Source organism: Lepidochelys olivacea (assembly GCF_965140295.1).
Source record: "Lepidochelys olivacea isolate rLepOli2 genome assembly, chromosome: 3".
Taxonomy (NCBI): Eukaryota; Metazoa; Chordata; order Testudines; family Cheloniidae; genus Lepidochelys; species Lepidochelys olivacea.
In genome coordinates this window covers 141,878,396-142,368,200 of record NC_140413.1, presented here as the reverse complement: position 1 = coordinate 142,368,200, position 489,805 = coordinate 141,878,396, and the positions used below count along the sequence as shown (strand labels likewise).

The following is a 489,805-nucleotide window of genomic DNA, read 5'->3' as shown; positions in this document are numbered from 1 at the left end:
TCTGTCCCCTTTGCACAACTCAGGCAGGACAAAGGGACCAGAGAGTCTGGCCCTATACATTTTGCTTTTCCGACAAATCATTCATTGTAAGCATACTTCAATACACTTATTTCACATTTCTTTAAGCAGCAACTACACTTCTTCCCTCCACCCACCCAAAATTATCTGCTGGTATGATTGCACGTCAGTGTGCAGAGAGTCATTTAGGACGTAAGGATGGTGCTGAATGAAGAGATCATTTCACATAGTGCTCACTGGGGGGAGAAGAGCATTTCTTGGAGAGCATGCGTTCCATTTTCCCCAAGCTCGTCAGCAAGTCAGCTGTTATTGCCAGTGCTGCTGACTTTAATTTTTAACACAGAAACAAATGTTAACAAAGCCAAATATTTACGAGGAGCATTTAAATCGAAATAATTTCAAGGCTTTGAAAACATCACTTAAGGTGTGTCATTCCTCACTAATAATTTATTGTGGCTACTGTAGATGTGACTGTCATTTAATTAATCGATAGTCGTAAAGTCAGGTTTTTCACACCAGTAACCTGGCACCATTAGTTACTATGAGATGAGAACACATTTAAAGCGAACATGAACACCCTGGACATAATTTATAGGCATGGCACATGACTGCCAATGTTGGGAAAGTTCGCCTGTCAAGACGTTTGAATTTGTTCCAAAGTATGAAGCATCCACTTGCCCAGCAGTAATATTCAAAATGCAGAGCATTTCTGGAGTGCATAGCAGGACATGAGGCCACAGGCCAAGTTGCTTCAGCCTCCCAAGAAGTGCAATAATCCCCACTGAAATTCATAGCTTCGTGGGGTTTTATTACTATGATGAACAGGAAATTATATGGGGGAAAGGTCAGCCCCAGGCATTTATGGGGATTAGTGACAGAGCAAGGGCATCACTGACAGCCAATCAGAAAAGTCCAGACGTACCCGGAGTTCAAGACCTATTTCATGGTTGTAAAGGGACACTGCCATGTTAAAAAGCACAGGGTGTTATATAAAAATGAGCCTTATCTGTGTTGCTAACACTTTATACGTGTAAAACTGAAAGGCTTGTGAGAATCTTAGGGGTGAGCCGGCTATGTCTTATATAGTATGTGCTGGGTGAGTGCATTCCAGCTGTGATGCATTCACACTCATGTGCATTCTGCATATGCACCAACACTCCCCATCTATTGCTCCCCATCTGTGTTCCAAGCCGCTCCCATGCACCCTGGGACCACAGCCAGGCACGTGGGCACGTTTGATATTGTGGAGTGGCATGGACTGGGGAGAGACCGCATTAGGCTGAATCTTTCACAGCAAAATGGCTAAGGAATAGGCTAAAAAAGTATTATGCTTACCGTGGAGCAGGCATGAAGGCATACGCTCCAGCACATGTGGGCCTAAACTAGAGCCCACTGAAAGCAATGGGAAGGAGCCCATTGACTTTAATAGGTTTTGAATCAGGCCCTAGGATCAGGATGACATCAGTACTCCTATACAGTCTATGCTCCATGCATTGTTCCAGCCACACTTCCTTAGTGCAGGAATGTAGTCAGTGCTTTGCATTCCTTATTGTTTGTATAATGCTTACATGTCTCTCAGGTTGGACAATGAAAATAGCCCAGTTTTATGTGTTTTATAGTCAGTTGCTGAGCAATTTCACTTTGAAGTTCACATGCACAGCACTAGTTACCGGCAAGGCATGTTGTTGCTGTTGTTTTTCTTTCGCAGTTTCAATTCCAACCTATTTTCTTCAAACATATTTTCTGGCATATGAGTTTTCAGAGAGCTTGGAAAATTAGAAGGTGCAGTAACTTAAGTGAGCTAAAAAGATGCTGGCCAACAATTGAAATTTCAAATCAAGATAACTTTTAAAATCATTTGTAACTCAAAAACAGTTTGCATTTCCTTCAGTCTGCGGTGAACCTGCTAAGCAGGGGGACTACAGCTCCCATCTGCCCCCTCCCCACTGTATTTCCCTTTCCCCAGGTTAGGTAGGAGGAAGGACCGTCCTTAACCCAGGAAGTGACTGGGCAGTCTTGGGAAGGAGCAGGTGAATGGCTACCTAGGAGCTGCAGGAAGCTAGAAGCAGAGAGGAATCCCCAGGAACTATCTGCAGAGTCCTGCATGGCACAGGCTGTGACTGTCAGACGTCCCACCTAGGTGCAGGTTTGTTTTGGGGCTTCTGGGGCAGGGAGCCAGTGCAGAGGGATCCCAATGAGAGACACTGGCTAAGCGTGGCCTGGAAACTCCTTGACTGACTAGAGACTGGACTGCAGAAGGTGCTCTAGGGATTAGGCTTGAAGAGCCCTTACTCAGTTGAACAGCCTCAGGGGCCCAAACATGAACCGCTACTGCACACTTTGAACTCTAGCCGTTGAAGCCACAGTATCTAGGCTGTTTGCAACCATTTAGTTTCCTGCCAGGCCTAGTAAAAGACCTTTTTTCGTAGCTATGTGTGTGGTTACTGGGACTCAGCCAGGCTAGTGAGGCCTATGAGGCCCAGCTGCTGAAGCACCAACAGTCCTTGCCTCTGAGTTGCGATACAGCTGGTACCTTAGGCCTTTGGTGTACGCCAGCCTGAGCAGCTGTAATAATCACACATCTCTGTAGAAACCATCTTCTTTGACTTCAGAGTAAATGTGGCAATTTTCTGGCTAAGTCAATTTTCCAAGCCAAAGCTATTGGGGGACAGAGGGCTTCATGAAGGAAGCAGATTGAAGTGTGGAAAGCCTGCTTCCTTACTTTAATACCTAAGGTACTTCCGAATCTTTTCAAAAACCATGAAAATATTTCTAGTCACTTTAAGGTTTAAAACTAAATGTAGGGTTAAATTTTGACTTGGCAGCATTCCTTAAGTTAGTGCTTGAGCAGTGATATTAGAGAGCAGTTAAGGGAGTACAAAGTCACTGGAACTGATTTTTTGGAAGGTTGCATAGCACCAGCACATAGGAAAAAAATATGGGTGTGTTACTGCTTTGCCAAAGTGATTGACTGCAATTGAGGGAAATTTCTAACAGTCAGAAGATAATTTTATACTTTAAAATGTGTTGCTTTTTAAAGTCCAGTGCAGTGCATTTGATCCGGGTCCTCAGTTGGGTCAGTTCTGCTGATGGAGCAGTGTTATTCTTATTTTAAAAAATAGCTTGAGAGACCCAAATGGAGCACCACAACTCTGAGCAATTGATACTGGAATTTAAATGTGATGTCTGATGTTGTCTGCAGCTTGGGCACTTGTACAGTATTTAATGATTGTGAATTGGTTTTTGCTACCAAAACCTTTCCCAGTGTTCTGCCCATTGTTTACTTCCAGCAGCTTCTCTGTTCTATGATGGATGTTTTTAAAAAAGCCAACTTCATTTAAACATGTTGATGCTTTTATACATTACTTTTAAAAAGCATTTAAAAAGCATATAAAGCCATTCACAAAATACAAAGGGTATTTCCCTCTGCAATTTATTTGGATGAGTTTCTCATCAGTGGCACAGTCCAGTTTTTATGGAAGTTGTGCCCAATAAGAGGATTTAAACTGGATTCCGAAATAATTCTCCCCCTGTACATGGGAAGGAAGAGGTGGCCTTCTGGTTAAGTCATAGAATGTGGAATTCTGGGGCAAATCACTTGGGGTTAGGTTGTGAATGGCCCCCGATGCATGCACAACGGGGCCCAGAAGGTAGTTCTAGTCACTGCTGACTCTTGGGAACACTTCCCTTCATTGCCAAAGAAGGAAAAAATAAAGGAACAAGATGTGGCTCTAGATATGTTTAGAACCTATATGTAATCTAAAAACTTATTGATCTTGAGAGCTCAGAGAACTATTTGCAGGAAATTAATGTACCTATTGAATGTAGCCTGTTTTTCCAATGAAAAACATCTCTGAAGAGATGACAATTTCCACAGATGTTTTAATTGTTTGCATTTGCATGCTTTGTACTAACATGTGGCATCCTATTGGCTAGACACAGACTGCAATGTCAGGTTTCAGAGTAGCAGCCGTGTTAGTCTGTATTTGCAAAAAGAAAAGGAGGACTTGTGGCACCTTAGAGACTAACCAATTTATTTGAGCATAAGCTTTCATGAGCTACAGCTCACTTCATTGGATGCAGTCAGTGGAAAATACAGTGTGGAGATTTATATACACAGAGAACATGAAACAATGGGTGTTACCATACACACTGTAAGGAGAGTGATCACTTAAGATGAGCTAATACCAGCAGGAGAGCTGGGGGCGGGGGAAGAAAGCCTTTTGTAGCGATAAGCAAGGTGGGCCATTTCCACCTTGACAGGAACGTCTGAGGAACAGTGGGGGGACGGGGGGGTGAATAAACATGGGGAAATAGTTTTACTTTGTGTAATGACCCATCCACTCCCAGTCTCTATTCAAGCCTAAGTTAATTGTATCCAGTTTGCAAATTAATTTCAATGCAGCAGTCTCTCGTTGGAGTCTGTTTTTGAAGTTTTTTTTGTTGAAGTATTGCCACTTTTAGGTCTGTAATCGAGTGACCAGAGAGAGATTGAAGTGTTCTCCAACTGGTTTTTGAAAGTTATAATTCTTGACGTCTGATTTGTGTCCATTTATTGCAATGTGTATCGCTTTGAAAACTCAGTAGTCACAATTTGATATTCAGGGTGCTTTGACTGGACACACATAAAAGATGGAATGTTTGTGTTTTGTGGCTGGGTGAGCATAATGCTTAGACAGCAGACTTCTAGTGAAAACCTTCAATTAGAAATGTGAAATTCACTCCCCATTACTATTCCACAAAATCCACCATCAGGAGTTCAGGAATTTTCACTGACAGTAAGGTAGAGATCTTAGACCTCAGAGTGCTTTACAAAGGAGAGTATCATTACCCCTGACTTTAGAGATCATGAAAATGAGGCACAAAGAGATGAACTGGCTTACTCAACTGATCACCCAGTATCGTACTGTGATTAGAACCCAGCTCTCTGAACTACCAGTCCAGTGCCTTGTTCATTGGACCACAAAAAGGCCCAGAGCATCTGGACTGGCATCAGCAGCATGCTGGCCAATGCACTCTGGGAATTTAAGACCATCTGAATTAGTTACACAAGCATGATTAGGAAGATTTGTCACTGAGCAAAATAACTATTAGAAACTGGTCATAGGAAGGCACAAGGCTTCTGGGAAGGGCAAAACCGTGGCTGGCTGCCATGGTAATTTACCAAGTACCAAATGTTGCATATGGATGTAAACCATGTACAGAGTCTGATTACAAAATGAATTGAAAGCTGTAAGTATATACAGGGGCCTAAGCTATATCCTAGTCAACACACATTCACTGGCTGTGGGATGAGTGAGATCACTTCATAGGTGTTTTTGCAGCTCTAATTAGAAGCATTATGTGATTGATTGATTTTTTTTTTTTAATAATTGTCTGCACCACTGAATTCTGGTTCCTGTGGATCAGAGTTGAGACACATTAATGGCGCACTGTATAGATTCCTGAGCTGCCCTGGCCTATGCTGTGCTTGCTCTGTGGATAGAGGGCTTCATTCTCTATGGATGTCATTTCAACAAACCCCACAACTAAACGCCCAACACTCAGGCTGTAGCCAAGCCCAGCGGTGCTCAGGTCATTTGGCTCACTCTGAGCCCACACTAGACCAAGCCATTCCGCTTTTGTGTCTCATTCGGGAGGCAGAATTGCAACTCCTTTGCCTTTGATGGGATGCTGAAGCCTCACGCTTGACTCATCCTCCTCTGACATTCAGGTTCCTTCGCTAAGGTGCCTGAATGAGGAATACCTTGGTTTAATAGGCTATACCTGCAGTTCAGACTGTCTTGTGAGAGCAAATACACAGGAAGTTAAGAAAAGAGTATTGGTCAAACAAAATGATACTAAGCTTGTCACCGCAAAAAGCACCACTCAGCAGGCCCCATGCCCCACTGACGGGATGTTGGTTAAGCCAGAGGAACTCCTTTCCTAGCAGAAAAGCCTTTTGCCAGTATCAAGTCTCAGACGTGCACTTGGGCACCACATCATTTCAGGCCAAACCCAGGTTAATCAAGTTTGAAATCCATTTGTTATGGCTCAGGTTTCTTTGTCCTTCCAAATAGGTAGTCCTGCCTGTTACGTTCACCACATTCAAGCAGAGACATTAGATAAAAAACAAAATACTCTTTCAGAAAGGTTGTAACGTAACAACCCCACTTTATTTCTTACAGTCCAGAACCTTAGCACACAAGAGCCAAAAGCGGAGAGAGAAAGCAGACTGCTGCCTATGGCAGAGGGGTGCAGCACACCCCATCTTGTTCTAGGCGGGCCCTTTGCAGACTGACTGAGAAACAAGATCACATGCTTCCCTACAGAGCCCTCCAGCCTGCAAACAGGACCGGGAAACCCCATAAAACTTGCTGTGAGAGCTTGTAATTTTTACACAGTTTTCGATACACCACAGTGCCCAAGAAGGAAGCACCTTGTTTCTTTCTTGTCTGATTTTACAGAGTTGATCATCTTGAATAGTGTATTTAAACTGGGCTTTTTGTGAAATGGCCACTACCAGTATACTGCAGATTTTTCTCTCCAAAAGCCACACCAATGTTTAAGATAGGAATCTGGTGTATCATATTTCCAGCTGTAGGTATCCAACACAATGATTCCTATTTATCCTCGTAACAGCGGGGTGTTATGCAATTAAGTCAAGCCTAGGTGACGCCCGTTGGTATTTCAGGGGCTGAGTACAACACCTTGGCCCAGTTTGTGAGCAACATGGTCAAATTCTAATGCTAGCATTCTTCAGAATGTTTGTAGGTTTTAATAAGGACCTTAGAGATTCCGCTCGCAAAGAGAGAGAATAATTTAGGCTTAGTAATTATGCCCCACACAGTCACTGCTCACATAGAGGAACCTAACAAGTTCTTTATAGCTCCCAGGAGACCAATTAACCTTCTTTTAAGTATATCTATATAAACATACACCAACACTTTCTCAGAAGTCACAGAACCTCCCTATCCCTGTTAATCAGATTCTGATGGGGAAGAACAAAAGGGCTCCAACAACCTGCCTGAAGTGCTGTTGAGCTCCGATGAGGCATGATTCAGAAAAGAACCCAGTTCACTCTCCCAGTGCTGTGTTTCTTCCGGACGTTAAAGAAAGGGCTGGCAAAGGGGAAAGCATAGTTCACTTCCTCTGCTAAAAGAAGAGGGGGTGCTTCCCCACCTCTACTTGGCTTGGGTAAGCCATGCTCTCCCCCTCCTCCTTGGCTAGTGCAAGGAGCGCTTGCTTTCCTGTTCCAATCTCTTTTAAGCACTGTTGGGTCTTCATTGTTGACAGTGGTAAAAATGGAGCAGAATCTGCTTTTTTTCCAGTGGCTCTGACTCCCAATTCCCATAGGCAGCAAGTATGACGGTGGCATTTTCACATACCTCTCAGGGGAAAGCTGCTCTTTAAATTGCACGTGGTTCCTCTTCACAAGTCCACTTGACTTTCAGAGTGTGGCAGTCGGTAACGGAGAGGGGATGGGAGGAGGAAATTAGCAAGGGCTCTCCTCTCCCGCTCTCTTTTCCCTGCCCTTTGTCTTCTACTGCCATCCCTCCTTGCTGGTTTACATTTAATGAACAGTTTAAAGCCTTCCCAGCACTGCTGCTCTCATAGACTTGTTGGTGTTGTGCTGGATGGCAGACAGGCTGCACTTCCTGGGGTGAATAGAAGCAAGAGGAGGCAATGAGCCTGATTCTTCTTTGCCTTGCAGCCATTTGAGCAAAGTGCATACGTAATGCTGCTAAATCAGCACCCCTGGCCCTCCCACCCCTGGCCCGTCCCTCACTCCACTGGCAGAGTTTTACAGCCATTTTGTACTGGAACATGAGCCAGATCCAAAGCTCTTTGAAGCTGATGGAGAAACTCTGACTCCCAGATCCTCAAAATGATTTAGGCTCCTAACTTCCTTTGAATTCCCCTTGTGAATCTAGCCCGAAATGACTTCATGAGGTGCTATGCAGTGGACAATCAGCCCCGATGTCCCTAGTAATGGCACAAAACTTAGAAGAGGATGGCGCTTTGGGATCTGGAATTGCACTGGTGCAGAGGGTCTGTATTATTAAAAGGAGCAATCATTTACTGGTCATGCTTTTCTTTATATGCCTCTCTGTTAATCTAGTTTCTCCCCTTTGCCCATCTGACCTCCTACTCCCATTCAATTTCCGACTCAAAATTGCTTCAGGCTTTTAGAAAAGGAGAGGTACTGAGGCTACTGGGAGAGGCACTGTTTTTATCTTTGGTTTCCTGCTATTGGAAGCAAATCCCCATGTGGCATTAGGATCCTCTCACCAGTCTCAATCCTATAACGATGATCGAAATGCCATTACTGGGTAGTAATCTTCCCTTGAACGCTAACGGGACATATTGTAGACTGCAAGTAATTCTTTGTTCTCTGTGTTGCAAAGCAGTATTGTTTGTTTCTGAATAATCAGTGGCCAAAGGCAGCAATAAATAATAATAATAAAGTCAATGTAAAGAGAAGATACAAAGCAATATTTTTTGCCTCTTACCAAGTGTTTCTGTGGGGATTCTCATTGAATTTTTGGAAAAAACATAGGCATGATCTGAATTTGTAAATTTTTTTGACCCACTGTGTAGAGTGGCAGCTCAACATGGAGATTAAGAGGGTCGGAAAACACTCCTTAAAGCCCCCAGTGGAAGATCTCCCTATGCAATGGAACATTGCGGGAAATGCTGCCTGGTTTTAGGATCTGACTGAATTAGGTTGGGCTGTTAATAATCAGTGAGGGATAGATCTTTGCTTTATGAGTGGCAATAAGGCTGGTTAATAAAAATGCCTAACGTTAGATGGACATTGTCCAAGTTAATCTCATCACAGTCTCAACAATTTCCATGCAGTCGCTGTAGTGTCATGGTGAAGCATTCAGGTCATGTAGGTTGTTCTCTTTGAGGTTTGAGTCTCATGCTTTGCCACAGTTGATACCTCCAATTTTTTGTTCTCTGGTGAGAAACCTCATCAAAAGGCCAACATACCCTCTCTGGGGGATATGCTGCTCAATCAATGGAGGAGTTTTGTCTGTTGTGTGAGCCAGAAAGAACTCTGTTTGACTTTCAGATCCTGGGCTTTGTTTGCAGGGCTGGGGAGCAGAAAAGACATCTGTTTGGAAGTTGTGCTCTAGACAGACTCATTTTTGAATGTGGCCCAGAGCCTCAGGCATGACTTTTTAACATAGCTCTAACCTGGTCTGGTTTCACCCACAATGAGTGGCCAAACCCTGCTGGAAAGCAGTTTACCTGGGACTGTTTAAACGCTGTTAGCTAGTTGACAAGCCAGTGCAGAGACAGCCAAAGGAATGGGAAATTTTGTTCAGTCTGCTTAACGTGACGGATTCAGTTAACACCTCCCATTGATCTGTGGGGAAAACAAAATGCTGAATATTGTACCTTTCACAGTAAACAAAAAAGCTGCCCAAAGCGTTGAATTTCATGCTGTATTGACTGTTCTGTGAATGCCAGGTTCCTTCCCATTTGTAGTGTTCCACACCTAAGAATGACAGCTTTGCTTAATGCACTCTTCAGCTTTGCCAGAAGATGATGTTGTTCCCAAAAGTTAAACAAACTCTAGTCAAGGGCCTTCATGCTGGAAACTGTCGGTGCTTCTGCCCTTGTAAAAATATGAGATGTTGGTGTGTGTGTGTGGGAGAGGAGGCGAAGGACAGAATGATGGCTACAAAAACAAAATTCAGCGCTTAAAATATGTGCTGAAAATAATCGCTTCTGTGGAGGCACAAAATTGTTTAGCTTGCTGCTCCCTTCTTGGCAAGTGTCAGAGAATGAAATTTTAACCTGCAGTTAGGCAGAATAAAATCTTAAACTCATAAATCGACTTTGGATCAAGACGACCCTTTTCCCTAGCTCAACGTTCTGGGCTTAGTCGTGTAGTCTTTGGAAAGGAACTGACATCTGTTCCTTCCTGCATGTCTACCTCTGGTGCTATCCCAGCCCCAGGTAGGCCAACTGATGGTTTGACTCTCTTACCACTATTGTACATTGTCACTGTCTTTCAGTGGCGCTCAACCTTTCCAGACGGCTCTACCTTTTTCAGGAGTCTGATTTGTCTTGCATACACCCAAATTTCACCTCACTTAAAAACTACTTGCTTACAAAATCAGACATAAGATTACAAAAGTGTCACAGCACACTATTACTAAAAAATTGCTTACTCTCTCATTTTTACCATATACTTATAAAATAAATCAATTGGAATATAAATATTGTCCTTACATTTCAGTGTATAGTATATAGAGCAGTATAAACAACTTACTGTCTGTATGAAATTTTAGTTTGTATTGACTTCGCTAGTGCTTTTTATGTAGCCTGTTGTAAAACTAGGCAGATATCTAGGTGAGTTGATGTACCCGCTGGAAAACCTGTGCATACCCCCAGAAGTACATGTACTCCTGGTTGAAAACCACTGGTATAGATTGTCTTGTATCTGTAACTGAACATGCTCAATGCAGTGGACCAAAATAAATGAATGGTGCAGCTCCTTATTGACTTCAAGCAGGACTTTTGCCTGAGTAAGGACTGAGTAAAATTGAGGAAAGTCTTTAGGATTTGGCCTGTTGTGTGATTTGATAAGTGCTGTGTTTTATAGCTTTACCGTCTGAAACTCTTTTGATTCGTTAGTGGTCCGTGATCATCCAAATCAGCACATGGCTTAAAAATCCCTAGGCCCTAAAGATGTTTACTCAATCCTTCATGAGCAAGAATTTCTAGGGTCATCGTGGTAATTTAAAGATCAAAGGTTTACAAGCCCAGCAAGATAAAGCAGCATAACGGCCGCCAGGATTTATGGGGGTACCTTACCAAGAAATCTAAACTGCTTTGACCAAGGGTCAATTTTACACAAACTTTCCTGTTTGGAAAAAAAAATATTTCTCTCTAGTTTTGACCTTTGCTGTTGGATTGGGGAGGTTTTATTTCACAGCTGGTTTCCTGCTGCTTCCCCACGGGAAAAAAAAATTAGAAAGACTAATGAGACGTGCCTCCCTGTCATGACAGTGCAAGTGTTGTGCATCAGTATGGGATGGGATAGATGGCCAAACAGGTGGCTTGTGTAAAACATTTAGCCAAGACTGTGCAATCACCTGAAATCTGAGTAGGTTCAAATTCCAGCCAAACCTAAAAACGTCAGCCCACACACTTAGACATTGAGTGGAACTAAGTGGATGCCTTCTTACAACCAGCAGAGCTTCCACCCATCCCACTTAACACTGATTTCTTCTTGTGTTTGTCGAATGCCCCTCCATGTCCCTCTCCCTGGTAGCATCTGGTGCCCCCTTCCTGGGGTCTTTGAGATGCACCAGGTGGCCCCTTTTACCATCTTTCTTCTTGGAGGGACTAATGGGTAGAGTCGTTGGCCCACAATCCCCTGTTTCTTTTGGGATATGTGAGAGAGAAAATGGCTTAATTGCTGGAACCTGCTCAGACCGAGAAAGAGGGGAGGAGACTATGCATTTCCGCTGGCTGCTGTGCGTACTTTGCAGTGTGATGTGTCCTGGAAGTTGAATAGCTGATGGCAGCAAAGGTGGAGTACTTCCTCTCTCTCCTACTGCCTGTGGGGGAACAGGCCATTTCCTGGCTCCTCTGAAAACCCTGTGATTGCACCCAAACCCCTCTCTGGTGCCACCCTAAAGGAAAATGAGGGCGGGGCTACTTAATGCCCCCAAAACACATTGAGAAGGCACCTCAAGCATCCTGTCTCAAAGCCCGGAGGGTGGTGTAACTATGGGTGCCTGGAGAGGGCAGAGCAATTCTGGTTCCATAAAACCAGATTCTGATTCCAGGCAAAGCAGGAAGAGCTGAGCCACTGCCAGCTTTTGTGCCTGAATCCTTCAGAATCCAGTAGATGCAGCTACTATGAATGAGCTACGAGCTCATCAGGCTTTCAGACCCACTAACAGGTATTTTCTAGCTCTTACTTTCCTGACTCTCTGATTGTTGTTGCTGCTGTGGCCAGTTGACGTAAGGCAGGGGACCCGCATATGTCCTGGATAGATTATGATTTTAGAAAAGAATAAGGATTCAAACCATCTCCGGGGGTCATAGAGTTTAAGGCCAGAAGGACCACCCACTCAGCTACTCTGATCTCCTGTATATCAGAGGCCACCAGCACCTGGACGCTAAACCCACCAAAAGTATTACAGCCCACAGGAGATTAACCTATCATAGAATCGTAGGACTGGAAGGGACCTCAAGAGGTCATCTAGTCCAGTCCCCTGCACTCATGGCAGGACTAAATATTATCTAGACCGGGGTGGGCAAACTTTTTGGCCCAATGGCCACATCAGGGAATAGAAATTGCATGTCAGGCCATGAATGCTCACAAAATTGGGGTTGGGATGCAGGAGGAGGTGAGGGCTCCGGTTGGGGGTGTGGGTGCCGGGGTGACCAGAAACGAGGCATTTAGTGTGCAGGAGGGTGATCAGGGCTGGGGCAGGGGGTTAGGGTGCAGGAAGAGGCTCAGGGGTGCAGGCTCTGGGCAGCACTTACCTCAAGTGGCTCCCGGAAGCAGCGGCATGTCCCTTCTCTGGCTCCTACGCAGAGGCATGGCCAGGCAGCTCTGCACACTGCCCTGTCCGCAGGCATCGCCCCTGCATCTCCCATTGGCTGCGTTTCCTGAGCAATGGGAGCTGTGGGGCCAGCACTTGGGGCAGGGGCAGTGTGCAGAGCAGAGCAGAGCTCCCTGCCTGCCCTTACGCGTAGGAGCCAGAGGGGGGCCAGGCCGCTGCTTCTGGGAGCTGTGGGGAGCAGCCCCGACCCTGCTCCCCAGCGGGAGCTTGAGGGCCGGATTAAAACGCCTGAAGCCCGCAGTCCGTAGTTTGCCTACCCTGATCTAGACCATCCCTAACAGGTGTTTGTTTAACCTGCTGTTTAAAATCTCCAGTGTTGGAGATTCCATGGCCTCCCTGGGAAATTTATTCTAGTAGTTAATTACCCTGACAGGAAGCTTTTTCCTAATGTCCATCCTAAACCTCCCTTGCTTCAATTTAAGCCCATTGCTTCTTGTCCTGTCCTCAGAAGTTAAGGAGCTCTAGGAAATTTCACAGAGAGGAGTAAAAGGTACCTAGGACATTTTTTTTTTTTTACTGGGGAAATAAATATTTTTATAGTTCCAATTTTTTAACTATAACTGGAGTGTGAGCAGGGTGCCTTCTTGCTGGGCTAGGTTTTTCTTTTAAGTATAGTTTGCTTCTGTGACAACCTTCCCTGTAAATCACTTTGTGCCACTTCAGTATTAAGTGTAACTATTCCTGAATGCCAACAAAATAGGATTTGCTGCTGCCAGTTGTCACCATTTTTTTCAGCTTCTAAACAGAAACAATAGAGATCAATGAACTCAGAAGATATGCAGATTCCAGAGATTAGCAGCTTTCCTGCAGATTTGCCATGGATTTCACTGTACGCGCCAACATTGTAACCGGCTCTGCAGAGAACCTTCAGAACACAAACATCACTGCTCCCTGCCCATGAAAACCAGGCTGGTATTGTATCGAAGTGTTTCTCTCCATGCCTGTCCAACCGCCTTGTGAGTCACTAACCACTACGCCAGTGCAGGGGCTGTTAGCTTTTTCATTGTTCATATAATTGAGATGCCCACCATGGTCCATGGAAAATTAGGCTAAAAATGGTGTTAACAATGTTTGCAGCAACAATGCTGGGCTCCTATGATGCCACTTTAGGATACTGGGTTTTCCATCAAGTATGAGGTAGGAGCAGCTGAAGCTTTAATAAAACTGGGCCACGGTGGATGTGGAATTGAAGGATGGGGTATGCCTCCTCCGCCGCTCTGTCCTTTGCTACCTTGGCCCCAGGAGGGACCCCTCTGAGATGGGGCTCAAAATATATGAAGTGGAATGGAAGGGTCATGAGCATTGTTGCTCCCCACCAACCCCTCAAGGGGGCGCGAGGGACAACAGTGGTCAGGAGAATCCCTGGTAGCATAAAGCCGTGCTTCTGGGATGGGCCGGTATATGTGCTGAATGGCCTGCTCAGTGCAACTACTGCTGAGCAACTCATTTTCTTACCGCTGAACAAAGAGGACATCTCCCATTGTCTCCACGCTCCCTGTGTCTTACAGGTAGAGACTAGAGCTGAACAGAGAGAGGCAGGAGGCTGCCCCCATTAAAATTAATGGAAAACCTCTTTGTTACCTTCCACTGGCACAGGAGTGAGGCCGCCTTATTGCTGTCTTTCTGCAGCACATTTAGGAATTAGACACAGACACACCCATGTCTGGCTGCTCCAAGGTAGCTAGGAGATCCAAAATGAAAACACTGGTGTGTGCCAGACACATACAGCTGCATGTGTTCTCTTGCCAGTTGGCTGGCATGAAATCTGCCATATGACTGGATGTGAGGTTTCTAAACCCATAAAATTACCTTCCAGTGAGGAGGGAGAGAGAGAGACAGAGAGTAATACTGTGAAGCCTCCTTGCCAACCCATTCTTCTATGAACCGGGTTTGCTGTCCTGAGGGCAGTTCCCAGGTAAGGGCTCATTGCTGGAATAGCTGAGGACTGAATGGACAGGAACTCTCCCCTTTCTCTTAGAGGTCATGAAACGTGCCCTACTTCAGCCAAAGCTGTAGTGCTCCGTGGCTAGATGGTAGATGTCATCCTCCAGGGCTGTCAGACTTACCCTTCTCATGAAATGGCTCCTGGTAAATGAAATCATTTCACACTGGGAAATAACAGCACCAAAACACTGTCTTAACTTTTTGTAAAGGAGTTAATTTTCATGTAGAGCGGATTGTCTCCTCCTCCTGTAGCTCCAAGGTTTCTGATGCTGCCAGCTGTTTGGGGGACTTGAACATTTTAAAACTCTACAGTGGTATGTGCTCAGCTCTCAGGTTCTATGGTGTGCCATGAGAGCTGAGGTAACCACTTCTGTTTCTCATCCGCTCTATATAGACTCCAGCTCCTTCCTGACCTCCAATGCACTCCCACCTCCCCAGTTCTTCTTTACCTAAGAACTATGTGCGAGAAGACCCTGCCCCTATTCCTGTAGGTGGGGAGCGCCAGGCTTCCTCTCTCCATAGCTGAGTGGGGCAGTGGCACCAAGTGAGATCTTTCTTGGCAGGGCAAATTCTGATTCCTGACCTCTGCCGGTAGGGACCCCGTTCTGGTTGCTCATTCCTCTCCGGACCCCAGGTCTCCCTTTTCTCTGGTGCTGCCAGCAGTCAAGTTATCGGTGGACTCCCATTCTCTGCCTTACAGAAACCGACACCCCGTGTACCAGGGTGCCCAGCCGCCTCTCCATCTGGACAGAGAGATGGTTGGGCCAAATTTGAATGGGGTCTCAACACCAGTCACTGAAATTCTATCTGGCAGCCCATCCATCAATATGATAATCACCTGAGCTAGCCAGTGGGACATGCCACCTAAACCCTACTCCTCAAAGGGAGTTGGGGCCTAACAGGAGGTGCCTCTCTCCACTTGGGATTCACAGCCATGAACCTTCCCCTAGAGTTAGGCACCTAAACCATGTCAACCCTCTCTCACACAAAAAAGAGAGAGAGGTTATGCCTCTCTGCCTTATAGCTCAGAGGTGAGAGCATTCACCCAGCCTGGCTCTGCCTCCAGGAACAGGTACCCTCCCTTCTCCCACCCACTGTCACAGCAGCCTTGATCTAGCCCTTAAGTGTTAGCCTAGCCTTATGGTGACTTAGAACGGGAAAATGGTTAACTAATTCTCCTAAATGTGGGGCCTGTTTTCAGCCCAAATGTCTAGCTAGACAAGCAACTATGTTCCCAGAGCTCAGCCGAAGATACCTGTGATAAAACCTCTGCCTCTGTTTTAGGCACTTCAGGCCTTTTGCTACCAATGCTGATGTGTGGTAGCAATAATGAAGATAAATTACCTCATGTTCCTTTTAAAAAATGCAGTAAAGCCTTTTAGCTATTTAGAGCAAATCAGAACTATTTTGAACAGCCAAAAGAACAAATAAATGGCTCTTTATCATCATTTGCCATAACAGTGGAGAAGCATCAACATTCAAATCCACTGGCCCAGGGCAGTGGTAGCGTTGGAGAGTCAGAGCTGTGGGTTGTGTCCACCAAAAAGTACAAGTGGGAGTAGAAACATTTTCTCCTCTCTAACTGCCAAACCATCTCATGCATCTTTGAAATCTGGCCTCTATATGGCCACCCCTGGCTTGTCACTTTGAATATGTGGTCCTGGTACGTGACTGCAATCCCTGACAATTGAATGTTATTCTGTAAACTAGCCCCCACCGCCTCTCCAACCTGTATGCAATGGTACAGTAACTCCTCGCTTAACATCGTAGTTATGTTCCTGAAAAATGTCACGTTGAAGCGAAATGATGTTAAGTTAATCCAATTTCCCCATAAGAATTAATGTAAATGGCAGAGTTAGGTTCCAGGGACATTTTTTTCACCAGACAAAAATATATATATACACACACACACACACACAGATACAGTATAAACAATTTAATACTGTACACAGCAATGATGATTGTGAAGCTTGGTTGACGTGGTGAAGTCAGAGAGTAGAAGAGGGTGGGATATTTCCCAGGGAATGCCTTACTGCAAAATGATGAACTAGCATTCGGCTGAGCCCTCAAGGGTTAACACATTGTTGTTAATGTAACCTCACACTCTACAAGGCAGCACGAATGGAGGGAGGGGAGACAGCATGGCAGGCAGAGACACACACTGTGTGTGGGAGAGAGAGAGATGCGCATTGCCCCTTTAAGTATGCTGACACCACATTCTAAGTACCTTGCCTTTAAAAAGATCAGGAAGTTGAAACAGCAGCTGCGGCCAGCAAGCTCTCTCTGGCCTGAGCCCTGTCCTGTCCCCATGCTGCCCTATATGGAGAAGGGGTAAGTGGGGGGGAGGGGGATGCCCTGACATTCTTCCCCCCTCCCCTGCACAGCAAGCAGGAGGCTCCTGGGAGCAGCTCCAAGGCAGAGGGTAGGAGCAGCACATGGCAGTGGAGGGAGAGACAGCTGAACTGCTGGCAATTGGTAGCCTGCTGGGCGGCTGCTGCACAGGGAACTTAGGGGAGCAGGGAGCTGATAGCGGGGCTGCCGGCACACCCTGGTTCCAAGCGCCCAGCAGCTAGCTCCAACGGGCTGCTCTTCCTGCAAGCAGTGGACAAAGCAGGCGGCTGCCAAACAGTGTTATAAGGGAGCATTGCGCAACTTTAAATGAGCATGTTCCCAACTGATCAGCAACGTAACAATGTTAACTGGGACGACTTTAAGTGAGGAGTTACTGTATAGCACAGAAAACTGATCAGGCCCTTAGGAAAGAGGAAGACGTTAGCAAAATAATTTAAATGAAAAAATGTCCTGCCTTAAGTATAGACTATTTAAACAGCTCACAACAGCAGGGTATACATGTCACCAAGCAAGTCTCAGGCTGTTTCCCTTCCCATTTTCGAAGTGCATGACCACACAACCTGGGGTGCATTCGTTAGACAATACCCAGTGACTCTGCTTCAAAACCTGCTCCAGAAAACTAAAGCACGTTCCTGCTGGGTGTGAGAGACATTCCCTGAAGGACATTGAGGGAAAGGTACTGAGTTATCAAAGGCAATTTTGGAGAGTGTTTAATTGTCAGCACTGCACATTCAGCTGCGCCTGGCACCTCCATCGCTCAGAGGAGTAGGGCTCTTGACCGCTAAACCCACACTTGCGTTTATACTGTACAGCAGGCATCTGCTCTTTGGCCTAAGGGAAACTGACATGACCAACACAGAAAGAGGAGGAGGAGTATAGCCATGAAGCTATTTTTTTCTTGTAGGTTCTCCTTTGCTCCTCGTGGATCCTGATTCCATAGCCCCCTAATTACGTGAGGAGTCTTATCTCTGTGCGTGATCCAACTGACTTGGAGGGGACTAATGTGAGCAACGCTCATGGGGTTAGGCCCCATGGTTGTACTTTCCTTCTGCTGCTATTCATGGTGCTGTACTAGGTAGTTATTTTTCTGTTCTTTCAGTTCCTCCAGCACCAGCCTTGAGGGATCGGTTTCTTAGAGAGCATCTAGGTGGTAGAACGAGCTGAGAAAGGTGCTTTCACTCTCTCTCTCTCACCATAACATCACAGCGTCTTGTGGGTTAAAAAACAAACATTCCCCCCCACTCCATAATGAAGCCTTTCATTCCAAGCAAGATTTCCTGGCCTGGGAAGCACAAGTACCAATAAGATAAAAGTAAACATTTAATGCCACTCTATTTTGACAATATGTTTCACACCTCATATACCACAAAAGGCAAGAGATTTTTAGCCAGCAAAACAGTAAACTTTACATTTTTAATGGCAAATGGCTCAATGTATTCATATATGATCAGCTTGCAAATGGCTGCGACTTTCTGGATTCTTAACGTGTCCTCATGCTGTCTGTTTCATCTTTCCATTCTCATAAAATTTAGCTGATAAAATATATATCTGCTACTGATCCATCTTCCTATGGACATTTCTATTCTTAGGCCCAGTATAGTTTCAGTTTCTATCAGCTTGTCCGCAACCTGGGTTTATAACACTGTCACTATGAGAAAGAACATAGCCACAGACAGAATGAAATGGATTCAGCAAATATACACTTCAATGCATAGCACTTAGATAAGCATTTCCAACCATGATGTGTAAATAAATTATAAAATACAAGCAACTCTATAAAACAAGACCATCCTGAGTTTACAAATAAATTATATCCTTCATACATAGAATATGATGTAGATGTTAGTTAGTTACCAGCAGTTCAGCTACCGGAAAGGAAGGAATTAAAATTTAGAAAAGTTAATAATTATGTATACATAATGTGTGTGTGTGTTTTATATGTAAATACTCCCCCCCCCCACACACACACACACGTGCTCTATAGGGTGAATACATCCATATATAGCATATATGTAATATAGGTATAGCTGAAACTGCCTCAAGCACCATTTTATTACCATTATTATGAAGTTTGCTCAATATCTGAGTAGGACCACTCAAAGAATGTTTGTTCTGGGAGTGTTTTGAAGTTAGTTTCAAAGACAATCACCCATATCTAATGTTTTGCTTTGAATACTGCCTTTCCTAGATAAAACAGAATCACCCCAAATTCTCCTGCTGTGTCAAAATCACCTAAAATGATCAGCCTGAAGTCCACATCATCAATAGGCCTGAGCTGCTCTCAGTGGAAGATCTAGTGACTTCAGTGGGAGCTAGATCAGAAAAGGTTGCTTTGCTATGATGCTTTAAAAAAAAAAAAAAGTGAAACTGATTTGTTTTCTGGCGAGGGGCGAAAGAAGACCAGGTAGTGTCAATAAAATAAAATGGTTTATTATTTTCTAGGGTGTCTGTGGCTATTCAGGTTCTCAGATAACCCTATGGTGAGTTCAGTATAAATGGAACAGACAGGGATTATTAAGCATGAGTTGACAAATCATTCACAACCTTGTGGCTGTTTTGAAATTTGTTTCAAACCCTAAATACAGGGCATCAGCCAGCTCTGGTTGAGTGCTACTTCATAGGCCCTTTTACTAGCAAAAAAACCCCCCAAACATTAAATTGTAGGTAAGGTACTGCTTGTATTGACGTCCATGGCAAAAACCCCATTGATTTCAGTAGGAGCAGGATTTTTTTGCCCTAAATTTGTGCCTTTATTTAAGGGGACAGAAATAGATTGTGGTAGATAAGAAACAAGGAAAGTCATCCATCAGCTCATGTATGAAATCATATGCCCACCAATCCATCACAATGAGAATTACTTCCATCATCCCAAACTTCTTAGCAGCCTCAAAAACCACCCTGTCCCCCAAACACAGATCTGCTATATCAGTGGTTCTCACCCAGTGGTATGAGTACCTCTGGGGGTACTCAGAGGTCTTCCAGGGGGTACATCAACTCATCTAGATATTTACCTAGTTTTCAACAGGCTACATAAAAAGCACTAGCGAAGTGAGAACAAACTAAAATTTCATCCAAACAGTGACTTGCTTATACTGTTCTGTATACTATACACTGAAATGTAAGTACAATATTTATATTCCAGTTGATTTATTTTATAAGTATATGGTAAAGATGAGAAAGTCAGCAATTTTTCAGTAACAGTGTGCTGTGACACTTTTGTAGTTTTATGTCTGATTGTGTAAGCAAGGAGTTTTTAAGTGAGGTGTAACTTGGGGGTATGCAAGACAAATCAGATGTGTGAAAGGGGTACAGTAGTCTGGAAAGGTTGAGCGCCATTGTGCTAAACCACTGATTTAAAAGATTCATGTTTACTATATTCAATCTGCTTCAAGTCAGAAGCTTAAGGTTACTATTTTACAAACCATCAGCGCTAGACAGACAAGCTTAATCTTATTGGAGAGCAAAGATTTCAGGCTTGAACTTGCTATGTACACTAGTGCTTTTAACACTGGTGGTTGTAAGATATCTGACCTTAAATCCATGACACCCTGACATATAGAAAAGCTCTTTTGGATCATTTTTGTAGGTTTTAAAATTTCCTTCACTCAGGGGCCTCTACATGGGAATTAAGGCAGCCTGGCTTTATGGGTTGGTGGAAAAAAATAGGTCCAATTAAAATGTTTCACATCTGAGTTTTTCTATAAAATGTGGCATATTCCTTACAGTGAACTGCATAACTTACGTCTGTGAACAACCAGGCGATAAAACCTTTATACTACCCTGCTCCATCATATCATGTCTCTGTATGAGTCTGCCTGTGTGAATACACATATCTTTATTCCACTGTTGCTTTTAACCCGCAAAATCAGACCCATTTGTAACAAGTGGTTCATGGCTTTCAACAGTCACAGAGTTCAGAATGCAGGTTTAGGGTTATAGTTGCTATTTTTGAATGAACCATGTTATGGAATAAATATTAAAGAAAGACCCTGCATACACCACTAATTCCCATGCAGAGAGTTGGAAGAAAAGACCCTTATGAACCTTTTATGCATCTCTCATTCATAGGAAAATGATATTGCAGTTGCACTTCTGAATCCTCTAGCATTTGTCTAGTTGGAAGTTAGAGGAAGGATGTACAGAGGGTTCAGAGGTTACAGGCAAGACGCTCAGAATTGTTCTAGGCCAGGGGTGGACAAACTTTTTGGCCTGAGGGCCACATTGTGGTTCTGAAACTGTATGTAGGGCCGGGTACGGAAGGCTGTACCTCCCCAAACAGCCTGGCCCCCTCCCCATCCCACTTCCTGCCCCCCTCAGAACTCCCCACCCATCCAACCCCCCTGCTCCTTGTCCCCTGACCACCCCTCCCGGGACCCCCCTACCCCAACTGCCTGCCTGGGACCCCACCCCCTATCAATCCCCCCCCGTGCTCCTTGTCCCTTGACTGCCCCAGCCCCTATCCACACCCCTGCCCCCTGACAGGACCCCTGGGACTCCCACGTCTATCCGTCCCCTGAGCGCTGCCCCATCCAATTGCTCCCTGTCCCCTGACTGCCACCCAGGACCTCCTACCCCTTATCCAACCCCTCCGCCCCCTTACCATGCTGCTCAGAGTACCAGGACTGGCAGCTGCGCAGCCCAGAGTGCTGGAGAGGGGACAGCCCGGGGCTAGCCTCCCCGGGCGGGACGGTCCCGTGGGCCAGATACGGCCTGTGGGCCATAGTTTGCCCACCTCTGTTCTAGGCCATAGAGGCCTTGGAGGATCAAGCTGTGTCACACGAGGAGAGGAAAGAGAAGACGACTCCGCTCCATTTCTACGACTGGCCGTGCAGTAAGTCAGCGGGCACTTGAAGAAGTTACAAGGAGACTTATTCTCCTTTTCCTCAACCAGTTTTTACACAGCTGTAACTCTAGTGACTTTAATGGAGTTGCTCTTCTGTTATGGCTCTGTAGATGAGAGGTGACTCAAGCCCATTATAACCGTACAGTATTGCTTTAGGAAAGGACAGGACCAGTATCAGTTTTCACTTACATTTCCTCCACGTAATCCTTGCTTACAGTCTAAGTTCTCTCTAAGCTGCGCAGCTGGGCAGCCCCCCAGCAGGCTATCAAGTGCTGTATACTTCAGGTGTCCCTCCCGCCATTCCCATGCTGCTCCCGGGAGCCTCCTGCTTGAGAGGGGAGGGGGTCAGGAAGTGCTGATGTCCAAATGCCCCCTCCCCCCGGCCCTTGTACCCCATCTCCACAGAGCGGGGCACACCACTGGGCTCAGGACGGAGCTTGCGGCCAGCTGCTGCTGTGTCTAAACGTGCCCGATCTACTTAAAGGGGCAATGCGCATCTCTCGCTCTCTCTCTCACACACACACACACTCTGTCTTTCACACATACTTGTTTTATTGTTGTTGGTACTTCTTGATACTTCTTTCAAAGTGTGTTATTTTAGTTTTTTGACTGGTCTGTGCATTTCATAATTTTTATTTCTCTCATGCTTAAATTTAATTCTTTGAGGAGTGATTTCTAAAATTCCTAACCTGTCCTGGTTGGAGAAATTATCCTATGGTAACTTTTTAAAAATATATTTATTAGGTTTTTGGTTTCTACTGGTGGTGCACATGGATGGAAAAATTAGTGGGAACACTGCTTACAACTGAATGAATTATTCAAAAATACCAGGTTTTCCATAACCTTTGCTGTGCTCTCCAGTATCTAAAGTGATCACTCCAGCCTTCCACAAAGTCCTCTCCCACTTGGATCTTGGTTTTTAATGTGGCCCATTATTATAGAACATAGGGGACCAGCTGAGCTGTCCACATTCAGATCAGATTCAAACTCCCTCTAAGTCAAGGGTTTTCAGTCTGGTTTTGATTTAAGAAAAGCCCTGGTCTGATCTTAAACTCATATACCTCCACTACCTCTTTATTTATGTTTGTGTGGGTAAGCGATTTCAGAATTAGACCCAAAATGTCTTGTCCTTACAGTGCATTGGACAGCCATGGCAATGTAAGCCAGTACCTTGATGTCTTTTTCAGTCCTCACTTTGAGACCTGAAATTAGAGAACTGTGACCACCTCCCATTCATGTTAACGGAATGTTCACTTTGAAACCTAATTACAGCCAACGTTGCTACATTCAACTGCTAGTTGTCTGGATGTGCTTCTCACATCCTGTCATTCCATTCATTTGAAAAGATGTTCCAGTATGCAAATCCTGGCATTCTATTAAGTTGCACATGGAGAAGTAAGATACCTTGATTTTAAAAGGACAGTAGAAAGTAAGAATAGCATTTATGTTGGCACTTGCTAAAAAGTGTGGAATTGCCAGGGTGCGGCTTGTAGAATTTTTGGGTCTTCCAGTAATAAGGTAATAAATATTTCTGAATGATCCATTTTGTGTCTTGGAATGATATCTGAAATATAAAAATAGAGGCAAATAAAAAGCTATTTTCACCCAGGCAGAAATTCTGCAGCTTCAGATGTAAACATGTGGCAGATTTTCATTCCCCTTTATGCATTAATTCTCAAAAGTACAGTAGTAGAGCTTGAAGCAGGTCCATATATTCTACAAAGAAATGACCATATATTTTAGCATACAATACTGATGTGTGGTGGAATTGTTCATCCTCATTAACTAAGTCTTTGTCCCATAAGTAAAATGTTTGTAAGCACTGTGATTACACAGCAAATAAATACTACAATAGGCCAAATTCATCCTTGATGCAACTGCATTGACTTCATTGGAGCTACATAAAGGATGAATGTAGCCTATTGTGACTAACGAAGTTAAGCTAGTAAATAATATATCATTTAAAAGGATTGCTAGAGATACCTTCAAGCTCCACAGAGCTCTTCTTCAGAGCTGGAAACTCAGACCTGAAAAAGAGTTCTGTGGAGCCCAAAAGCTCATCTCTTTCACCAACAGAACTTGGTCCAATAAAGGACACTACCTCAACACTTTTGTCTCTCTCATATCCTACATGGCTACAGCAATACTGCAAACATGTTAGATAAATGGAAGACTTCTTTGTAATGTCTTAGAATCTACAGCTGTAACACTGCTAAACATATGGTCATAGCATTCAAGACAGTAACTTTCATGATCACTGAGCCTAAATATTGCAGGTAACAGGGACTGTACTATGTAGCTGACATTGTGCACACCCCGGTGATGAAAAATGATGTACAGAAGCTTAAATCCATACAAGTGATCTGCAAAATGTGACAATATGTGAAAGTTTGGGGCCAAAAGGACAATGCAGTCTACTTACCAAGTCAGATGTCAGGTATTAACATGTTCTCTGTGTTTACTATTTGCCAGCCTATCACTTTGTTTGCATCCAGTATTTGCTAGCTTTTAACATACTGCTTTCCATTTATAATCTGTCTGTAGCTCCCTAACACCATTGTGTACACACACAAGATACCAACATTATGCAACTGGTTTTCAACGGAGGAATAATTATGCTTCCCAGCCAGTCCCTGCTCTGTGTTTGATGCACAGAGTTTACGCAAGTGCATAACGCTAGAGTAATACAACAGAATAGCTGGGATTTCACACGTTAGGAATCTCCAGTTTATGAAATCCACAGTAATTGTTCCATGCGCATGTGTAGAGTTTTCTGTTATTTATTAATCCTTTGCTTAGTGCCATCAGTTTGCTTGATGTATTACAAACAAAGGGCTTGATGTTGTACGTGTCCTGTATGTGTCCAGGAAGCATCAGGCCCACAAAGTAAGACATCCTGAGTCCCAAGGAGCTTTCAGCCTAAGGCCCTGATCCTGGAAAGAGCTTTATGTAGGCGGGGCTCTGTGCAAAGCTCCCCTTGCATGGAGTTCACTGCAGAATCAACATCCAAACCTGCACCACTGAAGTCAATGGGCACTTCACCCGGGACATTAAGAGGCCCATAGCTAATAAAGGAGGTATTATATATAGAATGTGATTGAGTTTCTAAACCAGTGATTAGAGGCATATCGGAATACAGGTTAAATTCTGCCCTTATTTTCTCCCAGATAACTCCACTGACTACATATGCCCAAGGCTGTCCAGGTGTAACTGAGAGCAGAATTTGTGTGTGTGCTCATTTCAGTAAACAAAAAAACCTGTGCCAAATAATTCAGTGTGTTATAAAATAGAAGTGCTCATATATGCATTGAAATAAATACAACAGCATTTCTTCGCACATGCAGAGCTGGACCCATTGGCATCAGTGGGACTAAGATTTGGCACTTAATTTGGTATGGAAAGTGACATACACTCCATGCCCAAAATGATATGTCCACTCATTTATAAGGTGTGTTTACTTCTTGAACAATTACAACTGAGCCGAGCAAGTGCCCCTCAGTTATAGCCCTGACTGTGGAATGATCCATCACAGAAAAAAAGCAGATGAAAAATGTTTTAAAAATGGGATAACTCAAGAAATGATCAAATTAAATGTCACCAGATATTTCACCCCCCCCCCCAAAATCATTCAGTTTTGGACTGGTAAGCATGAGAACCTCAGTTTAAAGGGTAATTTTCCAGAAAGTTATTAGCACCTGAAAATAGGGGTTTGAGAGGAAGGTGTCTTGTCAGCCATAACTCTGGCATCACCAGGACAAGGCTAAGGGTATATCAAAAAGGAGAACAAATGGTAGAGTTACATCAAATGAAACACATATTGCAGTAGTTATTTTGCAATAGTTTTCTTTCTCCTCTTCCATGGTACCATGTAAAACTCTACCAACAGTAATATTCACAATGTTCTTTAACAGATAAAGCACTTTAAGAGCAAAGAGGGTGCAATCTAACTTCACTCACTGCCAGAAACAGTTTTCGAACCATCTGGGAGAGGTAATGTTCTCTTTGAGTGGCCTTACTCCGGTAACGATAAAAGACAGTTAACATTTATTCATATGCTGTACTGATTAGGAAATATCTCTACAAACACAAGTTACTTAGAAACAGCAAGTCTGAAATAGGAGAAAACACCAAGAGAAAAAACAAGCTGTAAATACATTTCAAAAATGTTTGATTTTGTTTCCTTTGACTAGCACCATATGTACACAAGAAAGTATGAACATAAATGTTTGGATAATAAAGATTTGCAAGGCACTTAAATAGTCTTTCTCTGCAATATTTTTTTTATGAAGCTCTCAACAGCAGTCCATCCTACAACCACCCCTTCCCCTCTCTCAGCTAACACAGGGGAAGAAGTCACTTCTGCCAGCAGTTCTTATTTACAAACATGTCCTTAAAAGTGCTCTTTCAGGCTAGGGAAATTGGCATCCTTACGTCTCAGTGTTGTTGCGTTCATCACATATTTGTTTTTTTTATACTATTCTTCGGTGTTATAAAGAAAATCTCTTCTCTCTCACACAGTCAAAACTTGACACCAACCTTCATCCTCATTCTGTTGTCTTTGGGGTGCTGTTCAAAAGAAGCAGGAAGGGGAGGGGGCAGTAGTTTGAAATTTTCTTGAGGTTGGTCCTTTATCGACGTCTGGAAGTGATGTCAAAGCAGGTGATCATCATGAGGTGGGCCTTGCAGAAGTTGACGCGGTTTTCCAGACGCTCAGTCACGCACTCCAGGGCCTCCAAATACTCCAGGGAATCCAACTCGAATACCTGCTCCAGGTCAACTGTGAGAAAGGAAATAAGGTAGTGAGGACAGTGGACAAAACCCAGCACAGATTACTGGGACAGATGGGCCTGACCCAAGCCTTTGAGCCCACCCCTGTTGTATATATTATCAACTCTAGGTTTGCATTTTAATTTAAAGCTGCATTTCATATTCAATGAGCGTGAAAATAGTACAGTAGCATATTAAATATTAACAGCAGTTTCTTCATCTAGTGTCATGCTCTCCCATCTGCTCCAGAATCACTGATTACTGTCGTCGTACCACATTTTCACAGAGCCGTATGCTCTCCCCCAGAAAACCACCCCCAAATACTCTATAACAACCACAGTGCTCACGGTAAGTACTTTCCATTGATTGGTATGAGGCATGAATGTGTGTGTTTCACTTTCCATGTTAACTTGGTTCTGTATGAAATATACAGGTGGAACCCTATGGAACCAAATTCAGAAGTGATGTGTAGGGTAAGTTAGATCCATTTACATTGATTTAGTCCCCCTTATACTCATGCCCTGCTTCAGTCCATCCCCATTCAGCACATGTGCTTAAGTCCCATTGACTTTCTTAAGTGCTTTGCTGAATAGGGATAGATTTAGAGACTTAGGCACGTGCTTAAGTGCTTCGCTGAATTTGGAGCCTTACACTTTCTTATGCTTTGAATCTCCTAGACCTGGTTACACCTGTTTTCCCCATTGGTAAGTGAGTCTTACATGTTGGAAAGCGTATGTTTAAAGTAGGTTGTGGGCTAACTTAACTTGCAACATTTTATGGCTCCTAAGCACATATATTAAGAGAGCTTGGATTCCCTTGCACAGCAGTAGTCTGGGTGAGGGTAGATCTGAGGGAATCTGGCTAATCTACATCACCTAAACTTCACTCCTAAGGTCTGGAGTCTGTACAATGCTTGAGGATTGCCTTGTTTCTCCAATGGGAAATGGAAGCAACGGAGCAAATGACTAAGTGAATGTTGATCTGTGCAAACTTCCAGTGGTCACCTTTAAAACTGTGTGTATGCCCTTGGTAACTAGATTACATTTTTGCAACTTTCACGAGACTCCCCCTGTCAAGTGTACCAAACACTGCAAATTCTGTGGTAATGTTATCTGCTGCACTTATCAAAGGGAAAATTAGAACTTTTCAAAAGCAACTGCTGCAACAAAAGTCCCATTGGCTTATAACAATTACAAGTAGCAACTACCCCAAATAAAACTGGATTCATTTTTTTAAAATAGATATAGACACACACACATCCCCCTAGAGTGTCTGAAGCTATGTCTACGCTACAAAGCCTAAGTTCACATACCTTTGTCAGCCTCACTACCTACTGTACATGCAGCATATGCCAACACAAGGAATTTTTCTGCTGGTGCAGGAACACCGTCTCCCCTAATGATGTCAGAGACTTTGACAGAAGCCCTCTTCTATCAGCAGAGCCACGTCTACATTGGGAGTTTTGTCAGCATTGCTGTGGCACCGGAGGGGAGGGGGGTCTGCTTTTTCACACACCTAACTGAAACAGCTATTCTGGTATAAGTTTTAAGTGTAGACCAAACCTGATTGTCACTCATCTGTGTGCAAGTATGGATTTTTGCATGTTCATTGCAATTCTTTTAATCTTTTTCTTCTAGGCTTTTATTTTTATTTATTTAAGTCTTCCTTGGTTTGAGGCTATGATAGTGAATTCCTTTTAAGACAAACTTCTATGAACTTTAGCAATTTCTAGCTATAAATAATAGGCCAAATTAATCCTGGATGCAATTCCATTAGAGTCAAAAGACAAATTTGCTTCATAGTGTTATTTGGCAGAAGGATAGTAGATTTATTATACATACACATTATACACTCAGATATATGTCTGAGGCCAAAAATTAAAAAATAAAGAAATTTAAAAATCTAATTTTCTGGAGCTGTGGACTGAGACACATGAGCGTTAATCTGGCAATGGCAAGGGCAATATTCACCATTACAATGGTGAACCATTCCAGTATTCGGCTCCTGGGCGAATAGGATTGTTTTCAGCTCTGTAGTCAACATTTAATAGGAATTATGTGGGAAACAGTTCTAGAAATACAGTCAATCTAACTCCGGCCCCTAGGTCACATCAGTTCAATTTAGTTTACAAATATACTAGCTTACATCGCAGCCTCAGCATCAGTCAATCTTTCTGCTTCCCCTCAATGAAATAAACCGAGGGCACTTATGAATACAGGCAATTAAAATGAAGTCCTTACATTCACTAAGCCATTTATTAGGATCCAGCATCAGGTACTGTTTGGTCACTTCCAGTTCCCTCATTAACCACTCGTACTTGGCCCTGACCTCAGCAATCCTCTGCTGGCGATGCTCCAGGATTTTCAGCTTGGCATTGAAGCATATCAGCTCCTGCCAACCAGGAAAAAGGAGAAGGGAAAGAATAGGTGAAAAGGGTAAGAAAAATCCATCCTGGATTCAGTCAATTTTCCAGTCAATAATAACTACAAACCACTTAACATGGAAGCAGGTAAAATCACTGGCCAGAATAATAGGTGGTTTTATTTTTTGTTTGGTTGGTTTGGTGTTTGCTCTTCACAAGCGAGGCTAGGATATACAGGCAGAGCAGCAAAAGCTAATAGCAGCTATAATAATTTATTAATAATGGGCAACATCTTGAAATCCAAATTAATTCAAGCAAAAAAGTTGCTACAATTCATTTCCCTAGAAGGTTGGTTGGTTGTTTTTAAGTAAGGACATCAGGATTTGACCAAATAGTTAAACTCCTCAGAGTAGGAAATCCATCTCCCGCTGTATTAAACCACCATGCATAGCTATGTGCTATGTAAGTAATAGATACAATATTACAATTCTATAGTAAATAAGAGCTGATAAAAATCAAATTTCAAAAACGTTCAACAAAAGAGGAAATAGTTTTGTGAACATATTTGCATTTTTGACCAACTCTTAATTCATTATCATTAATACTTGTATTTTGAAAGCATCAGATATTTAGGGTGCTGAACAACAATTTAAAATAACGTACAATCTAAATCATTATGAAACAACAATAAAACAAACAAAAGCCAAATAATGTGACATGATTAAAAAAGGGTGGGGAGGGTCGTCGACAAAGGTCAAGAGAGATTATCATGGAAAACTCCATAGCTGGGGTAAGTGTAGCTCCATCGACTTCAAAGGTGCTTCACCAATTTATACCAGTTGAGAATCTGACTCTTAGACTTTCCAGATGCTTTTTAGAAGATGAGAGGGATGAGCTTGGGAGGATGTCAAGGGAGAGAAAATTCCACACCTAAGAGCCACAATGAGCAAAAGCACAATCACTCACTCTCCCAAACAGATGGTGGTAGGGCGCAGAGGTCAATCAAGATGAGGATCATTGAGCATGTGAGTTTCTGGAAGTTTCTGATAAAAGAAGCTAGCTTGGTTTGCAGTGCTCATCTATGAGCTTTGAGTTTTGATTTGGAACCTAATCCTGTGAGATGTTGAGCAGATCCCAGAAGCTGCTCATCACCTTTCAGAATCAGGCCTTTAGGATCGAAATGGGAATCAGTCCTTTGAGGTGCACTCACCTTGCTTTCCCCTCCTCGTCGCCGTTGGAGTCTCTCCACGTCGTCTATCTCATAGACTTTGATCTCAAAGGGTTCACCCATCCCCCTCTGTGCACTTCGCAGTGGACCATCTACCCAACGGACCCCTGGGCTGTTGGCAGGTTTTCTTACTGGGGAGGTTGTATCAAGTGACAAAGCCGGGATGAGTCTTCGTCTCTGAGACCCTAAAAAGTGCATGAATTGTCAAGTTATGTTAGCATAGTTAATTCCTCTCATTTCTGCTCCTCCTCCAAAAGAGACCTCTACACACACGTAATATAGTCAACCCTCTTAAATAAAAAACAATGAGAGAGAACCTGAAGACATGAAGGTTTGGGTTTTCTTAACTCTGAACATAGAGCACCAAGTCACTAAGACCCTGTAGACGGGATGGCCCCAATGTGCAAAAACCTCTGTGCATGCTTTACTCATGTGCATACATTTACTGACATGCAGAAATTTTTGCAGCAGGGTTGGAGTCTGCTGGTGAAACTGGCCTGACATGTTCTACTGTGGTTTTACCACGGGTTCCTTTGACGAGTGTGGATTGATTTTTTTTCTGGGAACAACGCTAGCCAGCCCATGCTAGCCTGCCCCCATTAGGGAACAATTTCAAATGGTTGCCAACCTGTCCTTTGTGCCAACTTCCATGAAAAGTCAATGGGAGCTAGGTGCCCAACTATCATCTGTGCCTTTGAAAAGAAACAAGCGTAGAACTACCCCTGCAGCAATTGTGCTCCGCCTTGGTTTTCACCACCAGAGTTTCCATGCTAGAATTCTTCCAGAAATTCTCGCACTGGGGCACTTGCACCATTGCAGCTGCAGCAGTGGTAGGAATGACATAGTAATAATCAGAACTGCATGGTGAGAGGCCATAGTGGTTCAAATACCAGCAGTTCCCTGCATATGGTTTCTGTTCGCGGCACCGCTGCTGGTGAGGGCAGTGCAACGGTTGAACAGTTCTAGAAAAAAGGCCAATAGAGACAAAGCTGATGCAGTGTGGAAAGCTGCTACTGTACTGCTAATTGCAGTAAATATGGTGCTAACCTCATGACGAAAGAAAGCAAGAAAGGTGTGTGTATAGGGTGATGGGAAACAGAGAGAGACAGACTTACACAGGCAGAGAAAAAGGAATCAGCTATATTTTTCTTCCTGGCTTAATACAGTAAAAGAGACAGATGGAGGGTGAGGGGAGAGGGAAACATGGTTGGTTTATTTTCTAGCTGACAGCTACTGTAGTGTTCTTCCAGGAGAGGTTGTGGGGGAGGAGAGAGAAGCAGCCTGAATGAAACCATACACTGGCTCTCTTGGCTGCAAAGACTCAACCTGGTGCCAGCAGGGGAAGGATACAGCATAATCGTGCACAGATTTTATTTTAAAACCAAGATAAAATCATTTAGAGGAACCTCAAAAACTGCATTCATTTTAAGTTCAATGTAAATATCTTGTAAACTACTGGCAAGGTGGTGTTTGGGTAAAAGCTAAAAATCTATTGACCTTCCAGTATTTGCATTTGCAAATACAGAATTAGGTCTGATTTTCCACTAATGTTTGCACACCAGCAGAAAAATAGGCAAACAAGCATGTCTTGTCCCACTGATTTAGGGGGCTGTAGGTTTGAAAAGAATACTTTTAAACACTGATGAATCATTTCTCCCACCATTCACCTTCCCTGTGAAAAACCTGTGGCTAATCTACAGAGCTTCTAAATTGGAAACAGCCATCCTGGACCCTAGATAGTCCCAATTTAAAATACTTTTCCATACAAAAACTATGTCCAGACAGTTTTAAAATGAAGCACACAGATGACTAGAAATGTCCAAATTAAGGTTGCCTGTGCAACCTTGTTTCTGCCCCCTGTATTTCAAAGCAGTTTTTAATTACATGATCACTAACTGTGTTCTCTTCAGGATACCTGGAGAATAAGGCAGCTGCTCTAATATAAACCCTCAGGCTTCTGGGCATGAGCAAACTTTTAAACAAGGGGCAAATGATTCCATAACTGCTCACTTCAGGGTTTCTAGTACCTCTCTCTGTAGCAGCTGGTGCTGGCCCCTGTCAGAGACAGGATAGTGGACTAGATGGACCATGAATCTGATCCAGCATGGCAGTTCCTTTATTCCAAATGTGTTGTGGGTTTTTTCCCCTTATTGCTCAATTCGCACCCCCCCCCCATCTCATTCATTGTACTCCAGTCAATCCCCTCCAGCTGTCTGCCTCAATCACTATACATCCTTTCCTCGTTCACCATCCAATCCACACATTCAGGCCTGGTCTCCACTTAACATTTTTGCTGGCATAGCTGTGTTGCTTAGGAATATATATATATCACACACACAATTAACTGACATAGGTATGCTAGCAAGCCCCATTGTAGAGGCAGTTACACAAGTAAAGAAAAGGCCTTTTGCTGTGATAGCTCATGGTGTTTGATGAACTGGTATGAGCTATACAGTATCAGCAAAAACACTCTTTTGCTGGTAGAAGCTGCATCCACAGTAGAGGATTTTGCAGGTATAGCTATACCGGCAAACCCTGGTACAGGGTGTCATGCTGAAAAAACAGTGCATTATCCTGTAATTAAAAAGGTGTATCACAATGCAGACACAAAAGGGGGCAGAGTTAAGCTTGTGTGTGCAAATTTAACTTTGGTATTTCTAGTAATAAAGAGTTTACTTTGCAACTCTAGTGCTTTTTTCATATACTTTCTGTATGGAATTTTCTAGGTGTTTTGAAAAGGAAAAGGATAAAATACAGTGATTCCATAACATGGAACTATTTGCTAGACAGCAGACGAACCTTCTGCTCTGCGCATCATGGGCCTGATCCAAACCCTATAGAAGTCAATGGAAAGACTCTGCTCAATGAGGCAAGGGCTCCTGTGGTGCACAATCTTGAACCGCCAATGACACAGACTTGTATTCTCCTTTTCATATAGTATGCAAGCATGCAGGGAGCCTTCAGATCATTGTCTCATTCCATGCATCCTCTTACAGATCACATTTCACATGCACCTACACGGTAAAGGTGAAACTCCACTTAGCTTATCTACTCGTGTGTATGCAAGTGTCAATGGAACACTGGCAGATTATACACAAGCTGTAACACAAAACCAGTGAGTTTGTGCAAGATACACTATTGGTAAGTCAGTATTAATATTTACACTGTGCCTTTCCTATGGAAATTTAGCTAAACATTTTTTAATGAAAAACAGAAATGAAAAAGTTTGTGGGAAATTTTATTTTGGTCAAAATTTTCCTCTTTTTTGGTCAAAAATCAAAAACTTTTCTCTCCAAATTTTCAGTTTTTAGTAAAAATGTTTGGCTTTTGTTTCAGTTTTCAGGGAGTAAAATCTGGTTTTGGTTTTCAAAACCCAGATATTTTTTAGCAAAATCCTTTTTTTTTAAACTGAAAAAAACCATCAGTTTTTCATTACCTTCCCCCCCCCAATATTTTCCCATTAAATTTAGAAAAAAATATATTTCAGATTTTCCCCATGAAAAATAATTAGCATTTTTACTTGCTCTCATTATTAAGGGTTTATTAATAAACATAGTACAAATAAGAAAACCCAACTGCAGGGGGCCTGCCTATGTACCACCAAAGTCAGTGGATGTCATGGCAATTATTTCAGTGGGCTTTGGACCAGGCTACAAGGTTATGTCTATGTTACCGTTTATGTTAGTGTAGTGACAAGAACAGTGAAAGCACTGGTTTAGACAGGCTGATGCTTTTTTAACCGCCGTGTCATCTAGGCATGCTCTGGGTAGGGTTAGACAAGTGGTGGTTAAAGTGAATCTCTCTAGTGCTCCCAGAATTCCTGCTGCTGGTGGAGTTATTTACTTATTGCATGATTAGTCCATGTTATGTTCCGCCTGCATAGGCAAGAATAAACTATGTAGTAATATGACTTGGCCACCACTTGTGTAACCGTGTAGTTTAAATAGGGCCTGAAAAAATCAGGAGGACTGACTGAGGAATAGACTCCAGATCTCCCGACTCCCAGTCCCCTACTCTAACCGTTAGATATCTGTTTCCCTCTGTTAGCATCACAGTATGGTAAAGCAACATCAACACGGCCTCAACTGAGAAAAGGGGCTGATTCCCTGACAGGTACTGGAAGAGGTGTGAGACAAATGAGACTAATAAATAGTTTACTGGCTGTCCAGTCCCCAAGCAGTTTTCTGTGGCTTCCTATGACTGGAAATGAAGGGCTACAGTGGTTCTCCCCAGCCTGCTGCTTGCAAAGACACACAAAATTATTTTAAAGATGTTTTTAACTGGTCCCCAGCACTTTTGTTGTTTGCTTTCTAGGGAACGAGGTGCTGCCAATTGGCACAACAGAAGAGGCAATATGAGCACTCAGAGAAGCTTTGGACTTAAGTGCTTGAGAATGAATTACAGTGAGGGAGTTCTGTGAGGAAGAGGCCTGGTCATGAACCATTCACGTTAACCTAGAGACCAATGCGTACTGCTACCCTACGTGACAAAGCTACAGATAGAAGGGGGAGACTGCAGAAGAGAAAACTGCAGAAAAGACCCTTAGGGAAAAATCAAAAAACCCATAGGGAATTTTGCTATTGACATCAATGGAGCCAGGATTGAATCCACAGAATCTAACGGAAAATGACCCCCCTTTCTATAGGTTGTTTGCAAGATCACATAGAAATTTATGGCAAGGATACAGTTGTATATTAAATGCTATAGAATCATCAAAAACAAAAAACAAACAAATGCCTACAGAAATTATATCACTTTCTATAGGATTTCTCCATAATGGGAGACTGTAGAAATAGACTTTAAAAGTGTATGGCAGACTGAACCACCAGATCAGAAACAGACAGTAATGTAAAACAGAGACACTGGGGAAATTTGCTATCAACTCTGTCAGAACGGCCCTGCCATCCTGCATTCACTTTGGCAACACCGGTAGCCCTTGTCATATCAATAAAGTTATTGAAACAGAAAGGAGAGAGAAAGAGAGAAGTCAAGTCAGGGAGAGACAGACTCTTTGTCTCCAAGCCCCCTATGCTAAGTTAACTTTTTGCCAAATGGTTTGAGATTTCAAAATAACAATGCTGTGACTCCTAAACTCTGGGCCCAGCAAATGCTGGACAATCCACCATGCAGGAACCAGTGAAGCCTAAAAGACATCAGGGAGCGACAGTGATCCTAGGCCTGACTTCAGTGGGCATCTTTCCATTAACTTCAACAGGCTTTGGATCAGGCCCTAGATGAAGCTGCATCATCAAGAGTAAAATCGACATGTGACGGATGACAACACAGACCCAGCAAGAACTGACCAGATGGCACAGATATATGTGGCAGTGGCCTGACAAGAGACAAACGCAGCAAAGGCACTGTTTCAAGTGACATAACTAAATTGCAAAGCTAAGAGTGACTTTGGTCCAGTGGCCCCACACAGAGACAACCAAAGGGAGAGACCAGCTGTTAACCAGCCGTGAGATTAAACAGCACCAGGCCAGAGAGTGGTAGAATTCTTGCATAAGAGTATAAAAGGGATAACCAATTTTGTTAAAACACTGAGGGCTTTACTTATGCATTTAGAAATGTACCATGTCACCTACTCTGTCAAGAGCCTGGCATATTCAGGTTAAAGAAATCAGTTATAAAATAACAAAACACTAACCTTTCAGCTTAAAGGAATATCACCCTCACTTGGTGACAAGTGATACCAATTTTTCTCCTGACTCAAACCAGTCCACAGTGATGAAATTGTTTTTAAAACTAAAGTGTAGCAAATTTGGAGACTGATCTTGCACGGCGTGCTTCCATTATGAGCAGACTGTGTTGGATACTTCCCAAAAGGCTCTCATCCTACTGCAGGATCAAGCACTGGAATTTTTTAATCTGAGAACAAAGCTGTATTTTGCAACTTAGTACATTTGCAATTTTATATATTCATGGAGTCATAGACTTTAAGGCTGGAAGGGACTATTATGATCATCTAGTCTGACCTCCTGTATAGCACAAACCAAAGAACCTCACCCAATGAGTTTTGCATCAAGCCCGTGTGTTAATGCATACATCCATTTTCATGTCAGAGGGGGAAATGTATTAACGGTGCTTATGTGTTATTTTTAGTGCTACAAGGGTTCAGTTGAACACAACCAAAACTCATCCTGGTGGGAACTCCTGCTTGTGACTCATTTAATATCACCTTTGTATAAAGCATTTAGTTTGTATTTTCTCCAGTGTGCATGTGTTTGTTAACACCAATTTTTTATGTAATTGGTGCAGATTTGGGTTCATCTCATAGGAGATGGGACATGCCTCCCTATGGGAGATTCAGGGCCTGATTCCAATGGCACTTATAGTGGTTTAACTGCACTGAATTCAGTGGAGTTACCCAGGATTCACATTGCTGTGAGGACAGAATCAGGACCTTATTTGGAAATAGGGGGAAGATGTTACAGGTGTGTGTAGTAGAAGGGTGGTTTTGCTTTTTAGTACTCACGCATCCCCATTTGACCCAGTGCGAAAGAGGAATCATATGATCCAAAAGGTGGTTTACATGGGCTCTTACATTAGGCCATGTGTCCCGGTGACCATCACTAGGTGGACAGGCAGAGTGGACAAGAGTGGCAGAAGCGAATATGAGCTCATTGTGTTTTCCTAGTCAGGATTCCTGTCTGGGCTGCCAGTGGGTTACCACAATAATGTGGCTGTCTGGTCTTTGTTCCGTCAAGACATTAAATAAACACAGGCCAGAGAGACCTGATCCGGGTGGGTGGACCCTTATGTCTGCATGGAGTCCTACTGAAGTAAATGCGGCTCGGCACAGACACAGGGGACCATCTGTGTAGATCTGACTACAGGTTCAAGGTATGTATGTGTGTGGGGGGGGGAGCATAAGGGGAGGGTCAACGCTCTTCATTTTTACTGACTCTGGGTGATATATCTTTGCTTTTGGGCATGTGTTGGGGAGAAATAAAATGAAACAACTCCTGCATGTTTGCAGTGATGCTGAATGGAACCTAATCTATTTAAAATATGCATTGATTAATGGGCTGCTTATTAGCCTGGGTACCTAAGGTATGGTGTATCTTGACAGGAATTCCTACCGCTTCTAGTCCTTCCATTTAGTCTCTGGGGTTTCTCTGATTTCACATTAAATGGGCTGGGTAAGGAGGTACATCCAAAGCAACATTTTAGGATGAATACCACAGGGCAGGTGACAGCTTGCTCATCCATGATAACACACAAAGACAAGGATTCAATTGTTCAAACACATATATATTTTTTCTTTAAAAATACCCCTTTGAAGACACATGTTTATTAATGGGCTCTATGGGGCTGGGAGCTCATAAATCTTTACTATGTAATTAATAAAGAGCTTTATAGCAGACTACAATGCACCACTCCTCTGCTCGCCAGCATGTTGCTTAAAAAAGGCAACTGTTCAACCTGGAAGCTTGGCAGTATTAGCACACATCCATCCATGCCTCTCCCCCTCCCCCTGGTAGTGGATATATGCAAACACACACGGTGCACCAGTAATCTGTTCAGGCCAGCTGACCCTCTAACAATATAAAAGCGAGTCATTCGTTTTCCATTTGAAAAACTAAATGGATATCAATACCTCATCCTAGAGCAAAAGAAATCCAGTCCACTGATTCCACTGCCAAATCAGTAATAGTGGTCTCAGTTATAGTACAGCAGGCTGTTTACTAAATAGCCTCTCCTGCATCTGACTCTAAGGCCAGGTCTACACTACAGTCCTAGATTAGCATAACTACATCACTCAGGGGCATGAAAAATCCACATCCTTGAGCAACACAGTTATGCTGACTTAACTTCCCGCGTACACAGAACTATGTTGACGGGAGGGCTTTTCCTGTCAACACAGCTACCGCCTCTCAGGGAGGTGGATTAACTACGCCAAGAGGAGACGCTCTCCCGCCGGTATAGGAGTGTCTTCACTACAGCACTGCATTGGTGTAGCTGCACTGCTGTAGTGGTGTACATGAAGACAAGCCCTAGGGCCTTGTCTTCACAGCTAAAACAAGTACCTTTTTTACTTCAGGGTACGAACATGTGTGAACTATCCCATAGTAAAAAAACGCAGTGAAGACCAGGCCCTTTATTTTTACCACAAGACAAACTAAACAAAGTCAACTGCAGGTGTGGGATAGTGCCGACCTCAGCTAGTTTACCTCAGGATAGCACGTGTGTGTTAGTTACTGCAATGTAAAAAATATACTTTTTGTAGCGTGACAACAAGGCCTAAAGCTATGTCTTCACTGTAGAGTTAATTTAAATGAGCTACACCCACATTAACTCCTTTTGAGTTAGTCTAAGTTGAGTGAGAGCAGCCACACTGTGAAATAATAGTTTGAGCTGCACAGAGTGACTGGGTTGGCAGCTGATGAGTTGCCTATTCCCCCTAAAGGACCAGCCAATTTAAAAGCCCCACCACACTGGAGTTAAGGCATTTGGCTGGGACTTGAATTGGGCGCAACGCTCAAGTTATAAGTCAAATTAACTCTGTAGTGAAGACAAGTGTTGAGAAGATTTCATCTTTAAGATACTACAGACAAAGGACTCTCAATCAACTAGGTATTTGATCATAATTTGAAGAATATGAAGAGTCGAACTGAAGTCAATGGAACTAGTCAAATGTTCTTTGCTAAACACGTACCTGAAATCCTAAAAGATAATGGGATTTGCTTAGGTGTTGGATGTCTCAGTGTATTCCCAGTTAGATTGCTTTCTATGGGCAAATTCCAATCTGAATTTTTAAAAATAAAATAGATAAACGTAAAACAAAAAAGAACAAAAATAAAGTCTCCATAAGGAGCTGAATGTGTGTCTCCTCTGCAGCAGCCTGCATCTGAACTCTGCACAAAACAGTAGCTGCCCCCTAAAATTTCAAGGTCCAATAAATAGAAAAAATCATAACTAAATGCCCCATGACTCCACAACTTTACATTGCAAGTTCAAAGGGGGAAGAAGATGAGATACAGAGCAGGAGCCATTCATTACTACACGAGCTGCTGTTAGAAGTACAACTGCCTTTGTGTACAGATCTAACGGTTTAGCATTCTCCTGGCCAACAAACCATACAACTGACCCAAAAGAGATTAAACATCACCACACTAAGTACTGTAGAACTGTAAACCCCAAAACACACAATTTGTTCTACTGCACTGTTTTCAGAGAACACTTTCCTCCCATTAGAAATAGCACTTTTTTTTGTGTCGCTTCAGGCCTTTTGTTTGTTTGTGAAGACAGTATGCAGAGTTCCCCCTGCTGTTCCCCACTTTCTAGCAACTGGGCTTCTGCTTTTATTATTTGAGAAAGCAAGACTGATTTCTCCTCTCACTCCTACTTCCTGTGGGGTGTGCCCTTGCAGTCAGTTGCCCATGACCGAATTGCCTCCTCCCTTTTCCTTTGACCTGTTTTTGTCAATTTCCCACTACTCAACCTTTCCTGACCACACACCCCAAACTACTGCTTCCTTTGGAAGCATGCCTGGGGCATAGTGTTCAGAGCCAGTGAATGAGCACTGCTGAAACCAAATCAGGATACAGCACTTCATTTAGCCTGGCTGGTTGACATGTAGTTTGGGAGAAGTCCCAGGGAAGATGTAGATCTTACCGGTACAGTGCTCAGCACCCACACATTGCTAGCAAAAAAGTGCCATAATATAGAGATTTTCCTAAATCTTTATCTTATGGCTGGCCTTTGATGCCGAATGTATTTGTCAGTTTCATGACACTATTTATATGGAGATGACACAGAGCCGTTTATTGTCCTAAGCATTATAGCACTGAAGTAATAGATTCACCAGTCACCTTGCCAGTCAAGCCAAGGACAGGGGACAATGCTATAACCGCATCAGCTCCAGACAGGACAGTGGCAGAGGCATTCCACTAAGCTATTTCTGTGCCAACACAGCGACCAGGTTTTATTTACACCCGCCTAATGGTGTCTGACTCAATCATGCATGTTACATGGAGCCTGCAGAGTTCACAATAGCCTGCTGCCATTTCCTCTATTAAATCATTCCTATGTTCGTGCAGCCGAAAGCTCAGCACCGGCACATGGTAGTCAAGCGTGTAAAAAATGATTACTGTGATCCCTTTCCACACAGATCTGTGGCATGAAATGACCTGGCTTTGACCTGGGAAAATCAATGCTGTTGTTTTAATGAACAACAACAACAACAGAAAATAATTGTGGCTGGGCCCCACTCACCCCTCTCTGCAATACAGTCACACGTTCAAATGGGGGGGGGGTCACCAACTCACAAAGATTCATCTCCCTTTATAATTCTTAATGGCACCAGTCATGGCGGGGGATAACGCAGCATGTGAATTATCGTCTTTGTCCTTATCGTCCTCAGTTGTGAATGTGGACAAATTAAGATGCAAGGGTTGGAAATGCCCTTTGGCTTTATGGTGCCAGGGATATTTTGCAGTTCTGAGCTTATGCAGGCTAAATGTGAACTGAATTCCTTTTCACTTGGATGCAACAAGAAAAGCTCTGTCTCTGTGTTTCATCATTATTGCTAAGATCCTGTTTCAGTGCTGCCTGATATCAGTAGCAGGTTTGAGCTGGATTCAAGTTATTTGCTGCCCACAGATTCAATCCGTGCCTGGTATTTTCTAGTATTTTCATTAACAGAAATAGATCTGAAAGTTCTTAAGAGTTGAGGAGTGTTCGGATCTGGAGTTTACAGAACCTCTGAACCCCCATTCTTAAAAACATCTCTGACTCCAGAGAAACCTAGAGTTATAATGGTAGGACGTGATGTAAAGAGACTACAATTATATATAATTATTGTCACGTCTAAACAGTCTGTCATTTTAATGACGATGTTTAGAATCACGTAGTACTTTCCTCTACTCTTGGGGGTGAAACTTAGCACCAGAAGAGCTGCCAGCAGCCGTGAAACTTTTACTGCCCAACCCTTAAAATGTTTCAGCAAGAAGCTTTAATTATCTGCAGTCCAGAAAGTTTCCGGATAAAAAACAAAATTTAAAAAAATTATATCCTGGATTTGTCAAACTCTGTAGGAGACAGAGACCTAAAGCAGATCCCTGCATCCAAACTCCTTTAAATACTGGGACAGTTCAGCTGTGAATCCAAATGTTGTTACTGAGGCCTAGTATTATAATAGACCCAAACCCCTTTAAACATTAGGAAAGTCTGAATTTTGCAGCTTAGGTCCACCCCCATTCTAGATAAGCCTCATTCAGAAGACTGGCTTGTACTTTTAATAGGGATTCTTTAGCTTCTTGTTTTTTAATGACCACTGACATACAATGATGAGTAAGGCAAAATAGGCCCAGACGGACCAAACTTGAAGGCCCTATATACAGCAGCTTCTTCCCTACCAAGCCACCTGGAGAGAATCTCCCTCCTCTCCAGATGGACTCGTCTTCCTCTCAAGTCTGAATCCTGATCTTTCTCCCAATGAGACAGCCCACCCCTGCCATGAGGCAGGCAGGCAGGCAGCCAGCAGCGGTCACTGCTTGCCTCTGACTCACTGCTCTAAGTCCCCCTTTGACCCTGAAGCCAAGATCCTAAAGATCCAAATATGTCACCCTGCTGAAACCAGCTCTGATACACATGCTTTTGCAAACTCAGATTCAATTTGCTTTTCAGTTATCTTCTATTTAAAAAAAAATTGGACTAGAGAGAACCAGAAATCTAAACACACACATACTCTTCAGGAGAGAAAACCATCCAGCCCTGAACTACCACTGCAAGCTGTAATTAGTCACAGACATGCCAGAGGCCTTTGATCTAGCCATATAAAACGCGGACATGAGACTCTTTTATGCACCCAAACCAATTCCAGAAAGGGGAAGGAGGATGCCGAAGGAAGAGCTCTGTGGTTTCCATAGAAAACCCTCATCCTGTTACAAATTGTATCAAACGCTCCTCTGTGCTATTGGCCCCATGAGAGTGCTCGTTACAGACTCTGCCAGTCTGGAAACATCATAGGAGGCAGGTACCAGGAACCAATAAATAATATACTCAGGGGGAAAAAAACAAAGGCATTCATGTATATTGTATGGGAGTCCAAGTGAAGCTTTGCTATACAGTGTAAATCTAATTACAGGCCTGGATTCTGTTCTAGCCTTACCTCATTGCTGCCAGGAGCCATGCACCTGGAGTTAGAAGTAAAGTTTTTCATATGCCTAAAAAGCTGGCTCTTTACACCCAGTGGGCCAAATTCAGCTTTGAGAGTGACTTCAGTGAGAGCTGTGCCTGCTTACACACAGACTGAATTTGGTCCACTGGTTTTCAGATGCTAAACTCTTTAGAATAATAGTGATTAACATGTATGTAATATTTTTTCATTCTAGAATCCCAATGGTTTGTACAAAGTTGGACAAAAATCATCCTGTTTTATGATGGGAAACTGAAGAATAGAGACATTAAATGAGTTGCTCAGAGTGACACAGAGAGTCATTGGCAGAACAGAAAATAGAATATAGGTTTTACAACTCCCAATCTGGTGCCTAGTCCGCTGCCCCACCCTGCCTACCCCTTAAAGCCGGCATTCCTGAAATACTGTCATGACTTTGCAAAAGGGAATTTGCTTGGAGTATTTTTCCTGGTAACATAAAAGAGACACAAAAGCACTTAGCCTTTACCAGTGACTTCAAGGGAGCAGAGTTAAGGCCATTGCTGCGTGCTTTTCAAATTCCACCCCCATTTAAAAAAAAAAAAAGGTCACTGTTACCTTATAGTTTGCATTTATTTCTAACACATGGCTACACTGCTAAAAAGAAGGAGCACTGCACCATGTGTTCAGAAGCAACCGTAGCACTTTGGTTCTCTGGGCTGGAAGTAGCTATTTTGTGGCCTATTCTGTGTGTGGGGATCAAGAGCTGCTGACCAGTGTATTATTATTATTATTATTTATTTGTATTACCGGAGTGCCCAGGAGCCTAGTTTTGGACTGGGACCCCATCGTGCTAGGCGCTGTCCATGGGGAGGGTTCCCTAATAAGCAAAGTCTGGTGTCAGATAATATAGTTTTTCATATGCCTAAACTGCCTTTCAGCATGTGTGTGTCAGTTTTGCCTCCCTACTTTCAGGTGTCACCCGCCTTCACTGCTGCATAATCCCATCCTCCCAGTTGGAAGTAAGTGACTGAGGCACCTATTCACTCTTAGTGGGGAGTGGTTAATGGGGGAGGGAAGGAACCAGAGAATAAGCAGCTGCACAGATGCCAGGAGGTGCAGAGGCAGGACAGTGTGTCACAAATAGACAATTACAAATCAAACCTTCCGCTCTGTTGTTCTAAAAGGGCAGTGGCATTGATTAGAGACGTGTGGTCCAGCCAGCTGAGCTCAAGGCCTGGAGCCAACCTGTTTGAGGTCTAATCGTGGGTCTATCTAGTCAGCATTAGGGTGGAGGTGACTCTGTGGCTTTGGGCCAGTTAGTTAACCTCTCAGCCTTATTTTCCCCATCTGCAAAATGGGGATTATAATAATACTTACATCACAGGAGGATTAAATAACATTTGTACAGTGCTTTGAAAATGTACAGCCCCAGATTAGTGCTAACTGTAATTAATAATTAAAATCCCCTCTACCATAAGCAATCATTTCAGAGCAATAATATACTGACCCACTAATATTATAGTATCAGTGTTAAATGCTGGGAAAATTGGGCAACTTATTAAACTGATCTATTAACTTCAGGGAAGAAGGCTCATTGCTTGATGATGTAATCTTGTAATATTTCAGTTTGAAGAGTGGGTGGGAGAATATAATGGAAGATGGTTTGTGTGTGTGTGTGTTTATACTGCATATACCACGTTAGGCTGCCTATGAAACACACACTTACTTAGATTCTGAAATTTAAACCAAGGCTAAACCTATAGATTATGAATTGGCTTTATCTTTCAAAAGCTGCCATTGTATTTCTGATACCTAGGCTATAACAACCAATTCATAAGTACCCACAAGTAAAAATGCACTTAAGAACATTAAAAAAACCAAGATCTTAATCACAGAAAAAAATTCTGTCTCTTCAGCGTGTCAGAACTTCAAAAGTAATTGTGAAATCTGACAAGACTACTGGTGATTCCCTTAAAGGCTCTTTACAACTTCTCTTAAAGGGGCTTTCTGTAGATTCACGTTGATTATGTCTGACAACTAGCCTTTCTGTTAATAATAATCATAAATAAAGTGGACAAGGTCATCTGACCTGAAATGAGCATATCTACACTGCCGTATCCATTATAACACAGTGGATCTTTGACAGCAAATCAAACAGGGTCCAATGCTCGTGACACCATGCGTTAAAATAATATCCATGCTTCAAGAGCTGCACAGCTTTGTATGTTTTTTTTTCATAAAAATATTCCTTAACAGAGATGTTTCAGACTAGTACAAACCTACAGGAAGAGGATATTTATGTAAAAAGAAATGTGACAAACCAGTCTGGTTCTTGTCCTATTATAAAAATATATGTACGTTCATCATAACGTTGTTCGCCTTTACATCCCAGTTTTTCCCTTCATCTTGATACTGCACTGAAGTCATAATCCTGTTTTTATGACATCATAAATCTGTCGACATGTGAAAGATTGTGCTACCACCAAACACAGAATTATGGCTTCACTGCTGCAGGGCCCAATGCAAAGAGGACATGGGTTGTAAGAGAGCTACAGCTTTGTTAGTTGTCAAGTAAATGTTCCATGATGAGAAATGTGTAGACATTGAATTAACTTTTTAATTTTATTTCTAAAATGTGTAAAAATTACTGGACCCATGTCCAGCTCATTCAAAATAATATGAGAATTGGTGAACCAACTATATAAAGAGTCAACCTCAAAATTAAGCTGTTAAAAATAGCACACATACTCTCTCCACACAGCCACCAATCAAAAGCCTGAGTAAGCAAATGAGCTTTCCAAAGTGCCCTGAAGGTGTCAACATGCTCAGGCTCTGTTGGATTAACAGGGTAGGCAGCTTCCAGAGATGATGGCCCTGCACTGAAAACGATGTGCCCCAGATATTCAAATCTTGGGGCCGCTAGTGATAGTGACTCATCTGAGCAAACCTGTGACAATGGTGTCTGGGCAGAAAGGACCTAACCCACACAAGAAATTCAAGTTCAAGATCAGTAATTTGGATAGCAGCCAAAAAGCCCCAACAAACTCCACGTCTGGTGAAAAAAAGATAAGAATCAGGTTAGTTTTCACTCTGCTTCAGCACTGGATAGCTCTGAGCAGCTCTGCGCGCGCTCTGTCTGCAGACGTAGGAAGACCACACAACTTCTGCAGAAGTTGGTGGCCTTGCTCAGGAATGTTCCCTACAAGCCCTGCTGTGGATTTTATTAGCCACTAACCTTGCATATGACCTAAGCATTTGGACCCTGTCAAACAATGCTTTATGCTCCTCAGAAGAGGTTCCAGATAAAATCTATAGAATTGATAACAAGGGCTGCACACCTGCCTCTATCAGCAAAAAAAGCCTTCCTCCCACTTTGTCTTCTATACCTGGTAGCAGAGCAACTAGCCATCCTGAGCCCCACAAATGATCCTTCCCTCAGATCTCCATGTTCACAGTCAATGGCATCATTTTCAGCCACCTTATAGCAATCATCTAAGAGGAAGAGCTGCTGCAGTTGAGGACCCAAGCGACGTTTAATTGTGAAGGTGCACTCCAAAGACAACATAGCTCTCACCCTCCATCCCTAGCTATCAAGAAACAAAACTGCTACCAAATAAAATGGGGGTAGTAGTGCCCTGACACTCTTCCACAGTCATCATCCAAACAGAAGGCTCTCCTCACCCACATCTCCTAGGACAGCTACTGGGAAGTTGCAATCCCTATTCACCCAGCCACTGAGATCATATTGATGAAAGGGGAAATGAAATGAAAAGCTAAGGAAAGATCTACCCCTCACAGAGTCACCCGTCTGCCACCTAGCTCCCAGTACCATCCACACAGACCCTTTACATCTGTCAAAGTGAGAGGTTCCTGGTACCTTCAGACCTTTGACTACTAAGGTGAGTAGAAAGCCAAACCTCAAAAATGGAAGCCAAAAAATAAAATGTCCCCAGCAAAATATCCCATATCACCCGGACAGCCTCCCAGCAATATATAATTTATTGTGCCCTTTTCCTTGTGCGAGTCCTATAGTCTCTTTCTCCCCTTTGCTGGGCTCTAGCATTTGTACTGCAACTTACACAGTGACACTGGTGCAACACCCACCAACCTCTGAAACCTTGTAGTCACAACCAACCTCAGTTCTTGCCCTCATGACATACATCAGCCTTCCTCTCCCTGCTATTCACCATAATAAAAGCCTCCAATTTATGACTGGAGTTTATCTATTTGACAGCTATTTGATAGGGTTTATAGAGAGGGTGGAGTGTTTGTTTCCCAGAAAGGTGAAGTGTTGGAAAGGAGCTTTTTCTGGCTGAGTTCTTGTCTGCATGATTGTTTCAATTCTGCTGGGGCTATATTGTAATATATATTACATGTAAGAACCTTGCATGGGCATCTTTTTGTGAGTTTAAGCTAAAAAAACCCAATCACTAAATATTTGAAAATAGTTCCCATTATAAAAGTTGCCCTGCTTTCAGGAAAAGGATACAATAAGAGAAGCTTGAAACAAATAATTTATACTAAAACTGTTGCAATGGAAATGCCTTCATAAAGGAAATGTGGAACTGAGCAGGGCTTGGTAAGTGAATAAACCTAAGACGTTCACAGCTCAAGGGCCTGTCATTAGAATTACCCTGTTTCTAGTTCCAAACAACCACATTAAATACAACATGGGTTCTGCTATTGACCTAGACATCCCTCTGTGCAAGCCTTGCCGCCCAAGAACAAGCTAGCCTGGTGGTCAATGTTATATTTGGACACATCTGCAAACATACCTGTGTTTGAGCGTTTCTTTTGATTTTTGAGACTTCGGCACCTCCCGCTGACAGAGCTGCTGTTCTCACTCATAGAGTCTTGCGCTGAAGAAGCGCTCCCTGTTGCTTCGCTGTCTCTCATCATACTCTCATAACCACTGCTTCCCCCACTGTGGTAGAATAGAGCTGTTTTCCCCATGGCTGGCGGCAACTCCCCACTCAGGACGCTGCTGTTGTCACTTCCATGACCACTGCTACAGCGGTGAGGCTTCCGCGGAGGGGTGATTTTGCTGTAGGGTGAAGGCAGCATATGAACAGCTGGTTTCTCCTCTCCATGAAGGCCACCTCGCTCATCTGTGTCCGAGTTTCCACGCATTTGTACACCTCTGGCACTTGTGCTCCCTTGGAGCAGTTCAGAAATCCGTCCATTGACAGCTCTGAGGGGCAATTTTGAAGCAAGACCAGAGCCTCTGTTTCTGCTAAGGGACTGAGTTGACCAGGACATGTTCTTCCCATTGGGAGGCAAACTTGAACTCTGCCCCACAGACTGAGGCAGAGACTTGGTAGAAAAGCTTAATGTTTTGGTGGTGGAAGCAGACAAGCTTCGGGCCTTGGGACTTGCCAAAAGAAGTTTGCTAACTGCAGATATCTTAGATTGGCTGGCCTTTGGCGAGGCACCTGCAGACTGGGATGTGCCGGAGTTTGTTGGTGAGGACACCGCACTGCGGCTGAGGCTCCTCCCAGCCCTTGGCATGGTGGTATCTTTTCCAGGGCTGATTTTGGAGCTTACTGAAGATAGACTTTCTGCCCTTTCCAAAGACAAACACTCATAGTGGCTCACAGTGGACCTGCCCAGGGAATTGGTCCTGCTGGCTAGCTGTTCAAGTTTGGCACTAAATAACTTGCTGCTGCTATTGCTGCTGGTGTCAATGCTGGAGCCCTTCTGCTTCCCATTCAGCTCATCAGGAAAGCTGGCCGGAAAAGACACTGGTTGGTTGGGTGGGCTGCTAGTGCTGCTGCTACAAGCACTATGCTGAGGGCTGGCCCTGTTCTTCTGATCCAGGCTTGATTTTCTCACAGGAGGCAGCGGAGGAGTTCCTTTGGAGCGAGTGAGAACGCAGTGCTTGGGAGAAGCGACTCTTCTTTCTAGGGTAGCCTTACTAGACTGGGAGGGAGAAGGAGAACTCATTCCATTGTTCTCAGCAGCACAGTGATAGAGGATAGCATCAATTTCTTCCTGCTTGCTGACCTTCTGGAGGGCCCTAGGGAGACTGCCATTCTTCAGAGCATCCAGGGAATGAACAGGGCTCTGGGTTGCAGAACTTGGAAGTGCCATCTCACACCCATCCACAATCCTCTTCAGAGGATCGGAACCTGGGGAGCTAGAGGTCTCCCCGCTGCTGCTACTGAATCTGTCAGCTGAGTTCTGTTTCTTGTTCTGCTCAGGCTTGGCTGGACCAACTGCAGTTTCTAGTCTTGGCCCATCACTGGCCCCAGAGCTGTCTTTTTTCACATCATCTTCCCTCTTTAGCCAAGGGTCTTCAAATTTGATATCCTTCCTAACACTAGACTCTTTCTCCTCATGGGACTGAGCAACTTTAGCAGCTGAAGTTACTGCAGATGTGGCCTCATCAGTCTCTTGTGCCTTAAAAGGACTAACAGCAATACATGGATAAACAGTAATGTTGGTCTTCATTGGGATGTAGCCTTCACAACTGCTTAGGCTTGCTGTGTTTGAGATTGTGACAGTAGTTTTCCCCAGGGCTGATATTTTGCAACCCTTGAGGGGTGGGACTTTACTGAAAGTTTCCTCCCCCATTTCTGATAGTATGAGCAAATTGTCAGTCACTGGATTTTGCTTGTCATTTACACAAATCATGCTAGTATTCTGTATGGCACCTGCAAACTCAGAAATAGGGGGCTCTGCCATAGCCTCACCATGCCCATAGCACGCCTGGGCTATGAAACTGTGGCATGATTGTTCACCATCACTCCCTGTGCTCATTTCACTCAGCCACGAGCTAATGGATGAGCGTCTGCTGCTGGCATCCCGGGCTTTGTCATCCAGTCCTAATTTTGGAAGCGGCATGAACTGTGTTATGCTGACCTCAGAAACAGGAGCTGCATTGGAGTAACACTCGAGGTCTTCACTAATGCTACTGATAATACTAACTGGCCTAGACCCAGAGGCCAGAGCCTGCACAGAACAGTCACTGTTAAAGCTGATGATGCTAGTCGGGCGTCCATTCTCAAGGACTCCACTAATGGTTAGTTCTTCAACCAGGGTGAACACCAGCTCATCCTCTCCATTCAGCTCTAAGGGTTGCTGCACAGTGACCATGGTGGTGCTCAGAATCTCCTTCTTTGATTCTGGTGAAATATTTTGTTCCTGCTCTTCATCAAGAATGGTCTCTCCAAAATCCCCACTGCTGGAGGGTACTGACTTTTTCAAGATCTGAGGACTCATTCCCACTGGAGGGGTCCGGATCTCTGGCTGCAGCAAAGATTCGCTAGACACCATTCCAGAGTCCTTGCTCAGGGGTGATGGCGCAGGGCTTGGCAATACCCCTTTTTGGGTGTAAACCTTGCATCTCTGGGAAGGAGAAGTTGGTGGCTTGTACTCTGATGTCTTGGAAAGACTTGCAATGCCAAGCCGTGGTGAACCCATTGGCCTAGGTTTGCCTTCTACAAAGCCACAGGTGTTGAGGCTTTCTCTGCTGCTCTGCAGGCTTGTGCTATGGGCTAACTGGGAAGAGCTAAGCTGATTACTAGAGCTGCCAGTTACACTCCTAGGAGAAGGAGGAGTTGAAATGTTAGTGAGAGCTCCAGGAGGAACAGGGGAATGATTTCTCTGAATTTTGTTGGTTGTTGCACTTACATTTTCCCTGACTTCCTTCTCAGGTTGTTGACAGTCGGCGGTGGCATCTTCCTTATCCGATGCTGATAAATGACTGATACCAGCCACTTGGCTTGGTAGAGGACACTTAGACATCTGATCTGTGCTAAACTGAACAGGCAGCTCTTCAAATGGAAATTTGTTGCTCTCCTCACTGCCATCTATACAGTCCAGCCTCTCTTGTAGCTCAGCAAACGTGTTGCACTTCAGGCAGTCTCTCTCAGACTTGCTGGAGTCTGTCTCACTCACTTCCTCCAGTTTGCCCTCAGTTTTGGTCTTCTGCAGAGAAGGAACTATAGGGACAAAGTCAGGGGGGCCTTCATTATCTGTCAGTTCCTTATCAGAGAGGGCTGTGCCATTGGGGCCAACATAAATCACTGTGTCACAGGACTGTTCGCTGCTGGAAGAATAATCAGGATCACTTGATAGGTGCAGAATAGGGAAGTCTGGGTCAACTACATTTCTAGAATGGAAGGGTCTCAACTGGGTTGGCCTCCGCATTCTTCCTTCTTCACAAGAGCTTTCACCACCAGAAGAACTTGATGTGTACTATGATTGGAGAGCAAATGAAATGTCAGAACCACAAACAGCTTCCGTAAAGCACACATACAGCGGAATCCCAACTATCGATGCAGCTGAATCCTAAAATGACTGGAACAATGCATAGTGTTGCATAAATGCATGACATATAAAACACCAACGTGGTAAAAGAATTGTTATGAACTTTGGGGGGAAGGGAGTTAAATCCAACAATAACAAGAAGAACTTATAGTTATATTGTACCCTTCATTTAATTATCTCAAAGTACTTAACAAAGTTGGGTATGTCTTATTAGTGCCATTTTGGAAACCTATGCACACAAAGATTAAGGGTCTTGCCCATGTTATTATCATAAACTAATTGAAATAGACCCAACTCTAACCACTAGATCATGCTGCCTTCCAATGACTGCACTGAATGAATGCATTAAGACCCTTCAGTGGATCCAGTCTTGATCAAAGGAACTAGATCGCTTTCAAAGCACTTAACCGATAAGACTTTGCTGTAAAAGGAGTTCAACCTCATGGTTTAAATAATGCACAAAATACAAGGAAAATCAAATTTTGATCACAATACACACTTGGGTGTGGTGTGCATCTCTTTCTGTGGCTAGCTTGTTGTGACATGGTATAGATGGAGTCCATTTGTTGGTCTTAGCTCAGATTTAGCATTAATCCATGTAATCATTTTAAATCATGATCACAAAACTCACCTGCTATAACAAGTTAACAGTCCAGGTTATAAAAGAAGCTAGGATTCTGGAAGCATGAAAATGAATATACCTCACTCCCTATTAGTCCACTGCTTGGAAAAATCTACCAAACGTATGCTGAAATAACAGGACTATGTGTGCGTCTAAGCAGAGGTGGAGATTTTGCCTTGTATTACATTGCTCTTGCTGTCTTATGGGAAAAATAGGGAACCTTTTCTTCATTAATCTTAATTTCCTTTAATTCTAAAAAAGTAACATTCATTATTGTTTTATTTACACTTGTAACTTTAATTGAGAAAAGCACATTACCAGCTATATTTGCACTACTAAATGACAGACTTGGAGTTAGGCTTAGAAAGCTATTATAGTAAATGTGCTTGAACTCTCCTCTGCATCTTAGGTTGAAGCTTTCTCTCCCTTACTCTCTGCTATAAACTCTAAACCACACAACAAGCATAAAATACATGCAACCCATACACTAAGGAATTATGAGTACTGACTTGGTTATGTTTCAGGCCTCTCCATCTCACTAAGGGCTCTGTAGGGTCCTTGTTTTCCACTACAAGGAGACAAGGAGTTACACATCTCCTTACCTTAGTTTTCTTTTTCTTCATCCTCAGGACTCGGGATGCAACCTGAATGGTGGACAGTGTTTCAGCATAATTCCCTGCTGCTGCCGAAATGTGAGCTATCATAGTGGTGCGGCAGTTCATGTTTCCCAGGGACTCCCGGAGCAACATTGTGAGCTTGCTGTCTCTGCAAAATAAAATGAATTAAGGCTACATTAGTGAGCTGTGTTTCACTTTTTACTGTTGTGATTTGACTTCAGATCTCAGCAAGATTTTTTTTTCTCTTTTTAATGGAACACCAGTTAGTATTGTTCTCCGGGTTGGTGCTGTTTTTCGTCCGCAGCTCAGCAAACTGAAAAACCCTTGGGCTAAAATTAGAACTTTTTTTCTTTTTTTGATTCTTCCTCCCTATCTTCTTTGCTGTCCGATTCCCCCAGCACTATTTCCACAGCTAAGACAGAGGGGAGAATGAAGGACCTATGCCCATTATACTTGTTCAAGACTAGTTCTCAGGAAGCACTGTAGTATACAGTATAAAAACAAACTGTCAAAGGATGACAGAGAGATGGAGGCTCCAGTTCTTCTCTCACCCACAAGGGTAACAGATTCCAAGCCAGAAAAGATCATTGTGATCACCTAGTTTGACTTCCTGTATAACATAAGCCACAGAACTTCCCCAAAATAATTTCTAGAGCATCTCTTTTAGAACATCCAATCTGATTTAAAAGTAACTCCAGGAATTACAGTAGGGTAAAACGGGTGAAAATCAGAGAAAGATTAGGCTGCAAGAGTTTGAATCATTGTTCATTTATATTAGATCTTTGCCTTGACAGAGGCTGGAATCAGGTTGTGCCATCTTCTGTTCTTGTCATTCACTCCCTCTCTCTGAATAGGCCAGGTTTTGAAATCATGACATTTTATCCCCCAGGCCTGTGATTATAATGAGTACAGGAAATGACATACATGACAACTACTTTAACAAGACAATGTTACAAACATACCCCCTTAGTGGTACCGGTTTAATATTGTGGGAAGTGATGGGTTACCAGTATAAAAGGCATTGCCTCAAATACGTTCTACCTCAGTCAACAATTAATGTGACATTCCTTGCATAAAATAGTCCCCACATGCTTAATGACAACAATTACATCTCCTCCTCCTCCTCCTCAAACCTTTCATCCTTCCATATACCCACTCTTCAGCCCAGCACCACTCAACCTACTAGGCTTGCCCCTCCCTAGGAGCTCACTGAGGTTCCTCTGTGTGACTGCCCTATCTGCACCTCACAGCAGCAGCCATGTTGGCAGACAGATGTCCTTCAGACTCTGCTGGTGGAAGGCAAGTCACCCTGCTGCCTACGGCTGTGGGAAGCAGATCCCCTATGGAAGTGGGCTGTGTGATCAGTTGGGAAATGGATCCCCTTTGGGTCTTGAAGTAGGCAGGTCTTTCCCAATTGCTAGGAGTCTCCCCCAGCTGGTGTGTGGGAGCCAGTTTCCTAAGCTGGGGCCAGCGAGTTTCCCATGGCTGGTGCGTGGGGTAGAATGCAGGGCAGCAGTAGCTTGACCCTGTCTCCCTTCCCTCTGTTCCTTGTGCATGGCTGGAGCAGCTGGCAGGGTGTGGGGGGATGGCTTGTAGGGATCTTGCGGTGTGTCCCTCATTCATGCTACAGAGGCACTGTTGGGGAAAACAAACTGTTATGGTCACAGTATAGTGGGCACACACAAGGAGCTCAAAAACTGATACCAAGCAGAGCCCATCTTAGCATTTTTTGGAGGGCTGAGAAAGAATTCTTTGCTGCTTCCCTTACGCATGTAACCACCCAAATGTAACACCATCACACCATCATGCACAAGGCTACCTAAGGATTTCGGGGAGGGTTGGTGAGATGATTCTTTGAGATACAAACCAAACCTACACAATGCAGAACTAGCTCTGTGCCTTTCAAACTTAGCTTTCAGTGTGCATCAGTTGACATGTTTCCTGGCTATCCTCACAAGTAAAAGGGCCAGACACTTACAATACTTTTTGAAAAAAGAAAGTTTCGAGTCTCCTTCCTGGGACTCCACAGCCAGCTTTATTAAGAAGAGGCTCACATGAGACCTTAAAACACACTCAAGTTCATCAGCGATTATGCCCCGAGAGGCTGTACCAACACTAAGAGCAAACAGGTCATCTCCTTAGGACGCTCAGTGACTCCTGACCCAGGTTTTTAAATGAATTCCAGTTTGCCTCCACAACTCTCAACTCCTGCCTTCAGACCAATCCAGGTGGCTTCATCAAGACCATAAAAGGACTTACTGTATCTTTCCTTTTGGAATAAACATGGCCCTGACGTGTGATGATAAACAAGCAGGGAAAGAAGTGTAGGTGACTCCAAGGAAATTCTTTTCTACCCTGCCTATACAAGGATATCCTTTGAGTTATGCAAGGGATAGACGGATTCCTGCCAAACACTCTCCTCATCTGTGAGGAATCAAGCTAGCTAGATGTTAAATTATATATATAAAGCTTAAGAGCTTTTTTTCATAAATTCTATTCATAAAGGTTTGTTTGTAAATTTCCATATTCAGTAAGTGTCTTTTCTTGGTGCGGGATTGGCCCAAGTTACTTATCATTAATTTACACGATGGCTAGAGAAACAGCCTACAGCACGAATGGAGCAGTGCAGTCTGACCTGATGCATCTCAACAACGCACACAGAAGTAGTAAAAATCTTAAAAGAGGCAGTTTTCTAAAAATGTCAGGGGAGGAAAAAAATACTAAATTAAATCTAGAGAGGGGCCCAAATGAAAACCCTAGATCTGAATGTGATACACTGGTTCAAATGGCTGAAAGCGGAGACTATAACCGCTAGCTGTTTACTCACTACAAAAAAAGTGGTTTCTTTAGCTCTAGTGGTAGGAGTTTGTACTTTCCAAGTCTTTCCATTGACTTCAGTGGGCTTTGGATCAGATCCTTGGTGCTGAAGGTCCTGGGTTCAATCTCTGTTAATGACCAGTGCTACACCTGTTAAACACCCCCAAATGTTAGGGAATTCTGCAAGCAGATCCAAACTGTGAGGGTTGAGCTCATAGCTGGACATTAAAAGCTTTGTAGGGCTCTTCTGGATTGGTTAAGCAGCCAACGTTTGGATGACTACCTGAATATCTTTGTTCTAGAAATAAGCGTAGAAAGCTCATAAATTATGCCTCTTATGAGATCTCCACTACTTTTTGGTTTCAGCTGGGTCAGAGATACCAAAAGAACACTCTCTCTCGGTACTTCTGCTTCCTGATACACTCAAGACTATTTGGTGGCTTTGACATGTAAACAGATGTCTGTAAGGATTAGACACAGACAACCTCACTCATTTCACTTCGACCTAAGTCAGCTTTGGACCCACAGATCCAGAGATAAAAGGCTGTTTTATCAGTTTACTGCACCCCCTTCCCATCAAAGAATAATTAAGATGTCAAATTCTGTACATCAGTAACTGCCATGCCAAAGCAGAGTTACATGGAAATTATTAACATCGGCACAGAAATCAATAACAAGCCTTTCATTTCATTCAAGCTTCCATCAAAGCAAAACATGCAATGACAGTGGGGAGAGCAACGTAATACATTCTAACCATTTAGATCTCCTGAAAATACATAATCCACAGAGCTATCATCATCAAACTGTGCTATGGCTCTCCTAGAGATTTATATGGTATGAATATAGGGTAACTTGCATCACCTGCGATACACCAAAATAAATGCTTGCAGCAGGAAGAGTGAAGGTGTAGAGCAAATTCCTGTGATATAATTCAGCTGGTCCCTTGATATAAATCAAATAGCAACTAAAAGGGGAATTTCATTTAGATTATTCTGAAATAACAGCAGCAAAAACCCAGCCATTGCCTGATTTCTGGCTATAAAGCTCACTCATTCAGTATTAACTGGCTTTATTTTGGTTATCAGCTCCACTTTGCTCTGAGATACAATAAGCAGCCTCCTGCTGCTTACAAACAGGATCCCAACAAGAGAATAAAAATATTTGCTAATCATATTTTTTGCAAACATTTTGCATACTGTCATGAGACACATTCCTCCATTCATGGTTTGCTAATCTCGTACAATAGGACATGCTCAGATTTGAAGAAAAAGATCAAGGGGAAGATGCCATCCCATAGGTGTTGCTTAGTAGCAGATTATATATATTTTTACTCTTCTTCAGGCCATAAAATTACTGGTAAAATATTTTTATATGGGTCTCAGTATATTCTAAAATATGCCTGATGGATTGTCCAAGACAAGGAGTAAATGCTTTGTTCTTTTGAATGCTGACATGGCATTTATGTCAGTATAAAGAAAGTCTATGAATCATTTCATTAGGGTAGATAAGATGATATTTGCAACAGCTAAATCCCTTTGCTTGTGAGGCAGTGGGTTTTACAAAAAGGAGATCTGGAATAAGTGTCTTTTGTGAAGATGAGACCATTACAGATTCTCATGTTGTCCCGACTATGTAAACTAAAGGAACATGTGGGAAATATTAAATGAAGCAACCTCAAGGGCTGCTGCTCCTGAGGAAACATTGTTGCTTTTATTGAGCAGAGGCTGATTTGAACAATGTTTACAGCTCTTCTCATTAGATGGGGGTGCAGTTCAGCCTTCCTTGGAGGATTTCAAGGAATGCAGAGGGTTCCTTTTTATTATCTTCCCAGAGGAACAAAATGGCCTGGATGATGGACACGATTCCCCTCCTCCCCATCAATTTTTTTTACCACTGTCTTAATTTTTAAAATTTATTTCTGTCATATCCATTAACGTTTTTATGTTTTAGGAAATTTACCATAAGCCACTTTGCAGCAAACACTGCATCACAATGCATGCTCTGTTGCAGAGAACAAAGGATGGGAAACAAACCTCCCTCTTTCAGACCTCAGAACAGTAATATCATCACAAATATGATTGATACATCCTGCACAGTTAAACACAAAAACAGATCACCGCCACTATGAAGAAAGCCAGGGAAAGGAGCAACAAGGGCAAGAAAACACTGTGAAGTTCCCCTCTTGGAATTTGTGGTAAATCATTCCTTCAGGGGTTGGGATATGGGGGAACCACAGTGAGAAGAGGAGAGACCTTAACACCCTGTACATCTCCAGGATCTATGTAGAAGCACCCCCAAGATTTGGGGAGGTCAGAGCTGTCCATGTGGATGGCTCCTACCTCCATAGTGCGCCAATATTCCACTTCATTTCCCCTCGAGTAGCTCAGTTCTTCTTGCAGGAGACATGCTGCCACTGCAGATTGCCACACAGAAATGTGGGAGTACAGCAGGGGCCACGCTGCAGAGAGCAAACCATCCTCTTTTCATCCCTTTTCAGACAGATGATGCACAATACCAATGGAAACTGGAATAGGCCTAAACTGCTGTTTTGTTATTTGCTCAACAGGGAACAAGGATAGAGGCTACAGCTGATTGGAACCCAGAATCCCCATTCTGTAGGATTTTTTTTTTTAAGTTCAAAATTTCCTCCACATTGGAGCAAAAACTCGCAATTTCAAAATTGTGGAACTCCCATGGGGATAGGAAACCATGCCATGTATCTGCTATTGACTCAAACACAACTTTCCATTCCATTATAGAGCTCTTCTATTAATTACGCTATCTTCCCAGGGATGCCAAGTCACCGCATTAGATCCCACAACATTATGTTCACATTGTGAGGGTGTTTGTACTAACACTGACCACCTGCAGCAATTGTCCTTGTAGATGAGATGGCCAAGAGTTTCTCTTCTGCTGAGTTGAAAATGGCCAGTGAACCCCTATAAAAGGGCCATTCCGGTATCCTAAAGTGTCAAAAAGTGTTCACTAATTTTCGGTGCCCAATCTGAGATACTAGGCCCTGATTTTTCAGAGTACATAGCATTATTAGTACTGTATAAGTTAAAAGCTCAGCTCCCATTGATTTCAGTTGCAGCTGAGAGTACTCGGCACTTCTCAAATCAGACCCCAGGGTCGTGAGTTGGTACCCAGAAAATGAGGAACACACAACTGGTGAGAGCACCTGTGAAAAGTTTGGTTTAAGTGACTTGTCCAGCATCACACAGGGACTCTGTGGCAGAGGCAGGGATAGAATCAAATTCTCCCAATGCGAAATTCGACTGCCTTAACCATAAAGTCATCCTTTCTTTTCCTGCAATCTCCTGCCTCATTCACTATACATCTTTCAGATTATACAACAAATGAGGCAAGGGTCCTACAGACAACAGCCTCCTTCACTACACAAGCCTGCCTCAGCCCCAAAGCAGGTCCTATGCACAGTATGAGGCAGGGGTCTTGTATGTGATTGTGATGGGGTGTACTTGGCCTTTGCCAGGAGGCTAACTACACTCCACCCCAGAATAGGAGTAGTGAAGGTGGGCCCTGCAAGCCTGCCTAGAGAGGTCTTATGGAAGCAGCCAGTCAGAGCCCAGCAGGCTCAGATAAAAGGAGCTGCAGGGCTTTGTTTGGCTGGAACTGGAGTCTCAAGAAAGGATGCTCCTCTCTGGCCACAGGAGCTTGAGGAACAACCAGCATTTGGTTCTAGTTGCATTTGCTTAAGCTTGGGAGAGAGGGGACCTGAGAACTGTAACCCTGAGGTAAGGGTTGAAGATTAAAGGGGCCGGGTGGGAAGAGGCCCAGTGAAACAGTGGCAAGCAATTAAAGGAAGCCATCAGTGAAGTGGTGTAAAGCCCAAGCAAAGGGCTGATTTTAAAGGGCCCAGAGCTGGGGCTGAAGACCCTGATGAGGGCAGATAGATAGTTTTGTTGGACTTTTGTTACCCAGTAAGGGGCTCATTTTGATTGTGACACACGGCCGGAGGGCCTTGGCACCGAAGACCTACCAAACAGGGTGGATAACCTACAGCAGTGATTCCCAAACTTGTTCTGCCGCTTGTGCAGGGAAAGCCCCTGGCGGGCCGGGCCAGTTTGTTTACCTGTTGCGTCCGCAGGTTCGGCCGATCGCGGCTCCCAGTGGCTGCAGTTCGCTGCTCCAGGCCAATGGGAGCTGCAGGAAGCGGCGCGGGCCAAGGGACGTACTGGCCACCGCTTCCAGCAGCTCCCATTGGCCTGGAGCAGCGAACCGCAGCCACTGGGAGCTGCGATTGGCCGAACCTGCGGACGCGGCAGGTAAACAAACCAGCCCGGCCCGCCAGGGGCTTTCCCTGCACAAGCGGCAGAACAAGTTTGGGAACCACTGACCTACAGGGAAAAGGACTGCAGTACCACACACAGCAGCAGGAGACACCTAAGAGGTGAGTGCCCCCCCCCATTACAGTAATCGTGTAATTAAAGATGTTCTCACAAAGCATATGCACAAAGGGAGCCAAATGAAGGTTGTTCAGGGAACCTTAACTCTTTCACTTCCTAACTTTTGTGTGCTTCACTTTACAACCCTAACATTCGTTTAATGTATTTTTGGGTGTACATTTTTTATTGTTTGAAAAGGGCCAACTGAAAATTCCATCATGTGGCATCGCAGATACACTCCTTTGGGTCATCAGCAGGGTTAGACCTTTTATATGCACAAAAACCTCGGCCACTTGAGCTAATGGAGCAACTGACAGCAGAAGTAGGTTTTCATCCTCTGTGTGAACCAGCACTAGAGGGGGATGAGACTCACTCATTGCCACTGAGTTTCACAGATATTTGCTGACAGCAGCGGAGTGGAGAGACCCAGGAATCTCGGGTTCCATTCCAGGCTCTGGAGTGGAGTGTTCTCTGGTCGGCACAGAACCTTTGGACAATGTTCTCCCTGCAAAACCTGAACCTTCCACCCTTGTTCCCTCCAACATGTCCTTGGTCTAGTCTTGTCTCTTCCCTCCCCACAGCCTGGCTCCTCATCCCCTTCACAGTCTCCTCTCCTAGCCAGTCAGTCTCCCGCTTTGGGGTTCCCCATCTGAGTCCTAATCTTTTCCCCCATCCCGGCTCCCAATCTCAGTCTCCCTCTCTGTACGCCTCATCCCAGACTCCATTTCAAGCTCCCTGTTCCAGTCTCCTTACCTGGCCAGTTCCAGTTTCCCCCGCACTGGCTTGCAGTCCCAGTCTCCTAACCCAACCAGTCCTATTCTCACTTCCCCCATCTAGTTCCTCACCCTATCTCAGTCTCCCTCTCTGCCCCAGGTTCCCAGTCTCCCTGCCCAGGCAGTTACAATCTCTCACTTAGTTCCAGTCCCAATTTCATTCATCAGGACCCTTGTTCTAATCTACTCCCTCCACCCGCACACGCGTCCAGCTCTTGTCCCCTCTACATTTGAATCAGGCAGCTTCTTCTTCCTTGTGGCCTGAGCCCACAGGGCAGAATTGAGAGCACAGAAGTTTCCCTGTTCTAAGTTTCAAGTGTTCAAGTGGCCCACAGCTTTCCAATGGTTTCAACAGACCTTGGATCTGGCCCTTTGCCGGTGTATTTTTGTAGTGCAATTCCAGTAGGTAATAATTTTATAAACATCCCAGCTGCTGATACCATGAGGGAAACAGGCTCTCTCATCCCCATGGATCCTTCCCCCGCACAAAGCTTGGCATGACTGGGCTTCTGCACAAAGACTGCCAAAGATAAACTAGAAGGGTGATGGCAGGTCAGGCATGAGACATACTGGCAGCCCTGAGAGGGCATAGCTTGTATAATGTCTGTACTTGCCTTGCTATAGCTGGTGATGTAAGTACTTCAATTTTATAAGAACCAATGTTAGCCAAAGTATTCAAAATCTGATACAAAGAAGAAAGGGAAGTGAGGATTGCTTTTGTTAAGGGAAGTAATATCAACTCTATCAACAGAATGTGAAGTAGTCAGGGATGGGTATTACATACAACATGCTCAGGAATTTCATAGAAATGTTCATGACCATATTTCATTCACTTGGTGGAGAAAGGAAACTCCTATCCTCCAGATGTAAGAGAAATATTATAAGAAAGAGATCCAGTTTTTTTCCTGGGGGCCTATTTAGCCAATCCTATTATGTGCTTGTCCCTGGGTTTTAACCTTATTAAAACAAACATTTTCTTTCTTCTTCTCCCACACATACCACCCCACTTCTTTGAGAACTCTGACCAGTGACAAGAACATTAGCATCAGTGGTAGAAAAAGTAAGGCTCCACAGAGAACATTACATTTTATTTGAGCAACATGACATGTCAGAACATGTGTAACTACTCTGTTAATCGCACACCTTGGTGTCTTGCTAGGCACTAGGCCAAATGGAGAATGTTGTCAACCACCTAGGTGTGTTATTGTTACATGATAAGCTAATATATGCCCTCAAGTAGTTTGTAATGTAATTATTTATATAGGGTTTATAACATTCAAAAAGTTAGTAAATATCAAAGTTATGTTTGCACATGAAGCTTTAACTCTGCTCCCTCGTACATATGCATGGCTTTATTAGTAATAGTAAACATTTATATTATGGTAGTGCCAAAAGGCCCCAGTTGGTTTCAGGCCATTACATAGGTAAGAGAGAACCCCTGTCTTTTAGACAAGTGTGCTGTCTAAAAGACATAAAACAGATGAAGGTATAGGATCGGCATGTAACTTTCAAGCCAACAAATATGGTACCGCTTTGCTAGCTCCATGTTTGGTTTTCTGTTCATTTTTATTAAATTGGGGTAGAGGCAGAGTAGGGAGTGGTAGGAATGGGCAAGTTAGCAAAAAGTAGAAAAAGTAAGGCAGGGGAAGAGGGACAAAGTTTTTTTTTTTTAGCCATGATCAGTATGAGGGACTTTTTAGGCATCCAAGGCAAGATAAGGAGGGATTTGAAGTAAGATAAGGTAGTAGCTTTATTGTTTATATCAGGGAATTCTTCCCATGATTAAGGGCAAAAAGGGGAAGCGGGGATGAGTTTCAGTACGAAATTGATTGGTGGGCCTTTGAGGAGGAACTTTGGCAAAGTGAAAGTAGCCATTTACATCATGATAAGTTACTCTTTATCAGCTAGGTAGAGTGGGGCTAAGTTGTGAAGATAAGAAGCTTGTGTTTGATGATCAGGAGAATGGTGATCCAGTGGAGAGACTCAAGGGTGGGGGTGGTGAACAGGACAGACTGACTAGCTAGGAAAATAATCCGAGAAGCATTTGGAATGGATTTGAGAGAAACAGGGTTGCAGGAGTCATGGCAGAAAGGGGGAGGCTGCAGTAAATCAAATAATAAAATGACAAGGGCTTGAATGAGAATTACAGTGTTATGATCATCTTTTACATTTCCTGGCTTTTTAAGAGTTTAACTGAGCAATGTTAATATTGCGACATTGTGTGTGTGTGTGAGTGTGTGTGTGTACAATGATCATTTCTTTTTCCCCATTAAAGACAAAAATAGACAGAGGCCCAAAAGTTCAAAGAAGCTTCTTTTTTTCTCCATTAAACTTAACTAACCTCTGATCGTAGAAGTGCTTATTCAAGAGCTATAACTTTTGTATAATGGTCTGACTCTTCCCAAGCTGAAGAGACTTCAAACGGCTATGGAAAGAGCCAGAAGGGCTGGACCATAAACTGACAGTAACACACATGCTCTTCTGGGCTTTAGGCTCTTCTGGGTTTCTGTTGTGTAATCAAATTAATTTAAACCTAGGTATAGTGGAAACCCTCTCACAGTGAAGCCATTATTATCATAGAACAGTTCTTCTGTAAGTTACAAGTTAAAGGCTTAATTTTTCCTGATATTGACAGTCCAATTCTGAGCAGCACACTGCTGCACCAGCGCTGGAGAAGCTCCAGGAGGGATGGCCCCTCCTCCACTTCCCTCTTTCTTGACTCTTTGTGGTGTGTTGTACCTCCCAGGAAACACTCACGGATGGAACTATCATCATGACTAGTGCACAACTGGTGCAATTGCCATTTTGAATTTGGAGAGAATGATCCACTCTGTGGCTGGCAGCAAGGACTAATGCAGCTACAGAATATAGCCAGGCCCAGGCAGCTTCTGCAGCCATAGCATTTGATAATGGAAGACAGGTCCAGTGTACCCTACCACCCAAATATCTTTAAGATGAGATTTCCTACTGCAAACAAGGAAGTGGCTAAGAAGTTACCACTCCTGATGGGTCTAACACAGATTGAAATGTTCATCTGCAAACCTGTGACATCATCTTTCCCCGGCCCTTTGTAACAATAAATACTCAAATCAGTCTGACATGGCATGGTTCCACATACTGTCAAATGTGGCCATCCTTGCACAGTTTTATACTGTAGGTTCTTGACCAAATGCCAACCCAAGCATTCTCCTCCCTACCCGTATCTGAACAGAGAGCTAAATCCTGAGGCTCTTACTCAGGTTACACTCAGACAAAATTCCCATGGGGTGAGGATTCAGGACTGGGCCTATAGTCAGGAGTACAGTTTCTTAAATTCTTAGGTATGTTATTAATGACCCATGTAAACCCCAGAACTAGAAGGCTTAAACTGAAAAGCAGCAGCTCTCTGGTTGCTGGAAAACTGGCTCATGTAGGCTTAATTTTCTTTAGCAGTGTACACTGTGGCTGGCCCGCCCTGCTGTTGAGTGTAGAGGAGCTGTGAGGAATAGGACCAGGGAGCCCAACACCTCTGGCATGGCTAGCATCCGCTGGGGTGCTAGCAGGGATCTGTATCTGAACTGGGGAAATTGCAATGACAACAATGGTCCTTGTCCCCAGTGTGGTGGGGAAAGCAGTTGAGAAGATCCCTTGTATTCTCCTCCTCATTTAGGCAGCCATATAAAGGGCAGGCACTATCTGGTCCTAAATGCTATACAATGCAGTCCTCCCCCGGGGCCTATGAGCAGAGTTAACAAATGTAATAATGTTGTTTTTAGGACGTAGATAGTGAACACATAACTACAGTGCCCTTCTCTCCACTTATGCATTAAGCCTAACTACTTTGGTTTAAACAAGTGGAAGTATGTTTACTTTGTTGCAGGAGGTGTTTGGGCAGGGACATATCAGTGCTGAAATAGAAGTGTATTGGCAAGATCATTTCACAGGAGAAAGAAAACTACACTAGTGAGGGATAATTGCCTCCTTTTTCATCTGGATAAATAGATTATGGACCCTAGCTACCATTATTATTATTATTTATTTGTATTAGCATAGAGTGTAGGAGCCCTAGTCATGGATCAGGACCCCATTCTGCTAGGCACCATATAAACACATTACAAAAACATGGTCCTTCCCCTAAAGGGCTTACAATCTAAGTGTAAGACAAGAGATAACTGATGGATAAAGACAGGGCCAGATTAACACAGGGGCTTTAGGAGCTGCAGCCCAGGGCCCCGGTCTAAGGGGGGCCCCTGTGATAAGATAGGTCTCAGGCAGGCTGCCTGCATGCTGTGGCCCCATGCCGCTCCCGGAAGAGTCTGGCTGCTGGCACATCTCTGTGGCCCATGGTGGGGGGGGAGTGGCTCTGCACGCTTCCCCCACCCCTAGCACCGTCCCCACAGCTCCCATTGGCTAGGAACTGGCCAATGGGAGCTGCAGGGGCAGCTCACGGAGACACACTGTCCCCCTCCTCCCAGGGGCACACAGAGACGTGCCAGCAGCCGGCCGCTTCCGGAAGCAGCATGGGCCCATGGCATACAGGTGGGCAGTCTGCCTGAGCCCTGCTGCACTGCCGGCTGGGAGCCACCTGCCCCTTCCTGCACCCCAACCCCCTGCCCCAGGTCAGAATCCCCTCCTGCACCAAACTCCCTCCCAGAGCCCACACCCCTCACCCTCTCCTGCACCCCAACACTCTGCCCCAGCCTGGAGCTCCCTCCTGCACCCAAACTCCCTCCCAGAAAGAAACTAATATAACAGCTGTTCTAAGATAAGAAGTAGGCTATTTCGAATTAACTTAACTATATTCTATATGTTTTAAGACTGAAATGAACCACAGAATGGCTTTATGTTAATTAAAAGGCAAGTTTAGTCTAGCGTTAATAACCTTGATGTCATAATTGTGATCATTTTCTTTTAAATTAGGAAAAAGACTTGTATACAGGGGCCCCACAAAATTAAATAGCCCCTGGCCCACAGGAGAGTTAATCCGGCCCTGGATAAAGATGGATCAGTACATGGAAAACAGTGAGACAATATTAGTCAGCATGATAAGCAGTGAGGAGCAGCATAGGCAGGAGTTGTAGACCAATCTGGATGAGCAAATATCTCAGAGAGGTGATTAAGAAAAAAGCAGAAAGCCTACAAGGAGTGGAAGATGGGAGGGATCAGCAAAGAAAGCTACCTTATTGAGGTCAGAACACGTAGGGATAAAGTGAGAAAGGCCAAAAGCCATGTAGAGTTGGACCTTGCAAAGGGAATTAAAACCAATAGTAAAAGGTTCTACAGCCATATAAAGAAGAAGAAAACAAAGAAAGAAGAAGTGGGACCGCTAAACACTGAGGATGGAGTGGAGGTTAAGGATAATCTGGGCATGGCCCAATATCTAAACAAATATTTTGCCTCAGTCTTTAATGAGGCTAATAAGGAGCTTAGGAATAATGGTAGGATGACAAATGGGAATGAGGATATGGAGGTAGATATTACCACATCCGAGGTAGAAGCCAAACATGAGCAGCTTAATGGGACTAAATCGGGGGACCCAGATAATCTTTATCCAAGAATATTAAAGGAACTGGCATGTGAAATTGCAAGCCAGTTAGCTAGAATTTTTAATGAATCTGTAAACTCAGGGATTGTACTGTATGACTGGAGAATTGCTAACATAGTTCCTATTTTTAAGAAAGGAAAAAAAAGTGATCCAGGTAACTACAGGCCTGTTAGCTTGACATCTGTAGTATGCAAGGTCTTAGAAAAAATTCTGAAGGAGAAAGTAGTTAAGGACATTGAGGTCAATGGTAATTGGGACAACATGGTTTTATGAAAGGTAGATCGTGCCAAACCAACCTGATCTCCTTCTTTGAGAAGGTAACAGATTTTTTAGACAAAGGAAACGCAGTGGATCTAATTTATCTAGATTTCAGTAAGGCATTTGATATGGTTCCACATGGGAAATTATTAGCTAAATTGGAAGAGATGGGGATCAATATGAAAACTGAGAGGTGGATAAGGAACTGGTTAAAGGGGAGACTACAACGGGTCATACTGAAAGGTGAACTGTCAGGCTGGAAGGAGGTTACTAGTGGAGTTCCTCATGGATCGGTTTTGGGACCAATCTTATTTAATCTTTTTATTACTGACCTTGGCACAAAAAGTGGGAATGTGCTAATAAAGTTTACGGATGACACAAAGCTGGGAGGTATTGACAATACAGAGAAGGACAGGGCTATCATATAGGAAGATCTGGATGACCTTGTAAACTGGAGTAATAGTAATAGGACGAAATGTAATAGTGAAAAGTGCAAGGTCATGTATTTAGGGATTAATAACAAGATTTTTTGTTATAAGCTGGGGACGCATCACTTGGAAGTAACAGAGGAAGAGAAGAACTTCGGCGTATTGGTTGATCACAGGATGACTATGAGCTTCCAATGTGATATGGCCGTGAAAAAAGGTAATGTGGTCTTGGGATGCATCAGGTGTGAAGTTCTGGAGCAGCCTTCCAAGGGGAGCGTGGGGGCAAAAGACATATCTGGCTTCAAGACTAAGCTTGATAAGTTTATGGAGGGGATGGTATGATGGGATAGCCTAATTGTGGCAATTAATTGATCTTTGACTATTAGCAGTAAATATGCCCAATGGCCTGTGATGGGATGTTAGTTGGGGTGGGATCTGAGTTACTACAGAGAATTCTTTCCTGGGTGTCTGGCTAGTGAGTCTTGCTCACATGCTCAGGGTTTAGCTGATCGCCATATTTGGGGTCAGGAAGGAATTCTCCTCCAGGGCAGATTGGCAGAGGCCCTGGGGGTTTTTCGCCTTCCTCTGCAGCATGGGGCATGGGTCACTTGCTGGAGGATTCTCTGCAACTTGAAGTCTTTAAACCACGATTTGAGGACTTCAATAGCTCAGACATAGCTTAGGGGTTTGTTACAGGAGTGGTTGGGTGAGATTCTGAGGTCTGTGTTGAGCAGGAGGTCAGATTAGACGATCATAATGGTCCCTTCCGACCTTAAAGTCTATGATTTTTTGGGAAAAAGCACCAAGGTGTGTGTTGGTAAATTTCACAAGTGGGTGATGAAGGCTGGCATCATGACCAATCGGAGGCAAGAGTCTACATCTCGATAGTGAATGATAGGTAAGGTGGGGATAGGTCATGAAGGGCCTTAAAAGTGAAGACAAGTAGCTTGTGTTTGATGCGACAGAGAAGGGGGCTCCAGTGGAAGGATGCAAAGAGAGGGCTGACCAGGTCAAAGCTGTGGGCTAGGAAAATATTCTTTGCAGCAGCATTCTGAATGGATATGAGCAGGGCAAGAGTGTATTTATCAAGGTCAGAGAGAAGGATTTTGCAGTAATCAAGGTGCAAGATGATGAGAGCCTCGCAAGAGATTTAGCCGTGTGGATGGATCAGAAAAGCTGCACCTTAAATATGTTACTCAGAAAGAACCAGTGAGATTTAGACATAGCTTAGATGTGAGGACACAGAGTGGTCTGAGTCAAAAATGATACCCAAGTTACAGGCCTACATGACAAGTAGGATGGTGGTGTTTTCCACAGTGAAAGGAGTTAGCAATTAGGGCTTGGGGTTGTGTGTGGGCTGCGGGGAGGCAGGGATTCAAAGTTCTGTTTTAGCCAGGTAGAGTGTGAAATGATAGCTAGACATCCATGAGGTGCTGTCACAGAGACAGGCTGAGAATTTAGTTTGGACAGAAGACAGGTCTAGAATAGGGAGGTTGATCTGAGAGTCCTCAGGACAGAGATGGTATTTGAATTTGCATTAACAGATGAGACTACTTGGAGATAAGATGTAGAGGGAGAGAAGGGGACCACAGGCAGAATCTTGTAGAATCCCCACAGAAGTTGGAGGGCAGATGAAGAGGATTCACCAAAGGACAGGATGAAGAAGTGATTAGGAAGAGAACCAGGAGAGGCAGCGTCATGGAAGCCAAGGGAGTACAAGATTTTAAGAAGTAGAGCATGGTTAACATGGTTGAAGGTGAATGACAGATCAAGGAGGATGAAGAAGCAGTACTGATTTTGAGTTTTACCTAGGACATCATTAGAGACTTTGGTGAGAGCAGTTTCAGTAGAGGGCAAGGGGTAGAAGGCAGTTTGGAAAGGGTCTAGGATAGAACTGGAGGGGAGGAATGCCAGACAGCAAATGTTAACAGCAAGTTCAATGAGCTTAAAAATTTAAAGGAAATGGGGCAGTAGCTGGAGAGACAAACTGGGTGAATAGTGTCGGGAGTAAGGGGGGTGTTTAAGATGGGAGAGACTAAAGCATGCAACTTGCATTATGAGCGAAAAGAGCCAGAGGAGAGCAAGAGGTTAAGGAGAAGGGTAAGGAAGGGGAGGAAAGTGGGCATGAGGGAGAATAGGACATGGGATGAGATCACTGGGGCAAGTGGAGGGGTTAAAGGAGGAGAACAGATGAGAAACATCTGTCTCCATAACCAGGGATAAGGAGGAGAGAGCTGTAAGTGATGAAAGGGGAACAAAAGGCAAGTTGAGGGGAGAGGTAAGGTCATGTATTTTGTCAGCTCTCTCTTGGAAGGAATTGATGAGATCTTGTGCAGAGACAGAAGTGAGGACAGGAGGAGAGGACAATCAGAAGAGTGAGTCAAAGGTGGCAAAAAGGCAGCTGGGACTGAGGATGTAGGATTCAATTACACTGGAAAATAGAGCTGTTAAGCTAGGAAGATGGCAGAACTAAAAGAGAGAATGAATTTGTAATGGAGGAAGTCTGTCTGCCGTCACAGGATTTCTGCCAAAGCAGATGTTGGGGGTTACCAGGGTGGACCTTGTGATAGGGGTGGGGCAAAAGAGTCAAGGGGGGAGGAAAGCGAAGCATGTACAGAACCAAGAACCACAGCAATGAAAGAAAAGGAAAAGAGGCCAGGGAGGAGGGCTGACAAGAAGTCATCAACACTGATGGATTGGAAGGCATAGAAAGGCTGAGAGTGATAGGGTGAGAGAGGCTGAGAGTGATAAGGTGTGGGGGAGCGGGTTGATGGATGTTGCTAAGAGAGACCAGGTGGTGGTCGGAGATGGGGAAACTATGTGTTGAAACCTGACTACAGTACATGACAGAATCTCTTTCCCCTCCATATCCTAACTCCTGCCATTTACAGTTGAAATATCATTAAAAAAGCTATTAAAAAACAAAACCCAGAAACCCTTCAAGATAAACACAAAGAAGCAGAGCTCTAATGCTAAATGAGATTGTGCCTCTTTACAGATGTCAGTTCCCAGTAAAATCTCTATTGAAAAAAGGAAGCTCAGTTAATCCAGTGAGCTAATTAGGTTTCCCAACCATATGTTGGAGAAAACTCCATAGGCAGCAAAAATGGTGTTGGCAGATAAAAGCTCAATAGTAAATGCTTTCCTATAAGGTGGTGTTTTTTTAAAATATATATACACCAGTTAACCCAGTTCCAGATTTTAAATCACATAGAAATCTTACAAGTAACTTAACTTTGCATATCAAAATACCACATCTCATTCTCAAATGGCAAATAAAGTGCCCCCCCACCAGCTGTTCCCTCCCCAACCATTTGATAACTTCACTCCCCCACTTGGAAGCATTATGGCAACTGGCAGAGAGGCCCAATCTTCTGCTGTCTTTTCCCAGCCATCTGGTTGGCTCACATGATAAGCAGACCAGTTACATCTCCTGATGGAAGGCAGTGGAAGTAGTTTAAGAGTTTGCATTCTGCTCCCCTAGAAGCATTTCTGTTCCTTTGGGCTGCGTAGGAGGAGCAAAGCAGGAATGCAGGTGACAAAGTGGCTGGAGAAGGGCTGTGCAGCATACATGTGGCCTGTAAAGAGACTGGCATTAAAGAAAACCCAACTAGTCAGAAAGAGGCAGGAAGAAACCTTCTCCGACAATCAACTCTAGAGACATTTTAAAAAAAAACATTCTTTTCTCCTTCTTTCATCCATGAAGCATTTGCACCAGTTCCTCCAGTGACTAACACAGGAGAGCAGTGGCTGGACAACAGCAAAGCAATGACCAGCGAGAAATTGGGGCGAGAGAAAGTACATTGCCTTTCAGGGGAGTGAAGGGGTTGGAAGCCAGATTGAAGAAGGTCCAGGAGACTACAGCCAGCTTTGAAAAGGGATTTCTGTCACACTCTGAAGAGCTCCATCCTGCAGAGGTGCTGAGCTCCCTCAGCTCCCACTGACTTCAGAGGTTGCTCAACTGTTTGCAGGATTGGGCCCTTGCACGTAAGGCAGGATGGCCACAATTTTCAAACTTGGGAGCCGAAAGTGAAGCACCTAAACCCACACTTAAGAACATCAATAAGTGACCTACGTTTCTGAGATTCTGAACAGGCCAGTTCCCACCAGCTTAATAGCTGTAACTGATCTCCAGCGGCATCCCTTGGGACAGGGGTTCTCAACCTTTTTCTTTCTGAGCCTCCCCCCACCCCAAGATGCTATAAAACCTCCACGGCCCACCTGCGTCCCAACAACTGTTTTTTCTGCATATAAAAGCCAGGGCCAGCATTAGAGGGTACCAAGCAGGGCAATAGCCCAGGGCCCCATGCCACAGGGGCCCCTGCAAAGCTACATTAAGGCTTTGGCTTCCGCCCCAGGTGGCAAGACTCAGGGCCCCGGGCTTCAGCCCCATGCAGTGGGGCTTTGGCTTTCTGCTCTGGGCCCCAGACAGTTTAATGTTGGCCCTGCTTGGCAGCCCCCCTGAAACCTGCTTGCGGCCCCGCAGAGGGCCCCAGACCCTGGTTGAGAAACACTGATTTAGAAGGCAGGACAGGACAGTGACTGCCTCTGAGCCCAACCTCAATGCCACTCAGTAAATTGGTGAGCAGTAGATGCTTGCCTACCTGGCTGATCATAACCTCTGGGGCCTGTGAAGACCCTCCAGGTCCCAGTCAATGTTCTGGAAAGGCTAGGTCAGCATTTACCTGCCTCTGAGAGCTGTGAGAATAACCAACTTTTCAGTTTCTTGACTGAACTGAGCAACTAAAAGGGGTTGACCCAAAATGAATTTTATTTTTATCTTTCTGGCAAAATGAAAAAGTTAAAAGTATGTTTCAGGTTGAACCAAATGTTACTTTTAATTTTTGAGGTTCTTAAATTTTTTTTAAATGAAATAAAACATTGAAATTCTGAAACAAAATGTCTTTCTGAAATGACTAGTCAAAATATTTAGTGCAGAAATGCCAAAATTAACCATTTTGACATTTAAGAGGTTTTTTTTATTTGACCAACACAATTAGTTGACATTGACCTGAACTCACAAATTGTTTTGAGTGACTTGAATCTGTGTCTTTCAGCAAAAGAATGATTCACGTGAAAAACCTCACCCAGCTCTAGAGTTTTTGGTGCAGAAGAAAAGGATCCTTACAGAGACTCTTCAATAAGGGCTGCAGGTAACAGTGTTTTGCCCTCCCCTGCTGGGGAGCATTACAGCTCACATGTACCCAAAGTGGAATGCCATGGTTATTTCCTCAAGTGAAATTAACATCAAACATTAATGATTGTTTAATGAATATTCCTGACCTTTCAGGCAGATTTCATAATTGCTTCTTTCTGGTTAGACTCATTTGATCTACAGGAGCAGCCAACAGTAGTTTACTTTCCCCTATCAAGATATCAACAAGTTTGCAGCATGGCCTTCCCAATTTCCTGCACTGGAGAGCAGCTCTAGTTATCCTAATTGCAATTCCAAAGTGAGTGGTACCTGAAAATAAATTGTTTGCTGTTCAATTTCAGAAACCACTCACTTTGGATTTGCAACTAGCACAAATAGGTCAACTCTCCAGGAAACTAGGAAGGTCACTCAGTGAAATACTTAGCATTTTGAGGAGAAAGATTGTGCATGCTAGCCCCTTAGTGTGTTCAATCCACAGCATTACAGTGAAAGACCAGAGAAAGCATAACCATTTATATGCAGCAAATTAAAGACTGACTTTAATAAATGTGCTATACTGCAGAAAGTTGTCCTATTATTCAATCATATCAATAGATAAGTAAAGTAAATCTGGGTATTTGTTACAAAATTTCAAAAACACAACATAAAATAGCGACAATAGTAAACTGCAAAAATAAGGCAAAATAAACTGCCATAGGCCAAGATTTACTGCTATGACTAGTAATTCCCTTTGAGTCCCCATTGTGCCATACTATTCCAAACCCTACCTCACATAACCCCAAAAATCCTGCTAAAAAATGTTCAACCCACCTCCTCCCTAAATGTCCCGGAGGAGCTGGACTTTGCGTCATTTCAAAGTTTAACAAATCTGGGATCTGGTGGATAAATGGTTAAAGCAAATTCCAAAGCTGGAGTCTCTATGGTGGGTGGAAAAGGATCCAGCATCCCCATCTACCACTTGTGAAGCAGTACAGTACATGCTGATGGGCCCAGTCTCACAGATTGTCCAGTCCTACCATCTGGGGCTTTACAGATTAAAAACATTACTTTGAACACCATTTTGAAGTCCAAAGTTAACCAATACACATCTGGAAGCATCTAGAAGCTCTCACTGCAGTCAGTGGAAATTGTGGGTTCTCAGCTCCTCTTGAAAATCAGGTCACGTATCAAGATGCCTAAATATGGATTTACTTGCCTAACTTCAGGCACCCAAGTTTGAAAATGTTGACCATACTCTTTTTAAAAATACAAAAGCTGAGATTCTTCTTCAGATTTATAGTCTCCACACATCAGAGGTGCCTACAGCTGCAGGTCTTGCCTCACAGAGGCCAAGGATGGATAAATCTGCAATATATAGTCTGAGGGCTAAAACTCATTCTTGGGGTAACCCCAATGATGTTACAAACCTGTGACCACAGAAACATGGACCTCCTTACTGGTACTGCCAACAGCAGAGTCAATTGGGGTGGGGAGTTTTTAGGATGTGAACTTTGCAGGGATTGAATGGAGAGCATAAATTCATTTCATACAGACAGGGAAGAGCCATCAGATGGCAATGATCTTCACTCACAAGTGGTCTGAGCTGCACTCAGAATGGGCAGCAGGAAATGAAGTTTTCTAGTATTAAAATTGATAAAAATATCAATTCATTTTAGTAATGTTTGAAACTGACTTCCAAATTGCTTACATTTCCCGCACTGCTATCTCAGGCACCAATCCAGTTCCCACTGAAGTCTAGAGAAAGGCTCCCACTGACCTCAGTGTGAGGTTTATGCAAACTTAGAAGGAATAAATGTCTTTTGAGAATGAATAGGTGCTCTTTAATTATATGTGGTGGTGAAGTTAACTTTGGAAGGTGATGCCAACTTTTTTTTAACTGTACTATTGGGCCCAATTCTGCACCCACTGAAGTCGGGGAACTTTTGCCATTGGTGTCAATGGAAGTAGGATGAGTAAATGACCAATTCTACTTTTTAAACTCACATTGAGTAGCACCTTACTCCTAGAGAAGTCCCACTGAAATCAACAGGATTGCTTCCAGAGTAAGGTGCTACTCATTGTGATTAGGGGCCTGGGGCACATGACTTATGAAGAGAGACTGAGGGAACTGGGCTTCTTTAGTCTGCAGAAGAGAAGAGTGAGGGGGGATTGATAGCAGCCTTCAAGTACCTGAAGGGGGGTTCCAAAGAGGATGGAGCTCAGCTGTTCTCAGTGGTGGCAGATGACAGAACAAGGAGCAATGGTCTCAAGTTGCAGTAGGGGTGGTCTAGGTTGGATATTAGGAAAAAGTATTTCACTAGGAGGGCGATGAAGCACTGGAATGAGTTACCTAGGGAGGTGGTGGAATCTCCATCCTTAGAGGTTTTTAAGGCCCAGCTTGACAGAGCCCTGGCTGGGATTATTTAGTTGGGGTTGGTCCTGCTTTGAGCAGGGGGTTGGACCAGATGACCTCCTGAGGTCTCTTCCAACCCTAATCTTCTATGACTCTATGATTCTATGAGTAAGAGTGGCAGAATCAGGCCTTAAGTGTGTAATGTTGATTTGTAATGGATATATACTTGCCATTTTAACTACTTGGAGAATTAGATTAGGCTGTATTAATTACATTTATCTTCATCTTTACAGCAATTTAGCATATTAATGTTGCACATGTGGCTTTCATGTTATCTGAAGTTTCACTCCCCATATAAATGGATTCTTGTATCTATTTTGCCCACTACAATACCATTAATTAGACAAGCCCTGTATAGACTTTTGGATCTCTGAAGTGTCAGAGATCTCTTAATAGCTTGTGGCAGCAGGGAGAACAAAACCTTTTAAACTTGCAGCATAATAATTGTTACAGAGTTTGCAATTTTACCTGCGCTAATATAGCATGCTATGAAGCCTGAAAGACATCTACCATATCTGGAAATCATTCTCAAAGTCTGCAGCATGTGTTAATCTCTCCATGACAGTGGCCGCATCTCCACCAAATAGGCATTCAGAACAGATCGGAGTGTGCAGGAAAGTGACAGAGCCACAAAAGTACTGGTATTATCTATGTATTTATTTTGATTGAAATAATAAAAAGATGGCTATACAAACTTCTAGGTGCCCTAAACAGAACTGATAATAGAACAAAATCTTAGAAGTGTTACACTGACAATTTCAAACAGGAACTGAGCTAGTCATCTACAAAAAGCTCTTTTCAACTCCGTCATCATTCTGGGACGCATACCTTCAGCCCTCTCCAAAACCCCTCTCAGACAGGTGTCTTGGTCAGTGTGCCTGAAAGGTCACACCAAATATAGGCTATTTTGGACCAGGGTAGGGAGCCTCACAGAGTTAAGGTCCGCATCCAAAAGGAAATGAAATGCAAAGTTGCAACCTCCTTGCCAGACACGTGTAGTAAAAAGCTGACTGAGCCACTGCAGCAATGTGATTGTCGAAGAGCAGAGGAGATCTAAAACCACCCATTTGGTGCAAACCCTAATAACTAATGGTGGACATGCTCCTTCAAGCCAAGGGACCGATATAATCTCCTCCATACCCTGCAGCTGCTTGCCCCAACCCACCACTGTCACCTCAATCAAGCCTGGAGTGAATTCAGCCCGCTCACTTGCATCCATGCCCCCCATCATCACAACTAGGCACCAGCTGAGGCACCGATCCAACTTGTCATACCCTACAAGGAATTGTTATACAATAATTCAAACCCCCTAAAGGGCCCATTTGCACTTTTTTTTTAAAGACAAAGAAAGGAAAATGAAAGAGGAAGCCAAGCATGGAAGATCCCTTCAAAATAACATTTTCTGAAATTAAAAATGTGCTTCTTTCTCCATCTGATGGAACCTCGTCATTGAATCTCAATAGCAAAGAGACATCTGAGATACCACAGTTATCTCTGAGTCAAAGCATACCGTAACACTCTGGTATTTCACATATCACTGTGTGGTAAATGTAAGCAAATGCTGACCAGTTAATGCCAGTCACGGTGCCAAGAGATTAGTGTTATAAGGGTTGATTCTTTTAATAGGCATACATCATAAGTACTAAGGCTAATATTTTGTTTACAGTCTGGATAATCTGTGAGAAGTTAATGTTTTTTTATGTAAAGGAATAGACAAACTGGGAATTTTGGGAGGTTAGGGTCCAAGAACTCAATCTCACTTCTACTGAAGGCAATGGCACAGTTTTGTCATTGACTTCAGCAGAGACAAGATGGAATCCCAAACTGGCAGGCTGTTGGGTAGTTGCTAGTCTTTGGTATAGCACTGTCCAGGTTCCTTGCTCTGAAAAATCATAGAATCTTAGGGACCTCGAGAGGTCATCTAGTACAGTCCCCTGCACTCATGTCAGGGCTAAGTATTATTTAGATCATCCCCGATAGGCATTTGTCTAACCTGCTCTTAAAAACATCCAATGACAGAGATTCCACAATCTCCCTAGGCAATTTATTCCAGTGCTTAACTACCCTGACAGGAAGATTTTTCCTAATATCCAACCTAAACCGTCCTTGCTGCAATTTAAGCCCAGTGCTTCTTGTCCAATCCTCAGAGGTTAACAAGAACAATTTTTCTCCCTTCCCTTGTAACAACCTTTTATGTACTTGAAAATTATTATGTCCACTCTCCGTCTTCTCTAGACTAAACAAACCCATTTTTTTCAATCTTCCCTCATAGTTCATGCTTTTTTGACCTTTAATCATTTTTGTTGCTCTTCTCTGAACTTTCAGGAAAGATGTGGACAAATTGGAGAAATGTGGCACCCAGGACTGGACACAAATACTCCAGTTGAGGCCTAATTAGCGTGGAGTAGAGTGAAAGAATTACTTCTCATGCCTTGCTTATAACACTTCTGCTACTACACCCCAGAATGATGTTTGCTTTTTTTTTTTTTTTTTGCAAGTGTTACACTGTTGACTCATATTTAGCTTCTGATCCACTATGACCCCCAGATCTCTTTCCGCAGTACTCCTTCCTAGGCAGTCATTTCCTATTTTGTATGTGTGCAACTGATTGTTCCTTCCTAAGTGGAGCATCCTGCATTTGTCCTTATTGAATTTCATCCTATTTAGTTCAGACCATTTCTCCAGTTTGTCCAGTTTTTGTTTGAATTTTAATCCTATCCTCCAAATCACTTGCAACGCCTCCCAGCTTGGTATCATCTGCAAACTTTATAAGCGTACTCTCTATGCCATTATCTAAACCACTGATGATGACATTTAACAGAACCTGATCCAGAACTGATCCCTGCAGGACCCCACTCGATATGTCCTTCCAGCTTGACTGATAACTAATCTCTGGAAATGGTTTTCCAACCAGTGATGCACCCACCTTATAGTAGCTCCATCTAGGTTGTATTTCCCTAGTTTTTCTGAGAAGATCATGTGAGACAGTATCAAAAGCCTTACTAAAGTCAAGATATACCACATCTACTGCTTCCCCTCATCCACAAGGCTTGTTACTCTGTCAAGGAGAGCTATTAGGTTGGTTTGACACTATTTGTTCTTGACAAATCCATGCTGTTACTTATCACCTTATTATCTTCTAGGTGTTTGCAAACTGATTGATTTATTATTTGTTCCCAGTACTGAAGTTAAACTGACTGGTTTGTACTTCCCCAGGTTGTCCTTATTTCTTTTTTTATAGTTGGCACTATATTTGCCCTTTTCCAGTCTTCTGGAATCTCTCCCATCTTCCAGGACTTTTTGAAGATAATGACTAATGGCTCAGATATCTCCTCAGTCAGGAAGAGATTATTCCTGAGTTTATCCAAAAGAGATTTGCATTGGAAAGGACTTCCTTGTAAATCACCTGGTTTCCAGATTCATTGCAAGCTCAGCACTGAGATCATGTTCGCTGAAAGGTTTGCCGAGTTCTATGCACCTTTCAAGCAAATCTGGGCCCAGTGTAGGAAGAACTTAAACTGATCCATGCTTTTCCACTGAAGTCAAGTTAAATCTGGAGATTTGCCTATTTAATGTATTCTTTCTTTATTTTGATTTATCAAAATGCTTTAAACCCCAAACAAAGCAGTATGAATGGTGGCAAACTCCAAACTAATAGGAGCAGTAGAAAATATTTGCACAGAGTCTGGAGAATTGAGGTCACCAAGTCACAGACAGATCTGCTCCTGGGTGACGTAGTTTATCTTTACCCCCTGTATTAACCTCACAGCCCTGCCTAAGGGGGGGGTGTGAAACTGGGTCTGGGCTCTGGGAGCCACTGTATTACGTGAGGGAAGCACAATCCCTCCCTGAACTACCAGGTGTGCAGGGGATGTATGCCCACTGCACAACTCCTAAGTAGGGTAAAGCATGCTGCCCAGCATCTACTCAATCCAGACCTATTGGGGTGTTGGAAACCCACAAGGTGCTAGTGGGTGCTAAGGAGAGCACAGGGACAGCAGCTGTATCTGGCCCATGCTTGGGGTGAAAGGGAGGGAAGCCTACTTGTCCTCTCCCTTTGCTCTTTGCACAAGAGAAAGACACAGTGCACTCCTGGAGGCCTGATCCAAAGCCCACAGTAGTCAATGGGAAGACTCAATGTAAATTGGGAATTGGGCACCTAACCTACTTAGGAGCTTTTGAATCCCACTAAGTGCCAATCTGCATCTTGAGGCAACTAAATACCTTTGAAAATCAGGCCCTTACTTCTTACACTAATACCCCCATTCTCTAAATAACTCCTACCGCTCTTCTGAGTTATCAATATCTCTCCAGTTGTCACAGTCTGAAAAATGGAAGACAGATAAGTTTTAATATCCTCAACATCTGGCGCCAGTAAAAGGTAAGCGAGACAGGCTGTTTGCTTGAAAAGGCATTTTTCAGGGACATGGAGCTATTCATTCCCCCAGTTACAGTGGCTTCAAAAGATTTACTGTCATAGTCAAGAGCACTGGGTCTTGACATCCTGGAAGATGCTACACAAACATGAACAGGCTTTAGTGCTTAGAAAAAGAGGACTCTGCCACCCTTATTCATACAGAGTAGTAACTTTGCAATTAGCCCCATTGGAGGCAATAGAACTAAAGGGCCTGATCCAAATCCTACTGAAATCAATGGCACTACTTGCAGAGTAGGGTGCTACTCAATATAAAGATAGATGGATCAGGCCCTTAGAAAACTAGCAAAAAGAGAATTTGAAAATGTTCTTATCTGCTATATTTGTCTGCTTTCTTTCAAGTATATTGATATGATAGAGACTTATGATGGCAATGGATTAATTTTAGTACAGTGGATTAATTTATCTACTCAAAATGCTAAACAATCAAATCACTCAATTTTTCCAGCCCATTGTAAAATTTGTGTTAAAGACTTGGATTTGCAACACTGAAAGAACGTTCCCTAAGGTCAGACCTTGTGACTTCACTGGATTATAATTAGGACCATTGCCTAGCTCTAGGGTTTTGTTTTGCCATTTCTGTGCTTTATCTCTGTCAAAATAAACAGACAACATGCAGACATTGGGCCTAATTCTGCTCTCACTTGAATCATTGAAGGCAATGGAATGACATAAGTAGAAAGCCAGAGATCAGAATCAGACCCATAAACTCCGGAGTAGTATTTCAATTTGTCTTTAGGTAACTCTGGGCTGACCTTATGGACACATCTCTAGGCTGTCCTCTCTCCACACAGGGCTTCAGTTCAGTTGCTATCTCATTCTAGCCTCGCTTGGATTTATTTGTTCCTTTTCTAGTTTCTGTTGGTGATTGTAGAGATTAGACATTCCATAGAGGAGACAAATGTCTAGATCATGAAGTCCTTACTTAGCCAAACCTCTGACTGAAGTCCTGATCACAGTCCTCCCACAGCTATGCAGCCTGACCCGGCTCTGTGCCCATGGAGTGGTAAGCAACATCTCATCTTCTCTCCAGTGGGTGGAGACTGTGACTTATCCCCACATTATGTACAGATGTAGGGTCACCAGTGAGTAATGCCAGCAGGAGGTCATCATTTCTGCAATGAGCCTATCTGGGGGGCGGGGTCTCCAAAGATGAATGGCTGCCGGAGTTCTGTGGCTGAAGCAAAGGGCTTCCCCTCACCAACAGGGCTGAATCAGAGCCCCCACTGGCGGTTCTGAGCTGCAGCTGTCTGCCAGCTGGGGATCCTATTAAGATGAAGAAATTCCTCAGCCTCAGATATAAAGCAGCAGAAAAGGGGAGGAAGCAGAACTCCCCAAAGACCCTCCAGACCCACAAGTAGTTTTCCTTGGAGATTAGGGGGATTTACACTGATTCCCTTGACCCCATAGTGGACTGTAAAGCTTCCCAGGTCCCTGCGTACAGAAGAGAAAGGATTTAGGATCTAAAGAGTTTTAGTGGAGAGGTGGGGAGCTCATACACATGAGCAGTCATTCCAAACCCCATTCCATGGCAGCCTGACCATCCGTAGTCAAATCACTGCAGGGTTCCCCTCCAGGGGCAGAGCACCTAAATTGGCATCTAAATTTGTCCCAATAGTTGTTTAACAGAGTAAAGCTTTCAGGATTTGTCCCAATAGCTTCTGAATATGAGCCCTGAGTTCCTAGCTCCAGCATGACTTTCTACACATGTAGCTGTCAACTTACGTAACTGTTTCCATTATGCAATAGCACTAAGTGAGCTAAATGGACATCTTAATTCAGGCAATTTAGCAGTGAATGTATTTAAAAAAAAAAAAAAAGCACAGCCAACCAAACGTTGATGAGCACATCTTTTAGAAGGCAGCTCGTCTGCTGACTGGACAGATTCAACTCAGCAGAAAAATACAGCAGTCTAATTGGATTACAAATGGAGAATGATTTGAAGAAATTAAAAATCATTTGGAGCATATATTACAGCACTAATCCCATTGCATAAGCCATGTCAGACATCCTGGTTTTGGAGCATAGCGCTGAGTACACCAGTCATCCCCATCATTGACTACTGAAAAGAGACATCAAATGGAACTTGTTCAGAGACGCTTCCTGTCATAAATATAACGGGAAGGGTAAACCCCTTTGAAATCCCTCCTGGCCAGGGGAAAGCTCCTCTCACCAGTAAAGGGTTAAGAAGCTAAAGGTAACCTCGCTGGCACCTGACCAAAATGACCAATGAGGAGACAAGATACTTTCAAAAGCTGGGAGGAGGGAGAGAAACAAAGGGTCTGTGTCTGTCTGTAGTCGTCTTGGCCAGGGACAGAACAGGAATGGAGTCTTAGAACTTTTAGTAAGTAATCTAGCTAGGTATGTGTTAGATTATGATTTCTTTAAATGGCTGAGAAAAGAATTGTGCTGAATAGAATAACTATTTCTGTCTGTGTATCTTTTTTGTAACTTAAGGTTTTGCCTAGAGGGGTTCTCTATGTTTTTGAATCTAATTACCCTGTAAGATATCTACCATCCTGATTTTACAGGGGGGATTTCTTTATTTCTATTTACTTCTATTTTTTATTAAAAGTCTTCTTGTAAAACACTGAATGCTTTTTCATTGTTCTCAGATCCAAGGGTTTGGGTCTGTGGTCACCTATGCAAATTGGTGAGGCTTTTTATCCAACATTTCCCAGGAAAGGGGGGGTGCAAGTGTTGGGAGGATTGTTCATTGTTCTTAAGATCCAAGGGTCTGGGTCTGTAGTCACCTAGGCAAATTGGTGAGGCTTTTTACCAAACCTTGTCCAGGAAGTGGGGTGCAAGGTTTTGGGAAGTATTTTGGGGGGAAGGACGCGTCCAAACAGCTCTTCCCCAGTAACCAGTATTAGTTTGGTGGTGGTAGCGGCCTGTCCAAGGTGTAATATTTTGTACCTTGGGGAAGTTTTGACCTAAGCTGGTAAAGATAAGCTTAGGAGGTTTTTCATGCAAGTCCCCATATCTGTACCCTAGAGTTCAGAGTGGGGGAGGAACCGTGACACTTCCCATACTAGCATTAGGGGGAGCTTGGGAGTGGTTACCACCAGGTAATTACATCTCCGCAAGGACAAAGCTTAGTGCACAGAAATCAGGTTACACAGACTTGGTAAGTCCTTCATGTCCCATTGCATAGGTCATTGTTTTTTTTTTTAAATGATTTCATATACTTGCTTTAGTTTTCTGTCCAATTAATTCTGTGGAATTTCAAGTTCTCAAACAGACATGGAGTAAATAAATCAACAGCTAATGGACTTGTCTGAGAGTTCAAGCCATTGTAGCATCGTTACTCATTTTCAGTAGTTCATGTTTAGTTATTTGTTTCAGTTGATGTCTGATGTTTACTACAATGTACAGTAGGTGGCTTAATATCTCTGTTTTCTTTTGAAAGCCTCCACTGTAATAACAACAATGAAGCAATGGAGTAACAAGGGCCCAAATTCTGTCGTGATTTACAACACGTGCATCGGCTTTGAAGGTCTGGAGGTGCACGTGGTGTAACTTAGAGGAGAATTTCAACCAAGCCCTTTTAATTAACCCTTTATTTGTCATAAATAAGGAAGACCTTTATTTTGGTTTTCGAGTATTTTTGTTGCAAATGTAACTTCTGGAACTCCCAGTTAGCCATCAAACCTAGAACTAGGACCACCAGCTTAGAAATGGAAAGCATCACATCCCACTGCTAATCCAGACTCCTTCTAAAGAACATCTACTAATTTTTATGTTCAGCAGTGACATTTTGGCTAGCTTGTCTGAACATTACACACTAATGAGCCAAGCACAGCCTAATGCTTAAAACTGTAACACAAGATTTTGATCTCTTACCATTGTGATAGGTGGCATTAAATCAGTTATCACAGCAGCTAATGTCATTTTATAATCACGCCTGGCAGACATGGAAGAAAACACAAGGTGAGAAGACCCCACTCCCCCTGCAGCCCATTTACAGGGGATAGTGTGGCATAAATTGGGCTTTTAAGTTCCATATCAGGCTGGGGGAGGATTCCTCCAGGGCTGGCAGTGAAGAGACAGCTGTACGGCTGCTTCCCACGGACCCTTCACAAGCCCTGGCGTAGGCAACATGCAGGGGGGTGTATGTGTGTGCGCGCGCAAGGGGCATGCTCGTGGAGTTTCCAGGCAGCATTATGGCCCATTGGGCAGCCTGAAAAGGCTGCTGTTAGGCATGTTCCCAGGGCTGTCCAATTAACACTAGGGCCTTGGAGCAGCCCAGGAGGAGGAGGGAGCAAAGGTGGCTTACACCTACCTTGCGCCCCTCTCCCTCCAGGACTAGGAGTTCTGTGCTGTGCTTGTTAAAAAGTGCCACACAGATTCTCACCCATAGTGTTTTCCTGGGGATGCCCCTGTTTGGAAGAATTCTAGAATTAAGATTACAGATAGTATGGAATAACTGGGATTAAATAGGATTCTAATATATTTTTAAGAACAGGTTAGGGAAACAGCTGTAAAGGATGTTCTAAGTTTACTTGGTCCTGCTTCAGCAAAGGGGGCTGGACTTGATTTCTCAAGGTCTCTTCCAACCCAACATTTCTATGACTCTGTGTGAAACCACTCTGTCTGGAAGAAGATTATGAAAACATCTGAGGAATCCCAACAGGAATTTGGGACAGTGGAAACAACATTCTGAAGAGACTGCAACCGACTTCCTCATATCTCATTTTTGAAGTCACGTAATAAAGAAAAAGTAGCACCGAAGTAAATTAGAGCGAAAGGAAAGAATGTGGAGGTGCTTTCATTCAGTTGTCTTTTATTAATCAATGTGAACGTTTAAAGATGGTAAGATCTGTGTAGGGAATGTGTCTGATCCATGTTCTGTAAAGCTAAGTGTAAACTAGCAGTGCTACCATATCTGTTCTCTATGTAGTAATTAATAAAACAGGTGAAATACAGAGCATGTAGACAATATGGAAAGGTGCTTTGAGGATTAATGTAAAAAGACTACAGCAAAGAAGATGACGTGACAAAAAGCCTGAGATTGTTTTTAAGGGTCCTATCCCACAGTCTGAACAAATGTAAACTCCATTAGTGTCAATGAGAGTTTTGCCTAAGAAACGGTGACAGGAGCTAGCCAACAATTACAATATTTTACACAGAGATGGCTTGATTTCATGCAGGATCCAATAAAAGTAGAGCTGGACAAAATGATCATTTCCTGCAGAGCACAAGTATGGCTCTTATTCAGCCAACTGAACTGAGTATTTCTGTCTGAGATTTGTGCTATAGTATATCTGGTGTGTTGCTGATAGCAGGCTCTGCTAGGAGCATATGCTCCGCACTCCTTTAGCTCTGCCTAGCTTAACCTTTGCTGGTTAGGGGGAAGCATTTGATCCACCTGAGGCAGGACACACTCCCCCCTCCTCCCAAACACATGGGCACAGAAAACTTCTCTTTCTCCTCTTAAGACCTTGGAGGAGCAGGACAAAGATCCCTCAATACTCCCCTACCTGGACCTATATGTAGGAAGTAGAGTGAAGTTCTAGTGCCATTTTCCCAGGCCCCGGCTCTCCTCATGAGGATCAGGGGGAACGTCCAGACCTTTGTATATTTAAATACAGGAAATGCCTGAGTATGAACATAACGGCCCATCACTATGAAAAAGGGAGCCGTGACAAGGCGGTGGCTGTTTGATTCTTAATGCGTGTTATGAGGTTAACCAAGGATAAAATTCTTTTGCATTCAGGTATTGCAAATGCTGAGTAAAGTGATGAGGGTGGCATATCACAATGAATGTCAGCAGAGTATTATTTGATTCGAAGAAACCCAATTTCTTTTGGGTTAAGACTACAAATTGTCAATAAATGGTACAAGCTGGCTTTTGGCACAAAGAGTGGTACTGCCTAACTGTATAGCTTTAAAAGGGAATTTATGTGAAGAATAGCTTCAGTTACTGGCACAAGTCAAGGGTAATAGGGAGATAATAGGTAGAAGAGAACACAGAATTCACCTTTTTGATTAAATATGGGCCATAGAATAAGATTTGAATGGGAAAGATGGGATTTTTATATTTCTGGGAGAAGAGTAAAGATGAACTAATAAAGCTCTTCCCAGTAATATTTACTGTACAGTATATACTTATATGTGTTGTGTTAATAACTCAAAATTATTAATAAACGCATGTGTGTTCTGCATTGGGATAAATAGGTTTTAGGGTAGAGGGATGAAATAGATGTGTAGTTCCAAGTCTGAATGATTTTCTCATATCCAAATTATTATAGTTATGGCTGACATCAGCAGGTGGCACGAGTACACGCAGGCTTCTGAGTTCTCCGTGTGTAAGCTAATGTTCAGTCTTGGGAAGACATGTTGTTGTTAGGTTTTGGTTGTACAACATTCTGGGGAACAGGGAGCACCGTGAACCACCGGTGAATTTGCTATTTGTCTTGGTCACTGATTAGAATAATTTTTTGATGCAGTGTTGCTCTTTGGGAATTAAGATATTAGTTTTCAGCTGGGATTCCTGAAAGAATCTGCTACTGCTCAGCAGAGGAGCAACACTGGTATCCAGATACACGTGGCAGAAATAAGGGCAACATTATATATAAATCTACATACGATACAATTAAACCAGAGCATACGATATATCATTTATATCTGATAGAAATAAGGCCAGTGGAACTTGCTGGTTGGTTTCAAAGGCTATTCTCTATTTTGCATACACGTGACAAAATAATGTGAATACAGAAACTTCAAAATCATGTTTTATTCACCAATGTAAATATTTCCCTAATTAGATGAGCAGGCTTGTAAAATTATTTTGTGGTATTGTGTTTGCAGGAGCCAGAGATTACATGCTCACTTCCATGATATTTCCTTGCTTTCACCGACTCACAACTTTGTAAAAAAAATCTTTGGGGCTAAAATTTTCCATGCTTAATCGCAATCATTTCCAAGAAAGGCTGAGAAATCCTTTTCAATCCATTTGAAAATCTATTAAATGCATTCTCAGTAGACCCAAGTCCTAATGAAGCTCTATCCCTTTCATGACATCCCACAGAGGACTCTGACAATGACAGGTATGCTCTACCTGGCCTAGCCAGGCCCCTACTGGGAACATGGATGGCAGCTGCTGGAAAATTTTGCATAAGGGAAGCTATAAATGTCTAATTCAAATACGCACAAAAGAACAAAGCAGCTGAAGCATTCCAGTGACCCTGTTTCTGTTGACTTACAGTGGTGGGTGCCTGCCATACTGAGCTGAATAGAAACATGATTTGAAAGGATGTTGTATCTGTGAGGGGACGTAGATGACCTTAGCAGGTGTTTCCAGGTGAAGGACTCAACAGAACTTCAATAAAGTGTAGCACAGAACTAACACAAGCCATTTCAGAGGCAGTTCTGCAGAGTCTAGAATAAAGGTCTCTTGATTATAGCACCATTAAACACCACATAAACATCCGAAGTGCTAGCAATCACTCACTGAGGAGAAGCGAGGGGAGGAGATATTGCCAGTTCAACAGGCTTATTTTGGATTCCAAGATCCCAAAGTTCTTACCAAGAGAACAGCCTAGCTTTTACTGCAAACCAACCACACAGGGTATGAAGCCTCAAATCCAGGTGAGGAATACAAATACCAGGACATTCAGAATTTCTCTGGAGCACATAGGGCCCACGCCTCTAATATTCTTTAGCCACCAACAGATTCTGTTTTACCGACATGTGCTTTCTCGGTCAAAACTTGTCCATCTAAGAAGTACCACTGAAGTCAGTGGGACCAATTCTCCTCTAACTTGCCCCTGTTTTACACTACTGACTGCAGTGGAATTACTCCCAACTTATATTAGTATAAGTGAGAGGACAGTTATGTCCAGTGGGCCTACATACACGAATAATGCAAACAGTATTCAGCTCCGTGTCTAGATCAACTTGGAAGGGATTCTGACTGATTGAATCAGAAAGCCGAGCAGTCTCAGGTTCTCTCTTTTTTTTTTTTTGCAGAACATCCAGTTATTTCTCACTTCACAGCACTCTACTGGAAATGCTATCTCTGCAAACAGCTCTCTTTTTCCATCCACTATATGCTAACTGGGTAGCGAAGGGCAATTCTGTATTTGTGTCCTTCTGCACAGGCTTGCAGCTAGAAAGCACATTACAGAAAACATCACTGTTACAACAGACTAGGAGCATATTTCCAGTGCCAAGGACCTATAAACACAGCAGATTCTGCTACACTGCTAATGTCAGTGGGTTGATATGAAAATGTATGTTCAGTATTCAAAAGGTGGTTTCAAGGAACTCAGGCCCTGTCTCTATAATAAGGGCATGGCGTTATTGACAGTGAGTATAAAAAATATCTCCCCTTACCCATCTTCCTTCAAGCAGTGTTGAAAACAGTGTCCCTAAGTGCTGACAGAGTCAGTCAAGTTCAACACCCATCATAGGAAAGTGCTGTAGTGTAAGCTATTATTCACTGTCTGTCTGTTGTGTGTCCCTCACTGAGCCCAATTCATAAATGATACGAATCCCAACTACAGGACTTTGTCCTTTGGCTCAAACTAGAGCAGCTCATGAGTATGGTTCTACAGATCCCTAGTTCAATCCTGGTTACATCCAAGATAGCAGATATCACCTACCACAGCTTAGCAATGTTGAACTCAGTTAACCCTGTCTATGCTAGTGGGACAAACATTTTCAGCAGTACTGAAGGAAGATACAAGGGATAGACATTTTGACACCAATTGACATACTCTTCGACATTGATGGATAGCGTCTTTGTTTACATAACTATATATACTAGGGAAAACAGTGTTGATCTTAGACAGAAACCTCAAGACCTCAAGCCCCATCTACTCTTCAAAACTGACTACATTTGGCAATCATATAAGAAAACAAGATAACAGCCTGGTCAGATAATGCTGTTTTGTTAATGGGGTGGAAGGGACAAAACATATTTATGGAATCTGTAATGCTGGTAAACCAAGCGCCAGTTCTGAGCAAGGTCAAAGGCATTAGCTAAGAACAGACAAATTCATAGCTGCAAACCAAACCAGCTCACCTGCATGTTAGTATTGTTCAAGACAGGGGTTAGTCTTATAAGAATGTATTTAGCATTTAGACTGTATGGAATGCTTGTAAACTGCTGCAGGCATTAATCTCACTCCTAATGTCTGTATTCCATGCTATAAGGAAATATACAAGTTTTACTTTATAGCTTTGAAAATGTTTGCTCTGAACTTGTGAACCCAGGCACAGGAATTGTCCCCTCGTGCCCATTAAGGAGGACTATCAAGATTAAATGGGCCTGAAGGAACATCACAATACAAAGGATTGGTGAATGGCCCTATCACACCCTGGAAATGCTACATGCAAGGGAGCTTGTCTCAGGGACTGGAAGTAACCTGAATATTTTATTTATAATATTCCAATTGTCACTAAGACCAGCTTGCCTGGGTGGCAAGATAATTGGAGAGCCTAAGGAGACTGTCTGTGGCTCCATGGTAGAACTGTTATAATGATCCAGGAGTTCACATCTGAGGAAAGGAGTTCACTTTTAAAAATTAGGTTAATAATAAGTTCAGTTTTGTGGCATAAAAGGGGCCTGATTTTGTTTAATATTTTACAAGTTGGTTGATTTTTACCAAACTGCATACCTCTAAAAAGTCTGTGTGCTCTTTAAAAAAACTCACTGCACATCTGTTTGCTTGTGTTTAGGTCTTCAGGCAACCAACAAACACAAAACTTTGATAATTTAGAAAGGAAGTCAACGGGGTTGTTTTTGTTACCTTCTTTTCAAATATATTACAAAAATATGAAGGAGTTTTATTAAAGTTTAGAAGGAGATGACATCTTTGCATTAGCACTGTAGTTCCAATGCTCTTAAGACAATTAGATATAGTGGGCCCAATTCGTCTCTCATTTGCCCCTGTGTAGTTCTCTTGACTTCCTTGGTTTTATTCCTGGTTTACAGTGCGAGGAAAAACAGGTGCAAATGTTGGCCTTAAAGATAAAGGGAAAATTCCCACCAGCAGTGTAAATCCAGAGTAATTTCACCAAGTGCAGTGGGGCTTAGACAGATTTAGACTGGCATAACGGAAAGCAGAATTTGGCAGAAAGGCTTTATTCTCCTCTCACGTATACAAAAATAACCCGGGGGTAATTCTGTTGAAGTCAATGGACTTTATATTCATATTATAAAACTACGTATAAGAGGAGACTCAGGTCTACAGCATTTCTTATAAAACAGCTTCCCTGTGAAACAACACTGATACCTCACGTTCTCATCAGGAAGATCCTAATATCCACAAAATGTAACTGAAGAGGTTTTTTAAAAAAAAAAAAAAGGTTAGAAATACCCATCACGTACATCTCTGACTTTGGAGAAGAAAATCATATAGTTGTTCTTGAGCCACTTCAATAAAAAGGGTTCTCATAAACTAAGAAGAAAGTTGATGGTTGATACTTCAATCCCTACTCACGTGATTTTGAGCCCAGAATCACACTGCCGTTTTTCCAATGGGACCTTGGTAGGTATAAATGCTTACAGCTTCGTTTTCACTGGCTGATGATCAGGCTCTACATTTCTAACTTTCCAATGTGTCCCATTGTGACACACTGTACCTCAAAAGAACACTCTCTAACCCCCATATTCATAATTCATATATGGTTGTGATACTTCACACACTGCATACTGTGTAAGAAATCACTTGAAAGGCCATGATCTGCTGAAACTGTTGTTCAGCCCAAATATGTATATCATTAGTATGCATGAAGTTATGAGATTTTGCTGTATGGTTGTTACTGAAACATGCTGTAAATTTGCTAGGGACATACAAAGAAGGCAATACACTCCCAGGAGGGTGTTTAATGTCCATGAATCAGCAGGGAAGCCGTAATCAAGGGATTTACAATTCAATGACAATTGCACAATCACCACACAATGGGGATTGCTAAACCCAGTCTCTCAGCACAGTCCACCAGGACATGTCTGGGCAAGTGTCTTCTAGGCACGTGGACTAAGGACATAAAATAGGGGACAGTGGCATCATGCTTTTGCCTTTCTCCTCTCCACCCTATGCTGGAAGCAAAAGAATAAAGACGCTGAGAAGACGAAACCTTCAACTGAGGAGACTGGTCCAGGTTTAAGAGGGAAACCTGTGTATTATGAACTGTAACATATAGTGGAGTGAGAAAATTGCTTGATCTAAATACTGCCTAGTGTAATAAGGTTTAAGATGAAGATTGTGTGCTTATCTTTTATTTTCTTTGTTAACAATCTTTGACATTTTATGTTTTATGATCAGTGGGCTTGAAGCCCGAAGCCCACTGAAGTCAATAAAAAGACGCCTATTGACTTCAGTGGGCTTCCAGCCAAGCCCTATGAGAACTTTAGCATTCATTTCAGAAAGAAAGGGACCTCTAAAACTGTAACTAATTGATTAAGGAGATAAACTGGATAACAAAAGTTAAAACACCAGAGAAGGGGACTGGACATTCCAAGTAATTGCAAAGGTGGGTTTTCTGAGGAAGGTGCCAACTGATACAGTGAAACCAGAAGAGTTTCTTTAGCATATTGAATCTTAACATATAAATAGACAGCCCATTTTCAGACTCTCACAAATGAGAGTTCTGAAAGACTTTCTAGACCATATAGATTTGTGTAGTGCCAGCAGTGTGATACTGTAAATGCTTTACAGACATGGATGAAGATAAAGGACCCGAATGGAACTATTTCCACTGACACCTGCTGAAGATCTGGTCCAAGGATCCTGCCCTCAAAATCTGTCCCCCACCAATTCACCATTATTTCATACAGTATATTTACCAGTTGTATGTCCAGCCTACTTATACATTATTCTGCTGATGGGGTTTTCACCACATCCCTTGGGAAATTATTCCACTAACAGGCTTCTCCTTCAGCAAATGTTTCAGTGTAATTTTCCCTTTGTTTATTTTCATTCCATTACTCCAACTTAAATATATCCCCTTGTGTCACCATAAATAAATTCCTCTCTTCCCTATGTATTTACAACAAAGCTTTATTTCTTTTAACCAGTCCTAATAAATAGGTCAGTCCCTCAAGACCTTTAACAATACTTACTGCTCTCCCCTGAATTCCCTCCAGTTTGCCAACCTCCTTCTGGAACAGAGGTGCCCAGAACTGAACCCAATATTTTAGGGAGTATGTAGTTATGCTACGTAGAGAGGAATTCTTCTCTCTTTTGTCTGCAATGGGATGCCTCTGAATTGTCTGCCCAAAATCACATTCTTTGTTTTTTTGGTGGTGGGAGGGAATGGAAATTAATTTCAGTAACGATATCTGATCCTTTTTCATTTGAATGCAAACATTTAAAAGGTATTGGTCCTAAAAAACAAATTGAACTAAGCCTCATAAAAACGACTGCACATTTTAGATAGTTTGCTACCACTAATGGCATCTATCTTTTCCATGAACATGACTTTTTAAAATTTGTTCAATTATACATGAAATGAATTATTATCTCATTTGCATAAGAGAAAAATCTATTAATGCTTAATTGAGCCTGAACCAGTTGTGAAACAGGTGAGAATGTATGGGTGGATACCCTGATTGAAGTGCTATTAATGTTCCAGATAGCATTTTAATGAATTAAGCGCAAATTCATTTGTATGCAAAATCACTGTTACTGCCTAATTGAGCCTCAATCAAGTTATATTTGAGCAATAATTGCACATTGTTGGCTCACTTGTGCAATGGTGGCTATGTGCACGTTGGCCCTGGACCAACCTAGAATCCTTCCCTGATACAGCTGCATACTTCTGCTGGGAAGGAGTATTTAAATGTAATTATTAATTCACATTAAGTATGACTGTAAACCATGAACACTTAGCTTCTAATTTTCCTTAGTAGTCTATCATTATTTGCATATTACAGCATCTACATAAATTAATTGATTGAGTAGTTCTATACAGAATAGAAAGAGCTAGATTGTGGGTCTGATTCTTCTCCCATATGTGCTTTGGGTGTAAACTCGGAGTTATAATATTAATGCCAATTGAGTTATGCAATAAAATTGGTGGACTAGGGAATCAGGCCCAGTGAATATGGCAGCTTATATATGCTGTGTTGGCTTTATGATGTCTGGCATCACCAATGTGAACCCCAAACCAGATAAAGTCATGCAGCCCAACTGCTGTGACTTGTAATATCACTACTGAGACTCTGAGCCAGATCCTCAATGGGTGTAAACTGGCATTGAAGTGAGTGGAGCTAAGCCAATTTATACCAACTGAGATCTGATGAAGCAGGCTGATCTTGTGGAGACGTAATTCAGACCTGGGGCGATCAAATTATCTAAATGATACAAACTGCCCTAGAGCAAGTACCCATTGCTCACCAACACTAAAATGTTGGTGGCTGGTGAAGTCAGTATTTTGTTGTTCTCCTGCTCTTGATCTATAGTTCGATTTCCTCTAATGAAGTGTGCAGGTAAGAGTTTTCCTGCATTCCGAAACTGCATATCCCCAAATCTACTACACAATGATCCTTGGCTTAAAGAAGAAAATCTGCCAGAAATTCGAGCTGGTAAAATCTTCAACCATATCTGTCATCAGTGAAAAACCCCTAAAAGTGTCTTTAATAGCCAAGCTACTCATTATCCCCACCCTGACAGTTTTGTGGTTCTCACCACTCTGTTACAATTGCTTTTGCTCTTCTTCCATTTTGCAAAACGTAAGGTCAGTGTCAGTGAGTATCACCTCAGTGAGTAGGCACCTAGGAGCAGATCCTCAGGTGATGTAAAATGGCAAAGTTCTATTGACTTCAGTTTAGACCAGCTGAGGCTTTGGACCTTAAAGTCTACCTGCCAACATCATGCAAAAGCCTTTTGTTCTGAGTGACTAAGAGTGGAAATTATTCAATATCAAGTTGACAATATCAAGTTGACAATATCAATATCAACTTGACAATATCAACTTGAAAATATCAAGTTTTCCAGCGTTTTTCTAACTTTTTCTAAAATAGTTGTCTCATATTAATCAAGATCTTTGTTGATGGATCTCCCCAAGCTGGATGCGTCAGTGATGGTTCTCCAGCCTTATTCCTCTTCCTGAAAGGACTCATTCCCCTTTCTCCTTCTCTTCTTAATTCCACCCTGTGCATTGCTGCATCCTCAAGGCCCTATGTCCCAGTTTCTTTAAGAGATCTCTCTTTCACCTTGTCTCCCTTCAGGAATATTTCTTTTTTCCCAGTCCCCTGGTTCTTTGCCAACTCTCATGCCTATATGTCCTCATCTCTCTCTCTCTCTTTTCTATTCCTGTTTTATCTGTACTCTGATTTCCATGAATAAATTTTGAACTAGTAAATTAATTCACCTATTTCTAATGCACTAACAGTTATTTAAATTCATCTAATCACATCAGACTAGGGTGCTAATCCAAAACCCACTGAAGTCAATGTGAGTTTTTCCAATTATTTCAATGATCTGTGGATCATGCCCTTATCAAGGGGAAGATAAAGGAGGTGATATAGACACATTCCAATCTTCACATCAGTGTAAATCAAGACTAATTGAAGTAAGTAGTTACACTAGTGTAAAGCCACTATAAATACTATTGAATTGCACCCATACACTCAAGCAATAACTCACACGCCAGAGAGAGCCTGATTCTTCCCCTACTCAAATGAATGGCAGTTTTGTCATTAACTTCAGTGGCAGCAGGACGGGCCCAGAATGCAGTACTAAGAGGTACTAAGAGTTTTACTAAACTAAGATTCGGCAGAACATCATAGCTAAAGACAGAGTTTGTATGTGCCAATTCTAGTTAACGAGAATCTTAATGGTGACAGGAGCTCCATCAAGCAGCAATCTCTGCCATTAAAATATTATTCTACTTAATTGGAATGATCTGCTGTTTATTAGCGGTTATTGTCAACTTTTCTCTCAACAGCTGCTCCATACACTCTGTGGAAAACCTCCTTTCCTGATGGCATTGAGGGAGCCTGTCACTGTACCTGATTACTGACAGATTAAGGAGGGATACAGGCAAATAGCACTGTTTTGCATACAACTGGAGATTTGGAGGTGGCCCTTCCAAAGATTTCCAGTGTTGGACAAAACATATTTTGTCTGATTATACACCAACACCATTTTTTCAGCAGTGTAACTTCATTGACTTCAATGGAGTAACTCCTGATTTACCCCGATGTAAGAGAGAAGATGATCAGGTCCATTAAGGCCAACAATAGTGTCTGAGTTTGCCTTATGTAACAGCCTGACTCTTCTGTCACTCACATGAGAAGCCTAGTGTATGTTCTCCACCTTTGCATTCTAGAGGATAGTCCATGAGGAGCATTGCAAGAGGCATAATTATAATTTGAAGACTGAAGGAGAACTCAGGATAACCTCCAGCGTGAAGAGTCATATCCACACTAGCTCACTAGCACTAAAAATAGCATGTAATTGCAGCAGTGTGCATGGCTAGCCATTCTAAGCGTGTACCTTTTCAAGATGCTAAGTACACACTCAGGGGAGCTAGCTTTTCCTGCTGCCACAACTACAACTTATTTTTAGTACACTAACTTGCTGAGAGTTAACGAGGGTATGACTTCTGGAGCTGGAATTTACACATCCAGCTCAAGGTGTAGACATATCCTTAGTGAGGCCTCTGTGCTACTGGTCAGATTATTCTGAGTAGTGTTTTGCATTGTTTAGTTTATGGTTCACGGTTTTCTAGCTGTCCCCCTGTCTCGAGTGAAGAGGTTTCAGTGCTATATTTCTGTAGAGCACAGAGAGGTATAAATCGAACTCACGCAACAAATGCCATGACAATGCATGCAATACAACAGACACTTCATCCCTGATTCTCCTCCCATGCCAGCTTTTACACTGCTATATCTCCACTGGCTTCAAAAGAGCCACTCAGGATGTGCACACATGTAACTGAGAACATAAGTGGACTCTTCGTATACATTCAAATAATCATTTTTCCTTTTCTCCCATGACTAGAAAGGAACAATTTCAAATGATAAATTTAACATACCCCATATTGCTTAGGGGAAATTCTTATACCATGATAAATGAGCTCAAAACAGTTTTCCCTCTTCCCTTTCTATAGTGATAGACTGTCTTTCGCTAAACAACAGGTCAGCTTCCCTTTGATTCCAACGTAGTCACACCAGTGTAAAAATCACATAACAATGAAGAACCGGCCCAGCCTATATTTGTATACTCAGCTTTTATGCAGTGCTTTTCACCCACAGATCTCAATGCCCTTTACAAAGTGGGGTGGAGTATCAGTATCCCTATTTTATGGGAAACTAAGGAACGAATAGGGTTAAGTGACTTGCCCAAGTAACACAGTAAGAGAGAAAAGATGGTCTTATGGTTAAAGGCACTAGACTGAGACTCAAGAGATCTGGGTTCCGTTCTTGGCTCTGCGGCAGACTTCCTGTGTATTCTTGGGCAAACCACTTAATCTCTTTGTACCTCAGTTTCCTGCCTATAGTAATAATACTCATCATCCTCCAGCATTTAAGAGGCACTCACATACTGCAGCGACGTGGGCAACCTACGCAGATTGATAAATATACAAGTCTGTGGCAGTGCAAGGAATTCCCAGGTTTCTTCACTCTCATCCATGTGCCTACTAGACCATGCTGCCTTACTGGATAAGCATCAGTAGCTCAACAAACAGGATGCTTCCAGGAACGCAAACAAATGTAAAGAGTGAATTTACAGACAAGATCTATTAAATAAAATAAAATCAGCTGAGATTTCTGAGAAAGGAATTCATATATCCCTGCACTTTTCTAAACACTGTTTTCTTGTATTATCAAAGTCATTAAAATGTGTAAAAATGATTATTTCCAACAAGGCATTACCATGAATTATCACCACTACTGTTGCCTAGCAACCAGGGTCCTTTTTGAACAGTGAGCTCTATAAACTGGTATCTGGAGTTTGTGCAAATGGGTATTCATTTGAGGGTTTAAACACATTCATCTTTGAAATCAGAGGCAGATAACACAGCACTTTTGTAAATCTGAACACTTTAAAACAGTAACAATTACTGCACGCATCTTAGCAAAACCTTCTTCCCGTAGCACACTTAAGTCCTCTAAAACATGCTCAGTGCTGGAGTTTTGTTCCTTCAGCTTGTTGGAGCGTGTGTGAATCTTTATACTTTTTATGCAACTATTTTATATTCAAGCAAAGGAAACAATCCTCTCCCACTCTTCTGAGGGAGATATGCATAATGTCAGAACCAGGGGACACTGATGAAATTGAAAGGCAACACATGTAAAACTGATAGAGGGAAATAATATCTTTCACCCAGTGCATAATTAGCTGGAACTCATTGCCACAGATATCATGGGGGCCAAGAGCTTAGTAAGATTTTTGAAAGGACTAGATATTTATATGGATAATAAGAAAACTCAGAGTTGCATTAAATTGGATAATATGGGATATATATTCATACTTCAGAGCACAAACGGATCATTAACTACATGTGGTGGTCTATAATGAGGATTCTTGCACCTTCCTCTGAAGCTCCCAGGACTGACCAAGATCGGAGGCAGGATACCAGGTATCCGATCTGATTTGAGAATTCCTACATTGCTATGTTAATCTACATTAACTGAGTTTATGCTGAAGTTAATAACAGTCTGTGTTATTGCTTCCAATCTGTTTTTCTTTGGCAAGAAAATCTGCTTCCAACTCCCTGGCTTCTGAAATTCCATAGCCACATGGATATGAAGAAACATTCAAAGCATATTTAGGCACTAGGAAATATTTTTTCATGAAGACTGCAGACACAAGGACATGTTTGTTCCTCGCATAAACATACACACTCCACTGAAGTCAATTTAGCTGAGTGCTTACCCCAGCTATAAATTTAGACCATTGTTTTTCATACTTCATCTTGCAGACATGGGGCTTGATATAGCATTGAATGGAAGTTGAGGGTTCTCAGCACTTTACAGTGTGGAGAATGGACTTGCTTCACTGAGAAAAATGAACATCATTTGTCATTATCTGATCTAAGTTGTGTGGTAAGATATGGGATAAGCCTGTTCTGAGATTTTACAGTATATTGGGGTTCCCAAGAAACCATATGGAGTATATTGATAGATTGCCATATAAATACCAATGGCTGTTTAATAACACAAATACTAATAGGATGCTTTGTCTGTGTGCTGTTTTATGGACATTTGCTGACTTCACATACAGCATCACTCTGTCACATAAGAAAACGTGTGTTAATATTAGAGTACCATTTGCAAGACGTAAGTTCACACATCGTTAGGCTCACAGCTTACCCTCAACAATGAAATAATGTGTCACCCTGAAGAAAGGTAAAACCTCTAAGTTAAACAGGCTAGACTGGAGCACACAGAGCCAGAGGCAGCACCAGGAAAGGGGTATTGTTAAGACACACCATTTGAAGGGGAAAGGGAGGGGAGTGAATGTACAGGTTATAACACCCTTTAGAACAGTGCAATCCACTCCCTATGATGCACCATGGACATGCCTCCCCGCCTCACCTTTCCACTCTGGGGCAATCGCACTCTTGCTAGGGCATGGAATCAGCAGCGTCTGCACTCTCCCAAGCACAGGAACTCCAATTTCCCTCACTGTTCCATGGGGTGTGCAAGGGGGGGAAGCTCCTTCCTCTCTCCCACTGCCCCTGGCAGAGCTACAGGCAATCTGGCCCCAAATATGTTAGCGTGTATTCTAATATGAAATTTAAAAGGCTCCTTGGAAAGTATTTTAAGAGGGCTGTGTCTCATTGACAGCCGGCAAACCATTTATGCTTTTCTTTTATCAACAGATTCTGGAGGAAATGCAGAACAAGAAGGAGCTTTAGCTGCTTTTCACTAGATAAACACAAACATGAGCAAGTGTGCTGGCACCTCTGAGTCTATGTAAACCCTAAAGTAGTACAGTATAACAGCTGGGAATCACTGCAATGAGAGACTGCCAGAGTAGCAAGTAGAAGGCACTTTTGCTGTTGCCTTTCTCCTAGCACACATTGCCAAGAAAGACAGCTGTTCTATTTGGTAACTATTTTACGTATCTATAGTCCTAGCCTAGGGAGCATGACTAACAAACACCCTCTACCAGTCCTTCAGCCTGCCTTCCTTTCAACCCACAAACATCGACAAGAAAAGTGATCTATTTTTCAAACATACATTAAGCTGCACCGTCAAGTATGACATACAGGACATTTTCATATCAGAGCTAGGCAAATGCTCCACAAGATGTTCCAGGAATATTCATTGATATTTTTATACGAGTTCATTTGGCCCTTTTGAGTGTGAGTTCTGGTAACATGACTATTTGTGAAAAGCAGATTTTAAGTTCACACAGCCAAGTACTGATGGGAAACAAATGTTATATTAGCTTTTCAAACCAATTTCACAACCTGATTACTAGAGTTATGATCATCCAAGCCAGGAAGAGAAACAAGCCATTTGACCTATGTGACCAATCACAGTTAAGCTTGAATTCTGAAAGTCCAATACCAAGACAAAAAATAAATAAAACTTGAGAATAACTTCAAATCACGAATACATTTGCAAAAAGGATTATCTGTTTGTGGACTCTGGACCGTAAGAAAGGTGAAATTCAGGGAATGAATTATTTCTTATGAATAGCTCACACAACTTTCCCTGATACATCCTCCCACCCCGACCCTCTTCAATGTTTCCTTCATGAATGGCAACATTCATCCAGACTCCACAGTATAGGATGTTGACTAGACGATTACTCTTTGCTCATGACACTAAGACCTGAAAGCTCTAGATGCTGCTACCTATGGTTTATGCTCTCTACTAAGAAAGCCATATGATTCACAAAGTCAGAATCATTTAGGATATGGATAAGGAGTCTGTGTGACTGCAGACTAATGAATCCAAACTTGCTTTCAGACTCGCAGACATGACAAATGGCCAGAGATAATGATGAAGAGAAATGAGGACAAAACATATCCTCTATGTACACATTTTCTCTGATTTCCCAGAAACTAGCTGAAACAGCACAGTTTAGTTGTCTGGCATGACCAAACAGAATGCATCTTTTTTGCAAGCTGATAAGGTGACACTCAGATTCGCACAAGACTAGGAAAAAGTCAAGAAACTTTTGAAATGCAGTAACTAAACCTTGTAACAATGCTGCATTTTCAGTGTGATGCATGTGTTACCTCCTGAGAGGCTAAAATCCACTTTGGAAATAGAAAATCATATGAGTTCCAGCTTGCAGCATCCTCCAAATTGTTCCATAAAGGGAGCAAAGTGTGTACCTGTGGAGCAAACAGGGAGTTTTTGCATTCTAATGTCTCAGATGCCTTGAGATGGCCACAAATCTTCGAGCACCTCTGGACACCAGGACCACTGCACCAATTTTCAGTCCCCTGGGTCTCCATGTCAACATGGCTCTGTCCCTACTGGCTGTTATCTTTGAAACCACCACCACCACCACCACCACCCTTCTTTAGGGGAGGGAGGATTCACTCAGTGGGATCTGCTTCAGGAAAAATATAATGTCGACACAGTCAGAATTGTCTTATATATAGGGAACCCAAACTTGTGCAAGCACCATGTGCAAAGGAGATGGAGAAACTCTGCCCTGATCATTGAAAGCACAAGGTTCAGAACTGAAATCTCTCTGCTCCATCTAGCTGGCAGATATCATACAGCCACTGAGCCCTATACACATTTTGCCATTTACTTCAAAGGGTGCTCAATCTGGCCCACAGTTTTCTATCATTCATTTCTCTATCCTTCCTGAGCACTGCTATTCAACCCCACCACAAAAACAAACAGCTAACACCACAGAAAGGCACTCATCACCATCCACTATGCCTAACATAAGACTATCACTTACTTGTATGGGATGTGTTTGCTGCCGTTGACGAGGGCAAGGATGACATTGCCGAGTGCTGACAGCGAAAGACAGAGTCCGGAGCCTCCCTCTCGGTTTTTGCTGAGCACTTTCACACAGCTACCCAGGTCAATGAGATGTAAGCGGCTGCGACCTCCGGACACTGCCATAAATGAAGATCGGAGAGAAGGAGAGCAGTTAGCATCGTGCCTCTGATGAGTTACTCTAAATGCAGCTCCTGGAAAGAAAGTTTCCCCCGAAAGCAAAAGCCATTGCTCATCATGACCTATTAAGGGGAAACAGTTCAGAAACCGCATCTCAGTAATGTGAGCAGTAACAAACGGTAGGAGTCCTGTTAACTCATTTCCACCACTCACAGCTGTAGATTGCTGTTCATTGCTGACCTGTTTAAAAACTGCCGGCATTAGCAGCAATCACAAATCCTGCAGGCTTCACTCTGTAGGAGTCACTGTTGTGCCATTTTTTTTTTTTAGTGATTCCACGAATCCAGCAGTTCTCAAACTTCATTGCACCGTGACCCCTGTCTAACAACAAAAATTACTACACGACCCCAGAAGAGGTGACTGAAGCCTAAGCCCGCCCAAGCCCCGCAGCCCCGGGAGGGAGGGGGGGAAGCTGCCCCAGGGCTTCTGCCCTGGGCAGGCAGAGGGAGGGGGCATGTAACCTTAGCCCCCCTGCCCAGGGCTGAAGCCCTTGGGCTTTGGTTTCAGCACTAGGTGGTTGGGCTCTGGTTTCAGCCCTGGGCCCCAGCCTTGGCGACCCCATTAAAATTTGGTTGCGACCCACTTTGGGGTCTTGACCCACAGTTTGAGAACCCCTGCACTAGTCCATACCCGAGTTGTCCTCTGTGCTATTGGCCCTTCAATCTCCTTTGTCAGAAATGGAGATCTGGCCACTGATCTACAGCTTGAGAGGCCGGTTCGTGGACAAAGGTTCTGATGCAGTTTCAATCTTTCCCTTACTTCACCATCCCCTCTTGAGTTCCTGATGTCCAAAATCAATAGAAATCCACCAAACTTTGTAGAATATTCAGCTTTACTTGAAAAATGTTCAGCTTTCCAATGGTTCTGAAGGTATATTTATGAGGAGTACTCAGAGACGACTTAAAGACATACCTGAGTTACAAGCTATCACTCCACATGGCTCTACTAGTACACCTTAGACATCAGAAGGGCATTATTCAAAATATTTTTCATAACTAATTTTTCATAATTGCAAAATGAATACTACTATCCAAATCACCCTGGAAATTAGAGAATTAAATTTGTTTTTCCTTTATATTTTTCCATCCATTATGAGCACAGATTTGTTGCTACTATAGGAATGGTGGCACTGTTTATGGGCTTTAAAGGAAAAAAGAGCATTGCAACACTTATTCCAAGAAAACAAAGCACATACTAATCGCTTGTCTACACTACAAAATTAAGTTGACTTTATCTAATTCGACCTCGAGCCTCCGAATTAATTAAGCCAATTGTGCATGGCCACACCATGCTCATTATCTCAATGCAGTGCCTACATTGATGCACAAAGCAGTGCATCGTGGGTAGCTATCCCGAAGTGCACCTTGCCGCAGTGTGTTTTGAGAAGTTTGTGGAATGCCTCGTGGGGCCAAAACACTGTGGCATGGGAGAATGTGAACATTGTGTCAGCATCCCATGATGCACTGTGCTCAACAGCAAACAACCCAGTGGTTTTCGGACCTTAAAACCACTATGTGTACACCATGACCCCAGAAGCATGGAACCTGCTCAGTTCTGCACTCTTGCTGTGAGCATCTCAAACACCTCACGCCTTCTCCTGCAGTATTTCCAGAGCCGAAGTAGGGTCCACTGAGCGGAACATAGCGATGTCCTGCAAGCAGCCCTGCTGCACGCCATTGAAAAAAACAATTCACAGTTGCTGCTGGCAGTTACAGAGCAGCTGCACTCTGTTGAGCGCCGTTTCTGGTCCCGTGAAACAAGCACTGACTGGTGGGACTGCATTGTTTTCCAGGTATGGGATGACGAGGAGTGGCTGCAGAACTTTCGAATGCAGAAGGCCACCTTCCAGGAACTTTGTGCAGAGCTTTTCCCTGCCCTGCAGTTCAGCAACACAAAAATGAGAGCTGCTCTGACAGTGGAGAAGTGAGTGCTATTTGTAATCTTGCAACGCCAGACAGTTACCGGTCAGTGAGGAATCAATCTGGAGTAGGTAAATCAATCGTGGGAGCTGCTGTGCTCCAAGTGTGCAGGGCCATTAATCGACTTCTTCTATGAAGGGTAGTGAGCCTGGGAAATGTGCAGGACATAGTGGATTGTTTTGCCATGATGGGGTTCCCTAATTGCGGTGGGGTAATAGATGACACCCATCCTGGCACCAGAGCACCTTGCCAGAGAGTACATAAACTGAAACAGATACTTTTCAATGCTGTTCCAAACGCTGGTGGATCACAGGGGGCGTTTCACCGACATCGATGTAGGATGGTCGGGAAAGGTTCATGATGCGCGCATCTTTAGGAACTCGGGTCTGTTCAAGAAGCTGCAATCCAGGACTTTCTTTCCAGACCACAAAATGAACATTGACGATATTGAAGTGCTCATAGTTATCCTGGGGGACCCAGCCTACCCCTTGCTCCCCTGGTTCATGAAGCCATACATTGGCCGTCTGGACAGCAGTAAGGAACAGTTCAACTATAGGCTCAGCAAGTGCAGAATGGTGGTTGAATGTGCTTTTGGTCATTTGAAAGGGCACTGGAGAAGTTTACTAACAAGGTTGGACCTTAGTGAAGAGAACATGCCCATGGTTATAGCTGCCTACTGTGTACTGCATAATATTTGTGAAAAAAGGGGGAACATTTTCCGCAAGGGTGGGCAGTTGAGACAGATCACATGGCAGTCATTTTTGAGCAGCCAGACACCAGGGCAATAAGAAGAGCACAACAACAAGGGGCTGTGTATCTGCGAGGCTTTGAAAAGCCATTTCAATAATGAGCCATAAGTAATGGGAGCTGCTCATGTGCATTGTGCTTTTCCAAATCTTCACCTGCCTTGTATCGCTGTCCCTGTAAAGCCAACCCCCGACCCAAGCCCACTGCTTCTATTTAATAAAGAACATTTATTTCTCAAATCCATTTACTTTATTTAACAAACATAAGTAGAGGGAGAACAAAAAAAAGGTAACCTTGGGGAAAAGGGGTTGTAAAGTTGGAAGGGGAGAAACATAGACTCATAGACATTAAGGTCAGAAGGGACCATTATGATCATCTAATCTGACCTCCTGCACAATGCAGGCCACAGAATCTTACCCACCCAATCCTACAATAAACCTCTCACCTATGTCTGAGCTATTGAAGGTCTCAAATCATGGTTTAAAGACTTCAAGGTGCAGAGAATCCTCCAGCAAGTGATCCGTGCCCCATGCTGTAGAGGAAGGTGAAAACCGCCCAGGGCCTCTTCCAATCTGCCCTGGAGGAAAATTCCTTCCCGACCCCAAATATGGTGATCAGCTGAACCCTGAGCATGTGGGCAACATTTCAGCTGTGTAACATAATACCGTACTCCAGACCATCAAAGACCTGGGAATGGACGCCTTCTGGTCCTTGTACCCTCCCCCTGAGTTATGTGAAAGGGAAAATGGACTTTTCGCCCATGCCTCAGGGAACGCTTTGGGGAGGGTGATTCTGCACCAGGTGATGCTGGCTGGCTGTCCACCAGGGTCTGCAGAGGGACTCTCCCCTCCTGCTTCTGTTCCTGCAGTTCAACCAGATGCCTCAACATGTCTGCTTGGTCCCTCATAATCAAAAGCACCTCCTGCGCCGCATGCTCTCGCTCACAAGGAGCTTTCCCGCTCTCCATGTCCATGTCTAAATTCTCAGACAGTGAAATCCTCCATGCTCTCAGCTCTGTGTCAGGTACCCCGGAGGCATTCATTATCTCGGTGAACATGTCCTCCCACGTTCTCTTTCTCCTTCTTCTAATAGCGAAAGTCTGCTTTCAGGTGTTGATGTCACACTGAAGGACACATTTCCAGTTGTTAGTCATGGGAAAAAATAAAGGAGCCATTGTACATGAATAAAATGTTTCCATAACAAGGCCATTTTCATTAAAACAAAAAAAAAAAACCTTATTACACTAGGTGCAAGCCATAACATAATCAGAATCTGTAACCATTCACTGTGCCATTTTACTGCTCCAGACATGGTGAATAGCCCCCCCCCCCACCCCCGGGTCATGGGTGACAGCACTTTGAATGAAGTTTATGGCAGGCTCATGTCAGAACCAGAGGTAGCTAGTCAAACAATCGCCCCTCCCCATAGCACAATGGGAAGCTATTTACGAACTGGGCGGGGGGAAGGGGAACGTTTTCACTCCCAAATTGCAGAATCTCTCAGGTGGGGCCCCAGTCCCCTATCAGCCACTTTAAGCTACTTGCCGAGCACAGTAAAGGCACATTAGCAGCCGTGTGGTTTAGCGATCCGGAATGTGTGTGTGTGTGGGAGGGGGTCTACATGCCCTTTTTTTCTTGTAAGAGCACTTTTAATGAGAAATTCTCCTGTTTCCCCTAGGCGACCCTATGTGATATCAGTCTCCTGAGGGTAACAGAGGCGGAAAGGCAGGAGATGCTGCAAGCGTCTGGGTATCAACCCGGTCCTTATGCTGTGTACCACAATGATGCCAGCAGAATTAATTCAGGAGTTGCGTGGGAAAGTGTCCTACCATGGTGGAAGAAATAAGACTGCCTTGTCCAGAAACCTTCTGCAAAGGATTGCAGAGTACCTCCATGAAAGTTTCCTAGAGATATCCATGGAGGATTCCTGGGCTATCCCAGTCCATATAAACAGTCTTTTCTGGGGGCCACCCCCTGTGTAGCTGGAGCAGCCTCTTGTAAGCAGAAAACCACAGCACCTCGCTTTTTCTTCACAGTAAACATGCAATAAAACTGAATGTGTGCGCCTGCTAAAGTTTAACTGGACTTTGATTGTAACTGTAGACTCACGATAGGTGCCTTCCCTGGCATCATGGTCAGCCACCGTGATGTCCTGTGATCCACAGGGCTCCAGGGTTAAAAATATTTCCTGGCTCTCGGGGAGAATGGATCCACTGCTCGCCTGTCTCCCATTCTCCTCCTCCTCCTCCTCATCCACCGTATCATCCTCTTTGTTGTCCCTAGACTCACACACCTGTGAGGTGTCCCTGTTGCTTGTGGGAGTGCTGGTAGGGTCACCCCCGAGAATCACATGCAGCTTTTTGTAGAACCAGCATGTGTGGGGTTCAGCACCAGAGCGACTGTTCACCTCCCTTGCCTCCTGGTACGCTTGGCGAAGTTCTTTTATTTTCACACTGCACTGCTGTGTCCCCCTCGTGTAGCCCTTCTCCCCCATTCCACAAATGATCTTTGCATAGATGTCAGTGTTTTCTGGATCGGAGCTCTGTCTGCACAGACTCTTCTCCCCACACAGCGAGGAGATCCACCACCTCCTGTGCAGACCAGGCTGGAGCACGTTTGGGGCGTGTAGTCTCCGTGATCAGCGGTGCTCAAGCTGGCACGTTCCCAATGCTGATCAAACAGGAAATGGGAAGTCAAAAATTCCCGTGGCTTGAGCAGGGGAGGGGCTGTTTCCTGTGTACCTGACTGCAGTGCAGCGGAGTTGAGAATGATCTCCAGAGTGGTCACAGATGAGCATTGTGGGACACCACCTGGAGGCCAATTATGTTGAATCACACAACACTGCGTCTGCACTACCTCGCAGTCGACCCTAAAATCGAATTAAGCGCTATGCCTCTCGCAGAGGTGGATTACAGAAGTCGACATTAGAGGCGACTTAGGTCGGCGTAAAGAACCCGGTAGTGTAGACACATACGTTAACAGGTCGACTTAAGGCGGTTTCCTTCAACCTAACTTTTTAGTGTAGACCAGGCCTAAGAAACAAATTTCAAGGACTTTGGGAGTACAGATGGAAGGAAGGAAGGAGAGGTCAAATTTTGGCTCTACTAGTGTTAACAGTACTCCTTTAAACTGATATTCTACCCTGAAAAGTAAATCTGTAAAAGCAGCATTGTACAGTTTCAGCATTTATTGTGCCATGCTGATTTCCTATATGCTCAATTTACAAGTTGGAAGATGCATTTTCAACCTTTCAGCCCTGCAAACTCGACTTGAAGTTAAGTTCTTTACAACACAGGCATCACCGCCAGTGATATAAAGGTTCTGCAGCCAAATTATGTCCATATTTGTACTTGTGCAATCCCACGGTCTTCAATTTAAACTCTCAACTGTTCCTATATAAGCACATTAATCTCCAATAGAGCATACAAGTGTAACTGAGGATATGAGTGCTCTTGTAGAACTTTGTACCAGTGATGATGCACAAGGAGAAAGGAACCTAGCTTGACTTTCCCAGGTTGAATATGAAGGACTTGTAGTTCTAAAAGTAACATATTTTCGGTAGCAAAATGAGCAGAATTGATATGGAGTAATCAAGACACAAGCAGGGAACCATTGGCAGTTTTACAGAATCACTTTTCAGGATACAGCAGCATTTTAAAGTAACCACAATTTAAAGTACCATTAAAAGAACTGTTTACAGTTTTCTGTAGATTATTTTCATAAATATTGTCCCTGTTATATTTCAGTGGTTCAAGGTGAGGAGCTGTATTTTGGACTAATTAGTGAACAGTTATACTGTAAAGCCTGCAGCAAACGCTGAAATAACAACCCTGCCATTTCAGATACCATTTGATAAATGGACCTGCAGCAGGCTTCGTGAATGAATGCAGTATATAGGGAAGGTTGAAGAACTGTGGTGACTGTATGGGGTTACTATAGAGATGGGCAACATTTTTCATATGAATATTTTATTCAATGACAAATGTCATTTCAGGTCTACTGAAATTATTCATGAATTCAGATCAAATTCAATAAATAGTTTAGGCCAAAAAATGAAAACAAATTTAAAAAAAATCAAAACATTTTGTTTCGACATCTTTAAAACAAAAATGCTTTGACTTTTTGTTTCAAAACAGCATTTTGTTTTGAAATTTAGCTACATTTATTTTAAAACAAACTAACAAAAAGGGTAAAAACATGAAAAAAAAGAGACCAACCTCCCCACAATTCCTTTTGGGTTGAACAGACTGAATCGAAGACTGAATTGTCAGCTGTCGTTTGTCAATCAAGACCTAATCATTATTGCGCTCACTTGTTATTTTGATTCAATGAAAGGCTTGGGGGTTGATTAAAAAGGAATGGCTGGCTCACTGGATTTATGGAAGACATGGGGGAAAAAGCTATTGGTGAGAGTGTTATATCTTTGTGATGGGATCCTTTTAGAAAGAACAAAGTTATCAGTGTGGCAGCATCAGGAAGAAGTCTGTGGTTAAAAATGAAAGGAAAAATGGCCCCCGATGGAAAAATGGACAGTTACCATTTTGATGAGAAAAGGAGAGGATTTGAAGTGCATGTGAAAAGCAATATTTTTATGCCAATGGCACTGAGCATATTTGCAAGATCAGCTGTTGTAAATGGTTGATAAACGGACATTTTCTCTCTTGAAAAAGTTTTATTTCCATTAAATACTGGCTGATATGAACTATGAGGACTTGACTGAAGTGCTTATGAATCACTTTATACCCCAAGCAAACATCCTAGTTGCAAGATGTACAATTCACTTCAGAAAACAGAGAAGGAGAAAATGTATCTGATTTTTGGCTTGTCCTAAATTGTTCTTCACAGCCTGTCATTCTGGGAGCCATCTATCAGGAGAGATAGTTATGTACGTAGAACCAGAATTCCAGAACTAAGAACTGTGTCACAGAAAAAAACTTAACCTTAAACTCAAATGTAGTATGTACTGCTGCTTTGAGTCCACCAAGAGAAATTATTTTCACCTAAAAACGTGGAACAGCATTTCAGCTATGTAAGTGGAGAGTGGACTCCTACGAAATCTCTGTGTAACCCCCTTTGGAATGTGCTAGTTCCAAGAACACTGAACTGAGCCCCTTTGGGTCCTACCCTCTGGACTATAGCAACAATGGCTCCAGAACCTCTAGACACCATTTCCCAGTCTGTACAGGAATGGGGGCAGGGACACGGAAGAATAGATGGGAAATTCCTACAAAAGCCAACGGGGAGCTTCAGATAGAGTGATTTATATAAACAGTTTGCTAAGCCAAGGACTGCACAATCCATAAGAAAGATCATTTTGGTTAATGTAATCCAACACACTCTTTCACACAGTGTATGAAAGATTGTATCCTTATTCTTGGGGGGGGGGGGGTTTGTTTTTTTTTAAACTCAGTTTGTCAGTGGAAAGTGATTACTACGGAATATAAAAGTAATACCCAAAAGTTCACAGCTTCAGATTCTGGTTGAATTTCACTGATCATCACCAAGTAAAAGTGAAAATGGAAAGTCTGATGATTAGAAGTTAATTTTGGTGGCCAGATTTGGACCAAGGTACTGAAATTAGTCAAACTGAACCCTATAGCAGTCACTGTATCTTGGCACATGTTATCTATGGAAGTCAGTTAATGAGCCTTGGTGAATATTATGCACTGATATTGCTAAGAAGAATCAATGACCCGTGTTTGGTTGCTGATGGTGATTATTCCAAGTGGCCAGGACTGGCACACATGACAAACACTTCTGGTGCTCAGACTACTGGGTATTGGAAATATGTTTCCTGCATATGGTTAGCCTGAAGAGAGAGTTTCAGATAAACAGGTTGAGATTGTTTCTGAGGAACTTCAGGTTTTCCTTCAGAGAAATTCACACACATGTAAAGGTCAGCTGCTCATCATCCAGTAGCCAGTGGGCAAGAAGAACATTCTGTGCAGAAACTTAAGAGAATCAGCAAGTCAAAACAAGACTTGTTTTTAGGCTGACGGCACCACTCACTCAATCTGGGATCTGAAAAGGAAGTTCTCCATTCTGCATGCTTTTTACCACCAAAAATTCTGGAATCCAAAGTTAGGTGGCAGTTTTTGCTGAAGATGAGATAAGATGAATACCATAAAATTTCATTGTCCATGGCCAGCTTGACTCTGCAGTACTGACAGTTAAAAAAAAAAACACCACCACCACCTGTAACGTTGCAGGCATAATTCCATTGATTTCAATGGCACTGTGCCTGCTTCTTACATCAACAACTTCTGGCCTATCGTGAATTAGGACTCTAGGTAAGTATAGTACCAAAGTGTCCTTTTTACAGTCACTTTTCTGAACACAACCACACTTAAACTTTTTGATCTTTGCCTCACTAGAAGCTGCCCCCCCCTTTTTTTTTACCCTATTGGTTGAACCAACACTACTATCTTGTCATTGTTTTCTAACAACTGCTTCACTACAGCAAACTAGGCTCTGATCATCACTAGGAACCCTTTCCTAGCATAACCCCTTCCCCCCCAAACACACACTCCTCCAATCATCAACTAGATCCGACCTCCTTGGCTTATTAGGTCTCCCAGATATGGAAACATTCAGTCAGGGCGGCATGGCCTGAAAGCAAAACATACCTACAACTAGGGAATGATGCATCTCACATTATAAATCTATGGGATCGTGTAATCTTTTAGAATTAGCCATTAAAGCCATCAGGAAACAATAAATTTTACTCCACAGCTCTTTTTTAAATTGTATTTGAAAACAGGCTGTGTGTGTGCATATGTAAAAAGCATGGAGTATTAAATGACTTTAATGGTAATGCCCTCAAAACCAGTCCTCTTTCTTCCCAACAACCAGATAGTTTGAGCATTCACAGTCTTCCTTTCCACTGCAGGGTGGTTAATTAATAAACATTTAGTTAATTGAATTTTGCCTTCCAATTCCACACAGGTTATTACTAAAACAAAATGCAATCTCCACTTTCATTTGAGCAACTGTAGCTGTTACATTTTAAATACAGTACAGAATATTTGAATATGCTGCATTCAAACTATAGGTATAAATATGGCAATGATGGCCACTCTTTGGACATCTTAGATTGTAGTCTGCTGCCTAACACAAATAATCTATAGAGATACACAAGCTGAAATATTCACGGTCTCCGCAGTGCTTATTTAGGCCCAGAAAAACTATACATTATAGAGGGTCGGAATTTTTTTGACGAAATTTTGTCATCAGAAAATGCCAATTTAACAAAACCAAAACTTTTCACGGGAAAGGGTCAATTCTGATAATTTTTTCAAAGCTACAATGTTTTGAAAAAGTTCTGAAATTGTCAAAACATTTTGTTCCAACATTTTTGAAACAAAAAATTATGGTTTTAGTTTGATATGACTTCTCATTTCAAAATTTAAGCGAATTATAGTAAAAATAAATCAAATAAAAAAGGTCAAAATTGAAACAAAATGTTTCAAAGTTATTGAAACAAAACATTGCAATTGACCTGAACTGATATCCCTCCCCAATTTTTGGTAGGCAATAATTTGAGATTGACTTTTCATCCTGATTCGGGATGCGAATGGTTTTTGATATCCTGGAATATTTTGGAGCACAGGGGAAAATCTTTCCTGCTCTGAGCCACTAAACATATGTTAATGAACCTGCTGGCTCCTTATTGGATGGTGTGTTAGTATCCAGTGCAATATTCAGCCAGCAGAGGGCTTCATAATCCCTTTCCTGTTCTGGATGGATAGGGCCCTACCAAATTCAGGGTCCATTTTGGTCAATTTCACGCTCCTAGGATTTTTAAAATTGTAAATTTTATGATTTCAGCTATTCAAATCTGAAATTTCACGGTGTCGTAATTGTAGGGGTCCTGACCCAAAAAGGGGTTGTGAGGGGTCACAAGGTTATTGTAGGGGGGGTTGCGGTACTGCTACCCTTACTTCTGCGCAGCTGCTGGCGGTGGTGCTGCTGTCAGAGCTGGGCAGCCAGAGAACGGCAGCTGCTGGCCAGGAGCCCAGCTCTGAAAGCAGAGCCGCTGCCAGCAGCAACACAGAAGTAAAGGTGGCATGGTTTGGCATAGCCACCCTTCCTCCTGTGCTGCTGCTGGCAGGGTGCTGCTTTCAGAGCTGGAAACCCAGCCAACAGCCACTGCTCTCTGACTGCCCAGCTCTGAAGACAGAGCAGAAGTAAGGATGGCAATGCTGCGAGTCCCCGCTAAAATAACTTTGTGATCCCCCCGCGACTTCCTTTTGAGTCAGGACCCCCAATTTGAGAAACGCTGGTCTCCCCCATGAAATCTGTATAATATAGGGTAAAAGCTCACAAAAGACCAGATTTCACGGGGGGTTGGAGACCAGATTTCACAGTCTGTGATGCATTTTTCATGGCCGTGAATTTGGTAGGGCCCTACGGATGGAATACTGGCAGCGGTTAAAGAGGACCTGGGCTCAGGTGGGAGCTGGAGGTTGGGTATGAGCAAGAGCAACTGAGAGCTGGCTGCAGAGAGAAATATGGGCAGCTTGGGAGCTGGGACTGAAGGGCAGAAAGCCAGAATGGGAGCAGCCTTTTGCTTGGAAGAGGGACAGTGTTAGTGGTGGATAACAAGCAACGGGCTGCAAAGGCGGAGGTGGTTTGTATGGATGGGTCAGAACAAGATAATGGGTCAGACAAAAAGGACTGGACTCTGGCCAGCATGCTGTTGGCTCTAACGCGAGTACTCCTGGCACTAGGCCCAAGTAGCCCCACCTTCATTCTCTGTACTGTTCGGCCCCCCCAGGGGCTAGACTGGGAGCTGCTGGGTGTTGTGTTTACTATCTTTTGTTTGTAACTCAAGACCACAGCGCCACTGGTAACTGCAATGTCTGTTTCTGGCAGCCCGAGTAAAGCAACCCTGTATTCATTTATGGCAAGCGTTTATAGGAACCCAAAGGGTCTAGTGCTGGGAATGGCTACAGTGTTTGCTTCTGAGCATGCGGGACAGCTGGCACGTTGCCGTGCTGGTGCGTTACAGCATTCACAGCGACTTCCTGCTCTGGGGACTGCTACAATATGTGCAACAGACTCTCCTGTAACAGTTTTGAAGCATTTTTGTCTTCTTGATACTTGGCTTTCCCTATGCTTTCAACAGACAGGAATGCCTTTGTAAAAGCTCTCAGAACCCCTCTTAAGTGCTAATTCTGTAAACAATGAAAACAAACAGGTTTGCAATTTATTAAAAAAAAACAACACAAAAAAAAACCAGGTCCAGAGCCAGGAGTCCTTAGTCCCTCAAAATCAATGGGAATTTTTCCTGAAGAAGTACTGAGTGAGAATTATTGTTTTTATTTATCATTTGTATTAGAGTAGTCCTACCAAACAAGAGCATGTCCTCATGGTGCCAGGCACTGTAAAACACATAGCCTTTTTAGAGGCAGTCCCTGAGTCAAAGAATTCACAATCTAAATATTATTTGTTTTACAATAGTGCCTAGAAGCTCTGAGATTTTGACCTTATTGTGCTAGGCACTATAGAAACATATAGGAAGAAACAGTCCCTGCGCTGCAGAGTTTATCAGTCTACATGGACACGATAGAGAATGTCGTATTATTATCCTCAATTTAGGCTATACCGTACTGATGAGAAGAACCTTCAGTCTTCATGGTCTTTTGATCCTTAATCTCTGTGCTGAGGCTCCCAGCAAGGGTGATAATTAAGGCCAAATCTGATGGTGTTTTTCATTTAGATGTATAGACCAGCCCACTAATTCACATTACAAAGGCAACTGAACACTGAACCAAACACGCTGCTGGCATATATTGGCATAGCTCCATACACCAGTAGACAATTTGGCCCCTCGTCTTTTCAAGGACACCAGTTGATAGAATTGCACGTGGCGAGGAAACAGAAGAAAACGGAATGACTTACTGCCACCTTTACCGCTCTTCTCCATTCGGTATTGGTAGATGTGCAGAGTGAAGAGCATGTGCGAGTTCCTGTGGTCCTCCTCATCGCAATCTCGCTGGCTGCTTCGGCGGGAGGCTATCGCTGCATCGAGGAAGAAGGCAGCCTTCTCTGCAGTGGGGGCACGGAGCTCACTCTGGTTTTGAAGCTGCAAGACAACCCAGGGGAAAGCAAATAAAGCAGCCCTGTTGGGTTTCAGCACTAGCAGGTAACATTCTTGGTGCCCTGAAGTCTAAGCACAGGTAAATGTACTAGGGACATAGGATTGTGATACTGGATCAGACCGAGGGTTCAGCTGTCCTGTCACCAAGCATGGCCAGTACCAGATGCTTCACAAGATAGATTGCCATGTCCAGGCTTTTGCCTGAGACTGTATGGCTGTACCTAATTGCTGTACCTTTGGCTGCAGTTCTATGAAAATCTAAGGACTAGATGTACTCCTAGGGGGATGGAAGGATACGTGTAAGTGTCTCTGTTGCACTACTTTCCTAAACCTTAAGCCATGTAATATGTCACATTACCTTGGACTTGCAGTTGGTTTTTAACAACCACCACCGTTTGCGGTTCATTGCCATTCCATTTCAGAGCTGTCAGTTAACAGGCATTACCACAGTGTTTGCTCTGCTAAAGTGGGATTACTGCATTATCCCCTTTTGAGATTTAACATAGAAATGAACCACTGTAGCAGAGATATAAATTCATGTGTCTTTTTAATACATATCGTACATGCCCAGAACCTTGTTCTTGCTTTACTCTCTATCTGCATTTAGGCCCCAAAAATGTCCACGAGGAGGCTTTGCATTGGCTGCAGCCTGTGTTTTAAAATACAACAATAAAAAACAAGATGCTTCTCGGTCACATCGATGGAAGCAGGGATCACTAATGGGCACAAGGCTCCTCTAAGTATTCAGTTTGTTTTTAAAAAAAAAGAAAACCCAAATGTCATGCGGAAGTGCTGTTTTTGCATCTCTATGGATGTGACAACCTAGAGGCTTGCTAACATCAGCAATGGAATCACAGTGGGGAGAAGTTAGAACTACAGAGTGGATTCAGCCTGTTACCTGTGCTATAGCCTGTGAAGGGACCAAGCAAAGGAGGGTTGAGCCTCCCCTATTCAGGGGTTGCCCAGGTTGCCCTGACTTGTACTTCCCACTGCAATAGCACCGAAAGGCCTTGCAACAGCAGGGAACAACTGGTTCAGGCTCTCAACATGCTAGGGGCAATTCTGAGCTGGACTGGCCTTTAGAGAGACACAATATATCCCAGAGCTCCCCAGAATGCTCCCTTCTCTGTACCCGGCCAGCTCTGCTGACTGGGGCGGATGGGCAGGTGCATGGCTATGGCTTGCGTGCGAGGAACTGAGGGGGGAGCAGTCCCTGCACTCTGGGAAAACAGAAGTCTGTAGATTATACTCAGCCCTTGTGAGGGGTGGAGGAAGATCATAAAAGAGAGGAAGCCCCTTGTGTCTTCCCCCACAAGTTGGTCGGAGGCAATCCATTAGATGAAGCAGCACATCGTGTATAATAAAATTGCATTTGCTGGACCTCAGTCACAGTCTCCAGTGTTGGGAATATAAACTGCTCTTCTTTCTCCAAAACGATAGCCAGCATTAATTCAGCTATTATTAACCCTTGATAATGTGAGGAATGTGTGTGTGATTCATGTAATCAAACGTTAGTTTGGAGAAGTGACACGTGATTATGAAATATAACATTCATAGCTCCATAGATTCCAAGGCCAGAAGGGACCAATGCAATCATTTAGTCTGACCGTGTGTATAACACAGGCCATAGAACTTCACCCAAGATAATCTCTAGTGCATAGCTTTTAGAAAACCATCCAATCTTGAATTAAAAATGGTCAGCGATGGAGAATCCGCAACGCCCTTGTTAAATTGTTCCAGTGGTTAATTACCCTCACTGTCAAAAATTTACACCTTATTTCCAAGTCTGAATTTCCAGCCCTTGGATTGTATTACACCTTTCTCTGCTAGACTGAAGAGCCCAAGTAGATACTTATAGACTGTGATCAAGTCACCCCTTAACCTTCTCTTTTTGAAACTAAATAAATTGAGCTCTTTGAGTCTTTCAATATAATGCATGTTTTCTCATCCTTGAATCGTTTTCATGGTTCTCGTCTCCAATTAATCAATATCCTTCTTGAATGGTGGGCATCAAAACTGGACACAGTATTCCAGCAGCGGGCACACCAGTGCCAAATACAGAGATAAAATAACCTCTCTACTCCTGCTCGTGATTCCCCTGTATATCCGTCCAAGGATCACATTAGCTCTTTTGCACACCATGTCACACTGGAAGTTCACATTCAGCTGATTATCCACCATGACCCAAAAAACTTTTTCAGAGTCACTGCTTCCCAGGATAGAGTCCCCCATGTTCCTAGATGTATACATTTACGTTCAGCCATATTAAAACACACATTTGCTTACATCCAGCTTGCTCTGTATCAGTGACCTCTCTTCATTATTTACCTCTCCCCCTATTTTTGTGTCATCTGCAAACTTTATCAGTGACGATTTTATGTTTTCTTCCAGGTCACTGATAAAAATGTTAAATAGCATTGGGCCAAGAACCAACCCTGCATGACCCTACTGGAAACACACCCGCTAGATGACAATTATCCATTTACAATTACATTTTGAGACCTATCAGTTAGCCAGTTTTTAATCCATGCCGTGTTAATTTTTAATAATTGTACACACACTGATAATGGCATTGGTATTGGTAATACACAGAGCTGGTCCACAGACTACAGGGGAGGCCTGTTTGTCTGAGAGGTTAAAATACAATGACAAGTTCCCCTTTTCAGCCCTTACTATGAGTGCAGCCCAGGAGTAAGTTCCTCTTCTAAAAGAGAGGGAGCCCAAAAAAGGGTGAATAAAATCATTAGAACGCTAGACTCAGTCTAACCAAGTCCCACTAATCTACTTGTTTTCTTACTAACGCATAGTTTCTCAGTTGATGCAGAGCATGGTTTGTGGTAGATATATATTAAAACAACCTCACCTTGTAAACAACAAGATAATGCTCAAAACCATATACACTAAAGTCTGATTAAGAATAATGTGACGTATAGGAATCATGTTGCTGATTTTGTACATATATTAATAGAACATTTTACCTTCTTTTCCTCTGAGTATATCAAGCATTAATTCAGTTGTGTTGTATGTAGCTGTGAAACCATGAGGCCCTTGTTTTCTACATACTGCACTTTGACAGTTGGGGTTGACAATACTGTACATCATCCTGTGGTCCTGCTTCTACTGTCCCCACTCTCTAGAGTGACTGGTGCCCTGAGGCTGCTAAGTGCTTAGGGTTCAGAGACCATAATTGTGTCCTGTCATTGTGGATTTCCCCCAAATTGTGAGCTCACGTGGGGACAAGGCCTGTTGCTGTGTATGTAGTAAAAGGAAAGAGTGAGCATTTTTTGTACCAACTAAGTAAAAGTAAAAAACCCATAGACTTTCTGATGGTTGTCCAGGAGGTAATATGAACTACTTAGGTGTTCCTGCTGACTCTCCACGCCTGAAGAGAGCTGGAGTTATTCTTGGCTTGCCCAGCTCTAACATTTATTTCTTGGCAACAATTAATAAGTAGCTATTAATACTTCCTACAACATTGCTAATGCTAGTGCTATAAATAATGGAGTTTATAGAGAGATAAACAGCCATATAAATGACTTCCAGCTATTTGTGCAATACTGTAAATATTTTAGCTTGTTGTTTTATAAAAAGAGATCGCAGTTCTTCTCTTTTTTTTGGGGTGGGGGGGTGAATTTTGCTTGCTCTGAATGTTTTCAAATTTTATTGCAAACATCAACCCCTGCTCACCATCAGTTATATTGGAGGTACAAATATTGAGGCCGGAAAAGCAGATGGTCCCACAGCTGCAGGTCATAAAGTTCTTGTATGTTTCAAAGTAAACACATTCAAGTCTGAAAAGTTTATACTTCCAGTAGTTCTTGAATTTGAGTTCTACCATCTCAGTAGCACAGAAAAATATCACTAGGCTTGGCAGAATTTGATTTAATTTTTTTTGATAATTTTGATGAAGGTTTAGTTTTAAGCATATTTTAATTTTTATAAATTTAAATTTTCACAATTGCAGGAAATTGGGGGGAGGGTGTTGGACAATAATTATTTAAATGATAGTAGACGTTGAGAATCAAAAAGTTAAAGCTTTATAACTGTTAAAACAAAAATTGCCAGCATCACATCAAAATATACAAGTAAATATCCTTAAACCAAATTCAAATAAGTTCTCAAGAAGCATTTTTCTTACTTTGCCTCCCTGGAAAGTTCAGTTATCATCGATGGACATATTTTTATCACTTTTGTGTGTGTGCAGCAATTGATATTTTCCAGCGTTTACTGATGAGAATCTAATCCTTTCAAGCCTAAATATTACATTGCTAGAGATTAATTCCCTTTAAAATAAATCTTAAATTCACCTGCATGCCACAGATTGGGTCCTCACAAAGGTAGACACCTGGGGACTGACCATCCTGCAGGCTGCCTGTAGCTACTTCTGACAGTAAGTCCCTCAGATTTTCTTCTTTCCCCCACACTTCCACTGCAGAGATCCGGACTGAGAAGCGGGCCCCAGTCTTCTCTTTCCGTTCATTAATCAGCTTGAAGAGCCATGAGATGGCACAGGGGATTATGCCTAGGTTCTGCATGGAATCATCTTTTCCAATCATGGTGTATGACTTTCCTGTCAGGTAGGAGGGAGGGGAGAAAAGAAAATTAAATTACACTCAGTGCATCCAGAGCTTTCTGTCAAGTGACATTATTCTGCACAGGCTCAGGAAAACAATTTCCTTTACAAAAGACAGACAGACGGAAAGAAAGGACAAATAACAGCATTTAAAATTGGTAGGCTAGATCCAGAGCTCTGCTATCCATTTCTCTGCAGCATTCCGCTACCATAAAGGGGCTGAAAAACAGCCAGATCTTCCTAGATGAAGATTTCCCTAACATTCAAGGAATCCTTAGCTGGGGTATATCTGGCCCCCACACCACTCTGCAGCTAACAGTGTAGAAGGCATGTCGGGTAGGGTGGCCAAGTGTCATGTGCTCCAACAATCCCTAGTTTGGAAATGATCTCCTGGGGGAGGTGGGGAGGAATGTTACTAGCCAGCATACTTTAGAGCAGCCCCTAGATAGTTCTATAGGATGCTAGGGCTGGAACTGACGTAGAGCTGGCCCCGGGGATCAGGTAGCTGCAGGTGGCTCTTTTCAGCATCCCCACCCTTAGCTACACTCGGCAGAAGCTAGACATATAAATAATCTGGTCCAGAGGTGGTCCCACAAATGTGGAGTCTGGATCCAGATCAAAACATTCCCTAAGTTTGGTGCTCTCTGGAACCAGGATTTTGGTGCAGGCCTGTCTCTGTTTAAAACATCTGTTAATTAAAAGCATCCATACAGTATTATCTTACTGTTTTCTGTATTACTTCATATACTGCACATAATTAAGTTTTCAGAATCTCTCTCATTTATAGCTCTTTCTATAGCTGTCACACAAACGATATCGATATGCATACACTTCAGACAATTTCTCGTGGCTTTTTTTTAATCTCATTTTATTTCATGAATTATGGACATAAGTGGTATCTAATGTTAAGAGGGTTAGTGCAGCAAGATATTTTTAGACTTTACAACTCTTTGTGAAACTGTGTGTGTCCATAGGAGTAGGAATAGTGGGGAAGGCAGTTAATGAAGCAGCTGCACATTGTCAGCTAATGTTTTATGCTTTATCTCAGTCTAGATTAGATAATTGAAAACTGTGGAAATTGGGAGGCACAATCGGCCAATTGGTAGGACATTGGATTGGGAGCAGGGATTACTCTCTGGCCTTAAGCAAGTCATGAAGGCCTGAGACTTCAAGTATTCATCAGTTCTGGGTACCTCCATTCTGGATGCAATTTGAGACAACCAGGCCTTGACAGCGTACTCTACTTCTTCATTGCCTGAAGAATGGAAGTTTCCTTGAAGTGTCTTTTTAATGTGGTAGAACTGTGTGGGATCACTTTTCAGGTAGTAATAAAGGTGGCAAAGTTGTTGCCATTAAAAAGTCATCATTTCCCAACATATACCTCTAGATACGGATGAGCAGTACATAAAATTATGTTAGAATTTTAATGTCTTCTAAAAGAATCTTGTTTTGATTACACTCTTTTTGTCAGCATTGAAAGTTTTGATCATGCAAATGGTTGCAGAAGCTAATTTTTGGCTAGTCGCTGAAGATTCAATTAATGCAACTTGTTTCAGGCAGAAAAGAAAGTGGTTTATAATGCGTAGGTCATCCATCAAGGAAGAGCAAAAAATATCATGTGTCTTAGGCACCCAGTCCCAATGCTTATATTCTGAGTCACAAACATTGAAGGAATATAGTCAGTTTGTAAGCAGCCCATAAGACTGAAATGGTTGCCTAGATTTCTAACACTGAACATCTTCATAAAAGTTGTAGACTACTATGGGATAATTCATTAATCACCGAATTATTCTTATTACTATTACTTCCACTGCAGTAGTGCCCAGAACTCCATTGTACAAAGTACTGAACAAACATACACAAAGGCAACCCATGCTGCTGAGACCTCACAATCTAGGACTTCGACAATATGCAACAGCAGAATAAATGGACAAATAAGAAAGAAGGACCAGGTAGGGAAAAGACATGTGCAATTTCATACCTAATAGTGTACTGAACGCAGGCAGTTTAAAAGCTGTTGTTTTCCTTAACCTAAAATAAAAATCATTTAAGGCTTGAAGTAGAAACTGCTCTGTTTGATTAAGGAAATGCAACAATACCAACCCAGTTTGGCATGGCCAAAGCAGAACACGCAGCCGTCTGCCCCATTCACCACTGACTGGATCACTTCAGCCACAGTCCCAGCACACACTTCAGCCTGCCACAGGTAGAACAGGATTGACAAAGATATTTAACAATAAAAAAAATTAACAGAACTTCATAAATATTCATGGCTGTGACAGCACCAAAATGCAATTGCTGATTTCCAGTAGTATCGTGTCATTTCTGATGACAACTCTAATGGGGCAACTCACCTAAGTAGGCCCAATCTTGCATGCCCTACTTAGGTGAGTTGCCCCATTGAAGTTAATGAGACTACTCAGATGAGTAAGGTGATTAGGACTTGGCTCTGAGCCAATTAAATTCCCTTTATGGAAGCCCTAGTCCATTTGCTTCAGCATGAGGTGCTGAAACTTCATTATCCTTGTAAAAGTTCTGTATGTTGAGAAATGGCAGATGGCTCTTTTATTCTAAATAGACTTCGCACCTGCTAAGCAGAGGTGGGTGAAATGCGCATAATGGAAGAGGAGAGGCTCATTATTTGGTAAAGCTGGATACAAAATCGGATTCACTTGGCCTTTTTTTGTTTACCTTTTTTCTTTAAAAAATTGCATTTTTTCAACCAGCTCTATTGTTTAGCAAATTATTACCAGAATTTTGGATGCAGTGGAAATGTTACAATTCTGCTGTTGGAGAGTTTGTGCGGGGGTGGGTGGAAGTCTATGAACAGGGCACACCCCCTTTTGTTTTGTCTTCACTAGGAAATATTTTCTAAAATTCCCCACCTTTGCTTTGAATCTCCCCAGCTGTTAACAATGGTAGGAGCCCTAATGAAGACAAGATGCTGGTAGCCGGTGGTGTTTTAAGCACCTTGTCATATAGATTCACCCTGAGCAGGTTTAGATAACACAGACAGACACCCAGACCCCTGTCTAAACTATTCTATTCCACTTCTTACACTATACCAATCAGCTGGAGCTCAGCCAGTGGTAGCAACATTTAGGAATTTTAGGAAAAATTTCCTATTGTAGATAAGATCTTGGTGGTTGCTTCTCGATTGGTCCAGTTCACAGACATTTGTTACTCTGTTGTTTTCTAATCCGTAATTAAGATTATCACTAATTATTTATATATCTGGGGTAAAGCCTGTGTCTTCTTATACTGAACTGGGTGGAAAAACCTGACATAAATATTCCTCTGCTTTTTAATAAATTGAGGACAGCATGTAGGATTAGCCATCTTCACATTATTGACTTGCAACACTGATATGATCAACATGAGCACTAACCAAAAACAGTTGAAAGCGTACCATCAAATACTGCTATCTGGTGTTTATTTGCAGGCTAGGCAGCATTTTATATCACTCGTATGATTTATCGCACATGTAATGCAAAAGATTAAAGTAGGGATTCTCAAAACTTCATTGCACCGTGACCCCCTTCTGACAACAAAAATTACTACACGACCCCAGGAGGGGGGACTGAAGCCTTAGCCTGCCCAATCCCTGCCACCCCGGATTTGGGGGCCAAAGCTAGCCTAAATCTAAGCTAGCCCTGGCGACCCCATTAAAATGAGGTCTCGACCCACTTTGGGGTCCTGACCCAGAGTTTGAGAACCGCTGGATTAAAGAAAATCTGATCATCATATTAAAGAGATTTGATTTAATGTATTTGTCACAATATTGCTGGCATCTATGGACCGAATTAATCCCTGGTCTAACTCCAGTGAAATCTCTGAAATTACAGCAGGGATGAATATGCCTCTTGGTCACACTAGTGCAACCTGGAAAGCATCTTAGATCCTTGTTAGTCCAAGTCATACGTTGCCTACCTGAGATGCATCTTGGGGGAAAACTGCATCAAAAGCAAACATCTTGGGGGGAACCTGATTGCCCCTTTTCTGGAAGGTGTTCTGGCCTCCACAAGACAATGGGTCATACAGAGTAATTTGCTTCTTACGGGGATCAACCTTTAAGAAGGAGCTGGACTCAGATGTATCCCTGGCAAGGGTGGAACAAATGCGCACCATGACTTTCACCTGTCAGCAAACACAGAAAGAAAACCACATTTAATTAGAGCACTGAATATACTAGAGTTTAGGATTTTTTAAATGGGTTTTCAAATTTCAGTGAGCCAAATCATTCTTGCTTTACTCAAGCCAGTGGGGCCACTGAGGTCAATAGACATCCAAGTGCTCGTAAAGGAAGCAGGATTTGGCCTACAGTGCACAATTAATAAGGCCGAGAGCCCCCTCTCTCTTGCCTTAATGGTCAGCTTGTATATTTAATAATTACCAGGCACATCAATGTATTTTAATGTCTCTGTTACTCTAGTACAAAGGTATTACATCCTCTTTTTTTGTCTTGCGATTCACATAAATAGAAAATTAACTGCACCCTGGTAGACCAATTAAGCAAACCAAAAGGTAATCTAGGCTGCTAAGCTATCAAGACTGATGCTGTTTCTATGAAGACGACTGATCAATAAAGCAAGCACATAAAAGCTATATCTGTAATTTACACGTTTTAATTTCTAATCCAAATGCAGACATTAAATGCCCAGTTCGTAGTGTCATCAAAGAGTTGTGAAAGAGCCTAGTTTTAATGGTCAGCTTTTGAAATTATCTCCAAGGGTCTGGAATGTAATAAGTGTTAAAGGATGTGTTAAAACACGTTCGCTCACAACCCATTAGATGAGTACATAACAAGGTGTTATTTCTATAACTAAGATACATCTCTGTGGGATGTAATGAGGTTATACAGTATCATTAACCAAACTTGTAAGCAATTTAGATATAAGCAAAACCACTGATAATTCAACACAGCTTTGGTCCCTTCAGTAATTTTATTATTATTTGGCACTTGACTTTTTGAACTTTGTAGGATACATTCCCCATCTTTGTCAACTCCTGTGTATTTCCTTTCAAGTCACGGCTGTGTTGTTTTGTCCGGAAGCAGACTAACTTCAAGACGGCAACCAGACAGAACTTATGGTTAAAAGCTTCTTAAATATGTCAATTGTATCAAACACACAAGTTTGGGCAAGTAGCAGTGCAGTAAGTGGTGTCCTCATCGTAGTGTGAAAGCATAACTACTGTTAACATTATGGAAGGGCATGTATGCCTTAAGAGAAGACTATTTTCCAAATTTTGAGGCAAATACAGTTTCTTTCTCTTTGCAATGCAAACAGAGCAATTTCATGCAAATTACCATCTGAATATAGTCTGTGCACAAGCGGGGAATGGACCCAATGCCAAATGCTCCTCTCCCCCTTTGGGATGGCACTCCTTGTGGGTGAGGATCCCCCTTCATGGTGGCACTAGCCCTCCAAACTGAGATGAGATTAAATCAGAAGCTTGGTGAGTTCAAACTCACTGGGACAATTTCATCATTGCTATAACTCCACTGACAATGGAATTACACCAGGCATCAGTGTAGTCCATTCAGTATTTTTGTGTTCCTTTCTGCGTATACTCATGCCTAAAAGGGGTGATTTGGCCCTAAATCTATTATCGTAAGAAAACAATTTGATCATTAGACAGGGAGTCTGGTTAAGACTCTGTACGCAGGCTTTCTGTTCTGTGTTCCACTATCAATTAAGATAAAGCAGAGAAACACTGTTGGAGTGTGGAAGGTTCTGTCCTCATTTATTCAGCCTCACTGTCTGTTTAACCTTTCTCCCCAATCCCTCATTTTAAAAGGCTTTTTTTGTTACACTGCCCCACTTTCCATATTGTGTTAAAGGCATTCTATTCAGCTCTGCCGTAGGTAGGCCCAGCTACCATTGAAGAAAGTGGGAGTTACGCCCATTAGAGCTCTAGGGCTGAATTTGGCTCAATATAATTAATTGATTGCAGATGCAATTCTCCAGGCAGCTCAGGGAGAGCTCACTAGTCAAGTCAATGAAGGAGGGAGGAAGCACAGCAATAAGTCCCTGGCAGGGCAAGAAAACAAAAGAGCAAATATAACCCTTTAACAGTTTTCCTGCTTGCATCTTGCTCCGTTTGCTTTCTCAGCAGCGTCCTCTATTTTTAAACAGATGCCAACATTTGGGATCTGCTGGATTAGACTGATCTGCTGGAAATCAAACTGACATAACACTGTAAATAAAAATAAATTGCCTGATGCACTTTTAAAATCTATTTTTTCTGTGTGTTCAGGTGTTGTATTTGAGAGCTAATAACTCAGATCCTGAAAATTCCTTATCACTTCATGCAGGGAGAAGACCTGACTGAATACACCCCAGGACTGATTCTAATCTCAGTTACATCGGTTTTACATCAGTGTAACTTCCTTAGCTGCAGTGGAGTTACTCCTGATTTACACCTGGATAAGTGAAATCAGAATTAGGCCCATTTCTTCTCGTTGCTGAATTAACATAACGGACCGTTCTATTCTCCAACAAATGTTTCTGCTTTTAGGATGGCAGAGGTTTCAGGAGCCAGGTTTCTCTCTCACTGGCATAAAAAACCAGTGTAGCTGAAACTATAAAATTTACTATCATTAGTGGTAAATTTGCTGAATAAACTGCCATCCCAAGTTCATCAGGGAAGACCCCAGAGACAGATAGCATACATTATTTGCTTACTAGTTCCTGGTCTTCTGATATATGTGAGGTGAGATGACGACACTGTGTTGCAATGCACATTTATAATTCCAGAGCGTTGGTCTTTCATTTGTTTTGAAGAAGAGACCGAGGAGTTTCTATTGGTCAAAGTGAAGAATGATTATGTTGACCAGAGAATTCTGGACTGTAACCTCAGTTAAGAGAGACACTCACGACAGGGTAATGACCTTAGGCAAATCACAGGACTGCCTTGTGTCATCGTCCACTTAGTAGATGCCCACTATAAACCAGATGCAAGGACTGCCAGATTCTGATCTCACATGCTTGAAAATCAGAAGCAGCTCCACTAATGTCACCTGGAGTCACCCCAGGGTGAAACGGCTGTAAGAGCTAATTAGACACAAAAGGTCTTAGCTGACCTTTCTTGTACGATGAAATGGCAAAGAGGAGTGTTTAAAAATTGTTTAAGACTAGGAAAAAGTGGATCAACTTCACATCGTTATTTTCCCTATGAATTTAAACAGTTTTCTCCAAATATTATAAACAGTTTGGATAGGTAATATTTATATTAGTTTCCAAAACTAAATATTCCTTTAATTATTAAACATGGGAGATGTCCCTTCGACTGTTAATCTACAATGTCACTTAGTGTGGCTTTTAGCAGATATTTTAAGGAGACACCACAGTCTCAGCCACAAAGTTGGAATGACTTTTTTGGAGGTTGAGGTTTTACCAACCTCTTTGAAAGCAATGTCCTCTCTGAAAAAAGACTAATAGAACATAGGCAGGTTTTTACTAGACACAAACTCATTATGGAGCAAATCTGGACCTAGAAAAAGAAATGCAACTGTCATGGAAATCTCTTGGACAAAATGAATGTGAACAAAAACAGTGCTTTAAATTAAACACTGGGTGTATAACCGACGTGAAAAGTGAGTGTGAGTAGTAACAAAGGATTACCACTGATTTAGCATTTTGTAGGAGCCTGACTCTGCTCTCAATTATACCAGTTTTATCACATTGTAATTCCCTTGATTTCAATTGAGTTATTCCTGTTTTACGCCAAATTAATTGGAAGAAGAATCAAGCCCTAGGTGTGCAAAATAAGTATAATTTACAGTCTAAAGAGAGCTGCCATTGCGTATAGTTGAAGAAGGAACAAACAGAAAAGGTATAAGATACAGTAGAGGTGGCCTGCAAAATGGGGATATTGATATTTAGATTCACACATGTAACCCTGGTACTATATGCTAAGCACAGTAAAACATTACGTCATATCCAGGTCAAAGGGTTATTCATATTTGGAGCAAATGGTTTGTGGGTAAGGCATAAATGACTGAGAGCCAGGAGATATGGATTCTATCTCCGGATTTGCCAAAGACATGCAGTGTCTTACACCTCCCTCACAGGAAAGTTGTATGGCTACATTCAATTACATTGGTCAAGTGCTTTAAGGATTCTCAGATGGAGGGTGCTACTGAAGTGCAAATTATTATTACATATTCTAATTATTACCTATGTAACTTAATAGAGAAGATGTCACACAAGAAAATTCCCCAACTCTGGTTATGACAATAGTAAATCATATCGACTACATAAGGCAGAACTGATGAAGCCACATGGCCCATTGAACTCCCATTTCACAATTTCACATGCGATTTATGAACAGGTAGGGGTGATGGGTTTAAAGCCAGTGCAGGACCAAGCAATATACTACACCAGGGAGGCAGTATGAAAGAAGGTAGAACAGTAATTCATTCAGCTATGGGTATAGCTCCAGGAACCTAATGGTCTTAAAAGACTTTCAGTTCAATTTCAGGTTGAAGATCACAGCTGCTGCTCTGGGTAAGAGAGAATACAGTGCAGTTCATTTGAAGCCAGCTGAACAGTGGGGTTTAAGAACTTTAATACTTTTTGCCTTGCCTTGCAATTTAAATGAACTATAAATTGAGATTTTTCTCCTTAAAGGCAGGAAATTGGGTTTTTATGCTTCGCTTCCTGTGTGTCATTATTCCCCGAGTCCATTGCTACACTTCCCAACTAATCCCCTGCAATTAAGGGGTTAGGATATACCACCTGTGATTTACAGGACCACTCAGACTGCCTGCTGAAGTTCTTATTTGAGTCCCAATAATTGTTCAGGTCCTTGACAGTGTCAAGCTTCAGATAGACTTCTCTGATTGTTTCCATAAAACAGAAAAAAAAAAAAAAAAAAGCAAGACACAAGAGTGTGCTCTTGGAACACACAGTATTGATAAAACAAACATTCTGGGTCAAATTTTGGTCTCATACCCATATCAATCCAGATTAACTCAGTCTGCTTACTCTGGATTTACACTGGTTTGAATGAATTCTTTTCCTGTATTGTGAAGTTTCTTTGCCTAAACCTAAGCCTTGCCTCCTAATATTGCACACTCCAGGGGCAGCAGCACCAGTGCTTGCAAACTTGAGGATACAGGGCACAATCCAAGCCCACTCGTCTCAGTTGTGCATACAGGGCTTGATAGAAGAGCACTGAATTATTAGGAGTCCTTTAATTGATTTCAAGGGGTTTCGGGTACAGTCTATAGGCCTTTATTGTGCTCTTACACCAGTTCTGCACTCTGTTGATTGGCTTCAACGGTGTTGCTCTTGATCTACATTGATGTAAGCGAAAGCAGAATCAAGCCCATACTGCTTAGGCTTTCATTACCCAGGCCTGGTTTTAAATTGTAACACCACTTTTACGGATGTCTTTATGTCCAGGGGTCACCGGCATGAGAAAGTCACCATTTACTCACAGGTCCCGCTCAGTAGTGTCAGTCATAGCACCGTTATTTTATGCATAGGGAACTAATTTTGTCATTTCTAGACCACTGTACAGTAGCTGTAAGTCCATGTGGATTTGTTAATGGTCACTATGTAATTTAGGCTGAAGAACCATGCTGACTCACTTCCCACCTTTCACACTGTGCCTCCAAAACATGGTGATCTTCAATCAAGAGGAGAGAATTGGTTAACTGCAGGTTTTTTCCTCTGATAAGCCCATTTGGTGACCCACCATGGCCCTTTTCTTACGTTCTCAATCTGCACAGAAAGACAAAGCTTCTGTGAGTGCCGGAAACTACAACAGTCAGGTCCACAGGGGAAGAAAAAAAGCTAAACTAAGCCAGTGATATGTCCCTCTCTCAAATGCCTGCCGGGGACTTGTGGATTCCTGGCAGTGAAGTATGGAACATGGGGTAGGTAAACTGCATAAAACACCAATAACCAGGAATGGAAGTTGGAATAAGGGAACACAAGTCTTCTGAGACCTGCTTCAACATTGGGGATATTCTCGCTTCCTCCTACCCCTGACTGTAAGATCTAGTTTGAGGCTCATTTATCTAATTATTCAGCGGATAGGGCTAGACAGCTGTTGCTTTGGGCAGTGTGCTTGTCTTTATGAGCTGCTTCACTCATCAATCATTTCAGCACCTTCTGTTGGACATACACTGTAGAGTGAGGGGAGGCAGGGATTGTGATGTATTCAGTGGAGAGACAGGCAGAGCAAGGCTATTGAGCAATATTAGCACTCCATCAATGTAATGGCAATCACTGGCTGCAGGAACAGCCTTATTGGAGGTTAATGAAGAGTGGGCTTTGTAATTTCTCACCGTTACTTCTGTAAATAATGGCAGCAGATATATTTTGTTGTAGCCAAACACAAAACATTACAATACAATAAAATCTATAACTTCTCATTGCTTATGCACGTGTACTTTTTCACACGATGGATGTAAAGCTAGAAGCTTTCCCGCACTGTCCAGATGATCTGGAAGTGTTTTGGTAAGTTTCACCATTTCAAGGAGACTCACATCCTTTTCTTCCAGCTCAGAAGACATAACTGTTAAGGTTAAAATGAAATCTAGATGGTCAAGATAAAGAGATCAGGCCAAATTCAACCAAATGCAGCCTGGAGTAAGTGAAGGCAGCTGCAATGGAAATCTCTGGGCCAAGCTCAGAAGTGACAAAAACCATGGGGTAAGTTACATCAGGTGTAACTTGGTCAGAAAATGTAATTTTCTCCTCTCATGCCATTTATGATCAGTGGTGTAATTCTGCTGGATTCCGTGGACCCCCTGCTGATTTACATTAGTTTGAGTGAGAAGAGAATCAGGCCATTGTGTGCAAGTGGCAAAGCAGTGCTCTGGTATTGACATTCGTTTGGGATTCAGTGGGTTTGTAACTCATACTCCAAGAGAATGGAAGAGAGGATGTAGCAGGATAAGCAGCTAACAGGAAGATGCAAGATAAAACCCACACTTCTAGTTTAATTCCCACCTTCACTATCCACAACTCTACTAGGGAGCAATTTCACATTGACATGAGTGCAACCTCCAGTGGTACCTGATTGGAATGGCGTCCTCTTATGCAAGTGCTGAATTCTGCATACCCACTAATTGTCAGATCTGTGCAAGTTACCGTATGCCACTTACATTCATTGGGCTAAATCCTTCACTCCCCTATAGCCAGCACAAGGGGGCTGCAGAGCAGGCTCTATGGATACTGCCAACACCAGGAGCACTGCTCAGTGGCATAAAGCTGGCATAGCCCAGCCTCCAGCACTAGTCCAAGCCAGAAGTATGCACACGGGGAGGGGCAAGACCAAAATCCTTGTTGCCCTGCAATCCCCAGAAGGCAGATGTCCCCAGGGTTGAGGAGCAGTGCTGAAGGTGCTCTAAATTATATTGGGAAACAAATTGGTTCCTGGCTGCATCCAAGATTGGGGACCCACAAATGGTTCCTTTGTGGTTTCCCCCCCTTATCCTGTACACAAAAGACTGGTCCAATTTTCTTATCTATTAACACTGGAGTTGTAAATTACACCACCATTTATATCACCTATCAAAAGGCACAAACAGTTAAAGATAAAAATGTTATGGCAACTCAGCAGAAAACTAACACACACTATTCCTTATTATTCTATTTGTACAGAGCTCATTGGATGCTACGTGTGTTACAAAAGGGGTCCGATTCTTCTGTCTTTCACACCTGTAACCCCACTTGAGTCACACCAGGATAAAACCAGTGCAAATGAGGGGAGAATAAGGGCCAATGTCTCTGCTTTGAAAAAACTCTAGACAAGGCCTCATCCTTGATGATGATGATCTCACCCATTTTACACCAGCATGCCTCCATTGGCTTGATTAGAGTAACTCCTGATTTACACCAGTGTACGTGAGATCAGAATCAGTCCCAGAGGGTCTAATGTCAGCACACAGACAACAAAAAAGGAAAAAGTTATGAAAGAAGAAGAATGGGGAAAAGAATATGGTAAAAAAGTTGAAAGCTGGGAGATAAAATCAATGGTGTACTCCAGAAAACACAGATCTCAATCCAGAGCCACTTTAAAGTATGGATGCATGAGCAGAAGTGCCACCAAAAAACAGATGGGTCTTTCAATTATTATTCCATTATGGTTCTATGTTTCCTTCTCTTCTAAGCACCCCTTCCATTTCTTCTGTGCTGGTAAAACCAACAAGGAGGCTTATCTCCTTTATTGACTCATCATCACCAATCTGCAGAGCTGTAAAGATGATTTGTGCTTCCAGCAGTAAATCATAGAATCATACAACTGTAAAACTGGAAGCAATCTGGAGAGGCCATCTAGTCCAGGGGTTCTCAAACTTCATTGCACTGCGACCCCCTTCTAACAATAAAAATTGCTACTCAACCCCAGGAAGGGGGACTGAAGCCTGAGCCCAAGGACTTCAGCCCCAGGCAGTGGGGCTTGGGCTTCAGCTTGGCCCCAGGCTTCGCCTTCAGCCCTGGGCCCCAAAAAAGTCTAAGCCAGCCCTGTTGACCGGTTGTGACCCACTTTGGGGTCCCAACCCACAATTTGAGAACCACTGATCTAGTCCATCCCCCCATGCTGAGGCAGAATCACACTGTAACATTACCCAGGGTACAGTCTAGACTGTCGAACAGCTCTGGTCCCTCAATTCTCCAGCCTGAGGTGCCTTTTACACTACTTCACTGTGAGAGCAACCACTCCTGGTCAACACTCACATAGCCTCCAGCATGGAAATTACTCCCAGCTATACTGTATGAGTGCTATAGCCAGCCACTATTGAATTACACTGCAGGGCAACACCAACTAATTCCCAGTCCCAGACTGCCCCCTTAAATGTGCATACCGTACTGCCCAGCCCTCTCATGGACAACACAAACTAATATAAAGTCCATGATTTTATTAATAGAAAATGATATGCACAAATCCTGTTATCTCAAACGGAGTTTGCCAAACACTTCAATCCAAGCACGCTGGTTTAGATAAAACAATAAAACAAGTGTATTAATTACAGAAAGATAGATTTTTAAGCGATTACAAGTAATGAGGCATAAAGTCAGAATTGGTTACAAAGAAATACAAGGTAAAATACAACTGACACCTAACTTAGCAAGCTAAGTGAATTCAAAGCAAACGTCTCTCTCACCACATGTTCTAGTAATCTTACTGGCTGAATTCCTTTCTGCCAGGATCCCTCCCCAGTCCAATGGTGCTTCCTTTGTCCTTCAAGTGTTGTCGAAGCTGTCAGTAGAGATGAAGGGAGAGATTTTTTTTGGGGGGGGGTCTGTTTCTCTCTCTTATAGTTCTCTTTTTCTTTGAAAATCATCTCCAGCTGACGTTCAGGAGACAGCAAGTCTGTGGGTACGGGAACCTACAGCAGTTTCTTTTCCAAAATGTACCCTTTTTCCTACCAAAGGGTGACCGCTTAACCAGGTGACAGTCCATTTGATTTTGTTGACACCTGGCTGAGGCATCCGTTTGCCTTTTGTCTCTGAGGAACTGGTTTGTGCCTGCTTTTCTAAACTTGGAACATGTCTCAGCAATGTAATACAGTAGAATTTTATAACTTTACATACTATGTTCCCACACATATTTTACCAGGACAATAATAATCAGCAAATTATAAGTTTTCAAATGATACCTCACAAGGCATACTTTGTACAAAATATATCATCATATATCATTGTACAAAGGATGAACATAGGGATACAGACTGTCACACACACACATATACCTAGACCATCCCTGACAGGTATGTGTCTAACTTGTTCTTAAAAATCTCCAGTGACAGCAATTTCACAACCTCCGTTGGAAGCCTATTCCAATGCTTACTATTCTTATAGTTAGAAAGTTCTAACCTAAATCTCGCTTGCTGCAGATTAAGTTGATTACTTCTTCTCCTACCTCCAGTGGACATGGAAAACAATTGATCCTTGTCCCCTTTATAACAAGCCTTAACATATCTGAATACTATTATCAGGTTCCCCCTCAGTCTTCTTTTCTCAAGATTTAATATGCCCAGTTTTTAACCTTTCCTCATTCCTTTCTAAAACTTCTATCATTTTTGTTGCTCTTCTCTGGACTTTCTCCTATTTGTCCACATCTTTCTCAGAGTGTGGCGCCCAGATGTGGACGCAGTACTCCACCTGAGGCCTCACCAGTGCTGAGAAGAGTGGGAAATAACATCCCATGTCTTACATATGACCTGCCTGGAATGACAGTAGCCCTCCTCCCCCCCCCTTTTTTTTGGCAAGTACATCACATTGTTGATTCACATTCAATTTGTTATCCACTATAACCCCAGACCTTTTTCAGTAATACTACCACCTAGCCAGTTATTCCCCATTTTGTAGTTGTGCATTTGCTTTTTCCTTCCTAAGTGCTGTAATTTGCACTTTATTGAATTGCATCTTGTTGATATCAGACTGGTTCTCCAAATAATCAAGGTCCTTTTGAATTCTCATCCTGTCCTCCAAAATGCTAACAGCCCCTCCCAGTTTGGTATTAACTGCATATTTTATAAGCATACTCTCCACTCCATTATCTAAGACATTAATGAAAATACTGACTAGTACTGGAACCAGGATAGATCCCTGCAGGACTCTATTAGATATATCCCTCCAGTTTGAATGTGAACCATTGATAACTACTCTTTAAATACAGTCTTTCAATCAGTTTTGCATGCAATTTATAGTTATTTCATCTAGACCACATTTTCCTAGTTTGCTTATCAGAATGTCATGTGGAGCTGTGTCAAAAAAGCCTTACTAAAAATCAAGATATATCACTGTGACGGGTTGCCCCCTTCACAGTGCCACTGGATGTACTGAGATACCACTGAGCCCACCTGTTCTGCCAGCCTGGCCCCCCTTTAACCTGTCTTGCTGAGCCAGGCTCTTAAACCTCCTCTAGCACACCCACAGGCAGGGCCACACCCAGCTGCAGAAAGACACAGACACTGAGATTAGCTCTGGGACGACTCAGTTTAAGGGACTTGCCCAAGCACTCTGGTGCCCACCTCCCTTGGAGTGCAGACCCAAAGGTACATTGTCTTGCACTGTATAGAAAAATATGCACAGTGCAAGTTCATAAAAATTTGCCTCTTCCTCAATGTGAAGAGAGATATGCACGACTTCTTGCCACCCCCCCCCCAGTTAGAATTTAATGGGTTTAATAATAAACAAAAATGTATTAACTATAAAAGACAGATTTTAAGTTATTATAAAGATAGCAAACAGAACAAAGCAGATTATTAAGCAAAATAAAACAAAGCATGCAAACTAAGCTTGATTCACGAAAGAAATTGTCTACAAATAGTAATTTCTCATCCTAAATGTTGTCTTAGGCAGATTCCAGATATTCTTGAAAGCCAGCTGCATTGACCTGCAGCTTGAAACTTCAGGTATTATTACTCACAGGCTAGAGACCCTTCCAGCCTGGGCTCAACTAGTCTTTAACCAGTTCTTTCCTTATTTTGGCTTGTGTTCCTTCCCCCTTGTTGATAACGTTAATTGTGTTAAGGATCTGGTCACAATTTACCTTTTTAGTGAAGACTGAAGCAAAATTAACATTAAACACCACAGCCTTGTTGATAACATCCATTATTAGCTCTACTTCCCCACTAAGTAGAGGAACTACACTTTGTCTTTCTCTTGCTTCTAATGTATTTATAGAACCTCTTTTTAATACCTCTATTTCCCTTGCAAGATGTAACTCTTTTTGTGTGTTAGCCTTTCCGATTTTGTCTCTACATGCTTGTGCTATTCTTTTGTACTCATCCTTAGCAATTTATCCATGTTTCTACTCTTTGTAAGATTCCTTTTTGATTTTCAGATCATTAAAGAGTTCCTGAAGGAGCCATACTGACCCCTTACTATTCTTTCTGTCTTTCCTTCCATTGGGATGATTTGCTGTTGCGCCTTTAATATTATCTCTGAGAAAGTGCCAATTCTCCTGAACTCCTTCTTCCCTTCCCTTACCTACTAGTTCTTAGAGTTTGTTGAAGTCTGTTTTCAAAGCCTATTGTCCTTATTCTGTTGCTCTCACTCTTTCCTTTCCTTAGAATCATGAAATCTATCATTTCATAATCACATTCACTGAAATTGCCTTCCACCTTCAAATTAGCAACCAATCCCTCACTGTCACTCAAACAAATGTCATCAGCGCAGATTTCACAGATTATAACCTATCTTGGGTTGTACAGCAATAATTTTACTCCCTACAGATACCTAGCCATCTACACATTGTTGTTTCTGTAACTAATATAACTGAAAGGACAAAAGAAAATATGAGGGGGTATATAAGAGGTCAACAGTACAAACTCTTTTAGGTCACAAGACGAAGCCTAAGCCAGTTGGATCTTGTTCATATAGGGAGCAGCCTTAAATTCAGTAATCATTTGGACTGATATGGAGACAATGCTGAGTACCACATACTGCCTGAAACCAGCTTATATGTCCCTGCCAAGTCACATGAGAAGTTGCTTTGCCATCTGGTCATTTGTTAACCTAATGAAGAAGAGTGCAACTTTATGGTTCTTTTCTTTTTAGGGACAGGTTTCAGAGTGGTAGCCGTGTTAGGCTGCATCAGCAAAAACAACGGGAGTCCTTGTGGCACCTTAGAGACTAACAAATTTATTTCGGCATAAGCTTTCGTGGGCTAAAACCCACTTCATCAGATGCATGGAGTGAAAAATACAGTAAGCAGAATATATATTATAGCACATGAAAAGATGGGAGTTGCCTTACCAAGTGGGGCATCAGTGCTAATGAGCCAATTCAATTAAGGTGGAAGTGGCCTATTCTCAACAGTTAACAAGAAGGGGTGAATACCAAGGGAGAGAAAATTACAAGAAGGTTAACAGTTAACAAGAAGGTGTCTCACAGACCTTGGGAGACAGGCCAGTCCTCGTTTACAGACAGTCCCCCAACCTGAAGCAAATACGCAGCAGCAACCACACACCACACAATAAAAACACTAACCCAGGAACCAATCCCTGCAACAAACCCCGTTGCCAACTCTGTCCGCATATCTTTTCAGGGGACACCATCATAGGACCTAACCACATCAGCCACACCGTCAAAGGCTCGTTCACCTGCACATCTAACAATGTGATATGTGCCAGCAATGCCCCTCTGCCATGTACATTGGACAAACCGGACAGTCTCTATGCAAAAGAATAAATGGACACAAATCAGACATCAAGAATTGTAACATTCAAAAACCAGTAGGAGAGCACTTCAATCTCCCTGGACACTCAATATCATTGTTTTTAGGGACAGAGGAGTTTGGATCACATCACCAGAAGGCATAATCCCTCCCTGAATTGCCCAACACCCATGGGATCATGTACTTTATGGGCAATTTTGCCTCCCAAAGGAGCATGAAGGGAGCAGTCTCTATGCTTCCCCGAGCACAGGGACAGAGAGTGACCTGGGTCCTTGGGTGCCCCCTCTCCCCTCTTACCCCCAACATACACACCTGCCTACTTGCAAAAGGCCCAGCAACATTTTAATCCAGATTGTATGTTGAAGATGGAATTCTGTCCTCTCCTGGAAATTTCTTTAAATCAGACATTTCATATTATTTCCATAAGAGAGGGACTCAAACCAGAACAGCCCAACCTAAACATCCCTGAACAAGCTGTCAAACTCGTCTCCTCCAGAACTATTATGTGGATCTTTTAGAGGACACCTACCAGTGAAGTCAATAGAAGCTTTGCATACAAAGTACTCCAGGGTTTCCAATACCAGTAGAAAGAGGAAAATTTCTGCTCCACTTCTCCCCTTCAGTACAGAATGTGCTCTCCAGCTTCGATTAAAAATGTAACCAAAAATATGTTTGACTGCCATGAATTTCAAGAATGCTAATGAGGGCTCCACTTTCCCTGTGGTCAGGTTTCCTCCCCTGTCTAAACTGACCGTCTTTTATGCACAGCTTCACTTTTAATGGGCTTTTAGGCTGGAGTTTCCCCCAAACCCAAACACAACTCTAACCCGGTTCCCCTAAATCCTCTCCTCAATATCCCACAGGGATACTCACATTCTGATTAGCGTTCAGCCTTTTAGAACATACGTCAAATACACAAAGCTCAGAAGGAGTACCAGCCTCCCATGCATACCACAGGCCAAATGCTGCCTCCATGCACACCCCAGAAAGGGCATTCTGTGCACCAAGAAAATCTGCAGAGACCAGGGACGTATATGTCCCCAAAGACATTGGATTTGGAGTATCAGTGGAATGGCTCGTCTGCCTTTGTCACATAGCCTCAAAGCCGCAGAAACCCCCATGGGTTTTCACAGTGTGTTCCCATCATGATAAGGGTAATGACTGGGGAATCCAGGCAGCGAGGAGTCCACTGGCCCTTTTGTCTAGTCTATGGCTACACCACCCACAGAAACACTGAATCTGCTGCAGTGCAGGAAGCCTTAAGGGAGCTCTGCTCTACTGCACTCATGGTTCCCTCCTAGAAACCTGTTCCTCCTGCAAAACAGAACCACACTGATTTCAAAGCCGTTAGGGCTCTCCATCCCTGGTGTGAATGTGTCTATACAGAGAAAGCAGCAGGAAGCAGGTGTATTTCACACAGCATCAACATCTCAAACTTCCTCGCTATGTATTTAAGATGATACATTGCTCCATACTCAACATACTGCTAAAAACACCAGTATCCTCTTTGTGAAGTAAACAAGTATTACATAGGTGCATTATAACTGACCTCGTACATTCAGCAGCTAGTTTACCTTAATTCTCTAACTAGATAGAGGGGCAGTCAGGGTTTCTCATTATACGTGATAAGGTACAAGGGCAGAGACCAGGAGCTCCTATTTAAACAAGATGCTCTGTTTCTTGTTTAATCAAATGAGAATTTTAATGGAAAAAATTAGAAAAAAGAAAAACAATTCTGAAGTCACTGTTAAGCATGCCTTTGAGATGACTTCTGCTGTAAGTGTTAGCCAGACAAAGACTGCTTAGGCATTGCACAAAAGACAAAGAAGCCTAGGCCTTTTTATTATTTATACAAATGATCTCCATGATTACGCATGAAGGAAGATTTCCAAGTCTGCACATGACATTGTATGGTGTGGCACCGTAAATAATGAGCAGCAGTGCAATCAGATAAGAAGGATTTACATTATTTAAAGCTGAGCGGCAATAGGTGACAAATTGCAGTTTAATGTAGATAAGTGTGGAAAAGTATGCGCAGAGCCAGGGAATGAAAACTGATAATAATAGCCAATAAATAAAGTGGGTGATTCAAGGTACTGAGCAGGGAAAAGATTTGGGAGTTCAGTGAGAGAAAAAAAATTCCAAAGCTCTAGACCAATATGCATTTGTCAAGAAGAAAACAAGCAGGAGGAATAGCATTGCTCGGTGGAGTCAACATAAATCCAAGGAGGTGACATTACCGTATAAGATGACATAGCTTGTCTATTATTGTGTACACAGCACAAGAACCCTACCTTTGAAAGGGGTATGGCAACCTTAAATGGGTGTGTAGTGTGCAGCTGGGAGTTTGGGAAGAGGCTTCTGGGATTAAGGCTATGGGAAAATATCAGGACATTTAATGATTTGCTTTCACAGGCAAGAGATGTGATTCTGCAGTTAGCCTTTGCAGAAAATGGAAGCTTTTTCACGTTGAAAAAAACTCAAGAGTAGATCCAGATTTCACTTCAATTTTATACCAATCTAACTTCCTTATCTTCAGTGAAATTACTCCTGATTCACGCTGGGGTAAATGAAATCAGAATCAGGCTCAAAATCTAGAAATGAGCAACAACAATCAAAAAAGATAAAAGGTAAAGGGAACTTATTAAATGAAAACAATAAATACAGGGTTTCCACCCCAAACAATAATATTTCCCATTGTTACCACACCTTCCATCTGAAGATCTCAGCATGCTTTACAAACATGCATGTATTAAGTCTCATGACATGCTCGTGAGGTAAGTCTCCTTGTCCTCATTTTACAGACGGGGAAACTAAATATTAAAGGGATTAAGTGAGTTGTCCAAGATCACATAGGATGCCCAGGAAATAGAACCTAGATCCTGTCTCCCACACCTGTCCCATAAACACGAGGCTATCCTTCCTCTCAGGTGAGGAACCCTTTTAACTGACATTTTCCTTCAATAGGTTTTATTTTGCTCAGGATTACTTGTTTGCTTTGACCTTCAGACTCTAATCCGAACAATCAACTATTCATATCTTATTTATGGAGCGCTAACACAATACAAACAACAGATCAGTATCCGGGGACCTGATTCTTCCGCCATTCTGAAAGCAAAGGGACCATGCACAGCGTAAGGGGCTGCAAATCCTGAAGAGAGATGCCAGAATCTAGCCCTTATTAAGGATTGAATGCTGCCCTCACTCACAACCTCGGCAGCCCCACTAAAGTCAATGGAATTCCAGGGGACACAAGTCTGGGCAAATTTGGCCCTAACACGCTGGTGCTCAGCAAGCATTGCTTCCGGGGGGGTACAGAGTTTGGACCGAACTGTGCTCTCAATTACACTGGTGTAAATCCATAGTAACTTCCTGTTGTCACTCTGGATATACAGTATTGAATCTGAGGGCACAATTTGGCCCTGTGACTAATAGAAGCAAGAGGATATTGGGCTAGAAAGGCAGATAAAAGGATAAGACAGAAGACTAAACATGACTGCCCAGAGGGGAACTAAACAGAGCTGCTAACTTGAAAAACTGAACTTGTCTAACATTGCATTGAGCTGTGAACCTCCTCTGTATTCTCAGCTGCAATTTACAGCATAGCACCACTATTGACCCTCAACCCTGATAAATGAAACAGTGTAGCAATTTGAAACAGCCAAACAATCGGCCTAGTCAGTCTTAACACTAATAATCTCAGCCACGTGCTTGTTGCCTTGTAAAATGGTATAACAAATAACGCTGGTGTCTGTGAATAAAAACAGGTAACTAACTAAATGCCATAGAATGAACATACACTGCTTGTTAGCATTCATTGTATATATGCTTGGCAGTATTTTGCAATCCTTACTCAGGCAAAATTCCCATCGACTTCAACCTTAGCCATCATTTTCTGACTTGAGTGCTCAACCATGCAATCTTAATGTTCTCTTAACGTAGCTATTATTTAATGGAATAATTCATTATGTTATAAGTAGCTCAGGGGCTGTGTAATTCTTTCTAGCAAGTAGCAACCTTTAACAAATGGCACCTGATCAATAATGCAGAATTCAACATTTGAGAATAAATAAAAGGCCTTCTTTGCAAGTTGTGTCTGTGGAAAATGTCAGAATCATTTATCATGGAGCCAGATTGATAGCCTGCAGCTGCTGTCCACAAGGTCTATAAAACCTAACTTTACTGAGTTCTGCAAATCTGTTTTTGTATCAGATATAATTAGCTTTCTTGTATGACCAAAACACAAAATAAGATCTTATTGAGTATGCAGGCAATGGTCATTATTACCAGAACTTTATTAGAGCAAAGCTTTGTCATAATGGTACTTTGTTCTCAAGCTACTTCTTACATAGGGTTATTTTATCTTGATTTCCAGGTGCACTCCAAAACAATCCTCTGTAAGTCTATACAGTCTGAGCTCCTTAATCTAAATCAATTTGTAAAATGCATTTATATTTGGGTTTTAAAAACCTCAGATTAACAAGTTAATTGGACAAACAGTGAAAGCCAAGTGAATGGTAACCACTTTACCTCTGCCCGTCAATATAGCAACCAAGTTTAGGAGGATTAAGTAGGTTTGATTGTCCAATGCAAAACTTTTCAAGCACCAGTCCTATGGAAAAAGCACACAGCGACTTCATCCTCTTCTTCCACAATTCCCTTCCGATGGAAGTGGACAGATGATTTGTAATGGCTGAAAGGCCAATGTCACTACTGATATAAACGAATAAGATGGTGCAAACAGGGCTGTCTTAAAGTGTGGTACTACCCTGAAAAGTGACTTTGTAAAAACAGCATTGTAGGGTTCCAGAAAGATTTTGTAAAATTGATTTCCAAATCCACTGTACTCAGTTTTCAAGCCAAGATATTTCTTTAAATTCCCAACCGTGCAATCTCAGCCTGGGCTCTGACACCCATGATGTGTCTTTCTATCACACCAGCAGGAACAGAGAATCCCCAAACCACATCCTCAGCTATCTCTGCATCTCCATTATCTGCAGATCATGCAGACATCCCTCCTCTTCGTTTCTTGAAACCTCCTCCTTGTCGCAGAGGGGTGCAGACAGTAGGTCTGCAACATTCTCCTCTCCCACGGGTTTAGGTCACAAGGCATTGTTGCTTCATCCCTTCTCTAGCACAGACTTCCCCTGCCTCATGCAAATTGCCCCTCATGATCTCCAGTTTGAGCATATTGATGTCCCTGTGATGTCAGCATGCACATCAACTAATCAAGTGTTTCCAGAGCTGAGGGTCCTAGGCAAAGGCCTACCGTGCATATAACTTATTCCAGCCTTTGGTGATTCTGTCCCATAAATCCTTTTAAAAGCACCTTTTCACCTGCCAGGATAATTCCCATGGTAATATTACTGACTGTTAGTCAAGGGTGGCCCAGCATCCCAGACAGCGGACAGGACAATAGCAGCCAATGAACAGGCCCAACAAATGGTGGAAGCAACTGGCTCTTTGATGCAGTAAAGCTATCTTCCCTTTTAGGGTCATTCACCCTCTATGCCTGCCACCACCACAGATTAGCATTGGGATGGAGGATTTTTTATGTCTGGTAACATAAGAAAAGGAAAGATTAAAGGAAGAAAGCTATTCAAATCACCTAGTCTGAACTGAGAGGCAGTGTAGACATAGCCTCAGTAGGCCTCCTAATATTATTTTAACTGAGCGGCTATAGTCTCTCATGTCAAAACATAGGAACACAGATTATGTAAAACTGCATTAAGGGACTTTTTAAAGCTCTGATTAATGGCCTGATAGGTTGTAAAATGAAACCAAGTTGTAAATTTGTACTTAGGGTTTTTCTAAAATGTGAATTATTGACTTGACAGATTGTAATAACTTCTTCAGAACTGTTCTGGTCTATGGGTCAAATCCTTTCTGTACAGCTCACTGACATGCACAGTAAGGCTAATTTACTAGTCCTCTCAGAGCATGAACATCCACAGGCTACAACTTTTTCTGAAATGTATGTTAAAATATTGCAAGTGACCAGATGGACTTAGCCAAAGGGAGGAAAGTGAGATTTATGTAATAGTGACGTCCAGCTGCGAATAACTCAACAACCCCCTGCTAGTTCATCTGGGAGTTAGGTTTTTTTTTTAATTCACTTGATAGATATGATGCCTGCAGACCATAGCTATTCTGCCTTTAAGATTCAGCTATAACAGATGAACCATGGTAGCTGTTGAAATGGCAGCATTTACCCACAGTTACATATCTGAAATACCTCAAAGTGATAAGTATTTCCCTGTCCACAGAGTCGGAGATACTTAGATACCAGAGTTTGGAGCCACAATTCTGAGCCTCCTTTGCGTGCTCTGTACTCTGCAGAGCAGTATCTATATTATTGTTTCCATTTCATTACCAGATTTCTCTGCAAAACTCAAACTTGTGTTTTGTGCCACCTCTTCCAGCTATCCTTTGAACATATTTAGACCCTGAATCTACAAGTGACTCTGCATAGGTGGACACTTGTCCCCATGCAGAGCCCTATGGACTTCAGAGGAACAGGGGGTCTGCCCGGGCAGTTTTTCTTGCAGGATTTTGGCCTTATTGTTAATCAGGTTAATTCATAAGAACTGTCTGTCTCTATTTTCTATTGTACATTTTACAATGTAGTATCTATGGGCTCAGTCCTGCAAAGCGCTGAGCAACTTTATGAGATGCTCAATGCCTTGCAGTATAAAGCCCTAACCACTTCCAAAGTGAATAGGAACTAGGTCTGGCAATTAGGAGATGTGCCCGGATGAAAACAAAAAATCTGAATTGTGTGTCTGAGTGTTCAAATTTGGAACCGAATTTTGCAGATAGCCCCTCTCTTCACAGAGGACTGAACAAAAACCTGAACCCATGCATCTCTAAATTTCAGGGTATTTGAAATCTGGGTCCTGCTTCAAAATGTGCAGTTGAAGCCCCTTTCCAAATATGAAAGAGAGACATTTAACTAACAACAGCTGCATTTTTGAAAAGGTAATTATTAGAACTAGTCAAAACTCAGAATTTCGGTTCCATGGGAAATTTTGACATTTCAAAATTTGTTTTAGTCCAAAATTGGAATGAAAACAAAACAAATTCAAGATTTCTAGTGAAATAATTATTTTTTCAAAAATTTCTTATCAGGTCAATTAAAACTTTCTGTTTTCATAAAATCAAAATGTTTGCTTCTGATCCAGACTTTTAAAAATTATAATACAATTTATAACAATATAAAATAGTAAATTTAAAAGCAAAAAAGTCATTTCAAAACAAAACAAAAAAATCAAAATGTTACATGCTGATAAGAGACTTTTGGACCTTCCAGAATGATTTTTAAATATCTTTTTTGAAAATGAAATTTCATCAAAACTGACACGTTTCCAAGGAAACTTTAGATTTTGAATATAAAAAATCTGACCAAAAAAAAAAAAGTTCAGTTGAAAAGTTTTCAATCAGCTCTAGTAGTTATTAGTTTCACTGTCAATCAGTGAAGTTTGTCAGATTTTAAAGAATTAGGTTTGGCAAATTTTAGGGATTTAGCATTTAGGCATATCCTGGAATATGTATTTTGACATATGGCCATTGATTTGAAAGGAGAGCCAAGACATGCAATGACTTGGTAGATGTTGCTTCATCAGAAGTTCTAGTATAGTGTTTGCAGTGTTCACAGGTATTGAAGGGGTTAAGAAAATTGCAGTGAGGAAAATTATTATTTTTAAATCCTTCATAATGGACATTATAAAATTGAAAAAAATAAGACTTAGCAAATTGCTATCTGTAAAACCAAGTTCAAACTATGTCATTATAATTTTTGAAGTCGTCTAACCTGTACTTTGAAGAGCTAATCTACACTCCCATTGGTCTCTAGTGATGCTGATTCAGAGCAACACATTTCCCCGTACAAAAAATCTTAATGTCCCAAGACAAAATGAATTGAAAACAAAACACATTCTAGACAATGCCTCACATGAAAACAGGCCTGGAAACCCCTGGGCAGCAGATGAATAAATGACAGAAACTTGCCATCCTGATACTGCCTCTTCCAGAAAGTCACGAAAGTGCCATTGGGAAGTGGGTGGAGGTTATAAATATATGCCCATATGCGCAGGCCGAAGCCTGGACCCTAATCCCTGTTCAAATCATTCCTAACCATTAAGCACTAAAGCGGGGTTGTGTGTAAGGGCTGTTTTCAGGCAGAATATAGGTAGATATTAAAGCTGCTTTTGCAAAATATATATTGTGCTTATTTGGCACAGTCTGTGCTCAACCAGGTCAAAATATACGTGAAACCATGGTCCCTTTGAAGTCAATGGCAAAATTTCCCATTTTTACCACAAGCCTATTTAGCAGGCAGGGTGGGATAGCTTTAGGATCCCAACCAGCTCAAATCAGTCCAACCCTGAATGAAATACTTAAAAGGTAGATAAGGATTTTGTTAGGCTGGAAAAAAGGAGATATAACGAAAAGGAATGGATGAAGTTACTAAGGGGAGAATATAGGCTAAATATCAGACAGACAATGAGTCCTATTAGGCCAGGGAAATTCTGAAAAGAGTAGTGGGTGTTTTAAGAAGGGTTTTCTATTGCTAATCTCTATGACCTTGTGACACTTGAAATTAAAGTGTTTTTAGAATCTTTGAGCAAGAAAAGTAAATTTTGAAACAATAAAAGGGAAGCACTTCTTCGAGAATCCTCTAGTCAACCTGTGGCACTCACTACTTCATGATGGCATTCAGGCAAAATAACAGCTAGATTTTTTTAGGGATCTGTAATGTGGTGGCTGCCACCTGAGCATCCCCTCACGGCCAAAGGTCGCTCCTTGGTACCCTGCCTCTCTTCCTCCCCTCCTCCCTGGTAACAAAGATCCACCTCAGTCTCCCCTGATAGCAAGGGCTGATCTAAGCGCTCATCTAGGCGCTGACTCCTTGGGTGCTCCGGGACTCAAGCAAGCACAGAAAAAAAAATAGTGGGTGCTCAGCACCCAGCAGCCACTGCTGTTAGGCAGGGCCCCCAATCAGCTGTTAGGAAGTGCTGCCGATCAGCTGTTTGGCAGCTGGGGGAGGCGCTTGGGGGAGCGCAAAGAGCAGTGAGTGGCAGGCAGGGCCCTTGAGGGAGGGTTTGGAGATGTGGCAGGAACAGGCGGAGCAAGGGTAAGGGTAAGGACCTTAGGGGGGCTTAGGCTTTATTATCCACAAGTGTAGCCCACCCCCCTTTAACTGGCTCACTTGGACCCACCTGTTCTGATGCAGAGGGAGCTGGGCCTGGTTTAATCACAGGAGCAACTACCATGTGACAGTCTGGACAATTGTGTAACCATTAATAACATTTATTCTGTAGTTATGGTACAAAGGAAACAATATGGGTAATCAAACCTCCTACTTCACTGTGTCAGCTGATTGTCCATGGGAGTCAGGAAGTAATTCTTTTTCCCCAGAGACCTATGTTGCACAGTTTATGCTTTAATTTTCACCTTCCTCGGCGCAAACAGGAAGCAATCACTGATGGAAGAGACAGGATAATAGACCATACGGGCCAATGATATGAGCAATGCTAGATATTCTGTTTTTATATTACTGAACACTCCCATGAGCGAGCCTGGAATTATCAGGATCCAACACTTTCTATCTGTATTAAATGCCCTCCCATACTATATGCCGTGCTTCCTTTGCCGTATCATCTTTTTATACAGCTCAGTCTTTTCTGGCTCCGCTACAGTGAATTATTATTTCTACAGTTTTATTATCTTGCATAGTCCCCTACAAACAGGAAGAAATAGACGTTCGTTCCTTGCCCTAAACAGTTGATGATTTCATGACCCAACAGTGCCACGCTTTATCATGTTGAATAGTACTCTGCCCTGATGATTCCATGAGACTACTTGGGTGAGTCAGGGACTGCTCAACATGAGCGTCAGCACAGGCCTTAAATTATGCAAAGAGTCCAGTAAGTATTCACAGAACCTATGCAATCACCTTCATGACAATGTCATTCAGATACACCAGCTGGGGAGGAATAGATGGAACTATCATTTTCACTTCATAAGAATGGCACCTTTATGTTTTCAAACAGGTACATAATGCTATACTCTTTACAGTACTTTTATTCATCCACCACAGGCCCAGTGTGGGTAGGTGCCGCAAAAACTTCTTCACAATCTCTTTCAATGCTTCTCATTCTTGACCTCCAGCCGCCACTGTCATCCTCCTCCTACACTTCTCCGGAGGAGAGATGGAAACATGCCAAACCAGGTCGCAGCAGTATGAATGAGGTGTGCTTAAAAAAAAGTCCTCAGTGACTACAAACTCATTTTTACACAAGGCTTGAGTCAGGGTGTGAGCCCAGATGTCTAGAGGTGAAACACTGCATTAACCCACTGTGCCAGTTACCCATACTAGTAGCAAACATACTATATTTGTGGGCAAGACAGCACATCTGTTAATCAGAAGCTGTAATGTGGGAATTATTGCAATTTACTTAGATCTAATTAACAACAAAGGATTCAGATGATGCTGTATTACATATTTTTAGGGCTGTCAAGCAATTAAATCATAGAATAGAATCATAGAATATCAGGGTTGGAAGGGACCTCAGGAAGTCATCTAGTCCAACCCCCTGCTCAAAGCAGGACCAATCCCCAATTTTTGCCCCAAATCCCTAAATGGCCCCCTCAAGGATTGAACTCACAACCCTGGGTTTAGCAGGCCAATGCTCAAACCACTGAGCTATCCCTCCCCCCACAAAAAATACAAAATAAGTAATCACGATTAATCGCACTGTTAAAAAATAATAGAATATCATTTCTTTGAATATTTTTGGATGTTTTCTATATTTTCACATATATTGATTTCAATTACACAGAATAATAGAGTGTACAGTTCTCACTTTATGTTTATTTTTATTACAAATATTTGCACTGTAAAAAAATAAAAGTAGTATTTTTTAATTCACCTAATACAAGTACTGTGGTGCAATCTCTCTATCATGCAAGTTGAACTTATAAATGTAGAATTATGTACAAAAAATAACTGCATTCAAAAATAAAACAATGTAAAACTTTAGCGCCTACAAGTCCACTCAGTCCTACTTCTTGTTCAGCCAATTGTTCAGACAAGTTTGTTTACATCTGCAGGAGATAATACTGCCTGCTTCTTGTTTACAATGTCACCTGAAAGTGAGAACGGGAGTTCGCATGGCACTGTTGTAGCCAGCGTCACAAGATATTTACATGCCAGATGCACCAAAGATTCATATGTCCCTTCATCTTCAACCACCATTCCAGAAGACATACGTCCATGATGATGATGGGTTCTGCTCAATAACAACCCAAAGCAGTGTGGACTGACACATGTTCATTTTCATCATCTGAGTCAGATGCCACTAGCAGAAGGTTGATTTTCTTTTTTGGTGGTTCAGATTCTGTAGTTTCCGCATCAGAGTGTTGCTCTTTTAAGACTTCTGAAATCATGCTCCACACCTCATCCCTCTCCAATTTTGGAAGATTCTTAAACCTTGGGTCAAGTGCTGTAGCTATCTTCAGAAATTTCACATTGATACCTTCTTTGTGTTTTGTCAAATCTGCTGTGAAAGTGTTCTTAAAACGAACATGTGCTGGGTCATCATCAGAGACTGCTATAATACATGGCAGAATGCAGGTAAAACAGAGCAGGAGACATACAATTCTCCCCCAAGGAGTTCAGTTTAAATTGAATTAGCACATTATTTTTTAACAAGCACCATCAACATGGAAGAATGTCCTTTGGAATGGTGGCCGAAGCATGAAGGGGCATACGAATGTTTAGCATATCTGGCATGTAAATACCTTGCAATGCCTTTCACAAAAGTGCCTGTTCTCACTTTCAGGTGACATTGTAAATAAGAAGCAGGCAGCATTACCTCCTGTAAATGTAAACAAACTTGTCTTAGCGATTGGCTGAATAAGAAGTAGGACTGAGTGGACTTGTAGGCACCAAAGTTTTACATTGTTTTGTTTTTGAGTGCAGTTATGTAACAAAAAAAATCTACATTTGTAAATTACACTTTCACTATAAAGAGATTGCATTACAGTATTTGTATGAGGTGAATTAAAAATATGATTTCTTTTGTTTATCTTTTTACAGTGCAAATATTTGTAATAAAAATAATATAAATCTTTCAAAAATATTTAATAAGTTTCAGTTGGTATTCTATTGTTTAACAGTGTGATTAATCTTGATTAATTTTTTTAATCGTGATTAATATTTTTGAATTAATCACGAGTTAACTGTGATTAATCGACAACCTTAATACTTTTCTTTCAGATTTGTCTCTGACAAATAAACAGTTTGTGCCATTGACACTAAAATGTACAGGGTACTGCAAAAATATATAAAACTGGGATTTTCAAAAGTACTATGGATGATCTCTTATAATTGATTTAAATAGGTGCAAACATCCATTGAATCCACTCAGAGCAGAGTTAGGCAAACACTGTGTACTTCTGAAAATTCCACCCCCAAACTCCTATATATTACATGTCACAACTGAGATTACACCATCCTCTGGAAATTTGGTGCATTATATGTAATTGTATTGCCCATCTGATTTAGAAGAGAAGATCCTTGAAGCAGCATCAAGAAAACTGATGGCAGTTATAAACAATAAAATATGAACAATACTTGTCGGTAAGTATCAGCTCTTCCATGTTTGGAAGAAGAAGGGGAATCTCTCCAGTCTGAGCACCAGACAGGGATTTTTAAATACGCTGTTTTAAAGAAATATGAAGACAGATTGTTTATTCAACATTTCTGGTGCAACATCAGTGTGGCCGGCAGCTGACAACTAAATGTATCCAGTGAATTCCATTTCTATGACCTTGAAAAACAACAGACATTTTTATTTTCAAATTCATTACATGCTAAATTCCTCTCTTTATTTTATTAGCTCTTTTTCATTTTATTAACAGAACTTTATGAAGTCTTCACCAGGCAAAAGGCTAATCTAATTATGCAGACTTTTATGGATCAGATTTGTTTGCTATAGTGTAATGGAATGAGTTGGCCTCTGCCTGGAAGCATCTGTGCATGTGTCTGAGATGGGGGTGAGGGGAGAATGTCTATATAAAAATACACTCATGATAAAATAGATGTTCATTCTCCCCTGCTGTGAATTGTCAATACTTTTATATAAGCAGACACAGATACACTGGTTTTAATTTTTATTCTGGAAGTAAGCAGGTACAATCTTTGCAAAAGGAGGAGTTACAGAGAGAGAGACAGAGGAGATTTAAAGGCGAGGTTACTTTTTTCAATATCAGCTCACTTGAGATTGTTTGTACTGAAGACTTATTCTATTTTAATTATACACTTTTACCCATTTAAGCATTAAAAACCTGACCATGTCATATGAAGCATGAATGCCTATGCTCATCAGGAAATTTCCCTCAAAATGCAGCTCTCTTCCCTTTCTGCACTATTTTCTTCCTTCTGATACTCTACTGTTCAAATCACCCTTATAGTTCCGACACAGCCAAATTCAGAGGTGATGTACCAAGGGATGAGAGTCTAAGCATGTCTCAGGGAATCTGGAGAGAATCTAAGTTGATGTAACACACATGTAGAAGGAGCCAAAAGAAGGTTACAAATATGCCAGTTTAGATTCCTAGTAAACAAGCTCACAATGCCAGACCCTCGGCCCTAATAAGACTGCTTTGCACAGCTCAGGAAATGCAAATCACCCTTAAAGTGGCATACCTGGCTTGTTATAGATTCCTCCAATGTGCAGGAAATTCCTGGGTGGCTAATGAGGAGCAAGGCAGTGATGTGGGGAAGGGGTCTCAAACTTTGGTTAATCATGTAAACTGATAATCTTCGGATTTGTTTTGGATAAATGTCCAAAAGTACGAGCCACTTGAGGTCCACCCACTGAGATTCTTGAGATTGTATTTGCTATTTTAACTGAAGCAGTTCACCTCATTAGAACAGAAACTTCAGTGTACCAGCACAGTAACCACTTAAGCTGACTTCTATTGAGGTGACTGAGGGCTTGTCTTCATGTACAATTCTACTTTATAGCACTTTAGTGAAGATGCCATTATACCAATGGGAGAGCTTCTTCCGTGGGTGTAGGTACTCCACCTCTCCGAGAGCTGGTAGCTGTGTTGACGGGAGAAGCTCTGCCACCAACAGAGCGCTGATTACATGCGGGGGTTAGGGAGGTATAATGCAGGGGTGTGGATTTTTCACACCTCTGAGTGACATAGTTACACCAATATAGATCTGTAGTATAGACCTAGGCTCAGTATTGTTCCTTCTGCTTTCTCTCTCAACCTCCCACAATCATTCTGCTCTAAATTTGAACCAAAGAGAACAAAGGGAAAATCAGCAGAAAGACTAGCAGTTACTAGCTGAAGCATTTAATGAAATTTTCTGGGAGTACATTCAGAGATTGACAGAGAGCCTGCTCTCTATTAGTCTCACCTCTGAATGACTTTTCCTCAGCTTGGCTTTTGTTAAACCATGAAAATGAGATGATTTGACGCAGAGGGTTGTTTTCCAATTGCCTACCTGTCATTCTCTCAGAGTGGTCCAGATTCTGTATTCCAGCGCAGGTGTTTTATGCCATTCCAGCGGCACAACAAGGCCACAGAGCTAGTGGATCCAATGCCCAGGGAATATCTCTGGCGTAAGGGAGATCCTTGGATGCTGCATAGTTGGAAAGGCTCTACATTTTCCCACTTCAAAGTCCCTGATACAAAGGCTATGCCAAAGGCATATCAGGGAGAAAAGGGACATCCAGCTATTCTCAGCCAACATAATGGATCCGAGGGGGTAATTAAAAAATGTAAATTAGGGTAATACTAGGCCTACACTAAGTTGTTTCAGGAGCTGAACAAAGGATGGTCCAAAAATATGAAGAGATGTAAAAGTGATTTAAAGGCACCTTTAGTCCCCACTTTGTTCCTACAGACGGAGAATCTGACCCAGTATCCTTATCTCTGAACACATCCATTAAGAAATGGAAGGCGCTTTTTGGAGAGCCTCATTTTTGAGGCTCTTTAAACCACTTATGACCAAACTCTGTCCTTGGAGAAGTGATCTAGCTTTAATTGATTCCAGTAAGCGCACTGCCTACCCATTTAAGTGCAGCATTCAGGTATAAGGATCTAACACTTCACTTAGCTTTGGATACTATTAATCTAAAAAGTGATTTTTGCGAAGTTCCTCAGCATACAAAGAACAGAAACCAAGATGTTCTAATTAAAGTATTTCTTCTGTTACCAGGGGATTTTGGATTAGTACAAACCACATCAGAGGAAACTAGTTAATCCATGCTTGGTTCATTTGTACATCTGGAAGGCCAAAAGATTTTAGCCGTCAGTTTTATTTACGGCAGTTATAACATCCTGTCAGTTCAGTGACAGCAAATCCAGCATTACTTTTTGGCTGAATTATTAGTTTTAAAAAAACCCCACATTTTCTGAATACCTGGCGTCTACCCTAACATTATAAATAGACTACAGCTTGCCATGTTAACTTCAACAAAATCCATGGCATGTGAATTAATTGTAAAGATAATCTGCAGTGTCTTGCAAACATGAACACAATATGATAGAAGCATTAAGTCATTTCAGGAGTACTTAAACCTAGTGTGGAAACTGCATTCTTGATCAAGTGGTGAGATGACAGTAGACTAGACTTGCATAGTTCTATGGGATTACTGTATGTTGTTGCCATAAAGCCTTCTAATAAGATCCACAATCGTATTCGACAAGGACAGCAATGGGACTACACCCTTTTACACCTGCCAGGGATATGCCCCCAACGTGTTTACAAATCTGAATAATCTAGTTGGGTTTTGATTTTCTTTGTGTGTGTGAATGTACATTCATATCCCCTCATGCCACATTCTCATGAAATGGGGTTTTTCATTCTGTGTCCTTAAGTCCTGGCACTCCAGTTGTGTTGCTCCTGGTCCTTTTCTATTTGGCACACAGTTTGGACAAAGAAGAGTTTGTATGTTTTACTAAGTCAAAGCCTGAACTTTCAGGGCAGGTGATTCCCCCCCTCTCTAAATGAATGCCTTGTTGAACACTTTGTTGATACAAGGCTGAGAGAGGCACAGAATACCATAAGGGACTAGTTTACATATAGCAATACACTGCTTTTTTTTTATTAATGCAATCCATCATTTAACTTATACATGCTTTTAAAAAAAATTAAAGGATAACACTGATATGTAACAGCCAGAAGTGAGATTTGTAAGCCTCATTTATGAAAAGGGATATCGCTGCTATGGTAAAAATAATTAATAGCTTTGTATTATACTCTAATAATACACTAGGGATCATTGCACTGTCAAACAAAAAAAGCAATAAGTCAGTGGGAAAAAGGGCAACAGATCATTGCATCACTGGGCAGCAGAGAAGACTGGGCAACTGAGAGGAGGCGAGCATGACTCCAGGGTGTGGAGACTAGACTGAGCAGCTGCACTAGGTGATTTTAGGTGTAGCTAGTCTGAAGCAGCTGTAAAAATGCTATTTCGGGCAGTTGACACAAAGCTATTGGATCATATTGGCACTCGGATAAAACTAGTGCTCATCTGTATGCCTGGTTCTATATGGTAGCTCTGAATCCAAATGCTTGTCTTTTTTCCCCATCTGTATTGGATATACATGCTGAATTATTTGAAAGTTTCAGATTTTAAGGACCTGATCCTCAGTTGGGGTAAATCAGCACGGATTTGTTCACCGCAATGGAGCTATGCTGATTTACACCACATGAGAATCTGGCCTAGTCCGTTTGATCATCCTGTGACGTTCCCCTCTGGTGTTATGTGGACCAGTGATCTGCTAGGTCACTCCAGTCCTTGACTCTGGGAACCAGCCTTACTCTGCTTTGCTGTGAGAACCCCCACTCCTGGGCTGTTCACTCACAGCCTCTGGCCGGTAAGCTGCTCCTTGGATTGTGCAACCGAATGACACTAGCCAATATCTCCAGTCCCAGACACAACCCTAAGTACCTCCATCTTGCAGTGTCCAGTTATGCACACTGGACACTGCAAGCTTACATGAGTTTGTCAATTTAATAAAGAAATTGATATGTACCAGGTTTGTTATCCCAAGGAGAGTCTCTGACACTCTTCAAACCAAACACACTGCTTCAGGTAGTATAAACAAACAGATTTATTAACTATAAAGATAGATTGTAAGTGATAAGTCAAAGCATAACAAGTCAGATTTGGTCAAATGAAATAAAAGCAAAACGCATTCTAAGCTGATCTTAACACTTTGAATGCCCTTACAAACTTAAATACTTCTCACCACAGGCTGGCTGGTTGCTCTTCAGCCAGGCTCTCCCTTTTGATCAGTGCTTCAGTCACTTGGTGGTGGTGTCTGTAGATGGAGGTGGAAGAGAAAGGAAGAGCATGGCAAATGTCTCTCCCTTTTATCATGTCCTTTCCTCCCTCTTGGCTTTGCCCCCCCCCCCCTTCAGAGTCAGGTGAGCATTGCTGAGTCTCTCCAAACAAGGTTGAGCATTGTAGCTCACTTGCTGGACAACAGCTATTGATGGGTTGTTTGACACCCCACCTGGGCATTGGTTACTTTCCTTGCTGTTGCCTTTGGGAAGCTAATATCTGGCTGATTCCCCAACTTACAGAATGCTTTAGTGACCACCACACAACACAATTCTCATAATTTCATATGCATTAATGATACACAGAAATGGATAGAGAAATGACTTTCAGCAGATCATAACCTTTCCCCGATACCTTACAAGGCATGCTTTATATGCAAGATCATGATAATATGAAAATGAGGAATATGGGGGTTACAGTATGCTCCCCCAAGTTACAGAATGTCACACATTCCCTTTTGTTACAGTTAACAAAAATATTTGTAACATTATAACACCAAACTTTTCCCCTCCCCCACTTCCTTAGAGTGGAGTAAGGTTAGCAGAGTTCATGGGGGAAGTTAGATGTGAATGAAGACAATAATTTGGTAGACAAGGAGAGAAAAGGTGTTCAAAGAGTAAGAGGGAGCAAGGAAGAAGGCATGGAAAATGAGAATGAGAGGATGCAAATGTAGCTTTAAGGAGGGTGGCATGGGTGGACCATGCTCCTGACGGAGGAGGAGGACATGAGAGGGGAGGTGTAGGGGCAACGTTCTGCAGTAGCTTGCAAGTGAGAATGAGAAGTGTTAATGTGATCCAGAAAGCTAGAGGAAGCCAGTGGAGGGATATGAAGGATGGAGCAAAATGCCACAGTCATTTGCTGAATCCTGCTGCAAATTAGATTACAAACCTTTCGGATTGGGACCATTTCTGCTTGAGTGGGTCTGTACAGCACCAAGCACAATGTAACCCCATTCTGGGCTCGAGATTTTTGGGGGGCTATCACAGTGTTAATGACTTCAGAGGAGTAAGAGAAGATGATTTTGGCAGTGGCATTTTGTACAGATTGGAAAGGGGAATGCTAAAAAGCAGGAAGACTAGATCAGAGGCAGCTGCAGTAGTGATGCATAAGCAAAGTTCTGTGGTGGGAATGGAAAGGAAAGGAAAGGAGAGGTTTGGATTAAGCCCCTACACATACACATTATGCATGTGATTACTGCTTTTATTATTACAGACAATCCTCATTGTGAATTTAGGGCTCTGCCTGGTTTACATGTAATCTTGGTATCAGAGACCTAATGGTCACATGTGAACAAATCTTGAGACAACAAGCTGACTGTGTAGAAACAAGTGCTATTGTTTACAGCAGGGGCACAGCTATTGCATTCAGCTTTGCAGTGCTCTCGTACTGTGGGCTGGCAGCTTTAGAAAGAGAGGCCTCTAGGTCTGGGCTTTGTAAGCAATTTGCCACACTTGTCATTCTCGGTGTATAAAAGCCTTTCCCTGCAGAGATTGTTCTAACAAAATTATTCACTGCAAAGGCCAGCAGTATGCTCATCTTGTCTCAATCAAGGCAACATAAAGAGGAAAGCCAGCCATGCATGGCTATCATTTGGACGATCAGCCTTTTTGACTGCAGACACTATTCTGAAAAGCTGGTTCTTAGAAGCACCTAATTTCTCACTTGGAAATAATTTTTCTTTGTCTGTCAAAGGCATATGGGGATGAATGTCCTACAAGAATAGTATCCAATGGGTGACAGCAGAATCAATGTAAATACACTCTTGGGTCTTTTGAAATATGGGTGAATTGACCAAAAAGACATAAAAAAAAGACCACAAAAAAGCCCAACCGAAAAAGCAAAACAAAAACTCAAAAGCATAGCCAATTAATTAGTGAATCTTCACTAATATCGACACTGCTGTTGTCAGTCTCCTTTGCTTACTCAACTTGCCCTCTGCATCTCATCAGCTCTACCCATTAAAATTAAAATTAAAAAGAGAAAAAGCACATGGCCAAAACAAAATGAATCATTCTTCGTGAGGAACTCGTGACACATTCTTTTAGTCCTGAATTATCTATTTTATATTTGAGTTATACTACTATCAAAAGACTTTTTGAATGTATATCTGCATGGATATCTTCTAAAAAAAAACCCCTCAAGCAAAGGAAAAAGCTTTTCTATCAATGGTTTACAGATAATGTGCTTTAGTATACAAAGGTCTGATGAGCAATAATGGGAAACAAAACAATTTACTCAGCAGTTTGAGAATGACAGTACAGTCTGTGATAATGGCTCTCTTACCACCTTGGACAGTTTGTGTCAAGGCAAGCCCTGCAGCCAAGCAAAGTTTTGGAATTTACAGTTTATCACTTCTCACCTCCCTTCATTCCCCTAGAAAGGTTACTTTTACCTATAACTTATTTTAGATTTATTCTAACTAAATGTGTAAATGGGTCAAATATGGATTGTGAGGACAAAGCATTACCTGTACAGAGGTAGGATTAAGATTTATTTTTTTAAATATCCAAATTGAACAAATAGTTCATTACTTCCCCCTCTCCCCCCCACATTTGTCTTCGCTCTCTAAAATGTGTGTGGATAAGTTAGGCAACTTAAGACCAAAAAACAAAGCTCTAGACCATTTTTCTATTATGCAGCTACAGCAGCCTGTACTTTTATACGGATATTTTGTCTGAAAGTTCACCTATATATTAGCAAACTAAAAGCTCAGCTAATCTGAACATATACTTGCCCAATCCTCCTCATCCTTCCTTCTTCATCTTCCCTATATTCTTGGACTTGCTGTGATCTCTAGCAGCTGCTTGGTTTGTGTAAACTCAAAGGCACTGCTGCACGACAGAGACGGTTTTGTTTTACTTTTTCACAGGAAGGCTGGTATTTCGGTTGAAGGCATGAGTGCTGCAGGACAGCAGACCCAATGTATAGGAATTAGGAGGTTTCTTTGTTTATTTTATGAAGTGAATTTAATACTTAGGAAAGATGCCATGTTGACAGTCTTGAAGGCCAAAGTCTCTCTCTATAAACAGACATGGTACAACATAAGCAATAGCCATGGCAGCTTCCCCACCCATCTATCTCAGCACTGTTGGTTAGAACCATTTCCAGGACCAAAAGGATTGTTCGGTGTCCATAACTGTTTAAATCTTGGGCTCTCTACTGAGACAGCCAGCTGAAGTGCTGTTTTCTCTGATATAGACACCTATTCACCAGGAGACCACCAACAGCTTTCCCCCTCAACTTCCCTAAGGGCTTGTCTACGCTGGCACTTTACAGTGCTGCAACTTTCTTACAGTTCTCCCCTTAGTTTCCTAGGAAAGTGCCTTTCCATTTTGTTTCAGGCTTTCACTCTCAATCAGGGTATAGCCTATTTCAAATAAAATGTGCTCCAAGGCCCCCACAGAAAAGCTGTTACTTCTCAGCATAACGCCTCCTTGAGCTCCCCAGGAACACAACTGCTGCACCATCCCTTCAGAGGATAGAATGTGAGCGCCTCTAATCAACAGGCTGTCCCACTGGTTGATTTAGAGCAGAGGATGGGTCAAAGCCTCACCTCCTCCTGCCCATTTTGGGGTGACTTACATTGCTAACCTCATATAGCCCTTGCTCTCCAGTTAGAGCAAATACTGCAGTTGTGTCTGGCATCTCCTTATAAAAGGGCACTAAAAGGGTGAGGTTTCCTACACCACCCATGCAAGACAAGCCATGCAAGAGCTGGGCCTAATTTCTCCCCTCCATTTTTAAATTTCCATTAGTAGAAACAGATTTTGTCGGTGAAACATTACATTTTATTTTAACGTTTTCTTCAGCTCAAGATAAACAAATTTTTGTTCATATCAGCAGAACTCAAGATGCCTACTTAATCATTTTATAGACACTTATCCTTTTCAAATGTTTGCTTTGAAATCTAGCCTTAAAGAATGATGAACAAATATCCTATTCAACCTCAGGCAGATCTACATTGTTTAGTACATTTCCTATTAAAACAATGCTTATTATCAGGTGTGAAGGACTATTCTCAAGAAGCTATCAAGAGCCATTACGGATATTTAACTATCCCCAGTTTAATTTTCTGATAAGAGGGACTTCCAACAACTATTACAAATTTAGTTTGGATAACTGGATTACCGGAGTTTTGTTATATCTATGTTGTTGTTGGGTTATTTGATCTTGGAATAACGGATGGATCTGTTCACTTATTCAGTGTATTGATGATTGTCAAGGGAGCCAGTGAATTCTGCATGGGTGCTTCTCAATCAAACAGTAATATAAATCTAACAATTTTTTAATTAAAAACAGGTTGCTCATGAGAGGCTGAATTAAAAAAGACAAAAATGAAACTTGAAACAAAAGGAAAGGTGGTCTTTGTCCAGGATCAGATAGTTAGGGCCCATTCACCAGCAAAACCAAGTCTCATCCATCCACACTTCTATATCTAATAGGATTACCCTAGAAGTGTGCTAGTTCAATACGAGTGATTATGGAACATAACCAAAACTCAGCTGAGGCGGAAATGCTTGCTATGAAAGCTATTGTATTTCAGATGGAGTCAACTCGTATGACTTTTCCAAAAAAGCAAGAAATAATCATATGGGATGGGCATCCGCCTTATTCTCTTCAGCAGGGTAGTCTGCCCAGACAGTATCGGGGAAAGCTCTGAGAAAATATTAGTTACTTGCCTTTGGAACACTCTTTACAGATCTGCATGCTTCCCTAACTTGATCGCCACAGTCTAGCCCTGTGAAACAAAGGATGCTGACTGTACCTTAAAACAGAGACTGTCTGATTAATCATTGGTTTATGGTTATCACTCTATTTGTGTGTATGTGGGGGCAGGGACATCCCTTTTAAAAGTGAAGATTAACATATACCTTTTGATTCTAATTTTAATAGCTGCATCTCCATCTCACCCCCCCCCCGCCCACCCTTCCCGATGTAAGGAAAAAGAAAGCCAGCCACTGACATACAGGTGAATCACACTGGAAATAAAAAAAGGGCCTTTGAAGTCAGAGCACTGTCCCTAAAGACACAAAACTCAGTTGGGAACAGACAAGGCCATATTAACCACCATGTTTGCAAAACCTGGCCTAGAACATGGCATTTGTAGACAGATTGGTAGGCAAACAAGTAGAGGAGCAGCAGGTGAACCAGGCAGATGAAGGGCACTGAGACACAACAGGATGGGAAATGTTAGCACTGGTGGGTAAGTGAAAAAAAATTGCAAATATTTTTGTAAATAAAGACACCACGTTTAATTTGATAGGATTTGTGGGGTCATATCTCGTTTTCATGGGTATTCGCAAGGCTAACAGGGACATATGAAAATGCTTGTGAATCCTCAAGGTTTCACACATTTGTATCCATTCCCCCACTCAGAATGCTTAAGTCATCCAATCACAGAGCAAAAACAATGCTACAAGAGTAGGGAGACCAGGCACATGGCAGGAATGGTGAATAGCGACTGGCCTGAGTGAACACTTTTTGAACCACTCAGTCTGAACATTTGATAAATATTTACAAGCCACAAATGCACGTGCGCACGCACGCACACACACACAAAATCAGAATCAGCTGGCAAATTATTTGCCAACCAAAAAGAGGAGCTTAAATGGTAATGATTATTAACTGTAAATGAAGAGTTTGGCCAGCTCTAGCTGGCATGTGTTCAGTAGCTTCAGCTGTAGCAGTTGGCTTAGGGGAGGAGATACAGCTGCATGCCAGCTGCCAAATGAGGCAAACGAGTGGGAAGTGTTGGGCTTCTGAGGAATAGGCAAGAAGCAGAGGGGAGGCTGGTGGATCCACCAGCTGTCCTCCCACCCCATCCCCTGCATCAAGGGAACCACACAGCATAGAGGCTTCTTCAGCCGTAAGGTTGAATTGGCTTTAAGCTGGCAAACCAGCTCTGCAGTTGCTCTGCGGCCTGCCATGGGAAAATTCCAAGCCCTCAGCCACAGAGAATTTCCAGTGCACAGCTTGGCTGCTCAGTCTAGTGTGTGCTTTGTCATTCCCCGCATTCTACCTCCCACTACTCTAACTGAAGATATTAATATTTAAGTAACAGCTTTCTCCACTCCACCCTTTTAACCTGCTGAATCATTGATACCGACCTTACTCCTTATAGCACAATAGGGTATTTCTGAGGCAATGGACTATTTTGAACAAAAAATAAAGTCCTTCAGTAATAATAGAGCACAGAGAAGCCCTTGACTGCTAAATCACGTTAAAGCAGGCTGACAAATGATTTACAAACTGAGACATGGTGCACCCATCTTGCTAGTTTTGCAAATGCTGTCACTTTTCAGCAACAGGGTGGGAGTAATGGGCGCACTACAGCCTTTGTTTGTTTGTTTGTTTGTTTTTAAAGCTTTGGCTGTTTTTCTGACTCAGGCATTCAAACAAACAGGCTTCACTCTGAGTGGGCCTGTGTTGCTAGGACAGAACTGTGTGACACGGCTGGACACCTCACTAACTCAGTTACCTATTTCACCGAGAGCTGAATTTTAGAGTGCCCTCAAAATTACTTAGCAAATAAGGGGCCCAATCAACGAGAACTCAGCCCACACGTTGAAGTAAATATACTCTTGGTGTCTTGCAGCGGTGGCAAAAAGAGTGGCTCAGCTCTGTTTTGAAGTTATTATTCATTCTTTTACTGCTGTTCAAATCTCCCCTGTGGTTGCCCAGAAATTAGTTAACTCCCTCCCTGGTCTCCATAGGTCAGTTCATGGATAAAGAGGTCTGGATGGTTGCAGGTAAGAGTCAGGGGAAAAGAATGGTAACCAGAAATTTAGGAGATGGATGCTGCATGAAGGGTCCCATTTCTAAGACCCAACCATTGTGTCACCAGGGACCAAGGGACATTCAGAGTGGGAAACTCTTTCTTGAGAGTGGTGACTAGCCACTCTGCTGGAATGTTATTTGTATTTAAATTTAGCTTGGGGCTTGAACAGGTGAGATTTACAGTATAACATGTAGAGCTTTCTACTGCAGGTTGGGAGTTGGAGGAGCACAAAGTGTACGGTGGAGTGGAGAGGGGGAGGGATAATGTTCAGAGTGTTATTCATATTCAAAATACTATTGGCGCCTATGGAAGGAGATAGACCAGCTAAAAATTGGCCCCAAATCATAAACAAATCTGACTATTAAGTGCCACGTAAAGCCCTAGTAGTCAGGCTCACAGAGATAAGCTGAATAATAAGAAAATAATAAAAGCAAAGAGGCCAAGGCTTATTTCTCCCTATATTTCCTGCATTGCAGTGCATCGTTTAAAGCAATTTCTGGTCGCCTCTACCTCAAGAATTCTGCTTATCAGCCCATCCAGTTATTTTTAATTTGTACTTCTTTTATTAACTGCTGCATTAATAATATAAACTGATAAGGTAGGAAATAGCTTGGTGGTGTTCTCTTGCAGCAATGCCTTACACTGCATAATAGTCTTCATGATAAATAGCTCCCTCCAATCTGAAAAGATTCATGGATTCCCACTGCACACAGAATACTAGTCTCTTGGGGAGTTCAGTTTCCTCATTTGTGTTGCTATTCAGTCTCCCCAAAGAAGCATGGGCCTCCTTATGTTTATCACATCTGCACATGCTGTTGTCAATCAGTGTGCATGCCTTCACCTTCTGTGTGGCCAGACAGCACACATCTTCAGCACCTCTGTCAGATCTCTTGCCAGCACATACCTTACCACTGCTCCTGATAGCTGACAGCAATTTAAAAGGCAAAATCCAGTGGTTTAAATTATTTTCCTGGACGGTGAAGGCTTTTTAAGCCAGGCAGCTGCTGGAATCTGGATTAAGGTGCTGGGGCCAATCTAGTCAAGAGCATATTTCTATTTCTAATTGACTGTGTTCAGATAAACCTCCAAGGATACAGAAGGGTGGGAAGAAGAAAAGACCTGAAAGAAAGATAGTTAATCCTACACTTGTGTACAACAATTTAAAATACACGTCATATTTCCTGTGGGAGAAGAGGGGAGGAGGGAAAGGACTGACAGATACGTTTTTCTACCTCTCTGTATCTATCATGGAAGTATCTGCAGTAATAAAGGCTAATTTACAGCACAGAGGTACACACAATCCATTTCTTGCTAATATTCCGACATAGAGCACTTTCAGACAATAGCTTTTCCTAAATAAAATGAAAAAGAGAGTTTTATAAATTGAAGGAATTTATGGAAGGTTCCTGCAGAATGTAACACAGATGAAGCCATGAATTTTATAGAAATGCAATAAAGGGCTCTATATAAATTAATTTGAAAACCTATGGAATTTAATAGCATTTTCTATCAATTGTGTCAGTGTTATGAACCACCCTACAGAGGGAATAAAATTTCCTGTTACATATGGGATGGTTAAACCAAAGTACAGAAAGGACATAATTCTGAATTAAATTCCATAACAGTTTTCTATTAATATATTATTGGCAGGTGTTGTCTTTCTTTTACAAAATATATGGTGCATATACTAGTTATACACACCAGTAATTACTTTGTAACAAGATCTATATATAATATATGTAGACTATGAAACAAGCACTATTGCTTAAAATTTTATCTTTTCAACTGACATACTCAACCAGCATGCCACTGGCCATCTCTGTGCTGTGTGTGTATCATGCTCCATTCCCTAGAGTAGAAGTTTTGAGGGCCACAGACTTTAAAAATGGATTAACTTGCCACCTGTTTTTATATAAAGAATTAATCGCATGACTGATCATGCTGATGATTGCAAACTTTGTTTTCACCTTTACCACATACAAAATGTGGAAAATACATTTTCATAAGTTATATTTTTTAGACAGCAGGAATGTGAACTTTGAAAGGATGCTTATTGTAGCTTACAATTTGTATTTTAGTGTCTAAAAGTGTATTTTAACTGAGACCGTATTAATGACAATATAGAAGGACCTATTTGAATACACAGAATGAATCATTTAGGATTGATTAAACAGTGATCCAAATGCTGTTTCATTTTATTATCCCACATCCTGCATTATATCCCACCGTCAGTTTCTAAGCAGAAGTCCCTAATGAAATCAATTCAGAGTTCTGCCTAACAGAGACACAATATATCTGTAGTGTTGTTGTAGATGTGTTGGTCCCAGGATATTGGAGAAACAAGGTGGGTGAGGTAATGTTTCTTTTATTGGACCAACTTCAGTTGGTGAGAGAGACGAGCTTTTGAGCTTACATAGTGCTTTTCTTCAGGTCTGGAGAAAATGTTACAATATGGGCACCTAAGGTCCACAGAAAGCCTTAGGTGCCCATATGCTCTGATTTTTGTGGAGTACTGTGGCATCTTGACTAATTTCCAGAATGGTCAGCCATGCATGGCAGGGGGCACTGCTTGGACCTCTCCTACACCTGAGATCAGATCAAAAATGTGCATTTGCACACCTTCCCCTCTGTTCACATATGACCAAATACTCAGCCATACAATGCAAAGCCAGCAAGGTCATTTTTACCAAGTCCCAAAGATTTGGTACTCGCAAGTCTGGCCATCTCTTCACTAGATGGAGGCAACCCCAATGGTTTACAGGTTAGTTATTACCAAACTGAACCAAGGATTGTGGATGACTTCATGGTGTTCGCTAGCCAGCCAAGCTGGGGATGGGGCCTGACATGCTCAGAATCCGGAGGGAGGGTTCTGCAAGGATCTTGCTTTTATGCCTCCTGATGGATGGTCCTGGAGTAATGTTACAGATCCAGAGTATAAGCAAGCCTGTTCTCTTAGCCACTGAGTAACTGTAGTTGTGGTGGCTGTTCCTGAGGCACCAGGGAGTGGGGAAGGAAGGAAGCAGATGAAGTTCCGGAGCATGGAGAGAAAGGATGTCTCAGAGGAATTGTGAAGGAACCGGTGAATGCCGAAGACAGAAGTTGTCAAGCTGTGCTCTATTGGAATCACAAATGGGGGGGAAATGGGTTCACAGAGGAGAGTAAATGGGAGGGATGGTGTCCACAAGGCACTCACATTATTAAAATCTAAGATCTTCCCCAGCTAGACTGACTGTTTAATCAATGCTGTGTTAGAGGCACAAGGTAAAGCCCAGGCCTTTAAAGAAAAAGAAAAGCAGAGCAACCTTCGGGGCTTGATCATTAGTCAGTATTGTTAGAGCAGTGCTGTACTGAAGCCTCCAACAGCTTTACCATCTTGTCAGTTCCACTGAACATTGCGCATGGACACATGCAGAGAGGAGTCAAACACACAGGGAAAGGGCTGGGAGGAAGAAATGGGCTTTTGGAATTTAAGAAAAAAATATCCATATTAAATACTGTGGGCTTAAGCATAGAATCATAGAATATCAATGTTGGAAGGGACCTCAGGAGGTCATCTAGTCCAATCCCCTGCTCAAAGCAGGACCAATCCCCAATTTTTGCCCCAGATCCCTAATTGGCCCCCTCAAGGATTGAACTCACCTGGGTTTAGCAGGCCAATGCTCAAACCACTGACCTATCCCTCCCCCCCAGCACTTACTACACTATTGCCCCCCGAACTAATAAGATCTTAAAAAACAAACCAACCAGCCTACCTAAGTTCCTAGGTTTGGGGAAGTATTCAGCATCTAAATTTCTTACTAGCATTGCACTAGAATCATTGTTGTAATTTTCAGATTCTTTGATCTTGACTTTCCTGATTTCTATTAACCTTCTCTACAGGGATTTAAACATGAGCAAAAAGGGGGGAAAGAGTTTTAAACTACACTTTGGAAAGCTCCAGAAGTGAAGTGGAAGTGATTAACTAGGTCTACTAGAATGCCACAAAATATTATTATATAGAGAGTACAATTTTGATCTAAGTATCAGAAGTAGTAAAAATAAAAGGTCCAAAGGTCCAAAGAAATCAAACTGTTAAGAAGGATGAATTTTTATAATCTAAAAGAATTGTAATTTATATTTGTGTAAGAGATTTATAAAATATGGCTACTGTACTTTTGTCATAATTTAAGCAATATAATATGCCTTGTGTTTTTCAACCCTGCAGAAAAGATCACTTAATATATTGACCGGTTGTTAAGGATTTCTAGAGCTTCTTTCATTAGATTCATTAGACTTCAGCAACCATATCAGCTGAGCTGTGTTGACTGAATCTCATGGATCACGGCAGGTGGTTGGCTAGTGATCTACAAAGCAATTATAGTTACTTTGCCCTTTAGTGACATCACACAAATACACTACCACAATGAAGTAGTCTACACTAATGAGCATAAAAACATATGTCCAGCACAAGGTCTAGGGCACTGTGTGGATAAGCCAATTAGAATTGTGCAAAACTCAACTGTATCAGTTCACAGGTTTTTGTGTAAACCTTTTTTTAAATTGTACTCCAAAGCTAAAAGTGAAATTGAGCTAAAAACATGAAGTCAAATCATGTGAAACAATCAAGTTTCATGGTAGAAACTATGCTATAGAACCATGTTAAAGAATCACAGAAGAAACTGCTTTCTTCTATCACTGAACGGGGACCTTTGGTAGAATAAGGTAAACAGTTTTATTTCTAAAGCTAACCCCATCCTCTGTTTTACTGTAGAGCTTTGTCTAGAACCTCCCTCAGTCCATCTATGTTTCTATAAGGTCACCCATGACCACGGTATCTGAGTGCATTAAACTACTTCAATGGGAAAAGAAACACCATTTCCTGTAGATTTTGAGGTACCAAAGGAAAACTCACAACTTACTAAACAGTGACCCACTGTCCATATTTTTCTTTAGACGAGTTCCCATTCAAATGAGACAGTGATGATCAGCACTGGTAGGTTTCCACTGAGCCACTAAAGAATACAAGATAGACAAAGACATGAAGAAATGCCACTCTGGGGGTTTGCAGCAGGGTAAATCAGGAGTGACTCATCTATAGGATTACTCTGCAGCAAAACTGGTGTGAATAACATCAGAGTTGGACCCAAGATATCTACTGCCCACACTTTTTTTTGACAGAGTCAGCCATCATTTAATTTTGCTGAGATTAATCTAAAATGTGATTGTGACAGGAGGCGAGAGGTCAAAGGTCTCTTTATGTTGCTCTATTCAGCCTCTGTGCTGTTTAGATTTAAGGGGAAAATGAAATTCCTGCCACAGCAGTTTGTAAAAGATCTTTTCCACTTAGGGCAAAATTCTGCTCTCAGGTCAGCAGTGGGAACTGAGATCTGCCTTGCCGATTCGAAAGTAAAATTTCACCATTAAATTCTGATTCTAGTTGAGCACAGGAATTCCACTGAAGCAGATTTTCTTCCCAGAGCTCCCAATCATACAATAACTACATGACCATTTCCAGGAGTTTAGCAACACTGGCCCAGTCACACAGCAATGCTGGCCAGTTGGCATAGGTTAGGAAAAATAACCTCTTTTTGGGGTGCCTTGCACTGCCTGCAGGGATTCCAGCAGAGAGCAGTTCCTGCACTTAGGAGACAGCAGGAACCATAACAACGGCAATCCCTTCAATGGTGGGTGCACAAGTGAGTGGAGGTTTCTTGCACACACACACTCCCTCCCTTGCATAGCCAGGCGGGAGCCAGACACGTTCTGGCCCAGTGCTCCAGCACAGAACTGGGAGCGTGGCACTGGCACCATCAGGCTGGGCTTTAATTTAGTGCAAATTAACTGTACCTGGAAAATATGATTGGGAAGGCCGGTGAGTAACAGCTTAGAGCAATTCTTCCAACTTCTCTTAATTTCATCTTTTGTCTTTTAAATGCAGCTTGAAGTGAAGAAAATATTTAAAATCCTTCTGGTAGCGCGCACACAGAAGGAATCTGGCCAAAATGTATGAAAGCCTCAGCCAGATCCTTTCAACGTGCTTGCTGGAGAAAATTTCAGTTATGAGCAACTAACTGGAGGGCAAAAGGCCACCTGGATTTCATTCCAAGTGGAACTAACTATTTAATTTATAGAACAGTCATGTTGACAACAATGATGAACACACGTGTCCTTTAAACGCCTCATGGGGTATTTCTTCTTTTTTCCATTTCAGTAACCATGGCAACTTTGAAAAGAAACAGTTTTCACTCTTCTCCTCATAAATTGTGTTCAAGTGGTAATGGGTTTAGATCTCATTTGTCCTGTAACAGTTAACGTTCTTCTCTCTGTACTCCCAAGGATGAAGGTTTCCAAAGGAGAGACAAACCTTTCCCCTGCTTCACTTTAAAAAACTTCAAAATGGATGTCAATGAAGGGAGCTACTGTACATATTTCAGAAGTTGCATCTGGTTTTCTGCTGACCTTAATAGAGGATTTTCATAAACGCCCACTCAATGCACACAGGGATATTGCCAACAAATTCCTCACATCCACAAATCTGCTCGTCAAAATACAAACACTTCTACACTAAAATTTTTTTGCCTGTGTTTTGTGGGTTTAATCAAGACATACATTGGTTTTCTTCCTTTCAATCCAGCTTTCTGTCTTTGCTTTCCAATGAAGTGCTAAAGAGGAGTTAGGAAGTTAAAAGAGGTAGTGAAACAACTCTTGGAAACACTTTCTGACCAGGATTATTCAAATAATCTACGATCTGTACCTGTAGCTAATGTAAATACAAGCAAGTATTGTAACACCCGTGTTGTACAACATACACCAGTTATATTGTTCTGTGTGTCTGGGAAATGACTGGGATGACCACAGAGGCTTGAGGGAGTTGTGTGTCGAAATCCCACTGACTTTCAATAGGAGTCAGATGCCCAGCTCTTAGGGACCTATGAAAATCCAGCCTATATCTTTTCATGGCTGTTGGAAGGGAGTTGTCTTAGGGTCTGGTGAAATCTTGATATGGATTTCTGGTTTGAAGGTTGTGTTTGTTTGGAAGGCCAGTCTCTGCTGTTATGGAATATTCCATGAATTGTATGGCAAATTTTGGATTTTTTTTAACCAAATAATAGTGTTTTTAAATAACGTGAAGTACTTAGAGACTGGGACAGGCACCGAAGAAATCAAAAGCAATTAATAAATATATCTCTAATCACGGCACAGACAATAGAAAATGGACAGAATCAGGAGCAATCACCACTTCAGCTACTAATCTACCTATCAGTGTTTGTCAGTTAGAACGTGGTTAGGCTTATGTATTACAAAGTGTATTCAGCTTCTCCTAATGTGCTGAAATTCCCCCTTATGCAGAGCATCCACATTAGAGTCATGCATCTCTTAAATCCCATTTAATTCCTATGGCAGCCATCTGTCCGGGGCTGAATTTCACTCACAGTGCATTACTATTTTATTTTCGGCTTTAAAAAACAATCCTTTTATCACAATACAGTATATGAGCAAACAACCATTTGGTCTCTGCCCTTGACACAAATGTCATCTTTCAGTGGCAGAATTTTATAAGGATACTTGCAGAAAAACAACAGAAACCACATCAGGCCATGAAAAACCAAGTGCCGCATGCAAGCAGTACATTTGCTAGGGCTGGTTGAAAATTTTCCATTGAAACTGTTTTTCAGTGGAAAATTGGATTTTTGACAAAATGAAATTTCTCACTAAAAGTGTCTGCTCTGCAGAAAATTTCAAGTTTGCATTGAAAATCTGGAAACTGAAAATTTTCAGGTTTTGACCAAAAACCCAAAACATTTTATTTTTATTTTTTAAACAAAAAATTGAAGTGTTCCGTGGGGAGGAGGAAATATTTTTCCAACTAGCTCTAACATTTACCACAATATTCTAATGCTGAGTGAAATCCTGGTATTGTTCATCAGTTGTACAGAGAGCACCTTTCTGCTCCTCTGCTCAGTTCTCTGACTGAAAAAGGCTAACCTACAATATATACTGCCGAGATAAAAGTACAAAAGAATTTAAAGATGTCCTGTGCAAACATTGAGTACAACTACACTCCATATGTATGTCTAAATCCAACCAAACTAATCTGCCACCCAGATGTGAACAAGAGTACAGAATATGACCATGACTCAGAGATGGGGGCAAAGGAGAAGCAAGTGTAGTGGCTCCATCTGTTGCATGCTATGGAAGAGGATTATCATTCATGCCCAAAAGACAACTCAATCTATTTCTGTAAAACTGTGGGGATCCCACACAAACATCTGGTTACTAGCCAGCTACTGTCACTAGTACATGGAAGCTGAAGCACCTGTGGGCTAGATATTGATGGATGTGTGTGTGTTCCACTGCTAATTTATTTGCAGTACAGGCCATGTATCTCTTTCTTTAATTAGAATTTGTTGGAAATGAATCCAACAGAGGAGGGCCACAGAAAAATCAAGACATCTATTTTTCCTTCGCACAGCTTCCTGATTATGGGTCTTATTCTTCACTGCTTTGCTCCAGTTTGACTCTGGTGAGATTCTACTGAAATCAGTGGAAGTACACCCGTCAAAACAGGAGCAAATCAGTGCTGAAAGAGGCCCTTCCTCCTCCTCTGGGGTTGAGTGTTAACAAGAAGACAATGCTTGTTCCAAATTCCAGTCAGTTACAGTATGTTTTATGGGACGGTCTTGGGTGCGAGAAGTTGTTAAACACCTGACCCCGACTTCACTTTTTAAGTCTAATACATCAGTCAATCTATATTCTTATTCTATACCTACCACCTTTGTATCTGAGCTGGTAAGTAACCTTAATACCTCTGAATATTTTGCTGATGGCTAAAACCTGGCTTGTATCACAATTAAATATCAAATAGCCAGATATTTCAGTCTTCACTCACAATTAATCAGATCTTTGCTATACTGGTCATTTTTTGATAGCCTCCTATTATTCCAGAACAGATTAGCCACAATCCCAACCAACAAAGTAAAGTCTTGAATTTCCTAAACCTAACTCCACATCCTTCACTTTAATCTACACTTTAACTTCCATTTAAATGCAAATATTTGAAAGGAAATGTGGGGGAAATTAACAGAGCTTCTTGAACAGCCATATAGGAAATATTTATCTTTGAAGCAGGGCACTGCCAAACAATAAGTATGTAAATAATAATTAATGTCTCAGTGATCCAATAGGTTGAAAATTTCCATCACTAGATCTGAGGTCTCCACAGTCTGACTGGCAAACTACATTCTCCATCTGCAATTATCCATTTATTATGTCTCACACCTATCCCTGACATATTAAAATGCAAATTATGCTACAGAGGAAAATTGATGGGAACAATTTTGATGAACGTATATGAATTGTAGGTGATAATTATAAGGTGACTCATAGGAGAAACAGAAGAGGACAGAAATGGAAATGCAGGCTAGACAGCTTTTGGTACAGAAATATTTCAGAATTAACTATTTTCACTTGTTTTGGTTCTATGAATTAAATCTAATTTGTGACAACTACTTTCTTTGAAGAAGCACACATTAAATATTTTAAAAGCCCTCATTTATGACTCTTTGTACAGCTTCTTTCCTAAATATATCAGTTACTACTAGATGACAAAAAATTCATTTAGAAAGAAATATTCTCTTGTGTACCTTGGATGGGGCACACCCTCATCCCAATCAGGAGAAGGCTAACAAGCAGCACAACTGCAGAGCCTGCTCCACTTGGGAGGAAGCAATCTTAAAAGGGAGAACTTGTTACTGGAATGGGTGGAAACCAGGAGGAAAGCTACTGTGCCTCAGAGTTAGTGGATTCTTACAACAGGGTTGCTGGGAGGAAGACAGCATGTAAACCTCCGCCTCCCACAAGGACTCACCAGGCCAGGTACAAGCCCATCACTGAAGACAGGGATAGAAGATATGGCTAAATCCTGGGTGAGGGTTTAGCCATACCTTACCACCATAAATAAGCTAGACCTCTATAGATTCTCTAAAAGGAAAACCCAGAGCCTGAACATTCCCCAGGTTCCCCCATACCTGTGTACTTAAAAGACTGGAGTAAGGTTCCCAAAGGGGACAGGTTTTGGAAGGGAAAGAGACTCTGAAAAGCCACCACCTATCACAGTATCATAAAATGAAGATTAGAATCCAAATGATCCTGGGTTTTATTCCATTTATTACAGTGGAGAGAGTAGAGTTACACTTGGAGAAAATGAGGCTGTACGTGAGAGTTAGGTGGGATAGTAGAGTGGATGAATACAATGCCCTTCTACTCCCACAGACTTAGGGCTTGTCGGCACTACCCGCCGGATCAGCGGGCAGCGATCGATCCAGTGGGGGTTGACCGCTGAGCGCTCTCCAGTCGACTCCGGTACTCCACCAGAACGAGAAGCGCAAGCGGAGTCAATGAGAGAACATCAGCTGTCGACTTACCGCAGCGAAGACACCGCAGTAAGTAGATCTAAGTACATCGACTTCAGCTACGCTATTCACTATTAGATCGACCTGGCGCAGTAATGTAGACAAGCCCTCAGTTCCTTACTTGGGTTCCAAATGTAAATGGTTTTGGTAGACAGGCTAATCTTGGCTCTGTTTGTGGATATAAAAAAACTACCACACAACTGGAACTCCATGCTCAGTGGAGGCCCAGAGATAGAATAGCAGGAATGTAGCAGGTCAGAACTGAAGCATATTGGCAGAGCTGTATGTGTATATTTGCATAGCCCTTTCCATATTATGGAAAGAAACCTGATGCCCTTACTCAGGAAAAAAATCCCATTAAAGGCAACAAGAGATTTGTCTGAATAAAGACTGAACGATTAGGCCCAATGCTACTTTTGGTTCCTTGCCTCCATGAGCACATCCCTCACTATTCGTAAATGCAAACTTTATTCATCTTGATTCTGGAAACATAAGAGCCCTGGGAGGACATAGAAAACTTTGCAGTGGAAATCATTTAAAGACATTACTCAAAACAGGACTGTTCAAATCTTGTACCTGGTTGTCATACTAAATGCTTGGAACAACTAATAGTTAGAGCCCAATCCTGCAGCTCCCACTGAAGTAATGGTACCAGTATCAGGCCCACACAGTACTTCTCATCCAAACCAGGAGGGAAAAAAAAATCCCGTGAGCCCTCTAAGATGATAAGCCATCCATGAAAATAATGGATGTGGTTCTGTGAAAAATCATGTCATTGCCTGACTCTTTCCCTTAGTGCCCAAGGGCAGCAATGGAAACAGTGAGGCACATTCTGTGTACAGTATGTCCAGATTGAACATTACCATTTCTCTGCTAAAAAGGAAAGAGGTTTTCTGCAAATTCAGTGTCTTCACTTAGCACCTGATGACTACAGAAAAGCATAATATACTAAAAACCTGTATAAGAGACTATCTTTATTAAGGTTTCAGAGTAGCAGCCATGTTAGTCTGTATCCGCAAAAAGAAAAGGAGGACTTGTGGCACCTTAGAGACTAACTCCTGTCTTGAGCAACTGTCCCAAAGTATTCCCCAATGAAATGGGCCAGACTCACACCTAAGATGGCAGGGTATTTGTACAGGGGGTTAGAGAAGGGATTATCCCTCAGGTAAGGCAAGCAGCTATCTCGCCCTGGGGCTTCAACCATGGAAGGGTACCATAGATGACCCAACAGTGGAAGCTGGTTTGGAGAGAAGATATATCAATGTATCTTCAAGCTGGCCTAGTGCTGCCATCATGTACTTAAGGATCTGTAGCCAATCAGTATATTAAAGGGGTTTTGATTGGGGGAAGGGGGCAGAATCGATGGACAGAAGATAAGACTGAGCTGTAGCTGTCAATATAGAGACCAACCTACTGGAAGGCCCCAGGTGGAGTTGGGGTTGCAGACAACTCTTGTCGTTTCACCGGCATTTCATTTACCACAGCAAGGAGTTTGAAACCTGTGTTATGCCAACAAGATTGAGTCTGGTTCATTGAGCACAAAATGTGCTTCAGCTTTATTAGAAGGTCACCTGCATTAAGCAACCAATTTGTCAGACTTGTGAGTGGATACTGAAGACAAGTTTCAGGGTATGGCAAACAAAAAAAAACACAACAGGTCTAGTACTCTATTAATGTTTTGCATAGGATATGTTTCTCCTCTCAAAGAAAAACAATTATTTTAGAGATAGTGTGATGCCTACCTTGCCCAACCCTGGGGTGTCTTTCACTTTGTTGACTGCCCTCAGCAAACATGGTGGTGCAGGGGGTGGGGAAGTCTGAAGGATACTGCTGAAGTTGGTAGAGAAGAGAGGAGATTCAGACACAGATGATGTAGATGGCCTATGTTTCTTCTTTTTGGATGACAGATTCAACTTTTGAGCAGCCCTGTGGGGAAAAAAAATTAAGTAAAATAAAAACTCTACTCAAAACAATAAGTTATAACTAATGTATTCACAGCTTCTCGTTTACAGAGAATCCCCAATTTCGACCTTATTGACTCCAAAAGTGATTCAGATCCAGACATGCCAAACCTGCAAAAAAAACCCCGCAGAAATTGGACTTGTTTTTGGCTTAACTGATTTTTGGCTGAACTGATTTGTGAGTTGCTTGTTAGAGGCTAGTTTTTTGGCTTATAGCTTGTTGCAGCTTGTTGCTTCTTTTTTTTTTTGATCGGCTCCCGGCAAGCAAGGGCAAGGCAGGGAAGAGAGTCGGGGTGCACAGTGGGCCCAGCACAGTCCCAGACTGCACGCCGGGGGGATCTAGTCACATAGAGTGTTGGGGTTCTTAGGGATTGTGTTGTTCTGGCCTTGTTTTGAAATGGGATTAGCTTGATTTTTGACTTATTGTGAAAGTCAGGGTGCTTATTTACCGCATGAAAGTTGGCAACTGTTCAGATCTCTTTTACACCAATTTTTCACTGGTATAATTCCACAGATTTCAGTGAAGTTATCCCTGATTCACAGCAGCATGCAATAAGGTAGGATCAAAATCAGGCCCCTTTCTCTATACTATCCTCCAATTTAGTCTGCAGGAAATCTCCAGAATCTATAATTAAGCTAATGAGCGTACAGCAATTTACGTTATAAAATTAAGTCCAATCAGTGGAACATTCTGCTATTTCTGTTCACAAAGAATTGTTTGTCACCCATAAGCCTTTGGTTAAAGAATTAATAGTTGTGGAATGGTTGGATGTAAGCACCCACTATTATGTTAGTTATTATTAAATATTTAGGTGAATTAACTGACATGTAAGAAGCCTTCCACAAGCTATTTTAAAAATTCTACCACCTCATAAAAAATAACCAGTCTAACATCTGAACATGTGGTGACCAAAAGTTATGCTATTTGCAAGGAGGTGGAGAGAAGCACACAAGCTACAGTTGTACTAACAATTTAGTAAGTTTAATTTTGACTTTGTTTTCGCAACATAACTTTGGACAAGAATGGTGCTTTTTTGTCCAGACTTTGACTCAAAAAGCTAGGCTTTCCTACATTAGCATGATAGATTCTTACTCTATTTCAATTAAAAAAATATTTGGTCACATTTTCTTATTTGAGCAGATTTCTAACTCTGAGAAAAGATTCAGCAATTAAACTTGATTGTTGTTGTTTTGCACACTCTCTCTCTCTCACACACACACTCCACATTGGTATCCCTACCTAGGCAACCAAATATAATGAGTATATTATAATATTGATGTTATTTTGCTCTGTGTCTCAGTTTCCCTAGTTGTAAAATGGGCACAATTATGGGGCAGACCCTTAGCTGGTGTACATTAGCACAGCTCCACATGATCTCTTCCAAAATACTCCAAGCTGAGATGCATGTATCATTCTGAACTCTAGGGGCCTGATTCTCAATTACACCAAGGTCCCTTGATGCTGCATGTTCTAGCAACAGAAAAGGGCCTTAAAGTAGGTATGAATATAATTTATGCCCACTTAACTCCCCTTTACCTTGCCAGAGTATAAATGAGAATCAGAAATCTAAATTCTGTCTGGCTTTTTTGTTGGCCAAAGTTTCATAATTGTCAGATTCATACATACCAGCCAAATCTAAACCTCAGAAACTGATCAAATCAATTTACTCCAAAGAATACATACAATAAAACATGTTTATATATACATTCATCTCAGCTTTGAATATTTGTGTCCTCGTCAAGCAATTATTATTATCCCCATTTTACAGATGGGGAAATTGAGACAGAGAGAGATCTTAAGGCCAGTGTTGCTGTCACTGATTTTGGTGCCTCATCCAAGATGGCAAAATCAGAAGCCACTTTTGAAAATTCTGGCCTAAGAGACAGCCAAGGACACTTAAGTCTGTGGCAGAGTTGCGGGAAGGGGTACCTAGGTCACCTGACTCCTGGTTCTGTGCCTTAACCACAAGAACCTTCTATTGTTCCAGCTCCTTGTCCATCCCATTCCTCTAGTATCTGACTTTGATTTATCACCTAACCTTCCCTTTTATGATGATCTTCTTCTTCCTCAGAGAGAAGACAGAAAAAACAACCCTAAAAAAGTTGCCAAAAGAATTGCATCACATTTTGTTCTTTTGATACATCATAGTCTTGGCTTGAATTTCAGATGTGTTCGTGAGAGGATTGGTAACACTGGTCATTCTGAATTGTAGTTTCTAATGGGTCCCGGCCTAAATATGTTTACACCTTTATTTCGAGCAAAATTTTGTACTGCAAATAACTGTAGGGCTGGATAGAAATCTCGCTACGCTGAAAAGTCCACTGCTGTGTGTATGTCTTTAGGCTCAGCAGTCTATTTGTAAAGACAGGCAATTGCTCTGTAAACCTCAGGCCAGATTACACCCTCAATTGCACCCATTCAACTGCATTAACTCATGCCTAGGGTAAAACTGTTCGTGAGCATATTTCCTCAGAAATGTGTTCTAAGTTGGTTCAGTCATTCTCTCTCTCTCATGCCACTTTATTCTTCCCCAACATTATGTTGTTCCCTTTTTCTATACTGATAGTATAATCTTCTTAAGCTCCTTCTTGAGCCAATGAAGTCCACAGTTGACATTTTTCTTTAAAGGGAAAAAACACTTGTAGGATAACCGGCCTTTCCAAACTTCAGAACTATATCCTGATTTGACAGTTATAACCTTTGGGATGGCATTCAAGAAAAACCCTGAATTCTTTTTTGACCTGCAAGTGGCAAAATGTATTTAAGAGCAAAGTGCTACATCTCCCTGCCTTATGACCCAGCCCCCTGCCCCCCCCAGGTTTTGACAGTTGATCAAGAAGGCAATAACTGGATACCTCCCAAGGCTTCTGAATAAAAAGATATTTTAAACATATTTGAACTGGCTTTAGGCTGCATGATGATGCTAGTTTGCATGATAGATTAGTTTATTTGAATGACTTTTGCATGATGGACCTAAAGTGGTCAATATGGCCAGCTATCAGTTGCTTTGGAAATAGACAGTCCCAAGGCAATGCTGACGTGGCTGCGTGGCCTAGTGAGGGTGGATAGAGTTGCGTCAGAATGGTTCCAACTCATTCTTTTCAGGAAATTAGAGTTCGTGGTGTTGCATCGTCAGCTCTGGGGACTCTCACACCTCGAATCCCCTGGAGATTCATTATATTTATTCATGTTGATGCCTGGTGGCTAGGACTCTAGACTGGGAGTCAGGAGACTTGGATTCTGTTCTAGCTCTGCCACTGTCCTGCAGTGTGACTTGGACAGGTTACTTCACCTTTCTGTGCCTCTGCATTCCCTCCCACCGATTATCTGTCTTGTCTGTTTAGAATGTAAGGGCTTTAGAGCTTCTCTTATTATGTGTTTGTTCAGTATCTATCTGATCTCACTTGGAGCCTCTAAGAACTACTGTAATAAAAATGGTAATAATAATGGTAGCATGGCCCTATAGATCACCAGTAAGCTGACAATATCCAGATCTATATTACCATCTCATCTGATCCTAGTGATTCCCACTTAAAACTGTTCCACTGTCTGACCAAGGGCCCACTCCTGTAATGGGATACAGTATTGTGTGAACCAATACCTGTGTGTGATATTAGGGACTTTGCGAAAGCTTGAAGCTCTGTGGTCAAGGATCTCACTGCAGGGCTAGAGTCCAAGATTGCAGAAAGGATGTCCGAAAGCTACTCAAAGTTCAATCCAAATATGATAGAAGGTCCATTGGTAGTAAAGGGGAAATGCTTTGAAGATCTAGCTTATCTGGTGGGTTTGCTCTGTACTGAAGAGGTCTACCTCTAGGCTAGTGGCTAGTGACCCACCAGGGTCTTTTCTTGCGGCCACAGCCTCATGGGCTGTGATGGGGTGGAGGCTGTGGGCAAAATAGCAGTCCCTCCCCATCCCTGTTGTTCCTGGATGCACCACCTTGGTGTTGATTGCTGGGGCTGCCAGCAGGGGTTGGGCCCTGCCCCCTTCTGAAGACAGTTGGGGCACAATGCTGGAGAAGCAGGCAGTAGGTGAGTTCCCCACCTTCCCAGGCATGGCGGGGCTCTGGCTTTGGGCTTCAGCCCTGGGGTAGTGGGACGGCAGGCTCTGGGTGTGGGGCTTCAGGCTCCAGCCCCCTGCTGCCTCCCCTCCGCCCCATCAATCTCCCCTCATTGCCCCTGGCCCCCACTGCCTCCTCTGACACCCCATCCAGGGCCTACTTTGTCCCCAGGCTTGCCAGGGCTAAGTAAGGCTGCTGCGAAAAGTGATACTTGTATCTTTATTAATATCGCTTTTCACAACAGACTTACTAGCTAGCAATAAATAAATTATACTGATTTGGACATGTATATGTGCATATTTATTTGTTTTCCAAAAGTTAATTAAGTGTTTTAGGAAAAATTGTCAGAGCAGCCCCCAGCAACACTCTGAGGCTGCCAAACAAATTGTCCTGAGAACCCCTGCTCTAGGCAGACTGACAGGGTTCACTACTTTGAGGGTCAACTTTTACAACAAATTTAACTAAGAAAACCATGTTCCTGTGGGAGTCAGGAGTGACTTTTCATCTCCCAAAATACTCAGAAGCTGTGACATCTCCTCCTCCCTCATTATAACTGTGTATATGCAGGGGGATTTTCAAAAGGGATCAGTGGTCAGCTAGCCACTCCCACCAAAGTCAATTCTTAATTGAGATGGACTTTCAAAAAGCGAAAGACCCTCACTGGGGTTTATTAAAGAAACCAAGAAGAAATTGCTTAGAGGTAATTTCTTAAGAGTTAGAAGGGCAAAATGCATTGCTCAGAAACTTGTTAAGAGACGGAAATGAAAGGACAGAATTAAAAGCTCAGTTTTCACAAGGAAGGAAGTGAATAGTGGGGTAACCCAAAGGCCTGTACTATGAAACCCATTCTTCATGTTTATTAATAGTCAGAATGTAGGAGAACACGAGGTGGCAACATTTGCAAATGACAAAATTATTTAGGTGAATCAAGCCTAGAGATATTTATGGAAAACTTCAGAAGAACCTAACAAAGCTAGGTAATTGGGCAACAGTAAAAATTCAACATTGACAAGTACAAGTTAATGCACAGGGGAAGGATCAATTTGAACTACTTGTATACATTGATAGCTTCTAAATTAACTGCAGCTGCTCACCAAAAGGATCTTAGTATCATTGTGGACAACTCAATAAAAACATGCTTGCTGCATTGCAATAGTTGAAAAAGCAACCAACATGTATGCAGTGTCAGGGATAGAGAATAATACAGAAGAAGCCATTGTATACATATTGAGGGCACAGAATCATAGAAATGGAGGGCTGGAAGGGACTTCAAGAGGTCATCTAGTCCAGCCCCATTCACTGAGGCAGGATGAACAATATACTTAGACCATCTCTGACAGCTGCTTGTCTACCCTGTTCTAAAAAAACTTCCAGCAATGGGGATTCTAGTGTTAGCAATGTTCATTAAAAAAACAGGTCTAATTATTTTCCTTATTTTTATGTACAAATTCCATTTCAAAATAGCAATATTGTACTTCTAGGTGTGCGAGTAACTGCGCTCCAGGGGAAGGACAAAGTTCACATTTAGGCCCATGGAGATCAGTACACTTCTCTAGTAGTTAAACTGCTATGCTCTATTCACACAGAAATGCATTGCATTCTGCTTGTTACAACTTTATTAGAAAATGGATAAAAGTCACAGTTAGAAAGCAGTGCCTTTCACAAACACCCTAAATATTTACTCAGTGAAGTTTTAAAAATTAATATCACAACAAATAAGGAAATTGCTAGTCCCATCTATTGCTGCCAATGTTTGTGCCTAAACAACATTTTCACAGGTAGCCACTAACAGTGGTTGTATCAGTTTCTGGGTGTCCCGCTTGAGACACCTATGGCAGTTCCATGGTGTCAAGTTGGGCACTCAAAATCAGTGGCCACCTTTTTGAAAATTTGGGCCACATTTTTTACTTCAGCAAAAGCAGAAACTGCAATTGCCACCTATTGGCAGAGATGTAATCTGAAAATGAGTCTTGCTAATCGGTGTAATGCCAGATAAAGGTATACTAGAAGCCTGCAGTTTGTTTTGATTATTTCCAATTGAAGTGTTGACAAATATGATCTGCATGTTGTGTGCTATGTTTGGGATATATGCATTCATTTTAAAATGAGTCATCGCAGAATTGCAGGTCCAGAAAAAGAAGTGGCTTGAATGAAACTAATAAAGGTAACAGCCAACATAGTGTACAGTAAGATGACAGTCACGCAAACATTATGCTTCACATTATTTCCAAAGCTCTGCCTTAGGGTGGGATCATTCTTCTGGCACTGTTACTATTTGTTATTACTGTCACAACTCAGAAGCTTCAATCATTGCGGCAGCCACTGTGGGCGGCAGTCCTGGAGATACCTATGCATCAGCCAGCCTGCTGCCAGTTTCAATAGCTCTGCAGGCTAGTGGTTCCTTCCAGTGGCCAATTTTCAGCGGTTTACGAAAGGTAGGACAAAATACTGATTTTTGTGAATCCAGCGGGAACACAGGGATCAGTCATGAAAGCAGGACATTCCTGGTTTTCAGGAACACTAGATCAATCTACTTAGAACTTGCTTCTCTTCTGGATGGTCCTCAGGCACCACATTTTACTAAGGGATATTAAGTTAACACCATCCACTGGGAGTTCCTACTGTGTTTTTGTGTCTGCCCTTAGTCTTACAATCAAAATAGAAAGTGCCTCAGTGCATAGGCCAGGTCTTCCTTTATGTCTTCTAAAGCTCTGAGGACAGTGTGGGTAATTAACAGAAATCATTCACAGAATCATAGAACTGGAAGGGAAGGGACCTCAAGAGGTCTTCTAGTCCAGTTCTCTGCATTCATGGCAGGATTAAGTATTCTAGATCAGTGTTTCTCAAATGTGGCCACTGTGGCTGCATGTGGCCACCAGGGGCTTTTCTTGTGGCCACAGCCTCCTGGGCTATGATGGGGGTTGGGGGTAAGCAGTGGCCCCTCTTCCAGGGCCAGCAGTGGAGGTTGGGCCCCGCCCACCTCTGGAGACACAAATGCTGGAGATGCAGGCAGCTGGTGAATTCCCCACTTTCCCTGGGGCATGGTGGGGGCCGGGGGCAGCCTTTGGCCACAGGGCTTTGCGCTCCATCCACACGATAGCAGGTTCTGGTCCCAGGCTCACCACCCATGCCATCATCCTTGGGCCCCATGGCCTCCCTGCCTACTCCCCATCCAGGGCATAATTTGTCCCAGAGCTTGCTGGGGCTGAGTAAGTCTGCTGTGAAAAGTAATATTAACAAACATACAAATATCATTTTCACAGCAGCAGACGTACTATGTAGGAAGTTTTTTTTAAACAAAAGCAACCAAAAAAGCAGAAGAAACAACAAAAAGACAAGAACATGCAAAGCATCCTTTTTGTGTTTCTATTCTGTTTAGGTCCATAAAGAATAGTGACCACTGTACATTATTTTTACTACTGAGTCTGAAAAAACCCTACATAAATAAATTACAATGATTTGGACACATATATGTACATATTTATTTGTTTTTCCTAAAGTTAAGTAAGTATTTTAGGAAAAAATGTCAGTGCAGCCACCAGCAAGGGTTGGTGGCCGTACTCTGAGGCCACCAAAAAGTTTGTTGTGAGAACCCCTATTCTAGACCATCCCTGACAGGTGTTGTCAAACCTGCTCTTAAAAATCTCCAATGACAGAGATTCCACAACCTCCCAAACCAATTTATTGGCAATATAGAATAATATCTTGGCACAAGGGGCTAAATTGTCATTTTACAACCTGTCCTGAGTAAAGAGCCTAACACAGGTGCATCGCTCCAACAGCAGATCAGAGCATGAACCGTAAACTCACAGAATCTTGTTCTGGGGGAAGAAGTAACTTACTTCACCTCTTTCCATTTTAGTAACTTAATTGCTCCGTGAGCTTGGCTGGTGAATGGATGAGGGGAAGAGGAGCAGAGTCAGGGCTTCTTCCACTCTAGACCCCTTTCCGACCCCTTCCAGGCAGCAGGAATACTGGGTGATTAGGGTCTGCTCTCATCATTCCACCTGGAATTACAATCTGAGCACAGTCAAACAGAGAATTAGGGGGGTTTTACACTGCCTTAATTCCCAGTGCAGCCAAAACTAGTGACAATCTAGCCCAGTGAGATGAATCCAGAATGGAATAAGAATCATCAGTTTAAAGTTTCCTGAATTTGTAGGTTCCTGTCAGACCCTTAGCATTTGTGTTTAATTGTTGTGCAGTATCTTTAAAATCTGGACACAATTTGAGCTTTCTGCTTGCGCTGTAAAAGATGCCATAAACATTTCTCTAATGCCCAGTAAACACTTGGTCCTTACTGTTGCCTTTATATTTATGTATGCAGTCAATTTCATAGCAACAATAAAGCTATCCAGGCTGTACATTTCAGAGCAATCTTTTACTTCTTGGGTGGTTAAATGCACACACAGACCCCGTACAGTACCTTAATGACTGGACTCCAATACAGCTGGGCTATAATCACCCAGAAATTCACTGTTGTGACTTAATTGTAACAGACAGTAAAATAGGTCCAAATCCTTCAATCTTTGATCAGGGCCTGAGCCCAGAAATTCAGAGCCCTTTTTCACACAGGAAGAACTTACTGAAATCAATAGGCTTGATTCCGATTTCACATCAGAATTTCCACCGCGTAAATCCACCAGCTACAATGAAGTAACTCTTGAGTTACACTAGAATAAGTGAGATCAGAATCTGGCCAAATGAGACCACTGTGCTAGGACTAAGACACCCTGGGGCTGTCTCCCACAGAAGTTCAAAGGGTGAGAACCCATTGAAAATTTGGGGAATTTCCCATATAGCAAACTGTAGGGACGGGCACTCCAGATGGAAACTAACAAGCTCCTTCCTGGCTACATCAGTCTTGATACAAAGCTGGTCTCAGTGGATGTCTCAGTCGCTTCTGAGCAGGTTTGCACATCCCCCACCAGTTGAGCCAAGACAGCCCCAGGGGGCTGCCCCTGGCTGCCCTGCTGGCTCAGTGGGCCAAGGCCGGGCAGCTGCCACGCTGCGAATGGGAGCATCTGCAACAGGGGCCTGGAGCAGCTTGTGAGACTACAGGAACTAGGCTGCTGTCCACGTTATCTACCCCATGTGCCTGAGGTTGCTCCTGGGCTCAGGACAAGCCACTACCAAGACCTTGGCTGGATGAACAAAAAGGGGTTTATTTGGCTGCCGCTCCCTTTAGGTGGGGCACAACCTGCCGCAGTCTTACCCCTCAGCACAAGTAAGGCACTGTTAGGAAACAATAGTCCCTCATTAGACCTATCTTTCTCTAGGGAGGCTCTGGCAAGCAGCAGTCTCTCAAGCAGTTCCTGGCTCCAGCCAGGCCTCTCTCTCAGAGCATGAGCTGGAGGTCTGTTCTTTCCTGGTCCACGTCTGACACCTATTGCAAGTGTAGCAGGGCAGGGCTGACTGAGCCCACAACAGCTCATTGAGCCCACAACAGCTCGTTAACCCTTTTCTGGCCAGTGTGGTGTTTGTACACCCCCATCACTGTGTCCACCTTAAATGAGCCTAACTTTAAGAAAGTGATGACCACTTACCATCTAAAAATCACAGGCTCCTTATAAATGTCTCAAGCAGGACAACCAAATACTGAGGTACCCAAAATCATTAGTTACTTTTAATATTTAGTCTGGTCATCTTTATCCTTCCTGTATGTGCAGAGTGACATTGTATTTGTTTGCAACTGACTACTGTCCCTGCCCCTATCCCTTTAATCTCTTTAAATGCCTTTATTTCGCTTTACAGACAGAATAGTCTCAATGATCACAGTGCTCCTGACTCTTGTAAAGTTTCAAGGTCTTGAGAGTCAGACAGGTGTCATACTATGCTTGATGCAGGAATCAAGCTAAACCATTATGTTTGGATACCATAAAATTAGATGGTTACCATTAGCTTAATATGGGAAGGAAAACAGCTCCATATTTTTCTAAGAAACTTAAATCAAATCAAATGTAACCACTGAGCAATTACTGGCTTGGTTTCTTAGCAATGTACCTTCATGTCACTGGGGAAAAAATATCTCAGCAAAGGGCCTGATGACCCTTCAGGAGCGAAGTTGAGAGTGCTCAGCACTGTGCAGGTCAGGGTGTAAAATTAATTATGTCATGCCGAAGATTTGGATGTGAGAAGTGAATGTCAAGAGAAAATCCTCTTTGCTTCTATCTAGCATTAGACTATTGCCGGACCCTTCCAGAGTTAGTACTGCCTTTAAAGTAACAGAAAAGCAGTGTGCACTGTTTTACATTTATGCTGTTTCAGTATAAAACAATAAAGCTGTGCAAAATTTCCAGGCCTGATTATTTAGCTAGAAAGCATTAAGGGCTAGGGGTGACTAGGAGATTGCACTGATGATGTGTAGTCTTTTGTAGCATCACCACATAGATTTTTCCAAATGTTGACATGCAGGGATTTGGCAAACCTCAGATCAATGGAATAATAAGATTGATAAGAGAGGAATGACCATGCTCCTGGTTAGTTAGCCCATTGCTGACCTTACTAAAGAGTCAGTAGTTTACAATTATGGCAGGAAATTCAAGGAATTTACTACTTCAAGCCTTCCAATGTGAGGCCCATAAATTACTGCCCATTTAAAAATAGTCCTTAGAGTCTTAAACAATTATTTAAATGGAGTTTTCATGAAGTTTATAGGATTTGGGTTCTTTCACTACCTCAGATGCTAACATCTGACCACATAGTGCAGCAAGCTAGTTTTGCTTCATCTTGCCCCAGTCATTGCAACACACTCATAACATCAACAGAGAACTACAAGTCGTATTATTGCTGTTTAACATTCTGGCTAGCAGGAGAACTACAGGAGACACTAAACTGTGTATTTTTCATTTTCTTGTCATATTTTGAAAGCCAGCAAATAAAAACCAACAGTTGGATATTTCACTGAGGCATATACAGTGAAATGCAATTCCGTAAGGATCAGAGCTGACAGGCAACCTTGTATTTTAAGCTACAACGTTAAACGATCTCCAAGATTTCCTGTACATCTTTGTCTGATCTTTATTTAAACACTGACAACTATGAGGTGACATTTGTTCTCAGTACTCCAATTCCTTCTAGTCCTACAGCATATGTCCAAAGATGATGAACTTGGTTGGCTGCTTCTACTGACCACAATGGAAATACACTGAAAAGGCATGTGTGGCACTGGGGAGTCCAAGACAAAAGGCACCTAAGGGCTCAAAAGCATACTGCAGTTTTTGAAATGTTTCATTTTTACTGCTGGTTCATATTACAAATAAATTCTAGTTTGTTAAAGAACAAACCAATTGCAGTTCCATTTTTTTTCACAGAACAATGTAGTTTTTAAATTGCTCACAAATTTTATTATTATTTATGATGACAGCGCTGACTAAATTGGGGTTCCATTGTGGCAGATACTGTACAAACACACAAAACAATCCCTGCCCCCCAGGAATTGAGGCACAGAGAGATTAAGTGACTTGTACAAGGTCACACAGGAAGCCACATAGCCCGGTAAGCCTAACTTTAGTACCAGGCAAATTGGTTGAAACTATAGTTAAGAACAGAATTATCAGACATATATAGATATAATTTGTTGGGGAAGAGTCAACACAGCTTTTGTAAAGAGAAATCATGCCTCACCAATCTATTAGAATTCTTTGAGGGCATCAACAAAGCACGTGAACAAAGGTGATCCAGGGGATATAGTGAACTTGGTCTTTTCTGAAAGCCTTTGACATGTCCCACACCAAAGGCTCTTAAGCAAAGTGTGCAGTCATGGGATAAGAGGGAAGATCCTCTCATGGATCCATAACTGGTTAAAAGATAGGTTTCAGAGTAGCAGCTGTGTTAGTCTGTATCCGCAAAAAGAAAAGGAGTACTTGTGGCACTTTAGAGACTAACAAATTTATTAGAGCATAAGCTTTCGTGAACTACATCCGATGAAGTGAGCTGTAGCTCACGAAAGCGTATGCTCTAATAAATTTTTAAGTCTCTAAGGTGCCACGAGTACTCCTTTTCTTTTTTTGGTTAAAAGATAGGAAACAAAGGTAGGAATAAATGGTCAGTTTTCACAATTAAGAGAAGTAATAGCACGGTCTGTCCTAAGACCTGTGCTGTTCAACATATTCATAAATGATCTAGAAAAGAGGGTAAACAGTGAGATGGCAAAATTTGCAGACAATAAAAAATTACTCAAGATAGTTAAGTCCAAAATGGAGTGCAAAGAGTTACAAAGAGTTCTCACAAAACTGGGTGGCTGGGCAACAAAATGGCAGATGAAATTCAAGGGCTAAGTGCAAAAAAATAATCCCAGCTATACATACCATATGATATGGTCTAATTTAGCTGTTATCACGCAAGAAAGAGACCTTAGAGTCATCATGGATAGTTCCCTGAAAACATCTGCTCAATGTGCAGAGGCCGCCAAAAACGCTAACAATGTTAGGAACCATTAGAAAAGGGAAAAAAATATAATGCCACTATATAAATCCATGGTACACCTGCTCCCTGAATATTGCCTGCAGTTCTGGTTGCCCCATCTCAAAAACATATATATGAGAATTGGAAAAGGTACAGAGAAGGACAACAAAAATTATTAGGGGTATGGAACAGCTTCCATATGAGGAGAGATTAAAAAAATTCTGGGACTGTTCAGCTTAGAAAAGAGATGACTAAGGGGAGATATGACAGAGGTCTACAGAATCATGACTGTTGTGAAGAAAGTGAATGGGAAATTGTTATATACCCCTTCACAAAACACAACACTCAGAGATCACTCAATGAAATTAATAGGCAGCAGGTGTAAAGCTAATGTAAGGAAGTACTTCTTCACACAATGCGCAGCAGTCAACCTGTGGAATTCATTGTCAGGGAATGTTGTGAAGGCCAAAATATAACAGGGTTCAAAAAAGAATGAGTAAGTTCATGGAGGATAGGTCCATCAATGGCTATTCGACAAGATGGTCAGGGATGCAACCCTACGGTCTGGGTGTCCCTAAACCTTTGACTGCCAGAAGCTGTGTCTTGGCAACAGGAAATGGAACAGGAAACTTGATAAACTGCCCTGTTCTGTTCATTCCCTCTGAAGCATCTGGCATTGACCACTGTCAGAAGACAGGACACTGGACCATTGGTCTGACCCAGTATGGCCATTCTTAAGTCTATGGCAGAAACAGGAGTACAATCCAGATCTCCTGAGCCCCAATCCAGTGCTTTAGCCACAACACCGTCCTTCCTCTCTCATGATGACTTGGGAAGCAATTTGACAAGCTGTTGAACACCCTTACCACCCACTGATTTCAGCTGGAATTACAAGCTCTCGGCATTCTGCAGTATCAGGCCCCAGGTCCTTGAGCAGTTGCCCTTAATATTTCACATTCTTTAATTATGCTTCAAACTAAATTATTTAGAGAAAGATGAGGCTGGAAAGCATTAGCATTGTTAGCGTGTAGTGTTGTCATTAAACAAACCTTTTGTTCTTACTTTTCTATTTTCAGTCAAGTGAAATGAAAAACGACATGAAATTAAACACATCACGCGAAGTAGTAATTCATTGCCTTAAAGCAGTAAACTGTATAGAGGTGCAATTAGATACCAAGAGGCAGAATTTGCAAAGGATGCAAAGCCTTTAATCTGCAGCTTTTCGCTCATTACTTATGGGTCTTTCACTGAAAATCCAATTAATTTTCAATTCTGGGGACATTTCTCATGGATTCGGGCCTGCTTATTAATTAAGCAGAAATTTGACATTTACTTTTGTTTTCCAAGAAAAGCAATTTAAAAAAATATCCATTTCTTTCTTTAACTTTCTTTTAAAAAATGATATTTACAATAGGGGTCATAAACTACAGACCACACTGGCTCCTCTAAGTAAGGCCCTTTCCTGTTTCAAGAAAGAAAGAGGCAAACCCCACAATATAAAACACTAAGCTGGCTTTGCTCTTTCATTTTGCGGAGATTCCAGAGTAGTGATTGCCCGGTGATCTTTCTCCCCAATGACACGCACATGCAGGCCATCAGCACACTCAACCAACTGGTCCCATCCACCAATTAGTAGATGACATCCTTGTTTATATCTCTTATCCATCAGGAGAAAACGGTGCTAACACCCCACTGACCCACGTGCCAACGCCTAAAAGAAATAAGTTCCTGATTCCTGAATGCAGAACAGTTGGCTCTTGTTCAACCCTGCTGGAACAAAGATGATCCTTGAAGGAAGAGAAAAACATTTTGAGTAATTAGCAGAATCCTTGACTGCACCCATTGTTCTCTCAGCACATCAAGGTGAGTGCAGTCTCAGAAGTCCTTCTGGACTCCTCATAGTTCCTACACAACCAAACAGCAGCCAGAAATCCCTTTTTCCTATTTAAGGTTAGTCAGAGACCTCTTCTTTCTTTTTAGATGCAGATTTAGCATCAGTAATCTATGGCTTTGTCATCTCCAGGCTGGGCTACTACAATACGTTCTAACTAGAGCTAACTGAGAGTGCTCTTTGTGGAAAGCTCACGAAAGCTTATGCTCAAATAAATTGGTTAGTCTCTAAGGTGCCACAAGTACTCCTTTTCTTTTTGCTAGTACAGCATGTCACAGCTCATTTCCAAATCAGCAAAAGCATGGCATCCCTATCTTCTGAGCTCTACACTGACTCCTCATACAATCTGGTACCTGCTTAAAAATCCTGGTCTCATCTGTGAAGCACTAAATAGGTTAAGAGCCCGTTAGGCCGGGGACCAACTGACCCTCAACTCCCTTCCAAGAATGCTATATTCAATATCAGTGATGCAAATGACAGCAGCTTGGGCAAAGCTGTCAGGGGCTGAGGGCAGGGTTCTCTTGCTTGAAGGGCCTCAGTTGTGGAGCTCCCTAACATCAGGGGTCAGGCTCACATTGTTGTTTTGCCACAGTCAGAGCATAATCACCTGTTTGTGCAGGTCTACTCCTAATAAGGAAGGCTGCTAAGTAGCTTGAAGACATCGCCTCCATAATCGATATCCCACATCCAAAAAAGAAACACATCCAGTTAGGGGCTTGCGGACAATGCTTTTAGTTGAACTGAAATCACGTTTCTACCAGTTCTTGTATTGGATGCCTAGCTATAGACATCCATAGACAGATGAAATATGTCAGCATGGCTAACGTGAGGCTTGTGACCCCATGTAGTTGTCCAATGCAGATGTGTTCTCCTGTTTGATATAGGGATTAAGCTTTCCGGGCACTTGAATTAAGATGCAGGATTGCATGTCAGGTTCTGTTGCCTCTCTTCTCTATTTTAGAGATGAGGGCAGCTACAATCTGCTCCTGTTCTGCTTTTCCATATAAAGGGAGCACAACATGTATTCCCCAAAACAAATTACTTTTATATCAGAAGAAAGAGAGACAGAGAATCAGAAAGAGAGAGAGAGAAACACACTCTATCTGGGACTAATTCACCACTGTAGTACTCTCATTTTATGCTAGTTAAACTCCACTAATTTCCATGGCATTATAATGGCAGAAAACTGAAGTAATACACTGATAAATCTGACCCTCTGTATGCAAGAGAACACAGTGACTCTCCCTGTCATTCTGCCCCTGCAACGAAAGCAAACCGGCAGCTGCTTCACAACAGAGACACTCTACATTTAAAGGTGCAGAGCACAGAAAAGAGTATGGCAACACGTCTTATAATTTCACAGCTAGAAACACCCCAGCTATGTTTTTGCAAACAGGAGGTGAGTTTTGAGCTCCTAGCAAGTTATCAATCAGCACAAAACTGGGTAAAGTTTAGGTACCCCATTACGGTCCCTGACCAAAGGGCTGCATTACTGTTAAATAGTGCTATCAAGTGTCATCTAGCAAAAATAGTTAAAAAGCCAATTCTGATTGGGGCCTCTGCGTGTTGCTGCAATACAAATTCAAAATAATTGTAGCAAAAACAGTTATGTCATAAAATAGTGACTAATGCAACATGGAATGCCTGATCCACAGGAAATACGCTAGAATGTTAGCAAATTCCTTATTCCAGTTTCTTATGCCTAGTGTAGTACCTGGCTACATGACACTGGGTGGTCTCCAATGGAAAGTCATTTTTTTAATCATCGTGCTTACATACTCTAAAGGGGGTTGTAAGTCTTATTTCATCCAACCTGTTCTAGAGTTGAGTGAGGAGGTTGTTTATTGAACAAGAACTTCCTCGGCATGGCATGGCATTGCAGGACGGATAATGTTATAACCTAGAATATTATGATTCAAGTATTTCCTGATCCTTTATACGGTTATCTTTAAAAGTCAATCTGATTTTGTAAAGTTTATGCTACTGTTGACCTTTAGCAAAGACACAGTCCCTGTCTTGCCATTTACAGAAAATGGAGAGTTGCAATCTTCTTCGAAAGGGAGCCTACACTTTAAGCTTTTCTCTGGGTCTTTGGACTGCCTCATTGTTGCACACACAGGACTTCTAATTGATCCTCCTTTGCCATGAATTCCTATCAGTACTGAAGCAGGAATCAGGGCTCAGCATTCTGAGATACTCATCAAGTTTTTGGGAAGTGTTAGGGAGTACACAGTATTAATGACTTATTAAGCCCTGCCCTGGGCAGCGGACACTGAATAACTGCGCAGCTCCGGGGGAAGTCTGGGGGACAGAAGTGATGTGCAACTGGGGACACATGAAGGGAGCAGTCCCTGCACAAAAACCACCCCCTCTGCCATCTCTCCAACCCTTCGTCTGCAAGAGGGGTCCTTGGTTTTTTTTACTTTGAAAATCTGGTCACTTAAGGTATAGGTGACAAGTTGATGATTTAAAATCACCTCAGTCTTACATTCTACTATTCCTGGCCAGTAAATAAACCTTGGAATTTAGTTTCCCATATTACTAGACTCTGTGACCTGTCTAAACACACTCACCATTTTATTTAGTTTAAACAAAATGGAAAAGAACTGAAACCCTATTGAGAGGATGCGAGGTAGTTAAGGAGTGTGATCTGGCACATAGTGAGTTGCCTACTGAAATTAAATAACTCTCCAATTTATCTACAGCAAAACACTCTCCTGTTGAACATTAGATCAGAATGAAAGCTTCAGTCCATCTGTAAGGTATTGATCAATTTGTGACTTATCTTAGCTCGCTGGCCTTATCAGTTTAGGCCTTCTGGGCTCTGTGCAGAACTATATCAAACTCCTCAGGAGACTACTACAGCCTCTTTCTCTCTTCATCCTCTCACCTTGACTCCTGCATTGTACTGCTCAGCAGTATCACAGATTCCAGTCAGTTCCTTTCTAAACTACTGCTTGTAGATATCAGCATATCTAGACCCTTTCCTTGTCGACTACTAAAAAGTATTTTGTCCCCTCTCAGAACACTGCTCTTGGCAGCTAATCATTTTAGTTTAATAGGATGCACATTAAGCTTCATAGGGGATTTAACAGGCAGCCTTTGGGAACTTTCATAGGCAGCCTTCAAAGGACTACATACATAGCCACCCATGCTTCAGGAATTGCATTTATTTTTGGTCAATCTATCTTTCACTTTGCCCCCTTACACCACCACCACAGGCTGTGGACATACTTTATAAGACCTGTGAAGAAGCCTCATTCAAACATTCACTTCATATCAAATCAGCAGGCTGAGAGTTTCAGGAAGAGAATAGTTTAATTTGAAGTAGTTCATATTGCATCCCATGTTTCCCCAAGTTCTCTCTCATTGGACTTCTAGGTGTGAGCTTTTCCCTTCTTTCCAGTTCTTCTTAATATGAAAATATGCCTTAATATTCTTTAACCTGTGTATGGCACTTAAGATAATACAATGATAAGTGTAATAGAAATGCCATAAACTGATAGACAGCCTTGTATTATGCAGTACAACCATGTATTTCTTTGGCCTTGTCTACACACAAAAGTTGTACAGATGCTCCCCGGGTTACGCAAGACCTGACTTATGCAAATCTGCATTTACGGAAAAAGTTCCGTAAGCTAGAAATAGGAGGGTTTTTTCGTTCTTGTTTTTTTGGCGTAATGGTCTGGTATACGTTTCCGATTTACGCAAAATTTGAGTTACGCAAGGCGTTCCGGAAAGGAACGATTGCATAAGTCAGGGAGCGTCTGTACTGCTTTACTATACAGGTCTGGTCAAAGTGGTACACTCCTCCCCCTACCGGGGAGGCTGTTAAACCGGTACAAAGGTGTTTATACTGGGACAGCTTCTTCCCAGTGGGAAACAGAATAGGCTACACAGGTATAAAGTCCAGTTATACCAGTACAAACAAAATAGTATAACTGCCTCCTGGTATAACTATTCAGGTTGTAGTTATGTTATACCAGCAAGGTGTGATAATGTAATCCTTACTCTCTCTCTATTAGTTCTTACTCACTGTACTAAATACGACCACTTGTATGAGTAACCTTTGTTGAGCCCTTAGGCTAAAGCAGACTAGCATGGTCTTACATAATTGTTTTGTGTTCCAGATACCCACCTCCCAAAATAAAGTTGTTTAAAAAAGCCAGAGTCCATGTTGTGCAGGAGTAGCCAGCATTTTATACCAGATGGAGCGATACATCAGCTCAGCCTCTCTGTATGGTTATATTTCACACCATTGACACTGCGTGGAGACACTCTCTGATCGCGTTAAATGCAAATCAATACCGTGAGGTGCAGTTTCAGTCAATCTCACAAGATAGGATCTCACTCACCAGCTGACCAAGGCTGACCTCAGCTTTATTCATGTCTGAGCTTGCACAAGGAACTCACAGTGTGAGCCCACTCCTGCAAGGTACTGAGCACCTCAGAGTGCCTTCAGCTCCTAATAGAAGACAATGGAACTTAAAAATGCTGAGCATCTTGGAGGATGTGGCCCTGCCTGCGCGCCTTGCCTCTCTGTGAACCTGATCCTGCACAGTGCTGACAGCTCAACTGCTACTGAAGTAAGTGGAAGCCAAGAGTGCCCCCCTCCCCAAGACGCTCAAGACCTCACAGGATCAGGCCATAAAAGCCTGTGTTTCAGACTCAGTGATTGCATGTGCTATAAATAGGATCTTTATAACGATCTAACATGAGTTCAGAGTCTTATAATGAGAGGAGCGCTAGACGTAGCATGGGCAGCTCTCCCATGCCCCTGTACCTGATGCAGTGAGGAAAGGCAGAATTAGAAGAGCAAAGCTTGTTTTCATGTTACTTTTCCACCAACCCTGAGATCACAGCACAGGCTGCAAGCCAGGCATACTATATCAATTGATGTTAATGCAGAGATAATTTGAAGCGTGCAGGGGAAAAAAAACCCACAACCTATTTTAAGTAGTCATACATAGGCAGCAAGCAAACTTATTCTGAATGCTTTGATATGTTGTCCCATTGCCACGAGAACAGGGAGTTTAAATAGGTATGTGTGGCCATTTGGCGATCACTGTTTTTAATTAGTCTGTAATAAATTTTAGTTATATAAAGTCTTTCCAGGTTGAATTAGCAGGAAAAAAGAGCCAAGGAGATTAAAACTGCAGCATGTCTAAATCATTCCAAAGCTAAGGACAAAAATCTGCCCTTATTTACAGAAGCCACACTGGCAATGGGGAAGGTGCTAGGTACTTATTAAATACAAGAGCCATCGTCACCCTGGACTAGGGTGACCAGATAGCAAGTGTGAAAAATCAGGACTGGGGTGGGGGAGGGACAGTTGCTTATATAAGACAAAGCCCCTAATATCGGGACGGTACTGATAATATCGGGCCGTTTGGTCACCCTACACTGGGTAGGATTCTTCAAGGCAGGCAGCTGCAACTTATGGACAGCATACATGGCTGGTCTTGGGAAAAGGAGCACCTTTCACCCACTAGCTAGAAAGTGCCACAGACAGCAGCTCATGTGCAACATGGCTGGAGGCCTAGCCATGCCCCTTGAGGTCATGGTATGCCAGAGCATTCATTAGCCAGCACTCCAATCTAGCACTCTCTTGAGTGATAGGCTGGGATGATGACCTACCACTGGATGGGGCTAATAGGATCCCTGGAACCTATTTCCCCACCAATGTGTGCACGCAGCAGAGCACAGGATTCGTCTCCACATTTCTTATGTTTCTAGACTTTCTTTTTCTGCTACTTGCTATATTTAAATAAATTGGTTAGTCTCTAAGGTGCCACTAGTACTCCTTTTCTTTTTGCAAATATAAAACTAACACGGCTGCTACTCTGAAACTTGCTATATAGATTAATTTTTAATGATCAGTCAATAATTTGGAGTTAAAAACTCCTGAGGGCCGTGCATTTGCGATCCTGATTAGAAAACAAACAAGAACAGAAGGAAACTTCTGTGGACATTTACCAGCAGCAGCAAAATGAGCTTCTATCACAACAAACTGCTGTTCCTCGCAGGGCTGCCCAGCTATATACACAGCACGTCCTGTTATGTAGAGAGATGCCATGGCACTAGAAACTTGGCAAACAGCAGAATGAAAAATATATTTTAAGCACTAGCAAATTATTGTGTGTATTGAAGCAAGCTCGGCAGCCATGGAAATACTGGGACAAATTCTCATCAAGTGTAAATCAGAGTTACTCCACAGACTTCAGTGTCAATTTACACTAGCTGAGGATCTGGTCCACTGTATCTGGAAACCAGAAGCTTACCTCAGTCTCTTAGCCTGAACTTATATGAAATTGCCTGTTTACATCTCAAACTAGGAGCTTCTCCCAAACTGAAAAAGGTTGTCTTTTCTAAACTGGATTAGGCCCAGTCATAAAAATCATTCTGGCTCCTAAAAATAATGTTAACTAGTATTAATTATTCAACCCTAATGTACTGTTTTATTGGTTTTTGATCCATCCAGGCTCAAGATCGATTCTGCATCAGGAAGATAAGGACCCATCCAGATGCAAGCCTGTCATTCGCATGTATTATTCAGCCATCCATTTATGAAAAATTCTACATAATCTCAGCACTAGAAACTTCTCATGGTAACTGATGTGCAAACCAGGGAACATACTGTTTTGCTTATATTTTTAAAATGTGCATATTGAAAGCTATAAAAGGAGCAAAGAAGGAAACAAAACTCTTCTGATTTACTGTCTGAATAATCAATCATATTACTTACACTGCTTTCCACTCCATCATCGCTACATTATGACTACATAAACAAATACAAGATAACTTCTTCAAGTCCATTCACAGGCTACTTCGCTCAGATCTGTGGCCATCTCACAAGGAAGTACAACAGTGCGAAGGTGAAGAAAGAAGGACATGAAAATCCTGAAATCCATAGGGTCTGTGCATTCCCAGAATGAACCCAGGAATCAAAGGTCTTGAGGTATTCTAGTGCTCCCAAGCTGACGTTTCCTCAAGATACTGGCTGGCTCTATTGAACTTCGGATCCAATTCAGCACCTGCTTCAGCAGCACATTTCCCACCTACAGCAGTTTTTAAATAGCATGTTGCAACCTTTCTAGTGCAGCTTTCTGGAAAAACTGCATCGGTTTCTGTCTTCTCTGCAATCTGGGAGCGTGTGTGAGACAGACAGAGAGAGAATGTCTGTGTGTGACAGAGAGAGAAACAGAGAGGGAAACACTTGCTGGAACTCCCATTAACTTACTGTAGTGCAGGAATTCCCTTATGGAGCAGCCACAATGGAACAAACCATCAAACTGAAGTGGTTTTAAGCCTATAAACCTTACAAGGATATACATCAGGTCATTCACGTCTATATAATAAATCTGTATACTATTTGCTATGCATTATTTACATACTATACATGCATACAGAAACACAGATATACAGAAACACAGATATACAGTACACTCATGCATATACAGGTGTTCAATTTGTACATGTACAAACATGTGCAGATACTGAACTGCTGTGAGGATGAATTCCCTCTCCTTTCTCTTACCTTTTGCTTGGCCATACTGGTTCCCTCTTTCAATTCTTCCACCCCCACTCCCAACATACACACACACTCCATACTCTTCTCCTATTTATTACCAAAGGACATCTTTCAATCAAAGGGCAGTCTGAGAGATGGAATGAAACTGAATATACAATAATTATACTGAGACCTGGGAATTTACCCAATGCGTCTGTTCTCTTCTCAAGGGGAGTTATTGCATCAGCTGTGTGCTGGGCAGTATTCTGTACAGAGATGAAGACATGAGGCCTGATTCTTCACTTCCTCAAACCCTGTGCAATCATTTACACCTGGGCAAAGCGGGTGTAAAATTCTGATGAAGGCCATGTCCATCGATGGAGCTGCTCCGCTATAAGATCACTCATGTAGCTGCTCTATGCTGACAGGAGAGAGCTCTCCCGTACACATGATAAAACCACCTCCGTGAGTGGCAGTAGCTTTCCTGCCAACATAGCACTAGCTAGCAAACACTAGCACTTATGCTGGCGAAACGTATGTCACTCATGGGGGTGGTTTTTCACATCCCTTAGCAACATAAGTTTTGCCAGCATAAGTGGTAGACATGGCCTTAGAAGCAATTTATTTATTTGGGAAAGTTTTAACAGGTTTAGAAATCTTTGTCATGTGAATAGAGAAATTGATAATCATGACTACAGTCATCTTTTGTTAGAGAAACATTACACACTAATAGAATCATCAGCTCTCTCTAATTATCATGCTACCCAGGATTCATTGTTTCTAAGCATTTTACCGCTACTTTGCGCTCGTTTTGCAGATGTAATGACCACACAAGGCAAAAGAACATTGGAGAAACAGGCCCTATAGTTTTCCTCCCCAGATGTAGGTGACAAAGTCCTGTCTATACTTATCTCATTCTAATAAGTTCAGGATAGTTGTAACATCGTGTACACTACAGTGTGTACAGTACACAGAAAAACAACCTATAGCTGCATGCAACACACAAAGGAAGGAGTACTGGTTAAAATGTTTTCTTTCTAAATTCTGTGCTCAGGTTTCTACATGCACAAGTGCACCTCTTGGGGAGAAGGGTGCAGGAGCCTTGCACTCCAAACAAAGTCTGGGTACAGTCCAGTTGGAACAGAGGCACTCTACCAGACTGGAGTCATCACCAGCACTAGCCTCTCCAAAGGGGGTAGGGTGAAGTGAAGGTGGGGCCAGACACCTGGCTTCCGTATGCCAGCTGATTGAGCTGCCCTGGTGATGGTGAAGCTGGCCAGAGCCACTGAAGGTCCCCTGGGAGGCAGCTGGGAGGCATGGGGGCAGGGAATGCCAGCCTGCAGGCTGTGGGGCGGCTAGCAGCTGGAGGTGCGAGGTGGCTGTTCCCCAGGCCCTGTGAGGTCCCCAGGAGGGTCAGCGGTAAAAAAAGAAGTGAGTAAACGACCCCAAGCATAACTCCATAGTCCCCAAACTCCATTTTCTCGCATTTCCCCTTGACTACATTACTACTCCCTGGCCTGCACCCCACTTCTAAAGAGCTATGGAACAGTTACTCTACCATGTGCTCTCCTGGAGCCTCACAAGTAACTCTGGCTGAGTCAGGCAGAATTATTCAGGGAATGCCTGCTGCCACATAACCTCTCCATGGCTTCCCCCTACCCATGGAAACAAACTGTGGCCTTGGCCAGCAGGTAGAGGTAGAGAAGAGGAAGAGGTAGAGAGCTGAAGATCAGCTATTGCATCGGTATGCAACAGTAGTAAAAGCCTTTCCATTCATACAGCAGTTTCCTTTAGCATTAGGTTTTTCTTTTTTTTTTAAAGTTTCCTTCTTGTCTATATATGTTCAAAACTTTCATACATTTTTGGTAGACTGTAAAGAATTTTATGAATTATTGTACAGAGCTGCAAGAACTAGCGTTAACAAGTTACTATGAACCACAGTGCTAATATGTGAGGTGGTTACTGTTGATAAGCATACCTCATACACACCCCATGTGCTAAAGTCAAAGGTGAGTTGTGCACCGAGAGGGCTTCCACAGCTGGGCCCTTAAGAAGTGCATTGCACTATACAATATATTATGATGTGCATGTGCACACAATCCTATAGCTATGCTTCTGCATGAGCGAAGGAAGCGTATGAACTGTATTCAGAGGGGAGGACCAGCCACAAGGCATTATGCACTATTTAAACCCAACAGAAAGCCCTACATCGAGGAAATAAATGGCATGTGTAGACCCCTTCTACAGACCCTCTGCACTGCAGTGAATTTCAACCTGTATTTACATGCAGTTCTCCAGGGGCCCAGTCCTGCAAGGTGTAAGGCCAGAAGGGACCACCAGTTCATCTAGTCTGACCTCTTGCATATCATAGGACACCAACCACACACTAACCCCAAAACTGAAATTAACCCAAAGTATTACAGCCCACAGGCCAATAGCCTATTACATGCTACAGGCATATATCATATAGCTAACACTTCACTAAGTCTCATTGGGCATTAGTGCCTTCCAGGTGTCAAAACCTGCTTGCCTGATGCACATGGATCGTGCCAGTGGAATAAGGCTCCACAAGCCGGATTATGTACTGGGTTTTTCCCTCCCACTGAGTTTGTGTGTTTCAGATCATTTCCCCCTGTGACTACTACCCATCTCTCTCGCAGGGTTTTGTATAATGACCATCACTATAGTATCTAAGCATTTATGAGCCAAGGCTATGTCTATACTGCAGCTTATGTCTGCGTAACTTATATCACTCAGGGGACTGAATAAATCACCCCGAGTGACATAAGTTACATGGACATAAGAGCTTCTCCCTCTGACACAGCTACCACCACTCCCAGGGGTTGGAGTAGTTAAGCCCACAAGGGAGCTCTCTCCCATCGGCTTAGAGCGGCCCCACTAGAGGGCCTGCAGCGGCACAGCTCTCTAGCGTAGATGTAGCCTTAGATTTCTCCAATACCATTCAAAGTAAATGTGTTTGCAGTAATACATAGGCCTGTATTTGAAAGTTGAATATTGCTCTTGTGTATTGCATTTGCAGTATGCATCACGTATGTCAGCTTTTAAGACAACTGTAAAACAGGGGGTGTTTATTGCTACCCGCTTTGTTACTGTCTGAGTTTCACAACTCATCCTTCCTGGGGAAACACTGAATGGAAAATAATGAAATTTTTAAAAGAGCAACTGCAAATGTCAGGGTCTTTAATAGAACAACAAACGTCGATCACCTTTACTGTAATGTAAATACAAGGGTTAGATTCTCTTTACAGCACCTGCGCCATAACCACTGAAGGCAACAGGAGTGTACCTCTGACAGCAACAGGCTTTGGATCATGCTCTTAAAATGTTCTGGAGACGTAACAGGAGGAGCACATACACTGCTCTACATATTTGTGGGGTACCGATTACTCCCCCAGTGTGCCAGTCCGACGCTTTGGGTTGGTGTGTGTGTGTGTGTGTGTGTGTGTGTAATTGGAGACACCTCTCTACCTTCTCCCGGCACCCTTTGGGAGGAATAGAGGGATCAGGGAAAGTGGAGTCTTTGCTCTCCTCTCAGTGCAGACTCTACCCGTGCCAAGCTCTTCCATGGAGCATGTGGAGGTGGGGAGTGGGAGGGGAGAGAGAGAATGCTTCTTTCCTCTGCCTCCCCATCCCCACGGCACACCCATAAAGAGGCCAAGCATAATCCTGCCCTAAGTGAGTAGCAAGATACATTTAAGACACTCCATTTTAAAAGAGTTACCAAAAATATTTATCTATTGCATGGTTCTAGTGCTTAATGGAAACTGTATATCAGAAGAACAGCTTCCTCACCCTCAAAGTGCTGGTAACTATGAAGACGTAGGATACAGCTCACTCACAGGTGAGTTCTACAGCTCACTCACAGCTGCTACTAAAATAATAATGGGCCACAAAGGACAAGACGATGAAGCAATGCCTAAGGATAAATACATCATTTCACTGGACCCAAATTTAACTACCAGCTCAACAGATCCTTTTTCATAAGCAGCTGTTTTAGAAAATTCAAGAGACAGAGTATACCATGGATGAGCCTTGATGAGCAAGTCACAGAGTGAGTGTCTTACCTATTTACATTATAGGGCAACAGAAACTGACATTCTTAACGTTTTAATCAGTGCTCAATAGTGGGTCAAAAAACTTGTTAAAAATGTTTGTTCTACTGGAATAACATTTCCCAATCCTTTCGGACAGAATCCCAATTGACCAGTCATTTGGTCACAAAGTTCAAATGTTGGCAATATATCCTATTTCTGTTCTAGCTAACAGTAACCTCTGGTTTATCTTGTGCTACATTCAATATTTTATCTCCTTTCATGGGTGGTCTAGCCTCCATTCTCTATTTCTGTAAAAACCTCTATATAGTTTTATTAAAACCTATCCTGCATCCCCATAAAACTCTTCCCTAAGTCAACTGGACCTGCCCACATATGTCCAGGGGCAGAATGTGGCACTTAACGTCAATATACTCCAATGTTTGTGCCTATAAAATTGTTCCTTTGATACGGGATCCTCTAGTAGAAAATTTTCAAACAAAAAGGGTTTTTTGTCCAAAAATGAACCTTCTCCAAAACAGATTTTTCCCCATAATTTCTCTCAACACTAGTAAAAAAATTTTATCAACATTATCAACATTTTTTGCTTACGGAAAACATTATGGGAACAAGAATATCTAATATTTAGTGATTTTAAAAGTCATTTGGAAGAGGTATAAGAGCTCAGACTTTAAGCCAATCTTTAGAGATTAGGAGCAGACTTCCCTGCAGGGAAGATTTTCCCTTATCTGTCTACTGTAAAGTTTCTTGCACCTCCCTCAGAAGGCCAAAGTTTCTAGTGTTGGCTATTGTGTACCTGTTACAACGTGGCAATTCCTGCGTTTCTAGGACGCACTGTTGCAGTTCCTATATTGTAGCAGCTCCATCTACTCAATGCCCCAACTCATTTCTGGTTAGTGATGTGCCAACATGGTTGCTGTAATATACCAACTGCTGCTTTTTGACATAGACTTGGCTCTGTTGGCTGCACTGATGCAGCCTTTTACTTAGTGACCTGATGCAATTTCTGCCACAGTTCTGAGTTGGAGCACGGATGCAGTACAGCCAACCTGGTGCACCAATGCAACATGGCTCCCGTTGTAGTGAGTAAAACTGACAATTTCTTCTACAACAACACAAGGAGGTTGCTACGGCCTGTGCTCTAAGACATTGATCATACAGGAGCCATATTTTGTTGGTGCACTGCTTAGGTAGTAGACAACACTTCATACATGGGTAGTCAGGTCACATTGAGGCTAAAATGTCAGAGACCTTGTTCTTGTAGCAAAGGCAGAGGGTGTGTCATATACATTCTGAGCTGTAATATGACCAGAATCTGGGTCAGAAAGCTCGTGGCACAGGAAGATGTCAGCCAGAAACACCACAGAGAACCTATCAAAGGGTTTTGTGGGGAGATGCAAGTCTCACAGAGAGAACTTGATTCATTGACAATCAGAATTTTCTGCTGACAATCCTCTTGGAAGATAAAAGCGGGGGAGGGAGCAGAGACAGGAATGTGAAACCACATTCAAAGGAAATAAGAAAAGCAAACAGAAAAGCAAACTAAGATTGAGCAATGCATCCAGTTATTTCACACAGCACATGATTACCATTCCCCCTTTGTTTTTGTTTTAATTGACAGAATCCAAAGCAGATCAGAAGCAGCTGGAGTCCTTACCCCCTCCCGCACCCCAACTCCATGCCCCAGCCTTCAGACCCCTCCCGCACCCAGAACCCCTCATTTCTGGCCCCACCCTGGAGCCTCACCCCCTCCCACATTCCAACCCCCAGCCCCAGTGCAGTGAAAGTGAATGAGGGTGGGGGAGAGCAAGCCACCGAGGGAGGGGAAATGTAGTGAGTGGGGGGCGGGGCCTCAGGGAAGGGGCAGGGCTTGGTGTTCGGTTTTGTGCAACTAGAAAGTTGGCAACCCTATATATAAAAGTCCTTATAACTAGGTAGATTAGACAGAGCACAAGTAGCCTCTCTCTCTGGACTCCTTGCACAAGGTCCAGACAGAACAGCATCCCATGTGCTCTTGTATACCCTTTCACCTTTCTGCATCTGCCAGTGGAGAAGCAACACAAGCCGCACCTCCCTACCAGGTGGTGTGCACTTACTTCACTCCATATGTTTGGCCCTTAGTAAGTAAAGAGGAGTATTAATATTAATAACTAATTTGATTTTTAACAGCAAATGCTAAATACTGTAACTTTTCTTTTCTTTTCTGGGACTGTGCATTTTTGACATTGTTCTTATCTTCACAGACCTATTAGTTCATCTGCAGTCAGATGAACTACATAGGAAATATGTCCATCATGTTATTGTTTAACAGTATACATGTGAAAGACACAGGCTTCCCATGGATGAATACACTAAGCCTCAGTGTTCTCTGGGAGGTTTTTCATTTAGGTATCCACTATGTCCCTAGTGGCTCATGCAAGCTTCCCCAGGGACTTTCAATTAAAGTACCACCTGTAGGCATCTGCTCCCCTGTAAACTATTCAAGAAGGCCATCTGGCCAGGAGGTTCATTTCCCTCTGTTGGCTCCACCTAGATCTTCCCTCCACATTACCTCATTAATCAGTTTAAATATCTGTCCATATGTCCAGTAGTAAAATATTTAGTTGTCATGGTTAGACAACTAAATATTTACTCATCAGTGTACCCTACGGAGACATATTTAATCATTAAATTACCTGGTATCAAGTATTTCAGTCTCTGTGCCACTGGTGATTAACAATCAGTTCCCAAGCAACTTCCAGTAATTTTAGATATCAGACTGATTCAAGATGACTTGGTTTAGTACATTTCCAATAACACAGCTCATCCCAGAATCCTCCTGCAGCCAGATTACCCCCTTGAAGACTGGGCTGCAGGGCTCTGACGCAGGGGCTGTGGCTAGTGGGGACATTAAGACAGCAAGGAAACCCAGAGATGAGGGGACCTGGCACCTTGAGAAGTCTTGAAGAAGAGACGGGAATCAGAAGGATTGGGAAGAGTGAGCAGGGATGACAACGACTACATGATGAGAACCGGGACAAGAAAGAACCTAACTGGGTCATAAATCATGGTGGAAGGAACTGTGGGCAGCTTGCTGAAGGAGAAACCAGGAAGAAGCACTAAGGGAATGTTAGAATTCAATTCACAGTTGACCACTCTTCTGTACGCCGGAGTTGCATTCACTTTCCTGTTACAAAATGATTTATCTGCTGAAATCCTGAGGTAGTTTGCATTCACGGTCAGTCCACTCACAGAGAAAACTCTTTCTGTGCAGAACCTGCCTTAAACAGGACACTCTCTCTATTTGCCAATAATTTTGAAACATTTATTTTTCCCCTTAGCTATAAACTCAAGAACATCTTGACTAAATTTCCTTCAAACTTAAAAAAAAAAAATCCTCTAGCATGAAGTAAATATGGCACGTGGGTTTTGCAAAAGCTGTCAGCCTTGACCTAACTCTACTCTGTTGAAATCCAAAGGATTCTACCCCTGAATTCAACAGGAGCAGAATTAGTTCAATGCTGAGCACTTTTGAAAATTGCACCTGATAAGTCCCAAACCAAAGTGACCCTGTTTTAGAAAGGTGTCCAACCTAGGCCTTACAGTAGAGATTGTTATACGTTTAACCAGGTAATTGTAAATAACAGGTCCATGATTAAGTAGTTTTGAATATCAATAATGGGGTTAATAGATAGTGGCCCTTATGTATGGAAGAGGCAAGAAACAGAATCTATGATTATAAGCAGGTGCAGTGCATGAAAATTTTCTATAACAAATAACATAAATTATTTGAGTCAGTCATGTACCCTAGTAATTTTTTGTAGTATGTATTAATACATTCCACTTCAGAGAATGACAGAACTCAGCAAGTACCAAGTTATAACAACATATTTTTTTAAACCCTAGTTAGCTTCTTCTTAAAAAGCTTGGGGTTTTTTAGTGAAAATAGCTTGATGGTTCAATTATTTCTTCTACTAAAATTTTACCTTATTCGTTCAAACCATTAGTCTGGAAACGTTATCAGCACTGGAAATGTTAATTGCATTGTCTAGAACTTTATATTTTGCATCTAGCAGTTAAACTTAATAGCAGTTGACAGGAATTTAAAAGCAACTCTGCATCTTTTTCAGCTGCATGTACGATAAAATGGAATCAGACATTGCATTCCTTAATATTATTATCTGTGGAAGAAATTCTGTGGGAGTTACAACTGCTGTGTGATTGACTGTAGCCTACGAAGTTTGAACTTTTCATTCACTGCTCAGAGTTCAGCAAAAAGATTTGGCCAAAACTCTTGTCTCCAAAAAAAAAAAAATTCAGGTTTGGGTGAATCTCCCAGGTGGATGCCCTAACCACCAGGCTAGAGAGTCATTTTCTCTCTGGCTCAGTGACTACTTTATAAGTGGAACAGGTTCAAGAGGAGATCTTGAAAGCACCCCATCCTAGAATCATCAATAGCCAGTAGTCAAGTTACTTAACAAGGGAGGAGGGAAACGTGGACCTGAACCCACATCTTCCCCTTTCCAAGTGAGTACCCTGACCACTGGGTTACTGAATACAGCGGAGATACCACAACCTCCTTCTCTGCTTTTGTGAACCTACCCCTTAATTTCCTTTGTTTTTGTTTCAAAAACAGTTTAAAAAGCCCAAAATTGAAGTGACATTTTTCAATTTGATGAAAATGCTGAAAAATTTTGGTGTTGGTTCAACCCGAAACAAATTTTTCAGAACTGCCAGCAAACCGAAAAATCAGATTTTCACACAGCTCTACTCAAGCCATTTCATGTTCTGAACCAGGGGTATTATGGGTTCTTTTCTTTCTTTTGGGAAGGAATAGGCTACACAAGCCAACCTCTTGTGTTTGTAAACAGCAAAAGCCAACTCCTTCTTACAGCTGGTAAATATGCACTCTGCAGCTTTTGCTTGAGTTCTGAGCCAAGTCAGAGAGCCTTTAAATTCAATTAGTATCTTTATTTTTCCTCTTGGATTTGTAACTGTAGAAATCAATTTAAAAGGAGAGTGAGCAGGATCATGGAATATGAATGTCACTGGCTCAGTAGTGACCTACAGTAGAGCTCCAGTTGCTATAAAACACGCTCCAAGAAAATATTAGACACATCCGCCACAGTTTCCCAAATATATCCCCCCCCATTTTTTTCCTACATCTTTTGTTCCCATTTATTCCCCTTCTCCTGCTTTTCTCCCATACTGCACACTCGTTCATGACAGATAAAAAAGAACAAATGAAATAAAGAAGAAATGGAGCTAACTGGATGAGAGGTAGGCATATCATCACCTTGATCTCTTTACTTGTTTGCATTTTTTATTCTTCCGCTCCCGCCTTTTTGTTTGTGTTTTGTCTTTTTAAATTGTAAGCTCTTTGGGGAAGGGACCACATCTCTGTTTGTTGTTCCTAGAACAACAGGAGTATGCACTTCATCAGGAACTCTGGGAGCTACTGGAATAGAAATAGCATGCAATAACAATAGACAATAGAAAAATAATATTTTTGTTCAAATTATTTCTTTTTTCTTTTTAAATTTCCAAAGTTTATTTAGAAAAGCTGTTAAAAAAATCATCAAGTTATTTGGAGAGAGTTTCAACTTTTTGGGGAAGTCCATGACGGGAGTAAGAAATGTTCTTGTCTTCCCCAGACTGAAATGCAATAAGGTGGGAGAAAAAAAAAGAAAAAAAAAGCAACTACAGAAAGCTCTACCTCAAAACAAGCCTGCATCAAGATTAATCATCATCAGTCAGCCATTCTAGCCACTTATTCAATTTACCATATCAGTTCTCTTTACTATAATCCTACCAGTATGTGAAATTACATTATGACTTAAATGGAATGAGAAATAAAACCTCACATTTCTTTGGGAGCTTTTTGGGGGGGAGAGAGGAGACGACACTAATTAATATTTCCTGAGAGCCAGTTACATCACTAGGGCCGTAATTAACCTTTACAGAGGGACAATACGTAAAATACATACAGATATGTGAATTTTCCTCATTTCAGGCCAAATTGTAGTTCTGGTCCTGTGAGGAGTGCTAATGGGATGTGGAGTTACATATGCAGGTGAGTGAATGTGCTTTGAGACATCCTCTTTGTGCAAGGCAAACTGTCGTAGGCAGCTCACTATATAATACTCATTATACCTGCTTGTCAAAACATGTAATGTCTCCCGTCTTCATAGGTCTTCCATAAGCAGAACTGATTGAAAATTTTCCATCAAAATTGTTTTTCAATGGAAAATTTGCTTTTTTGACAAAATACAAAAACAAAACAAAATTTTGCAGCCAGGGACTCCATGTTGCACAGCTTCCCCTCAACAATAATGAAGGCAGTGGTGCTTTATGGGTCCAGCTGGGAACCCCAGCCCATAGAGAAAAGTGAGGAACAAACTCCAAGTCCCGTGAATCACAATTCCCATTTTCAGCCAAAAATCTTTAGTTTTCAGCTAGAATCTTTCAGCTCTGAATGTCTGGTCAAAATTCAAAATTTCCCATTGAAAATTTAAACAAGAACAAAAAGTAAATTTCCACAGATTTTTATTACAGACCAGCTAGATGCCCTAGGAAAAAGGAAGAGGCTCCCTGTGCCATCCTTCCCACATCATATCCAAGAGGGACAAGCCAAAATCTAATCTTTTGTGTAATATACTAACTTAATGTACGGGATCATATAGCTCCTCTAGTGGCTGGTCTTAATAGCATAAAAGCCTACTATTTACAAACAGCTAGCGGAATAACTTTTTGGTATGTGCTTTTTGGTTCTTAATGTGTTGGGTTTGATTCCCACCGATGACTATGCTGTCTATAAGTACACGGATATAGTTTGTTGCATAAATACCTGTAGGAAGCATAAATGAACTGGACAAGATCTATGTAAGCAGGGAGAGTAGAGTTTCCAAGTGGTAAGCAAGGTAACCTGACATTATTCCTCAGAAAATAGTTATGAATAAATCAAGTGAGGTCATAGTATTCACTGTTAAATTTGGAAGCTCAGAATGGGAATGCAGGGTGTACATTTCTGCGGGGGCAAAGGAACTTTCTTCTCTCAAAAAGGGCAGAGCTGTACCAGGCAATACCTGACCGTGACAATATCCAGACCAATAAAAGCCGTACAAAAGCCCTCTTCAAAGTATATTCAGTGCACAGACCTGTAATTCTAAAAACTGTTGTTGATGAAGTCTGAGCGAGTCTAGTCAAATAATCTGTATGAAGCCAGAGGGATGCTACATTACTATCCTAAGCACATCAATTTCATAGATTCCAAAGCCAATAGGGACCATTGTGATCATCTAGTCTGGTCTCCTGTATAACATAGGACAAGGAATTTCCCCAAAATAATCCCTAGTGCATAGCTTTTAGAAAAACACGCACTCTTGATTTAAAAATGGTCAGTGATGGAGAATCCATGATAACCCTTGGTAAACTGCTCCAATGGTTAGTTTCACCTTTGAGCCATTGGATCATGTTATACCTATCTCTGCTACACTGAAGAGCCCATTATGAAATATTTGTTCCCCATGTAGATACTTATAGACTAATCAAATCACCCTATAACCTCTTTCTTAAGCTAATTAGACTGCACTCTTCAAGTCTACCACTGAAAGGCATGTTTTCTAATTCTTGAATCATTCTCATCAACTCACTAGAAGGAAGCATAAGGGATATAAGAAAAGATGACTGTACAATCCCATTTTACCCTTTTGATGTCTCCCATATGGAAAAAATAATCTAATTTCCGTGTGTGTTTTACCATGTATGACCCACAAAATGCCCCACACATCCATTTAAACATATTTAATCCTTTGCATAAATAGATGGTGGAAAATTAGTCAATTTAATATTTTAAAAACTGGTCAGTCAAAATCAAAACATGTGCACCTGTAGTGGGGCGGCTGCCCACTCCAGCAGAACAGGGGTTAAAAGCAGCCCTGAAGAGGGCTGCAGCTGGGAAAAGCAGTGAGAGCAGCTGAGTGAGTAGCTGACCACAACTGTGGCCAGCTCATTCAGGGCCCAGCTGGCCCTGATAAGAGGGCTGTGGGGCCAGGAGCTGGAGGAGTCTCACTCTAGCCCTGGCAGCTGCCTGGGAGCAAGGTACCTGAAATGGAGCAGTGCTGGGGAAGGGCAAAGGGAGCTGGGGAGCTCCAGCCTGCTAAACCCCCAGCCTGCAGGCTTTGTTGAAGGCCTACGAAAGGTACTGGGGCTGCAGGGGGCAGCCTGGGGATAGGCAAAGGCAACAGGTCCTACCCACTCGCCAATGATGAGTGGCCACTATAGACTGCAGTCTGCCCCAGGGAAAGGGGGCTGGATGATGACTAGTAGTAGCCACTGAGGTAAGGTGGGCTTAGAGGGTTGGGGGATCCCCTGGGAGGGAAGACCCAGAGCGTGGGGGCACTGCAGTGGCACAGCACCCTAAGCTACGGGGCACCGGGGTCCGGGAGGGACACGGCCTGAGGCAGGCGAGACACCGGCCAGCAGAGGGCACTCCAGAACTGGAAAAGAGCTAATTCCCAGAGAACCAGCAGGAGGCGCTGCAGCGGTGAGTCTTCGCTTTCCTACAGTGCCATATATACTTTGCAAATAAAATATAATGAATTTATGGGGAATTTTTTTTTGCCTCTCTATATGGACTCATCATTAAATGAAAAATCCATACAATCGCCTATGGAAAGGGGGGAAAAATAATTGAAAGCCTCACTAAGGACTCACTTTCACAGTTAAGCCTATGAGAAAAAAAGTCAGGAAGTTTCATCTCTATACATACTGTGCTGTATGCAGTAACAAAAAAAGAACAGAACACGTCAACGTCACTTAAGTCCAGAACACCCAATGGACCGAATCTTAGAGTGCAAAGCAATTAACTACTCTGTCACTCAGGACCAGCATGTCTTTATGCTCCATTATGAGTTTGTGAATAGTTGGGAATAGAATGTCTTTGGATTACTAATTCTACTTTATCCCAAAGTTGTACAGCAGCCAGTCTTTACAAGGATGGAGTTTTAGGACAACATAAACCACAACATAGTCTTGGAGACTCTTCTGAGAGTTCTAAAGGAAAACAGAGTCAGTTGTGACAAGTTGTTGGCAAAAACAACAGAAAGCACTGCCAACTTGTTCAAGGCATTCTATATGTTAACAGGTATTATACCAGATGCCATTCATGTTACTTGTGTAAAACTTAGTTTTCATCCTATTGAATGTTCTATGCAGCATTATGAGTTTAGTGTAAAAAAAAAAAAAAGGTACTCCTCTAATCCTCAGTACACCGGTGCTACCAACTGAAAAAGTTTAAGAACTGAGAGAAAGGAATCACTCCCAGAATCATACATGATATACTGATATATAATATGATCTTCATATGCTACTGTGCTTTTAACTGCTTAGCAGATAAAACTTTCCACTTTCCCTCTTCCAAAAGCTAACAGATTTGAAGAACTGTATTGTTGAGAAGTTTGTAGTCAAAGCTAGCTTTAGGAACAAAAACACAGGTGCGTATGATGGGCTGAGTACCCCAGACGGGCCCTGAAGTAGTTAATGTGGGCCTCGGGGGCACAGTTCAGATAGCTGTCTGCACCTGGAGGAACAGCGAAACCTAACTGAACAAGGAGTTCAGGCTGGATCATAAAGCCAGGAAGTTTGCCGCAGACAGAGGCAGCAGGGAGAGAGTCTGCAGTCACTTTCTGGGAGCAGAGAGGAGGGAAGGAGACAACCCAGGAGGGAGAATAAGCCCCAGGATTCTAGCCCTGGAAGAAGAGTTAACCCCAGAGAAGTTGTGGGGAGAAGGAAGCCTGAGAAGGAGCCCAGGGAAATAGCAGCAAGAGGTGGGACCATGTAGACCCTGGCTGCTTGTTAAAGGGTCCCTGGGCTGGAACCTGGCGTAGAGGTGGAGCCTGGGTTCCCCTATCAGCCACTGGAAAGTGGCACAGGAGCTTTGGAGATGCCAACCAAACAGCAGCTCCGGAGAGACTTTGTTACCTTAGAAGGGGAGGACTATATATAGTGACCTGGGCAGAGGGCGGATTCACAAAGAGGGAACACCCCTGAGTCGTGATGAGAGGGGGTGGATCACAGCTTGAATAACCGAAGGAGGGTGCCAGACCGGCTGAGAGCTGATCCCAAGAGCAGCCACAAGGAGGCACTACCTGCACGAGTGAACACCTTCACAGTCTGCTTCTTCCACAGGACTGTAGGTCCACCTTCTTAAAAGTACTTCTTGGGAATCAAACTACCATAAATTCAGAATTCCCAACTTCCGAGGCTGACTCAAATTTAGCCCACACATTACAAAAGTTTTCTGAAGGCACTGGGAACTGATAACATGTGGTGGCTGATTTTGAATAGACAGCAGTAGACTATCAAACACAGGCAAGCTCTGTGGTTCTGGATCTCTAAAAAAACTGAAGGCTTGAGCCTGCAACCCATATTTACCTAAACAGTATTCATGTGATTATTCACATGGGTTAAAGGTTGCAGGACTGATCTTTGAGAATATACAGAACAAAGAGAATAAGAGGGGCATTATTTCTTATGCTGTCCAAATCAATGGAAACATCCAGTCTCTGTTTTCAAGATCAGTGCTACAGGATTTTCATCCATCTGTACTGCAGCAGTCAGAATAAAGAACATCTTTTCTTCTCTGCATTGGCACAAGTGCCCAATCCTGCTCACATTAATGTCAACAGCAGTTTCAAATTTAGAAGCTGAACTGGAACCCAACTCAAAGAAATATCCAGCTTTGGCCATGGATGATTCTGGGAAGGCATTTTCCCTGTATTCAGAATAGCTTTGCAACAGTCAGTCTCCATTAAAGGAAAATGTGTTTCTCTGGCTGATGCCGACATACAGAGATCTACCATAGATAAAAAGGGCACTAAAATGCAATAAAAAATCTTTGGCAATATGGCTCTTTTGCATCCCACTGGTTAATGATTTTAATTGTGTTTTTCTTAGAACTCTTTTCCCACAACTCTTCCCCCTCCACCCTGAACAAGTACAGATTTCTTACTGACTCCTCCTCACCTGTCTATTAGCCCCATTTAAATAGGTTATCTGATGTAAAAGCACTGGAATATGTCAACAGCTGTGGGTGAAAATGCAAATGATATTGTTATCAGAACTAACAGAACCAGAATTGTCTACAAGTTTTTGTGTGTACGTTGGAATGACTTGCTTACTGGGGCTTTGGGAAGGCTTCCTTCTTTGGGAACCAACTACAACGATTTTTATTCTTACCCTCACAACACTGATAAGAAAAGGAGGACTTGTGGCACCTTAGAGACTAACCAATTTATTTGAGCATAAGCTTTCGTGAGCTACAGCTCACTTCATCGGATGCATAAAAGTGGAAAAAAGTACTCCTTTTCTTTTTGCGAATACAGACTAACACAGCTGCTACTCTGAACACTGATAAGTGCAGTTAAATCTTAGGAAGTTTATCTAGGTGATGTTATCATATTTAAACAAGAAAAATGGGACTGTGGCCCACTAGTTATTTGTAGCTAACATACAATTAGTAAATGCTCTGGAATTTTAAGGCTGCTCTTTAAACCAGACCTCTGAAGTGATCTTAAAAACCTTGTAGGATAATGCACAGTATACTGGGGGAAATCTCTCCAAACTGAGAGTAATGCATAGATACATGGCTTTATTTCTATCCATGTAATACTTGATATTAGACCCCACTGTTCAAATTCCCTTAGGACAAGTTCCCCAGCGAGCACAGATATTGTTGGCTAGTGCTCTAGCCATTGTTTTAAGGACAAGGCAAATAACTTAAAAAAAGCAAAATATCCCTAAACCCATTTTTCCTTAATGAAGCCCAGTTTGTAGAGATCCACACAAGATGATAGCTTAGAACTAATTATTTCACTGCACACACAGGAATTCTGTTAGATTGCCAGGTGCAGCGTTTTCCCTTCCCCACTCTTTCCAGTGGTTGCCACAGATAAATAAGCGTTAGTTATGGCTCACGAAACTCTGCCACATGCTCGTCTTGATCACAGTTTCATTTCCAATGAAGGTTTTTGACACTCTGGTGGAGTAAATGATAATCAGCTACTCAACTTCTAATTAAGTAGATGGAGCAGATAGTGAAAGCCTTAGTATCCCTGGCTGACTTATCACTTTTGAGGCCCTTGAGGTTTCCAATTCAATTTCCAGTTCCTCTGATCACACAAGAGCAATTAGATTGTTGATTTAAGTACACAGTATAGAACACATTCTTTAGTTACAGTACTGAGTATCATCCATAGGTAGGAGAAATGAAATTCTGTCAAAGGAGGAAGTATGAGAAGAAGCTTTAACCACTAGTGTTACATTTTCATTTTAGTCTCATATTTCAATTATAGGAAATGTTTTAGCAAAACTTACGTCATTGCATTTCCACTTGTTCTTGTGCCTTACATGCCAGCATTGAAAGTGTGTTCATTGAGCTGACACTTCTTTCCTTGGTCCTAGTGTACTGGTGTTTAAATAGCATTGCCCATTGTGTTTATACTTATATTATTGAAAATACATGCCATGTCTATAAATACTATAATATAATATTGTAGGATAACAATTCTACATCATTCATACTGTCTGCATGATTCGTGAAGGAATACATCAGAATTATTATTCTACAAAGCATCTTCACAAAGTTCACACACCATTTAGATATAAAGGCAGTCTCCAAGCTTCCTTTGGACACCTACATTTTGGGTGATCCTAAAGCTCAAGTCATTTGAAGTGTCAAAATGCTTTTTTTAAGCATTCAGTCCCTCAACAGTTTATTTTGTTACAGTACACAACACTGTAATTTCCTCCCGAGGAAGTATCACAAGTGTGCCGATGGAACACATTGCCCACTCCAAGAGACCTTGAGATCACTGGGTTTTCTGTTCAGATTTATTGAGTGGCTTTAGACACAAATGCATTAAATCTACAGTTTAGACCAAAGTCTGTGCATATATTTGTAAACATGCAAGGTCCACCTCTGACAGTTTTCAATACTGCCCAAGATGCAGAGAAACATCCATTTGCTGTAGAGTGGTCTACATTAAAAAAAAAAAATCAAGCAAGCAATCACATATTTGCACATGGCTATCCTGGTGATATTTAAGATACTGCATCCTCCTTCTATATATTCATAACAAGAAATAACAGTCATATCTTAGGCTTGGTCTACACTTAAAACCTCTTCCGTTGCAGTAGGCTGAGTCTACATTACAGGGTTATGTTGGCTGAGCTATGGCACTGTAGCTACAATGCTATAGTCCCCATAGTGCGGGAATCCAACCAATACCACTGTTTGGTGCATGAAATAAACATGGATTATTTTAATGATAAAAACTATACTTGCAACTCAGGAGACTTCATTTGGTCTCATCTTGTAGTGTGGGATGAATCCATCCTAAGGTGCCACAAGTCCCATGACAACCTGGGGGTTCAGAGGTCAGCTCTTTCATCTTAGGTTAGATGTAAACAAATCCGCATTAGGGAAAACTCTCTCCCTTCATGCTATCACGTTTTGTAATCCAAAACTCAAACAACGTCAAAAAAATTCAACGTTTTCTTGTCTTCAGGTAGACAAGACAATAGCTGGCATACGTTTCGCCAGCACAAGTGCTAGCGTGCACAGTGCAATGGGGACAGTATCTAGCAGCTTCTAGCATTGTCAGAGGGAAGAGCAGCAGACAAGAAGTTCACCACTTTTATAGAAGAAAATACATTTTTCCCATTAAATTGAAAATGTATGAGATAAATCTGGTAATACTGACAACAAGACAATGTCTCTTGATAATATAAAATTTTGACCTATCTTTACTCTGAGACAGGGAGATGCCTTTAAATGCAAACATTCTTTGTACTGAGAAAAGGAGTCCTTGTGGCACCTTAGAGACTAACAAATTTATCTGAGCATAAGCTTTCGTGAGCTACAGCTCGCTTTTCTCTTTGCGAATACAGACTAACACGGCTGCTACTCTGAAATCTTTCTTTGTACTGTGTCATGTGTCCAACACCATGATCGGCAATTTTAAGCATAGGAAATACTACAGCATACCCCCATCAGAGTCGATGCTTTAGTATGGAAAGTGTTTATTCTAAAGATTGTGTCCTATGTCTTTGATCATGTTTTTGCAACTTTTCCCAAACTTTTATTTTCACACTTTTTCAAATACAACATAAACCAAATAAGAATGATAGAGAAGGATACATCACATTTATCTATTAAGGACATAGTTCTTCTCCAAATAATGTAATAAGTTACCCAACCCAAGGGCATTTTTTAAATAACCATATTTCAGTTATCCTTCTCGCCTTATGGGAAACACCTATCAAATGTAAGGGTTAAGCCAATAGTTTTATAGAAGTTACTTTATGAGACCTATTTAATAAAAACAAGAGCCTTTCTACTGAATTTTTAAACTAAATAATAGACTTCTATAGCAGGGATATGATTCCCTGTTAAATTCAACATACTGATTTAAAACTCTAAAGAAAGGATATAGTTCACTACAAAATTCTATAAGATTTTTCCATTAGAGAAACAAAGAAACCAAACAATGCTAGTATCCCAGCTGTCCAGAGCAGCACTAACAAAACAGAGCAGTGCGCCTGCAAAAGGAGGAGGCAGTTTTCAACAAAGGAACTGATTTTATTTTCACATTTTCAATGAGTTATTATAAACATCAGTATGGGGGAAAAAATGACAAAATTATCAAAGTGCCCTTTTAATCCCTTGGCATGTGACAGTAGGGGATGCTGCTACAAAAGGACTCCAAAAATAAAATATAGATCACAGGACAGAAAATGATTAGTGAAGAGGAGGAAAGCATGAGTTAGACAATAAATTAGCATAAATAAATATAGAGATGATTAAAAAGCGCAGACAAATCTCCAACCTGGCCACAATTCTACAGTCCTTAGTCAGGAAAACGCTCACTGAAGTCAATGAGGGTTTTGTTGGGAAAAGGGCTGCATGACTGGAACATTAGTGGATCACCTCAACCAGGATAATGTTTTAAAAGCCCAGATATTAAAAACAAAACAACAAATGTGAAAGAGGAGCTATTCAAATGAACTTTTCTGAAGGCTCCCTTGTTGCCTTTTAAATGTAAGGCGCCTGTCTTTGAACTTGATAAATTGAGACAATACTTTCAGACTCCCTCAGTGCCATTACACCAAGTCATACAGGGTGACACTTCTTTGATTTCCACTCTAGGACTTCATTATGTATGGTATAATTGCCTAAAAGGATCTCAGAAGGGAATACTTCATTCAGTATACAAATATATTTTTCGATGATATCTACTTCACTATCCCATGTTTATTAATAATTGACATGCTGCTGCAATTTGACAAAATGATCAAGCATTCTCATTTTGCTCTCAGGGTTTAAAGATCAAACTGCATTCTTTAAATTGTGTATTAAATAAACTCTGAATAAAATTACTATCATGTACTGCAGCAGAAAAAAAAGAAAAAAAGAAAAAAAAATCACCTGATAAATCAGGTTGTGCGATTTAGAGCTCCCACTACAGGTACCTTTTCTGGGTGCTTCTCTGCTTTTAACAGATCACATTGCGAGTTGTGCTAAGAAGGTGTACACTTGCCTTCTACCAGTATAGATAAATTCCAGAAAATAAAATTCTACCTGGTAATACAGACTCTGGGGCATGGACCTACATCAGTTCAGACAATGAAGCTTCAATGACTTCATTTGAGTTACATCAGGAATGGCATTTTGCTGAGCCAAACATCCATTGTGATCTCCCAGAAGTGGAGAAGCGTCTTGTAGAATGGGATCTGACGGCAGTATGAATCCCAGAAGTGAGGTTTTCTCATCCCCTTTTCTCTAGAAAACGCTTTCAAATATGTTTGAATAGATACTGAATACCTTTATCCACTTGAATGTAATTCCTGCTAGAATATTTCATTATTTCTTGCATCCACAATGAAGGCTTGTGTTGTCGTGAAGAAAGGATTATGTTAGCCATTTCAAAGCAATCATTGCATTTTCCAAATCCCAATGAACCACAGATATTACAAAGAAATAAATGCAACCACCAGCAAACAACACTACACTGCTAACAATATCATAGCTTTGAAATTCAGACCAGATTACCAGTTGCTCCAGCACTGCATTTATGAATTACTGCATTTTACAAAATAGCGTGATTATTTTGAAACCTTTGTAGTCACAAGCAGACATCATCCAAGATCCTGCAAGTAAAATAAAAGTAATTACAAAACTGGGTTTCCCAGTACTAATAGATTCTTTGTTTATCAGAGAAAATAGAAGCATCCACACTATGTTTTTACCTAAACTATATCTCAATATATTGATAATATCCTCCTGCAACTTGTCATCTTATCAAATTAGCACTGCAGCGCTTGTGCTCACTCTCTCTCTCTCACAAACCCACACCCACACCCCTCCTTTGTCATGACCTATAATATAAGCTCTCTATTACAGCAACGTATTTCGGCTCACACCAGGCACAGACCACAATTGTGTGATGTCAACAATGTCCACCTACAGACTAGCATGGGAGAGACCATCAAGTTCATTTTATTTGGGATCTACATAATATATTTGAGCCCAGATCTTCTAATCCTGAGGCACTTATCATGCATGTGCTTGATTTTTTTATCTCAATTGCCCTACTCACAGAGAGTAGAGACTCTAATTCAAGAAAGCAGTAGAACACATTGTTAACTTCAAGTACATGTTCAAGTCCCATTTACTTTACTGAAACATTAAGCACGTGCTTTAACGCCCTTCCTAAATAGGAATGCTTTCCAGAATCAGGGCCTCAGTGATGAAAAGTGAGTATAGTATTCTACTGAACCATGAGGGGATTCAGGGTACAAAGAACATGCAGATTTACAAAAAATAAAATCTGAATTTGTCTTCCTTCCATATATGACTTCGCTAAATATAGAATGAGTCTATTGCCGATATCGATACCACATGATGAAACAGCATTATCATTGTATGAAACTATTAACACATCACACCTTCAAACAATTGCAAATGCAGTATTTAGACAGCTGTGGCTTGATTTGTTAAACAGGAACTAATATGATGTACTCACACAAAAGAGAATACAAGCTCTGTTGTGAAGATATAATTCCAGCAAAACAATGCAGATCTGAAGACACTATAATGTAGCTGGCTGCGAGGATGATTCATTGTCTCTGTTCAGTTACTTACAAAACCTTATTGATACTTGTCATCAAGAGATGTATTAGACATACAGCACTGTATATTCCATTAAATAAACCCTACATTTAGAGACAGGTAAGGTCACATGATTAAAACATTCAAAAGTCAGGCAACACAAAAGTTCACGTTGCTCAAGCAACCACACCTCTTCCCCCTTCTGCATATTCATTGGTATAGTCTTTAATTACAAGATCACCTACTATTTCTCAAACAACACAATATGATAGCAAACATTCTTCCAAAACCTTATTCTGGAGAACAAGAGAGGTGTGTATTATTTACGGATATCTATGTACCTCAATTTATCTGCTTGATATTATTCTGTCTGAATGCAACAAATGGACTGTTAGGAAGAAGAAGCAGGAAATGAAAGTGATGGGGGTAAGATACCTCCAGTGAGAATACCAAGGTCTTTAAGAGAACAATGGGAGAGCTATTAATTAGAAAATGCCCACCTGTCTGGCTCCCTGGGCTATTAGGTTTATTTTCTTTCTAAGGCACAAGCCAAGGATCAAAGGGACTCTGGCCCATTAAAGACTCCTACCTAGAAAAGAAGTAGGAAGCAGGGGCTCAAGGGAAATCTAACAGAATGCTGCCGTGCCAGTCTGTTTCCCACAGCCGAGAGATGGAGGTAGCTGGGTTAAATGGGACTTACCCAGAGCCGGCGCAAGGCATACGTAGACTAAGCAATTGCTTAGGGCCTCAAGCAACTCAAGGGGAATCCCATTTGCTTTTTTTGTATGTTTTGTGTGGTGGTGGGGGCCCCAAAAATATTTCTGCTTAGGGTTTCCAATGGGCTAGCAGCATCTTTGGGCTTACCAAAATGTGCAAAGAGACATAGGTTTAGATGAGACCACCAGCACATACACTTTTGTTGTTTTATCCCTTTTCTCTACTTTTTATGTAACTTTGGTGAATAGACAATATATTTGTTTTGAAGAAACTAAGTGGGTGAGGTAATAACTTTTATTGAACAAGTTTCTGCTTGTGTAAGCTTGAAAGCTTGTCTCCTTCACCAAGCTTTTCTTCAGATCTGGGAAAGATACTCAGAGTGTCACAGCTAAACACAAGGTGGAGCAGATTGTTTAGCATAAGGAGCTACATGCATATTGTGAGAGACCATTCAAGGTGAAGTGGGCAGTTAATACCTCTGCAGTCATAGGACAAAGGAGCATTAGTGGGCTAGAGTGTGTTTGAGTGGGCCATAAATATAGCGTCTTTATAGAGTTCATGATATAGTGTCTAACGAAGTTATGCATTTAAGCTCCCAGGCTAATTTTAAGAAAGTACTTGTGCAGGTTTCCTTTGAGGATGAGGACTGAGAGGTCAGATAAGGAGTGATCGCTTTGTGAAAACTGTTCACTCACAGGTGCTATGGTGTTTTTGTCTTATATGTCTGTCACAGTGCATTCGAGAATGTAGTGATTGTCTGGTTTCGCCCACATCGCTGTTATTGGGGCATTTAGTGCACTTGGAGGAGGTACTATTGAAGAAGCTATTTTGAGGTCACGTTAATCAACTGCGTGTCACAAGCTCCTAGAGAGCAGAGTCTTTGCAGGTGCCAAATACGGCTGAGCCTATTGTGTTATTTTGGTTGGGATGAAGGGGGGCTGCAACCCAGAAAACCATTCTAAGAGTGGCTGAACCGCAGGATTCCACTCTTGAGAGAGGGGACGGAAGCCAAGCCTGTTACCTGAGGGGTGCATTCAGGAGCAACTGGAATGGGGTCTAAAATGCAGCTCGCTTTGTAACTGTGACTCGTACACAGACGAGAAGTATCTTCTTCAACTAATGCATAATTGCTCTGGGTATGCCAGGCAGAGTCCGTGAAAGTCAATGCAATGTAGAGTACACAGCTAAACCATATTCATACAACAGACTGCAAGTTAAGTATAAACACTACATAAGGTAAAAACGACCACTTGCTATCATATACAGGCACCCAACATTTTACTGAAGTGTTAGTTGTTTCATCCCATGAATTAGATCCGAAGGGGTATATGGTATACAACTGCTGACTAGACTAATTTAAATACAAACCTCAGAGAAGAGAACCCATAAAAAGTCTAAATTAATGAAAACATTCTGGACTATTGTAACAAAAATTGTGTAGGTATACAAGAAGGACGGGCAGAGAGTGGGTATCAGATATGTATCCAAAACTGTAAACAAAAGTTGTTTTGTACTGTTCAATAAACAGTATGTGATTGTTTGCTTATGAAACAGTCTTGAATTACACACACACGAGGAACATGCAAACTTAATTTGGTCATTTCCTGACACATGAATGCTCAACTTTTTGACCTCAGTGCTCTCTCTTCTAATTTTTTAATGTAACTTACCGTGAGCTTTTGGTTTGCCTCTATCTGTAGAAAACATAAATTTCATAGTTTGGAACTGTTTGACTAAGAGATCACATGAATGCCTGTCTTATGCATCTTATGAGACCTACAGAAAGGGTACACCTCTAATGATCCCTAAGAACTGTGCAGCTCAGCAAAGCACAGAAGAGGAGCTCCATCTAGATACAAGGATCCAGAAAGCTGCAATTATAAAAGGGGAAGTGATTATGATAGATTGTTTCTCTTCATGTTAAAGTTTCATTACCCATACACTAATATGGTTTTTTATTTGTAGGCTGACTCTTTGCAGGTTAGTACTGGGTGCATATGCAAATACCTACACGTTTTTGGGAACCTCTTGTATGTAGAAGTATGGGAATTTTAATATGGCTAATGTAAACAGATACAAAGAACGTAGGCCATGCTTACAGGATGTGGGACTGTCCTGGGAAGCAGTGACTCTGCACAAGATTTGAGGGTGGGGCATGGAGGATAATCATCTGAACATGAGCTCCCAGTGCAACTCTGTGGCCAAAAGGCAATTCTGGGATGCATAAACAGGGGAATCTCAAGTATTTGTAGGCACGTTATTTTACCTCTGTATTTGGCACTGGTGTGACTGCTGCTAGATACTGTCCCCATTGTTCTCTTAAAGACCTTGGTATTCTCACTGGAGGTATCTTACCCCCATCACTTTCATTTCCTGCTTCTTCTTCCTAACAGTCCATTTGTTGCATTCAGACAGAATAATATCAAGCAGATAAATTGTCCGCAATTCAAGAAGGATGTTGAAAAATTGGAGCGGATTCAGAGAACTGCCAGGAGAATGACTAAAAGGATTAGAAACAGGCTTATTACAGTGATGGACTCAAAGCGCTCAATCTATTTAGCTTAACACAGAGAAAGTCATGGGGTGACTTGATTCAAGTCTATAAGAATCTACATGGGGAACAAATATTTCATGACGGGTTTTTCAATCTAACAGAGAAAGGTGTAACATGTTCCAATGAATGGAAGTTGAAGCTAGACAAATTCAGACTGGAAATAAGGCATACATTTTTGGCAGTGAACATAATTAACCATTTGAACAATTTAAAAAAGGTTGTTGTGCATTCTCCATCACTGACAGTTTTCAAATCGAGATTGGATATTTTTCTAAAAAAAGATATGCCCTAGGACTTATTTTGGGGTAGTTCTGTGGCCTGTGTCAGAAGGAGGTCAGACTAAATGATCACAACGATCCCTTGGGAAAATCTATGAATCCCTTCCAAACCATCTGTTGATGTTGGGCCAAATTCTTAACGATTGCTTGTCAGTATAAATACGTAAATAAGAGATGTTTTCACGAAGTTCATATATGAACATATATCTCTACTTTTCCAAAAGAGTTATCTTAGGTGCTTTATTTTAGAGTGCCCTCACACACCAGACCAAAACAGCCTGAGGGAGCACCTTTTGGAGTAAGCCTTTCTAGTGTAAAAGATCAAAGACCTCTACTGGATACCAGCTATGACAACTGCATGTGGCACAAAAAAACCCCTCCACAACATATGACGTGCACAGGAGTATGAATCAGACTTCCCTCTGAACTGAATGGAAATTACCAACTTTTAAAAGGTATAATTGCAGCCTTCTCTTCAGCTGCAATAAAGACAGGTCTAAACACTACTGTCTTTGGCATTTTTTTCCTGCTTCCAGAAACCGCATTTTAGAGTTTCCCACAAAGCAACTGTCAATGCATTCAGACTTGGTAAAATTCATGTTACTGCAGGTTTGTCCTGAAGTCTAGGGATAAGAAACAATTAACTTGTAGCCAACTTCCCATAGCACTTTTCTCATGTTGAGCTGGAGTTTGCAATAGAACTGTTAATAAGCAGCAGCTTCACGACATAGCCAAAATGAGGGGATTCATTAAATTTCACCCAACATTTTGCAGACCTGTTAAGGTCTTTAATGTCCAGGAAATGTTTTTTTTCTTTTGTTTCAAAGTGTTTAAGTGATTTTTTTTTGTGCTTGGAGAAGGAAACCCTCTATATATCAACAGAATAAACACAGATTGAAGAGCAGAAGGGCAAGACCATCCACATTGTTTAATCTCCTTTGTTTGTCACTCAGACTGATAAATCCATAACCCTCGGTGTTTCCGCCAAAAGATACTAAAAAATGGCAGCGTGGGGTTCTTTTTTTACTGTCTTTCAATTATCCAGAGCAAAGTAAGTGTGCTTTTAAAACAAAGAGATTTTTTTTTCCAGCTGCAAACCCAGCAAATTCTACATAAAATAAAGCTATCTTTTTTCTGGCTCACACATTCACAATCTATAATAACTTCGACCAATCTGAGGTGAGGTACACGTGCTGTTATTATGCAATTGAGATGTAAACCTTTGCAACCCTTGAGGAGGAGAGTCTGTAGCTGGAATTTAATTAGCAATTCTGTTAATAATGTCGGAGACAAAGAAGAATCCAGCTCTCTCCCTCACAGCTTTATGGACTCTATAATACTAACAGGAGTTAAAAGTAGCTAAATGTATTTATCTTATTTCAGCTAACAGCTCTGACTTGGAACATATGAAAACAGCTGATCTGTGGAATGAGTAAGAAGCTGCTATTTTTCCATAGTCACTTTTCTGACCACAACTGTCAGTATTCTTGTCAGCAAGTTAAAGAAGTATGGGCTGTATGAATGCACTATAAGGTGGGTAGAAAGTTGGCTAGATTGTCGGGCTCAACGGGTAGTGATCAATGGCTCCATGTCTAGTTGGCAGCTGGTGTCAAGTGGAGTGCCCCAGGGGTCGGTCCTGGGGCCGGTTTTATTCAATATCTTCATAAATGATCTGGAGGATGGTGTGGATTGCATTCTCAGAAAATTTGCGGATGATACTAAACTGGGAGGAGTGGTAGATACGCTGGAGGGCAGGGATAGGATACAGAGGGACCTAGACAAATTGGAGGATTGGGCCAAAAGAAATCTGATGAGGTTCAATAAGGATAAGTGCAGGGTCCTGCACTTAGGACGGAAGAACCCAATGCACAGCTACAGACTAGGGACCGAATGGCTAGGCAGCAGTTCTGCGGAAAAGGACCTAGGGGTGACAGTGGATGAGAAGCTGGATATGAGTCAGCAGTGTGCCCTTGTTGCCAAGAAGGCCAATGGCATTTTGGGATGTATAAGTAGGGGCATAGCGAGCAGATCGAGGGACGTGATCGTGCCCCTCTATTTGACATTGGTGAGGCCTCATCTGGAGTACTGTGTCCAGTTTTGGGCCCCACACTACAAGAAGGATGTGGATAAATTGGAAAGAGTCCAGCGAAGGGCAACAAAAATCATTAGGGGTCTGGAACACATGACTTATGAGGAGAGGCTGATGGAACTGGGATTGTTTAGTCTGCAGAAGAGAAGAATGAGGGGGGATTTGATAGCTCCTTTCAACTACCTGAGAGGTGGTTCCAGAGAGGATGGTTCTAGACTATTCTCAGTGGTGGAAGAGGACAGGACAAGGAGTAATGGTCTCAAGTTGCAGTGGGGGAGGTTTAGGTTGGATATTAGGAAAAACTTTTTCACTAGGAGGGTGGTGAAACACTGGAATGCGTTACCTAGGGAGGTGGTGGAATCTCCTTCCTTAGAAGTTTTTAAGGTCAGGCTTGACAAAGCCCTGGCTGGGATGATTTAGTTGGGGATTGGTCCTGCTTTGAGCAGGGGGTTGGACTAGATGACCTCCTGAGGTCCCTTCCAATCCTGATATTCTATGATTCTATGAACTGCACTTTAAGCCAAGCCTCCAGATGATCCAAAGGAAATAATTTCAACTAGGTGATACATAATAAATTAAATTAACTACAAATAGAGCCAGGACACCAGGCTCCTCCCTCTCAGTGTAAATCATGTCACTCTGCTTTCTATTCTCCCTTGTAATTCAGTAACGGAGTGTAGTGAGAGAACCCTGTGAGAAAGACTGGAAAGCACTTGTCCATACTATGTGTGTGCTGTTTGTCCTTCACTTTTTTGATCTATCTACCAAAACATTTAAAGAAACCTGGGAAGAAGCTGAAAAAAGAAGAGACAAGTAATACAGCAGCTCTTTTTGCCAAATATAGGAGGCGCTAATTAAGGAGTGAACTCTAGTTCCTATGATCTGGGTTAACGAGGTTGGAAAATAATTAACTCAGCTCAGCTGACTGAGGGTGAGAGCACGACTGCAAAGTGTACTCTAACATATCTGTCCCACTCAAGCACATAGCTGTTTGAAATACTGGGTACAATATCACTTTTTCTGATGACCTGGGGCACACAAGAGCAAGAGGGAGGGACAGAAGGAGATAGAGAACTGGTATAGAGCTTCCAATCCTAAAATATCTTTGGAGCTATGTCTATTTACATCAGCTGAGAATCTGGTCCACGGTATTCTTCCCCCCCGCCCCAAAAAAATACAAATGATTATTACGGCATCCAGCACAATGGGTCCTGGCCTTTAAAGCACTACTGTAATAAATATGATTACATACTCAGATTCCAAGGCCAGAAGGGACCACTGTGATCATCTCATCTGACTTCCTGCATAACACAGGCCACAGAACTTCCCCCAAATAAGTCCGAAAGCATATTTTAGAAACATAACCAATCTTGATTTTAAAATGGTCAGTGATGGAGAATCCACCATGACCCTTGGTAAATAGTTTCAATCGTTAATTACTCTCACCATTAAAAATGTATGCCCTGTTTTCAGTCTGAATTTGTCTAGCTTCAACTTCTAGCCATTGGCTCCTGTTACACCTTTCTCTGTCAAATTGAAAAGCCCATTATTAAATATTTATTCCCTGTGGAGATACTTAACCTTTTCTTTGTTAAGGCAAGTAGATCGAGCTCTTTGAGTCTGTCACTTTAAGGCACATTTTCTAATCCCCTAATCAGTCTTGTGGCTCTTCTCTAAACCCTGTCCAATTTTTCAACATCCTTCTTGAATTGTTGGCACCAGAACCAGTATTCCAGAAGCGGTTTGCATAAGTGCAAAATGCAGAAGTAAAACTATCTCTCTACTCCTACACCACAACCCACAAATCTTTTTTTTCAGGGTCACTGCTTCCCATAATATACTGTTATAAGTTTGCATGAGAGTTTACAGAAATAAAGCTTTCCCAAAGAGTTTGTAATCTAAATTGGACAAACACAGAAAATGATAAACAAGAAACGGGAAGGGAAGGATAACGTATGAACACACACTGCTTTTTATGGAGGAGGAACCTATCCTCTATCTCACAAGAGAAATGAATGTCAAGTTTTTTAAGGAAGGGTAGGCACACTCAGGAGAATTGTCTTATTTAAAAAGAAAAGGAGTACTTGTGGCACCTTAGAGACTAACCAATTTATTAGAGCATAAGCTTTCGTGAGCTACAGCTCAATGCATCTGATGAAGTGAGCTGTAGCTCATGAAAGCTTATGCTCAAATAAATTGGTTAGTCTCTAAGGTGCCACAAGTACTCCTTTTCTTTTTGCGAATACAGACTAACACGGCTGTTACTCTGAAACCTGTCTTATTTAACAGTCACAACAACAAACAATATGACATCTTCGCGCTTTCTCTAATCCATCTGTCACAGCTGCTGTGCAAAGGTGATCTTTGCTGTCTGGCATGAGCCATGATCATTTCAGAATGTTACGCAGGGCAGTCTCTGTGATTACAGAAGATTATTGCACATTAACACCATGTCAAACAGCTCTTTGCTACAGTGCTCTCGCATTTACTCCTTTCCTCACCTATTAATTCTGAGTGTGAAAGTGGCCTTTAAAATGTGAGGTTTCAGAGTAGCAGCCATGTTAGTCTGTATTCGCAAAAAGAAAAGGAGTACTTGTGGCACCTTAGCGACTAACAAATTTATTTGAGCATAAGCTTTCGTGAGCCACAGCTCACTTCATCAGATGCATTCAGTGGAAAAACAATGTGAAGAATTCAGCCTGACTCTATGCTTTGTGCTTAATTCCATACCTGCTGACGAGTGGAGTGAGAGACCAGCCCAGGAGACTGAACTAACATTTCCAACACAGCAAAAGGCTGCTAAATAAGCTATTGGGATCAGTGCTTAATTTGTGCCAAGGCTTGCTTGTGCTGAGCCCTGGCACCTCTAGTCTTGACAGTTCATAGCCCAGCACCTCTGGGCTTGCCACATCAGTTATGAAAGTAAAAAAATTGCTTGTGCCCCAGCACCTTTCATTACAAATTAAGCACTGATTGGGACTTCCCTATTTCATTCTTAATTTCAAGAAGTTGTGTTTAAAAAAACCAAACATATAAATTCTCATCCAAACCCTTCCCATTGGTTCATGCTGGTCAATAACCCACGTCCCATCCAAAAGAGCTGACATGAAACACACACTAACCACGTATATGTCATTGTATGACTCAGCCAGCAGAAAGCACTATATATGTTACGCAGGGTCATGCCAGTTAGAAGAGCAGTGATGTACCTTAAATGTATTAATGACATGGGCAGAACAATATAATAATATGCAGACATTACTACATTTACAGCACACTATCTCAGACTTAGACAGAAGGCAGTAAACCCATCACATTTTTCAGATCTTCTCTGCATACTTAGAATGTGTGCAGGGAGGCCCCAGGTACATAATGTGAAGCAATGCACTGGTTTTCCTATTTCAGCAATAAAAGATGAAGAAATAATGAGACAACTGACAAAGTCACATCACAAAAATGTTAAACAATTATTAAAAAAAACCCAACCACCACCACCCCACAGAGGCGAAAACCTAGTGATCATGGAGCTTAGATTCTTGGAAGCTGAACTGATGCTCAAACCAGAAGGAAATTAAGAATGACCTTGTACAAGTGAATCAGCAAACGATGCTCATTTAACAGCCAGACTCAGCAAGGTGATATTGAAGGTAACCTAGCTTACTCTGAGGGAGGGTTACCATGGCCACTGGTTCAGGGAAATTTAGAAGGAAGGAAGCAAAGGGACAGTAAAGGAGAGAATGCAACAAAGAATGTACTGAGCTTACTTTACTTTAATAGAGAAATGCACCCCAGGTAACGCTTTCCTTCCTACCCCTGCCCATTGTATATAAAGATCATACTGCAAAGGCCTTGTGGACAAAATAGGTCAAGAAAATGTGTGGCTGATTGATTTTCTCGCTCTGCACTCCTGACAGACTACTTCTGCTGAAATACTTCTTAATAATTTTAATTAGTTTCCTTCCTTTTTTTGTTAGATCAACTGACATTTAATTAAAATTATCTCCATAAAGGAAAAGGGCTAGCCTAATACTGTTCAGCATTATTTATTCAGGACAACCTGGAATCAAATAACTGTCCAATGGCCCATGACACTGTTTACACTTTATAATCCAAATGCAAAAAAAAAAAATAATCTGATTTGACTGGGATATACAGTTATTGCACATGAGTTCTTCCAATACAATTACAGTAACTGCTCGCTTAACGTTGTAGTTATATTCCTAAAAAATGCAACTTTAAGCGAAACGATGTTAAGTGAATCCAATTTCCCCAGAAGAATTAATGTAAAGGGGGGAGTTAGGTTCCGGGGAAATTTCACCAGACAAAAACCTATATATACAATATAAGTTTTAAACAAACAATTTAATACTGTTTATAGGGTGACCAGATGTCACGATTTTATTGGGACAGTCCCGATTTTAGGGGACTTGTCCCACGTCCCGACCTTACATCCGTCGGGGTGATGCCCTTTGTCCCGATATCGGGACCATCCAGACCGCAGCCGCGGCGCCACCATTCACCGCTTCCTGAGGCAGCTCCTGGCAACCAGCTGCCGGCAGGAGCACCGTGTGCTACGGGGCGGGGCTTGAAGGCACTGGGAGTGGGCAGAGAGCCCTCCGCCCCCCGCCCCACCCAACCCATGACTCTAGGAGCCAGAGGGACCTGCCTGCCGGATGCTTCCCAGGATGGGAGCCACCCCACGTAAGCACCGCTGGGACTCCCCACCTCACCCCCCAGCAGGTCCATCTGCCTCTTAGGGTTGGGGGGCTCTGCGTGCTGCCGGCGCCTGCAAGCCCTGCTCTGCGACTCGTGCAGCTCCCACTGGCGCTTTTCCCGGCCAATGGGAACCACGGAGCTCACACTTGTGGTGGGCGCAGCACGTGGAGAGTCTGGAGACTCCCCTCGCAGCTCTCACCTTAGAAGCCAGAGACCTCCCAGCAGGGCTGGTGAGTGTGGCCAGGGAAGGGGGCAGGGTGTGATGGTGAGTGTCTGGGAGGTGTGGGGGGGGTGCTGGGCTGTGAGGGTGTGGAGGGCGCTGGACAGTGGGGGAGGTTTGTGTGTTTTGGGCTGCTAGACAGTGAGGGCCTGTTGGGGGGTGCTGGGAAGTGGGGGAGATCTGTGTGTGTCAGGGCACTGGGAGTCTGTGTGGGGCACTGTGTAGTTGTGGTGGTGTGGCTGTGGGGAAGGGCACTGGGAGGGAGGAAGGGAGGGAGGGGAAATCTGTATGTATTGGGAAACTAGCTAGTGGGAGGTTCTGTGTGGGGTACTGGGCAGCTGTGGTGGGGCTGTGGGCGGGGGGCGCTGGGCAGGGTGTGTGTGTGCACAGCACTGTGCATTTGTGGTGGAAGGTTTATAGGGGGGCTCTGGGCAAAGTGGATCTAGGGGGCGCTGGCAGGGAAGCTGTGTGGCACAGCATGGGCCCACCCCCAACAGGAAGGGGCACGCTGGTAGCACAGGGCCAGGTGGACCAGTGTGCCTTTGGCTCCAGCCAGGGCTGTGCACCTGTGTCTGTCTCTCCCCCACCCCTCGCTTGCCCAATGTGTCCTGATATTTCACTCTTGCGATCTGGTCACCCTAACTGTATACAGCAATGATGATTGTGAAGCTTGGTTGAGGTGGTGAAGTCAGAGCGTGGAAGAGGGTGGGATATTACTGCTAAATGATGAACTGGCACTGGGCTGAGCCCTCAAGCGTTAACACATTGTAGATAATGTAGCCTCACACTCTACAAGGCAGCACGAATGGAGGGAGGGGAGACAGCATGGCAGACAGAGACACACACTGTGTGTGTGTGGGAGAGAGAGAGAGATGCGCATTGCCCCTTTAAGTATGCTGACACCACATTCTAAGTACATTGCCTTTAAAAAGATCAGGAAGTTGAGACAGCAACTGCTGTCCAGAGTCCTGTCCTGTCCCCACCCTGCTCTATATGGAGAAGGGGTAAGCAGGGGGCAGCAGTATGGGGGAGGGAGGCACCCTGACATTAGTCCCCTTCTTCCCCCTCACCCCTCCACACAGCAAGCAGGAGGCTCCTGGGAGCAGCTCCAAGGCAGAGGGTAGGAACAGCACATGGCAGTGGAGGGAGAGACAGCTGAACTGCTGGCAATTGATAGCCTGCTGGGCGGCTGCCGCACAGGGAACTTAGGGGAGCGGAGAGCTGATATGGGGCTGTCAGTTCACCCAGGTTCCAAGCCCCCACCAGCTAGCTGCAAGGGGCTGCTCTTCCTGCAAGCAGTGGACAAAGCAGGCGGCTGCCAAACTACGTTATACGGGAGCGTTGTGCAACTTTAAACGAGCATGTTCCCTAACTGATCAGCAATGTAACAACAAAACAACATTAATCGGGACAACTTTAAGTTAGGCATTACTGTATCTAAACCACTAAGTCTTGCATTCAGTTAATTATCAACTATTTATAGCCTAAACAGAGAGAATTCTTATTGAAAGTTTCTATAAAGTTAAACCCTTTTCAGGTGATGAAACCCCTCAAGACCTTTAGGCCAAGTAGTTTAAAATACAAAGAGACAGATGAGACAAGAACTAAAAGGTTATCTATAGAAGACAAAGAACCAGATCCTCAGCCACAAGAGCCGCAGTGAGCAAGTTGGAGGGAGGGTTGCAAAGACAGGATGAAGCTCATCTATACACCACCCTAATCCTGATGTCATCATGTATGGGTCCAGCCCTTCTGTGCCACGTTAGAGAAGCCCAAGGAAGCTGGGGATTGGAGCAGCAGAGGGAAGACCAAGCCAGATTCCCTTCCATCCAACTAGCCCCCCTGTTCCCTGCTATACCAGCACCAGAGACAAAGAGTAGCATAAGAGCTTCTATGCCACCAGTGGATTCCCTCTGCAGAGGAGAGATCTTTCCTAGCCAAATCACTTCACAGCCAGACCACTTCAGCAGTGCAGCACAACACATAGGGGAAAGTGGCCAAAGCACACATCATACTGCTGTCCAAAACTTGTGTGTAAAAAGTTCACAATTAAGCTAATGAATTTGCAGCCTTTAAGGGCTCAGGGCTCCCCAAAGTCATACACATTTGCCTTTGTTATGTAGCACTGCAAAATCTTATGTGCCTGCACAATTATAAGAGACATCCTGCTGGACAAGGAATCCCAGTTTCCTACTGAAATAAATCCTGAGCAGAACTGAAGTGTCACCTTAGGAAAGGCTCCTCCTTCAAACACCACCACATCCAAACAACAAGAGGTGATTCATGAAGGGATGGGCCAATGCTCAACATCTGTAATACTTATATCAATTATTTGTTGTCTTGTCATTCTCTGAATAGGTTACTCTGGTCTCCCTTTCCCCTGCAACAGAAAAGTCTACACAGGGGGAACTAACTATCTCGGGGGAAACAGCAATAAGGTGGGAATCCCTTCACATATCAGCTGTTGGCTCAAATCTGTTCTATTTCAGTAGGGAGCTGAAGTTATTGCTATCACTCAGTGAACTACTTGCAACAAACAAGTTATTTTATGAATTAAGCCCCTTTTGTTATTCATTAATCTCAAATTTAAAATGTGGTCTACTCTGTTAATAAGATGTTATGGTGATTACATACCATGAGACCTGAAGAGTCACCTGTTCTATGCCAACACCAAAACAGACATTTAGGTCTAAAAATGTGTGCTTGTGTTTATATTACTTAGTTTTAAATATGCCTAGAAAGGAGTACAAAATAGTTGAAATTAACAGTAAGGGCAGTGGCTGGGAGAAATACAACAAACCCACCCTTACCAATCTATTCAGGGAGTCAAAAATTCAGTGCTTGCTCTAGGTAGTTGTGATATCAAAGTTTAGGAGCCACATTCGTGGAGATGATACAAATAAGCCAACAAAAACAACAACCACCAAAACAAACAAAAATCAAAACAAAAACACTACTTCCATTTTTCCCCATACAGGTAACAAATTTCCAGGCTGGTATTTCCATGGAAACTAATGTGCATTTTTAAACATCAGGATTTTCTTTTTTAAATTGAAGCCAAACTGTCTGCAGGAAATGAGTGCGCACTAGAGAAAGATTAAATAAAATAGGTTTAGAAGGCCCCTATGCTTTTTATTATTATTTTTGAGATTAGAGTCTAATATATTTTTTATGGAAACACTTGAATACATATTGCAAAGCCTGAATGGAACATTTCTGCCTGTTTCTTCTTAATAGAGACTAATGCAGGTACACACAGCTTATACTCCACAGGAACTACTGTGCAAATTTATTGTGGATGTGCAATTGTTCCTCCAGTCTGTAGTTGACAGAAGCTATTCATTCAAGGTCTAATATGTGCATGACCACTTAATCCTTTTGGCTATACCTAATGGAAACCATTCAATGAGGATGTAATACAGATATCCCAGTACAACACTGGACTAACTATTCACATGTCAATGCATCATTTGCGGAAGGTAGTGGAATATGCTAATGCCAACAATATTTGGGAAGCTGAAGACACAATCGGAAAATGCCTGGAAGCTGAGTTGATGAATTAACTGTTCTTCACACTCTCCTAAGCTGTGAAAATTTTTGTTTACAGTTTGACTGACCCGCTGACCAACTTCTAACTATATTAAGTTTTTTCTCATAACTTTAAAATATTGGATTCTGGTATCCTTACTCATGGTGAGTAGTACCTTATTCCACTGAAATCAGCAGCACTGCTCATGAAGTAAGGAATGTAAGTGGGAAGGGCAAAATTTGGTCCCTTGTTATGGGGTAAAATCCCAGCCCCACTGAAGTCAATGGCACAACCTCCCATTAATTGCTGTTCTTACTATTATTAAAAGTCTATACTGTGGTAGCACTTACAAGCCACGAGCAGGTTGGGCTCCATTGTGCTAGGCACTGTACAAACACACAATAAATGGACAGGGTCAGATTCCGATACACTTATTCATGGTGAGTAGCACCTTATTTCATGAGTGTTCCCATTGATTTCTATTGGGCTCCTTGTGGAAGAAGGCACAGTCTGGCCTATTGGCTAATAATGTTGTATGATATGCGTAGTACAACATAAAGGAGTGAGTTACCACGTGTGCTGCATATTGGAGGAGTTAAGGGCAGGATTTAAGCCTCACTGTGCAAGCCTTTTAAGTGCAGGTGCATCATTCTAGCAGACTTATTTTAACAGACGTTGTGGAGAGGGGTTTAGTGTCAATGATAGATTGGAGAAACACAGATCCAAACACAACGTAACGGAAGTTTTTTTCACAGGCCCACAGATAGTTGGGTCTATTTTCTCCCTCTGTTCCTTTTAATGAGGTTGCTCCAGTTACTGATGAGAAATAACTTTCACTGCAAAAATACGTACTTATATAATCCTGAAGTGCTATCCCTGCTGAACTGATGAGTGGCTGGCAAGGACCATACACAGCCTTCTTCCAGGAGGTACCTAACTTTTTAATAAGAGGATATCTTACTGAACAAAAAAGAAAAGCAAGTCTATATATTTTCATTTTAAATGATGCAGTTTACCTTCCAAGTTCTTCTTGTTACAAGACAGTCCATACTTGATAGATCTTGGTCCTACAGAGAAGGTAGCCTTCGGCCAAGTTTACAACATAAAGTGTTGCTCGCATACCTATGTGGGTTAGGAGTGTGGGGGTAAAATATTCACACCCCACCATGCCAACATAGCTGTACTGGCCGACGCCCATGTGCAAACTTAGTTTATATGGGTGTTGTTCCAGGAGGTGGTTTAACTACATCAGCTAAAGAACTCCTTTTGCCAGTATAAGCTGCATCTCCAATAGCAGGCTTTGCCCATCTAGCTATACTGGGGTACAGCACTCGTCAAAGACTGCATAGTGGAGATGAGCCCTCACTCGTGTAAGTAATCTCATTCATTTCATACTCACCCAAGTAAGAGAAGCAAGATTTGGCTCAAAAAACTTCTCCTGTTGGCAAAACTCTTTCTGATTTTCATCAGAATTGTCTCTGTTCCACAGAACAGGTGGGTGAAAAGTAGGCAAGGAGAGACAGTGAATGAGCAGAGCCTTGATTTCATACCCCCCAAAGTGCCAACCAATGCAGATGAACTGGCATGGGAGGTGTCACAGTTTGATCCTGGAAATTTGACAGCTGAGGATTATTAGCCCCCACATCCTGCTCAGAACAAGGGGGAAGCAAGGAGGGAACTGTGCCTGTAGTAGGTATATCTACACTTCAAGCTGGAAGTGTAATTTCCAGTTCAGGAAGACATGCGCACTAGCTTTGATCAAGCATAGCTGCAGTGACTTGGGCAACAAGTGCCCTAAGCACAAATCTGCTTGGGACCCTAGGTAAATCCTTGGGCAGATCAAGCAGTAGAAGGGGCTATCTGTCCAAGTATGTGCCTAGGGTCCTGAGCAGGATTGTACTCAGGTCAACTAACCCGTTTTGCTGCTCGCACTGTGAGCTACACTTCTGTTTTTAGTGCACTAGCTCAATCAAAGCGTAGGTTTGTCTGTCCAGGCTGGAAATTACACGTCCAGCTCAAAGTGCAGACATTCCCCTGGAAGGCTGTCTCTGAGGCACACCACCTCCTGTGGTTACACCTGGCATGATGCAGCTTGCATGCTACCCCCTGCCGAGGCTATGCCTAAAGAGGCAATCTATCTCGTAGATTTCAGTGGGACTATTTGTGAAATAAGGTGAGTAAAGGGGTGGCAGAATCTAGCCCAATTATTTTTGGTGTCATGTTGGGTCCAACTGGGATCACCCTTACTTATGCTGAATAGAACCTTAATCTACAAGAAGTCCCACTCAAAAAGAAAAACCTTGTGGAGCAAGGTACTACTGATGAGTAAAACTGGTATAAGTGGACACATTATTTTAATTGTTGAGTATTTGGACAGCCACCAGCTATTTGTGAAAATGTTCATGCAAACTGAATGTTTCACAAAATGTTAACATGAATGACAATTCATTCAAAAATGTGTATCAGATATATAAACAGGCCAAGTAAAGAGAGTCCCTACAATTAACTTGATAGCATTTCTGTAATGCGATAACTTTTGACCACCACTTCTGATCAATTCGGAAATTTCAAGGAAAGTTCTAGGCATCAATGAGCAGAACATTATTGATTAATATGAATAGCAGTTATCAGGCTTTTCCCATTATCATGTGCATTGCATCCATCTCACGCTGCAAGCAGAGGAATCTCTGGTACCTCCTGCTTCTACCTACAGGTATCACAGGTATCAGCTTATCAATTCATAGTTTGAGACCAGAAGGCACCATTGTGATTGTCTAGCGTGACTTCCTGCATAACACAGGCCATAGGATTTGACTGACTTAATTTCTGTGTGAACAGGAGCATATCTTTAAAAGAAAAATCCAGTGTTGATTTATTTCAGAGTAGCAGCTGTGTTAGTCTGTATTCGCAAAAAGAAAAGGAGTACTTGCCAGTGATCCACCACAATCCTCAGTAAATTGTTGCAATGGGCAATTAGCCCGACTCAAAACAGGGCATGCATATTTAGTAATGAGGATAATTTAATATTACCCTTACTGTTAAAAATTTGTTTAGCAGCAGGTTCCAGCAATTAGATCTTGTATTAGTTTTGTCTGCTAGCTTGAAGCACCCTCCATTATCAAATCTCACACCAACATTCCCACATCTATCAACCAAATTTATAATCTCATCACAAGATCTATTTTCCAAAAACCCTGTTGATTGACCTTAATTCTATTACCCTCCTCTAATCCTTTATTAACGTTAATATGCTGCTTTCTCTCATTGCGTGGACAGTTCAGCCTACATAAGCAACAAAGTGGTTTTGAGAAAAGGAGGACTTGTGGCACCTTAGAGACTAACCAATTTATTTGAGCATAAGCTTTCGTGAGCTACAGCTCACTTCATCGGATGAAGTAGCTCACGAAAGCTTATGCTCAAATAAATTGGTTTGTCTCTAAGGTGCCACAAGTACTCCTTTTCTTTTTGCAAATACAGACTAACACGGCTGTTACTCTGAAAGTGGTTTTGGTTTCAAAGTGCCAGTGACATTTGTACTGACGCACAGAGCTACATCAGGGAAGGTGTTACTGCCACGTAAGAAAACAGTTCCTGCCGCAAGGAGTTTACAATCCAGTCCAGAGCCCATCAGAACAGTTCAGATCCACAGAGCACAGCAGCTTAATAAGATGCTCTCTCACATTTACAGCAGTCAAGATGGGCTCTCAAATGACTCATGAACTAAAAAAAAGTCTAGATTTGGCATTAATGTTATCTGCAATTAATTCAATCAGCTCCATTAAGGTCTATGAAGGTACCAGCCATTTCTTCTATCTCACCACTCATCAATAGCTCAGTTTACTAATATTTAGTTGCACTCATGTAGAGTCTATGAATTTTAACAAACCCAAGAAAATTCAACTGATTCAAAGTGCCTGTGTTCAAACTTTGATCACATGTAGTTGTTCACAACTCCTTTGTAACAAAGAGTGACAAAGGCCTTTTTCTCAAAAGTACAAATTATTGGGCAAATCCCAAAACTGCTTTATGATCTAGACAAATCAAAATCCTAAACTGTTGACATCCTTTTTACTGAAACCTGTGTCAACACTTTAAGGAGCAGAGTGATTTTTACACATTTTAGCACTTAAACAAGTAGCATTTAAGTTAGAGACATACTAATGTCTGCCCAATTGTTTGCACTACATTTACAAAACAAACAATGTAGTATGTTTTGGCATGTGGTACTTCTAAATCCTTACGTCTTACAATGTGCTACAAAAAACACTTGGTATGCCTCAGAAAATCTTATTTAAGGAAACAGTTTCATATTCCTTTCCATTTTGTTTCAATACAAAAAGACAGGTCTTTAGTTAGTTGAAAATGACGTGACTTGAAACTAGCCCAAACACTTTGTCAAGGTTGTGAACATATATCAGTAAGATGAGCATACAAAACGTTGACAGGAACTCTGAAACCACTGGAAATTCAGTTACATTAAATTTTACAGAAACTGAAACATTTGACTGTCTGGAAATTCCCAGTTCTTTCTTTCTTATGGATGGAGTAGAGCAGCAACTACAATTTCACTTGAAGTTGACTGAGGAGTAGCAGAATTTATTACAGTAATTCCTCCTTCATATTTATAAATTGGGCAGTAGGTAGTGATATGTTCGATAGTCTGTCGTGGGGAACCATACTCGCACACTGGGGAGTCCTTGACTGTCCATTTGTGGTATCTACCACTGTTAAATTCCCAGTTAAGGTGCATGACAATCATCCTTAACCCCACTTTCAGGAAGATTTTTTTTGGAAATGAGGAGAGGGGAAAATTTCCATTGATTTCTTTATGGGGGGAGGGGTGTTAACGGTTTGTGACATGACTTGGGAGGGAAGGAATGAAACATCTTGTAAAGCTCCTAAACCCTATTGGGTACTGGGACTGGGGTGGGGGAGTGAGGGCAGGAAACAGAGTTTTGCAGCACATAGGGATATAGGCTAAGGCAGGGAACCCTTTGGACTTTAGAAGCTCCACCAGATCCTTGCTCCCAAGCCAGCACGTGTGAATCAAGTCACCTCTGCTCCTAGACAAGCTCCCCAAGACTCATGGATTCTTGCACCCACTCCCAAGAAGTCAGTAGGAACCATGAGCTTGATTCAGGTTCTCCTAACATCCACAGCTGCTACTTCAGAGTCTAATAATCCACAGGGAGACCAAACTGGATAGAGGGCAGGAATCAAGGAATGGAAACTGTCAAGCACAGATGAACGGAGCACAGAAGAGTAATAATAGATGATTGAGGAACCAGGAGGGTTCAAGCATCCCCCAGGATCATGAGAAGCCTTCAGAGGTTACAGGGAGCAAAATCTTGGGAATTTAATAGTTCAGTGGGGTTAAAACAGTCTAAGGAAAGTGGAATGCAGATGCTTGCATCAGGCTCTGCTGAAGCACTGCTGGCTACTTCCTTCACACCGTTCATTTTTAAACATAGTGGAATGCTGTGAATCCCAAAGCAATCTATTCCTAAATCATGCATGAGCAGTAGGAGAATAGTTCTATAACTGTCATCACAAAAGAGATGGATTCCATTATTCTCTTTTTCTTGAGCCCCATGACTTTCAGGATGCCCTAACTTGTGCAGGAGCACTGACCTGATGCAGAGCAGTTCTATGGTGGGTGTCATAGGGTAACTTCCTCCCCACACCCCTCGTGGCCTCACTTGCAAGTTGCCCCGCCTCAGTTTTCCTTTCTGACGCTCTCTCAGTTCAACCTTTTCCCATGGATGGATCACCTACTCATAATTCCCCACCATGTGTGTTCTGGCAGCACATTCCTGAAATGCCCTCTTGTGGCAGGCCATGCACCTGTCTCAGTTTCCCCTTTCTTTCAGATTCCACAGTAACTCCACACAAGGTCTCAGATTATAAATAGCCTTGTGTGGGGTTCATGTCTTTCAAAGAGTCCCACAGCCGCAATCCAGATTTCCCCACGACAGTCCAAACGGCACATTCAATCAACTCCCAGAGAACAGCTATAGTGTTTCTTACCATGTCTCACTCCAGCCCCTCCCGCTAGGCTGCTTCTCCATCCTGTTTCCTTCCCAGGTATGGCTTCAGTCTTTGCCCAGAGACATCAGCGGGCTCACCCCCTCCATCATTCTCCAGCCTTTCTTGGACTCAGAAAGCCAGCAAAGTACCCGCCTCTGTTGCTCTCAGCTTTCACCCCTTTTTGTCCATGGCTCTCTAGCCTGGGGAAGTTTGTAAGTGACCCCCGACTGCCTTCCAGCCTTGTGCTTTCAACAGCCTGATCTGGATCCAGGGCTCACTAGGAAACTTTCACTGCTCTCTCCATATTGGGAATTCCCTTCCGGAAGCTCTCAGCCCAGCTCTGCTCTGTGGCTAGCTCACCCGCCTCGGAACTCTGCTTTCTGAACACACAGTCACACCCTGAGCTCTCTAGGTTCTGAACTCTCTCTTGCTTTTGGGCTGTCTCCCATTTACAACTCCCAGGGGCCACCCCGTCATCCTCAGTCATTACACCAAGCTAGGGCACACCTGGACTGGAACAGGAGAGTTGGGCCTGATTTCATTGAAGGGGCAAGCTACTCTGTTATAGTGGGATGCAAAGATTACCATCCTGTGTTCAATTCCATAGGATTTTAGAGACATTTTTATAGAACCCTTTTGATTTCATCTCTATTATCCTACAAGACTTTTCTACAAGGTAAGGAAAATATCAGGGGCAGCTAGAAACCTGGGCCTTCTGGCAGTAAGGTGGGAGTTCTAGAGGTGAGACCCACATAGGAAAAAAAATCAGAGTCTACCCTGCATGTTGCTCTGGGGAATCAGTACATGACAGGTTACCAGGCTTTAGGAGCATGGATTGGGGCAGAGCTACTCTGGTGGCTCATCCTGACAGCTAGCACAGATGACTCTCTCTAGTGTCACCTCAGGGATACAAAAGAACGGAGAGTCTCTCGGAGACAACAGAAAGCAAGAGGGAAGGATGAAACAGTTCTGAAGGGAAAAATTCTAAAAAAAACCCCTGAAGCCAGCTCAGGAAGGAGGTTGGTCTAAAGACATGTGTTTCCATAAAGGTGTTATAGCAGGTGGCCAAAGGAAAAGAACATGGGGAACAATGGTAGGAACTGGACCCAAACCAACACATGAACATTTTTTGCTGTGCTTAATCTGCCCTGTGGCCACTTTCCAATGCATGTCAAGACATCAAGTGCTGGAGAGGAGTTGTACTGAGAAGATCCACCTGGTCAAGAAAACATGTGGTAAGCAACCTGGATAGGTTCCAAATCTGATTAGCAAAAGAGAAGCTAAAATAATTTGGCAACAAGTATTGCTCTGCACACTCCAGTATCATCTTTGTGTTTCTCCCACCATGCAGTGTGCAAATAGTTGGCTGTTTGCAAACAAAGACAAGGAGGAAATGCTCAACTTAAAGCAATACATTAGTATTTGCTGCTAGATTTTTATTTATTTATTTATTTGGTAGCTTGTATGCAAAGTGAATTGTGTCTGTGCTGAAGTTCTTGCCTCATGCCCCTCCTCCCCTGTTTTTTGCCTCCCCACGGTGGCTGAAGTAAAATGGAAACTGGGGTTGTGCTAGCAATTTCACAGCAATCTAAGAAGAAAAGAGATGATAGGCGCCACCATGCTTGTCTCTGCCAAGACTGTGGGAAAGGGTATGAAAGTTTTCACCACACTGACTCCAATATTTAAAAAAAAAAAAAGAGATTTGCAGCAGAAATTAAAAACCCTGTGAAAATTAATTCAGACATCTAATTTTGTGGTCTTGTTTCTCCAATACTATAGCTACTGGAACTCCATCACTTGCTCTGATAGTTTGGGAGGCATTTACACTTAATTAGCAGTTAGCATAGGGCTAGATATTGAAATCCTCATCTTTTACTCAGTCCTCACCCAGACAAACTCCACTTGAAGTCAAAGAGTTTGCCTGTGTAAGGACAGAATAAAAATGGAGTAAGGACATCATGAGGAGGTCCATATCATTGGAAATCTGGATGGATCGCTCACTAGTAAATTCAGCCCCTGGGTCATAAAAAAATCAGTTACGGAGGTGAGCACAATGACCTCAGCTAACTTACCCTCAGATTTTGGCAACCGTTACTTGATTATAGGGGTATGGCTAAAGCCCATACGTGGGGGTTAGACTAGATTACCCTTGTGGTCCCAATGATGCTGTGATTATTGGATCCATTTCTAGTCTGCTAAAAATCTGATTTGGGCCTATATATAATAAGGCATATTTCAGTATTAGAAACATTCCCATATGAATAGCCTATCAAATATTATTACAATATATATGACTACTGTATGTTACATGAGTTATATTGTAAGATGAGAAATATTTTCACAAGTTAGGAACAATAGGCTAGATTCACAAAAGGACTTAGCTGCCACTTTAGGCTCCTAAATCCCAGAAGCAGACCCCACTGTGATTCACAAAGCCCCTGCTCAGCTGTCCCCTAGCCCTGCAGGGACCTAAACTTGCCAAATACCTAAATTTTTGCAGCAAAAGTACCCTAGATGCCTGTGTTTCTGCTTCTGGACTGCAGCTCCATGCCATATGTCCGAACACCTAAGCCCAGAGCAATGCACAAACCAAGAACAGACTAGTGCTTCCTTTGACTAACTTGCCTGTCGGGCTCAATCCAGCAAAGCTTGCCTACCAGATTGGGCCCCGTACAGGAGCTCACAAAATGGCCAGGGGGCATGGGAAGAGGCTTTCCCTCCCAGCGAGTAAGGCTATGGCTACACTACACAGCTTTTAGCTACACTTCTGTGCCGCTACAGCCGTGCCGCTAAAAGCCACACAGAGTAGCTGCTGTTTGTTGGCAGGAGAGAACGTCCGAGCGGCATTGGCTTTGTCAGCAGGAGAGCGCTCCTGCTGACAGTGCTGTTCGCATCAGCGCTTTTCGTCGGTAAAACTTTTGTCATTCGGGGGAGTATTTTTTTAACACCCCTGAACAACAAAAGTTTTGCTGATGAAGTGCCAGTGTAGACAAAGCCTAGGGTACTCACCTGGGCTGTGAGAAACCCCTGTTTCAAGTTCCATTTCCACCTGAGGGGTAGAAGGGATTTAAACAGGGATCTCCCACCTCGCAAGTGAGTGCTCTAACCATTGGACCATAGGATGTTCTGATGTAAGGTTCCCTCAGTCTCTCTTGTTGAAGCTGTTCCACTGTGGATAAATAATGAAAGATCACTGGGGGGAAGAGAGAGAGAAAAACTTTAAAATGACTGTATCCAGGTGGCTGGAGCCCTCACCTGGGAGGTGGGAGACCTAGGATCCAGGCCCCCTCGCCCAATGACTTTTAAAAATTGTTTCTCCACAGCAGAACAGTTTCAACACAAGAGAGAGTGAGGGAGCCCCACATCAGAATAGCACGTAGCCCCGTGGCTGGGGCACTTTTCTGAGAGATAGCACAGCCTTGTTTAAATCTCTTCTCTCTCTCAGGAGAAGGAAGGTCTTGAACCAGGGTCTCCATAGCCTAGGTGAGTGAGTACCCTAATGACAGGGCTAGAAGTTACGAGGGAGCGTTTCTTTTTCTTCTTGCTGAAACTGTAGGCACCCAATACCAACAGAGGGTTTGCAGCTGAGACTTCCAAGCAGGACGTGTCTCCCTGCAGCCTCCATTCAGTTGCCTATCTACGAGAGAGGCAGGGCTCAGCACACCCCTTAGCTTGGCATCTCCCACTGGCTAGCTTAGATGAGGCGCTGCCTAGCGTTTTGACTTTTATGAATCCCATTCTAAGGCACCTATCTCTTCCCATTCATTGCATAGGGAGCCTAGGTGCTACATTCAGGCTTTGTGAATTCCAGGGATTTAGAGACCTAAAAGATAGGTGTGGTGATGCTCAGCATCACCAGGTTGTGAATCTAGCCCATATTTATATCTCCTGGTAGCAGAATGCTGGCTAAGTGAACCCTGTTGTGAGCTTTGGGCTCTCTTGGAATTGAAAACACTTGTAAAAACCAGTAAGGACCAAAACACATTTACAAGATAACCTGGGGTTATGCATGTCCTAATTTATCTTCAACTTGCCTCTGAATTGTGTCACTTCACTTTACTCATATTTTACCAGGCCTCCCTTGACAATTGTCAAAGAAATAGATTTTGGGGCCTACTTACATGTCAACAATTCTATATAAACATAAGCAAGCATCCTCTCTGTAGGCTACAGTTAATGAGACCTATATAAGCACCTAGACAAAGATAGAGTGAGATAGCAGTTTAAAGTAGGTGTCATACAGAAAATACCACAACCCCATGCCTCCACTAACAGCCTCCGATAATTACATGCATTGAACAGCTGAGCAACAGAGCATATTCTACAGAGGTGCTGAAGAAAATTAGAATGTGCAAAAAATCAACGTAAACAAACAATCACTCTTTTAAAGTTCCCAAATGCGTGCCAGGCATTTAGCAGAGAAATATAAATAATATTTATGTTTTATATATTGGCATCTTTTTGATGCGCTGACTTTTTTTTTTTTTATTGATTTGTGATTCTTCACGCCACAAGCTGGATAAATAAATATGGCTGTTATCTTTTTAAAAAACTGGATTTCAGGAAATGTGACCCTTTGGCAAACCATATACATACAAACCATGATCGGAGCAATATTGCCTGTGAATTGTACAGACAGAGAGCCTTTGATGAAATAGCCAAAAGATGTGGAAGTTCCTTTACTGTTCTGCTTTTTATGCCTCTTTAATGCAATGTGGCAGTGGCCTCTCACCAGCAGAGTTTTATATGTCTATGGAAAGTTCCCTTTCCCTCCTCTCCCTCTCAATCGTGAAGAAAAAAATACAATGAGATTAGCTTTCTACTCATCCAGCAACTAAGTGTGCAGCCCACAAAATGGCGCACTGATGAGCTGAGCATAAAATTGGTCCTAGCCACAAAATTCAGATCCAGCTGCAAAGTCTGGGGAATGTTTGGATCCAGGTTTTTGGCTTGGCGCCAGCTACAATATATTTCTATAGTGCCTTCCATCCCCAGGAGCCCACCAAAGTGCTTAAAAAATGAACACTATATCCATACTCTAAATAAGGATCCTATTTATTTAAATGGGAACTGCTGGAGGCTCAGAACCCTTTTAAAAGCCAGCTGATAGAGGCACTAATTCAGTATAGCGCTTAAAATCTCACATGCTTAAGTCAACCCTTTAATTTTAAGCATGTGCCTAAACCCCCTCGATTTCATGTGTCTGTATAACTGACTGCAGTGGGACTTGCTGAATTAGAGCTTTGTTCAATAGCCTATATCAGGACTTAAGAATCTGACTTTAAGTTCCTATCTGTGAAAATCTTGACCTTCAATTATTGGAGATCTCCCTTAGGTTGTACTATAGTAGTCGTAGATCCTTTATCCTCTTTAATATAATGTCTCCTAGTGAAAAGTAGCTCCGCACAGGGCCCAGTGTCTATACAGCACAGTCAAGCCCTAAATAATCACCAGTAAGTACAAGAAATGACTTACCACTCGTTTTTGAATAGCTGAAATTTAATATTCTCATTTGAGGGTTTAGCGATAGTCCATTGATAAGGGGAACACCACACCAGAGCTCCCAAGGGTGACTCAGCCACCAGTGGATCATATTCCAGCTGGATGGCAACTTTTGTCTCTCTCTGTTGCTGTTCCATTATTAAAACTCTTGAAGCAAAACAGGGATGTTCTATGAATCTGCCTCTTAGGGAACTCTCTAAATAAATTTACTGAATAGGCTTTTGTGCCAGATTTATTTCCAAGTTTTATCTCCCAGAGAGAGTCCAAGTTCTTCGTTTCACTTTTTCCTCAGTAAGGGTCAGGAAGAGTGGTAGAGAGCTGGTATCAATTAGCAACATTGGCCACCAAAGTGTAGGCAGATAAAGTCTTCCAGAGGAGTGGTGTTGTGCTCAGACATGGTTCTAACAGAATGTATCATTTTCAAACAGAATGAGAGACTGAACTCTTGTTTTGTTTTTTGTTTGTGTTTGGTGGAAGGTGAATGAAGTGATGGCGCCTGTCTTGGTTAAGTCTAGAATGTACCTGATAAGTAGCTCCTAGAGGCTGTTACTTAAAGCTTTTTCTCCCCCTGCAGTCCCACAAAGGGAGTTGCAGGGGAGATAAATTAGGTTTGTCATGTTTATCACTCTTTGTAGGACAACCACAAGGAAATGAAGACGGGACAGATTCTGATGGGAACTAGCTAGATTACAGGCCACGAACATCAGAGAGAAGAGAACCTCCTGGAGATACAACCAATTCACAGGCCCCACAAGCACACATCCCTTACTCCTTCCACATGCTAACCCTCCTGTGGACAGCCATCTGCAATTATATCTCACAAGCACTGGACAACCCCTTACTCCTTCTGTTAGGCTCTGCCTGCTCAGCCTTGATAAGGATGGAGGGGGACCATCCAGTCTTAAAGAATGTATCCTCACAGCTCTTAGTTATACATTAGGAAGGTACGGCTCCACATCTTCCCCCAGTCTGAGAGTCGAAATCAAATTTAATATCTACCTTCAAAACTGAAAAAATCACCCTCTCTAGAATAAGCAGGGTGGATGTGTTCTCCCAGTCCCAGAAGATGCTGCAAGGCATTTTCATGTCACCAAAGCCCCTACATGATCCCTTTTTACTGCATGTTCTCACTTCACAGCCTCATCAGTCTTCGCTTGGAAGCAGGCTGAGAGAGAAAGGGAGTTCCTTCTCCTTTTCTCTCACTTCCTTTCTTTTCTGTCTCTCACTATTCCTGCCTTTCGCTCTTCCTCCTCCTCCACAGTTTCCAACCCAGACAACTCAATGAGATGTTAGTTGAATAGGGTTAACTTGCACCCCAGCACAATTATACACTCCACTTATAGAAACTGTATTGACTTCCCAGATAATAAAAACTTTAGGTCAAACTGAGACTCTAAAACGTTTCCTTTGAAACTCCCCTGCCTATTGCTGCTGGCTCATATCAACTGGTGTCTTTCTAGAAATTTTGTCAAATATGCTCGTCCCATATGCGTCAGCAGGGTGCCCTTGTTGCCAAGAAGGCTAAAGGCATATTGGGCTGCATTAGTAGGAGCACTGCCAGCAGATCGAGGGAAGAGATTATTCCCCTCTATTCGTTACTGGTGAGGCCACATCTGGAGTATTGCATCCAGTTTTGGGGCCCCCACTACAGAAAGGACGTGGACAAATTAGAGAGAGTCCAGCAAAGGGCAACGAAAAATGATTAGGTGGATGGGGCACATGACTTATGAGGAGAGGCTGAGGGAATTGAGCTTATTTAGTCTGCAGAAGAGAAAAGCGAAGGGGAATTTGATAGCAGCCTTCAATTACCTGAAGGGGGGGTTCCAAAGAGGATGGAGTTCAACTGTTCTCAGTAGTGGCTGATGACAGAACAAGGAGCAATGGTCTCAAGTTGTAGTGGGGGAGGTCTAGCTTGTATATTAGGAAACACTAGCTCACTAGGAGGGTGGTGAAGTACTGGAATGGGTTACCTAGGGAGGTGGTGGAGGAATCTCCATCCTTAGAGGTTTTTAAGGCCTCGCTGGGATGATGTAGTTGGGTTTAGTCCTGCTTTGAGCAGGGGATTGGACTAGATGGCCTCCTGAGGTCTTTTCCAACACTAATCCTCTATGATTCTATGGCCAGAGAGCAGGCAAATTGGCATTTTTATTTGTTTGTGTTTTGATTATTAGAAAATGCACCTTTCTTTTGCTTCAGGTGGATGGATAACAACATACAAATCTTACAAAATAAACCATCAACTCCTCACCCTCTCATCCATTTAGTTTAACAGAAGTAATCCAGTTTGTGCATTTACTTACTTATATTTTAACCCACCCCCTTCTTGAGAACCTGACAAAAGAAATAACATAGATTTTGCTGGCTGTGTAGGACGACAGGGGAGGCAAATTTCAGAATCAAAGGCCCCTCACTGAGAATGCCCTGCCAGCAGCTTTCTGCCATTTAAACCAGGGCAGCTCAAGTGCCTAAACTGCTCTCAGTTGCCATGATCCTGCAAAAAGAGATAGGCAGTCTCTCAGCTAGCCAGGTCCCAAACAATTTAGGCCCCACACTTTCAAAAGTCACAAAATAATTTTGGGTACCCACCCAAAGCTCTGATTTTCAGAGCTGTTCAGATATTACATTGATGAGTGGCAGAAAGATGCAGGGTGAGCATGCAACACTCTGTGAAAATCAGCTCCCTTTTATTTGTCTCAAGCCGTGCACCCAAAAACCGGAGCTTTTTTTTTCTTTTTTTAAAGTTGACCTAGGGATTTATAGATCAAACCCAACACTCAAAGCCAGGCACACTTGGGAACACAAGTGTAATGTGCTTCTTCTGGGAGAGATCACTAAGCCAGCAATCATGCATTTCAAGACACTGCATTCTTTGCAATACTCTTTGGGTTAGATTGTGCCTCATCCTTACAATGGCGTATAGTGGGGAAGACATGAGAAGCAGGCCAGGTGAACAGCAAACAGCACTCTTTTCCATCTTAAGGGATGTTGCATAGTGACACTCCACTCTGCACAGTTAACTACTTTACATTTACAATAGAGATGGTTCTGAGAACTCAAAATTAGATCTGGATGTAAACGTTCCTAAAGTTTAGGGATGGTTATATCTAGAGTTTTAGTCCAGGCCCATTTCAGCTTTCTATTTAGGATTGTTTCTTTTTGGTTGCAGAGCTGCCAATATACCTCATTCATATTCTCTTGTTAAACAAGCCTGATTGTTCTCATCCCACCATTTTTAGGCTTCATAAATTGATTCCATAGGACCATTACTTCATAGTGTATGCGGCTGTTGCTCTTCTGAAACGGGATTCAGCTACAATAATGTCCTAGCTGTCCATGCCAACTGTTAAGTCTCAGTGGACAGCTTGTTGATATTGTTTTGGCAGACTGTCAGCTTTATTGTTGCATTCATTGGGGTTAGGGATCACCATGATGCTATGCTGTTGTAATCCAAAGACTAAAGAGAAAAAAGGGGCTGACTGCACATTATCACAGTGTTCTATGAATGAGATCAGTCCTTCAAGTAAAGATGTTAAAGATAGCTGTTGCCTTGTGTCTGCCATAAAACCCACTATAATTAAGACTTCTGCACTCTGATTTGATTCAGACTTGTAGAGGTCTTCTGAATTTCCAAATCATCACAGTGCAGTAAGAAACCTATGGATAGATCTCCTTCCTTGAAATAACGATGCTTACTTGGTTCTTGATAGCTAAAAGAGAAGCATGACTTGTCCGCACTGGCTGCATCCCAGCCAAAGACTTTGCAAGATACAAGTTCAGTTGCAGTGAGGGTTTCTTGTTGCATTTTATGTTAAGGAATGTATCACAAAGAGTAAAAAGAAAAGGAGTACTTGTGGCACCTTAGAGACTAACCAATTTATTTGAGCATGAGCTTTCGTGAGCTACAGCTCACTTCATCGGATGCATGCCGTGGAAACTGTAGCAGACTTTATTTATACACAGAGAATATGAAAAAATACCTCCTCCCACCCCACTGTCCTGCTGGTAATAGCTTATCTAAAGTGATCATCAGGTGGGCCATTTCCAGCACAAATCCAGGTTTTCTCACCCTCCACCCCCCCACACAAATTCACTCTCCTGCTGGTGATAGCCCATCCAAAGTGACAACTCTTTACACAATGTGCATGATAATAAAGTTGGGCCATTTCCTGCACAAATCCAGGTTCTCTCACCCCCTCACCCCCCTCCCAAAAACCACACACACAAACTCACTATCCTGCTGGTAATAGCTCATCCAAAGTGACCATTCTCCCTACAATGTGCATAATTAAGGTGGGCCATTTCCAGCACAAATCCAGGTTTTCTCACATCCCCCCCACCCCCATACACACACAAACTCACTCTCCTGCTGGTAATAGCTCATCCAAACTGACCACTCTCCAAGTTTAAATCCAAGTTAAACCAGAACATCGGGGGGGGGGGTAGGAAAAAACAAGAGGAAATAGGCTACCTTGCATAATGACTTAGCCACTCCCAGTCTCTATTTAAGCCTAAATTAATAGTATCCAATTTGCAAATGAATTCCAATTCAGCGAGAAACTTCCAATTCAGCTCACGAAAGCTTATGCTCAAATAAATTTATTAGTCTCTAAGGTGCCACAAGTACTCCTTTTCTTTTTGCATAATCTGGATGTGTGCTGTAAGACTAGACCCAGCATGAGACTACTAAATTCTAGTATAATGGGGTTTGCTTTATAACATGTTATATAAAATTTTGAGAGCAATAATAAAGCAAGGAAGCACTCTGCATGTTTCAGCTGTGATTGGACATCTAAACATGCACTTTCAAGGAGGCATATACAATAGTGCTGGAGCACATTTGTCTACAGCACTTTCAGTGTTTATGTGTTTGACAGAGACAAAGCCAGCAAGGGATAAAATCAGATTTTGCTATAAATTAAAAAGGAATTTTGTTTCCATGAACATCTGGTATATATGTGAGTAACCGCTGTGCTGCTAAACAGAAGAGCTGGCATAAAGAAAAAGGATGAGATCTGTTTTCATTTAGAATATTGTCCCTTGGAGCTAACATATTGTATAATGTGCTTGGGGTTTAAGCGTAGCTATTTGTTAAGAAGAAGAAAAAAGAAGCATCATTTTTGGGGATTTGAGAATTGCACTTTATGTTAGAACTAGAGAGGAGCCTGAACCAGAACCCAGATAGGAAACCTGCCTCCCTGAACTATAGGAAAATTTGGATCCAGACCACAGGTAAAATTTTCAAAAGTGCCTAAGGCCCATTTTCAAGAGTGACCTAGTCACATATAAGCCAAAATTCCAATGAAGGTCAATATGACAAACTCACAATGGCTAGTTTCACTAAGGGGACATTGCAGCCTCTAACTCATCAGTGGTATATTGCATATTGCTATTCCCAGAAGACTGTGGCGGGCGCCCGACACCCCGCCAACGAAATGCCACCAATGAGAAGTGGCAGCGGCAAGAAGTGCCGCCGCCAAAATGCTGCTGAGAAACAGCAACGCTTCTCGGTGGCATTTCAGTGGTGGGGTGTCCTGCGGGCGCACAAAAATGCCCCGGCGGGCGCCATGGCACCCATGGGCACCGCATTGAGGACCCCTGTCATAGGTGCTCTTTTGCCAAATGGAATTCATAACTCTAAGCTAGGCACCTAGGCTATATATATAATGCCTGGGGAGAGATGGGCATCTAAGAATGGGATTCACAAAAGCTGAGCTGAGCTGCTTAAACTACTAGCCTGTAGGAAATGCCTACATTCAGACTGGAGAAAGGCACTGGTGATCCCGGGACTCCCTTGGTACCAACTGGCAAACGGCTCCAGGAGTGCATAGGGTTATACAGAAATCCCCTGGGTCAGATATATGCATAACTGTTCACCAAAGGGTGGCATATAAATTCTCCATCAAGAGTCAGTAGCTCACTGGTCGCCATAAACATTGTGAAATGTACATACGGGTAATATTTAAGGATTTATGTATTTTCACTGAAAATTATGGTCTTAAGGTGTCATTAGTTAAGGCAAGTCACCAGGAGATGACAAACCTCAGAGATATTCCGGTCAGGCAGAAGATAAGACCCATTTCCCCATCTGACCATTTGTGTATTGTATGCCTTATGCCATATGCCTATCTGATACCTAGCCAAGTCAGAAATCTACAAAGAAGGAAATCTACAGGATGAAAGGGACAGCAGGAGGGTGCCCTGTTTATGAATAAAGATAGATAGTTCCGGTATATCTTGGGGTACAAGGAAACACTTGGAGTCCTTCACCTAGGAGGAAAGCTGACAGCATGGTTGTCTCAAGAAAGGAGGGACACAGCCAAGTCTGGCTTTAAAGCATGGCAAGAATTTTGGGTGAGCAATACTCTAGTAAGTCCAAGAGCTAAAATGCATGTTATGATTTTATCAGGGCTGTCGATTAATTGCAGTTAACTCACACGAGTAACTCAAAAAAATTAATCACGATAAAAAAAATTAATCGCAGTTTTAATTGCACTGTTAAACAATAGAACACCAATTGAAATTTTTGAATATTTTGGATGTTTTTTCTACATTTTCATATATAGTATTCTGTATTGCAATTGAAATTAAAGTATATATTATTTTTTATTACAAATATTTGCACTGGAAAAAATGATAAACAAAGGAAATAGTATTTTTCAATTCACTTCATATAAGTACCACAGCGCAATCTCTTTATCGTGAAAGGGTAATTTACAAATGTAGATTTTTTTTTGTTACATAACTGCACTCAAACACAAAACAACATAAAACTTTAGAGCCTACAAGTCCACTAAGTCCTACTTCTTGTTCAGCCAATTGCTAAGACAAACAAGTTTGTTTACATTTACGGGAGATACTGCTGACTGCTTCTTATTTACACTGTCACGTGAAAGTGAAAATAGGCATTTGCATGACACTTTTGTAGCCAGCATCGCAAGATATTTACATGCCAGATGTGCTAAACATTTGTATGCTCCTTCATGCTTCGGCCACCATTCCAGGTGACATGCTTCCATGCTGATGATGCTCGTTAAAAAAATAATGTGTTAATTAAATTTGTGACTGAACTCCTTGGGGGAGAATTATATGTCTCCTGTTCTGTTTTACCTGCATTCTGCCATATATTTCATGTTACAGGAGTCTCGCATGATAACCCAGCACATGTTCGTTTTATGAACATGTTCACAGCAGATTTGACAAAACGCAAAGAAGGTACCAATGTGAGATTTCTAAGGATAGATATAGCACTCGACCCAAAGTTTAAGAATCTGAGGTGCCTTCCAAAATCTGAGAGGGATGAAGTATGAAGAATGCTTTCAGTTGTCTTAAAAGAGCAACACTCCAATGCAGAAACTACAGAACCCGAACCACCAAAAAAGAAAATCAATCTTCTGCTAGTGGCATCTGACTCAGATGATGAAAATGAACATGCATCAGTCTGCTCTGCTTTGGATAGTTATCGAGCAGAACCCGTCATCAGCATGGATGCATGTCTTCTGGAATGGTGGTTGAAGCATGAAGGGACATATGAATCTTTAATGCATCTGGCACATAAATATCTTGTGATGCCAGCTACAACAGTGCCATGTGAATGCCTGTTCTTGCTTTCGGGTGACACTGTAAACAAGAACCGGACAGCATTATCTCCTGCAAATTGTAACCAAACTTTTTTGTCTGAGCAATTGGATGAAGTAGGACTGAGGGGACTTATAGGTTCTAAAGTTTTATATTGTTTTATTTTTGAATGCACTTTTTTTTTGTACATTTATAACTTCAACTTTCATTATAAAGAGATTGTACCAAAGTATATTTATTTTGTTTTTTACGTGCAAATATTTGTAATAACAAATACAAAGTGAGCACTGTACACTTTGTATTCTGTGTTGTAATGGAAATAAATATATTTGAAAATGTAGAAAACATCCAAAAATATTTAAATAAATGGTATTCTATTATTGTTTAACAGTGTGATTAATCACGCAATTAATCATGATTATTTTTTTTAATTGCTTGACAGCCCTAGATTTTATTTTATATGTAATCATTTATTTCCAATGCTTTTACTTGCTATTACTTGAATCTATATGCTTTGATAAACATATCTAAGTGCTGTGTGTTAAGTGGAACAGTGATCTGAGGTGAAACTGGTAAGCTGGGGAGTACTGTTTCTATGGAAGCAGCAAATCAGTGAACACTGAGTGGACCAGTCTGGATACTCCGGGTAGAGGCTCAGAAGGCTTGAGAGTTGGGGAGTGCCAGTCACAAACCTGCAGAGTAACAGTGGGTCCTATGAGACCTAGAGGGGCGTGCTTGTGTTCCCATGGCCAGTGGAGTCAGGGAGCTGACCCCTGACTGGTACAGACAAGGCTTCCTCATGCTAAGGGTGGGTGGTAGCAAGGTACCTCACAACCCTGGATCCCCCCATTGAGCAACAGAGAGCCCATCTCTACTTGCGATTCACAGCCATTACCTCTCTCCTGGAGTTAGGCACTTAAGCAAGTCAGACCTTTTTCCAAGAAAAGCTGAGGAGGAAGAGGAGGTGCTGCCCCTCCTCATAACCTTTGGCCTCTGGTTAGGGCACTCACCCTGGATGTGGGAGACTAGGATTCAACTCTCCCCTCTGCCTGAAGCGAAGAAGGGATTTGAACACGGGGGTCCCCACCCTCAGCAGAATACTCTAACCACTGGGCTATGGAATATTCTGAGGCAGGTTTCCCTCAGTCTCTCGTATTGAAGCTTTTCTGCTGTGTATAAAGAATTATGTATGTACGTTTACTCCTGGGTGCATTCTGCACCAAAATGTTTTAAAAATCTGCAAATTTTATTTGTCAAAATAACATTACATAAACTCGCCAGTTTCAATTATTTTTGTAATTTATTTCAAAATACCTGTCATCAAGTATGTCTGTAACAACACAGACACACACAAAAATTCCCCCAAGAGTAGAGAGTTAAAGAAACCCCTATGGTTCTTGTTTCTCTGCCCCCTTCACACACACACACCCCCAAGCCCAGCCAGGTGGCCAGACACCCACAACCCCTCCCCCATCCTGAGCCCAGCCCTGGGTTTCCCCTAGCTCAGATACCTGCACCTCCTTCCCTAGAGCCCAGCTGCAGGACCCCCAGTCCAGACATCCGCCCCCCGCCCTGCCCCCCCCAAGAGCCCAGGGATCCAGAGGGAGAAACAGCCTGATGCTCGGTCCCAGGCTTGCGTGGAGTTTCCTGCCTGCCGCCCTCTCTTCCCTCAGGGCATGCTGGGAACTGCAGCTGTCAGGAACCCTTTAGCTCTCTCTTCCCCTCCCCATAGTGTCTTCTATGTGTGAGCTGGGCTCTGCTGGGTCCAGCAGCCTGTAGTGGCGGCCAGCAGCACTGCAGCCCATTTCTGTGGGGGAAAGGAAATTCTGTGTGCACAAAGTTAATTTCTGCAAAAATCTGCATTGCAAAGTGGCGCAGAATGCCCCAGGAGTAGTATGTTGCAGTGCTAACCGACCTAGGAGCCTAAGTCCCATCTGAACACTTTTGAAAATGACAGTTAGGCAGGGACGCTGGAATAGAGTGGGCCAGGGCCCTCCCACTTTTTGAAAGTGGGTGGGCTTGGCCTGTCCATTTTTTGCCACAGTCCCCCTGCCCTTTCTGTTCCCCCTGAGGCCCTGCCCTGGCAGCATGTGGCGCTGTGCTGCGGATCCTCTACCTGCCCGCGGTGGGTGGGGCCCGAGAGCAGCCCCCAGCCCATGTCCCTGCCATGCGGGCCCCCCACCCAGGGTACGTGGAAGGTCCACAGCTCCTCACAGCTGACCAGCTGTGCAGCACTTACCATGGCCAGGCTGCGGCTCCGAGGCCCTGTTCCCTGGCCGGAGCTGGGTTGGGGTAAGAGCCACGCAGGCAACTGTGGGGAGCTGCAAACCCTCCACTTGCCCTGGGCAGGGGGTCCGCAGGGCAGGGAAAGGGGCCTCTCTCACCCCTCCCATGCCAGACAGGTGCATGGTCCGTGGCTCCTGACCCATTCCAGCTTGTCCTGGGGCAGTGCCTTAGGTAGACGGGGAAGGGATTTCTGGCCCCACTTTTGGAAAGGCTCTGCTGCTCCTGAGTTAGGCTCGTAAGTCAACGAGGTGTTTCAGTGCTAAGCATAGCAATGTCTAAATACCTTTGAAAATCTGGGCCAAAGTCACTTTTGAAAATGGAACTAAATTTCCTAAATCACTTAGAGCCAGATTTTCAAAGGTAGTTAGGCAGTTAAAGATGCAGATAGGTTAGGCACCTAACTTGCTCAGGCACTTTTGAAAATCCCACTTAGGCATCCATCTGTATTTTAGGTTCCTAAATACCTTTGAAAATGTTACTCTAGAACTTTGTGGCCTTGGCATTTGCAATGATCCTGAATTGCAACTTTTAATTTGAACACATCCAAACGTGAGGAAAAAAGTTTGGGCCACACTGGAACTTGGTGACTTGAGCCATCTCCAGTCATAGAAAAAGAAGAGACTCACAGGGTCCTCTCCCCATACTATTATTGTTAAGCAACAACGTGTTCTGCATAATATAAGGCACAAAATGAAGATGGCCCCCACCCCAAAGAGCTTATTCAGTAAAAGATTTTGCCTTGCACTGTTTTGGATGTGAACACTCTGAGTTGCAATCCTTGACCCAGGTAATGTCATCTTGGAGTATATTATAACTTCACATAATTTGATTGCTAAATATCAACTCTTGCCAAAGAGAAAAGATAAACTGTAGCATTAGAATGACAAATGTGGTCAAACTGGAAGTGACTGAGGCAAATCCTGCTTTTCCCAGTCATCCAATAGCAATTGGGTTCAGTGGGATTGCTCACGTAAGTATGGTGAGTAACATTTGGCCTCTATGTCTCAAAATAAATTTTGTTTAAAGGTAATTAATCAACCCCATCATTTGAACTCATCTGGGAAAGACGCAGCCATGTTCTCAAGCTTTCATGGAAACCTGCCAACCCCTTTTGCCTTAGTTATGCCCGATATATATTCTTGACTTAGACAATATGAGACACTGATTAATCCTATTGACTCAGGTGTTGCTATCTTATCAGCCAACTCTTCGCACAGGTGAACAAAGGGAATCTTATTCAAGGGCTTTTCACCAGAATTCCCATCACTTGTGTTAACTGAACTTCACTGATTCTACATATTCCCAGCACACCCACATGCATTTCTTATATTGCAGCCATTTAAATGAGGTACCCAGTACTTGTCCGAGGCAAATTGGTCTGTGCTGTAATGTTGCTCTACAGCAGACAGCATGCTGGTCAGTTCCTGTGGATTCTCTGGATCTCCCAGAGACAGGAACCAGATGCTATCAGAACTGCACAAAAAAGGTCTTGTACTAGAAAAAAGGCTCTTGAAGGACTTAATTCAGATTTTATGAGCCATCAAGTGAAATAGCTGTATAGTTTTTGCCTTGGTTTCATCCCAACAATTTCAAAGCAGCAAGCATGGGTAGAGCTACTTGGGAATTTTTCAACAGCTGTTCTCCCACCAAAAAATGTTGATTCATTAAACTCGAACTGGTTTGTGGGAAAGGGTCCGTTCTGTTTTGCTTTTTAAGTCAAGAAATTAATGTTGGAAAAAGAACTTTTGAAACTATTGAAACATTCCGTTTTGAAAAAAAAAATCTGTTTTCCTAAGCTGAAACAACTGTTTGTTTCTAAATTTTAGCTAAATGACCGTATAAAAACACATTTAAAAAAATTAAAACGGTTGAAATTGAAGCAACAAGTTTCAAAATTAATAAAATGTTTTGATGGACCTGACTCTTCCCCTCCCCCCCAGTCCAATTTATCAATTCACTAACATATTTAAGATTTCAAAATTTCATCTCAATTTGAGATGGGAACATTTTTCACCATCTTGAATATTTTCTTGTTCAGCTCTAGCCATTAGCCCCAAAACCTTTCCCCTCCATAATAATGTGTTATTCAGTTTCAATCTAGGTTGGTAACTTTCCCTATTAATTCATATGTCAAAAGATTAGGGTGCTCCTTTTTCACCCAGTCTGACCTGCTGATGTTCACAGCTGGCACCAATCATCTAAGCAGACTGGTACCTCTAAGCCTAGAGACAGATGAACGAAGTGAGGGGCTTGTGACCTCAAGAGCTTATTTGATTAAAGCTTCTGGAGTCATGACTATCTGAGATTCTCAGGTTTCCTTTTTAAAGTATGCTTCTAACCCTCATGAATGTGGAGAAAAGCTTGAAAATTTAAACTCTGAAGGCTCTAAAACCTGGGGGCAAATGCAAAGATCTGAAAATTGAAATATTAATCTCATAATTTTGGGGTCTGATTCATGATTTTTCATGACTTGGGGTATGCAATACTAATGTCTACACAAATGACCATTAAGCTTTTGATTGTTTAATGGTCTGATACTGTGGTAGAATGCCAGACCCTAAACCCTCACCCTTCTGTTGAGTCATCCTGTTACCAGATGCTTGAACCCTGCACAGAGATTAAGAGCTATTTTTCCTAAGTCACTGTAGGTGAGACCCATGAGGGCACGTAGGCATTGCAATGCTGTGCATCATGGCACCTAACTTTTAGGCACCTAGAAAAAAAAAATCACAAGAACAACACTGCAATCCACAAAACCAAGTTACGTGTCTAGGCTCCCTGTGCAATGACAGGGGAGAGGTAGCCACCTAGAATATGATCCACAAAAGCCAGCATGCGAAGAGGAGAGTTGCCTACGTTAGCCAATGGAAGATGCCCACCAGCGGGGGGTGTCCTAAGCCCTGCCCCTCTCATGGAGATAGGCCCTTAATTGTGAGCTGCAGGGAAGCACTTATTTCTACTTTCCAATCCATAAACTGGAACCAGCTGTCTGACTGCAGGTGGCTTAACTGTTTCTTGAAGACATGAGTTAGTCGTCAGCCTGATTACACACAAAACAGCAGCAGAAGATGGAGGCAGTGACTCCACATACCTTATTAGGAGAGAGGTTAGAGCACTCACCTCGGATATGGGAGACTCAGGCTCAATTCCCCCCTCTGAATCAGAGAGGGAGAAGAATTTGAACAGAGGTCTCCTACCTCTCAGGAAAGATCTCTAATCACTGAACTATGGAAATTCTGATGACCATCTACATTACACAAATTAAAACTATTTCCCCATGTTTATTCCCCCCATGTTTATTCTGTTGGAGAGACAGATACTTACAAGCCAAGCTGGCAGTAGTCTGACTAATGTACACTTCTTTTAAAAAAATACAAGGACTTCACAATTTTAAGGGGCCACCAGTTCTTCCCCAGCAATCTCAGTTGAAAGCCATCCAGTTGTTGAATGGGTTGCGCTCTTAAGAAAACATTAAGGCTATAGGCTTGTCTACACTTAAAATGCTACAGACGCGCAGCTACACCACTGTAGCACTTCAGTGTAGACACTATCTACACCCATGGAAAGGGTGTTCCTGTCCATGTAGGTAATCCACCTCCCCAAAAGGCAGTAGCTAGGTCAATGGCAGAATTCTTTGATTGACCTAGTGCTGTCTATATGGAGACTTAGGTTGGCTTAACAACACCATTCAAGTGTGTGGATTTTTCACTTCCCTGACCCATGTAATTAAACTGAACTTTTTTTTAAAGCGTACTCCAGGCCTATGTCTACACTTAAAACATGACAGTGGCACAGTAGACACAATGTAGACACAAATGGGAGGGATTCTCCCATTGCTGTAGTTAATCCACCTCCCCATGAGGCGGTAGTGCTGACTACACCGGGGGTTAGGTTGGCATAGCTACATCTCTCAGGGGTGTTGATTTTTCATGCTCCTGAAAGACATAGTTATACCAATGTAAGTTTTCAACATAGACCAGCCCTAATTCTTAGAGCGGGGCTAAGAGAATTCAGTAAATCACAGCTGGAACTCCAAGGCCGCTAGTGCAGGGCTATAATGGTCATTACCCTCAGTGCATCTCATAATGGGAAGGCAGTGATCAGAATTAAAGGATCAGAACTCTGAATTTCTAGGTGTATAGGAAATGGTCTTTTTACTTTGGATTTATAAGATCCAGAGCCTAAAATAATCTAGTGTTTCATTTGGTGGGTTTTTTTGTTTATTTTTTTTTTAAAGTGGGAGGTGAGAGACAAAAAAAGCCAACTAGTGTTTGAATTTACTGCGGCAGATAGTGCAGCCGCATCAGCTTCCTCACTCCCTCCCTCCGTTAGCCAAGATATAGACTCTATAAATCAGATCTTCTCTTGTGTCGAGTTTTAAGGGAAGTAAGAAACATGCAAAACAGTAAATCATCCTGAGGTCATCTACACTGTGCTTGGCAGTCCTGACTATACTAGAAGTCAGAAGATTAATGCTGTCCACTTTTATTTTCTCTGCCCTTAGAGTAAAAGCTAAGATTAAACACTAGGAGCCTTATGTAACAGGTGCTGAGGGATTATTGAATCTGTTGCTAGCAATTTTTCTCAATGCATGTATCCATTTCAGGGGACAGTTGGGTTGCGGGGGGAGGGAATAGCTTCACTTCTTTTTTCCTTTTTCTCAAATTAGCAGATGTGGAGTCTTGAGGCAGAAGCATTGTGGTACCAATAAAAACAAAAAACAAAAAACTCACATTCTCTAGAATTCAGAGGGCCAAATCAGTCATAATTTCTCTCCCCATGCAAACCCATTGAAATCATTGGGGCTGTACAAGATGCAAGTGAGGGTAGAGTTTGACCTACTAGGTGCCTTAGCATGGTGAATGGAGGGTAACAGGGATGGGGAGCACGGAGATTGCCCTAGAGCATCTGGTGAGTGCAGAGGTTCTCAAACTGTGGTCCATTGACCACCAGTGGTGCATGAGCTGCACAGGCATGGCTCCACTAATTAAATTCTCCAGGGTGCCTGGACCCTGGAGAAGATGCACATGTAAGGTAAGGTGGTGGCCTTGGGGGGAATAGCGGGTAGGTGGGTGAGGGCAATGGGGTGAAAAGAGCAGGTGGGGGGAATTTGGGATGTGCAGGGCCAGAGAAAGAGGTGACTTTCCCCAGCTCCAGGACTGCGGCTGCCGGGGAGATATGGCCCTCCTTCCCAGTCACAGCTAGGGGGCTGCCGCGGTGGTGGAGAGAGGGAGAGACCCCACTCCTTCGCAGCCCCCACTTGGGGGCTGCTGCAGCGGGGGAGAGAGGGCACAACCATCGCATTAGAAAGGTAAGACTTCTGATATTAAAATACGAGTTGTGTGCTTTTATTTGTAGAACAAAAATATTAATTATTAAGGTTTTTTATATAGCACTTTTATCCAAAGCGCTTTACAATAGTTAGCTAACAGTACAAACAACATTTGGAAAGATCATTAAGTGGTCCACTGAGACCCTCACCAATTTTCAAGTGGTCCGTGATAAAAAGAGTTTGAGAACCACTGCTCTAGGGTAGAACGGTCAAAAATATCTAAGGGATTTAGGAGCACAAGTCCCTGAAAAATCAACCATTGTTTAGCAAATCACAAAGACTGTGGTTTTGTTGAAAGATTAATGATCTCTGAAGGCCTCTTTTTGCAATCAGATATTGCTTTTCTATACAAACTATGCTTATGTTAATTCTGGCACAGGAGTTGTAGCAGAGATAAATTTGGTCATCTATGCTTATGCCTCTGAGCCTCTTAACTGTAATAACAGCAACTGATGAGGGACTAATATACAGAATAAAATTTAAACTATGGACCTTACATTTCAGAAATGAGGAGCAAAGCTCATTGCTAAGTACAGAAGCTAGAATGTGTTTAGGCTACTCTTTCTTATTGATAGGAGGTACACAAGACCCAGAGCTTCTACCACGCAGTGCACAAAGACATTCAGTAGATTAAACAGATATTTGAGTTACCTTTTGCATTGTAGTATAATCAGGTAGGAAAACATTTAAGTTATTGACTGAGGTCTTGGGGAGACAGGCAATATTTGCTCACTATCTGCCAGAGTTCCCCGATGCTGAGAACTAAACCTTTTCACGGATATGTACATCAGAAAAAGCATGTAAGAAAACATTCCCTCCTCAAGTGCAGTTTTTTCAACTGAAAAAAAAAGCATACCAGCATATTAAAATTAGTGGGACAAATGCCTTCCAGAGGCAACTCCACTGACTTCATTTATATGTGAAATTAAAATGCACAAATTTGAAAAAACAACAAAGTTGTGAACAATAACAATTCACACAGACAAAAGCAAAGGCTGTAACTAAACAACAAATTCTCAACATGGGTGAGAGGAAAGTAACCTTTCTGGCTTTGAGGCATGTGTATTAGAGGCAGTAAATACAATAAATGACGCCCAGGTAGCCAGGCTGTGTTTTCTTCTTATTAAGAGTGTCCCACAGTCTATTGAACCAGTTGCTCATACGAGGAATTTGGGAATTATGCCACTGGGCAGCAATAGAAAGTCTCACAGCTGTCAAAAGAAAATGGAGGGAATCAGTTTTTCTAATGGCAACATCAGTATCAACACGCAGCAGCACTGTGGACATAGTTACATGGGAAAACCCTAAATCAAACTAGCTTGTATTTTAACCATTTCACTCATACATTTAGACTTATTATTCCTTTTATTGTTAATAAACGTAGGTCTGATACTGTGGCAGGTGCAAAAATCAAGAATCATAGTCCCTTCAGGTTTCAGAGTAGCAGCCTTGTTAGTCTGTATCCGCAAAAAGAAAAGGAGGACTTGTGGCATCTTAGAGACTAACAAATTTATTTGAGCATAAGCTTTCGTGAGCTACAGCTCACTTCATAGGATGCATACATCCCTTCAGGCGTTTCCCAAAAGCAGGCGCAGCATGTTTCAATCCCACTCATATCTGACTAACATACCTGTCATGGATTGGAACTTTAATTTTGCTGCTCAATGGTCAATAACTCGTTCCTGGATAAATGTCTGTTACACTATATAATGAATCATTTTCTAAATAAATTACTGTTAAAGGGACCCTGTGACTATGTTCAGTCCAGAAATATATATTCGTTACATTAAGGTAAATTCTATGCATTCCTACAGGATTATTTTGATCTCTGGAACATGCAGGGGGGTTACCTTCCTCTAAGTAATGTATAAATTTGGGACCTAAACAGACTGCATGTCACTCCGAGTACAGCATTATTATACTATCAGGATAAAATAAACAAACAGAGGAGTAGTTTTTTTCATTTTCTGCCTTGCCCGGCCCCACTTTGAAAATTCTTTCTGGAAGGCAAGGACCATAATCTACTATTTTAATTTGTAAACAAATTCTAGTCATCTGCTGCCAATATACAATGTCCTAATTTAGCATGGAAGACCAAACTATTTGTTTATCTTTCTAGCAGGAAGCCAGGTTAAGTATCACAACTAGATTTTTGACTAGCACTTAAATATGTTTTCCTTTTCTTGAGTTATTGTTAGTAATGGTGGATGAACTTCAAAAGATTTCATGGTTTCATTCAGATAAACACCCAAAATTTTGTCTGCTTATCAGAACTTTGTACTAAACTTGTTAGCTGACGGCCTAGCTCTGTTCCCACTGAAGTCAGTGATAAATTTTACTTTAATGCATTGACTTTAATGCGAGCAGAGCTAGTTCAAGGCCTACATAGATTTTGAAAATTCCACCTGCTGAATCTGCAAACCTGGACTAGAAACAGAGCAAGGAGGCTTCTTGTAGACACATACAGAAACCAGAATTTCCATCCTGTAGAAGATTTGGCATTTCCCAGTTTTTAATTTTTTATTTATGGGGTAGTTAGTTTGTTCCAAATTGGAATGAAAAGTTAGAAATGCAAATTTTTTCATGGAATGGAAATTTTTAGAAGAATTACATTTTGGAGAAACTGAAATTGATTTTTTTGGAAAATTTCTGGTTAGCTCCAGGCTGGCTCCTGAGCTACGCAACTGCCTGTTGGGGGAGGGGGAAGAGACAGGCTTCCCGGAGAAATGTGTAGCCTATGTGCCTGCCAGATATGCAGCCTGGAGAGCTGGGCAGCTAGGAACTCACCAGATGGGTATCCCACAGAGTTGGACAGTCCACTTCTCACTAAGAAGATAAAATTTTTAAAAATTGCATTATTGTAACCTGGTGGGATGATTTCCATGATTGGAATTTTAAAATCAGAGGCTATATCCTGTTTAGGAAGAACATAGTGGGTAAAAAAAGGTCAGGGGGAGGTTACTCAGAAGCGCAGGATCTTGAGTGCACATGGATCAATGTGCTAACTAAATGCCCAGCAAGGGGACTGGTGGTGGGGGGGGTGTCTGTTAGAGACCACAGAGTCCAACCAGATCTGTATTGTGTGCAAAAGAAAAATTTTGTTATGTGGACTTAGTTTGGGAGATATATCCAGGAGAACTCATGCAACCAGTAGTAAAACGTCATTAGATAATTTTCTAACACAAAAGGGAGTGCACCCAACAATGAGGTTACTCTATTTTGGACCTCATTATGATGAATAAAGATGGATTCATCACTGGACTACTAGTTGGCAGTTGCCTCCAGACCAGTGTTTATGACCCGATTACATGCAATATGGGCAAGCACAGGATAGGCCCAACCAGTAATACATATACTTAGTGCTTTAAAAAGGCTAGTTTCTCAAAGCTGAGGAAAATTATGAGTGAAGTTGATTGGGAGGAAAAAAATTAGACAGAAAAATGTGAATGAAAAGTGGGAGTTCTTTAAGAAGAGTCTATTAGATGCCAAAAAGCCATAATTCCACAATTAAGAAAGAGGAAAACTTTGGCTAAAAGCCCGTCTTCATTCACTGGCAGAGTGAAGGCAGCCATTAGAAATAAAAAGGCAATATATAACAAATGGCAAAGGGTGGGGAGAGAAGAGATAGCAATTGATATACACGAGAGGTTAGGAAGTGCAGAAAATTGGTAAGGAGAGTTAAAGACAACAGGGGAAATTCCATGGTTGGCAGGGCTAAGGACAACAACAAGGAGGGGGAGGAGGATTTGTTTGGTTTTTTAAAGTATATTAAAAACAACAGAAATCTTATCAATGATAGAGACACATTACTGGATGGAGATGGTAAAATTATTTATAATGATGCAGAAAAGGAAGAAATATTCAATAAATATTTCTGTTCTGTATTTGGAAAGCAGGATGATTTATTCATAGTATATTAGGATGATGAAATATGTTTCAGTCCATTAGTAGCTGAGGAGGAGGTTATATCACATCTACTAGGGGTAAATATTTTAAATGGACATGCCTGGATAACTTGCACTCAAGAGTCCTAAAGGAGTTGGCTTAGGAAATCTCCAGCCTACTAATGTTAATTTTTAATAAACCTTGGAATACCAGGAAAATTCCACAAGACTGCTAATATTGTGCCAATATTCAAAAAAGGTAAGCCGGATGACCTGGGAACTTTAGGCGGGTTTTGCCCTGCCTAGCAAATGTCAAATAATATAATAATGGAAAAGCCGATATTGGATTCAGCAGATAAAGAATAGGAATATAATTAATATCAGTCAACATGGTTTATAACCATGTCTTGTCAAACAAACCTGATTTTATTCTTTAATTAGATTACAAGTTTGGTTGATAAAGGTAACTGTAGGTCATACATACATAGACTTTTTGCATGGTGTTTGACTTAGTACACATAACGTTCTGATTAAAAAATTATCACTATAAAATATCAATAGAGCAAATATTAAATGGATTAAGAACTGGTTAACTGACAGGCCTCAAAAAAGTAGTTGTCAACTGGGATTCGTCAGTAAAGGGGAGTGTTACAAGTGGGGTTCCACAAGGATTGGTACGAGGCCTGATTATTCAACGTTCTCTTCAATGATATGGAAGTAAATATAAAATTACTGTTGATTAAATTTGTGGATGCCACTTTGATGGAGTGGTAAATAATGAGGACAACAGGGCAGTCAGACAGAGCAATCTGGATCACTTGGTGAGCTGGGCCCATTCAAACCAAAATGTGCATTTGCCTCTATTAAAACAAAGTGCTACATCTAGGAACAAGGAACGGAGGCCATGGAGGAGCACCTCAGCATAAGCTCCCAATGCATTGCTGTGGCGAAATGGGCTTATGCAATCCTCAGATCTATAAACAGGGGAGTAATGAGTAAGAGGAGCAGGTGATTTTATCTGTGTATATGGCATTAGTTAAAATCTATATAGGAATATTGCATGTAGTTCTGGTGTCCACTATTTAAAATGGACACTGAAAAACTGGAAAGGGTGTAGAGATGAGCCACAAAAATTATTTGAGGGCTGGAGATAATGCCTCAGAAAGAGAGAGAGACTTAGGAGGTGTGTATCCTAGGAGCAGGGGTGAAAGTAACTCCAGACACTTACCGGTACCGTATAAATACCTTCACAGAGAGGAAATACTGGGTACAAAAGGGCTCTCTAATCTAACAGAGAAAGGCATACCAAGAACCAATGGCTAGAAGCTAAAGCCAGACAAATTCAAATTGGCAATTAAGCACAAATGATTAACAGGGAGGGTGATCAACCACCGGAACAAACTACCAAGGGAAGTGGTGGATTCTCCATCTCTTCATTGTTTCAAACCAAGACTAGATGCCTTTCTGGAGGATGTGCTTTAGCCAAACAAGTTATTGGGCTCAATACAGGGTAACAGCATGAAATATAATGACCTGTGTGATACAGGAGGTCAGACGAGAAGATTTAATGGCCCCTTCTGGCTTTAAACTCTATGAAACTATGAAGCCCAGGGAGTGGAGCATCCCAGAGTGCCTGGGAAGCCAGGTATCTTGGGGGCCAGTCAGCCCAGCATCCCACCAGAAGAGCACCTGGGCAGATCAGGGGGCTTCTGAGCCAGGCAGCTGGTAGCTCACAACATAGCCTAGGGATCCCCGGGCACTAGGTAAATTGGCAGGAAACCAAACAGGCAGTTTTGCTGGAATTATGATGTTCTCATGTAACGTTTTGATCCTGTCAAATGGGAATTTCTTGGTTACGTTTTTGTCTCCTATACTTCAATGCAAAGCATTTCAATCACTCAAGGGTTCACAAAATGTTGGCAGCCTGCAATCCCACACAATAAAATGGTGGGAAATGTGTGAATTTTCATTTATTTTCTCCCCAGCTTCACACAGCTCTGCTTACCAGTCCTTCTGATGAGAAGATATTTCGTTTTCATAGAATAATCCTACCATCCCAAAGACACCATCATTCACATTTTTCAGGAAGTTCCTCTGTCATTTCAGCTCTCCTTTTCAAATTACTGTGCACAGGGGCAGGAATCTAGCCTTGAGAATTCTCCCGGAGGAGAGGCTACAATGGCATACAGCCAGTGGAACTAGGTTCTGCACCAGTCACCAGCCACTCCAGAATACAGGGCATACAGAAAGAAGCTCAGTGCATAATGGGAAAGGAGGTGGGTGGTGGGAGGAGTACAACTCCAGTAGACCAGAGTACAGCTGGTGTATGGTCACCTAAGGTACATTGCCACCTTTCTGCAATTACAGCAGCCTCTAGGCTGCTTAAATTCATGTCAGAGCCAGGGTAGCAAGAATCAAGAAACTGTGACTGGCTCTCTGATGGCCACAGATGCCCCATTCCTGCTGCGTCAAGTGGGTCTCAGCACAGGAGACAGCCTCGCTCATAAGCACTTATTTTCAAAATTGGCCTCTAATGCTCCATGCCCACGGCCTGAGATTGAGATGCAGAGAACACACAACTCCCTGTTAAGTCAAAGGGTACTACAGGTGCTCATCACCTCTGAAAAATCAGCCCCTAAATCCAAAACCCAAGGCACCCAAAATTAGAGGCCACTTTTAAAAATGTAACCCATAACTTTTCAGGCTGACTGAGATCATTGTGATTGCAGCTCTCCCTGCTCAAGCTTTAAAGTAGAAATATCTGTGGAAATGATTTACAGAAGTTTTTAACTTGCTGCCAACACTCCCACTGACAGACTGTTTATGGGTTTTTAATCCTAGTAGTCCCCATTTTTCACAGTGTGCGCGCGATGTGTTAAGGAGAGGAGAGTGCAAACACTGGCCGCATTTGTTAACACTTATTTCTTCAGATGCCCAAAATACAACCCACAATGTAACCGTTAGATATAGCTTGGTCAATGAATGAAAGAGAATTCTGTTAGGAACTGCATAGTTTGGACAGCAAGAAACCAAAACATGTATTCATCTAAGCCTCAAAAAATAATTCCCCTCAAAGTTGTTGAGGTTGGCACTTTCTTTTGGCATTTGATACTTTTAAAGCCTTGTGTCCACCAGGAAACTGAAACATTGCTTGAAATAGCTGTCAGCAAAGGGTGCATCTAAACCAAGCCTCAAAACAGTTTAAAGAGGTACTGTCAACCTGAACGATCTGCAATTAGCCAATTTCAAAAAATGCGAGTCTCTAACAGCATATACAGAATTGGATAAGGAGTTTCTGCTGACCTTATACTCAGTCTTTTCCTAACAATGGAGAGTGTGCTGCTGACCCAAAAGTAACATGAACAAACATACTCTGGCCCATTCTTTCTCCCCTTCCTTTTCACTCATGCAGATGCTTACTGCCAAGGCAACTCTCTCTTCAAAAACAGACTCCGACTAGAGACTGCTAAATTGGAATTAATTTGCAAACTGGACACTATTAAATTAGGCTTGAATAAAGACTGGGAGTGGATGTGTCATTTCACAAAGAAAAACTATTTCCCCATGTTTATTTTTCCCCCTACTGTTCCTCACACGTTCTTGTCAACTGCTGGAAATGGCCCACCTTGATTATCACTACAAAAGGGTTTTTTTTTTTTTCTCTCCTGCTGGTAATAGCTCACCTTAGCTGATCACGCTCATTACAGTGTGCATGCTAACACCCGTTATTTCATGTTTTCTGTGTATATAAAATCCTCCTACTGTATTTTCCACTGCATGCATCCGATGAAGTGAGCTGTAGCTCACGAAAGCTTATGCTCCAATAAATTTGTTAGTCTCTAAGGTGCCACAAGTACTCCTTTTCTTCTGTTTCAGTTTCACATTTGCTAGTGGCAAACACCCTCTTGCAGCATATGGGGAAGAGTACGCATGTGAGTTCCACAGACCACAGTATTACCGAACACAGACATTCAAAATCCTGAGTCAGGACCCCCAAAATCATGGTGGTTGTCTTACAAATCACAACATTTTAAAATTAATGAACACTGGGTTCTTTTTATTTGCCTTCTGGTTTTTGAGGCTTTAGGGTTCATATTTTCAGGCTTTTCTCCACAAGCAGGAAGGCAAGAAACATAATTTCCCCCGCCCCTGTTAGGATATAGATATTCAGGCCTGTCTGTAAAGGCCCATACTCTAAGAATTTAGGTGTATTCTTATCACTTGGTTAGTTATAGAGGTATAAAAGAAAGAATCAAAATCACTGTCTGCTGGTGTAAGGTCCTTCTCCTACTGTGACAGTCTGAGGCCCTGTTCTTAGGCTAAGGCCTTTGGCTAAGCAACAGAGGCAGCCATAAGCTGGGAAGCGACTGGTCACATCCTCACATTCCAACCTAGTCACATTGAAGTAAGGTGCTATTGGGCTGTTAGGAATACAATCCTGTCCTGATAATGCCTATCACCTCCAGAGAAAAGGAAGTGCCTAGAAAATGTAAAAGAAAACTTAGTTTGATAGCATTCTGTCTGGCAAGAACTCACTTATCAATAGCTGGGATGTGAAATCCTCACTTCTGTATTGTTTTGTCATTATAGTTCCCACTTTGCTATTGTTTGTCTGTATAATCTCTGTCTGGTTCTGTGATTGTTCCTGTCTGCTGTATAATTAATTTTGCTGGGTGTAAACTAATTAAGGTGGTGGGATAGAATTGGTTATATAATCATGTTACAACATGTTAGGATTGGTTAGTTACATTTCAGGAAAATGATTAGTTAAGGTATAGCAAAGCAGAACTCAAGTTTTACTATATAGTCTGCAGTCAATCAGGAAGTGAGGGGGGAGAATGGGAACAGGGAATGGGGGTGGGGAAATTGGAATCTTGTTTGGCTAAGGGCAGGAATGGGAACCAGGGCACAGGTGTCAGAGCTGGGAAGGGGGAACTAAGGAAGGAAACTGAAATCATGCTTGCTGGAAGTTCACCCCAATAAACATTGAATTGTTTGCACCTTTGGACTTCGGGTATTGTTGCTCTCTGTTCATGCGAGAAGGACCAGGGAAGTAAGTGGGTGAAGGAATAAGCCTCCTAACAGCCCCCTTCAGTGAAAGCTGCAATTATCACATAATCACATCGCAGCGTTAAGAAAAACCACCACATATCATGAAACTTGTCATAAAATCACCAAGAGTTGACAATGCTAAAAGCAGAGCATGAGTATCATCATCATTTGTGTGTCTAACAAATACCCTCAGTACTAGTGCTCAGAATGAAGATGACCTTCTGAGCTGTACCTAGTGCTTTTTGAATAACAGCTCAATGGATATTTTAAGAGGGGGATCTGTCCAATACTTCCTCCCTTAAGCTCCACATACCTGATGTAAAGTGTAGCCGTATAGAATGGGAATGGATTTCAATAGCAGAAGGGAAATTGTTCCAACTTCCCCTTCGATGTGGTGGCAGAAGTTTAAGGCGGCATTCCCCAGTAGCCCCTTTCAACACACCACTGCATCAGTTCCTCCCCAACCTGTCAAACCAGAGAGCCATGCAGAGTGCATGTGAGAGAAAGGGTTACGAGCAGTTTTTCCAAGAGAGGAGGCAGTTGTAACTGGAGCACGTCCCATGCTGAGTAGCTGCACGTCTGTTACGTGTGAAGCTAGGGTTTTTATTATCGTTTCCTCCCAAAATAATAAATATTTCAAAAATTTGGACATCTCTGTATTTTAACTGAAAAACATTTCCTGACGCATCTGTGAGTGCAGTGGTGTGTAGCCTCTGGCTGTTCCTCAAACCTTGGAAAGGCATAGAAAATGAACCCCAAGACACATTTTCAGGCCACTTTCAAGAGTCCCTGCTCTCCGGTCAGACTCAAATAATCCGAATACAGTGATATCAGGTTTCAGAATGAGCTTGCTATTGCTCAAGACACTATTATATTTCCTGGCTAGTGACAGAAAACAACCTTTACAACCACAAAAACAGCTAAACTGTTACAGTTTTTCACATCTCAAGAGAAACTGGCATTCATGCTTTTACTCTCCTCCTGAAAAACCAGGAGGGTCGGTCCCTCACACAGGAGCAACCCACCCAGTGCAAATATGGCAAATGAGGAGCTGGATTGGGATACTGGTGACAGACTAATGCTGGGAGGACCACCGGAAGATTCTGGTACCATGCCTCACTGGTACCATCCTTGCTGTTCCCTTAACATTTTGAATGACTAGCAAGGTTGCCTACAGCTCTACATGTAAAGCTTGGATATATAACGCAGAGCAGGGAAGGCCAGATGAGCATATAAAGCCTTCTGTCTGAAAGAGAACAAAGATTAATCTCAGAAGTTTCCCTCCTGCCCTAATCATAGGCCCAGCTCAATTCCCACAGAAGTCAATGGGCGACAGAAGGGCTAGGGAGGCTGGTCCTAACAGATTGGTCTTGCTTGGTACTTATTGATGCTTAGCACAGTCATGCTCCTTTGGCCTGCTGGAAACTCCATGAAGAGACCAGAGAGGCCAACACTAGGAGGTGGTTTTCCTCCTGCTTGTTTTTGAGGAGGCAGCACTGGCATGTTCCGCTGCCCCAGTTGGTGCTGACATTGTCCTGCATCCAGGGCCCAGTAGGAGGTTGATGCTAACCCCATCTTTCAACCCACCATGCATGGCCCACATGTGAGATGCAGCATGTGACAAAGACCCGAAATGAGTGACCAAAAAAAAAAAAAATTATTCATGCAGGAAATCTAAAATGCTGTGGGATTGATTCTTTTAGTATAAACAACTCTTCTTAGAACCTCAGTTTCATTAAAAGTTATTTACATCACAAGGGAAGTAACAGTAAGTCGTGAAGAGACACCTAATTTGCATGGAACACAGGTAACTGAGATTAAAATTAGTGATCTCCCTTAAAATGAAGGATATTTGGTCGGTTTGGTGCTAGCATCCAAATAGTACCTCTGACTAAATTCAGCTCCTCAACCAAGACCATTGTTTGGTGTTTGGAATGTGTTATTTATATCTGCATTATCTGGTATTTCCTAAGTTTGCCAGCACAGTCCTTTTGGCAATTTTCATTTTTCGTTACTATAGAATATTCACAAACTCGCCCATGGCAATTTTGGATCTAACATGAGCACTGGGATGGCTCATGTTCGATGACTGACAGCTCTCCAGGCTTGTCAGAAGTCCAAGAGTCATTGCAGTCTTCAGAGGAGTCCCCAAGGCTAGCAGTTGGCCCTAGGCTAAAGTTAGTGAATATCACTGTCATAATAAGTGCTGCTTAAGAAGATCAGAAAAAATAAGAGCTCAGCTGTTCTCAGCCTGCTCCAACACTGCTACACTTTGTTTCTACCTGAATTTCAAGAAACTTCACAGTCAAAAGTTCTTAACCTGGTGTGTGCTTCATCCTAAAGCATTTCAGTCATTTGTTTCACCTCCAAGGGATGAGTCTTTACATCCAAGTATCCCTTGAGATGTTGTCACATTCCAGTATGCAATCCAGACTAGTGAGCGGTTGTGTCACCACGTGACCTGTAACCTTGGGTGCCTCACAATGCTTTGCTGCTTTAACTCCAACCGGGGCTGCTCACAAACAGCTTGTAGATCACACCCTGAGCATCTGTGTATAGCTGCAGTGCTGGTCTAGAAACAATGACCCCAGCAGCCTGTCAGCAACACCAGCCACACTCTGGCTTCCACCAGCCTTGGTTACTACTTGCAGGGTGACCCAACACACAGCCAGTCCCAAATTTTCTCCCAAACATGTGGTCTGCACTGTCCAGCCCTCTTCTGCACAATTCAGATAGTATAGGTCTGTTACCTTGAAAGGGATCAATATTCAACAGCCTGCTACTTTAGCTGGAGTTACCAAACAGGTCAGTTTAATCAGAACTGATCCAGTGTTGTGCTTAAAGAATAAAACAAGTTTATTTAACTACAAAGAAATAGATTTTAAGTGAGTACAACTACAAGGTATTAAAGTCAGAAATGGTTACAGGAGAAATAAAGATAAAACACCTTCTAGTAGCTAAAACTTAAACTAGACTCGGTTCAAGGGAAAATCTTCACCACATGTTCCTGGAAACAGGGCTGACCAAATTCTCCAGCCAGGATTCTTTCCCTCCTTCCCCACAATCCAAAAATCAAAGGGCTGGTTCCTTTGTCATCTTAGGCGAAAGAGAGATGGGGGAGAGAAAAAGACTCTCTGAGGTGTTTTTGGCCCTCTCTTTTGTAGTCCAGTCACCCTTTGAAATGCACTTTCCTGAGAGTTACCCCGAGATAAAGTTCCTTCCCACTATGAGGAGAGAGACATGGAGTCTCATGGTGAGAGAGGTTCCATGTTGTTGTTTGCTAGGTTTACCTCCTCCCCTGACTTGTCTGGTAAACACATTTCAGTCATGATTTCAGTTACATTCATAACTTTACATATAAATATTGCTATGTACATTTCACCAGGATATTATTGATCAGTGAGCTATTCCTTTTCAAATTATACCTGACAAGGCACATGCTGTACAAAGATTAATACAATATTACAATAGTGAGGTGTGAATACAGGGGTGTATTCAGTCAGAGATGTGTTTTATCTATTTGGGGTAAATACTATAGGTCTTTACTTAGATTATAAAAAAAGCAGCTTCTACAGAGCTCCTTTACTCTCCAGACTCAAATTAGGAAATTGCCCAGGCAGTTCTTGAATTTACTGTTGTCTGTACAGTAAAATATGTCAAATAAACTGACCACAGTGGATAATTACTGCTCTGTCCAGGCTCCACCTTTAAACAGGAAACAGAAGGCTTGGCATTCTGGCTACTTCATCTCATCATGCTGCAGCACACCAGTGGGTCTGATTTTTCACTGCCTTGCCCCTTATAATCATTTACACCTGTGCAAAGTGCAGGGAAGAGGTAAAATGCTATCATTCTAATGGCAGCTTCTTAGACCCATTTTATCCAGGTGTAAATGACCACACCATGTGCAAGGCAGGGGAGAATCAGTCCCCTACACTCTGAAAACATGAGCAGTGGATTCCCCTTATTATAAGTAAAGCAAAGTGTGCTTGGTTTAGGTTGATGTCTTAGCCATCATTCCATATGATACAACCGGAAGCCCAGAACAGGACTGCTTTATGGTGTGAAGATATTATGTCTTTATATAGTATTCAAATATGGGTCCACTTTTGTCATGCAACGTGCGCTTTTTTTTAAAAACAAGAGACAACAAAAAGATGTGGGATCTCTGTGATTTCTGGCTTACAAGCAGATCCTATCCAAAAGTTCACATCATAACTGGAGACTAGCAAGAACTTTCCACTGGCTCCACTTTAAATGCTATGATTTGCACTATGGGTTTTGAATGGGTTTCATTAATTTCCTGCATTTCACTGAAATTTACTTGGAGAAAATAAATCCTCTCTACTTGAACAGTCAGTGAACACTTAGCAAATGGGGCAAATCATCTTCATAAATCTACTTAAGTCAGTCCTACTAAAATAATTGCTGATCCAAATCTGCACTCCAGTTGGATATTACCATGCAAGAAGGCTCGGCAAATCTCGCTGAAATTGCCTGTGATTAAGTAGAAAATGACAGCAAAGCAGGACCACTGTCATCCTGCCATGCTCAGCTTTGCAGCACCACATTTATAATGGGAAAGTGGAAGAGCTTTCCCAGTTCTGAGGTAAATGGAGTCGGCAATGGTTCCTATTAAATGCTGTTTTTAATCCAACTTTTGTCATAAATGAAATGTATTGAGTGAGATTGGCTCAATATGTACAGCCCTCATCATGGGAAGGAACAAATCAAGTAAAGGGAATTTCTTCTTTTTCCACCTCTAGTGTTTTCAAAGTTCAGAAATCTGAAATATTTTTCCCCTTAAAAAGAAAGAGAATCATATGGCATTAATAACAGCTGGACCTCCAGGGATTCAAGAAGTGTGTCTCTGTTGAAAAGAGGTGGATGCTTAGAGTTGGCAACACAAATTTCAGCTGTGGCTAACTACATATATGTTTAAAATTTATCTGTGTTTGACTTTTGTAAGACATTTAATAAATGGAGGACCAGATCCTCTCTAAGGGTAAGTCAATAGAGTCAATGGAGCTATGCTGATTTACACCATCTTAGGATCTGGCCCTAAATGTTTTTTAAATGTTTAATCCAGCATCCATTTCCTTTGGCGAAATGTGGAAATAAATATATATATAGATCACATTGGCAACATACATCAATATTTGCTATTCCCAAGAATCCTATGGTATGCTGCTGAGATCTTCTATTCCATCATGCCACCCACATTCACACAGGCCATTTTGGTCACTCAGATTCTATGGTCCAATACAAACAGGGAGGAATATATTAATCCCATTTCATCTTTTAACAAATAAGTGTTCATACAGCAACAGTACATGGGGCATATACAAAAACCTACTGTACAGCCTGAATCCCAATTATTCAGCTCAGAACTCCAGTGCAGAAGGGTACTCAAACCATCCCTTTTCTGTTGCACTGACACCAGCCCTTTCAACACACCTAAGCTGGATCCAGGCATTCCGAATTGCTGTGGAGAACAGGTGAAAAGTCTCTCTTACCTGGCAAAAAAGGAGGCCGCCACTGAGGTGCCGGTTGAAGTTTCACTGGAGACATAGGTGCTCTGGGAACCAGGGAAGCTGTACAAGGAGGGTTTATCTGCATTGTAGCGGTTCAGCACTGCTTCAGTCAGTCCCTCTCGACCAGTCTCTGTCATCAGCTGGGAGATCTGAGGACAGAAAGAAGGAGAAGGCTCGTTAGATGTAGCCTGCTGTCTCACTCCTCTGCAACGTGATCTAACTTTTGGGGGTAGGAGGGATGGAAGAGGAGTGGTACATGTGCCACACTTTTGCGGCTCAGTGAATGAGCTTATTGCTTCCATGGTGCTGTTTTGCAGCATTCTGTATCGGTCCTCACCTCATTTTCATTAAAAGTAATGCGCTAAATGATTACCCCCTGACATCGTACGTTTCAATTATGTCTGTGGTCTTCCTTCCATTTGGAGGGGAAAGTGTAAACCATTATCCTTGCTCAGTTTCAGCACAGCAGGGCACAAGACATTAGCCAATGCTTATTTATTAGAGAAAACAACCACAAAGATCAGCAAGTACTGTACTGGTACTGAGAACCTACATTTTATTCAGGGCAAATGTGAATTGGATGATGGGCTCAAATTAGAAATGTAACAAGATATTTATTATTAAAGAAAAATATACATCTGCATTTGTTAAAGAAAGCAGCACTAGAGTATCAAGCATTTCTGGTGACACTTCTTTTTATAACAACCCAAACAATCTGAGAAGTGAAGGAAAGTGTCATTCGGGGTCCAAGTGAACTATTTATTAGTTCTCTTGGAAACCAATGTTATAGTCACGCAGTCTAATTCTCACTGATTTTCCTAGAGGGTTTTCAATACCATTGGATTTCTCCCTCCTGATGTCCCACTATAGCAATCGTTTTCTCCTGTTGGCATTATGTCCTGTACCACGTAAATGGAAAGTCTATCAAGGCAAATGAGGAACTGCTGTCCAGTAAAATCTCAGTCCCATTCAAACCTCTCTGGGTTGAGTGTTGATGCCTGTAACCGTGCAGAGGACAAAAAGCATTTTTTTTCTAAGTGCCATGAAGAACAGATGCTGTTTGTCTAGGACCTGATCCACTAAAATCAATTGAAAGACTCCCTTGGACTTCAGTGGAAGCTGAGTCAGGCCCTGACAGAGCAGCCCAGCACAAGTGTGACTATTTTTCATTTTAAGATTCTAGCCTGAAATTCTGCTTTTGCTTGGACCTATGTCAGTACTTCATTATCCTCTATTGTACCTCATACACTCCCAGTCCTTAACAAATTCCCTTCTCTTCTTTCCTTGTGGCACACACAATCATGTTTTTGCATACCTATCTGAGTGCACCTCTGCACTGCTAGACCCCTCCCAAATCATAGTTTAAATAGTTCCCCCCAAACTATTGCTAGCAACTGGTTTCCTTTATGGTAGAGCTTCTTCCTTCCACAAAAGGTTTTCTAGTGTCCAATGTCCATCTATTCTATTCTACTCTGGTTCTTATGCCACCCTCATCCCATAGTATGCTTAATGCACTTCTAGAAGTACATTAAACAATGTGACTAGAAACTATACAGTGCAGTCTTATCTTTCTCCCTGGGTGGAGAAGGGGGGGGGGAAGGAATTAAGTGAGGGATTTTTTAATATGTATTTTGTGTTTGTGGTGCTATATATTTTAATTACTGAAGGTGAGGCTGACATGTGCCTTGCACTTGGAAAGGAAAATCTGAGGTCTGTGGAAGATCTTAGATCCTGCAGAAGCTCATTCCACAGTCTTGGATTGACCCATTACAAAACAAGATTTATCCTTAGGATGGATGATTCCATTATGCCCGACTTTAGGCCTCAACTTTAGGCCTTCTTTTTAGACATTCTTGGCCCAGCCAATTGTATGTCTTGAAGATAAGGATCTTGAGTTTGACTTTATATTCCAAGGGGAGCCAGTGTAGACAGCAGAGGTTGCGCTGCACAATCTTCTCATCCACTTATTGCTCCCCCCAACCCTGTCTTGCTGATCTAGTGCATGGAAGGAGTAGCACTCTCAGTAGCACTATTACCAATAGTTTTAATTTGGCTTCCAGGATGTCTCATGCATTTCTACCATGCACTACAACCAAACATTACTCTCCAGCGCTCTACGAAGAGATAAAGTGTCTGCCTTCCTTGTGACATCTAAAACTGTTCCACACAATAGTCAGTCAGCCCATGCTTCTCCCAACCCTCACAAACCCAGCTAGGCAATGAGTGAGTTCCTCACAACTGTGCCCTGTCTCACCCAATTACTCAACAGAACTAGACTGTCATCTGCTGGAGTGGTCATCAGCTGAGGATGGCAGCACGCATCTAAGCCTAACCTTCTCTTGGATCCTCCACCCCACATACCTAAACTCAGGGAGACTGCCATTAATCAACAGTCAAGGCCAACAAGAGATATGGAGCTGGTATATCCTCCCATAGGAGCTATGGAGTTGATGAAAGATAAGAAGTGGACGAGTTGAGTTATCTCAGTTGCAATTTGAAATTGTAGTTTCTCCACATACTTCCATGAACCAGATAAGGATTTTCACAGCCTGTGCAACATATTTGTTTTAGCCACAACAGACCTCCAAAAGAGCAGGAAGGCGTGGCTGACAACATGCACTCGTAGCCAACTGTGCCACAAATATTGATTCTACTGTCTCAAAAATTGCGACAGCCAGAAAATATCCTTCACCTCATCTGTAGATAAACTGCAGCTAAACAGTCTCCACACTTGTGGAGACACAGAGTAGGAAGGTCATGGATGTATATGAATGCAGAGCTGTCAGCATGAATAGAACAATGAAAATGTTAGAAATAAAGACGATCAAACCTATTCTGGATGCTTTCTGGAGGGTATGACCTCATGCCTCTTCAAAATTTGATTGGGCATTTTGTATACTGGCTTTTGTGTACTCCATTTTTAAAAACAGTGAAGTGTGCCCATGTTCCAAAGACCAGGACTAAAAAATGCTCAAATACTTACTGGATAGACATGGGGTGACTTTGAAAAGACATAAAAAGAGAATGTCCCCCCACCTACACACACACACAGAAACTGAATCAGCAAGTAGCATGTTTGTGCCTTTTAATACATAAAAGCAAAGGTCTTAAACAGCCACTACTTATCAAGTCACTTTTTCTTACACTAAAATATTAATCAAAGGGATTCAACAAGAAGCTGGAAATAACAGAAATATATTAAATCCTGAGTTTCTATGATATCTTAGTATGTAGGGGATGGGATAGAGGAGACAAATACAGTTGAGTTGAGGAGATGAATATCCTTTTGTGAAGTACAGAGGAATTTTGTTTATGCAAGTGTACACTAATCCCATTTTTCAGGATTTTCAGTAAAGCTTTTTGTAACACTGTACCAATATACTGCTACTACCACCCAGCTCTTACGTAGCATTTTTCATCAATAGATCTCAAAGGACTACACAAAGGAGTATCATTATACCGAGTTTACAGATGGGGGAAACAGGTACAGGAAGGGAACTGATTTGCCCAAGTTCACCCAGGTGGCCATTTGCAGAGGCAGGAACAAAACACGTCTCCTGAGTCCCAGTCCAGGGCTCTATCCATGCTAAAAGGTTGGTACTGCTGTTCAAATTTGCATATGTGAAACATCTGTGTAATGATTATCACCATAGTCTGCAGGACAGACTGTGGTTAACAGTTCTCCTTCCTTTATCCGCACACACCCCTCTCATCAGTTGTTGCACAAAGCAGTAAACGGCTGGTGATATTTACACATCTGTCAAGAGCAGGCATTCTATTTCTAGTGTAGAAGTTTGCTAATCCCAGCTCCACCCACCTACCCGCCAGAAACTGGAGAGAAAACTCTAGAACACCAGGCCAGATTCTGAGTTGTGCCTCTCAGAATATACACCACAAGGTGGTGAAGGGCCAAGGCAGCTTCATGCCACTTTTGAGCCCCCACAATTTTTGTATCTGGCTGGGGATGTAAATGGCCCCCCAGTGTAAATCCAAGCACTTCTTGAGGGGCTTGAATTTATGGTGCCATCCCACAGCTGTATATGGGCCATTCCATGGTGAGCGCACACACACCCCCAACACTCTGGAGTATGGCTGCCTATATGCCACCTACAGGATCACTTTGTACCCAGGAAGCTGCTAGCTGGGGGAATTGGGCTTCTTTCTGGCCCCTTTATACCACAGGAGCCATGAAAAGGGGCTCGAGTACAGTTGAGAATCTGGCCTGCTGTGTCTGGACTAGGAGACCAATCTTGAAAACTCTCACTCATTCCCACTGATGTCAAGGTGACTATTCATGAGAGTAAGGGCACGGGTAATTCAGATCTGGAAATCTATAAACAACTGATTTAAAGCTAACGTTATTGCATTTGACCTGGCTACAGTGGTAAGTAGGAGGAATCCCACGACTCTCGTCAAAATTATTGTATCAAACAGAGCGAGCTGCAGATTTCCTGCCCACTGGTGCACTTCATCCTCTTCTTAAGATGGTATTAATTTATCCCTGCCAAGTCTGACATTCATATATGGGACTTAAAAATATATATTTGAGAAGAAAATAATTTGCCTTTAGAACACATGAGGTGTCAGATATTTAAAAAACAAAAATTCACAGGGCAGACACCTGCAGTAACCCTTCCAGCATTTCCTTTCCTTCCCACCCCAAGTCAAATCCTGTGATCTAGCATCAAAACACAATCAGTCTATCAAAGTATGCCCAGCATATACATTAGGCTGTTCAGTGATGCTGCCGTCCGACTGCTATAGACTGGTTATGAGAGCGCATTCTGGATTAAAAGACCTTAATAGATTTTCCCATTCTCTCACCTCTCTCCTCTGTGAATACATGCATTCCTTGTACTTCATGGTTTAACACAAGTCAGTAGGACACATTTTGAGAAAGTCTTTTGTTAAAATATTGGCAGCACATCACTGCCTCGATCAGCAGCAAAAGACAAAGCATGGAACAATGCAGCCTTTCATGCTACAACAAAAGCTTCCGAGTGAACGTGGGACAAAACATATGTCGCTCCTCAGGCCCCATTTGTTGTCCTGTTATAAAAATCAGACACCTCCTCCACCTCCTCTTTTGCCACATCCTCAGAGTGAACAGCAATGGCTGGTGATAGATCATGATTTAAATTCTCTACTTTAGAAGAAAAAAAACATGGACTTGTAGTTTAACCACAGAACTTGATGTTAGAACCCTGGCTGGCTATCCCTACCCCTATTAACTAAACCTCAGGGCACCTAAGTTTCTCCATTTGTAGAATGGAGTTAATAGTATTTACATAGTAGGGTGCAATTCATTAATGTTTGTAAAGCATCTTCAACTGGAAGGTGCTATAAAAAAGCACATATTATTACTTATGTCATGGCTGAAGTTTGCCTTGCTTTGGAGGGAAGCAGAATATTTGGGGGTCACCATTAAATCTAGTTAAATTCAGCAACTACTTAACAAATTAGATGCACAGACTATCAGTGTCTGAGATACTGAATTTAAGCTAAAAACCTGTTACTGAAGGTTATTTGACACAATCTGCAGTATTCAGCAAGAGATCCTTCTAATCAGGGAAGAGATAAGATTGCTAGCCACAGGAAGGTGATAATAGAAATCTCTCTCTCAGACACACACACACACACACACACACACTTACTTACTTTTCCTGGGCAATCTATTCTTTCTTTCAAAATAGCATAACCAATATTAACCCCTAAGGAAATGCCTGTCTGGCTTAGCATTTCAGAAAAAAAGGAATTCTTCTTCTAAAAGGAATGCATCTGATGAAGTGAGCTGTAGCGCAAATAAATTTGTTTCGCTCTAAGGTGCCACAAGTACTCCTTTTCTTTCTTCTAAAAGAGATCACTCTAAAAGATTACTAGATAACGAGGTTATATTTAAAGGATACCTTACCCAAACTCCCTATACACCATGAGCATCATAAATATTTTGGAAGAAAGTTTAGTAACCTTACTTTTGTTTTATCTCCATCATGTTTCATAAAACTAATGAAAAGCAATCACAGCATGTATTACCTACCATAAAAACCCAAGGCAGTATTTTTAGGTGAAACACAATACAATCAGACTTTTGGTTTCCCTCAAATCTTTTGGGTGTGAAACTTGGTTTCTGATTACATCTTTGTTGACACTTCTAATCTGACCCTCACCCTTCAGATATGAAGCCATTTCCCCTTTTGAGCTACTCCAAAAAGCAGTATAAATGTGGAATATTTGTTCTTCGCATGTCTCCATCCTGCCCAGACCCATGAATGAAGCAACATAATAGAACAGTCACTGAAGATACAACTCATGATGCAATAAATCTAATTGCTCAAATCAATTCCAATCTTTTGTCACTGATTCAACCTGAAACATTTTAGTTTTCATTTAAAAAAAAAAACTTGCCTTATTTGATTTTTCACTTGCTTAAAAATAAGAAAACTTTAAAAAATACTGATTAATGATTTAGCGAAACAAAATAATGTAATGGCAGCCTTGGACAAATCAAGCCTAGCGAGATATGTAAAGCAAGTAACTTCTACCATGGCAGGACCAGGGCTGATAATATACTTTCAATTACACCTCAATTACTCGCTTCCTAGGTAACCGAATGTCTGCTTTTCAGCTCTACGCAGGAAATGTTGATACTCCGCTTCGAAGGGAGAAGCAAAATGAAGAGAGAAGAGGGAAAACTGCCCTTCTAAGGAGTCAGAGTAACAGCCGTGTTAGTCTGTATTCGCAAAAAGAAAAGGAGTACTTGTGGCACCTTATAGACTAACCAATTAGCTCATGAAAGCTTATGCTCAAATAAATTGGTTAGTCTCTAATGTGCAACAAGTACTCCTTTTCTTCTCAGGAGTATACAAACTATTGGACTGCCTCTCAGACTTGATCTAAGCAATTTTCCCCAGGTGCAAGCCACTTACTGAGCCTTTTGAGATTGAAGGCAAAAGCCCTGCCCAAAGGTGGTGTCATTTTGGGAAGAAAAGCACCAAGTTCAGTCCTCCAAGAACTGCCAAAAAGGCCACTTCGGATCAGCAGCAAGCAGAACCAAGGATTGGTCCTCCAGCAGGTAGAAGGGCTGGGAGCAGGCAGAAGCCAACCAGAACCTAGCAGGCAAGATAAAAAGAGCCAGCTTCTTCTTCCAGTGACCGTTCTGGGTGAAATTGGGACAGGGAGGAAGGATATCCCCCTGCTGTAACCGAAGAAGCCTGGCCTGACAGTACCTGTTGTTCCGAACTCTGACAGTGCCTGCTGTTGAGCCAGGATATGTTTGGTCATTTTAAAGCCAACGTGGCCCTTTTGAGCTGAATATTAATTTAATGTGGCAAAAATCAGACGGGCTTTCTTCATGAATCATTGGTTCAGGAGAGTCTAGGACAGGGCCATACTCTACTATTCACCCAACTATCAAAATAAAGTTGGTACCTCAGGGTACAGAGTGAAAAGGAGGAGCAACCCCTTTTCCCAGAAAGACCATCATTTATCAAAGTAAAATGGGGGTTGTAATTTGAGGCCACTGGGGGAGAAGTGACCTTTCAAACCCCCACACGCACTACAGAGCACCAAGAACTTGCACTGCTTCATGTATCGGTCTCAAGCCACTTAACACAGCCAGATGGCAGCCCAGGCTTTCATTTGGACTTAGGCAATAATAACTCATGGGGGAAAGAATTTGGGACTAAATAACAAGAAGCCGCAGCTGAAGGGATTGTCGTAGCCTACAGTACCATGGCTTTACCCAGGGTCACTAAGCTAGATTTTTTTTCCTCCTGCAACGGCGTATTAAACGATGACAGCTTGAGGTCCTTGGCTACAACAATCCACTATTGATGCAGAAGCCAAGTGTAAAGGGAGTAGCTGCTAGACAAGAGTTCCCCTCAGAATACAGTCCTTTGATAGGTAAGGGCCATGTGCTCCTGAACTGAAAACTCACATTACACAGTGTCTGGTGCTGACTGCAGCCTGCCACTACGTGCAATCCAGAACCCCACCTTCCAAAATGGAGAATGGCCGGTGGTTTCTGCAGTCACACCCTACATCCTTATACAACAGCAGCTACAGAGTCAGTGCACCCCTCAGCCTCTGCGGAGCCACAACTGCAAATTAAAGCCACCCTCACCCAGCGTAACCATCCCTCCATGAGGGTGAATCTTCCTGGAGTGCAGGGAGGTACAAGTGGCATACCTGGCAGCAGCAGGGAATCGCACACTACCCCCCAGCTTTACATCCCAGTAACCTTGAATTCACCTCAACTCCAAGCCATTTTCCTCTGATTCCTGGCTCCTAAGAATGTTATCTCCTAAATTAGGGTGCAGTATTTTTGAAGGGATTTTTAATCTTTCCATGGTTTCCTTGGGAAAGGCAAGAACCGCACCACTTACTCAGCCAATTGGCCTCCCTCCCTCTTCCTTTCACCCATTCACTCAATAGCACTCATTCTTTCCCTACCTTTTGAACTTCATTTGCAGGGCAATGGCTGTGCCTGGACCTGAACATTTGTAGTCCACATTTTAACCTTCCTCTCTTCAAAAGAAATATTCAATAGGAATTGTGGGAGCGGGGGGTGGTGTTTCTGGCAACAATCAAAGCTTTATTACAAAGAGGAAATCTGCCCTATCAAGCCTCTGCCACTGGCTCCTTCACTTGAGCAGTATAATCCCCCACAGAAAATAATTTAACAAACATAGGAGGGTGTATCCCGAAGCTTCTTCAATCACTTAGACTTTTGGGAGACGCATGTTTTGATTTGGCCTTGTTATACTTTCTGTTCTGTTAAATTGCCAGTGCCCCCCTGAACTATGTTGTCCATTGAAGAAACAGAACTCTTAAGTATACAGAGAAGCAGTATACCAAGGCAGACAAAGTACAGATCAAATCTGCCTCACAAGGTCCTATTACATGGACTATAGCTGAGTCCTGTTTCCTATAAAGGTGCCTCTTGAGCAGAGGAGCAATTACGTTTAAAAAGGTAAAGGCTATGGGGAAACCACAAGCCCTGCAGCATTTCTAAGAGGAACATTCACAGGATAGTCAAACATTCAGGGAGAGGAAATGTGCCCCCCCCTTGGGGGCTGCACCTGCGCTCATGGGGAAACTGCAGGTCCAAGTATGCAATGATCCATTTTAAACCGAAGTGGCCAGGAAAAATGTGGCTTCTCCTAGAACTGCTGATATATCCTTAAAGCATGGTTGCCCGCATTTTATGACTGACCCACTTTTCATAAAAGTGAGGATTATATAGTGTTACAAGAAACATTCAAGGACTCTGCATCTAACATCTCTTACCAGCAATCATGAGGAATTCTTCCATTTCTCCCCGAGGAAGCAAGTCACAGGATAACATATCCCTAGGCAGATAAGCTAACCCCTTTTTGAATGCCAGGGGACTCTTCAGACAGGCTAATTCCCCTGGGGTCAGTATGAACCCTGAAAACCTCATAACTGAGATGTGCAAGCTGTTTGGCAGGCTACAGAAAGCCAAGAAAAAGAAAATTTAGGGTTAGATTAAGCATTTGCTGTTAGCCCAGTGTGAGGGGAGATGCACAGCTGTGCCGCCAGAGGGGTAACTCGGGGAAGGAATCTGTCTTCTGAGAACCACAATTCCTTCACTATTCCCCATTGACTCCCTCCCTGGGGATAATAATCTATTACTGTGCTGGCTGGCACATTATGGGGTGGAGTTAAGACTGACCATTCTTGTGCAGAGTGGGAGAGGGGGTAGAATTAGAGGATTCCCTGCCCCCTCAATTTACCCCTAGGCCTGCAGCAGTAACTGCAAAAAGGCTGCACAAGGGCCACGGCGGGGGGGGGGGGGGGAGATCTTACTCCCTCTTAAACTCTGTATGGCTCCCCAGAGCTGGGCCATGATCAGGCCCTTTGTGAGTAAGCTGATCCTGTTCAAACAGCCTAGGCCCAAATCGCCCCCTCTCTCAGAAAATACCACAATAGATGGTTTGAGGGAGAGAAAGTGCACAAGGTTCCCCACATGGAGTTTCTTCCAAATTATTCCATGGGGAGGGGGACAGGTATTAATACTAGCAACACCTGCCAACAACATGGTAGTGCAATAAAATGGCTTCCCATCTCTGGAGTTTGCCTCCAACCTTCATAAAATACCTCTTTTAAAATGGCTAATTTATGAAAGATGTTAATTCTCTTAATTACCTGCATTTCCTGCTGCTGTCATAAATCGTTCAGATGGAAATGGTGGTTTTTTTTTAAATCCAACTTTTATTTGCTGCCAGATTTGCAACAGGACATTCTTTTTCGTTGTTCAATTTAAACACGTATTTCACACTTCCAGATTCAGTGCTTATATTTAATCCCTTTGTTGTGTCAGGTACTTTACATCAACAGCTACGGCCAGAGTAGCAGCGCTAAACGCACTAAGTTAAGAATTGCGGTAGCAATGTAAGATTCGTGTGGGTGAAAGAATGTGTACACCGGGGTGTGTGTCTCTCTCTCTACATGCACATGTGTGCAATCTGAAAGTTGGGGCAGGTCTGTTCTGCAGCTGAAGCACAGAATTTTAGGTTAATTGCTGAGCTAGGACAAACTTAGGCAAACCTTCATTTTGCTGACCAGTTACTATTCTACCCGTCATGTCACGACATTATAAGAAGTTCAAATCTTACTGTAGCTGCTACCAGACCACCAGCAGCAATCTGTAAACCATTGACCTTTCACTTCTCTTCTGACAGGAACAGTACTTGAAGCTACCAGAGTATGTCAGCATGTGGGCTTAACTTAAATGGCATTACTGACCCAGAAAGCAACCTCTTTCTATCTATAATAAGCAATATAAAGTACTTCTTCATACAGAGACATCTAAATTGGATCATTAGTCTTTACTTCAAAGAAATATGACAAAGTTCTGCCATGAAGAAGGGGGTGGGAGGAGGAAAGAAAAATTATTATTCTGCATTTTCAATATTTTATAGAAACAGATACACAGGGCAACTAAACAAACAGACCAGGGGAGAAGTTTTCATTCTATTGGATTGAATTACTCTAAAGACCAGTGAAGGAACGTCACCAGTTTTCCCCGGCTCGGATTCTTGTCATGTTTAATGCACAAGAATGCTACATATGCAAATTCCGCCCATCCTACTAGTCACCTCAAGACTTTAGTTCTCTTCTTGGTTCTAATCAGTACATACTTCACCATTGTCTTTTATCCAGCTGTTCTTTGCAAGTGTAGTCAGATTGTTCTCCACTAGCATTTCCCATCCCCAAGGGATGCAGCAAATATCTTGAACCCATTTAGAATTTAATGTCATTTCATCTCCTTCCCCTTCCCCACAAAGTAGTAATAGGCTGAGATGATTTTTTTTCAAAGCTTTTTATGTATACAGTATTTTTGAAATTACTGCCACAGGTTTAACTATAGTAGTGTTGGCAGATGCCACAAATTCTTCTCTCCCCAAATATATTGTACGTTATCATTCCTCCTATGGTTATCAATACAGTACTTTATAAAAGTAAAGACTAGGCCAAGAAATTGGTCTTGCAACTAAGGCACATGCTTTTCAATAACTTACTTTGTTTCAAAAAAGCAGGTGGCTGTTCTCTGCTAATTCGACTGCTCTGATTTTGTGGTGTTGAGTAAAATTTTCAAAAGCCCCTAATTGGCTTAGGAGTAAATTTCCAATGATTTTCTATGACACGTAGACTCCTGTATCACTTTTGGAAAATGTGACAGGCTCCTAAATCACTAAGGTTGTTTTGAGAATTGTACCCATTGGTTCAAATCCCACTCATCTTACTCAAGCAAATAGTCCCACTGGTTTCAGTGGGTCTACTAGATGAGTTTGCCAAGCAGAACATGGCCCTAAAGGGCTCAACTATGCCTAGATAGACCCACAGCTAGGTAAGAAGTGATGAGGAACTGAGTCATCCCAGGGAGAGTTCTAGGAAGAATTGTTCTCCCAGGCCTGCAGAAGAAGTTAACCTGTGGCTACACGCCTAAACGGGCTACAGCAGGCTATGCTCCATGTATCTGATCAGTTCCGTAGGCTGATGCAGAGGGGAACTGTGATTGTGTCCATGTGACACTTTTCCCCACCCACAGACACTTTTTCAGCCACAAAGGGAACAGGCACACTCTGGCCCAAAGGATATAGAAGCATGGCACTTAAATAAAACGTTTTAATTAATTAATTAATTAATTAAATAAATAAATAAATAAAGTCTGGGAAACTCATGACTGATTTTTTTTTTTGTTGCATTTTTACACCATCATATTTTTCTTCTACATGCTTTTCTCTACCTTTTTCATATATGATCATGCACTTAAAACTGATGAAATACATGCTTTTCTCTACCTTTTTCATATATGATCATGCACTTAAAACTGATGAAATAAGAGTTAACCTCTCATCTACACTTATTAATTCTCTTTATAGTACTTTCTCTCTTAGCGAGTAGTTAGTATTTCAAAGAGGCAGCAATCTGAAGATATTCTGCGGAAATTCTTTTATGCCCAGATCCAGGAAAGCATCTCTTTTCAGGAGGGCAGTTAAGCATACACTTTAGCACTGTGCTAAATCAGGGCCTCAGGAACCCATCCTGAGAGGTGCTGAGTGCCCTCAACTCCCATTGGCTTCAGTGAGAGGTGCAGGCAGCAAGTATCACATAGGTGCAGGATGGAGTCCTTACTCTCCAGTCCTTAAACTGATGTCTCCTTTCTCTTATGTTTGAGTCTATGTGGCATAACACTGCAGCAATTTCTTCCTCCAACTTTCCCCTCAGCATTCTGTGCACTTTCTAACAAAGAAAGACCTAATTTTTCTATCATTTTTGAATAACTAAGCAACTTCTCTCCTTGCTTCCTTCTGCTTCCCCTGTTGTGTACCTTCTGTATTTCTCTATGATCCTTTATAGCAAGAGTCTAAAGCTACAGAATAGCCAGTTCCTTCCTGTTAATTATATTTAGTGAACAAAATTCATTACCCACCTAAATGGACACAGCTCAACGGATATAATTGAAATTGCACTCACTTATGCTAGTGACAAGTTCCCCCAGTGTTGTATGCAGGATCCATAATTTGGTTTCCATTTTTGACCACTGATTACTAGATATTGTCCCAAAGATTTTAGCATTTCAATCCTAACTAATAGGACACATTAATAATAATATTATGACGAGAGTTGGGGAAAGCTCACTGAAGCTGGTGCCCTTCATTCAGGATAAATGTAAGAAGCAGTTAAGTCCCTTTTAGGAGTAAGGTAGCTAAAATAATAGGCACCACTGCTGAGCTATGTGGGCAGAGGAGTTTCGCTGGGGGCTGAATGCAAACACAGGAGGCTGAGTATTGTTTAGTGGAGGTATGTGTCTGTGTGCAGAAGCAGACAACAAGAGAAGTACTGGTAACACGGCCCTAGGAGAATGCAAAGATGGGGATCATTTGGGGACAGAGTGCTGGCTGGAAAGAGGGTTGGAACCATACATGAAGAAACTGCCTCCTGTTTGATTCCTACTCTGTTCAGAGAAACAGGATTTTGTGTTTATTCTTTGTAAATAAACAGGATTGCATCAGAGAAATATCTGAGTTCATCATCAATTTTTCCCACAAATGAAACAACCTGCAGGACACTGAATACTGGTTAACCACTCAGGTCAAAAGGGGTAATAATATTATTATTTCAGAGTAACAGCCGTGTTAGTCTGTATTTGCAAAAAGAAAAGGAGTACTTGTGGCACCTTAGCGACTAATCAATTTATTTGAGCATAAGCTTGAGCTGTAGCTCACGAAAGCTTATGCTCAAATAAATTGGTTAGTCGCTAAGGTGCCACAAGTACTCCTTTTCTTTTTGCGTATACTTTACAGTGTACAGTATAAGCCATTTGTAGACCCACAACCCTATCATGAAACAGTCATGCTGAATTATATTGTCCTTTGGCTTTGTGCTAATTGGCTCCCTTTCCAGTTCCCTTTTTTTAATACTACTGTGGGGCACATTCCTTCCTCCAGGTCACCAATACACATTTGTAACAACAGTTAATTTAAGAGTTATCAGGGCTAATGGGAGTTGCCATGTAATTGTCTCGTTTCCAGTGGAGTCACTGGTGGCAGTTGCTACCAAAAAAAAAACAAAAAAAAAAAACATCTCTGTTCTGCAGAAGCTATGTAATCAATTTGGAGTGACCTGTGCGTAAATTTAACCAGGCTGGTTCATCTAATATTAACCTCTGTCGTAATACATACACACCTGTCTTACTTTGAAGTTAATAATAAAAAGTGTCCTGCTGGGGTTTTTTAATTATTTTTTATGACAGCAGCAACCATCAGTTTTAACAAGAAATACATGGAAAGAATTCAGAAGGTGCCAGGAAGGGCTTTCAACTGGGGCTACTATCAGGACAGAAACAATTCCTTCCTGGTCCTGAAGGTAAACGCCCTGAGGTATAAGAGTTGGTTGCCCTTAACATTATCTTAGTTTGCATAGCTACAGACATTATTAGTGGTCATAAAATCATCCAGGTACAGTATTTGACTTCATGACCTCTTCTAGCAGTGAATTCCACAGGCTGACTAGATGCTGTGTAAAGATATATTCCCTTCTATTTGTTCTAAGTTTACTGCCTTTCTGTTTCATTTACTGCCCTTTAGTGTTCCCTTGTTTTTGTACTATGGGGCAATGTAATAAAGGGTCCTTCATTATTCTGAACAACTCAATTAAGCCCCCTCTATATATTGTAAATACTCTGGGGCAGGTATTTTCTCCATGCTGGCCCCCAACTCAGCAAGCTAATTTGAGGCCAATGGGATTATTTGTGTGCTTAAAATAAGGCACGTGCTCAAGTGCTTTCCTAAACGGGGCTGTCTGCCTCTCATACAGTGCCAAGCATGTTTTCAACACTTAAATAAATTCATCGTCTTGTTTTCTTTCCAGGATAAATCGTATGTTTGCAATTTCTCATTTCATGCAATCCCTCTCATGCGTCTTAAACTGTTCGTTGGATTTATTTTCAATTCTCAACTATATCTTTCTTACAGCAAAGTAATCAAATTGGAGCACTTTATTCCAAATGAGGGTGGTGACCTCCCTCTTTCTAATGAGCCCATGCAGCAGTATATTCACTTGCAAACTGCTGCTGTGCACAAGACACACATCTTCACTGTACTGTCCATACTGATTCCAAAATCTTTTCCCACAGATAATCACAACTTTTGGTCACTGATAACCTGCAATGGATTTGAACCAGTGACTGCACTACGAAATACACTTTAATCTAGTAACAACATCCTGAGCTATCCAGACCCCTTTAGCTCCTTCTGTGAGATGTCATACTGTATCTAAAAACAAACATGGAGTTTATTCAGTGTACAGTATGTTTTCATATTACAACTGGGTAACTGTTATCATAACATTTTTTCAGTTGCATAGCTACAATATTTAAATCCTGTTTTAACAACCACTCACCCACCCCAGACCTGCTCCACAGAAAACAGAATAGTCCTATTAATAGAAGTATTTTATATGAGACTTGGTTACCTGCATAATCTGAAGTCTTTGGGGTCTGAATCTCATTTGCACAAAGGTCCTTTTAACACACCTTAGCAGTGTAAAGGGGCTTTAATATAAATGAGAATCAGGCCCTTTTAACTCTAGCGAATAGTCCGTTAATTTGTTGAACTGCCCAGGAAAACATAATAAAATTAGCTAGTTGAACATTAGATTAGCTGAAGCTGATCTAGCATTTAATTCAGATACAGATCATGGCCTTTCCCACTACATATATAACCTGTGTTTGTCTGCATGGACCATCGTCATCCATCTTCACTAAGACATCCCTACACCGAGCATGTCACGTTCCTACTCTTTCCTTTAGGCCTTTGGGTCTGTGGAGAACTTTAAGGAGACTGATAGTAGGCTCCCACCTGGAATTTATTGCACATTCACTAAGAGGCTGAATGAATGATAACAACCCATCTCTCCTGAGTGGCCAATGTAGGGGAGATACAAACCAAAATTTTCCTAAGTTACCATCGATTTGGGGTGACAATTTTTGGATAACTCTCTCTATTGGTTTCAGAATAACAGCCGTGTTAGTCTGTATTTGCAAAAAGAAAAGGAGGACTTGTGGCACCTTAGAGACTAACCAATTTATTTGAGCATAAGCTTTCGTGAGCTACAGCTCACTTCATCGGATGCATACTGTGGAAACTGCAGAAGACATTATATACACAGAGACCATGAAACAATACTTCCTCCCACCCCACTCTCCTGCTGGTAATAGCTTATCCAAAGTGACCACTCTCCCTACAATGTGCATGATAATCAAGGTGGGCCATTTCCAGCACAAATCCAGGTTTTCTCACCTCCCCACCCCCATACACACACAAACTCACTCTCCTGCTGGTAATAGCTCATCCATAGTGAGTTGGGGGGCGGGGGCGGAGGGTGAGAAAACCTGGATTTGTGCTGGAAATGGCCCAACTTGATTATCATACACATTGTAAGGAGAGTGATCACTTAAGCTATTACCAGCAGGAGAGTGGGGTGGGAGGAGGTATTGTTTCATGGTCTCTGTGTATATAATGTCTTCTGCAGTTTCCACAGTATGCATCTGATGAAGTGAGCTGTAGCTCACGAAAGATAAGCTCAAATAAACTGGTTAGTCTCTAAGGTGCCACAAGTACTCCTTTTCTCTCTATTGGGCATCCCAAATCAGTGATCACTTTGGAAGATTTTGACCATGAACAGTGCTGATACTATTCTCCTCCCCCCCCCCAATCTGTTTAGTTTTTTGAATTAAATACAAGAATGGAAAGATTCACTGGCTCTCAAGGATCCATGACTAACCTGGTCCTATAGCTGTACCTGAAAAAGGCAGGAAGGGATTAGCTGGTCATTCACAAGATGCAGTACTGACAAATTGTGAATGCTCCTGCAAGGAGATATTTTTTAAAACTCCTTTACTCTCAGTCAGAATGATCTATTGAGCATGAAAATTGACAATTCTAGAAATTTTGAGCTGACAAGTAAAGACCACTTAATCCAATAAGACTTGTCCCTAGTAAAATAGGATCCTACTATTCCTAAGTATAGAATCCACTGAATCTTTAATGACTTCAGTGTCAAACACCATGCTGGCCAGAACAGAGATTTAAAGTAATATAAGCATATGCAAGATCTTTTGCAATCTATGCAGCATATTCCTAGCTGCTATTCTTAACTTTGAAATGCAGTGTTGTCATTAAATAATGCAAATAATTAGCTTTTTCATTCATACGCCACATTGCACTAATTTGATTTCAAAATTCACACATACACAAATCTGCATGGAGCACGTTCTTCATTTCTTGCTAGAAATTCTGATCTTTGGTCTCTGCTGTACAATGATCCCACGTAGGCCTGTCTACCACATGAATGATTAAGATCTATCTGGGTTTGTTCCTTTGTGCCCCACGTAGAATTATTATTTCACATACTTATGATTCAGAAAAGATGTTACCAGAATCATTTTTTAATTTTTCTCATTCCCTTACATATCCTGGTCATTTTACCTATACAAATTAAAGGAGATGTGGCCAGGGTGCGGCGGGAAGAAAGAAAGAACTTAGTGGAAACTAACAAATTTTTAGAAATTTTTGTTATTCCCTCAATCTTCTATTTTTATACTACTAGGATTTTTTTTTATTACTGTCTTCCAGAGTCATAAAAATTAAGTAATAATATTAAATTTGTTTCTTTCATAAAAAGGTAAAGTAACCAACATTCACTGGGCCACAGGGGCATGCACAGGAATAAAAATTTGGCTGCTTTTGGAGAGGCACTATCTGGGGCCCCCGGCGGCCGGAAAAGCTGGCTCTCCCGGCCGCAACCCCAGGACAAGTGGAACTGGCTCCCCCCGCCCCCCAACAGCCAGTGGAGCTTGCTCTCCCCAGGCAGCTGGACCGCTGGGTCTTTTCCTGCGGCCCCAGAGCTGGAGGAGCTTGCTCTCCCCTCCCCGTCCCCAGAGGAGTTCTGTGCTCCCTCCGATTGGCGGGGGGGATGTGCCCCTGCTTGCCCCCCTTGTGCAAGCCTCTGGGGGCCCACATCTCTACTTTATGTTATTTAATATTTGTCAGACACTGACTGTGTGTGCTCTGTAGAACACAAAGATAAGGACAGTTCCTGCCCCAAGGAGCTTACATTTTAGAATAATTCAACAAAAACCATCTCCATGAAGCTGCAAAATCAAACAGCTATTAAAATCCATTCAAGAGATTTCAGTTGATATTTATATAAGCAAACAGCAAGATTAAATTAATTGGCCAAGTGGGAATAGTGAGCAGATATACAATGGATTTAATTACAAGCGCTTTAATGAAATCCAAATCTATCAACAAACAGGCTCATCATCTGAGATGGTGTCTAAACTCTAGTAATCCATCTAAATCATACTAAGTGTTACATGGTCATTATCTTCAATTTTCATTACCTCTTAGAACTCTCTAAAGAGAGTTCTAAATGCCCATGAACTGTTTGTTTCTCAACTGATTAGAAAAATTTTGTAAAATAAGATATTTCAGAGCGATTCAAGAACAAATTTTAGGAGGTCTCTGTTTTAATTTTTTTTTCAATTAAACACCATGGACTAAGTTCTCCTCTCACAATGGTGTAAATCAGGAGTAACTAGGCTGAGGTCAGTAGAGTTGTAATGGTGTAAAACCAGCACAAGTGAAACTAAAAGCAGGTTTCATAGGGTTTTGTCTACATAGTACACGCAGTGAGGCTAGCAGACTTGGGCTAGCGGGCTCATGCTAGCGCTCTAAAAATAGCTGTTGCAAGCCCAAGCCATAACAGCGCTACCAGCAGCCCTGCTAGTCTGAGTCTGTTGGCCTGGGTCTGGGAGGCTCGCTTCTGTGGGCTGTATAGATACACGCAGATTTCCCCTACTCCCATCCCCCAATATACCTTTTACACGGAACCTAGTTAGCTTTTAGTCATTTATACCAGGGCGAGTTGAATGCAGAGTGGGCGTAAAACACTATCAGATCAGCATGGTAGCCTTTTATGCCCATAATGCAGAATCAGATTAAGACATGGTCCTAGAAACACTCCTAGGAAGGAATCGTTCCTAACAGAGAGGTTAAGGTTTCCATACCACTCTCCTCCTCCAGCACTATCTATCACACCTCAGAGAGTCTGTTTCTAAGTTTCTTATTGATAGAAGTATGGCAGTTCACTGAATAAAGGCAAAGGACATGATGCTGAGCTCAGTTACTCCAGTGTGAATCCAGAGTAGCTCCATTGACTTCAGTAGGGTTACTCTGGATTCACACTTGTGCAATGAAAATTGGAATATATTGCAAAGTGTATATTACTAATAGCAGTAATTTTCTCTGGAGAAAACGTTCTTAGAGTAAAAAACAGGTAGAAGAGAGCAGTTAATATATATATATAATTAAAAGTGTATTTCTGTTGACTCAATAGACCACATTCTGGTTTCAGTCCCAGTAGTGTAAATCTGGAGTAACTCCACTGATGCCAGTGGATTTACATTGGTGTAAGTGAGATCAGACACAGGACCAATACTTGTATGCATTATGGGTGAAAATCAATTGGGAGCTCAAGGATGCTTCAAGCCCTCCACACCACTGAGGCCTTGGAAGTCATGGGTGTATCAACCACACAGGGAAAACTCTAGACTGGGGTAGTTAATGGGCGGACTGTGGGCCAAATCTGGACTGCCAGATGCTTTTGAATGGACTGCGAAATTTTATTTACCTATGATCATTATTTTTGTTGTGGTCTAAAAAAAGTGTCTCTGGAGTCTGGACCTTGACCGTTACTTGACCAAGAAATTTGGACCTTGACAAAAAATTGACTATCCCTGCTCTAGACTCCATGGAGGAGGGCTTTGTGCCAGGTTGAAAACAGGCCAGCACATAGCAGAGAGCAGATTGGGAGGCAAGCCATTTGAAGGCAGTAGGGTCTCTATATGGATGCTGTGGCCTTCCCCACATAAGAACAGATGAAGGGGAGAGATAAAGAAATAAACAGTTTGTAATGAAGCAGGGTGATTTTTCCAGCAGTAAATCATGGGATGTTCCCTCGGTGCAAACAAAGCAATTTACACTGGATGAAAGGAATTTAGCATCTGCAGGAACTATTTTTGTGTTAAGAGCTAAAGCAGGGCAAATAGCAAGGGAGATGTACCCTGGACTAGGAAGCTTGTTAAAAAGAGCAAGATTCAAGGATGCTAAATTCACAGACTTCATAGATCACAGCCTTAAAACTTCCATAGTCTTGTCTTTTCCCAAGGGCACACTTTCAAGCGTTCTCCCCAGAAACAACACTCCTATTTCTGATCTCCTTGTTTTCAGAAAGTACAATGGCAATATACATAAGCAGTATTGTGTATAAACTCAGTTTAATTGAAAAAAAAATCTGTAAATCACGTTTTTTTCAGGAAAGAGAAAACACAAAATGAGTCACAGCCTGATTAATCTACTATAGTGTATATTATTTGTTGGAAGGTCTTCTGTTTTCACAGTAAAGATTCTTCCAGAGTGTTATGGATCATTATTTCTCTCTTCCCATTTCACAGTCCAATCTAACAATGACTCTTTCCCACTGGTCACAAAAAATCTAAACAATGCCACCTATCCAATGGCCAACTGTTCCTGCTGCCTACAGCTAAACTAACAAAGGTTATTTTCCAAGCTCTTCCACAAATTGTGTTTATGAGACCATGGACAAATCAGTTCCCTTCTCCTTGCACGTTTCCCACATGTGTAAAATGGAAATAATAATATTCACGTAATTCACAGGTGTGAAGCAATATGCTTGAAGTTCTTTGGCAGGAAGGTGCTATAGTATATACAACAGTTGTAGTAAGAGATTATTTTATGCCTTGCACTTCCAATGATGTCTGTGTTTATTTTTTCCACTCTAATGTTAGACAGTCTAATCAAGAAAAGGTCTTGGGGCCATACTCTCTACTCGTGCAAGCACATGCAATTTCACTGGTGTTGTGTTTCCTTGTACTAGCAGCAAATAGGGCCTTTGGCTTTTCATGGTACCATCTAAAGGGTACTCAGTGGAGTAGAAGACATTACTGCACAGAAAGTGGCGCTGCAAGTAATGGTGTTCAGACAGAGACAAAATAATAGCAAGTATTTAAACAGATACTCCACACTAAATCTGATAAAAATTGTCCTGAAATAAATTAACGATATCTTAATATTTGCTGTTTCCCACAACACAAACCTAAGCAAAGATTTAGCCAAACCAAGCCATCATATACTTTTTATTCCCTTTTACCAATCTAATATATACCAGTGCTAGGACAACACATTATTATTTATTGTACAGTAGTGCCAAGAGGCCCCAGAGATAAGCACCTCATTATGCTAGGCACTATAGACAGACAGACAGTTCCTGCCCCCGAAGAGTTTATATCTAAGTAGACAAGGCAGACTAAGGGTAGGAAGGGAAATGGACAAATAGACTTGAAGTGACTCCCCAAGGTCACATAACCGGTAAGTGTCAGAGCTGGGGATACATGCCACGTGTCCATCTCAGCCCATTCCATCTACAAATTTCTGTCTCATGATTCCTTTCACAGAAATGCTGGTTCAATCTCAGTCATCAGGCCAGGCGTCCATCTCTCCTACTTTTATTTCAGCATGAACTGAAACTGATGACCTGGTCTAAAGCAATCCTTCCATATGCTCTAAAGTGCAATACAGCACTCAGGAGATAATCAGTGGCGGCTAACATTGCTTCAAGGCATTTAGGATTATGAGGCTGAAGGCACCTATGATAGCTGACTAGGTCACATAGTAATGAAATAGGCAACAAAAGAGGTCATTTAAAGGTATTTTTCCTGCCAGTTATTTTTCTCCAGAACCCTCATTTATCGTGAAACAATCTAATCTGCTGATTTAGCACCTAAATCTACCCCAAAAATGGCCAAATTTAGCACATACTGTGCATGATGCTTTCAAAACTCCTCAGTGACATTTGGAGGTAAAAAGTCCTCATGTTGAAAAGTTCTCTAGAAACCTGATTAATTTCAGCTGGCGACATTGTTTGGCCAACAGGACAAAAGAGGGGTTTGCTTTAATTCCTTCAGAGCTAAAAATCCTCCAGTTCTAGGGCTTGATTAAGCTCCACTGAAGTGAATGAGAATCTTCTTGTTGACTTCAATGGGAGCTTGATCAGGATCTTAAACAATCACTGCTGAGGAATACACACTCCTCTTTATCCATGTGTGTAATGCCTATTAATATCTCTGCAGTGATGTGCCTGCATGGAGAGAAGTATATATCCTTTTTTAAACTAAGGTGTGTCCCCCTCCTCCCCCGACACACTTCAAAAAGATCATGTGAAGTCCACAGAGTATTAAGAAAATTGACTTAAGTATGTAATCAGATCCACACCAGATCAAATAAGAGTTTCACTAGATCAGAGATACGGAGGGGCCTGGGTTGTTACCAAGACAGAACTATCTTTATTAAATGCCTGCATTGTGATGACTAAGGAAATACATATGAATAAAACATACAGAGTCAGATTGCACCTTGCCTTGTCCGTGTGCATAAGTCGGCTGAGGAGTGTAGAGAGTCCTCCCATCTGGAAACACTGTCGGTGATAGACTCCCAGAAGTAGCCCAGGGGAAAAGCTGAGCACTAGTGGGGGCCTGAGCTGCCTCCTCTTTAAATTGATCAGTGGAGCCACTGTCATGCTCCCCCTACATTCCCAAAGGCATTGTACCTAAGGCACAGTGCTAATGCTAGCGTCTGCAGGGGTGGTGGACTTCCAGACCACCACTGTACCAACCAGTGACTTTACAGCCATGATCTGGCACACATGGGGGGACCTGAAAGGAAAAACATCAAGGGATCAATATGTTAACCATGGTACTATCAAAATGGGACTATTACCAGAAGTCGTTCATTTCTTTGTCCTCCACAAGCTAACAACTGTGAGAAAACACTGGTACCTAAAACTGACTAATATTTAACTTTACAACTAAGGGTTTCCTCAGTTAAACCTGTTTAATCCTAGTGAAAGGGTGTAACTGAGATCAGAATATCACCCTAAATCCTTTAAATAAGGATTGCACATACAAAGCTTGGGCCAAATTCTGCACTGACCTATATCTTGGGCAACTAATTGAAATCAGTGGAACAGCAAAGTGTGTGTACAAAGGTCCACAATTCAGCCCTTTATATTTTGTTTCAATTTGTCGTAGTTACAATTACACATCTCAGGCCAAATTCTGCCTTCGTTTATACCACTGCAACCCCACTGCAGTCAATGGGCAGTATCTACTCTCTATTATTTTCTTTATTGGCTCTCTTACTAGCCACAAACTTTGAAGGCAAATTCAGCGAATTCTTTTTTATATATAAAATAAAACTTTCATTTTTAAATCTCACACATTCAAAATGGAGCCATTCTAATGTAAAAGAAGAAGAATCCTTTGATTTAAACATTATTTAACCTTTCATTTGCAAGCACACCATTTCCTGCACTACCTGTAGAGCAGAGGTGGGCAAACTACAGCCCGCGGGACCCTCCTGCCCGGCCCGTGAGCTCCTGGCCCGGGAGGCTACCCCCTGGCCCCTCCCCCCACAGCCTCACCTCGCCGCCGGTGCAACACTCTGGGCGGCGGGGCTGTGAGCTCCTGGGGCAGTGCAGCTGCAGAGCCCGGCCTGACCTGGTGCTCTGTGCTGCATGGTGGCGGCGGCGGCAGCATGGCCTGCCTCCAGCTGGGCAGCGCAGCTATAGCACCGCCGGCCACCAGTGCTCCAGGGAGCACGGTAAGGGGGCATGGAGCAGGGGGAGTTGGATAGAGGGCAGGGGAGTTCGGGGTGGTGGTCAGAGGACAGGGGTGTGGATAGGGGTCAGGGTGGGAACAAGGGGGTTGAATTGGGGCAGGGGTCCCGGGGGGCAGTCAGGAAGGGGGGCGGGTTGGATGTGGCAGCAGGGGGCAGTCAGGGGACAGGGAGAAGGGGGGGTTGGATAGGGCAGGGGTCCCGGGGGGGGGCAGTCAGGGAACAGGGGGGGTTGGATGGGGCAGGAGTCCCGGGGGCAGATAGGAGGTGGAGGCTGGGCCATGACCCCCTCCCCTAACCGGCCCTCCATACAATTTCCGAAACCCGAGCAGCCCTCAGACCAAAAAGTTTGCCCACCCCTGCTGTAGAGTCTTTAAGGGACATGTTTAAGACTATAAACTGGACTAGAGACTTTTTTTATGCTTATGAAAATGAAGTCTCAGCTACATTAAAGGACTTGAATGATGGAAACTGGAATCCTCTCCCTTTCTGAGGCACAGTTACAGATGTTCATGCTGAGATTTCCTAGTGACCTTAAGCATGACCGGCTTAACCCCCTCAAAGGTTACTGGTCATTACCCTCTATTCTTTGTGTATCCTTGGAGCTCTCCTGAGTACAACCAATTACATAAGGTGGTTGTGAAAGGTGAAGCATGGTCTCATTCCCCCTCAGAACAGATTGCTGCATTTAAAATGGCTTCATTAGCTGGGAGTGGTGCTTCTTCACCCCTGGCCACATGAAACCCCCTCCTTGCTCTTCAGGAAATACACCCGGGGCTGGTCCAAAGTTCAGAAGCAGCTGGACAATTGGCCTTCTTCATTCATGCCTTTCGTATTGTAGAGGCAGCTCTACCTGACATAGTGAATTAGACCTATTCAGGTTAAGGGTCAGACGAGGGATGTGTGGAAGGAAATATGTTCCTCTCACTCCATACTAAAGAGAAATTCCATTTACCCTGAGACCACACCAGATCCATTCCTTATTACCTCAGCTGTTCTCACATTTGGGATGACAAGATGCTAAGGGCCTGATCTTGACTTCATTTGCATCTGGTTTACATTGGTGTTAATATCATTGTCTGCTGTACAATTTACTCTGGATTTACACTAGTGTAAGTGAGAGGAGAATCTGGTCCTAAATATATTTTTATCTGATAAAGAAACAAAAAGTTTCTTGATATACAGAAGATGAGGTCTCTATCAGCCTTTCACTTTTGTTTTAATAGAAAATATAGTGCTGCCTACTACAAAGGAACAATGGGCCAAATTCTCTTCACTTCAACCCATTGATTTGAAAAGGAGTTATCCCAGCATGGAATTTGATACCACATTTCAAAAGGCCATTTCAAGAACACTTTATAAGAAAAGAAAATAATGTTTTACATGCTAGCTCTGTGGAATCACATTTCACAACTGTATCAGCCATTAGTAACTTCCTCCTTACCTCCCACAAGCATATCATCCAAGCAAACAGCTTCATTACTATTATTTCATTTTGTCTGTATGGGAATATGATTCTTCACCTATAAAAGCTTACATCTTTGGGACCAAAAGCTCCCCTGTATTCACACCCTACGAACCACTGTAATAAGCTAATATGCCTTGTGAGGTATCATTGGAACACTAATAACTCACTGGTCAATAATATCCTGGTGAAATATATTTATCAACATTACATCTAAAGTTATGAATTCCCCCTGCATGATGCTATTAGCATATGTTCAAACCCAGACAGTCCTGCCTAGGCAAAAGTTTTTAAACAGGCTTATCCTGTTTACCTCAATTTACATAAAAGTAGCAAACAGGGCCAGCAAGACAACAGGGAGAGGTGATGGCAGGAAACAGAGTAATTTGCATTTTAGCAAACACAAGTACAGGAAGAAAGGGCACGGAGCTTCCTTCACCACCAGATTCCATGTCGCCTTCCCCACTGTTTGGATAAACTTTGCTTTGAGGGGTAACCTTCAGCAGAATCCATTTCAAAGGTTCACTGGACCACAAAAAATGGGGGCAGAAAACTCCATGTTCTCTTTCATCTAAGAAGACAAAGGCATCAGCACTTTGGGCCTCTGGGAGAGATTCTGACCTTCCATCAGTCACCATCTTGCTCGAAGACGCTGGTGAGAAGGCCATCTTAAACAGAGCTTTGAACCAAAACTTTGCTAGATTAAGCTTTAGACTTTTAGGTGTGTTTTCACTTTTATTTGCTTGCAACCATTTCTAACTTTCTCTCTCGTACCTGAATTTTCACTTAAAGTCCTATCTGATTTTGTTGATAAACTTACTTTGTTTGTAATCTAAACCAACCCAGTTCTGTGTGCTTAACTGTTTGGTAACTCCAATTAAAGTAACAAACTGTTAAATACTGACACTTTACAGGGACATCGGAATTTAATATCTGAACTGTCCAGGAGAGGGCTGGACATCCCTGCAAGTAGTAACCAAAGCTGGTGGAAGCCACAGCATGAACTGGTGTGTGTGGCTGGCAAGCTGATGGGGTCAGAGGTGCAGCTATACACAGACATTCAGGGTATGACCTGCATGCTGGAAGGCTGTTTGTGAGCAGCCCAGGTTGGGAGCTCGCTTAGCAAAACACTAAGAGACACCCAGAGTTACAAGGCAGAGGGTTACACAGTCCCTCCCTTGTCTGGGTTGCACCCCAGAACATGACAATCTGCTCTTTAAAAAAATCACAGTTCAGATGGGGTCCTTCTATCAAAATTATAATAAGTTTATTAGCATCTCCTGACCCCTGAATCCTAACCTCAGGGTTCATTTTTACACAGGAGTGGATAACAAAACCATCTCAATCACAGAAACAATGCATTAATTTGTGTCCTATTGGAGAGGTACCTTTGGGACTTTCCAGGAAGGTCGCTAATAATTTTCATCTCTTAGTCTCTCACCATCCTTTCCTTTTATCTTTTCAGGCATCAGTAACAATGAGTTCCCCTTTGGTTCCTCCATTCATAGTCTTGGGAAAAAACAAAATGCTGAGAGCTTTGGCCACAACATTTTGTCTGGCAGGAAGACACACTGCTGCAATTCTTAAGAGATGATTTACACGCCAGCTCCATAAGCTTATTACTTTGGTGCAGAGGGAAGGGGAATCTCACTTCTCCCGGCTGATTGATATAGAACATGCAGGCCATGCTGCCCGTCATGATTCTGATAGCCCTGTACCTGATGAGATGAAAAACACAAAGGCAGGAATTTCTGACTCCTCTGAGCTTCAACAGGTTGATATGGAGGGTGGTTTATTGGGGTGACCATCTGCCCCATACTGTGAGATCATCAAGGTGTGCCCCCCATCCTAACAGAGATGCATCCATTGTTACAGTTACTGTTGGCATCAGTTGGAAGATGGGAACCCCTCATCCCTACATTGTGATGACCCTTCTACCACTCTAGGGAGTGCTTCCCCAGCTGGGGAACAGACACCTGCTTGTGTAGACTGTCTGGCAAGTAAACTGATCTGAGCCACCCCTGGAAAAACACAGAGTCACAAAGATGCAAGCTGCCATGGGACTGAGAAGTTGAAGACAGTTTCTGACTGAAGTCTGGGGGCTCCCTGGAATAGTTCTGACAAGTTTTGATAGTGTCATGGATCTGTCCATGGGAAGGAAGGCCATGGATGCCAAGGAATCCAGGGTTGCCCCTATAAATTGTACATTCTGAATGGCAGCCAGTGTGGATATTTCCACATTCAGCTGAAGACCTAAGTCCAAGAATAGAGAAAGCACTTTCCTTGAGTGGATGACACCTCTTGGTATGATAGACCCTTGAGTAGCCAAATCGTCGAGGTACAGGAATACTATGGTCACCTGATGACACAGGTAGGCAGCCAGCACCCATAGAACCCATGGAAAAAACCCTTGGAGTCAAGGAGAGACTGAACGAGAGCATCCAATGCTGATCCTGGCCTATGATGAAATACAGGAACCTTTTATGAGACAGATGTGTTGTTATATTGAAGTACACATCTTGAAGATTAAGGGCAAAAACCAATCCCCTGAACTGAGGCCTCATTAATTTGTTTAGGAGTCTTAGATCTAAGATTGATCTCCACCCTCCATTTTTTTTGGTACAAGGAAATATAAAGAAAAGCTCCTTCCCCCTGTACTGAACAGGGCCCAGTTCTATCTCTCCTAAACGAAGAAGGGAGTTTATTTCCTGTCTTAGCAAGAACTTATGAGAGGGGTCCCAAAGAGCAACGGGAAGGGGAATGAGGAATAGAGAAGGAAATAAATTGGATGGTGTAGCCTGATATTACTTCCATCACTCATTCGTTCGAGATGATACGTTCCCATGCTCGTTGGAAATGGGAAAATCAGTCTTTTTTAATTGGCCCTCTTAAGTACGGGCATTACTGTAGCTGGGGTTTACCAAATTGCTTTTGAAGGTCCCAGCAGAGTCTCATTGATAAGGAGAGCAACTCTGGATCGTATTGCAGAGTGAGGGATATCCAACAGCTTGTGTTGGGACTCTCTGACCTCCTCAAGAGGTATCTGTAGGGAGTCTGCCACCTGCTTACTGGGATCTTGGAGCTGCCAAAATTCATTGGCCATAGACAGAGGAGGAGGCAGTATTACTGCTTCATCTGGCAAAGTGGGTGAGATAGTGGCATGAGGGGTGGTTTCTTTATCTGCCCTAGTCTCTTGGTCTTCACATGTTTCCTCCTGTTGCTGGGGAGGAGAAACTTGAGTCTCCCTATCATCCCAGTGGGAGAGGGTGATAGCCCTGGAGATCTCCCAGCGATAAGTTGCTCAGGGGTCCCAGTATGGGCATTGAGGGCCATATGGTAGCATCCAGGGTTGCTCCCACCGGGAATGATGAGGTCCCCAAACATCTTCCCTGCTTCTTCAAGAAAAGAGTAGTTATATGGGTATTGGGGGAACCCTGAACAGAGACTGATGATACTGAAAGGAGATCATCATTGTCCTCTTTTTCCTCCAATGGCGGAGCTCCAACTGAAAAGGGAGGTGATGGCACCAGGGAATGTATACAGTTGCAGAGACCCAGCTGTTCTCAGTACCAAGAGGCATTCAGTACCCACCAGCAATGGAGACTCTGGTACAGCAGTCACTGAAAAGTCCTTTGGGTATTCTACAGCATCAAGAGGTGTTGTGGTACCAACAGACCGCTATGCTTGTCCTTGCTGGACAGTACCGATGGTCTGGAGTGCTGTGCAGATGGCACTGATGTGGCTGGAGGCTTACACAGTACCAAAGAACCTGATAAGGGTACCAGGAGAGGAGTTAAGCCCAAGGGTACCAATCTGTGCTTGCTTTGACCATCTCCACTAGACTGTACTGGAGCCTGCTCAGAGCCATGTTTGGACTTAGAGCTGTGGGGCTTTCCTGCTTCACCGTACTGGAAGAGCTCTTTGCCTCTACAGAACTGAGCCTTGGGGGATGACATCTCAGGCTGTTGAGAACAAGGTCTTTTTGAGGTAGGATTCTTGGGAAGGGAATTAGAGCGCCTCCTCTTAGAATGTTTTGACAAGGTCTCTGAGATTTCCCCCTTCTGGGGCAATGTTGTGCCGAGGTTGAAGGGGCACTAGAGAGCCTCGGGCACTGATGTGGAGGGAGTTCTCCTAACCTGGCTCCAGAGCAGGGCAAAGAGGGCACTCCATCACCCATAGCTGACTTTTTCTCAAACCAGAACTACTAGCTACTCTACTAACAACTAACTAAGCTAACTAAATTAAGAAAAAAAATAAAGCTCAGCAATAGCCGAGGTACACACACAGCAGACATGCTAAACTCTGTCTCAGGCTGAGGTGGTTGAGAAGGAACTGAGGGCGGTTCACTCATGCAGCCTCAGAGAGCCTCAGTGCGGGGCACCTCCCGGATATCATCAGCACACGCACTGGCCGAATGTACACTGCTAAGGAAAATCATGCGCACCTGAAGTGGAGCACCCATAGGGTGATTACTCAGAGAAGAAACACAGATTTTTCCATTGATTTAAGGGTAAATTAGCTATCTGAGGGATGGGGATAAGCTGCAAAGTTCAGATTCCTAACACCTCCAAAGTTTAGGAGTGTTCAATTCCAGGGCTTTGGTTGTGGTTCATCTCCATTATTTGGCTGTCCAACATACCCTTTAAACTGTAAGGCCCCAGTTCAGCAAAGCATTTAAACATCGTGTGCTTTATAGGGAGGGATTTAAGCAAATGCTTAATGTTAAGTACGTGCTTAAATGCTTTGCTGAATTGGAGCCAAATTGTATTCTATACGTTGAAGTCTCTGAAAACAATGCCTGGTAAATGATGTTTTCAGCGACATTAGGTTCTGGTAATCAACATACTGACAGGAGATACAGTAAGTCAGTTATTTATGAGGTACTTACAGTCGAGTCAGGCATATTGGGTCTCACTCCCTACCAGAACTCTAGCTAATTTTTCCTTCCCATTCCTCCCACTTCCTCCAACTGATACTTTTACCCAACTATAGCAGGTAATCAGTGCAGGGACATTGTCACTATTATTCCATGAGAGACTCATATCTGGACAAGCTTCCTAAGCCATGGAGCAGGGGAGGAAATCAAGACTCCAAATCCTCACTAATTGTGGTTTCATGGCTTTCACTAAATTACAGGATTATCTCACTCCTCTCAGAGCTCATAGATTTCTTTCTCACATCACAGCTGAGTCATGGGGCTCTCATACTCCTAGGATAAGCCTCCTTAGCTCTTTTCAAACCATGGGATACCCTTTACCTCTCACTTCCCTTGGTCAGTGTAATATCATGAAGGAAAGAGTAATGATTCTAGGGGTCATTAAGCCATGCAGAAAAATGCCATGTGACATCAAATCACGCCAGAGTAATTGTAAAAAAAAATTACAATTAGCATGGAATTCTGAACTTTGCCATCCTGATGGGATGAGTCAGGATACAATGAGAGCATTATTTTGAAAAAAAATTCAGATATAATTAGCCAGTTACGGTAATACACAAGCTTGAGTGATCATTTCATGGAAAGAAGGTCAGCTGATGACTTATAACCCCACTAACGTCACTATGTATCTAATTATCAGTGATTTGACGCAAAAAGGACATTAGTCTATTCACAGGAAAGATGTTTTATATATATATATATGTACACACACACACACACACACACACACATATATAAAAGTGTGGAGGGTGGGGATGGCAGGAGCTAGGATTAGAGTTGGAAATTTTGTTTCAATGCTAATCAGCTTGTTCTTCTAGGTCCACCAAGGGACAGTTTGCCAGTTTGTGAAATCAAATTGCTGGTTTGTGTGTTCTATACTGGGATCATTGTCCAAAGATTTTCGTTAGTTTGTTAGCATCCAAACCACAAACTGAACACCACACACACACAGAGGATATCTGCCTACTGCCTTATGCGCCCAAGCAAGGTTCCCTGCCTGATAGAGCAGAGTCAGAGCTCATGAGAGAGAGGAGCCACTCTTCCTCTGTGCAGCCACTACTCCGCCATGCAAGCAGACGGACTCAGGAGACCTGAATTCTATTCCCAGTCATGCTGTGTGACTACCGACAAGTCACTTAACCTCCCTGTGCCTGTTTCCCCTCCCACCTTTTGTCTCTCATCTGCCCCATGCTCTTTGGGGCAGGGATTGTCTCTTGCTCTGGGTTTATACAGTACCTAGTATAATAGAGCCTCTAAGTGTTACTGTAATACAAATAAGAATAAAGGGCCAGATAATCTGGTGTTGTATTACTGATGGACTTTGGCCATACAGCCAACGTACTGGAATCCTCAGTGGAAGGGCACACAGCTGGGGTAACAGGCTTCTAGGCTATCACCTTCCCTGCTGCTGGTGCAGAGGCCACACTCAGGACACCCCTATCCTATCTCCAGCATAGTACTTTGCTAATCCTTCTGTAAGAACAGCAATACCCTGAGAAGTGTGTCACAGGGTGTGGTAGGCACTTCTAGCTTTTCCTTTGCTTGCTATATTCATGCTTTGACAAAGCAGCGCTACATCTGTAAGACTGCGTGTAATATGATAGTTACACTAAACACCCGTTAATCTGCAAATTGAATCAAAAGTATGATTTAGGTACCTCCTGTTATAGGCTTTAGAAACAATTAAATTAGCCTAACTCTGTCATAATGATTATTAACACTTCAGCCTTTTCCTGCTGTATGTGTTTATCAGCAGCAGCAAGTGAAAGGAAAGAAATTAGAGAGCAGAGACTTGAAAGAGCAGGAATCAAATCCCCAGATCTGAATACCCCACACACAGTGTTTTGATCCAGGCTTGAACTTTATATCTTATGCCAAACTCTAATCATTACCAATTTCTTGCAAAAAGCCTGTGCCTGAAAGAGTTAGTGTGTTACAAGGCAGCCGTGACCAAAATCAACCCCAAACAAACCATTCATCACTGCACAGCTCCAGAACTAACTTGTACTTTCATCAAGAACAGTACAGTTATAAACACACATCATAGATAAAGAGGAAACACAAAGTATGTACTGTAAGCTTTCATGAATCGTACACAAACAAAGCCTTTGATAGCTCTCTGAATACACACTATATCATTACGCCCCGGGCTAGCAGGCTCTCTGCAGTCTAGGTTCTTGGTTTCTAAAGGGATGCTTTTTACTGGACTAAGAGAAAGGGATACATCCCCCCCTCCCCATCCCCCCACGTTCAAATCTCTCCACTGGTTTTCTGTCCCTTTCCAGGTCAAGTCCAAGCTCCATGTCCCCAGTCTGAAGGAACTGAACACGTGGTGCTCACCCTGCCCACACCGGTCCTCATCTCCTACTACAACCCTGTGCTTGTGTCTCTGCCTTTTTCTCACTGCCCACACCCCATGCCTGGAATAGCTTTCCTTCTCCATTACAAGATGCCACTTCACGCTCCTTTAAACTTCTCCAATCCTTGTGGCTTGTCTTTCTCACTAACCCTCCCTCTCTGACACACACTGCTCACTCAGTAACTACCAAATTCTTTTTTTAAAATAATCTAGAACAGTACAATACATGTGCCAATCTAAATAATGTAATCCAGGTTCTAGGACCCTGCATAAAGATGGAGAGTTCTTCTGCTGACTCAAGATGGCAACCAGACAAGAAGGGGCCCTATTAGATCCAGCTCAGGATATAAAAGCTTTAAGAACTCTCTTCAAAGCTGAGAGCAGCACTAGAAACCACCACGTTCAAGAGTAAACTCTGTCAGGCCTCTTACATTGGTTGTTGTTGAAGTTAATGTTAAAGGAAACCCAGGAAAGGGGTTTGTTTGGCCCCTACTCAGTCTGTTAGGAGAAGGGCAGATACAACCAGCTTACATGCCTTTCCCCCATTCCCTTTTCTTTACGTTTGACTTGGATTGTCAAGTCTTTGGAGGCGAGACCTTGTCTTGTGTCTGCCTAAAGTTATTGCAGTTGTAAAGTCATAGCAATGTAATAATGCACTAATAAATAATAAATACACCAGTGCCAATTACTTCCAAGGTTTAGATTGGACAAATGCTTGGTGGTGGAGTGGTGAAACAGTTGGTTAGTAGCTTTTCACCTATGGAGACTTTAGTTGAGGATTTGGCCTAGCTTTTAAGTGGTTTCATTTTAGGGTTAATTTGTGTAGCACACCAACTGAGCACGAGGCGTGGCCTGCTCAAGAGGCTCAGATTTGGAACAGCAAGGGATGTTGCAGGTCAGAACCCAGGAGTGCTGTCAGAGTGACTAGTATGAGGAGAAGCTTGTACAATGCTAATCCACATGATGCCTTTCACACAAATTTTTACAAGGATTAAACCCATCCAGTTTTAGTTTGAATCAAAATATATTTTTCTCCCTCACCTCTCCCGGATAGACGTTTAAATTCTTTGAGAGGGAACGACTCCTCCACCCAAAACTGGGTATCAAAGGGAACTTCGTGGGCGTATGCCCTAAAACTAAAGATGGGCAAGAATTGGGATTTCCATTCTGTGAGAAAATTCCAACATTTTAAAAAAATAATTGATCCAATTTGGAATAAAAAGCTAAATTTAAAAATATCCCACCAAACAACATTTTGATTCAGGGCCATCAAAACATTTCATTTAGATAGTGTTGTCTCAATTCATTTCATTTTGACTTATATAAAAGTCAAAATGAAATTAATCAAAACACTATTGAAATGAAATGTTTCAACTTTTTCCCCACCAATAGTTTGGTTTCTAATAGACATGTTCCCACAACAATGTTTGGATTTTGATGAAACTTTTTTTTAAACTGTTTCATGGAAAAAATTTTGACCAGCTCTACTGAAGACCCAGACATATGGAAGGGTTCACAAGTGGAGATCCAAAAGAGAAAAAGGATTTGGAATCACTGAACTAGGAAGTGTCCCCAACCAAAAACCTTGAGAATAAGGGCACAGGCTCTCATGCTTAAACTAAAAACAGAAGTTCTAATTGCTAATGATTCAGATTTTAGTGGCTTCTTTAATGTGGCCCAACAGTGTCATTTTTACAGATACATTAACTAACAGCTTTACATAGATAATGAATAATGAAGTTTCCATACAGTCGCTGACAATTTAATTGAGACACTTTCTTGATAAAATTGTTGCTCTGCCTCATTTTTATAAAAACACTGGGACTTTGGGATTCTTAACAAAATGAACAGTCATATCCTTACAGCTGTAAAGTTTTCCCACTCGTCGTAAATGATAACATGGCAACCAATGAACAATAGAAATGTACTGATTAGGGTGGTATCCTGTAAGGTGTATCATCATCAACTGGCCAAATCCTGAGGTCCTTGCTCAGGCAAATTCCCTTTGACATCAGCTAGTGTTCCCCTATGTAAGGAATGAGTATAAACTCATATACTAAATGAGTATAAACTATGCAAAGGACCCACACAAAATCTTTACCCCATTTAAGACACAACTAAGCACTTAGGGTGCATACACCTTGTGCTACTCTGCACAGGGGAGAATTTTACCCTGAATGTGAACTTCAGGATCTGGCTCAAATCCAATTTGGATTTGGCCATTATTAGTTTCTTAATTGTATGCATAACACTGAATAGAAGAAACTTGTGGGGAATATAATTTTTGCCCCTGATCAAAACACCCTATTACTGGTTTACTAAGTCGTCACAGAGAAAGAAAAGAAAAAACTGTTCAATGTAAAAATTTGCTCTTTCCTCCCTACCCTCTCCCCTCTCCCACCACCTTTTTTTTTTTTTTTTTTTTTTTGGTACACAAGTCTCTTGTCTGAAGACTGGAAATTGAACTGAGTCACCAAGTTTTAACCTGGGATTTGGATTCAGCCCACTACAGAATCATGGGTCAGCTGTTAAATAGAGATCCAGAGCTAGAAAAGTCCCAGGGTTTTTGGATCTGGGTTTCTGGTTCTGGCCCATCTCAACTCAAGGCTGCTGGTTTTTAGCCTGTGAGCATACAGTAAGTTATTAAAGTGGGGAGCTTTTGAATTCACACCTATTTTACACACTTTCAGGTGGTAATTTTTGACTTATTCTGTGAAAATAGTGGAAACTCTCTCTCTTCCCCCTCCCCCCACCCTTTACCCACCCCACCCTGCTTCAGAAGCACAGCACTGGGAAATAATCACAGGTAATTTCATTCCCATTGTTCTCAACATGAACAAAGCAGTGCTGTCATTCATTCCCTGTATCCTACACAGGGCTCTGGGTTTAGGCAGAGACTGGAAATGATTTTCCACCAGGAAGGCTGAATAACGCTCTTGGAAGAACTGTAACTAGGATATTTCTTAGTGTGTGAAATTACCTTGAGGGCACAGAATGGCATGGCTTATGAGCCAGGTTTCCCCTTTTTGGAGTGGTGGGCATATTAGTAGGAAAAATAAGGTCAATTTTCAAAGCACTCAACTGTTTCTGGCAGGTTGTCTAGACTATCTGACTAAAGCTAATTTACAATGGGGAGATGCCCACACCAGGAGCCATTAAGTCTAGCCAGTCCCACAGCTCTTGTCCCTGGGCATCAGTTTGACAAAATTATGACATAGGAAGGCACTGAACCGCTGCTGGAAACATAATGCTCTTTATCCCCTGGAGACTTTTGTCTGGTTCTGTTAGCTATTGCATAGTGAGGGTGTTTCATTATTAGGTGCAGGAGAAATATTCAATACAAGGAAATATTCTCAGGCAAGTGGCTAGAGCAATTTTTTTCACTTTACCTTCAAGCCAGGAAAATTAGGTTCATTTTCAGGGTTCTAAATGAGCCAGAAAAACTGATATGGTCTACTAGCACTTTTCCCAGCAGGATATTCTAGCTCTGACCAATTAATATTTTTATTTATATAGATATAAGAAATTGGAGAGACAGATCTAAAGCTGTTCTGATAATCTGAGATCATGTGTAACATAACATATTCAACAGATTTTATCTTTTTTCTGTATACAGAATGTACACAGGCAGAACACAAAATTCTCACATTTATTCACCATTCAGAATTATTCATGAATTTCGTCCCAAAATTATTCTACTGAAGCAAATAACTCAAACAGTCAGAGGCAAATACTCAAACTTTGAAATCCATGCTTTTTGATAATTAAATGACACAGGCTGCCATTTCTGTTCCCTTATGACCATAACTAACCAATACTGAGAGATTTTAATTTTTGAATATGACAACTGAATACAGAATTTAAAATTCACGATTATCAATGACTGGTCCACCAGTGCCCAGATTTGTTAGTCTCCTGGCCTCACTCCAAAGCCCATATTTATTCTCTTTTGCAAGTCTGTCGAGAAGAGGCTGTGCTGAAGTGGACAGATTATCATGCAGTCCTTTTGCATTATGTTGTGATTTCAACTTATTGGATAGCTACGGAAACCACAAGATCGGCATCAATAGCTATATTTTAGACAATGGCGGAGCCAGGGTTTGCAATCACAGGGTGATGGACTGGAAAGTGAGCCTGCCCCACACGCCCCCTGCAGAGGTGGCTCCTTTCCCAGGAGCTAGGCCCAGCATTGCAACCTAGTACACGGGGTGACAGTTCCATTCAGATTTGCCCCAACCACTTCTCCATCATGACGGAGGAGCAGCTGGACCATATTTGAGTGATTAGCGTTGCAGCCTGGCACATAAGGTTGCAATGCCATTCAGGGTTTGGCCCAGCACCCCTCTGGACAGTTGGGATGCCAGGCCAAATTTCAGAGAGTAGTGTGCACCATGTTGCAAGGCCCAGAGCAGGAAGCTGGGCCCAGTCTATGCCAGGTGAGTGCAGGGCAGGCTCACTCTCTAGCCCCCTGTGAAAATTCATGTCAAACATCTCCTTTCTTTGATTGCACAAATACTTGAAAAGGTGCCACACGTACCCTATTAGCCCTGTCATTGACTTTAGACATTTGAAGAAATAAAATAAAATATTTGAGCTTTCAGGCTTAAAATATGATGGAGTGGCACCAGTCATAGGGCCACCTGTGATTAACCTGGCTGCACCAGACCAGTAATAACCCTGTGGAGCTCTTAAACTCCTGTAATAAAGTTGTACAGTGTGGGCATGAACAGAGGTCCATAAGTATACGGTTGTTGTTCAAGATACTAAAACTCAACCATCCAAATGCTCATAGAAAATGAAGGCAAAAAGTTGTGAACACAGTCAAATTGAAATTACTTTTCCTATTCAAGCAATAATTCACAATTTTTATCCACTCTTTGCTCAGGTCTAGTTTTTTCTTAGATCAAACTGCACAGTCCATGTCACATGCTGACATCTCCAGATGTGATTCAGGAAACTGTAAAGTCACATATATTTTCCAGTTAAAATAATTTTAAATACACTCTTATTTTTTGACCCAGCCCTTTTCTACGTGTGATAAAACTGATGTCTCAACGCTCCTCATTCACTTATTTTTTTCTTACCATAATAGTAACTACTCTCATAGCTGATAAGTATTAAAATAGCAACAGAGGGATTTACCCTGCAAATGCTTATTAGTGAGCACAGGGCCAGATTATCAGACGTATTTACGTGCCTAAACAGGGAGATAGGCACCTAGTAGAATTTCCAAAAGAGAGGAGTTCGACATCTCATGGGATTTTCAAAACACCCAAGCAGGTTAGGTGCCTAGCTGCATCTTTGGTCACTGTGGAAAATCTGGCTCATAGTGCTTAGTACCGCGCATACTCAAAAGGGAATACCCACATTTTTAAAGCAGAAGTACATTTTTGTAGGATCAGTCCCACAGTGTGAGGCTGGGAAGATGTTAGTAGGATTAAGATTATTAAAGTGTTTAAATAAACATTTTTAAGCCACTTACCTGGTATGGATACAGGGTGACCCCATTTGTTCTTGACAAGGACCAGGTGCCGTCAAGGTACTGATGAGCCTGGATAGCTACAGAGTTCAGGATGTTGCCATTGCTGGGGCTGGTAGCCATCTGTAGGCTGACCTTGGCCTGGTGTCCAGGGGAACCATTTTTCTTCTCCACCCCATTGATGATCCCCAGGCTGTTGGGCTTCCCACTGTGCTTGTTGGTCACAAAGCCTGTGTAATTAGCAGTAGTGTAGGAAGTGGGCATGTATGCCCAGTCTCTGGGCTGCAGGCTGCCCATATGTCGGGAGCCCACTAACGTGGGAATATTGGAGAGGGGTGGGGGTGAGCCTGGTGAGGCATCATACTGTTCGGTGTTGGCAGCCTGCTCCAGCGTTAGCACCATCTGAATGGCCTCCTGCTTCAGCTGGTTCAGGTGGGTGGCACAAACGTCACATCTGTTGTCCCTCTCGTTCCATGCCTTCCGAATGGTGTTGGGAACTTGGAGTTTGTCATGGATCACCGAAGAGAAAGCTGGGTCCTGAAAACCAAGCAGAGAAGAAGGGGGGGAGGGAACGTTTAACCAGGATCATTGCAGTGAAACATTTCTGCTGAGGATTGTGCATTTCAAAAGGCAATTTATGAGATAAGCTTAAGGAGCAAACAAAGGCCATTTGATACAGTGAACATATGCCAGCAGCAGAGAAACAAAAATCAGAAACTAGGATGTGTTCAGGAGAAACCTTCCCTTTTACTTCAAATACAGAGAAATGGCAAATGTATTTAAATATTCTTAATTCCATCGCAAGCCTGAGTGCATGGCAGAGAGAATGAATTAACCTGCTCTACCCCACTGCTGGCTTGAATGAAATCTGCTCTCATTTACACAGGTGACATACAGCCTAACTCCATTGAAGTCAACTGGCTGATAAGGTTCACAATCTATCTAGAGGTCAGTATTTGGTCTTTGACAGCTAACAGAGCTGGGTGAAAACGAAGAAAACAGTTTCACAATTGTTTTTTAAACAAAACTCAAAGAATGCAAATCAAGGCAGGCTAGTATGCACATACTGGGAAAGGAGGAGTGGCAAGTATAAGGCATGGAGGGAGGGGTTCATAAGTGGGAGGGTCATATTAATTACGATCTGTCTTTATTATATACTCAAGCATTTTATTTTCTCTGTTTAACTACCGTGAAGAGCTCCTCAGCATGCAGTGATTAATTGATTCATAAATCACGGTGCCTTTTTATGCACAGCAGCAAAAAGAGCAGTTCTAGCAGCAGAAGCCCAAGAGAGTCATATAAACTGATGGGGAAACAACAGGGGGCTGAGATTTGATCAAGCCTCAGGCTGGTCACTTCCATTCAGTGCACAAAGGGGTCAGAGCATCAAAGTGTGTCAGAAGACAAGAGCTGTGTTGTACAGCAGCTCCCTGCTCGTCACACTGCCGTGAAGAATCAGGAAAAAATGGGGAAACACAGTTGTCAAATTTTATTTTCCAGCCCACAGAATGTCCACCATAGCTATGGCTGCATATCGAATAAACTAGCTTATCCATTTCAACTGCAATATAGGAGGTTTTCACCCCCTCATTTACATCCAGGTAATGCAGAAAGGGAATCTGTACGTTCACCACAGTGCTTGAGAAAAGCTCTCTATATAGCAAGATTAAGATCTTGGTCTTATTTCGATTTGCTTGATATGTACCAGGGAAACACCCTGACAGTTCTACCTTCCTCTAGCTAGTGAGACAGAGCTGGTTATTGTTCTTTGAAAGTTAACCACCCCTTAGGCAATTGGGCTGGAACCCAAAGTAATTATATACAGTGCTCAGATCCAGCAGCAGTACAGCATGGAAATTCCTGGACACTATAATAAGTATTCCAAGGAAATAAGGTCATTTCTAAAGTAAGCAAATGTCAGAAAGATATAAATAATATTCAAGTAGCACGGTGGCTTTAAGAGATACTGAGCGTCAATTACTTCAGCTTCATCTCAGTGTTAAAACAAACATTAGATCATTCTGATATAATAAACAGAGTGAGAAAGGAAGATCTCTCCTCTTCCTGAGGAGGAACTAGGAAGATGGGCTCAACTTTGGATTTTTGATCCTTATGTATGGTCTTGCCATTCTGACAAGAGTCCACTGGATAGCTCTGCATTGGTTTCAGGACGCAAAATATAAAAAACATAATATAAAAAAAACAAAAGACATACAGATGCTAGAAAAATGTGTCACTAGGCAAACTAATACCCCAAACATTAATCAGATTTGAGTGGACTAAAGTCTGTTCTCATATTGTGATCTCTAAGTGGATGCTGGCTTAAAAATATTAGTCTTGACTCATTTTTGTTCTTCTGCATTGGCAGATCTGTTGCAATGTTGTGCCAGGAAAGGAAAGTCTGACTGGGCCGATGGACCCTATACTGCCTCTGACACGGAGGACGTTAAAACTCCATTCTCAGAGAGACACCCACGCAAACACTTGAGATTTCAAGGAAACAGCTGCATGACAACTATGGCTTCAGCATTCCATCAGCAAGCAATCTGCAGGAGTTCCCTGGAGGAATGCTGGTTATTTTAATAAGCAGCAAGTAACTGGTCCCATAGGTGTGTATTAACTAGGGATGGACGAACCTCAAAAGAAGTTTATGTTCACTGCAAGAAGCACCAGGAGCCTGAAAGGCTATCCATATTATCAGAACTGTTGGGGTCTGCAAAACAGCACTAAATCTCATGACAGCAGGTTTGCTTGAGAGTTTTCAGGTTGGGCTAGAAATACCAGGGCATTTTGGCACTTGTTCCCAGTCCTGGCTGGAACACAGGAGTGCAGAGCTCCAAAACTGAAATATAACAGAAGATTCACCATTTCTTTTGTTTGAATCACAAAAAGGACTTCGTTTGAGTTCAGGGCAAAGGTTCAGGATGGCTTTTATTGCAGCAAACCTGGTTCACCCATCCCCAGTATAAACAGCATTGTAGTGTGGGTACCTAGTTGACACTGAACAGGTGAAGAAGCTAAAGGAGTCTGAAGGCATCAGGAGATCAGTCACAACGAAAACTGCAACTCAAGTGAGTAAACTGATAACAGCTAGGCAGGCAGGCAATCTAAACTGTGCACACTGTCAGTTTATGGAAAACATGCTCTTATTACTGTTACCCTCCCCTCTTTGTCCCATCCTGTTTATGTTACATGATTCCTACTATTTGTATTATATTGATGCCTTGAGGCCCCAACTGAGCCCACAACCCATCGTCCAAATGGACAAGACAAAACACAGTGGGGTAAAGTAAGGAGTATTATCCTCATTTTACACATGAGAAATTGAGGCACAGAGAGATTAAAATTTGTCCAAATAGATTACAGAGCCAGGATTTGAACTCACATACCCCAAATCCCTGGCCAGTGAATTGTAAGCTTTTTTTTTTAAACAGCATCTAGCACAACAGCGCCCTGCTCCCTGACCAACGCCGCTAAGTATTGAAGTGATACTAATATGTCTGTGTTCACTGTGCTAACCTATCGTCCACACGCTCAGTACTCTATATTTATGTGCACCTGCAATCCTCTGATCTCCTCGTTAGGGCACACACCTGTTGTGGCTTTACTTGAACACACTGCACTGGCAATATTAATATTCACCCAGTACAATGTGGGTGTATGTCTGCCCTGATTTCAGGAAGACTTTCCTGTTCTCTTTGAATGTTGAGGATCAGGAAAGTACTTTCCTTTTATGTTTCAGACTCTTCAGCTTAAGGGACTTCTTTTCCCCTACTGTGAGCAGTTGAGCAATACCTGAAGCTTTTACTCCTGGACTAAATCCACATGAGAACATTCCTGTTTTCTAGCTGACATCACTGTAGCTATCTCATCACAGAAAGAAAGGGAGACAGCTGTGGTCATTCCCCATTAGCAAAGCATACTGCGTCCTCTAAAAAGCACCCCGTAATATGCTGATTGGGACAAACTATAGTACTTATACAGGCTAGCTACACCACTCCGGGCGAAACGTCAATCTCATCACTAAAATGGCAGCTCAAAGCCAGAAAAAAATCCCTGCTTTGTCCTAGCTGGGTTGCTGCACATCTCCCTGATCTTATAAAAGGAAACTTAAAGGATAGATTTCAACATTGAGTATGCCCAGTTGCACACCTATAATATATAATATAATATAATAATAAAGGGAGGCGGCAATTATTTCAGGGCCTAGGGGTGGCAAAATCATTAATCCACCACTGGATGGGGGTCATGCAAATAAGGAGAGAAAGATGGGCACAAATCAGATACTTGCACATGCCCAATTAGGTATCTGTTAGACCATAGGTATGTGGAAATACCTGCTATGCGTACCAGATTTTTGCACACATATGAAAAGTATGTGCGCAACTGTGCACATCTAACTTTGAAACGCTGTCCCTACTTGTAATACTTCTGTAGTTATTCCTTAGGTTCAGCCAATTATGGTTTTAATCTTGTCTACTGAAGAAGACTCCATTCTCCAATGGGCCTAGTGTCTCTTTTATCCAGTTGTATTCTTTGACACTAATTTATAGAAGCTGCTATTAGCCTGTCAGAAAGAGCAGTGGAGAGGAATTAAGAGTCACTGAGGCAGCTGGATGGTGGGGGCCATCTCCCGCTTGGAGTCACTCACAAAGTTCCACATAGAGCTTCTGGTTTTAAAAAAGTACAAGCGGCAATGGCTGCTGGTATGTGATCAATCATACAAGGTGATGGATGAGGGGGAGGAGAACAAAGATCAAGGGATACACAACTCTGTCCTGGAAGAAGTGTGGTTTCCAGACTCTCTCCTCCCAGTGGGGGGTAAGAGAACTAATTAAGAAACACTGGTGGAAAGGGAGGCTCTTTCCCTGATAAAAAACAAAACAAAACACATGGTTTTCACCACTGTATAAATACACTCCAAGCACTATCCCACTAGCCAAGTGGCTGGTTTCTGTTTAAGAAGCACTCTTTTCTTGTGTGAAGGTAAATGTAGTGAGTTTTTCCTTCCACTAAAAAGTACCTACAAATTCACATTCCTGACACATCTGGGATACTTTCCAAATGACTCTGCACCCCAACCTGAACACACGCGGTTTCCTAAAACTGAATGGTCTCTGAGATTTGCTGCTTTCAGCAGTCCATTGCCTGGCTGTTGGCAAAACAGCAGCTCATGACTGCTGGAATGGCAGTGCTTCGGCTGAAACAACAGGGGGCTCAAAAATAAACTCAAGTCAATGGGAGGTTTACGCGAATAAGAACTGCAGACTTTAACCCGGTGACTAGAAATTAGAAGCGTTCCACCATCACGCTGAGCAAGGTGCTGTTGTATACAAATCAGCTGTTTTTCCTCAGTAAGGGGTTGGTTTATTTGAACACTCTGAAGGAGAAGGATCTGTCCACACCCTCCAGTCATGAGGGAGATGGGCCAATAAAAACACGTTATACAGGCATGAGGGTGGTATAACACACAGGTGGTCCTCCCCTTTCCTGCTGCTCCCCATGCTTCCTCCTTCCCCCACACAAATGACCAACCCACTTCCTTCTCCTGTCTTCTGCACAAAAGAAACTCCCCTCTCCTCCTACTTCTCTCGTCCCCCACAAAGGAACTGCCCCCTCCCTTAGGAATCCCCATTATGCTTTCCCACAGCTGAGGAACTCCCCCTTTCTCCACTAAGATTTTCCCTTCCTCCAGCCCTTCCCTGGGCCTCCTTCATAAAGGAGAAAAAGAGGCTGAGGAGAAGAAGAGAGCAAAGTAAGGGATCCCCAGTAGGAGGGCCAGAAGTAGGAGACTTGGGGAAGAGAAAAACGGGCTTTTACAATATGCTGGTTTCAGTGAGACTCCAGACTGCCTCCTTAAAGGGCTGGTGTCTTATTGGCCCCAGCCTGTAATACAACCTTTGTTCTCTGTTCCTCTGGTCTCTCCACATCCAACCTCTTCAGTGACCCTCCACCAACTCTACTCCTGTCCCTCCGCCCTCCCCTGGTCAGACAGAACTCCTACCTCTGCTTTGCACTGGGGGCTCCATTCTCCTTTTGCAGGAAGTAAATGGCAGTTACTTGTACATTGGGAAGAATTGGGTCCCCAAAAGTACAAACTGGAAACAGGAATTATATGGGGGCTTCAAACTCATTCTTCTCAGAGGAAACTCTAAAATCCTAACCCCGCCAGTGCTGTCACATGTAAATTTAAACTAAGACACGCTGCACATCCTAATAGTTTCCAGCGTCATTTCTCTAAGTGACATATACTAGTAAGATCTGCACAACATACATATTTTAATACAGATAGTCTAAGCTGTGGCTTACTCATGTACTTACACTTACTTCAAAGATGTGAGCAAATAAGCCCACTTTGCACCGCAAAAAGTGCTCCGTTGCTTTGGGTACTCAGACTTATTACCTGAAAATTACTAACCAACTCCTATTTCAGCAGCTTTCAGCACCAGAATAAAAGCAGGAAGGAGGAGAAAAACAGAAGAAAGGTTATAAAAGGAGAACAGGGAGGAGGGAAAAAAAGAAGTGGGGGGAGGATAATTGTTTTGTGGGCTGGCTTGAGGCTCTGAGGATGGATCAGCAGTAATAGGCTCACAGCTGTACACATCTGGCACACAGGTGTTTGCATATTATTTGCTAGCTAGACAGCAGCCAGATTTTTAATTGGGGTGGGAAGAAAAGATGACAATACCAGCAGGGAAATCTAAAGGTACAATCAATAGGGCGAATCCAAATCCTGCCCATTCATCCGTGCCCTGAAGTCGAGTGAAGCTCTGTAGCCCAGCCTGACTCTGGCCACAGAGTGTGTGCGGTATCCTGAGGGCTACTCCGCAGCCAGACACAAGCCCTTGCTGAGAGCCTGGAATTTGTCAACAGCCTCTTTACAGCCTGGACATCAGAACCAGTCAGTTTTCCAGTAGTAGTCTCACTAATGCTATATACAGTGATGCTACCACCTCCCAACTTCAGTTCAATATTTCCCTGCTTACACATCCAAGGACTGCATTTGCCCTCTCAGCCACCAGAGCACACTACGAGCTCATGATCAGTTGATTATCCACTGTGGCCCCGAAGTCCTTTTCTGCATTACTGTTTTCCAAAATACAGTCCCTCATCCTACAAGTACAACACATTCTTGGTTCCTAGAGGTATGACCTTCACATTTAGCTGTACTAAAGTGTATGTTGTTGAAGTGAGCGCAGTTTATCATGCAATCCAGATCACCTGTCTTTATCACTACCACTCCACCAGTTTTTGTATCATCTGAAAACTTTACTAGTAATGATTTTGTTTTAGTTCATAACATTGATGAAAATATTGTGAGATACCACTACAAAACCCTGGACAATGATTTCCCACTTACAATTACTTTTTGAGATCTATTAATTAGCCACATTTTAATCCATTTGCTATTTGCTGCATTCATTTCTTATAATGCTAAATTTTTTAATCAAATGCCGTACAGGTGTCTAAGTATATTATGTCAACACAGTTACTTTATCAACCAAACTTGTAATCATATAAAAAAATATACAATCAAGTTTGTCTGACAAGAGCTATTTTCCATAAAAACATGTTGATTGGTATTAAAGAATTAAATGATGGTTAGCATAGTCAGGATTTCCATGATTTTAACTCAGATCAATGTCAAGCTAACGGTCCATGGTTACCTGGGTCACCACTTTTAAAATACCGGAACATTAGCTCTTTCTAGTCCCCGGGGATTTGCCTATTATTCCAAGATTTATTAAAGATCAATATTAGTGGCCCGATAGAGGCTGTTTAAGTATGAATGCCACAGGACAGTTACACTGGTGTATCTCCTTTTTTTCAAATTTAGTTTGTTTTTCTCATGAGAGAGATCCTACAGTTTCCTGATGAGCGTCAGCACCAGGCTACTACTGACATCATAACCAGGGTAGGTCTACGTGGCAGCTATAGGTGTAATTTCCAGGCTGGGTAGAGGTAAATAGCAGCGTAGCCTAGCCACGCAAACACATACCTAGGATCTCGAATGGGATTGTACTCAGCCAGCTAGCCTGAGTCACCACCCATGCCACTGTGGCTATATTGCGGCTTTTTAGTGCATCAGCTTGGTCAAAGGTAGTGTGTACACAGCTACCCCTGCTGGAAGTTACACCCCCAGCTGCAGTGCAGACATGTGTCCAGCCCAGTGACTTTCCAAATGACCATGTCACATGCTTGCAGGATGATAGCCAAACAGATCATGAAACTACAAAGAGTGAAGGTGAGAGCAACATTGGTCTTTCCTACCTACTGCTCTCCAACATAAGCATGTGCACATGTGTATAGTTCCAGTAGCCTCATGGGACATTTCTAGAAATCCAGAACCTTCTGTAACTGATGTAAGCCAGTTGTTTTGTTCACACAACAGTGTTACTTGTCGATTCAAAAACACTCGTGATGCTTCAGGAGACAATTACTGTTTATTTCATCATAACTTTCTTGCCTCTCAAGAGAGCTACCAAGCACAGAACGGCTGTATCTAATCTGGCTTCAACTTCCAGTACCTCTACAACCAAGTGTTAATAATTGGGAAAAACCCTCAGGCGATTCAGGAGTCAGAAAAGCTACTCTCTCTTCCAATTAGGCCTCCTCCTCACCCATTCAGGATATGTACTGTAGTGACCTTTCCTGTACATTCCTAGCTTTTGCCCTTATGTTTCTCTTCCCACACTGAGCAACACTTGCATCAGAAGTTTGCTTATGAATGAATGGTAGCTTCTGGGGTTTTTTTCAAACAGTGATCTAAACATACTGATTTATGTTGTCGCCAGCTTCTGTAAGGGGTGAATAGACTGGTTTACACCTTTTCTTTCTTCTCTCCTCTCTTTAGTTTTCTTTTACTGGCTTTTCCTATGGAAACACACACTGTGTAGCTAAAAGAAAAGGAGTACTTGTGGCACCTTAGAGATTAACCAATTTATTTGAGCATAAGCTTTCGTGAGCTACAGCTCACTACAGCTAATTTCCTCATCTCACTTTGAGGTTCAGAACTGATCTCATTCACCATATCCTCCTCCCTTCATTAGTCTCTGCTACACGTGCCTCTATCAGCTATCAGACTGTGGTCTTTCTCCCATTTTTCTTGCCTGGCACCAAGTCACTATCAAGCTTGATAGATAACTAGATGGGAAGGTCAGGGGATGGCTTGGGTAGAACAGCATTGGTACAACACTTACATTCAGTGCTACAGATCTTTATTGAATATACTCCCGTGCTTAAGTCCCACTACATAATAACATATGGGATCAGATTCATTCCGAGGGCTGCACCCACAGAAACAAGTACAACCTAGTGAGCAGAAATGGGGATACCATGGTGCAATCTGCCTATTACTGAAGAAGTGGCCAGCATAGTCTGGAAATGTGCTGATTGAGAACCTTTGGACTCCTACATATAAACTAAAGCTGTTCCCTCCTAGCTGAACTGCCAGAAGAGGGGTGAATACCTCCCTCCAGTGCAACTATCCCTGAAGGCACAAGTGATTAAATATTGCACTTCCTGAAGCCATGGGGATGAATTTGGCATACACATTGCAGATTAGAGAGGAAACTGACTTATACCGGGCTCATGGCTGCAGTATCCGAGCATCTTCCAGTAATGCTTTAAGCAACGTGATTATTATCTGTCACGTTTGTTCTCTCATCCTCTCCCCAAGATGAGTAGCATGTGCAGTGGAGGGTCTTGTTTTGGTAGGGTTTTTTGGTATTGCTTAAATATATATGCTATGTATTTACTTTAGGGCTTGTCTTTACAGAGACTTAGAGCGCAGCAAGCTGTGGTGTACATATACTGTGGATCAGCTTGCTGGCCACGCTACAGCAATAGATCAAAACACACTAGGGAACTTATAGTGCATGGCAGCAGGATCCACACAACCACCTGGGGCACAACAAGCTGGTGTGCTGTACATTTACACCCCAGCTTGCCATGCACTAAGTCTCTGTATAGATAACCCCTTGGAGAAGACAGGTCACAGAAATGCACTTTGGACTTGGAGCGGAAGATGGTGAGATTTGAGAGTGTCCACACAGGGATTTAATGCAGTTTAACTAATCCACTTCAAATTCACACTGGTAGACTACACCCTCACTAGCTGCACAGCTGTAGGCCTTCAGAGTAGACACTCACTACAGTGGCAGGAGGGGTTCTACAGTCACTGTACTTAATGCACCCCCCTGTGAGTTGGAAGAATTCTTCTGCTGACCTAGCTACCATTGGTCTACGGCTCTCCACACCGGGGTTAGGCCAGTTTAACTACGTCGCTCAGGGATGTGGATTTTTCACACCCAAGCAACATACTGGTCAACTTAACTTTTTAAATGTAAATTCAGTCTTATTTCATTCAGATTAATTCTCTTCAGTGTCCTTATGTAGACAAACCCTGAGGCTGAGCAGTCCTAAAGAGGGAACCCTAGAAACAGCCACGCCTAGGGAGAAAGCTGGGGCTGAAGTTTGTTAATAAATCCAAACCAAAGACCTGTGTTTGGGATCAGAAGGGAATTCCATAACTATTTTCAGTCGGCAGAAACTAGTGAACACTATGCTGTGCTTCAGAGAAGGATATTCTATTAGGGATTTCATCAGGGAAAACAGACATAACAGCAACTCCACAGGTAGCAATAACAAACGGCCCTTCTTGCCGAAATTGAATTGATGTTCTATACTCTTCATTCAGGAGACTGAGGGCTTGTGTACGCTACCGGCTGGATCGATGGGCAGCGATTGATCCAGTGGGAGCTGATTTATCGTGTCTACTATAAAAGCGATAAATTGACCACCAATCACTAACATCAACTCCAATACTCCACCTTAACAAGAAGCACAAGGGAAATCAACGGGAGAACGTCTCCCATCAACACATCACAGTGAAGACACCACGGTAAGTAGATCTAAGTACGTCGACTTCAGCTACATTATTCACGTAGCTGAAGTTGCTTAACTTAGACCAATGAATCCCCTCCCCACCCCTCGTAGTGTAGATCAGCCAGGAGAATAAACTTCGCTCCTGATCACGAGCAGTGGAGTGGGGAGATGGTAAATACTTCACAGGAATAACTCTCTCTCTCCTCGCACACAATGCACACCACGTCTCCTTTCTGGTGTGAACAATGAGCACAGAGATTGCATTGTTAAAAAAATAATTAAGTGGGGAATTAGGAATGCCTCTGTATAGCACAGTGGTTTTCAAACTGTGGTCTGTGGAGCGTTCCAGGTGGCCTACACGCCTGCTTTCATCGCTATGGCAAAACAGCTGTCTGTCAGTCTGCAAGCAGTTGTAGCCCAACCAGGACTGTTTTAGGATTTCCACCAGCTTTTTAGCCCAACCAAACTCAAAAAAACAAGCACTTCTCTGCATCCTGTGCAGTTGCTTCATGCCTTCTACGTCAGGTATTCCTTTGATGTGAATTCACCCAGGATCAAATTAGTGGGGTGGGGGGTTGCCGAACACACAGGAGGACAAAACCAAAAGCATAAAGCAACCTGTAGAGATTACAGCAGTTGGGGCTCCAGGCAATGAGGGAAGATACTGTACAACTATATAAACCATTTAACACCCCAGGGCAGGAAATCATTAAAAAGGGGAGAGATATAAACAGCAGCACTATCCATCTCATTAAAGCCATTTGATTTCCATGTAGTCTCCTTAACACTGTGCTAACATTACTTGTTCCATGTAAACAAACACTAGTTTAAAATATATGTAACATCACACAGCTGCAGACATGAAGGTCACATGGCCTGCTCCCAGTCCTACACAACTGTGTAGCTGCAGGAACAAGATGTGAAATTGGGACTGAGACATTAGGGAACCTTTAAGTAACCCAGATACACTGGTGTATCCAAACAGAAGCAGTTTTACACAAGGATAAGAGCGTAATGCAGCTACTGTTACTAAACCAGACGTGATACAGCAATATCACTAACACCACATAGTGTAGTAGTGCCTAAAAGACAACCAAATTAAGGGTCCATTGTACTAGCCACTGCACAGTCTCTTCCCAAAGAGCTGATAGTCTAAAACATAGCGTAAGTAAAATACATGATGGTGTGGTATGGCACAGGTATTTATGACACTTGTTTGAAACATCCTGCTTAACTCACACCTGGCTTTGCCATGCCTGAATAATGAACCCCCCCCACACTGATGTTGTTAAATCTTAGCATGTTGTGTGTGTTACTTGCATTTTGCTACTCAAATCCTATGACTATATTATGCATTATTACTATTATCATTATCATTAAGGGGAATTGAGCAAGAAAATCCCTGTGCAACAATGAAATTTTATTTTAACATTTTTAAATTATCTTGGAGGAGATTACACTTGCATATGTAAGCAGTGTCAGGATGAGCTCCACCCTGACATCTGGTGGTGAGGTGTGGCAAGTTGTGGAAAAGAACTTCAGGGGCCGATCTCATTTGCATAGGCACACCCACCACGCCTAGAATGAGACCATAGCTGCCCAAATGGTCACTTTGGCTGCTGTGGGATCCCCAGTGTCTCTGTTATTGGGGCAGGAAGAATAAATTGCTATTACCCTGATTATGGGAACTGTGCTTGGAACTGTACGTGGCCTTTTGTTATGATGGAGGGATTCACCATCAACTAAGTAGCACTCGCTAGGCAAGGGTCATGGGTTCCAAAACTGTGTGAATGGAGAGAGGCTGGGGACAAGTATTAATACTTGGTGGTATGGGCCCCTTGGTGAGGGCCTTACATGCTGATTGCACTTCCTCCTCTCTCCACTGTGGAATATCAGAGCTAATTTTGATTTCATTAGAAGTCTAGTTATAGGCTGCTGAGCTCACTTTGGGCTGACAGTGCACCAGCACTGGGGCTCCCCTACTATAAGCTGAATTCACCTAAGAGCTGAAATCACTGAGTGTTGTGTTAAGTAGTGGGGGAGCCTGAAGATATATTGTGGAGCAATTTGCGGGACGGCTGGTGAAGCAGTTCGACGCGGAGCAGTGTGTGGATGGCAGGAGCTGCTTGTGGGCCGTGGAGCTGAGTGAAGGAGTTCGTGGGGCGGCTGGCGGAGCGGAGCGCAGCTGAGCGAAGGAGTTCGTGGGGCGGCTGGCGGAGCGGAGCGCAGCTGAGCGAAGGAGTTCGTGGGGTGGCTGGCGGAGCGGAGCGCAGCTGAGCGAAGGAGTTCGTGGGGCGGCTGGCGGAGCGGAGCGCCGCTATGGAGCTATGGGGCGGTCAGCTTCAGATCACGTAAGGTGCCTCTTACCCCCGTCCCATTTCCACCCAGATTGGGAGGTAAAGCTCCGCCGATAAACTTTCGAACTCTGGGGCTGCCCTGACCAGGGACAGAGACTTTTGGGGCATTGGACTTTTGGGACTTTGGGTGATTTGGGGTTGCTGGACTCAAGAACCAAAGGGAAAAGGGCATGCCCCAATTTGCCTGGGGTGGGGTTGTTTTTGCTCCTGGGTTGTGTTATGAATCCTGTTGGTGGTGTTTCCCCAACATAATGCCACATTGTTTCTCTCTGTTATTAAAAGACTTTTGCTACACTCAGACTAGGTGCTTGCGAGAGGGGAAGTATTGCCTCTTGGAGGCGCCCAGCGGGGGTGGTATATATTGGTCCCAGGTCACTGGGTGGGGGCTCGAGCCGGTTTGCATTGTGTTATTGGAATGGAACCCCTAGATATTGAACCCGGCCCTTGTTGCTGCCAACTCTGACGGGCAGAAGGGTTACACATATGAAAGCTTTTTAATCTTTAATGTGGTATTAGATGATGCAGTTTGTATTTAGAACGGGTTCTATTAACATAATTATATTAAGGGTTTGTTAATGATCTAATTATTAAATTGCCTAATGATAGTTATTTTTTCTTTATTTATGTGCATACAATAAATTAAATGTAATTATTTGCCTGTGATCCCTGGAACCCCCAAAATGAGATGTGGCATATCAAAGGGGCTTTCTTGAGGAGTGAAATTGTAACATGGAAACACATTGCTCTGCCTCTATCCCTAAACATCTAGCAGCTTGCCAATCGATGCCTGTAGTGAGATCAGAGAAATGCCCACACAAACCTCTCCGCCTCTAAAATATTTAATATAAACATATGAAAGATGAATAAAAACTAAAACTTAAAAAAAAAGTTGGAACATCATACAGAAATTTAGGCCCCATCCTGCAAGATACTGAGTGCCCTCAACTTTCACTGAAGTCAGTATAAATTAAAGGCACTCAGCGCCTGGAAGGATAGGGCCCTAAAGTAGCAATGAAGAGATTATACTCTGTTTCAACACCAGCCCAACAATCATGAATGTGAGTAGCCCCACTGATTCCAATGAAAATATTCCCAGGAGCTCAGTTATGTACATATTTCTTTCCAAGATCAGGGCTTTGGCCCTGTCTGCACAATTTTTCTACTGGTTTAACTGTTTTGATTAAGGGTGATATTAGAGTAGATTACACTTGCAGAAAAGTCATGCTGGTAACAATCCCTAGGGTAGACCCAGTTATAATGGTATAGCCTATTTCCCTTACCCTAAGAAGCTACAACAGTAGATACCCACCAGCATAGGTGCATCCACACTAGGGGGAAATGTACCACTTTAACTATACCCATATACCTGCCAGCTTCATGTGTGACATTCCACAAAAGATGTATAATGAGCTAAATTGCATCCTTGCAAATCCTTTGCATATGATCATAAACTTTGTCTTATGATCAACAGACCCTGCCCTGAGCAGCGCTTGGGGCAGGATATGGGGCTGTGGAAAACTTGGCAGCTATGGCAGGGATACAAGGAATGGTGGCTGCTAGGGTAGCTGGGTGGGTACGTGCTGGAAGATGTCTGTAGAGAGGTGGGTACTGGAAGATGCTTGGGTCACAGGGTAGATGATCTTGTGGCAGCCTTCTGGCCTATGGCTCTACAGGAGGGGGTCTGGAACTGCTGACAGGTGTCTGGAGTGCTGGATGTACGTTGGTGGGACGATGGGGGTTGTCTGGCTGGAAGACTGGCTGGAGGACAGTGGGTGAGGGGAAGGCTGTCTGTGGGGCACCTGGTGCCAGCACTGAACCCCCACCTCTCCCCTCTGCAGCTATTGCTATGGCCACCTGTACCCCCTCTTCTGCTCCTTGCCACTAATATTATGAGGGCTCTGCAACATAGCAGGGCTTTCAATTGCATTTGGGTTTTTAACTATTTAGCAATTCATTACACATTTCTCCATTCCATCGTATATGAAACTTTTAACTACTAGTTGTCACAAGATCCCGTTCTCCTGGACCCTTGTAAAACCCCAAGGCCTCCAGCCTGTGACTAAATGCAGGATATGAATGGTCTCAGCTGAAAAGTCTTCTCAGCAGGGACTCAGTGAGAGAGCATTCAGAGCTGAGCAAGGCCAGATGCTTCCCATTCCCCAAGCTTTCTTCCCTCACGTGTGCGTGGACATCCCACACACACACACACACACACACACACACACACACACACACACACACACACACACACACACACACACACACACACACACACACACACACACACACACACACACCATGCCAGCAGGTCTTTGATACTGAGCATAAGGATGAGCCATGTAATGAGCTCTCGCTACCGATCAGTACGGTGTTGCTGGGCCTATGTCACTGATCTACAGGTGTGGGCTGAAAACATTACCTCCCCTTAGCCCCTCCGCAGCTCACGTTCTGTCCTGAATAAACCACTGAATAAACCACCCAAAAGGGGATCAGCCTCTTGACTTGTGTGGTCTGACGAGGGATAAGATTACAAATCTTTTCCCAAGTACTCCCCTAGTGACCCATCCAAAAAAAGAAAAGAAAAGAAAAAGTCTAGCCTGGTAACATTACCCAATCTGCAAATCAAAATACACTCTTACTTGGGTTACAGTGTCAGCTGAAAAGCCCTCTAATCACTGGGGAGGAGAATAGGCTTCCAACCCTTTGAAAAGGGTAAACTTTAAAGTCACTGATCATTACTTCAGACTAATGCCCTGTTCCCTGTGTACCCCAGTCACAAACTAATCAATAGGGAAATACGAATGTCATCTGAAAGGAAGGTGCTTTTAGTTCTCAAGCTAGCCTTGGGCACTGCTGCAATGCTCTTGAAATCCACTGATTGGAGCTACCCACTCTTCGCTTCTCCAAGGGCATCTCTTGCAATTAATCTAGCATTCTGAAACAGCAACTCTCTTTAAGTTCAAGTGGCTCCAGGTTCTCCTCCACTGACTCCATTCTATAGGCACTGAAGTCAAACTTGCCACACAATGCTCCTTTTAGGAAAAAGTTAAAACATCCCTCCTGAAATGAAAATGGATTTTGTGGTCAACAAAAAATATCCAGTGGCTTCATGAAGCATTTTATAAAAATTCCAGTAATCTGTTGATTACAGATCATATACAATACAGGCATCCCTGCTGCAGAACTCATCCAACCTGAAATATCACTTATCATTATGCATCTATTGATGGACTGACTGACATTTGCATTCGCTTTCAAGTATCAAAGCTGATGCCATCTAAATCCAGGCTATATGTGGCAGAGTCTTTTAAACTTTATCACCACCTATAAAGAAGAGTATAGGGGGAGGGAGTGCATGTCCACATGCATTACTTGTACTTCCCCTAATCTGCTTCTTTTTAGCTGAATGTCTACAAATAAATAAATAGGAGTCCAGAAACATAGTAAAGAAATCCAGATTATTTTGTAAAACAGACAAAACAGCAAGTACATCATCTCATCTTGCCTATAGATCCATTCCCAGAGCCTGGGTCACACGTGTTTGTGTTAAAGATTATTCTCTATTTACACTTCCCTGCACATCTCAAATCCCTCTGGCTCAAACACACAGTGCTATTGCCTCATTTAGGATTATTTTTTCCAGCCGGCTGCTTTGTTCTCCACTGAAAATAAACAGGGACAGGCTGATCGACATAGCACATTTAAAATGGGACCTCAGTATTTCTAGAATATAAAGGCCCCATTGGTGGAGTATGTGTGCGTGTGTGTGGGGGGGAAGGGGTTTGAGAACTCTTAGAATTGTTATCCTGATTTCAATTTATTCCTGCTGATGGAACTGGACAAGGGCTCACAAAATGATCAGTGAAAGGGAAGAGTGTCACACAGTTCAGAAAAAGCTAAGTAAGCATTAGGGGCTTGAGCCAATCCCACTCAAGTCAATGAGTTTTAGACCAGGCCCTACCTCCCTTCACACAAACAAGCTAAAATCCCTGAGTTAAGGGAACTGCTCTGGCAGGACACCGCTGTAACAAAGCACAGGGCAGTGATGGTCACATGCCCCAAATTAAAGTCAGCTCTGATTGCGTTTCTCGGGTTTAAATTCCCCCCCCCACCCCGCCAAAAAAAAAAAAAAACCAAAACATACTGTATACCTATGAACATCTAATGGCGTAGATTCAGCCAGGGTTTATGATGGTATAAGGCTTAAGCTATGGCAGAGAGGGCTCCGGGATGGAAATCTACCAGTGGGAGATGGCAGAAACAGAAAGACTACAGCGTCGTCTTTCACCGCCCCGTGGGGACCGGTGCTGCCCAGTAAACTAGCCAGGGGGTGGCACTGTTGGAGACTTGGCCAGAAAGTGCTAGTTCAGCGCTTCCCCTCAGCAGCCTCCATCACTGGAAGGTCTATGTTTCCCCAGCTAAAGCTATGTCCCTCCCTTCCCCAACAGGAACCTCAAGGGAGGGCAGCATAACACTACTGTACCTAATGTGCCTCAGGGGGAATCCCCACCTTGGCACAGGAGGCTTTGTTGGCACTGCGAGGTGTAATTTATACAGCCCTTCCCAAGCACTTGTGAATTGGGTGTAATATGGGCAATCACTTTCCATGCGGGGCGGCGAACAGCAGAGAGGCTAACAGAGGGAGTTTGCCTGGGAGTTTGCCTGGGGAGAGCCCACAGCGGCTTACATCTTGCCGGCTTCTCTGAGTAGTTACTACAACTCCTGAGGAAGCTCGCAGAAGGAAGGTAACATGGATGGGGAGCGTTCAGCTGTTGTGATCTGCATTGGATGTGCCATGTTTGCCTTTCTTCCAAAGGACAGAAGTGACTTTGTCTGTACAAAGTGCAAGCTGGTCTCCATATTGGAAGAGAAGGTTCAATGTCTGGAGAAACAAATATCGACCATGTGTTGCATAAGAGAAACTGAAGATTTCCTGGACAGATGTCAGGATAGGCTTCTACAGGCACAATGTTCTGAAGATTCAGAGCAGGCTGTGCAGCGGGGACAGGAGGACAGTGAAGAAATTTGACAGCATGTGACCTCCAGAAGAAGAAAGGGGAGCATCCATGTACCAGCAGTGCAGATACAGGTAAGCAACCGTTTTCATGTTCTCTCCACAGGTACTAATCCAGAGAGTGGACTAGATGATACATCTGAGGGAAGGGAACAGGAGACTCTGTTGATTGGAAGGCATGAGATGCACTGTCCTAGGGATGGGGGTTTCACGACCACCGCTCCGAAGAGGAGGAGACGGGTGGTGGTGGTCGGGGACTCTCTCCTCAGGGGGACTGAGTCATCTATCTGCCGCCCCGACCGGGAAAACCAAGAAGCCTGCTGCTTGCCAGGAGCTAGGATTCACGATGTGATGGAGAGACTGCCAAGACTCATCAAGCCCTCGGATCGCTACCCCTTCCTGCTTCTCCACATGGTCACCAATGATACTGCCAAGAATGACCTTGAGCAGATCACTGTGGACTACGTGGCTCTGGGAAGAAGGATAAAGGAGTTTGAGGCGCAAGTGGTGTTCTCGTCCATCATCCCCATAGAAGGAAAAGGCCTGGGTAGAGACTGTTGAATCGTGGAAGTCAACAAATGGCTACGCAGGTGGTATCGGAGAAAAGGCTTTGGATTTTTTTGATCATGGGATAGTGTTCCAAGAAGGAGGAGTGCTAGGCAGAGACGGGCTCCACCTAACGAAGAGAGGGAAGAGCATCTTAAGAAGCAGGCTAGCTAACCTAGTGAGGAGGGCTTTAAACTAGGTTCACCGGGAGAAGGAGACCAAAGCCCTGAGGTAAGTGGGGATTTGAGATACCAGGAGAATGGGAAAGGGGCGGGCTCCTGCCTCATACTAAGAAAGCAGGACAAACAGCAAGTTATCTCAAGTGCCTATACACAAATGCAAGAAGCCTGGGAAACAAGCAGGGAGAACTGGAAGTCCTCGCACAGTCAAGGAATTATGATGTGACTGGAATAACAGAGACTTGGTGGAATAACTCACATGACTGGAGTACTGTCATGGATGGATATAAACTGTTCAGGAAGGACAGGCAGGGCAGAAAAGGTGGGGGAGTTGCATTGTATGTAAGAGAGCAGTATGACTGCTCAGAGCTCCGGTATGAAACTGCAGAAAAACCTGAGTGTCTTTGGATTAAGTTTAGAAGCGTGAGCAACCAGGGTGATGACATGGTGGGAGTCTGCTATAGACCACCAGATCGGGGGATGAGGTGGACGAGGCTTTCTTCCGGCAACTAACAGAAGTTACTAGATCGCAGGCCCTGGTTCTCATGGGAGACTTCAATCACCCTGATATCTGCTGGGAGAGCAATACAGCAGTGCACAGACAATCCAGGAAGTTTTTGGAAAGTCTAGAGGACAATTTCCTGGTGCAAGTGCTGGAGGAACCAAATAGGGGCAGAGCTCTTCTTGACCTGCTGCTCACAAACCGGGAAGAATTAGTACGGGAAGCAAAAGTGGATGGGAACCGGGGAGGCAGTAACCATGAGATGGTCGAGTTCAGGATCCTGACACAGAGAAGAAAGGAGAGCAGCAGAATACGGACCCTGGACTTCAGAAAAGCAGATTTTGACAACCTCAGGGAACTGATGGGCAGGACCCCCTGGGAGAATAACATGAGGGGGAAAGGAGTCCAGGAGAGCTGGCTGTATTTTAAAGAATCCTTATTGAGGTTACAGGGACAAACCATCCCGATGTGTAGAAAGAATAGTAAATATGGCAGGCAACCAGCTTGGCTTAACAGTGAAATCCTTGCTGATCTTAAACACAAAAAAGAAGCTTACAAGAAGTGGAAGATTGGACAAATGACCAGGGAAGAGTATAAAAATTTTGCTCAGGCATGCAGGAGTGAAATCAGGAAGGCCAAATCACACTTGGAGTTGCAGCTAGCAAGAGATGTTAAGAGTAACAAGAAGGGTTTCTTCAGGTATGTTAGCAACAAGAAGAAAGTCAAGGAAAGTGTGGGCCCCTTACTGAATGAGGGAGGCAACCTAGTGACAGAGGATGTGGAAAAAGCTAATGTACTCAATGCTTTTTTTGCCTCTGTCTTCATGAACAAGGTCAGCTCCCAGACTGCTGCACTGGGCAGCACAGCATGGGGAGGAGGTGACCAGCCCTCTGTGAAGAAAGAAGTGGTTCGGGACTATTTAGAAAAGCTGGACGAGCACAAATTCATGGGGTCGGATGCGCTGCATCCGAGAGTGCTAAAGGAGTTGGCGGATGTGAATGCAGAGCCATTGGCCATTATCTTTGAAAACTCGTGGCCATCGGGGGAGGTCCTCAACGACTGGAAAAAGGCTAATGTAGTGCCCATCTTTAAAAAAGGGAAGGAGGAGGACCCTGGGAACTACAGGCCAGTCAGCCTCACCTCAGTCCCTGGAAAAATCATGGAGCACGTCCTCAAGGAATAAATTCTGAAGCACTTAGAGGAGAGGAAAGTGATCAGGAACAGTCAGCATGGATTCACCAAGGGCTAGTCATGCCTGACTAATCTAATTGCCTTCTATGACGAGATAACTGGCTCTGTGGATCAGGGGAAAGCAGTGGACGTGTTGTTCTCTGACTTTAGCAAAGCTTTTGACACAGTCTCCCACAGTATTCTTGCCAGTAAGTTAAAGAAGTATGGGCTGGATGAATGGACAATAAGGTGGATAGAAAGCTGGCTAGATTGTCGGGCTCAACGGGTAGTGATCAATGGCTCCATGTCTAGTTGGCAGCAGGTATCAAGTGGAGTGCCCCAAGGGTTGGTCCTCGGGCCAATTTTGTTCAATATCTTCATTAATGATCTGGAAGATGGCGTGGATTGCACCCTCAGCAAGTTTGCAGATGACACTAAACTGGGAGGAGAGGTTAGATACGCTGGAGGGTAGGGATAGGATACAGAGGGACCTAAATTAGAGGATTCGGCCAAAAGAAATCTGATGAGGTTCAACAAGGACAAGTGCAGAGTACTGCACCTAGGACGGAAGAATCCCATACACCGCTACAGACTAGGGACCGAATGGCTAGGCAGCAGTTCTGCAGAAAAGGACCTAGCGGTTACAGTGGACGGGAAGTTGGATATGAGTCAACAGTGTGCCCTTGTTGCCAAGAAGGCCAATGGCATTTTGGGATGTATAACTAAGGGCATTGCCAGCAGATCGAGGGATGTGATCGTTCCCCTCTATTCGACATTGGTGAGGCCTCATCTACAGTACTGTGTCCAGTTTTGGGCCCCACACTACAAGAAGAATGTGGAGAAATTGGAAAACGTCCAGCAGAGGGCAACAAAAATTATTAGGGGACTGGAACACATGACTTATGAGGAGAGGCTGAGGGAACTGGGATTGTTTAGTCTGCGGAAGAGAAGAATGAGGGGGGATTTGATAGCTGCTTTCAATTACCAGAAAGGGGGTTCCAAAGAGGATGGATCTAGACTGTTCTCAGTGGTAGCAGATGACAGAACAAGGAGTAATGGTCTCAAGTTGCAGTGGGGGAGGTTTAGGTTGGATATTAGGAAAAACTTTTTCACTAGGAGGGTGGTGAAACACTGGAATGTGTTACCTAGGGAGGTGGTGGAATCTCCTTCCTTCGAAGCTTTTAGGTCAGGCTTGACAAAGCCTTGGCTGGGATGATTTAGTTGGGGATTGGTCCTGCTTTGAGCAGGGGGTTGGACTAGATGACTTCCTGAGGTCCCTTCCAACCCTGATATTCTATGATTCTATGAAGGTTCATGAAGAGTTTTCTGATTTTTCTACAATAAGATTGAAGGCAAGTAGGCAGCTCATCAAAACATCAGAAGATGCAGAAGAAAATCACCAGCCCGCTGGCCTGGGTTCCGGGGAAGTAAGGGAGACATGCCATACAATATCCATCAACAACATTTTTGTAACACAGGATAATATTGCCCTTATATGTTTTGTTGGCCAAACAGGGGACAAACAATTGCACTTGTGAAAACACAAACTAGCTCCTACAGTAATGGCCATTTGCACATGCAGATTAATGGGAACTGTATGCAAGTACTAGCCATACAATGATCCAATTTCCACATGCCAATGGACCACATTGTTGGCATGAATGTTGCCCCACCTTACACGTTCTTGACCTGTGTGTTTGAACAAATGGAGTTCCAATATTACTTATACTTAGTTTTTAAGATTGGAAATAATTTTACTGTGTAGCTTGATTTCTTAGCACATTTTTTAATTAAGTGCAAGAATTTTTTTCCCCCCTACAACTTGTTATTAGTAACTTTAATTATACAATTGTGGTTCAATCTTATAAGGCTTTTTTATTAGATTCTGAACTTATTCTACATATATTTTACCCGCATTACCCAGACTACTTTTAAAATGTTCAAGGCTTTGCCAGGAGTAAGCCCAGTAACACTGGGATCATTTTGATTTATTCGTGTTTAAAGAGTCAGCATTGATTACTCTAGTGCTTACCATAGAGACTGGAAGGATGGTGTTACTGGAACATTTTCCCTTTTAAATGCTTTTGGTCCTTCAGTTAACCAGACTCTGTTAGTGCTATAATTTAAGCTACTCACATTTATTACTATCCACCGAGAGCTTCTTGGCATGTTAAAAAAACTCCACCACTTTTTTGGCATTACTGTTGTAACATTTTGTGAATTTACTAATATCTAGAGCAGGGGTGCTGGAACAATTTTTATAGCAGGGTTGCTGCTGATGGAAACCATGGAAACCATTATTTGGTTATTACTACTTCAAGCCATGGGGTTCATAGATTCATAGATATTTAGGCCAGAAGGGACCATTATGATCATCTAGTCTGACCTCCTGCACAATGCAGGCCACAGAATTTCACCCACCACTCCTAAAAAAGACCTCACACCTATATCTGTGCTATTGAAGTCCTCAAATTGTAGTTTGAAGACCTCAAGGAGCAGAGAATCCTCCAGCAAGTGACCCGTGCCCCATGCTACAGAGGAAGGCGAAAAACCTCCAGGGCCTTCCAATCTGCCCTGGAGGAAAATTCCTTCCCGACCCCAAATATGGCGATCAGCTAAACCCTAAGCATATGGGCAAGATTCATCAGCCAGATACTACAGAAAATTCTTTCCCGGGTAACTTGGATCTTACCCCATCTAAAAACCCATCACAGGCCATTGGGCCTATTTACCATGAATATTTAATTACCAAAACCATGTTATCCCATCATACCATCTCCTCCATAAGCTTATCGAGTTTAATCTTAAAGCAAGATAGATCTTTTGCCCCCACTACTTCCCTCGGAAGGCTATTCCAAAACTTCACTCCTCTGATGGTTAGAAACCTTCGTCTAATTTCTAATCTAAATTTCCTAGTGGCCAGTTTATATCCATTTGTTCTTGTGTCCACATTGGTACTGAGTTTAAATAATTCCTCTCCCTCTCTGGTATTTATCCCTCTGATATATTTATAGAGAGCAATCATATCTCCCCTCAACCTTCTTTTAGTTAGGCTAAACAAGCCAAGCTCCCTGAGTCTCCTTTCATAAGACAAGTTTTCCATTCCTCGGATCATCCTAGTAGCCCTTCTCTGTACCTGTTCCAGTTTGAATTCATCCTTCTTAAACATGGGAGACCAGAACTGCACACAGTATTCCAGGTGAGGTCTCACCAGTGCCTTATATAACGGTACTAAAACCTCCTTATCCCTACTGGAAATACCTCTCCTGATGCATCCCAAGACGACATTAGCTTTTTTCACAGCCATATCACATTGGCAGCTCATAGTCATCCTATGATCAACCAATACTCCAAGGTCCTTTTCCTCCTCCGTTACTTCTAGTTGATGCGTCCCTAGCTTATAACTAAAATTCTTGTTATTAATCCCTAAATGCATGACCTTACACTTCTCACTATTAAATTTCATCCTATTCCTATTACTCCAGTTTACAAGGTCATCCAGATCCTCCTGTAGGGTATCCCTGTCCTTCTCTAAATTAGCAATACCTCCCAGCTTTGTATCATCTGCAAACTTTATTAGCACACTCCCACTTTTTGTGCCCAGGTCAGTAATAAAAAGATTAAATAAGATTGGTCCCAAAACTGATCCTTGAGGAACTCCACTGGTAACCTCCCTCCAACTTGACAGTTCACCTTTCAGTAGGACCCGTTGTAGTCTCCCCTTTAACCAATTTCCTATCCACCTTTCAATTTTCCTATTGATGCCCATCTTATCTAATTTTACTAATAATTCCCCATGTGGCACAGTATCAAACGCCTTACTAAAATCTAAGTAAATTAGATCCACTGCGTTTCCTTTATCTAAAAAATCTGTTACTCTCTCAAAGAAGGAGATCAGGTTGGTTTGGCACGATCTACCTTTTGTAAAACCATGTTGCATTTTGTCCCATTTACCATTGACTTCAATGTCCTTAACTACCTTCTCCTTCAAAATTTTTTCCAAGACCTTGCATACTACAGATGTCAAACTAACAGGCCTATAATTACTTGGATCACTTTTTTTCCCTTTCTTAAAAATAGGAACTATGTTAGCAATTCTCCAATCATACGGTACAACCCCTGAGTTTACAGATTCATTAAAAATTCTTGCTAATGGGCTTGCAATTTCTTGTGCCAATTCTTTTAATATTCTTGGATGAAGATTATCTGGGCCCCCCGATTTAGTCCCATTAAGCTGTTTGAGTTTCGCTTCTACCTCAGATATGGTGATGTCTACCTCCATATCCTCATTCCCATTTATCATGCTACCATTATCCCTAAGATCCTCTTTAGTCTTATTAAAGACTGAGGCAAAGTATTTGTTTAGATATTGGGCCATGCCTAGATTATCCTTGACCTCCACTCCATCCTCAGTTTTTAGCGGTCCCACTTCTTCTTTCTTTGTTTTCTTCCTATTTATACGACTATAGAACCTTTTACTATTGGTTTTAATTCCCTTTGCAAGGTCCAACTCTACTTGACTTTTAGCCTGTCTCACTTTATCCCTACATATTCTGACCTCAATAAGGTAGCTTTCCTTACTGATCCCTCCCTTCTTCCATACCTAGCATACCTAGTTCCAGCACCACTGATGTGGAGCCTCAGTGAATGAAGAAAAAAAAGGATACTTGCACCACTGACATTTCACATCATCTCCCAGGGAAGAGTTGAGCCTTTGTGAATTTTCTTTTTTTCCCCCGTTTCCAGCTTTGGTGCATAATTGTTTTCACATTTATTCTTAGCAGCAATGATCTCAGCAGAAGTTGGGCATTAGGAATATCTTGCTCACCTAACACACGAAACACCATGCCATCTTCCCAAAGTCTCTCTGTTCTATAGACTGTTGACCTTTTTGCGGAAGTTCAAATTAGCACTTTGTTAAAAAAAATAAACATATTGACACATCAGATTTACTCATATTACAGAAGATCAATTTACAAAAGATACTTAGACAAAAATAAACTTTCTTAAAGATTTGCTGCAAAAATGGAAAGCAAAATGGAAGCTATTCCTTTTTTAAACAATAATTATTGTTTTTATCACAAGGATAGAACTTACAATAATTAAGAAAAGGGATTATTTTTCCACATTCTCCTCCTCTTCGCATCCCCCACCCCAAAATACAATAGACTCGCATTCTGATTCAGCCAAAGGGAAAGTGGTCAGCAGAAATCCAGAGGTATGGGGGGAAAGTAGCTAACGGGCTTTAAGCAAGCTTTGCTCCAACCTATCGTGGGGCAGCCTGGGCCTGGTCATATCGTTTATACCAGAGTAGCCTGAGGGCAGCTAGCCTGAGGGCAGAGTAGCCTGATATGCACCAGCTGTGAAATGTGGCCAAGGATCAACTGACCATAGGGGACACTCTGGCCCTTTTCCTCTACTAACTCTTCCTGTGTTGGTGGTGGCCAGGAGCCTGGTGTGAGCGCTCCTGTACTGGCTTTACATCACTAGAGTATCCCCCAAAGCAAAATGGAATCTTCCAGTGGCCAGTTAAGCCAACTTTAGAGTAGCTCTGCACTGCAGAAGCAGGGCAAAGTGGCCCTAAAGTGCTTGTGAATCAGACCCACAATATATACCACAATGCACACGATGAACCAAATTATTGGTATTCTGCCAAGCAGCACTAGACAGGGAAGAATGAACAAGTCCCTTTCCTTCATAAAGGAAGCCTGCACAGAAGGCAGCCATAATTTAGTTGCTTGAACTCAGAGCTCTAGAGGACAGGTTGAGCAGTGCTGCTGGCTGCAGTAACTAGGCCAGGAAGGGCATGTTGGTGTAGAGTGGAGGCATGCCCATAGTCTTGCTCCCCTGTGCACCAGCCCTCAGGTGCAAAGCAGTTCCGTGGTGGTGTAAGTAGCTGATATTGTTATAGAATCATAGAATATCAAGGTTGGAAGGGACCCCTGAAGGTCATCTAGTCCAACCCCCTGCTCGAAGCAGGACCAATTCCCAGTTAAATCATCCCAGCCAGGGCTTTGTCAAGCCTGACCTTAAAAACCTCTAAGGAAGGAGATTCTACCACCTCCCTAGGTAACGCATTCCAGTGTTTCACCACCCTCTTAGTGAAAAAGTTTTTCCTAATATCCAATCTAAACCTCCCCCACTGCAACTTGAGACCATTACTCCTTGTTCTGTCATCTGCTACCATTGAGAACAGTCTAGAGCCATCCTCTTTGGAACCCCCTTTCAGGTAGTTGAAAGCAGCTATCAAATCCCCCCTCATTCTTCTCTTCTGCAGGCTAAACAATCCCAGCTCCCTCAGCCTCTCCTCGTAAGTCATGTGTTCTAGACCCCTAATCATTTTTGTTATGATTTGTTCTGTGTACTGCATCTTTAAATGGAGAGAAGTCGCCCTCCCTAGGACTCTCTGAAGACACTTTATATTTTTTTCTTTCATGTTCCACTTTCTTTGTTTTACACAGAGATCATTCTAAGCAAAAGTTCATGGCTGCTTTGTGCATAGAAAGCATGTCAAAGGGAAGGCTGGCTACCCTCATAGTACAGTCATGGCAAATGCCTCCTCAAAAGTGCACCACCCAAAACAATGAACCAAATCCTCAACTGCATAAGTCAGCAAAGCTCCACTGATTTCTGTGCAGCTACGCTGATTCGCACCAGCTGAGGATCAGACCAAATCCCTGAGCAGATGTAGGGTGGGATTTTCAAAGGCACTCACGCACTGAAGTCGCGGAGAAAATCCCATTTACTTCAATGGGAGCAGAGTCAGGTCAACACGGAGTGCGTTTGAAAATCTGAACTGTAGTACCTCCAGGAGCCATTGATCACATAATGCTGTCTACTTCCACTCTCAGGGGGCTCTAGTCAGACTAGAGCCCAATATAAATATCTCACTAAAAATAAATGAAAGCTATTGCTCATATTGATCGGTGGGGAAAAAGTCACAATAGCAAATCCAGAGTTTATGTAACTTACTCTAAAGTAGCAGCTTTTGTTCATTACGTTTATTAGCACGCTCCAATGCAAAACCTCAGATTGCCTAATCTAAAACATATTACCTATCGTCTATAAAATACCAGCTCCAAAGTAACTAGTCTTCGAAGAACATCAAAAGGATCCAGTTTTTCTCCTACACCCATAAACCATTTGTCAAAGTTGGACAACCAGAGTAAGTCTATAAGCCTTTAAAATGTTCTGTATTATTTTGAACTCTTATTGCCTAATCCCACTTACATTGACTCCAATGGGGACAAGACCAGACCCCTCCTCTATTTCCCCTCTAATATTTCTGTTGAAAATCTTAAGGAGAGTTTCTTTTCTCTCTCACAGGGACCATGTGAAGATGCAACCAATTTATTGATTTCTACCTTAATGCAGACTTCAAAAACGCTCAGAAACAATTTGCATTGACCAGTATACCACACCTTACATGCAGACTGATCCCACAGCACTTTACAGACTGTTCATGCACAGAGATCACTTCACATAGCATTAAAATGCATCAATCACTATTGCAGAACCTGGAATCAGATGTCTTCTTTCATCGAGTCCCTTTTTCAGGAGGCAGCACTTGATCTAGGTATGCTGTGGCAAACAAAAACATCCAGTTTCAGTGTATACTTCACCTTCCTCAAAAGACTTGGCCATAGCAGATTTATGGCATTCTATATTAATCCAAAAGTTTTGGCATACATCTTGAAAATCTTCCTGATATTGTAGGTGCTTTGCTGCTGAAGATTTTAGTTTTTGCAGAGGAACATCTACTTAACTTCTATCAGCTGTTAGGGTAATAAATACTTGAGAGTATTTCTTCTCCACTTGTTTCCTTGGGAAAATAACCCCATTATTAAACAGAGGCCTGATATAAGCAATAGCCTACATGCAAATTTAATTAAATTGTGCATGCACAGCCAAATAGAGTGGTAAGTGTTAGTGCAGGCTCTGAGGAAGCATATACCTTAATCACAACGAACGAGGAGTACTTGTGGCACCTTAGAGACTAACAAATTTACCACCCTACCTCCAATCTTTGAAGGGCTTATAAGAACTGCAGGATACAGAGCCATTCTATCTTCTTTCTAGGGGTTTTAGCACTTTGCTTTGACCTCATCATCCGAACTGCATTCCAAATCTGCATGCTACCAAGGATGCGTTCCAAGGTCTCCTATCCCTGTTCTAAACCATGCCAGTCACTTATGCCTTCGACAAGCCACCAAACTGTGACACTCTGGATACCATGGCCAAGAGGGGAGGCAATATAAAATCAAGCCTAAAAACATCCAGTCCAAAGCACTAAAAGATTATATCTAACCTGATGCCAAAACACACCATGCACACAGCTGGCAAATCAATCCAGCCTCCTTTCTGTCTAGCAGGGGGTATATCTCCCCTGCCCCCCAAAGAGGTGATTCAAGGCCTGTTGTGACATCCTCCATTTCACACAGCATGAAACTTACCAAGCCTCTGATAATATCAGGAACGCTGGGGGGAGGGACAAACAAAACAAAAATCAAGAGGGAGTATAAATGGAATTCATGAAGGAAGTTGAAATAGCAGAAATGCCAAAGGTTGGCTGTCCTTATGAGTGAGATTTACAGCCCCAAAGAGTGAGATTCAAGGCCAAGGAGTAAGTCTTTCCAGGTGGTAGTAGGTCATTGCTTAAGACAGGGACTCTCATCTTTGGTCCTGGTTTTTAATCCAACCAACACTTACGTTTGTTTTAAAACGTACACTGCTTAATATTGCATATGAAACACTTACATGATCTAATTCATACTAAAGTCTAGGGCATGTGAGAATTCTATATGCAGTACAAACCAGTGGATTTTAATAAAAACAAGTATTTGTTGATTGGAACAAAAACCTGGATCGTTGGAGATCCCTGAGGACATGAATTTGTCCAGTACGGTTTAAATTTTGAACTGTATTTTGCAGATCCTGCAAACTTTCAATCAAGTCCTGCTTGTTTTTTGGGCAAACTCATTTTTTTGACTGTCAAATTCACACACGAAAAATCCAGCATAGCCTCCATGGTTAACACAGTACACAAGGTTGGAAAGCAGCTTTCCAAGCTCTAAACCCCATGTCTTAGGCCCCAGATGTATTGTTGTCTCTTGCAGCACCTGAGTAAAAATATTTTAAATATTTATATATTTACTCAAAACGAGCGAGATAAGCTTAGGAATGTGTGTGACAGTGAGATAGGATACGAATGAGTGAGACTTGACATGTCTGAAATAGATGGAAAGGGAAGTCATAACAGTCACAGATGTGAAGCAGTTACTGAAAAGAAGGTTCACTCAATACATTGAAGTTAAACACAACAAGCATTAGCCATCCATATCTTCCAGGTCTGGAATGCTATTTAATTAAGGGATATTAAAAAAAAATATATGAGGAATACTCGTAGTCACAGTTCAGGGCACCTGCACCTGTATTCCCCCTCTGTGATCCACCAAGGGCAACTATAGCTCATCAGCCCTCATTGCTCTTGGACAGAGATCTGCGTCTCTCCCTCCTGACTGGAGTTCCTCCTGGCAGCACAGTTCCATGCCTACACTTTGATATTCCCAGCAAGCCAGACTGCCTACAGAGGCCAGTGTCTGAGTTTTTATTCTCTCTCCGGAGGCTATGAACATCTGTAAAGGTTCACACTTACAAGTTACCTCACAGCTCTTTATAACCAAGCACATTTATTCTTAAGATGAAAGCATTACAGAGAAAACATTAAAAAACAACAACAACAACAACAAACCAACCTCCCCGCATGCGAAAAAAAAGCTTACTAGAAGTCACCCCAACTCCAGTCTTGGTTTGTGATAGGTATCAGTCCTTCAAAACCTACAACTGGGTTTTCCCCATGGCAACAAGTTCATAACTGTCTCAGATTCAGAACCAGAACCATGAATAGTTCAGTCTTTCCTTTATACAGCTTGGGCCTTTGATCTTGTTCTCACATAACAGATGATCAACAAACATTGGCCCGCTGCTCAAGTCTTAGTTGCAAAAGGCTGGGTTTTTGCATAACCAGATGTGGGGAATTTGCATTCACCTCCCCACTTAAATATTCGTCAGGAAAACCACTTAGCAATTTTTGTTCCAAAAAGGCCATTCCTGTCTGGCGCGCTGTTCAACGCAGTATTCATTTGAACCCCGAGGTCTCATATCTATCACATCTTCCCTCTAGAGAGGTTACATACAATCCCGGCCCATTCATTTAATACAATGGATTCCAAACATACTTAAAACGTATTTCAGTAAGGTCTCCCAAGAATATGGCAGGAAATTGCCATATCTGTCAACACTGGTAATTTGGAGAAGGTTTTACCAGCAACACTAATGTTGATAACCCAGAGATGGATATCTTGGACCAGCTTCTGTTGCTATCAAAGCCAGTGTGACTTTTGTCATTGACATATGCAGGACCAGCACCGAATCCACTAAAAATAACTCATGTATCTGAGTATTATGCCCATTTATTTATTAGGCAATAGGACACATGAGCTGGGGCAGGTTCAAATTCAAACCAGGGGTCTAACAACTTTGTGACTTTTCATTATTCTTTGCCACAGTTCCCACCAGCAACCATCCTCACTGTTACATTCAAACAGCAAGCAGCACTCACAATTCCTTAGCGACATATCACTGCAGTTAAGGGGCATAATTCTGACATTATTTACACTGGTTTAACTCAGGAATAACTCCATTGAAGTCAACTAAGTTAAATCTATAGGATATCAGAATCAGGCCCAAACGTCTACCTCACTTCTGCTAGAATTACTGTAATTCCCATAAACATTAAAACTACATTTTCACCTACACACACAGATAGTTTGTGTTGGAAAATTCATACTAAACTGAAGTTCACTTATTACAGACATCTCTTTCTGCAGCTTCTCGTGCAAATGATACAATCTCAAAGCATATCAGAAAAATTTGCTTTATAACAGTCAGAAGAAAAAAAAACACAGCACATTTTCATTAAAGGGTCTAACTATAGTCCATACAAAAATATAAAAGAGAAAAAGGACCTTTTGTCCTGGAATCAGATCATACCAGGTATTCAACCTCTAAATTTAATAAATATTGTAAGGCTTTGGAAGTTCAGTGAAATGGCCTTTTTAGTAAAAGATATAGGGGATTCTGGGCAGAAGTCTATAGAGCTATAGTCTATAGGATGGAAGACTTGAAGTTATAGCCAAAGAAATTAAATAAGGAAACACTACATAGGTTTGCTCTTTGGTGTTCCTAAATAATTTGCTACTGGAAATGGGGGCGTTACTGTCAAAAAGCTGGGGGGAAGGATGCATTCAAGAGCTAAGATATTGAAAAGATTCCCCTTACAAGGTTCACTTGCCACCTCCAGTTAGAGCTCGATAATGATACTGGCAGGTCTTTTCCAGTTAAATATCAGTCTAAACCAAAGCCCCCATATGGATCCATATCTTAACAGATTATACACAGTACCATAAGATGACACAAAGTGATAATAAATTATGCTAAAACCATCAAAATGTTTCAATGACCATCACATTGATATAACAAGCTGTACAAAGCATTATGGCTGAAACATCAAAGTTAATTCCCTTGTCATTTCTGCCCAGAGAAGTACAGGAAATAAATATTTTCCTCTAGTTTGTTTGCATGTCTTCCCATGATGAAACCCCTACATTCTGGATTCCTAGTTTCATCTTTGCAGTGACGGCAGATATAGTACAGGAGGCTGTCCTGATATTGCCCCAAGACGGGACCCATTACACACAGAGTCAATCCTGTCCTGAAGAACTTGTGATGCTGGCAAACCAGGTCAGATCAGGGCCACAGGCCAATTCGCTTGTGTAGATTAGTATATAGATCAAAATGAATAATATATAAGTGTGTATTCAGATATTTAAACTTCATGAAAACTAGTGGAATGTTACTTGTATTGTGTTCACTTATCTATTCCTGTTATAATGTAATAACAATCATTTCCATTGTGTATACCCATGTAACTAAATAACCTAAACAAATATTGTGATACACTAATGAAGGACTAACAGAAATGCTCTAATTCCAAAGCAAATGGCCATTGTGATGATGACCAGAGGTCAAAAGTCTGAATGCATTCCTCACTCATCATCATAGGAAAAGCCCATGTGGGTAGAGAATGTCAGCTTGTCTTCTGTCAGAAGAAGATAGAAAAATTGATTCAAAGAAAGAGCCTTCATCTCTGAACTGTCTGGACTCTTAAAGGGAAGTGTACCAGATGCAAAGCAGAGATCCCCAGAGACAATCTGAGTACCCTGAAAAGACTTTTGGGAGACTGGCAGTTTATTACATCACTGCCACCATTTGGATTTACAAACTGTGACTCACCTATTAATATATTTTACCTGCTTTAACCTCTGAATAACTCATTTCCTTTTCTTTTAGCTAATAAACCTATAGTTATTTTACTATAGAATTGGCTGCCCGCATTGTCTTTGGTTTAAGATCTGGAGTACCAATTGATCTGGGGTAAGTGACTCATTTCTTGGGACTAGGAGAAACCTGAAGTGATGTGATTTTTGGTTTAAGTGACCATTATAAAAGTCCAGTTTGTCTGGGTGACAAGATAGAGTCTAAGGAGACACTGGGCGACTCCATTGTAAGACTGGCATAGTGATCCAGGAGTTCATATTTCTTACTGGCTTGATGAAATCTAATTATAGAACATATCATCAGTTTGAGGTGTCTACACTTGTTTTCTGACAGTCTGACCTGAGGTAGGCACACTCAGTTGTGAGCTACTCCAGAGAGTTTGACAGACCTCATAATGCAAGTACTGTATGTAATTTCCATGAAACTTGAGCAAGAGATAATACAAAAAATGTTCATTTTATTAGATAAAAAACCTTTTCTAAGAAAAGTATGGTGAAGAGTAAGCAGAAACTCCATTCTTTCCCTGAAGAATTTTTAAACGAGACTGGTTAGAGCACGAGAAAATATATTCTGAGAAAGAGAATGGTGTAGGAAATCTAGCAGCTGAGTTGTAAACTAATTGCAGAGAACAGCATATTACGGTAAGATTAATAAATAAAGAATTAAAGGAGAGTAATATAATTAATGCCAATCAGTATGGTTTTATAGAAAATAGATCCTGAGCTAACTTGATCTCTTTTTTTATTTTTCATTTTTTAAACTGTGAGGGCATTTAACCATTAGAACAATTTACCAAGTGTCATGGTGGGTACTCTATCACAACATTTTTAAAATCAAGATTGGATGTTTTTCTAACAGATATATGCCCTAGTTCAAAGAGGAGTTAATTCAAGGAAGTTCTATGGCCTGTGTTATGCAGGAGGTCAGATTACATAATCAATATGGTCCCTTCTGGCCATATAAACTATGAATCTGTGAAAACAGGTCTTTTTCTCCTCTAACATCTATGGGTCATATCCTCAGCATTGGTGTAAATCAGTTTAGCTTCACTGAAGTAAATGGACTATGCCAATTTACAGCAGCTGAGGATCTGGCCCTAAGATTCAAAGAACCTTTGCTAAAGGAACATTCCCAAGGTAACAGACCACCTTGGGTCAAGACCCCCAAGCAAATGTAAACATTGTAAAGAATGTTATAGTTGCTGTGAGGTACAATAGGTGAGTAGGCAGAAAATTTGCTATCAGCCAAGATATGAAAGGAATGGAAATTTCTTACCTGGTAGTTTAGTTTATCTAAATCCCTCTATCCCACGTTAGACAGAAGGTATAAATCCTATCACCATAAGAGGGAGACCAGAAGAAGTTAAAGATCTGGTAATACCACCTCTCCCTACAACGGAATTTGCTCAGTTGATCCTGCTCAGTTACAAACTTCCAATGTGCCCAAGAGTGTGTTTTAATTTCAAAAACTATATCTAAAAACATTCTGAACAGTCCAAGTGACACCAGCACAACAAAAGCAATGTGGGATGCCTAGGATAGCATAGAATGAGGGATGAGGGAGGGGGAGGACAAAAAATACATATACGAAATTACAATCCTTGACTGCCCCGCTGTAATCAGCCTGTAGCACAGGAAGTTCAAGGATGGGATCCAAAACTGGAAAGGCCATGGAAGGTATGTAGTGTGACCAGACATCCTCTATTTTCAAAATGAATTAGTAACAATTAGCCATCTATTTATCGTAACAAAGAGAAGGTTAATGGGTGACTTGATTAGTCCATAAGTACCTACATGAGAAACAAATATCTGATTATGGGTTCTTCAATCTAGCAGAGAAAGGTCACGATCCAATGGCTGGAAGTTGAAACTAGACACAAACTTAAATTCAGACTGGAAATAAGATGTAACAGTGAGGGTAATTAACCAAGGGTTGTGGTGGATTCTCCATCACTGGACATTTTTAAAATCAGGATAGGATGTTTTTCTCAGAAATGATTTTGGAGAAATTCTACAGTCTGGATTATACAAGTGGTCAGACTAGGTGATCACAGTGGTCCCTTCTGGCTTTGGAATCTATGAAAGAGCAGAAGGGACACATAACAGTCACTGGACTATCCCTTTCTAACAGATTTCACTAGGAAAGAATTGTTAAAGTAACACCGTGCTGACCAATACTGTCTCAGTGTTTCCTTGTACACCCCCATTTATCATTTTGTCTTGCACTTAAAAATTGTAACCTCTGTGGCGCCAGGGACAGTCTTTTTGTTCTGTGTTTGTACAGTACCTAGTACAATGGGGTCCTGGTCCATGACTGGGACTTGGAGGAGCTATGATAATACAAATAATAAAACAAAATCCAGAGCCCAGAATCAAGATTAGGGCGCCCACTGGCCAAGGTATTGTACAAAGTACATAAGAGATAGTACATGCTATGAATAGTTTATTCATCTTGTCTATTTAGATTACAAAGGGTGGGGGAAAGGTTTCTTGAAAGGGCCTCAAGAAAACTGTGTGCTGACTTTTGCACTGAAAGCAGATGGATTAAAAAGTCACCCCCCCCCCCGCAAGTCGTCCTTCCAGACACAGTGCAGATACCTCAGCAGCAGTAATGTCATTAGAACTGGATCTTCCAAATGAAATGAAGACCACCTGACTCCAAAGAAGAGATGTGTCCTGACATCTTATTTACCTGCCCCCCTCATGTAAAGCCTGCAAACACAACTTGGGTTTCTGTCTAGGACTTTGTGTCACTTTATAAAAAAATAAATACTTTTGTGCAATGCTAGAGGACAATTTATACAGCTCTGCTTTGTAGCATACCTACACCCTTGTTTCCTGACATGTCTACACTTATAAGCTTACAGCAGCAGAGCTGTACCAATGCAGCTGTGCCACTGTAAGAGCACTCGTGTAGCCGCATTATGCTGATGAGAGAGCGCTCTCCCATCGACATAATAAAACCAGCTCAAGGAGCGGTGGTAGCTATGTCAGTGGGAGAGCGTCTACCGCCAACATAGCGCTGTCCACACGAGTGCTTATGCTGGCAAAACTTACGTGGTTTAGGGGCGGTGTTTTTTTCACACCCCTGAGCGACAGAAGTTTTACCAACGTAAGTGCTACTTTAGACATAGAGGCGATGGAAACAATGGTGCAAGTTAGGCTAAGTACTAATTTTTTTAAACAAAGTGGATTTTTCACGCACACACATGCACATAATATTGTTGAGCAACTCAGCAATTATTAACCACTGTGATAGACCCAGACCACTTGGGTACAGCAGAGTAGTCAAAGGCAGATATACTGGCCACGGGATAAGCAGTTTTCTGTTCCCTGACTGACCAGAGCAGGGGCTGCTCCAGGCTAATGAGAACACCTGACTCCAATTAGCCTGCAAAGAGTCAGGTGAGGCCGTTAAGCTAATGTGAACACCTGACTCTAATTAAGGCCCCTCTGATACTATAAAAGGGCTCACTCCGGTCAGGCTGAGGCGAGCCAGAGGAGAGGAAGTGTGGCTGAAGGGCTGGGTAATGAAGACACCCTCAAGCCACTGAAAAGGGAGCCCTAAGGTAAGGGTGAAGAAGAGAGAAGCAGGAGAGCAGTGGGGAAGTGGCCCAGGGAAATGTAGCAACTCTGGCAGCATAAGGTCGGCTGCCAACAGCTGCTGCCATTAGGGTCCCTGGGCTGGAACCCAGAGTAGAGGGCGGGCCTGGGTTCCCCCCCAACCCGCCACTACCGAAACACCTCCTAGGAGGGGAAGACAGGCCCCTGTCAGGACAGGAAACTAAACTGTACTGGAATAAGCCCATAGGGACAACAGAGACTGTGGGAGTTCTCTCACCAACCTCCTTGCTGGCTTATGATGAAAAGGGCTCAGTAGACTGTAACCCTGGCCCTAGAGAGAGAAGGGCTATGTGGAGGGTCGCAGTGAGCCTCTGAGGCTAGCATAAACCGCCTGGAAGCGCAGGACCCATGGGGACAAGGTCAGAGCTCTGCCACACCACATTCAGATTTCTCACCAAAAAAAAAAAAAATACTAGAGTTGCAGCAGTTTGTTCTCTCTCCACACTAGTGCCTGTCACTAACTGCTTTTGGAGCAGTCATATAAAACTGCCACAAGAAGTCTGAAGTTGGCACAGCTTGGAGCAGTGTGTTTCATAAGCAGCAAAAGCCAACAAAAGCTCTCTCACACCTATGCTTCCGGAGCACTCGTGGCTGCTGATGCACTTCAGAACACAATTAAAGGCTCTGGTCCTAATCTGAAATGTTCTCAAAGAGATTGATGTAGTCAGGAATCAGACATCCATCAAGACAGCTGAGCGCCACAGAGATGAGGTAGATGACACAGGCAAGTTCAGACTACCCGGCAATTAGATCAGTCTTAATGACAGGACTGCTTGCCAGAAGACACGAAACTGAGCCCAAACCTGACTAACTTGCAGGGACTGGAAAGAGAAAGCACTGTAGCTTTGTACTCTTGCTTCTTCCTTATTTTTGTCTGGCACTTAGATATCTACCATCAACAGATTAGACAGAGTTTCTAATTCATGGTGGCATTTTTAAGCCTCCACATGGCAGCCAACATCTTTTTGAAAAGTGACATTTCTGATTTCATATTTAGATTATCTACATTAAAAACACTACAGCACTTCAATGTAGATCAGTGATCCCCAAACTAGAGGGTGCACCCCCTGCGGGGGCATGGAGGAACATGGGGGGGGGTGTACAATGGGGCCTGGCACAGCCCCCGATGGGGGTGGGGAGGGAGCACCACCCAGCCCTGCTCTGCTCCTAGGTGCAGCTCCACCATCATTCCCTCTCTGCCCCCAGGCCAGCTCCCATCTCTAGCTCCAGCTCCTCTCCCACCCCCAATTCTGCCCCCAAATCTGCCTTCAGCCCAAGCTCCTCTGCTGAGCCAACTGTGCTGTAATGGAGGCAGACATGGCCAGATTCCATTACTGGTAAGGGGGGGTGGGGCGTGACAGGAAAAGTTTGGGCACCACTGATGAAGACATTTAGGGCAGAAGCTTTCCCACCGACATAGTGCTGTTTATACCAGCAGTTAGGTCAGTGGGGCTTGGGCTCTGCCAGTCCTTACCCAAACCGTAGCTTGGTAAAGAGAACAGGGGAAATGTAACATAGCAACACAGTTATGCTGAAGTAATTCTGCAGTGTTGACCTGCCCAGTGCTTAGTCTGTGCCAGGAATGGCCAGAGTTGAGTCCTGGCACCTCTAGGCTTGGCAATTCATAGCCCCGGCACCTATGGGTTTGCTGCATCAGTTATGAATGTAAAAAATATTGCCTGATCCCCAGCACTGCTTTCATTAGAAATTAAGCACTGGTCCTGTTTTTATGACAGTGACAGGAGCATTCCTGTAGATATAGTAAATCCACCTCCCCCAGAAGGCAGTAGCTAGGTTGACCTAGTGCAGTCTACAAGGGGATTTAGTTTAACTACATCACTCAGGGATGTGGATTTTTCACATCCTTGACCAACCGAAGTTGGGTTAATTAATTTTCTAGCATGGACGAGCCCTTAGACTTTTATTCATGTGGCAGAATTCCTTCTGTTTGCACAGTGTGCTGTAGTTCTCGTTGCTATAAAAAAGTAGCCGTCGATACTACATATACACCTTGGGAAAGAAGGCACTCTAACACAGTCAAATATAGTCTGACCTCCCATTTAGAATTTGTCTGCATTTCAGTTAGTTATTCATAAGGTCTGAAAAGTTATTCATATTTGAGCAAGTGCTGACTATGGGTGGTCCAAGTTTTCAGAAAGCTCCCTATTTACAGAAACAAAATGTGCAAGAGATATAGGCCTTACTGCCACAGTAAAGGGGCACATTTAATGGCAAGATATTCTGCTGCTACATAAAGAACATTTGGTTATTCTTGCCAGTAAGGGACAAATTCCTGGCTTGGTGGTGTTGCCACAGTAATGCCTTCAGTTTCACCAGACTGCTGCCAGTCTTACAAGGGTTATCGGAGAGTTCTGAGTGCTAGTTTTAAGAATCCTACTTTGCTTTTTTTTCCCTCCTCTCTCTCTCTCTCTCTTCAATTCTCTGTTTGGAAGGGGGGTGGGAGAGTTTTCCTAATTGCTTTGATGAGAGGGAAAAGGGGATGTTGATCAACCACGATTAGGTCTGCTGTCTATTACATGTTTCTTGGGCCAGATCTTCAGATCTTAGGCCTAGTGTGTGCTCTGCTGACTTCAGTGGAGCTGTGCAAGCTGAGGATCTGGGCCAGAGGGTATCAGAAAACACTGGGCTGGATTCCCACTGCTTTGCACCATGTATACTCGCTTGCACCAATGTACAATGTTTGCCAACTGCGGGTTAAATGCTTCTAAATCAGAATGGTAATGTTTGACTCACTTTGCACAGGTGTAAATGGCTACACAAGGTATAAGGCACTGGAGAATGAGGCACAGATCAAGGATACATGTAGGAACAGGTGCTTAAATTGCCCTGATTGTTAATGACATTGTATTGTTACTTATACAGCAATATAAATACCTGGTGTGTTACAAAAACATGAGATGTGTCTGCCCCACAGAGGTCACAATCTAAATAAGACACGAGACAGTAAGTGGAGACAAGTAATGGTGTGGGAGTGGCAGGAGAAAAGGGTGAAGAGTGATTCAAAGATAGTACATTAGCTTTAAAATTCAGCCCTAATGTCATGTAAAATTCAGCTAAAGGCAAATGGAGATACATGGGGCCAGACTAATTTCTGGTGTAATTTGCACTGTAAACTGTGTATGTATATTCCAAAACTCTCTCCCCCTTGCAGCCCTGCTCATTTTTGGAGAATCAGGTCAGGCATAAGAACAGGAGACGATGGTATGAGGGTGGAGGTTTGCTGTGATCTCCAAAGAAATCAGAAGGGGGCAAGTGATAGCATATTGAATTATGTAGTGCACATTCCACTAGGAGGCTCCAAAGCAGCCGCATTTGAGTGAGAGTGCCTTCATTTTATTACATATTTCAGCTACCCCAGAAGCAGCTGGGGAGGCAGGGGGAGCCTATAACTGCTACTGGTGGGAACAGAAGGACATATACGGTTTAGGATCTCTCAATCCATCTCTCAATCCTCTTCCCCTGAAGTGAAGGAAGTCTAGGTGCAAAATTGCAGAGAGAACCATTGTAAAGTTTTTGATGAACCAGAGCTGGAACATATTGGCCAAACAGTCACTAGTTAATGTTCACACATGGATTTAAAGATATTGAGCTTGGTAAGTGACAATATTACTACTGGGAAATACAAAAACCTAGAGTCAGGGAGGATGAGAGAATGTTTACACAAGAAAAAGCAGTGTACAAGCCAAATCACCCCTGCAGTTACTGGTACACTCATCAATCATTGGCTTCAGTGACACCTATTGATAAGGGCTGAGAAGTCAACTACCAGCTGTCCTTCTAATTTTTTAACTAACTGGAAAAAAAACACTAGCTTGGTATATACATTCAAGTTTATAAACTAGTTTATTTGTACATACTTTCTCTCTTCCCCACTCCTTCCCTACAGCAGCACTTTCAAGGGTGTACTTCTTTGATGTCAAGATGCTATTTTTATATAGCAATCAGATCCACCACCAGGTGGGAGTCCCTTCACACACACCTTATTCAAGAGAAAGGTCTCAGAGAAATGAGAGATGAAACTATAAAAAGGAGGCATAGAGTCTGTGAGGTGCTCTTTCATTTGTTTTTTGAGGGGCAGTCTGAAAAGCTCACTGACATGCACACAGACAAAAAAGCTGTAAGATGTTTTTGTTCCTTGTAATCCTGTTACGGGAGTCACTGTGTCAATTTTCCTTTCTTTTCCCCCCTAAGAACAAAGTTGGCATAGTAATTATCCTGCCAAGCAAAAAAGACATTATAGTAAAGAAACCTCACATAAGGGGGAAGGAAATCACTATTTTTGCCAAATTGCTTTCATGGCTAGTTGTCAAGTCTGGCTCATAGCCAGAGGCAGGAGATTTCACTAGGAAAGCTACGCAAGAATGGCATGGCAAAGTTACACATTATCTTCTGCAGTTAAATAGGCTACTATTCACGCTGAAGGAGGGGAGAGAGAGAGAGCGCGCGCTATACATGGATAGACAGAATGCAGAGTTCAGTATTCTAACTGAACCCAAACACTGCTATTAGGATGGTTTTGTCCTTTTGATTTTGCGGTGTCCTACAATTGAGCTGGAGAGCTGAAATGGAAAAGGTTTCCTTAGCAGTTTCAGTTCATCCCACACCCCCACCCAACACAAAACCACAGGGGCCAGAATCAAAAAGATCCCTGTCTCAAACAGAAAATCATTACTGCCTTGGAAAGGCAGCAGTCTATACTGGAATGCAGCTATTCAGCACTGCCAATTTTTGCAATTTTTAATCAAAGTCTGGCAATATTTAATGTTCTGTGGAAAGCCCTAGCTTCTGGATACAATTGACAACATGAGAATTGCAGCTTTCCTTTTTTTTTTTTTAAAAAAAGTAAGTTTCTAGCCATCATCATTGCAGAGAAAAGCTTGAAAACATGATCTCAGTGTACTCAAAAGGCTCAGATACCAGAAGGCAAAGAAAAAAACCCAAAATTTATGATGACATCCACAGACTTCAGTGTCTACAGTAGAAGACCTCCCTATAAGGGCTTTAGCTCTCCATCTGCACATTACAATTTCAAGACTGGCTCCATACTCGCTCTTTCCATCTGTCTCTATGCATTTTTTCCTAAAAGTCTTTAAGTCTTCCTTTGTCTTTTACCTATCTGTACATTAACCATCCAATTTCAACCAAAATTTCAAACACACTCTCTTTCTCCCCCTCCCATTCATCCACAGAATTTCCTCATAGGCTGCAGACTCTGTGCTTAAGTTTAGGAGTATAAAGAGACATCCTTCAGATACTCATTAACAGGGAGGGAAAAGGGTACAGAAACATACCCTCAAAGCCACAAGATCAGCTGAAAATTATTCTGGTGGGAAATGTAACTAACATTGTCTGCTTCACCTTTTCCTTCTTGCAAATTTCATTGACAAGTACTGTCTCCTTTCCAAAATGACAATGGATGTATTATAAGGTTTGAATTGATTAAGATATTACCCCATTAAGAGCATTGTTCAAGCCCAAGAAAACTCAGTCTCCAATATCTTCAGATCTCAGCTCACTAGCTTGTGGATGTGTCTCTTGACCTTCAAAAGCAGAGAGTCACACTCTACCTCAGGGATTACAAGGGCTGGCTGAATGAATGGAAAAGTCAACTAGTTTCCCAGTTTGCTAAACCACCAATTTCATCCCCCACTTCTCACCATTCAGACATTGCCCCTTTAAATAATGCTTGAATTTGCACTTTGCATGTTCTGATCCAGCCCTTTTGACCTATCTTGAAAAAAATTCCCTGTAGAATACATCTCTCTGAAACTGTAAACATCTGGAAATCACTGCTGTGCAGATGTAGGATAATTATAACACCAGCTTGTAATCTGCAGGCCAGAAGCCAATCAGATATCATGCTAGCTCCCCCTGGGTTGCACTCGCCACACAATTGCTAATGTAAACGAGAATACCTTGGTAACGAGCAAGGAGACAGTAAGGATTATAAGGAAATGATGCGTCTAGCAGAGACAAAGCAGCAAAACATATACTGAAAATAAGGAGGTTCTGAGAGGTCAGGCACAATGCTGTCTTATCATATGCCCTCCATTGGCAACATTTCAAAAACATTTGACAATTTCTAATCAAGTTGTGAGAGAGTCTGAATGACCGAGCCTGGGATGTTAGGCTAAATTCCACTCTCACGATGCAAGGCAGCCATAAACCCAATTTAACAGGCTGGTTAAGCTAGGTTCATGGCTGCTCTACAGCACTACAATGGTGCAAAGCAACCGGTCCATACTGGGAAATCAGGCCGGTTATCCTTCTATTATTTATAGCCTTGTAATTCTGAGGAGCCCTAGTTACAGACTAGGACCCCATTGTGCTTAGTGCTGTACAAATACAGAACAAAAAAAGACAGTCCCTGCCCCAAAGAGCCATGTAATTAAAACAGAAACTGCATTAAGGATGGGATTTTCCAAAGCACTCCACTCCTTGTAGACATTGCTAAACATCCCGTTGACTTCAATGGGAGCAGAGTTAGGCCAACACTAAGTGCTTTTGAAAAACTCCCCATACATGTCTCGAAAGATAGAATCCACTCTTTGCAAGTCTCCCTGCTCTACACACTCCTCCTGAGAGCTCTGATGACCTGTGGCTCCTAACCCCACCAAAGCCAATTACCTATTAGAAGAATATGGCTAATCCAATTCAATGAAGGATGTGCACCAGGAGGAGAAATAAGGAGAGATTTCTCCATAATCAAGGTTGCAAACAGGTAACATTATAAGCCCTATTTCAGTCCCCTATAATTTGGTTACCAAAAATTGGTTTGGTCTGAAGAACTGATAGGCTTATATACTCTGAAGAATAAGGACAATGTTTCTGTAAAGTTTGAAAAGAATTGCTCAAACTGTTTGAGTGACAGTTCATGAAAAATTTACCCAAGTATGAAATTTTGATTTATGTCTGTTTCTTTGTCTCCCTCTAGTACTCAGACATCTTTTTCCAACTCTTCAGATTTCCATACAGTTGAATTTCCTTGAAACTTATGCATAGGGTTATAGTTAGGGAAAAAAACACATTGTAATTAAGGTTTCAGAGTAACAGCCGTGTTAGTCTGTATTCGCAAAAAGAAAAGGAGTACTTGTGGCACCTTAGAGACTAACCAATTTATTAGAGCATAAGCTTTCGTGAGCTACAGCTCACTTCATCAGATGCATATCGTGGAAACTGCAGCAGACTTTATATATACACAGAGAATATGAAACAATACTGCCTCCCACCCCACTGTCCTGCTGGTAATAGCTTATCTAAAGTGATCATCAGGTGGGCCATTTCCAGCACAAATCCAGGTGATGATCACTTTAGATAAGCTATTACCAGCAGGACAGTGGGGTGGGAGGCGGTATTGTTTCATATTCTCTGTGTATATATAAAGTCTGCTGCAGTTTCCACGATATGCATCTGATGAAGTGAGCTGTAGCTCACGAAAGCTTATGCTCTAATAAATTGGTTAGTCTCTAAGGTGCCACAAGTACTCCTTTTCTTATTGTAATTAAGGAAAGTTATTAACAATCAATTGTGTCTACTTGGAATGCAAATAGACTGTGCAGGAGCAGTTTGCCCTCTGGTGGTTTGTTGCAGCTTAGAGAGAGACTATAAGGCTCCTTCTGAACTGGACCAGTTAAGGACCCCAATCCTGCAAACAGTTATGTAGGCGAACAACTTTGTTCATATGACCAAGTCCATTCAAGTTAACATGAGTGAGTACTTTACATGAGTAAAGTTACTTATGTGTAAATGTTTGCAGGATCACCCCCTAATATCAGCCAAGCACTTAATTGGAGGTCTAAATTCCCCCCTGCTTTTCTACTGTGGCATCTTCATGTGACTGAATTTTATTTTGGATATATTTTTTAACATGCAAAATATTTAGGATCAGATATTTCCTCCCCACCTCATTTTCTTTTCTCTTAGCTGTTTTTTTTACTTTAGAAGAATTAATTAATCTATTGCTGCCTTGATGTAAAAGAGCTACAATTAATTTTAATATAAACATAAAACCATAACAGGATTTGAACTCACTTCCTTTGATATGTGAAGCTAACAGTGGCTCAAGAAGACTTTGAGAAACCATTATGAAAAACTACAGGAGGGCTCTCCATGTTCTCTGAATGCAACAGAAACATACTGAGAATTCAAATAAAATAAATAATAAATAAATAAAGTAGAAAGGTTTTGGTTTATACCAAGAGCTATGTGATGGAAAAAATTAAGGAAAATCAAAATCAGTTGCCCTGGGCTTTTGCTTCATCAAGAGAAAATATGAACTATATTATTACATGTTAGCAATACTTTTTCCATAAACGGGTCACATATGAAAATTATTTTTGTGCATGCAACAATAGATTGTCTAGGTCCTCCCACAAAGGGAAAAATATTGCTGGTTTTACTCATAGAATTAATCCTACTGACTTCACTGGGACTACTTGTATGAGTAAAGTAAACAGGCTTTGGTCCAAAAGGACTAAAGTCCCAGTACCCCAACTTCCCCCCACAAATTCAGTCCTGTATCTAGCATAATGGTGGGATTTTTTCTTCTGTTACATGAGCTGACCCTGTTCCCAGTGAAGACAACAACAAAAATCCCAGGAACTTCAATGGGAGCAGGGAGTGGACCAGAAGTGGGCAAACTACGGCCCGCGGGCCACATCTGGCCCGTGGGACTGTCCTGCCCAGCCCCTGAGCTCCTGGCCAGGGAGGCTAGTCCTCGGCCCCTCCCCTGCTGTCCCCCCTCCCCCGCAGTTACGCTGCTGCATGGGCAGCACAGCTTACACCCACCCACCTCCCAGGCTTTCCAATAAGCCTGTCCTGCTGCTCTGAGCAGCATGGTAAGGGGGAGAGGGAGTAGATAGGGAGCAGGAGGTCCCGGGGGGGCAGTTAGGGGACAGGGGGTGGTTGGATGGGGCGGAGGTTTGCGGGGGGGCGGAGGTTTGCGGGAGGGCGGTCAGGAGACAGGGAGCAGGGGGGTTGGATAGGAGGTGGGGTCCTGGGGGGGGGCAGTTAGGGATGGGGTTCCCAGGAGGAGACGGTCAGGACACAAGGAGTGGGGGGGAGGTTCGATGGGTTGTTGGTCCCAGGGGACCTGTCAGGGGGCGGGGGTGTGGATAGGGAGTGGGGTCTGGGGGGGGCAGTTGGGGAGGGGGGTTCCGGGAGGGGGTGGTCAGGGAACAAGGAGCAGAGGGGGTTGGATGGTTCGAGGGGGGCAGCCAGGGGGCAGGAAGTGGGAGGGGGAGGGCACGGGGGCCAGGCTGTTTGCGGGGAGACAGCCTTCCCTACCTGGCCCTCCATACCGTTTTGCAACCCCGATATGGCCCTCGGGCCAAAAAGTTTGCCCACCCCTGGACTGTACTCTGAGATATGAGTCTCTACCAGCCTGAGTGAATAATAAAAGGGTTTGTTAAGGTTAGAATGTCTTTCAACTGTTTCTGATGTTCCAAGTGTCACCATAAGATGTTAGGTATGGGCTAAATCCTGAAGTTCTTACTCAGGCAAATCCTCATTCACTCCTGTTTGATGGAGTGAGGACTGAGTGAAAACAAGTGGCTATACTGAATGCCTAGATCTGTGCATAGAAGGGGATTCGGGTACCTTCACAGCACCTTTCACCCTATTGAGGCCTTTCCTTATGGTCTGGGGTCTGTGCAGGCACAGGGACAGAGATGAGGAGAGGAGTGGGTAACCCAAATGAAAGTATACATAGTTTTCCACCTCTTCCGGCCCCAGAAAAGTAGAATCCAGAGAGATTCACGGGATACCCTAGTGGAGCAGCTCAAAGGGAGCCATGCTGGCAGAGAGCTGGTGGAAGCACAACAGGGTCCAAAGCCTATGGCCACCCACAAATCTGCCTGGTTTGGGATGACAGGAGGCATCTCTACATGGGAATCTTTCCAGGGGAGAGTTCCTCTCCTGGAATCCTGTCCTATAGAGTCTATCACAGGAACCATCAGGCCTAAAGGCTTGATCCAGTGTCCATTAAAGTCAACATTATTTCCCTCTGCTAAAATGTCTTAATTTTTAAAATAATCTAGAAGTGTTAATATTAACATATCACATTCCAAACCCAAACTGTTGTTTATAATTGCCCTTTACACATGAACACAGCCTAAAGTGTTTTGTTTGCTTTCTTACAGTTTATCATCATCTAAATGAAACTAAACAATGCCCAGCTTTCTCTTCTCAGCTCCCTCTGATGAGAAGTACAAGATAATCCATCTCTGTTTTTTCTCAGCAGTGGCCAATGCAAACAGCTTTGGTTCCATACTATTTCCTAGCCATTGGGTGAAACAGGGCGATCAACCCATAGGGACAGCACAACAGAGCTCTACTAAAATTCACATAAGATACATGAAAACACCATTCTCATCACCAACCCCTCTGTGAATGCCCAGCAAGGGGATTGCATAGGAAAGCCTATACAGTTAGAAATGTAAATATTGAAAGCTTAAATGTGTGTAACGAGTTGTACGCTGGTCTATGCATTAAACTGGTTTCCTGTGTATTTCCCCTTGTTCAATGGTTGGGTAAAGGACTGCGTGACAGAGAATTTCTACTAAAGGAGAACAAAAATCCATGACAAACCTGATCTGTTGAAATCATATATCATCTCCTTGTAACAGATCCAATATACAGTCCTGACAAAGGCATCACAGCAGCTAACAGCAGGAATAAATCTTCAGAGCAAGCCCACAAAAATAAATGCAAAAAGCTGCATAGTATTTTAAAGTACCATCAGTGTAGTAACTCAAGGCTTCCCAAACATTTTCATAGTATGGATCACAACTTAACAGGCAGTATCTTGTGGGTGCCACCCCTCCCTTTCACTGCTGCACAGAACCTTTTTCCCCGTCTTATTCTTATAAAATACCGTCCCAGTGAAAACGATAGCAATTGGTACCCAGCAGATTAATACTAGGGAAATACTTATTGGGTTTTTGCTGTCTTTGAATGCAACTGGCAGCTAGACACAAAGAAAATCAGCCCCCTGCAAAGCACACAGCTCTGTACTGACCACTAGACACTGTTCTGCGGACCACAGTGTGGGAGCCACTGTAGTAACTTAGGCCTAACAAAAGCAAGAAAAATTCACAGTTGAGGCTGCCCAGCCAAATTTAGTGTAATCCCCTGTGCTAGACTCTGGTATGGCCCCAGAATGACAAGTGATACAACACTCCACAGAGGTGTGCATCATCTGTTAAACTCAGCTACTGTCTAAGCACTCAGATCTGACAGAGCTGATCATAGTCCAGCATGCCTACATACCTTACAGAAAAATCTAACCTCATACATCTACCACCACATGGGATCAGAGTGGCCAACTCAGCTGTATGCTTCCTTGGGTTTGTCAGCTTGAGAGACAAACCTAGTGGTCTGTTCTCTGCTCATTTCAAAATACACACCTCCCCAGCCACTCATTCCCCTCGGAGGCTAATGGTGCCTCCATCTGAACCTTCCCCAATGCACATGCTAACTAGAGCTGTGTGACTGTTTCAAAACAAAACCTGAAACCATAAGCAATGGCCAGGTGTGGGTTCCAGGCCAAGCAGTGAAACTAGGAGAGTTTTATCCAAGCCTTTCTATGCCCACTGATATCCCCAAAGCCCAAATCCTTCTCTTTCTGAAGAGACATATCTGAGCTTGAGGTGTATGTATTTTTTAGTTTCCTAAAAAAAAATCTTTTGTGAATGTTGGTCACAGGGAAGTTGACTGGATGAATTTCCACTGAGTTAAGTCCCTGTCATGTGACAATGGCAACTTAATCACGCAAGTCATTTTCTTCAAACAAGGAATGTTACACTAAGGCAGCGGTTCTCAAACTTTTTGAGCTAAGCCTCCCCTTTGAGTTACAATTTTTAGTTGCGCCCCCCTCAGACAAAAAATAGACAATATCTGTCCCTTCCTCCTCAGGTTTTCAGGGTGGGGAAAGGCGCATGCGATGGTCTCTGGGGGCGGAGCCAGGGCTGGGCAGGGAGGTTGTCGGGAGTGGAAATCGGTGCAGCCGCGGCGGATGTTGACACTGACCCCCAGGGCTGGGTGTCCCACTGAAGTGAGTCAGGGGTAGAGGTGGTGCTCCTTCCCTAAGCCCCACCTGGCGGTCACTGGCCTGAGCCCCCAAATGTTCCTCTGTGCACCCCTAGGTAGGCACACCCCGCAGTTCGAAAACCACTGCATTAAGGAAGAGTAGTATCATAGAATCATAGAATATCAGGGTTGGAAGGGGCCTCAGGAGGTCATCTAGTCCAACCCCCTGCTCAAAGCAGGACCATCAGAATATGGTGGGGAAAAGTGGCCACTAAACTCTCCTCCCCTTATGACAGGTCTTCAGAGAAGCTTTGAGTTGGACGCATTGTGATTTTTCCATACACAAAGAGCAATAACAGGATTTGAGTGATGTAGAGTAAGAGAACAAAAGTAAAGTTTCCATGAAAGAGTATAATGCATATGCTTCATCTGTAATGGGGACTGCACTACTTTTAGGAGCTGCAGATACTATGCAAGGGAGGGGAAATAATGATGAGATAGAGGATGGATGGGCAGCGGAGAAGGAGAAGGGAAAAAAATGAATTTAAACTCTATACCGAGTCAGTAAATCTGGCAGCAGGATAATGTTTCCAGGAACAAGTGCGATGTGACCCAGAAAGAACAAATTTAGTGTCTTCTAAAATTCCCTAATCCTGTTTGATACCTTTCCCTGAAAAATGTAATGCCCCCGTGGCTTCCTCAAGCTCATGCCCCCAGTTTAACAGAGTCATGCCAATGCAATCAGAAACAACATGGCATATGTGACCAATCACAACTAACCTAAAAAGCTTAATTATTGAGTATGAAAGTCACAGAAAATTGTTATCAATCGGTCCTGACAGTGTAAAAAAAAATTTATGAAGATAGAAATTAGTTGCATAAATTTGAATAATAAATCCCGAAAGCTTTTCTGATGCTCTGATTCAACTACAGAACTTCCACTTAAAAGCTTCATTGGCCCTCTGCTGCCTCACCTCCTGCTACAAATTTAAAGAAATTCCCACTTCCGGATTCTATTTCAGATGATACCACAAACTTGTAAGCAAAAGCAATACAACAGGGCTGAGCAGTTTCATTTGAGTCTTGGCTTCGTCATGCATGTTTGTACACAATCAATACAAAACCATGTGAGCCAGAACTGTCAAGACAGTGTGACAGAATCCATGTGAAGCAAACTGATTAGTTTCATGCAGCTTTAAGTGACATCCATGCAGTTTGTAGAGAACAGAATAGGAGCTATATAAATGTCACTTTAAATGTTTATTTTTTCCATTAAAATGGCTTTAAAAAAAAAAAGATTCTAAATCACTACATTAGTGTATATCTTCCTTAAGCTTCCGGATACACTGGGCAAATTTCTGCTCTCAGTTGCAACAACATCTCCACTGAAATGGAGTTTCGTCAGATTTACATTGGTGTAACAGAGGAGAATTTATCCCATTGCTTTCTGTTAACAATTTAAGATCTTAACCAGCTACATCCACCTTTTGCCCACTCCAAATTAAAGCCAGAGCTAGGTGCCTGCAGGTATAGCAAATTTGCCAGACACTGCCACAGATCATTCAAAGGCAGTTTTGGAATGCAGCCCAATTCAGGACTTCAGCCTACTGAAACTGAAGTATTGAAACAAATAGTTATTTTCTAATTAGTTTCCTAATTGCACTACTAATCATAAGCATTTGCTTTCTATGATTAAGTTCTTTAAAGTTTCCCCCTGAGAATCCATGTCTCAGAATGACTAGCTTTACAGAAAGGTGCTGGAAGCCAAAAACTCAAGGTGCACAAAGGAAGACAAGTGAGTGTAGACTGGCAGACAGGGGCTGCGCAGACGGTGAGTGGAACTCTTAGTCTGGAGTTTCTTTATATCACCTTCCACCAATGTGCTATAGAACTTCACTGAAAGGCTTTCCGCCTTGCCCTTGCCTGCTCTATTTGAGCCGCCTATCAGGGATCTGAGTACTGGCCACCCATCCAAATACACTAATCTGCAACCAGCCTCAGCAGATAGCTTATCTTTCTCTGGATAAAGTAGTATCTCAGCTGATTGACAGGCTAATGTGGAAGATTAAAAAACAAAATCTTAAAAGGAGGTCCTGAAAATAGCAATTAATCAGTGCTAATCTAAACAGCTGTGGGACATGTGGATAGCATCTTCCTCTGCAAATTACACTGAGGTACAGCAGCATATTATTAAAATCATCTTTGGCTAAAATACCAGTGATATAGTTTCATGGTGCATACAGTGCGTGTATGTAAGCAAGCCATGCAGAAAAATGTCTCCAGACTTTCATTATTCAAAAGGTATTGAGTGATCCATGGCTTAGATTCTGTACTTCCGAAGGCAGTGACAATTTAAAACAAATATTATTAATACAAGCCAAATTCCAAAATCTTTAATTGGGCTGAACTCCTATTTGAGCAAAACCATCTCTCATTTACCAAGTATAAATCAGGAGTAGCTCCACTATGCACAATGGAAGTACTTCTGATTTACACTAGTCTAATGAAGAGGAAATAGTCCAATGACTTCAAATCAGTCAGAACTGAATAAAGACTTCTGAAAGTCTCAGATACTATGATCATGAGGATGGTATAAAAAAATACAATAGGTAAAATTTGGCCCTAAAATTTGATTTTCAGCCTAGAGAACTTCTTGTTGTTAACGTGAGTCAGGAGAATAATTCACACCTGATACAACTTGATAGATTTAGCATCTATTTTTCCCCACTCGTAGAAAATGTGCAAACATACCATGAGTTCCTAGTTGGATTTATTCATTCTTTGAATGTATTCCATAAAATTGTATCAAGTTTTACACTCTGTGAAATAATCACAGATAGTTCACTGTGATTATTTAATAGTCAGTTTTCAAAATCTGAGTTGTATTGGTTAGAAAAGTCACCTGACATAGTTGCTGCTGTCTGATTAGACAGATTCCTAAGCACTTCCAGCATGAACACTCATGCCCGAATATTTCATATTGGGATTCTGTGAGTTCTCATGCATGTGACTTTGAAATTTGCTTTCTGCTACCATTTATGTCTGTACACTGGATCATTTGAAAGCTCATAGAAAACACAGCAAAGAGGGCATGAAAAACAGTCAGAGCAAGTTCATTTAAAAGTTTGAGCGCATATTTGTGAAAGAATTTTTTTGCAGTATTTGCCTAGCTCTGAAAAAAGGGATCAATTTTAAAACAAAGACATAGCAATGTCTCTTCTGGGGGAGAGACAAGCCAAAAACCTTTCTATTTTCTTTCCATTAATTTATTAAAAGAAATCTGCAGTGAAACTAAACTCCTGGCGTGGTCATTTAAGCTAGGGCAAATTGAGGAGTTTCTAACAAAGACATTACCTGCCGACACATCAAGCTTACCTTGTTGTGCAGCCTCTTTTGGTTTAGCTGGTTTCACTACTTCACATTCCCTCAGTATGGGACTATTGTGTGATGCTATCCAGGAAAGCCCCAGGCCAAAAAACAAGCAAAAACCTTAATTTTTAATCACATGCATATACTAGGGCTGAAAGAGTCAGAGAGGCTTAGCTAGCCTTCAGTTTCAATTAAAACATACAGGAGGTCAGGTAAGTCACCCCTCCCAGTTGAGTTTTACCATTAGTGACTCAAAAACAACAGAAAGCTTATTCCAGTACCTTGCTTCTTGTTTTGCTTTCCCAGTTTCCTCCATGTCTCCACCACACACCGCCTGTGCTGGTAATACAGAGAGCTGCTGTGGGAAAACTGTAGTTATGGTTTTGTTACAGTTTTAGACCCAAAGGGGCTTACCGCAGCTGAATCATTTTATTGCATCGCTCTGCTGCTCATTTCTATGCACACAGCTGATGAGAATGAAGAAATAACTCCAAAGAGAGTCCTGTTAGTCTAACAAAGCTGCTTTGTCCCCAAAGGACCATACAATAGGAAATGAAAGTTGGATGGAAAACAGATTCTAACAGGAAACAGAATGATCCATGCTAGAGTTCAGCACAAAGATAGATCACTGTAATAACCACAGCAATGTGAGCCGGGGAACTAGGGACTTCAATCTCTAATTCTAGAGGGAGAGATACAAAATAGCTACGGGAAATAATAGCAAATGAAAAGCCTCCACAACTGGAAAATGAAGTGAATAGCACAGTGACAGAACACAAAAGTCTTAGACTCTGCTTGGATTTGGATGAAAGTAAACAAATGCATACATCATAGTGGGGGGTGGGGGGGAGTGACAAATTAAAATTAGTAGATTTAACCAAATATTTTATGTAGTTTAACCATCTGTTTAAAGAAAGGAGAGGGGGAAACGATATGCAGCTATATCAGTTAGGGCTGTCAAGCGATTAAAACAATTAATAGCGATTAATCACATTGTTAAACAATAATAGAATACCATTTATTTAAATATTTTGGATGTTTTCTACATTTTCAAATATATTGATTTCAATTCCAACACAGAATACAAAGTGTACACTTTATATTTATTTTTATTACAAATATTTGCACTGTAAAAAACAAATATTATTTTTCAATTCACCCAATACAAGTACTGTAGTGCAATCTCTTTATCATGAAAGTTGAACTTACAAATGTAGAATTATGTACAACAAAACTGCATTCAAAAATAAAACAACATAAAACTTTAGAGCCTGCAAGTCCACTCAGTCCTACTTCTTGTTCAGCCAATCACTCAGACAAACAAGTTTGTTTACATTTGCAGGAGATAATGCTGCCCGGTTCTTGTTTACAATGTCACCTAACAGTGAGAACAGGCATTCTCATGGCACTGTTGTAGCCGGAATCGCAAGATATTTACATGCCAAAAATTCATATGTCCCTTCATGCTTCAACCACCATTCCAGAAGACATGCATCTGTGCTGATGACGGGTTCTGCTTGATAAGAATCAAAAGTAGTGTGGACTGACACATGTTAATTTTCATTATCTAAGTCAGATGCCACTAGCAGAAGGTTGATTTTCTTTTTTGGTGGTTCGGGTTCTGTAGTTTCCGCATTGGGGTGTTGCTCTTTTAAGACTTTGGAAAGCATGCTCCACACCTCGTTCCTCTCAGATTTTGGAAGGCACTTCAGATTCTTAAACCTTGGGTCGAGTGCTGTAGCTATCTTTAAAAATCTCACATCGGTACCTTCTTCGCGTTTTGTCAAATCTGCACTGAAATTGTTCTTAAAATGAACAACATGTGCTGAGTCACCCTCCAAGACTGCTACAACATGAAATATATGGCAGATTGCGGGTAAAACAGAGCCGAAGACACGCAATTCTCCCTCAAGGAGTTCAGTCACAAATTTAATTAATGCATTATTTTTTAAAGAGCATCATCAGCATGGAAGTATGTCCTCTGGAATGATGGCCAAAGCATGAAGGGGCATACGAATGTTTAGCATATCTGGCACGTATATAGCTTGCAATGCCTGCTATAAAAGTGCATGTTCTCACTTACAGGTGACATTGTAAATAAGAAGCAGGCAGCATTATTTCCCGTAAATGTAAACAAACGTGTTTGTCTTAGCAATTGGCTGAACAAGAAGTAGGAGCGAGTGGACTTGTAGGCTCTAAAGTTTTACGTTGTTTTGTTATGGAGTGCAGTTATGTAACAAAACAAAAAAAATCTACATTGTAAATTGCACTTTCACAGTAAAGAGATTGCACTACAGTACTAGTATTAGGTAAATTGAAAAATACTATTTCTTTTGTCATTTTTACAGTACAAATATTTGTAATAAATATAAAGTGAGCACTGTACACTTTGTATTCTGTGTTGTAATTGAAATCAATATATTTGAAAATGTAGAAAAACATCCAAAAATATTTAATAAATTTCAATTGGTATTCTATTGTTTAACAGTGCGATTAAAACTGTGATTAATCGCAGTTAACTCACGCAATTAACTTAAAAATTAATCATGATTTTAAAAAAATGAATTGCGATTAATCGACCGCCCTAATTTTAATACAACGCAGTACCAGCCGTCACACGACAATAGCCAACTACTCAGCAGCTATACTATAATAGAAACCAGGCTTGCGTGTTTCTAAAACTATATCTGAAATTAGCAGACCCACGGTGACAGACCATCCCAAGACCAATGATGCACTGCACTGCAAGAATCCCCAAAAGGGACAATGAGAATGGAATACAGTAAACAAGGTTTTCTGTGACTCCTGGGATAGGATTATAAAAGATTTTTTTTTTAAACACAAGGATTGAGCAAGAAGCCTTTCTAAATTACATTTCTTGAATTTTATTGTATTATCTTCATGGCACAGTTATTACACATTAAAGGTAATGACTCTCCTCTGCAAGTAACCTAATATTGGACGTGATTGATAACCCCTATATGTGCTTTAGAGAACACTTTGAATTTCATAAATGGGGAAGAGAGTAGAAAGTTGGAGGAGGGGAACCTCAGTGGATTATCTTCATGCATACAATACATTGACTGCAAGGGTTTCACTAGAAGGTATAATATTTCTTCTAACACCCACTGAGGGCTCATGGACAAAGTTTCCCAGATCCTCTCTTTATAATTAATTCTGCTCCTATTGCATATAATCCATTATTTTCTGTATTTTTCTTCCTTCTTTTTATAAACTACTATATTTATAACTCACTCTTGCTCCCTCTTTCTTATTCTGACAGTTTTTCTCCCCAGATTCTCTTCCATGAGCTGGGCTCCGCAGCCAAGCTACATCTCCCATGATGCACCATGGCAGGTCAGCCAGAGGGGATACCACAGTGCACCATGAGAAATGTAGTCCTTCCAGGAAACCCAGCTCATACAAGCAAATGGGGGACATGAGGTATCCAAACTACAACTCTCAGAGGCACCATAGAAGCTAGCCAGGCATGGATTAACATCAGACTGACCCAGAACAAATGTTTCAGTGCAGTTCTACAAACCAGAATGTTTCAAATTTACGAGAACATGGACCAAAATGAAATATTTCATTTAGATGCCCTCACAGGTTTGGTTTCATCACCTTTCTTGTTATGGAGATATTAGGATGGAAGACCAATGATTTACGATGCAGATTTACGAAGAAATTTCACTACATGGCCAGTGATCGAGTACCAAAAGTTTTGGTGGTGTGACTAAAATTACCCTGGATGACATAGATTGATCATCCAGACAGACTGTCTTAAGGACTTCGCTAGAGATTCATCTGGGTATGCTTGATCTACAAAGAGGCTATGTGCCTTTGGGATTTGCCATGAAGAAGAAGAATGGAAAAAGTGAAAAATTTCAGCAACATCAAAATTTTTCCTGTAAAAAAAAAAAAAAAGTCAGTTTTGTGGAAAACTCACTTTTCATCCAAAACTGATGGAAAATTCCTGACTTGCTCTAATATACACATATAATAGATAGTTGCACATTGTGTTCATGTATGTGCAAAAAGTTGGAAACAGCAGAAAACATGAGCCAAACAAACGCACTTGAAAACACTTTAGCCTTAAATCCCACACAAATTGTACTTGATGGAAATCAAATAGTTGTCCTGGGTAACGTAAGTTCTGTGGCCACTTCTTCATGTTCACCTGAGACTTTAAGGCAAATCCACAAAAATGAAATAAACATTAATATTCTGAATAATCTTTTTGAGGAAGGCAGTTCTTTGCTAGATGTGATGGATGCTGTCCTCTTAAGAGCAGGGCAGTTTGGGTTCCCTCTCCAAGAAATGAGGTAAGAGTTACCAGAAGGCAAGCAGTCTGGAATAGACTCTTGGAAAGAGTCTGTGGGTACTGCAGTAAGAAGCCTAGAACCTAGTAAGGGAATCCTGCCTGATTTGTCTCTTTCTTGTTGCTAATAAACTGGGAATTGGCATTGTATGCCCCTGAGCCCTTGTAATTCTTAGGCTCTGAGCTCTGGGAGCCAGATGACCCTACATCACAACTACCTGTTAATGAATCATGTTGTTGCACAGCAAGCCTCTGTATTTAAGGGGCCCTAGCTGCACTCATTATGTTGCTTTTAAACTAGGGAAATAAAAAAGGCAGTAAAACTTCTTAAAAGGAAACATTTAAATGAAGAAATGGTTCATTAGAAAGCAGCAGACTGATTTCTATTGGGAAGAAAAACAATATTTTTTCTTTAAATGCAAGTTTGACCAGACAGAGAATAATCCACAATGGGCCCTATAAAATACAGCTAGTAACCTTCCCTTCATTGATAAGAAACAGCCTCCAACAAGCTCTATAACTCTAATGCAAAATACTGTCAGCATATCTGGCTGTTGTCATAGTTTTGTGGTGTGAAGGTTCCAGGGATAAAATGAGGTTTTACAGATCTCACTTATCATGTGCAGGGGAAGCTTCGACAGCGAAGGTAGATTTTCCACAGAGAAACATCACTGTATAGAAAAACGAGGTTTTGTCTAGACTTGGGAAATTTACATTGCTGTAAATACATCAGTGTAGTGTAGCCCCATACCGTAGAGACACTGCACGGGTATAACTTATCCCAGTTATTTTTACAAAGCTAAATCACATTAGTGCAAGGCCTGCCTTACACTAACACAGCACATCTACTCTCTGGATTTATACCAGCATAGCTGTGTAGTTACGTTTAAAAGAAAAAAACAACAACAGTAGAGACAGGGCCTGAGACTTTAGTGATCAGAGTTTCACTCTAGGAAGTCTTCTAGGGTTGCCACCTGTCCTAGTATTGGCAGCAGCACCACACTTTACTTACAGGGTAAGTCAGTGCTTGGGTATGTGACATCACGACACTTGTGTTACAATTTAAGGCAAGACGTGTTCCCTGTTACCTGCATGAATGCACTGAGGGGGCAGAAGGGCATGAAAAGCCTTTGGGAAGCGGTGAGCCCTTGACCTGAGAAAATACATGGGAACTGGGAAAGACTGGCACTGGACCCTGGAGAGATGGTGAGGAGGGGGGGGCGGGGGACCATAACAGAGCTAGCAGGGCACAGATGGGAGTGGACACTGCACCTTCTGGAAGGCTGGTGGAGCTGCAGCACTCTCCCTGTGCACCCCAGAGCTTTGGAAGGAATAATGGGAAGGGAGAGACGAGGACTCTGCTGCAGTTACCCCCCACCTAAGGCTGGGAGAGGAGGGTGAAGAGTCCGTGGAGCTGCAGGAGGAGCAGAGATGGAACTGGGGGTGGAGAGAACAGAATTAATTCACTAGACTGTGGGGGTTGGGGAGAAGCTCTGCGATATCTGGCAGTCAGTGAGCGCTCCTGCAGCAGGGGTCAGGATCACCTAATGTTGTACATTAGAGATAGCGGATACACTTACTGCCACCCACATACCAGGGTGGGGGGCAGGGAGAATTTTAAACATAAATACAAAAAAATCAAAAGTGACCAAAAACCACAATAGAATCTTTTTGTTTTTTAAAGACTACTTTTTTTTTTTTTTTTTTTTGCACCAACTGCTTGATTTCTGGAGATCTGAATTGTGATATGTTGACTTTGGGGGTTGGCAATACGGAGATCATGACATCAAGCAAGTGGGAGGAGTTAGTCTCACTTGAAAACCTTCCAATGGGGCAACTCTACAGTAAGACTTTGACAAAGATCATCTCGCCTGCAAAGCTTATCCTGTGGCAAAGATATTTTTTTCCTGTTTTTCATTCTTAATTATCTTTTAGCTTAAATGCTCAATCAGGTCACTGAGACGTTACTGTGACAGATGTATCCTAAATCCCTAAGACAGACAGAAATGGAACATGTCTACGCATTCAAGCAAAGAGGGAATATAGTGCAGGGCTAAAAGTCACACACAAAAGCAACAGCAATGGAAGTATGGATAACAAAGTTAGATGTTGGACCAAGAACTATATTAACATTGTAGTGTGCAATGAGTTGAGACAAGTGTTGTGCTAAGTATTTTAAGGCAACAGTGTTACCAAACAATAGTTGAGGGGGGAAAGTGTGTTTGATGTGAGCTCAGCAGGCTTGCTCATTATCAGAGATTGTTGGTTTTTTATCAATCTTAACTTGTTTCAAAACCAACAGCTCTGAGCTTTCCAACCCTGCTATACTTCTTTGCTGCCAGTTTTTCATACCACACCACTCACCAGAATAGACTAACTTATGTTGGAAAGAAATTACCCATTTCAAGTGTGAGAGCAGGATGGATTATGCACACAATCCAGCAGTGTTTAATCCATCAAAATCTCCTGTGACTTCAAATCTACAGTGGGAGTTTTGCCTGAGCAAGGACAGCAGGATCAAGGCCTGAACACAGTTAACCTGGGTCTGGAATTCTGTATGCTTTGGGCTCAGTAGTGCAGCTCTTACGTTACTGAGCATTCATTCCTGCAGGTAGGCATGAGTATACATTGTGTTTCTTCAGCATGAGAAAGGGTTGCATAATCTAGTCTTACACATAAACAACAGACTCACTAAACTTGATACATAGGAGTTTAAAAAGGGAATACTTGGTAACAAATGGGAATGCAGGGAAATGAATACAGAATGATATCAGATGGTAGTAAATGAAGTGAGCCCGGATGACTGATGTGCAAGACAGAAAAGTAGACTGATGACATGAAGTGAACAATACAGGTAAATTGTTCCACTCAAATTTATGCACGGCAGAGACTGAAATGCAATCACTATGGCAATAGGTTGGAAAATTAAAGCACTTTAATTCAGACATGTTTCTTCCTTTGTTGTTTTTCTTTTTTCTTAACCCTTTAAAAAATCATTTTTCTTGCTGCCCGCCTTTTCCACGTTTTATTAATCTCACCCCTTTTTCTTTTTTTGTGGCTGTCTTTCTGAGCTTTCTGAGCTTCTGTTCAGATGCATCAAAAGAAAAGTGTGTGCACAAGACAGGCAACCTGCCAAGACTACACAGTTTCTAAAAAAAAGTTCTAAATATTCCCATGTGTTTATAGTATACATGGGTTTGATTTGCCTCTCTTACACTGGTACAACTTGTTTTCAGAGGAGTTGCTCCCTATTTACACCAGTTTAAGCAGAGTAGTTGCCAAGAAACATAAGGAAGGGGTAAAAGCATCACAAGTTTGTCTCCTTAATTGGACAACTGAGGCAAGAAAGTGGGGATACCCTTGACACACGGTGTTGCGATGGAACAAGGGCAAGGCAACAGCCCATATGAAACACTAAAATCCATACTAAGCAGTAGTATCCAATTGTTTAAAATGAATCTCCAATATAAAGTTAATAAATAATGCTTCATACTAAAAAACAAACAAACATTGCCATCCTATCAGATTTAGCCTCAGTTTATACAAAGGGGTCACCATGAGAGAAAGGAAAACCTTAAGCAGCAAGATGAGAATTTACATCTATGGATATGATGCAATCCAACAAGAAGTAGATGCATAGTTTGATTCTGCAGTTCTTATTCAGGCAAATCTCCTGTTGAACTAGATGGGAGTTTGTGCTGTGCAGACACAGTAGAACTGGCTCCTAAAGTGGTTAAATTCTGGGAAAGTCTTTAGACAACTAAAGCAACCTTTGCTACAAGTTTGCCATCCCTACTGTACCAACAGTATTTGCTTTTTAACTATCCAGCAAAAAATTAAAACCAAAACAGTGAGAGGTCATTAAACAGCATTCTGCACTGACAGCAGTTCTTCCCAATAAGGGAAGATACGGGGAGGCTGTGCTACCATTTTTCTTAGTGGAAGACAAAGTTCTAGTCTTTGACCCTTAGAAAACTGGTATTTTCCAGGCTTACATCTAAGATAAAATAAGATTAATATCCACATTTGTGAAAGGGTGAGATCCTCACTCACACTCTGCCTATTTTAATTTACCTGGTGGTGTAAAGAAGCCCTATGAGACCCATACCCATCCAGTGAGGATTCCTCTGGACTGCAGGCACATGTACAAGACTGCATTCCAAGGACCCCCTCACAAGCTCTGCCATAGTGGATATACCAGGGGCAAGACTGTTGGTGAGATGGCAATGCAGGTGGTGAGACTTCAGGACTGTGGAGATTCTAGGCAATGCTGGGACCCATAGGGTAGCCTAAAGGGCTGGCATAACTTAAACAGACCTCCAGGAACAGCTAAGGGTACATCTATACTGCAAGTGAAGACGTGACTCTAGCACAGGTAGTAGGACAATAGTAGTGGAGAAGTGATGGCACAGACCTCAGTGCAGGTCAGCAGGGCAAGTATATACACAGGGTCCCCTATAGGCTTATATTGGAGCAGTTAGCCTGTGCTGACACTCATGCAGCCACATCTTCATGACTATAGTTACTCATGCTAGCTAAATTAAAGCTACCGCATGTATTCCTACTTCACACCTTAAATTGCTGCGTAGACGTACCCTAAAATAGGCTGTAGGCCTCTCCCCACCCCTATGTGTGAATTCGGTCACAGACTTTTACTCAAGGGAAGGAAAGGAACTAATTAAGATGATAGCTCCTTGTACTACCTTGAGTCATAGAATGAAAACAAGAAAGAGAAAAATTAGATTTAATATTTGGAAAAACATCCTGACAGTAAGATATTATATAGTGGAGTAGTTTCCCCAAAGCAAGAGGTGGAAATTGCACAACTTCAAAACACTCAAAACTAGACTAGACAACACAAGAGAATATTCTGTAGGGAACAATCTTTGACTGGTAAGGAGTGAACTATATCACCTCACAAGACTTTTCCATCTCCAAACCCTATGATTCAGTGCATGCTTAAAAGAATGATCATACATGAGTGTTTGCAGTATCCAAAGGGCTAAATTAGAAGAAGTATTTCTTTTCAAGATATTCCTTTCAGCTTAAGAACTGCTGGAAATTTTAAGTAGGTCTGGCCATTACACTAACTGACTTCTTGGAGTTTTTTGCGGGGAGAAAGAACATTTTGTTTGGAAGGTAACAGAAAGCGGTCAACTTGAAGTTAATCTCTCTGCGTTTCATTTCGCATAATGCAAATGCACCCTTATCACACATAGCTGTGTTTGTAGGTAACTGAAAGTGAGTTGCTGAGCTCTCAGAATAAACCAGAAGTGATAAATGATAAGAGAGATTTTGGAAAGGAGTAAATTTGTCTTTTTGACAGCTGAGTTAAGATAGGGGTCATTGAAGTCTCCCTCAAGCCTACAAATGAGCCCTACAGTCTCCAGTACCCATTTCAAGGTTAAGTCTACTGAAGCCATTACAAAAAACTCTCCTCCACCTTTTCCCTTTACTTTGCTGAAGTGTTGGTAAATAAAGTGGACATCTTTCTTTTTCAGATGTATACACTGAATATACAGAATCTGATAACTGTTTTGTTTGCTTGTGTTTTTTTCAGGTCACCTCCCCAACAACCCCAGTTACCAAGGGTGTAATTTAGAAAAGTACTTTGTGCTCCTAAGCCACTTCAATATTTTTGTAAATCCCACCCTAAACGTACTAGATATGACACGGAATTTATGCCTTGTCCCATGTTGATGTCCAGCTGTGTAGCAGTGCTTTTAAATTGCAGCTCAGGCTGAAGACTCAGGCTCTGAAAACCACCCCCTTCCCATGGCTTCAGACCCAAAGCCACAATGTCTACACAGCTATTTTTAGTGAGGTAGAAAGAGCCCAGGTGCTGCTACACACCCATAGCTGTGATCTGGTACGTGCAACATAGAAATTAGAGAGTACAACCCACAAGCATTGGCTTCAAAACCACAGGCTCTTATTGCGCTAATAGAAGATCCCCATTAGATGAGTTAGTAGAAACACTTTTAGCTTTTTGAACACACAAAGCTGTGTTTGAGTTGAAGGCAGATACGTGGCATGGTTTCCTATCTCCATGGCAGTTTGGCAAGGCTGCGTTCCATCACCATCATTGTTCAATATCAGCATTGACTGGTTGATGGATAATCTTGAGGAGGCTGCTGTTGGTGATGTTGTGCTGAACACCATTATGCTCTGCAATCTTGAATATGCCAATGACATTGTCTTGTTGGCTCAGTTTGATGAATCTCTGCAGCTGATGATTGATCTATTCAGGCTAGAAGCAGTGTGCATTGGTCTGGTTATTAAAGCAGATATAACTAAGTCCTTGGACATTACCATCAAGCAGCCTCCAGCGTCAGATTATAACCAGTTCAGTTTTAATCTATCCAAACAGGACACTGAAGAGGTGGAAACGTCCACACATTGGACAGAGTCATAGACAATGGTGGAGTATGCTCGACAGATGTGGACATTCGTATAACAGCAGCTGCTGCCAAGTTTTGAGCCCTTCAGTGGCATCTGTGGGGATGTCATGACAACAAGCTGGCTAGAAAGTTTTGGATCTATAGAACCACAGCTATACCAACTTGATTGTATGCGAGTGAAATGTGGGTGCTGAGAGAAGCTGAAGAACACAGGATTGTTATTTTGATTCTTATCAAATTCTTATCAGCTGCTCCACATCAAGTGGCAGAACAAGATCAGAAATGAGGATATTCGAAGCTGAACCCAGCAACTGCCTTCATCAGCACTGGTTTGGTTTTGCCGGCTTTCTTGGTATGGGCATATTGGACTGGAAGACCAATGAATTCCAGAGCATGTGTACCAAGGAATGCTGCTATACGGTTGTCGAACACGTGAGAACAGGTTCGGTGGCACAATAATATTGCTAGTCGTGGACAAAAAGGTGATCTGTCTGGATATACAGGTTAAGGACCTAGCAAGAGATCTGCAAGCAGGCCACATACACATATATACCCCTACCTTGTTCATTAAGAGCTAAATTCACCCCACGGCAAAGGACCCGTGTTCCACTTACATCCTTCTTGATCTCCATATTGAGGGTGGTAACCTTATGCTGGTCCTCTGAACTGGGGTGAATTTCACTCTGCATGCTGTAAATTAACATTATCCTGGGAAGAACATCCTATAGAAAAAAAAAACACCCTTTTACTACATGGCGGCCAAAGTTCCCTATAGAATTTCCTTTAATATTTAAATTAAAATTCTATTTTCCACATTACCCTAATATTTTCTCTCTGGCTTACTACCTACAATAAAATACAGTACTTTTAATGAGACAAGGCTACAATGGCATGTATTCCAGCTACATTTAACCCGTGTTATAAATGTCTCAGATGCACGAATCACAGCAGAGAGTGTAGGTGATTGAATAACTTTGGCCCTATCTACAAAACGTATTTAGGCACACAACCACCACATTTATGCTGCACTATAATCCATACAACCCCCACTCAGCTGTCACTTAACTCTGTAGATGGTTCAGTTTTCAGGGTAAATCTAAGCCGCATTGCAGTCCGTGAACGAGGGAAGATAGATGGGCGAAAACTTGGCTTCCCTGCTGGGTTCTCAGAGGCTGCCTACCGGATTGGCCCCATTCCGAATCCAGGTCACTGGAGCAGGGGGACTGGATCCTGGGTCTCCCACCTCCCAGATGGGTGCCCTAGCCACCAGACTAAAATCTGTCTGTCTCTCTTCCCCCCTCCCAATGACTACTTTATCCGAAGTAGAACAGCTTCAACAGGGGACAGTGAGGGAACCCCACATCAGAACATCCCATAGCTCAGTGGTTAGAGCACTTTCCTGAGGGGTGGGAGACCCTGGTTCATACATCTTTACCTCATCAAGCAGGGACAGGAATTAAACCTGGGACTCCAATTCTTAGGAGAGTGCTCCACCTGCCGGATTAAAAGTAATAAGGGAGGGCAAGCCCCTCACACACCCATTTTGTGTGGAGTAAAGCAGGCACCTAACTCATTCTCACAAGAAACAACCTAGGCATATAGGCCACCTGACTCCAAGACAGGGGTTCACATTCACGGATCACAAGCAGATAGATGCCCAAGTCTGGGCTGCCGGGAGGTGCCTAACTCCACAAGAGGGTAGGGCTTAGCCCATACCCCCCTCATTGGTTCATTCAAGCATCTTCCAGCCTAGCATACTGGCTTTTGTGGATCATGTTCTTAGGCACTTATCTCGACCCTTTCATTGTATAAGGCACCGATGCACGCATCTCAGGCTTTGGGGATCGCAGTGTTGTTCCTGTGATTTTCTAGGCACCTAAAAATTAGGTGCCATGATGCTCAGCATCACAATTAAAAATACTTTGAGATCTTTTAGTATTCAGGTTGATAGCCACCCTCCTCCAACCTGATAGAGCTTTGTTTTCATACTGACCTAGACCTCACACAGTCTAATCATCCCCTACACAGACCATCTGTCACATGCACTCCATTTGTGCACCTGTTTTCCTGCAGGGTACAGGAATGGAACTCTGCTGGATAGAATGTCAGGCCTCCTCCAAGATGTTCTCATGTCGCCCCAGTGACTTCCACCTAAGAATGACACACTCTTTAGTTATGTTATACAAGTGTGAACGTTTCATAGGTTATCGCTAGTCAAGTTTCTAATTGGCTAACTCCTTGGCAAATCTTACATGAAGTGTCTGACAGATATCTGAGAACAAACTAAAAAAACAAAACAAAAACAGGTCTCGGTATTCCATGGCTTGACCTGTCAACTGGCCCTCAAACCCCACACCTCCCTTTGGGAAGTCTTATTTATCTTAAGGACTTGTTCCAAGCTCCAAGTGCTCTAGTCAGGAAATAATTTTACCATTGGAATTTCCCACTGGACCACAAGTCAGCAAATGCAACAGCTATGGCAGTCTTTTTAAAAACACACCCTTCCCTCCCATCAAATAGAAAACAAAACAAAACAAGTAAATACAAGCTGGCTAGCTTAAGCAACCACAACAAAAACCCAACTGTGCAAAAGGAAAGACCATGCTACCAAAACCCACCTCTTGAACACTTCCTGTTATGTCCTCTCCATAGATCTACTAAGATGGTTGAGCATTATTAGCAAAGTGCTTTGAGATCTACAATAGAAAGTGTACTATATGAAAGCAAAGTATTATTGTAATGGTATGTATTGTCCCTGTAGGGCTGGTTGGGCAATCAGCTGGGGCACTACTGGAGAGCACTACTATGTTCCAGATTCTCTCTTTTGACAGGGGAAGTAGTCACTGAAGGAGAAAAAAGTGGTCTTAGGGGGATAGTTTCTGTTGGAAGAGGAGCACACACCACTAACTGTGATTAACACAAACACCAAGTGCAAGGCAGGCTAGAACTCCCCCTCGCCTGAGTATGGAATGATTGCTGGGAAATGTAGTTCCCAGGCAGGCAATTTCTGATATTGAACTGAGACAAGACTTGCTGGGAAAACGAGATCTATAAACCTCACATTCTCCTAGATTAGAGAGAGACCTGGTATGTGCCAGAGGGGCAGACAGTCTCTCCTAGAAGAAGGGAGAAGTAACCCATTTTGCAGTTTGGTTAGCTCTGTTTTCATATACAGCTCTTTTTTATTTGAAAAAACAACTGAAGCAGACCCCAGGGAGATACCTGGATAAGTTTGGATTTCGATCTGAGGTAGTCTGAAACAGACACTCTGGAGCACAGCATGCTACCTCCAGAATGTTTGGGGAAGAGAAAAGCACTGGGGTAAAGCAGGCATTTTTGTTTTTGGAAAGGATTCCAAATGAGGTCCTTTGTGTGGTTTGACCTACCATGGTGGCTGATATTACCGTCATTCCCATTTTTACAGGTGGGAGAACAGAGACAGGGAGAAGAGGTTAAATTATTTGCCTGCGGACAGCATTGTAGTTTAGGGTCTTAGACTCTACTCCTGGTCCTGACCTGACTTGCTGCAGAACCATCTACAGGTCTTGAGCGACAAACACAACTTTCACTATTCCAATGGTCTCTCATGGGTGAAGCTCAGGAACAGAATCAAGTTTCTAATGCTGCAATTTTCTGCATGACCCCTGAATCCCACAAATCAAAAGCAGCAGCAGTTAAGAGTACCTTCCATTAGCAAACCTAGAACTGTCAGCTGATGTAGCAGAAGATTCCTACAATGCAGCAGGAAATCTATTTTAAAGCACCTAGGAGACATGGTAACCTGCTAACATAACATGTCAAGGGTAAATCAGGAAGTAAAGGAAAATCATGCCTGTGTAATCAATTAGAATTCTCTAGCATAACAGTGAATAAATGAAAAATGGAGGTCATCATTTACCTGGACTTTCAAAATGCCATTGACAAAGTCCCCTGCAAGAGGCTATTAAGGAAACAAAGTCATCATGATATAAGAAGTAAAATACTATCATAGGTTAAATATGGGCTAAAAGATAGAAAACAAAGAAGAACGAGTGGTCAATTCTCAGTCCGACAAAAGATTAACTGTTTTTTATCCTAGGACTTGTGGTTATTTTTACACAAGTTTTTTATGTAAATGCAGCCCTAGAGTTATGTTTGCTAAACAGAGTCTCTGTTCCACAATCTATAGGTACTGGGGTGAGGTAGCTCTATGCTGAACAGGTGGAGTTTGGAAAGAGGCCTGTTTCAGTGTGATTAGCAGCATTTCATTTTATAGTCTCCAAGAGTAGACCTATTCATTCTTTAGTCATTTTAAAGAGAAAGAGCTTTGATCATTCTCCAACACAAATACTATTGTTTACATACAGTACAGCAGTGTTCACCGTGTTAAGCCTTAATCTGGAAATATTTCAGACATTAACTTCATACTTCCCTATTCTTGCAATTTATACCTGAATCTCTTCTGACTCAGAAATTCACCATTTTCTTTTTCTTGCACGTAAATATTCATTCCCTTTCTTTTCAGGCATTTTCACATTAGCCTCTCCAGATGCTAAGCCTTGGTCTACACTAGGAGTTGAGGTCGAATTTAGCAGCGTTAAATCGATTTAACCCTGCACCCGTCCACACGACAAAGCCCTTTTTTGCAACTTAAAGGGCTCTTAAAATCAATTTCCTTACTCTACCCCCGACAAGGGGATTAACACTGAAATCGGCCTTGCCGGGTCAAATTTCGGGTACTGTGGACACAATTAGACGGTATTGGCCTCCGGGAGCTATCCCAGAGTGCTCCATTGTGACCGCTCTGGACAGCACTCTCAACTCAGATGCACTGGCCAGGTAGACAGGAAAAGGCCCACGAACTTTTGAATTTCAATTTCCTGATTGGCCAGCTTGGCAGACTGCAGGTGACCATGCAGAGCTCATCATCAGCAGTGACCATAATGGAGTCCCAGAATTGCAAAAGAGCTCCAGCATGAACCAAATGGGAGGTACGGGATCTGATCGCTGTATGGGGAGAGGAATCTGTGCTATCAGAACTACGTTCCAGTTTTCGAAATGCCAAAACATTTGTCAAAATCTCCCAGGGCATGAAGGACAGAGGCCATAACAGGGACCCAAAGCAGTGCCGCGTGAAACTTAAGGAGCTGAGGCAAGTCTACCAGAAAACCAGAGAGGCGAACGGCCGCTCCGGGTCAGAGCCCAAAACATGCCGCTTCTATGATGAGCTGCATGCCATTTTAGGGGGTTCAGCCACCACTACCCCAGCTGTGTTGTTTGACTCCTTCAATGGAGACGCAGGCAACACGGAAGCAGGTTTTGGGGATGAGGAAGATGATGAGGAGGAGGTTGTAGATAGCCCACAGCAAGCAAGTGGAGAAACCAGTTTTCCCGACAGCCAGGAACTGTTTCTCACCCTGGATCTGGAGCCAGTACCCCCCAAACCCGCCAGGTAGAGAAGGGACCTCTGGTGAGTGTACCTTTTAAAATACTTTTATACATGGTTTAAAAACAAGCATGTTTAATGATTAATTTGCCCTGGCATTTGCGGCTCTCCTGGATGTACTCCCAAAGCCTTTGCAAAAGGGTTTGAAGGGGGGGCAGCCTTATTCCATCCACCATGGTAGGATACTTTACCACTCCAGGTCAGTAGCACGTACTCGGGAATCATTGTAGAACAAAGCATTGCAATGTATGTTTGCTGGCGTTCAAACAATATCCGTTCTTTATCTCTCTATGTTATTCACAGGAGAGTGATATCATTCATGATCACCTGGTTGAAATAGAGTGCTTTTCTTAAGGGGACATTCAGAGGCCTGTTCCTGCTGGGCTGTTTGCCTGTGGCTGAACAGAAATGTTCCCCACCGTTAGCCACAGGGACGGGCTAGCCACGTGCTGGGGGGAGGCAAAATGCGACCTTGGAACGAAAGCACATATGCTATGTATGTAATGTTAACAGCAAGGTTTACCGTGAAAAAGTGTACCCATTGTTCTATAAAATGTGTCTTTTTAAATACCACTGTCCCTTTTTTTTCTCCACCAGCTGCATGTGTTTCAAGGATCACAGGATCTTCTCCTTCCCAGAGGCTAGCAAAGATCAGAGGGCGAAAAAAATGCACTCACAATGAAATGTTCTCTGAGCTCATGCTGTCCTCCCACACTGACAGAGCACAGACAAATGCGTAGAGGCAGACAATGTCAGAGTGCAGGAAAGCACAAAATGACCGGGAGGAGAGGTGGCGGGCTGAAGAGAGTAAGTGGCGGGCTGAAGACAGGGCTGAAGCTGAAAGGTGGCGGCAGCGTGATGAGAGGAGGCAGGATTCAATGCTGAGGCTGCTAGAGGATCAAAATAATATGCTCCAGCGTATGGTTGAGCTGCAGGAAAGGCAGCAGGAGCACAGACCACCGCTACAGCCCCTGTGTAACCAACGACCCTCCTCCCCAAGTTCCATAGTCTCCTCACCCAGACGCCCAAAAATGTGGTGGGTGGGGCCTCCGGCCACTCCACTCCAGAGGATTGCCCAAGCAACAGAAGGCTAGCATTCAATAAGTTTTAAAGTTTTAAACTTTTAAAGTGCTGTGTGGCCTTGTCCTTCCCTCCTCCACCACCCCTCTTGGTGCTTCTCTCCACCACCAACGCTCCTGGGCTACGTTGGTAGTTATCCCCCTATTTGTTTGATGAATTAATAAAGAATGCATGAATGTGAAGCAACAATGACTTTATTGCCTCTGCAAGCGGTGATCGAAGGGAGGAGGGGAGGGTGGGTTAGCTTACAGGGAAGTAGAGTGAACCAAGGGGTGGGGGGGGTTCATGAAGGAGAAACAAACAGAACTTTCACACGGTAGCCTGGCCAGTCATGAAACTGGTTTTCAAAGCTTCTCTGATGCGCACCGTGCCCTCTTGTGCTCGTCTAACCACCCTGGTGTCTGGCTGAGCGTAACCAGAAGCCAGGCAATTTGCCTCAACCTCCCACCCTACCATAAACGTCTCCCCCTTACTCTCTCAGATATTGTGGAGTGCACAGCAAGCAGTAATAACAGTGGGAATATTGGTTTCGCTGAGATCTAACTGAGTCAGTAAACTGCGCCAGCGTGCTTTTAAACGTTCAAATGCACATCCTACCACCATTCTGCACTTGCTCAGCCTGTAGTTGAACAGCTCCTGACTATTGTCCAGGTTGCCTGTGTATGGCTTCATGAGCCATGGCATTAAGGGGTAGGCTGGGTCCCCAAGGATAACTATAGGCATTTCAACATCCCCAACAGTTATTTTCTGGTCTGGAAAAAAGTCCCTTCCTGCAGCTTTTGAAACAGACCAGCGTTCCTAAAAGATGCGAGCGTCATATACCTTTCCCGGCCATCCCACGTTGATGTTGGTGAAACGTCCCTTGTGATCCACCAGGGCTTGCAGCACTATTGAAAAGTACCCCTTGCGGTTTATGTACTCGCCGGCTTGGTGCTCTGGTGCCAAGATAGGGATATGGGTTCCGTCTGTGGCCCCACCACAGTTAGGGAATCCCATTGCAGCAAAGCCATCCACTATGACCTGCACATTTCCCAGGGTCACTACCCTTGTTATCAGCAGATCTTCAATTGCTTTGGCTACTTGCATCACAGCTGCCCCCACAGTAGATTTGCCCACTCCGAGTTGATTCCCGACTGACCGGTAACTGTCTGGCGTTGCAAGCTTCCACAGGGCTATTGCCACTCGCTTCTCAACTGTGAGAGCTGCTCTCATCTCGGTATTCTTGCGCCTCAGGGCAGGGGAAAGCAAATCACAAAGTTCCATGAAAGTGCCCTTACGCATGTGAAAGTTTCACAGCCACTGAGAATCGTCCCTGACCTGCAACACTATGCGGTCCCACCAGTCTGTGCTTGTTTCCTGAGCCCAGAATCGGCATTCCACAGCATGAACCTGTCCCATTAGCACCATAATGCCCACATTGCCAGGGCCCGTGTTTTGAGAGAAGTCTGTGTCCATGTCCTCATCACTCTCGTCACTGCGCTGACATCGCCTCCTCGCCCGGTTTTGCTTTGCCAGGTTCTGGTGCTGCATATACTGCTGGATAATGCGTGTGGTGTTTAATGTGCTCCTAATTGCCAAAATGATCTGAGCAGGCTCCATGCTTGCCATGGTATGGCGTCTGCACAGAAAAAAGGCGCGGAACAATTGTCCACTGTTGCCCTGATGGAGGGAGGGGCGACTGACGACATGGCTTACAGGGTTGGCTTACAGGGAATTAAAATCAACAAAGGGGGTGGCTTTGCGAGAAACAGAATGGCCCCCTCAAGGATAGAACTCAAAACCTTAAGGATAGAGCTCAAAACTGGGTTTAGCAAGCCGTTGATTTCACGGAGGGAGGGAGGAGAAAATGAATACAAAACAAATCTGGTCTATTTCTTGTTTTGAGCCACTTCATCTATCTTTATACATCTTGCTGGCAGCAGACTGTGAAGTACGACTGCTAGCCATCATGATCTCCTGGGTGCTCGGCAGAAGATGGTGCAGTATAACTGCTGGCCATCATCTTCTGCTGGCTGCTGATTAAAAGACAGTGCACTGCCGGTAGGACTCAATTGCCATGAGACGAAACTTAAAAGGGAAATGACCTGGCTGAGTCACTCCCATGTTTGCCCAGGCACCCCGACCTCGTCGAGGTCGGTTAAAAGAGCACCCAGGACTACGTCAACGATGGCTACCAGTCATACTGCACTGTCTGCTGCCAAAATAAACTGTTGCTGTGTAGCAATGCAGTACCGTGTCTGCCAGCACCCAGGAGACATACGGTGACGGTTAGCTGAGCGGGCTCCATGCTTGCCATGGTATGGCGTCTGCACAGGTAACTCAAGAAAAAAGGCACAAAACGATTGTCTGCTGCTGCTTTCACGGAAGGAGGGAGGGAAGGGGGGCCTGATGATATGTACCCAGAACCACCCGCGACAATGTTTTAGCCCCATCAGGCACTGGGATTTCTAGCCAGAATTCAAACGGGTGGCGGAGACTGCAGGAACTGTGGGATAGCCACTCACAGTGCAACGCTCCAGAAGTCGACGCTCGCCTCGGTACTGTGGACGCACTCCGCCAACTACATGCACTTAGAGCATTTGTGTGGGGACACACACAATCGACTGTACAAAACCTCTTTCTACAGAACCAACTTCTATACATTCGACCTAATTTCATAGTGTAGACATCCCCTAAGAAGCGCAGGGAAATGCCTGGAACCAATGACTTGTAACCGTGTTTCCAGTATTACAGATAAAGAGAAAAGCAGGCTTGTTGCCTGCGGTTTGTAAAGCTGTATTGAAACAGCTTTTTTTTTTCCCTTAATTGTATGAAATGCACTCTTAGCCTTTATAGAACATGAGGGTCTGTAGGGAAAGGCAATTGCTTAAGAGCTTAGTGGAGTTACTCTTGGGTGCTGTGTGTTTGTTTGAGACGACCATGTAAACTTATACATTGACACTATCATGTGAAATAATCGGCCTTGGTAGAAAATGTATTGACGTGTTGAAGATGAGTTTTCAAGCAGGGGAAGAGTTTTAGAGGAAAAAACTCAAGGCTCCCCCTGTTGCTGATTTCAGTCTAATGGAATGGGTTTCACAGAGCTCTAATCAGAAAGCAAAAACGACTTTTCAAAGGCTTAGAGGCAGATTCTCCTCTCACATCAGCATACGTCAGGAGGAACTTCACTGAAACGAATGACAGTGAACTGGTATGAGAAGAGAATGGAAAGATTTGAGCGTTAGAGAATATTATGGAAAAAAGCTAACCTGAACTGCTGCACCAGAAGGCAAAGAGACCAGTGGAGTTAAAAATGTGTGGGCAGAGGCAGAACTGCCAATCTTTGTATATAACAGAGAGAAGTAGGGTTACACTATTTCTCCATGAGTCCATGTTTGGCAACATGCATTGTGGATGTCATGTAAAGCACTGTGGATTGTGCCATGAATTATGCTGACTTTAAAATGTTAAACATGATTAAAGGGAAGAAATTGCTTTTGGCTTCTGTTCAGAAATGCTAAATCCTAATTAAACCAAAGCACACCTGTACTATACTCTCCAGTATTTCCCATAGAATATCAAGTCAAGTTCAAGGTCTTTGTCCTTATCTTCAAGATGATACATGGTCTGGATCCAAGACACTTAAGACTGCCTAAAGCTCTGGGATGAGGACCCTGGTCATCAACTCTACTCTTCTGGCAAAATGTAACTTCCTACCATAAGAACAAAGCTCATCTGGGTGGGAGACGGAGCTTTTCTCAGAGGCTGGTCTGAAGTTGTGGAATAAACGCCCTCAGGAACTAAGGACTATCATAAGCTTCACAACCTCTACTCCAAGTGCAAAGTGAACTTCTTCAACCTGCCCACTCTAATATAAAAGAAAATCCACAGAAGCTTACCAAAATATCACATAGCACGCACAATTTTCCCCAGGAGATATGGTTGATTCTCTCTCCCTCAGCCCCACCCTACTTGACAGTCACATCACTTAATGAACTTTCGGAAGGCACTCAGATACAATGATGACGAAGATGACGTAAATAACCTAGATTGAACCAAAACAGAATATTCTGGAAGTCAGTCTGTCCTTCTCTAGACACATATGCAGCTGGCTAGCTGACTACATAAGCCTCAAGGACCACTCCAGCAGGAGTGCTCCAGAAGATGTGTCCTTTGGCCAAGCAGGAGCCAACATCCAGAGCCTTGCAAGTTAATTTCCCATGTTGGAGCAGAAATCAGTGATGTGGAATCTGGTATTTTCTTAGAGTAGGTTTTGTTGTTTTGGTTTTTTAAATACACAAAAACATGAACAAGTCCTAATTCACTGAACAGAGGTGGTACCAGATTGTAAATGGACAACTCAGTCTTACTGAGAGCCACCTCTCCACTGTCCCCAAATCCACCCAAATGGGTGAGAGGATAGATTGAAGGATGAGGATAAACAGGAGGGATGAGCAATGAAATGGCAGAATCACAAGACCCAAAAGAGTGAAAGTTGAGCAGCTGAGAAAGGACAACATTTTTGTCAGACTACTTAGAATACTTGTGTTTTGTTTTTGTTAACATCTATTTAGCTTGAATGACCAACAATGAAGCCTTTTTAAAGATTCAGCCTCTAGACCCTTCAATTAAGGAGTTAAGTGTTCACAATATACATCCCTAAGTCCTCCCAGGGAATGTCTTCACTGCACAGTTAACTCAGACTCTTACTAGGGTTTTAGCCCACCCCCACCCCCGAAAAGCCTCTGACCCAAAAAGAATTCTAGAGTGTATAAACACAAGGACGCATGGGATATGCCCCCAGACACACAGCCACGTGCAAGAACAAACGGGGATAGAGCTCTGCTATGGAAATGTTCACACCTGGGCCAGGCTAATCCAGGTACCAATCACCGGTTTAACGGCCCAGTTAAGTCATATCCACAAAGATCTCCCAGCAAAACTGGATTTGACATTCCTGACCCCTCAAAAAGTTTAAAACAAAAAACACACGTGGGGAACAAAGCAAACTTTTAAAGAAATATTTGCACATCATAGAGCAACAAAAAGTGCTCAAACTCATATTTCTGAAAATCCCTCACAGGCCACTTTTAAAATATAGCTTTTATTTTTTGGATGTATATATTTGGAGCCTCATGTAAGTGACAGACCAATAAAACCGACTAGAGTTAGTCACAGTGAGGACAAGTATGGTTTAAGCTTTCACAACAGCTCTGTCAATGCACCACTTATCTAAATTTTAAGAAAAGCTACTGAATGCGTAAGTCTAGCTTTTCAGTGATTTCATAAGACTTGTAGAGGTCAATAAAGTTAACAGTCCTTGCATTAATAAAAAGGAAAGAAAGGCTATACTGATCTCTTATAGTCTCCGTCCAAGCACAGGATGTCTATTAGATTGGCTAAGAGGCATGCTGCTTGTTAAATACACAGTGTGTTAACACAATATGCTTTTATTCTGTTATAAACACTTAATAGCAAGCGCGCATTGCAAGACACAGTGGAGAAGCCCCCCGCTGAGCTGACTGCTTACCATTCAAAAGCTTGCAACAAATCAGTTAATTCAGCTGCTAAACAAATTAGTACACATACATCTTCTCTCCTCCCACAGCATCATACCCCCCCACTGGTTGGCAGTAATCCAAGTCAGAACTTGTAAGGCAATGGCCCCAGAAGTTCTTCCCCACCCCCACCTCTTTTGACTTTTAAACAAGTTCTTTTATTGGGGGAGGCGGAGAGAGAAAAGGAGTTCACTAACAAATAACTCTCTGCTTCCGCAGTCAAGGAAACAGGAACACTTTGCACTGAGAAAAGCAGTAAGTGTGAGCGTGCTGTGAAAGCCAGAATTGGGTAGAAACTACTCTTCAACCTCCTGGCAGAAACCTCTCCCCCACACACACCACCACCACCACCCTCCTGAATTTCAGTTAAAATAGAGCTGGGTCTGAATTCCATGTGAAATGAGAACATGGTGAATCTTTCTGCAAAGTAGATGTTATTTAACAGAGCTGAACTGTGTTACAGTTTCCAGCTCTATAACATTAGAGGGGCCCTGGCACACTTTGAGTGAGTAGTTCCATTGCTTTCATTGGGACTAGTCAGAGTGCATAAAGCTAAGCACCTGCTTAAGCCTTTCCAGGATTGGAGCCTAAGATTCCTAGTGATGGGCTAAATTCTCAAGTCCCTACTCAGATTTTTCCTCAGTCCTTCCTTCTTTTGCTTCATGGTAATTTTGCCTAAATAGAAACTAATGGCCAAATTACGCTCCCTCATGGTAAAACCTGTGGGAGAAATTGGGGGGGGGCACAAGAAAGGAGAGAGAAAACAGCCAATTCCCCATTTCCCATCATTTTCTTCTTTGGGGACATTGCAAACTGTTTCTCCCTTGGGAGGAGGGGGACCCCTGTCTCCAAGCCCAACAGGTTTTAGCCCCAGCTCTAGGACAGTGTGGTTCCTAGGCCAGTGGCTGCTACTAAGACCCCGCTTTCAGCAAGCAAAGGGCTCTCTATGGGGTTGAGAGAAGGAAGATACATGCCCTTTCTCACCCCTTCCTTATGCACATAGCCCTAACCACAGAAAGTCATCTGTGAGGGCCATCTGTGGAATGGTGTGACCGTCAACCATGCAGGACTGAGGCGATCCATGTGTGAAGTGTCCCCTTTTAATACAGATCTAGGTGCTAAATTTGTACACAAGTACGTTCCTCAGAGTACAGCCTATTACTTATGCATCTTCTTGATCCCTTTCCTGACTCATCAGAATAGCTGTTTTAATGATAATTCTGTCAATTTAGGCCAAAAACTTTGGAGCACATATTTTTGGTGAGATTTTGGCCAAAACCAGAAGCCAGGCTTCTTTTGTATGTGGTCTGAGACCAAAACTGTAGGGGCAAATTCAGCTCCACCTGGAATCAAATCCAAACTCCCTCGCCCCGCAGTCTGAAGAGGTTCAGGTTCAATATTCTGGATTTGGCCAGTTTCCTCTTGCCAGCATCATTTTGCTCAATGTCCTGGCTATTAGGAAGGAAATTAGTGTGATTTTTAAAAAAGAAGTTGCTTATGGGGAAGCAGACAGAGGTATAATTTGATCAAGAAATATATCTTGATTTATGACATGCAAAACAATAATGCATCATAACAACAAAAAAGTAATCATATATACATCCTGATCTAGCTGTGACTCTGTAGTATGGGCCTGATCCAAAGCCACTGAAGTCAATGGAAAAACTCCTATTATTGGCTTCAATGGGCTTTGGAGGATCAGATCCCATATTACCAGTATATTGGCAAGTCACCCAGAAGATGGTGGATCTGATTGCAGTCTGTACACCTTGAACTGTTTGGACTAAATTGCTGCATCTCCATCTATTGGTCAAAAAGACTTAGCAGGAAAATGGTTGCGAGATTCAATTCTTTGAGGAAAGGAGTACTTGTGGCACCTTAGAGACTAACACGGCTGTTACTCTGAAACCTCTAAATTCTTTGAGGGAATCTAATCTGTAGTTAGGCAGAAAGGACACAGATGAAAGCAGAGAAACATGTGTGCTACAGGAGAACGTGCTGAATAGAATTAAACTAAATCCTGTTTATTACGGCAATTCTAGTTTATCTATGACCATCACTCAATAAAGAGTGTTATGCTGACCTCTACAGAGGTGACATTAGAGACTTACCATGTAAACCAAGTTAACTAGTTATTCATTATGAAAATTATCTCTACTTGTTTAGGAATCTGGGACTCATTGTATGGCAAAGTTCCCATTAGATCCAAAGCTAGGGTTAACATGTTTTTCAGAATCATATTATATATATGGATATATCACTCAGCACAATGGTGCCCTGATCCTGATTGGGGCTTCTGAGCATTGTAGTATTGCCAATGACTGAATAAATAAGTCAGCTTTTAAAAAATAAAGCAGTTGTTCCACTAAAGCAGCTGTCTCTCACAGGCACAGGGAATTTAATTATAAACCCTACAGGCAGTGCTTATTTCTCGACTAGAAGCAACTGAGGGGAAAGGATGTGAACTTCTATAAACTTTTGTCGTCACGTCTAAAGGCAGCAGGTGAAATCAGGGCGATATTGTACTGCACACTGTACAAATATGAAGTTAGAGACAGTATCCACTCTGAAGAGCTTGCCATCCCAGTGGACAACAGAGACAAAGGATGAGAAAAACTAAATATCATTATCACCATTTTACAGATGAAGAGCTTAGGCACAGATGGTGGGAGCCATAAAGGTACTCAGGCACCCAAATCTCAGGTTTAGGCACTTAAGTCCAAGCTTTCACTCCACAACATTCACAAACCTCCTGCCGAACCCTGTAGACGTCTACGTTTTTCAGAGTAAAAGTTCCCTAGGTGCCTACAGTTCCTGCCTCTGGACATGCACGCTGCTGCCCTCCCTGTGGGCATCTGAATGCCTATCTCCAATCTAATGAATCCCACAGTGATTCACAAACCAAGGGAAGACGGGTGCATGGCCTAATCCAGCAGGTGTGCTCAGAGGCCACATACCAGATTAGGTTCCTTTCAAAATCCAGTTGTAGGATGAGGTGCAGGTGGTGGTGCTACCCACCTTTTAACTTTAAGCCCACTGGTCAGAGACTCACCTGGACTAAGACCCAGGTTCAATTCCTCCATCTTTTCCAGAAGGGGAGAAGGGACATTCCTGTTCAAATCCTAACTCTCAGAAGACTACTCTAACCACTGAATTAGGAGATATTCCATTGCGGGGGAAAACCTTCAGTCTCCCCTGTTGGACCTGTTGTACTCTAGTAATTGGAGTAGCGGGACTGGACCTGGGGTCTCCAACCTCTTAGGTGGGTGCCCTAACCACCGGACTACAGAGTCATTCCCATTCCCTCTGCCCTCTCTCTAGCCCAGTGATTGTAAGTATTAATATACAGTGGACATTGGGCCAGAGAGAGAGAAAAAGTGAAAAACACGCCAATTGTTGGCATCTCCCATTGGCTAGCATAGGCGGGGAGTCATCTAGGGTGCTGGCTATTGTGGATCACATTCTTAGGCACCTATCTCTTCTCATTCATTGCATAAGGAGTCTAGGCACCTAACTCAACTTTGTGGGTCACAGTGTTGTTCCTGTGTTTTTTCTAGGCACCTAAAGGTTAGTCACTGTGATGCTCAGCATTGCAACACCTATGTCCCTTTGTGGATCCCATCCAGGGAGACTAAATGACCTGCCCAAGGTCACACAGGGAGTCTGTGGCGAGAGATTTGAGTCTTAGCCACACAATCATCCCTTCCTCTCCAAACAATGTACAATTCTGAGTTCATTTATACTGCTTTTATATTATACCTGATTCTAAGAACACTGAAGGCAATGGAAAAACGAGGCATAGTTCCAATGAGGTAAACAGAGTTATGCCACTATAAAATTAGTATAACAGGGGAGAAACAGAGAGACAGACTTTAAAAAAAAACAAACCTGTCACTACTAATACTTGCTGCTCTTTCTTTAAGCCCCGCTCCCAAATGATTTAACATGAGATTCATACGTAGATGACTTTTTTTAGACAAGGTAACAAACACTTGCAAAGCTCAGAATATAAAAAGAAGTTTTCAACAAGCCAACTAATTTAGATTTGCAGTTTTAAGCTTCATCAGCACCGTGTGTCCCCCAAGACGACTGATTCGCACTGCACAAGGTTAGACCATATGGTGCTGGGCTTTATTTTCTTTTGATTTTTATTGCTACTGCTAATTCTTGTGTGTCCACTGTCTCCCACGGCTTCATTCCCTTCATTTTCCAGATCAAGATCTCACATAGACATAACATTGACAAGACAGAACATCCTACCCACCCCCATCGCCACATATACATTCACAAGCACACCATTTTGCAAATGTTTCTGCACTCTATACAAGTTTCTTCATTGCTTTGTTCTGTTTTCCCCATGTCCTTTCTGTTCTCTCAGTAAAGCAGCTGGGACAAACAGAAATCAGATGCGTCTTCTGCTGATAGCCCATACTGAGCAGAAATCAAAACCACCTCCCTACTGAGAGATATGCACTTCCCACTCCAACAGTACGGGCAACATTATACACATAGGAATGTGTATGTAACATACCCCAATGCCCCCAAGCATCTTGAATTACAGAAATATTTAAAAACCCTCTACTTTTCAGCATATTTCTACTGTAGTAGCTCCCACAGGTGCGGATAAGAATTAGGGTCTCATTGTGCAAGGATATGTTCAAAAACAGAGAAAGACAGGATCTTAAGTCCCAAAAACCTTACAATATTCTCATGAAGAATCTAGAGAATGCTCCAGTGTCCATTTATTAGCACCATTGTATTCTCATTCAATTTAAACAAGCAAGAGCTATAATTAGGACAGGTATGTGGGCTCCACAAGCACCCATCTCTCTGAGGTACGTATCAGATGTCAAAACCGGTCAGAAACCTACTTGCACATTAAATTGTTCACAATTCAATGAGTGCAAAAAGGTTAAATTATTGCATTGCACATTCCAAAGCAAGATTACAGTTACCAGCAAGTGAAACAGCTCCATCTAAATAAATGAACTCTTCTTAATTTAAAAACAGAGGATAATTCCACCGACTATAAAACACAAATACAAAGGGGCTGAAATAAATCAATTTTTCTTGCCTGCAGTAAGATGAACTAAGTGGCTAAATGTAGATCTTAAACAAATTATTCATTTGGAGTAAAACAAATGAAATGTTTCGCCTTCAGGGACAGTTTTATATTTAATAGTTTTGTGTTACAATGACAGAATGTATATTCTCCTAATACGTGGGGTCTTTTGTTCTCTGGAACACCTTGAATAAGGGGGGGGGTCTGTCTCTCCAATAGTTAAATCTCCCACATTTGATAAATCTAATGTCTCCACTGCAATGAAAAGAATTTTTACAGGAAGCCATTTTGTTAATCTGGTAAGGAAATAAGACAGAAAAGTGAAGCACTTCTCCTACTGGAAGGGAATTCTTATTTTAGGAGTGCTCTGCCCTACATAACAGATGACTGACAATATCAATATAAACACAGATTCAGGGGATTATGGGAATCTGACTTAATAGTCAAAACAAGTAATAAATAGCGAGTTATATTACAGTTTGGGGACATTTTTTAAATAGCAGGAATAGGACAGATTTCAGTGATAAACTTCAGCATGATGGAAGGGCTAATCTACCTAAAATGCCCCACGGACACAGACATGAATTTGGAGTCTCAGCTTCATGTGTGTGCTTTGAAAAAATATAATTATATTTTTTCCAGATCAATCTGCATATTCTCCTATTATGAGTCAAGGACCAAATCTTGATCCGGTATGTTTATGTAAATCTAGAATTATCTTGACTCCAAAGGAGTTGCTCCCAATTTATATCACTGTAAGAGAAATCAGCATCTGAATCAAGATTCTGTTCACCTTATTCTTGTGAATAATTTCCCCATTAGCTTCCGTGAATAAAGGAAAGCAGTACTTAGCCCTTAAACATACAGTAGTTATTGGAAGGAGTAATTATTTTCTCCACTCTCTGATCTATCAAAATATGCCAGTCTTCTATCCCTCAGGTTGCCACCAGAACAGCTGGATTTTTTAAAAGTGGCTTAGAACACAGGAATGGTCATACCTGATCCGACTCATGGTCCATTCAGTCCAGCATCCTGTCTCCGACAGGAACCAGTACCAGCTACTTCAGAGGAAGGTCCAAAGCCCATAGATCCAGGGACAGTTTTCCAATATGCATTCTGAGGAAAGATGCTGGGGTCCTGTTCTGCTCTCACACTGATTTGCAAGAGTGCAATTCCATTGACTTCAACAGTTCCATCCAGTTTACACTGGTCTGAGATCACTCAGGCCCCCTTTCTTGAGAAAACTGAGTTAATCATAGAATCATAGAATATCAGGGTTGGAAGGGGCCTCAGGAGGTCATCTAGTCCAACCCCCTGCTCAAAGCAGGACCATCAGAATATGGTGGGGAAAAGTGGCCACTAAACTCTCCTCCCCTTATGACAGGTCTTCAGAGAAGCTTTGAGTTGGACGCATTGTGATTTTTCCCTACACAAAGAGCAATAACAGGATTTGAGTGATGTAGAGTAAGAGAACAAAAGTAAAGTTTCCATGAAAGAGTACAATGCATATGCTTCATCTGTAATGGGGACTGCGCTACTTTTAGGAGCTGCAGATACTATGGAAGGGAGGGGAAATAATGATGAGATAGAGGATGGATGGGCAGCGGAGAAGGAGAAGGGAAAAAAATGAATTTAAACTCTATACCGAGTCAGTAAATCTGGCAGCAGGATAATGTTTCCAGGAACAAGTGCGATGTGACCCAGAAAGAACAAATTTAGTGTCTTCTAAAATTCCCTAATCCTGTTTGATACCTCTCCCTGAAAAATGTAATGCCCCCGTGGCTTCCTCAAGCTCATGCCCCCAGTTTAACAGAGTCATGCCAATGCAATCAGAAACAACATGGCATATGTGACCAATCACAACTAACCTAAAAAGCTTAATTATTGAGTATGAAAGTCACAGAAAATTGTTATCAATCGGTCCTGACAGTGTTAAAAAAAAAATGTATGAAGATAGAAATTAGTTGCATAAATTTGAATAATAAATCAATTCGAGGCAACTGTTATCAACTAGTTGACATTACTATTAACTACAAGTTATTCACTCAGCTGTAGTCATGTCACACTTTTCATATGATGGGGATTTAGAAGCACCCAGTGCACAATTGATTGATCCTGATATCAGTGTCATCAAGTGCTGATGGTAGCACCAAAAGCATCTCAGAGCACCACCCAAAATGTACTTTGAAGAGCTCTTCTCATGTTCAATTTACATAAACAAGATTGGCCTTGGGCAAAGGTTATTTCCTACCAGAGATCAATGACCAGCGAGACTGACGCACAGTGCTGTATCTCAGGCCATCACCTCCTTGTAGCCAGTGATTAATCCCCCAGGAAATGCCCTTCTTCTCAGCCATTAGCGAGAAGCAGACAAGCACTGGTAAATGAAGGAACTCTAATCCTGTAGTTTGAAGAGTGGGACTGGAAAGAGAGGGTTGGGTTTCTAGAGGGACATAGGTTGGTGAGAGACCTGGAGCTCAGGAATGGAAACTGGTAAGCAGCTCCTCCTAGACAAAAACACAGGCCCCTTAATATGGAACACCGGCTTCTATGCATGCTCCATGAAGAGCCTTCCTGCAACCCTACCTGCCCACTGCACCACTTATCGCTAATGAAAGATCCTAAATCATCAAGGGCAAATAACCCAGTCCTTATTCAGGCAAACTGCAGTTGAAGTGAGAGAGCCTGGGTAAGCAAGGTTTGCAGACTATAGCTCTAACTAAATAGATGTGTGTAGTTAGGATTTACATACACATGGATATTTTAATACCAAGCTATTGAAAGTAAGTTCCTCCTTCGCTCTGTTCAAGACCTCCATTCAAGATCACCCCTGCAGCAGTTAATTGCATCACCAGCATCTAAATCAAAGCAGGAAGTGTGGGAAGATGGTCTAGTCAAGCTGTATACAATAATATAATCTGTTACAAGACAAACATTGAACTTTATACTCAGGTAAATAAAGGAAGAGCTGATTTGCAAGTCTATATATATTGCATTACAAATTTAGGATCTTAGAAAGATTTTACAATTTACGGGCGGAGAAATTCATTTTACTCCACAATGTTAATATTGGCTCATCCTACAGGAAATCATAGCTTAGAATTTACAGAACAAGAAAAGTGTAAAACATATAGCTCACAAATATGACCAAAAGTTTTAAAGCAAGAATAACCACCCTCTTACATTGCTCAATAACTAAAATAGCAGCATTCTGTGGATAGACCACTGGGCATTGCCTGATGGTCCAGTAGCTTCCTAGGTCCTCAGGGCCAGCCAATTTCTGTGAAGTAGCCAGTTCAGATGTGACCCCTGCTGACTGCTTCTCCCTCCTGCTCTGAGCCCATTGCAGTTCCTGCATCTCCAAAGCACTGCTCCCCCCACTATCAATGGATGACTTTTTAGCCTCCTGAAAATAATCAAGTAAAAAATATAAATACAATTTTGAGCCAAATGGTGTATTTCTTTTCAGATGAGATGTTGGCTGCAATTCCTCTTGAAACCAGGTGGAGTATGGTGACTCTAGCCTGGTAAGAGAGTCAAAACAGGTGACATTTCAAGGGTTTTTTTGGCCGCACTGTCTCAGAACCTCAGAAGTGGTGGTCTCAAGAAGATATACCTTCTCCCCACTCCCAGCCTCATACACATCTTCACTGTACTCTGGGCTTTCAGATCAGCATGGTTTGCAGGACTGGACTGGCAAATCCAAGCAACCTGGGTGATATATTTTGAGCAGCCCATGAAATACGAAGGACCAGATTGTAAAATCATAATCTTCCCTGTATAAAGAGTAGTGCCAAGGAGGGAATCAAATCTCCTTATTTTTCATTGCAGTCTCAGAAGAAGAAAAAAGAGAGGAAGAGAGAAATTGAGAGATGTAGCCATTCTCCAGCAATGGTGGGGATTTGCCTTCCCTTACAATAACACTGCTAAAAAAAAATCCAAATCTAGAAAAACCCTACTGTAATTTTCAATGGAAGAGCATACTTCCATTGAATTACATCCTCTCTCAATATCCTCAAATACTGAGTAGTATAATAAATAGAATTGCTTAAACTCATGTTTTACAAATATCTATTTTAGTTGCCTCCATTTTCCTCAAATTTTTTTCATAGTGAGAATTCTTTACAAAAGATTATTTTAGGACTTACATAATGTTCAGACACACACTGAATAAATTTAACCCAAATTCCAGGTGAAGGTCACAGAAGAAAGATTTTTGAGCTAGTCCCATCTTCCCTTGGCAGTGTGAACAATGCCAAGAGAATCATAAAATCATAGACTTTAAGGTCAGAAGGGACCATTATGATCATCTAGTCTGACCTCCTGCACAACACAGACCATGGAATCTCACCCACCAACTCCTGTAACAAACCCCTAACTTATGTCTAAGCTACTGAAGTCCTCAAATCGTGGTTTAAAGACTTCAAGGTGCAGAGAATCCTCCAGCAAGTGACCTGTGCCCCACGCTGCAGAGGAAGGCGAAAAACGCCCAGGGCCTCTGCCAATCTGCCCTGGGGGGAAATTCCTTCCCGACCCCAAATATGGCGATCAGCTAAACCATGAGCATGTGGGAAGACTCACCAGCCAGACACCCAGGAAAGAATTCTCTGTAGTAACTCAGATCCCACCCCATCTAACATCCCATCACAGGCCATTGAGCTTATCTACCGCTAATAGACGAAAAGATCAATTAATTGCCAAAATTAGGCTATCCCATCATATCATCTCCTCCATAAACTTATCAAACTTAGTCCTGAAGCCAGATGTCTTTTGCCCCCACTACTCCCCTTGGAAGGCTGTTCTAACTATTTGATTATGGATATACTGAAGATAAAAATGACTGGGTCAGGGACTTAAATAGTTTGATGATTGTACATGAAGTTTGCTAAAGCATTTCAATTAGAATTAGTCAAATGTTCCTTCAGAACATTCCCTCTCCCCCCTATGGAAAATACCTTTTTGATTAAACTAGACTTTTTGCCAAAAAAGCCACTTTTGTTGAAAATTTTCAAGTTACCCAAAAAAAAAAAAAAAAAGTGCTCCCTCGTGGGGGGGGGGGAGTCATCTGTACCAAAAAGAGGGAGATGAATGAGTCCCCTGCCTTAGAGCTGAGGAAAAGGGACAAGTTATGTTTGGATGTGTTTTTCTCCGTTTTAAGGAATAACTCCCCCTCCCCCACACACAGCACAAAGGCACCTCATCTTCCAGTCAGGAGGGCAGGTGTGTTCAAGCCCACCCATAGCTTCAGGACTACTTTGAGATTCCAGGCTGCCAGAAACAGACCATATTCAGAGATTCTTACTCCATGATTGTTATTTATAGGTCTGCTTGATTATAGACCTGTTTAATTACATTGTGTCTTCAAAGCTGACCTCGCCAGCCAAACTGTTACTGGTATTATGAAGGGGTGGGGGTAACTGTAAATGGAAGATTGAAAGAAATCCTTCAGTGCTGGGATTACCAAAGCCTAGAAAAGCTGAAAGAAACCAGGACTATTGACTGATGAGTTCAAAGATTGGTAAAATACTGCAGACAGCAGAAAACCCTCCCTTCTTTCAGCCTTGCAAACTATTGCTGCTCCATTTGCAGGATTTTGAACCAGTGGGAAGAAGACAACAGCCTGGAAGGGTTACATTTTTGCTCATTAAAGACCTACTTGCTCTAAGTCCTGTGTTTAATTGCTCTTGGCCCTTCCCCTCTCCTTTAAAGTCATTGTGGAAGACATCACAGGCAAGAAATTCATTAGCAAATGTATTCATTCACAGGTTAAAAAAAAAATCATGACAAATCCTTTTATAACCAGCTTCAAAGGTGCAACTGCTAAGATGAGCTCTTTCATTTTGTGAGAGGAGTTTCTTGAATTCCAAATTCTTACACATCATGAGCAAGCCAGCCCACAGGCAATGCTTGCAGCAGCAAATGGAGGGTGAAAAGGGGGAAGAGATATATATACCTTCCATATTTAATTACATCAGGTAGCATCTGTGGAAACATTCCTGCAATTCATCAGATAAGCAAAAAATTCATTTATCTGCATGGCTATGCACCAGAACTGCTTCCTATTTGCACCTCCTTGAAAAAGTGATACACAGGGATATTGCACATTTCATTTTCTTCACCCACATTGCTTGCCTTAGGAATTTCCCAGCCAATAAGGTTTCACCATCTTCTCCCTCCCCAGCAAGTTTATGCATCAGAAAGTTACAGCATTTACCCTTCTAATACAACCTTCTAGAATCTTACTATTTGCTTGATCAAGACATTGGTTTGATTACTCAAGAATCTGCTCCCTATTTATGAAAGCGTAAAGAGTATTTATAACTTTAGTGATAATTAAATAGTAGACATGGGTCGGGTGACTATTCCAAATCTGAACAGCCTCTGGAGTTTGAGAGAGCTTCACAGATCTGGGTACAAACTTTGAAGTTTGCTGCTATCCCTATAATGGGTCAAACCAAGACCCTGATCTGAACACACTGAGCTTGTGGAAAGTAAATTTTCTAACTTTGTGATTAGAGCCCTTCTCTACTTCTTACAGAACAATCAATCCTATGCTTGAAGGATCTGTTAACATTAGGATGTCATTATAGGAAGGCAATTTCTTTTCCTCTTATTTTTCGTGTTGTTTTCCTTAGAGTTGCCCTTCACCAATCTACTTTTGGCATTCAGATAAATCATCATTTTATATGGTGTAACTCCACCTACAGGAAGCTCGAAGCAATATCTATCCAAGCATATGCCCAATAAATACATGAGTTGTGTGAAAGTCTTCTCCCTCACTTGCGTGGCTTTGTGTCATCATCTACTTTGATATTTTGGAGATCCTCCACTTACTGTTGGGTCAGGAAGATACACCATAAAGTAGTCGTGTCTGGAGATCTGCCAGTGTGGCATTGTAGTCCACAGCATACGGATTCCTGGTAGCTACCAGGATTACCTTCAACCTAAATAAACTTTTTTTAAATGGTTAAGAAATGTGGGAATTGCATACAGCCCTGCCCAGTACCTCTTCTGTTTCCCAGATTTGGATTCAGCATCTCTAGAGCATGTCAGTAAGACCTGCAACTAAGACCAGTATTAACTGAAACGTGTCCAACTAAGCTGGAACTTCAGCCCTCCCACTGCAAGCCACCAGTACTTGCTGTACTGATTTGTATCAAGGCAGTAAGCATTCCAAGCCACAGAGTACACGACATCCCAACTTTCAGAGCAAGGAGTATAAGAGAAAGGGAAGTTCATAGAAATATATCTTTAAAGTTTACTATATGTAGGCCCTGAACACAGGCCTCCTGATTTTTCAAGGAAAGGAAACAAGTGGCAGTAATTAATCCTTTCCCACCACTGCCAAGAGGAAATTAGGGAGACTACACAGTTTGGAAGAAAGTTGTGAATTGCTTACGAAGATACTCTTACCTGTATGAAAGGATGTTTAACTAGCATTACAAATCCAGAAAGCTCCTGAAGGGTGAACTAGAAGGAACTCTCTGCAGTGTCTCAGTTATAAGGTGATTAGGCTTCACACTTCATGAAAACTGAAGGATCTGACAATAATGAGACTGAAAGTACAGAGTATCCCACCAGATAATACCAGAATTGAGAGAAGAGTCCATAGTTTTATTCCAATATAGCTGTGAATGTTCAGAAAGGGGAGTGTGTAAATTTGGGTTCAAGCTAATGATATTATGCGCTTGCCAAAAAGATACACACACAAGCCTGCAATACTCTATGTTCCCACTCACCTTGAGCAAGTAAGCTTTATATTTTTTCATTACTTCTATTCACCATGCAAAGGACAAGTAAATAGACTTGCTCCTCGACAGACTTGTTAATTTTAAAGTTTTCATTACTTTGAGAGAATACATATCTGAGTTTATATCTACAAACAATCAATCTATACTCAAATATGCTTGAGATAGTTGACAGCTAGTTTCTTTACTTCCAGTTTCCAATGGTAATGTCAAATCCCACCTGGTGGTTTCTCATCTGGCAGGGATAAATAAATTGCCAGAGGTAACAGTTACATGATGGACTAGGGGTATGATTCCCCTGCTCATGTACACATACTCATGCTAGCTCTCACTGAGCGAGTGCGAGTATGAATAGCAGCGTATCTGCAGTAGCATGGGTTACAGTAGAGGATGCCTGGCTTAGCTGTGCCGAGTACATACCCACTTTGCGTGTTAAATGGGTTTCTAGTCGGCACGACGCAGCCAGGCCTCTGCTGCCACTACTGTGCTATCGCATCTACACTGCAATTTACACTCACACTAGCTCAATGAGCTCCACTGCAAGTATGCGCGTACACAAGCGGGGAATTGTACTTCTAGCTCATAATGTAGACAGTGTCTTTGCAGGGGCCTCAGGTTTACTCTTATGCTTAACTTTACTCACTCTGGGTATGTCTACACTACGGAATAAGGTCGAATTTATAGAAGTTGGTTTTTTAGAAATCGGTTTTATATATTCGAGTGTCTGTCCCCCCCACAGAAAATGCTCTAAGTGCATTAAGTGCATTAACTCGGCGGAGCGCTTCCACAGTACCGAGGCTAGAGTCGACTTCCGGAGCGTTGCACTGTGGGTAGCTATCCCACAGTTCCCGCAGTCTCCCCTGCCCATTGGAATTCTGGGTTGAGATCCCAATGCCTGATGGGGCTAAAACATTGTCGCGGGTGGTTCTGGGTACATATCGTCAGGCCCCCGTTCCCTCCCTCCCTCCGTGAAAGTAAGGGCAGACAATCGTTTCACGTCTTTTTTCCTGAGTTACCTGTGCAGACGCCATACCACGGCAAGCATGGAGCCCGCTCAGGTAACCGTCACCCTATGTCTCCTGGGTGCTGGCAGACGCGGTACGGCTTTGCTACACAGTAGCAGCAACCCATTGCCTTCTGGCAGCAGATGGTGCAATATGACTGGTAGCCGTCATCGTCCTGTCCGAGGTGCTCCTGGCCACGTTGGCCAGGAGCGCCTGGGCAGACATGGGCGCAAGGACTAAATTTGGAGTGACCTGACCAGGTCATTCTCTTTAGTCCTGCAGTCAGTCCTATTGAACCGTCTTATGGTGAGCAGGCAGGCGATACCGATTGCTAGCAGTCGTACTGTACCATATTCTGCCAGGCAGGCAAGAGATGAGGATGGATGCAGTCATATTGCACCATCTTCTGCCGGGCAGGCAAGTGATGATGATGGCTAGCAGTCGTATTGCACCATCTTCTGCCAAGCAGCCATGAGATGTGGATGGCATGCAGTCCTTCTGCACCGCCTGCTGCCAGCCAAAGATGTAAAAGATAGATGGAGTGGATCAAAACAAGAAATAGACCAGATATGTTTTGTACTCATTTGCTCCCCCCACCCCCCGTCTAGGGGACTCATTCCTCTAGGTCACACTGCAGTCACTCACAGAGAAGGTGCAGCAAGGTAAAGCTAGCCATGTATCAATCACAGGCCAGACTAACCTCCTTGTTCCAATAAGAACAATAACTAAGGTGCACCATTTCTTATTGGAACCCTCCGTGCAGTCCTGCCTGAAATACTCCTTGATGTAAAGCCACGCCCTTTGTTGATTTTAGCTCCCTGAAGCCAACCCGGTAAGCCATGTCGTCAGTTGCCCCTCCCTCAGTCAGAGCAACGGCAGACAATCGTTTTGCGCGGACGCCATACCAAGGCAAGCATGGAGGCCGCTCAGCTCACTTTGGCAATTAGGAGCACATTAAACACCACACACATTATCCAGCAGTATATGCAGCACCAGAACCTGGCAGAGCGATACCGGGCGAGGAGGCGACGTCAGCGCGGTCATGTAAGTGATCAGGACATGGACACAGATTTCTCTGAAAGCATGGGCCCTGCCAATGCATGCATCATGGTGCTAATGGGGCAGGTTCATGCTGTGGAACGCTGATTCTGGGCTCGGGAAACAAGCACAGACTGGTGGGACTGCATAGTGTTGCGGGTCTGGGACGATTCCCAGTGGCTGCGAAACTTTCGCATGCGTAAGGGCACTTTCATGGAACTTTGTGACTTGCTTTCCCCTGCCCTGAAGCGCAAGAATACCAAGATCAGAGCAGCCCTCACAGTTGAGAAGCGAGTGGCGATAGCCCTGTGGAAGCTTGCAACGCCAGACAGCTACCGGTCAGTTGGGAATCAATTTGGTGTGGGCAAGTCTACTGCTGGGGCTGCTGTGATGCAAGTAGCCAACGCAATCAAAGATCTGCTGATATCAAGGGTAGTGACCCTGGGAAATGTGCAGGTCATAGTGGATGGCTTTGCTGCAATGGGATTCCCTAACTGTGGTGGGGCCATAGACGGAACCCATATCCCTATCTTGGCACCAGAGCACCAAGCCGACGAGTACATAAACCGCAAGGGGTACTTTTCAATAGTGCAGCAAGCCCTGGTGGATCACAAGGGACGTTTCGTCACATCAACGTGGGATGGCCAGGAAAGGTACATGACCCTCGCATCTTCAGGAACTCTGGTGTGTTTCAAAAGCTGCAGGAAGGGACTTTATTCCCAGACCAGAAAATAACTGTTGGGGATGTTGAAATGCCTATATGTATCCTTGGGGACCCAGCCTACCCCTTAATGCCATGGCTCATGAAGCCGTACACAGGCAGCCTGGACAGTAGTCAGGAGCTGTTCAACTACAGGCTGAGCAAGTGCAGAAGGGTGGTAGGATGTGCATTTGGACGTTTAAAGGCGCGCTGGCGCAGTTTACTGACTCACTTAGACCTCAGCGAAACCAATATTCCCACTGTTATTACTGCTTGCTGTGCACTCCACAATATCTGAGAGAGTAAGGGGGAGACGTTTATGGCGGGGTGGGAGGTTGAGGCAAATCGCCTGGCTGCTGGTTACGCGCAGCCAGACACCAGGGCGGTTAGAAGAGCACAGGAGGGCGCGGTACGCATCAGAGAAGCTTTGAAAACCAGTTTCATGACTGGCTAGGCTACGGTGTGAAAGTTCTGTTTGTTTCTTTTTGATGAAACCCCCCGCCCCCTGGTTCACTCTACTTCCCTGTAAGCTAACCACCCTCCCCTCCTCCCTTTAATCATTGCTTGCAGAGGCAATAAAGTCATTGTTGCTTCACATTCATGCATTCTTTATTCATTCATCACACAAATAGGGGGATGACTACCAAGGTAGCCCAGGAGGGGTGGTGGAGGAGGGAAGGAAAATGCCGCACAGCACTTTAAGCACAGCACTTTAAAAGTTTACAACTTTAAAATTTATTGAATGACAGCCTTCTTTGTTTTTGGGCAATCCTCTGTGGTGGAGTGGCTGGTTGGCCGGTGGCCCCCCCCACTGCGCTCTTGGGCGTCTGGGTGAGGAGACTATGGAACTTGGGGAGGAGGGCGGTTGGTTACACAGGGGCTGTAGTGGCAGTCTGTGCTCCAGCTGCCTTTGCTGCAGCTCAACCATACACTGGAGCATACTGGTTTGGTCCTCCAGCAGCCTCAGCATTGAATCCTGCCTCCTCTCATCACGCTGCCGCCACCTTTCAGCTTCAGCCCTGTCTTCAGCCCGCCACTTACTCTCTTCAGCCCGCCACCTCTCCTCCCGGTCATTTTGTGCTTTCCTGCACTCTGACATTATTTGCCTCCATGCATTCGTCTGTGCTCTGTCAGTGTGGGAGGACAGCATGAGCTCAGAGAACATTTCATCACGAGTGCGTTTTTTTTTCTTTCTAATCTTCACTAGCCTCTGGGAAGGAGAAGATCCTGTGATCATTGAAACACATGCAGCTGGTGGAGAAAAAAAAGGGACAGCGGTATTTAAAAAGACACATTTTATAAAACAGTGGCTACAGTCTTTCAGGGTAAACCTTGCTGTTAACATTACATACATAGCACATGTGCTTTCGTTACAAGGTCGCATTTTGCCTCCCCCCACCGCGTGGCTACCCCCTCAACCCTCCCTCCTCCCTGTGGCTAACAGCGGGGAACATTTCTGTTCAGCCACAGGCAAACAGCTCAGCAGGAACGGGCTCCTCTGAATGTCCTCTGAAGAAAAGCACCCTATTTCAACCAGGAGACCATGAATGATATCTCACTCTCCTGAGGATAACACAGAGAGATAAAGAACGGATGTTGTTTGAACGCCAGCAAACATACACTGCAATGCTTTGTTGTACAATGATTCCCGAGTACGTGTTACTGGCCTGGAGTGGTAAAGTGTCCTACCATGAAGGACGCAATAAGGCTGCCCTCCCCAGAAACCTTTTGCAAAGGCTTTGGGAGTACATCCAGGAGAGCCGCGAATGCCAGGGCAAATTAATCCTTTCACATGCTTGCTTTTAAACCATGTATAGTATTTTAAAAGGTACGCTCACCAGAGGTCCCTTCTCCGCCTGCCGGGTCCAGGAGGCAGCCTTGGGTGGGTTTGTGGGGTACTGGCTCCAGGTCCAGGGTGAGAAACAGTTCCTGGCTGTCGGGAAAACTGGTTTCTCCGCTTGCTTGCTGTGAGCTATCTACAACCTCTTCGTCATCGTCATCGTCATCATCATCTTCTTCGTCCCCAAAACCTGCTTCCGTGTTGCCTCCATCTCCATTGAAGGAGTCAAACAACACGGCTGAGGCAGTGGTGGCTGAACCCCCTAAAATGGCATGCAGCTCATCATAGAAGTGGCATGTTTGGGGCTCTGACCCAGAGCGGCCCTTCGCCCCTCTGGTTTTCTGGTAGGCTTGCCTCACCTCCTCAAGTTTCACGCGGCACTGCTTTGGGTCCCTGTTATGGCCTCTGTCCTTCATGCCCTGGGAGATTTTGACAAAGGTTTTGGCATTTCAAAAACTGGAACGGAGTTCTGATAGCACAGATTCCTCTCCCCATACAGCGATCAGATCCCGTACCTCCCGTTCAGTCCATGCTGGAGCTCTTTTGCGATTCTGGGACTCCATCATGGTCACCTCTGCTGATGAGCTCTGCATGGTCACCTGCAGCTTGCCACGCTGGCCAAACAGGAAATGAGATTCAAAAGTTCACAGTTCTCTTCCTGTCTACCTGGCCAGTGCATCTCAGTTGAGAGTGCTGTCCAGAGCGGTCACAATGGAGCACTCTGGGATAGCTCTCGGAGGCCAATACCGTCGAATTGTGTCCACAGTACCCCAAATTCGACCCAGCAAGGACGATTTAAGCGCTAATCCACTTATCAGTGGTGGAGTATGGAAATCGATTTTAAGACCTCTTTAAGTCGAACTAAAGGGCTTCATCGTGTGGACGGGTGCAGGTTTGATTTAACGCTGCTAAATTCGACCTAAGGTCCTAGTGTAGACCAGGGCTCTGAGTAGTCCCACTGAAGCAATAATGCATAAGTTAAGCATGCAAGTCTTTGTGTGATCAAGGCCATAAAAGGTGTAAAAAACACATCTCTAGCAAAAAAAAAAAAAATCATTTTGCAATATTTAAAATCACTTCCCCATGATCAACTTCAGTATCTGTTCAATCTTCATCTACAGCCCTCTTGATGCCTGCTGCTTCTCCACCCCACAAAAACTCAGAGAAATGACTGCCTAGGTAAAGCAGCCACTCATACTCTGGATGGGGCTAATCAATATAGTTTTAAGTCATGTATGTTTATTTTTCAATTCTTACAGAGAAACCCCCACTAAAAAGCAACAACAGGTATCTGAAGTGTGGGCAATTATGGACAAGTGCCATTTCAGCATAAATAGGGGAAAAATAAATGCAAATTATTGAACACTTAACTGAGACAATAGTCTACAAGATGTTGTTTGGAGCAGCTCATTAATAAAATTCAAAATTGTTTTCAGCAATTATGTACAATCATTGTCATTTTATCACTGGCCAGAAAGAGTCCCGCACTGCATGCTTCAACATATAATTATATCAGATTGCTGAGAAAATCATCCTGTCTGCAGAGGAGACTTGGAATTGTATTGCACTGACAGAGAAGCAACACACACTAACTAAAGAGAATATATTTATTTTGAGAAGGAATTTGCTGTGAAAGAAAGCTAGTGAATGATGCTCAGAAATCAGCGAGCTGACTTTATAAAAAACCTGTATACTTGAGTGATTTGTGTTTTTGAAGGACCATTTCAATGTACCTACCCATTTCCCAATCCATTCCTTATTCTCTCTTTGGAACAGAAATGTAATGGAAATGGAGCCAGTGTTCATTCTCATACGCATCCCTCCATCTGAATTTTACATTCTATTTTGTAATGAATTAACAGTGGAGCAGATGAGCATCTAAGCATTATTTATCTTTTTTTACCCCCATGGATTCAGGCTGTAGGACTTCCCTGAATTAGTTTGATTGAACTAGTACGTCTCTTGTAGAAAAAAACCCAGTAATTTCATGGTGCGCAGCACCACAGAACTGCACACTTCTTAAACATTAATAAACTTATCCTTGCAAAATCCCTGTGTGTTGGTCAGTATTTTACCACTCTGTAAAATGGGGATTACACTGGTAGAGGGGAACATTTGCTACCAATTATCTATAGAAGATTCCAGGAATATCACTCTGACGCCTAAAATGTCTTTTGAGTCAGTGTGAAGCGATGGAAGCAGCTGCACGTATGGCTGAGATCTTTTTTTGTTCAGAATATCACCATGGTTGAATCATCACTGTCTTGTGTGGTCTTTTTCAGTTCTCAGCCACATACAAGTTGTCAGCTCGCCCCACACCCCCCACGCCTTTATGAATTAAAGCCTATGTGACAACACAGGTTTTAAACTATTTACTAGTCAATAGCATTGCAATAGCATCTACAACACACGCTCCTTCAAGCCTCTACTGGCATCTCTGAGTGGGTGGTGCTTTCCCCTATTGCCAGCCCGACTGTAATCATTCCAAAATATTCTTACTTTGATCCCTTCAGCATACAGGGATGTTTTCCTATTCCTATAAATAGTTTGTGAGCCCTCTAGTAGCAGTCACTGTGTTGTATGTTGTAGAAGCTGTCTGAAACCAGTCAGAGCAGCAGCATGTACATAGCTATGCCAGGTTAGGTTTGTATATATTTAGTAATCATGGCTGGTTGGGATCCAGCTGTGCCTGTGGTTCCTTCATAGTATTTTGATATGTAAAGAGCAAAAGACGCAACCATTCCCCAACCCCTGCTGTCCAGGACTAAAGCTTCAAACTACTCTGAATTAAGCAGTAGCATGTGGCTCACTTGAATGAGAAAGTCACAGAAACATTTTACTTTTTAGCTAAATTATCCAGTTGCTGATAAATTCTCTCTAAATGATTATATATACTTTCAATTACATGCTGACAGTTAAGAAGCCCCACTTCGTAATTGAGGTCTTGAAACAGAACATAAATACTGTCTGAAAGACCGTTCTTTCAGCTTTACTTTTTCATTAGCAGTAAACCTCTGGCATCAGATCCCTCTGTCACCCACAATCTGACACGCAAGAGAATGAAGTGGAATGATGTTAACCATCACTTGCTAATTTTCATAGATAAGGTCTGCCCCTTTAAAATTTATGAGATTGACGTTTGCCTTGAAGGGCATCAGTTCAAATGCAACCATAAAAGAAAGGATCTGTTGAGTTGTATTTACTGAGTGATTTGTCTTCACATACAGCGCTGCAACTGTGCCAATGCACGCTTTAGTGAAGACGCTTCTCCTGTCGGCATAGTTAATCCAGCTCCCCAAGAGGCAGTAGCTGTGTTGATGGGAAAAGCTCTCCCATCAACACAGTACTATCTATATGGGGTGGCTATGTCAGGATAATTACATTGCTCAGTGGTGTGGATTTTTCACACGCCCAAGCAACATGTTATACTGATATAGGTCTGTAGCGTAGACCTGTTCTCGGAGGTCAATCAAAATGATAAAGTTCACACGTTCTCTTTTAAGAGCATGTACTCTATATGAAAAAGGATATTAAAAACAAACAATTTAAGGATTGTAATGAAATTTAGGGCAAGATTCTCCTCTCTCATCCATGTCAATCAGGGCATAATTCCACTGAAGTCAATGGAATTATCCGCGTAGGTAAGAAGAAAATCAGGTTGATATTCTCTGTCTAAGGTAGGGGTGACCACTTATGTGTGCAGGAAAACTGAACATTCCAGTACTTCCAGTTACGGCGTGGGCCTGCCTCTGCTGTGGCCCTACCCCTGCCAGTGTGACTTTGGAAACACGTGTGAGAAAGCACACTGCATGGGGGGCACCATTTTAAGAGCACACAGCCCCAGCCCTGCCAGTATGACCTCGGGCACTACAAAGGAGAGGCATCATTTTTAAGAGCGCACCACTCCACCCCCTGCCAGCATGACCTTGCGTGAGAGGCTGTGGGGCAGAACGGCGTGCTCTTCAAAATGTATTGTCCACCATCCAATATCAGACAAAACCACACCTAGTTGTCCAAGTACTGGATAGGGGACAAACCCTAGAAAAGCAGGACTGTTTGGTTTAATAATGGACAAGTTGCCTGTCTAGTCTAAGGTAAGTACTATGGGTATTTGTTCCCTATTACCATAATATCTGAGCACCTCACAGTCTAATGTATTTAGTCTCACAGCACCCCTGTGAGGTAGGGAGGTGCTAATATCCCCAACTTACAAATGAAGATTGTCTTGTAGAGAAGCTAAGTGACTTGCCTAAGGTCACACAAGAAATCTGTTGCAGAGCAGAGACTTGAACCCACATCTCAGATGAGTGTTCTAAGCACTGGACTCCCCTTTCTTTCTCCTGAGGGAAGTTTAGCCTCAAATAAGCCCTAGCCTAGCCTGTTTTCTGATTGTACATATAGAGTCCATACAAATAAGGTTGTCAATGCTGTCTGGAATGGCTCATGACCCGAATGCCAGCATCCAGGCAGACAGTCAAGAAGCATGGCAGACACCCCAAAACAGGTTTTATGTTCTATAATTAGATTTCAATCAATCGAGTAACAAACACGGACTCCTGAAGCACTATCGCAGTCTTACCATGGAGTCACAGACAGTCCCTTCAGGCACTCCAATCTATTTTACCACTCAGGCAAGCTGGACTTAGTGATAGTTTGCTATACACCAAAGATCACAAAAGATTCAAGTCTATAGTCTTAAAAAGGTGAGAGAGTTGTAGCAATCTGTCAGCTCTGAATGTTTTTAGGGCTAATCCAGGTTGACCCTGGGGAATCTCTGCTTCTGTTTCATAGCTCCAGCCCTGTGAGACTCCAAATAGGAAAAGAAACTAAAAAAAAATTTGTCAGCTATTTTTATTTCTTTCTTTCAGAATTCAAGCTAATGGTGCAAGCCCTTTTGCATGTAGCCTCGTCACACCTGTGAAGAGGCAGTTAAAGTCTTTATATTGTGATATCCCACAATGGTCCATTTAGTTTTGATAGGGCTTCTGGATGAGCAAGAGACTCTTCTTCCTGACTGATTTCATAGCTTCAGAGCAAATTTTGTTTACAGTTATAAAGCAAAAACAAATATTACCTTATAGCATGTGATAAAGACGTGATATTAATGCATGTAGCGATTTACAAGCATGTCATAAAATCTCAACACTACACACATTGTTGTAAATTCAATACCCATCTTAACCATAACTTACACACAGGTGAAAAAGACTGGTTTCCAGCAATGAACATGTCAGTGCTTGGCTGAGGCAGAAAGCCTCGGCAAGAGCTGGCACCTGGTCTGCCAGCCTCACAAAGATGAGCAGGGTTTAGTCCAATACTAGTATTGCAATGTTAGGAGGACATGGGAAAACAAGTATTGGCAAGATAAATGGTCTTCCAGAGAGCTGCACATGGAAGTGGTCCTCCATGCACAGATCTCCCCACAGCACCTTCCCCCCTTCCAGCATCCACACAGGGGGAAGAGATAAAAATGGAAAAGGGAACTGAATCATCCTCTTACCAGCTCTTTTGTAGAGTACTAGGACAAGGCAATGCCTTTTCTGCATGTGTTCCCCATGCAGGGGATCCTGCCATTTAAGGGGAAGGGGGATGCCCAAGAGCAGCGATGGCACAGAAGGCCCTGGAGCCATGCTGCCAGAAGGCTCTGCATAGATGACCTGTCATCTTAGAATCCCCAAGACCAGTTGGGTTCTGGGCATGGAACTATGGCTCACTCAGCAGCAGAACAGTGGCCTCCTTACCACCACCTCTGACACGGAATTAGTATTTGACGAAACACACATGAAGAGATTCTCACTTGGTTTCTCCCCCACCCCAGAATCCCTGCCATAGGAATTTCTAAGAGAGGACGCTTTGGGCTAGTGGTACAGTCTATTTTTTATTTTATAGTGAATCCTTTACACGACCCTGAACACTTTCTTCTAGTTCCAGCAACAGCACTGTCAATCAGGGAGACTTCGCGACTAAGAGTACGGGTAGCTTTGACAGACAGGGGCCCCAGTTACATTAAGAAAAGAATTAATAGAAATCTACATTAGGGGAAAATAATGTTTAAAAAAATCCCTTTGATCTTAGCTAACCAGTTGGATGGGCTGTACATTGTCTATCCCAGTTAGGCCCCAATTCAGCAATGTACTTAAGCATGTGCATAGCTTTCAGGGTGGTCTTTGGATTATTCATGTGCCCAAATACCTTGCTGATTCAGGGCCTAATACATCTGTGCTACTAACAGTCTCTGTAGTTACAAGGAGCCATGTTCCTCTACTGTGGACATGAAAGTAAGAAATCAATCTCTGATGTAGCAATCTGGAAAAAGAGAGATCAAGTAAAGTGTGCATGTTTTTAGGTGCCATCTATTTTTCTCACCCAAAAAAAACCACATGAACCAGGAAAAGCAATTCATCAATAGGCCAAATTATGCTGTCAGTTAAACTGGTTCAAATGGGGGTTTGTTTAAGTGTAGTGACTCCAGATTTTCACCAAAAAATGCAGAATTTGGCCTGGAGTCTATGGAACATGCCTGAATGTCAGAATCCTAATTGCACTTCTTTACCCTAACACAGACATCAGCACCAATCACACAGAAAAGATTGAAATCATGCTTTGTTGGCCTTATCATCAAGCAAAATAATGCTAAACTATAATCAGTTTCTTTTAAGAATTAAGTGTCATTAGTGGAGTACCTATATAATCTAGAAAAAGAAAGAGGGCTTATGACAGGAAGAAGGGGGTCAAATTTCCTACAGCAAGTTTTGTGTTCTAAGAAGTAATGGAGTGGAAGACTGTCAAAAACACAAAGACAGACTTTTCTGTGGTGTATGGACAACATGACACCAGGAATGAAGAAGAAATGTTCTCTTCTCCCAGCCTCCTTCTCGCCCCATTACTTTATTAGTTGCATTATGTAATTTGCATGTGTGAAACGTTTATAAAATCCTTTAGGTGCTTGTCAAACTACCTGTCATTATCTCCCTTGTAAGCAGTTATTCTGTCTGGCATTACATCACCTGCTTCAATCTTCTCCCCTCTCCCAGAGAGATGGCACAGCAGAGTTTGCGGTTCCTTCTAAAAAGTTAACTGCTTCATATAACTTGTTTCTAAGCATTTCATAAAATATCAATAAAATCTTACTTGACTGAACAGAAAAAGGTGCTAGAAACAGGTTAAAATTCATTAGAAAGTAATTGAAAAAATTAAAGTCTGGTCATGTAAAACTTCACCTACCAATAGATTTTACTCTTATTGTTCATAAGAATTAGAATAGTATTTTACATCCTCTAAAGTATTATTCTTTTTACAGGTGGGGAAAACAGAGACAGTCCTGCTCCCACTGAAGCCAATGTTACAACTCTCTTGGATATACACTGGAGCAGTGTGAGACTAAGACTTGATTAAGGTCCAAAAGCGAGCCTATGGTAAAGCGAGAAATAGAAAGCAAGAGTTCTTAGTCGCAAGCTCACTCCACTAGATTCACAACATGGAACCACTCTCTCAAAACTTTGATATCCACAATCTAAAAACAGAGCTATTTACTCTCCCAACATCTCCATATGCTCAGTCCTTTTTCCAATAGTGAGGTTTCCATCTCAGTCCCAAATACTGTAGAACTTTTGGAACACAGAGACTTTCCTCATAAGTAGCCAGGTCTGAAGACATTAGCAAAAAACAAAACCAACAAAAAAAGGTGAAGATCGGTGCACACACAGCAAGAGCAATACACAGAAAATAAAACCTGAAGATCTAAATTATATTGGAGGAAGGCTGGGAATACCACTGGATGGCCCAAACAAATTATTCAGTTGTCAATCAGTAACAGGGCTTAGAAAAGTGAAGTGAGTTGCCTGATCCTGTTCTCAGAAAAGCTAATAAACCAATGAACGGAGCATTTCTCTAAGCCTTAGCAATAAAAGAAGAAATAGGAGGGAGAGAAAAGAGTCAATTATTTACCCCCTCCAAAAACTGATTAAAGATGGGATTGCACAGTCTAACTTTGCAGAGACCCTGTTCATACTGCAAGTGATCGGTTCTCCATCAGCCCCAAACAAAACACGCTACAGAGAAAAATCATACAAAGACTTGCTTTCATTCTCCTACATCCCCCATTTCCATGTAGCTATTTGCAGCAGCACTGAGTGGATGAGGCAAAATTTCTTCTTTGTTTTGCTAGCCCATTAAAAATATGTTTATGGAGCAGTCATGAAAGGGGTGGGGGGCAGTTCTTAAAGTTTTAGTGCTTGGGGAAAGTGGCCAGTCTTGTATAGAAGAATTAAGTATCCATTTGTAGAAGAGGTACAGAGGCTGCAGCACCAGTGCTAGCTTCCCCCTGTAGCCCCACACATGTACCTCCGCTCTGAAGCGGAGGGATCACCTGCATGGACAGGTGAGACTGCAACATTAAACTAAGTCCAAACAGCCTGTCAGCTGTGAAGTGCCAACTAGGAAAGTGTGGTGGGACGTGGGGGTTGTCAGTTGAATACTTGCCCAATGGGAGTAGACAGACTACCAACTCTTTTCACTTAGGCCACCAAACATCCATCAGAGAGTAGCACCTTTTGAGTGCTACCGACCTAATGCTGGGTTTGAACTAGTAGCTTAGCTGCAAAGGGCACCAGAACACATGTCCAAGAAGCCCAGAGCCATTCAGAACTCTGCTGAGACATACTAGTACCAGATCACCTTCTCCGACCCCAACCGAACTGCCTGCATCTCAGACTCCAATCATAAATGCAGTAATCAGTCTTTTAGAAGCATTCATATTTGAATCTGACAGAAAACCTAATTGGCAATTCATGGCAAGTCCAGTCCAGGATGTGTGGCTACAGACAATGCACAGATTTCTGCTATTCTGTGCACTCCTTCCCACACCAGCCCACTCCAACTGCATTAACAAAGCATTCACTGTCTTCAGCTTAGTTTTTGCTCTGATTCGCTAGCCTTTAAAAAAAAAATAGTTCAGACAACAGCAACTCACCTTTGCCCTCTTCCTCAAAACTAAACACCTCCCTGTGACCTCACTAGGAGCAGGATTGGCCTTCGGACCAAATTCTGGAGTTCTTTACTCAAACAAAATACCCTTTGAAGCCAAAGTTTTGCTGAAGTAAAGACTGTAGAATTTGGCCTGGTGTTGAGTCCACCACTACACTGACCACAGTCATCAAGGCTTGATCCCTGCCCCTTACACCTCATGTACGTACTTCACTCTTCAGTCTTAGGCTTGGTCCACATTACATACTTACTTCGATATAAGTAGGTCACTCAGGGGTACGAAAAATCCTCATCCCTGAGCAACATAGTTATGCTGACTCTAACCACCCATGTAGAAATCACTATGTCAGCAGGAGAGCTTCTCCGGCCAACATAGCTACTGCCTCTTGCGGAGGAGGAGTTACTAAGCCAACAGGAGAGCTCTCCCATCAGCTTAGAGCATCTTCACCAGATGCGCTGCAACACCAATGTACATTTGTAGTGCAGACCTGCCCTTACTCACTTCATTAGTCCAACTGAGTACAGTGGGAACACTCATGAGAGTATGAGCTGCAGAATGGGGTCCTGTTCCATGATACTTTGACATAGTGAAGCAAGCAGGTTAGTAGGTTGGTTTTTTAGTATTCAAACAATTATAAAAAGAAACAATGACAAAATGCCTTCCTTTGCCACTTCCACTCCAAGCACGCAGTTGTCTGTTGCCCTCCACTTTGTGCAATCATTTACACTGGTGCAAATGGCAAAAATATCTGTAAAATGCCATCAAACCAGAACAAGAGCATTTTGCATCCACTTGCACTCACTTTGCTCTGGTGCAAATGGCTGCACCAAGAATCAGGCCCAAGCTGCCTTGCTAACTGCAAAGATCTCTGACACACAAATCGGTGATCCAGTCCTGTTCCTTCTGAAGTTAATAGGAGCTGTCCCATTGATCAACAGGCCCCACAGCCATGTTCCTGAAGATATTTACTCACATTAGGAAACCCATTGACTTAAATCAGGTTTACATATAATGTACATATTGCACGTACAGTATAGAGGTTAGAATTCTCAGGGAAACAAGCAAGCAATCCACAGGGGAAAAAAGTCAGCTATAACAGACAAAGAAGAAATGTGTGTGTGTGTGTTTCCATTTTAAACCAATCTAAAAGCTGGATAACAACCTGTGGAAACATTTAACTGCTTTCATTTCTCAGAGTAATGGCTTTTCCCCCTCCATTGTGAAGGAGAAAACTGAATATATGCCAAGGTGAAAGATCGAAGACCTAGAATTATACGTCATTTACCATAGTTATCTTTCTTTGCCTTTGGGTAGAAATGTCCTAAAAGTTATAAAGTTATAATTATCCAGGTGGTGAATAACCCTTGCAGGGTAAAGTTTCCCAATGGTCAGGAAAACAGCTGTTGGGGGGTGTGGAAAGAGGAGATTGGAAATGTATGTATGTGTCTGAGAAGCGTCTTATCTTAGCTGCTGAAAAATCAGGGTCTTTGGGAATGTTAAACTGATAAAGAAGAAGTTTCCCTTTCATTCCCTCCTAGATTAAAAATAAGTCAGGCAGCTGTGTGTTTTTATTATGATAAAGAATGGATATTTTGTAGTTTATTTCATACATATATTATTCATGCCCCCATAATTTAACCAGTAACAATTAGGTAATTAATTATTAATAAACGTGTTAAAGTTCTACAGCATCTTCCATCTGAGGAGCTCAATGCAGGTAATAAAGTAATGAATTAAGCTTCACTGTGAGAGGTAAGTTTTCTAAATTGAGGCATCAGTACATTGTGAAAGTTGCACAAGGTCATACAGAACATTTCTGAAACTCACATCATTTAACTCCCTTCCTGCCCTCTAACCATTAAATATGGTGTTCAAAACACAGCATGATCCCTTGTTTCTCCACTCTGGGATAATCCAGCACTGAGACATCCCATAATTTATGGGAAAGAAGGTATTTGGTTTGACCTCTGTACCTGAAAATGTGTGCAGATCCTAGACTTTGATGCTAATACTGAGTTGCAAGTAACCCATACCACGGCTAGCAACAGCTTAAATATCCAGCATTACATCTTCTAGAGGTTGTCATCACACCCAAAAATAATAAAATACAAACATTATAGGAGGTTTGTTTGGGAAATTTTTAAAGATGCAAATGAAGCAAGAGAAACCTCAATGAATGCTCGTGGCAGGTGAAAGAACAAGTAGTTGACTAAAATCTGTTGTACATTTCTTCAGAAAAGAAGACAGAAGGGACCTGATAAGTCTTCAAAAAGAAGACAGAAGGGACCTGATAAGTTTTCCTATGCAATGGAGAGGGCAACACTGAGGAAACCCAGCCACTGTCTGGCAACTGCTGGCAAAAATTGACTTTTTAATAGCAACACAAATGAAAAACGAAACATTTCCCAACCTATATTAGATTAATTTGAAACAGCAAAGCTACAATCTATTCTAGTCAATGTGGGTAAGAATCAGAATATGCACAAGGGAAAGATTTTTATTTTTTCAGCTATCCCGGTCTAGAAGAAAGGAGGAAGTTTCCAAAGAAAGTAGACAGATTTATCATTCTGTCCTGGTTAACATCCCTCCTATGTCAAAGGCCAGCACAATGCTCATGCATCAATTAAGTCCCTCTCAAGCCTTATTATTCCACTGAAGTGTGACTTACGTGAAGCATAGGTCTTGAGCTGGGTTTCACCCATCAAATACTACACTGAAGCCTTTATCTTGACCATCTTTCATGCCAGAGCTGAAAGAGGACAGATTCACCATTCGACCAGAAGAGATCTGGTTATAACAAGAACCTTTTGTGTAAGTAGTAAGGTACTAATGAAGGGAATTGTGTGTGTGTAAATCAAAACCCAGAATCTAAAAAACCCCTGTTGACCATCTTGTCAGAGAAGCCTCAGATTGATTGACCATGGAGACGGAACTACTGTTTCAAAATTCTGTGGAAAATTCTGTATGATTATCCATGATTAAGAAGATCTGAAGTCCATCTGAAAAAAGTGTTCCCACTGACTTCAGGGAAAAGGTATATTCTCTGTAATGGTTTAATGGAGAAATAAACTGATACGAACAATGCCATCCAGCATTTTATTGTACAGTCTAGAGCAGTGGTTCTCAACCTGAGGGTATGCAGAGGTCTTCCAGGGGGTACTCAACTCATCTAGATCAGTTTCTCTCAAGCTGGGGGGTTCAGCCCCTAGGGGGATCATGGGATGGGTTTGGGTGAGGATCCCATGTGCAGGGCTGGCATTAGGGAATGGCAAGCAGGGCAACTGCTCAAGGTCCCATGCCACAGGGGGCCCCCGTGAACCTAAGTTACTTGCTTCAATCCTGCTGTGTGGGGCTCAGGCTTCAAACAAGGCTCAAGTATCACACAGAAATGCAAGTACAATAGTTATATTCCAATCAATTTATTTTACAATTATATGGTAAAAATGAGAAAGGAAGCAAGTTTTCCAGTGTGCTGTGACACTTTTTTATTTTTATGTCTGATTTTGTAAGCACGTAAGTGAGGTGAAACTTGGGGGCATGCAAGACAAATCAGATTCCTGAAAGGGGCATAGTCTGGAAAGGTTGAGAACTACTGGTCTAGAGCTCTAGACTTCCCCCCAAATCTCAATCCTCATCTCCTAAGAGCTGGCCTCTGGGATAGAGATATTTATTAGCTCACCATTTTTCATAATTAAAAGAAATATATCATTATGGTAAGTTAATAAGCAGCAGAGACTCCCAGACAAAGGAGCAGCAACATCTGTTCTCTTCAGAGTGCTTATCATATTGAAATGTGGGTCCATCTCTTCTCCTTACCTCTGATCTTTCTTGCTGATGGATGCTGGGAATGCCAAAGTGTTGAAAGATTATAAACAGATCTGGACTACGCCACAGACCAGTTCATTATAAATAATAATGCTTTACTATGAGGTTCACAATTTTCAAGAGGCCTGAGGAGGTGGGAGACAGACAGGTCTGTGGAGAGTTTTCCACACCTCTTGTATAAACCAGTGGAGATATTTCTAAGTTTTTTCAACACACACAAAGAAACACTGTTTCAAACATGGCTACGGGTATACAGAAAACACACTCTTAGCAGTACTGTTTGTTAGTTATTCTATGCATAGTTTCAGTGTTCTACCCTTGATGAACAGGTACTGGAGAACAAGTCTGCTCAAAATCACCTTTGTGGATAAAAGCAGAGGATTACTATTAAAAAGTTTAAATGTAAAGGGTCATGGTTTTTATAACGACAAAAACTATTCCTACTTGGTACTTCCTTCTGTGCCCTTTCATTTGTAGTTGTCACTCTTTAATTAAGAGGGTAGAGCAAAAGGACGGAAAGATGAGAGATCTGGCTTCCATTTCCAGCTCCCTGTGACATCAGAGACAACTGACTTTTTTTACTTTGCCTCAGTTTCTTCCCGTCCCCATCTGTAAAATGGAGATGAGATGAAGCGCTTTGTGAAACACTTCGAGACCTATGGATAAAAGTGCTGTTCAAGTGTTTATAAAACAAAAGCATTTAAAATATGAAGAAATATTAATGTATTTCATACAGACAGCTGAGTTATTTTATTCAGGGGCATCAAGATTGCTATTTAAAATTGACTCAAGAACAGTGCACTAGGAGCCTCTTTCTTCTATCCCAACTTGTGTCTGGATAGAAGTGATCATTTTTAAAATTTTCTGAAAATTGGGTAAAAGAACTCCAACCACTTGTATTTAACAAGAGATGCCTGAATCTTTGCTGTATATGGCTAGGGATACTTCATGCTTTTCCAGTACGCTTTGGGGAGCGTTAAAGAAGTTAGAACAGGCACTCTTCACAGTCATACTGAGCCCGCGAGCTGGCCTGCTGATTGTGCTCTGCACTGCAGTGCCATCTGTGAGACCCACGGGAAAGTTCCAGTTCTAGTCTCTTGCTGGCCCAACCGTACAAACCCTAAGTGATGTAAGTCAGTCATACTCACACAAGTACCCACTGAACTGCGTGCGGCTATTCACGTTTGGACTACTTGCATGAGTCACTGTTTGCAAGATCGCGCTCCTGTTGTCTAGCTCAAGAGGGAATGAGAAATAAATTAAAATCCTTTGAAAACCATTGAATCCTATGCCATGCTGGAGCCTGTCTATAATTTTTTTTATTTATTTAAAATGCTGCATTTTGCCTTCTCAATTCTTTTGGTTTCACCAGAACAGACCATATTTCATAGACCTTGATCTCACAGACAGGGCCAGATTCTGCCAGCCTTATTCCATATGTCAATTCCCCTTCAGCCCATGCAGTTTAAACTCCACCAGTGGACACTATCCTGTGTATCTGTGCTCAACTTTGTATTTATCCATGGTTAACATTCGATTCACCATCAGCTTAGGCATCAGCAGATCACCCCTTGCTTTCCACTGGGCAAGACTAAGTCCTGTGCTAGCTAATTTCTCCTTTTCCTCCAAGAACCAGTGATTTGGAATTTAGGAAGAATTCACACACTTACTTTTCTCTACTGTACAGGAATCTTCACTGGTCAATAAAATATAAAGGGAAAGTCTCCAAAGGTACAAATGAGAGTTAGATGTCCAATGGCCACTCATTTTTGTTGGGAGTGGGGTGCCTCCTCCCTGCCTTCTGTGCTTTTGAAAACCTCCCCCGAAGTCCTTTTTCTGGGCTATTCAAATGCTCTGGGGAATCCTTCTCTGCATAATAGACAGGATTGAGTTTATTGGCTTGCTGTATAGGCACTGTCACAACAACATTTAATGGGAATGCATAGCACAGCCAAGATCAGATTAGCATAAGTCCTGTACAATAGACATGAAATTTACGACAGTTAATGTTCTCAATATGGAAAGATTTGTCTTGGATTTCAATGAAAATTACCACGTGACGGAGCATATTACAGGACACATCCTTTATTCATCCGTTTATAGCACATCATCCTCCAGTTGTTCTCCTGCTGACATATTCACCTTAGTCATTTAAGTTCCTCTTCCAGAGCCAACAGACTTTGTCCTGAATTTTGTTAAGCTGATTGTTATTGAACGCTCCTTCCCCCTCATGAAGTGGAGAAAAACAAGGCAACTCTGAGGAACTTTCTGAAGAACCAAAGTTGTCCCCTTTATTCAGCAAGTTTATAATTTCCTTCATTTGTTCTGTTGAATGTTATTATACAGCTCCCAACAGGGTGCTAGGTAATCTACTGAGCCCACAGAAAGATGTTTGATCCCTGTCCTGAATCTAACATTTAGGTGGTGCAACAAGTGAGGATAACAGACAAGAGAAGATGGAGCTGTGATGACAAGGGATGCAGCAATAGCATCATACTGTTACAGAGTTTAGGTTTGTGCACATTTTGACAGTTCTATTTTAAATTTAAAAAACTGACCTCTCATGGGCCTCACAGAAGCAAGCCAGCCTTAAGGAAGGGTATGAACAGGCAAGGATACACTGGTATAGATATCACTACTAATGGGTCTCTCTCTGACCAGATCCTCCTTGCAGTCTGGAGAATTTGGAGCAATGAGAAGGGCACACAGCTGTACTTCTCAAAGGGAAACACTAAAAACCACAGTGGGCTATTGCTATCATGACTGGGGCAATATGGAGAGGGGAGTGGAGCAGTTATAAAGAGCACTAGTCCAATTAGGGAAGTGAGTGTCAGGCAGTTGAATTCCCTATCATTTCCTGACATTGCTGCCTTTAATTAGGCTTTGGATTGATTACTGCCTTTGTTCTTCATTGACCCTCCAGTGACTCTGACAGGGGTTATATTTTCCTCTACTACATTTGGAAGACAGAGTTCTGAGTGTCAACAAGCATTACACAGGAAACCAGACTGTTTAAATTACAAAGCCTTTGGAGAGAAGCTGTGTACACGACATTAATGTGCACACACTTTAAGACAACAGCAGGCTAAAGTCAGCCCTGGAATAGTGCCATTGAGCTACAGCAGAAGTAAATTTGGTCCAATACTCTTCATATGTAGCGCTTATGTACTGCATTAGAGAGACAAGGAGCCAAACCATTGATACCTAACCCCCTGCAAACACTATCTTTTATTATTTAAGGGGGAAGGGATAAGAGAGTTGTGGGGAGCTTTAAATTACTGTTTGCATGTTTTGCAACTGACAAGACATGAGGGCAGGATCTGTTTGTACAGTGATAATTGGGAGAAAAATACAGAGCTCCATGTACATTTTCTAGATCAAGAGAAGCAGGGTAAAAGCACTTTAACAAAAACCCTAAGAATGGTGTTTCTCTAGCATTGCTTATTTGTATTACAGTAGCATCTAGAGTCACTAGCCAAGATTGTGCTAGGCACTGCATAAACAGTAAGAGAATTCAATCCCAAAGCATTTACAATCTTAATAGACCAGACAGATGAATGATGGGAGGAGAAAGAGGATGTGACTTGTCCAAGGACACACACAGTACCACAGCAAGGAATAGAACTCAGGTTTTCTGCATCCCAGTCCAATAATCACAGAAGAGAACCTGGGCCAAAGCACAGGACCAGGCATCAGACTATCTGGCTTCTATTCCTGACTCTGCCACAGCCTCCCCATGTGACCTTGGACAAGTCACTTCACCTCTGTACACCTCATCTAGCATAGGGGGAGTGTTGAGAGATGGATCATTAATCTTTTGAACTATTTGACTTTTATACAGAATTTGTTACATAAACCAAATCAGTCATTAAATACAAATGGCCACTATTTTAATATTTTGAGTAACTGTGAACATCATTGATTCACAGGGAAATTCTGATTAACGTTTTCCCTGATGGCACATAGAGGATCTCAGAGTGCATTTGAGTGTGTGGGTGTGGCCACAGGATGATCACCCCAGAGAAGGGGAACTCTGTGGTGGAATCGATCTGGCACATTGACTCCTATACCATCCCATGCTTCTATTGCCACCACAGGGGGCATATACAGAGGAAAGAGTCATGGGCACACCTGCCCTACTTCCACCAATTCATAGTTATCATTTTTGGCCCCCTTGGGCTGTTGCAGTTGGAGCAAGTTACAGCAGAACGGAAAGCTGCTCTATCTTCTGTCTGTGAACTGGACCAGCAGCGAGTAGGCTCAGGATCATGGGAGTTCAAAGGTGAGCTGATGCAGTTCAGCTGGACCCCAGGACCTGGCCAACTGACTTCTTAAAAGTCTACACACACACACAAAAACCCACCAACAACAAGTTTTAAAGGCCCATGCACACTCCCCCTGTATTGTAGTCCTGATGAAATAGGACTACTTGATTACTAAAAACACTAGGAACTAATCAATGGCAACATACAGGCGGCAGTCTTTGGAGTGAAGAGGTCAAAATGATATTTACAAGGCTAACATATTCCACTCACTGTATCCCCATGACCCAACAGACATGTTACTTTTACATTAGGTCTATCTATTAACTGCCAGTTTACCACTGCATTCATTTTGTGCCCCTGTAGCTCCACTGAAGCGAATCAGGCCTAGATGGTTTAGAAACAGTTTCACTTTCATCATAATAAAGCAGAAGAGTAAAATAAAAAAAATTTAAAAAGCGGGCTGCAGAGAAGCAGTGAGGAATTAGGAAGAGAAAAAAGATGCAACACCTAAATCCTCTTGCTTACCCAGTTTTCACATGGGCCTGACTCCATTGGCTTCAACAGAGTTATTCCTGGTTCACACCACCTTGAGATCAAAGTTTGTGAAGGCTGGAGAATTGTAAGCAAAATGAAGTTTTACTGCCCTGTAAAGTGGCCAGGGCACAATTTTGACTAGTGCAGAGATTTCCCACGACCCACTCAGGGAGTAGCTGGCACTACTGAACCTGCCTCACTTTGTGGTTAATAGGCTGTTATTTTTTTAAGTAAAACCCCCGCAGTTGGAATGCAGCAGCTCCATTAAAAAACATAAAAAACTTAATCATCATGGGGCTTTGGCAACAGAAGTTGATGCCCACGATATTTATCCATCCATATTGTGAGGCTAAACTGAGTCATTGACAATTTTCTATTAGCCATCCCAGAATCACAGATTTGAGTCCTACCGAACCCTAAGAAAGAAGGGGCAGGGACAGAAGGTTTCAATGACTGTAGAATAATAAGTGATGCTGAAGTTCTCAGTAATGGAAAGAGCCCAGAGAGAATGTAAATTCACCCCGTTGCAATGCAGACCTCTTTGCTGGGTTTGTTTCATTAGACAGGTGCTCCTCTTTGCTACTATACACAACACAGAGGGGAGCAAAAGGAGCAGGATATTGGATGCATAGTGCCTCACACTCTCAAACTCAGCAGCATACTTCCTTGCTCTCCCCAAAAGCCATTCCATACAAGGGGCTGTTTGAGGTAGAAGGCATGTCAGCTCACAGAATGGCCACTCTGCACCACATGTTCCTGTCATCTGGCAGGGTTTTTGCAGCCTTCAATCCTCACTTGTTTTTTCTAACTCTCTCCAAGAGGGCACACCCCCAGGAAAGGAAGCCTCTGGCAGCCCCCTGACCCCACAGTGAGCTATACTGATGGGGGAGGGGGAAAAGAGAATGATAAAGATGGAGCATCAGGCTTTTCAAAAGGATGCCCCAGGATCCTCAGAGTTGGGATCCCACTTCCTCCAGTTTTGGAGGGCACTACTAGGTCTGCTCTCACCTGAAGGGACAAAGGTGACAGTAACTCTGCAAGGTGAATTTCTCTGCATATTTCAAGCACTTTTCCCCTCTCATGGGCTTTCCTTCAAAAAGGCAGCATTTAACCCATGCTTTGTAACTATCAATGGTCACCTATTACAGCAATACTCCTTTCAGTATTCCATGAAGCACTCCAGCCAGACCACTACATTTTCCAGTACAGTACCTGTCTACATTTTCTTCTACTGCCTCAATAATTGGGCAAATCCAAGCACAAAACTCCTGCCCTTTCTACCTATTTATATCTCACAGATTTAAATCTATGTGCAGGAAAATGCTTGTAAAAAGATTTAATTGAGGTAATCAGACACCATGATATATAAAGGGCTTGGGTTCTGAGTGAGTTTTGGCGTGAAACAATCAGAACGGTGTGATCAAACCAATGTAAATACCAGGACTACATCTAGCCACAGGGTGAGAACTTTTAGCATTATCATGAGGTCAACTGAACAATTCAGGCCTTATCTAAACCAAACCAAGTCAGTATTTGGCCACTGGAATACTCACATTGGTTCATTAGGCATAGGCACTTTCACCGGAATGAGGGGGAACAAAGGTGAAATGAGGATTGACATGCTGAGTGAGCAAGTCACAGGGCATGACAGGTGGCCAAAGGACAGCTTTCCCTTACACACTGGCTCCAAGATCATTCAATCCTCTAAGGACCAAACTCTGATCTGTGTCACACTAGTGTAATCCCTTAAGTAACTCTGCTCACGTCACACAATTACCCTGGCATGATGGAGAGCAGAATTTGGCCCATGTAGCAACAAATGCAGAGGTCTCCATTCTGAATTCGGTTACAAAAAATCTCTCTGCAGGCAACAAGGGGAACATAGCCTGCACCATATACCTACCACCTGATTGGCACAACAGTGTGCCAGTTGCATTGTAGTAGGGCCATATTGGTGCACTTGATGCCTTTCTAATCCAATATAATTCATTAACAGGCAGGGAGGGGGTTTTTTTGGAGTTTGGTTTTGTTTTTACTCCTTTCCTCTGCTCCGGTCTCCCAAACCCCATCATCCCTTTGGGAAAAATCATTTTAAAAAATACAAAATATCTTGTCAAATCATTATTGCCTCTTAGTCATTTGTAGGCAGATTTTGCACCTTTTTTAATGCATTTCCGACAGCCTGTTTAGCAGGGTGCCTTCAATGCTATAAAGATTGAATGGAGCTGCATAGCCCTGCAGAACTTCTTTGCATTGTCACCTCTGATGCTAGTTGAGAAGTTGAAGTTTTCTGTTAGCACCTGGTTTCTGGAGTAAGTCACGCTTTGAGAGTTCCCATGTGTGACATTAGTTCCAAACCTGAACGGTCTGTTTAAGATTTCAAACCCTGGCTTACATGTCAGATTTTATCTTTTCATTATTAGTACATGGGCTAGCTTGCCAGTGCCCATAATGTAACATTAATAAGATTCCCAAGGCCCTTTATACATTTAAACTGGAATTTAATGTTTCTCCACAATGTAAGAAAACATTAGGTCTGGGCTGAATGCCAGTGTAATTAATTATAAACATACAGAAAAGCAATCAGCACAATAGTAGTTGTTCAAGTTCTATCCTAAAGTCTTTTTAGCTAAAACCAGAAGGCTTTGTTTACAGAATTGCTGAGCACACAGCCCCATTGAGTTGTGTAACATTCACAGCAACTCTGGAAAAAAAAATCAAACAAAACCCATCAACTTGGAAATATTTTAGTCACCTTGAGAACTGGTAAACCTCTACACAGAAAACTGCCATGCATACTAAATCAATAATCATCTTAACATAGAATGAATCTGACTTTATTTTCTTTCTGTTTTATCAGCTACTGCAGACCCCACGCTGCCAGGCAAACCAGCAAGTTGCCATCTTAGGGTTAGAGTTAATTGCTACATCATAGAGCCAGAGGCAATCCTATCCAGATGAGTCATTAGTTAGAAAATATATTAAAACGGGGGGGGGGGGACAACGACAACGACATCAGGGTAGAGAAGTTAAACAGCATGAAAGATTTAGAGGAAAGAGTTTTAAAGTTTGTGCATGCATGCTAACAGGAAAAGAAGCTGCAATATGTATAGCAAGCATGGGCTGTAGCGAATTAAAGGCACCTATGTTCTGGGTGATCTAACAAACCTCAAACTGTCTGACAGGATCCATCAACACGCTATGATAAAGGGGAGTACAGGCTACCTTACTGCCTCAGCCAGATGAGAGGAATTCCTTACAAATGGCTGCACACACACAGGGCATTTATATTTACAACCCAATTTCACTGGATTCACTGTGGTTGCATGAGGGCAAGTGAGGACAGTTTGGCTCAGGATATGCACAATTTAGACTTAAGTCAATTAATGGTTATACCTGTTGTAAATCTAGGAACCATTTATTCTGTGTTGCCTATGGATTTTCCACCTAAATTCCCATGGTGGTTGCCAGCTGATTCTGGGAAACAGACATAAGAGTATTATAACATTAGAGTATGCACATTACACCAGAAGGTTCAAATTAAGAGATCTTAATAAGCTGCTCCATAGGCACAGAGGCCGCACATCCAGCAGCGCTCATAGGGAGATCAGTGGCTCAGGACAGGCCTGCCTCAGGATAAATTCCAGAGCACATTGCCCAGTCTGACAACCCTCATTCACACGACTGAAGTCAAAAGTAAGGTTGTAAGACTGGACCCCTGACCAAGCTAAGCAAGCCAAGCCAAGCTAAGCAAGAACACACCTGCTGCCCAGTCATTTAATTGCAATGGTGTTAGTTTTAAAGAAAAAATTTCTTGTTTGCCCTTCTTTTCTCAACCCGCATTAGGTTGCTGATAGGCAGCACATAGAGGGAAGGATGTGGAGAGGAAAGTGAAATAATGTCAACAAATAAAATAGGTTAAAGCTGCAGCATTCACCCAGTCATCCATTCATAAATATCTATTCACCACTGATGACAGATATCTTAAAAAACTGTTCTAACGGGTCAGTTGTGGCACAAATAGGTAGGAAACTGTGACAGTGTGTGGTTTACCCAATTGGGTAAATGCTAGAATTTGGTACCCCAAGGATGAAGTTCACCATGGAGGCCAATGGTGGAGCTCTCTCAGGAGAGGACCCACACATCTGGGATTCACGCTGTTTTTTAACCTACCACTTTTTAATACAGCCGCAAAACCCACCTCTTTGCCCAGGCTTTCCTAACTGACTAAATCCTGGTTTCCAAGACAACCGGTAAAGCTTCAGGATGCAGAGAAGCATGGTGTTTGGTTTCTCTTACTTATATCTTCAGCATCTCAATTTAAACTTTGTAAGAATTCCAGATAATACTTTGATGGGAACTAAATAAATGCTTGGGATAATGATGATTTTTAAAGTTTTGGTTTGGTGAACCTGGATGCTATGTAACCAGAAATAAACTTCTGACCCCATGAAAATGGAGAGATGAACCAAGAGAGGGGCAGAAGCTGCACCCTCAGTGCAGGGAAGAGGCCATCAAACACCAAAATGCTAGTTGGGGATGGGGGAATGGGAGGTATATTCAGACAACAGATATTTTTGCAACCCAAGCCTTACAGATAATGCCCTTAACCATACAAATCTGAAGACTGGAAACCCAGGGAAGGAACATAGTTTAAACAAGATCTGGTTGACTATGGAAAAGAATTATTCAACAATTACCAAAACATAAAACCCCTTGAAATAATGTATCTATAAAGCTGATCAAACAACAGGGAAAAAATGCATTCACAAACACTGTACTTGTCAACTGGGAGGGGGAATGAATAAAACTATCCACCAAAGTTGTGAACCTAATTGGAAAGGACAAAGCCCTTTCCCTTGCCCCCCCCCCTCAGCTCCTGCCCCTTCCTGCTCTCTTTGACACAGTTCAATAATATGTATATGTTGTAAAGCCGTGCATCATCCATTTGTTCTTTGGATAGACATTGAGAGGCAGGCTGAATACAAAATTAAATTAACAAGAACAGAATGCCTAATACCATGTCATTCACAGCAGCGAAAACAGAGGACAATTAAATTATTCATGTATATGAGCTGTCCAGGTTTGCCCTGACCATTTCCAGGAGGCTTAGAGGGAGGCGGAGAGGGAAGGGGAACAAAACACCTTATCTTTAAAACCTAAAGAACCAAATCTCACTAACTGCCAGACCAGTTTAATTTATCAGTTCACTTCTGGTAAAGATTATACAGTGCCAGTCATGCAGAACCAAAACCAGAGAGTCTTCCCTTTTCTTCTTAAAAGATTTGTCTCTCTCTCATATTGAGAAACTAGTAGCCAGGTATTCTAATACCATACTTCACTCTCTTAAGAGCGCAGATGCAAACTGCAGCTCCCCACTTCCCTTTGTAAGGAGCAGGTGGTCACTAGAGCAGGTACAGTCAGCCATTGCAAGAAGAGACTGAGACAGCGAGAGGCAGAGAAAGGATGGGCTAGTGGATAGAGGGCACTAGCCTGGGACCCAGGAGACATGCGTCCAAGTGACTGCTCCATTGCAGACTTGTGGGCAAGTGATCCTTTCAGTCCCCCATCTGCCAAAGGGAATAATGGTACTTCCCTCGTGTGCGGATAAATACATTTAAGATTATTAAGTGCTCAGATACTATGGTGACAGGGGCCATATAAATATAACAGATGGTTTGTGCTACCAGAAGAATGGAGTTCTAGAATTTTTTGAGCATTTGAGTGTTACCATCTATCCTGACCCAGGGTATTCTAGCACAGTTAGTTGGTAACGTATCTTCTCAGAAGCAATTAAAGAAAAGCAACCAACAGCCAGATCCTCCACATGCTGCTCTTCCCTCAATGACTTTCAGCTGCAGCTCTTTTCCAGATCCTTCTCCCCAGATCTGTGTTGGACTCTTCCTACTAGAGTCTGCTCTCACGCTAGTTTTATGCCAGTGTAACGCTGCTGACATCACTTGTTTGACTCCTGATTTACAATGGTGTAAGCAAAAGGAGAATAGTGCTGTAAGCTTCTCTCAGAATGAGATAATCTTTACACATATTTGCAAATGGCCCCACTTTCCTTAGCAGAGGTTAATCATGGATCTTCCAGACAATGAAAATGAAGAGTCCTCTTTCTTCCTTTCCCCAAACTCCACTCACTGCCTGTGCCAGAAGTGCTCTGGGAGCATGCTTGTAACTTAACTGTTCATTCTCCTGACTACAGACAATGAAGCTGAGGCTATTAAATTAATTTCATTTGGTGCAAACAGGATTCTAGAAGTCAAAGGCTAGTACTTTACCCAGAAAGCCATTTAGCTCTTAGAAATGAGACTAGCATTCTGATCAGAAATAGCCTAGTGCTGCTGCTGCCACTGCCATTATACATCACTGCAGAAAGCAATTCAAAGAGAGAAATTATATATATGCAAAGCAAAAATCAAATAAAACCTGCACCGAACCAATGAATCCTAACCCCTCATTTCTTATGTAAGTGAGTAAATAGCGCCTCCGAGATTTCAGTCACACAGAGGAATAGGGTATGCTGGGAAATCGTCTCAGTCTGACAATTTGCTGCAGATGCTTGTTTAGAGGACAATTTATCAGTCTCATCTATACATGTTACTATACGCTACTTCCTCAACAGCAATACTTCTACACAAGCTTCCCACATAACACACACTGGTCACTGATATTTCAGCCACAAAATAACCCTTATCTGGGCTTTCCCAGTATGTGCTTATTGAAATGATTCCTGTTAGCCTGTGTGTGCTTTTGGACTGCGGGAGGGAAGAGTTTTATTTCCTTTGCTGATAATGCAAATAGCAAAATAGGAGTCAGCAGTTCTCTCTTCTCTTGTACTTATGTACAGCTCATTGCTTATAAAGAGCCATCACAAGCATTCATTTTGGTAAAAACTGACTCCTAGAAGATACAGACATTTGGATGCTTCATCTTTGGTTAAACTGAAGTGGAATATTAAACAGACAAGACAGAAACAGAGAGAGCTACAAGGAAGAACTGAGGCATCCACCATCCATGATTTAAACTAGAGCAGTGGCAGAATGCGCTAATCTGTTAAACTACAGCGAGCTAAGGCCATTTTACTTATGAATGAGTGCATCCACACAGGGATTTACTGTGTTTTAATTTGTGCGCATAACTTCGCAGCTTGAGTTGATTCCTTTTAGCTTTCCTGAATGATGACCCTGAGCCAGAATCTGGTGATAAGGCACTTGCTTGGGAGTCAGGAGACCTAAGCGCAAATGCCAGCTCAGCCTTGACCTGATGTGTGACCCTGTACAAGTCATTTCATCTTGGTTTCCTCTTCCAAGTTGCCTTTCCTGTCTATTCAGATTGTAAACTCTTGTCTTTGGCAAAGGGACGCTCTCTCAATTATATGTTTGTACATAGCCTGGCTTAGTGGGGCTCTGCTCTCAATAGGGGTCTCTAGATTCCTCTACAAATAATTACTGATAATAAATTAATCTGGAGAGACAATCCTGTCCCGCATGGATCCTAATACCTGGGCAAGAAGTAGTTAGATTCAATTCACAGATACTAAGGCATGAGTCTTGCCCCACAAGTGCAAGATGGGCAGTGCAACAGCCTCAAGACTATCTGCCACACATCCAAGATGCTGCAGTGGAATGTACAGATTTTAGGGACTGGAAGAAGAGGATGAAGAAATTAACTTGATTCAAGGAGGAAAATCTGCAGTTAACACTCCCAAGTCCATAGAATCAAGTCATGGCCTCAACCTTGGGAAATGAAAATCAGGATTAAAATATTAAATCTAAATTTAAATAAAGAAGATTCCCTCAAAATACCATTTCTGCTGTTAGGACAGTTCACTCTTTTTTAAAAAACAAAATGTGCACAAGTCTCTGCATTGTGATCTAAATGAGAGAGAAGAGGATTTGGGAGTAATTTTTCTAGCTTTTATACAAAGTGTATTTCTATAAATCTTTCAAGTCTCCAGAAGAGCTCCTCTAGCAATGAGCAGAGCTTTTTAAATCAGGACAGAGAAGAAGTGGTGAAATACAAGTGAGGATGTCTATAGTTATGGAATGGAAATCCTATACTTATCACTCTTTGCTCCCAGACTCAAGTCCCTTTACAATATTTTGTATGCACCTCTCCCTCAAACGCTACTTCTTTTTGCCTTATTCCTCTACTCTAGAAGACCTACAGCATTAATACTGAATATGTTGCAAAAAACTGAAAACTGTTATTCAATATTGAATTGTCAAATACTCAAGAGCTAATAAATAATTTTTGCAGCTTCTCTATGGTAAGAATGGGCTACATAATTATAGTAATGTTTTAACAACTGTGTTATGGATGAGACTGTTAAATAGGTTACTATCAAAGATTTATTTAGTAGCTTCGTGTGCTTGCTCAGGGATAGTAGCTGCTTTTATAAAAACACCAACAGTCACAAGAACAAATAATGCTCACACTCAGCCCTAGGAGCACTTTGCATGTTCTTCGCAGACCAGCCACTCCCTCTGGCTGCTTGTCACAGAGCTCTCTTGACAAGGCTCTGGAAAAGCATTGGAAATAGAAAGTGGACAACGTGGCAGAAGAGTTGAGGGGTGAGGGGAGAAAAATCACAGAATACCCTACCCCCCCCCACCCATCTTAATTTAAACCTAAAGTACTCACATAGAATTATATTGGCCTTTTGAGCAGGAGATTTGCAAAGGCACAAAGGGCAGTCAAGTACTTAACTCTGTCACTGAAACTCAATAGGAGTTGGGTGCCTAACCTTCATTTGTGCCTTTGAAGATCTCCCCCTCAATCTTTTCATTGCATTCACTTTCTCTGAATGAACATAAAAGCAAAAAGTTATATAATTGCAACCCCTTATTAGTTCAGCATTTTGCCAAAATCATATTCACAAGTTTTAAAATATAAAGGAGAAGTAGTGGATGCAGAAAGCTACCTAAATCAGAACTAGTGGTTATCAGAAAACCCCACTTACCCATCAGAGGCCAAGCAACCTCTTTGCAGCAACATAGCATGAGAAAAGTTTACGAAAAACAACTCTTCAAGAATCCTAGAACCCTATTTTTCATATTTGCTATGTAAGAACAAAGGAGGCTGCAAGAATCTCCATTAACCCAACTCCTGAACTTTAGTGCCTTCATTTTTTGAAATGACCCCAATGCCAACTTTTCCCACCCCACCCCAAAAACATCTGTGTGACTTTTAATCATCAGTGGACTTTTAGCAAAGGAAGCAGGAGATGATGATAGGCATATTAAAGTTCACCCTTGTATTTCATTTACCACCCTCACTGCAAAAATACTTATAAAACCATCACTAACAGCCTTGCAGGTGGCCAGTAATTCCACGACTTTCAGCCTGCTGAGACAGCTAGCTATCCTCTTCTGCTGAATGCCCTTTTTCATTGCATCTTCCAGTTTATTAGCCACCTTGACCCCAATAAAAGCTATCTATGGTCTAACAATCCCTTAAATTTGAAACTCATACCAGCTGACATGTTCATCATTTGTACATTTTCCCAGCAGGGTTTCCATGCTGTAAGATACATGCCTGTTGTGAAGAATTTCCATTAGAAATATTTACACTAGAGCTATAAGAACAGTAGGGAGAAAAAGAAGGGGAAGGAGTACATGCCATATATTAGAAATGTCCCCATCCAACATCTTTTTTGTTGTTGTTGTTGCTTATATAGGGATATATAGTGCCAATGTTTAGGCAGCCCCAGTACTTTCCACTGAGACACAAACGCCAGCCACACAATCTCAGAGTGCTAACTCTTCCTATGGGAATGCTGCCAGAAATTCCAGCAATATTGACCCTGGGAATACTAACATGATTTAGATGACTTGTTAACTTTTAATGATATCCATTAGGAAAGGGGAAAACACACAAGTCAACTTCCAATTTGGTGCATTTGACTGCTGAATAGGATATTAATGTTACTTTCTGCTGGCACTGTTAAATGAGCAGAGAAACTAATAGAGATATGAAGAGTAATTGCTTCTATTCTTACTGTTCGGCGCCTGTTTACAGTTAAGACTGCTCTGGTGCCTTAATGCCTCCTAGGATTTTTGCAGAAGTCTATCAAGTGGATGGAGTAAATGAGTAATTCTTTCAGCATTTGGCACTTAGCAAGTCAGAGGTTCATTTAGCTAAGAGGCACAGAAAAAATGAAAATATCCATTTGAAATAAGTATCATGAAATCATTTCAGCATATGTTGAGACCTACACTGTGGAACTGGTTGGTAGATAGAATTTATACCAATGAGTACCTGTTCTTCCATTAGTATAGCCTGACAGACAAACAAATAAGGGCTAAATTCTGCCCTGACTCAGATCCCATCGAAGTTCATTTGATTCTGATAGGGTTTTACAGTATTTAAGTGAATCTGAACAGAATTTTGCCCATCTACACCTCTCCAACACATAATATACCAGAACCACCGCTGTCCCCATTTCACTCTTCCTTACACTTCCCACAGAACATTAGACCAAATCCTTGCCAAAATAAGATGAATGGGAATTTTCAAGCAAAAAGTCACAATAAATCACATAATCTGGAGGATTTTGTTCATACATTTTCCTTCATGAAATACAGTCCTTGTTTACTTTGGACTGGTGATAAAAACCAACATTTCATTCCTCAGCATAGGCAAACAGGCCTAGATTCACAAAGAGACTTAGGTGTCTAGAGAACCTCAGGAGCAATAATGCAATCCACAAAACCTGAGTTAGGCACGTAGGCTCCCTGTACAATGAATGGTAGGAGACAGGCTCCTCAGAACGTAATCCGCAAAACATTAAGCAAAGAGCAGCCTAAACTAAACAGCGGGAGATTCCAACAAGAGGGGTGTGTCCTAAGTCCTGCACCTCTCTCAGAGGCAGGCATCATCTCTGCTAGGAATCCATAAACAGAAACCTCTCTGCTGGAGTCAGGTGGCCTAGGCACCCAAGTAATTTCTTGTGAGATGCAGTTTGGCGCCTGCCTCACTCTGCACAAAACAGCCAGAAGAGGTGATGATAGGGCCACTGCCACCACCACTGGCCCAATTATAATTTTTAGCACCGTGATTAGAACACTCATCCAGGATGTGGGCAATCCAGGTTCTATTCCCCACTCTGTCAGACAGGGAGAAGGGATTTGAACAGCAGTCTCCTACCTCTCAGGAGTGTGCGCTAACCATTGAGTTATGGGATAGTCCGATGGGGACAGGACGGGGGGGGGGGGGTCTTCCTCCTCAATCTCTCCTACTGAAGCGGTTACATTTTGGATAAAGAAAAAGTAATTGTAGCAGGGAGACTGGACCCAAAGTCCCCAAGCATCTAGGTGGGTGCCCTTACCAGAGCTACAGAGCTACTCTCTTACCAGAGCTACCAGGCTACAGAGCTATTCTCACTCTCTTTGTCTGACCCCATGACTTAAAATTATTTACCCACAATGGAAGAACAGAAGGGACTGCAAGCCACACACCTGAATATCCCATAGCTCGGTGGTTAGAGACTTAGAATCTGAATAGGGGTCTCCCACCTCTTTCTCCCCATCAAGCAGAGGGGTGAATTGAATCCAGGTCTCCCACATCCTAGCTGAGTGCTCTAACCACTGGGCTAAATATATACTGGGGGGAGGATGCAGCAGTATCATCATCACCTCCTCTGGCCAGCTTTTAAATGGAACCAAATCCAGTAGGCAGCCTTTGAGCACACCTACCAGATCAGACCCCATGGGTGAGGTAGGTGCTCCTCTGCCGGTCTTCCCCCAGTTCATTGATCGCACCAGGGTTTAGGTATGAGGTAGCTGTGCCGATACTAGAGTGAGGCAGCAGTGTATGTACCCAGAAGGAGAAACTAGGTTAAGTAGGGAACTTTTACTGCAAGAATGTAGGTGTTGAATAGTTCAGACATCTACAGTGGATAGGCAGCAGCCAGGCTGGGATTTTGTGGTTCACAGTAGAACATAAAACTGGAATTTAGGTATCTAAGTATCTTTGTGGAGCTGTGCCATAGGCTATGAATAACCTTGAAAAGAGCTGGACAACCGCCCTACCCCAAGCAATTGCAGACATTTGTTAATACAAGCACGAATTTGCTATGATGGAAGTCATAGCCCCTTTTATTTGCTTTACTCAAACATTCATGCAGGTGGAATTTTGTCCCCATGAACATTCATGGAGTAAGAAAGTGTTCGGAATACCCATGTGCAAATATATCCATGCATGAATACTCATGATTAGGGCCCTACCAAATTCACGGTCCATTTTGGTCAATTTCACAGTCATATGATTTTTTAAATTGTAAATTTCATTATTTCATCTATTTAAATCTGAAATTTCATAATGTTGTAATTGTAGGGGTCCTGACTGAAAAAGGAGTTTGGGCGGGAAGAAGAGTAACAGGGTTATTGTAGGGGGGGGCTGCGGTACTGCTACCCTTACTTCTCTGCTGCTGCTGGCGGCGGCACTGCCTTCAGAACTGGGTAGCCGGAGAGTGGCAGCTGCTGGCCAGGAGCCCAGCTCTGAAGGCACAGCCGCTGCCAGCAGCAACGCAGACGTGAGGATGGCATGCTATGGTATAGCCACCCTTACTTCTGTGCTGCTGCCTGCAGAGCTGGGCCCTCACTCAGCAGCCGCCACTCTCCGGCCGCCCAGCTCTGAAGGCAGCAGCGCAAAAGTAAGGGTGGCATGGTATTACCACCCTTACTTCTGCACTGCTGCTCCCGGGCCCTGCCTTCAGAGCTGGGCATCCAGCCAGCAGCTGCTGCTTTCCAGCTGCCCAGCTCTGAAGGCAGCGCAGAAGTAAGGGCGGCAATACCATGCCCCCCCTAAAATAAACTTGAGAGCCCCTGCAACTCCCTTTTGGGTCAGGACCTCCAGTTTGAGAAACGTTGGTCTTCCCCATGAAATTTGTATAGCGTTGGGTAAAAGTACACAAAAGACCAGATTTCATGGGGAGGAGACCAGATTTCACTGTCCATGACACGTTTTATCATGGCCGTGAATTTGGTAGGGGCCTACTCATGATTTAGGTGACCAATCTCACACTACAAAGGGTGAAATATAAATAGCAAATACTAACTTATGAGGATATGATGAATAATTCACGAGCAATCCACAAGCTGAAATATGTTTGTATAAACCATCGTGTACTTTTGAAGATGTAAAAGCAAATTCCATTTGAAGATAATTTGTAAACCAATAAATAAATTAGTTGAATAAATTATTAACTGCCAAGCAAGCTGTAGTGATGAGAACAAAAAACGAACAATCTTACATTTATATAGCATCCTTCATGGACTCCTGTGCACCTCAAACCCTAGTATTTGTGATCTATGTGATCACAGTCTGCTACTGCCAGTGTGACGCTTCCCGCAGCCATGCTTTCATGCCTGCAGTTAATAGTTGAATTAACAGAGTTTGGTGGAATCTTTTTGAAGGACAGACCCCTTGGAGTTACAGAACTTGAACAATCATTCAGCCAAATAGACACAGCACAGGCTTTATTTACTGTTAGCCAATTCCTTCTGACTTCAGTGGAAGAAAGATGAATGGGATTCAGCTCGATGTTTAGTTATAAAGAAAGCCAACCACCTCAAACAGGCAATACAAAAGTCTTACCCAAAACAACGTACAGTAGTCATTTAAGTGATTCCAGAGAAGTCAGCCTTGTTCTGTGGAGAGAGAACTTCTGTTTCAATCATGGACCGTGGGCTAAGTCTACAGAGTTTGGACCACCCTCCTAACTCTTCAGCAGAACTCCCATTGATAAACAATGTAAGGTTTGCACAAGAATCAAGAACAGAATTCTACTTTTGTGTCATAGCTAAGTTTTTAGTTAGTAAAATTACTGTTGCATTCTGCATCACTCAGCAGGGGAAAAAAAAATAATTCAGGGCCCTTTTAGGATTGAAATCATGGTGTTTTTTCCCCAGGAAGTATACTACTATTGTGAGAGTACCCTGTTCTACAGTAAGAGGCAATTTTGGCTCCAGCAGGAGCTCTTTTAATGACCTGAAAATCAAAAAGGAAAACTACGAAAAGTTGAAATAGACAAATTACTAAGGATGGGTACAAAAGAATAGCACAAGCACGAAGGGACAAAAATCAATAAACTTAAGGCACAAAATGAGTTACACCTATTAGCAAGGGGACATAAAAGGCAATAAGAAGAGGTTCTAATAAATACATTAGGAGCAAGAGAAAGACAAAGGAAAGTATGCCCACTAATGAGTGGGGAAGGAGAACTAATAATGGATTACATCAATATGGCTCAGGTGTTTAATGGCTGTATTGCTTCAGTATTCACTAAAAAGATCATTTGTTACCAGATATTTACCACCACCAACATTAACTACAAGAGGAAAGGAATGCAAGCCAAAACAGGGAAAGAACAGCTTAAAGACTATTTAGATAAGTCAGATGTATTCATATCAGCAGGTCCTGATAAAATTAATAGTAGGATACTTAAGGAATGATCTGAAACAATCTTGGAACTGTTACCAATTATTTTTCAGAACTCATGGAGGGGCAAGGTCCAACTGAACTTGAGAATGACAAACATAGTACCCATCTTTAAAAACAGGAATAAAGAGGAGCTGGAAAGTTATAGACCAGTCAGCTAACTATGACACCTGGAAAGATACTGGAACATCTAATTAAACCATCAATTTTAAGCATCTAGAGGTAATAGGATAATAAGTAACAGCCAACATGGATTTGTCAAGAACAAATCATAACAAACCAACCTAATTTCCTTCTTTGGCCGGGTTACCGGCCTAATAAATAAGGGGGAAGTAAATGATGTGATATATTTTGATTTTAGTAAGATTTTGATAGTTGTACGTGACATTTTCATAAGCAAACTAGATGGAACTACTATAAGGTGGGTACATGACTGGTTGAAACACAGTACACAAAAAGTAGTTAATGATGATTCGGTCAAACTGGGTGGATGTATCTAGAGGGTTCCCCACAGAGGTCTCCCCTTGGTCTAGTACTGTACAACATTTTCATTAATTACTTGAATAATTTGCAATGACACCAAGTTGGGAGGGGCTACTAGCACTTTGGAAGACAGGAATAAAATTCAAAACAACCTTGACAAACTGGAGAAATTGGTCTGACAACAAGATGAAATTCAACAGAGACAGCTGTAAAGTATTACACATAGGAAGGGGGAAAAAGTCAAATGTGAAACAGCTAGCTAGGCTAAAGAGGAATTGGCGGTTATAGTGGATCACGAATGGTATACGAGTCAACAATGTGATGCAGTTGCAAAAGGGCTAATAGCATTCCAGAATGTAGTAACAGGAATGTCATATGTAAGTGGCAAATACTGTTCTTCTTAGCACTGATGAGGCCTCAGCTGGAGTACTGTGCACCACTTTTAGGAAAGATGTGACCAAATTGAAAAGAATCCTGAACAGAGGTACATATATGATAAAAGGTTTAGGAAACCTGAACTATAAGGAAAGATTAAAAAACTAGACATGTTTAGTCTTGAGAAAAGATGACAGAGGGAGGAACCTGATAACGGTCTTCAAATGTTTAAGGGCAGTTATAAAGAGGATGGCGATCAAGTGTTCTTCATGTCCACTGAGGGTAGGAACAGTAGTAATTGGTTTAGTCTGCAGTAAGGGAGATTTAAGTTAGAAATTAGGAAATCCTTATAAGGATAGTTCAGCACTGGAATAGGCTTCCAAGGGAGGTTTTTAAGAACAGATTAGGCAAACACCTGTCTACATATACTTGGTCCTACCTCAGCACAGGAGGCTAGTCTAGATGACCCCTTGAGGTCCCTTCCAGCCCTATATTTCTATGATTGTCACAGACAATTAAGATGGAAATATTAATCAGGGGAAGATATTAGAACTGCAAACAGCTGTTCATTTGAACCACAGTTTTGAACTAATCAACAAACACATTTTAACAATGCACTATAAAGTGATACAATTTCAAAAGACCAAACTAAACAAAAGTTAAATGTACCATTGCTGCAGTGGTAAATGGCTTTTTTAACATAATACTTTTCACATTTTGTAATCGTTATAAAACATGAACTGAATTATGACTCCAGGACAAAAGGGGGAGGGCGGGGGAAATCAGAAAACCAAACTGAGTCTTGGATTTACTGCCCAATAACTTTATATTATTGATAGCAGTGTTTGCCTCAAAATTCTACTGGGTCAAGTAGTTAAATAAAAATAGAACCAAGGTTCTAAATTAGTTACACCTTAGATACATTTAACGATCCCTTTTGTCAAGGGATACAATAGGTGAAATCTGGCTTTTTTCAAATTTCAGTTGCATTTACATAGATGTTCAAGTCAAGCATGTTAGTCGAAACGTTTTAGCCATTCAATAGCCGAGGGAATGGCACTGTGCAAGTCCATGAGGGAGCAGAACAGCCCCATGCATATGATCTTCCTCTCCTAACTGGGCACAGCAGGAAGGGGAGAGTCACAAAGTCCCCACTTCTAGGCATTTGCACACATCTGACCACTTTACTTCTAAGCAATTTAGCTTTGCCTACAGATGGTATGGAAGGGCAAAACCAGGAGGCTGGACTGCTGGATATGCTTCGGCTATGTTTGAAGCTGGTTGGTTCTTTGTTTTTGAAGTCAATGGTAAAGCTCCCATTTACTTCAGTGGCGTGAGAATTCGTCCCTGTCACAAGTCCATTGATTTCAATGGCATTAACAAGGTATACATTTGGACCAGAATTTTTTCAGAGGACCTGGATCAGCGTTCATGTCGCACTCCCCATCAGTACCTGGCCCAGGGAACCTAATGATCCAACTCGCAGACCAAATTTGAGGATGAACTCTGGTCACATGCCACCTGAGGCATGTTGCACATGTAGAAAAAATACTTCTTAGCATACTACTTCAGTGATATAATAAGTTCCTAGCAATATTTGGCATATTAGACCAAGAAGCCCACACTAAGAATTTTCAAAATTCAGTACTATTTGTTTAAGGATCTGTTAGCAGCCTCTACATAAGATTTTTTGCATTGTTGATATGATGGCGTCCTACTGGGAGAAGCCCTGTCAGACAGTTAGCTATTCACCAATGGGATACGTCCTTATGGCTCATCTGATGCCCCCTCCTTTGGTTGCTCACCCTGTGGCAGGATGGCGTCTCTCACTCTCTCTGGACTTGACTGCTCACTCTTCCTAACTCAAGGAGCTCCCTCTTCGTGGCTTGGCCCTCTGGTCAGGTCACTGTAATTTTCCCCTTTTGGGGTGTCAAAGTCCCTCTGGACAAACTGCCTCAGGCAGTTTTCAGCTCCACTGCCCAGACTGTGCCACTTCTCCAGTGGCCGGTAGGGGAAGCTATACCCTCCCACTGCTCCAGGTCCCAGTCCAGGGATGATATGTCTAGCAAACAGTCTCAGACTCTGTTGCTGTTTCCCTGGGCTCTTTCCTACTTTTCCTTATCTTCTGGCCCACCCCTGGAGCTTCCTCTGCTCCCTGTGGCTACTTCACACCCTTTGCTCCCTCCCCCTCAGTTCTTGCCACAGTCTATAGTCCCATGCATGATCCCAGGGCTTACTCCCTCCTAGGACTCCTCTTTGTTTCTTGCCAATTCCCCACCTCAAGAATGTGACTGCAGAGTTCTTCCTACCGCACCCTCTTACCACCAACTTCCTCTCCTTATGCTTAGTCCAGCTCCTCCCCCAGCTGGGCTTCATCAGCCATTAGACCTTATCAGCCCTGATTCTTCCCTAGGGCCTTGTGTGGATAGAAGCTGCCTCACAGCCCCACAAAAGAGATAGACTGAAAGCATATATAATACTAAAGAGATAGATCTGAAGGAAAAACATTGAGAATAAATGAATGCCAGTTTTATCTGGAATAAATTGTTCTCTACAGCATCTGCAGACGGACAATTGCTGTGGAGTTGTCTGGTTACAGGTCTTTCTTTCACATGTCAGTTAAATGAAAAATCCTAACAGCAATCAGCAATATTAGTCAAATTATGCTCAGTTATGTTTTTGTAACACCACTTAAAATCAATGATGTTTCATGGGAGAAATTGTGATCAAAGTTTGGCACATATGATCTTGGAGGATTTGGTCCCGTAAACTACTGAATAGAGACATAACTATTAGTGTATTCGTCTGTGACTCAATCTAGCTCCAATATTATACATGCTATGTAAAAGAAAACTGCATGTTTCTTTCAGATGAGCACTCTAAAATTTCAAAAGAAAAATAAGCACCTCTGTGCATGGAAAAAATTAGAAATGTGACAATTAATTTAGCATCATCTTATAGAACTTCACACTTCCTGGAAAAGCAAAATGGCACCTTTTTGGTGTATTGGATTGTTGCTTTCCTAAATCGGGGCCATGTTGTAGTGTAAAGGCCTTAAGCATTTGCTTAACTTTACGTAGTAAGCTGCTTTCCTGAATAGAGATTCTTTTCTGAATAGAGACCTAAACAAATATGGACTGGAAACTGCCTATCCAAAACACGAAGTGTACTTGCAGTTCGTGATAGCATCTAACATATATGTTAGTGAAGTGTGAGGAATGCCATGGACATGCTTTTTATGCCATGGCATGACACCTACATTGTGACATATTATAAACTAGCAGTGTGACATACCAGTCAAAATCATGTGTGACATGCCTCACAGTTCGGACATATGTACCATGTGCCACAAAAAGCAGCAACCCCTTTTACATAACAATGCAAAGCATGACAGTCAGGTATAGTGCAGAGATGGGCTGTCCAATTAAGTGCTTGGAAGCATCTCAATTTCTGATCTTAAAGGGCTCACTCATGATGTGGCTAAAGCTGTGCAAGCCTCTTTCAGCCCTAAATTCACAAATACTGTGATCTTTCTAATAATCCACTGACATAAGCAAGCATCCCATTACATACTGATGGCCCATATTTGTAGTATGTGCTATTTTCACGAGTACTATCAAGGGAATTCATTGTGGAACAGTCTTCCCAAAATAATACACTGGGACTCTGTTCTTGTATCACACACAAAAAATTGCTACAAATGATTATACAGTATTCCCTTTTAGGAAGATAATCCAATGCATTTAGTTAAGAAAATTCCTTGGGAGCCCAGTGTGTTCTCTGGGGCCTGTAAAAGACACCCTGAATTGACCACAATACTCAAAATTCACCCTACATAAGGGGCTAGCTATACACTAAGCATTGACATGTTTCTGAATAATGGTTCTGCAAACCCATTTCACAGCTTGTGGAAGGGCAGAGTTTGGTCAACATTCTACTCCTTTCCTCACTCACAGAAATTGACTGAATTTTTCATCTTATGCAATTTTTTCCCTCCAAAGGTCAGGCCATGGCCCTCTGGAAGTATTTTCTGTTCAGAAAGGGAAACAATCTCCAATCAATTGAATATAGAGATGGGCCTGGTCCAAATTTCGATTTCAGTCAATAATAGTAAGCCTCTTTTCAGAGTAGCAGCCGTGTTAGTCTGTATTCACAAAAAGAACAGGAGTACTTTTGGCACCTTAGAGACTAACAAATTTATTTGAGCATAAGCTTTCGTGAGCTACAGCTCACTTCATTGGATGCATTCAGTGGAAAATACAGTGGGGAGATTTATATACATAGAGAACATGAAACAATGGGTGTTACCATACACATTGTAATGAGAGTGAAGCCTCTGTGATCCCATAGAGGTGACTGCAAAGCTACGAACCTTGACAACTTCACAAGAAGGGATCTTCTTAAAATACAGTATTTTCACCTTTCCCCAAAGCAAGGTTGCCATATGAAAGTTTGGGCAAAATAATCATATCAACATTATCTCACACGCAGGAGTCTCAGAGTGAACTGTAGCCCAGGTGACCTCCGGCTGCTTTCAATGGCAAGTTGGCATGCATTTTTCATTGGTGAAGATATATTCCTAGGTCTGCTTTCTCCAGTATACATATCTAATCTGAACCATTCTAAGCAGCTGTAATTCCAGGTCACAGGAGGAAGAATGTGGGGACATCCCTATTTGCCAGGAGATATGCAATTGCAAAATGTGTTGCAGGTGACTTATACTAAATGTTTGGCATTATGACCTGTGATGCAATACAAAAGAATGGTTGCTGTTGTCTAAACTTTAATGGAGTTAATGCCCCCAAATGCTGACAAATTACTGCCCCAGGCCATTTAAAAATCACATTTCTAATGCAATAATCCTATCTGCATTACAATGAGTTGGGATGAAATGATTAGGTGCCTGATATTTTTGCACAGTGAATTAAGTCACTGTACTGGCTGGCCGTGCTTGTTCACAAATTAAAGGTCTAGACAGAAATGAAATTCCATTATTCTGCCACTTACTAAGCTTCGAGGAAGGGTTCATTACTGTCTTGTCTCTACTGGGAAGGTTTCTAAAGTAGCTACAAGCTATCGGGAACCTATTTTTCCATTATATCAACTGCACAGCTTTTTTCATTATTAGTCAAGCCTTTGACTACTGAACTCTTCTGAAATGGGAAAAGGCTAAATCAACAATACGTGAGCACAAGTGAGCAAAAGTTTCAGAAAAATGCAAGATGTAATTTTTTTCGCCCATACTCCACAGGACTTTTCACCGTCCTGGGCCTAAACCAGATCTATTTATCCATCACCCTGGAACTGTGGGTTATTCAGCTAAATGGACCAGGATACAAACCACTTAACAGATGGTGTTTTACAAAACTAACCTCTGTTTTGGCCACCTAATGTTTAGTTAATATGTTTCAGGTAGATAAGTGTAAGCACAGAAATTATTTCCAAACAGGATACATTTAAATTACCTCTTACAGTAAAGCTCCCATTTTGGATTTTGTTGAACCCCAGAACAAGATAGCACTGGAAAGCCTGAGACTATACTCTTGATCTGAATATTCATGTTATTTATACACACACACACACAGAGCAGAACCTTTAGTTAACCCCTAGTTATTTTGTAATACATAATGTCTGTGTTCAGCATCATTGAAGTCAATGGGAATTTTGCCATTACATGCAGCCAGGATTTCATCTCAAGTCTATAGTAAATATAAAGCTATCACATCATACATGTTTATAGATACAGTTGAGTCTGATGCCCTTCTGAAGACATATTCCAAATGGGCCAGGTTCAGAAAAAGCTTAATGAACTCTTTTGAAGGAGAAACGGATTAAGGAATAAAAACCTACCAATAGTCTTATTCATTTCTGAGACAGTCCCTATTGCTTTTCAAATGGCATACTTCATTAAAACTGCCTCTAAAATATACTGAATTCCTTTTAATATACAGCACAGTGTATAATTAATTACAACCTTCTAAGATCAATTGTGTAAATCATATTCAACACATATGTGTTTCAGGGTACAGTTGCAGTAACTCATCTCATTCTCATAGTACTTAACCCGTTGAATGCAGATAGCTAGTTTGTGTACATAGTTTATATCTGTATCACCAGGGGAAAAGGGATTTGAGCTTTATGATGTCTGTTCCAGATGCCAAGAGTGCAGCATTTAAATGGTTAAACTAAGGCAGAACTTCTGAAATTAGAACTAATCTTTCTGCCAAACAACAAAACCCCTAAATTTCCATCCTGTTGACATATTTAGAATGAATGTTTCTAGTTAAAGTTAAAGCTCCACACCTCAGTGCTAACAATGAGCTAGTCAGAGGCAGCCTTGTTCCACATTAAGTATTGCTTTTTCTGTACCAATGTAATGCTTCACTGCATAGCTTCATACTCAGTCTGCTTACACAGCAATTAAGTGTGGTATTAGGCTAGATAGATATATTCAAACATTTTAAATTGTATGATTACTCAGTATGAAAGAATTCATATAGGTACAGGTTCAGATAAATCATTGCAGATTCTATTAATCTATATTGTGTATATGCCAAAATAAAGCTGCTAATGGATTATTATATTCACTACTACAATATCAACTACCCAAAGTTATATGCATTTTAAATACAATATAAATGAAAAATATGTTTTACTGACTATAGATATAATGCTTATGAAAGTTCCAGGCTATTTTCAGTAGCAGCAGCAAAACAAAAAACACTTCTAAGTCAGCTAGATCCATACAAGATGACTGATGCTTTTTAGATCCCCAATTTCATGATCCTCCCAATGTTTCATAGTTACAAATGGATGTTACTAATTAATCATATTACGGTGGACACTATGGATCCTGCAAGGTGCTCCTGAGAGATACTGAGAATCACCCTTTTGACCTGCTCCTGCTCCCATTGAATCAAATTGTCAATCGCTCATTGAAATCAATGGGAGCAGAATTGATTCAATGGGAGCTGAGGGTGTTCAGCAACCTTCAGAACTCTAGGAACAAATACACTAGATCCATTTATGGGCCTGATCCTGAAAGTCTTACATGAGGAATCTTTACACAAATAACCCTAATAAAGTCAATGGAACTACTCACATTATGTTTATTATGGTAGTGCCTAGAGATTAACCAAGAATGGGGTCCCATTGTCCTAGGCAGCTACAAACAGAGTAGACAGTCTCTGTCGTGATTCTAAATCCTGCTTACATAAACAAGGTAGACAAAAGATAGGAGAAAGAGATACCCATACACACATACAAGCAGAGTGATGATATGTAAATGGTATGTTAATTCCATAATTTGTTTATTTATTTGTGAATGGGGGCATGCTAAATGGAAGGGGAAGAGAGAAGGGACATTAAAGGATTACTCAACTGCATAAGGCTTGCAGGATCAGGCCTCTATAACACCATCATTAGCAGCTGGATTTTTGAGTGGACAATGCACAAAGCTAAGGTAAGTGATTCCAGGGGGATTTAATGCAGTTGGGAACGAAGGTAATGACTGCAGCCTTTACAGTGTTAATAATAGAGAACCATACAAGAGTGCGGAAGAGTTTTTACCTCATACAATGAGATCTATCATTTAATACCTGACATTTTGTTATGGGCAGAAAACCCTACAGTTTACGATTTATCCACCCATTACTGTAAAATGTGATTCCCCTTCTTATCTCAAAGCTCACATTGTGGCAATCACACGGGCAGTAATTCCAAAGCTGGCAAGCCATAGCTGTTACATATCATGTAACCTGAAAGTTTTAAATAAATTAATTCCAAGCACAGCTTCCTCAGGATTCAGCAACAGTTATGAATATTTAAGTCAATTTAACCCTTTCAACATACTTTTTTTTTTCTGCTTGTGAATAATTCAGCTTAAACAAACCAGCTATTGAGAGGAGATTACTACTAGCCCTTTATTCTGTTGTTTGGGATCACACTGACTCCCTTTCAAAACACAAGGCACATAAATAAATAATGGTAAATACAATAACAGTACTAAAGACCCTTCCACAGCAATCAGCTCTTTTCCAAGGTACTTCTTTATCGTAACCACTAATGAAAACTCTTTGAAGTGGAAGAGTAAATATTATCATTTGATAGTACTTGGGCCCAACAGTGCAAACACAATTGCATTGTGTTACATTCTGGGAGCTCTAGACCTATTCACAATACAGCACTTGCAGGGTTGCTATGGAGGAGTCCAGTGCTTACAATTCTGTTGGCACTCAATCAGCACAAGAGCTGCTGATCACTCTTTCAGGGCTGTTCACCTTAATCTTCATCTGCAATACAAGTGGAAAAACTACTGACTACAGAGGATGGCTTTAATAGGGCCACATTTTCCAATGCTGACCACCCACAATCAGAGCCAAAATACATCTCCCCTTTAGGCACTTTTCAAAACTGCTCTGCACGCAGCAGCTCCCAATATGACACCTGTGGCCAGATCCCTCATCTCTTTAAGAGAGCTCATCGCCCTTGTGGTTGACGTTGTAGCTGGGGACTCTAGAGACCTGGGTGCAATTGCTTGCTCTGCCACAGACTCCCCCTGTGAGTTTAGGTACTTCACTTTCTCCTCCTCAATTACCCATCTGTAAAATGGGGCTCCCAGGGATGCTATGAGAAAAACTGTATTGATAATTAAAAGGTCCGCAAGATACTACAGTATTAAGGGCCAAGTAAGTACCTAATAGATCTGGGTGCTTGTTTGAAAGTCTGGCCCCTAGAGGGGAGGAGAGAAGGGGTGTGAAGTGGGAGTGGGACCACAGATGCTCAGACACTTGCACCCTAGCCCATCCTCTGTTACCAAATACAGTAGGTACGTGGGGAATCAGAGTACAGAAATACCAGCAACGGAATGAAAGGGGGAGGCAAAGAAAGGCTTGAGGGACTGACTCAAAATGCCCAGAAGCCTTCCACATGTGCAAGGGCAGAGGAGAGATTCCCACAGGGACAAAGCAAGAGGTGGGGGGCGCATTGGAGGGAAAGAAGAGCTAGGAAGCGGGGAATAAAAACACGGTATTAAAAAAACCCCACCCCAAATGAGGGGTGACCCCGACCTCCATCAATCCTGGCTGCGAGTCTGCTGGCGTCACGGGAGCCCCGCCGGCCTTGCGAATGGGGGTGGGAGCATGAGCCGTGGGGGCCCGCCTAAGGCCCCCGCCGGCCCTCAGAGGCCTGCGCCCCGTGCGGGAGCCCCGCGCGCCCCGCCCGCGCGCCCCGCCCCGCCCCGCTCACCTTGCTGCTGAAGGGCCCGGGGATGAGCAGTTTCAGAGCCTGTCTCTTCAGCTCCACCAGGCGGGCGTTGCAGTTCTCGCACCAGACGCCGCTGCCGGAGCCCGGCGAGGAGCCGCCCCCGCTGCCGGAGCCCGGCGAGGAGCCGGAGCCCGAGCCCGGCGAGCCCGTGCCGAAGCCCGGCGAGCCCCCCAGCGAGCCCGGGGAGCTGCTGCCGATGCCCGGGGAGGCAGGACCCGGCGAGCCGCTGAAGGAGCCCGGCGAGGAGGTGCCGGATCCGGGGGACGGGGTGCCGGACGAGCCCAGGGCGGAGCCGGCTCCCTCTGGGGCTGGGCGGCTCCCGGCCCGGGATTCCTCGTAAGCTTTCCGGTACCAGCTCTCGGGGGAGAAGGGGGCCGCGGGCTTGGTCGGGGAGCAGGGCTCGGTCACCTGGAGGAGGAGCAGAGCGGGAGGCAGCGAGTGAGGCGCGGGGCCGGCCAGCGGCCGTCGGGGACTGCGGCTGCTCGGCCGACCCCAGCCGCGAAGCGCCCCGCGTGGTCTCCGGGCGGCCCCCTGAGAGCGGCGGGGGCAAAGCGGTAACGGCCTCGCTTCCGATCCCCACCCCCCGGAGCGGTGTCCGGCCCCACGCACTGCGGTGGCTCGGGGACGCCTTCCCGGGCAGGGGGTGTCAGAACACCCCGCACGTGTGGTCGGCAGAGAATCGGTCCCCACCGGTACGGGGCCGTGCAAAGCGAGGGCAGCTCGAATCGCACACTGAGATGCACCCCGGGGCTGGGAAATTACAAACAAAGTTACACAGGGAGGATGCGGAGGGCGAAAGTCTGCAACGATCGCAGGGGGAAGGGAACCCAGTGTACTTCATGCAATTATTTTTGAGCACATTGAATAGACCAAGTAATATACTCAGCCAGGTGAAGCTCTGAATGGGAACGTGCAGCTTAATAAGGTTCATATGTTGGTGTCATTTGTTACAGGTCAGTTTACAGGGAAAGCTATAGCATGGGTCCTTGGGAAGGAGGGGGAATTAAAACCCTTAGCGCAGATGGATTTAAAAGATCCCCTGCATTTCATGTCTGGATAACTTACCCCATATTTCCTGCTTCTGGTTGTGACTGCAATTCTCTCTTTATTTCCAGCCACTGAATTCATGATGATTTTATAAAACAGGAGAATGTCCTAAAAATTTCCCAGGTTACATCCAAAATAGAGAATTTTCAATCCAATAAGGTTCACCAGCTGGATAGATGGACTGTAAACACTGCACCAAATTCAACCTTTTCCTCCAGAGAAAACACTGAGCCCAGAAGCACCATCAGTTTTCAGGCAAATGTTTTGGATTTTTTTTTCTTCAAAACATCTTTTTCCTCATGATCTTCTCTCTCATTCACTTACACTTCTTGTTTTCACAGACACACCAGCATCCAGAGTATCAGCATTTTCCCCCACCAGACAGTACAGTTTTCCTCCACAAGTGAAATGAACAATCACATCCAAGGTAGCTTTAGGAAGGTATAAAGAGAGAGAAAGCCAGAGAGCTATGCTCTGCCTAGAAGCAGAGATTTCTCTCTCTGCTACTGGTGCTGTGGTAACTTGTTTCCTTCACTAAGGTTTGTAACTGAGTTAAAAGAAATCCTCCAAAAATATCAGGATCCAGTCTCTGGGAGGAGCTTCCGAGTCCCTTGCAGCCAATATCCTTCTGCCCATTTGTGCCTGACAGTTTTGTAAGGGAAAGGAAGACTCTGGCTATATAACACTCCTTGGTCAGTAGAGGAGCTGCAGAACGTTTGCAAGTGACGCCCCTGAAGGCTTTGAAAATACTGTCAAAGCTTCACTGCAGTTCTGTGCAATAGATTAGCTGCTGAGGAGGTTCCATTTTATTTTGCAGTGTTTCTTGATTGACATTTGTGATTTTTTTTTCTTCTTAAAAACAAACAAAACCCCAACCACCTTGTTGCTTCCCTGCAGTTATTGATTAGTTGCCAATATCCAGAGCTTTAATGAACATGATTTTTGCAAGTGTTCCCAATATTGTATAAATAATCATGAAAGGAAAGCTGGTTGGAATGTTTGCCACATCTATAACAGTCACTAGAATCTCTTTGTCTGTGTTATTGTTTTGAATGTATTAATTAAACTTGCAATAAAGGGCATGTTACAGTGACTTGTTAACAATTGAATCCCAAAGTCTAACTGTCTTCCCCTCTCTCCCCCCACCCATTTCACAGAGGAAGGTTATTTTGCCCCCTGACCCCTATTTATTTCAAATCTTGAAGGCAGCACAAACATTTCTAATAAATCACTTGTTGGTTCCCACAGAAAACTAATGAAATTAAGAAACTAAGGCCCAGATTCTTATAGGTATTTAGGTTCCTCACTCCCACTGAAATCAAAGGGAGTGAGGTGCCTAAATACTTTTGAGGATCTGGGGCTAAGTGCCAGATCCCCTGATGTGGTCAAAATGCAGAGTGCAAATTAGGGGGCATGATGCAAAGGTGGTTTAACCCCCACCTTTGCACTCTTCTGGTACTGGTGCTGCTCTCTGAATAGCAGCCTTTGGTCTGCTCTAATGAATACTGGGATGTAGTGGCCACAAGGGGCCAAAAGTGAAGTCCTGTGTTCCTGAGCTGTAAAGATAGCCCAGTGATGCCCCCTTTTCTTAACTATGCTGCTAGCAGGAAGGTTTGACACCACCTGACTATTATCTTTATTTTGGAACAATTCTTCCTGTGTCAGTTGAACCAGCTTTACAGCTAGATCACATGGGCAGTGCAGCAGAAAACAACATCACTGCTGGTGGATCTGGCCCTGAATATTTACAAACACATTAAAATAGGATCAAAAGGGCAAACAAAGAAGGTGCTACTTGAGTCCCTCCAGATACAACCATGTTTCAGAAAACTTTTGATATAGAGGTACAAAGTTATTCATTCCACTGATAGGAGCAATCGGGACCACAAAGTAATGAAGAAAAAGTAATGCAAGTCCCTGCTTCCTGATATTAAAGAATGACTGTACTCTGTTCTCAGTCCCACAGGAACAGAGACCATGAATAGAGGCAGACATGTGCCCTGTACACCATAGTGTATAACTTTTAATTTTTGGGGCTCGGCATTTCTTACGGTGAACTGGCAGATTTGCTTTGTTCTTCCGCAGAGCTTTCATTACCCCACTATTAGATGTGCCTGCCTCCCACATCTGCTGTGTTAGTGATCATCAAAGTGTGTGTCACGGCATGCCTCCTTGGGAGATTATGGATATAGTGTAGCCAGGGGGCAACAGATTGGCTAACATGCTTACACAGTCCAAATTGCAGGCTACTGCCCTGTTAGGGATTGAGAAGCAGAGACTCTACAACATCTTGGTGTCCATCTCCTTGAAAAGTTCACAGGGAGGAAACAGTAGGTATTAGAGGGGGTGTGTGGACACAACAACAGTTCAAGGATGATCAATGAGGCAATATTGTACAGCTAATTGGTGAAGCAGCAAACACAAAAGTGCATTTAAATGCTTGATGGTTTTCATTATTTAGAGATGCCAAATGCTGCAGGGAAGAAGTAGCAGAGAGAGAGAGAGAGAGAGAAATAACACCCACTAATGCTTCAGTGTATTACCTGTAGCCTCGTCTACGTGAGGGAAATTAGGGCCCATAATTGGCCACCTTTGCAGCTCCATCAGTGACAGCAATAGTGGAAGATGGAAATAAGGAATATTTTTTAACAGCGGGGGTAATTAACCATTGCAATAGTTTACCGAAGGTTGTGGTGGATTTTCTATCACTAGAAATTTTTAAATCAAAATTGGATTTTTTTAAAAGATATGCTCTATCAAATAGGAGTTATTGTACGGAAGTTCTATGGCCTGTGTTATACAGGAAGTCTGGAGTCTAGAAATGTAGAGCATCCAGGATTCAGGTGTTCTGACCACTTTGTCATCTAACCTTGATCGCAGTAAGATTAGACAACAAAGTGGTAAAAATGCCTTAGTCCTGTCTGTATTATGGCCCCCAATGATACTGCCACTGCCGGAGCTGCAAGAGGGCTGTATCAGTAATGAATTCTGGTCACGTGCCACCTGAGGTATGTTGGGCATATGCTCCTAAATTTACCAGTGTAGATGTTGCCTTGCAGTGTGGGCCAGCGAGGATGAGAGCCCTCAGCACTTCTTCCTCTGCTGCATTTGTATTCACCAAAACAGCTGCAAGTGAAATTTCAGTGCCATTAGCAACACTTTGCTTATCAGGTTAAATGCAGCGCAACTGCACCCATGAGATGAAATGGACAAAGTGGTACTGCAGAAAAAACCCAAAAAAACAAAACAAACCCCTTGCAAATTTGTCACATTGAACAGCCATGATTTGTATTCCAAAGCAGTGGAGTCCAAAGAGAGAGAGAGAGAAGCTTTCAGTGGGATGTGAGTGCCCTCTGCTGTTTGTAGTGCATAACATGTAGACTGGTATTTTGATCCTTACTGTATAGATTGCTGTAATATTTCCTATAAGGAAACTGTGATGGGGTGGCCTGCCCCAATCATCAGCCCACCCCACCACCTGTCATGGCTCTTCAATGATTTTGGTAGGCCCAATAAAGATATACAAGGGCCTAAGGAGGGATAGAGCTAGAGAAGAAGCAGTACCTGGAATAAGCAGTGATTGGGAGAAAGATAGGCACTGTTTCTTTAAAGGCTTGGGACTAGGAGCCTGGTAGAGTGCATGGGGGCTGGCTCCTGTCTTCCCCAACCAGTTGGAGGATGAACTGGGAGAAAGGGGCCAGCATATAGGCTGCCTCCTCTCTCACAGAAGATGGCTGGTCTGCTGAGCCCTCCAGTTGGGAAGGCCAATTAGAGAGAGCATTTAGCTAAAGGAAGCTGGCAAAACCCTTGCAGCTGACTATTCCAAGGCAAGAGGCCTGTGACACAAACCTCAGCTCCAGGAAGAGGGCTCAGGAGGAGGGAGGAATCAGCTGCTCTAAAAGCAAGAGGCAGAGGGACTGCTCGCAGTGCAGCCTGGCTGCTGCAGGAAAGAGCCACCATCATAGCTGGCTAGAGAGAAGCTCTGACAAATCAGAGGTCTAGGCAAGGATAGCAAAGTCTAGAGATCTGGTGAAGACATTGATAAGTGGGTTGAGGGTAGGAGCAGCTCAGGGAAGTGGCAGAGGGATGAAGGAAACAGTCTTTGTCTGCCTAAAACAGAGTCACTGGGCTGGTACCCAGAGGAGAGGGCAGGCCTGGGTTCCCCTGCCTCTCCCCTGGACAAAGAGCGGGTGCATGAGTGTTAAGAAACCAAGAACAAGAAGTTCCAGATAAATGTTGGGAGATGGGCTTGAAGTCCGTTAGATTTTGAGTTTCCTATTTTTGGACCTGGAGGGGAATGGACTGAGTAGTGACAGAGAAAATGATAGATTACTGTGGAACCAGAATACCTAAAGGGGGTGCAAAACTTAAAATAAAAACCCTGCAACACCGCACCTTAGCATGTGAAGGCACTCTACAGGAACATTACTGTCTGTGCTAAACTTACCAAAATCAAAGTAAGCTGGCCATTTGCCTTGGATCCTGTGATGGCAATAATTTGCTCTTTCACCTGCCGAGTTCTGAATTTTTCAGTACTGGAGAATAAGAAGCAAGGAGACTGCTGCTCATTCTTGCTTTCCACTATACTTATAGCTTCTGAATCTTTCCGTTTTTGAGGCCACGTCACTGTAAAAGTGAAACACAAATGCATGCAAATCTTGCTAAATGTTCTTTTGCAACCCATTTAATCCTGTTTCTCTACAGATTTCATATATCTGTAGGAGTTCCTGATTTATGTTTGTGTAAATAAGAGGAGGACCCAGGGGGCCCAGGCAGGACCACCCCTCCACTCCAACCCCTGGATCCAAAACTGTTCAGGAAAGACCCCCCTCCACTCACAAACACACACTACAGGGGCAGTAGGACCCAGAGGTTGTCTATTCCCCATGTAGCCTTGAGGGAAAACTGCAGAGAGGAGCCAGCCAGTAGCGGCTGAAGCAGCCAAAGCAGGGACCTTTGGCCATTCACAGCACTTTCTACCATTTTAATTGGACTCCCCTGTGCTGACTGGCTGTTTGCTCCAAACCTCCCTTTCCCTCACAGTCACTTCACTCCAATCTGCCCTCTTCTCCCACTGCCCTGTGCCTACGCTCCCCTTTTCTGTCCTTTTAGCTGATCCTCCTCCTAAGTAAATTCATCCCACCAAAAAACAAAACAAAAAACATGGAGCTAACATGACATTTGCTGCCATCACTTTGTTCACACTCCTTGCCCCTTCCTGTGTCTGTCTGGTTTATTTAGTGTGTCAGCTCTTCGAGGCAGGAACCATGGACTGCTCTGTTAGAGTGCCTAGCGCGATGAGGTCCATCATGGCTGGCCCTTAGACGCTACTGTAATAAACATTATTATCAAAAACATACTGGGCAGGATTTTGCTGAGATGTAAAACTGGAGTAATTCAATTTATTTCAGTGGGGTTACTCTGGATTTACACTGGTGTGAAAGCACAATCTGGGCACATCTTTTGTATTTTCATTTCTGAGTGATTTCCATGTTAGTTCTGGCAAGAAATACCAATGGGGCTGAAAGAGGGCATGTGCAAGGTGCTGCTGTGTTTCGTGGTTAAAGCAGCTTATACTGTCTATGTGGTGTCTAGATGACTGTGGAGGTAATATTCACATATGATCTACTGGTGTTCTCCAGTGGCCCATCCTTAAGTCATTAGCTTCCTAAACAAATTCCTTTTGTGACGTAATTTTGGCCTGCTTCCCAAAAGAGACTTGTTTTTGAAAGCTTGAACAAAAACTGTTCAGCTGATTTTGGGTTAGCTGAGGATGATAAGAATACTTGTTTTGCTCTTTTTTGAAGTTTGCTGACTCTTTGTGATCAAAATATGACTAATCTTTGGAATATCAAAATTAGTATCTGAATGTCCTTCAATGTAAACCTCTAAGAGGTCACTGAGGATTTGATCCTGTATTCATTGAAGTCAATGGCAAAGCTCTCATTGATTTGAAAGGTGGAGGATCAACTATATCTCTTTAATATGTTTGACGATAATTAGTTACGATATAAGTTATGAGCAAAAACCTCATATCATATGTTTGGTACATATATACATATATTTCCTTACTGATGAAGTTGTGCATCTGTAGGTGAAAATATAATAGGCTAAATTCAATTTAGCTAAATCCACACCAAGGCTAAATCCCTTGGTGTGGATCTATTGACATTAATAGGGCAGCATAAAGGCTGAAATTGACCCAATAATATTTTGCTCATATATTTCAGTTTTCATCCAGCACTTTACGAATATGGCTATTGCCCTCATTTTACAGCTGGGGAAACTGAGGCAAAGAGAACTGAAGTGACTTCCCAAATTCACACAGCAGTCACGTAGACCTGGGAACAGAACCTTGGACTGCAGATTCCAAGACACTTGCTTTGGAGAACTTTCAAAAGGCTTGCCCCTTTGCATGGGCTTGGGCTGGCCAGCTTTAGGGTGCTCAGGAAATAGGGAATATTCAGACCAGATTTTTGCCTTCCATTTTTCTTAAATAGGCTCTCTTTACTGTGCACACAAGTTGTCTAGGTGCTAATTTCTTACTTGGCCATGCAACTACTGGGATTTTCAGAACCTCAATATTGCCATACACTGCTGTCCCATTTATCCAGTGCAGGTTCCGTTATTTCTAAATTTCACTTCTTTGTCTTCTACAATCAATCAGGACACTACAATAATTTTCCCATGGGACACCAGGGTGGCTTAATAGGAGTTCATAAAGACCTGAATAACACCTTAGTCTCTACAAAAGCAGCATTAAAAGGATGGGCATGGGAAATGAGTGTCACTTTGAATTTTAACTGTAGTATTGTTGTGCTTTCTGGCATGGTAGGGCAGCTGAGAGTGTCTTCTTGTGACCATGCAGCTGTGGTACTACAGGAACTCAGACTGAAACCAGGGATATAAAGTTTAAACCTCAGCTCTCTTTAGTAAATACATAACAAGATGGCTGCTAGACTCTGAGCATCCAGACCCTCAGTGTGCCTTGTATCTTGTAAGAGACCCTCATAATGGGATGCTCTTCAGTGATTACACACAACTAATCTTAAAGAGACAGTACCAGAATAGCTACAAGTATTGACAGTCTGTGCTATAATGTTGAAAAATGTGGAATGTCACCCAGATAAGGGGTTTCTGTTCCCGATGACCCAAAAATACATTCAAAGTGTGTATCCGAGGAGTAGCCGTATTAGTCTGGATTTGTAAAAGCGGCAAAGAGTCCTGTGGTACCTTATAGACTAACAGACATATTGGAGCATAAGCTTTCGTGGGTGAATACCCACTTCATCGGAATAAAACTTTGACTAAAACCCTCATTGCACATGAATCGTTCTTTTGCAATTCACACATCAAAGCAACCCTCACTGCAGTGTGCCAGGCCCAGTGCCAGATGATATTCTTCATTTAATTTTTTAGAGATCTTGGAAAGGGGGTGCAGCTTTAGAACAGTCTGATGGCTCCATTCTCTTGCTTCAGGAAGGGAGATCCAGGCAGCCTGACAACCATGGCACACATTCCAAAGAGGCCACAGGATTAGTTGGACAGCATCGGTGAGGATTCACTTGTCAGGTTTTCCCTAGAGCTATTCAAAGGTTTGCTTCCCCCCGCCACCAGGGCCTGCCATACAGCCACAGCAAGTTAAAGCAGTGGGAGTGGTTCATAAGGCTTTCCCAGTATACTGAGGGATTTGTGTGCATGAGAATTCTACTCACCCAGTATCCATCTAGATTCAGTATCTCCCTTGTTGATGAGTGCTAGCAGTCCTGGGTACTCCAGGATGAAGGATTCATGGCATGATCCTAAATATCTAGCCCCCACAACTATGTACACTATCTTTACATCACTCACTACCAAATTGGCATGTTCCTGTAGGCAGCAGTGATCTCCTCAAAAGCATATTCATTCCATCCAGAGAGCCCACTACCAATGAGAAGTGAGCAGAACCGACTATGGTGTTGTGTGTTCCTGTCCTTGGGGAAGCTTAGATGATCTATTACTCAAATCACAGCACTGAGGAAGTCCTCCAGGCACCCAGAGGCAGTGCGCTGGCTGATCCCTTTGCTGTATGTTCAGCAAACTCTCATCTGAAATGATGGGCTATCCTGGGAACCCCACTTGTCTTAACTCTGTTGCAGAGTCAAGTTTCTCTCATTGTAACAAGTCTTCCATCTAAACTGCTTAGGGGAGAAATCCGTCACATCTGGGGATGGCTGTACAGTGGTCTGTGTGCAGTGTCAGTGCAAAAGGTTATCAGAGCATTGCCTTCTCTGGCTGAGTTTCACCTGTCCTGGCCAATGAGATCTGAAGGCTTGTCTATACTGGTTTGTTTTGCCTTGGTATGGCTACATCAGTGCAACATTCCAGTACAGACACACACTTAGAAGTGTTGGACTTGTGTCTCACTACCTGGGAACTGGTCCCTTGTCTCTTACTGATGATTAAGACTAACCAGGGATGGTGTGTTAGGTCCATTACTAGCAAGGACTGATAACACGTCTCTTCAGAAGAACAGGGTACCAACTTCCCTTAAACAAGCGGTGACAGTCTCTGTCCCAAAAAGCATCTCGAGGTTAACAGTCTCATCAATTATTTCCTATTCTCTCACTTCTCAAATTTGGGAATATGGAGAAAGAGGTGTTGAGATAGCTCCAATTGCATCATATTGGATCCCTCGTTTGTTACAGCAATGGCACAAAATGGCTTTTTTCCAGTTTGGCTAGAGTGGAAACTGAAACCAGTTCATTCTGAAATGGGCTTCAGCACAGAAACTTACACTGGTGTGATTGCATGGATAGATTAATACATTGTGATTTACTTACCGCTGCGCTATGCTTGACAAATACGTGGAAGCCCCAGCAAGGGCACATTATTTTGGGGCAGGTTTATGAAGAAAGACCTTCTTAGATTTGTAATTTATTAATTTTGTATTTATTTTTAGTTAGTGCAAAGTTACCAGCTGCTGATGAAATGGGCATTGTTTAAAAAGGTAAACATATAGAGGTGGGCCTGCACTGAAGACTTAGCCCTAGTCTACACTAGGATTTTAGGTCGAATTTAGCAGCATTAAATCGATGTAAACCTGCACCCGTCCACACGATGAAGCCCTTTATTTCGACTTAAAGGGCTCTTAAAATCGATTTTCTTACTCCACCCCTGACAAGTGGATTAGTGCTTAAATCGGCCTTGCCGGCTCGAATTTGGGGTACTGTGGACACAATTCGACGGTATTGGCCTCCGGGAGCTGTCCCAGAGTGCTCCATTGTGACCGCTCTGGACAGCACTCTCAACTCAGATGCACTGGCCAGGTAGAGAGGAAAAGAACCGCGAAGTTTTGAATCTCATTTCCTGTTTGGCCAGCGTGGCAAGCTGCAGGTGACCATGCAGAGCTCATCAGCAGAGGTGACCATGATGGAGTCCCAGAATCGCAAAAGAGCTCCAGCATGAACAGAATGGGAGGTACGGGATCTGATTGCTGTTTGGGGAGAGGAATCCGTGCTATCAGAACTCCGTTCCAGTTTTCGAAATGCCAAAACCTTTGTCAAAATCTCCCAGGGCATGAAGGACAGAGGCCATAACAGGGACCCGAAGCAGTGCCACGTGAAACTGAAGGAGCTGAGGCAAGCCTACCAGAAAACCAGAGAGGTGAACGGCCGCTCTGGGTGAGAGCCCCAAACATGCCACTTCTATGATGAGCTGCATGCCATTTTAGGGGGTTCAGCCACCACTACCCCTGCCATGTTGTTTGACTCCTTCAATGGAGATGGAGGCAATATGGAAGCAGGTTTTGGGGACGAAGAAGATGATGATGATGATGATGAGGTTGTAGATAGCTCACAGCAAGCAAGCGGAGAAACCGGTTTTCCCGACAGCCAGGAACTGTTTCTCACCCTGGACCTGGAGCCAGTACCCCCCGAACCCACCCAAGGCTGCCTCCTGGACCCAGCAGGCGGAGAAGGGACCTCTGGTGAGTGTACCTTTTAAAATACTATACATGGTTTAAAAGCAAGCATGTGAAAGGATTACTTTGCCCTGGCATTCGCGGCTCTCCTGGATGTACTCCCAAAGCCTTTGCAAAAGGTTTCTGGGGAGGGCAGCCTTATTGCATCCTTCATGGTAGGACACTTTACCACTCCAGGCCAGTAACACGTACTCGGGAATCATTGTAGAACAAAGCATTGCAGTGTATGTTTGCTGGCATTCAAACAACATCCGTTCTTTATCTCTCTGTGTTATCCTCAGAGTGAGATATAATTCATGGTCACCTGGTTGAAATAGAGTGCTTTTCTTCAGGGGACACTCAGCGGAGCCCATTCCTGCTGGGCTGTTTGCCTGTGGCTAAACAGAAATGTTCCCCGCTGTTAGCACAGGGAGGGGGGAAGGTTGAGGGGGTAGCCACGCGGTGGGGGGAGGCAAAATGCGACCTTGTAACGAAAGCACATGTGCTATGTATGTAATGTTAACAGCAAGGTTTACCCTGAAAGGCTGTAGCCACTGTTTTATAAAATGTGTCTTTTTAAATACCGCTGTCCCTTTTTTTTCTCCACCAGCTGCATGTGTTTCAATGATCACAGGATCTTCTCCTTCCCAGAGGCTAGTGAAGCTTAGAAAGAAAAAAAAACGCACTCGCGCTGACATGTTCTCCGAGCTCATGCTGTCCTCCCACACTGACAGAGCACAGACGAATGCGTGGAGGCAAATAATGTCAGAGTGCAGGAAAGCACAAAATGACCGGGAGGAGAGGTGGCAGGCTGAAGACAGGGCTGAAGCTCAAATGTGGCGGCAGCGTGATGAGAGGAGGCAGGATTCAATGCTGAGGCTGCTGCAGGACCAAACCAGTATGCTCTAGTGTATGGTTGAGCTGCAGCAAAGGCAGCTGGAGCACAGACTGCCACTACAGCCCCTGTGTAACCAACCGCCCTCCTCCCCAAGTTCCATAGCCTCCACACCCAGACGTCCAAGAACGCGGTGGGGGGGCCTCCGGCCAACCAGCCACTCCACCACAGAGGATTGCCCAAAAAAAAGAAGGCTGTCATTCAATAAATTTTAAAGTTGTAAACTTTTAAAGTGCTGTGCTTAAAGTGCTGTGTGGCATTTTCCTTCCCTCCTCCACCACCCCTCCTGGGCTACCTTGGTAGTCATCCCCCTATTTGTGTGATGAATGAATAAAGAATGCATGAATGTGAAGCAACAATGACTTTATTGCCTCTGCAAGCGGTGATTGAAGGGAGGAGGGGAGGGTGGTTAGCTTACAGGGAAGTAGAGTGAACCAAGGTGCGGGGGGTTTCATCAAGGAGAAACAAACAGAACTTTCACCCCGTAGCCTGGCCAGTCATGAAACTGGTTTTCAAAGCTTCTCTGATGCATACTGCGCCCTCCTGTGCTCTTCTAACCGCCCTGGTGTCTGGCTGCGCATAACCAGCAGCCAGGCGATTTGCCTCAACCTCCCACCCCGCCATAAACGTCTCCCCCTTACTCTCACAGATATTGTGGAGCACACAGCAAGCAGTAATAACAGTGGGAATATTGGTTTCGCTGAGGTCTAACCGAGTCAGTAAACTGCGCCAGCGCGCCTTTAAACGTCCAAATGCACATTCTACCACCCTTCTGCACTTGCTCAGCCTGTACTTGAACAGCTCCTGACTACTGTCCAGGCTGCCTGTGTACGGCTTCATGAGCCATGGCATTAAGGGGTAGGCTGGGTCCCCAAGGATACATATAGGCATTTCAACATCCCCAACAGTTATTTTCTGGTCTGGGAATAAAGTCCCTTTCTGCAGCTTTTGAAACACACCAGAGTTCCTGAAGATGCGAGCGTCATGTACCTTTCCCGGCCATCCCACGTTGATGTTGGTGAAACGTCCCTTGTGATCCACCAGAGCTTGCAGCACTATCGAAAAGTACCCCTTGCGGTTTATGTACTTGGCGGCTTGGTGCTCCGGTGCCAAGATAGGGATATGGGTTCCGTCTATGGCCCCACCACAGTTAGGGAATCCCATTGCAGCAAAGCCATCCACTATGACCTGCACATTTCCCAGGGTCACTACCCTTGCTATCAGCAGACCTTTGATTGCGGGGGCTACTTGCATCACAGCAGCCCCAACAGTAGATTTGCTCACTCCAAATTGATTCCCAACTAACCGGTAGCTGTCTGGCGTTGCAAGCTTCCACAGGGTTATCGCCACTCGCTTCTCAACTGTGAGGGCTGCTCTCATCTTGGTATTCATGTGCCTCAGGGCAGGGGAAAGCAAGTCACAAAGTTCCATGAAAGTGCCCTTACACATGCGAAAGTTTCGCAGCCACTGGGAATCGTCCCAGACCTGCAACACTATGCGCTCCCACCAGTCTGTGCTTGTTTCCCGAGCCCAGAATCGGCATTCCACAGCATGAACCTGCCCCATTAGCACCATGATGCATGCATTGGCAGGGCCCATGCTTTCAGAGAAATCTGTGTCCATGTCCTGATCACTCACGTGACCGCGCTGACGTCGCCTCCTCGCCTGGTATCGCTTTGCCAGGTTCTGGTGCTGCATATACTGCTGGATAATGCGTGTGGTGTTTAATGTGCTCCTAATTGCCAAAGTGAGCTGAGCGGCCTCCATGGTATGGCATCCGCACAGAAAAAAGGCGCGGAATGATTGTCTGCTGTTGCTCTGACGGAGGGAGGGGCGACTGACGACACGGCTTACAGGGTTGGCTTCAGGGAGCTAAAATCAACAAAGGGGGTGTCTTTACATCAAGGAGTATTTCAGGCAGGACTTCACGGAGGATTCCAATAAGAAATGTTGCACCTAAGTTATTGTTCTTATTGGAACAAGGAGGTTAGCCTGGCCTCTGATTGATACATGGCTAGATTTACCTTGCTGCACCTTCTCTGTGAGTGACTGCAGTGTGACCTAGAGGAATGAGTCCCCTAGACAGGGGAGGAGGCAAATGAGTGCAAAACAAATCTGGTCTATTTCTTGTTTTGATCCACTCCATCTATCTTTTACATCTTTGGCTGGCAGCAGATGGTGCAGAAGGACTGCATGCCATCCACATCTCATGGCTGCTCGGCAGAAGATGGTACAGTATGACTGCTAGCCATCCTCATCTCTTGCCTGCCTGGCAGAAGATGGTACAATACGACTGCTAGCAATCCTCATCTCTTGCCTGCCCGGCAGAAGATGGTACAGTATGACTGCTAGCAATCCGTTTCGCCTGCCTGCTCACCATAAGACGGTTCAATAGGACTGACTGCAAGACTAAAGAGAATGACCTGGTCAAGTCACTCCAGATTTAGTCCCTGTGCCCATGTCTGCCCAGGTGCTCCCAGCTGACGTGGCCAGGAGCACCTCGGACACAACGAGGACGGCTACCAGTCATACTGCACTGTCTGCTGCCAGAAGGCAATGAGTTGCTGCTACTGTGTAGCAAAGCCGTACCGCGTCTGCCAGCACCCAGGAGACATAGGGTGACGGTTACCTGAGCGGGCTCCATGCTTGCCGTGGTATGGCGTCTGCACAGGTAACTCAGGAAAAAAGGCGCGAAACGATTGTCTGCCCTTGCTTTCACGGAGGGAGGGAGGGAACGGGGGCCTGACGATATGTACCCAGAACCACCCACGACAATGTTTTAGCCCCATCAGGCATTGGGATCTCAACCCAGAATTCCAATGGGCAGCGGAGACTGCGGGAACTGTGGGATAGCTATCCACAGTGCAATGCGCCGGAAGTCGACTCTAGCCTCGGTACTGTGGAAGCACTCCGCTGAGTTAATGCACTTAAGCATTTTCCGTGGGGACACACACACTCGAATTTCTAAAAAACCGACTTCTATAAATTCGACCTTATTCCGTAGCGTAGACATACCCTCAGATCCAGATCCAGGTTTAAGGCAAGGTTTCCAGCTCAAACCTATCTCTATAATGGGCCAAATCAAAGCTCTGGGGGCCAGTGAAAAGCTAACTGCTTGTTTTGTGTCTGTACATTGGAGATATACATAGAAGAAAGCCTAGTGATTGCCTAGCTGAAAATTTGGCCCTGAACTCAAACACCCCCAAATCTGGGAAAGTTCTGATTTGGATCCAGTGTTTGTACCCCTGTGACTGAGAGTGTTCGGATCTCGGATGTTGGTTTTAACCATTATAGAAACATAATTTGATTCTGTTCACAACTACACTAGTTTTACACTGCTGTCACTCTATTGATGTAAATTCAGAGTAACTCCCCTGAAATCAGTGTACATGAGATCAGAATTTGACCTGTAAAGTTCAGCTACGTAATTTGGATTTGGTGTTTGGATGCCGGGTTTTGATTCAAGCCCAGCTCTATAAATAAATAGCATTTCACGGGAAAAGAAAGAAATTAGTTGCATCACATAAATCCTTTGAGGCATTAAAATGTATAACAAACCTATGGATTAAAAAAAGGTGATGGCAGCTTCAACTTCAAGAGTCATCACACCCTACACAGAAGCCTCATTCTCAGGATTGGTGCTAATAAGACCCGAGAAGCAGGTCTTATTTAAAATGTTAAAAAGCTCTTTTTGGGAGACTCAAGAGACATGACCACCTAGCTACGTGAATGGAGTTGCATATAAACAAGTGGAAATCCATCAGAGGACCAAAGAGAAAGTCAATTGCATCTTTAATAATTGGGACAAAGAACTAATTATAAAAATATGGGCAGCTAGTCTTTGGCTACCACAAATAAAATGACAAAAATCTTTCCAATTAGAGATGCTTGGTTTCTAAATCTCTTGCAGCCAACATAGAAAGTCTTCTTGCTCTCTTGCCTTTCCCAAAGTATATCATTATTCCAGCAAAAAACTATGCTAAGAGAATATTAATGCCTTGATCTTTTTCTATAGCCCATACAGTGCAATAAAAAGCACCATCTGATTATGCAATATTTTTCACTGAGGAGTGTTTGGAAGTTCTCTTGGGGCACTGAGGATTGACGTCTTTGGATGTTGTATTGCCGTCTGTGTGATTTGGATTGCTTTCTAGGTTTCGGTGCAATCCTGATGGACATGACTGACCTCACCAGGTGGCGGTCAGTCCAGCAATCGTCAACTCTTCTCATGACACGGTTGATTTGGACATCTCTTAGATCCTGTGTTCTTACAATGACAATCTAGGAGGTGCCACTGATTTGAGCGAGGGTGTTTTGTACTTGTTGCTTTATCTAAAGATTGTGTTTGTGATCACAAGGTCATGCTCTGCACATTTGCTGAGTAGAAGGATGCCATTGGAATTGGTCGTGCCCACTTCTTCCCTCTATTCCATACGTTAGAATCTCAGCCAACTCTTGAGTTAAAGTACCCTAAGAGGATTATCTTATCTGTTTTTGGACTCAATGACAAAATTTTATCAAGGTCAGCGTAGAAGGATTCTTTCTGTTCTTCAGCATCAAGAGTTGGTGCATATGCACTGATGATAGTGCCAAATGACTTATTGACCAATTGTATGTGGAAGGTCATAAGGCGCTTGTTGATGCTGATGGGGAGCTTAGTCAGGCAGTTGACTAGAAGGTTTCTGATCGCAAAGCCAACACAGTGTATTTGCCTGTTGCTTGCTGGTTTTCCTTTCCAGAAGAAAGTGTAACCACCGCCCTCTTCCCTCAAGTGGCCTTCATTTGTACGTCTTGTTTCACTGAGAGCAGCAATGTTGATGTTATACCTTGAGAGTTCTCAGGCAACAATTGCTGTTCTTCATTTGGGTCTTTCACTTTTTGATCCGTCTAGTAGAATACGGACATTCCAAGTTGCAAGAAACATTTTTGTTTTTTGACCGCATTGGGAGTGATTCCTCTGGACATGGTTATCCAGTCAGGTCTAGTGGGATAGTCTATGTTTGGGGCACCTTTTCTATCCCCTTCCCTGTATGGGGCTAAAGGCTAAAAAGGCCTGTTCAGTCATGACCGCTGCTACCGAAAATGCCCCCCTATCCCAGTCCAAGGGCACATGACGACCATCTTACGGTCACCACCTGTGTGTGGGTCTTTTACAAGGGACTCCTGGTGATCACTTCACCTATCCCTATCGCCACTCGCCCATCGCCGCAGGACTTTTATGGGTAGGGGTGGGGGAAAAGTTCTTCCTGTGAAAGAAGCCTGCGCGCAAGTAGTTTAATGCGGGGGAGCTGATGTGCACCAGCAGCCACACAAATCTTGGCGGAAGAGGCACTTCTGTCCCATGGCAAGGAGGTCCAAGACGACTGGGGATTTCTCTTCCATTGCAGCCTTTGTCATCCTTCACAGCCATTGAGAGGTGATCCTGCTTCATCTGCCTATTCTGCCATTGAGGTCTTATACTGGGTTGTGCTGTGCTGGACTGCACTTTGTCTGGTACCTCGCCTTCAACCTTATTGCCATGGGTGACCCTACCAGGAGTACAGGATTCCAGACTGGCCATATGCACACCTGGAAATGACAAAACAAGTGTTGAAGAAGACTGGGAAGCCCTAAAACAGACCATCCATGAGGTTTGCAAGGAATCAATTGGCCTTGCTACCCACCGCCATCAGGATTGGTTTGACAACAACAACAACATTGAGATTACAGCCCTTTTGGACCAGAAGAGAAAAGCTTTCTGCGACTGGCAAAACCAACCACTATCCAGTCAGAAGCAGAGCTCTTTCCATCAGCTCAAAGGTGAAATTCAAAGGAGGATCGGAGAAATCAAAAACAAATGGTGGGAGGACAAAGCAAAAGAAATCCAAACATTCGCTGACAGACATGATATGCGGAGCTTTTTTTGAGAGACAAAGACGCTGTATGGACCAAGCTCATGTGGCCTTACATCTCTGATATCTGAAGATGGTAGTACCCTTCTTAAAGATAATGAATCCATCAAAGAGCACTGGAAGGAACACTACCAAAAGATTCTAAATCAAGCATTGACTGTGACTGACGACACCGTCGACTCCAACCCTCAGCACCCAATCGGGGAAACTCTTTCCAAACCTCCGACACCTGAGGAGGTCTGCAAAGCAATTAAACAAAAGAAGAACAATAAAGCACCAGGTCCTGATGGCATACCAGCTGACTGAAAGTGGGGGGAGAAACACTGACTAACAAGCTTCACTTGCTGATCCTCAAAATCTGGTGCACCGAAGAAATCCCTGCCGACTTACGTAATGCTAACATCTTTGCCATTTTCAAAAAGGGAGACAGCGCTGACTGTAGCAACTATTGAGGCATTGTCCTCCTCTCCATCACTGGGAAGATCCTTGCTAGATTCTTACTGAATCACCTGCTCCCTCTTGCAGAGGAAGTACTTCCAGAGTCCCAGTGCGGCTTCAGACTCTCATGAGGCACAACCGACATGATTTTCACACCCAGGCAGATCCAGGAAAAATGTCAAGAACACCACCAAGAGCTGTATATGGCCTTTATCGATCTGACCAAAGCCTTACACCCTTGTCAGCCGTGAGGCTCTGTGGAAAATCATGTCAAAGTTTGGCTGCCCAAGCAAATTTATTACCATTGTAAAACGCCTCCATGTCCAGATGACTGTCTCCATCTTGTGCAGTGCTCTTCCTCTGAGCCCTTTGTCATCTGAACTGGCGTAAAACAAGGTTGCATACTGGCACCCACCCTTTTCTCCATTTTCTTAGCAGCTATGAAAACATTAACCCAAGACCATCTACCATAGGGCATTGGCCTCCAATATCAGATTGACAGCAACCTCTTCAACCATTCTCATCTCTGAGCCAGAACTAAAGTAATATCGGCAACATAACTGAACTCCAGTATGCAGATGATTGTGCTGTAGTTGCACACTCAAAGGAGGATCTACAAACAGCCCTTAATTGCTTCTCTGAAGCTTACAAAAGCCTAGGGATAACTCTGAATCGGCAAAACAAAAGTTCTCCACCAGCCAGTCACTGGTCAATCATTAGATCCATCAAGGAAGATCTATATCAACAAAGAAGAACTGGAAAATGTAGAATACTTTGCCTACCTTGGCAGCCATCTCTCACAGAGAGCAGATATAGATGTCGAGATTTAGCACAGAATTCGCTGTGCCTTTGGCAGACTGTCTCGCTGGGTGTTCAGCAATCACAACATCAGAACACATACCAAACTGTTAGTTTACAAAGCCGCGGTAATCCCAACTCTCCTCTATGGCTGTGAGACTTGGGTGACCTACAGAAAACATCTGAAAAACCTGGAACTCCAGCACCAGCGCTTTCTTTGGAAGATCCTCAACATAAAGTGGGAGGATCATCGCACTAATGTCAGTGTCCTCACAGAGGCCAACATCTTCAGTGTTGAGGCCCTGACTATCCAGCACCAGCTGAGGTGGGGCAGGCACTGTGTGTGCATGCCTGATATACACTTACCAAAACAACTGCTGTACGCCCAACTCACCAGAGAAAGGAAATGAGGAGGCCAAAAGAAACGCTCTAAAGACACCCTCAAGATAAACATAGAGAGATGTGGCATTGACACCACCCACTGGGAGACAGCGGCCCAGGATAGGGATAACTGGCGAAGATAACTTGTCAGAGAGGGAACGTCCACTTTTGAGGAAAATCGCCTTTTTCTGGTCACAGAAAAATTCCAGAAAAGAAAGGAAAGAAATCTGTCACACAGCAATTGCAGCCCAATCCTGTCTTCCAACATCACCTGCAATGTCTGCCAATGAGCCTGTGGCTCAAGAATCGGACTTTTCAGTCACCAAAGGACCCATGAAAAATAAAACCTATGAAAGAGATCCTCCTCGAGGGATCGCCAATGACACAATATTACACATAGTTTTATGAGGTGGGACTTCTGATGTCTTTGTACTTTTGATGTCTTAGGTAATATTTTTGTATAATGTTTGGTTATACTACTGTTCAGCGGTTGGTTATTGCTTTGATTTCATTTTGTTTTTTCCTTGTCATTGACTTCAGTGGAGTTACATTAACATGCTAATACAATACAGAACCAAGCCCACAAAGAAAATTTGAGTAATATTAAAAGGAAAAAACAAAAAGAACAGTTTATAGTTACATTAGTAAAGGGAAACATTAAGATTCAATGACTTACACACATGTTCTGTGTCTTCCATTTCTGTGACAGACATGGCAATATCTGAGAAATATTACGGTATTAAGTTCATGTATCATTCTGGTATTGTATATAATTCTGTGGGGGAGAATGACCACAGCTCCTCCAGGAACTAAGAACAGTGAACCGTAATTAGACAAATTTACTCAGATTGTAGTAACACCTCCAGAGAAGCAACACCACCTGGCGAGGCTCACATATATTAGTTCAAACTGGATTCTCCAGAGACCAACAGACAAAGAAAGGACTTTTGGCTAAATAGCCTGAGTTTAAACTGACTCAGCGTCTTCTTTCTGAATCAACAAACAGACAGGACCTTCTGTTCAAGGGAAGGAGAGACTCTAGCCTACTGAGGCCCCATAAGACTGATGAGTGACCTCTGGTAAGCTTTCAGTGTGCACATAGGAACTTTTATTGTTTTAATATGTTTTCTCTGTAATGCTTTCACCTTAAGAATAAATGTGCTTTCTTATAAAGAGCTGTGCAGTAATTCAAAGCTGCTGCAATTATGTTGGTCATTACCTTTGAAGAGAAAGCAAAGTGCAGGTATTGGCCTACCTAGGCAATCTGGCTTGCTAGGGATATCACAGTGTAGGCATGAAACTGTGCAGCCTGGAAAAATCCCAGTCAGGAGGGAGAGAGACACAGATCTCTACCCAAGAGAGGTAACAGCTGAGGAGCCAGAAGCCTATAGTAGATGCTCTTAAGGGACTGCTGAGGAGGAATACAAATGTAGTTGCCCTTGTCTCTAATAAATGGACTCCAATCTTCAATATATTCGCCCTTGTGACGGGGTGAACTGGCCCCGCACTGGGAATGAGAGGGTCAACCCTTCCCTGCTGGCAGAAGAAGCCACACCCCTGAAGCTCTGCTGGGCATGCTCCAACAGCGAGAGTCAAGTATAAAAGCCTGCAGAGCTGCTCAGTCAGGGCTGGTGGCTGAGGAAGGAGGACACCCAGGAGAGGCTCCAGCCCAGGAGCAGTGGCGACTCGTACAGCAGGGAGCCGAGGGGCCAGGAAGTGTGACCAGAGACTGGCAGCTGTGGGAACCCCAGGGGCTGAGGAACCTGAAGATCCTGATGCCACAGGGACTGCTACGGTTGGAGAACTGGTAGGAAGTGACCCAGGAAAGGGAAGGGAGTGGTATCTCCCACCACTCTGAGGGCAGCGTGTTGCGGTAGGATTCCCTGCTGACCCGGGGCGGATCACGCCATCAGTGACAGGGCCCTGGGTTAGAGCCTGGTGAAGGTGGATGGGCCCGGGCTCCCCTACCGGGGGTCTCTAACTCCCCCCCCACCCCACCCCTTTGTGACGACATAGTTAACCGACCTCTCTCTTATCTCAAAGGAGATAGATGAAGTCCAGCTGCTGGGCCGCACTATCCTACGAGGGGAAGAGGACTTAGAGGGACTCTGGCCCTCAGGCCACACCGCTTTAGGAGTGCACTGTAGAGACTCCAGCCGTGAGGCCACACTATCCCACCAAAAGAAGAGAGTTTCGGGAGACTCTGACCATTGGGCCACGCTGCTTTAGGAGCACATTGTAGGGACTCCAGCTGCTAGGTCACCCTATCCCACCAGGGGAAGATGATTTAGAGGGGCTCTGGCCATTGGGCCATACAGCCTTGACTACCAGGGAGATTGTAGAACCGGCATAGAAGCCAGGAGGCGGGGTTAACTCCTCCCCCCTCCCCCCCCGCCAAAATCAAAGGAGTTGACTAGGTACAAAACCCGCCACAGCCCTATACATCATTTCTAATGATGGTAAGTCCCTTCATGAACAAAGCCCAATATTTATCTCCAACAGATCCTTCCCTCCACAAAAAGGATGCATCTACACTTATAATATTTCTAAACATTCCTGTGCACCAGCACCACTGGACTGGTGCTACCAGTCCTGGAAGTGGTAGTGTAGACAGGACATAGGCATTTTTAACCTATGGGCTCTCTCTAAACTGATTGTACTACAGCTTCCACTATTGATAGTACAAGTGGAGCTGTTTAAATGTACAGTTAAACACTTGCACATTTTCCTAGTGTAAATGACAAAAAGCTGTGTCTTTAGTCCAAAGGAGAATATGGTTCCCTGTCTTCCTAGTTCAGTCACTTTGCCTGAGGGGAATTATGCAGGTGTCTTAACCCCCTCTGTCCCTACTGCACTTAAGAATCTCAGACAAGAAAGCTTATCAAAGGAAACCATTTGTCTTCAAGCATGGTCATTGATTGCAAACCATTTGTCCTTACTCCTTCCCCAGAGACAATGGCCTCTTAAATGTTGAGTTTTCCACATACCTAAATCAATTTGTTTTTCCAACTGGGACGGTCGCTTTGGTTTAATTTTGTTTGGGATGGAAGATTCCCTTGCATCTCCAATATAAAATGTTTCATAGATTTTTATAGAAACTACTTTCTCAATTTTTGCCACATAACACTGCCTACTTTCATAAATCTTTATGTTCTCCTCAGTAAAAATCGATGCCTAATTATTAATATATATTGATACGTGTTTCATGAGTAATAAAGGATTTAGTGTGTGCACATACATATACACAGAGTACGGCAGCATGGAGTAATTTAGTCATTTTATGCCATGGGATGCATTATAATGTTCATAAATTCAAATACTAAAAGTTGAGACAATCCCATTTTCCTCTATCCCAGATACAATGAACAACTCTACAACTAAAGATGAATTAGAAGAATGAAAAAAAAACCCAACTGTGAGCACCTGTGACTATGTAATATTATCAGACACACATGGAGTAACTAGAGACCAACAATATGTTGGGGTAGCAAGTGTGAGCACCACATTGTGTGTGAGTAAATGGCCTCACTCCAAAAATGAGACTTTTTTTTATCATCCTAAAAATCCTAGTTTCTTTTATAGGGGTGTGGGGAAACCATCTCTTTTCCATTGTTCTGAGTTTTGTGGAGTCATAATGGATCCCAATATAACACATGTGTGGTATCGCAATGGAGCTGATGGAATTAAAGAAGCCTGTTAGCATTTAACCTGAAGTGCCATTTTGAGAAATACTGAGAGTTCTTCTTGAACTAATGGGTCCTAGCATAATTCTAACACTTTTACCAAGGCATCATTGAAACACACTGGTGTCTTTCAAGGGCAAAGCACACCATTTAAAGATTTACTTTTTTAAAAGCCACTCCTTACTATCTAAAAACAAATGAATCCTGGTTCTTAGGACCTGCAGCTTCCTGTAGAATTACCCATTCTTGGTAATCTTCTTAAAAAAGGAGAAGGTAGAGAGCAGAAGAGATCCAACATATTTCTAATCACACTGGTTGTACTGATAGGAGGAATATAGGCCAGAAGGTATAGAAGGTGGAAAACTGGCAAATGGAAGTGAGTTAATGGCTTCTATGCTGTGGACTAGATTAAAGCTTCTTATGTATACCTAATGGTAGGAGTTAGGTGCACATAAATAAGAAGCGCAGAGTGGGTGTGGAAGGGTACAAGCAGAGGACAGAGCAGTGTAAATAAGCCCCATGAAAACCCAAATAAAGAAATGTTTAAGTTGTCCTTGTTAGTGTTGCACTCTTTCTTGCAGCTGGAGTAACTAATGTTAGTAGGGACTTGACAACAGAACAGACATATCAGGCATTAGGCTATAATAATCCTATAAATGCATCAGATGAAACACAATGTGAGAGGCTAAAGAATTTACTACTCTACGCACCACCACATCTATAGCATACTAATTCTAGTCAAGGCTTGAATATCTGACAAAGAAATGCATTTACAGTGCACTAGGACTGCGGGATCTCTTTCCACTACATCTTTAAGATTTTAAAAACTGCAGGACATGTTCTGTGAGCACAGCAGACCTGAGAGCACCAGTTTCATTTAAAACCATTTTGTCAGCATCTGATTCAGATATATATTTTTTTCACTAAGGTTAAGGCTGAATGTGAATCTTACAGTGAGCAGATTACTGAAAATGTTAATGCCCCATTTCTCTTTTTGATATACATCTATTGCATGCCAGTTACATTATTTACAGAGAAAATTCAGTGGGCTAGTGACAGGCTTATCTATCTTACATTTCCTTCTTATCTTTATAGGACTTGCTTTAGTTTCTTATTGCTCTGAGAGCCACAATATTATGCCTGCTTCTTCCTCTGTTAGCTTGGATGTGCTGGCTGGCAGGTTGGGGATACAGACCCCTGCCTGCCCACTCCTCACCTCCCAGCATAGGAGAAGGTGTAGAAGCCTGTCAGCTGCTCTCTCCATTCTTCCCTGCCCACCCACCTCCACCCCTGCACAGGTGCTGGTTATGTGAGTACAGCGGAGTACAGCAGGATTCACCATTGAGTCCCAAATTACCACCCCTATTTTTGCTTTGGCCAGTTGAGAGGTGCTAAACTTGAAAGAGCAGGTCAGAGGGGCATGGAAGTGGGAAGGTGAGGACAGTTAATTCTGTGGCATGCCTCCCTCTTCAGAGGACCCACACCCCCGGAAGCCTCTCATTTGCAGCATTATGAAAGTTTGGGTGTGTTCCATCAAGTTTAGCCCCACCCATGGAAGGAGTGAAGCCATGAAGCAGCTGCACTCCACAACACGATCCCATCCACAGCGATTTTGATCTAGTCCCTTTCCAGAATATAACTATGCTTTCAAACACTCTACAGCAGAGGGAAAACAATCAAATACATTGGCAGCTATCAGTGCTAGCGTAATTTCAGTGGATGTCAGGCAGTAATTAATAGGTTACTATTTCCACACATTGGAAAGCTTTTGCATAAAATAGAGCAGAATGAGTAACCCAATGTTACCAAGTTTGGCAGAACATCGTTCTTTAACTCTTTAGAGAGGACTTGGCGACACACAGAAGTTGCACCAGTTTAAGTCGATTTGAAAACAGAATCAGTACAACCCCCTGTGCAGATGGTTACATCAGTTTACAGCTGGTTTATATGGTTTCATCTTGCACCTGTAAATTAAACTGATATGGTGCAAGCTAAACAGAGGCCTGGACTTCACTTAAAATTTAGGTCGACAATACTACGGCACTCAGGGGTAGGAAAAATCCATACCCCTGAGCACCAAAGCTATGCTGATCTAGTGCAGCTAAGTCAATGGAAGAATACTTGGGGAGGTGATGTTCTTATGGCACTGGGGGGAAAACCCTGTTCTGTCGCTGTAAGCTGCATTTACATTAGGAGGTTATGCTGACGTAGCAATTCAATTTGACATGCAAGCCATTTTCCCCCTAGCACACCTGTAATACAACTGATGTCTACACACAAGAGTTCTAATAGTTCATAGACTTTACAGCCATCATTTATTGGTGTGCTCAAATTACATCCAAGGTTCCCATTGGGGGAAAGCCCACTGCAGTCACTTGCACCCCATTGATCCTTTGTCAATTCTTGGTGGCTCTTACTTTAGGGGGAGCCAATCATCACACGCTGCCACTCAGCCTCTAGCATCCCTCCCCCTTTCGGGGGTTGAGGTGAGAGGAGACATTGTTCCCCACAGCAGCTCCTCCATCAAGCACATTGGTGCAGTGGTTCCCGCCCCAGGTAGCGTCCCACTTCCTGGTTCTCATTTGTCCCCAGGGGTTTAGACACAATGCTCCCATCTCATAAGGGGATGCCCTTGGGATGCTCGCTATGTTACCTTTTTGATTTGTAAATCAGCAAGTCCTGCACTGGGCACCTGACATAAGGAAGCGCTAGCATCCGCTTGGCTGCCTTCACCCCACACAGGCTATCTAAGAGTTTGGCCAACTTAATACAAAGATCATCCAGGAACAAATCGGCCACCAAATCCTGTGGGTCAGCATCTCTGACCGTACTATCCCCACACCAGGAAACATGTCCACCAACAGTCTAATATCCTGCTTAGCCTTCCAAATCAGTTCGCGCCTGGACCATGTTCCAGCTTGTTCTCCCCTAGGTGGATAATAATGATGTCTGGTGTTTCAACTAACAAGGCCTCCATCAGGCAGCCACACATGTGACTTATAGGCCCTGGATTGTGAGTGTTCTATAGCCTGGATCTCTCATGTACCCAGGCCCAAATGGGTAGCTCCTGTTGCGGACTGTATATGGAACAAGTGGCAAACCCAAGAATGACATTCCTCTCCTAAACACTCCCACAAATTGGAATTCGGTTAGGAAGGAATGGTCCCTGTGCAGGAACAGGGGACCCTCACCAAGTGGCTGTTGAGTCACTTGATTGTCCCACCAAAACCTGACGCTCTTGTCATGTGAACTCCCCAGCCCAGATGGGGACCACCACCAGAATGGGGAAGAACTCCAGGAATATGATGTCCTTCAAAACTCCAGACTCCTTCCTCTCCCAGGCCACTCATGGGCACACCAATGACTCCTGAAATACAAATCAAAACTTATCCCACTCACTACGTCCAAGTGGACTTGCAGGTCAGTCTCTAGCATGTAAACATCCCTCCACCCTGTCATAGTGAATGACAAAATGGTGCCTAGTCACCAGGTCTTCCTTCATCTCTTTCATGCCTCGCCACTTTGTACTGGATCCTGAAACTCTGAACAAAACCCTCCCATGAATATATGAGATCCTCCTTCTTAGGGTAGTTCCTTTAAAGGGCGGCTAAACCACCCAAGTTAATTGGCGACATTGCCTTTTTCAGCCATGTTGGCCCTGTCCCTATTCCTCCCAGTCTTGGACTGTCGCCCAAGACTCCTGAGGAAGGTGTGCTTAAAACACAGTCAGACTGAAGACACGTGCCTGCCTCCATGTCTGCATTCATGAAAACACTTCTCTGTCTCATTGCATTCCCAGCACAAAAGCCTCAGCTGGTCAGGCATTGGTGCCTTGAGCCTACTCCCCCCTTTCACAATCTCACCCCAGCGTATGGCTGTTAACAGTATGAGAGCCTGTTAAAGGCCCCCCTCCCACTCCAAGCTATGCATTCCAGACATAGTTCTTGATCAATTTTGTCCCAGCACAGGCAGGGGGACAGGTCTGCCCTCATTCTAAAGTGCTCATCATACAAGAAACATGAGGTGGGCATTTTATACACCCTACCTATAATAGCTAAAGACTTCTGCATGGGCCCATACGTTGTTGGGTATAGCTGTCCCATCACCCTCCTGTAGGTGATGCAGGCCAAAAGCCAGTTGTCCCAAATCCTCTCTACTTTGGGGCACCTTGTCCTATCTGTTCTCCTCCTCTCAGCCTTAGTCCCCTCTTCCAGTATAAGTTCCCTGAACAGCAGGTAAAATATGTCCATATACTCCACCCGTCATAGGTTCCCATGTGTTAACTGGGGAAGATGGGCCCCCCAACCAAGCAGAAGCAGCTACATACAAGATCGCATTCAGACCAACATAGCAGACCTGCTGGGTTGCTGCAATAAAGGCTATGCAGTGGGGATGGGAGCTGAGGCTGTGAGGCCAGCAGCTGTGACACCAAAATCTGAATGGCCACTGGCTGAGCAACTGGTGGTTGGAGGGCCAGCAGCTGCAGGGACCCTGTGCATTGGGGACCCCCATACCCTATTCCTGCAGACACGATGTGTTCCATGACCCCCCCTGTGTTCCCCCATAGGTCTGATCCTGAAGCCACCCGGAGCCCCACTCATCACTCCCATCAGAGAGCCCGAGACCATGCGGCCTCACTAGGGGGAGTGTGTTGAACTCCAAACACACCCACTGAGCTGGTCATACCTCCAGGGCCTGTCTCCTACTTTCCCAGTGGTCCCTGACTGTGAACTTACCCTGCTGCAGGGACCGGGGTGTCTCATGTTGCTCTTGACCATTGGCTCAGAGCCCTGAAAAACAATCAGAAATGGACTGTATCATCTCCATGAGTTGCCCTATCCCTGGCTATTTAGGACACAGTTCCCTTCATGGCCTCTTGCTCTTTTCTTTCTCCTTCCTGACCATTCTAGTTACCTCTTGGTCTGGGATAGGCAACACATGGCCCCCTGCATTAAGCAGCTGCAATGGGTCTGTTAGCCAGTCCTGCTGCCCCACTGGGTCTTGGTCCTAGCCCTGCAGCCAGCAGGCCATATGCCTTGCATTATCAAGCAGGTTTTGGTCACTGCCAAACTGTTGCCTATGACCCATGTGCTCTGTGTGCTTTGGTCCTCGTTGACTGCTGGCAATCAGCAATCGGGAAGTGGCCCAGAGCGGAGGGCTCCTATTATAGCTCCAAATTTCATAGCAAATCCTGCAATATCTTGTGACTTCAAATCCTGTGCCAAATCCCACAAGACCTCAAGTGGAATCTGGGCCTTACAGGCCTTTATGCCCTCACCGTCACAGGAGACACCAAAACTCAACCTTCACTAGGCTTGGGGCCCTCAAGCAGACTTGCTTCAAGAAAAACTAACCACTGTGTGGTTCTCTACCATGCATGTCTCCACCTATGCAGCATCCGTGTGGACAGAGACCACTGGTAAAACCATCAAAAATGGTGTAAGCAGCCCTCTCACTACCCTCCCATGGTATAACAGTCACTTCTTAGGTAGCCTTTTGCTCTATTCCCTGTACTCTGCTGCACAGGGGTTAAGCTGGCCAGAAGCCATTTACCTGTACAAATCATGCTGGACACGTGTGGCGCTCAGCTGCAAGCTATTTCCAAAGCAAACAACTTCTACTTCTCAGTGTGATCACCAGAACATGTCAGATAGAGGTCAGTATACAACAAGTAGAACACCAGCTGACTTCAGGTTGCTGAGTGGGCTCTGGTATCTTGCTTGACAGCAGAGGAAGTCCAGGCTGCATTTGATCATTTATACTGGATAGCTGGATAAAATGGACATCATCAGGAATGGCAAGAAGTTAAGGGACTGAAGATCCTTTGTATTAAGATCTGGAGCCAAAAAAATCAGTCCAGTTCAGTGTGGACAATGTACTCCTTTTATAAAGAGCTAGACTGAATTGTGGGACTCACCCCTACAACTTGTCTGAGGTGCCTGTTGGCAGCTTGAAGGCACCTTGGTGCATTAATGAGAGACAAGGAATATGCAAAGGACAACACCATTTCTGTGAACTGGAGGAGCTAACAAGAGAAGCTAGACCAGGAGATAGCAGACATGTTGCCTAGACCTACAGGTTTCTTTGGAGTGGACCCAGGATCCAGAAATGGTTGTCAAGCTGGAGGAATCAGTGGACAAGGGCCCTTTTCAGGACGTATGCAGCTTTTCATTTTAAAATGTGCCAATGGTGGTTTCTTTTGCACGGTCAGCGGAAAAACAATATAAAATCTTGAAGGTGACCTCTTCGCTATTAAGGTAGAATAACATTACACGTGTGGGCTGTGTATCATTCACATGTGCCCATTTCTGGATACAGGAGAGTGTGAAATTGCAGTTAAGGTTTTGCGTTAGAGCAACATTTCTCAAACTGGGGTCTGCGAACCTCTAGGGGTCCGTGAGGTTACTCCAGGGAGTCCGCGAGCCCTGCTGATCAACTCCTCCCCCTCCCTCCCAGCACCTCCCTGACGCTGGGGAACAGCTGTTCAGTGACGTGCAGGAGGCTCTGGGATGGAGGGGAAGGAGCAGGGACGGGGCACGCTCGGGCTCCCTACCTGCTCTGGCTCTGCATGGCTCCTGGAAAAAGCTGCCAGGTCCCTGCAGCCCCTAAGCACTTGGGTGGCCAGGGAGGCTCCACGCACTGCCTCTGCCTGAGTGCCAGTTCCGCGGCTCCCATTGGCTGCGGTTCCCTTAAGTGTCATTCAATTAAGTTTTTGTTTGAGTCAGTTAATGATTCTACTTTCCTCTAGGTAGCTGTGGCAGTACAGAAAGTTATAGGCAGCCCTGAGTGAAACAGGCTCAGTGCAGCAGCAGTAGCTAGAAGATGGACAGCAGCATGGTATTTCTTTAAATTCACACAGTTATGCTGTGTAGATATCATTATTCCTGCTATTCAGATAATCTAATGAATTGCCCAACAGTGGTACAACTCACAGGCGTTTATAAACAAGTACTTTTTTACTCCATCTGCTTTCTTTTAAAAAATGCCTTGCAAACAGAGTCATAATCTTTCCTTGTTTAAACAAAAGTTTGAGCTCTGTGCTATTTATCAGCATTACACAAGATGCGCCAGACGCCCAATGCACAAGATGGTTCAGATTTGGTTCATAGCGCAGCTTGAGCAAAATGCACTTGGTGGTCTCAGCTCAATGCACATGAGCACTAGACAAACACTAAATACTGCAGTTAAAGAAAGAACAGAAAGAGTGTCCCCACGTTGCCCTTTTTATTGTCCCTGCAACTAATTTGTAATTTACCCATTGGCAATGAAAAGTTAAAATTTGAGTAGTGATGAATGCATTGCTTTTAGAGTCATAGAGTTGAAGGCTAGAAGCAACCACTCGATCATTCAGTCTGACCTCCGATGTGTCACAGGCCTCCAACCCCACCCAGACCCGCACACTAAACCCAACAACCAAAATTGGACCAAAGAATTACTGCCCACCGGAGACTAGACTGTTATGCACCACAGAGAGAGAATAGAGGGACCGAGGTGCACCAGTGCCTGAGACCCCCACAGTGGCAGGGAGATCCTTAAGTGAGATGTAGCCAGATAATCCTGGTAAGTGACCCACACCCACATGCTGCATAGGAAGGTGAACCCCCTTCCCCCTCCAAAATCACTGCCAATCTGACCTGGGGGAAAATTCCGTCCCAACCCCACATACTGCTCTGAGCATGGGAGCAAGAACCAGGCAGCCAAACACCTGGGAGAGAGAATGCTCGTTGCCACCTCAGAGCCCTGTCCCGCCCTGTCCAGAGGCCCATCTGTTGCCGTGGCCACCCCTGATGCTTCAGAGGAAGGAGACAAATAAAAAAACCCCACCAGAATACACTGTAGGCAGGGGATGGGGGAGGGAATCCCTTCCCGACCTCTGCAGGTGGCAGGATGAAGCCTTAAAGCATGATCTTTTAGGAACGTAAGACATAATACAGAAGTGAACCCCACGGCTACCAACACAAGCAGTCCCTTCAGACAATCACACTCATGCATTTGTCCAGCTCTCTTCAAACTAACTAAATTGCTTGTCCCCACAAACTCTTATTGGGAAGCTGTTCCAGAAACCTCACCCCTCTGAGGGTTTTTCTAGCTTTCAGACAGAGTTTGATCATGGCCAGTTTATATCCTTTTCTTCTTATGCCAATGTTGTCCTTTAGCTTAAATAGCTTTTCACCCTTTCTGGTGTTTACTCTCTATAAACACATCAGAGAGTTAATCACATCCCCTTTCAGCCTTCTTTTTATGCGGCTGAACAAGCCAAGCTCTTCCAGTCTCATCTCAAGATGGGCTCTCCATTCCCCTGATCATCCTAGTAGCTCTTCTTTGCATCTGTTCCCATTTGAATTCATCCTTCTTAAACATGGGTGAGCAGAACTGTACACAGTATTTCAGATGAGGTTTTACCAGTGCCTGGTACAATGGCATTAATACTGCTCTCTCTCTCTACTGGAAATGCCTCACCTGATACATCCTAGGATCACATTTGCCTTTTTCACAGTTGTATCACACTGATTTAAAAATGGTCAGTGATATAGAATCCACTATGATCCTTGGTAAATTGTTCCAATGTTTAATTACTCTCACCATTAAAAATGTACAACTTATTTCCTGTCTGAATTTGTCTAGCTTCAACTTCCACTCATTGGATCATGTCCTGCCTTTCTCTGCTAGATTGAAGAGCCCATTATTAAATATTTGTTCCCTATGTAGATACTTATAGACTTTAATCAAGTCACCCCTTAGCCTTCTCTTTGTTAAGCTAAATAGTTTGAGCTCTTTGAATCTATCACTATAAGGCATGTTTTCCAATTCTTTAATCATTCTCGGGGCTGTTCTCTGAACCCTCTCCAATTTATCAACATCCTTCTTGAATTGTGAGCACCAGAACTGGACACAGTATTCCAGCAGCAACCAGTGCCAAATACACAGGCAAAATAAACTCTACTCTGCTCCTTCTCAAAATTCCCATTTATGCATCCCAGGATCACATTTGCTCTTTTTGGCTACAGCATCACACTGGGAGCTCATGTTCAGCTGATGATCTACCACGACCCCCAAATCTTTTTCAGAGTCACTGCTTCCTGGGAGAAAGTCCTCCATCCTGTAAGCATGGTCTACATACTTTGTTCCAATATATATACACATTTACATTTAGCTGTGTTAAAATGCAAGTGTGTTGCTTGTGCTCAGTTTACCAAATGATCCAGATCAATCCGTATCAGTCAGAGGCAGATTATGGGTTTGTGGGGCCCTGGGCCAGAGCAAGTGGGGGCACCCGCCTTCAGTCCTTCTTGCCATCCCCCCACCCCCTGTGCTCCTGCTGGGGAAAAGGGGTCAGGGCATGAGGGCTTGCCCACCTCCCCCCCCTCGTCCGGCACTCCTGCTGGGGAGCTGGGTGCGGGGGCACCCATTTTTCCAGGGGGACCTGCAGTTGGCCAGGGCCTCTAGGCAGGGCTGCTGCCACTCTTTGGCTCCTCAACTTGGAAAGCATTGGCACCGCCAGCAGGGGCACAAAATGAAGGGTGGCAATTTCATACCATGCCACCCTTCCCTTCATTCTGCCCTGCTGCTGGAGGCAGCGCTGCCTTCCAAGCTGGGTGCCCGGTCAGTGGCCACCACTTCCCCAGCTACCCATCTTGGAAAGCAGAGCTCCCACGAGCAGGGGCACGGAGGGAAGGGTGGCGATACCATACCGTGCCACCCTTTCTTCTGGGCTGCTGCTGGTGGCGCGGTCATCTGAACTGGGCGCCCGGCCAGAGGCTGCTACTCTCCAGCCGCCCAGCTTGGAAGACAGAGTCACCGCCAGCTGTGGCGCAGAAAGAAGTGTGGCAATAGCCACCCTTCCTTCTAGGCTGCGGTGGGGGTCACACTGCTGTCCGAGCTGGCTGCCTGCCCAGTGGCCACCACTCTCCTGCTGCTTTGAAGGTAAGGAAAAATCAGAGACATTTTTTCATATTTCCAAAATCTGCCCGGGGGGAGATTGGAGGAGCAAAAAAGAGGTCAAGTCTGGGAAAACCCAGACATATGGTGACCCTACTTGCAACCCCCTACACTAGCCTTGCAACCCCCTCTTGAGTTGGGACCCCCAGTTTGAGAAAGGCTGCACTAGGGGATTCCCCAACAACCCTGAGGTCCAACACGGCCAATAATTTCTGGTGGACAGTTTCCCACAACTTCTGCCGAATAAGTTCTAGATTTTCAGTGACCTTTTCCTCAGGGTTGGTGTCCACTTAATGGTAGACTGGGTGGGATTTGTTCTAGAAATGCTAAGAACACCAAGCGGGGGTCTTCGATTAACCATTGCATTTGCTGTTTCTGTTTGGGCCAGAATAAAGGATTAAGGTCACTTGTGGGCCGAGTCAGGTTCTGGTGAAAAAGGCATTATGAGGAGGCCTTCTTGGTCCTTTCAAGCCTTCTGTAGGTTCATGTGGTACACCCTTTCTCTCTTTTCTCTTCCCTGGAGGGTGGATTTAATAATCAACTGCCCTTGCCCTTTTTACACCTTGAATGATCCTTGCCACTTGGCACAGTTTTGAGGTTGGCACCAACAACAAACCCTACCACTGGGCTTAAATTTTCACATCCTGGTCCCATTATTTTAGGTCCATTCCTGGTTCTACTGAGATTTCAATAGCTCTCGAGAGAGAGAGAGCGCGCGCCCCAGAGTCTCCAAGTTTTCCTTCAAACAGAACACGTATTGTACCATGTTGGTTGTTCCTGGGTCTGGCTCCTCCCATGTCTTGTGGGGGAGAGCTAGGATCCTGTGGGGCTGCCTCCCATGTAGTAGCTCAACTGGGAATAATAGGAGGCATGGGATCAACCAGGCTCAGTGATGGGGATCTGAGGCCTTGGCCCTCCAGCCAGTTCACCAATTGAGTTCGGATTAACATAGTCCAACAAAAAGTATACAGTCCAACGTCCCCACAAAAGAAAGGGTCTTCAACTCACCTTTCATTGCCTGTGAGTGGCACACCTCTGGCTCAGGGTTTATAATGTCTTTATTCTCTCCTCCTCTCCAATGGAGGAAAAGGGGGGGGTCTATGTCCCCTCCATGAAATGGGTGGTTAGTAAGGGAGCCCAGGCCCGCCCTCTCTACCGGGTTTATGGTCAAATGCCTCACCCATGATCCTCTAGAAGTTAGATCAAAGGGTTCTGTAGTCTTAGGGAAAGGCTAACCCCTCCTCTCAGGCCTGGGGTAGCAGCTGCTAGCAGAATCTTTCCTGCAGCCTGGACTTCTGCTGCACCTTTAGTCAGGATCTCCCCAGGTAAGTCTCTTGTTCTCTGCCGTCTCTTCCCCTTCCGAGCTGTCTGGTTCTGTGAGGTGCTGCGTCAGTACAAAGGTACCTCCCCTAGCAAAACAGGGGGAGGATGTGACTCTGGCTCATTCAGCTCGGGGGGCTTCAGTCCACTCCTGGTATCTAGTAATCTGGACATCCTCTCTGTTCTCTGGTCTGTCGGGGGGGGGTTGATAGGGGAACCCAGGCCTGCCCCTCCATGGTTCCAGCTCAGGGCCCTGAAACTAGACAAGGAGAGTCAGAGAGTTTGCTGACACTGATACTGACAGTGCCCTGAGCTCCTTCCTACCTTCCCTCAGGCCTCTGTAGGCTCTTCAGTCTGTTGGCCTGTTTACCTCTTTCTGGGGTGTTGTTCCCAGGTAGCTCTCTAGCAGGCTGCTGACTGGCATTCCTGTCTCCTGCCTGCTCACTCCTCTTTAGCCACCCCACAGGTCTGCTTCCCAGCCCTTTTATCCTCCCAGCTGCTGTTAGCCTGCCAATCAGCAGCAGCTGGCAGTGCCCGTATTAACCCTTTGGTTGCTGGGCTAGTGTGGGAGTACATACAACCCACGACAGGCCCCCTTTGAAACTCCTCCTCCTCCTCAGCTTGATCAGGTTCTGCAGGTGTGGTGGGGCAGGATCACCATAGCCCAGGACTGCTCTCTAACACCTCCTGGCCTGGTGTGGGGTTATACACCCCATCAGAGGCATGCTAAAAGGTGCAGCCCCTGCAGAGCCTCGGGCACCCAGTGAAAGGATCAGATGCTTTGGAGCTGGCACATCACCTTGGCCGTGATGTCCTCCTGTCTCAAGAGGACACAAGATTTTCTGATAGCATTTGGCTCTAATGCCTGTGGATGCCTTTCCAAAAGACGTGCTCTGGCTCAGCCACATGGATGGGTTTGATGGAGGAACCACTTTGTGACATTCTATGGCCTGTTTACAGAGGTGACCCGTGGGAGGGGCACAAAGGGTCAAGTGCCCCTCCCCAAGTAGCCAGCCTGGGTGCGGAGAGGAAGGGGAAGTGCAGCGCAGCTGACTGGGAGAGTGCCTGGCTGCGGCAGCAGCGGGCTGCCCTCTGCCCTGGCTCAGCTTCTGGGGACAGGAGCTGACTCTGAGCATGCCGTGGTAGGGGGGCTCCAACTTGCTCAGCCGCTGTCCCAGAAGCTAAGCCCAGGCCGGAGGCAGCCTGCGGGTGCCGCAGCCAGGCATGCTCCCAGGCATCTGCTGCGTTGCACCAGGCAGCGTCCGGGACGGGCTCTGTCCCACTCCCTGCCTGGCTCTGGCTGCCAGGAAGAGCAGCCGAATATGCCAGGGTGCTGGGGGAAAAGGGGCAGCAAGAGGACAGAGCCCTCCCCACATAACGTGGGGTGGAGAGGGGGAGGGGGTGGGGAGAGCAGGAGGGTCCTGGGCTGGGGGTAGGGAGGAGACATGTGGGGAGGTCAAGTGCCCCCTAGATTACGTGGGGGGGGGAAGGAAGGGGCTCTGTCCTTTTCCCGCTGCGCCTGCCCTGGCACGTTCGGCCCGTCTCTGGCCCCGACAGAGAGTGAAAGGAACAAGACCAGCCGCTTCTCATGCCAGCCGAGGGTGGCCACTGTGGGTCACTGCTCTGTGCAGCATGGCAGCTGCCTGCAAGAACCTGGCTGGGGAGGTGGAGGCATCCCACCCCCTTTGCTCACCACCAGGGCCCAGCTGCCAGGGACAGAGCCAAGCAAGCCACGGTCCCCCTTCCCGCTGGCACGATTCCGGCTCGCTCGGCCCCTGTCCCTGGCAGCCGGGAGAGGAGAGAGTGGATCTCTCTCAGGCAGCCACCGTGCTGCACAGAGCCAGCGACCAGAGCAGCCACCTTCAGCCGGCATGGGAAGCGGCTCCCTCCCGGGGCCTGGCTGCCCCTCAAAGCCTTGACCGGTTTCAAACTTAGCAGGGATTGGTGCTCCGTAACAGGTGCTAAGTGCGGTTGGCTGACAAAACAAATGGTTAAAAATAATAAAAAAAAAGAGTAGGTGCCCTCCCCCCCCATGAGCAAATGTTGAGATGGCCGTTAAGAGGGACCGAGTGCTCTCAATAACAGAGGTTTGTAAACAAGTGTGAACAGTGAAGACAAAAAGCATTGAAAAATGATCCCATTACAACTCAGCCGCTTGGCTCCCCAGCACAAACCCAGCCCTACGGTGTTAACCCAGTGGGGGTGCCCTGTTTATGTGTGAATCCTAACAAAAATGAACAGCTAACCACTGTTCACTACAAGGGAACAAACCCCTCACAAAGCTATGTGGCCCCACCCGTATGTGCCAATGTTCCCTCACATACTTCTCCAGCAGCTGTACAGGGTGTGAAGTTGTCCCTCGCCACAGGCAGATGACATCCTCTGCCTCCCTGCTGTGCCAAGATGTGTGTGCATATGGCATCTCTGATATCCCTCACCCACTGGGAACCAAGACCAATGTGCACAGGGGTGGGATGCAGTTGCCAGTACACAGTTTGTAAACCAGTCTTGTCCTGAGCCTACTTAGGACAGAAGTACTCCACGCCATAACATTTGTGAGGGTCCAGGGAACAGCAGACAATGATTATGAACAATGTCACACTGGCATCCAGACGAGTGTGTAAGGAGCGACAATGAGATTTCAGCCTACCAAATGCAGACTCCACCACCATTCTGCAGCTAATGAGCTTGTAACTAAACTCTTTCCCCCAGAGTCTTGATGTTGGGATACAGTCTCATGAACCAAGTTAGGAGCAGGTATGCAGGGTCCCCCAGAATAAGAGCTGGCACAGCTCAGTATCATTTCTGGGGAATAAAGCTCCATCTTCCTCCTTCAAGTACAATCCTGATCTCCTCAGCACCCTGTGAGCATGAACCTTTCTAGTGCTTCCCACATTTGTATTCATGAATTTGCCTCTGTGGTCCACTAAGCCTTACAGAATGAGTGAATCAGTAACCTTCTCAGTTCACATACTTGCCCCTTGTGATGGGCAAAGTACTGGGATATGGGTGCCATCCATGGCTCTTACATGGTTTGGATACAGCATCCTCTCAAATCCAGCTGTTATTTCTGGAATTAGTCTTATAGCAAGCTCCCATGAGTAGATCACAGTGTTAATTGCCTACAGTTCTGCACAATCACAACCCTGACAGTGGACTTTCCAACATCGAACTGGTTTGCAAACGCTCAATAGCTGTCTGGTGTTGCCAGCTTCCACGGGGCAATAGCCACTCACTTCTACGCGGGCATGGCTTCCCTGAATCACAGGTTCTGGAGCCGGAGGTTTGGTGCGAGCACCTCATACACCTGCTCCCTGAAGGTCTATTTCCTCATTACAGAATTCTGAAGCCACTACTGGTCATCCTAGGTTTCCAAAACAATGTGAGACCACTGCACTATGCTGGTTCTCCTGCACCAGAAGAGACAGTCCACCCAAGGGCACACCTTGTCAATGCCAGCATTCACCACATCTGTACCATGGGAACTGAACTAATTGTCATTGACCCTCAATGGCAGCCATCTTCGATGTGTCAAAAATTCTGTCCAAATTCTATCCAGCAGCTCACTGACCACCTACTCAACTGCATAACCTGCTGTCCTGCAATAAGAAGCAGGAGTGGAACCAAATCATCATCCCATTGCTCCATGTCTTCCTTCCAATATGGCAGGATGGAGACATAACCAGGAACTGCCATAGGCAAATGTGTGAAGGCAGGGCACAGTACCAACACCACACACCAAAGGGGTTCCTAGAGTGTCTCCCTGTCGGCCCAGAACCCTGGGATACTGCTCCTGAAATGGTAGCACTAACGTCATGTAACAGCAGCGGAGTGGAGGCAGGTAGACAGTGTTATACATATGTGGACACTTGGTGCTCATATGGGGAGCATGCATGAGCATATCCAAGGTCCAGTAACTAACTATGTGTCAGTGTAGACGTGGCCTACATTTGCTTGGAGATTTGTAAGGTACCTATCAAACAGATTGGATTTGTGTACAGTGTCTCATTCCCAGTAACACTCTATTCTATATATTTACTGCTCTGAGAGTGAAAACAGTTTTCCTGAATTCATTCTTTGTGCCTACTAGTTTTGGGACTGGTCCTACTTTCCCTATGCCCCAAAGACTCTCCCTGTGGGAGTTTTGAGTGCGCAGGGAATGCAGAATGAAAATCTTCATCTGTAGAACATTTCATATGATTTCAAGGTTTGTTGCAAGTGTCAAGAGTTTATTGTTCGTGATTTTCTTTTGTGATCATATCATTGTAAAGTCTGCTCTTCTCCCTAGAGAATAAGCATAGAGTGAACATTGGCACTCAACTTGTGTGTTATCGGGAGATAACACAAATGTATTCACACTGTAGTTTATGGCTTTTTTCTTTCAGCTGACATTGCCTCCTTAGGGAGCAATGGTTTCTAGCTATCATGGGCTCAGTGGCATGGTTTACAAAACTGCCATGCTTTTGCATTGTTAGTGGGCATTGTCCCCATGTATTTACCCAACCATTGCTTTCCTAAATGATCAGACCCTAAGACAGTGATGTGATAGAAGGAGCTTAAGGAGGCTTGTGGGAGCCCCTTGTTAAAATTTTGCTATTAAGCTAAAAAAAGATTTATAGTGATTTCCCTACATCTGGTGGATTTCACCATCTGTCTGAATACTGCTAAATCATCCCTGCTAGAGAGAACTTATCCCAGGGGCTCAGAAATGTCCTTACGAAGAGCAAGGCTTCTGCTTCTGAAATGTACCATATTGCATCAATTTTTTAATAGTTCCTGGAGAAGATTATCGCCCATATACTCCCTGAAGTCTCCACTTCCACTCACCTTCCACTGTGCTATACTAGAGAATCTAGAGAGCTTTTTTTCCCTCCAAGAATAAAATATAGACCTTCCCAGCAAACACATTTCACATAAATTGGTTTGCTAAAATGTGGCCTGCCTTTTTAGTTATGGCTCTGAAAAAGCAATTTTTTTACCTGAGCAAAAACAAAAACAAAAAAATGCTTCCCCAGTCCCTCACTCCTCTTCTTTGACAAAACTCCTGAGTCCAAGGTTTTGTCAGAGGCCAGAAGGGAAACTTTTGTGGTAGCCTCTTGAAATACTGGCAGCATGTCACAAGTATAAAATGAAGAGGCAGACCATATTCTTCATGTTTGTGCAAAAGAGATGGCTACATATTCTGAATCCAACAGTTGTTTTATGTATCGGTCACCACTTCAAAGCATGTTTAAAACACAATTTTTAAAGCCACATGCATTAAAATATCTGTATGGTTAGATGACATCTGCAAGAAATCAATCTTGGCTGAGGAGAAAGAGGGAGAAATCAATACTTGTTTATATAAATTACAAAATACAAATGTATATATTTATATAAAAAATTTGATTGTCTCACTCACACCTCATGTTTCTCTTTTCTTCTTAGATTGTAAATGCTTTGCATCAGGGACTATGTCTTCATATGTTTGTAGAGCACTTATTCCGATAAGACCCTGATCTCAATGGGCTACTGTAATATAAATATTAAAGAACAACAATAAATTAGGAGATTTAAGAAGAAACTGCCAATGAAAACAAAACTTAATTCACAGAAGAAAACCTTGAGACTCAAGCCAACTCCCCTAGGGGGAGTAAACAGACAGCCTGAGGATATAGGCCTTGCGACACGTCCTGCAGATCAACAAACTCTGGTTCTGTTGGACCAATGGGGGAAAAGAGTTCCAGAGTCAAGGGCCCTCTCCACTTAGAATACTCTGCTTCCAGCTCGGAGAGGTACTAATTGTTTCAGCAAGAGCTCCCCTGCTGATCTCAATTGTTAATAAACAGAAATAGTTTATTATTAACTACTCAACTGAACTTCATAAAACTTTCATAAGGAAGCCTGAAGAAACTCATCGGTTTCAAGTTTTGTTACCATTCCAAACTTGAGACAGGTTCACAAACGATTTGACAGACCTGGGCCGAGTTCTCCCGTGAACCTGGGTCTAGGGGGAAACTATGAAGGATTGGGTAGTTTCTGGTAACCCATCTGAAACCAGGTGAAAGTTGGACTCTTGTGTTGAGATTTCTCTTATGCTTTTTTGTTCAAACCTCACAGCGAAACTCCCCCATGCAAACTGAAACTTTAAAAGAGGTTCTCTTGAGCTGTAATTGAAACTGTGAAGTTTTTCACAGCTCTGGTACTGAAAGTTATTTTGAAACTAAATGTCAGCTTTTGCTGTAGTTTTCACCTTGATTGTTTTACTTAATATACTTGCTTAATATTTCCACACTAAATTTTCAGCTTCCTTAAAACCAAGGCCAGTAACAGCCTCTGCCTTTAACAGACTGTCTTAAAACAGATGGAACAGCTTCTTTCTGCTCAATCTTGCTGTATAACCTTAAGAGAATTGTTTTCCTTAACATGTTCATTATAATTTGGTTTAATTATTAATTGTAGTAAGTGGCGAGCCAGATTAATTGGACTGATTGATTATATTTTAATTATAACCTTAAGTGTACTATTGCCTCGTACCCTTGTAAATTAGCTGATATGTATTTCACTTATATTTGTTCGATAACGGCTTGTTTAATCTTCTACTACATTTATAAAAGATAAACCAGGTCAGTGTCTCTCTCAAAACTTTGATGCAGACAAAATAACCTGTGTAGAGGAAAAAGGTGACAATTACAAATCATTCCTAAGCCCATCCTATATTTTAATTACTGAAAATAACATCCTATTATTCCTACAGGAGTGTAACAAACCATGGCAGCATATGTACAGACCTCTCAGGCATGACCTGGAATTGAACATTTGTACACCAGCTCCAAAAACACAGCCCCCCCTGCAACTTGAGCTGACGGAGAACCTCTCTCTGGGAAAGCAATAGGCGGATATAATAATTTAGGCAAGCCCCTGGAGGGAGAAGTGAACAGATGCACTAAAGCAGAACCTAGGACCCATACTGCACAGGCAGTTGCTACGCCCCACGGTAGGAAAGGGGTTAATATCTCCGCAAGAAACATTTAAATATTTTCCTACATTAAAGTTTCACATTACAAACTTTGTTTCCTCCCCCAGGATGCGCCTCCCTCCCTTGCACTTCCCAGGCCATCCTGCACTGCACCTGCAGCACCCCCGGGGTCCCCCCCCCCAAGTTTTAGTTAGGGGTATATAGTAAAAGTCGTGGACAGGTCACAGGCCCTGAATTTTTGTTTCCTGCCCGTGACCTGTCCATGACTTTTACTAAAAATACCTGTGACTAAAATGTAACCTTAGCTAGAATACATCTGAAGAGGCTGAAAGGTTTTTTTCAGTGCCTTATTATCCTGTACATCACTTAGGGTCAATTCGTGAAGTCCATGTGCAGATCGAACTCCCTTTGAAGTCAATAGGAGTTTTGTCCAAGTCAGGACTTCAGGATTTGGGCCTCAGGGTATAAATGCTGAGAGCCCCCAAGTTGGACAGCAGATGGTGCACAGGCAATTGCAGCAGCAGCAGACAGGTAGACATCAACGAGGTGCAGAACTAAAACTGAACGTGCAGAGGAAGAGGCGCAGCAGTGGCTGTTTCAACTCTCAGGTAGCCAGGCAAATTGGTGAATGAAGCAAGAGGAAAGAGAGGGCAAAAATTGACATCTGCTTGCTTTCTTGAGGAAAAACCCATCTGCTCCAGTCGCTCTCTACCAGGGGCGCCTGGGGTACTCTGGGGTCTGTAGCCAGTATATGTACATTGAATGGGGTAAAGGTGGCTTTCTAGACTATACCTCTAGAGTAAGGCCTCCATACTTGGAATGCTGGGGCATGGATTTCACAGGCAGAGAGTAGCACTGGGATTGTTTGTTGGGGAGGATTGTGGGAGGTCTCAGCAGGACACTTGTCTTGAGATGAAAGTTACCGGAAAAGAAGGGAAAACTAGGATGCGTGTCTTTGGGAAGGGGAGTGGATCCTAATGTTCTGCAGCTGGTTGACAGGAAGCCATGAACAAGTGTTTGTGGGGAGCAGTGGAAAGTGGGAGTAAAGTCAGGAGCAGGCATTCATTGGGGAATAGGCAGTGGGAGCATTTTTGCCAGCTGGCAGGTGGTTAGAATCAAGAACTTGCCATTGGGGTCAGTGGGGGTGGGGTTTAGCAGCTGGAAGAGTTTGTCCACACTACAAATGAAACTCAGAGGACCCTGTTACATAACTCAGTTAAACACATCTAAGCCATTACATGATTTATAGAACATGGTTGAGGTCCTTTCCACCCTAAACTTGCAATCATGTTGTGAAGTTTCCTGACTCAGTTGTATTTATAGTGTAGAAGGCACCCAAATTGTGATTATTATTCAGAATTTGTTTTAGATTTTTTGTACATCTGGGTGATGACCTTCCTTCACTTCCTCCCTTTCTTCCCTCACCATTCAAAGAGAATAAGAATTTCATTTCCCTACAGCCCTTTACTGGGTTGGAAAAGCCCATCCTGGTGTACATGCTCTTCTCCTTACAGCCTTTGGCTTTACCTCCCTCCATGAAAAGAAAAGGAGTACTTGTGGCACCTTAGAGACTAACCAATTTATTTGAGCATGAGCTTTCGTGCTGGAAATGGCCCAACCTGATGATCACTTTAGATAAGCTATTACCAGCAGGACAGTGGGGTGGGAGGAGGTATTGTTTCATATTCTCTGTGTATATATAAAGTCTGCTGCAGTTTCCATGGTATGCATCCGATGAAGTGAGCTGTAGCTCACGAAAGCTCATGCTCAAATAAATTGGTTAGTCTCTAAGGTGCCACAAGTACTCCTTTTCTTTTTGCGAATACAGACTAACACGGCTGTTACTCTGATACCTCCATGAAGTTACTCCGCATTCTAAGTTGGTTCCTTCCTGCAGGTTTCCCAATGCAAAAACCATAGGACCCTTAGGACAATGTCATCAAGAGTAAAATTCCATGCAGGGAGAAAACATGGTAAAGTTGTTAAGAGATATTTATTATTTGTATTACTGTAGAGCCAAGGGGCCCTAGTCATAGACCAAAACCCCATTGTGCTAGACGCTGTACAGACAACAAAAAGATGATCCCTGCCATAGAGACCTTTCAATCTGAGAAATAGATTTGGATAACTGGATCATACAATTTATACCAGTAAGTGCAAATCATGCTAAACACTTGTCTATGACAGACAGCAGGCATCACTCTATAGTGTATTAAATAGCAGATGGAGGTTAAATGATGAGTATTATATGTATAATATCAAAGTGGTTATCCAAGGGCCTATGAGTCAGGAAAAAAAAACCAGTTACTCACTTTCTTGTAACTGTTTTCTTCGAGATGTGTTGTTCATGTCCATTCCAAATCAGGTGTGTGTGCACTGTTCGCACAACAGCTGGAAGATTTTCCTCTAGCAGTATCCATAGGATCGGCTTGGGCTCTCCTTAGAGTTGTGCCTTCATGGCATTTACTATATGCCCTGCCGACCCACCACCCCCTCTGTTCCTTCTTGCTGGCTACTCCGACAGAGGGGTAGGAGGGTGGGTATTGGAATGGACACGAACAACACATCTCGAACAACAATTACAAGAAGGTGAGAAACCTTATTTTCTTTGCCTGCTTGTTTATGTCAATTCCAATCAGGTGACTCCCAAGCCTAAATTCCGGAGGCGGGGTTGGAATTCAGATGTCCACTGACTGGAGCACTGCTCTATCAAAGGCCGCGTTGTCTCTGGCCTGCTGGATGATAGAATAATGCGATGTAAAGGTATGTATTGAGGATCACGTCGCTGGTCTGCATATTTCCTGGGTGGGAACCCTGGTGGGAGTGTGCTGTGAGCAGAGGAGCAGGCATCTCTGCCACTCTCAGATGCAGGACATGATCCACGATGAAATTCGCTGAGAGGAGACTTTCATCCGGTCTACCACAGCCACAGTTGAATTGACTTTTGGAACAGCTTCGTTCTTTCTATGTAAAAAGCTAGAGCTCTCCGGATGTCCAACGAGTGAAGCCTCTGCTCTCTGTCACTTATGTGGGGCTTAGGATAGAACACTGGAAGGAAGATGTCCTGGTTGATGTGAAACTTGGAGACAACCTTCAGGAGGAAAGCTGGGTGGGGCCTGAGCTGAACCTTGTCCTCATAGAACACTGTGTGAGAAGGCTCTGATATTAGGGCCTTGAGCTCAGACACCCTCCTAGAAACACCAACTTGTATGAGAGGTAGAGCAGGGAGCACGTCGCCAGCAGTTTGAAGGGTGGCCCCATCAGTTTGGGGAGGTCCAGATTAAGGTCCCAGGCCAGGATCGGTTGTCAGCTTTGTGGATATAGTCTATCGAGATCTTTCAGAAAACGGCTGACCATAGGGTTGGTAAAGATAGAGCGGCTCTCTGCACCTGGACGAAAGGCAGAAATGGTGGCCAAGTGAACCCTTATTGATGATATGGACAGCTCCTGCTGCTTAAGATGGAGAAGGTAGTCCAGTATAAGTGGTATTGAGGTGAGCATCAGGGATGGACAGTGCTGTGCCGACCAGATTGAAAATCTCTTCCATTTGGCCAGGTAGGTAGCCCTGGTGGAGAGTTTCCTACTGCCAAGGAGGACTTGTCTGACTAGATCCAAGCAGAAGAGCTCCATTAGGTTCAGCCACGAAGCTTCCACGCCGTGAGGTGCAGCAACTTGAGATTTGGGTGCTGGAGATGGCCATGATCCTGAGTTATTAAGTCTGGGAAGAGTGGCAGGGTGACTGGGGCTTCCATGGACATTTTGAGTACAGATGTGTACCAGTGTTGGCAAGGCCAGGCTGGAGCTATCAATATCACTGCAGTTTCTTTCCTCCATATCTTGAGGAACACCTTGTGAACAAGAGGGATAGGCGGAAACCCATATAGGAGATGGCCTCCCCATGGGAGGAGGAACCATGTCCGCGATGGAGCCCGGGCTGTGATTCAGGGAGGTGCAGAATTGCTGGCACTTGCTGTTGTGTCACATGGTGAACAGATCTATTTGGGGAAAGCCCCACCATTGAAAGATGGAGTTTGCGACATGCCGGTGTAGGGACCACTCATGGCCGTGGAATGACCTGTTGAGATGGTCCGCCAACTCATTCTGTACTCCCAGGAGGTACGATGCTTGCAGGTGTATCAAATGAGCTACACAAGTCCCACAGCATGAGGGCTTCTTGGCACAGGGGAGAGGAGTGCACCCCCCGTTTGTTGATCTAAAACATCGCCATGCTGTTGTCTGGCATAACTGATACACATCTCCCTGCCAAGTTGGCTCAGAAAGTCTGATACGCTAAACACACTGCTCTCAGCTCTCTGACGTTGATGTGGAGAGCGAGCTCCACCTGCAACCAGAGGCCTTGTGTCCTGAGGTCTTCCAGGTGCGTAACCCAGCCCAAGTCTGACATGTGTGTCATCAGTGAGAGGAATGGCAGAGGACTGGTAAAGGGGACTTCCCCACACACTACCTGCAGGTTGAGCCACCACGGGAGGGAGTCAAGGACCTGGGAAGGCCGAGTCACAACCTTGTTCACACTGTCCTGAACTGGCTGGTACACTGAGGCTAGCCAAGATTGAAGTGGCTGGTGTCTGAGCCTGGCCTGTTGCACAACATAGGTACACATGGCCATGTGTCCCAAGAATCATAGAATTTCATGGTTGGAAGGGACCTCAGGAGGTCATCTAGTCCAACCCCCTGTTCAAAGCAGGACCAATCGCCAATTAAATCATCCCAGCCAGGGCTTTGGCAATTCCTTGCTGTGGTGATGGGGACCCTCCTGCCTATTCTCAGGATAGTAACTCCTCGGCGGGTGCTGTGCTCTAAAATGCCTCCACCCCAATGCAGGGGCGTGACAGCCAAGGGACTTTAGGGTGGCCCTAGAGTCCTTGAGGCTGTGCAGGTGGGAGTCAGTCTTTTCCAAAAATAAAGTCTGACCTTAAAAGGGGAGGTCCTGGATGGTCTGCTGGACCTCATACAGGAGGCCAGAGACCTGCAGCCAGGAACTCCTCCTCATGGCCTCCCCAGTCGCCATGGTGCATAAAGCCATGTCTGTTGCATCCAAAGCTGCATGCAGAGACACGCAGGAAATTAGTTTACCCTCCTCTACTAGCGCGGAAAACTCAGCACGAGAGTCTAGACACAGGAGTTCAGTAAACTTTGTCAAGGCCCCACATGTATTAAAGTTATATCTGCTGACCACTGCCTGATGGTTAGCAATGCAAAGCTGCAACCACCCTGTTGAGTAAACCTTTCCCCCAAAAAGGTCCAACTTTTTGGCCTCTTGACTTTTCGGGGAGAGCCCCTGGTAGCCCTGGCGCTCATACTGATTGGCCTTGTTCACTACCAGAGTGTCCAGCGGAGGGAGGACAGGTGTATACAGATGTTCATACCCCATTGGAGGGGACAAAAAGTGTCTCCGTTCATACCTTTTTGCAGTGGGTGGCAACAAGGACGAGGTCTGCCACGGTATCTTAGTGGCTTCGCTGATGGTTTTGATCAGGAGTAGCGTGATACAGGATGGCCCAGGATGGGAAAGGATATTGACCATCCGTCAGTCTCCTCCACCACCTTCTCTGTTTCAATATTGAGGTTCTGAGCCATCCATCTCAGCAGCTCCTGTAAGACCCTGCTGACCTCCAGGGCTAGGCAGCTGATGTGCCGGCCACGCCTCATCCAGGGAGGACGAAAGGCTGACCGGTACAGGAGCCTGCTCTCTGCCCTCAGCAAATCTGGGGTCCCAAGGAGCAAGGACCTCCAGTGCCGCAGTCGGTGCCACAGTCAGTGCTGGAACTGTTAACACTGGTATGCAAGTCAGCTGGGTCACCGTTGAAATCCCGAGTGCTGAAAGTGTGAGAGGCTGCCCAAAGGACACCGAGACCACCAGTGCCAATTTGGAACTGTGGCTCTGCCCCTGGCTTTCATGATAGGCCCAGGGCGTCCAGAATGGCCACTGAGGAGCTTGCCACTAGATTGGTCATGGTGCCAGGTAGGGATGGCGGTCTTGGCAGGAGCAGGACCTCCTGCTTATAATGGAGCATGAAGACTCTGCTTCCGACTCTGAGGTCTCTGACTGAGACAACCAGGAAGGAGCGGAGCCCCTCAGTGCCAGTGACAGGTGCCGCAAACTGGGGGACCGGAATGGCTCCTCCATAAGGGTGGCCAGTGCCAGGGAGGGGGGGATGCGCCAGGGATGGTGCACACATAGTTGTCATCATTGCCGGCTTGTCCATGGATTGCACCGGGGCCTGAACCACTGCCAGCTACCTCTCCTGCCTTGGAGGGGAGGCTGGTGCCATAAGTGCCAGAAGGCCCAATGCAGCCTCAAACGCAGCCAGCATGGAGGGGAACTGCAGGTCTTCTTGTTGGCGGCCTGGCAAGTGAGGAGGGTCTGGACTTGACTGAACCCCCGCTGGGGCAGGAGTCGACATGACCTGTGGTGATTGGGCACGGCACCGGATGGAGGGTTACTGACTGCCTGATCCTTAGACCTGGTCAGGGAACGGCCTCTGAATGACCTCTGCTTTTTGTGAGGCACCAGGATTTGAGACTGGTGCCTCACAGAGGTCAGGGTTCTGTGTGCAGAGCCGTGGTGGTGCCAAGGATCTCTGGAGGAGCCCTTTCTCGGCACTGGCTCATGCGTCGAGAGCGTCAGCGCACCGTGCACTAAAGGAAACGGTGCTTGGGGTTGGCTCCCCGCACTGGGTTTGGCTCCCTGCACTGGGTTCTGACTGAGGCTGAAGCGCTCCCTCCATGAGCAAAATACGGAGGCACTGATCTCTGTCCTTTAGGGTCCTAGGGCGGAACCCTTTGCAGATCTTACAACGTTCTCTAAGGTGACCCTCACGGAGATATTTCAAGCATGAAGTGTGCGGGTCGCTTCTAGGTATAGTCCTGCCACAGTCTGTACATGCCTTAAAGCCCGGGGACAGAGGCATGCCCCGGTACTGGGGGAATGTTGGGTGGAGGAACCCCCCCCCCCAAAGGAAACTTATGAAGCTATTATGAAGCTACACTAAAAAGGACGCTGCAAAGAACATGCGCTTGCCGAGGCAAGAGCAACAGGGAGTTCCATCTAGGTGTCACAGGCAGTAGAGAAGGAACTGAGGGGGTAGTGGGTTGGCAGGTTGACTCCAGGACATCCACACAACCCTATGGATGCTGCTGAGGAAAAATCTTCCAGCTACCGTGCATGTGGCGTACGCACACCTGATTGGAATTGACATGAACAAGCACTCAAAGAAGAGGCTTATGTTCTGTTCTCAACTCTGACACTGACACTGTGAGAGATGGGAGAGTCATTTCATGTCTCACTGCCTCAGTTTTCCCATCTGTAAAAAGGTTTTATAGGCGTAATATAGGAATGTTCTGAGTTTTGTTCAATTAATGTATGCTAAGTGCTTTGAGCTATTTAGATGAAAGGTGAAATGAGTGAAAAATACTTATTCTGTAACTACCCAGAACAAGGACCATTTCTTTCTATATGTATAAGATACAGAACCAAGCTTACTGTTGATGCTTAACAAATAACTGAGATAAAAGTAAAAAAAAATTGTAAGAGCATAACTTTTATTCACAATGGCCTCAAGTGTTCTTCCATAATTTCCCTGTTACACAAAGATTTCTGATTTCCTCACCATTATCTTTCCATTCAAAACTGAGCAGAATTGTTATTTAAAAGACACACTTAGATAATTGAGACCTCACATTTAGGTTATGGTAAAAAGGGGGTGCGTT

At 42.9% G+C, this 489,805-nt stretch overlaps 1 protein-coding gene across 4 annotated transcripts; it reads right to left on the bottom strand.

Moving 5' to 3' along the window:
* Nucleotides 1-21,385: 21,385 nt before the first annotated feature.
* KIF26B (kinesin family member 26B) lies at nt 21,386-441,981 on the bottom strand. Of its 4 annotated transcripts, XM_084625201.1 has the most exons (15): nt 441,850-441,981; nt 440,767-441,192; nt 306,355-306,888; nt 268,312-268,478; nt 169,726-169,909; nt 120,225-120,431; nt 118,398-118,491; nt 116,029-116,291; nt 111,523-111,706; nt 98,734-98,893; nt 51,694-51,856; nt 46,974-50,397; nt 30,075-30,277; nt 28,743-28,893; nt 21,386-26,512 (listed from the first exon to the last, which is right to left on the bottom strand). In XM_084625201.1, exons 1-15 carry the CDS (start codon nt 441,910-441,912, stop codon nt 26,364-26,366), a joined length of 6,372 nt encoding a protein of 2,123 aa, XP_084481327.1. In that variant the 5' UTR covers nt 441,913-441,981; the 3' UTR covers nt 21,386-26,363. The 4 variants fall into 4 exon arrangements, with proteins under 4 accessions (XP_084481327.1, XP_084481328.1, XP_084481330.1 ...); XM_084625202.1 differs by lacking the exons at nt 440,767-441,192; nt 441,850-441,981 and adding an exon at nt 440,589-440,658; XM_084625204.1 differs by lacking the exons at nt 440,767-441,192; nt 441,850-441,981 and adding an exon at nt 440,566-440,624.
* Nucleotides 441,982-489,805: the final 47,824 nt, after the last annotated feature.

Excerpts from the sequence above, each read along its gene's own strand:
- KIF26B (XM_084625201.1), bottom strand. The coding sequence starts at position 441,912 with ATGAATTCAGTGGCTGGAAATAAAGAGAGAATTGCAGTCACAACCAGA. Across the intron at positions 441,193-441,849 it reads CCAGAAGCAGGAAATATGGG|GTGACCGAGCCCTGCTCCCC; the intron begins GTAAGTTATCCA and ends CTCCTCCTCCAG. Across the intron at positions 306,889-440,766 it reads CCGGGCCCTTCAGCAGCAAG|GACCCAGCTTTCTCTTCGGT; the intron begins GTGAGCGGGGCG and ends CTTGGTTTTCAG.